The following is a 533291-nucleotide window of genomic DNA, read 5'->3' on the forward strand; positions in this document are numbered from 1 at the left end:
ATGTTGTATATGAAAGTCATTAAAAGAGTAAATCCTAAGAGTTCTTATCACAAGGAAAAAATTCTTTTCTATTTCTTTAGTGTTCTATCTGTGAGAGCTTATGTTCATTAAACATCATGGTAATGATTTCATGATGTATGTCGACAAATCATTGCAATGTACACCTTAAACATCACAATGCTGTATGTAAGTTATATCGCAAAAAATCTTGAAGAAAACAAAAAGAAAAGACCCTGAGTCCAGTGAGGGAATTTATAGATAAACATTAATTAATTATTAGAATAAATTAATTGTGGTTTCTGTGAAAGTATGTGAGTGGAAAATTCCCTCTTGCATCTGTATGCATCACCAAGTTCTTATTTGACTCCAACTCTTGAATAAAGTTTGGCTGGACATGAGAGAAAAAAGAGACAAAGATATGGATCGAGGTTTGTTATTTTTTTATAAATGGATATTCAACTATTCCAGTATAATTTAAGAGTTATATTCTTCTTCTTAAAGTTGACTTTGCATCTTTGATGAATATCAGTTGACCTTGTATTCTATTCCATCAATCTGTTTCTTTATCCTCACTCCATCATCACACTGTATTGACTACTGTAGTTTAAAAACTATCATTATTTTGTCTATTCCAGGCGATTTGTATTTCCATAAGAACTTTAGAATGTCCTTGCTGATTTCTACAAAAGAAATCCTGGTATAATTTTGAAGGAGACTGCATTAAATTTATAGCTCAATTTTAGGAGCACTGTGTGTTCCATTTTGTAAACTAAGCACCTCTCTCCATTTACTTAGATTTTCTTTGAAACATTTTATCAGTTTTGTAGTATTGAGTATCCAAGCCTTGTACATATTTTTTCAGATTTACTCTTAAGTATTTTATATTTTAGTGCTATTGTAAATGATATTTATTTAAATTTCAACTTCCAATGTTATCTTGCTACAATATAGAATAAAATTAATTTTAATATATTTATCTGGTATCCTGTAATGTGCTAAACTCAGTGGCTCCAGTTTTTATTTTCCAACCATTATGCCTTTCATTTGTTTTTCTTGCCTAAGTCTTTCACCATTAAGTATCAGTTTAGATGTAGATTTTTGATAGAAGCCCTTTATCAGGTTGAGAAAGTTCCCTTCTGTTTCTAGTAAGCCAAAAGGTTTTTGTCAGAAATGGATTTGGATGTTGCCGAAAGAATTTTCTGCTTCTATTGGGATGATCATGTCTTTCTTTTTTCTTTTTTTTTTTTTTCCTGCTCTGTAAATGTAAGTGAACTATACTGATTGATTTTCAAATGCTAAGCAAACTTATCATTCCTCAGATAAAACCCAGGTGGTCAATATGCTACACTTTTAAAAGTATTGCTGGATTCAATTTGCTATCATTTTGCTAAGAATTTTTGTATCTATGTTCACAAGGGATTAAGTTTGCCACTTTCTATTCCCATGATATCTTGATCTGGTTTTAGAATCATGGTAACGCTAGTCTTACAGAAGGAGTTGAGAAATATTTCCTCTTGATTATTTTTCCTGATGAGATGGAGTAGCACAGATGTTACTTCCTCTTTATTGTTAGAAATTATCTCTCATCTAGAACCAAATTTTCTTTCTGGAAAGGTTTTTAATTGAAATTACATATTTTTTAATAGACCAATGGCTATTCAAGCTATCTGTTTCTTCTTGACTAAACATTGTAGCCTAATATAAATTGTCAAATTTACTGACATAATTTTTTCATAGTTTCTCCTTCTTATCTTTTTAACATCTGTTGGAATGTCACCTCTCTCATTCCTAATATTGGTAGTTGATTTCTTTGTCTCTCTTTTTCTTCTTTTCTTCTTTAGCCTGACCAGAGTTTTATTAATTTTATTGACCATGTCACGAGCCATCTTTGGTTTTATAATTTTTGTATTTTGTATGGTTTTCCTATTTCATGTTACATTGAGGTTTTTATCTAAAAATTTATTATTTCCCATATTTTGAATTTCATATAGGCAGCATCAAGTTGAGCTTATTTGTTCAATTGGATAAGTTCTATTTTTAGTTGGGTATTTAGGCCATTTATATTCAAAATCATTAAGGTTAATTTAAATTTCTCTATTTTTCTCTCTGTCTTTGGGTGTGTATGTCTGTCTCTATTTCTGTCTTGCTTGCCTGCTCTTTATATATACATGTATTTTAAACTGTATGAGAATATTACATAGCCCTTTTCCCTTAAATATTGAAAATAGCAATGTTTTCTCATGTAATCACAATACAATGAATTTATATTGATACAATACTTTTATAATTTAGCATCAATATGCTCTAATTTTGTTGGTTGTTCTAATAATGTCTTTTATATCATTTTTCCCCTCTAGTAGAGGATCCAGTTTAGGGTCAGATATCATGCTATCTGCCATGTCTCTCTAGCTTCCTTTAATCTGGAATATTTCCACAGTCTTTCTTTATCTTTTATGACATTGACATTTTGAAGAATAAAGTCTCATTTTAAAAAGAATAAGCCTTCATTTTAAGTCAAATGTTCTTTTTTTTTTTTTTTGCCTGATGTTTCCTCATGATTAAGTTGTGTAGTCTCAGCTAAAATACCACATAATTGATGTGGTACCTTTCCAGATAATCACATCTGGAGACACATGATGTCCATCTGTCCCTCCCTGGTGACGATAATTTTGCTAACTTGGTCAAAATAGTGCCCAAGTCTCCACTGTATAATTATTGGTTTATCTCCCTTGAAATGGTCTGCAAATATTCTACTGTTAATGAAAAGTTAACTTTGAATTGATCATACATTCATGATCTTGCCTAATCCAATGTATAACATGATGTTTTTCAAAATCATATTTTCCAACTCAAGCATTCCTTCCATATTTATCACTTAGTCCTTGGTATTTACTGTAAGATGAAATCTCCTTTCTCCATTTATTTATTCCTCTATTTATTATCAATATGGTCCAAAAAAATCCCATTGCTCAGTTGATTATAATTCATTAAGGTATATAATTATTTTGATACTCAAATTGTCCCAGATTTGGCTAGAGCCCCTTCAAATTGTCATGTGTATCCTTATGATGTGTTCCCATCATTCTTTTTTTTTGGTGCTTCCTTACTTTCTGGCATAACAAGAAATGCCAGAACTATCCTGTACCTACTGTGCCCCAGTCCTGTATCAAGCATTTGTTTAAAGTAACTTGTTTTATTGTAACAGAGAGGGTAACAGAACAAGATATGGGCACTAGGTAAGTTCATTGCTACTGGGGTGTCATTTCTTCTTGATCCTTTCCTCGGACAGAGCTAGGAAAAATATGCATGTATATATACATACACACATATATATGCACTTATCTAAACTATATCTACTCATAGACATATATACATGTGTACATAAACATGAAAACACACACTAATAAACATATTTAATAAATCATGAGTTCACACCAGTACCTCAATTCCAATCCATCCCTATTGGGCTTGTACATGAATTTCTCTCTTCAATATCTATTGTTTTTCCACAGTGAAAACTCCCAATAACATCAATACATTTATTTAATTATTTAATACATTTAAAATATTTTCAGAATTGCTTTGACTATGCTAGTACAATCAACAAAACTATTAAAAAGATTTTAGGATTTGTTTGTGATTCTTTACACTGCATTTCAAGAGTGTGGATGTGTAAATACTGTGCCTATAAATTATTTTGATTAGTTTATTTTTCATTATTTTCCCTATAGTGTGGTTATGGTATTCAGTTGAAATACAATTAGGTCCCTTTGTTTCAGTGTTTTTTTGGCTTTTGAGTTTCCCCTTTCTCATTTATATTAATTTATATTTAAAACACATAGAATGTCACATCCATTCAGATGTCAAAATTATACAAAAGCATATACTCAAAGTGTCATTCTCTTTCTCTTATAACTTCTACCTTATTCTCCCCTCAAATTTTCCTACCATTTTTGTCTTTTCAAACTTCTTTGAAACTTTGATTCATAAATTTCAAAATCAAGCATTTGAAATTGGGGAAAATACAACGTTTATATACTAATTATTAATTTGACTTCCATTGTTTTCATTGTTCTCTTAGCTCAACTCAATGAGAATAGTTTTATTTGGCACCCAAAAACTGTAAACACAAACATGAAGACATGGATTATTGTTTGGCACCACTGGGTTACAGTAGTGTCATGCATATTGCCCAGAGTATACAAACGTGTGTATGTGGGTTTGTGTATAACATCAAGATAACATGGTAATACAAAATCTCATAGGGAACTCATTGACCTTGAGAACTCATCTGTGAATCCAAGTACAAGTAATATGTACACTTTTCCAATTCTCTCTTTCTCAGGAATTTTACCATAATTCAGAAAAAAAAAAAAAAGAAAAATCCTACCCCCTTTATTAGTTTATGTTAAGCCATTGTTTTTTGCTCTTCAGTGGCATATATTTTTTCATGGGTATATAAATGGTGATATTTAAAAAAAAATAAGTAGTATATGTAGGTTTACTTAAATACATGTACATATTCTTCTTAATGGTATGAATGGTATATATAAGGAAAATCCTGAACTTAACTGAAAATTTTTTTCACATTCTTCATTTGAGTTTTGGTGGGAAGTGTACTCATTATATAGGATTATTTATTAACTGAAGAATGAGTAGAGAGTCAATGATAACAATCAAATTATGGATATAAAATAAAATAGGAATAGCCCAAATACTTGTTTTCTTACATCTCTTCCTCCTTTCTTCTAGTCCACATCTAAGCCAGCCAGCACTCTGGCCCCACATCACAAAGTTGCTCAATACTTTTTCCATTTCAAAATCTCACTCCAATCATGTTTTTTTCCAATTATGCCATATGTTCATTTGACACTCTTTTCTCTCACTTCTCAGATCTCGTTTTAACATATCAAGACGTTCATTTTGTATTTCTAGAAATCACATTGCAGTAAAGTGACAATTTTGTGGTGAATTAATATCCAGCATATTATCAAGTCATTTTGGTAGTTGCAGATAAAGCAGTAAAACAGTAAGTAGCTAGTATTAGTATCTAATATTTGGCTTTATGTAATAATACTTGACAAGATTTCATTTTCTTAGGTTAATATTTCTTAATTTAAGTCTTCTCTCTCACACTTTACTCCTTTGTTCAGTTAGGAAATGGTTGTTACAGTCATAGGTGTCTTATATAAGCAGAACAAGAAGAAAAACATTACACTAAAATGTGAGTTAGGGCTATTATGACCAAAAAAAGCTCAAGACACAATGAAACAAATAAGGAACAAAATGTGCACGTGTCAAATTTTCCTCCTGTAATTTAAAAACTTTGTTGTGAATGTTGTTTCATTTTGTTTTTCAGTGTATACGTAATTTTGTCAACACAGTATGAAAGAGGAAGTTCTGTTTAATAATATTTAGGAGCTCCCCATCAGCATTCTTAAGCATGAAGATCGAGTTTAGTTCTCTAATGATACCAGATGCTGTACTATCCTGAAGCATTAGCTCATGCTCTGAGGAGAAATTCTAACACGTGGCAGATTCAGCAAAGAGATGGATTCCAAATCCTTAGCGGAGTTCTGAAAGATGGCAATAACATTTTGGCAAGGAAAAAATCAATACACATGACACTGGCAGCCATTTCAAGCTCAGACTGGTTCCACCCGTTTTCTTCACCTACATTTCCAACTTTGTTTCTAAAACGCTTACTGTTGCAGATTTGAGAGGAATGGACAAACAGGAAGCCTCTCATCAGGCTATAAATGTGTGAGGGATTTAGAAGCCCCTGTAGCACAGCTTCTAGGTCCAGGCAGGTTCAGATTGGAAACACTTGGCCTCAGTATCCTTGAAAGATAAGGGCCGATACGAAATTTGATCAAAGTCAGGGGACATAAGAGGAAAGTGAATCATTTGGTAGTTTGGGTTTGTTCAACAAGTCTGTAGATAATAGAAGTATTGGGCATCCTGGAAAGCTTTGCATAGGCAGTGTTAGAACAACTGGAAACACTTATTTAACACAGCAACTGATAATATGTGGGACTTGATTGCCCAAGGGTTGATGCTGCTGAAAGTTGTAATACTTAACTAGCAATTTTGAGAAATAGATAGATAATAAAGTACAATTAGTTTAGAATTACTTGATTAAAAATCTATCATGTAGAAATGACCTCTGAGAGGATTCCCATCCAGTTCTATCCACGGAGTCACTCTCAGTCTCACAGTGAACACTGGGCTGAGTGAACCATGTACTGGCCAGGAGGGCATTTTAATCCTCTCACTAAAATACAGTAAATTTATTAAACATGCAATCTGTGTATATTCACAGAGATTACTTTTTATCTGGCTGAAAAGATATATATTTAGTACCTGTTATGGCCTAGGGAGTATATTGGGTTAAATAAAATAAGACAGTGAGTTAAAGATAACATTGAAATATTTTCTGCTGGATTTTAGATGTGCTTTTATTATCTAATTAAAATTTTTAAGATAAGAAAATTTATCTCCATGGGCAATCTAAGCTTGTCTTCTTTTAAATACAGAATAAAGGCTAACCCTCCCAGTTCTTACCTTTCCATGCTTTCTTATTCATTCTTTCTCTCTTTACTTTCAACAAATATCAAGTGCATACCTTAAGCTAGGCAGCATGCTAAGTTCTAGGGATCTGTATATAAGTGAAACAAACAAGATAACTTCTTCATGGTACTTAGACCCTAATAGAGGACACGGAGGAATAATCCATTTAAATAACATGTGATGACCGCTTTGAGAAAATGCCAGTCCTGAGTACGTACTTATTAGGAACAACTAGCTTTTCTGCCCTTCAGGGAAAGCTTCCTATGGCAGGAGCATCTGACACTGAAGAACGCACAGGAGTTAGGCTAATAAAGCGGGTTGCGAGAAGAGTGTGCCAAGTAGAATGTATGGGAAGATCTGGAGGTAAGAAAGAAGATGATGCATTTGAGGAACTTAAAGTAGTTTAGGACAGTCAAGGTGAAGGCTGGAACATTAGGAGCTGAGACAGCAAAGTGAGATGAGGAAAGCTAACGTGACTCTTCTTAAAATGTAGGGTTTTCTTCTAAGGGTGGTGAAATGCCACTGGAAAGTTATAAATTGGTGTGTGGCAGGATCAGATTTGGATTTTAGAATAATTTGTCAAGAGATGGTGTAGAGAATAAATGTAAAAAGAAGAAAGACTGGAAGCGAGGCTAGAAACTAGAAGGGTGTTACCCAAATCCGGGCAAGAGATGGACTCTAGGGCTGGTCTCTAGGGTAAGAATATGTGGCACTGAGGAAAGTGGTCAGAACTGAAGTAGATGTTCAGGGTTTATGTCTCCATTCATTTGTTTTACAAATATTTATTGAAGATCTACCATGTCCAGTACTTGGTACTTGAGTATTAGGTGCTGGAGCTACAAGAAAGAACAAAAGGGACAAAAGCCGTGTCTTCATAGAATTTATAACCCAGTTGGAAAGATAATAACAGAAAAGTAAGTAAAATATATAGTATATCAGGGGATCATAAGTGGTGAGGAGAAAAATAATGCAGGGAAGAGAAGGCAGAGGGCAGGTAAGGATGTGAGATTTTAAATGAGATAGTCAAAGAAGTACTCACTGGGGTGAATTTGAGCAATGATCTGCAGAAGACAAGGGAGCAAACCAGCAGATACTTTGAAGGAGGGATGAAGAGGGGGAGAAGAAGGAGAAGAAAAAGAAAAGAGATTTTAAATGATACCTAGATTACTCTAAAAATAAACATGATAGAACTCTTTCTCAAAAGCATTGCAAAGTACCTCACTCCTTTAACACAATATCGTAAATAGCATCTCTTTCTTACTGGTGAACATTATTGACAATACTGCAGAATAGGGCTTCTTCAGGGGCTAATGGCTTGTGCAGACATGTTGGCTCCAACACTGAATGTTTTAAAGCATTTTGATCTGGAAATAAGAAAGAATAACTAATCTGCCTTTTAGATTTCTTTGATCTATCCTCTTTCCTACTTTCTCTCCTAAAGAAGCTATGGGGTGCACAACCTGAATGGAACTCTTTTTTTATCAAGGAGAGGGAAGAAGTATGATAGAAGCTCTTTGGTTCTCAGAAAATTGTTCATTGCTCAATTTCACATTCATAAGACTACTCTGGATGGTTGAGGATGTTAGAAATGGTACCATGTTTAATCTTCTCCAGATAGCATAGAGGACAGAAAAGGGTAGCAAGATCATTATAGAAGAGGCTAAGGTTGGAATTTAGATGTAACTCAATGAGCCGTTTCATGTGAGATTGGTGGAAAATACAAGCAGTATCATTTTCAAGTTTACTTCCTTTGGAAAACTCATCTTGACCCCGGTAGACTAGATCATGTGGCCTTTACATGTTTTAGTACCACTTTTACCATAGCATTTATCATGCTGAGTTGAAATTGCTTCTTGTCAGTCCTGCAGACTGGACTGTAGACTTATTAAAGACATGGATCAGGTCTATTTCATCACTCAGTCCTATGCCTAACATTATACTTAGCACATAATAGGCACTCAGTAAGTATCTGTTTAATTCATGAATGAGGGCATAGGTCAATTCAGCAGTCATATTTCCCTACTAGGATCAACTAAAACCTACCAACTTCTTTTTTTTCCACATCAGCTACTACTATGCAGCCATATTTCTCTTCACCATATTCCTATGCAATCAGTTTTTAAAGGATGATTTTATATTTATCTCTTACACAACTTTATTATGTTGATATCAGCCCATTGTCACTAACTTCTGAGATTTTAATTTTAACCCTCATGCTACCACACAACATGTAGCTTTGATTTGATAAGAATTTGTGTTATATCTATTAGTTATTATTTTATAGGCATATTAGCTAAACTGATTTCACACCTTTTATTCCAGTATCATCCCACCAAGAGGTCTTCACTTATCTGGCAAAGGATAATACGAGAGCCTTTGCCAAAATGCACTAACATGAACTCTGCAGAATCAGGAAGAAAGCTCTGATTAGCCCCCAACATGTAGAACTGATCAATTGGAAGGTAATAATTTTGAGATTTATGTCCTCTCATTTTTAAGAATATTCAGTGTTCTCTACACAAATAAGGGCTACATTGTTGTCAGCACTTTCCTAAGTCAGAGTGAAGCATTTGATTAGAAATGCTAGAAGAATGCATGCATGCAAGCCCTTGAGCTTTCTATAGGACAGGATGACTCAGGCTCAACTGCTGTGACAGATAAAGACATGTGACAGCCAGATGACAAAAATGCTTGCCATAACTCAGCAAAGCAGTCATGAGCAGACTAACCACCTCGTCTCTGCATCATGGATGTTAACAGTCCCAATATTTATTAAGCAGTTACTTTTTTAAAAAATGCTACATCTTTTGATGTGAATGTCTTTGATCTCCTGGTATAAGAAACATCATGCTTGAATTGAGAAGGTAAACTTCTTTTTCCCTTTTTCTAGGCTTATTTCACTAAATTGCACACAATAGAAGAAAAAAATAGATGTCACTTACTGATAATGAGAGTTTGTTAGCTTATTGCCTCATTGAAGCATCCTATTCAAAATTAATACATCAATTAATCAGCCTACTCCAACTGAAAGCAAAAATGAACTCAAGTGTAATAAAATAAGTAAAAATAAAAAAAAATTACTCTAGAATAGGTATAATCCTCTATTTTAAAGTACAAAAAATTCTAGCGTAACTATTATGTGAAAAACATCCATATATCAACTCCAGAGAGAGCTTAGATAGCTTAACAGCTCAGAGAACACTTCATGTGTAATTTAAAAGAAAACAACAACAAAAAAACATGTTTGGTCGTCTTTACCTGTGTTTTACTAATGTGCTCTACAAAAAAACAATGATATTTTGTTAAATCCGGAGAACAGATGCATCTACTTCTGTGGGAGCTATTTGGAAAACAGTAACTGGTATAGAAATTTTTTTTAAAAAAACATTACAAAAGGGAGAAGAAAATCTGAGTAAATAATTGAAACATTTTTCATCGAGAAAAAAATGTACTGTGTGATTTTTAAAGAAAATTATCAAATGTTTAAACTAGAATAAATCTCAATCAAATTATGTTGAAAACTTATCACTTCATAAGTGAATTTATTCCAAGAATGGCTAAATGATTTGGTCAATATCAAAGAATATAGATAACATCTTTAAGGCTAAGAATTGTACATTACTTTTCTGTTTATACCCTAACAAACTTAGTGCGGTGCCTTGCACACAATAGGTATTTGAAGAGCAGAATTAACTAATTGATCAGAAACTGTTGGGATCATCAAGCAGACATCGCTTCCTCCTACAGGCACTTACCTGAACTGTTGGAAAGTAATTTGGAGGCAAACATGTAGAAAGTGGACAATGTCCTTGAAAATCCAACTCTATAAAGTGAGAGAAATGACACGCCAAATAATAAAAGTAAAGAAAGAATAAAACACAAATTGGAATCTGGTTAGTTGCTTTCATTTAACTGTGAAGAGTCCACAGTGTCTCCCAGTTGAGCTATTCATGCTCTTCAGCTGCTTCTTGGCACTGAATCAATGTGTATATTCAGATTTTGTTTGAACCAAAATGTTTTTCTTTGAAGAAATTGAAAATTAATTAAGCTCTTTAAAGAAAATGATAAAGAGAGAAAGTGATAAAGAGAAAGCCAAGCTGAGAAAGGTTGGAAAGTCTATGAACTACTGTTGTAAAGAAAAGCCTATGATCCTTTTGGAAATATTTGTCTAAGTATGTCATTTCGGGACAGCTCCCTGCCACATATGTAAGTTTTGTTGGTAACTGTGTTCATTTCTGCACTGTCAGGATGGGATCATTTTGTACAGTTTACAACGTGGACAGGCCCTGAGGGGAGGGAAAGCCTAATTTTTCACTTTCTGGTTTTGTTTGGCTAATCCTAGCTTAATACTGAATACAACAAAATTTGGATGGTCCTAAAAGATTCTGGGGAAAACAAAAATAGGATTAAAAAATGTAATTTAGTAAAAGAGTGAGATTCTACACAAAGATCTCTATATGCAATGTACGTTCACACCATCTCAATTCAAGACAATAGATTTAAAGACTCTTCCGATGACTTTTAAATTCCATAGAGTACTGAGTTTTTTTTCTTTTCTCTTCTTTTCATGAGTACAACAGAAAGAATACTTCTTTGACTACATCCTCACATTATGTGTTTTTCCAAAAACATTTTTGCATCTAATCTATGGAATTGTCTTTAAAATCATTTTATGAGATATGAAAGAAAATTGAAATTATTGCCTTATATTCACATTTCAGTTTTGGATGCAATGTCACACAACGTGACTTGTTTAATCTTATTCATTCAATAGAAATTGCAACAAATTGTTTTTGGTAGTTAAAAAAAAAATTAAGCCTACCCTCAATGAATTCACCAATGGAAACACTGAAAATAATATGTTTCAAATAAATATGTAACTGAGAAAAAAACTGAACTCAATATAGCTACTGCAATTTTTTTGTTGAAGGGGAAACTCATTTAAATATAAAATTTCTGATCTATTTAAAAGCATTTAAGGCTACTAAATTCAACATAATATATGGCGGTTAAATGAATTATATATGTATTATGAATTCCATTTGTATATTACATTAAATATGTATATAAAGTATAGAATAAGGCTGGCACATAGTAAGTACCACATAAGAATTGCTTCAATTATTACTATTATCAATTATTTTAAAAGGTTTTGTTTATTGTTTTAATTATGGACAATCATCCACAATTACTTTTTCATGAAAATAACCTTCTTCATACTAGTAAAAGCAAAACATGAAAACTTACTTCATAATTCATTCATTAAATAGATATTTACTGAGGACTGTATGTGCCAGGAATTGCATCGAGCATTAGATATTAATATTGCTCAGATTTTATTTTGAGATGATTGAAGCTCTCTGCATTAACACTTTTTAGGGCTCATGCTAAATGGATAGTCAAAAGCAAATTTCTGAGAATATTTTAATTGTGGATACTCTCTTCTTCTTCCTCACCCCTTCAACCCCGTTCCTTGCCTTTATCTATGCAAACTAACATTTAAAGGCCAAGCTTTTCCTCAGAAGCTTAAAAAAAAGATCATCTCTTGGATGGTGATCCAAAATAAACAGTTCAAATAAGATATGCTTTGGGAAAATGTTAATAAACTTGCCCTGGCATATTATTTGAGTTTCCTTGTATTATTTTCATTTGGCAAGGATTTTATCTGGGGACTTAAAAAAAAAAAAAAAGAAATGAAGAAAAATCTCATAAGACTTTACAGATGGATACTTTTATTCTAAAGTGATGATTTTATAAAACCATTCTTCCAGGTTGAGAATTAGGAAATCTTTAATTTAAATTTAAAAAGTATATAAATTAGACAGGAAACATAATAGAATCACCAGAAAGCTTAGAATCATTGGTTTTGGACTAGATTCTCAGCATCTCATCAGTCAGCAGGTCCTCACTGAGTACTTGCTCTTTGAGACTGCGTGCAGGATACCAGGGCAGCAGTGACCACCAGGACAGGCACAGCCCTTTCCCCATGGGACTTTCAGTCTTGCCGAAAATATAAAATAAGAATTATGAGTAATCAAGTAAATTATCAAAATGAATAAACAATGACCAGAAAATAAATGAATTGCTTCAGGAATGTGGCCATCCAATATGGCCCACATTTTGGCATTCTTTTTCAGTATTTTTAAATCCTATATCTTTAGATTTCTTTACCCCAGACTCTTGATGCCCATTTACCCTAAGTTCTAAGCTGCTGGAAAGAGGAAATGCGAAGATAACCATTTAGTTATCTTAGTTAAGGAGAAAGAAATTTAACAACACCAATGGAAAAAAACAACTGGGAAGAAAGCTAACACCATGGTGGGGAACCCATGAGTACCCAGGTGGCTATCATAACTGCGGTTGTTTCCTCTAGTTCACTTGTCACTCTTTCTTCTTATTAACTGCTAGGAAGGAGTTTGCTAACTAGTATGGCTGCCATCATTAACAATTTGGTGAAATTCCAAAATCCACAACCCGTAGAAATTTTCCTGGATTCCCTACTTGGAGAAACACTGCAAGCAACTTACGGCACGCTAAATCAGAAAGGTTGGCCTGGAAAACCATTTATGTAATTTCTCTGCTTTTGTTTTTGGGGACTCTTCCAAATGAAGTGTCTAGAGAAACAGATATAATTGTGAGCAGGGTATGCTAACGTGGCTTCAACAATGATTTTACTTTTCTTGTAGTTTTGTACTCGACATCATTTTTTCCAGTGGTGTGTCATGCTGTCCCAATTGACAGTCTGGCCATATTTTGCTCTGGTGTTTACCATAGCAAAAAGCACAGATATAAAACTACCTTCTTCAACTGGATGTTAATTTCAGTGAAATCTCTCAAGCTGGACCCTCTCCCCTTTTCCTCTACTCCATCTATATGATTTGAAAGAGTCCATCAGTTCTTGATTATATTTTGAATAGGAAATGGTATTTTAAAATAATTTAAAAGCCTATTTGAGCTATGGATTTCTTCTTAATTTGTTAGTAATTACAAGTAATAACTAACAAACGTAATTCTTTCTTATCTCTTCCCTTCCCTACGATTCAAGTATGTTACTTACACCACTTCCAATTATGAGAGGAGGAGGGCCAGGGAATTTTCACACAGTGTTATGCAGTTTGATCACAGATTGCCTCCAACTATTTCCCTTAAGCTGTTGACCTCCCACTGCCAATCACACCCTTACTGATGTTTTGGGAGTGACTGTTTTGGCTCATACCAGGCAGCAATCACGAGTGAGACAACCCTGATGCTGAATCTAGGTCAGTGAGGCTGCTCACTTTGAAGCTGACCTTGACCCTAACAACCAAAAACTGGATTCAATTCCGACACACAGGAGTCCACTCAAGAATACTATTCCCTGACTTCCATCTATTCCTTGGTACACTCAGCTAAATCAGCTGATGTTCCATACTTCTCCAGGGAATACGCACCAATAAAGCAAGCAATGCAAAGCAAGGCATTCACAATTGTCTTACATTATGCGTAGGGTACCTTTATTTGTGATAGGAAAGGGAAATTTCAGTATTTTGATGACTTGATATTTTACATTACCTTTTTCCTTTTTAAAAATTTCAAGTGCAAGGAAATTGAGTCAAGGGAAGTAAAACAGTTCAAAAGTGTGAGAACTCCATTTTAAAGTATTTTGTTCTCCTAATGCTCATTTATATGCCATTTTTTAAACTTCCATTGCCAAAGTAAAACAGATGAAAATTGTGATGCATTTCTAGCTTAGCTATTTAAACTGATTTTGAAATTAATTTTTGACTTTCCTGTCATTTACTCTGATAATCCTCGGCAAATTACCTGTTTCTTTCCATTTAAAAAAAATTTTTTTTTCCCAGTGGTTTCTGACTTGTGATACTTATAAACACAGAGTTTGACTGCTTCCAATTTGTTTGCTAACTAGTTCTATTGTTTATTTTTTTCTATTTTAGAAATAAATTCATAACATCTGGAAGTTTTAAAAATCCATTATAAATCCAAAGACTTCCTATGCTGGAAAGAATGACCTTTTTTCAGAGTGATGGAAATACTGGGAATAATTAACTTATTGAAAATTACATGAGTTCTAAAGGGTACAAAGGAAATAGATTACTTCACATGCATTTCATTGGATTAAATGTTTCATATTGTAAATCACATGCCACTTGATATTTATTAATTGTAGACTCTATGCATGGCCCTGTAATAGCTGCAACTGGGTATAAAAATAATGAATGAACCTGAATCTTGCCCTGGAGTAGCTTTCAGTCTAGTAAAGGAGATAAAACACTGTAAATTAAAAGAAATTAAGAGCCATGGGAAAGGTAAGGGAGACTAGAGGAGGAGGAGAATGATCTGAATGGGGAGGATCAGAGAGATTTTCCTCAATTAGGTAATCTTTGGGTTGGGTGTTAAAAATTGAGCAGGATTTGAGCATATAGGGATGATGAGAGATCATTTCACACAGAAAGGCATTATAAGCAAAGGCATGGAAACAAATAAATATGTTAGGTACTGGGAAAAAAAAAGCCATTTGATTTGTTAAGAGGTTAATGTCTGAATCAGAATGAGTGGCATATCAGAAAATTATCTAAAAGTGTGTTGGGGTGGGGCTGGTAAATGGAGAGGATGACTGGATATGAAAGAATAGAAATAAAATAATATTAATCTACTCAGTATCATCATCCAAAGATTAGCACTTTGAATAATCAAGATGGCCTAATTTTTATGTGGAAACTTTCTACTTGGAGTAGTTTATTTTCATTAGTCAGATGTTTTGACTGAATCGCTTCATGAAATGAATCTAACATCTATAAAATGGTGAAGGGTAGAGATCCTGTAAATTCTAAGAAAACTCTGTATTATTAAACATCTAATTTTCCCCCACACTTTTATTTACTTTTTAATAAGTTTAAAACTTTGAGGGATGCAGCATCACACGGACTTTGTGTCCAATGACCTTAGCAGAAAGATTCCTTCAGAATTTGGCACAAATCATGCCACTGTTTCCATGGGCATGAGTGGAATGGCTTTTTCACCAGATTTTTTTGGTTTTGTTTGGTTTGCCACCAGGAGTCACTGTGTTCTTTGCTTTGTCCACACAAGAACATTTCTTGCCCAAGTAGAATTCAGTTTTATTTCACACATTAGAATCTTCAGTTTTAAGAAGAGCTGTGTGGTGGTCTGTCTGGTTCTGGAGATCCCACTTAAACCAGGAAAAATGGCCTCACAGCCTTTCAGATGTATCTGCATGTTAGAAATCTTGTTCCCAGCAGGCATCCGCAGGCCCCAAGATGGCAGAAGGAGATTGCCTAGTATTTTAACTACTCCATTCCAATCCAGTCATCCCTTTTTACATTTATCATATATTACCTTTTATCTACACAGGACTGTGCTTACTGCTGTGCATAATTTTTAAAGGGGGATGGAAGTAAAAAATAAGAAGAGCCTATAAGCAGGAATAAAATAAATATATAAATAAACATAAATATAAAGCAAAGTTACTAAAATGGACATTGCCTCATGAAAGCCAAGACTCCAGAGGACAATACTTGGATTCTTGGGAAGAAAATGAGCGTATTTAACATAGTTTTCTTCTACCAAGAATCTAATGTTGAAATTATTCCATAGACTAATAACATGCCTAAATTTAGAGCTTCCTTAAACATGATTTAAAGTATAGACAAAAATTCAATCTTCAGACAATTACACAGAATTTTTTTTAATATGCTTTTTCTTTAGTGGAGGTACCAGGGATTGAACCCAGGACCTCATGCATGCTAAGCATGCACTCTTCCACTGAGCTATACCCTCCCCTCACAAGCAGAATATTTTTCACATGAGTAATAATGCTGACCTGAAGAAGGGTTAGTTGCACAGAGCAATAGTTGGGATAAGCTACACCTGGAAAGGCCACATTTACTTCCATTTATTTTGGGAGAGAAAAGCAGATGGCTCTAAATTTCTGTGTTCTAAAGAATTCTTTGGATTAAAAGATCCTAAATATGGCCCCTCATGGAATATCTGCATATAAAAATTTTGAAAGGAATTAAAATCAGTTTCCATTTGAAGCATGTAAATCCAACAAGTTTGGGTTTGGCCTATCTCATGCTTCTATCAGAAGATCGTGATTTGAGCCTTCTTTTTATCTTCAGACAGAATTGGCTTCTTTTGAAAAGCTATTGCAGCTGTGCTGGATACCGCTGAAAATTCCTATGTATGACTCAGATGACAAATTATATTTGATAGAGAGTCTAGTGAGATTTGCAGAGTGGAGCCTCAATCCTGAGAATGATTAAGTTAACTGAAGACCCAGCAGGGAACTTCTGAACTCCTACAAAATGTTACATCCCAGACTCTGTGTCACCTTTGTGGCAAAATTTATAGAATAATCATACTGTTCTGGGATGAGGCTGTATGTTAGGTAATAAGATGGATGCCAATTTTCCATGCTTTTAACTATAATTATAGTAATTACAATGGACAATAAATATCATTGAAACAGAAGTATATAAAGACTTCATCCCAGGAGGACATAATTACAGTACTTCAGAAACGTTCACAATTTGAACATGTACATTAAAGCAGTTTCCAGAAAATTTTACTGACTCAATTTTTGGTCAACCTCTAAAAGTATATGTGAATATAGTTTAAAATATATGTGCATGTCTATTATATATAAACATACACAGACACATATAAACATACAAACACATATGTGAATTCTCTTGCATGCCCCTAAGATTGAGCTCCATCATTCAGCATAAATTAATGAGTATTTACTCAAAATTTTTAAAATTATAGCAACACTGGAAATTGACTAGAGATTAATGACTAGCCAAAATCAGAATATTTCTTTTTTAATTGACCATTAACTCTACAACTGTACCCTTTCCCTTTTCTCCATCTTTTTACAGTCCTTCCTTAAGAAAAAAATGTATTCTCCCAATTCCTAAATTGCATAAAAACATTCTTACCACATCAGTGACTAATCCAAGTGGAAAACATGGTGAAAAAAGTTTGGAAAGTGTGCTACTTGATTCCAATTCCAATGAGTAATTTTAAGAGTCGTGTAACCTCTTTGAACTTTCTGTTCACTCTTGGGGTAATTTTCAGCTGAAAAACACAAGGAGAGAAATGCAGAACCTCAGGCTTAATAGCAAAGGATATAAAAAATAGGTAAGAATAGAGATTCTTAGTGTTTCCGAAAATTAGTACATTGTAGTACACTTTGCTTTACTAAATGTCAATGAAATGTGAGTTATGCCAAAAAATAAAATTTCTAGGCTAGGGAGAAGTGGTTATCAATACAGTTCTATAGGAACAAAAGTAAGGAACAATTAACTTTACCTTGGGGAATAAGAGAAAATTAAAGAAAAATGGTCTTGCAGAATTGATCACAGTTATTGAAAAATTTGCACGTCATGTCCCACTACCATTGCCTCAATCTTAAGATACATCTGTAGCTGTAGATATGCCCAAGTCCTTCAACTACAACATGACACTTTCAACCACATTCTGGCTCTACTACACACGTATTGGTATTTCTTTAAATTATTTTAAAAGGAACACATCTTTCCAAACATGATTTCACCATATAAAGTAAGTGAACCCATCCACCTCTCTAGGAATAGGAGAGAAAACTTGCATACTGTATTTTACAAATTGGATTGTATGCTATCCTATTTTAGGCCTCAATCCTGCTATGGAGTCAGTATATTTTTAATTAAATCTTATCACAGATCCATTTTAAAGGGACTTACAGTGATTTAAAAGCATATAGAAAATGTCCATAGAAAAATGCATCACCTTTGCTTAAAAAAGAAAATCACACATGAAGCAGTACAAGTGAGAGAGAGAAAGACTTCCCTTCCTGGTGTTTTTCATGGTGGAGATGATTGATTTTCTTATTGCTATTGAAGGGAGCGCTGCTGACATTAGCTGGCCTACTGAGTTCATCACAGCTGTGCTTATGCATCTCTCCCAGGCTCCACTTTCCACTGAACTGGAGAAGATTTGAATTTTTGTTTGATAATTGCCACACCCTTGCTATGCCTCATCTTTCTAGTCACTTTCTTTGTGAAAGGAGAACCAGATTAATCAGTGCTTTAGTTGTTGCAGACGCTTAGATTTGTGTTAACACTCTAAATGCAATCCAGAGAGCAAAACGACATGTCCACGTGAGCTGGTTAATATCAGGGAAGGCAGGGATGTGTAGAAAGAAACGTGTGTCTAGATTACTATGAGGACATCAGCTCTTGGATTGCATAATCGAATTCACCAGTGTGTGTACTTCACCCAGTCATGACACCAGCTGAGATCCACACCCATCTGGACACTGTATTAGAAAACATTTTGATATGAAGAGGAAAAATAAGATCTAAGACACAGAATGCAAAGGATCCTGGTGCAGGACCTCCCGATATGTTTGAGGTAGTGAAGAATACTAAATCAAAAAATCTGGCGTGTGAGATTCATCTCTGGACCTCTCATGGATAACTTAAAACCCAACAATACTTTTGTGTGCAAAATATCAACTAGCTCTATTTTTTTTCCAGCTAACTCTAAAATGAGTGCATCAATCATGAATTTTTCTCATGCATATAAAACTTTCATTTGAATAGACAAAGTAAAAATGTGGGGACAAACCAAAAATACAATAGAAATTGCACATGTAATATCTGAAATAAAGCTTAAAAACCATTATTTTCAAAATAATATATCTAACTTTTCACACTGGAAAACAATTCTAATGAAGAAATTTAACACAGTTCAACCTTTATTGATCATTTAAAAATAATAAGGTAATAAATACAAATATATGAATTTTTTATGCAAGTGTCAAAGACACCAGGAGAAAAATGAATCATGTTTCTGAATTGGTTTGAACACAGGAAGATTTTTTTTTAAGTATAAAATGAAGATGACTGACTGGAGGACAGAAAGATGTATGTAACAGTTTTTTCCACAACATCTCTACTGTGATCTAGTAACGAAGCTTATTTTCATGACTGTTCAATTGTTTTTTTTTCCCTCAAGTCGTGACTCCTTAGTCCAAAATCAGAAGATGCAAAAGAGATTGGTCCAACTAGTCTTCTTTTCCTGTCACCAGATGATGTCATCTACATTGAGACAGGCTTGTGCTTTTTGTCACTGGGCCTGTAGGGAGGGGAGTGTGCCACTGTCCCTGCTTACAGAAGAGATGTGCACCTGGGATTGTCCAAATAACACAAGAACTGAGTGAAAACTGAGTAACATGAATTGGGAGAAAGAGAAAGAAGAGGAAAACAAGTTTAATGGAGAAAAGTTTTGAACTAGGTATTAGAGAAGTGACTTCCATGAATTGGGGGCAGCTGGGGGAAATTTTATGAACACATATATGCATGGAGAGGAGCATGGTTAAGTTGACATGAAAAAAAATGAAGTAAATGCTGTTGACCTTGATTAGAATTAATAACTCAAGGAGAATGCAGAGATGAATAAAGGAACTCTGGATTGATGATGAGGGTGTAAAGAATTCTGTTGATTACTAGAAATAACTTACAGTTGTGGACAAGCATATTTTTCTTGCAAAGAGATATCAAAGACCAATAAATGGCATGTGCATCTCTTTCAAATATGACCCGGAAATTACTCCTTAGATCCAGAAATACATTGAAAAGCTATGTGAATGTGGTCTGGTAATTATACATATGAAAGTCTAAATTTAGAAATATTTATTTTAATATTTATACCAATCCAGATAAAATGAGAACTTCTGGTACTCTTTTGATATTCCACGCAATAAGCTCTTTCTCTTTCTGCTTCTTACAAAGTCAAGAACTGAAAAGGCTAAATTTTGCTCTAGAAAAATCCATTTCATCTTTCACAAGCAGCACAAAATTTGAAATCTCACAAGGAATCGCTCTTTCACTGGTAAAGACACTTGTGAGAAATAGAAAGAGTTACAGACAAGCATCTGACTTTCAAGGTGTCACTCAAACATACCTTAGACGCTTAGTCTTTTGACATGTGCCTAAAACTGAACTTCCAAGACCCAGGGGGGTTGGATGAATGAAAGGGACAGGGGCTTTTCTTTCAGTTAATCTTTTACAGCTCCCTATTTAAATTGAGTTAGGGTGGATTCTGGCAAAATCCCAAGAGAAAAAAACTTCTAGGAAGATCAGATTTGCAAATTAGTCATGCCCAAGAAAAGGGCATCAAGCAAGTTCTCAAAATTATGCAGTCGCTAATGTTATAAGGGGAGATTTTAAAAAATCCATACATCTAATGCTTTATTACAACACCAGGCAGGGCTTTTTCATGTGTATTCTGGAGTTACACAAACATACATATGACTAAAGTATGTAACAAACTTATACATAAACAGATGCACACAAGCTCCAGATGTGCTGTTTTTCTTACTTTGTGGGTTGTGTCTTCCATAAGGGAAAAAAGACATATTAATCATTTCTTTTACTGCTAAGGGGATGGGTGCTGCTCTCATATTTCAGAAAGGGGCTGGAAAGTGAGGGAAGCCAAACTTTTTCCTATTTAAGGCCAAAGCACAGGAATCTCAGTGGCTGAGTTTTATGACGGGCCCGGTGCTGAAGGGCAGGGAACAACCGATGGTGCTACTTTGAACTGCTTTTCTTTTCTCCTTTTTGCACAAAGAGTCTCATGTCTGATATTTAGACATGATGAGCTTTGTGCAAAAGGTGACCTGGTTACTTTTTGCTCTGCTTCATCCCACTGTTATTTTGGCACAACAGGAAGGTGAGTAGGTACCGATTTCAAGAAACTTTATGGGGTTTGTGTCTTTACTTCTCCTTACAAATAGGTAGAAAAGGGTAATCCGTCTCCTAAAAGCTGATTTCCTCTGGAAGCTCCCGGTTGTGAAATGTAGAAATGACCAGAATGCTGCTTTTTCACATTTGCTTAAAGAGAATATTGTCATTTTTGTATTTTAAAGTTCTCTGCTTGCTTAGGATAAAGATGTTCTTGCGCTAACTTGTTTTCATGTTAACGGCACTGGAAACTTTTAAAATAGCTTTAAAAAGTTTCCCTCCTGGATTGTTAACATCTTGGAATGCTTCCCTGGGAGGTCTGGAAGTTATTGGTCTCTTGTAATACTTTTATGCTCTCCTTTGTAAGCTGGATTCTTTGTCAGGGTAGAGTGTTAAGTAAGCATTGTTTACCCAGTAAGATAATGCATTTAAAAACTAGCATGCATTAAGAATAGTCTAAAAGAATAATACTACATGTTACTAGACTCACTGAATATATTTCTGTAAAATGGCAACAAGCTAACAAGGGTTCAAACTGTAAAAATGTTTCATCATTCCTATTTTTATTGTGTTTCAAGCACTTACGTGGTGGATTAACACTTATTTCCTAAAAATTGATTGTTAAGGGTTGAGTGTTTTCTGCATGTTCCACATTTTAACTGCATTTACATTAATAAAGAGAATATTTATTAAAACATTTTCAATAGGAATGCTTGACTTTTCTGCAAACAGGGTAAAGCTACTAGTACTGACTTCCAAAAGTTGATTTGTGGTATTTTCTAATAAGTGCAAACAATGGTTTTTATCTTCTAATTTCCTCAAAACCCTTTTTGTTTCATTACTTGATTGTGTGAAAGGATTTCTGTTCATTCATATGTTTCTCCTCGTCATGAAAATATTGAGCATACAGGAATTAAAGCTTTCATAGAAATAAATATTTAAAGGCTAAATTTGAAGAAGCTAGAAGAAATCGTGACACATCAATTTCTATTTGCACATAATAAAAAATGTTTACTTTTAAATGTATAGTTTTGGCAAATGCAGTGTCTGAAAATAGTTTTTCAGTTTTAATATTAAATATCTTTAATGTCCTCACAGGTCAAATATGTAAGTGGGGGGGGAACTCCCAGGGACATTTCTTCAGTTCTGTTCAGCCTATGGCCACAAAAGAAAAGAAACACCCATCTGCCTTGTTTCCTTCACTTCCTCTCCTCCTCAGTCCCCTTCTCCCCTTCTTTCTCCACCTTCTTATCTCTTCTGGACTTCCTCCCCCTTTTCGTCCCTCCACTCGTCACCCCACCCCCTTCCTAGGCAAGGCCATCTCTCCTCATCTCTCCTCCTCCCTTTCCCCTTCTTCCATCACCCCCCCCCTCATCCCCAAGTGTCCCCCCTCTGCCTCCATCTCTTTTCTTTCTTCCCTCTTCTTGCCTCCTCCCTCTTTCCTCCCCTTAAATTCTCAATCTTCCTTCCTCTCTGTCCCTCTCCCCTCCCCCTCCCCATTCTATTCTCCCAGAAGATGCTACAAATCCCAGTCCTTGAGTAGGATACCAAATGACTTCTGCTACACCCCCACCTCAAGAAAGATTTTTACCTTTTTTAAAGCTCTTAAATTCTCCTAATGTCTGGGGGGAAAAAAAATCACAAAGTTCCCATTTATTGGAAAAAGTGCAAACCTTTGGTGTTGAGTTCAAAAGAGTGACAAAATATTTGTAATTGCCTGGTGGTTCCAATTTTTCATAATCATTATGGCTATTTTTCTTCTCCACTCCACTCTAAAGGGGAAAAAAAAGGGTTTGATATTTACAGGATCTTTATATCACATAGATTCTTTTTATCTTCCCTTTTCTCTTTAGCTGCAGATTAAAATTAATAACAATAACATTTTCCTGATATATTTGCATGTTTTTAGGCTCGAAAGAAGCAGCTTACTGCTTTTGTCATGGAAAAAAAAAGTTTAAGCTTTTTAAGATAATACAATTTATGTTCCCTGTAGGTTTTACCAAAAAAAAGAAAAAATCTTGCTAGTAGATTATCTTTGGGGAAGTTATAGGAGGTGGTCAAATATACAGCACATCGAGAATAGTCATATCTAGTTCTGGGTTTCTGATAAATGCCCTGAGGTTCCCAGAGAGAAACAGAACAGCACTAATGAACACTAACTTCTAGTCTAGTCACACAAATTTTCTGGAGCATAAAACATGTCCTCACAAAGAATTTTGATCGTTTTACAAATCTTAGTGAAAGTTCTATTTAATTCATGTATTTTATTCCACCAATGGAGAAATATGGTCTGTTTTATATTTCCTGTAGATTATAAACATGCCAAATTTTAAGCACAAAGACTCGCCACCTAGTGGCTGGCAGACACTTACATTTGCATAATCAATGCCAACAAAAATGTTACCCAGCTGGATTCCGTATTTTATCATGAGATTTAAAAATATCACATGTATGAATGTCAAATATTAAACTCTACTTTCCTAAGAAAATACGTATATTACTGGTAAAATATTGTCAAACACACATCCTCACACACAAACACATAGTAACAATATTCTAAGACTTTGGAAATGGGCTTCAATGTTATGGCCATATTCAAAATTTCATATATAACTATTCCACATAAAACATGAAACTATTTTTTTAATATTTGTCATTTCTGATTTTTGTAGAATACTTGACATAAGTATTTTGGTCTCTCCCTATTAGATAGATTAAAATTCTTAAAGATATTATTAAACAACATTGCTTCATCAGGGCAAGGAGATAAACTTTATTTTAATTAAAATTATTCTAATATTTGAGGTTATATTTTATTACTCTGATAATTCCACTATGATAATGAACTGTAGGCCTTTAATTATTTTAAAATTAAAGTCCACCATAAATGGATTGAGAGAATCAGTTCCTTATTACAGGTTATTATGTTTTAAGAAGGAATTTGTAACTGATCAAACAACATTTAAGTTTTCTGGATTGTGTTGCCCCTAAAATTAAGCATACCAAACTAATGAAAAAAAAGCACAAAATCACTAGAAACAATTATACTTTTAAGAGGAAAGGATGCATAATTGCTCACATATTTAAGTGTCAGGCATCTAACACAGATTCAGGGCTTTAGCTGGTATTACACAACTAGGAACCAAAATTTTGTTAAATCTTAGGTAATTAGAGAATACAAAATATACATTAAATCCAGAATATCTGAATTTTCTTATTTTTGTAACTGTCATTGATAGGAGATACTAAAAAATCGTATATTGTCCTAGAAAACATATAAGCTAATATATTTCTAGAGTTTAAAAAAAAAGATAGTTTTTTTCTGTTTAACACTTTGAATTGGTAAATCTACTTTTAAAGTAGGAAGCTTTTTTGTCACTTAACCAGAAATTATCTTCAGTTCTGTAATAACATAAATTCCAAGTAAATAAAGTACTGATACAAAATTTTGTGTTTTTCATTCATGATACTTTGTATTTCCTACCCACCTCTATAGTATTCAACATCAGATGATCTCAAGACCTATCTATCTATATGTAACTAGGATATTCCAATTAAAGTCTGAGAGTAAACATCTCCGTCTTGTAAGAGAAAAAAAGCAAAGCCACAGCAACCCTTCTGGGAAAGGAGGAGAGACCATGATTGTGCGCTTTTAACTAATTCAGATTCATGGGTTGATGGCTTACCTACAGACTGATTTTTAAAAATCAAGAACCATTGGATGTAAGTTTTCCAGGAGTAGCGTTGAGACTAAAAGCCCTCACCAAGCCCCGTGTTCCACACCCAGAGTTGCTTGCCAGACCTTGGGTAGTCACTCAGGGAGAAGAGTGCCATCTACTGAAACCCCATGGTTTCCAACATGGATGACTCCAGCGCACAGTTCCAAAGATTATGTAGCTCAGTTCTTCCGTTTTGTAACATCAAATGATGTCACCACCTTGAAGTGATTAAAGTGGATTGCTTAAGAGTTAAAGTTTTAAGGATAAAAGATGTTATTGCCTTTGCTGGACATGAAGAACATTTGTAAAGTTTCCAGGTCTACAGTAACTTTCTGGAAACGTCTCAGTGGGCTGTTTCTTGTAAAACAGTTTTCCCTAGAAAAAAGGTCCATGCTATTTTCCACACTCAAAAGAAAAAAGAAAGAGAAAAAAAAGGAGGGGGTGGTATGGTGTAAAAAAATCTGGAATTTTCAAAGGGGAAACTTTGCCTGTTTCATGTCAAGATGACAACGGAAAAAGTGAGATAGCAATTCTTACACAAATCATTTGTTAACTGCAGTTTGGGGAGTTACATTAACCACTAGAATTTCTGTCTGTGCCTAATGAAAACACAGCAGAAATGGATTCCTTTCAGATTAACTAATAAAACCCTTGTATTTTCCATGACTGAGGTCAAGAACTGCTGTTTAAAATGTAGTCTTGGTGAACAAAATGAAAAGTTCAAAGAAAAGCACAAAAATTAAAATGCCCCAAAGATGTAAAAATTGAAGACAAAGGGTCCAGAACCTATTAAAAGTTAAATTTGCTTTGAAAACTCACATGAAGTAATTACTGCTTCAGCAAAAGGGCACTTATTTTTCTGAAATAAGTTTGTTTGTTTTCTATAGAGTGTGTTGTGCAGAGGACAGCAAAGAGGAACTGGGTTTAGCAAGTTAATTAAAATCAAAGCCACTTTCTGGAGCTGCCTAGTATGTTCGTATTGTCCAAATTTAGATGGGAACCTTTTAATGAAGTTAGAGGTTCATTAATACGAATCATTTTGTAACTGTATTTTCTGAAAATGAGCATCTTTAGTGAGACACCCTAAGGATGTTTTTTGCACTGGCTACATGGGCCTTATCTGTTTGCTGTTGCTGCCATTAGGATTCTGCTTCTCTGTATCTAGTAAAACATGTGCTAAATTCCCATCACAGTTAATCCTGTTGGTGGTCTGGATGTCATTAGGGTGGTCTTGGAGATAAAACTCCTTTTCGTTAAGGTCAGGAGAAAATAAACAACAGAATTCAACTCCAGATGTTATCTTCTTGTTTTGAGGGTAGACAGAAAAGATGGTCTGTAGAAGAATGTTATTCCTTTGAAAAAAAAAAACCCTACCTTTTAGATTCTGATTTTAAGCTTGCAGGACTAAGAAACCATAAAGGGGCAGAGCTTTGAAGTTGACTTCTTTAGTCCTACCCTGTCCTTGAAACTGCAGAAAGAGAAGAGAGTGCAGTAGCTGAGAGCATCAAATCTAGAGACTGCTTTCCTAGGTTCAGATCTTAGCTTTACCCCTTATCATACAATCTTGGGAAAAATCACTTAATGTCTCTGTCTCAGACTCGTCATCTATCAAGTGAGGGTTATGACAGCACTCACCTCGTGGGAAGATCAAGTTAAACAGAACTGCAGGCACTCAGAACAGTGCCTACAGCATAGGAGATACAGATTACAAACTGACTGGTATTAATTTTATTAACTAAATACCTGGTATTAACACTGTTAAGTAAAATTACTATAAGGAAGAAACTAAAATACTTAATGATTTATTTATTGATAAGGAAAGTAAGATCCAACATTTTGTAAAAATGTAAAATTTAAGAATGTTTGCCAACTACAGTTATACCAGTAGAATATATTTTCCTCAGTATTCCCATAATTTGTCATGAATCAGATTATATTACAATGCAGCTGCTGATTGTAGATATATGATACTTTTCATTCTAATTCTCTAATAATTTTTACTTTTCACAGGACAAAATATTAATCACCTTAAAAGAAAATTTCTAATTGGAGACATAAAATCATATGTGTATAAATAATAAAATAAGGAAACCCCTAGAAATGATAATTCATAAAATTTTTGGAGTTTTTTGGGGGGTTTTTTTTGTTTGTTTGGTGGGGACAAGTATAAGCAAAACAACATTTCAAAATTGAAACTATCCATCCATTTAGGTCTATAAATATGTCCTTCAGTTCTTTTTGTTAATTCATCTAACATATTTTAAGATATTCTGATTAACATATGAGCAGCAGAAACATATTTAATAAAAATGTATGCTCTCCAAACATTAAAATCACTTAAAAGCCAAACATATTTCAGTTGGAAACTATATGAACTTCCTTTACTCACACTTGCAAAATATTTGACTTTCCACAGTAACAGGAAAATGATATTATGATAATTTGCACTTCACATCTATTAATTTTAGATTTGCAGATTAAAGAGCACATTTTCTATGAGGAGGAGTCAATAAGAAAAGAAGAAAAAAAAATTAAACTTGTCACTCAAGCTAAACTAACAATTTGATTGAATGTTTTAGGGCCTATTATTTTACACCAAAAATGGAATTAAAACAAACATAACTTGCATTATTTTTTAGTCACAAGAGTGCAAATCTAGCAAATCAGCATAAGTTAACACTGAAGAGTAGAATCCAAAACAGCAAAAAGGAAAGCTTATAAGAACATCTAAAAACGTTAGATTAGGTTCCTTGGTTTTATTTTTCTCTAAAGTTCCAAAACAGAAAGCTAGGAAATAGAAGAAACAGAGTGAATTATGTCATATACTAGCTTCATTTTGTTTTATAATTTAGAACCCAGTTATAAAACCAGGAGATGATTTAGCCTAATACATTGCTTGTATGACCACCAATAAATTTATTTTCAGGACTGTTCTTTATACTAAGGAACAGAAACAGGAAGTGACATGAGGTGGAGTTTAAAATTAATTACAAATTGGTACAGGGAGACTTAGGTTAAGCAATAACAATACAGGAAGTAATTGGAAATCTGTTACTTGTCCAGGAGTAAATATGAGGTTATTTGTCTTTTATTTAACATTTTTCCAAAAGTATTTAACTTATATTTTTAATCAAAGCTGCTCTGAATTTAGATACCTAAAAAAAGAAGAGAATAATATAGGATAACTATTGCTTCTGAATTCCATTTTCTGTTTTATTTCTAAATGCTGCAAGTGGTTAACTAGAGCATTTTATTCCTCCTAGAAACAAACATTTTTTTCCTTATTCTGCCATGAATTTTCCCAGGTATATCTAGGCTGTGGGACTAAAATTGAGGACCACAAGACATCTGTGTAAGAGTTTAGCTTCCAAGAGAACATATTGCCAACCATATTTTGTCATGCACAAAACTAAAAATTAGAGGAAACTCCATAAAACTCCCTATTCTTTCAACAAGGGTGGCGAGGTAGAGCATCAGGGAAAAGTCTTGACTTTCAGCTACAAGTTTCTACAGGAACTGACTTTTCAGGACAGCCAAATTTCTTTCAAATGGATGTGAAATGAGTTATGGCAATCAACAAAACTGCCTTACTTCTTACTTTCCAACCATTCCAACTTTCCTCTTGTACTTAGAACAACATCATTGTAAAAAAATAAAAATAAAAAATGGTACACTAAAATAACTCAACCTTTATACTAAGACCTCCATGTTTCAAAAAGCATAACACACATGGTTTCTAATAAAATTTGGCAACAAAAGTCTAAATAATTTTCATTTATATAACATTGGGTTTAACCCAATTTTAACAAACTTACTTACAGTTTTAATAAGTCAATATTATGCTCACTTGTTTAACAGTTTGAAGGCCAAATGGAAAATACTGTGTTTCTAGCTTATGATGATACCTTCAATGAACATGAACATAGGGAGATGAATACACAAGGGAAAAAATTATGTTAATTTTAAGGCAGATTAAGAACATAGGAAAAGAGATAATTAAAATATGAGATGCTTGATCCTAGTTTTAACAGTTATCTCATTTGTCTTTAATATGCCATCAGTATTCAAGAGCTAATTTGTATAAAATATATCCTACATTAAATATAGAAAGATATTCTTTAGGGGGTAATTACATTTATTTATTTATTTTACTTATTTAGTTTTTTAATGGAGGTACTGGGGATTGAATCCAGGACCTCATGCATGCTAAGTACGTACTCTGCCACTGAGCTATACCTTCCCCCTAGAAAGATATTCTTGATCCAGAGACAGAGTTAAAAAAATCATTAGTATAAACTAATAGTATCATTTGCTTCCCCCCAGCTTTATTGAAGTATAATTGACAAATAAAATTGTATGTATTTAAAGTGTACAACGTGATGATTTGATATACACATACATTGTGAAATGATTGCTACAATCAAATTAATACATCCAGCACCTCACAGTTACCTTTGTGTGTGTGTTGAGGCGGGTGGTGGTGGCGAAAACACTTAAGATCTACTCTGTTAGTAACTTTCAAGCATGCAATACAGTATTATTACCTACAGTCCACATTCTGTACACTAGTGATATTTTCAAGGAAGCTGAGAAGCCTGAGATCTACCTTATTAATGGGAAAATCCTGAGCTAAAACTAATCTGTTGAAACATTTCATATAGGGTTAATTTCAAGGAAGTTTTAAAATGGTTCATTTTAAAAAAAGGGAGCCAATGTAAAGATTGAAGAATGGATTTCATGTAATTTTATTAAACAATCTTCTATCTCATGAAAACTTTCGGACGTTTTCTGAAAACCAGTGAAATTAGTTCCTAAATATAAGATGTCAGTTCTGCCTAGAGAATAATGAGTTTAGTGCCTAGACCCTTTTATATTATTACTGTTCATAATAATATGAAAAAGGTTGCTCTTCTCTTAAGCATACCTTTCAAAACACCATTTAAATAGGCCTCCTTCATTCTCATTATGTAAGCATGTTGGCATTCAGCTTTTATGTTCACGAAGTATAAAGGAATTCTCCTTTAAAAGCTTAGACGATGTTTCTTTCCAATGTTCTCATCTGTCTCAAACATGGAGGAGGACCTAAAATAACTTCTTAAAATAAACAGATTCTTTCTGTCTACTTAAAATTGCAGGGAAACAACCATGATTTCTTTCATTAGCTGTAAGCCACACTGAGTAGTTGTAACAAGTAAGAATGGACTTTTAAACTTCTTGACTCCATCAAGGGTGTGGAACCATATCATTAAAGTTGTATCTGCACACAGAAATGGAAATGAGGACTGGAGGGATACTGTAGAGTCCATTGGTTCTAAAATTCTCCTTTTTGAGTGAACTTTTACTGAATCAGCTAAACCTCTAAACCCAAAATATTTAGCATAACTTCAGATATGAAGAGGATATAAAAAGGGGAACTTGAAAAGGTGACCTTCGCAGCTGTATGTAATACCCAGATGGAAAAATCTCAGGACCCTCTCAAAGGCCTCTTGGCCACAAGACACCAAAAGATGTAGTTAAACCACTTGCCTCCTCCCAAGCAGGCCTCTTTTCCGCAGACATTTTTACAAATCTTCGCTCTGAGAAAATAAAATTTCATTGTTTCACAAAACTACAAATACTGAGCAAGCATATGATTTGTTGTTTGCAAAACTTTTTGCAGATGTTTAGAAACGTCTTATTTATTTACTCAAAACCTGGGAAGCTCTCATAGTAATCCTCAGGAACTTAAGTTGTATTCAACCACAATCCACAGCTAATGCTTCAGGAATTGAGACCAGGTTTTGTTTTGGCAACCCCTCAGCTGATTCACTGTTAATAGCTGCTGAAATTTCAGTACCTTACATATAATTAGGAAGCAAGTCTAAAATTTTGGTTGCAGCACATTTTTGACCATTTTAAGCCACAAATACACATGGTCATGATTCATATTTTTCCCAACTATTTTTATGTGTTCTTTGCCAATATTTGTTTAAAAAAACTTTTTTTTTTTTCAATTTGGATATTTAAGATTTGGAAACCTCTTTACATCCATATGGGATATACAATTTATTATGTCATATTATGTTGACCTACTAATGCCCAACAGAGCTAGCGGTGATATTCAATACATACAATAAGCTTTGTTAAGGCTTTCCCAGCAATCTGGAAGAGTTTAATGCTGCCAAAAGTAGCTCAGCTTTCCCCTGAATTTCTCAACTAAGTTAATAAAATCCAGAAAGTCTTCAGAGTTAGTGACAAAGATCATCTTGTAGTTATGCTCCCACCTATAGTTAAAACAAAGAATAGCAATTGGATAGAAAAACTTGTTTTCTATCACACAATTAATAAGCAAATGTTTAAGTGCTTATGGGTTTCCCATTGGTGTTAAATTTTTACTATAAGCAAAATTAAGATACTTACTGGCCTTAAGGAAAATTGACCTTGGTGTGCCAATTTGATGGTAAAAAACACACTTGGTATTTCAAACAATCTCTTACTACTTAGCAAATTATGTAGGGAGAATATGATGTTCTTGGCAATTTAATTTTTGGATTTTTTTTTTTTTTTTGCTTATACAAAACTCCACAGCATCTGTCTTGTTTTCCAGTTGTTGAAGGAGGATGCTCCCATCTTGGTCAGTCCTATGCGGATAGAGATGTCTGGAAGCCAGAACCATGCCAAATATGCGTCTGTGACTCAGGATCTGTTCTCTGCGATGACATAATATGTGATGACCAAGAGTTAGACTGTCCCAACCCCGAGATCCCGTTTGGAGAATGTTGTGCAGTTTGCCCACAGCCTCCAACAGCTGTGAGTTTAAAGAAAATCTGTACATCTTCAAGATTCGTATTTAAACACAGGAATAAGTAGTCCCAATGTCATAGGAGCCTAAAAGGAAATGAAAGTAATGTCAAACAATTATATGGCTATTACAAGTAAAAGGTGAATGCTCCTGTTTGAAACCAGGGATTGGTTGTGACTTAGGATAAGAAATTGGGACACACTTCATGGGAAAGTCGTTTCTAGCTGTGTAACTTTTTTAATCTATATTTTTTCTATTTATTAGCCCACTCGTCCTCCTAATGGTCAAGGACCTCAAGGCCCCAAGGGAGATCCAGTAAGTAAACATACGGCAGTGGAATGAAATTAGATCCTTGATTAGTTTGCTTTTTTTTTCTTCTAATAGCTTTTCCATATTTGAACTTTCATCATTGAAATGTTTCCTTTAGTACCATATATTTAAATAATGACACACAGTAACTCAAACTGAGAGTCAATAATTGTGCAGTTCAAAATTCAGATTTCCCAAACTTTGTATAATGTCTTCATCCCAATTATCAGTCTGAAAAAGTAAAATATATGTCAGTATACAAAGGAATAAATTATAGTGAGATTATTCAGATGATTTGGGTAAAAATGTAGATTTCCCAAGAAAGTGTACCATACTGATTCCATATATTATAAAGCATAGAAGCTGCCATTTGATAATGATTCTAAATCACTAGGATTTTTCAATGTTTTATTGATTTTTATCTCTGATTTTTTTTTTCAGGGCCCTCCTGGTGTTCCTGGGAGAAATGGCGATCCTGGCCTTCCAGGACAGCCAGGTTCCCCTGGCTCTCCCGGCCCTCCTGGAATCTGTGAATCATGCCCTACTACTGGCCAGGTGAGAAATTCTCAGACTAAAAGATTGCCCCTTTTAAATCTACCTGGTTTATTTTCTGTTCTTTAGTCTATATTATATCTCACTTCTGTGGGTTCCTTATATCTATTCTCTGATTTTATATATTTAACAAATTCCTATTAGTGCTTACACGTGCTAGGCACCATTCTAAATGCTTTATAAATATCTACTTTTCCTTCCAAGTCTAATGCTATCACTACTATATCTTTACAAAACTTCCCAACTTCTCAGCAGGCATAAAATATATGCACTATGTTTGAGAAATGAACCATCAACTCCCCAAAGAACTAACCTAGAGAATTGCTGCAACTGTGCCTTATTACCCTTATAACCTTGATAGTAAAGCCTCTGAAAGTTTGGACCAAAAGCAGTTGAAGAGCTATGAACACTCCTTATTGACATCAAGTCAACAGGATTATTTGTCTATGCAACTACTCTTGCCAAGCCTTCAGAGCACATCCTGCTCTTCTTGAAAAGCATGGCAACCAACTAACTCTGCATGTAAAACAAATAACCAAACAAATAAATAAGACAAAATTTCTGCTGCATGGAGTTAGGAGAAATTAGAAAACACATATACAAATCACTATGGGTTTTTTATTTTAATGCTTTTCAAAAATCAATTCAACAGGAAGCAAAGGCTATAGTCTAACGTATTCTTATCTTGGTACCAAACAGAATCCATTGCAAGGTCTAGAATTCAAAATAAAACAATCTCCAAAACAATCCAATAAGCACATGAGACTTTCTATTGTTCTTGTGCTTGTTTTCTATGGGGATGTTCATTTTGGAGTGAATCTGTCGGGTATATTAATCAGAAACCAAGTGTATAAATTTTACTGGTATCATTAACTGTTGAGAAAGTAATTTGACATCTCCATTTTTCTGCCCAAAATGAAAAGGTCAGATTATATGTTCTCAAGGCTCTTTCAGCCTTAGTCTATGATCTTATGTTTCTAATGCTGTGGATATCACTTAGAAACAATATTTTTAGTAAGAGCTAGGAACAAATTATTTAGGGTTAACATTAGTTATAAGATTTCTGCATTGCATGAGCAAGTGCCTCTGTAGGATATCTAGTATCTAAAGTTACAGAGAGATAGAATTAGCAAGATCATTAAATAATACCTACCACACTCTCTGGCATGCAGAAAACTTTCTAGCAGTGAATATATGTTGTGTGCATTTCTTTTAAATGCTTTTGAAAAAACAAAACAAAACTATGATCTGTATATCAACATGATCTTATCTATCTGGTCTCTTTGCTACAGAACTATTCTCCCCAGTATGAGTCATATGATGTCAAGGCTGGAGTGGCAGGAGGAGGACTCGCAGGCTATCCCGGGCCAGCTGTATGTACAAGTGCTTGTCAGCATTTTAGAGCACTATTTAGCCTTCCACTTGGTTAACTCTTGAATGGTTGTTCTTCTAGTAATACGGTGTTATTATAGAGTTGTGCAAAATAGCTTATTCTTTGTTAAGTCTGGGAAAGGAAATGGTAGGATTATCATGATCTTTCTATCCTAACTCATTTTTTCTTCACCGCCTCTTATTTCATGCCTGTTTTGCCACTTCTTCCTTCTTTACACAACCACCCATACCAGGGGCACACTGCCTTCATGCTTAGGTCTCACACTCATATATTTCCTAATTTTAACCAAACTTTGTTATTTTTCACTTCCACTTTCCCTCTTTCTCACCTGAGTTGTTCAGAATCTTCTTTGAATGTCCGTTCATGAATGAAACACTGCTTTCTAGATGACAATCCAAGTGATGACTGTCCAAAATCCCAATTCATCTTACCTCAAATCCCTATAATCAAATCCAAAGATTTCCAGAGTTTATTCTCTTTAAGTTCAGCTACTGTAAATGATAGCCATTCACATTGTACCCAAAGGGTTTCCCTCAATGGAAATGACTTAGAGTTTTGATAGAAGAAAATAGCAAAAAACATTGAAATCTGGGCACGTGCCCACAATGCATGGTGCCTAAGTAAATGACCCTTGTTGAAGAACAGCCTCTTAGGAGCACCAACCTTAGGGAAGGTTTTCATTTTACCACCAGAAACAGGTATGTATGCGTCAATGAGACGTGAAGCTGGATTCCAAGGATTTTGGAGGATTGCTGCCAAATCATTGGACCCCATATTTGTGACTTCTAAAGCTAGAGAGAACAAAATTTCAGCTAATAGATCTAAATGACCAGCTAAAGACCCTTAACTGGTATAAATTCTAAAAAGAGAATTTTATTGATCTTAGAAGTTTTAGAGCCTGTGATTTTTTTTTTTTTTTTTTTTTTTGGTATCTTTTGAAGCCAGAAGGAAAATTATATTATGTAAACACTTGGTGTTACTCAGCTACATTCACATTATGAATTCTAATTTTCAATCAGATATTCAGTTTTTACTAAAAAACAAACAAAAAACTAAAAATTCCACTAAAATTCCAGAAAAGAAGTTGCAAGAGAAAATTTAACTGTAGTTTATAAATTTGTTATCAGTATTTATAAATAGTATGCTACAAAACTGAAGATTTTCTAGCTTAATCTGTGTTTCTGAACAATGACAAATCAATTGGTTTTAAGTGTAATTTATTGTTGGCCTATATAAACCTTTATGTCAACAGAATTCATTGATACAGTTAGGAACTTTTGGGTTGATTTACATCATTACTTTTAGAAACTGGGATTTACAGTATGCAGATAAATATTTCTACACATTGAGTTTGGCTGCCAGGCAAAAGATGCTTCTCTACTGGTTCCAGTATCATTTTAATATTGTAAAGATTCTTATAGTATTTTGTGTAGATTTTTCCAAATGTCGGGGCATCTCAGGCCCTTTTGGGGAACTGAATGGCCTTTTGGGTAAACTCAGGCTAACATTTTGTAACATTTACCAATAATTTTTATTAACCCTGAGGGAATTTCACTTAGAATGAAGTTTTGGGGATGAGATCTTCATTTAAATCTAATAAAATTAGTTATATCCATGAATAGTTATCACATAATGAGAAGTATATTGTTCTTATTTTTAAAGATGACAGTATCATTCCAGAGGCATCTCTGATGCCTAGATAAAGTGTATTTCAGATGCATTTATTTTGTACTTATCTTTCGAATTTATGTTTCAGGGTCCCCCCGGCCCACCTGGTCCCCCTGGTGCATCTGGTCATCCTGGTGCCCCTGTAAGTATAGCCATTTGTGGTGATTTCATCTTCGTGCATATTGTATGAATCAAGTTAATGCAGACCTAACTGTAACTTAGCCATTCCAGCATGCATAATACCAATTGTAACAACCATTCAGGATGTAAATGAATCATATGAAGATTAAGTTAATTAAAAAATATTTACATGTTATTCTATCCACTAGGGTTCTCCAGGATACCAAGGTCCCCCTGGTGAACCTGGGCAAGCTGGTCCTGCAGTAAGTAACAATTCAATCTCTATTAAACAAATTGACATGTCTATATAGAAACCACCCTCCTTTTCTGAAACATAACCGTAAGACTCTACAAAGTAGAGATTAAATTTATGCTCACATTTTAAAATAATAAATTGTATTTTTATGATAATTGAACTGGTTTCAAAGATCTTTTGGACTCTTTTAAAGGTTTAGATATCTTAGAGACACTTCCTATTTCAGTCTAGGAATTCTCTGACTAATTAGCCACCACAAAGGTTCACTTCCTAGTGCGAATGCAAATTCTCTGTCTCTTAAATATAGATTTAATTTTTCTGTAGTCACTCAGTTCACCAGCATGCTTACTCTTCTGAAATATAATTTTTAAAGCTTAATTTAGTAAAAATAAGCATAATCTAAAAGAGTTTCCCAAGAAAACATGCTGTGTAAATAAGGTAAAGTTAGCTTAATTTAAAATGTCAAAATATTTAGAAATATCTATGTATTTAAAAGTTCAATATCTCAAAAATGTAGAAGTGCATTTGGGTTTATAAAAATATAAATGTGATATAAGATACAGATACAAGACACGTTCAGTTTTTATAAAAATAAGTTTAATAAACAGTAAAAATTGGCTATAAAATAGTATAATATTAACTCAGTGTGTCATTTTCATGATGAGAAACATTGAGAGTGTTTTCTTAAAGTTTTTTTCTAGTAATACACATATATAATAAATTGTAACAGAAAGATCTACATGTATATTTATTTTTTATTTCCTTATTTTTAGGGCCCTCCAGGACCTCCTGGTGCTATAGGGCCATCTGGTCCTGCCGGAAAAGATGTAAGTTTTTAATGACTGAATGGGGATACAGCAAAATTAAACTTGGAATATTCTAAATAGTATATCCCATATTCTAGAATCTTAAACAGAAAAACCTTACTAAAGAAATTGTTGATACCTTAATGACTTTTTAGCTCATATTAACCTTTGAATAGCTATATAGTATTTGCATTGCTACATATACCGTGTTTTGAATTCTAAACTAACAAAACCCCTAAATATGCCATTGACTGTCAAGAAGACTCATCCAGTGAATATACCACTTAACTACAGAAGCAGCTTCTTCTCTCTGTCTCTTGTAATGAAGAAACTGATGTCAGTGAACTTGAAAACTTAAAACACCATTAATATTATGCCATTCTTTCCTTCCTATTTAACTTCCAATGGCAAATTCTTCTCATTGGATTGAGAGATGGTCATACTATTTCAGTGTTGAGTGATGCCTGCATTTTTTATAAGTTTATATCAAGGTGGGAGAAGCTGTCTCCTTTTCTTTTACTAGGAAAGCTGTTCTCACAACCATATGTCTAGCCCAGCCATTTTCATGGGTCCTTGGTGAGGAAGATGCAAAGTAATCAGTTTGCTAATCGGCTACGATGTGTTTTCTCTTACACAAGTTTCTATACATTCCGTATTTCTCCATCTAGGGGGAATCAGGAAGACCCGGACGACCCGGAGAGCGAGGACTGCCTGGCCCTCCAGTAAGTCTTCAGCATCCAGTGAATTAGTTGGAGGAATCACAGTGATCTTAGATTGAAAATTATTGTGTAATTAAATTAAACTAAACTCAATACTGGAAGGCATTTTACTACTAGATCGTGAGTCTATTTGAAAGTTCATTAATATCTTTTTTCTTTCTTATTTTTTAGGGTATCAAAGGTCCAGCTGGCATACCTGGATTCCCTGGTATGAAAGGACACAGAGTAAGTGGAGTTTCTAAATTGACTATCAGTTATTCCACTTGGCTGTATTTACTTGCCTACCCAATCTCATTATGCAACTGAGTGTGTACCACAAATGGTTGATTCTGACTGGTTGCTTTGATTTTCTAAGTCTATCAACTTTATTAGTTGACCAGACCAAGTAGTTATTTTACAGAAAGTAATAAAGCTGGTTTTAGTGTATGGAAAATACTTGTGAAAGAATAATTTAAGTTTCTTATCACTACTGTCAGAAAAAATAAAAATATGTTATTGAGAGTTATTCATTGACTTAGTCAGTATGATTTACAGGTTGACTCAAATGACTTTATTCTATGCAAAACATTAGGTAGAGTCAACCAACTGAGCCAAAAATCTATCAACTTAATAGAAATAAAATCTATGAAACTGATATTTGCAACTACAGTTAAGGGAACTTCTTATTTGCACTAAATTTTACTTTCTAATTAGTTCAACTTTTTTTTACTATAAAATCAAGGTTCAAAGTCTTCAATGCACTTTAAAGTTTTAAATTATTCATGTCCATGTTGAAAATAGTGCTATGTGGTTAAAAGCTAGTTATAAAAAATTTAATGTAACATTTTCAACCATTCTAAATTGTTAACATATCTTAACATTTCTTCTACTTTTATGTATTTCATAGGGCTTTGATGGACGAAATGGAGAAAAAGGTGAAACAGGTGCTCCTGGATTAAAGGTAAATCATAACAAAATCGTATTTTCATCAACAAATTCATTTAAGTGTTATGTTATATATAAGATTTATATTTGGGGCTTTAAAAGTTTTTCTAAAATTTAGCTAAATTTTGCATTTTAGGAGCTAAATAACAGCGACTAATTGAGGTATTCTATTAAAACTTCAGTGGAAGTGGATAACTGTCTATGTCCCCAAGTAACATACTGATTACTTCTGTTTAGTTCTCAAGTTTTTAAAATGCAAGAATTGAGATTTATAGTAAATAAGATTGCTAACAAAAAATTAATATTGTTAAAAGGTAATCTTTTTCTTAGGTTCCCATAGGTTTTTCACAATATGCTGCTTAAAAAACTATAGATTTCTCCTGTTACACAAATTGGTAACAAATTTATGTGTTTCTAGGGTGAAAATGGCCTTCCAGGTGAAAATGGAGCTCCTGGACCCATGGTAATTATGCTTCTTATCATGTAATTTTCAGTTTTACTATTAACTTCCATCTAACCCAAAACTTGCCTCGCTCCCTCCCCAACTCTTCTTATATATGTCTAGTTTAAAGTAAGACCACACTTTCAATCTTATTCTATAGGGTCCAAGAGGAGCTCCTGGTGAGAGAGGACGGCCAGGACTTCCTGGAGCCGCAGTGAGTATTCTTACTGACATCACACAATTACAACCCAAATCACAGTTAAGAATCTCAGTCAGTTTCAGGCTGTGCCAGTCTGCAGGAAATTTTCTATAAAATCACACTGAACGTCATCTCCATAAAATTTGAGCCATAATTATAGGGAAGAAAATAAGTATATTACGGTTATTATCTGTAGAGAATTTTTGAAAGTGTTAGATTGGCACATGTGCATTAATTCACATTCAGTTCTGTAAAACACAGAATCTCATCTTGCTACATCAGATCATTGCTGTTTATATAAGAATTGTAACAATTTAACTCTGAAAGTATACAATTAGTAAGCAGATTTTAATATACTTGAGGAAAGGTCAAGTCAGTTGAGTCAGGCTTTTAGTCAAAATATTACTTGTGACCAGCCTTTCAGAAATAAGGAGATATTTGAGACAAACTTCTCTTTTCAGGGGTCTCGAGGTAACGATGGTGCTCGAGGAAGTGATGGACAGCCAGTAAGTAACTTTTTCTACAACTCTGATGTGCTTCAAGGTGATGTGAAGTTATGAAATTATGGAATATTGAAATCATATGGGTTGTAGACCCAGAACTAAATATGGCTCATAAATATCTAATTCAGAGCGACACTAAATAAAATCTAGAAACAATCTGGAAACACTAAGCCTGTAAACAGAATTCTGATACTTGGTCAGTTGCTATCATCATATGGTGCTTACAATGCTAGTTAAGGACCACTACAGGATATGATAATTAAAAGAACCCTACAAAATAGGTAATAATGCTATCTCTATTTTATAAATGAGAGTTCAAGGTTAAGTAACTGGTAGAAAGTCACAGAATTTATGGCAGAAGTGATCGGGCACAGAGGAATCCAAATTTTCTAAGATCTATTTTACCACATTGTTTCTCTACGTAATATTCATCTCTGATGATAAATACTATTTTTATATGCATAATTGTCTTCTGTATTGTGTGTATAGTCACTTATTATTTGCTAGTAGTGTTAACTTTCCTTTACTTGATTAAGAGCTCTTTAAATTTTACTCAATTTTTAGGGTCCCCCTGGCCCCCCTGGAACTGCAGGATTCCCTGGTTCCCCTGGTGCTAAGGTAAACATGTATTTCTAAAGAAGAATGTAAAGTATGTCTTGGAGACAACAGAAAATCATTGGATTGCTTCTTAGAAATTTATTATTATTATTATTTTATTATTATTATTTTGCAGTCAAGTGGATTTCTTTGATCTACGTAGATCTTTAAAGTCCTACTTTTGATTCCAAAAAGGGTGTTATCCCCAGCATTCAGCTGTTCTGAGCTCTTCTGATGTCTTGTCTTTTCTTCCAGTCTCTTTCTAGGAACAGAGATAACACAGTCATATGCTTAATTATCATTTCTCTCTGTCTTTATGATTAATGAGCAATACTGTGCTTTAGTTAGAGTATCTAGTCATACTACTCCAGCGTTTGGCAGATGGATTTAAACAGGACTGAATAGTGAACTGGCTAAGAGGTTAGAACTGGCAAGGGGGCCTGACTACTGAGGACTTTATCCCTTAGGGTGAAGTTGGACCTGCCGGATCTCCTGGTGCAGGTGGCTCCCCTGGACAAAGAGGAGAGCCTGGACCTCAGGGACATGCTGGTGCTCCAGGTCCTCCTGTAAGTACCAAAGATGGCTGCTCAGAGGGAGATACTGCCACGTTTATTTCATGAAAGCATACGTTGTAATGCTGCTATCAATTAAAATCAATTTTTTGAAAAAAATCTTGCTAAGTTCTCTTCAGTGATTCTACTGTGATTAATATTGAATTAATATTGATTTGATTAGTACTGAAATTGGTAGTTTTTAAGGTTTGTACTCTTCTAGAATTTATGAATTTTATGTTTTATGACGCAGGATGAAGTAGAAGATGGATAGTTCTCTGATACTCTGAAGAATGTGCCCCCAAACTATTACCAATTAGAAAAATTCAGAGAAGGAACAAAACCTCTTCTCCTTAGGTGTTTATTTAGTAATTTTGACAAAGTGCATAATATCTTTAATTTATCCAGATAATGATAATTTTTTGCTACATTTTATGTGTTGAGCTATAGTTGGAGGAATCACCTAATCTCTATATAAAGCACAACACTCACCAGTAAATTGATTTTACAGTTCTATAAAGAACTTCAAACATACATGCACTATTTGCATTATTATTAATATGCTCTTTTTCCCCTCTAGGGCCCTCCTGGGAGTAGTGGTAGTCCTGGTGGCAAAGGTGAAATGGTAAGATGCCACCACTGTTCACTCTCATCTCAACCACATACACATTATTGGCTTCCTTTGCATTTTGCATGACAATACACTTAAGGTAGCTGTTCAGAAAAGGAAGTTCAAGCTTGGCTAATGTTAAGGTTCCTGGATCGTTGTTTTAGGGTCCCGCCGGCATTCCTGGAGCTCCTGGACTGATGGGAGCCCGCGGTCCTCCAGGACCATCTGGTACCAATGGTGCTCCCGGGCAGCGAGGTGCTGCAGTAAGTGGCCCATTTTTCCTTTATCGTCTTTAAAAGGAGCGGCTTAAGTCTCCAAATAAAAATATAACTAGCAGGCTCTTTGTTCTTGTTCCACTGAATTTATATTGATTTCACTCTGGTTTTATAATTGAATCAGGTGTGACTGGTGATGATTTTAGATGTTAGTCTACTCTCTCTGTTTTTTAAGCCAAGGTTATGTTTCATTTAGGGTGAACCTGGTAAGAATGGTGCCAAAGGAGAGCCAGGACCACGAGGTGAACGTGTAAGTATTGCCCTAACAGATCTGGTTATTTCTTAGAAATGTATAACACAATCTGGAATTAAACAGGCAAAAACTTTGCCATGAAATTCAATCATTATTCCTATATTGGGATCCTCTCATAGGGGGAAGCTGGTTCTCCAGGTATTCCAGGACCTAAGGGTGAAGACGGCAAAGATGGTTCACCTGGAGAACCTGGTGCAAATGGGATTCCAGGAGCTGCAGGAGAAAGGGTGCGTTACCCCTGGACATCTGTAAGGAAAGCAATAATAGAACCTCACCTTCAGGGGGAGGCAACCATGTTTTTTTCTTAATTTGAGTAGTACTCAATCTCGAATATTATTTTGAAGCATTTTATAATGGGAGAATTATGAAGAAGTTTTAATGCTTTGGACTGAAATATTTGCTTTTCACTATTTCCAGGGTGTGCCTGGGTTCCGAGGACCTGCTGGAGCAAATGGCCTTCCAGGAGAAAAAGTAATTAACTTTAGTTTCTATTTTTATAAATGCTAGTGCTACACATAGCTATATTCTTCTATACAGTTTCCCATTAATTAAAATCTAAATATCTGAATGAAACCTGTTGGAGTTAAAAAAAAAAAAAAGGCATTAATAACTTCCAATGTAAAACAATGATTCCAGCCCCTGCTCCTAGCTTTGTAACTAAAGTCACTTAACCTCAATGAAAATTCTTTATCTGTCAATTGGGAATTATTTATCTCAGTATCACTGCAAGAATAAGTTAAACTAAAATGCCTGAAAGTTCTTCAAAAGCTCTAAAGTGCAATGCAAATATGATTTTATAACATCAAAGATATTTGATTTTATATGCACCAAAATATATTTCTAAGTTCACCAAATATTGCTTTTTTAAGTGTGTGATGTTTATCAAAGTTGCCTTAAAATATTTCCAAATACGACAGCCCAAGCTGATAGGTAACAGTGATTTGTACTGAGATTGTCAGCAACACCCCACCTCTGTTTAAAGGACCAAAAGAAGTTCTCTAGTTGCAACCTAAATACTGTCAACATCTAGGTCAGCAAAGGCTGTTTTGAATACACGTTGGTTTTTCACCATGTAGGGTGCCCCTGGGGAGCGTGGTGGTCCAGGCCCTGCAGGGCCCAGAGGAGTTGCTGGAGAACCTGGCCGAGATGGCATCCCTGGAGGTCCAGGATTGAGGGTAAAGAGAAACACCTGTTTGATTGACACTGTCATTTACTAAGAGGAAAAGCAAATGAAGAACGTTTGAAAACAATTTAAATCAGACTATACCTTTTGTAGGCTCAAAACAACAAAACAAAATTCCTTTAAGAAAACTTAAGCTAGCATAGAGTGAAGAACAGAAAATGGAACACTTGACTAAGATACTTTATAGACAGAAGAAAAGGTTTTGCAAATACGAGGCTACATATAAGTGAAAATCTCAACTTTTTACAGATAGTTTTTTTTTTTAATTATGATTTGAAAATCAGCTGACTGACTGAAGTTTTCAATTTAGGGTATGCCCGGAAGCCCTGGAGGACCAGGCAGTGATGGGAAACCAGGGCCTCCTGTAAGTATGTTTTTAACATCTCATTTTACAAGCCCAGAGAATAATGAAATGCACAGTTTGGATTAGCTTTAATGTATTTTGTATAGCTTTGATGTTTATTGTATATTTTGATCAGGTTTTTATCAAACCTCTATTAATATAATTTTTTTCTCATTAGGGAAGTCAAGGAGAAAGTGGTCGATCAGGTCCCCCAGGCCCACCTGGTCCCCGAGGTCAGCCTGGTGTCATGGGTTTCCCTGGTCCTAAAGGAAATGATGTGAGTTCCTTCATTCATTTCTTCAATATGTATTTGACAGAAGGCCTTTACTTTCCATATGGGAGTACAGATGGTCAAAAATTGATCTCCACTTCAAAGCACAGAAGTGTAAATGAAAATCAAATACCACCTTTAGGGAACTAAAGCACTTTTATGGAGTTTCAGGGCCAAGATTGTTGGAACTAGGTTTCCAACATTTATGGAAACCTAGTTCAAGAAAGTAGTTTTGATTGAGGATGTGCATGTGTGTGTGGAGGAGGCAGATCAAAAACATGGGGGGACAATATAATGAATGATCGCCTTTGGAGACTTAGTAAATAGTGGCTGCTTCTTTAGGGTGCTCCTGGAAAGAATGGAGAACGAGGCGGCCCCGGAGGTCCTGGCCCTCAGGTGTGTACTTTCATCCACTCGTTCCCAGCCTTCTATGAGAGGCATTTATGTTCAACCTTATGACTACTCTCTATTGTCTTTATCTCTGCTTCCCTAACAACTTCTTTTTTTTTTAGGGTCCTCCTGGAAAGAATGGTGAAACCGGACCTCAAGGTCCCCCAGGACCCACTGTAAGTTTACTCATGTAAATTGGAGAGGGAAGTGGATGGGAGTGGGGCAAGGGAAGACTTTGGGAATTAAACAGTCTCTGACACTATATCACTGTAGTTCACCAAAGCAATTATGAAGTTTGTGTGTTCAGTTAGCTAGCGAAATACTGACATGGGAATACAGTTTATGTTGTACGTGACTGCCTTGTGTCAATTCTACAGTCCAGACTTTGCCCTCCTTCACACAGTTAATTTTTAAATTAAGCAACTGGCCCGCTGGAATGAAAACTGTGTGGATCAAATATGAAAGGATATTTTATAATGAAGCATCTCATTATATTTTTCTCCCTAGGGACCAGGTGGTGACAAAGGAGACACAGGACCCCCTGGTCAACAAGGATTACAAGTAAGAACTTCTTGTTTAAATCTCATTGGGCACCTACTTTTACTGGTACTTTCCTTTAATAGCTGTATTTGTTGAGTTATTGAAAGTTCAATTTTTTTTTGCCTACAATTTATCTTAAGCTTGAAATATGTTGAATCTGTCTTCTAACTGGAAATAAAATAATAAGCAATGTTAATAGACAGGCATAATTTCCACATCTATTCCAGGAAGAGTGCACTCATAATTTAAAAAAATAAGCTCACATAATTCTATATGTTTATACTTATTTTCATTGTAATTTAAATTTATATAGCTAAATTATCTCACCATACTCATCAGTTAATTTTTATGCACAGCAGCAGAAAGACTAGAACATAAGTTTGAGCATGGGTTTACAAGATATGATGATCATATCTCTGTCATTGAATTTTGAGAGCTGCAAATTTTTAACACCTAGAAAAGACTGCTAAAACCATATTTTGTATATTTTCAGAAACATACTTATGTAAGAGAAGCTTTTCTATAAGCAATGTTTGAAGGGATTATACAATACAAATATGCTTTTTTGTAGGGCTTGCCTGGAACCAGTGGTCCTCCAGGAGAGAATGGAAAACCTGGTGAACCAGTAAGTCGCACGCTATGTTTTCAAAACTCAGAAATCCAAAGAATAAATAGTAATCACTTCTAAAGTACTGACTGTTGCATTTTCCCATGCTATGGAATCTGAGTTTTAACATTTAGTTTGAAGTAGTCATTAACAAAACAAAGAAAAATTATTCAATCAAAACTATTACATGGAAAGTTTGAATTTTTCTGTAAAATAAAAGGAACTGAAGAAAGAGCACATAGCTCAAGATTTGACAAATTGTACAATATGCAAATAAGTCAAGTGTGTATTTGCTTAAGCTGACGTAACATAGCTTCTGACAGAGGCCTAATCGTGTAATGCCCATCCCTAGGGTCCAAAGGGTGAAGCTGGTTCACCTGGAGTTCCCGGAGGCAAGGTAAATATTTCAGCTTACTTTCTGATTTCTCCAGTGAGTTATAGAGCAGTAGATTAGTGACACATTTTTAGTGTATCAAACCAAAATATTCCTTTTTCACGAAGTGCAGCATTGCAAATGTTTGGTGGATACAATTAGGGTGATTCAAGATATTGCCAATATGTTAAATTTGCTTCACCTGGAAATTAAATTTTCTGACAAATAAACACTGTAGAATCAACAATGGGCTTGAAATTTCAAAAGAGAAACCTTTCTAGTGCTTTGGAAAGCCATTTTGGTAGAAGAACTTCAAATTTTTGCCCTTGTGAATAAAATAATTGTAATAGTTTCAAAGCTAGAGCCTCAGAGTGGTATCCAAAGTTCCCTTCTTTAGACTAACTTTTTTAAAAGTTTCCATTTCTCACTCAGTTGGCAAATGTCTTTTAGAACTATAAAAACTTACAAATTGTTCAACAATATAACTTGAGAACCTCATTGTTTATATCAAATTAAAGCAATTTAGGATGTTTTTGTTGTTTTTAGCATTGGGTTTTCTAACTGGGATATTTCATTTTTCGATGGCAGGGTGATGCCGGTGCCCCTGGTGAACGTGGGCCTCCTGGAGCTGTGGGGCCCGCAGGGCCTAGAGGTGGAGCTGGCCCCCCTGGTCCTGAAGGAGGAAAGGTAACTCCACATAATTCAATTCACATAGATCTTACAAAACGCATTTCATTTCTTTCTTGTGATTTACTACTTTTCCTTTAATTTCAGGGAGCTGCTGGGCCCCCTGGGCCACCTGGCTCTGCTGGTACACCTGGTCTGCAAGGGATGCCTGGAGAAAGAGGGGGTCCTGGAGGCCCTGGTCCAAAGGGTGACAAGGTGCAAACTTACTTTCTGCTAATTATGTAATAAAACAGACTTTGTAGATTAAGGAAAGCAACATTGCTGGAAAATAATCTATTTTCAAAATTAATATTATCATTTTAAAGTAAGGGAAGTTTGAGATGGATTCCTAGAGCAACTATTAATCAGAACACCTACTATACGTTACAGCAGATCTTGAGAGTTGGCATATTTTCCTTGAGGATGCTTCTAATCTGATGACATTGGCTTTGATTTGACAGGGTGAACCCGGCAGTTCAGGTGCTGATGGTGCTCCAGGGAAAGATGGTCCAAGGGTGAGTACTCAGATTGGGGAGAAACAGACTTTATCTGTGTGTGGAATAGTCCTGCACCTCAACTTCTATTTTTTCCAAAAAATCCTCATGATAAATTAGACCATACTTTGCCACCTTCTGGGCATTAAGAAGATCCAAATGACTTGATTGTTAAAATTCTTGATTTATATCTATCACTACCTACTAGTTCAACAATGACCTGAGAATGAAAAAAGTCTCAAAAGTATGATAAAGATTACAATCTAAAGTCATACTGAGTCACTAAAATCCAAGATAATCAATAACTGCTCTTGAAGGAACTTTTGGTTTCAAAAAACATTGAAATTCTGGGGTACATTCATGCCATGGAATACTACTTAGCAATACAAAGGAGCAGGAGAACATCTCTGTGGTTGCCGAAAGTTAGGAATAGGGGAGGGGGAGTGGGTGTAACTATAAAGAGGTGACAGGAGAGAGTCTTATGGTGATTGTACATTTGAATGTCTTGATTGTGGTGGTGATCAGGCAAGGCTACACATAATAACACTGCATAGAGCTACACACACACACACACACACACACACACACAAATGAGTGCCTGTATAGCTGGTGAGACCTGAATAAGCTCTTTGGATTGTACCAGTGTCAGTTTCTTGGTTTTGATACTATACCATAGGTGTGTAAGATATAACACTGAAGGAGGCTGGGAGAAGGATGCACAAAATTTCCCTGTATATTTCTTGGCAAACTCCTATGAATCTATATAACTACTTCAAAACAAGAGTTTGGTTTTTTTTAACCCATTAAAATCAATTCTATTCACATTAGCAAGCACCAAGATTTGACTGTAGAAAATAAACTTGGTAACTAAGTCATTAGATAGATATTATTTATACTGTAGCTGCATTAAACAAATTCATAAAGACATCACTTTTGACAGACAACATGGGTAAGCCATCATCAGATTTTCAAAAAACACCTAATATTTTATTTATGTAATATAAGCAAAATTTTAACATTCACAAATGTCCATTTAAAAATGTTAATATGTATAACAATGCTTTTAGTAGTTAAATAAAATATTTTGAATTATCATGCAGTTGAATAAGGCAATGCATTTTAATTTTAAAAGATATTACTGTAAGATCTTACATCACATCTTATTTTCTGCAATAGAAAGAAAAAATGAATCAATAAATACCCACTGAATTGTGTAGTCCTTTAGACTCATCCCCATAGAATCTTACGTTTTCTAAACTGCAGTATTTACACTCTGAGTAAAGAGCATATCATTCAAGCTATCAGAGAAATCATATTATCTGGTTTATTAGGTGAAAATATGTCTGTATATATGCTCTTTGATTAATAGAGAAAATGATGCTTTTTATCTCCAAAATTAAAGTGTTTTTCTATTTTCTTTAGGGTCCTACTGGTCCTATTGGTCCCCCTGGCCCAGCTGGTCAGCCTGGAGATAAGGTAACACAACACTATTTAGAAACAAAAAGAAAATGTCTTTTGTTGGTTTTGTTTTGTTTTGTTTTGTTTTGTTGCAGGGCATTAATTTTTTTTCTCTTTTTTAAGGGTGAAAGTGGTGCCCCTGGACTTCCGGGTATAGCTGGTCCTCGTGGCGGCCCTGTAAGTGTTAAAGACATCTCAACATAATTTAACCCCACACAGGCAGCAGCTAGCTGTGCTTCCTTCTTTAGCAATCCTGCCTAATGGCCTGAGTCTCAATGGTAGGATACTGTCTTTGGGAGTCATATGACATGCAAGGGAAAGTTAAAGTTCTTAAATCTAAAATTTACAAAAGACCATTTTAAGTCATGTCTCTCTTCCTAAATAATTCTGGAAAAAATATGAAAATTGTATTAGTAATATGCCTTTGTAAACGAGTATTTCTTAAAGCTATAGGATCTTTGCCTAAGGCTCTTTCTAGGTCTAAAATTCTCTGCCTTTAGGATTTGTGGACTCAGGACAGATATAGAGTAAATTATTTTAATTAATTGTTTAGCTAACTGAACCATTGATTTCCCAACCCTTTTACAATGTTTTTAAACCCTTACGTTTTTAGAAGTTATATAATTAAATGTTTTAAACACTTCAAAATTCTCAAATTATTTTTTCTTGCAAATAATATCACATTCTGAGGCAGAAGGAATCAGTGGTTCTGGTGTTGTCCACTTCTCATCTTGTTGAGAAATAGAAATGTCTTCAGAGGTTCGACTGGGTTAGTTAGCTTTGCACACTTTCTGCTTAAAGGAGTGGTAAGATGATCTAGAGGATGACGTGTGCTCCTAATGGGAAGAATGGGAAGATGTCTTCACTGTGACTAATGAGGATATGTTTCACTTCAGGGTGAGAGAGGCGAACTTGGGCCACCAGGACCTGCAGGCTTCCCTGGTGCTCCTGTAAGTATGAACATTTAAACCTCCATGTCATACAGCCCAGAATCACTATCCCGCTGAAAAACAGCAGAAGTATAAGTCAAGTCTGAATTCAAGTCTGCCTCAGCCACTCATTCACTATAGAGTTAGTTTACCCTTTTTTTTTTTTTTTTTTTTTACTGTATCTCTATGCTTACTCTTTTTGTTTTGTTTTTAAATCTTTCTACTTTAGTACCATGGAAATAATGGGATTTTTTTTAAACAAAACGCACTCTGATTTACTGCAGAGTAATTATTCTGTCACATTCTACCTAGCAGAGAGCCAAAGAGACCTGTCCTTAGCTTGTGTTTATAATATATTGTCTTTAAAGTCATCCAGTGAAATGTTAAATAATTTGTTTGAAGACAACTTTTTTTTCTAAGACAGAATTTAAGATTGTAGTTTTCAACCAAAGAGACCTTAAAGCACATCAAAATGTTTGTAATCTTTCATGAGTGCCATATTTATATTAGTTGCCAACAATGTTACTTCAATTTATCTTTCCTTTTACTGTAAATATCATGATGTCCATGTATTTTTTCTTTTTTTTTTCCTCATTTTTTAAAAAATTGAAGTATAGTCAGTTTACCATGTATTCTTACTCTTTAAAAGATGGAGATAAGAACACCTGGCTTGCCTTTATGCTGGGTTAATGAGGCTTACATGACACCCTAGAGTTCAAAGCACTCCAAACATTTTTAAAGTTCTTCCTTATAAGATGATACTAATTAAAATTAGCTCTAAGCCCCATCTTTCTCAGATGCGTTTACTGGTGCTCACTTTGAAATGCACAGTCCAAGGAGAGATGACCCACATCTTAACACTTTCTTGATCATTTTCTTTTATCATGGAAATATTTTCATTGACTTTGTTTTGTCACGTCTTCAAAGAATCTTCTTTTCCGAATTTAATTCAACATCTCTCCACCTGAAGAATTCTCCTCTCTGAAGAAAAATAGTGATAAGCCCAGTGTACTGTGAAAGATGTCACTTCACAGGCTGTCGTTGTTTCTGAATGTAGGGGCAGAATGGCGAGCCCGGTGCTAAAGGAGAAAGAGGTGCTCCTGGTGAGAAAGGTGAAGGGGGCCCTCCTGGAGTCGCAGGACCGCCCGGAGGGTCTGGGCCTGCTGTAAGTAGCTCTCTTTCTCTAAGCCATCTAAAGCAAAGCACTTAGGTTTATCAATAATTGCATATTTCATACTGAGAGAGCTAGTCATGGTGACAAGAGTACAGTTTCCATGGGAATTCAGTTCTGAGTTTGAAGCTTGGAGGCAACAATCTAGATATGACCTCATCAAGTTATTTTAATGTCCTGGTTGCGTTACTGTTTTTGTTTTTTGCTGTAGGTTCTCATTTCTGTTGTAGTTCCCCCCTCCCCAATTTTATTGAGATATAATTGTCATGTGACATTGTATAAGTTTAAGGTGTACAACATAACGATTTGATGTATATACATATTGCAAGATGCTTATCACGATAAGTAGAGTTACTGACTTTCAAAGGCTTAATGCTTCTCCCAAATTTTGATTTTGGTGCTATCCTTATAAACCATTTCCATTTCCATTCCTTGTAGGGTCCCCCTGGTCCCCAAGGTGTCAAAGGTGAACGAGGCAGTCCTGGTGGTCCTGTAAGTATCAGTCCTCTTAACTACTATTTAAGAGCATTAATTAATATCAATCTGTTTAAAAATTGCTTTTAAAGCACTAGGTCCATACAGAGATTATAAAATTATAATCACTCATTCATATGTGAGTTATATGTAAATTACAAGAAGAAAACATAAACTGTAAGTTATCTCAGAATAGAATGCAGGTCCTACTACATTTCTTAGACTTTATATTTGTTTTTAGTGGTGAATTACTTGTTCTACTTGATTTTTGAAATTCAAAAATATATCATCATTTCACAGGGTGCTGCTGGCTTCCCTGGTGGTCGTGGTCTTCCTGGTCCTCCTGGTAGTAATGTAAGTACCCTTTCAAGTATTTTTTACCATATATTCCATAAAGGGCATATGCAGAGGATGAGAAACTTACCCATTGCTACTTTTCTTTGTGTTAAATCCCATATAAAATTATTTTGCAGGTAAAAGAGGGAAGAAAAATTCACTTTTTCATTATAAAATACTCAAATTTCAAATATTTCTTTGTAGGGTAACCCAGGGCCCCCAGGCTCCAGCGGTCCTCCAGGCAAAGATGGCCCCCCAGGTCCAGCTGGTAGCAATGGTGCTCCTGGCAGCCCTGGGGTGTCTGGACCGAAAGGTGATGCTGGCCAGCCAGGTGAGAAGGGATCACCTGGCCCCCAGGGCCCTCCGGTGAGTAGTTTCTTTGTTCTATTGATTGACAGTATTTTTATTCTCAATCCCAAATTCAACAGAGGAAAACATAGTCATATAAAGAAGAACTAAGACTTCATTATCTGTCATGACAGGGAGCTCCAGGCCCACTCGGACTTGCGGGAATTACGGGAGCACGAGGACTTGCAGGCCCACCAGGCATGCCGGGGGCTAGGGGAAGCCCTGGCCCGCAGGGCGTCAAGGTGAGTGTAGCCATCTTTCACTGGACCCTTGTTTCCTTTGATAGATAGTCTTCAGAGGTCACTTAACCATAGCAAGTATGTAACGAACAAGTTTTCCTGTAATTAGATGCAAATTCTTGATATTTTCACGTTTTCAGGAAGCATGCATATTATTAAAAGCCTCCAGAACACAAAAACAATGTGTATCATAGGCCAGCCTTCAACATAAACAGAAATAGATTGATATCACAGAAAACTATCTTGCCATCTCAAATACCTTTGTTAGAAAATTTGTCAGCATACTTCAGTTTGCTGACTGTCAGTCTTCAAAGGGGAAATAATGACATCTTATAGATCTATGAAAGCCTTTAATTTATACCAGTTCTCCATCAACTCAATTCATTTTGTACTCCTGATTTTCTTTCACTAATATTACTATAACTTCCTGGTACTTAGCATCTTAAATATCCATTTAGCAAATAAAGTAATAAAATTCTGTTTTATTAGGGCTCACATTTTGACACTTTGAGCACCTGTCTTTAAGCTAAATGTCATATAATATTGTAGTGAAATGACAACATAACATTTAAGTGTATTCAATTTGTATGAGCATATCTAGTAAATGTATAATTTTTAAATAGAGCCAAATGTCCAATGTAACCTAATTCTAATGAGCACCATAAACCTATCATTTCATGATGGCTCATCATTGAATTTTTCTTCCAGTAGCCAAGTCTATTTACACACCTCATATTAGGATGTATTCTGAATGTGATAATCAATGTACTCAGCCCGCTGGTATCCAGAATCATCGGGCAAGTTGGAAGATACAAGAAGCTTGCTTCCCCAAAGTTTTTCCTCTGTGGTAGGGATAGTTTTAGGAACAAATTCAATAGAAATTGAATAAAACAAGGTTTTTCCCTGGGAAAGAAAGACATCTGATCACATCATATTAATTGACTTCTTAGGTAAAAATACAAATTTGTTTTGTTCCTTTGAACACAGGGTGAAAGTGGGAAACCAGGACCCAGTGGTCAGAACGGAGAACGAGGTCCTCCTGGGCCCCAGGGCCTTCCTGGTCTGGCTGGCGCAGCTGGTGAACCTGGACGAGATGTAAGACTGGTTCCTAGAAAATAGCCACTAAGCCCGGTAGTCTTTGATCATTTATTTAAACAAGGGTCAAATTGGGCCTTACTCTGGGTCCAAAAGTGTACATATTGTCACATGCTAAAGTTCTCCTTCTATAATAGATATTCTTTCTATTACAATGTAGAATAGCCTTAACTGTTTATGTTAATTAATATGGATCCAATGAATGATTGTTAATGAAGAAGAATGTGACCTTTAGCTAAATAAAGAAAAAAGTCCAGGGTGGGGAGCACCCAATGTGCAACATTCCTTCTGGGTGAAAATGTTCTGCATGTTATGTGTGATTAGTCTTTTCTTAAATTGTAGATTTCCATTATCAGCTTAAATTACTATGTGTCAAACTTTTATTTATTCTCTCTCCCACAGAATCCTTTTTCAGACTATTTTCCCTAGTCACTTCTCTGTCTCTCACCCCCTGAGAAGCTTTAGAACCACAGATATACTGTGTATCTGTTGGGGCATCATCACCCTTTGCAGGGCCACCCCTGTTGTAATAGCAAAGATTTTTCACTCCCAAGAACCAACTTTTATCCCCTGTAGGATGATATTGCTCCCCTTGCAAATGCATGGCTTAGATGGTGTTTGAATGGTTCCAAAGAATTTGATTTATTTTCTTTCTTTCTTTTTTTTCCTTTAATCAGGGAAACCCCGGATCCGACGGTCTGCCTGGCCGAGACGGAGCCCCTGGTAGCAAGGTATAGCAAACACATGTACAGTGGTCTGTGGAATTAAAACAGGAACTGCAGGTCAGACTTATTTTGGAACTGTGAATTTGTCCACAGGGTGATCGTGGTGAAAATGGTTCTCCTGGTGCCCCTGGTGCTCCTGGTCACCCAGGCCCACCTGGCCCTGTTGGTCCTGCTGGAAAGAATGGTGACAGAGGAGAATCTGTAAGTCCTAACAAGCACCTTCTTTCTTTATATCTCTATCTTCGTTGACAGAGAGCTTAGCGGGTCAAAGATAGAGTGTCATATTTGCCAACCAAAAGATCTACTATCATTTGTTTTACAGTTTTACATGCTAGTCATTCTTTTGGGCAACTGTGGTAATAAAGATATATGAGAGGTTTCTGGCAGTAATCAATGAAGAATTCATCATTAAAATTCAAAATGGTATTAACCACACCAAGTGTATATTCACTTGGTAAATATAAAGCTGAAGTAACAAGATTTCCTCAGCTTCCCTGTTTAGACATCTGGTAAAGCTATAACCAAGGAAAGGACTTAGGAGGAGAAAATAATACTAATTTTCCATAATAGCAGGCACACCATTATTTCCTCCCAATGGAATTCACTTTCAAATAAAATAATATCAATAAATAAACAATTCCCTGTGTGTTTGTTCATTTGTCTCTTTTTGTTTTAGGGCCCTGCTGGTCCTTCTGGTGCTCCAGGTCCTGCTGGTGCGAGAGGTCCTCCTGTAAGTCTTTTTTTTTTTTTTTGTCGTTTTTAAACTAATTATACAATGTAGGAAATATCCTATTTTCTGGCATGTTCAGGAAAAGGGGATGACTACATACATAACTATGGAACCAAATTTAAACTTTCCTTTGATGATACAGAAAGCAATTCTGGGCCTAAGAGTTCCCTGGGGGCCACGGGTGTACATATCAATTACTGGAGTGTCATACAATTCTCAGTCCAAAACCAAAACAACCACAACAATCTAGCATTCCATGTATGCAATGACTGTTGATGGGGTTTCTAGCTTGTAGAATGTTATAAAATGGACTTGATTGTTATAAATATTTTGTTTTGTTTCTAATGTGTCTCTGTGTGTGTGTGTATGACCTTAATTTGAAATGTGTTTGTATAGGGTCCCCAGGGCCCACGTGGTGACAAAGGTGAAACGGGTGAACGTGGTTCTATTGGCATCAAAGGACATCGAGGATTCCCTGGTAACCCAGGTGCCCCAGGTTCTCCAGTAAGTGCATCCCTTTTGTTAGAAAATCCCCTTTAGTGCCTATTAACTGATGAGATAGGAGAATATTACAGGCTGATAGTAGAAAAATGTTTATCTCTGAAAGTTTATGCTAAAGAGAGTAGAAATGGATTCGAGGGCTTATCTGAAATAATAGTCGGCGTGAGACAACGGGGAGATTAAACAAAAAGGAAATCACATTTCATCATGGTCCCCATGTTTCTTGATCTGAGCTTGAAAGTACAGCTTCCAAAGCCTTTTAAAAGTCTTCACTCCCACTCACCCTTCTTTCCTTTCAGGGTCCCGCTGGTCACCAAGGCGCAGTTGGTAGTCCAGGACCTGCAGGCCCCAGAGTACGTACCACAGAAAGATATCGGAAGGTCCACATTTTAAAATGTTTACACTGCAGGAAAGCATTCCAACATTATGATATCATGATCGTTTCTTAGGGACCTGTCGGACCCAGTGGGCCCCCTGGCAAAGACGGAACAAGTGGACACCCAGGCCCCATTGGACCACCAGGGCCTCGAGGGAACAGAGGTGAAAGAGGATCTGAGGTAAGACACCACTTATCAGTCGGTGTACTTAACTTGCTTTAATCTTCACATTTTCAGAAACGTTTTGCAATATTTTAAAACTAAGATAGTTAAACAGAAGGCAGTTACCAAAATTAATTTAGGAAATGAACAATGACTTTGAGATAGTCTCCAACCCATGAAGTCTTTCTCCGTCACACTATAACAATGGGGAGAAACAACCTTTCTTACAGTTCGATCAGATAACAGTTATATCAGAATAAAGGGGGAAAAAAAAAGATACAGCCCCGTTAACCAAATGAACTCTGCCAGTGCTGATCTCATATGAGAGAGCTCACATTTATGATAATCATAATAATTCGCAAGTATAAAGCACAATCTACTTCTCAAACAGCTTCCATGGGTCCAGTTTTCCTACTGATACCATTATTCCTAGTACATTCCTATCCCACACCTTTGGGTAAGTGGAAAAGAAAAAAAAATTATCCTCACAAGTTCCACATGTGACAATTAAAACACAAATCAGTTAAGTGGTCAGCCCCAAAACACAAAGTTAATGACAAATCTGGGGTCAGGATCTAGGTTTCCTGATCACAACCCCTCTGTCATGTCAGCATTATAATAACTTATCTCATTTATACAGAAGGAAACTTGATAGAGTAAAATTTGTCATCTAACACCACTTCCTCTTACATAGTGGGACACAATACATTTTGTAATACTGAATTGTAGTTATTATGAATTGGTTAACATTTGATCATAAAACAACCCAAATAAATTTTGACTGAAATAAGTATGATGGAACAAGTTATTAATCGTTTATAATGCCTTTTCTGGGACTAGCAACATATTCTTTCAGTGGAGACCAAACAAGTGCACCTCAGTGAGGTATGTTCTTACCTTTCCTAGGGCTCCCCGGGCCACCCAGGACAACCAGGCCCCCCTGGACCCCCCGGTGCTCCTGGTCCATGTTGTGGTGCTGGGGCTGCTGCCATCGCTGGCGTTGGAGGCGAAAAAGCTGGTGGTTTTGCCCCATATTATGGAGATGAGCCAATGGATTTCAAAATCAACACCGATGAGATCATGACTTCACTCAAATCAGTCAATGGACAGATAGAAAGCCTCATTAGTCCTGATGGTTCCCGTAAAAACCCTGCTCGGAACTGCAGAGACCTGAAATTCTGCCATCCTGAACTCAAGAGTGGTATGTTGGGGAATCTTTCACACTCACAGCAACAGGATTACAGAGAGAGCTGCTTGTATTAGAATTTAAGCAAGAGGAAACTTTTACTGTGAATAGAAAACACAGCAGAAAGACTACTTAAAGAATGTTAGTTGAATTGAAACTCCTTGATATTGTAAGAAGACATGAATTTTGCAGGTGTGCTTAAAATGTAATGCCACTTCAACATATTCCAAGTGTAGGAAAATGTAAAGAGAGTTTTGTAGAAATTTTAATACAAATCAGACTTTGGCATGTTTCTGCATACCATCACAAAGTTATTTGAGTGATATACAATGTGTATCACTGTGTTCTCAAGCTCAAATATACATAATTTGATGCAGACATAATTTGCAATTTAATTATTGTAATTTTATTTATTGAAACTTAATTTTTATAATCTAATTATTAATTTTTTCAAATTAAGAAACAAAAAATTCCAGCATATTGTACAGAATTAAAACTAATGTTGTAATAGTATAAGGTTTTGCATATACTGGGTTAATTTTTTATAAAGACAAAATTATTTCATGCTTTCAAGTATCTTGTCACGGAGCATTGCCTGTTAGGAGTAATTTCTGAAAATTACTGAAAATAGGAGACAATCATCAATCATGGGGACTTTAGGTTTAGACCTATTGGCATAAATCTAAGTTAGAGAAAGCTTACACTATTAAGCAAAACTACATTAAGTAGATACTCATCTTTAAAAAAAGAGAGAGATCTCTAAATATAATACACCAGTCAAAATGTCTTGGCTTAATGTATCTTCACTGTTCAATATCAAGATGCTATTTTTTGCTTCAGTGCTTCCTAATTGTTAACTCTCTTTTACTTCAATAATCTCAGTCTAAAAGTTCCTCTATTATGCTACACTATAAAATACAAATACACAAAATACAAATACACCAGCAGTTAACATTATGAATGCCTGACAAGGTAAACAAAATCATTTTGGTCCAAATCCCATTGCTGGATTTTATAACCAATTCCCACTGTCCTTTTCTGTGACTATTCAGGAGAATATTGGGTTGATCCTAACCAAGGTTGCAAGCTGGATGCTATTAAAGTTTTCTGTAACATGGAAACTGGGGAGACGTGCATAAATGCCAGTCCTTTGAATGTTCCACGTAAGAACTGGTGGACAGATTCTGGTGTTGAGAAGAAACATGTTTGGTTTGGAGAATCCATGAATGGTGGTTTTCAGGTACGAAAGATTATACCATTTTTTTAAGGAAGCCATCCCTACTTTCCCGACTTCTTTGTTCCTCTCATTTGCTCATCACAAAGCAAAGTTAGTCAATAAATTAAAAAGTGCAACAATGTTATATATTCAGGTAACTATTTTTATAACTTGTCTCTCAGGAGCTAACCAGATTATTCTTTGTATGCAACCACCTTTCTTTCCAATTTTAAGACCTTCTTTACTCTAACATCACATGTTATACATGTGATTAAAAACATATTCATACATAAAATATATGAACAACTTACATTACAAAGACCATACTGTACTGCATGAATCCCTTGCATATAATTGCTGCTAAAATGTTTGATCAGCTTTATTTGTTTCCTATCAATCACAGTTTAGCTATGGCAATCCTGAACTTCCTGAAGATGTCCTCGATGTCCAGCTGGCATTCCTGCGACTTCTCTCCAGCCGGGCCTCCCAGAACATCACTTATCACTGCAAGAATAGCATTGCATACATGGATCATGCCAGTGGGAATGTAAAGAAAGCCCTGAGGCTGATGGGGTCAAATGAAGGCGAGTTCAAGGCTGAAGGAAACAGCAAATTCACATACTCAGTTCTGGAGGATGGTTGCACTGTAAGTAACAGTATTTTTATAAACATAGGTTGTAATGAGCTCAGAATTTCTCATTTAACCACACTAACTATTTTGAAAAGAAGAAAATCAAATAGTGAGGGTGAACAAAAGATGGCATTTGATATGAGTTATACTGAATCTACTGATTCATTCCAGGGAAGGTTAAATGCCACAAAAATGGATAGATCTTCTCAACCTCCAGGTGAAAAGCAGCTGATGTAAAAGCAGTTGAAATTTAAATCCATGAGATAAACTTTATCAGATAATCTAGATGGTTACTATCCATTCTATATACTATACTATATAATAGCCATTATATGGACTCAATCTAAAATCTCTTTCCTTTTAATTTTAAAGATTAACTTTAAATCTGCCCTTTATTGTTATCACTTATGAACAAAAGGAGAATTCACTCCTAATATAAGCAAATTCCACTTCTTAGTAAAGCGGTTCTATACCTGGTAACAATGACCGGAAGCAAGGTTTCTAAGAATGGACTGTCTTGTGGTAATCGTCCTGCTGGGTTTACCCTGAAGCCTTACAAGGCTTTTGGCCGACAGTATAGTTAATCAATTGGGAGGATTATAACTTTGAACTGGAGCAGGTCTTACATGTATGGAAGATAACATGGCAAATTGGTAACTCCCTTCAAGCAAATTTTTTTTCCAAACTTCATCAATCAGAGAAAGTGTCTAAGTAATTGTAATGTCATGATCACTCACATTTTTTTTTTTTTTTTTTGCTCTTTTTTACAGAAACACACTGGGGAATGGGGCAAAACAGTCTTCGAATATCGAACACGCAAGGCCGTGAGATTACCTATTGTAGATATTGCACCCTATGATGTTGGTGGTCCTGATCAAGAATTTGGTGTGGACATTGGCCCTGTTTGCTTTTTATAAACCAAACTCTATCTGAAGTCCCAGAAAAAAATTTCACACTCCATATGTGTTCCTCTTGTTCTAATCTTGTCAACCAGTACAAGTGACCAACTAAATTCCAGTTATTTATTTCCAAAAGTTTTGGAAAAAGAGTAATTTGATCAAAAAAGGATACTTTTTTTTTGTTTGTTTTTGCTGTTACATCAAATACGGTTCAAATGCTTTTTGTTCTATTTTTTTACCAATTCCAATTTCAAAATGTCTCAATGGTGCTATAATAAATAAACTTCAACACTCTTCCAATAACACTGTGTTACATTCTTTGAATCCTAGCCCACTTGCAGAGCAATGACTGTGCCTCCCATTAAAAGATAACTTTTCTTGCTGAACTAGTCAAACATGAAATTTGAGAAGACCTCCCTGTTTGAACTACCTCAACCTGGTCAGAAATAGAGATGAATTCTGTAAGTCCCAGAAGATGAAAAAAAATTTGTATAAAATGCCAGAACTTCTAAATCTCACTGATTAATTCCCTAAAATATTGGTTTAAAAAAAAAAAAGAGTAGAGTGTAGTGCAAGAATTGAAAGAAATATTTTAAAAGCCATAATTATTTTAATATTGAAAATCAACTGCTTTTAAAGGTGCTTTTCTTTTTTCTTGTCATTGCTGGTCAAGATTACCAATATTTGGCAAGGCTTTAAAGACACATGTTATGGTGCTAATGTACTTTCACTTTTCAGACTCTAAGTGAGAATCATTGCCTTGCATTCAGAACCTAAATGCACACCATCTGTACATGTCTCCTGTCAAAAAGATTTCCTGGTGGGTCACTGCCGGGGAATCTCTCCCTGCATCCTGTAAAAGTCAACAACAACAAAAAACAAATTATGGGGCTGCTTTTGTCACAATAGCACAGAGAATGTGTTGAAATTAAATTCTGTAAGCTTGTATGTGGTTGTTGATCTTTTTTTCTTACAGACACCCATAATAAAATATCATAATGAAACATTCCTGGTTTTTGTCAACTTTTCATAGATTTCAAAAATGCATGTCTGCACTCAGAAACCCTAGTGATTTTTCTTGAAAAGCAGCAGATTGGATTCTAACTCTCTGGCTTAATAATGCAAAGACCTTGAGGAATATGAGGTAATATCATCCATGGTCAGAACAGAGCTAATGCTTAGCGGGGAACTGTGCAAATTTTTAGACCATATTTAGTGGAACCCCTTGGGGGCATATTGAAAACAGAGGGCTTCTATTTGACACAATCCCTGGAAATAGTAAGAGTAAATTAGGGGGTCCCCAAAGTGGGAGTCATCGGGGGGAAATTGCTGGTAATTTAGAAGGAAGTAAGCAGGGACGGGCAAAACAGACATTAATATAAAGAATGATTGCAAACTTAGGCTTTTTCTACCGCCTCCACACACTGCCTCTTTGCCCTCTTGGGTCAGCTCCTTCACCGTGAAGCTATTAAACTTCCAGTTACTGTAAATGAAAATAGTATCATCTTGTATTTCTGACTTTATAGTTTGAGATGTACTCACTCTATATGATTAACATTAATAATAATGCTTTCAAAAATAAAAATTCCATTAGTCAAATGTCAAGACTCTTAATCTGCTTATCCTCCAAGCTAGAGGTAACCAATGTTAGCAGTCCCATTCATCTTTTCAGAAATATTATCTATCTATCTATCTATCTATCTATCTATCTATCTATCTATCTATCTATCTTTCTATCGAGACTTTTTGCATTATGCATTAAAAATTAAATTACTGGGAGTTTTGTTTTAGACATATTCAAAGCCAGCAGTATTTGGTCAAGTCTTTCTCACACTGCATCAGTCTGACAATGACTTTCCTGTCTCATTTTTCATTTATAAGGACTCTTTAATTACATTGGGCTCAACTGGATAATTCAAGATAATCTCCCCATTTTAAGGCTAGTTGATTACCAACCTTAATTCCATCTGCACTCTTAGTTCCTCTTGCCTTGCCACGCTACATAACAAATTCCCAGATTCAGGGATTGGGATGAGGACATATCTGGGAGCTGTTATTCCTCCTACTTCAACAGCAATGTGGAGAAATAAAGAGAATGATGGCGATGACAGCTGTAGTCAGGGCAGCAATAGCCAGTTTTCTAAAGAAACTTAACCAGTGGTGCCAGAAATGTCATCCAATGTCCAGTCTTATGGTGGTTTTGCCAGGATGCTTCTGGGATGTGATTTTGAAGATGGTTCTGAGTGTCAGCACTCCCTTCATATATGTTTATTTTATGAACTTGGATTCTATAACTTTCTTTTAATTTGTCTAAACTTCAAATAAAATCTATAAATTACATTTCTACTTAAATCAGTCCAAGTTGGTTTAGGTTGTTTGCAACTAAGAACCCTGACTAGACTAGCAATTGGTAACAGCAGTGATGACAGAGCAGAAATTCGGGAAAAATGAAAGACTCTTGGATCAAATGATTGTACTGGTTAGGGATAAATGTAAGAAAATACAATTTAGCAGTCCATGGAACAGGATTTATCATCTGTGATTATCTGGAATGATTTGGCCTTTGAAGTCAAGGCTTAAGAAGATGAGTGGCCTCTGCTATATGACAGTATATTTAAATTTCATGAGAGATTGCAGGACTGCAAGGGAGTGTGGCCGCTTTTACTAGTGATGCACAGAAAAAAAGAATGACAAGTTCAAAGCCCTATCTTCTTGGCTCAAGGTGTGGAAGGAAAGCTATGACCTTTCTCTGTGCTAAAATAAATCATAAATATTAAAAAATAGATTTAAAAACTCATCTCTTTGTACAGGTTTGAGATAACTGAAAAAAATACAGATCTTAACTCTGCAGATCACCAAACTTCAATACAAATCTAAATGGATTTTCCAATTCTCTGTTTGCTTGCTTATATCATTGGGAAATAAAGGAACTTTGAATAGGGTTTATGAAAGAATTCTCTTTCAACATTCCTGTTTCACATTAAATTTCTCCAGCCATCTAAAATAATCCCCCTTGTTTCCTGATGGGTAATAATTCTACCTTTCTTGAAATGCAAGATGCCTATGAGAAAAGACCAGTTCTCATACCTCACTACCACCACTGCTTATTGTCTCCAGATTTATAACCAGAGTCAGATCTCGGGATCCTTCAGGGGTATAAAAGCTCAACCTCAGGAGGAGGCTTCCACATAAAAAGAATGGAAGGATTTAGTTAATTAATATTGTCTAAAATCCAGGCAATATGTGTGGAAGTGGGTGGTGAGGTTATGAGACAAAAGAAAATTGTGCAATTCAGATTAGACAAAATTTATCAATATGTCAGTATAACAGAGAGTTCTAGGAAGGTTATAATTATTAACATGTTTGGTTGACTGAACCAGGCCTCAGAGGCAGCCCAAAGTAAATGAATTTGAGACAGTACACACTGCTTGGTAAAAGGAGACTGTAACTCAAAAACTTAAGACAGCATGTTGCAGTGGTTTATCTTCTGTGACACAACACTCACCTTCAAGCTAGAGTCTCAAGGTGGACCACCAAGGTCTTGAGAAATACAAGGTGGGTGTGTGATGGCACCTTTGAAAACCTCCTTATGAGTGTGTCTTCAGTTGGAGATGGAAGTACACAAAAACTCAGCTGAAATAAGCCTTTTAGTTTCAGTAGAGAAGACAAGATTCCCTGCCAAAGGGCATTTCCAGACCACCAGAAACAAAGTGGGAATAACTGTAAAAGATAACACTGGCATGGTTTAAAAAAAAAAAAAAAAAAAAAGGCCTAACTCAGAGATATCTTTGGTGACAGCTAATTGATGAAGGCCTCCTAGATGGGGCCTATTGGCTGGGCTGCCTGTGGCAGTTTTAGTTAGTTATAAACAAAAAATTCAGAACAAATGACAAAAATTCAGTGCAGGTGAAAACAGAGCTTAGTTGAGCAACTGCACAGGCACTGGCCTCCCAGACTGTGAGCTCCTAGTGGCAGCACCTTGAGTGAAGGAGAATGTAGGGCTTTGGAGGACGTCCCCTACAGTAACAACAAAGCCGATGGGCACTCACCATGGGCCAAGCACTTTTCTTGTCACTTTAGACATTGATACTACTCACTTCAATCCTGTGAGGTACTACTATCTTCATTTAACTAAAAAAAAAAAAAAAAAAAGAGAGAGAGAGAGACAGAAAGTAAAGTATAAGATGTTAGGTAAATTGCCCAAGGCTACCTAGCTAGTAAGAGGGAGGGCTAAGATTTTAACTCAAACAATCTGACTTTAGAGCTAATCATCTGAGCCATGCCATTAAATGATCTAAAATAGTTATTTTACCATTTCTCCAAAAGAAACTTAAGTTACCATGTTAGATGTGCACTGGGAAAAAGAAAATGCAGATTCTAGAAGGAATTACTGAAGAGTAATCATAATTATCACCAATTCCTAGGGATTCAAAATGTCACTCTTAACTTGAGTTGGGATTTTGATTTCCCATTTCCAGGATGATTCTAACCCATGTACTGTAATTCATGTAAACATGCATTTATTTAGTAAGCCACTTAATCATAAGATTATGATATTAAGCACCTAATGTGTTCCAATTGTTAAGAAAATACCTCACGCTAAGTGAATTTACTACCATCACTTGGTTATCTCTTCTCTAACTCCTCCATTTTCCTATCCAGTCATTAGAGTGAAATAATCACTCTAATATCTTTCCCTAACAATCTCATCTATTTGCACAACTTTAGTCATCACTTTAACTGAAGATAACTCACAAATCTACATCTGCATTTCATTGAACTAAAGACCATATATTGTTTGGTTTAATTAAGAGCCCCACTATCGTTTTCAAATATTTTTCATGAAGGAAGCAATATAGTGGTCTTAAAGAAGATCATTCCAAGCAGAGGACACAGCAATTGCAAAGTCTATTTGAGAGAAGGATGTTCTTGTGTGTTCAAGGAAGAACAAAGGCAGCATGTTTGCAGCAGAGTTAGCACATGGACTAACAGCCCAAGAAAAGACCACAGAAATCATGAGGGAGCAGATTATAGGACATCTTATAGGAAGGGTGACCATGGGTCCAGGAAAGCCCCAGTTTTTGCATTTTTGATGTCTCATAATATTTAGGATTTTAGCACACTCATAAGTATTCTTATTAGATGATATTCTATGGTCACCCTACTCTTACTTGGCTGCAGTGAGGATTTTAGCCTTTGCTGTCAGTGAGATGAGGAGCCACTGAGCAAATAGATGACATGATCTGGCTTACAGTTTTAGAATACTGTTGTGGCTGCTCTTTTGGGGATAGTAGTATGTCAGAGCAAATTCTATGAGAACAGTTAGGAGTCCTTTGTAATAATCGGGTCCAAGGATCATGGCAGCCTCCACCAGGGTAGTTATAGTAGAAGTCATGGAAAGTAGCCAGGTTCTGGATATATTTTGACTACAGAGGCAACAGGAAGTGCTAACAAATTCGAGGTGTTGTCTAAGAGAATGTCAAACACGAATCCAAACCTCTTAATGTGAGTAACTGGGAGAATAAAGTTGCCAATAGGTAAAAGATCTGAGGAGCTAAAAGATTTAACAAGCTGAATCATGTTAAATTTAGAATACCTATCAGTCATCTAAGTAGACTTGCTGGGTGGGACGTTAGATACAAATCTGGAGGTCAGAGGAGAGGTCCAGGTTAGAAAAACAAATTTAGGAGTTTCAGCATATGTATGGCTTTTATATCTATAGAACTAGATGCAATCACAAAGTAATTGAGGGTAGGAAGAAAGGAGAAACTGTATAAGAACTGAACTCTGGGATACATGAATATTTACAGGTCAGAGAAGTGAAAACGAAGGAGATGGAGTAGGAATGATGAGAAACTAAATAAATGTAGTGACTTAGACAGCAAGTGAATAAAAATGTTGTTGTTTAAATTTTAGAATGATAGCATATTAAGAGGATAAGGAAGCTTAAGTTTGATATATTTCAAAGCCACTAAATGCAGATTTTTTTAAATGAGGTCAAGTGAGGTTACATAAATTCTATGTCCTATAGATGTCAAATAGTGATGTAATTAAATCTGATAATTCACACTTATATTATCACTTTATTATCTCTTTCTTGATAGAAAATTGAATACAACTCTACCCTCAAACTGGCATATAAGCAAAAAGTATTTTAGTTATAAAATGTATAAATATTGAGGATGAAATTTTGCAAGGAAAGTAAGAAGAAAAATTGTCCACATCCCATGTCAGTGGACACTTCTTTAAAGTCTTCTTTTTATATGCTGACATAATTGTAACAAACTACATATGCAATTTTGTATGTTGCTTATAACACAATACCATTTTATTCACGAAAAAAAATTTTGGATTTTGGTAATAATTTGGAAAAACATAGAGAAAACATTTTTAAAGTAATGAGCCTAAAGTTAGAAATAACATCAAAGTGATTGTACTTTTATCTAGTTTATATTAGAATTTTACTTGTTTGGGTACTATCTTAGAGGAATGTACTTATGTTTAAAAGTGAGTCATAAACTGAAAAATATTTTCTTTTCAGACATAACTCTCCATTGAGTCATAACTCACTAAATGAGCTTGATACAACATGGGTGAAAAAATTTTATATGACAGAGCACACATGAAAAGATCTCCCCAAATCTTTTTTGTTTCCCAGTTTACCAACCTAAGGTTTTCAGAAATTTTTGAAGAATCACTTGCTGAGTCAGTGTCATAAAGAAAAAAAGGCTATCATCCATAGCCAATATTTTTTAAACAAATTCTTCTCTGATCGTATTTTTGCTCCTCCTTTTTCTTCTCACCTCTTTAAATCTTGTTCAAAAAATATTTCCCTTTAAAACTCCTGAGTGTATTCACTAAAATGCACTACACAGAATGACTTAGCATCCTTTAACCATGTCTAACATAATATTTACTAACAGAAGAAAGGCTACCCTATGTCATCCATAACATTTATAAATGGGAATAATCTACTACAAGCTCCTACTCCATGCTCAGCACTCCGCCAGATACTAAAGGGCAATACAGTACAGGGTTCCTCCTCTTTAGGAATGTATTATCTAGAATAGATAACTTGAACTCACATGAAATGGTACAAAAGCATTCAAGATGGTGAACAATCAAGTGCTAAATTGTGCTGAGCCAACCATAAGACATATGGGTAGTAGATGAGAAAAAGAATTGGCTAGTGGTGATTGTCAACTGAAATAAATGCACAGCCTGAAAGTTGAGAGTTGTTTTATTTGGCAGGGAGACTCTCAGATCACTCTGAGGGACTGCTCCAAAGAGGTAGGGGAGGAGCTAGGATATATAGGAGTTTTACAACAAAGACCGGGTAGTTGAAACAATAAAAGATTACTTGTTATCTAAAGAAAACCAGGCATCTCAAGTTAAGGAATTTAGTGCTTCTCTGTGTGTGGGAGGGAGCAAACATTTGGGCTCATTGAATTCATTCCTTTGACAAGCATCTAGCTATCTAGGGCCAGTGTCCTGTCCTTTATTATTCTGAGTCCCCTCAGGGTGCACCATTGTGAGTGGCTGCAGAGGCCGGGCTACAGGCTTGTATTCCCTGGGGGGTGGCGGCAGCCTCTGATGACTTGATGGTTTCAGCATTCTTTGTTTACAGATACAGTTTGCAGTATTTTCCGTTCACATGGTAATAGTCTTCTTTAATATAGACTTAAGATTTAAGATCAGATTTACGATTTAACAAGATTTAAGAAGATCAAACTTGAGTTCTGCAGTAAAGAAGAGGGGTATACTTTTGCTAAATGGTGGAGAAAAGGAAAGCCACGTTAGAGTAAGAAACAAAGGAAAAAAAGCGGAGACATAGAAGCAGGAATGATTCTTTCATGCCCGTGGGACAGTGAAGAAGGCAGGTTATGTAAATCTATTTCTTTTAATTCAGCTATATTACTGAGCAATTATTAAATGCAAAGCTCAGAACCAAGTGCTCAAGAAGGTCAAGGGGAGTGAGATTCCATGAAATTTAGAAAATAACATGTCACAAAACTCAACATAATAAGTTGCATTAGAGAGATACGAGGCACTTAGAAAGGCACAAGGGAGGAAAAGCGTATCTACTGGGAGGCCTCAGGAAAGGCCATGGTGAAGTATGTTTGGCAAGCTATATTAGCCCAGTTTCAGCAGCAGCACAAATTTCATGTGGTGGTGTAAGAGATAAGGCTGGAGGTACAGTCTGGACCAAAGAGCTTAAAATAGCATGGTGACAGGTTTTTGTCTTTTTTTTTTTTTTTTCCTTTTCTAATCTGCATCTCAGTGTAGACCAATATAAAGACCCATAAACAGGTTTTAAATATTAGAAGGCTGTTGCTTTAGGTCAAGGAAAAGGCAGGGAAACAGAGTCAGATTTACAGGCAATGAAGAGATACCTATTGTGGAAGAAAGAAGGATGAATCTACATTTTAGGGAAGAAGAGGATGAGCTTAAGAACCTCAGCAAGAAATCAGAGCACATTTTTTTCTAAAGACTAGACTGAGGAAAGAGTCACAGAGTGTAGACATACTTGCTGGGGAAATTGGGTTAAGAGGGGAAAACGGGGACAGCAAAAGGAGGACATCAGAAGTCACTAAAGAGATGTTTCCATTTAACAACGAAGACCTCAGTGGAAAGTTACACCAGTCTGGTCTTACTCACAGCTTCCTACGTGGCAGTTCACCATGACAGTGATTCATTTGGAAGGGTGGTTGAACATGATAAAATGTGTGACTGATTGGAGAATACTAAATCAGGGGCGGCTAAGGAGATTTGGAAGCGATTCTTATACAGATGGTCAATGAAATCATCTGGCTCCAGAATGAAATCATTAGGGAGCAAAACTTCCAGAGGAAAGGGGAAAAGGACAGCATGGTGTGTCTGTGGTGGGAGGGGTGAAGGGGAGAAGGCATCACCAAAGTCCGACTTGGCATCCTGAAGCTTTTCATGGTTTAAAAAAGGGAGGATTTAATTTTGAGGGCTAAGATTGTGATTAATTCAAGGGTTATGAGGACAAGAGAGGAAACTAAACAGAAGAAGGGGATCATTCCTGCTATTGATAAAAATGATTTGGGTCTGACTTTCAACTTTTGTCTTGAATGTAAACCGCCTGGAAACCGTCCTTGGTGGAGTCTGCAAGGGCACAGATCTGAAGGAGTGAAGGCTGTCACTGCCTGTGAGACCCCACAGAGCTCAGTGTCATGCAAAGAAAGATGTTGTATGTCTCAGGGAGGGACTTGGACCGCAGCTTCCTGTCTGAATCTTTAGGGCTTACATTTTTGACCACAGATGTCTTCAATTTCTGTTGCATTTTTTTCTCATTAAAGTGGCTAACAACTGTGATCATTCTGTATCTCCAGCTGCCTTTCATTATAAGATCTATCTCATAACAGTTTCAACTGTTGGGAAAATTGTTCACATTGACATTCTCCCTTCCTCTATTTATTACCATTTGACTCTACAGTTTTTACTTCACATATGTGTAGACCAATTTCTTATATAACTGATGGCATTTAACCATAATTACTTACATGCATAGTCTTGTGGGATGCCCCCCTCAAATTGTGGTGAATTGTATTCTTAGATTAAAAATAAATTCATTCTTCATGTTTTTGGTTTTTTTAAACTTGCAGGATAGTTCTATGGTAGGGCATCAATGTGAGTTAAATATTATTTGAGGTGTTTGTTGATGGCATCAAAGTAAAATCCAGTAGAGAATTATATGCATGATTTATATAGATTTATGTTAAATTAGTACAATTGCATCTTTAGAGTTCCTTACTTTAACAGTCTCACTGGTATCTTTGCTTTTTGATTTTCAATCAGAAGTTTCAATTTTCTTCATATTTCCTTCTAGTGGTCGTCATGAGAATGTAAAAATGAGAATAAGAACTGCTTTATAAAATTGGAGGAAGCATCAGGCAATCTTTTCCAAAGTTCATGGTTGCTTTTAACAACCAAGGTTAAGGATCCTATAACTGAGAAATAATATTCCTAGTAATAGGAACATAACTTTTCCCTTTCTCTCTTTTTCCCTGGAACACCAGCATTTCCCAGTGATCTGTTCCGGCTCACCGCTCTCCTTTTGCATCCTTCTTGAGTGGTCCCATTCCCATTCACAGCTCTAACAGCTCCTGGATATGACGGCTTGCGTATCTTTAGGTGTAACTCCAACCTCTCTCCAACAGGATGCTCTACAGACACATCACTTACATCCTCAGCCTTTTTCCTTCTCTCTTCCCCATATTAGTTAAATGCTATCATATTCCATCCAGCTACCTAAGAAGCCGGAAACTTGAGAATAATTCTAAATTTCTTGCTGCCTTACCCTCTCACTCTTTCATCAGATTTCGTTGATTCTATTCCTTATATAGAATCCCCCAAATCCGTCTTTCTCCATCCTCAGTGGCACTGACTGCTCGTTCCCTGTTTCTTTTCCTCCAACATTGTTCTAACTAATCTCTCTGTGGTCAGTCTCACTCACATTCAAAACCCTCCCTGAGTATTGCCGCCAAGGTGATCTTTTCAATATGCAACTCACAATAGATGTATTACTTGTTTAAAACACTTAAGTATTTTGCAGTAAAAGGCCTGCTGATATTTTGGATGGCTCAGATTTTATTCAAAGGGATTGGCCTGCATACAAGACATTCAACATCTTTGGCCCGTCTACAAAATGCCTAAAAGATTTTCCAATTTTTATAACCACAAACACCCTCCTCACACATTTCCAAGGGCCCTCTAGAGGGTATGGTTACATTCCCAGATGAAAACCAAAAATAGTAACCTAAAGAAAACTTCTTCAGAATAATTTTCAGTCTTTTTAGCTTGACATACAAGTCCTTTCACACCTCTTCCTACTTCTTTCATTTATCTCCCAACAATCCCTTGCATGCAGTCCACCTCCTTGCCAGCCCACTTGGGGTTCCCCAAACCAGACACATGTTTTATGACCTGCATTCCTTAATTTCTGTTGTATTTTATACCTGGTATGACTTCATTGCTCAAGACGCTGTCTTCATCTCTCACCACTCATCGAGAGAAAACTTTTTCCAGGTAGTCTTCCTTGCTCCCCCTCCTCTCCAAATCCTAGCCTACTTTAGGAGACTTAGTTCTGTGGTTCCACTGTGCATACTTCATTTAGATCACATCTTACCATGTATTTATTCAACTTAGTTTGTGTATTGGTCTATTTTACCCAGTAAATGGTAAAATGGTAACAACAGCATATAAAGCATGGAATGACTTCCTGTAGCATCAACTGGATAATCATTTTATATTCCAAATGAGAAATACCAATATTCTTACATGAAATAGACATGCAAAACTTGCACCCACAACAGACTCATAGGCTACAGTGCAAATTAACTGGTCACCATGAAAGCATCTTAAATTTGTTTATCACACCATGCATTCATGCAGACTACAGTGACCCTTCAGGGTGACAGGGAGAAGAGCTCACAAACTCAAAGGAAAACTAGTAAAGAGTTTCTAATAGTTGGAAGCCAGGAAACATTAGGACAACTTTACAAATGAGCAGTTACAAATAAAACAAAAGAAAAAGTTTATGGAAACTAGTCTGAGCTGAGAAGAGGGCAGCTGTTTACAAGTCTGTACACTAAGCCACAGACAGTCTTCCAGAGAGGCGGGATGCTGACAGAGAGAAGCAGAGGATGTGCAAATACTTGGGCCACAACCACTCCTCCCCCAGGTCCACGGTCTGATGCATAAGACCGGAATTAATTCACCACCATTGTGATATTGGTTTTGTTATGTGAATTTTAAGTTCCACTCTATTTTAGATTTGTACTTGCAATTTTTACAAATGATATTTTAAGTTAATCATCATCTATTAAAATTCATGGTCTTGGAAGATATCCCAGATCACCATCTACTCACATTTACAGAAACTCTGAGTAAACTAATTTGATAAAACAACTTTAACTCTACTTTCCACAGCCAATGGGGAAAACAGACAGACAGTAGATGTGTGTTGTCCTGCCTCTCCTTTTACACCAAACACAATCAAACATGTTAATATTTGTCAGATTCTGATCGATGGAATTTAATATCTTACTGCTTTGGTTGCATTTTTAGTTCTAGTGATATTGCACACATTTTACATATTTATTGGCCTTTATATTATGGCTTTTCTGAGTTATTTATAAAGAATTTTGCATACTTTTTCTCTCTTGTACTGATTTTTAAGGGCATTTTGCAAGTAAAGTATATGAAGTCTTTTCTGTCAGTTATTACATTTTCCCAGTTTGAACAACCTCATAAGCATACTTACTGAGAGTTTTATAACATATATTTAAAACATGGACTTTAAATTTTAGAATCTGATCATTCAACATTTTACTTTGTTATTTACATATTTGTTTTCATTACCATTCCTGTATTATTAAACTACCCAAAATTTATATTAATAGTATATTTAGAGTTTTTTTAATCGAAATATTCAGTCCATTTGGGAAATGTTTTGGTATAAGGATTTAGGAAGGAAACAGTCTTTTAAATGTCTACCAACCAACTGTAATATCATTTATTGAATATTAAATTGAGAATTAATTTAATTATACAACAAATTCTGATATAGCTACTTAGATTCATTTCTACTCTTCTTTCACCAAGGTTAGTAGACTTTTATTATTTTTTCATATCTAGTGGGAACAATGACCTATCTTCACTTATCCTTTCAATTTTGGGGGAGTTCCTTATCACTCTTCTTACATGCATATTTTTTAATTCCAGTAAGTTTTCAAATGGGTTTATCATGTTCTATGCTTCTAATATCCTATAGAGAGTTTGATTAAGGTTGTACATAATTTATGTATTAATTTAGGAAAAAGAATTACATTTATAAAATATTGAGCTTCCCTGTGTGAGAAAAAGACACAATTATCCCATTTTTATCTTATGTTTCTCAGTCAAGAGTTATAGTTTTTTTCAATTGGGTTCTATAAATGTCTTGTCAAGTCCTTAGTGTTGTGTGTTGTTATTGCCTTTGTGGAAAGAATCATTTCTTCTATTATGTTTTCTATCCAGTAATATTAATAGAAACAGTAATCCTAATACAGTAGTAATAATGATAGGTGCTTCACATTTGCACATAAATCAAGTATGAATCTTCTCTAAATATACTTTTCCAGTTACCCAGTATGCATTTTTTCATCATTCAATCAGTGAATGTGTTTTGACCAAGTACCAAGCAGTATGTTGATGGTCCTTTGTAAGCCCCTGCCCTTGTAACAAAAGCAATTAATAGAGAAGACTGACACTAATCAAATAATCATGCAAATATAGAAAGCATAATAATGTGTGCTATAAGGGGAAAATACTGGGTACCAAGAAAATTTATAATGGGAGACATTATCTCTAATTTGGGAGGTAGTGAAGGGTGAGGAGTCTGGGAAAATTTTGTGAGGAGGCAGTAGTGAACAGAGATCTAAAGATGAGTACAAGGAAACTGGGAAAAGACATAGAAATGCAAATGGATTTTGACAGGATGGGGACTCTGGCTTTTAGTAAATGGAGAGAAATTCATTGTGTGTGGAGCAGAGAGTAAGGCAGATGGTGGTAAAATCAAGCCTGAGAATTAGGCAGGAAGTCAGGTCATGCCAGACAGAGCCTCACAGAGTTTAAATATTTTTGTCTTTACCCTAGAAGATACCACTGAAGCTTTGTAAAACGAGAGAGAGAGAGAGAGAGAGAGGAGAGAGGGAAGAGAGAGAGAGAGAGAGAGAGAGTGTGTGTGTGTGTGTGTGTGTGTGTGTTGTGTGGAGGGGTGAAGAGTGAGGTGACAATTTCAGAATGATTGCTCTGGCTTTCGTGGGAAGAAAGAATCAGACGAGGGCAAGAATGGATGCCTGAAAACCTTTTTGAAGACTCAGGTGAGAAATAACGATGATGTGGACTAGGACAGTGGCAGTGGAGATGGAGCAAAGGGTGTGGCATGCAGGAACATTTAGGAGGCAAAACTGAAAACACTTAGCAATGCCAGGATTCTGGCATGGTAAGGGGGAGAGAGGTGACAAGAATGACTATCAGGCTAACATTTGCAAATCTGAAATTCCCAAATTTATCCCTTCCAGTATAGATAAAAATTGATTTTAAAAAGACAACAAATATCTTTTGTATAGCACAAGGAATTATATTCAGTATCTTGTAATAATCTTTAATGAAGAAGAATATGAAGATGAATATATGTATGTATATGCATGACTGGGACATTGTGCTGTACACCAGAAATTGATACATTGTAACTGACTATACTTCAATTAAAAAAAAAAAAAAAAAAGTCTACCAGTTTTCTGACCCACCTAAGTGGATGAATGATAAGGCTACTGCCTGAGATAGGGAACACAGAACATAAATCAGCTTGGAGAAATGAATATAATTTTCTTTAACATAATCAACTACAAGTACCTCTGAAATCCATTTGAAGATGGTAAGTTAAAATGCATTTCTTGAGCTCCCAGGAGAGATTTGGGTTGTATATATACATAGAAGCTATTGACGTTAGGTAGTAATTAAAGCCATGGACCATGGATATAGGGCTGGTGATGAGAGTATTAAGTGTGAGGGTAAAGAGAAAAAGACTGGTCCCTGGGGAATGCTGGCACCTAAAGGACTTGAAAATTGAATAAAATGATGCGTTGATAAAGGAGGCTGAGAAGAAAAGCTGCTCTTGGGTAAGTGTGGGTTTATCACCATTGTGAGAGGGAGTTGGGAGCCAACTCCACGAGCCTCTCAAATCTCCCATATTTATTGTGTATAATCAAAGGAGGAATGCAGGAATTTAGGGAAGGACAGGGTGGGATCCAATGAGTACAAAGGCTTTGTTTATTGTTGGTGTTTGGCTCAAGGTCAGAAGACCTTTTTGGTGAATCATGTTCCTGTTGAGCCTGTCAGCTTATCAGGGCGGAACGTATGAGAATCAGCTGCTTAACAACTTGGACTCAGGCGGCTGTGCCTGTCTTAGGTTGCCCTCCTCAGGGGATCTTACCCGTCACTGGCTAACCAGCCTTCTCACCTCTGAGTCTGCAGCTTTTTATAAGTTGTTCACCATTCCAGCCCACGGCTGTTTTGGGGATAGAAGACTAACAGCAGGCACGCCCAGCGTTTATAGCCGGGAGCCTGGGTCACTGCTAAAACCTCAAGGCAGTTACTAAGCACATCTTCTTTAAGGAGATAAGCGGCTGGGATGTGTTACAATTTGTTAACCCAATCACGGGCTCCCACAGGTAAGCCACCAGTCTGATAAAAAAATCAGCCTAATGGCATGTCCCTCCCCCGTAGGTTTTTGGTTGTCTTCACAGTATCATTGCCTTGGGGTTTCCACTGTTGGACCTCAGCCCCAACATTAGCTTTTAAATGATTATTCTTGGTCTCTCCTAAAAACTTAATAATTTCAAAGGAAAGAGTTATCTTGCATTGCTCTTTATTCATGGTGGGATAGGGACGCTAAGTGAGGTGGTTCTAATCAGCGTTTGTTTCCCCCAGAATTTTTTGCACTTGCTTTCTGCCAGATAACATCATTCTTTTGAGAAGAAATATTGTCTATCATTTCTTTGAATCTCTTTTCAATTTGGAATTATATTGTAACTGGCCATAATGTGCCAAATTTTGTTATGAGTTTGGGATTTTTTTGTGTGCTTTCTTTGCTATTTTTCTTCTTTTTATTCATTTCTGCTAATTTGGAGGAATTTTCATTTGTATTTTTAAATAAATTCATCATAAATGAATGTCATCATCCTCCCCAGATGTAGATTATTTCATTCTTGATCACGTTGAGTTTGAGGTGTCTGTTGGACACGAAGAAAAGAAGTACACATGTCTAGTGGGACCAATAGATCTAGAACTCAGGCAAGAAATTTGCAGGCTTCTGGAATGGTCTGGGGCAGCCTTTTATTTGTAACATTCCTGAGTTCCAAATAAGTGGCATTTCAATAGCTGGAAATCATTTGTGCTTTTGACTTAAGAGAATCACCACATACTTCTAGCTCATCTAGCTGAACTTGTATGGCTTATATTGGTTGGATTTGAAGGATGTTGTAATACAAACAAAACTCACAAATCTTTAGGTATATACATATTCAAATATTCAAATTCAAGATGTGGAGCTCAAGTAACAACCAATTTGAGGAAAACCAATATTGTGAAATAAATACTGAAAGTAAAACTCTGAAAACATTCAGGCTAAATTCATATGTGATACACTGAGACATAACATTTTATTATCACAGTTTATTCAGCCATGAAAAATCAGTTGCTTTTCTCTTTTTACCAATAGTTACTACCCTGAGATTTTTTTAAGGGCATAGACAGTGATCATTAGTGTCATGCTGCCTTTGTGAGTGATGTTACTAATTGATTTTCATGATAAGACAGTATCTACATGATGAAAGGTATTTGTTGTTTTGTCTTTTAAACACATGGCAAACAAAGAATACCACAACACCTTACTATTCATCACTGAAAATGAAACGGATCTAAGATGTTCAAAGGAATTCCACAAAACGAAAACCATTGACATGACAAAAGCGTGCATTTAATTCAATGCTTTGCAGAGATACATGACTAAAGTTGTGTGCATGGCTTGTCCTTTGGGATGGTCCCAGCTGTTTATTTTTAAGGAAAAAATAAAAATGGAGCCAACAAATGCAATTAAGGAAAAAAAAAATCCTTGAGACATAAGGGGACCTACATGTTCTAGTCTAAGAAACATGCAAGTATTACAAAACATTCCAGATACAGTATGACAGATGAACAGTGAAAAGGCACTGGAACAATGCTCCTTCTTTCCGAAGCGGGAAGTCTAACAGTTATGTTTTCACAAATGGTATCGATGAAACCATCTTTATTTTTAAGAATTTTTATAGAAGGAATTTTAGCACCATCATTAAAGGAATAATAATAATAATACATTTTAGCCCTGCCTATCTCCAGTCTTGGAATGATCACAGAAGCATAGCACCTTTTAGAATCTAACATATAAACAAGAATAGTAAGTCCATCCCAGCTTCCAGAGATGAGGTAGCTCATGCTAAGAAATATTGGGTCATTTTTCCTATGAGAGTTCAAAGGCCAGATGTTCTCATTCCAATCATCACATTTGATTAGAGTCAGCTCCACAACTCTGAGTTTCTAAATCTTTTTCTTCATTATAGGCTTCAGGAAGATGAGATTATACATGTGGAAGACTCTCAACTTTGGGTCCTGAATATATGTTTATAAAGTTCTATGGAAATTATTTTGCATTCAATGCTTCTTAAACAAGAAAGTGCGAATGTATTCAAAGGTATACTCCTTTAATTTCTATCTATATTGATAAATTGAGTCAAGAGGGAAAGGTAGCTTTAAATTTGAATGAGAAAAAAACCTAGATTTACCACACTTTACAAAAATTAAAGATCACTTTTTTTGTAGAAATTCCACTGAATATATATTATTTAAAAGTTCCATTTAAGACAATGAGAAACTGATTTTTTTATGGTTCTCTTTAAAGCCTCTCTGTGTTAGTCATACAATATCAAGACATGCATGTGGGTTTCAATCACAAGAATAAATATTTTGATTTCATTTCTAATTGATTATCTGGGAATGAGAGGTCACAACAGGGCACTACCTTCTATTTTTCAAACTGCAGCCATGTGAAATAAACATGTGTTGTGGTTTCACATACCCCACTCTTTAAGCTACTTGCCAGGAAGAAGAATTTTCTCATAAATACTAAGCAACTTTGTCATTATATTGAAATAAATTGAAGAAAACGGAGATTTATTTATTCAATCAGTTTACTTTTTTTTTAAAGGTGGTCACTGTCATTGGTCATCTTAAACCTAAACTGCTGTATTGAAAAAATATTTTAAATCAATTAAAACTTGAGGATTGTAAGTAAAATAAATATTCTGAAGGATAAGGCCAGGCACTTAAGACCATATATACAATGCTGATGCAGAATCAGCCATTACTTCAAGAGTCTCAGGATCAGCTTCAAACAGTCAGAGTCTTGTGAACGGTGGTGGTCACTGGTGGCGGGGGTGGTGCTCATTGTCGGTGTATCTCGGCTTGCTTTACACAAAACAAACTGGCCCAATTTCAATGCCAAACTCTTGGTCTGTGCTGCCAACATCCACAGGGGCAAGATCTATGATGGGCAAGCGAGCCACATTCTGTGTTCTATATTCGAAGATGGTCTTGCCCACATTTCCATTTCGTTTCTGAAATTCAGTGGTGCAATGGGTTAACAGTAGATACAAATCATTCCAAAGAGGTTAGACAGCAACTTCCAAACCAGTTTTTATAACATAAAAGCAATGATTTTTAGAGCACTACTTAAAAGTAAGAGCACTGCTGACATGAGTGAGGTACTGGCGTCCCTCGCAGGCATTCCTCTCATGCTTTAAATAGAGGAAAAGCCCTTTGTTCTATTGGAGCTTCCCAAATGGTCACTAACTACATAAACTTATAAAAGGCTTTTTTGGGTTTCACAAGTGAAACCATAATTCATCATTAAATATTTTCCTTTTTTATATCTAGATATTCAAAGGGGAAGCATAACAATCACTAAAAAATATAAGGTATCTCAGACTGATTATATATTTTTAGAATCAAGGAATTTTAAGCATGGGACTGAGATTAAGTAAATTATGTAACTTGCAGAAGAACTAAGGTGAGTTTGCAGAACAGCTGTAGAGATCCAGTCCTTTCTTTCTGGTTTTATAGTAAAACCTCTACTATGCTTCATGTCCTAACCGTATTCAAGTTTATCCTAAGGAACAACTATAAACAAACTGCTGTTGCATTTATATACAGGGGGAAATTGCCCCCACTTCTGGTGCCATGTCTGTGTTTTTAACAAAACAAATTTTTATTCAACCAGATCAATATGGATCAAAAGTACTTACAGAACAAGTATCGTGAAGAACAATGTATCTGAATCTAATGTTTCCCTCTGCTTTGATGTCTAAGTCATTTGACCCTTTGAGAACCACAGCTTTCTTGAGGTTCTTAGCTTGATCATCCATGTATCCTACACTGTTTTTACAGATGTAAGTAATGTTCTGGGAGGCTTCTTTCGATAAAAGGCGCAAGAAGGTCATTTGGGTAATGGCTGCATTAGGTGATTGGTGGTCTCCATAAACAAACTAGAAAAACAAAGAGTCTTTGTTATAACAGTGTCTACTCCTCTTGAGTTCTCGTGGCTGGGCTAATAAAACTAACACAAGACAGATTAACAGGAGAAAAAGAAACAACTTTAATTCATGACACGAAGGTCTCAGAAATGGGACCCAGGAAGTGGCCAAAGCAGGAAGATTTTATACTTTTTCAGACAAAGAAACAATAAATTTGAGAGCTGACAGAACAAAGAAACTTAGGTTTGGGTGCTTAAGTAGTAAGGAATTTAAAGTTTGGGCTTGGGGAATAAATTAGTAAAAAAGTAGTAAGGTTTGTTTGTGTAGGCTTCTCAGCTCTGAATTCCCTATCTCTGGTGATAAGGCCGTCTTTCTACCTCCCAGTACAGGAAGGGCACCTTTCACATGGGAGATTTATTTTCTGCTTTCAGGAAGACAAAGAGGAGGGTCAAAGTGTCCTTCTTGCATCAACCATTTCTTAAGCCACTTTAATTTAAAAAATCAATATGGCATTGAAGCATATCTTGGGTGGCCATCCCTGGGTCCCAATATATGTAATACTGATGAGTTTCATAGCACTGTGTGTGTGTTGATCTCAGAAAAATTAATTTTGAAGAGTATTACTTTTATTCTTTCATATAATAATATATTCTACAAAAAAATCTTAAAATTTATATGAACATTCACAAGTTAGAACTTTTGTCTCCTTATTACCCCAAATAAGTGGTATGAAACCAAAGATAATTATAACTTATCAGAGAAAATTCAAGTGTTTTTAAATTTGCTTCTTCGTTTTGTTTTTAAAAATCTTGAATATCACTTTTTAGAAGAAGTTATATACTTGAGCACAGGCCTGGCTGTTTAATCATGTATCAAAAATACCTCATTGTTTTTATTGCTAATTATAATAAGAATAAGGACTTAACTATTGGTATAAAATCTTTTTTAACCCAACTGTTATATATTTGTAGGAAATATGAATTAGAAATTTTCCATCAGCTAACAAAAACAAATAATCAAAAATAGTTTCTTACAAGATGTTTCCTACTCATCTATGTCCAGCTTTATTTTCAATGCTCCTGTTTGAGCCTTCTACATGATACAACAACTAAATTACATTTCAATTAGGTATATTTAAGCTTTTAGGTTTCCTGTTCATTAAATAATGATAGATTCTAGTATATCCTGCACACACCCACAGTGTCCTCCTATCATGCTGATTATGAATATGAGTTCTGAGAAAAGTCAGGAGCAGAGTTGAGAAGAAAATTTGAGTTCAGCTGCCATAAGGAAATTTGGAATGAAATAGTCAGATAGCAACAGGAAGCGGCAAGGCTGGGTAAGAATCCAAATACTGGACCGTGAAGGAAACAGGGGGCTGGACTTAGAAAAATATTAATACAATTTACATAATTAGAAAAATACCTTAAGTTTAAGTAATACTACAAAGTTTACAAAGTGACTCAATTATTAAAAATACCATTATAGTAATTATCTAATATTTACCCACCACTAGCCAAATACTAGATAATATACAAATCAATTTATATAGACACCCTCACTTTAAAATGGCAAAACAGACACTCCAAAAGGTTAAGTGACTTCCCAAAGTCCCAAAGGCAGTAAGAGATCCAGGTCTGAGTCATCTAGGTCTGGATGCTAAGCATAATTCCTGTCTTTCAAGTATGGCAAGATCCCCTCACTCCACGGTCAGTGTCACATGCACTAAAGGAGTTTACATGAAAAATAATTACTTTTGTGCATTCCATCAATGGGAAAAATAATTTAAAATGTCACATTCAAAATTTATGTTAATTTAACTCATAGTAACATTTATGCAAGAATATTACAATTTTAACTAATGAGAATATGTGACTGCAAAATTAACATGATAAAATAAACTTGGTCAAAAAATAACAGCATAGTCCTGAATAAATACTAAAATATAGTAAGTAATGACAAGCAATGAATACAATTTTAAGTAAGCATATGAAATTACCTGAGATCCTCTATTCATATCAAGACCATACCAAATAGGCTTATGGTCAGGAGACTTGCTGGCCCACCAGGTTTTACGTGGCACACTGGATGGGTTTGCCGAAATACATGTTTCTCCTGTTTCCATGTTGCAGTAAACTTTGATTGCATCTTCAGCAGATCCCTGGTTAGGATCAATCCAGTACTCACCTATTTTTCCAAAAGAAAAATATTTGCTAAATAAAAAGAATTTCAAACACGATTATGAGTCTCTAAGAGAATTAACAAGAGGGTTTAAAAATATGCACCCATTGATTAAAAACTCTTTTAAGAGAGAATCCCAGTTAAGGAAATACTCTGCACCTAGGGAAAAAAGTAACTGTCATGTATTTGGGTCCTTTATACATGCCAGGCCCGTTCTAAAGCACCTTGTCGAATGTACCCAAGGCTCAAAACATACATGTGAAAGAAATATCATTATAGCTATCTTATGGATGAGATAAACCATACCAAAAAGATAATCCATAGTGAGTAAGTGACTTTGCCAAAGTGAATGTGTTTGCATTAAATTTATAAAGCCAATATTTTAAAACAAATAATAATGGGATGTAATAAAATAATGTATTGTCAAAAATATGAATAAAGTAAGTAAATGAGTCAAACTGCAATTAGAATGCTATGAATTATCTCACTGGCTCTATTTAAAATTGATCTTCTCAAGGATAAGAGATTTTTGAAGCAGGCACTACCAAGTGAGTGCTTGGTGCTAGATATACAGTCAAATAAATACACACACACAAATATTTTTGTGCATATATCTCTATATACACATTTGTGTATATATATATATAAAATGTACATATGTAAAATATACAAAATATCTATATATAATACATGTATATTTATATATGTATATATATAATTTATGTCACAGTATCATGTAAAATATGTATAAAATATATAATATATGTATCTATGTATAAAATATGTATTAAAACTGCATTTTAAATGAAATGAAGGCACATTTATTTGGCAGTGGGCTGTAGACTATAGAGTTGGTAATCAAATTGCCTATTCTGCAGAGATAACAACTTCAGCTATCCCTGTCAATGTCATTTCAACGTTAATTGAAATTCTTAAGTATTTCATAGCTCATTCCTATGGCCTAGGATCCCTCCCTCTTCTCCAGGTCTTTAAATTAGATTAAGCAAAATGATAGAATTTTGCAAACTTTATGCATGGTTTATGCAACTAGGGAAAAAGACTATTTAATTCCAAAATATTTTATAACATTACATAACATAATCCTGCAGCAGAGATTACTGAAGTGAGATTTTATAGAACATGAAACTACCTGAGAGGAATTCCACATTCGCATACATTTGGGAAATAATGTACACTTCACTCTCCTCTTGATGATCTAACTATGTATGTCAGCCTGTTAAATCCTTGAGAAATATTGAGGTAACTAAATACGTTTAACCTAACTTAAGCAAGTATTCTCTACATTTATGTATCACCACAAAATGCTCAATATTTTAAGACTTCTGGATGGAAAGGAACTCCCACAATGAAATTGGATCATTAATTGGATATGTCCCCTATTACAGCACATATCATTACATCCCATAATTTTTCTTATCATTGGCTGTCCCCACCACTAAACCATAAAGTCTGCGACTATTCACTGTTTTATCTCTTGTGTCTATCACTAAGTAGATAGTGAGTAAAATATACTGGAGTGCACTTGAAAATAACACTGTCAGGAACAGTGGCTTTTGCTCAGATGGGCAGCTGCCTACTCACCGCTCTTCTTTGCAGAATGGCAAAGCTTTAGGTCATCACAGGTCCGGGCTGGGTGCTTTCTAGAGCCGTCAGGGCTGCGCATGGTTTCAATCTGACTACTGAGTGACTTCAGGGTAGCGTGGACCCCTGGATCAGTTTTGTTTTTGTCATCGGGAGCTGCCTGATCTTCAGTAAACTCCGGAAGGGGATCCGGCATGCTCTCATCATAATGCCCCATGATATCCCCAAGAGCAGCTGTCAGGTGGCCAGGGGGGCCGGGAGGGCCAGGTGGACCAGGCTCCCCAGGAGGACCCTAATTTAAAAAAAAATGGAAATACATTTAACACATTTTGAGGGTTTCATTTTTCCACTGAACGCAAAGGCCTTGATGGGACTTGGTGTAGAGGGAGTTACAATTTAACGCCCCAAATTGATGGTTCTGAGAGATCTGTGACTTAAGCTTTCCTTTTTTTTTTAACTAGATGGTTCTGGCCTGTGAACATGTAACATGCCAAGGATTATAAGTGATGCATTTTCAGGCAAGATATCTGCAAGTTGGCATCTGAAAAAAGTAAAAATCAAAGCACAAAGTATTCGCTTTGATGTTTACCCTTGAAGATGTAATAATTTTATCTTAAGAATATGTAGATATGTACATTCATTTCCAAACTATTTGGGGCAAGGTGCAACTAAAATGTAAAATGGAAATACTGGACAGAAGCTGAATGAGGAGATACAGAGGAGTTGCTGGTGCCAGTTCCATAAGACTACACATCGACACCAAGGAAATACACACAGGACACGCCCACAGGAGAATTCCCCCCATTTCCAAATTAGGGGAGAACCACAGGAAATCTTTTTATGTGCATCACTTAGTGTGTAGATCAAAATTCTCTGAACTAAACAAAACTGGAGGAAGTTGTCGTTATCCCTTTCATTATCAAAAAAATGGTGTTCTCATACTTTTTTTTCTCCCAAACAAGAACCACTGGGAGTGAAAGGGAGATAAGCACAAAAAGCAGCAGAGGCTAGAAAAGTGGATCTTCTCTATTAAATTTCCTTCTGCATTTTCCCAAGGAAGAACTCAGCAACTTGAGAGAATCTGTCAACACCCTGATGGGATGTGTGGCCCACACCTCTCGTGGGGAGCACATCTTGGCAGTCAGAGGCTGGAGCTCTATTTCCGGCTCTGCCACTCGTTATACGGCTCTGGATAAGCTGCTTCAGCCTCTAGTGGGGGCACTTCCTCACCTTCAACAGACTGTTGGATCTGTTTTTTCCCTCACTAATTGATTCCATGCATTCCTTTATGCTAATCTCAGAGGTTTTCTTCTTTTCTATCAGGGACTACCAAACCACAAAATAAAGTCGATCAAGAACCACACAAGTCGGAGGAATTCTTCCAATTCTGCAGCTGTTCTCCATTTAAAGTCGGGAAATAAACAAACAGGAAATATTCCTCTTGACCATAGGAAAGATAAAGCTGTTCTTTCCATGTGATAATTAATAAATATTTGGTTTAATGGTATTTCCAATAAAGGGCAGAGACAGGATAAATAAGAAAAGGAAAATAAGACCAGAGAGGAAGAAACACCAGGGAGGGACACCTAGTCTCACACACACACACACACACACGCACACACACGCACAGATGCACATACATACGTGCATGCAGGGCAGACAGATGAGAGTGTTTCCCAAAGTTTGGTTTCTGAGAAGCCAAAGTCTAAGTAAAGCAATTTATAGCTTTATATAATCCTCAAGCTGATACTATTGAAATTTTTATTAAAAGTTTTCATTGAAATCCTTTCTGAATATCATTTTCAGCAAACTTCAATTTCATACCCTTCACTTCTAGTATTTTCATGAAGGATTACACATCAAATCTCACTTTTAGTATATTGCCATTTAAAGCAAAGCAACATTTTCATAACTTTAATTACAATACAATCATAACATGCCACTGCTCTCGCTGATACCATGTGAAGTCAAGGCCTGTGTAGCTTCGACTCTGATTTTAAATACTCTGAATAATTTGTATTAAAATGTTTGAAATAGTTTCTTAAACACACAAGCTCTTACGTGATTTTTAGGCTTGTTTTCAGAGTTCCCTAAGTCTTTTGTCCATGCTGCACAGACACTCCTTAGATGGAAACCAAGTTATGGGAACCAACAGTGTCACTTGCACACAAATCTCTGTGATTTTACCTCAGGTCCTGCTTCTCCAACACTGCCCCGCACACCAGGAGGCCCGATGGGCCCAAGTGGCCCAGGATTCCCTTCTTTACCTGAAGGACCAACTGGGCCTGGAGGACCCTGCAAGAAACGAAGGCCATATTTTAGATTCTGTGAAGAAAACCTTTACAATGTCTTTCTCTGATCAAAGAACTATTTTTTTATCGAGCTAACACAATGATTGCTCAGAGTCATTTTCATAGTGACTAATAAATGGAGTTCTAGCACTTTCTACTATTTACTACTTTATCACACATAAATTCCATGCATGGCAAAAGACTAGTGTCAGTTAAAGACTTTAATGGACTAGTCATCTACTTTTATTGCTAGGAGCTGTTTCATCAAATTTCATGTATTGTAAACTTAATTAGAAATTCAATTAACTAGGAGTAAGAAGATGACAGAAGTTGGAGTGTTTGATATAAATTGAATTTGTGTGCTTATACCCCAGATTCCCATCACATCCTAGTAATTTTGATACTACTGGTCTCAATTTTATGTATGATTTGTTTGCACTGTATTGAGACATAGGAGAAATTCTTTCTAATCACTTTCCTAAATAATTACGTGTGTCAATTGTCTGATGGCATTAATGACCTACTGAAGGTAGCATTAATACTAACATCGAATTTCTAAAAGCTTCAAATATTGGTTTCATTTTGTGATTTGCTTCTTAATAAGCCATATGCCAACTACTTCTGAGGCACTATTATAATTAATTAAAGGAAAAAAATACATCCAGCTTCAAAATCTGTCTTCACTTCATGGTAAATCCTACTATATTATCTCAAAGAGTGTGATTTAACAGGAATTTTAATAAATACAGAGTAAGAAAATGAACTAGCAGATGAGTATACCCATCCTAGGTAAGAGATTTTCATGTGGTCTCATGAAGTAATATGTCATATTTCAGGATATTTCTACTTGAAGGTAAGTGCTGAATGGTTTGTCTCATATATTTGCTGCCAGTTTCAGAGAACCTGGGCCAACTCCAGCTTCAATACCATGAAAATGATACTTAAGCACTAACAGCACGTCACAAGAGCATTATTTATACCTGCAATTTATTAAGTTTTGTTACTTACTCTTGGGCCAAATGGTCCAGGGATTCCAGCACTGCCTTGTTCACCATTTGGACCCTAAGTAGGAAAAAAAATTTAAAACGAGGCCAAAACATTTATAACCCATGTTTTACCATTCTCAGCTTTATTTTACAAATTTTAAGTCCTGTCATTGACCTTAGCAGCATAAACTACTTTCATAAAGTCATCAACCTCTACAAGTTAAGTATTGGTCTACAAGTTGACCCAATACTAAAGACAACTGTAGGAGTAATGGGGCATATATCCTTTTCTTTTATTTCTTTCCTACAAAATATAGTTGATATATGGGAAATTATATTGGGCAATTAGGTAATTAATTATTCATCAAGATATTCTTTGAAAACAATAAAAAAAAAAGTCCATCCATTTTATAGACAAATGTTCATGCCAAGATATCTGTGTATTTTCACATGGAGGGCAAATGATGCTGAAAGGAGTAACTTACAGGAGGTCCAGGAAGACCTTGAAGACCAGTGAAGCCTCTGTGACCCTTCTGACCTCGGTCACCTCGGTCTCCATGATCACCTTTGTCACCGCGAGGTCCTTGGGGTCCCTAGAAACAGAGTTGTAGCATGGATATTGTCTGTTGAGACTACAATTTGCTACAATTTTATTTTGCCCAATTGTATTTGCCATAATTTTGAATACTATATTTTATATCAATGAATATATTTACTTATCTATATAGTATTAGACCTAGGAATTTTTGGCTATTTTTCTCAAGGAATGAAGGTGATTACTAAAGGTATAAGATATATAATAATGCTTTTCTAAAGATTCATTTTTAAAAAATGTTTATCCTATATTCAGAATAAAATGAGGTATTTTTAAGTTTGATCTAGCCTATCTGAAATATTTTCCAGAGATTATATTTCACATATTTAGCTGATATTATTATGTAAAAATATTGCCACCATATACAGATTCTTTTAAATTAAAACATGAGTTATTTACTTATATTACTTCTAAGAAAAAAAAGTGTTTACTAAATTTGCATATGCAAGTAAACTAACCAGATATGACAGCTTGGACTATATTAAGAAACTGGCCATATTTGAAAGTTGCTAAGGGAGTAGATCTTAAAAGTTCTTACCACAAGAAAATAAAATTTGCAGCTATGTGGGATTATGGATGTTAATTAAACTTACTGCAGTAATCATTCCACAGTATATACCTACATCAAATCATTATGCTGTACACCTTAAACAAATACAGTGTTGTATGTCAGTTATAGCTCAATAAAACTGTGGGAAAAATAAGAAATTGGAAAAACTTGTTTGCGCAAATGAAAGAGGAATATCATCATCAAGGCACTCTCCACTACGGAAAACACAAAGAAACTCTCTGCTATCTTCATGTCTGCCATATCTGTACTCACATCCATCAACCCTGACCCTGAGAAACCAAAGAAAAAGCAATACTTAACAATCTAACTGTGGGACAGGAGCTACAACAAGAGAGGAGGTGAAAATTATCTGATCAGTCTTATCAGTCTCAGGCTTCTTGTTTGTTTGGTTTTAAGTCTTGGGGAATAAAAGCAGTTCCAAGGAACTGGTGGTGGTTCACAGTAAACTGACAAGGAGCATAGGGTCACCTACTATAGGGGAAGCTTGTTTTGTCTTCAAAGTTTTCCTAAAAGAGAACTGAAACTCTATCAGCCTGAATTTGAAGAATGTAAGATATTATCAAATAGACTGGCTCTCAGGTTAATTTTTCCCTTATTAGTTTTTTGTTCTTATTTTGTTTAGTTCTTAATTTTTAGTTTGGATATCCTAATTGTCAAACAGTATGAGAATCTTTTTTATAATAAAAATAAGACTAGATCTCAGTAAGTCACATACTTTATATAACAATGTAAATTTAAATACTAAAATCAGCCTGACTATTTTTATAGTGTCAGAAAGGTTATTTTATTTTGGAGATGTCCCCAAATTTCATAATTAAAAATAAACTAAACCAGAAAGCACGTATTTAAATTATTAACTAGAGTTCATTTAATCATGAAAAACAAATTGTAACTGTCAGAAAACCATTCACTTGACATGCTATGTAATAGTGAAATCTTCTAATTTAATAATAGGCCATAATTTAAGGCTTTAATTGTTCTTCATGAGCATAGATATTGATTTATATAATGGCTATGAAAGAAACATGACCTACTAGACTGCCCATAAGAGATGATTCGTTCATGATAAGATGTCAATATAATAATCCTCATTCTTGAAGCAACTGTAAATAGCCAAAAAAATTAGAACACGGACAGGGCAGTCTAATTGAAAATAAAACATAATATTTCAACTGCTTTTCAAGTTTACACAGAGCTTCCAAACCGGTTTTCTCATGCAATTTCTAGAAAATCTCAGTGAATGGCTCCTATTATTTCGGAAGAAAATTGTGACTAAAAGTTTTAATTGATTGTTGAAATAATTCATGGTTAAATTCAGAACTCTATTAAAATTATAAAAACAAATACAAACTCCTGGGTATTATTTTAAAGTAATATTTTGTCTAAAGCTTGAGGAATTTGGTAATTTTCATGTATGAGTCTTAAGTTGTACTTCCTCTTTAAGAGTATATTGTATGTAAGAAGACATGTATTTCTTTAAAAAAACAGAGAACTTACAAGTAAGCCACGTTTCCCAGCTCGACCAGGTGGTCCTATAGGACCTCGAGAACCCTAGAAGAAATTTTCACAAAAGTTTAATGTAAAAATATATATGGATATATTATATAGATATAGAATTCAAGATTATGTGTTTGTAGTTGAATATTTATGTATGTGTATCTAAGTATGTATCTTATGGCTACTTAATTAAAATCAGGCTAACATTCCTAGGTATGAGGATATGAATCTAACCCCAATGACACATCTATAGTCAGTTTTATTAATGGACTTCATTGAATGATCACCTTAATTGATTACATAAACTGTTACTTGCTTAAATTTAATATGATGCATACTTACTACATTTCCATAAATCATGACATTTTTATACATTGGAAGTCAAAGCATCAGAATTCTTAAATACCTACTAGAAATCAAATTTTTAAGACTAAAAAAATTAATTTATAATTGACTATCATTCTTTGTTTAGCGTCCTTAATCAAGCACACATGTCATCGTGTGCATGCATGGATGTAGCTCATAATATAGCATATTGATGTTTATAACTGTCAGTGTGAAATTGACCCTCCTTACCGGATCTCCTCTTTGTCCTGCATCTCCTGGAGCACCAACAGGGCCAGGAGTTCCAGGGGCACCCTGAGAGCCTGGCAGACCCGCAGGCCCAGGGTCTCCACGATCGCCCTGACAAGAAAACATGATATTATCCTTTTAATGTTTATTCTACATGCTCATGCTATTCATGATTTTAAAAAACATACCTTCTTTAAATTTATTTTTATTATTGTACTTATATTTTACTTACATTTACTTACTAATAAATCAAATTGAAAAGAATAAGATTTTTCTCCCAATTTAATCCTTCCCCCCTCACTCTCACCCTGTTGTTCCCATAGGGTATAGGAGTATAGGAGTGGTAAGCTCCAAGGTTCAGCACGTTTCTTAGGTCAGTGAGTCTTCCAACTGGGGTATTCATACATTTGATATAAGCAAAGACTTTCCCAGAGTGTGAACACAGGGACAATTTTAAGGAAACCACATTCCAGATGTTCAACTTCACCTGTGTTCTTTCTGCTTTAGAACATTCTTCCCTACCTCGTCTTTAACCACCACCCTTCTCCCATTTAGTGAAATAAAAGCAGATATCATACCATCTGCAATCTTACTATGGTGCAATGCTCCAAGGAGGAAACACCACTGGGCATCAAACTAAGTATATTCCCAGGATATACAGTTCACTTGAGAATAAAGCAAAGCGGTATCTGGAAAGAAAGTGGCTCCTTCTGATTTTATTCAGGAGACCCAATTAAGACAAGGTTCCAAATCTTATATGTCTCTTTAAGAAGTCAGAGATGAGATTACTATTATGTGAATGTATTAAGTATAATTATTTGACTTGAAAAATGGAGTCAGACCTTTTTTTCTGACAAAAATTAAACATTTTAAATATTATTTGACTGATTAGTTTGACCAGCAGGATAAACTTTCTCAATTAGGTTAGAGAATGGACACATAATACATTGAATAAGCTGAACTGGCAACTCTAAGATTTTGGGAAAAAAAAAAAATAATACACTGAAAGCACATATGCATTTAGAATTTACCAGTAATTACATCCTTTGCAATTATTAAAACTTGTGATTAAAATAAAATGTGACGGCAACTTAAAATATGCTTAAGGGTTCATAGATTTTCAAAATTATATTGGGGGTATATCAGCAAAATCTTTGAAGACTACTGCCCTATACAATATATACTGACCAACAGAAAACCCAGATGCCAAAAGAATTTACGTTGCCTGGATTTACAGCAGATGGAGGTGGTGGGAGGGTGGGGGCGTTTACCCTAAGATTGCTCAGAACTCCTCCTTTCCCTCTCTTTGAGTGCTTACTAGATACTTTAAATACATTATATAAAACCCAAATGCCCAATGGAATTGGTATTAATCATATTTAAAATATTTAAAAACTGACATTCAGAAAATTTGTTCAAGATCATTTAGCTAGTTGCTGAAGGAATTAAGATTCTAACTCAGGTCTCTCTGGTTTCAAAGTTCATTCTGCTACATGCTGAGCTCTTGGAGGAGAAGACATCATAACAGACATTAGAGAGGGGCTTATTTTGTCTTCCATTTACTACTATGTAGTCTGAGACAACTATGTGACTGCCCAAAGAGACTAGAGCTTCAGACAAAGTTGGGAATGTTTTCAGTTTAGCACATGTTTATTTAAAAACACATCATGAAACATACAATATTTAGAAAGGCATGGTTCATTTCCTCATGGTGCATTCACTTTAGGAGGTGAGTAGAGAAATTAAGATGTTTCACAGCTCTTTTGTGCTTCCACACTTTCGTGAATGAGTTTGAAATTCAGACTGCTTCCTACGTATCCTCATCCAAAGCCTTCATGGTACACCAAATATGAATGCAATTTGTTTTTCTACTGTTAATTAAAAAAAATGCCTTCTCACTTTGCTGTGTATCCAAACCTCATTTCATTTGCAAGGTCTACACAAATTATAACATTACAAGAAATATTGCTACTATCAGAAAAATCAGGCTGCACTGGGGTTGGGAGAAGAAAAACAGTTTTTTAATCTTTAGTACTACAAAGATTTCAAATTTACATTACTCCAGATTTTTTAATCAAGAAAATTGCCCTTACACGTTCTCCAACCGCACCATCCCGTCCTGGAGTACCATCATTACCAGCTGGACCCTATAAAGAATCATATTTGAAAAGTGAATTAACTGAGTAATAAAAAAATCACATGCCAATTGCCAGAAAAAATACAGCATGTTTTCCACCTCTCTTCCATATTATAAATTAGCATTTATGGAAATTCCAGTAGAAGAAAGTCTTCTGCCATCTTTCTATTACTTTGATTTGCTTGTGAAGTTATTAACACATTCTTACACTTCCTGGTGCCAATTTTAAATACGGTTATATTTAAGACACTGTATTTTCCACTTAGAATATAGTGCTTATGAAGTACGATGTTCTTTTCCCTGCCGTACATATTTCATATCCAAGAGTTACGAATGCCCAGTTATTTACTATAGCAGCTCTACTTTAAAAATGTTCTGGAATTTGCCTCAAATTTGGGTTCTTCAGTGTTTGGTGTGGATTTGGAACTCCCAAATCTACGCTCAGGTTGGCTTAATCAACCTCTTCAATGGCAGGTCCAGAGGAGGTGCCACCAGATGGGGGTCCTCTGCCACCAGGGAAGCCCCCAGATATTCCTCCTGGTATGCCTGCTGCACTCAATCTAAATTCTTCATTTCTACTTTTTTTATTTTTAAAAAAGAAAGAAAAGTCAAATTCTTTTAAATAAATAGACAACAATTACATTCCTGGAATTTTATGTTTTGTTTGTATTACCAGTGAATGGTTTTCCTCACTTTTACTGACCCAAATAACATCCTTAAAGTTTTAAAATAAAATAGCTGTTTAGATATTAAATTACTTTTTAAAATATATAGTCTTCCTTTCCTATTTTATTTTGATGTATTTTTAAGAACTGTATTTTTACCATTTGATCAAAAATTGCTCTAAAAGTTATTGATTGTTTCTTTCAAGAAAATGTGACATTAACTGGTGATTTATTCCTTAAAGCACTGAACAGAGGAAATTCCAACCTGTAACTTTTCAAATTACCTTTCAAAAGCTGATTTCCTCTCAAAAGAGCCTAAGGGAATATGATATCCATAATGATACTTTATAGAGATATTTAAGTAAAATGATCTGTACTTAACTTTGCCTTTTTCACAAGCTATACCAATTATATTAATCATATCACCATCAAACTTGGCAATTTTGACAAATAAGCCATTACAGAATGAAATAATAACAAGAGAAAAGATGAATGGCTGTGTCCTTTGACCTTCAAAACAATTTGGCAACAACCTAAATCAACAACCTAAAATACTTGGCTCCAGACTAGATGAAGGTCAGTGCAAAGTCACCAATTTCATTACCTTTTCCTTATATCATCATCTAGTCAACTCTCTAGGGAAGAAAAATACATCAAAAAACATCACTAGGAAACTTCCTTCAGGTCAAACGTACAATTTCTAAATGTCTAAGCTGATTTCTAAATAAAAAATTGTCCCCATGACAGCTGGATAAGGAGGGAGAGCAATTTTCACTACAGTTCTTACTTCAGGGCCAGGTTCCCCCACAGGGCCATTGGAGCCCGGGGGTCCCACGGGTCCAGGTGGGCCTTTATCTCCTGGTGCACCAGTTGGTCCTACTTTTCCTGGTGTGCCCTGAAATAAAAGTGTAAATATGTCAACCACTTCTGAAGAAGTTTAAGAATGCCAGTTCACATAAAGCCTACGTTTATTCAATTGGCACCTCAGTCCCTCTTCTATAGTAATAATTGTCCATTAACCCACAACACCCACATCACTGTAGGGCCCTCTTAGAGGCATGCTCACTTCTCATCACACTCATCCTGACCTTTCAAAGGGACTGAGAGGTATCCTTAGCACCAACTTGAGTGCATTTTGGGTTCTCATCCAACGTTCTCATCAATTCTGGATGCCCTTCTTGAATCTGCATCACTAGTAAGATATACTCATCCTTCTTCATTTCTGCTTTGTCTGCTCACTTGATTTCTATACCCTGGCAGTGTGGTCTCACTATTGGGAGATTTTACTTCCAGCTTCCCTGGCTGGTAACAGTAAGACATCCCTTAACTCCTGGGTTGCTAGTTTCAGATCTCTATTCACATGACCCCAGCTCCAAGGTCCCAGCAGTACAGCTCTCTGTCTACATTCCATATAAAAACGTCACATTTTTTTCCCCTCAAGCATGTAAACTTTCAGCTGTAAAATTCAGCCTCTTCAAAGCTAACAGTGAGTCAAACGTTTATTCATACTCCAGGGAACAGGAGATCACTTTCAGAATCCCTCTTTATAGTTCACCCCGCTTTCACCTCCAATATTACTTTAGCTTAACTATTTCTTCCCTTTGATGGTTTATGAAAACTCTCTGAACCGTGAAATACAGATGTTTCTGTTAGGCATGTTTATTTAAAAAGAGGCTACCCACTCATCAGGAGATGATCCCCCTCCTCTAGGTCCCTGGATATTTTTAATCTCTAAAGAAAGATTTAGAGTCACCCCAAATCCATATCCTTATTAGTCTACTTCTCTAGTCCCAGGGTTAAATAAATGTATTTTTCAAAGACATTCTAAGGTACTTCAGTAAAGAATTTGACATTTAAAGTCAAAAGGTTTTTAAGAAACTCAGAATTTGTGTCTAAAAAAGACTGTAGATCTATTAAGAAAAAAAGATAAATTCGTTCTTCACAAATTAGTACGCACACAACCAGATGAAATATTGACCAATGCCGTCACTTACTGCTGGCCCTGGAAGGCCGGGCATCCCTCGCTCTCCGCGCTGCCCTGGCATGCCGACAATTCCTCTTTGCCCGGTAGTTCCAGCTGGACCAGGGGGACCATCTGGACCCTAATTTTAAGGACAAATTATAGTGAGAAATTCTCCAGGGAAAACTATGTGCAAGTACTTCACAACAGATCATAGCTTTACAGATTTTTCAGTATGAGACAAAGTTTTCTGTTTCATAAAACCACACTATATACGAGTAGCCATAATGTGTAATTCACACTAAGCCTCTAACAATATTTAAAGGTGAGAATGGTTCATTAGTTGGAAAGGAACTTGAACATTAATGTGAATATTGGTAGAATAAAAGGTAACTATTCAGGCAAATATTTTTCCTCTTTTTAATATGACAAATTTTTTAAATAAAGAAACAAAATAGGGCTTTATCTAAACACCTTAATGTTGAAAAATCTGGATATTAAATAAAATAGTCTGCTTTAAAAATTTTTTCTTCATTCAGTACAGATACAATACATTTTGTAAACAAAAAATGTTTTCTTATTTAGTTTTTGAGCACCATATCCATTACTGTTACATTTTTGTATCTGTACATATACTTTTTTCCTAGAACTGAGAACTGTAAATTAAAAACCTACAGAGCAGAATGCGTTAGAAAGATTACAAAAGTGCCCAGATAATGTATAAACAGCTTTTTCGTGGCTGTCATTATCATGGGTTTCTATTAGTAAATCTCTCAGTTAGAGGTGGTCTAGAACAAAGATGCCAAACTTACAGGTTGCCCATCTTCTCCTGGGTCCCCTTTGTCTCCTGGGCCACCAGGGGGGCCAGCTGGTCCTCGATCTCCCACTCGTCCATGAGAGCCAGGGTCCCCACGAAGACCTGGTGGTCCCTCCTTCCCAGGTTCCCCTAAGGGCCCCGCAGGTCCTGGAGCTCCCTAGTATAACATAGAAAGAGACCGAGGAGGGCAAAGTGGAAGACACGTTAGAGGACCTAAAGTGATGGTCTCTGCCTCAGAGGTAGATTCCCAAGCCTCACAGGGTCATTTTTCCTGTGAGAGAATTGGTCACACAGTGGATTTAAACAAAATGAAAAAACAGAGCTACAGAGTCACTCCTCAGAGAAAAATCTAAATTACATACAGACAATTACCTTTGAGTCATTATTAAAAGTGTGCTTACAATATTATAAATCAACTATACTTCAATTTAAAAAATGAAAAATAAAAGTAAAGTGATGTGGAATTACAAAAAAAAAGTGTGTTGAAACTAACTTGAATTTTCAAACTTCATAAGGCTCTGCCCCAACAATGAATATATAATATTTTATTCTGTCTGATCTGATTTTCTAATGAAATAATACTATTTATGAAACACAATTTCAGATTCTGCCCAACTGAAGGAAATGATTATTAGCACACAGTACTGTTAGTATTTAGTACCCAAATGAAGTAATAATGAAACATTGTGGCTAAAAAGGACTTGGAAGTAAGTTCCTCTGAGACACTGGATGATTAAAGATGGATTTGCTTTGACAACATTCCAGTGTGAACTATTGGGACAAGAGTTGCCAACATGGACTAATAAATCATTAAGGGATTAAACAAAAGAACAAACAATAGCTCAAATATACATGTGTATCACACTATAATAAGTACATATACGTGTGTTTGTGTGTATTTTCATCTGTGTGTGTAATTACTCCACTGTCAATGATTTGAATTACTGATTTGACTTACAGCAGGACCTGGAGGTCCAACTCTGCCGGCAGAACCAGGAAATCCTGTAGCACCCTAGAAATATAATATCATATAAGCAATTTTAAAATAACAATTAATTACATATATTTTCTGGGATCTATGTTTTTACAGAAATATTTAGGTCTTTTTATTCACTTCCTTGTTATGACCAATACACTTTTTCTTGTATCCTGTTTTTGAGAATAGATCTGGATTCATTGGTAGGAAGGAGGCTATTTTTCTTTTTCCATTTTCCATTTATCTTGCACATGTACAAGTATGTCCAAGGCTAGGGCTAAAATCACATTAATATTTTATATAGCAGAATTATATAAAGTGCTTTCACATTATTCATTCCTTCTTCCATAGGTAATATATTATTTATGTTACATATGAGGCAGCTGGTTCTCCAAGATCATAAAACTAATTTTAACTCAGATCTCCATCGAAATTAAGTTCTCTTTCCACTACAGAATAGTTTATATAACTAAAATTTTGCTGTTAAAGCTTCAAATTAACTTTAAAATGGCCATGAAGCACTAGCTATCTGTAATTAGTTGTGTGTAATCCCCAGAGCTTCAAACCAACTTACAGGTGGACCCTGAGTTCCTCGACCACCTTTTAGTCCAGGAACACCATTAGGACCCTAAATAGAAAGAAACAAACAAAAAAAATCACTGTAGTAAAGAAAAATGTTCTAAACACAAGGTCTAAACGCTGGGCACTGGACTCAAGTTGTGTTTTGTTTTGTTTTTTTAACTTACGTGAGGGCCTGGGGATCCTGCTAGACCTTGTGGTCCAGGAGAGCCAGCATCTCCCTTCTGTCCCGGCTCTCCAGGTTCACCTTTCACTCCAGGCTGCCCATCAGGACCCTACATCAATTGAATAAATAGTCAATTGATTATAACACTAATAGACAAATTATTTCATTCTCATAGTAATTATTGCTAACATATAATCTATTCATATATTGTAACATGGTACTTTGTAATCAGTATTAAAGACTAAAAGAAAAAAAAACCCTGATGAGCTCTTTGGAGACGGTCTGAAAAAATGTTATCCCATCACATTTTTATTATACTTATTATAACAATAAGTATATAATTCAAAATTGTACAAACTCATCCCTTTTAGGGCCAGTTCATGAAAAAAATGTACTGAAAATGAAAATATTGCCTAGAAAATGATAAGCTTTCCAGAATCCTGGATACACTTTCAAAACACAGGACAATGATAATTAATTAAATTCATTGCTGTAACAAAAGGAATATTCATGGTAAATTAGGGCTATTTGAAAATCATACCTGGGGTCCAGCAAAGCCAACAGCCCCAGTTGGGCCGTTTTCACCACGAGAACCCTAGAAGAAGACAAAAGATTACTGTAGCTTTCTCACATTATTCTAAAAAGAAACAGTATTTTAAACTACAATTATGCAATTTGTAATATCTGGAAATGTACATATGGAGAAATTGGAGGTAGTGTTTGAGGAAGACTCTTAAGAGTGATATAGAGACAAGGGTCATAAGAAAAAAAATTTCCAAGGCCTTAGGTCTCAAAGAAGCTTCTAATTATTTAGTGAATGAGCTGCTTACCCAGACTTAATAGATGTATAGAAATAATGCACTGATTTTTTTTCAACTTTAATGAGAAAAGCAAAAGGTAAACAACAGGATGTTATAAGTAGCCTAATCCAATGGGCACAGTTTTATATAAATATCAAGACAAAATGATGAAGCATTTTACTCTCAATCTCATAGTAAAGAACATGAAAATACTGTGACTTACAGGATTGCCACGGGAGCCAGGAGGGCCAACTAATCCTCGAGGGCCAGGTTCACCCTGGAAAGCAGATTTTAGATGGTTATTGTCTAAAGCAAAACATAATACAACTGTAGGACATCGGGCACTATGTGTGGGGCAGACGGGGGAGAACTCTTGAGATGATCTAGCCCGACTATCATATTTTATGAAAGAGAAAACATAATGAAAAAGAGCCAGCTCTGATTTTGAGTCCACAAAATAACAACTTGTGACATTACCTTTTCTCCAGTGGGACCTGCAGGACCCGGAGGACCCAAGGGACCTGGGAGGCCCTGTCAATTAACAGAACACAGGCATATTGAGGAAGCGAATGCACAGAAATCTCCATGTTTAAGTTAACTAACTAAGAAGGGGCTATTTTGTTACGGCTTGGCTGCTTTTGTAAAACACTACTTATAAATGTTACAATCTGTACATTCTCAGTATTTTTCTATTTAGTCTAAAACAATTTCCACTGGATTTTCCACAAAGTGTTTTAATCTCTTTCACCCAATGCAACTCATCCATATGTAACTGTGTCTTCAAACATAAGTACTACACTAGGGCTATCCTCCAATGTTTCTGTTTCTTAGCCTGTTTAATTTGCTAATATCTATTTGAAATGTGACTATCAACTGAAAGGAGGCTTTTCTTCTTTTGTATAGAATACTATATTCTTATACCAGTGAAATATCACTCTATTTTTAAAAGTGAAATTGTGCTATGAAATGTGTGTGGAATGCGGTTTTCTGCATTTCTCCTGAGATGAAAAGGAGTGGCTCTACCCAGCTACACTGAAGTTGCCAGCGATCTTCAGCTCAGAGTGTAGGGGCTACCACGTGGCCTTTTCTTGACACGTGGTCACAATCTTTAAAGTGCTGCACTATACTGGAGTCCCTTCTAAAACAAGTCTGCTCTCTGAAATCTGTGTATTCCCTCTTCATAAGCAGCCCAGATACTCGTTTGTCTTTTATATATTACTGAAGAAACTTGAGGAACAAAATGACTTTTTACTTTTATATTTTTGACAAGGACATGAGAAAACTGTGATCTTCTACTCTCTGGATCGATAATGAAACAATATTCTGCCAATCATTTACCTAAGATCCTTCCTTAAAGAATTTGATTAAATCCAAAGATGAGTTCATTAAATTCAGACTTTTTTCATACAGAGAAAACATTATTTTTCCCTTTACTGTGGGATTTCAGCAAATGCTCTGCTCTGCTTCTTCCCTAAAACAACATACTGCCCTCACAAAAAATAAAGCAGTCATTACTTAAGTCTTGATCCTATTACACTGCATCTTCAAAGTAGTTCAAAGGAATGACAGATGTATTTCAAATTTCCCTGTAAAATAAACTGCCACTGCACCACTCCTTCAAACGGTACTTCACTACTTACGATGCACTCTAGGCCAACTATGATGTAAAATGCAAACAACAAGCCAGGTTTACTTACTGTTTTTGAAATATTAAATCAAATATTAGATTTAATTAAAAGGCAAGAGACATTTAATGTTCAAAATGTGCTAAACTGTTTCACCTTTAATTAGCTTTTAGAAAAAGAAAAAAGGGATACTTAACACTAAGACTAAAACTTTTCTATAATTCACTTTCTTTTTTTAATCAAAAGTTAATACAATCAATGTATTAACAGTGACTCAATGGGCAGAATTAAAATATTAACAGAGCTCAGTGTTATCTCTTTTTGAATAGTATGACTACTATTGTCAGGGCGTAGCATGACAGCTAAGAGCAAACCATGTCATCCTGAAACAGACACTGTTTATCAAATATTAGGAACTATTTCCAGGAAATGCTGAATGTGTGAGCAACCGTAACCACCTGCTCTTACCTGAGGTAATCATTTATATATGAAAATATGCTATCAGTCTGATTGTCTGATTATCCTTAGAATTGCAAATACATTCTATTTTTGAGGACATAAAGCTTGTTAAACATCAGTTTCTGACATGACATTAAACAATGCTTCGGGGTCTACCATCCTGCCTTGCATGTCACTTACTCAGCCTCTTCATGGATGAAAGCATCAGTGATGACTCATCATGCAGTAATTTTCTCATCCCTAACATCGGGGTATTGAGAAACGTTTATCAGACCTTTGGCTGTTCTGTAAAACTCTACTTGCCTGCACTGGAATGAGGTCTAAGATGACTCATTAGATCAGCATTTTAATACAAATAAACATGGCATATAAAATGAAAAGATGATAAAGAGGGCCCCACCACTTAAAGCACCAACCTCATGGGCACAATAAAAATGTGTCTTATTTCATTCTCAATAATGAGACCACCATGGAAACAGGAACCTTATTTTGGAAAGTTCAGGCAAATTCATATGATAATGATGATACGGAGTCCAAGGCGAGCTGCTGAAAGGAATGATTTCACTTACTCTGGCTCCATCATTTCCAGCTGTGCCCTCCGCGCCTTTCTCTCCTATGCCACCCTGGGAAAACACACAAAACACCACTTATTCATTTAATCGTCTTTTTCCTACACTGGCGTGGAAGCTTCAGGAGAGCAGGGTCTTATCTTTTATGTTCATAGATGTATCCCCTTGAGCCTAGAACAATGCCTGGGGCTGTATATTTTATCAATACTTATTTATTGAAAGAATGAATGGATGAATGACTTGTGACTCAGGATGGTAGCAGTAAAAGTCTGCCCAAGAAATCACTAGCAGTAGAAAGTCTAAATGGATGAACTAAAGAACCAAACTTACTCTGTCACCCTTGGGGCCGGGAGTTCCTGCAATGCCTCTTTCTCCCGGCATACCTTGAAGACCCGGTGGGCCTGTATCTCCGGGGGTCCCAGTTGGTCCTGGGCTGCCCTGCAATGAACCAACAGTAAGTGAGCTCACCTATATAATAAGGTTGAACCACATGGAATTCCTGTTTCGGCAGGTCAAAAATCACAGAATCTCAGCAATTTCACATGGTTCAACCTAGTGCTTGTATTTTTCATTTGGGAAAATTGTCTCCAAGTTCATTTTTTAAAAAAAATTAGATCTTGCTGCTTTGATTATTGGTTTATGTTTTCAGCTTTTCTCTTTGGGGAAATTGGGTACCAATTCAAATAAAAATGATAGAATTGCCTTTTTCTTTTCTTTTTCCGGCAACATCATAAGAATTCTAATAAAAAAAAAAAAGGAGACATTCCATTCTTTCTCTAAAGAATTCATGATACTAAGCTGGTTTTCAGGCTCATTCAACAATTAAATTGAAGCAGATCTTCTCCATTCACTCTGGCCCTTGAGGATGATAAGGGATCTAATGCAGGAAATGATTTTTGCCTTATAATATATTGCACTTTTAGATTTTAAAAATGCATACTTTTATATATTTAGTAAGCAGAACTGTGGAAACTTAAGGAAAATGGAGCATATGATTAGGAATACCTCCTAATAAATTATTCAATTTCTTTTTCTTGCCTTTGCTTATTAACACAACTCATTAATAAAATTTGTATAAATAAATATTAGAAATACGTTTGTATATAAGAATGTATCACTACTTTGTGTACTAGATCATAAATCCCATCACAGAAAGGACTCCTTTTTAACTGACTTTTCAGTGCCAAAGAAAAGCCAAGTAGTTGCTTATTAAATATTTTTTAAAGAAGAAATTATATAATCAAATATTTTGCAAAAACAAGAGAAATACACTCTAGTACCATCATGTGTTTATTGGGCAGTCATCATAGGATATTTTAAAATCCCACGCCCACTACCATACTTACTTTTGGACCATCAGGACCGTGTCCTCCAGCCATTCCTTTCTCACCGGGAAGTCCAGTGATTCCTGGCTCGCCTCTTTCCCCCGGATTTCCTCGTTCTCCCTAGCACAATATATGAATGTCAAACAGTCTCACTGCTTGATCTGAAAATGGGTTAAAAATGTTTCTGGAAATCTGAAAAATGGCTTCTACTGGGGAATAATTTAATAATGAGCAATTATTAAGACTCAATTTTCTAATTTAGTGATAAGAAATAAACTTGAAGTAAGGATATGCCAGTTTCACAGCACAAAACATTTCTCATAAGATTGATTTTCCTCAAGGAGAAGAATTTTAATGCTTAAAATAAAGCCCAGTTTAAGACAAAAGATGCTTTTTGAAACTGAAGCCAATGGAAACAAAGTTAATCATGAAGAAGAAAATACTTACTCTAGGTCCTAAAGGACCAACTGCTCCCGGATCTCCAGGAACGCCCTAGAAAATACATTTTTTTAAGTGAAAAACTTTCAGCTAAATTTTAGGTATTTATTAGAAATACTTCCAGATCACATACCTAATTTCTTTTAACATACTATTAGAAGACTAAGCCTATAATACTGAAGAAAAAAAGTATATACACCTTTATAAATGAGGAGATATCACATACATTGCATAGAAATACTTTTCCAAAAAATCTTTTTATTGTACTGAAAGATTGATTTTTGGCAATGAATGCATGCAAAATATTATCTCACAAAGATAGCGCATTAGTCTTTTTAGTGACAATAAAACATAAGAAAAAAAGGCCTTTATTTCATAGTGGAACGTGAAAAACTTTTAAAAGAGAGAAGTAAAATGAAAAGCAATGAAGTACTGATCTTTTAAACAGAACCAATTCAATTTACTTTAGTAAATATTTGTTGAATGTATAATATGAACAAAATTCTACTAGGAATTGTGGGTTCAAACAGTGCAGTCATGACTTCGTTAAAAGTTTGTTCTTAATTAAGGGAAACTTGATTAATTAAAACTTCTGTTTGATAAAGATAATAACTGTATGAAGCAGGCCTCCAGTCTTCTCCCTTGAAATGTACTGTCTTCATTGCAGCGTGATCGTCCTAAAACCCAAATCTAATAGTATTACTTTCTACTTAAAATCCCTCATTAGCTTCCCATTACTCTTATAACAAAGAACAAATTAGACTCAAATTACGGACTTTCCAGAACCAGGCCCCTGCTGCCCTCCAGCTCATCTTCACCCTCCTCAAGTTGTGCCCCTCATTCCTGACTTGCAGATCTTTTTAGTGCTTGAATTTGATCAGCAAGCCTTTGCACTTCATGTTGCCCTTTCTTGGAGCATTTCTTCACCTTCCCTCCTCCTCGTTTACTATCATTCATCCTTCAGATCTCACAAAAGACACTACTTTGTGCAGGAAACTTTTCCTGAACTCCAGAGTCTGAATTAGGCACATCTTCCAGGTCTCCACACACACAGCACCTCCCTAGCACAGCATTTGGTACATGCTACTCTTGTAACTGCCTTTCTACTCTCTGTCTCCTATTCGAATATAATACAAGGGAAAGGCCATGTCCACCTTGTTTAATTGTTTAAGGCCAAGGCTTAGCAAAGTTTAGCATAGAGTGCTCAGCAAATATCTGTTGAATAGTTAAATGAATGAATAAAACACTCAAAGAAAAATAAATAAACCTATGGGCTGGTAAAATGATAGAAATAAAATGGTAAGTTTCTGTTCATAACCATTTATGAAGCTTTGAGTAAAATTCTATAGTTATAGTAAGATATATTTAGTGATTAAGAACAAGTCTTATAAGCATATGATCTGGGTTCAAATCATATCAGCATTATGACTTTGGAAAAATTACTTAACATCTGTGTGCCTCATTTTCCTCATCTGTAAAATGGGCATAATAATAGTACACAGTACATAGAGTTGTTTTAGGATTAAGAGATATAATAAACGTAGAGCAAAGCAGAACAGAACCTCACACATAACAAGTGATATTATAAGCCGGCCATTTTTAGTACCACTATTCTTATTATTTAAAAATTTACCTGGTCACCTGGCTTTCCACCTTCCCCAGGAGGCCCTGGAGGACCAGGAAGCCCCTAAAACAAGAGTAAGAAAATAAAATTGTGACTCTGTGAAAAATTAATAGGCCACCAGTGTTAACAGTTCACCTTTTACAATTCATGTAGTTCCTGACTGTACTTTCAAGCAAAAGATATTGTTTCAATCCAAGTTAAGCAAAACAAAATGAGGAACCTACATCTTTTAACATAACACAGCAGCTAGTCGTTCTTAGGTTTAGATTTTCATTTGCAAAGCAATTTGTAAAAAAGAGATAAGAATACAACAGTAGGTTCTTCATATTTGTAGAGTTTTTAATGGCTCTGAGAACAATATTTTAGGCTGCTAGAATAAATGCTGAAAGTCAGTCCTGAAAGGTTTTTTTTCCCTAAATCATGATTATTCATGCTATTAAATAATCTACCTCTACCATTCCAATATATTTACATAAATCATGAAAGTCTACTCAACAAACAATTTTAGACATTGTGTTGATAAAATTAACCTTAATATAGCTAAATAAACCCTACTGAGATGTCAAGAATATTTTATGATTTTTAACTTGTTAATAGGTTTGGGTTTTGATCAGTTTTTCAGAGGAAGTCTGTTCCTTCTCTTTGAACAAAAATGTCTGATTTTGTCCAAATATAAATCCTACTTACTAAAAGAGGAATGACTTCTTTGAAAATTGTAGGATTTCACATCATTCAGCCATGTCCTATTATAACAAGCATTTTGGTTAGGGGAAGAAGGCTGAGTCAGTGCATACCTGAAAGCCAGTGGGTCCTGGGGGGCCCTGTTCTCCTCTCTCCCCAGCAAGACCCTAAGTCATGAAGGAAAGAAAAGCATGAACAGCAAGAGCCAGATACTTATGCCTGCTTCCTGTATTTATATTTCTCTGTATTCCTTCCAATCACAAGTTTTTCACTTTAGCCAGATAAAAAACTAGTACTAAAAGTCACCAAATGGTATCATTTGAAGCCCCTGTTGGTGAAAAATTATCTTCTAATGCCAGCCAAGAGACTGATGACATGTGTCTATTTTTTATCAAAACATAAAGTGTCTGGAGCCAACTGTAAAATTTGGAGGGAAATTGGATAAATTGGACATGGAAAAGTTCACTAGTTTCATATGTAAAACCTAATCGAAAAGGTTAATAGTTCCATTGCAGTTTATTTCTTAGTGTCATAAAAATTATTAATCAAACCTTCAAAACTAGAATAACTAAAGAAAGCAAAGCTAGCATTTTAGAATGACATTTAAATTGCTTCATTCCAAAACAAGTAAATATGCCAAAATATTTCTGATCAACACAATTTTAAAATCCTAGGATGAAAATAATACCTCAAAGGATAAGTATTATTCCTTTTCAGTCCCTCCAAAAAAGAAAAAAAAGAAGCTTAAATAAATTTCTGTAAGACAAGTTATTAGAAAGGGTAGGTATAATTCAGTATTTACATATTTTAAATAAAATACAGTATAAACTATATGTCAGATACTATTTTCTTCAGCTGATATATTTCCAACTGTGACACACAGAGATGATGAGGTAGCTTTTGCCATCAGCATTTCATAGAAGTTTAAAATGAAAAGATCAATCATTCTATTTAAAAAGGCAGAAGATGCCAGCACAGGAATCAGAAGAAATGATATAACTGAAATTCTTCCATCTTGTACTTTCATATCCACTTCCCCCTGAAACTTACTCATAAGTAAAGTCTTGGACAAACATCACTGAAAAACGCTATGTCAATATATTCTCGCTAAAAATTACATACCGGGGGGCCTACAGGACCAGAAGGACCAACTTCACCATCTTTTCCAGGAGCTCCCTAGCATCACAGAGAGATCATTTATGAGGTGAGACCATGAGAATTTGGATAATTTCATACTTTTTTTTTTTTCTTTAGCAGAAAATGAATAATTACCCTCTGCCCAGGAACACCAGCATTTCCTGCTTCTCCCGGTTTCCCAGGGTCACCCTAAAGGAATCAATACCAACTAGTTAAAATTTCAAACAATTTGCTATAAATCCGCCTATTCCAAGTGAGGATTATGATGAGATGCAAACATTATACGCTATACTCACGCTGCTACCTTTGGGGCCTGGAAGCCCCATACTGCCAGGCTGCCCTCGGATTCCGATGGAGCCTGGGGGACCTGGCCTGCCGTCCTCCCCCGGAGCACCCTACAAAATTGACAGAAGCCATGTAAATTTTATGTAAGTTCTCTCCAAATATCACATCACCCATATTGTCACTTGTCTTTGCTTACTATAAAAGTTATCTAAGTTCAAAATTTTGCTACATTTTTATTTTAGTGAATCAGAACAGTTGAGTATTTTAAAACAAACAGCTGAGGCATTTGAGTATTTAGAACAGAAATTTTATTCTCATTCTACGCACAAGCCTCATCTTTCTGTCTCCTTATACTCTCATATTAATAGTGGAAAGCTTTCTTCTTTTGTTTGTGGTAGTGAAAACATAGGACTTCTATTTCACATTTGCAGCATAAGAGAAGGACCCAAAATATATAAGCTGTCAAAATTGATACCTATTTATCTCTTTAATGTGTAAAATTAGAAGGACATCAAGAAATGAGAATGTTGCTAATAGATAAATTCCCCCAATATTAATAAACACATTTCAACTTTTTCACTGATGTCAGAGAAGCAATACAATCTCAAACATTCATTTTAATAAAAATGTGATCAATTTTTGGTCAATTTGAAAATACTCATCTGATCCCTAGTATTTGCTTCCAGAAGGGGAGGGTGCATTTTAAACATGTAAACACGATCAGCATCCCCATGATCAAAACCATTAACCTTCAATACGTATTGGACCATTTAAGTTGTATGTCTATTGAGAAACATTTATGATGGTGGTCTTTTGTTCAGATAACTTACCAAAGGTCCAAGTTTTCCTTCAGGACCTTGAACACCAGGATTTCCTGTCAGACCCTAAAAATTAAAAGCAATTGTCAATTTGGTGCTGACCTGCAATTGAAGGAAAGATTCTAAAGAGTAAAAATAGCATTGCATTAAAAAGATCCAGTTCCACTTTGCAATGCCCATTTTCAGGCTCCTCTAGACAAACTCACAGGATCATCATGGGCCTCACCCAACCTGGCTTCAGAAGAATACAGGGCAAACAATACAGCACACCAATGGGGCATCACAGGTGGGACTCTTCACTGGGAGGAGTCCTCACAGCACAGCCTCCGGAGGCAGCCTCTAAGCCTCCCACAACGGGAGGCCAGATGTGAGGAATGAGTGCACACGGTGGGTACTGGAGCCACCCTGGTTTGAAATCTTAAGTAACAAGTATTTGTAACAGCACCTCGGACATAATACACCTGTCCTAGCAAGGTGAATGCCCAGTACAAGTCCCTGCAAACTCAGGAATTGCAAAGCTATGCCTCCTACCAGGTTTTTATAATTCATTCACAGTCTTCCAAGTCCAAATGTAGTCTACAATCAGGGGTCATTTTTACTAAAAGCAATGTTGATGGCTCATTCAGCTGGCACTCCACCTTCATCAGGTGTCTAGGGAAGAGTATAGAAGCGAAGATGAACCTAATGCCTGTTTCTCACATAGGAGGAGAAAGGGCTATTGGAAACTTTTACTCATACATCTAACACTGGGTTCAAGCTAAAGAACTTATGTTGAACTAAATGTATCTTTCCATGCAACTTTTTGTGTAATCCTTTTCTCTCTAAGGAGCATTGTGGAAAACTGAATATAAGGGTAATTCTATGGTTCAAACGAATTTTCAAGTGACAGTTTGTTAAAATGAAATTTATCAGGAATTCTCTTTGTCAAAAGTCAAAGAAGTTGTTTACCAGCAAGTCAAGAAAAATTATAAAAATTGACAAAAAGGATTTTTTTTCATGTCAAGTGGTAAAAATATTAATACACATGCCTTTGAAAAAGGGAAACTAGGAGTTACTGTGTTTTCTATAATGATAAAAATAACAAAACAGTATTTAAAAAGTAATGAATCAGTTCAAACCCATAAAAACAAAGAAATGTTCCAGGTTGTAAAAGCAAGTTATTAAAAACAACAACAAGAACAAGACACCTTCAATGAATGCTCAGGAGCATTTGTCCTGGGTTGTAGCAAAAAACTGCTGTGTTCTTACCCGAGCACCTGGAAGCCCAGGTTCACCTGGACGTCCCGGATCCCCCTGACCTCCTTTAGGTCCTGAAGAACCTACAGGACCCCTCTCTCCTTGAGCCCCCTGTTCCAAAGCAAAGCAGGACATGTCAGAAAAAAGGAGTACATGGAAATAAAAGCAAGCATATCTAAAAATTCCTGTTTTACAAATCAAACCACTAGCATAACATAAAATAGTTTGTCAAAGTAGTTACAAAACCTTCTTTGGAAACAATGTCACATCACATTTTGTTCTAATTTAGAGCCCTTGTCACATAGTGGTTTTTCATCATTAACTAATGAAAGCTGTGCTTAGAATCTCACTTTAATAATTTAGATTTGGGAAAAAACCTGAATTTTGAAAGAGTCTAAATTTCTAGATAAAGGAAAAAATATATATCAGCTAAAGGAAAGATCTATGCCTGTTCTTCTCAGAACGTGTCTGGAAAGTTTGAAAACAAACTTCTGCACACCTACAACCATCATCCTTCTCCCCTAGACCTCTAAAATGAAGGAACTGTGCAAGAGGGATTTGGCATCAGGGGTGACATCTGTGTCCAACTCTTTTCTAGATCTGGACCCACGTGAGCCAAAGCTAGATCACCATGCTGGGCAATGACAGCTTTTGCAGCACCATCCACATGAGTGTCAACCTTGATGGGATAACCTCACCTTTGGTCCAGGTAAACCATCAGAGCCCGGAAAACCACGATTGCCAGGAGCACCCTACAAATTATCAAAATGCAATTCTTAATTATTGTGGCTTTTTTGTAATATGCAATGAGTGGTAATTTTTATTTTTAGTATTATATGGTTTTAGGAGCTGTGATAAGCGATGTGGCAATAGATATGTACAAGAAAAAAATAACCTGACTCTACAGAAATTTTAAATTTTGAAAAACACATTAAGTACTGAGTCAAAAATCATTCAAGTCAGGAAATAATCTAACAATTCACTGTAAAACTAAACATAGAGAAAAACTGATACATCAATATGAGAAGCAAAGGAACAGCCCCATCTACCACAACCAAAATGTCAGTGATGGCATGCATTAGTACTGCCTTCCATGAGAAGCCCTTTGCATTCTCTGCGATTCTACACAAAAGTAAGGTGATGTTGTTCTGCCATTAAGATCTGTTTCATTATACTCCAGTCACAGCAAGCTCTTCTGATCATTAATATCACCAAGCCCTTTCTGGCCTCCTGGCTTTGCATTTACTGTTTCCGCTCCTGAAAATGGTCTTTCAAGTTTTCTTGCTGGCTTGTCTTCATCCTCAGGTCTTAGTGAGACACTCTCTTCTCAGAGAATCTTAGTGCCTAACCACCTCACTGAACGGCACACCACTGTCATATATTCATGGTCACTCTCTCCCACATCGCCCTGCTATGTATTCCTTAAGTGTGTATGACACTTATTAAAATGTGCAATAATGTCTGTGTTTACCCGTTGGCTTGTTTATTGTTCACCACCCCACTAAACTACTGTTTACTAGCCCCCACCTGAAGGCAGGGGCCAGAGCATTCTTGTTCACTGATGCTCCTCAAGCACTGTATATCAAATTGGCATAGCATAGTTGTTCAGTCAGGGTTAGCTGAATGAATGAATGAACAATGATGAGACAGCTGGCTCCTTGAATCCACAGAGAGCCACTCTGAACTGTGCAGTGCACCTGCTAGCATTTCTCTTAACTGCTCTAGTTGGTCTCACTATCTGAAAAGTTACTCACGCGATTATCCCACAACTATAAGAACTTATTTTATTAATCAAATTTTACCCTTTCTCCCACTGGGCCTGGAGGACCAACTGTTCCTGGATCACCTCGGGGACCTCTTTTGCCTTCTTCACCAGGTGGGCCTATTGGACCCTGAATGCCATGTGGCCCCTGTTGAAAACAGAAGGACAGTTACCATAAAGAGCTCTTCACCAAGTTACGGTAAAAAGATTCATTCAGGGAAGCCAGTCACAAATTTTAAACTACATTAAATAAACTATTTCCATCCAAAGGTATAGTAATTCTTATTGTCATTATTTTAAATACTTGAGTATTTTGGGCTCACACTTCTGGATAATATTCCTGTTTTTCTTATCATTTAAAATAAATAAAACCTTACGGGTTCCCCTTTTGGGCCAGCTTCTCCTTTGAAACCTGGAACTCCTGGATCACCCTAAAACAAAAACATTGGTTAGCTGTAAGAACCAGGATGTTTAGCCAGTCCAACCTGCTTTAATTATTATAGTGAATGAGACTTGAAAAGTTTCTGCAGCTGAGGCTTTAGCAAATCAGCAGTAAAACCTTTTTTTTTAACTTCTGCAAATCTCATAGAATGTGTATGAAATTTTATAAAACCCAGATAGTTAGGTAGCAATTTGTTTATTTTACAGAAGTTTTCAAGAGATTTATTTTTAAAATCTTGTTTTCAGTCATGCATACTAGGATAATTGGAATTATTCAGTTATTATTCCAATTTGATAATAAAAATTAGAACTAACAATGACAACTTCAGTAGATAAATGTATTTAGGGTCTGTTTTAGGAAATAGATTTGTTCACCCAGAATCAAAATAATTTTATATTTAGGTTCTATTTATTGAAATTTGATGACTTCAAATAGGGTATTTGAATACTCTAGGGTCTGGGTATATGTCTTTATAATACTATTTGTACTTCAGTTTGTGGGAACTAGATTGCTAAACCGAGAACATGATAAAATCAAATGTGAACTATCAGCCGCACTCATGTTTTAATAAATCTGTTACCAGCATTTTAAAAGGGTTTATCAGCATAACCAAATTACTTGGAACAGAATCCAAAATATTTGTTTTAAGTAGTACTAGAAAGAAAATTCTAATTTTTATATATCAAACTAAAAGATACATAAGCACAACTTCTCAATGTGCTTATTTCTTAAGGACTAACCATAATATTTTTACCAATAAATAATTCCTACAAAATACAGAAACTCATTCAATATGAACAATATGTTAAAATCACTCTTCAAGAATAAATCTCAAGGAAACAGCTGTTAAACCCATTTTTAGCCAAATAGTCATTATAAATCCCCAGGAAGCCTCCACATTTCCCCATACTGGCTTGTGAAATATTTTCATAATGTTTTTTATTCAACTATTCATAAAAATTCTATGAGATGGATCATGAAGTTATGACCTTATTTTAAATAACAGAATATTAAAACAACACAATGCAATAATTTTTGAGTTTAAATGTCTAAATTGTACACTAACATTTGGCTTCCACTTCACAAAAATTCCTATCTTCATTTGCCTGATTCAGATAAGTCACATTATCTATGTTTCACTGTATCTCATTATATGTTATTTCTCTTGGCGATCTTAGTTGTATTACACTAATGGATGGTAATTGTTTTAAAGGACATTACCGGTTGGCCTCGGATTCCTGGAGGTCCAGTGCTACCCTGAGGTCCTGGAGATCCAGGGGGTCCTGCTAAGCCAGGAGGACCAGATGTCCCCGGAGAGCCCTATCAGAATGCAAGAGTAACACGATGAGCAGAGACCTAGGGAGAAGTCTATGGTCAACGTCCAAAGGATTGTGTCCCTTTGAGCTTCTTGTGGCATAAATGCAGTTAGTTACTCACCGTTGGGCCTTTAGCACCAGGTGTACCGTCAGTTCCCACTGCACCCTAAAAGATACATGAAAAGTTTATGAAATATTAAGTCATGTCTAGGGTGGTATTTAGATGTCCACCCATCTTCCAAAAGAAGGCAGAAAATTACAAAAAAAGAAAAAAGAAAAAGAAATCATACACCATTATATCATAAAAATCATTTTTATGACTAATTCCTTTTTCTAGAAAATAGATAAAATCTGCAGAGGAAAGGGATAAGGGAAATGTGGTTTGTTCACGTGTTATAAACACTCATTCAGAATTCAAAGAGAATGTATTCAAATAGATTGTCTTTGTTCTAATGTTATAAAACATGAACAGCTTTCAGTGATAGTTTTTAATATACTAGGAACTTACAGGAAGACCTTGAGAGCCCATGGGACCTGGTGGCCCAGTTTCACCTCTTTGGCCCTGAGGACCTTCAGGGCCTCGTGCCCCAGTGGGACCTGCTTCTCCCTAAAGGGGTACAAAGGAAATATTAATTCTAGAAAAATATAAATGTGGTGTGGTTCAAAGCTGATTGCTTATTTGGAGTTTCACATTTTACACTCAAACATTTAAAGGGGTCAAGAGCACAAAGAGGATTACAAGAGGGGTGTGCCTAACCTGGCTTAAGGAGTGGGCTCACTTTCCCAGTCCTCCGGGCATGACGATGCCCACAGCATTTAGGGCAGAGCAAAGTAGTCAAGGTCACCGGACAGCTACCCTTGTTTCAACCCAAGATAGGGGTCCAGACAGTAAATAAAAATACGTATGCCTGGTTAAGTTTTAATTCAGATACACAACAGGTTGGGAGGGTATAGCTCAGTGGTAGAGAACCTGCTTAGCATCTACGAGGTCTCGGGTTCAATCCCCAGTACCTCCATCATCATCAACAACAACAACAACAACAACAAACTGTCCTCCAGGTAAATAGCAAGTGATTTCAGTATAAGTCTGTCCCATACAATACGTGGAGCACAGTTACACTAAGAATGTATTCTTAATGACCTGAAATTCGAACTTAACTGGGTTTCTGTATTTTACCTAACATATTAGGTACCTAATATAAACCTAATCCTAGAGGGACTTGGACCTAGAATTTTAGGACTAAACCTCTTAAGCCTAGGGGGCTTATTAGCATTAATAAAAGATATAAAATTTCTATTGAGTCTCTATGACCCTCCACTAAAATACAAAGAGCTACATGTGAAAGTTTATTCTTCATTCGGAGAGCCAGAGACCACGGAAGGGTGCGGTATAGCAGAATTTGGGCGGAAAACAAACACTCAGGGTGGTGGTCTTTATGTTGGGGGCGGAGGCAGGACAGTGAAACGGTTTCTGAGAGAAGCTTTATTAAGCTGTTTTCAGGAGCCAAAGGCTAGCTAGAACAACCCAGGAGGAGAGGGGAGGATCCAGAGTGAACCACGGTATAAACTATGATCGCCAGCAAAATCTTAACCAGATACTGCAGTAGGGGCAGAAACCACTTCCTGCTCAGTCCTAGTCATAGGCATTGTGAGTATTCTTTCTTTAATTCTTCAGCCAGAGCTCAGTTTGGGGGTGGAGAGTCTCACAGAAAGAGGTAAGGGGTTTTGCATATTTTGATTAAGGTATATAGTGAGGTTGGGTTCTCCAAGGTCAGAGTCAGTGGCAGCAGACTCAGGACCTCAGGGAGCAGGTCAGATACAGAGGGGAACCAAAGAAGGTCCTACTTGGCTGAGTTCACAGTGAGCTCTCAATGAGAGAAGCGCTGGGTAGTGAACAGACTTAGGGCAGCATTTTAAAGCAGTCACATCCCTGTGGCACAGAATTTAAAGTCAGTATTAGAGAGCGCCTGAAGAATAACTTGACTTAACGACTCCCATATCTCAGGAGTATTTAAAAGGTCAACTACCGACTTTCTGTTTGTTTGTTTTGAAGTTCAAATCCAATTTGAGTACATGGACCTACATTGAGGGTATCTTCTGCCTCAGTCACTAAGCTAAAGGTTTGCATAGATTATCTCACTTAATCATCAACAAAATTCCATGAGAAAACAAGATTTAGAGGGGTGAGGTGACTGGCCACGCATTTTTGTACAGCAGAATCTTGTAAGCAAATCCTTTATTGAAGATGAAGGAAACTACTGCCAAAGAAAAACTGGGTGTGAGAATAATCAAATGTATTGTGTTGTTCAAAATTTGAAAGTAGTGTTCTGAATTTATTCACTAATTTGGCTAATCTAATCTTAATAACCTCCTACTATAATCCTTGAACTTATCATCCAAAGTATTGAGAGAAAGAACAAACTGTGCCTCACCACAAATGTAAATCATCCCAGCAGAATACTTTCATCCATTCCCACTGGAGAGCCAAACAGCCTCCCTGCTTGAGACTTTCATGATTGTGTAAATTGCGGGGTGGGGAGGGGAGGAAGGAGCAGGCTAGAAGTGAAGGCCGATACTGAGTGGGAGAACAGCCTTTTGACCACCTCCGATTCGTTTAAATGCTCTGTTGTTTGGAACATTCTGCTATTTATTACTACCAGGCACTGTATCCAAGAACAGAGTTCCAGTTCAGATTAAACTCTTAGTCCTTGCAGCTGTTAAAATTGTCTGGCATTAGAGTCCTAATGCAACAGATTCTCTGATATTACAATTGTATGATTGTAAGTAATCTTCTTTTAATTACTTGTTATATAGTAACATCATTTTTTCACTTTCTTCTTTTCTCCCTAGCATAATGGACATTGAGAATACTCTAGGCTCTTTCCTTAGGTAAGGGCAACTTCCACACTCTTCGATTAATGGAATGACATTCTTTACTTTGGGATTCATGTAATTCAGTAACTGATGTCACCAAGAGCTAAATATATTAACATCTTACCTTCATTCCAGGATTTCCTGGAAAACCAGCAGAGCCAGGTATCCCAAGAGGACCCTATTAAAACAAAACAGAAAAGTGATCAAACATGTACTTTAATCAATATGAAATTAAGTCATCTTTTATTGTTTGACCACATTCTGTATTTTGACACACAAGAATAATCCACTTAGTACTTTAAAAATCACAAAGATAATAATATAGTTTTATTATAAGAACCTTCCAACACTGATATAAAATAGTGCTAAAAAACATGTCCAGTGGTATTAATAGGATTTCCTAGATGTGGCCTATAAGATTAAGTCAGACACAAACCAATTTACAAATTGTTCCAAACAATTGCTTCTTGAGAGATTACTTTCTTTGTGTTAACCAAGTAATAAAGGTAATTTTTAGAAAGTTATGCATTGTACCAAAATCTAGGGCTTCACTTTGTAAAAATAATGCTTAAGAATCATCTGGCTATCTTACAGTGATTTTTTTTTTCTGGCTAATAAAAAGTGAATACGTGTCACTATATTACATTTGGAAAGGCATGAATAGAGTCTACACCATTGATTTAAAAGCTAGATTTAAAGGAAATGAGTGTAAGAGGAATTTCATTTTAGGTGACCCTGATTATTCTTTGAGGACTGTATTTTAATTCCATCAATTTTGCATTAATAAAAGCCCTTTTAAACAATATTTCTTTTTCCTCCTATAGGTTGTTTCCTTTTTGAGTAACAAGGGAGAAAATATCTTAAGGGCAAATAATTTCAAATCCGATTTACCCTCCCAGTATTTCCCTGCATTCATGGTGGCTTTCATCTAGCCATCCTATGGACCATGCTACATTCTTTTTATATACGCTTTCAAGACGGCTTAAAAGTTGTTCCTCTGTAAGTCTTTTTTGACGTCTTTGTCTCACTACTTGTGTAAGCACAGGTAGGTTCCCACATGTCAGGCGGCTTGCTCTATTATAGCAGGAGCAATAGCAGTATGCAACGATAGTAATTGATATAGCTCTCTTCTTTGAGAGGCGGATTTTCAAAGATAAGTACTGTGTGTTTATTGTCTTTTTATTCCAAGTGTCTGGGACACAGTAGGTGCTTTGTAAATGTTAATGAATGTACAAATGGAAGAATAAAGCAGTAAATGAACAAATGAATATGAAAGTAATATGCTCACCATTGGCCCAGGTTTTCCAGGCATGCCATGTGCACCTCGTTGTCCCTAATTAGGAGAAAAAGCAACAAGCCAGGATAAGATTGACTTTTCTACACTAATTGCTCACAATTCATTTATTTTATAAAAATTTCCATATTAAAGATTGGAGAATAAATATGAAGGTTAACTGACAACAACTTTAACTAGGTTAGGAGGCAATAAAAATACACATTTATACAACATGAGTAAGGTAGCAATAAACACGTCTATCTATATAGCAATAAGAAAGAAAAATCAAGATTGAAAATATAAAACAGATTAAAATGATTCTTTTCACTTGAATATATCACCTTCTATCAAAAGAGCTCAAAGACAATGAAATTTTGATCACCTTGGTCTTTGTAATAACCAGAGTAACTCAGAGACAGAAAGCACTCTTTATAAAACAAAACACTAAAGCACATGAGCTCACGCATGTGCACACACACACAAAGGAAACTAAATAGTATTGAAGGCTGTGGGTGTCACCCAGATCCCCTTTCAGCACAGAAATAATCATTCTGCCTCCTCTGGACAGCTCACGGTTGAAACCCTCCCCATAAACTGCTCTCAGCTGAAAAAAGCTGGCTCTTCCAAGGTGATGCCCTTCCCTGGTCAATGCAGTGGTACAAAGGATTAGCCCCCATTAGAAGCAAGTCTGAAGAGCCATCCTAGAGCCATCGTTTCCATGGAACTGAAGACTCGTGGAGACAGAGGTCTCCGCTGCAACTGTAACATAGTTTAATTTCTCCCTGTGACAAACCCTGCTTATTTTATAAATTTCTTCATAAGTGTATTCCTGAGAGTACTCCCTAAAAAGTTTCCTGCATACAAGTCTCTGCTTTGAGGCTGTTTCCTAGGAAAACTGACCCGTATACCATTTGTGCTGGAGGTAGTATGAGAAAGCAGGATCTAAAATGGAATTTTTAAGCTGGGTTCGTTACTGGCCAGTTGGTGACAGATGGTGTGTGGATTTCTCTTGGCATTCTGCAGTGATGACCATACACCAAACAAGCTACATGGCTCATACAACATGTTGAGGCAAGATCCAAGAAAGAATGTGTAGGACTAGGTCCTGAAGGTACTGGATGGAGAGGGACAGGATATAAAGTTGGAGAATTTTAATGATACAGAAGCACTCTCCCGTAACAACACATACTTAACACTCTGGGGATGGTGTTAACAGGGAATTGGTTCTTGGAAATTTGGCAAGAGCAATGGCCCACATTAAGTGAGGTAGAAATGGCACAACTGCCTTGGCAGATAGCAGAAGAAAGCACAGAAAAGTAGACTGGATATACTCTGTAAGGCTGCATAAGGCAACAGATAACTGTATTCTATAGTATCCTCTGCATTTCCAGAGGACATGCTGCTTATCAAAGTGATAAAGAATAGCTAGTGAGAGGGTCTCACTTCTCCTGAACCAAGGCCCTGACTTTGGTACCACCGAGAAGCTCCAGGGTGATTGTCTTCTGTGGGGTAAAAGCAGGGGGCGCTATAAACCTGGGACTCCTAATTCTAGTGGGGATGATAGGATATCAGAATAAAAGGGGACAGGTGGCAGTCCGTAACTGTCAAAGGAAAAGTGGGTGAGATGTAATGAGTTGCAAGTTTGAAATATCAGCTAGTACAGCCTGACCTTCAGGGAGCTGCGAAGAGAATTAATAGAATACGCTTCCCACCAAGGTTCAAGGTACACGGGCAAGAGTATTTCTCAACCTGTACAATTAAAATAAATCAGAGGGATTGGATCAGGAGATTCAAATCTTTAAAATGGTTTATTCATAGTACTCACCTTTTAGGATTGTGATGAACAAAAAACAAAGATGTTTAGAGGAATACTTGGCAAATAATAAGTGTTTGATAAATGTTACCTTTTATTATAATGCCATGACTATTCCAAAGTCTATAATTCTTCATGGACTATATTCCATGCTGCTAAATGTCTTTATTATTTTCTTAATTTCTGTATTAAAATAAGTAGGCAACAAACGTACTGTGAGATGTTAACATTAACAGAAGGCAGGTGAAGGGTACATGGGAACTCTCTAGACTATCTCTGGACATTTTCTGTAAACCTAAAATTATTGCAAAATAAAAAGTTAAAAATAATTAAAAAATTAAAAAGTAGGCAACCAGGACTGTTATTCTTACTTAAAAGGCCTATCAGTAAAGCATTTGAGAGAGTTGAAACACACATACGTACAGGAGCACCCTGTGGCCCAAGTCTCCCTCTCTCTCCTGGCATTCCTCTTGGACCCTGTAGATGAGAGAGAGAGAAAGTATCTCCTGAAACATCTTGTTTGAGTTCTAGGGTACTTTGATTATACTACTCAATCCAATTGAGATTCAATATAACTGGCACAAACAGATTTCACTTAACCTAGCTTTAATGGCCTAAATCCACAATAATCCTGATTTGATCCCTGGGTTACAGAAAAAGAATAAGGACATGCAACAGTTAAGAAAAACAATGTGATGCAGGAAGATTTTCCTATTTGAAGGGGGCAATTATTTTAGTGTCCTTGCCTTTCAGTTGATAATCAAGATTATTTCACCAGCTATCATATGTTCTCTATATTGTTTTATTTTTTCCCACTTAAACATTCTCTTAATATAATCAAAAAAGCAAAGACATGACAAAGAACTAAACTGATACGTACCATAGGACCCATGGCACCCATTGGACCAGTAGGGCCAGCTTCACCCTAAAGCAAAAAGGAAGCCACATTACAAAATGAGAAGCCTAGATTGATATTCATATCATTTTGTTCAATGTGTGTGTTACTATAAAGGCTTATTTTCAAAGTGAACATTTGTAAGACATACTTTCAATGAAGGACCTCAAAATTCTGTTATATCACCTTTTCTCAAAATGCAATGGAAATTTAGTTTCCTACAGAAATAAGTGTAAAATAAAATTGGGGATTTAAGCAAGATTGATGGAACCATCACACCTAGCCACATTAATTAGAATTAAAAAACTAATTATTTATTTATGTCTGATAATATTTTAGGCCAAGTAGAATTTTACAAAGCTAAAATTGACTGTAATAATCATTTAAAATCTCTTATAGGAAGCTTAGAAATGACAAATTTAAAGCCAAATGCTTTCCCACATATGTATTTTGTGGTACTTCCTCTGCACTGCCTGGATGTTCTCTCTCCCTCTAGAAACATAAGTAAATTGAGGGAAGAAACAATGGCCAAAAGGTCCTGGAATTAAAAGGATACTAAATAATGGGGCTAATGAACCATCTAACCTCTCAGATATTTTAAAGAAGAAAGAAGAGTGAATGTATTTTAGAGTATATTCACTCTTCTAAAAAAGAGAATGTATTTTATTTTTGACTCCACTGTGCCATCTGCATATAAAGACAACACCATCTGACACTTGTGGAAACCCAGTGCCATGGTGGCTATTCTTAGTGGCAAAGTTAGGTCATGTCATGCATCTTGCTGAATCTTCTGCCACTTATCTATGAAAAATTACATTTATCTACTTAACTATTCATTTCTAAAAACTCCTCTTTCCTTCAGAATTATTCAAGGTGGTTCTGAAAAAATTTGACACTTGAAGCAGAACTGAAATGCTATAGTGAGGCTGTATTGCAATATTATACAATTACCTTGGAACCAGGTGCTCCAACTTCACCTTTAGGGCCCTCAAGACCTTTGTGTCCCTGGAAGAAAAATGTAAATTTGTATCTCACTGCTCTTTTGATTCTTAGACATGTAAAAGAAGAGCCAAAAATAAGCTCACAGAAAGTGTCTTACGAAAACGGATCTCAAATTTAAAGTTACTCAAAATGTTTCAAAATTCTCAATCTTTTTTAAAAGTCTATTCAAAGAAAATTAAAGTAGGGTTTCCCTCTTTAAATAACATTTTCAATTCGCAACGTTCTCACCTTTTAAATTTTTGTGACTTTGTAGAAATTTAATTTAGAGTTACAGATAAAAAAAAAAACCATATGGCAGCCTTAGAGAAAACAGTTATAGAGTTTATATAGTTATAAAATATGGTTTACATCCAGGAGTAATGTTCAAAATATTTAATAACTAGTACAGCAGTAAGCATTCTAATTGTCAGCTAAAGCACTCAAAACAGAGGCCAGCCAGTATGCACTGAGTGAATAGCAATCATGTTTTCAGATAGACAGATAGATACGTAATTTCCATATACGTACATAACACATAATTGTTACATATTAATTGTCTTGCGTTATACAGAGAGAGGCATTCCGCAGCCTTCCAAGTCTGAGTTGGCGAGGCCCCTCCGGGGATCTACTGCACTCTCTGGGGTCAAGTCACTTATTCCACTACGTAGTAATTGCCTGTTTTCTTAACTGTAGCTCATTAGCCTGAAGCTGAAAGCCAGGGACATTTGTCATTTATCACTGTTTTCTCTTTTATAGCACTGTATTCAGTACTTCGTGAGAACTCAAAATATATTTGTTTATAGAATCAAATGAAATTCAAAGGAAATGTAAAAAAGCCTTGTGATTTTGGTGAACACAGATAATTTCTGCAACCACAGCCAGTTACGGACAATTGACAAATGGAATTGTAAAGATTTTGAAGGTAATGCTCCCCAGACCCTCTACTCAAGAAGCCATAGTACCTGAAAGGATTACAAAGGATTGAACTTACTCGGTGACCCTTCAGGCCTGGAAGACCAGGAGCCCCAGGAAATCCTCGAGCTCCCTGTGGTGGGAGAGGGGGAGCAGATAAAGCATTTCAGAGTCATTAATAACAGTAGGAAGTGTCTTAATACAGTTCTCCCCCCCCCCACATATATCTGGTACATAGTTTTTCACCAACAAACCTAAGAAGAAAAAGGAGCAGTATATTTTTATCTGTCAAAATACATCTAGGTGATCAAAAATTAGCAAGGGAAACACATTATTAGAAATGGAAACATGTCTTACACAGAGACATGGATTAATGCCAGGTATTGATCTGATGACATTTTCAAATGTTCAAATGATATCACCTTATTGTAATTAAGAAAAAACTATAAGAAAATAAGCCTGAAGCAACATGCTCAGTGTCTGAATCAAGTAGGTCAAAGTACAGGGCAAAAAAATCAGGAGAACTCAAGGAAAACTATGCATTCCTTCCTTTATAGTGTGTTTTATTTTTGGTAGAAGAATAAATGCATTTGTGGCAAACCAGTATGTCTTATTTTCTCTGAACTTCTAAATATTAGCAGCAGAATATGATTAGACAGATTATATTAAAATGTGATCAGAAATTATTTTAAACTAAAATGTTCAAGAGAAGCTTGTGGATTTGTGATTGTTTGAAAAACCGAGTAAATGAAATAGGCAACAGAAAGGAAAGTCAAGTAATATGAAGAGAATGGGCTGGTTCCTTGCATCAATAATTTCTTAATTTCTGCTAATTCTATGCATCCTTCCCCTAAGCATAGCAAATAAAAAACAATAGAAATCAAACACAAATGGCACAACTATTTTGAAAAGATGCTTGAAACTTTTCCCTCATACTCTCTCAGAATAGATAAGGACGCAACGACTTGATTATTCACTTATTTTCACTGCCTACATTAATTAGGTTTTAACTGAATGCTATTACCACTGCTACCTGTAGATCAAGCACCTTGATAGCACAGATTGATGCTATCAGTTATCAGTTATTACCAATTACTATTATTAATCTGCATATCCCTGGCACTTAGCCTTATGCCTTCTTAGTGGGCAATGAAAAAGCATTGAATAAACAACAGAATGAAGAAATGGCTTAACATTCATCATCTTCATATTCTAGACACTCACGGTGCTCTTCCTAAATCTTTCTTAATGAACTTCTCTGGTTCCAGCATAATTTTACAGAAATGGCAAAATCCTTCTGTTCTATATTATCATAGCCTTTATTTACTGTTAATCCCATGAATGAATAAATAACTCAATAAATGAACTCTGTAGGATAAAAGCAAAGCGGTAACTCCTCTGTGATCTCTTGCATGGAAAATGTTTCAGTGGTGTTTTGTGGGGGGTTATCACAGGAAGGGCACATCAAACCATGCCCTCTGAACAAATAAAGTTCCACTAATTCTTCTGTTTACACAGCCCTCCCTAGGAATTCATTCACTTCAAAAACTCCTTTTACTGTGTTTCCACTGGAATGCTTCCCTTTACTGAGATTCGCCTTCCCTCCATACTGAGCAGAAACTCAGTACACATTCATCTAAGCCTATAGGGGAATTACTGAGCTATGTTATTTCAAATAATTAGTTAACTTTTGAGTTGTTGTGGTCTGTACAGGAATTCTTCTGTGATTACGTATCTCTAATATAACAAGAAAATAAACCAGATGTACTAGTGCTCATAAAATTTTTTTTATTCCGCTGAACTAAGACTGTCATCACACCCCAATCACACGTCGTTACACTGCCCTCGCAGAGTGCATCTGTGACACGCCAGTGGGGCGCGTTTCCTCCCCATGGAGGGCCCGAGCCATATGTGCAAGACTGCAGTGGGGGCGGAGGTTCAAGCCTTAACTGGTTGACGTGGACATCTGTGCTAATGACTAAACCACATGTCTTTGTCTGTGTTGACTTTTCAGGCTGGTGGGGGAGGAAAGGATAGAAAGAGAAAAAGCAGGGAGCTGGGGAACTGGTTTTGTGTTTGAAACTAAATAATCCTCAGAGCCCTGTAAAGTCTCTTAAAAGATCAGCATTTATTTGTCTAAAAAAATCCCTGCATTGAGCCTCATCAATTTTCAGAAAGTAAATGGAGAATAATTCATTACGTTGGATGTATTGAGTGGTATTGAGTGATATGGAGGAAATTATGGGATATATAGTAAGTAGGAGGCTGAATCCGTTTAGGGGATGTTGGACAAGGAGAAAGTTTAAGAGAGGGAATGTTACAGTGTTTTTGCTCGCTTCTTATTTTCTAATTTTCCCCATTGCCTGGGGGGAGCCTATCAAAGAGTGAAAAGAGAAAGGTGGGTTCTGAGTGTGGCCAAGTGACCCAGGTCTTGAATTCTGGTGGAGCTGGTTGCTAGGGACCTCTTGCTGTAGTGAGCCAAGGGGGAAGAAAATAGCTGGATCAGGAGAGCTGGCGATCAGTGCATCTTGTCATGAGATTCTGGGGCCCAGAGCCTCAATCAAGAATTTCAGTCAACAATAGCATTTGGGGAGCAGCCAAAGAAGCATCCTGCCCACAATTTATTATTTCTAGCATATAAAAAATAAATCAATAAAACTCTCTTTCAAGCTGTTGTTTTCAACATGGGGATAATACAAATTTTAAAAACTAAAATGATTTTTAAGAAGATAAACAGGGTTGAGATGTCGTGAAATGTACATAAGTCAGGCTCATGATTTATCTGAAAATGTGATACTCAGTTTGGGGAGAATCCTTGTCAGGTTATGATATAATTCTCTGGCCCTAGGAGGGCCATTCATAACTTCCTAATATAAAGCAGGGAATTGGAATTGTATTATCACTGTGGCAAAATGTCCTGTTTCACAATGACAGAAGGAACATATCTTGGTGATAGTGTCTAATGCAAATGTAGACAATGAATTGCGAGGTAATTTTAAGTGTTCTTTATTTTCTGAGGTTTATTATTATACTGTTGTATTGATAAGTATAAACTTACCGGAGATCCTGCAAATCCCACTTCACCAGGATTTCCATTTCTACCAGGCTCACCCTTTATGGAAAAACAAACAAACAAAAAAGGTGGAGGGAGGCAAAGAGGGATTAAAATGTTCTCTTCTGAGACTAGATGACAAATCAATTGCAGATCAAAAGCCTCCTTTAGAAAGCTCGCACTCAATGCTCTAAGCAATGTACAAACACTGAGCTCTATTCCTGATGGTGATCCATTCTAGTAAGTCAGTTTGTAGAGGTTTCATTCATTTATCAGAAGAAGAAACAAATACAAAATTATACTGGTCCGACCTAGCTCACCATATTATGAACATTAAAATTTACCCACATACACGTACACACATGCTATGAAGTTCTATACCAACATGTGACATTAAATTAAAGTGTTTCTTAAAGTCATATTTACCATTTCTCTCTTGTGATAAAAATACAATTAAGAACTACCAGAGATATTTTCTTTATGGCCAAATTCATTGTAACCCACTTAAATAAATCTGATGACACACAAAAAGAAGTGTTTTCCTGGTTTAATATCACACAAAAATTGATGGCCTACCCATGTTGTTATCTTCAACTTTGGTACAACTAAGAAAACAATCCAGAAAAGCCAATCTGCTGTTCTTTGATCACCCTGTTCTTTGATCGCATGTTCTTAATGTTACAATCGGAAGGTGAGTCTTAAGTTTAATTAAAAATTCAATTGAAGAAATGACTTTTTGAGCATTGGAGAACAAGACTGACACTATTCTGCTACCACATTTTAAAAAGTCATTTAATGAACCTCTCATAATGATGTATTGCAATCAGAGCGATGTATTTCTCCTTATGATCGCATCAAAGGTTCTACCAGCAAAGGTTGTAGCTGCTGTGGCAACCATTCTGGTATCTCATGGAGAAATCACAATGGAAAACCTGAAGAATGCAGGCAAAGAGGCAGAACCTAATAATCTAATACCATCAAAATTAAGAGCACTTTGAGATTTTGTAAAATTCCATTCTGAGTTCTCCAGTTTTGGCTGATTTTAATGATTTAAACTTGGGGGAAGTGAAATGGAAACCCATGAGTAATATTCATGTTAACACTGTAGCTCCTTCTTAGCCACTTTAAAAATTTCAAAGCAAAATGAAGAAAGGCAGCTTACATCTTCACCAGGTTTTCCAGGAGGGCCCTCTGGTCCACGGGCACCAACTTGGACCCTAATAGCAAAATGAAACAAAACAAAAGGAAAAAAAGAATATTTACTTACACTTACTCGTACCTATCAATGACACAATCCAAAATATTGTTGAGATAAATGAAAAACTATCAGAGAAAATAACTTGATTAATATTCTGAATTTTATGTTGTATCCTTCAGATTATGTGCTCGACAGGAAAAGAGTTTTAATTTCACAAATGCAAATAGCTCAGCACTTTCTGCTGATCTCTTCCGGAGCCTCTATGTCAATTCTCTGCCATAAGAAACATAGCGCTTAAGCAAAGTTCACAACATAGGGTTCCTGAACTAGACTGGAATTTCTTGCCACATTAGGAAAGAGCCGGTATAATAAATAACTCAAGACATCATTATAATGGTGGACCCGTATTTAACTGGGTCTTCATGCTTACTTGACATTTACCATTGGTCCAGGTTCACCAGGTTCACCAGGAGGTCCTGCAGGGCCAACACCACCCTAAAATTGAGAATACATATTGTATTTAAAAAGAAAGAAAGAAAGAAAGAAAAATGCAATACAAAATCCTATATTCTCTGCAGTTTAGTCCAATTGTTCAAAATGCTGGCTTTACCACACTCCAGCTGTGTGACTTTGGGTGAGTCACAGAATCTCTTTATACCTCACTTCCTAATCTGTGCAATGAGAATGATATGGTGTCTACTTCATTAGGCAACTATAGCTCTTGAGATAACTAACACACGCTGAGGACAGAATAGTGCTGGCACAGAGTGAGCGTCCCACAACAGTAGTTATCACTGCCATCGTGATCATCATCTTCATCAACAACCACACTTCCTAATCACGGTGGCAGTGATAGAAAGTAGCTTGAAGTAAAACTCCACAAAAGACAGTGAAAATATGGTATCTTTATCTTTGAGCTAAGAATTATCTTCTTCCCCTTTTTTGAAAAATGACTTCCTACTGCCTGTCAAATCGCTACAAAAAATTAAAATAGCATTACAGCACGATTTTATTGGCATTTGATAGGCTACAGAAGTAAAGTACAGTATTATATTCTTTCTAAAGATTCCACGGAGTGATCATCTTGCCTGTTATTGCTAATAATTCCACTTGGCAATGTTCTTCTATGAGCTCATTTCATAGCCTCAGAGTTGGCATGTAACTAATTATGAGAATTTTCATCATGGCATGAGATAATGATCTGTTACTTCAGAAGCACAGGCACATAAAAATTCTTTACATTGGAGGTCAATCACCAGATGCTAAAACTTTGGCACCACGAAGAATCTTTGAAAAATAGACTTGCATGTATTTCTAAGTGAGTGAAAATTAATTGAATACAGCCCACTCAAAGTGAGCATTACAATACACAATTTAAAGGCCAGTCAAAAGCAGTAATGACACAGAGATCGTAATTATATATTTTTCTTTTTTGCTACAGTATATCATTTAACTATAAAAAAGACTTACCTGCTGTCCTTGTAAACCTTGAGGCCCCCTTGGGCCAACAGGACCCTTAAAAACAAATGAGAAGAAAAGTTGCATAGTGTTCATGACAATTTCAAAAATGTCGACTCAGCTTTCGAATCTAGAGAAGTGAAGCTTTGACAGGGGAGGGTGATGACGTTCTCCTGTACTCATCTGGAATACAGCTAGGTTCAAAAAGATTAAAGTCTGGACAGCATTTGGGATGATTTTATACACACCCTCAATGTCATAAAAGGAAATAAAGAGCATGTCTGTACACACCCAATGTCTTTGGGATGAGAACACTTGCATGCTTAAGGGTGGTTCTGTTGCAGCAGAACATTCGACAAAGAAAATTCTTGGCAGGCATAGAGTCATTATCAAATCGTCTATTTAATTCTTGAGCCTCACAGTAGATAACTCTTGTAACTTAAATGAGCAAGTTGAACGAAAGGCTTATGAAAATATCAACAATAATGATGAGATTTTTTAAATGCAAGTTTAAAATGATCTGGGGCACTGAGTTTTCTGGGTTCCTTCTTTCTTTCATACATACATTTAAAGTATCCACACAGGCTTTCCCTATTTGCACATGAAATGATTACAACTGAGGCATAACAAGGGAAGAAAAGGAAAATGCAATTTAATAAATTGTTAATAAATGTCTATGTAATTTTTTAAATGTCACCTTTTAAAAAGTGAAAGCAATTAAATCAAAATCTAGTTTGTTCTTACAGCAAAATCTTAAATTTTTGTTTTGGATCAATCAGATTTTTAGCTAGTAAGAAAATAAAAGCGTTATTTAAAAAATAAACACATATGTAATTTGAACTTCAAATGGTTTTAAAACTCTTATTTTAGAAAAATATCCCAAGATAATCACTGAATGAGATCAAACTGCTAATGACTTAACATACATACAAGCAATGTTTAAGTTGCTTGAAATGCTGGCCCCAGGGATGGGTAGAAGGGGTGTTTATCTATGCAGTCTGACTTTACACTCCTTATTGTCTGAAATTCCATTAATCTGGGTTGCCTCTGAATTATGTTATGAGTGAAAAAGCATGGGAGAATTGGTTTGAAAAGTTCATTCATTCAATGAAATTGCATTGCTCCAAATACCCAGGTTAAGGTACTTGCCCAGAGAAAATGGGAATCTTTCTGGCTGTTGAAGAAATTCAAAAGAGGATGGGAATGGCCAAGTGAATAAATCTTAGAGTTGTTGGCACAGGCAGCCAGAGTATTAAGATAAGTAGGAAATAATAAAAATTAAAGTGGCAAAACCTCTCATTTCAAAACTTTGTCAAATAACTTTTGACACTACCATAAAACAGGTTTTTTTTTAAAATTTATGTTTAAAAAGTACAGCTTTTGTTGTGGTGGTTTTAAAATTCTTTATTTTCTTTAAATATTAAGTGAAATATACACAGACATCTCTTTATTGATGCAGACAAATACTTTGTATAGTTACAAATGGAACACTGTTGGGTTTTTTAAGTGTTACACAGCAGAGTTTGATAAATAAATTGAATGAATGAAGGGATGGATGGATATGTTTCAGAAGACACATATTATGTCTTAATTAGCCAGCTCAAACCTCTCTGCATCATGGTTTTTCCACAAGTACTTTGATTATCAGTAAAACTTGCACTTACCACAGAGCCAGGCATTAATCCTATTTGACTCCCAAGTCCAGATTTTTCATCCAACCCAGCCATCTGAGCTGAAAACGGCTGTAAAAGCAATGTGTTGACATTATTTCCCCAGGAAAAGACCTATCTCAACATATTTTTTAAATTGAGAAACGGACATTCTCTGGGATTCCTAAAGAATGGCTCTTCTGAGAATCATTTTAAACTTTTGACTTTAAAGCAAGGAAAAAGATTCAAGACGGTTTTCATTGTGTGTGTTTTTGATTGAACAATATTCCTCAGGGTATTTTATTACTGTTGCTGTTTTCAGGGTAACTGCTGCAAACGGGCCAAATGTCTGATACTTGACAAAAGCATGGATTATCCTGATAAGTATTTAGCCAGTCTAATCGATTTCAGGTTCAAATTTCTTTATCTGATTTCCTGCCATGGTTAGAGCATGCCAAACATCTGAACAAAACCTAAAAGTGCCTTTAAACATTTGTCCCAAAGATTCCAGATTCCACTTCAGACGATTTTTACTTAAATGGTATTCTTCTTTCTTTGTTCATGGCCAGTAAACTTTAAACTGCATCTATTGAAGTTGGTTAAAATTTTACAGTCTTCTAATGAATCCCTGAATGTTCTAAAATTGGCAAAAGGTTTTACATATTCTCTTTCACATCTAAAAAACTCTGGTAACCCAACTGACCAAAATTGTCCATATACATTCCAAATGTTCTATTAATTTCCAGATTTTAGTGGGTAAAGAGTATGTGTGTTGTTTTAAAAATAAATTGGCAATTCCTTCTACAATCAGTTGAAAATCAAATGTATAAGCTGTAAAACAAAAATCCTATTTCAGGATTCCACATGTTCCCTTGTCGTGGATACAATCTACTCATAAATCCCCTACGTCTGCCACTAACAATTCAAAGAGGCAGGTAGAGAAAGACATTTTGTTTTATTTTACTTCTGGCAGGAAACTAATTTTCAGGGAATAAACAGAGAGCATTTTAAATGTCAACTCAGTGGCCCTTTCATATACATCATCATGGATGTGTCATCCTCCGCTGGTGTGGAGGACAAGACACGGATTTTGTTAGCATTCTGAGCCTAGAGGACAGAGAAGGATAAAGACATATTTCTCTTTTCAATTCATAGTAGAAACAAATGTTAGTGGTCCTTTAGAATCAACAGAAAGAACAAAATTCCAGCATCCAGAATTGACATCGAGAAATACAAATAATTTGAAGCAACACTTTTTAAAAAATGCTAACTTTGACTTTTCCAACAATTTTCTGTGGATTTCTTAGTTTTATTGTTATTCATAGCAGCATTGCATTCACATAGCTGCTCTTACAGTCAAGGGTCAACATCTGAACTAACACAATTTAAAATCATAACAATCAATCAAAAACTTAACATTTTATCTAAATATGACATTGAACAATGCACACAACTCACCCTGCTCATGCCATCGGGTCCTGGGTGAGATGGATGTCCAGGAGGTCCTGGGGGACCCGGCTGACCAGGAACACCTGGTTCTCCATCGATTCCCTGAGGACCACGAGGACCCTGGAAAAATAAGCCAGTAAAAATTAGCACCCACTGCCAAATATGTACTTAGAAGAAAGAAAAAGCACAGACTTCTTGATGGAGACTAAGTGTTCATTATTTTAAAAATGAATAGCCATAATCTATGATTCCAACTCTATGACATTCTGATAAAGGCAAAACTATCAAGACAGTAAAAAGATTGATGGTTGCCAGAGGTTCAGGTTGGGGTGGGGATGAATAGACAGAGCACAGAAGATTTTTAGGGCAGTGAAAATACCCTCATGGTAAAATAGTAGATACAGGTCATTATACACTTGCTCAAACCCATAGAATGTACAACCCCAAGAGGGAAGGGAACCCTAAGGTAAGCTATGGACTCTGATGGAGGATGTTGATAATGGGGAAGGCTATGCATGTACAGGGGTAGAGGGTATATGAGAACTCTATATTTTACTCTTAATTTTGATGTGAACCTAAAACTTCCCTTTAAAAAGTAAATCTTAAAAAAATAGCAGTCCAGCCACCAACAGTAATTTAATCAGCTCTGCCAACACCGTGGATTTCAGTACTGGTCACAGCCCCCACCACTGGGACATGGTATACTGTGGGTAAGAATGTTATTCTTGATGTGTTAAATCCTCGGTAATCAGCCTTCTTGTAATAATTATAAGATTATATTCTGTTCATCAGTATTCTAGAATAAGCTTCCTTATTTGGTTGAGTTTTGCTGTTCAAGGGTATTTGATCAACAATTTTTAAATTCACTTGTCTGGCTTAGATTAACTATGTATGTGCCTGCTTAACCTCCCACTTTAAAAAAAAAAAATGTGAAGGATCCTTGATTGGGTTCTTTTTTTCATCTTGCTAATTTTTTAATGCTTCACATAGTCCCTGGCTCAGAGTAGACACCTGGTATATGCTTATTGCATTTTCACATTTCAGTCCTCTTCTCTAGTACTTCAAGTCTGGCACCCTTATTTTCCTTACCACTCCCAAAGGTAGACTAGACCAATGAGACGCAGAGGGAAAGGCGTAGGGACTCAGTCAAGTCTAGTTCTCAGGGAAGTGAGCAATGAGCTGTGGCTGCCAAACTCCACCCTCCTCCTAACCCACATTCTGAAGGCGGCTTGGGGAACAGCCACGTCCCCGGTCCTGGAAATGCTCCGTCCCCTAACCTCATCATTCCCACAAGTCTTGTTAAGTACTTTCTGGCTTTTTAGCCCTGGAGGTTCTTAACAGACTTTAAAAGGAAAGAAAGGACCAGAGAATTCAAAACTCAACATAATTTTACTAATTAGAAGCAGGGATCAAGAAAAATACGCTAAGTGAGTGTAATAGTCAAAGAAGCTTCAACGAAGTCAAAGAGTGGCCTAGGAAACGCAGTAGTCTGACCTACTCACAAAGCCTTGTGTGGAAAACTCTTAATGTGTTTTTAAAGTGTGAAATTGCTAATTGATAACCAGATATTTTTAATACAAAAAATGAGCTAAAATATTCTCTCTGCTCTCAAAGAGACTTCCAAAAACAAAACCAAAAACCTACATTTAGTGTCAGTGGGAACAGAGAGAAGTTTGGGTAATATTAATCCTCAAAAGCTCATGTCCTTTCTCCAGCCTTCTATGATTAATAATCATGTTTCAAGTGCCCACTTTTTCATCAACTTCCTGATGCAGTCTGTACCTCCATGGTATCTCCTCTAAATAGCCTACATGATTTACTTTTATACAAATTGAGATTAAAATTAATAAAAACTTGTGAAAATTATCCAAAATTAAATGAACATAATAAGCAAGATTACAAGTGAAAATAAGAAAAATATTATAATACATGCACGTTTTTGCTGATAAATATTTTAAACAAAAATTATAACTTTAGAATAAATTAAAATATATTTTTCATATTTCCAAGTGAGCTGAATCACCTAAATTTTATATTAACATAAGTGTTCTATTTATTATCATTCCCTTCCATGCCCCAGGATACTCCAGGATCTCAGGCAGCAATCTACAATAAAAAGTACTTGTAGATTGCCACTAGGTGGCGACCTTTAAACATTCACAAGCAGAAAGGAATAATAATAACCCCCAAACTGTCAAGAACTTTATTCACTGATGGTTAGTAATATCACACACACACACACATTATGAAAAGTTAGATTTGGTAAGAACTGGTATATCTGGTATATTCCCATTTTACAGATGAGGAAACAGACCTAGAGAGGTTAAGTGTCATGTGCAATTAGAACTCAGCACACCATTGCCTGACCATCTCCTGACAGGTTGCTAGTCTGTCACTCTGAAATTACCAGAGCAATACACTTAAAACTAAGGATGTGATGAGAGACAGTCATGATGCTCATTGGCTAGTAGTGAGGGCTTCATGAGGGTATCTCTATAGCAGCAGTTCTCAGTCTTATGCAATATGCCCCCTCCTCCCCCACTGCCAAGGGACAATTCAGCAAAATCAAGGGACATTTTTATTTGTCACAATTGGATGAAGAGGGGGCAGATGCTGCTACTAGCATCTACTGGGTAGAAATCAGGAATGCTACAAACATCCTACAATCCATAAGGAATTATCTGGCCCCAAATATCAGTGGTGTTAAGGTTGAGAAATTGTGGTCTACTCTGTGAGCTTTCTGTAGTGTTTGATGGTAATGGAAGTAAAGGGAGAAAATGGCATTTATGATTGCAGTATCATCCTATATTGTGCCAGCCACAGCTTTTGTCCAGGTAAGCATCTCCTGCAAGTCTTGGGACCTGAGGCATAATAGTCTACCTGTCAGTGTTTTATGACATCGTGCCAGTATCTTGAAAACAGCCATGGTGGTGGGAGTATTTACACGAGGGAAATAAGCAAAAGCTACAGGCTTTTTTTTTTTTTTTTTTTTAACAAGTCAGTTATTAAATACTTACCATCACATCACTGCTTATCAGGATTAAGAGATGAACAGATTTCCTACTTGGGTATCTGCCAGGACTGTCTTGCTCAATTCCAAACAAATAACTACTCCTCACTCTTTTTCACACACACACACACACACACACACACACACACACACACACTTCACACTGATTGTCTCAGGCCTAACCAAGTTAGGAAATGAAGCATATCACATACTAAGTTGAGAAGAGAACAAAGGAGAGGAGAGGAGAGAGATGGGAAGGGTAGGGGTGCAGACGGTAGGGGAGGAGAGAAGAGGAGAGGAGAGAGGAGAGAGAAAGGAAGGGAAGGGAAGAGTAAGAGGAGAGGAGTAGATTCGCTGAATTCTAACAAGAAATTCTGGAAGTCCAAGCACTATTTCCAGAGCAATTTCCACCTGGACTTAGGACTCAGTTTTACCAAATATTCTGGGCATAGACACACAGTATTTGTTCTGCATGACCACATACCCTCCACCCAAGTGAAGTCATCATCCATCTATCTCTGACATTCTAGACCCTGGACAGACATCTGAAGAGCTACCAATAGTGTTTAAGCCACCAGCACTGGGAGGCAGCTGAGCAGAACAGCAGTGAAGAATGGGACATGAGGTAATTGGAACACCTTTGCTGCCCGCCTAGGTGGCTATGCCCTACTTCCTTGGGGCCACTGTCATTTACCTGCATGCCTGAAAATACTTTCCATAACTCCGTGTACAGTTTGGAAAAAGCACTGGCAACAAGCTATACTTGGTGAAATGTGTGAAAGCAAAAAATAGTATGCATCAAAGTTGAAACCAACAGCAAGAGTTCCAAGTGACATGATCTAAATTATGTTTTTTCCTTACTTATATATTTAAGGTTGTTTGTTGCCTCCTTGCTCATCTGTTTTTCCCATTTAGATATGGATAAATACATATTTGGAAGGTTAAAAATCCATAAAGAGTTCAATCTTAGTAGCAATCATTAGACAGAATGAAACAGCATAAATCTTTCTGATCAAAATATGGGATAATGAAAGCTATATGCAAATTAATCTAGGTATTTAGTATATAAAAGACATTAGTTTTTGAGGGTGAGATTAAAAAAAGGAAATAATTGCTATACAGGACTTGGCAATAAGAGGAAACATTTGGCATACATAATAACCTCACATCTTATCTCAAGAATACAGAGTTGATTTTTTAAATTTAAAGGTGTTGCCTTTGATAATGAATTTGTTGGTGTTTAAAATTATTCCTTTGATTATTTCACTGCAGCAGCTGGTCAGTGAAAAAGGCAGTGTTACTTGGGAAATAAATTCACTATACAACCACTTGAAAGCAAATTTCGTCCTCCAATAATTTTTTCCTTTATCCAATTTAGTTATTCCTGTAGCAACCACAGATCACAGAACTTGGGTGTTTTATCTCAACAACACATTCTTGGCATTGTTTACTCATGAGTTACAACTTCTGGAAACAACATGAGGTACTCATTATGCTTCCTTAGATTCTACTTTATTTTAATTTCACCTCTTAAAAGGACAAAGAAATATCATCTGTGTTATCTAAAAAGATAATAGGTAAGTCTTAGCATGTGATGCTTTACTCTGAATCAGGATCAGTGCTCAAGCACTTCATGACATGAATTTGATGTCATGTTTAATCGAAGTGGGAAAGGACTGGTGCCAATGGCTCTGTGCTGCGTCTGGGGAACGTGGTGGAGACAGGCTCACTCGGTACGCAGTACAAGGGAACTCCACTGCCAACTTACAGGTTTTCCTTTCGGGCCTCTCTCTCCTCTCGGTCCTTGTGATCCTGGAGGTCCCTAAAACAGAAAATGATAGTTATGCTTGCAAAACTGTATACTTCAGATATGTTTGTTTTAAAGGTTTACTTGATATAAGAAAATCGGAAAACAGGAGTATCACCCTTCTTTTTCAGTTTATTTCAGTTGAAGACTATAGGAAATAAAGCCATGAATATATAAAAGCTCTGTGTGCATGGTAAGGCTGTTTATTTTAGCACTGAAGCTTTAAGGCTTGTGAAGAAGTATAACATTGCAACAACGTGGAGCCCAATGAGCTGTATATATTAGTTTGAACAAGTAACTGTAAGTTTGTAAGCACTGTTTTTGCTGTCTTGTTTCAGACATAAAAATTTACAACTTGGATTTTGAGAACTACATAGTTGTACAAACTCCAAATTTTCAAGTTTTCTGGGGGAATGTATGAATCCATAATGGTACATGCTAGCCCAAACTCTTCATCACTATTCAAGTTGCTTATGAAAGCAATGGAAAGAAAAGCCTCTTATTTCACTACTGCTTTATGTACCTTCAGTATCCAGCATCTTTTTTTGAACTTGATTTAGAATGTTGCATCATCTCCACTGTATATTTAAAACCCACTGAGAATTTTCCAAATGGTAATTGCAGTTATTTCTCCCTTAAAATAACAAATGATTATTGTATTTCAAAAGTGGCATTTTGTGCTCATATCTTAAACTAACTTTTTTTTCTGGAAAATGGCAGTTGCCAGGAGAATTTTATTTCTTTTCAAAAGAGAGTTTCAGTTGAGTCATGAAAAGTAGGTTGTGCATCATTTAGTCAATCCAACACAGAGTATTGTTGAAAAGCAAAAGGTTCAGAAGGACTGGAGCAGGTCTGTTACAGTGTATTAGTATTTTACTTATGTTGATTTAATGTACTTTAAAGTTTACAGGAGTTGTGTATGTGCATGTGGGTGTGCGTGTTACCCATCTATAGTTATCTGTGAATACTACTGCTAATCCAAACCTGAAATCAGTAGTTTTTTTTTAATGTTAAAACAGAAATATGCTATTTTGATGTACAATTTCTTGAATTCTACTGCAACATATGATTTAATTTTATTAACAGATGAAATTAATAATTTGTTTCTTTAGTAGTAGCAGTAAGTAGTCTACCCTTAATCACTGTCAAACAACAGACTAGTAAGCCCTAATTTCAATGAGTGAAGTTAATCTAAATAGGGTTCACCAATTTCACTCATTGCTGCAAAGGAATGCGTGAATTTGAAGCTTCAAAACAAAATGTTTCAAGAAACCAAGCATCATTGTTCTATATTCTATTGTCTTTTCATAGATATAATATCTGTAAAGGTTTTCGATATCTCAAAGAACTTAAGCAGTACCAAGAATATTGGAGGAAACTACTTACTGCCGGTCCTGGACGTCCACGTATTCCTGTTACCTAAACAATAAACAAGATAATCTGTAAAGATGGAAGTTTCTAAAGAGTTTTAGAAAACTCAATAGTCAAACAGATAAGAATAACAACAAATGTCCCAGTGAATTTTTTTAGAACAAATGGATGCTGACAATTGATGCCCATCTCCTCCTTGCCTATAAAGCTAAGACATTATCTAATTTAAACTCTAATATAGAAGACTGTACTGGTATAGTGATCAAGAGCACCAATTCTGAAGCCAGGAGGCCTGGGTTCAAGTCCTAACTCTATCCCTTAGCAGTTGTACAACTTTGGACTAATTCATTATCCTCTCTATGCTTGAGGTTTCTCTTCTATAAAGTGGTGATAATGATTATGAAATTACCTCTCTCTCAGAGCTGTGAAGACAAACAACTATTTGGAAAATGCTTAAAACAACACCTAAGACATAGTAAGTGTTTTTAATGAAATAAAACAATATGAATAACTTATCTTTTAGGTAATCTTTGTTAAAAACAAGCTAATTTAAAGGCCAAGCAAAAATGCAAATATTGCCAAAAATCAACACACGTGTACTTTAGTCTTGACAGAATGATGACTCCTTTAAAATCTAGGAGAGTGGTGGTTGAAGAACTCTCATCCCATTTAATCATATACTTTTTGATTATCCACAAGTCTAAATAACTCTTAACTCTTATACAATGTGGAATCTGAATCAGCATAATGGCAGAATATATTTCCAGAAGTATGTCATATTAAATCATGCCTTTCTATCTGGATTACATGGCTATTTATACTATAATAATATACCTCTTAACTATATCTTTATATCCACATACAGTATATTTAATTTTGTAAAACCCTGATTTATACTTTCAGTCATGGGACAATTAAAGTCAGGAATATTGTGAAAAATAAGCATGAAATACTGTATTAAATAAAGAATTGATATATTGTGGTTTGTTTGTTTTATACCAAAAATTTGGTTATGAGGTAACTAATTTCCCCTTTTTTTGAGAGTATGTATATAAGCAATAATACACAACAACGGTATAACGAAGTTTACCAAAGATATCTGAAAACAATATATATATACTTACTACAGGCACTAGTCCTGGTTCTCCTTTTTGTCCCTATGAAACAAAAAAAAATTCAATTAGCAAAACATCATTACTTGTTGAGCATTAACATGTCATATTAGAATATTCCATGTAAACACTGGAAATTTCTATGTAAGAAATGTAAAAATATAAAGTGAGAACAAAGTTAACAATCAATCTTTAGAATACTTAGTCAGACATTATTCATGAAAAAAGACTACTTATCTGAGAGGCATGAAACAGAAAAGAAATGTGTGAAATGTGTAGTCGTTCCCCTTCAGTTTTTAAAGCAATCAAACCCAGAGAGTCGACCAGATCAAGAAATGCTTGTGATGAAAAAATGTAAAGTCAAAGCACCATAGGAAAACCTACCCAAAGACTGAAAACACAGAGGGAAATCCAGAAATGTGGATATATTTGAATTTTCACACTCACATTAAATAGCACCTAGTTTTTAGTAACTTATCAGATGTCATTCCTGAAACACCTGCTACCCTTTTTTTAAAACTCGTGGAAGAATCTAAGAAGTAACAAAAGGTATGTGGTCATCTTAAAAAAAAAAAAAAGAAAGAAAAGAGACGATATAATAATATTACTCAGGTAATTCTCAACTATTGGAGAGAAAGCTAGAAAAAATATTAATTTAATAGAAAAATTAAAAATAACACAAGAAACTACACTTACTTAAAGGAAATAAAGTCAAGCATTTTAATTTGCTCTTATAATAGATGTAGCTAACATATCAGATATAGATGGAGTTTCTTTTGAATCTTAGAACTTCAGATTATCAAAAATGGCATTCTCATAGCATGGTGCCAAGTATATAGTTTAAATAATATTGGATGAATTGTATCTTTATATACCTCTATTTTATCACATATTTACTTGTACTATTTATTTCAGGATTTGTCTTCCAACAGATTTTGGTCTCCCCAAATGCCTACTTTACATTCTCAGTTGAGCACACAGAGTGCTCAATAAATTAATTAATGTATCAGTTTCCAATAATGTACTATGAAAAAATGCTTTTTCCTAGGCATTTACGGGGAATGACAACATTAAGGAGTATATTCAAACTATAGAAAAAGCAAGAGTAATGACTTCTATTTTATTTCATTTCTCCTTTCATATATACCATTCTTCTGTAAAAATAATATGAATTCATAACAGGGAATTTTGAAAATAGGAGAAACAGAGATAAACTAAATATCATACTCAATACCCAGGAGATAACCTCTGTCAGCATTCTGGGATTATTCGTTCTCCATCATGTATCTAAGCGTGGTCCACCTAATCAATGCCTCAGTATTTTACTCTTAGACTTTGTTTTCACTTAAAAATTATTTTACAATCTTGATAGTATTAATGGTGGACTCAATGACAGAGCAATACCCTGATCGTACTTGCTGATTCTAAAGCTGAGGCAGCTAATACTCAGGAAGTCAGAAATAAACTGAGAATTCAGAAGTATTGGAAATGGTTCTACAGAAGCAGGAGGCTGTTTCAAGGTAGCACACAAGAGGCTGGAAACCACCTACAGAAAGACCAGAGGAAGAAAGGATCGACACTCACGGGCAGCAAAGTAGAACAGGCTTATCCCTGCATCCCCACCTCTGCTGACTTTTGGACCGGATCTCTCCGTTTTTAACATGAAAGTAATAAAAATTAACCTTTTAAGAGCTGTTAAGAGCTTTCTCTGAAATATTAAAGAATTTGAATTGTTCAGAAAGGGTATATAAATCTGTGTCCAATAAATAAAGGACTTTATGAGAATGATACTGAAGAAAATGTCCCTCTTTGGAGTAAGTCTTACAAAAACAAGTAAAAAGGGAGGAGAAATTATTTCCTCCAAGTTAGAAAAATTCACCTATTGTTCCACAATACATGATATGTGATGAAATGTTCCATTATCTGTTTCTGATAATAAATTTATCTAATGATTCCATGATACTTATTTTGGAAATAAGCCATAAATGTAAATATTTGTCTCTTTTGTTCATAGGCACTTTGAATACATCAGTTTATGTGGGAATAATCATTTATGTGGGATGATAGCTTTATTATATTTGATTTTCATACCCACTGGGAAACATAAAATTCAAGTACTCAGATTCAGATAAGAATTACAGTTTAATTTTGCTTCTCATCTGTTACTCATCACTTATTGCTATGTGGACATGCCTCATCACTTTTATAGGACGCCGTTACCACAGAGGCAGTCACAACATTTTTCCCAGCATCACATCATCTGTATCATTTGCCTCATACAGGGTTATAACAAAGGCTCAGTAATTATTTGGGGTTAACACGAATGAATGAATAAATTATAAATAAAAATAAATATTGTATAAATCAAACACAAAGTGTGTTCCTGTAATATTACTCTGCTCTCATATTCCTGATGATGCGTGATATACGTGGCGAAGCCATGCAGACAGTAGCACACACCAAGGGGGTGGTGCATCGGCAGCTGCTTTGAGTGTGTCCTTCTCCCCGCTGTCCCCCACCACCTTTGGAAAAAAGCAGTAAACTAAATGACGTAGCTTGAGAGTTGTCCCTTAGTAAATTGACTGATTACTAACCAAATTAAATTGATTATATCAGGGCAGTTCTGTCTGTCAGTTCTTTTTTTATTTCACAGATTGTTTATCTATCTACCCACCTATCTACACATCTATTTAGTATGTTTGAGGCTTATCCTCAAAGTTTTAAGTTTCCATTTTTTTTCTAGCTTTCAGATGTAAATTAAATGTGAGCTGGCATTTGTGGTCCTTCTCCTTTGACATATATTCAACTCTAAACAGCTTCACTGATATTTATTTCAAATAAGACAAGTTTATGGTATTGCCCTCTGAACCAGAAAGTGTGAGGGTGACCAGGATCTCCCCTTGATAACATCACTTTCATCTACCATGAGGGTGCAGCCTTGCATTATCTGATTATCAGTTGACTGTTTCATTCCATGCAAAGGCAAAGAATTTAGATTTGCTGGTAATCTGTCTAATATCTGCCATGAAGTTTGGGATGACTGCTCATTTCCATTCTTGATTCCTGTGCCCATCCCATAAGATAAGACTGAAGCAAATGCCATAGTTTTCAACTTAACCAGAAAACTGGGAGCACTTCCAAGGGAATGGAACTCTCTTCACTGAATGGAATTACCATATCCAGATGACAGGTAGCTAAACTGGCCAGCTGTAGCAAGGTCATGGCTATACTCCAATATTGCCCTCTTGAGTGTAAGGCTTGTCTCTGGGATTAGATTTTGGGGTCCTTGATTGTGGAGAAGGGAAAAGGAAGGTTGGTGATGTGTGATTAGCGAAGTATTCAATTAATTCTTTTCATTGAATCTTTACTTCCCAATCAACAAGAGAGGGGCCACAACTCCACTGCAGTAGAATTAATATTCTCCATCCTTCCCTCCCTCCCTTCCTCCTTTATTTTCTTCAATTAGACACTTGCTGCACTTCTAATATGTGTGAGGTATATACTAAGCACTGTGATAAATTCAAGCAATACAAAGGTTAAAACAACACAGTCTTAATCCCTAAGGGATTCATAACTCCCTGGAAGAAACATCTATAAACAAAAATTAACAAAGTGGATAAAAGAGAGGCATCTGTGATCTATAATCAAAGTAACTAAACTGTGCTCACATATATGTTTGTAAAGTACTCTATCCTCCACAAAAGGCTTTCACACACTTCAGAGTACAGTCCTATATGGATAGCTTTAGAATAAAAAAATTTACAAAAATGAAACTTTGCAAAGTAAAACTTACCTTTCTTCCTCTACCTATAAAAAGAAAAGAATAAATATGTTATTTTATGCAGAAATGGTTATTGAGAATCTCCTAAATATTTATTTTCAATAATTTTTTTTTAGAATCATAATTTAACTTAAACAGCTTTCCCTTTCACCAGTAGGTAAAATTCAGAAGTTGTTTTTGATCAATATTTTCATAAGAGGCAAAATAATACATCCCTTTGGAAAATTCTGTTGGCTAAGAAAGACAAGAGAATTGGTGGATTGCCTGGAGAGAAGAATGATATAGATTACTGGTTTTTAAAACTTTTGTAGGGAGGGAAAAGTGTCTGTGTTTATCATAGACTATGTATTTGAATACATATGTAAGAAATTTACATATAAGAGAAACAAGTTTACATTTAGGTGTTTTAGTGAACAAGGTAAAATTAACATTAAACTTTTAGGTACTCAGCATGGCTAGGGTAATAAATGACCATCTTAAGTGGTACAAGGAATTCTCAAATGAGACATAACCACTCAAAATGCAGCCAAGAATCCCCTGGTTTTTATTAAGATGGGAAATAACTTTATTTTTATTACTGTTAGATAAAGTGGGTGAGTGCAATTATTAACCCCAAAGACCACTGAACAGTGGCTTAATTATTCTTCTGGGTTGCTGAATTCTGAGAGCATCAACTGTAAAGATGAATCATTGGACCAATTCTGAGTTGGCCCTAAGCATTCTTACCAAAATTGGTATTGCCACCTCCAGCTGTATGTGGGCAGACAGGACAGCATTCCCCAGGGGGAGTTATGGGGTCGGCACATTCAAGCACATCCTGGCACTGTATCTTGTCACAAAGAATGGCACCATTGTCACAGACACAGATCTGGCAAGGAGCAGGTTTCCAAATGTCCCTGTTTAAGTACATCTGACCATTCTGAGTGCAGGCTATTTCTTCACCATATCCTTCTAGAATAAGAAGAAAAAGAACAAAAAAAAGGAGGTTAGTAATTTGAAATTTCAGAATCTGGGAAATATTTAAGAAGGTGAGTCATCTTGTGGGTTCTGAAAACCTCAGCTAAGCGGTAACCTAACAAGGCAAAACACAGAAGAACTTATTTCATTTGGTATTTAAAGACAGAGAATGTAATTCATAATTAAATTATTATAATACCTATATTCTAATGTGACAGAGGAAGAAAAAGAAGTGATCCAAAGTAAGTGTACTTAATCAGGGAATGCCTTACAAAATCATTTTTGAAGGTACAAATAGCCAAACATGGTAAGATTATGTTTGAGGGATAAAAATAAATCATTTGAAAAGGAGGGAAAAAGAATGGTTCTGAAGAGAACACATAATTTCAGCATTTGGTAAACTCTGTGACTTTCAAATGATTAGAAGCTTTTGATTAGTAAATCTCACAACAACAGAAGACAGTATGTATTCAAGTACCATGAAGAAAAATTTAAATTAATTTTAAATATTAAGATTAAAAAGAAGTAACAGTGACCCATTTCATGGAGTGGATTTCCATTAAACATCCTAAACTAAAGGTGCTTTCTAAACTGCAATGGAAATGCAAAGCTTATACAGGCAATGCATTAATTATCTTTGCATCAAAAGTAATTAAGGAAAGCCATGACCAAAACAATTTGGTCAGCTATTACATAATATCTGCCAAATGCTTTTTCACGTTTAGATGAAAATTTAATGCAAAATATGTTGGAAAAGAATATACACACGTTTACACAAATGGTAATAGTAAGTCTATTATACATTTACTATAAAATAAACACACATTACGTCTTTAACTTTGTAATTCTTAAGAAACAAACTATAGTATTTCAAAACATGAAGTGGATCATATAATCCTCGCTTAATTCCTTCAGGAGCTTTCCAATGACTTAAATCAAAGTTCCTTTTTAAAGCCCAAAGGCCTCCCTCCCAGTCCTTGTACAACTTGATCCATTTGCCTGGCACTACCTTTCCTTCCCTCATCTCAGGCTGACTATTACGGTTTGCTTAATTGGCACCTGTCCCCACAATTCTTCTCTGACCATCCTGTTAAAGCAGACTTCCTTTACCCAATTGATACATTTCACGGAACTCTTTAAAAAACTCAATTCATTCATCCATTCTATTTATTCATTTTGTGTATATGCAAGGTAATTAAACAGTTTCTAAAATGAAACAGCTAGGCAAAAAAATCACTGCCTTCAAAAAAATGTCACAATTAGTATTAATTTACTTATTTTTACTTGCTTATTTTCTTATTTTCAACACTAGACAATAAATTACATTAAGGTAAGAATTAATGTGTCTTGTTCATCATGGTATTTCTAAAGCTTGCCACCACACCTTGCATAGAGCCAACATTCAACAAATACTTGTTCAATGGATGGATATGAATAAATGAATGAATCTAAATTATGGTTCACTAATTTAACTGCACTAGCATTAACTTTGTACTTTACAAAAATAAAACTAAAAATTAAAAAATGCATTCACAATTAGTTTATGACATCAAGTTATTTCTATTTCTATTTATAAATACTTATATATTTATCAGAATAGATATAGTCACATGATAATACAGAACTACAGATGAAAATGATTTCAGTTTAGAATAAAGACATCTGTTCAAATACCCATCTTACTAACTGTGGAAAGTTCTTCTTGGTTAACCTTCTCTCACTTCTCTGTGGAATACTTTGCTTCACATAGTCTTTCATCACAGATATTTGGTAAATGGAAAATTGCTTTCAGAGCATGACACCACATCCTGGATTCCATGCTATTCATAAGAAGAGCATGAAGTTTATAAATGGTTTCATCTTCATCAAAAGATGTTTATCACATAATATACAGCTAATCAATAAGACAATATTGTCTCTGTATATCTAGTAACTATAGGTATTTTAAACCAAGAAGAAAATAAATACCCTGCTTTAATATGCTTTTCTGCAGGACTATTTTGAAAAAAATAAGACACTTGTACATCAAATAAGCAGTGCTACTTTTAGGTGAAAAATCACTTTCAGACAATGTAGTTCCACGGTGAATGTTTCCACCAAACACAACCTATATAGAAATGGATGTACATCCATAGTCCATCAAACTATTTCATTAGGTAAATAAAGAATAACTTTGTTTTATGATTGAGAAAGAAATATCCAGTCACAAGCACTAAATACCACTGACTGAAAATGAGATATACCATAAGTTCAATTAGCTTGCTTCTCCCTTCCCACACCCTGGGAGGCAGAAGTTTTCCCATGTATTTACTGAGAGTTAAGTGGGTATATGCCAAGTACTGCATGTGCAAAATACTGAAAGTATATGTAGTCTATTCTCAAAAATATATGCTATCATTGTGAAGTAGACCGCAACTTCACTGATGAACAATTAGACATGTGGTAGTAGAGAATATGAAAACAAACAAAAACAAGATGACATGTAATAATATTATCGATTAAATATCATTAAAATCTATGAGAGACTCTTCAGAGGTGAGTTATCCTGTTCTCCGTGGCTCCTTCAGGGTTCCAATAAAAAGACACATTCTCTCAGTTAATTCACAGAAGGTCAGTTTCTTCCTGAAAATTTAAGACAGCATAACCTCAATCCAAGGGGCAAAGAAGTGGGCCACTATATTACTTTGCTTTAAATGACAATGTTAAAAGTTAGTTTTATACTCTGAGTCATCACTGGTCCTTTTCCCCATGAGAATTTATAATTAAATTTAAGATGATGTGGAAAGTTAGCTGGAATGCTTTTAAATGGCAAGGAGATGAAAAACCGCATTCACTGCCAAACCCTGCTTTCCCCTCCCCCGCACAAGAATCCATGCACATCACAGAAGGCACAAAAACTCAGTGAACTCTCATTGTTCATGTCTGAATGAAAGACGTGTGCAAAGAAACAGTGGGTAGAAAACACCGGGTGTCTTAGACAGTTCTCAGGTTTGTACATGGTAGTTGTACACCTTATGATTAGACTGTCCCTTCTGTTTTCTACATCAATGTTTATTCAAACAAAAAGAAAAGTAAAATAGAAGGCAAAATTGCAGCCAATTTGCAGTGAAGCTGTCATGACATAATTATTCCATGAATGATAATATTATTTAAAAAAACTAAAAAGGAATTTTCTTGTGACATTCTGAGCAATTCAATACTGACCTCCAGATTTCCCTCTGAAAATCATACAATTAATGCAAGCTGACATTAAGCTTTTTCAAAGTCCTGGAACTTTAAAAATTATTTCTTGTAAAATCTGAAAAAGAATTCCAAAACCAAAATAGTGTGACACCTGTATTTTCCCTACTTATGTTTCTTTAACTTTCCTACAGTTGAAGAGGACTCGTAGATATCTAATAGTATTATCATTATTTTATAATCCTCCATGGTGTTGTAACTTCCAAAAATTTTGTCTTCCAAGCTACAGAATTCTTTTACCCTTACCAAATGTTCCAACAAATTGAACTAATCCACTGCAAAGTCATTACCACAAACATCTTGGCACCAGTATCTTAGAGAGAAGAGATGTATTTTTATCTGACCACGTTTTGTTTGAGAATAACTCAGTTGTCCTGTGTTTCTCATATAACCTCATAGATTTGTCTCCTCATAAAACTTATGTGCTTTTAAATTTAGTTGTAAGAATTCAGTTCTTAATCACTAGATGGCAGACCAAATCCACCATCTTATTATAATAGACAATTATAAACTCAGCCATCAGAACTTCTGCTTGACAACTATGGGCCGCACCCTAGGTCTACATTCCTTTATATAATCATATTTGTGCAAAAAAGTCTGCAAAGAAATGGCCATATTGAAAACTTTGACTACCCAGGAGAGATGTGGTTCTATTTGTTGTTGTTGTTCTTAAAATTTTTATTTATTTAGTTTTAATGGAGGTACCGGGGATTGAACCCAGGACCTCATACATGCTAAGCACGCACTCTACCACTGAGCTATACCCTACCCCCGATTCTATTTGTAATATTAAACTTTGGAGTCTACCTAACGATTTTGAAAAATATATGAAATAGAAGTCCCTAAATCTATGCTAGACATTCCCTAGATGTTAACTAAAGTTCTTCCTTGCAGAAATAATGTGCTCACATATCACAACAATTTTAAATCTCTTATTCAGACAAGTGTTCATTCAGATCATTTTCTCTCACTGGACTGTAGTGAGCTCCTTAGTAGCCAGATATGTGTTCATCTCAGTAACTTTCACATCCAATGTCATGTAATGAGTCTTTCATAAATATATTTGCTGTGTAGATGAATGTGTGAGTGAAGGAAGGAAGGAAGGACTAGTTCATTGATGTACTTATTAAAAATATAGCACATGATGCTTCCTTTCCTCCTTTCCTAAACTTCCCAGAGGGGATGTGCACTTAGGACCCCTATTTTGGATGAAAGGGAAATGGGTCACTTGGTGGTTCTTGCTAAGTGTGTGCCTGACATCTAGACCTCTGTGGGGTCAGAAAGGAAGACAACTGGGTCAGTCATAGCAGCTCCTATTTTGAAAAAAAATTTTCAAAAATTATAGCAATGCTTCAGCCTTCCTGACCCAGCTGGTCTTGGTCCCTTCTGGGGTTGTGAAGGTCTAGGTAAACATTATTTCAAGTTTCTCTAACTGTAAAAGTGTTTGAAGAGCTAGAATTGTGGCACAGTCAGCTGGTGGCCTCATGAGAATGTCATATGGGACAAGGGAAGCAGCAACAGAACAGCCCCACTGGCCGCTCTGGACCAAACCACAGATGCTGCCTTTACCAATGCACAGCATCGCCCCAGCTGCTGGACTCAGTTCCAGAGACTCTTCCAAGGAAATCCCTCCCTTCCTTCTGCTCTCAGGCACTGTTTATCATCATGAGGGAGAGATAGAGGTTAGAGTACTCAGTTCTTCCCTTAGACTCTTCTGACGAAATGCCAACAATTCCATATTCATCATTTCTCTTTCCTTATCTTATCCCCAACGTTTGAAAAATTAGACACATATGAAACCACCAGGGATAGCTGAGGGGGCCTGTTTCATACTTTGACAATATTTTTCCACCTCAGCCTCAAGGTCTGTGAGAGGGTGGGTGGGAGGTGAGTATGGAGCAGGCCTGTGAAGCTTGGCATCTTTTGTTTCTTCAATCCACTTACAGAATTTCACTTTCCAGTATGTGCCCACCCCCCACCCCCAATTTAAATCTCTTTTTGGATGGTTATTCAAAATATTACTTTTTTGTGTGCCCTTTGTCTTTTATTGTACCATCCAAACAAGGGTAGCCATTCAATGATTATTTGAGTTGAGTTAAATTTTTGTTCCATTAGGACAATCATATTTTATATTCTGAAGCAATATAATAACAATTAATTTTGAAAATGTATCTTGAGATTTGAAAAAGAAGACAACTCATACACAGTATGTCAGTGAAGGATACCGATAAAATGAGAGTAGATACCCTAATGCAAAAGTGGTTAGTTTCTTCAATACAACCATAAAACGTTTCTCAATCTCAGATGCAAAGGCTTTTTCAGTTAACTAGTAAAACTGCTGTTTTTACTTTACTTAAAATGGAAAAAATAAAAAGGAAAATCTTTTCTATTAGGTACTACTTCAGTTTCTTTCCATGTATCATTGGGAAATCTAAATGATTGTGGCCAAAATGTGAAACTAAAACTACACATAAAGCACATGAAATGCTCATCTACAGTTTTGTCTGGAAAAGCAACTTTCAGTCTGCTAATGAATTTGACATAGATTTTTTTTTTCCAGACTCATGGCTCAAACTATTGAATAGCTATAAAAACATCACAAAGGGAACTGGGCCTGCCTTATATTGAATACACTAGAAATTTCGGTAGTAATTTCTATAGCAAACCATAGTCCTATTCTTAAATAGTAATCCTCAGTGAATAATTAAGTACAATCTGTGCTATGCCCAATGTGTCTGTCCGCCTAAATGCATGAAAGGCTTTAAATTGTTCTGAATGAAGTCTGTCTATTTAATCTCTCCCCAACATGACATTGCTTGAAATAAAGAAGAGAACCAAAAATGTGCTTGGCTATTTCTCTTTCAAATAGGTAATAGCATGGCTTTCATATAGTCTGGAGACAAATTAAGTAAGTAACAAATTCTGAGCAATAGATAGTACCCACATTTCAGATTTCCATCATTTCCTTCAAGCCTTAGCTCAAATGTTACCTTCTCCATGAAGCCTACTCTGACTGCATTACAACCAATTGAAAATTACCGCACACACGCACCCATGTCACTCTCCATCCACCAATTTTCTTTTAATGCAGTACTTAGCACTTTGGAACCTACTATATTATTGTATTTATGTCTATTGTTTTGTTTCCTGATGATAGAACTATAGCTTTAAAAGAATAGATACAATTTATTCTGGCTTGCCCACTGATATATCCTGATGAATAGTAGTCAGATCATAGTAGATGTTCAATAAATACTTCTTGAATTAATTTGTTGAATATTAGTTGTTTGTGTTAGTTGCTTTAGATGGTGGAATTGTTTTATAATACTCTATAGTACATAAAAAGGAGCAAATTGTAAGAGTACAAGAAAGAGATCTAGACCATACTGCATATGAAATTATTTGCTTTGATCCTGGGCTTATTATACAATTTTTAGAGAAGCAGTAATTTTGCTGCTATTCAAATACAAGCCATACCTACAGGAATTTAAAATACCTGGCACTGTAGGAATATAGTGTATTAATGTTACTTATTTCGATATAATATCCTAAAAATAACATACATTTTAATTCATTGTTTAACTAAAAAGAGTTGTTATATTATAAGAGAATATTTAGTATGGGATATTTAAATGAGTATAAAATCAAATGTTGTATATGATAAGACATTTTTAGTATCAGTTTAACTCTGTACCTTATGATGTCCTTGCAGAGGCATTTTGCTTTCTTTTCCTATCTTTCCTGATGCAGAAGAATATTAAGGCTTCTAGAGAAAAATCTAGACATCAGCTGTAGTCAGTTTATTCCTTCTAATTCATTCTTTATTGACTTATTCTTTATTCACTGCCCTCACCCTGACCAAGCTGAATTTCCTTTTACAATGATCTAAACATTCCACAGTTCTCAATGGCTCTTTGATCCCATTCATCTTCCTACCAAGGATTCTAAAATATTTTGAAGTGTCTAAAGAGGACCTGAAGGAGCCCTCTATGCACTACTCTCTCTGGGGCTCACTTCAGGAAGTAGTGGGGCGCACTAGTGCCTGAAGGCATAATTTCTAAGTTTATCCACCTGGGTATATTTAAAGACTTGACCTTTAATACCCATAGCAACCCAATTTTGTCCTGACCTACCTAGACTTAATTTATGTCTATTTTGTAGCTATTAAAATTATAAGGTGATTTCTCCGAAGAGCAGAAATGAAAATGGATTGTACCCTTCTTTGTGGCATTCCCCTATCAAATACTTCCAGAGTGGATAATAGCCTTTTTAAATAAAAACACTAAAACCATTACTTCAAAATACAAATCCATCTATTTATCTTCATGTGCAGCTTACCTTCTATAATGCACATTAATGATTGTACAGAAGCCACCATATTTAAGGTCGAGACTCAATATGCATTCGAACCTCAACCGCAGACAAATGCCCCAGTAATATTTGGGAGTAGAAAGAATCTGTTGCCTTTATTGGGAAGTTATATTAATAATTTTCTAGATGTACAACAAAGTTATTCATTGGGAAGTTTCTGTGCTTGCAGGGAGAACAATAAACAAGAAAACCAAAGATAGAGGAGGAGGAGAAGAGAAAGAGAAAGAGGGACAGAAAGCGGGAGAGGGGTGGGGGAGGGAGAGGGGAAGGAGGCTGAGAAGACCAGCCACCAAGACGATCATTTTCTTCCCCCATATACCTTTACTGCATCGAGAAGGAGGATTTGCAAGTTTCTCTAGCAAAATACAGAACTAAATGAGTGATATTTCATTAACCTATGGTTTGATAAGAAAAATACAAAAAATGGAATCCAAGATTTTGACCTGTAAAGCCGTGTGCTTCTGAGAAGTTATTTTCCTTAATAAGTAAATGAATGGAGAGTGAATTGAAACACCCTTATGTAGAGGAAATGTGAACATAGACAAATTTTATTAGAATTTCCAAAGTTTAAATTATTAATTATTCAATTCCTTTTAGTTTTGTTTAAATTCCAAATTTTATCATTATTGTTTAATTTATATTTTAATTTCTTAAAACACTGGCCACTATGAAGAAAATATCTATAAAGGAAAGAACATATTATTTTCTTAAAATATCTGTAGGATGATTTAGAGTTTTCAAAAAACTTTTAATTATTTGTTCAATCCCAAATAGCTATGGAACATTTATTTTGAACTAATGCATTGGTCATCAGGTGTTGAGATCAAAGAGAAGAATGCAGAACATTTGCTAACCTGTGGAGTATAAAATTTATACTGGTTGGACAAAAAAGAGATTAACTAGGTTGTTTACTTTAGTGACAAAAAAAAAGTATGCCTCAGTTACTCTACTTACTGAATGTATAGGAAAGGGCAAAATACAAGCCTTCACTTTTAGATGAAATGAAATATACCAGGATATCACAAATAAACTGGCCTTAAATTGCTGCTGAAAGTTAATCCAAATAAATTAGTCAATCTGGAAAAAGGAATGGAGGCGTTATTTAGTCAATTTAGTCAATATTTATTTATACAGAAAATTTCATTGACTACTTAACTAGTACAAGAATTGAACACTTGATTAGTACATTGACTACTTAACTAGCACACTTTAGATCATGAGATGAGACATCTGGAGTCCAGCTTCCTTGCCAAAAACAATCAAAACATATAGAAGCTGCAAAAGGTAAGGAAACTTTCTTGTAGGAGAAAAAGTAGGTTTATACAAACGTGTATTTCAGTAGTTCATTTTGGAAAATTCACATACACATTGAAATTTTTATCAACTTAATTCTGGTTTCTCATTAACCAATATGAATCCTGGCCCTTTTGAATTATTGGTTCTTATCCTGGAAAACTTCCTTTGTGTTTTGAGAGGTCTCTGCCTAATGCTATTTATTTTAATTAACTAGAACTAATTCTCAGGAATCATCAAACTGAGGACTTTCTAGAATCCCAAACAAAAACATCCTTCAATCATTTTGGGGGAAAAAAGTTATGTTTATAAAGGCAGACTTCAAATAAACTAGGAGTGAGAGGAATAGAGAATTCCAAATGGCATTAATTTAAGAGGAAATGATCACCTATTGACTGTCCTTCAGTGTCATATTTAGTAAGAATGTGTATTTCAAACTCCAGAACAGTCTGAATGCATATCAGTGAAAGAATGGAAACCTACAAATTCATACCACCCAATGAGCACCCCCAGTACAGCAGCCCCCTTGCAAGGTTTGCAAGCTTCTTTGATGTTTTAGTCTTCTAACAGATTTAGCATTAAGAGTGGTTTCAAATTATAAAGTAAAGGAACTTACTCTTGAACCAAACATCAAAATAGCATAATGTATGCATTTTGATAATATAGTTTATTTATTTAACAAATATTTATTATCTATCTGTTACTTTGCTAAGCATTGAGAATACAGAAGTAAGGTAACGGATTCCTCCCCATCCATCCTCAAGAAGCTCACAGACTAGTTAGGGAACACAGTTCTTGAAGTATAAAACAAGGTAAACCCAGCTTCTCGTGGAAATACTTATTAGGAAGGGCACTCCACCTAGGCTAGAGGTCAGAGAAGACAAGAGATCTGTAATATCCTTACTTCCTTTCTTTAATTTAATACTTTTTAAGGTCTTTTTTAAGTGCTAAAACTCTGATCCAAAATGTTTTCTTCCAAAAATTCACTTCTAAGCACTCCTGGCACATTGCTGGTAACTGGCAACGAATGCCTTCTTTCTGCCAACTGGCTGGGATGGATTTGAAGGAGCTCAGGCACTTCCTCTCACTCATTACTTCTTATTTTCATTTCTTTGGCATCTATTCTCTTGCCTGAGGGTAAAACAACTGTACCCTTGTTTCTAAGCCTTCTGGTGCCTCCACAGGTGGGTGCCATAGCAGGGCATAGGGGTGCGGCTCATCTGTGGGTGGAGCTGACCAACAGTGCAGCAGCCAGGACAGTGGTGCACAGCAACACGGGAGGAATCAGTGTCCATCCATGACTAAGCCTGGCAACACTGTGGTCAACTATAAATGTGTTTTTCCTGGTCTAGTTCTACAGCCATTTGGACATTTAACAAAGCCGAATTTAAATACCATTCTTCAAATTTCGATACAGAACTCAAGGTTATACTGCCCTGACATTTTAGGAAGTCGAAAACTGTTGGGTTGTATAACAGTTAGCTTGAAAGACAGCAAGTTTCATCCAATGGATGCCAGTTCATAATTTAGAACACAGTGAGAAATAAGGTATCAAGTATCTGAGCCAGAAGTTCACTTGTTTTATACTCAGCAAATCCATTCATATCTATTTTCATAGATTACATAAGTATTTATCAAGAGTCCACTCTACGTTTCACCGTATCTCATGCCAGAGAGATACAAAAGGAAGAGAGGAAAATACGAAAAGACACACAAGCTACTCTAGAAGAGCTATTAGTTGAGGTAATAAAAAGGACATTTATAAAATCATGCTTTTAACAAATATTTACTAAAGACTAAATATAAATTATCTTCTATCCAGTTATTTCTCCAATGACCACAATAGGTCAAAGTAGCACATCGTTTATATAAGATACTATGTTTGAGGAATTATGTATAAGAAATCTGAAAAGTTGTGATCACTATGAGGTGAAATTATCTGTGGAGGGGTGAACAGAAGTGGGGTCTAAAGTAGGTCTTGAAAAATGCAACATATTTGAGGCGGTAAGGAAGACTGTGCCTGGGACTGGGAGCAGGAACCACATAAAAGAGGCATAGAGAGGAGGGAAAACATGTCACATCAGGAGGGAATGGTTCCATTTACAGAAAAAAGAGGTGATGTGAATTCTTGGTGAAGAGTGATGCCTCTTCCTCTAGGAAGCTTTTCATGACTTCCCCCTTTCCCACATGCAGTTTGGTCACTCTCCTCTGTGCTCTGATCGTATCTTGTCCACACACCTGGCAAAATACCTGCCACAGTCTATCAAACTTATTTGTTTGTTTACCTGTAAACTCTACCAGGCTATACATTTCTTGAGGGTGAAAACATTTAATTTCTCTCTGTATTGTGAATGTGGAACATGACACATAGAACATGTCCAATAAATGTTTATTGAATAAATGAATAAGTGAATAAACAGAAGAATGTATTAGTAGCTTTCAGGAATATTAATATAACAACAGAACTGAGGATGAATTGGAAGGAAATGAGACTAAAGAGACTAAAGGCCACTAGTTTAAAAAGTTATATGCTAGTTAGGAGAAATAGTTGTTCTGGGAATGAAGAGAGGTAAATCCACAAGACACCAGAGAGAAAATATGTAGAGTTGGATTAACTATGGTTGGGATGAAGTATTAGAAAAATTTTAAAAATAACTTTTGAGGTTCAGGAATGAATGGAGAAAGTAACATCTATTGGATATACTTGTGAGGGGAATTGTGTCCCCCCAAAAGATATGTTGACCTTTTTTTGGAACTAAGTCCTTTGAAGATGAAATTACTTAAAATGAGATCATACTAGAATAGAGTTGGTCTTTAATCCAGTATGACCAGGGTGTCCTTATAAGGAGAGGAGAAGAGAACACAGCAGAGAAACACGGACACATGTGACAGAAGCAGAGATTGAAGTGCTGTGGCTGCAATCCAAGAGAAGTAAAGGACTGCAGGCAACCACCAGAACCTAGGACAAGGCAAGGAAGGATTATCCCTCTACAGGTTGCCTAACAGATCATGGCCCTGCCAACACCTTGATTTTGGACTTCTAGCTTCCAGAACTGTGAGACAATGCATTTCTGTTGTCTTAAGCCACCCCATGAGTTATACTTTGTTATACAGCAGCCCCAGAAAACTAATACAGGTATCTACAGGATCAGAAAACCGTCTTGACATTGAATGAAATGAAAGTTTTGAAAGATATATTTGATTAGAAAAATTGTAAATCCTATTTAAGGCATACTGGGGTGAATATTAAAGAAGAACAACCCAGTATAAACATTAATAGTTACTATTTATTGTGTCATAAGAGCTATGCTAAGCTCCTATGTACATTTTATATTTCATCCTTACGACCACCCTAGGAGAGGCTTGGAGTCAATCAAGATCACAAAGTTAGTGAGCAGCAGAGCCAATATTTGAACAACCACACACCCCACAACTACTGCATTCTAAGGTAGACAATAGGCTGCTACTTTAGAGAGCAAATAAAAGAAGGAGAAGTTCATATATGTAAGATTCAAAATTCATACTCTAATTGTAGATGTCAAATAAGTAAGAGTAACACCTTGACAATCCATATGAAGGATGAAGAGCAAGAATCTGAATTAACTTGAAAGAAAAATTTAAAAGAGTAAAGTATGGTCCAACTTAAAGATAGGAAAAGGGAGTGATAATTTTTTTTAAAGAAATGAATTCGTTATCAAAGGGAAGCAAGTGAAACATACTAAGAATGTGAACTCCATTCTTTCTTTCCATTCAGCTCCCAACTCTAAATGGTCAATATTTCATTTCCTGATGCTATGCCTGTGTAGCCACCAAATGTTACCATCTTAATATCCTGTGAAATTTCCCCTAGCTTTCCTGGGGCTTCACAGGATATTGATAGGGAAACTATCTCCATGACACAAGTAAGCTTTCAAGCATTTTGATGAGTATGGATAGAAAATGACTGCATACCAACTCTTATGTAGTTCTTTTTTAGATTGGTTTATAGGACACAGGAAATGAAATTTTCCCCCAGAAAATTCAGCTTACATTGTATAAATGTGATTCCCTTAATAGCAAACAACATTCTTTATTCTATCTAGTGTATTTAAACTAAAGAGGTGATGTCATTGAAGGAAATTCAATAAAATTCAACATTTAAAAAATATGATTTAAAGCAAATCATCAACCAGTGGATTCTTAAATTACATCATGTTCAGGTCTTCATTTCCTTTCATTTTTCTCAAGTCTGAACTAATCTTTACAAAAGTTGTTAACTCTTTTCCTTTTTTTAAAACATCTAATCTTCTGTTAAGAGCTTTGAAAATAGAAATTTCCTCCAAGAGCCAACCTACAACTTCAATTTTTTCCTGTTTATTAACTTATCAGTTCAGCCACAATTGGTTTGACTGGCTATGATTAGAAATAAAAGCAAATAATGGAATAGATGTGATTGCTCATCTTGTTTTATAATAATAGAAGAGGGCATGTGATCTACTAAAAATGTAAACCTGACTTGTTTGCATCCTGATTTAATGGAAGATAACTGTGTGAACTGGGATATTCTTATGATGTTAACAGAACAGCAATGATTAAGATTTATTTAAAGGAAGTTTTTGGCTAAATATCTAATATAAAGTCTGATGGGATTTATCATGAGCTCAGCCAACTTTTCATGACTGGACCATATCATCAAATAAGATAATGAGATGACAAGGTGGGCTAGATACAAAAACAAACAAGCACAAAAACAACAACAAAAAAACTCAAGTAAGTATTCACCAACAGAAATCTCTCTGGAGTTGCAGAGGGTCAATCATAGGGGACTAAGGTCATTCTCAGCATTGTAATTGTCAAACAGAATAGATTTAAAGGCATTATTTCATGCCTGTCTACATTTACCAATGACTTTCCTGGGAGTCAGGAATTCTAAGGCATAGACAAAGTCATTCTCCATAACCACACCAAATTGTACGTACTGTAGAGAAGAATTCATATATTCAATATTATTCTACCTCATCTCAAAAAATCAAGAGGCTTTTTATCCCTATGGGCCCCCAGGCTTTGGAGTCCTTAAACTGTTCATTGAATAAGTGAAGGGTTTACCCAGAACTTACAGGAATATGACATATGCCGTGATAACCCTCTCCCAGCCATGACTTTGTGCTACTTTATGCCAGCCCATGTATGATAAATTACAAACTATTTAGAGTGTTCTACAGATGTCAGAAATTTAAAAACTAATTCTTATATGGGAACTAGATTATACTTCAAATTTGGGGGGGTGGTTAATTTAGCTTAGCAATCAGTTTGTCAATCTTAAGAGTGAAATAATTTAAAATATTAGTAAAAGAAAAAAGCTAAGTGACAATAGGTAGCAAAATGTACACTATCTAATAGTATATGTGGATTCTTTACATGTATGATAGAAAGAGATGATGGGAAATTTCCCTCAGTTATAATTGCTAACACCAAATTAATATTTTCTATTTTAGAAAATATTGTTAATACTCAAGAAGTATTTCCTTATCCAAAAGTATTTCTCTTCCTTATTTAAAAAAACATTTATAAAGTTTTATTTCTTCTTATGTTGCTAAACAGGGAAGGATTTCAAGAAAAGTGATATAGCACTTAGAGCACATCAAGTGGAACATTCTTCAGAATTTCTTAAGAAGAAAGAGCAAATCAGCTCTTTGGCAGTTATACTAAAATGTCATAAAGTCCTAACACTCAGGACGAGTAAGTTCTGCTTCTTAATAAAGCATGTAAATAAAATAATGTAAATCAAATCTAATCTCCCCTACATAGGTAGCACTTTAATAAAAATGCATTCCAAACCAAGGGCCAAAAACAGCAATTACAAAAATGGCCATGTTTAATAAAATGAAATATATACAACCCAGTGCGCTATGTAGGGGCCTTGAAAAGGTCTTGGCGAGATGAAGGAATGAATTGGGGTCTCCAAAGAAATATCCTCAGAAACACTCCAAGGAATACTAAGGTCCTAAGGAGAGGGAATATGGTCTTTATCCATCCAACAAGTAGTGAGCACCTACTATGTCATTTCTCCACCAGGTACTAGAGCTGAACAGAATGAAAGATACCATTCTAATTCCAAGTAGCTATAGCCCAGTGAGGAAGATAGCCAGATAAGCAAGCAATTAAAGTACGTAATGAGAAGCACCTTGACAGAAATAAATACGAGCTGCCAAGGGAGCACACACAAGCATTGTCAGAAGGAGGGGTCAGTCTTTCTGGTGGAAGCTAAGTGTCAGCTGAGAATTGAGAAAGAAGTAGAATTTATCCAGGAGCTATATGTAATTCACTATGGTTAGAAGGAAGAGGGAAAGAGAGAAGAGGAAGCAGAAATTGAGTGGTGGGTTAAAGGGACAGGGCTGGAAGAAATGGCACCTCTTTCTTGGCTCCTCCTTCGGGGTACGTAGGACTCTGTTGACTTAATTCAAGAGAACAAGGAATGGGGGATGAGAGGGCCAACTTGCAGCCCTAACTGATGAACCTGTCAGAGGTACTTTGACTTTCACTCCGGTCACTGGGAACCCCTAAAAGGCAAAGTGACACAGGGGGGATGGAAATTGAGGAGTTGAGGAAAGCTCAGCTTTTGGTTTTGTTTTGCTTTTTGAACCCTGGCACTGATGACCTATGGCAAATGCCAACTTTTTTGATCCTCAAATTTTTTTAATCTAAAAAATAGGGTAATATACTCCCCTCACACAAGGCTGTTTTGAGAATGAAATAGATATGAAAATGGTTTGAAAAATCAGTGTTATTCAAACACAATCATTATTATTATTTAGCACAGAGGTTCCTAGACATCTCTTGCCTGCCTCAACCCCACTTACATATATATCAGAAGTAAACTCATGCTCGCCTCTCTCCCCTTGTGAGTAACTATCAGAATGTGATGTAGGTTAGGGAGGAGAGAGAAATCATGCATTACATGTATTGGCAGAAATCCATTGGTGTCGGGCTGTGATCACAGTAGAGGAATCCCATTTCTCCCACAAAGTACCCTGAGGTCAAGTATTTAACAACCAGTCTTATGGTCTGTCCACATAAATAACATCACTAAAGAGGAGTGCACTCAGATTTCAAGAACAGCAGTGATAAGACGTAGGGAAGAGGGGAAAGGTGATTTTTGTAGGGCAAGAAGAATTTTTCTGAGTTAGCAGATGATACTGGCCAAAGCTGCGGTAGCAATTAGTCATGCCTGTTAATAATGCTACAATACCTGAGCTACCTGCCTACAGCAATACACCTGTGTTTCATGTAATCACAGACTGAAAGTTTTTGAGGCTAATTATATAGTACCATGACAAGACTCATTTAAGTCCTCACAGAATATTTTGTGATTTCAGCCACATGACCCACACCTATGTTTTTAAAAAGTCAATAGTATTGAGCCTGCAGGGCTGGGAGACAAATCCCAGTTTCATCTTTTAGAGCCATTTAAAGCTTCAGGTTATTTCTCTGACGATAGTTTATGACCTGTCAGTTCTTCCTTCAGTCAAAGATTTCATGCAAAATCTGTCCCATAAAAATTATATGTGTTTTGTGACTTTAAATGCTGTGTATCCCTCAAACTGAAGGGTTTCTTTTTATTTTTTTTTTTTTAATGTCAGCCTTTATTTTGTTTTTTAAGTTGGTGCTTCTCAGATCTGGCTTTGCATGAGAATCAATTTTTTTTTTTAAATACAAATTCCTCTTATGATTTTGTTTGTTTTGCAGCTAGAAATCTGTATTTTTAAAAGCTTCTATTTTGATGCCAGATTTGGGAAGTAATTACTGTACTCATCACAATAAGCACTTCCAATGATGTACTACTTTCTTTCAATGTGAAGAAACAATAGGAAAACTACTGTTCCTTAGTATAATCATGCCCATTTAAAGCCTTTCCTTCCTTATGCCCAGTTGTTAGAAAGGAATATATTTTCTGCTCCTTCTTTGTAACAAAACAGATAAAATCTAAGTATGATTCCCCTCCATAGATAATTTACCATGAAGAACTGCCACAAATCTGAAATCTCACTCAATAATCATCTTTTTAAGGTATTTTAGTAATAAATCTCCCAGGAAAAAAGTGTCCAACTTAGATCAGTACAGTGAGACTCTGGTGTGAAGGTAAGAAGTTGCAAAGCTCCCCACCTGACTGTCCGTTATGGCTGGATTACCACATTCTGTTGATTCTTATTTTGTGGTTGGCTTTATTCCTTTAATAACTATGTAAGTTTAAAAAGCTAAAGCTCTAATCTGTTCTTAGAAACAATGATCAGTACACATATGTAAACTAAAAAAAAATGTGCAGTATATTGTATATATGTATTTACATGCAGTATAATGTATATGTGCAGTCAAAAAAAAAGTTGCAAAGCTCCCCCAGAATCTGTTTGTGCCTTTATGGTCAACTAGTGAGTTGTATTATGGGGCAGAATTCACAGACCAAAAAAAGAAATCTCAAGGAAAATATTTCACAGGGAGAATTTAACAAGAAAAAACAACTACCTTATAGAAAACAGATGGCTGGCGGCACTAAAGCTGGAAGGCTGTCAGCTGAGCCTTTGTCTGTTTTCTGTGCTTTTATAAATTGGCAGGAAAAATCCCTTACATTTTACCAAAAAAGGCCTAACCCATAAATAATTCTCTAAAGAAACCTGAAAATCCGTATTTTGAATATGAAATATGTAAAATGATTTAAAATGACTTTTTAGTTCCTTTTATTTTGAGGATGACTCTGAGACATTCCTTAACTATGTAAGGATAAAGAGAAAAATGATGTTGTGGTATGGACAAAGTAACAGTTTATATGTCAAATATCATTTTTGTTTTCATCCTTTAAAACCCTCTTTTCTCCTTTACATGCAAAACCTACTAGGTGATTTTGCTTTTATAAATCACCTGTTTAATCTCAAAATGGACAAATTCTGTGGCCTAGGAAATTATTTTCAAGCTAGAAATCAGAGTGACTTAACTGTATTGTGTACATTCATTCCAACTTAATTTATGCTAAGATAGGAAAAAGGATTGTATTATAATTTAGTCATTTATTAAGTAAATGCATTATACAGCTACATTACAGAATACAGTATGCTGGGAGGTTCACAGTGATGTAAATTTTGTGGTGGCACGAACACTTCAGTTATTTTAAACTGTGCTCTTTTAATGGTTCTGTGTATAGTAATTATGAATTTTATGACCATAACTGACATTGAAGCAAAGAAATATAAAAGAAATGAACAGCTAACTAAAGTAAGATGTCTGTATTGTGATATTCTAGAGATCTTTTTGGCCACAAACTACAAATACTTTTCCTTTCTTATATTCCTTCAGGTCAATTCAACAAAAAATGCATTTTCTATCTTCTCTGCGCCAGACACTTCCCTGGACAGTGATGGTACAGTGATAGACAACACATGCCTGAATATTTTTACTTCTGAAAGGAACAGTCTCACCTGGTTTTGCAGGACAATTTTCCTTCCCCTAGTAAGTCATGGAAAGATGGCGGTATTTTGTAGGTAAAATATATGTATGTGCTTTTAGACAATTTACTCCAAATCCTGTTAATCACAGAGATATTGTAAAAGGAGATTCTATGAAAAAAAGTTTGCTCTTAACTTGTAAGTGAAAAAAGATTAAATTTTGATTGAGAATTTTAACATACTCACTTATTTAACAATTTTTTTCTTGAGCACTTAATATATGCTCAGTTTCAAAAGGGTACTTACTTCTATAAAAAGCTGATCACGTTCATTCCTAATTTTTGCTTTACTACCTCCTAGACTACACTTTCCACTGAGGCAGGGTATCTCTGTCTTGTTCATAGCTGTATCTTTGACATTCAGCAGCAGATCTGAGTCATAATGGGTGTTCACCGTACCTTCACAAACTAAAAGGGAAATGAAGAAATCAAATCAGAGGATTGCTACTATGTTTATTTAAATAGCTGCTTTGGCTCTGAAAAGATTTCATACATATCTATCATTTCTTCTAAAGAGATAAGTGTCCACTTCATTGCATGGATGAAGAAATATTCAGAGGATGAACAAGCCTACAATCCTATCTTTTGCACAGTAACTGTGAACTATAAGTCCAGATTTAAAATTCCAAGTGAGGGGGGAGGGTATAGCTCAGTGGTAGAGTGCATGCTTAGCATACACAAAGTCCTGGATTCAATCCCCAGTACCTCCATTATAATAAGTAAATAAAACTAATTACCCCCTCCAAAAAAAAGGAACCCAAAAAATTAAATTAAAAAAAAAACTTTTTTTGGCCTAAAAAACATTTTTTTTAAATTCCAAGTCACATCATAAGCTTGGTGTATATTTCTTTTTTATTCATTCAATACATTTATATTGAGAACCTGTTTCGTATCGGTACCATACCAGTATTAGGAAGGTAAATGTGTATGGAACATTAAAAAGTCTCATCTTCAAAGAGCTTATGAACTAGGGGAGGGAAACAGAAAATAAGCAAATGAATACATTGTCATATGATCTAATGATGACAAGCAAAGAAAACTACAGCAAGGTAAAGACAGAGAGTGCTAGGAAAGACGGAATTGAATGGGGAGGGGAAACCAGAGTAAATTTTAAAGGGGTGATCTCACAGATAAAGTAGAATGTGAGTGGAGAGCTGAAGAAAATAACACAGTTATTTCTAATATTCTTCTTATTAGAAGAAATGTTATCTTCAAGAACTGTAATCACAAACAGCGATTTCAAGTTCACTCTTGGGGTACAGCAAATAACTTTGACAGTCAAGTGTATTGTAAAGTTCATATAATGAGACACTTTGCAAATGTGACTTGTAACAGCAAATAAAGTACCAAACATCAAAAAGTATTCCTTTTTAGCCCTTAAATTGTCCATGCCATTTCAAAAATTTCATGAAACCATGACAATCATTCAGTGAGAAAACTTAACTTTTGCTTAATGAGTTCTTAGCTGAAAAAAAAAAAGTTAATGAATTAGATTGTCTTAAGACACCAAAATATACAGGATTAGGGACACATAATTGGACAAAAGATTTAAGAGTCAAAGGTTGGGTTTGAGCTGCCTTTGGATACTAAGGGCAGCTATAAGTACTAGGCTTAATTCATAGAGAAAGGCATGTGTGTGTCACAAGGGGGTGGATTTCTGTTGAGCAGAAACAATAAGCAACTAGGCTTGGAGCTCATTAATAAGAGGCTCTGGCTGTCTGGACCTGGGGGAAGTAAAAATATATGATGATTCTTGATGTAATTTGGCTTCAGAAGAACACATTAATGTTACCAAATTTAGCCCCAAAAGGTGAAAATCTAGCAACTCAAGTGAAATGTGAATTTAAAAACCAAATTGATGACAAGAATAAAACCTATGATTCAATCAGTTTTAAGTCTAAGAAAATTTCTTCATATATATGTAAAACTTTGAGTTAAATTCACCTCTTGTACTTGGTAAAACAAATTAGAGGAGAAAGGGAGAGTTTTATATGTTAATCAACAATTACATACTTCTCATAATATTTGAATTTTGAACAAAATAATTCTATGTTAACATAATTGATCAAATAAAATATGAATACTGAATTTTATGTTAATTCAGAGGATATTAGATTTTGATTATAAGGTATCTAAAATTCATCTACTGAGGTTCATATTTTGATTGTCTTGTTTTAAAATGTCTGTTATTTGAAAAATTAAGTCACTGAGATGTACGGACACGTGATTAAATATGCTCATGGCAAGGTTCTTTGACCTCAAGAGGCCAGAATAGCCACGTTTTACATCTATTTTTATGATATGTAATCATGGCCTACTTTTTAGAGACATAAGTAGAAGTTTCCTACCACATCAACATTCCAGAATAACAGTATCATTTTGGTACAGACAGCTTCAGAAAATCAGAGAGGAAAAAAAAAGATCTTGTTATAGGAAGAGTTACAAACTTGGTTATATATTTTTCAAATTAAAAAGAACTCTTTTGTTAATCAGATAAAATGAATTTTGCATGCTTAATGGAGTTGTATAAATAACTTTTTTAGCCCTAGCTTCAAATATTAAGTAAAAACTACCTTAACTTTCTAATAATTTGACTGTACTTTTATTTAAACCAAATACTATGAATCACTTTTAAAGCATAATAGAATTTAAAAACAGTGAATGAAATTCAACTAACCAAATCACAATATATAGCAATAAAACATGCATAATTTTAACTACTAATCCAATTTGTCAATAATCAATAAAACAATATTAATTGAGTAATCAGTGCCTGCGAATGCCCGGCCAGGAGTTTCAGAAGTAACAACTGGGGAGATACTTAAGCAATTATTCAGAGATAAGGAGTTGAAGGTAGGATGTGCTTGGGGAGCATCCTGGAACTGAGTTTGCCTGATGTTGAGTGTCCTGTGTAGGGAATAAGTGGAAGAAATGCCAGGAAGTGTCAATTGCCTCCAATCACAGAAACCCTGAATACCAACTAACAGTGTTGTATTTAACTTGGCTGATGGTGATGTGACAGTACTGAAGTCTTTTCATTCACTGAGCAGCAAAATGAAAGAAGGAAGATTGACTCTCTTGAGATTATAGAGTAAACTGGGAGAATCATAGAGGAGAGAAAGATTCCAGGCAGCAAACCAGGCAGGTGGTCATTACTCTGGTCCTAGTATGAACTGAGGAGGGTTCAGCCTAAGGACACAGGAAAAAGAGAAAGGAGCAAGAGAGGCCGTGTGAAGCCGAATGTTGGAGACAGAGTCAGAGGAGTTCAGAAGTTCTGTTTCTTACAAGATAAAGATTTTTCGGAGCAGTTTGTGTGTCTCAAAGAGCGGAGAAACTAATTCATTCCATTTCCTTTCAGGTGTCTATTTCTGAACAAGGGACTAGGGGGATATGCAGGAAATCACTGTCCTGCCTTACAGACTCTACAATCTAGGAAGGACACAGCCATACAGAATTGGTTCACCATTCCTGAAAGCTCTTCTTGCACTAATAAAAAAAGAAGAAGAAGAAGAAGAAAAAGAAACAAATACCCAAAATGATATGCTCATCAATATTCCTTGCTATCAGGATAGATTCCTAGATCTATCATTTTCTCCAGGCCACTCTGAGAGTTTCTACTACCTCTAGTCCTCCATTCTGTTCCAAAAGTCACTTGCTTAGCACTTTATCCTCTCACTAGCCAGGAAGCCTTTACAGAGTTGATAGTAATTGTAACTTGAGTCTAAAAATTATTCTATTAAAGTGGTTGACAATATAAACATAACAATCTCTTAGCAATTTAATAGACTGTATTGGAATGCATCATTTTCAACAGTGTTGCATAAAGCAAATTCAAATTTGAGGAAATACAGAGTGAAAAAAAAACCTACATAAAAACATCTTTTTGGACTTTGAAAGTTGCCAAACACCAAGAACTAAAGGGCAAATTCCAGGAAAATGAGGCAAATTATATCATAAATGGTAATGCAAAAAGTTCCATTTATATCTCTTAAGCTTGTCTGAAAAGAAGGAGATGGGGTAAATAATCAGTTTTAAGATTTACAAACTAAAATGCCCCTGGTCCCAGGTAATCCATCATTAGTGAAAACACTAGATCCTATAGGCCTTATTAACCATGTGAAATTAGTACAATCTGAGAAGTTGTAAGAGGCATTTGTTTCAAAGCTTTGGAAAGTCATCTTGCCCTTAAAAACAGTACCCATATGCCCAGCTCCACAACCTAGGGTTAGCTGGAATACAAATACATACATATTATACATCTTTAAGTCATAATTTTTCTTTTTGTTCTCCTATTTCTGTTTTCCATTTCAGTTTACATTTATGGCTGAAGTCAAATAATAAAGTACTAGCCTAATTTAAAAACGCATAACTTCTAATTCAAACCAATCAAACAGCAAAAACAGAACCTGCCACAGATGGTTATGGATTTCTAGATTATTATGTCAACTTTAGCAACATTCTTCTTCCTTAACTTGAATAATAATATGTAATACGTAATTTGTGATGAAGATATTTTATGACAAAATATTGCCACAGAGGCAATTGGGTGTTCTAAATAGCAATCCAAGTATTTTCAATGCTCCAGGAAGCAGAAGGGTACTGGGTAAGAGAAACACTACCTAAGCTTGAAAATGAGGTACTACAATGATTTCTGACAAATCCTACTCTTATGTCACGAATATTGGTTACAAATAGCAAACTGAAAAAAAGAAAAGGTAGTACTCCACTTGGCAATTTGTTCATAATAATTTGCAGGCTAAAGTGTTTCAGTTGTTACAGCTTCAAATAGTTGCTAATACTATGGCCATACCTACACAGTTAGGAAATCTCCAGATTAGTGACAATGACCTGGTGACTCAGCATTTGGATGTTGGTCTTTTTTCATTTCATAAGAGTTATTAAAATAAAAGACAATTCAGTCTAAAAGGACTTTACTTAAATTGATAGCAGTCACAGTAATGGTAGCAGTAGAAGTAGCCATAGAAGTTTATATTCATTGAATACTTGATATGGGCTAAGAACTGTCCAAATTGTTTTATATTTTTGATCTCATTTACTCCTAAACCTACTACCATCCCCATGAGGTAACCAACAGTAGCTCACAGTGATTTAAACAACTTCCCCCCAAGCCAAGATTCACACACCCCTCTGAGGTGACTGGCTCTGGATTTGAAACCAGACAGTATTATTGCAGGTCTAAGCTTTTCATGAGGAGTGAATATCACAGATAAATACATTTTTATTAATCATATATTCTTAATCAATCACGTTCATTCTCTGGATAGGCCGTAGTCAGGGGGTGTTAGTATAAAATGACTGGTAGCAGGAGACATGTTGGGATAGGGTCCTGACTCAAGCTCTGGTTTCTCAGCATGGAAAGTCCAGAATCTTAATGGTTAATTCAAGCTGTATTCATCAGATTTATTTTCCTGAATGCTAATTTATGTGGCATATGTTCATAAGAAATTAATTTTTATGTAAAAAACTAACATATTATTTTGCACACTGGAAGTTTCCATGGAGTTTATCAGCATCTTCTAATAGAAATATTACTGTTATGTTGTAAAAATATCTGGTAACAAACTCTACATCAAATATTATATAGATATAGATATATAGATATAGATATAGATATATACCTGTGTGTGTGGATATGTATGGGTATATGTAAATATAACAGTTTCATATTGTATATTGTGGTTGTAGATATTTTCTCTTATATAAATACACATTTATATTAGGCAGCTGCAATTTTTTATAAATACATATATACACATAATATTATACATACATAAACATGGTAAAATTTTATGGTGCTGACAATTATGTAATGACATGTGGGTGAGAGAGGTGGTCCAATTGCTAAACCTGATTTATTTTATATATCCTTAAGTTTTGTTTTTTACTATGTTTTTACACTTAAAATTTGATCTAAATTCATCTTTACCCAGGTAATTATAATCTTTTTTTTTTGTTCCTGCCAAAAGTTCATTGTCTTACTAAATATATTTAATTTAGTTCATTCAATAAAGCATGGCAAGCTGCAAGCTTGCTTCACTTCCAGCTGTTTATAAACTGGACTTTATTTTCATTTTAACTGCTGATGTCTCAAACCTTTTATTTTCTCATAAAGTTGAGAACAGAAGACATCATTTTGAAAACAGAAGACAAATGTCAAATATGGTACTGAATCCATATTCTATACATTTAGCATACAAGAAATCTATACTCTACAGTTAATATTTTCTTCATTCATTTTCCTTCTGAATAAAACTAATTGGACTGATCTCTGTCAGCAAAAATACAAATGTAGTGCTTTAAATGTAGTAAAATGTAGGTTATAGAGCTTGAGTAAATTATTTATCATTGGCCATTTACACAAAATGACATGGTTCAAGATTTATAAAAACTGTCATGAAAAATAAAAGACATTAGAGATATCTTCTAAAGATTTAAAACTAGGCCATATAATAATGGTATACATATAAAGGCCACACCAAAATCCAGACTCTTGTGTTGGATCATGCTACTTCATGAAGTCATTTTGTAGAAGTGGCAAGAAGAAAGACATGTTCTGATCCCCATTGGAGAACCAAGGATTAGGGAAGACATCCAAACTTAGAGGGCAGGGTTTATTCTGCATCAGAATTTTAAGTGGTATTATTTTGATGCAGTCATAATTAAGCAAACTGGGATATTTTTCACTTGCACAGAGGAATATGCTTTCTCTCAGTTTAATTAAAAATCATGTGTTATAGAAAATCTTTCATTTTCCCAATGTGTTAGCCATGGGTTCAAGAAGTACTTTTGTCTCTTTCTCACTATGTGAAAAACAACAATGCACATGGGGTGGAACCTGAGCTCCTCACTGTCCAGAAGAAAGTGAGGCCAGGATGGGAGAGGTAGATGGGCTTACGGTGAACTGAAGCTTCTGCGGTCCTCACCAAGATCTGAACCACCATTCAGAGCAAGGTGATTGGTACATGAATAATGGGAGTCTACAGTTTCTTAGACACAGTAAATTTTAAAGAGAATCTAGAAATCAATATTTGCATTTGACATATCTTAATTTTTTAATGTTAGTTATGGAATTCAAATAGTTTTAAAAAGCACTGTGTGGGCCAAACAAAACATATATGCAGGTCTATTCAGCCTGTGAACTCCAGATAGGGGTCTCTGGTTTAGTATGTTTTTAAGGTACTGTTTCCAGCATTTGCCTAACCTTGATGAATACCTTTAAGGTGTTCATGAACATGTCCTAATTTGCCTCTGTTTTATAGGATATCCCACACATGGAAATTTTCAGAAGAAATACTATAAAAGCTAAGGTTATCCTATTTCCAAGCCATTATTGCTTCCAAAATATTAACAAAAACATAATGCATTAAAATATTTATATGTATGTATACATACACCCGTTAGTATATACCTATGTATGTCCTGGCTCTGTTAACTGAAAGGATGTAAAAAGAATGACTTGTTAGTAGCAATGAACACACCTAGTTTCCCAATTGTGGTTTCTAATATCACACTGCAATTAAAAAAGGCTCTTTGGAGAAATGACTGATTTATGACTAGGGCAGGAAATACACTAGATATACCTGGAATGTCTTATAATGCTATAAAGTAAGAAAATACCAAAATAAATAAATTAATAGTGATGGGGGTATATCAAAAGTACACCAGAGCCAAGTGAAAGACTCTCAAAAGTCATAGATGGAATAGTTTGACCAAAAATATAAGCAAAGTGGCATTGAATTATTACTTGAAGTATAAAATAGATCAGCCCATACTGATACTAATGTATGAACATAAATAAGTAAATAAATGGAATAGACAAATCTGTGCAGAATTCCAAATAATTTATCAGATACTACACCCTCAAGGAGATAGAACATAACTCTGACTCCTTAACTGTGGGCTGCACATAGTGACTTTCTTGCAAAGAGTACAGTATAGAAAGGGGGAAAAATAGTAAATTTACACTGGAGACACCTGACAAATACTACCTTGGCTACAGGATGAAGTTTAACATCAACAGTGGTAAGTTATGTTGGCAGTTGAGAATGACACATCTCTGAGGTTGTCTTCTAGTCCACACCCCCTGTCTAATCATTAAAAAATTAAAAAATCAGACACAGCCCAGGGATATTCTATGAAATATGACCCATACTCAAAACTGTCAAGGCCATGAAAAACAAGGTAAATCTGGGACAATCTTACAGCCAGTTGGGACCTAAGAAGATAGGATGACTACTATGTAATACTGTATTCTGGATGGGGCCTTGGAACAGAAAAAGGTCACGGGGTAAAACCCAAGGAAACTCAAATAAAGTATTGACAACGAAGTGTCAATATTTGTTCATTAGTTGTTAATGCAAGATGTTAAGAAGAGGGGAAACTGGGTCTGAAGTATATGGGAACTCCGTATACTAGCTACATAATTTTTCTGTACATCTGAAATTTCTAAAATAAAAAATACATTTTTAAAAATGGCCAGAAGTTAAAGCATGTCAAAGTGCAATTGTTTAGCATTTTTATAATTATCTAGTTATAGAAAGTGAGACTAAAAATAAGCAACACAGTTTAAAAAGTAGCTCATTTATACTAGCATAGAGAACTCATTTTAACATATATACATACTCCATACAATACCATGTAGAGCAAAGAATGAATCAAAAATTTCCTAGAACACTAATACAAGAAAGTGCCCAAGGCCTCAAAGATGAACAAAGCCTTCTGATTCCCACTTAGAGCTCTTTCCTGGAGGCAAAGCTGCCTTCTTTCCTTTATTCTGTCTTAAACAGATTAGAGAACTATTCTGAACATCAATATATTTTAAGCCTAGAGGCATGTTTGGCAGTTTATTGTGAAGCAAAGATATGTTTATAGAACAGAAAGCTAAACATAGAGATCCCACTGCACTTCAACAAAGCTAATGACAAGAATACAGAAATTTTATGTACGTGAGTTTCTGTGTGTATATGGAAAGGAAGAGAGAGAATGGGGAAGTTTGTCCTTGCTCAAAATGTATAATGCTATATTGTCAGAGCTTTAAATACCCAAACTCCTTTCCTTTTAGGGTATTATCTCTACCCATTCCCCATGTTTTTATTAAGTTTTATTTCTTGTTGTAGAAGTTTAATGTACACCAGGAAAAACCACTTCTGGCATCAGAAAACCCAGCTCTATAAATTAGTAGCAGGGGCACCTTGAATAAATTATTTATTTTTCTAAGCCTCAATTCTTCCAGTTTAAAAACTAGGTTTAATAACTCTCACCTCAAAACAAATGAGATAACTTACATGTAAAAAGCATTGTAATTTATTAAGTGCTACATAAATACTCCTTGTTAATTTTTATTGATTCAAATATTGCATTCTAAAATGTACTAAAAATATCATACTTTGACCATTTGAAAAATATTTTTAACAATAAATCATTGTTCTTTTATTAAAAGGAAATATAAAATAGCCAGATGCATTCATTTTAGTATAGAGATGTGCTCAAAGTGAAGTATTCTGGAAATTGAAGCAGGACTGACAGGCAGAGATGGGAGATGAGTAGATAACATGAGATAAGGCTTCCAGATGCTTTAATGTAGAAACACAGTGTGCAACAGGCCAATGAAGACACTGATTAATTAAGATGCTTAAGGTCACCAGTAATAAGAATTAGTTATTAAGTGTTTACACAAAGCATTTTCAGATGTTATCTGATAAATGCACATAACTATTTGAGGTAGAAATTATTTTGTATTTCCCCATTTCACAGATAAAGGGACTGGGTCCCACAGAAGCAAAGGATTTCCCCAAAGTACTGAAGAGTCAGTTTTCAAAGCCTTATTTATGTGACAGCAGAAGGTTTGTTCTTTCTATTACTTGAGCCAACATCTATGTCATTGATATATAGGAGAGTGCCCATCTGTCTATGATGATTTATTTGTGGTTCTGGTTGAACATCTTTTCTCACCCAATAAATAAAATAAGTTTACACAGTTCATGGGTCACACAGTTAAAGCAGACTTTAAAGTCAACATATTCTCATCTTCCAACTTTCCCCTGAATTCTTGAAATTTACTAGCGCTGCAGGGAAAGAGTGAAATGCACTGCTAAATTTCCTCTGGATTCTTAAGGTATATTCCAACTTGTAAGTAAAGTTAACTGGCTAGTTAATTGGATCAAAGAGATTATAGAGCTTACTAGTGAAGCCATCTCTTTTAAACTTGAAGAAATCCACTTGTCCATTATATTTCACTTGCTTAATTCATAATGAAGTTTATGTCAAGGATCAAAGGCCAAAAGTTAAGTTTCATGATACTAAGGAAAAAAATTTGAGATGTTTTATGGGTAGCCATTTTACAGATACTATCAGACTCTCTTCTGGAATCTCTCACGTCTTATGCTAACAGAAAATATAGATTTAATGTAAGTAACAGCTAAATTTGCCCCGTAATCTGTGTAAATATTGAAAGTATTGCATAGGCTTGACAAGCTACAATTGGAACAGACAGGTTATTCTGAAATATTTAAATTAAAACTAAAATATTTTGATGTTATGACTGAAAATAATTTTAAACCAAAGATTCTTTAAAATAGTAAAGTTCTTTCTACTATAGTTTTCTTTCCATGTAAATACATCTAAACATTTATAATTTACCTCCAAATTTCTTTTTTTCCTTATTTTTGAGATAAATCCTTAAAATTTACAATATAAGTAAACTGTAGATTAGGATTTCCCCTATGACAGTCAACTAGTTCACCATAATTCTAAATTTTCTATACTTGTTTATATTATGTACCATTATTTATGTGTATTTTCCAATAAAATTTATTTTAAGCTGACTCTTTCATTTTTGAAGTTTTAAATTTTTAAACTTAGTTCTAAATAAAACTCAGATTTGGTAAGCTATATAGATTTTTCTAATATACATAGAAGCACATATTTGCAAAATATAAAACATATGCTACCTGAAATTATCTCATGTACCACTACAGACTTTGGGAAACATTCTCTTAAGATCATAGAATTTTAGAGTGTGAGTAATTTTTAAAATTAGTTTGTGCCATAAAAATCATAAGCAGATTATCAAAATTAAAGAAAACAAATGACCTTCTATTAAAAAGAATACTTTAAACCTATACTGAGGAGATCATATTTTTGAATGCCACTTCAACTCTGTATACTTGCTTTATTTAAGAATACACTGTGTAGAGGCTTACTTATAGATTGCACATATTAGGAACTCAATAAATGGTACTCTCAAAATAATAAAAATTATTAGTACATTCATGAATTCCCATTAAAGAATAATAATTTAAATCATTATTATACATTCCATCTCCTCAACTTTCAGAGGACACATCCTCAAATTTTATATCCATACTGAGTCAACCAGAAATTTTTCTCCATGCTTTATCTTAATCATTCCCCCTTTGTTTCAGCTTTCAACACCACAGACATCCTGAAAATTTCTTTCCACTATTGCAACCCTGCAATCTATTTTAAATGCAGCTATTAAAACTATCTTTTTAAATGGCACTTCAACCACATCACCTTTCTCCAGCCTCAGCAATAGCCCTCAGTTGCACTCTGTCCTAGTTACATATCTATCCACATCTTCAGAATTGTGTCATTTTCCATAGAAAACAAAATTATGGTTACCAAAGGGGAAAGAGGGTGGGGAGGGATAAATTGGGAGTTCGGGATTTGCAGATATGAACTACTACATATAAAACAGATAAACAACAAGATCCTACTGTATACACAGGGAACTATATTCAGTACCATGCAATAGCCTATAATAAAAAAAGAATATGAAAAAAAATATATATATATATAAAACTGAATCACCATTCTCTACACCAGAAATTAACACAACATTGCAAACTCACTATACTTCAATTTTAATAAAAGTACTGTGTCATTTTCTTCACTCTGACTGTTGCTCATATCCTACAAATCTCACCTACTGCCTCCTTGCCTACCTACTCATTCTCTGGCTTTTGTACTCTCTTAGATATTATTGTTGTATGCTAATTTAAAACCTAGATTCTTAAATAAATCTTTTTCACATCAGCCACAACTAATCATAATTCTCTCCCAACATGTAACACTTAAAATTTCCTAGGTTCTTAGCCTCTAGCTTCATGCTACATGGAATATACCATAAATTAGGCACTTTGTAAACTACCAACTTCCTTTACTTGCATGCATCATCTGTACCACCATTTGGAGGGCTGCTATGTATAACTCGCATTTTGTAGATTTCACAAAGGCTCGAACTGAGGGGCCAATGGGACCTGACATTAATTCCAAGCTCCCTTTGTCAGGCTGTGAGTTCAAGCTTGAAGGCTACACCTACTGGAGGATGATTTTTTGTTTACACAAGGGTACTGTCCACTTGCCTAAGGTTACCCAGAGGTGACACCTTCTCTAATTCACACAAGGAGCAAAGTAAAGGCTGGACCTGACCCTGTAATTGAGGTTAATATTTCACATTGTAGAATTTTTCCCTAACTTAATCCCTTCTTAATGTAATCTCTCCCACATTCTGTATTAGAATGAGGCTTCTTCAATGGCCTTAATTAGTATTCATTCAACAACGAGGTCTTGAATATCCACCGTGGCCCTTATCCTTTATGCTTTCCAAAATAAAACAAAAATAATCTTGTTATAAAACAATTTACACTCTGATTAAGGAACCAAAGCTCACATGAAACATTTAAACCAATCTACAACTTGATTTGGTGTGAAGACAAGAACTCCAGGCAATAAAAGGGAGATGCATGAAGGTTGGATAAACTGGGAAAGACTTCACAGGAAAACACATCTTAAACCAGCCTTTGAAAAAGGAGTAAGATGTTGCTAGGTTATAGAAAAGAATGAAGACGTTACAGCACCATGGAAAATGTCCTACAAATGAAATGTCATAGGCAGTGTGCGTCTCATCTTTAAAAAACACATAGCTGGAGAATTGAATTCTTGAAGAATTTGACATGGTAATGAAGATTAATATATTAGGGATCACCAGGGTAGAGTTTTAGGTCCAATCTGTTTCCCAGATTGTTAGGTTAAAAAAAAAAAAACAGTGCTTGTATTTATCATCTGCAAACCAGATGGTTATGGAAAGGGGTGCGGGCTCTCAAAGACATTCTTCCCTTGCAAGAAACATGTTGCTGTGATGCAAGACTCTTGAACCTCTAAAAACAGTGAACTCGAAAGCAGACACATAGATGTCTGAACAATTTAAGAAATCAAAAGATAAATAAATAAAATGAAATATGCAGTTTGACACACATGAAAAATAGGAATCTCAGTTATAATAAGCAAGTACGTAGTTGGATGTTTGCTTAGTTTCATCTATTTAGAAGAACAAAAGTTTTATTTTTGAGCAAGAGTTTTCTTAAATGAGAGAGAGAAAAACAAATAATCAGTGCTTATTTATTGTAAATGTTGAATTAGAAAATTCAACTGTGATTTTATAAATGTATCTCTAGCTTCATGAAGACTCAGTAGGCTGCAATGTCCTTGTTATAACCACACAACCCTGAAAGACTGGGACCAAACAAAAATACAGGTACATAATATATAATACTTTTCCCAAAAATCTGACTGAATGAATTCCATGAGCTATCTTGTTAGATTTTTAAAACATATACATTTTAATCAGTTTTTTTAATCCTAATAAATGAGAGAAATGGTAAGTGCTTAGAATTCCAACAACGTGAAACACTAGTTGTACTAACTAGTCTGTTGGAGTAGAATATCCTGAGCAGTAAGTAGAGGCTGATCACCGAGCAGCCCTGACTTGCTGATGTGGATGAAGAATTCTCCATTTGGTTCTGAGTAGGAACAGATGCCTCATTTTCTTTTAGAAAGGAAATTACATCCTACATAAGAGGAACTCAGTACTGCCAAATTAATAAGATAAGAGATTTCATCATCTCCTGGAATACATTAGCACGCAATTTTCCTCCTATTACAGTGATTCTTACTAAACTAGCCCTTCTGTGAGTTTGGAACCTCACAGAAGGCTGAACTATAGTCTACAACCAGCATTGCCTTCAGAGTATTGCAAAATTCTTTCCAAATTCCTACATTATGGAACAATGGAAGCTGTGAATGTTTCTTTATTCTCATAAAGACTTCCTTACCCCAGACTCTGAAAAAGTGGGATACGAGAAGATATTAGGATTCTTGCATCTAGAAAGCATTAAAAATACTATAGAATCCAGGAATCCAATATAAACTTTACTTAAATAAAGAAAATAATATGAGAAATCACTTACACCAGAAATTAATAACTTACTCCTTGAGCATCTTTTCCTTGTTTAATGTTTTCTTTACACAGGTTCAAGGCAGTGTTGATTAAATTTCCTATTTAATAGTAAAAATATAGTAATGAAAATATACTATAGTTCACTAAAATAATGCAGCTAAGCTGAAAATATAGATGATTCATTCATATAATCCCAAATATTTATTAAATACCTGTTACAGTAGAACACACTATACTTAAGTCCAAGAACACAAAGTGAAATGAGACATCATCTCTCCTTTAAGTTTACAGACTAGTTGAGGAGACCAACCCACAAATAGTCAATTAGAATAATGTATGGTTACATGTAGTACAAGTATGTATTGGATGCTATGGTAGCCATAGGAGTGACATTAAATCCAGCTGGAGATCCAAATCAAGTAATCTGTAGCTATGCATTGCTGTTTGGATCATGTACTAAATTAGAAACTCCAAGAAGGCAAAAGTCTCATCTGCACTTTCACCACTATATAATTGGTGCCTGCTACGTTGCCTAGATCATTGTGGGCATTAATGTTAGGTAATAAACTAAAGAAGATTTTATTCAGTAGGATTTCTATTGGGCAAGCATGGTATTTTAAAAGAAAGAATATATTTGCTGAGTTGCTTAGAGTATAGAAGAAAACCTGTATGAAAGGTGAGATCAGGCTACAAAAATGTATGATATAAGGAAAGACATTTTTTCTCTGAGAAGGAAGGTAAGGGAGGAAAAAGAGATGGAGATAAACGGAGATGGAGACACAGAGAGAGGAGTGAGGAAGGATGGAGAAAGAAAGCAATTGAGATCTAAGTCCTTAATAATGTGACCCTTCTTTAGAACCCTAAATCTTCAATTAAATTATTAAATTCTCAAAGGCTTGGCATAAATGATCTTTATTGTGTATATGAGTAAGGTGCTGACTATAACATCTGGACTCACACAGGGCAAGACAGTAGAATTACATAGAAGGCAAAGGATCGTGGATTTAAGGAAAGTTACATGCAATTCAACTGGAAAGTGATCTATAGCCAACATTTTGATTATAGTTGACATCTTGATTATATTTGAATATATAAAAAATGAAGAAAATAGGGAAAGGTATTTCGAGGAAGAACTGGGAGAAGATACAGAGTTGTGAAATGACACCATTTCAGAAGAACTTCATTGGGAGAGAAAAGGAAGAGCTCGTGTGGGAAGTAAATGAAAACAGGGTAATTAGGGATCAAATTATCAAAGGCCTTGATTGTTAAACTAAAGAATATGAACCTTATTCTGATTGCCAAGGGAACCACTTCAAGCAAAACAACCTGAATAGTATATGACAATTAAGAAAGTGAAAATACTTGATAAATTAATAATCATGTGGATTTATATTGTTATTCTCTCATTGGCAGATAGAATTCACATTGAAATGCAAGAATACAAAAGATTATAGATATCTGCTTGCTAACATGGAATTTTCAGAGTCTAGACAGTTTGAGGAGAAATTGATGCAGGCTGTATTATGAATGCCCATTTCTGTATACTCATTATTTACAACAATTAGGCTCAGCATTTGGGCAAAAGAAGGAATGCCATATAAAATCATTTGAATTTTAGGAAAGAGAGCTTAGGAAAATGTGGCCATTATTTTAAAAAACTGAAAGGAATAGTTTAAAGTAAAATAAACCACAGAAAGTCTGGACACTATTTTAAAATACAGCATTAGAAGCCCAAGATGAAATTTTTGTCATGAATCATAAAAACAAGCCAGATGCAAAAAAAAAAAAAAAAAAAAAAAAGAAAGAGAGAAAAAGAAAAAGCTTTTACAGCAAATTGGCAAATTGTTACAGTGACAACTGACTTTACAGAGAGTAAAGCAACAAGCGTAAAATGTAAAGAAAGATTTCCAAATCAAGGGGAAAAAGTATGATTCCAAAATGTGACAGATCAGATACAACTAGAAATTAGGCAGACCAGAAAAATATTTGTGAGGCTATCTCACAAGGAACATCAAAGCCACTAACCAAAAGGATCGTTAAAAATGTCAAAGAGAAGACGATATCCAACTACAGAATCCTAAATATAAAATGGCATGGGGGGTGCGGAATACTCTAAGAACAGTTATTTTTTGTTTTAGTATATTCACTTCACGATTTCAACATTTAAACTGTATATTGTGGTAGACGTATCAGAGGTACTATATTCAAATTGCCAAAAATACATTAAGTGTTTTCTTCATTAGAAAATTTGGCAAAGATAAATATCTGTGACACTATGGCATCTACACAAAAATTATGAAAGAATTTAAGCCAATGTTGAACAGTGAGCTAAGATATTTTAACCTGTCAATAACAAACTACGCCAAGCCAGAAAAGGTAAAATGTCAACATGACCCCTATTCATAAACACAGAATCCAGTGAAGACCTGGGAAATCTAAGATTCATTTCCACCCAGGCAATGTTATGGAATTTGTTATACAGTGGAGGATAACTATACTTCATACAACAACTCACAGAGGAACCGTGGTCCTGGAGATGAAACGATGCTCGACTAACCTATTAGAGTTGTCAGGCTAAGTAAGCAATTTGGACAGGAGAGAACTGGTGGATGTAATTTATTTATATTTTCAAAAGGCCTCTGACAAAGTTCATACCAAAACTACTTGAATATTGAGTCACTGTGGAACTTGAGAAGATGTTTTGATATGCACAGGGAGCCGGCTTAGAGTCAGGAAACAGCAGGAGGACCAAATAAGTATTTCTTCAGGTAGAAAAGTTCAAATACTGGTGCCTTCCAAGGAGCAGAGTGCTGTAATTTCTCCAGACAAACAGTACCCAGAGAATTCTTTCGAATCATGAGAGTGATTTTTACCTTCAAATCTGTCTAGAAGCCTTCCCCAATATTCCAGCACCCAGCAAAGTCCCTTGGGTAAGAAGATGAGAGGAGGAGAAGATGGAGGAGGATGAGGTGGAGGAAGAGAAGGCTTATCTCCTCTCTCATGCTTTCTGGGACTCTATCAAATGAGCTGGTAGAAACTTTTTTAAGCATTTTGTTACCAATCCTTAGAATCACTACTAGACAATCCTAAACCCTTCAGGGGATTCAAAACCCAAATTGTGAGTGATTATCATTGAAAAGTTCTGCAATGCTCTTACTAGAGAGATAAAAGGACTAATAAACTTTTCTGCAGAAAATACAGTTACATTTACAGAAAAACAAATTGCCATTCATTGAGGGAAGAGGCATCTTTAGATGATAAGCTACATTATGATGGGAAAGACTCAGAAAAATATTCTGAGTTTTTGCACAGTTATCTCTGAAGATATTCCAGCAAGATGCCAGTTTTAAAAGCCAGTGTATTCGTGAAAAGAGAAAAGTATAAAAGATAGTATCTGACCCTTAAAGAAGGCCCTTCTATAGCTGGGTCTGAAATATATCATGTGGCTCAGGTTGCCACATCTAAGGAAAGATACTTAGAAGTAAAAAAAATCCAGCAAGGCCAAGCACAGACTCAAGGAGGTGTGCATCTGGAAAAATCTATACAGAAGACATGTGGCTTCCAGGCTGAGAACATGAAGCCAAAAAGCGTGTGACAGGCCAACGAAGTCTTCTTAGTCATGGAGGGTGTAAATTGAGATTTCAAAGATGTAAATATAGGACTGAAAAGAAAAGAACATTACAAAGTTGGTAATAAACATAAAATCCATATTGTCCTCTTACATGGCATTAAAAAATTATGAAGTACTGCAACAATCAAGATTTAGCTAAACCTAGAAATGCTAGACAAAGTACAAAGATATTTGCTAGTGCCTTTAAAAGTCTTTCACTCCCACATATTCTAGAATCGTAGATTTAGCTGAATCTTCATTTTCCACAAAGAATCTTTACTGTACAAACTTGATCCAATCATACAGACCATGGCCTTAACCAAAGATAGAATTCCTAAAATATTTGAGTGGTAATTAAACTTATTTTAACTGCAATATGGTCTTCTACAAGAAATGCTGATTCTTCTCCAATAAAAATTTGAAAAATGAAAAATGTTATTTCTCCATCAAAACCATTTTACTGTCTTCTTATCAAAAAGAAAACCTGATATGTGGATTTTAAGATAAAGATTTTCTCACCATTATATTTTATATGTTGTTTCAGGAACTAGTGGTGAAGACAACTAGAACTAAATCTCTACAAACTTCAAACTAGATTGTTTAGAAAGTGAAATAAATGAAGTTATGCCAATTAATAACCTTGGAACATTAATATTTAATTGATTACTAAAATTTTTGGTTTTTCCACAACCTAAAATAAATTAGTTGTAAATATTTTTAATATTGGGTCTAAATTCCATTTAATTCTGAAAGTCTAGGACTCTACTAGTCACATAAATGTAATTTCATTTGCAGAATTATATTAGAATAAAAACTAATGTGATACTTTACATGAAAAATGACAATAATCTGCCATGTTATTAACCAAAAAAATCACATATGATAAAGGTTAATTATAATTTTAAATTGGACTTGGCTAAATATTAACATATTCTGATAATACAGAAAATGAAGTGAATTAAAAATGGCTAGTCTTTCCAGTGGGTTAGGATCTAAATTCTACAAGTCCTTTTTCCTTTTTAAGTATTTAGTGGTTTCAAGATAGCTTGGAAGGCTAGCACAAGAAATTTCTATCATCAAGTCATTAACCACCAGAATAAAAATGTAGGCTTCTACCCTGACATTCCTCTTTCATAGCCAAATTTTTCTAGAGAAAAACTTCATGATAACTCTTATTAAAATAGAACCTTTTATTTAGTGTTCTTTGTAAAGTCTTGTAGAAACTTAAACATACACTTTTCACAAATGATATATGTCCTATATGGCTATGTAATTTCAAGCTTAGTGCAAAGGCTTTAAAATCCCTCTGTGAAGTGTATTTTATGTGTACCCTCAGTTGTTATGGTTTGCTTTAATTTATGTAATTATGTATGAGGTCAATATGGAAAACTAGCCCTCACTCATTACTGGCGAACATTCCTGAACAATGTGTGTGCCTTCAGGAATCAAACTAACAGGCTCACAGTCCATAACAAGGTCAAATGAAAGCAACCAATTGTTCAGCCACTAAACGGTTGTGATTGTTTCCTAAATTACAATTGTACTTTGGAGATGGCTTAACAGGCAATAAATTACGTCCAAAGTGCTCTCAGATGACAAGCAACAGCACAGGAAGTGAACAGAGTTCCTGCTAATTGTCACATATGGAGGCACAAACACAAATCTTCTGTTGTGTCAATATAAAAATCCTAGTGACATGGTGCATAGAAGAGACTTCTATTTGAAATTTAGTCAACTAGAATTGAGACACAATATCTTTGAAGATGTAAATTTTAAAGCCCTTTAAAAGTTCTTAAAGATTAAAATGTTAGTTTGAAATATCAATATGTCTGTAGGCTACCATTATTTTCTATCTTTTAAGACAATCTAAACCAAGCTTGTATTTCATTCTTTCATTAAAACAAAAAAATCCTTGAAAGATAATGAGTTTTGTATACACAATAAATGTTCCCTGATATTCATCAGTCTGCTTGGTTACTTCAAGAGATGGAGAATTCACCACCTTAATGGGGGCCCAATTTATCTTCAGTTAGGTCAAATCATTAAAAAGATCTTCCACAGGGAATCCTACATGGCATTTTAGAGTATATATTCCTATGTATAAATACAGAGCAGAGCAGCCTTTAGTGTGATTCAGTGACCATGTCATGGATTACCCAGCAGCCAAAATCAATCTACTTATACTTTCTACCATATGGGGCTTTGGAGTTACAAGAAATAGATCTAGTTCATTTCCATACAAATGATTCCTTCAAATATTTTAAGATGCACTAACAAGGCCATCTTATCTTCTCTGATATGTACTCAATCACTTTACCTTTTGATTTACAATAGAATTACCATATTCTTCCCTGAACATACTTCCAAAATGTACCTTCTTTAAACTAAAATGATCTTTATGGTAAATGGTCTTATAGCCAGTCCCAAAATGGTTTTATGGTTTATGTTTAATAAAGGTATAATGACAAACAAAGCAATCTTCAGAGTGAAGACATTCATAGTCTAGAAAACAGATTCTTTCAAGAAAAGCAATAGAAAAGGAAAAGCAATAGAAAAGGAAAAGCAATAATTGGGCTTTGACTGTCTTTTTTTATTGTATTCCTGAATGAAGACATGAATGTATGGCAAATGCTTAAAGAGAAGTGATGGTCTAGATAATTTAAAAATCAAATAAACACCTGACATTTAGCTATTGCTTTTACAAAATTCCATTTCAGTTAGCTTATCATCCTTCCACAATGAGCGTGTTTAAATTGAACACATCTTACATATCCTAGTAAGAAATTATATAAATGTGTTTTTATTTTTAAAATAACTTTGCTTTTTAAAAAATCACATAGCCATGGAACTCACCTGCAATTTGTATTGTTGGGTCTATGACCCTAGCATTTATATTAGAAAGAGAACTGTTTTGTTCCTTACTTAAGAGACTTAAAAGGATAAAACCTTGTAATTCAAGGTATAACACTGTTTTCAAACTTCTAGGAAAAAAACAAAGCATAATCATTTAATGTAGAAAAAAAATTTTATTAGGTAAAGAGAATCTCATTGAGGACATTCATTTTAAAAAATTGTTGAGTACTTACAATAAAAATAAAAGCTAAGGAATTTTGTAAACTTAATCCGTAGGACCAACCCATTGTGTTAAATGTTGTAGGTTTGTTCTGTTGTTTGATAAGTGGGCTAGACAAGCAATGACTTTCACCCCATTTTACTGAGATAACTGAGGCTTAGTGAGGTTAATTTCTTGCTCAAAGTGACACAGAACAAGACAGTCTGAGATCTGGATTTGTTGCAGAATGACTTAGGAGGTCCCCCCTCGTAAGAACATCCTGAACAGCTCTCCTGGACCAGCCAAGTGCCAGATCTGGGGCTGAGACAAATACACAGAAATAAAAATCTTTTATTTTTTATTTATCTCTATCTTTTAGTCACTAAGGAGAGAGAGGCAAATAATTACAATGTAAACAGAATTATTCCAAATCTCAGAGAACTGAGTTTGAGATTTGCAGATACTAACTAATATATATAAAATAAATAAACAAGTTTATACTGTATAGCACAGGGAACCACATTCAATATCTTACAGTAACCTATGGTGAAGAAGAATATGAGAACGAATGAATGAATGACTGAAATATTGTACTGTACACCAGAAATTGACACAACATTGTAAACTGACTGTACTTCAATAAAAATGTATTAAAACTGAAAGAAAAACAGAAGATCATGCAGCTAGTAGATAGAAGAACTAGGATTTATGCTGAAAGTTTCTAACTCCAAGTATAGTAATAGGTAAGGTCAGCACCCTACGACCTCCAGGCTACACAAATCATGAAAGCAAAAAATTCTGATATTTATGTCTCTGAGATGTTTCTTTGGAGAAATCAGCATGCAAGGGGCATAGACAGTTAATGTGCTAAGTGGCAGAAAGACCAACATACAGTGTAGCTCAGCTCAGAATTCAGACTTCAAAGCTCCCACAGCAAATTCACAGAGGAATGCAGCCAAATGTCCAGGTGTGGAATGAGCTAGTGCCCCACAGGGATCTCTTCCTGTTATCCTGGCTCCCGTTACTCCACCCTTTGGGAAAATAGTTGGAGTATGAATTAGGTTTTTAGGTTCCAAACCCTGCAGAGGCTGGCCTTTTGGAAGAGCCTGGCTTTTTCTGGCCCAGGACCAGGCTTAACACAGAGGTTGGAAAAAAAATCTCTATTTCAGAAAAGATCTGGGGCAGAGAGAATTGTAGGGGGAAGGGGAGAAATCAAAATGATTTAGAAAGGAAAGTCCAAGAGCTCATCAAGATGTGAAGATAGATGGGATATTTTATCTGTCTGGAACTGCTTGGAACTGGTTGATTGGGATGGCAACCAATAGTCTGCATCTTAAAATCAATACATAGGTTAAAAGAATGTTGGAGTAAAAGAAGCATCGTGGATATTCAGTGCGTAAAAGGAAATAACTCATCAAGGATGGATTTTTGTTTTCTTTGCCTTTTAGGAAACAGTTCCAAGAGGGTGCCAGATATGTAGAGAGACTACCTAGTTGCCCATGTAATTCTCTTACAAGAGCGCATGAAAAGTCAACCTGGCTAAAAATATCCAATCTGTAACATTACATTCAATTCTCAGATGTCTTCTGAAAATGTGTCTTTTCTAACTGCACAAAAACATAATGCTAATTTTGGAGGTTGGCTGAAGGGGACAAAAGGGAAAAAAATTCATCCACGCATACACTTCGCATATATTATTTCATTTGATTTTCACAACAGGCCTTTGTTAATGATATACCCTCCATTCTACAGATAAAGAAGCTGGACAGTTTAGAGGTTAAGGAGCTCAGTCAAGGCCACCCTGGTAGCAAATAATGAACCCAGAATTTGAAGACAAATTTGACTCCAGTCACGCAGGTTTTATTAAACCCATAATATCTAAAAAAAAATTAGTTTTCTGATTGACACATTGAATTAATAGTTACAGGAAAGATACTAAGGTATAAGAAGGGGGAAGTGGGGTGCACCACAATGGTAAGCTTGCATGGACATCCCAGTACAGAGGTAGGCATACTTTCACTACATGCAATTAATGTGGCTCTGCATTTTGCTCTCTTGGCTCAACTATCTTCCCTGTATCTATACTCTCTGGGTTCTTCTTGTCATGCTTGCCATGTGCCTGATCCCTCTTACATCAGTGCTTCACATGCCTTCTGGTTGTTCTGTCAAGACATGTTTCAGTTTTCTGGAGCAGTTGCCAAAACAAGCATTTCAACATCTGGAAATCATCCTCCATCACTTTCACCAGTAAGATGAATTTGCCTTAAAAGGTAGTTCCCATATAGACCCCCTGAGATTCCACATTACCTTTGAGTAACAACCTTCCCATATTTGCTGGCTATGGAAAATTGCAACCCACTGACTACAAACTCTGGCACTTTCTATCACTTTAATAATGATATATTTTATAAGTTAATATTATAGCATCCCAAAGTAAAATAATTTAAAAAGAAAAAATTAAAACAAATGATTGAGCAAACAAAAAAGCATGTATCACACACACTTCTCTGAATTCCTTAAAGGAGGTAGCTTTACCAGAAACTATTTTTCCTCCTGTAGGACATGATAGTTGAAAGTCAATAATCACTAATATAAACTGCAAAAGACCAATGAAATGAATATATAGCAGCAATAACAACAAAAATACACTATTAAGATCAAGTTCTAGTTCAAGACTTACTGGTAGAAGGACTTAACTTTTACTGAAGATGAGTCTCATTGGCTAGGGGTTGTCATAAGTCACGACTCCTGTTTCTTCCACTGATGTGGTTCACGTGTTTGGAAGGGATGAATCAGTTTCACAAAATGACCAGGAAAATGTCTTTGATACTGAACAGGTGGGCAGTACCCAGTGTAGCAGAATCCTGACGATGCCCTTCTTCCCTCACCCTGCCTAGAACAATGCAAAACTGTAGTTTAACTCTCTACATACAGAGGCCTTCTGAAGCCATTGAAATGAACCATAATTTTTAAAAGGAGAATTTCACCAAATTGTGAGTTCCATGAGTTTGGCATCTCTGTTGTATTCACTTTTGTATATATGTTACCTGGCATCAAACCTGACACAAGTGCATGCTTGCTGAACGAACAAATGAACGAATGAATGGTTCTTTATGGGTATTTAACATAAAATGGCAACCATGTCTCTAAAGCCCATTGAGAGGTTTTTAAATGTTCTACATCCCATCCCTCTGTTTTACTTATTTTATAGCCCTTACTGTTCCACATTTTACTCCCTCTGCCTGGCATGCCCTTCCTTTATGGCTGGTATAACTTCAGAATCCTACTCTGTTTTAATTTCTTTATGCCACTTAGTAACTGAGAATATCTCTTTTTCAAAAGAAATATCTTGCTCATATATTGTCTTATCCCATTGTATTAATTTTCAATTCCTGCTGTAACAAACCATCACAGACTTAGTAGCCTAAAAACACCACCAATTTATTATTTTACAGTTCTGGAGGTCAGAAATCCCAAATGGGTCTCACTGACCAAAATGAAGGTGCTGGCATTCCTTTTGGTGGCTCCAGTAGAGAATTCATTCCATTGCCTTTTCCAGCTTCCAGAGGCTTCCTGTATTGCTTGGCTCATGGATCCATTCCATCTTCAAAGCCAGAAACATCAGGCCAGTCCATCTAACACTGCCATCTCTCTGTTCCTTTCTTCCAATTCCCTCTTCCACTTTCATATTTGAATTTGTTTCTTATTCTTGCTGTAACAAATTACTATGGATTTACTGTCTTAACAACAGATGTATTATCTTACAGTGCTGGAGATCGGACGTCTGAAATAGCCTCACTAGGCTGAACTCAAGGTGTCAGCAGTGATGCACCTCACTCTGGAGGCCCTAGAAGAGGATCCATTGCTTTGCCTTTTCCAGCTTCGGGAGCCCACCTGCATTCCATGACACGTGGCCCCTTCCTCAATCTTCATAACCATCAAACTAGCATTTTCATGTGTCTCTCTCTGACTCTGACCTCTGCGTCGGTCATCACATCTTCCCCAACTACATCTCTTCTTCTTCCTCTTTTCTCTTATAAAGACCCTTGTGGTTACATTGGGCCCACTCAGTTAATCCAAGTTAATCTCCCTCTCTTAAAGTCAGCTAATAAGCAATACATAATGCCATAATGCCATCTATAAACTTAATTCCCCTTTACTGTGTGGAGTAACATATCCACAGGTTACACAGATTAGAGTGTGGATTTCTTTGAAGGGCCATGATTTGCCAGCCACACCCTGGAGTAGAATTCCAGCCCCATGTGGTCAGAGACCTGCTCACTGTTGTATTCTCAGAGCCACAGAATTGTACCTGTATTCTCAGAGCCACAGAATTGTAGCCACATTGCACTCAATAAATACTTGTTAAATAAATGAATTTAAAATTTCCTTTTTAGGGAACGCTGTTTAACTTTGTATACTAAAGATTGTAGAAGTTAAAAATAAAAGAATGAAAAACACATTAAATTATAATTTATATTACATTTGAAAACAAACCAATATATTATTTCTTCTTTTCAATATAGTGTCTTTTTATAAGGAGTTGTCAAGACTTGAAAGCTTCAAATATACTCAGTTTTCTGGTATCTACTGATAGTCTTGTCTTCATATATCAATTTAAAAAGAATCTGGTTATCCTGCTTTGTTGAAGAGATTGCCGAATGAGTCACCGGCATTACATAAGCAGAACATTATCACACATTGATGCAGAAAATGCATTATCATACGTTTTCTTTTCATTAAAAGAAAATAATTAATGTTACTTTTACATACCCCAAAATATACTGATGTGTCTCAGCTATGGTTTTATGCTAAATATTTGAGTCTGTTATGTAAGAATAAATTCCATCAAACTGCCAGTGTTACATCATCTTCTGAAACTTCCAAAATAGCTAGTGTAAAATCCAGTATTAATTCACACTGGGGAATATAATAAGCATATGGTCTATTAAGTTACTCTAATAAATTTGCAATAAAATAATGGAAATATGATGGAGGATTAGTTGCCATGGTAGATGAAAAACAACATCTGGTAACAAAATGGAAAATTCAGCCTAAGCAACTGTTAATATGACTATGTAATGGTTTTGACGACTTTCTATATTTTTCACCCATCTCCCCAAGAAATAGGCCTCAGTACTCAGGCTATAATGAAGCAAGCAGCTAACTGTTCAGTACAATTTAATGAAAACTATAGATATAGATAGATCACAAGGAACACCATATGTTCTAAATGAGTTTTGTAAGATATAGGAAGATCTGAATACAAATAATGCTAAAACTATTAGATCACATTAAAAGTGAAAGTTGTGTAAATTCACTTTCTTTTTTTCTAACTTGTTTTTTTCTTATGTTTATTAAAGTATATACAAATAATAACACATCTGGAAGTTTAACTCAAAACAAAAGTAGAAAACTAAATAGTGGTACAGAAGAATTTGAAATATTCACTAACAGGGCATGCTAAGGGCATTTAAGTAAAAAAGTTCAAAAAGAACATGAATACAATTTCATCAATTATCTTGAACAATAATCACCAACAGAGGATTCTGTTAATTTCTTATGCTAATGGAAGTGACAGCTGCACCACTTTGCCATGCTGACTGGGCAGAGTAGACAACACAGAATCCAAACCTTAGCTATTGTCTATTTCAGTGTATTTCAGACAGCAACAGGTACGTTGGAATGTCATGTGCTTTGGATGACAAAAATAAAACGTGGTCTAATTCTTCAGTGAAAGTAAATGTTCTGTGGTATTCTTGCTTGAAATAAAACTTTGCCAAGAGTTTGGTCAAAATGCCCTACTCCCTCCGGTATGTTCTGGTTTGAAGAAACAATATTTTTACCATCAATGAAATCACTAAAATAATAAGCTATTTTTTATTTGTGACAATTAAAATTTTAAAGTGTTCTCCTTCTATATATTTGATTTCCCTCTCTCTCTAGATAGACTGTGAGTTCAGCGAGGTCAGGAACTATGTCTTACACACGGTGGTGTCCCTACAGCCTCACGGAATGCCTGAAACATAGTAATGTCTGATACATACTTGCTGAATTGTAATTAGAAAGTCAAAGTTTTTAGGTAGTCATACCAGTAATTAATAGATGAACCTCTGAGAATCAGCACAGTAATAGCTGAAGAGATGTACAATGACCAACTCCACGGTAATGACTTTACTGAGTTATTTATGGAAATTTGTGTTATTTTAATGGTAACAAGTATTTTTATCACATATAGATTAAATATCATCAAGCCAATGAGAATTTTATGAAGTTCTTTGTTTAATCCACTGATCACAGACCTCTATTTTTGTGTAATAACTCATCAGCGCTACTAGCACTAAAAATATTAACATAATGGAAACATCAATAGATCAAATCCATCATTTTTCATTAATAATATTCAACAGATCCCTAGGACTAGACAACAACATAGAACTAAATTAGCCATCTGGTTAAATATATGGCCTAAATGTCTATTACATGAAACTAGCTCAGAAATCAACATATTAGAATATACCAGAAGTCTAACCTCTGGAAATTTTGCTTTGACTCTTAACTGTTTGGACGACCACTCTTAAAGGAGAACAGAAAACACCACACTGCCAGATTCAGTACCTTTCCTCCATCACCCTTCCCTCGGATCTCTGTGATACAGTTACTGTTGATTTCTTTTTAGAACACTTCTGAGAGCTTCCACAATACTATATTCTCTCATCTGCTTCCTCTGGAAACTTCACTCATTTCCAGACCACTCCAGTTGATTTTCCCCCTCTTCTGAACCAACTCTAGGCTTATTCACAAAAGTGCAATGTATTTTGGTTCATATTACATACCCTATTTCTTAGCCTAATTAATTCAAGCATTTACTTTCCAACTAAATTAGAAACTTTCCAAAGTTAGGAATCAAGGATTCTACTTCCTAATTTATTAAAAAATATATCAGTTAAGTGCACCATAGCACATGGCTTGGTACACACAAGTCAAAACAAATATTTTTTATTGGCAGATTTAGTGATTATCACTGGCAGCACTTACACAAATTGGTAGAACATTTCTGCAGGTGATTAAATTTTTAACTCATTTGTAACTACCTTCCTGGAAACTCTTACAAATGTTTTGACCAAAAATGTCACTACAGCAGGAAGAAAAATATTTCCTTAGCAAATAAACATTTTCATTGCACATCCTCCCACTGAAAATGTTTGGTTCAGATGTCTGATGTTTAAAGCTTCTGACTAATTTGTAAAACAGCTTAAGATGGTCTACATGCATGTTGTTACTTATACATACATCATTTCTCTCTACAAAAATATATAACTAGTTGTATGTCTCAGATTGGAACAGTTACATATGAAGATCATTTCTTATTCTTCTTTCTACTTGCAATTTTTAACATGGTGCTTAGGATTCAGGGATTAAGGAAGCATTCAGTAAAATATTTGGTCTAAGACTGTTTCATTAATTTTATAATCAGTGTAGCATATAAAGCCAGGACATGAAGCCTAATAATTAGAGGTATCTGACTGAATGCTAAACCAGCATTCTTTTTTCTTTCCAAAGGTCACTTTTGGCTCTTGACTGTAACACAACCTGTGATTGTATTTGTTTTCACCTCTATGCAGATTCCAGCTTACGAGGTTTCCTATTTCATCAGAAATAAAATTTTTAGTTGGACAAATTAACAGTTGTATGGTTATTTCCCTCCCAACTACAAATCTTCGTGCAATCCTTAACTTCCAGGTCTAAAGAAGAAAAATCTAAGTTCCTGCAAAACTGAATTATGCTTTCCCCAATCGTTGTCTGTCACAAGTTTGGTCTCACTGAAGTCTCTAAGAATGTGACACTGAACAAAAATAACTTTCATATAGTAGCGTGGAGTGCTTTTTTTGGTAACTAAAACTGTTTTCCTCTTTCCTTTACCCCTTTCTATGAGATACAATTGAAAGAGTCCTTCCTAGACTGGGAGCCACCTCTAGTCAACATTCACTGCATCATTTATCCCTTATGAGTCTCAGTTTCCTCATCTGTAAGCTAAGTTGTCTGGGTTTTACTCATACATCAAATGAGTGAATGTACATTGTGAACTGTCCAGTCCTACTTAGATATAGTGTGATATTATTATTAATAGTGGCAGAAAACCCTACAAGTAAATGTCAACTGAATATAGACCACTGACCAGCACTGACCCTAGCCTTGCCTCTGGGAAAGTGGATCTCTTTTTATCCTTTTGGTAACACCTAACCTTTAGTAGGGGTGAGGCAGAGGGGGTAGTTAGAGATTGATGGAAGGTAGAAGCTGATTATCCAAAAGCACAGCACATTGCCCCATCGGAAAAAGAAACATTATGTATCATGGTGCGAGCATTTTGAGCAACTGTTTGATATTTAACCAACATTCACAATAAAAACAAATAACTTTCTGATAACATAATATTTACATCATATTAGCACAAACAGAGCAATGATAGAAGAGCTGGTCTCAAAGGACATCCCAGTACATGTAATTTAATTGTTTAAATTCAATTGATTAAATTTAAATGTAAATTGATGCATTAAAATGATTGAGGCAGTAAAAAGAGTTGATGTACTCAGGCATGAACTATCACAACCTCCCACTCCCACTCCTCGTACCCCAAACACATCTTTCACCTGAAGCTACAACTGCATTTTTGTCTCCTTGCAACTCGTGTCAAAGATACACTAACCAATCTCGTCTTCAAGGCTAACTCTTCTCCTTTTACACCCAACATTGTGCCTTTCTATATCCTGGTTGACCTTTATTCAACTTTTTCTGTATCTTCAACATCTCCCCCTCCAAGGGCCGGTTTCTCTCACTCTATGAACATCCCATCCTGCCATGTGAAAACAAAATAAAACAAAAATCCTCACTTGACTCTACACCATATTCTAACTATGGTCCTATATCTCTTCTTCCTTTTACAACTAAGATTCCTAGTCAAGAGGGAAAGAAAGAAAATAGTGTCTACCTGCTGTCTCTGCTATGATTAAATACTGAATTTATAAATAATTAATCAATAAATTATCCAAAAAATCAAGTCTCTAATAATAAATAAGATCATCCTACCTTCCATTCTCCAAACCATTAAAGCAGTTGTAGTTTCCTGCAAAACAGTACTAAATAATACTTCTGAGTATTTCTTCCTGCATTTCTACCCTACCTAGGTGCTGTTTTCTTGCTCCTCTTGTCTCATTTCTGCTGATTACTGTACATTCATCATTTAAATTTTGGATCTGTCTCCTCCAGGAATTCAACCCTTGCTCTCACAGGTGAGTTGGATACTCCTATGTCATTCTTTTTCATATTTATTACATTGTTTTATACTTATCTGTTCCTATGTCTATTCTCCTCATTATGCATGCCCCTTAGATGCAGGATAGTGTGTCAATCATCTTTTGTCCCCATAGCCTAACTAAAATCACCATAAGTGAAATAGGTAAGTTATAAAATTAAATTTTGTTTCTATTTAGTAGCCAATTAGTGTGCTCTGAAGTATGTATTTTTATGAGGATTTACACAAAAAGGCACTAAATACAGCTAACCTCTTCCATTTTTTAAAGTTTCTTGCTATGTATATAAAAACAGGCAAGATCGAGTAATGTAACTAGTCAACAACCTGACAATTAATGGAAAGAAGGCATTTGATTTTAAACCATCAAGGGAAATATATTTTGTTTGAAATATTAATCACAAGCATTTATTGAGTACCTATTATATGCACAGCACTGAATCTGCATCTGACTTTCCGGGTTTGAGAAATAGTCTTTACACTCAAGGAGCACGTGATATGACCAAGAGATTAATGACATTTACTAAGTGAAACTAAAACAACGGATAATGCAGAAAAGGGTCTATGAGGTGCTAAATATATCAAAGAAAGGGGAAGTGCTATAGTTTGGAGGAAAAGAGCAAAGGTATCTGAGATAATCAAAAGGTTCTGAAGAGGATACACATCAGGCTTGATTATGATGTGAAGGATGTGGATGTGTGAAGAAGAGGCTGGCATACAGACAAAGGAAATAATGGGGTGACTGCAGGGGAGTGACTCTGCTCAGATGTTCCCTCCTCTGAGACCCTCCGTGACCTCCCATCCCGGCCTCTCCCTCACAGGCAGTATGTGTTAGGGATGCCTGCTAGAGCACCCCTATCCTTCCGTGGGCCTCCAACACTGCACAGAACACGTGGTATTGTTTTTCATTTTACTCGTCCCCGTTAGACAGTTAGCTTCCTAGGAGGCAAGGATTAACAATTTTTTTCTGGATCATCCAGTAAAGTGCCTGGTAAACAATGGGTACTCAGTAAATGTTTACTGAATTAATGAATAGTGAAGGAATGAAAGTAACTGCCACAGAGGCTAATGGGTTTTGAGGACAGAATGGGATTTATATTCCCCCAAAGAAGTAAATTATTATCAAGTGCTTTAAGATGACCAGGTATATATCTCACTCATTGAAGAGGACATTAACCTAAAACCTGACAGTTTTCTCCCACTGGCACTTCTGAGTTTAACATAGATGTAAGCATTTGTGAGTGTATTTTTAAAATCTTGTCAGATTTTTAACCTAAATTTTTCATGTACCTGAATTAGACATAGGCACTTCTTGTAAAGACATTTTTCACAAAGGCTGTTTTCTGCCCAGAATGCCTGAGAGTAAAATTCTAACAGAACTTGGGGACATAAATGTCTAGAAGGATAAGTCTACAGTCACAGATTATCAGAACAGGAAGTGGCCCTGAATAATATATCACAGGTTTTACAAAGGAGGAAACTGAGGCCCAGGGAATTTAAGTCACTTCCACAAAATCACCAAGTTAGTTCATGATAGAGCTACAATTAGAATGCAGATTTCCTGTGTCCTGGTCCAGTTTTAATTTAGAAGCTTTTCTTTAAAATAATTTCAACAATTCATTCATGAAAGAAAGAAACAGTCTATTTTGTTGAGGCCCTCATCTCTCTAACTGCATGTTTCTCTCTGCACAAGTAGAGAGTCTTAAAATATACCAGAAAGTAGACAGGCTTGAGGGATGATGGACCCTTTGTCTAAACAGTTGGCTCAGATTGCTGTGGATATTTGTCACCAGTTTAAACTTCTAGCTCAAAGTCACCTTCTGACCCAGGGAAAAGGGATCCCCTGCTACAAACAGTCCCTTAGAGCTTAACTTTGATTTTGAGACAGGCTTCCTGATGAGAGATGAATAGGGGAAAAGTAATAATAATAGTGGATTCAGCCTTCTGCCAGGAAGCTACATTTTTGCTTGTAGAGAGACTGCAGTCCAGTTATATTAGAAAAATCATGTTTTGTTCTTCCATCTGTTCTGTTTGTCCTCAAGTCGAAGTCTCTATTTTTGTTTTTTTCCTATTTAATTCCTATTTGGGGACTTTGGGGGTTTTCTAGATAATTATGTAAGCAAGGTGTTTTGCTCTCCTCGATTCAAGGTGTAAAAAACCCCACCAATTCTGCTTTCTTTCATTTCCATGAAGAGTCTCATACTCCTCTGAAGTATAAATAATATTATTTACTTAAAAGAAAACACTTATTTTATATTCAGCTAACTTTTCATTACAGTAAAAGCTTACCAAAATAATAACATTACCCTTATAGAGGCTTTTAAATCTGACATAGAATTTCCAAGGATATTATGAATTCTTTATTTTGAACCTGTGAGATAATAAAATAAAAAGTATTATCCCTGTTTTATAAATGAGGGAACTAAGGCTCCAACACATTATATTTATAAGGAATTTATAAGAAAAAAAGTTAGGACTTTATTCCAGTTGTCTGACTCAGGGCTAGAAGTCTTTGGACCCTGTTGCTACATTGAGCTAGTAGAAGTTGAATGAGCTCACTCAGCACCTTCCTCTGCACTGACCACCCAGGTGGAGGTGCATGCCATCCCTCATAAAAACATTGCCCAGTGTCCCACTAAGTCTGTCTTGAACGAATAAAATACCAGGAAGGTAAACAGATGCTTTATGTACTGAGTATAGCTTCACTTTTCATGAACTCCTCTACCTGAACCAAAAGTACAAACACTTGCCAAAATCATTCTATTAGGAAAAAGAATAAAATTAAGTGAGTGTATGTTTATGAAATGCATCCTAATACCAAAGTATAATTTTCAGAGGTTCTACCGGTTTGCTTTTCCCGACTTGCTTTGTGAATAACCAAGAGCGGAGCACAGACCTGGCCCAAGGGGAGAACATGAAATGAATAAAAATTCCTTATTACCGTTTCAAATCTCACAATTATATCTCTCTCCAGTCCCCTCCCTCTTCCCGCCTTGTTCTGCCCCAGGTGCCTAGGGGTCACTGCTCCCCCATCCTTTCTCCTTCAAACCTAGTAACTGGAAATGGTCTGATAAAAATTATTCAGTCACGGAGAAAACAATCTGTAATGGCCCAATCAGGGAATCCATCCTAAAAGAACTAAGAATATTATTCACTTTTCTTCAGCGCCTATAAAGTGCCAAGAATTTTAATGCAGTTTTTCAGTATGCATATGAGAAAACTGAATCTCAAAGAAATCAGTAACTTGCTCGAGATTACAAAGTTGCAAATGGCAAAGTCAGGACTAATGTGAGACTCCAGAATCCCAGGCTCTGTTAGTTGCTTATTGACAGCAAATGGGAAAGGAGAGGTTCCAAATGCAAAAACTGCTAAAGGTTCTAAGTGTAGAAAAATGGTAATAGTTGGGAACTGAGGGAATTTCCCAGAATTAAAAAGTCTCACTCTGAGACAATGCCCTGTTCATACTGCCTGTAGGCCTAGTTGAACATATATATGCTATTAGGTGGAAACGGAGACACAGGATTGTGGTAGTGCTTATTTATTTATTTATTTATTTATTCTAAAATGACTATGTTTTAGGATTATAGGGTAAATTTAAAAAATTAGAGAAATCAAAGAACCAAAATTTAGAGATAACATAAACTTCCCCAACTTCTTTGAAATTCTCCAAATGAATCCCACAAGACAGGATATAGATATGATCATGGAGCCCCACAGTACTCTTGGAATGTACTCTTTCAATGAGGCTGTCTGAGCCAGCTGCTACCTGGTATCCTTGTGCACCCCAGAGAACGCATCTTCCCATGCACTTATGCCTTCCATATGGTGTGCAGACATACGGTTCTCTCCTGAAGAAACTCAAAAGCCCTCTTCAGAAACAGTGAGAATCCGGTGGGCAAATTTCCATTTTGATTATACTGAAGCAACTTTCAGTTTCTATTAGGATGGATGTGAAACGATTCTAATGACTTGATTGTGGAACCCTCCATGGACAAATTACAGAATGTCCATGACAGCTGTGTTTCATGCACCTACAGTGTAGGCTATAAAGACCATCTGATACTGGGCTGTTCACCTAGAGCCACAGTATCAGCTGATTCTGATGGCCAGGGAATATTGGGGGGAAAAAATCATAAAAGGCAAATTACCATATAATGTGCTCACATTACAAAAGTGTAATATTTGTTAAACTGTGCATTGGAATAATGACTAGAGAGGATATGTGTTGTGTATTAGTTTCCTATGAAGTAAAAAAGAAGAGGACACCAAACAGGTAAGTTTAGACAGGCAATTAGGCTAGAAGAAAAATTCTGTAAATCGAACCAAATTTGGGAAGGTGACAACATTCAGATATAGCTACAATGTGAGATCTTAATTCTCAGGCAGATTCCTGAATGCCTTTCCTTCAAAAGAAAGGAGGTTGAAAGCACACTTCCCTAAATAGATTAAATTAAATTTAATTTAAAAGTCATCTGTTTCAAAACTGTTTTCTAAGTGGACCTTCTTATCCTCCTAGGACTTTAGCAACACTGCAGCCGTGGAACAGATGTGGAAGGGGTACACGGTAGCTCAGGTGAGTGCAGCTTTAACACGTTTGTAACATTTAGGTGCTAAATATGCCAAAATGTCATTTAAAATATAAATTTAATTATCATAAAAATACTACTTTAGTTTCATTTCATCATCCTCCAAATACTCAAGCACAAACATTGTCAATGGAAGGTGAATGTATTCACTGATTAATCTCTAAAGAACTAATAGTGTTTCAATTTTGATTCATTCTTTACATAAAGGAATTACCCTGCTTTTTATTTTTTTTCAAATAAAACAAACAGATTTTAAGTAGCCTGAAATCTTCCCAGGCTAATAAGAACTCCATTGGTTCAGGAATTTATTAGTTGTTTCTCAGCAAAATTCAGTTCAGTTTTACTGTGCTTAAGGGAGAAAAATTAAAGCACAAACAAACGCATGCCTAATCTAATCCGCAGGGATCAAGATTTAAGAGGAAATGGGGTAGGACTGGAGAAAGAAATGAGTTTTTTGTGAACACTTCAGAAAGACATAACACATGTAGCACCTTACGGCTTAAACACAAGATTCCGATGGAATGTTTAGTTGTTCCTCCTTCTCTGGCACTAGGTCTTTTTTTTTTTTTTCCAGCACAAACTCATGTAAAAGAAGATTCTTACATAAGAATCTCATTTGCCTTAGAATGGTCAGTGCCCTTCTGCCCTCACAAAGTATAAGCCTTCCTTTATAATCAGAAGTTTTGTGTTTGTAGCCAAAGACCAGAAAACTAGGAACTTTTTCTTTGTAGTTCATCTTCCCATGGTAACCAGTTAAGTCCACTGTCCACCAGTCCATCCTACCAGAAACTCTAGTTAAGAATTTAGCACTAACATGAGAAACATAATGTTCTGAATTAAACTGTAACTTAATCGTTTCTTGAACAGAAAGCTCTGAAAAGAATGAGAAAGAAAAGCTTTAAAAATAATTTCAAACTAGCATAAATGAATCTGATAGGTTCTTCTACCTCAGGAGCAAAAAATAAGTATACAACTACTATTTAAGATAAATGAAAATACTAAATCTCTATAAATGAAAGGTATTTGCTATGAGAAGCATCCATATTTTTAGAATTCCATAATGAAAAACTCAAATGCTGATGGCCACAGAACAACTATACTGAATAACAAAGATTTAATTAAAGGAATTCAGAGCTACAAATTATCTGGTGAAATTCCATGTGTATACCTCCTTCCAAGTCAAACCCATCATTTTGTTTAAGTTTGAAAAACTGAGAAGAAAACAGCAGCTAAGTAAGGAAAGTGTGAGTATGAATAATGTGCCTTCATCCTACCCCAGTTTCTACTTTCTGGAGTCAATTTCACAAAAACTGGGGAGTGAAGAAACCAGTAGCCTTTGGAAAATGAAGAGACTAGCTGCAAAGTCTGGGAAAAGATGGTCCCCCAACCCCACTACATCCAAACAGTCCTGGGAGCTGCCTTGTAAATCCCTGTGCAGTGAAGCAATTTCTCAATCCAGATGCAACCCAGAGCAATGCAGTGTGGAAAATACGCCTCTAATTTTTAATAGAGACTTTTATGACTACCATATTTTCAGAAAATAAACTCCGAAATAGACAGAGCTGGTAGACAGACATGAGCGAGCGCTGGGGCATGGAATGGATTGTGCTTGGCTTGCTCACGCCCTGGGAATAATCGCAGAGGATGAAACGTGGTGGGGGCAGTGAAACAGGAAAGCTTGAAACCACATGGCCATCAGAAAGTCTCCAACAGAAAGAGGTTTCTGTATCTTTTATTTTTTCTTCCTGTACACAAGAAGACAATACAATAAAGCTCTTCTACTTGAAGAGTGAAATTTATAAACGGCTTAAAATATAGTCTATTTAGATATTAGCTGAAAATACTGATGTCCTGTCAGCATGATCACAGTAGAATAGTAGATAAAATTTTCATTTTAAGTTTTACCCTGGACTTGAATCTCTTTGAGAGCAAAAGTTGTTTATTTATTTTTTTCCATAACATCTAACATTTTGGTTCTCATAATCATTCAATAAGCATTTGTTATTACTGTCATATTATTAAATAATAATGGAATAATAATACCAAATATCATTTAATGAGCTTCCACTATTTGTCAGGAGCCATACCACTATTTAAGTGGTTTATAAACATGATAGTCTTCAAAATAATTATTTGAGGTCAATATTACTATTCCAATTTTATAGATGAAGAAACTAAGACAGAGAAATCAAGAAAATTACTCAAGAATATGCAAATATAATTTGCAAAACCTGAATTTGAAATCAGTTTACTGAATACTTGAATGAATAAATAGTGGGAAAGATTTTTTTTTCGATTTTCAAAAATAATATTCATTGGCATATTTGCATAGAATAACTATCATGTACCTAATACATAAAATAAATCTGACATGGAGTGGAACCTGGAAAGTAGACATAAAAAGAGGAAAAGTGTGTGTGTGCATGTATGTAGTGGGAAATGAGAACTATAGGCGATTCCTTATTTTGAGGCAAAGAATGACAGCCGCTGTGACTAAAATTCTAGAAAAGAGCCAGATCATGGAAGGTCTACATGTCTTGCTTAGGAGCTTAAACATTATTCTTTCCTTGAGTTTTGGGAGTCAATGGAAGGTGATCAGATTTTAGTTTTATATCACAGTGGCCACAGGGAGTCTGTGTAAGTGCGGGTGGGTAGTGGCCACATGGGAGGCAAGGAGACAAACTTAGACGCTATTGCAGTAACTGCAGTAACCCAGGGATTACCGCGACTATGAAGATGAGAGCCTAAACGGAGGTATTTGTAGCAGAGAAGGAGAGGAGGTATATTTGAGAAATATTTAGCAGGTAAAATGGTAGAACTTAGTGACTGATAAGAATTTTCCTTGAATGACTAGGTTGGATGATGTTGCCATTAACTGACATAAAAAATACATAAGAAAGATGATCCTGTCTTAGAGGGAAGATAATGAGCTGAGTTTTGGATAGACTGAACTTGAAGTGGCTATGGACCATCCAGTGGGAAGCTGGATATTCTGAAGTTCATGTGGAAGGTCAGGGCTGGAGAGAGCGATTTGAGAATGATCAGCAATTAGCTGCTATGCAAAATCCTGAGAGCGAGTAAGATTCCTAGATAATTAAGAAGAGAAAATACAGAGAGGACCAGTGGATTAAACCCTATGAGAAAGCAAAGTGCCAAGGGATAAAGAAGGAGAAGGATCCCATGAAGCTGAGGGCAAAGGTCAGGAAGGTAGAGAGCACCTTCAGAGAGTAGCCTTTCAGGAAAGCTGGGGAGGCCAATGGTAGGTGACAGGAGCTCAGTGGAACATCTCACATTTCAGCCTTCATCTTACTAGACAGGCTTATGTGGAATGGAAGAGGCAAAAGTCAGAGTGTGGTGGGAAGAGTGAGGGCATGCAGGCAGACAGAAGGCCATGCTGCTCCTTTAAAGCAGCTGGGCCGAGAATAAAGAGAGGGTGGGAGCCACGAACAGACTCTGGGAAAGAGCTGAGCTTGTTTACAGGCCAAAGGGAAAGAGCTCCTAGAAAGGAAGTTGTGGAAGTTATGGAAAAGAGAGCATGATTGATGGAGCACGTTCCCCCAGGAGATGGAGAACAAACAATCTACAGAGGAAAACATATCCAGAAGGCTCTTCAAAACAAATTCAAAATAGATTCAGTTAAAGTGAAAAAACATACCACCAAGGTTTCTATCTGTGATGACTGAAGTCAGATTGTAAATCACTTTCTGTGTCTCATTTAAGTGCTCTACAACTACGTTCAGGTAAAGTTTCCAAATGACCCTTCTAAGAGTCCCAACAGATTGACAGAGGTGTGTCTAATTTCTCCAATTTCAGATGAGGACCCAAAGGCTTAGTAAGGTTAAAGTACTCTCTAAAGGTTACAAAACTTCTAAATAGCAGAGATAGACTAGAACCCAGTTGTTCTTCCAATAATGGTTGTTCCATGGCTTACTTTACTGAAGTATACAGACTAAAACAAGGCTTATGTTGCAAGCAACGTTTCCACCGAGGATATAGTCTACTGTCATCTTGAAACTAAATTTGTAATTCTTATTGAGCAGACATCCAGAAAGGAAAAGAAAAGAAGAGGAGGAGAAAAGAGAAAAGAAAACAAACGGTAAGATTGTCCATAAACATTTTTGAGTTTGAGCATCATACCAAAAAACTATAGAGACAAAGTTCCATTATTTCATTAATATTGTTAACATTACTGGCTTCTCTGTATAAGGCAACATATGGGTGAGGAAAATCTTGTGCTACTGTAATTTCTCTGATACACTGTTCCTTAGAGAATATATTCAGGATAAGGTGGAACCGCCCTGATTTCTGTTGAAGGGTTTACTTTTAAACATATCAATAAAATAAAAACACTAAGGCTGCCAATTTAGTCACAACTTTAAGGCAAAATTTTCCATTGAATAGACTGTCCCCCCCATGCAAGTGCCAAGGATAGATACTCTTTTAAATACTGAATATAATAGCTTATCATTCTTAAATGAAATTTAGGAAAAAATCCACATAAAATTTACATGGAAAGAGATTTAGAGGAAAACTAAATTGTCAGTATCTTCCTAACAATTCCATAGTCTTCTGTAAACCTGTACTACTTGCCCAAATTTATACAATAGGTCAATTAATAATTAACAATTTAGTCATTTTTCCCTACTATTACTGTATCTCTCAAATATAAAGAAAAACTTTTCAACGCTGTGATCTCAGAGCAAAAAAAACTAGTCAAAAAGTGACTTATCTAGGTTTTTTCAATTTTGTGTGGGTGGGGGGTGGGTAATTAAGTTTATTTATTTATTTACTTTAATGGAGGTACTGGGAATTGAACCCAGGACCTCGTGCATGCTAGGCACATGCTCTACCACTAAGCTGTACCCTCCCCCTGTCAGTGACTGATCCATTTTTAAACATTTTATGAATTGCCATATAAAGCTAAGTGATGATGCATGAATTATCCTTCAAGTAGGATTTAAAAAAGAAAAAAATAGATTAACATGACTTCAGTCTTCTAAGCCCCCTCTTCTCAAAAATAAACCATTTTCTTTATGCTTTCACCTCACATACTGCATTATGTGCATTTCTAGAATGATCAGCACAATGAATTTTAGGCCTGTGGCGATATTATAAAAGTGTGAAGAGCAGGAAGTAAAAGAGAAAAAAAGAGAACAATGAAAACTATATATTCACCTGGAAATAGGTTTTAATAGTATGTGTCCTTTACATAGTGAAATGATTCACCCAACCCACAGTGAGGAAGATTTGGGCCTTGAGCTGTGTTTTCCAGAAATGATGGTGAATTTGCAATGGTTTATTTACAAACTTTAATTAGGTAGCTTTATAAGTGAACGGAATGACTAGCATAGCAAGTTATCACCAAAGTCACAGTGTGTCATCTTAGAACAGGAAATCAACTGGTGTCCACATCAAGATCAAAAGTCTTAGACAGATTTAATACAGTGGTTCACCAGCATAGATTGGAAGCCCTGGGAGAGCTTCCGAAATCCCATCCAAATCTACCAGATCAGGATATCTGGAAACGAGGGGAGCCTAGAATCTGTATCAGCAACAAGTTCTTCAGGTGATTCTGCATGCAGCCAGCTCAACACTGATCTGTGAGTTGCTTACAACTAACTTAAGAGTCATGGTCAAAGTATACATCACATTTGTCAATATAAAAAATTCACTATATCTATCAGTCTATCAATCCATATGTATAGAAGGAGATACTCTTCAAAATAAAGCCTCATTCTAGTTTGAATAAAAGTTGTAGCTACTTCTAAATTTATCTGGTGAGAATACAGAAAGAATTGAAAAGAATTTCAACCTGATATTTAAGTGCCATCCCATGTTCTTGGCTTCATGGTCTACTCAGCAATGAACAATAACTGGGGTAGATCTGGTTATTCAACTATATTCTGTCCATTGAAACCAGAAGACCTATTCCACTGAAAGTGGCTGACAGTTATGCTCACTGTGGTCTCAGGCTTGTGACTGCCTCCTAACAGCTATTCACCCTTTTATATCCCTCTTAACAGAACTCTATTTAGTAGAGTGCACTACGAGGGCTACCCAGCTAAAGGACTACATTTCCTAGCAGCCCTTGTAGCTTTGTGTGACCACATGACTAAATTCTAGCCAAAGTAAGTTGAAATAATATGAAGACTTAATACTCTCCATTAAAAAAGAGGGAATCATAGCTTTTGTTTCCTGTCCTCTGTCCAGATGCCTGGAAAGTAAATGTAATGGCTGGAACTCCAGCAGCTGTCTAGGAACATAACATCAAGGACTGTACCCTAGGGATATGAGAGAGCTAGAAATAAACTGAATGCCTGATGACACTGTAGAGCCAATATACCAGCCTTTCACTATCTAACTAAAAGCTTCTTTTATATAGGAAAAAAAAACCCCCCACTTTTTTTGGTTTAAACTACTGCATTCTGCTATATGCAGCTGAACCCAGATCAAAACATCCACTTTAAAAGTCTGCATATCCTACATAATCCAAAGTATCTATTTCAAAAGTAATGAGTTTAAAACAATGTATGAGTGAACAAGTATCTTAAGCTATGTATTCATATTCTCTACCTCTTTTAAAATGATCCCATCCAAGTGGATCCCATCCGATCCACTTATCGAGTGGTAAGCTTTAGTTTCTTCATATTTGTATTTTAATAATGAGATAAATGGCATAACATAATAAAAATGCAGGAGACCATGCTATAGAAAGGACTGTGAGCCCCTCACCTCTTAGTAATCAGAAGTTGGCTTGGATCCAGGAAATCAGTATAGGGTTGCAACAAGAGGGTTGCAAATATATGTTCCATGAGCCAAACCTGGCACCCAGATAAACTGCACTTGGCTTATGCACTGCTTTCTGAAAGCATTAGATGTGAGTGCCTTCAAGTGGTCATGTATCTTCAGTTCTCCACAGGCCCATCATCCCCTGTTGACATACAAACACTTACTTGCTTCATTTGTTGATGTTACCTGCCTGAAAAGCATCGACATTTACAGTCTCTGGAAATAAAATGGTACATTTCTGCACCTTCCCTTCTCTCCATTGCCTCTCTGTGGTTGAAATCAATGATTCACATCAAAGATTACTGTCTAAGATTAAGTATGTCCACTTCTGATAACAAGAATGTATATAAGTTCACTAGGTGCTAGACCTTCATTTAGAATATTAAAATTACTATAAATATATATTAGCATTTTATCCTACAAAAAAAATGGGGAACCTCTCAAATCACCCCTCCACCACACACACAGACACACACAAACTTATGAAAAGCTGACGGTGTCATCTCAACTCTGAATTTTGTTAATTAATAGTCTCAACTAAAGTTAGCCTAACTCTCAAACTTTCTCATTTTTATGAACTGAAAAAATCAATTCAGTTCTTAATATTTAGTGAGAAGTAGTAATGACTTTGGCCTAAAAGGCCTAAAACTTTATTTACTTACTTTTATCTCATCATAGTATTTCTATTAGGCAGGCACTGTGTAACTATATAAAACGTAAGTTTTAAATTTCCGGTAAACAGCCAGAGTCAAACAGAAAAGATATATACCTTGAGGTCTTGAAAAGAAAAAATAAAAGCTTCTAAGTATGTACTTACATGTGATAACAGGTTTCTACTTTTCAAAGAGGACATATTTACACACAAAGGCAATACCACCATATATGACTTAGTCATAGCTAAAATTTGAAAAATATACTTGTTTTGCATGTGTGCCTCAGGTATTTCTTTAGTTTAAAACATTTACCTGAGCTCACTCTTCCCCAAGCTTAAAATCACATGGAGTTTCAAAATTCTGACACTTTCATTAAGCTTGTGACAAGCCTGAACAGGGAAAATAAAGTATTGCCAAGTATCCATACAATGTAACTTAAACCAAAATATACATGATAAGTAAGTAGAAGTTATATAGCTCTGAATATACTGGATTCCAGAATTCTTTTCTATATCACCTTTAATTAGGGTGATAACTATTTTCTTTTGCTATTGAATTTTAAATCACATATATTCTTCTTAGCTTGAGTAATAAAACTGAGGAATTTATGTTTTACAATACGTATGCAAGCAATTGCCCTTTTTCTGTAAAATCTAATGTTTGGAATTCCAGTTTCTATGCTGTTTGGTTGGTTACATTAGGAGAGAAGAGTTGGGATGGAATCAGGGACTTTTTGTACCAAACACCATTTTTCTAACATCTAACATTAGTATTTAGGAAAATTAAACTCTGCTCATTTTTCAGAAACACCTACAGAGTAATTACAATTATTTGGGGAAGTTCTTTAACATATGGCCTATCTCATTTACCTTATGAAACATTCATTTATTCACATGTTTGCTTATTTTCATACTTTATAAAGGGAAGTTATTTATTTTAAAATTTATTAACAAGGAAAGTTGTGTTAATTTTTACATAAAAGTTGTTGGTTGTTTTGGTGGGGGAAGGGAGTCAACTACTTCTTTTGTATTCAGATTTTTCTATTTCTATTGTAATTTTTCTGTATTTTTTTCTCCCCTTTCCTGACTTCTACTTCCTATACAATTGTCTTCCCCACCTTCCAAACAACATACGCTTTCCACAGCACTGCGAAGAAACTCAAGAAGTTTTATCTTTTATAAATTACCTCTTTTTTAAAACATAAAAAGTAACATTAAAAGTTCCAAGATTTTAGAAAGTGCCCCCTCTATGGGACTCTGGACAGATTGTTGGGTATTCATCTCAGATTCTTATTTTCACTCTTTAAATGTTTTAGATCTTGGTCTCTAGATTAATTTTATGAATATCTATAGAGCAAAAATACATGGAAGCAGGTATTAAAATACATATATACATATACGCATATACATATATGTGTGCGTGTATACATATACACAAAAATACATTGTAAGACAATAACAAAAAAGTTAAATAAATGCGCTAAGTTTTAAAAGCTTGAGTTTGATGTTAAATTGTTATGAAAATCTATAATGGCTAGTATGAAAGAGTACATGTCTGTATTTGAAACTTCAGGCCTGGAGAGCAAGGATTTAGTAATCAGTGGAACCAATTTAAATATTTTCTTATATTCTGTAGCAGCCATGCATTCTTGCTTAACCATACCACAAAACCCAATCCTAACATATGCAAATTGCATAGGGAAAAAAAAAATTGGTAACCAGGCAATATTTGTCTTATGTTTTAAAAAAGAGAAAAGAGAAGAAAAGAAACTTGTGTCTAAGGAATAATGCCCATACAAATACCCCGTGGTAAATAAATTATATAAAGCATGCCGATTTCCGGCCTTCCGCCATCCAACAGGGAACCACCACTGTCCTGATAATCAAGTCAAGAGGGTGGGAAAATAAGAAATCTGGCTTCTATCAGCCTCTGTCATGGAGAAATAAACGAGACTGTCTCTCAGAAAGCAAAAGTGATTGTAAGATCACAAATGAAAATGGGAACGACGTAAAAGTCTGTAAAGAGACAAGAATAAGGAGCCAAAGACAAAGAAAAATCAGTTATCAGAGTGGCTGCAGAGGTTTTTCTAAACAAAGAATTTTATGAAGCAGCTGAAGTTCAGTACAAAAAAAGACTCCACCCTACCCAGCTTCTGCTGCGACTTTTGCCTTGCTCTGCAAGCTCCAGTCCACGGAACAGAACTCTAACTAAAAGTGTCGTTACTGCTCCGTTTTAAGCACTCTTCTTTTCTTTTAAACTTCCCACTCTCCACATTCAGGCAAAGGGACTTATCTTAGGCTTTCCCAGAAATATTCAGTAGTGTACTCTTCCCAAAGGCAGACGTAGAAGCTCCGGATTTACAAACATCCCAATTGTCTTCCGAGCCGTTTCCCAGGTGCAAATCTGTCAGCCCCCTTCTCAACTTCAGACCAGAACCTCCTCTTCATGCTCTTCCTGAGGCTTAACATTCCACCTACTTCCCAAACCGTGCAATAAACACCACAAGGAAAGCAAACGGCAAACTCACCATCCTCGTCTTCTTCCTGGGCTTTTATTGAGACAAACTGCCCTAATAAAACAGTAAGAATGAGGAGAGGTCTTGCTTCCACCCAGTTTGCCATCATGTCTAAATATTAGACATGTGGGTCCTCCTGGGAGTGAAAAGTAGATTCTAAGGTTATTGTAGCACCATGAAGTCAGCTGCGGGCTCTTCTTTCAGCACCAGCCCCAGGGCAGCCTCTGCAAAACCCCCTTTTTCAGCACCAGCTCCAGCACAGTCTGCGAAAACTTTTTTCAGGCGATGCAGCTTTAAATAGGAAGAATGCTGCCTCCACTTCTTTTCCTGCCCCTTTTCAGCTTGTTCAGGCTCATAACCATCCAGTGTCTGCCAAGCAACGGTATGATTGATGGTAAACAACCAAATCAGAACACGCGCCTCTGTGCCTTGAACTGTTCCTATTTCATTTATGTTTTAAACATAAATGTGGCTTAATCACAGAAACAAACGTTTGTTTCTTTTCCCTTTTTTTTTTTTTTTAAAGAAAGCCTGTTAGAAGGAAAGAGTCTTATTCTCCCTCCCTAACCCTTCCCCCAGACACACATCCCTTCACTTTTTCCCTATAAGCTGAAAAAGACATTAGGGAGGAAATACAGCCTTTTAACCTAGTTTTTGGTGTCTAGATAATTTAGGATTCTTGTCCACCTTAAACTTTCAAAGGATCAAATTTTAACCATTCTTTTTACTGAGGAGAAAAAAAATTTCCTTGCCAGGTTCTGTTTCTTTTCCTAGATTCTGGAAGGGGAATGTTAAATGTCCAGGTGAAGAAACTATTCTAGACAAATAAATGTGTGATGCCTCATACTTCGAATTAAGATCCTCTCCTTATCCCTCCACCTCTCTTATTTAGGGAAACACATCTGCAGGTCCTTCTTGTCCCAGAGGATTTTATAATGTAGAAAAATAGTTTACTATGTGAGTGGGGAGGAGTGGGACACACACTGCGTTTGGATGCAGAAAGGCTTGCTTCAGATATCAGCTCCGCCACTCACCCATTTTGTAAACACAAAGTCCTTTATCTAGGTGTGCTCCAATTTTCTCATTTGAGAAGAGGGGTTTGGCTTTGCCCTGACCAGCGGATAGGGTTTAGTGACACTAAAGTGAGTAATATATGATTAACTAAGTTCCGAATTGCAAAGAACTACATAGAAGTAGATGGTGGTGTTATTATCCCTAAACCAGTTTTTCAGGGAATCTGGAGGTTCCAGTTGCACTGTTCCAGAGCAATATCCATGAACTTTTGTGCCACACTCATGCTTGCCAAGGTCATAATAACCTCAGAGTTCCACAGAACCCAATATAGTTGCTGCTTTGAGTCCACCCAAAATCAGAATGGCTGGTCTACACAACACAGGTGAGTCCACGGTTCTTAACAACTCAGCCGTGACCAGGCACCCTGAACAGGGCTAAGCACTGGAGGGAGAGGATGACACAAAATAAAGTGTCTTCAAGGAGCACATGTAGGCACTAAGAAAATAAATTTACACTGAAACAAGAAATATAAGCCAGAGCAGATAAACATGTATGGTACATCAAGCCCAGTGGAAATTCAGAGAAAGGAGAAATTACAAGGTAAGATTAGGTCAGGAACACATTATCATCACTTTTCTTAGTAGAAAGAAATCCAAGAATCTTTGAGTTTTAGCTTTGGAGCTAGAATCTCTGGAGAAGTATTCCAGAGGAGGTCAATTCTCTAAGCAGCTGTATCCCTTGGTCTAACTTTTCACTTCAACATGTCTCATTTTAATTACTTATTACCATCACACTTAACTGCCTTGCTCCCATTTAAATGAATGGGCTGAGTAAGGACCCAAAATCACTCTTCTACTAATTCTATTTAGAATAACTGAGAGAGACCAGGACTTGAAGAACACCTTGCTAAATATTCAGAAAGAATAAGAGAAAAATGCAGAGAAAAAAACTTAACTACTCTCTGCACCTGCCACTTCTGTTCTACTATGAAACCACTTTAGACATCAACACTCCAACACCAAAGGGTTGGCACAATTTTCAGGCATCTTGTATGGAATCTTTACTGAACCGTGGAGACCAAGGACATTTATGGAGAATCTGCAATTCTCAGAAAGTCTTCTACATGCTGAGGGCACAGAGCTGATAAGACAACAGGACTTGCAGCAGCAACATGTACGTAAATCCTCAGTGCTTGCGCAGACCAGCATGTTAGTATCTGTCACTAAAACAGTTATTATCAGGGTTTCAATACAATTATTTTTAATTTAACTGTAAACACAGCTTTTATAAGAACGATTTAAAACACAAGTCAACCTCTCACAGTTTACTCCAGTTTCAGCTGATCCTTCCCATCATATCAAAAGCACACGGTATGTTAAGGGGAAAGCACATATTTTCAAGAAAGCTCAGATGAGTTAGCATTCTCTCTTATCCTTGAAAGCTTTGTGACCTGGGCTTTTCCTCTATGTTTGGCTTTAGGAACCTAGATTATAATTTGGAAAACAGGTGTTGACCAGGTATGTCTGTTTAATAAATGTAGCTGAATTCAGGAAGACTTGACTATTCCTCAGTCCTCACAGAACTGGTTCTAGGCCTCAGTGTTTGGGTGGGGAGCTTAGAAATCTGTCACAATTCCAATGAATTGTACATATTGTAATAGTATGTGCCTAGTGGGTGAATTTTTACTAACACAACTCTACACACCAACTCTGAATGGTATTTATTATTTTTTCTCGAGGCATATATAGGGAATTATGTTTCAAAGAAATATCAAGCGTGCTCAGCTAGTAAATGGCAGATTTGGGATTCTATTACAGGGATGTCTTTCTCAGAAGTGAGAATTCTCACTGCTCCCTAGCTTTTACATCCACACCAATACCTCTAACCTCAGAAGAAAAGATGTCTCACACCCTTCACAGGTAATCCCTCCTTCTGTACCCTTCTTCCCGTCCCCTCACATCCCCTTCAAGACATTACTCTGTCAGTATCTCCCTCAGTTTCCTCAAAAAAGAAACAAAGACCCCAAAGGTTTCCCTTAACTCCACATCTTCTATAGTTTCTTTTTTCCTTTCCTTGCTCTCCTGGTTAGCTTCACCCTGTGCATCAAGATATCATCACCGGCACCGCAAGAGACACTAACACCCCTTTGTCATTAAACCCAAAGATCTTTCTTCTTCCCTCCTGTTGTGTTTGATACCTGGATCATTCTCTTCTCACTGAAACTTTCCTCCCATGGCTTCCTGAGCCCACATACTCTTATTCCCTCTGCTTTTGGGTCAAATTTCCTTTGCTAATTCTGCTCTTGAAGTTGTTGTGCTCTCCACTGGTGTACTAGCACCTTTTTTACTCTTCATCCCCATTGTCTTGGGCTATTTTAACTATTAGATCCCTTGACTTTATGTCCTTTTTCATGCCAATAACTTCCAGTCAAGGCTCCACTCCTGAAGTTGGAGATCTGTATTTCAAAGTGCCTGCATTGAACATCTCTCTCTGGACAAGTCCATGAAACTTAAAGCTTCCAAAATGAAACAAACTATGATCTTCCAGTGTTCTTTATACCAATTAACACTGCCATAATTATCCTAGCCCCAAGTCAGAAATGGAGGAGGTCACTGTTTCTTCTCCTTCAACGCACATTCAATTGTTCACCGAGTCTTGCTGGTTTTGTTATGGGTTTCTTTTTCTTTTTAATGAAGTATAGTTGACTTATAATATTATATTAGTTTCTGGTGAACACCATGGTAATTTAATATTTTTATAGATTATACTTCATTTAAAGTTATTATAAAATATTGACTATATTTACTGTGCTGTACAATATATCCTTGTAATATCTATTTTATACATAGTATATATTAAGTAGTTTGTTCCTCTTAATCCCCTCCTCCTATCTTGTCCCTGACCCCTTCCCCTCTCCCCACTGGTAACACTAGTTTGTTCTCTACATCTGTGAGTCTGTTTCTGTTTTGTTATATTTGCTCATTTGTTTCATTTTTTAGATTACACATACAAGTGACAACATACAGTAATTGCCTTTGTCTGACTTATTTCACTAAGCATGTTACCCTCCAGGTCCATCCATGTTGTGCAAATGCATTTGCTACAACGTCTCTTAAAAAATGAAATTAACTCTCAAGTACTCACATGATCTAGTAATGATATTTTAAAATAACAGTGATGATGATGAAGAGGAGGAGGAGGAGAAGGAAAATGCCTATTTCTTGGTTCCCATCTCCTGCTTTCCTCTTTTGGCTTAAGCCATTGGAAACACAGATTTTTCCCAGGAACATAAGCAGTTTCACACCTCAAATTTTGCTCAGGCTCTGAACTTTGCCTGAAATAACCACGTCCCTGGTTTAATTCATTTTCTCATTCAACAGACATCTGTTGATGTCTGTTATTTGCCAAGTTCTATTCATGGCACTAAGGATACAGGGTGAATAACACAGACAAGGTCATTGATGCTATGGAGCCTAAAACAGCCATAAATAAGTGAGCAAATATGCAAACAAGATAACTACAGACAGTGAGGTGCCATGAAGGAAATAAACAGTGTGTTCTTTTAGAGTCTGTTAGGATTTGGTGGTGGGAAGGATGCTGCAGATAGGGCCATCAGGATAAACCCTTTAAGGAGGTAACAGTGAATCTGAAACCTAAAATTTGGAAAGGATCTGTCCCTGGAGAACTGGTGGAAAATGGCAATCCAAGCAGAGGGAACAGAAAGTGTGAGTGGCCTGGCATGGTGTATTAATTTTGTATGGCTGTCATAAAAATTTTTACAAATTTTGTGGCTTAAAACAACACAAATGTATTATCTTACAGTTCCACAGGTCATAAGCCTGGGTCTCACAGGCTAAAATCAAGGTATCAGCAGGGCTGCACTCCTTTTGAGAGTTTCTAGGGGAGAATCCTTTTTCTTTTGCCTTTTCAGGCTTCTAAGAGATCACCCACATTCTCATAGCCTCTTTCTCCATCTTCAAAGCCAGCAACATGGCATCAATCTGACACTACTTTTGTGGTGACATCTCTTTCTCTGACTATATCCAGGAAAGGATCTCTGCTTTTAATGACACATGTGACTGCACTGGTTCCATCTGGATAATGTAGGATAATTTCCCCATCTCAACATCCTTAATCACGTATCACAAAGTCTTTTTGACATGTAAGGTAATATATTTCCAGGTTCCAGAGATTAGGACATGGACATCTTTGGGAGGCCATTATTCTTCTTACTAGATAGGGATAAGCTTTTAGTGTGCAAGAGTACAAAGGAAGCCATTATGACCAGCTTGGTATAAGGCTGGCGATAAGATCTGTCAGTAAAGTCTTATAGGTCATGAGGAGGACGTTGGATTTTTTTTCTAAATGCAATGAGAATCCAATGAAGATTTTTTAAACAGAAGAATGACGTGCTCTAATTTACTGATTTTTAAAAATTTAAATGGCTTGTGAGAAATGTATCATAGCAAGGCAAGAATGGAAGTGAGGACACAAGTTAGGAAGCACTTTTAGTCCAGATGAGATATTATGGAGGTTTGGACTAGGGATGTGTGGTGAAAATAGAAAGAAGCAGAGTAATTCAGGATATATTTTGGAAATAAAATCACTGATGAATTATGAGAAGTTAAAGTGAAAATCTGAGGACACCTCTGCCAACTGAGTGGATAACAGAGCCAGCAAAGCTCAAGTGTTGCCCCCTTGACAAACCAGTCTGTTCCTTCACAGAACTGACCAACACGTTCTGTGTGGGCCTCCCTAACATCAAACAATACTTGCGTGTCAGATCACCCTGCCAGATTGAAAGCTTTTTCAGATTTTGGGTGTTTTTTTGTTATTCATATTTGTCCAGTAGTTATTATTGAATGCATATTGTTTGGTAAAGAATCAGTAAAACCTGCTGATTGATTAGCCATGACAGAAGTGACAGTGAGTATAAATAAAAATAATTGTAAGATGTCAGCCCTATGGGACTAGGAAAATGATGGTTCTAGTGACCTAAGCAAGGAAGAGAAACTAACCGATAAAAGAGTAAAAGGCGAACACATAACTGAGTAGGTGCTTATATGCCAAGAAATAGCAAAACTATAATTTTTAAACAGAAAAAGACTGCATATTGTGAATACACTTTCTTTCTGGCTGAAAGCCACTGTGAAGATAATAACTATAATGATAATAAAAATGGCTAGACTGTTAAGAACTTACTATGTGTCAAATACTATGTAAGCATGTTATATGTACTCATTAACAATTCTCAAAGCAATGCTATGGAATAAGTCCTATTATTTTCCCTATTTTACAGATGAAGAAAGGAAACTGAGGCTCATAGAAGCTAAATAACTTATGCCAAGTAATGCTAGAGAAGTCAAGAAATGACAAGATCCAGGTTTGGAACTCTGGCTGCTGAGTCTTTTCTCTTAAGGAGCTAACCTTAAGAAATTATACGACAATTATTTCCTTAGTTTAAACTCCATCACTGATATTTTTAAACAAATGACACCACTGAGGGACTCTCTCAAAATGTCTTGAACATAATATCTTTTCAAGTAAACAAATACATGAATCAATGAATTTAATTATAAATACCATCTATATCCAAATTTTATGCATATAGTTTAGCTCTATATATTTGTACTGAAAATATACCTTTTTACATTTAGGCATAATTAGAAATATTTTCTTATTTTATTCAAAAATTTTAACTTGTTAAAATATAAACCTTCACTTTAATCTGGATATTTATATTTTAGCACAGTCATATCTTGAGAAATGTTTGCACTTTTACATTTTAAAGTACTGTCTTATCTCCTGAGGCAATCAACAGCCACATTTACAAGTTATGGAGAGTCCTGTGAGCCAAAACCATAAATGATCTGATAAGTCATGATGGCTTATATAGCACCCAGCTCTTTACATACTGGTTGAGGACATGCATAGTCTTTGAGACACAATAATCCAGTAAAATAATACAAGCAGGATGATCATTCTCATTCCATATTGGGATTCAGAGAGATTGTGAAGTCACAAACAACAGTTTCAAAATTGATTTCCAAGTCCTGGCACTCTATCCGCTGTACTTCATGCTAATGAATATAATTCAGTTTTGCTAACTAGAAGATGGCATCAAAAGAGTCTGCATCCTAGGAATCTAATGTACAGCAGGGTGACTACAGTTAATAATGGATCATATATATGAAATTTGCTAAGAGAGTAGTTCTTAAGTGTTCTCACTACACACACACAAAATTAACTATGGGAGGTGATGGATGTGTTAATTAACTTGATTACAGTTGTCATTTCACAATATATAGATATATATCAAATCATCACATTGTACATCTTAAATACATACAATTTATTTGTCAATTATACCTCATTAAGCTGCAAAAAACTGAAATAATAATAATTAATAATAATGATGATGATGATGATGATGATGATGATGATGATGATGATGATGATGTCTGCAGAACTGTAGTGGTTATCAGCAGAGCACAGATTCTAAAGCCTGGTGGACCATGTCCAAATTCCGGCCTCAGCACTGACTATCTGGGTGAATAGAGAAAAATCAAATGTCTTCTCTACAACTCAGTTTCCTTGACTGCAAAATAAGAATAGTAATACTGGCCTCACTAGGTAGTTGAGGATTAAATGAGCTGATAGTTGTAACGCTCTTAGACAATGTCTGGTACAAAGATGTAAGTGCTGTTTAATAAAATAAGTAACTGTGTTAATGCTCTTTTTTAAAAATCATGATTTGTCATTGGTTTAAAATTTAACTGTTAAAATTTACTGAAAGATAAAAAACCAAGGTAACTAAAAGAAAGTTCAGTTATCCACCACAGTAGGCTCCACTCATTCCCTCATTCTGTTTTTTCTTTTCTTTTTTTTCTTTTTGTATTATGTTTACCAAGGCATGGTTTAAATAGAGTAAAATTCACCTTTTTAGGTGTACAGTTCTTTAAGTATGACAAATGCATACAATCACATAACCACCATCACAGTCTCAAGGATATTTTCTTCACCTTCAAAAGTTCCTCCATTTGGAGTCAACCTTCTCCTCCCAACCCCACTCCAGACACCATGGTCTGATTTCCATCCCCATAGCTTTGCTTTTCCAGAATATTACCTAAATGGAATCAGACAGCATGTACCTTCTTGTGTCTGGTTCTAAGATTCATCCATGCTGTTGCAGGTATCAGTAGTTCATTCCTTTTTTTTAAAGTACTATTTTTACATTTTAAAATTTATTCCCTCATTCTTAATCATTAATCTATTATTTATTTATTAAGCCTAATAAATCCTGAAATGTGGATGATTGTTTGTATTGGAATAGACAATTCTCTGTAGCTAAAATGAGAGTCCGTGAGTCAGGGCTTCCCCTGAGGGAAACGTTTTAGATGGCAGGAGTACGTACAGGCTACAAAGGAGAAATTGTCCAGAAACTCAGTGACACCAAAGGCCATTTATAGCAAATGAGCTGGCGATGTTCTATATACTGCTTTTAAAAAGGCCTCAGAGTCTCAAGTTGTTTCCCAAAATAAGGAGTCATTCAGCCCATCAGACTCTTGAGTTCTTATATTGTTCAGCTGACAATTATGTGGAGAGGAGAGGTTTGGGAAATTTGTCCTTGATATGGAGAGGGCAGCAGAGGGCAAGGAAATCAATGTGATACATTTTATCACATTTCACACTTCCATCAGTAATTTTTAAAAATATTTTATAGTTTCCTGTGTCTTGGGGCAAACTACTCTTCAGCTCCTTTAGTAACTTCATTTTTGTTTTACAGAGCTGTGAAATTCTCTGCTTTGTGTAATGAAAGAAATTTTTGTAAATGGGCTGTTAAGAAAGTACAGCATTTTACATAACCTGCTATTTCAAGTGTCATTTATGTTCTAGTTTTGTTTTACATTTTAGATTTGTGCCCAGTGTTTGAAGATGAAAAATAATTATACCAGTCATCAATACGTCTGGAGCATTCACTACCAATTTTTTAGACAATCTATGAGTAATAAAAAGATTCATCCTTGTCTTCCTCCCCAATGTGCACATATCAAATGGGAAATGGCCAGCAGTGGCAAGTCTTAATGCTGAAAAGCAGAAACTTCAGCTCCCAGTCCCAACTATCACAATTCTTTATCATATATGAGTACTTTAACAATCATCAAAGGCTAAACTATATTATTAATTTAAAAATATATGATGCATTTGGATTATAATTTTTATTTAAATATCTCCAAGTAATCAATGGGTTCATTTTGGTATAAATATACAAATATAAATTAAGATAGTCTCTGACCACAGTAATTAAAGTCTTAATTAAATACTAAAATTAGTCAGTCTATATAGCCAAGCTTTTCAAAGTTCTAAATAATCAGTGGCTCACTGTTTATATGGCTTAGAAATCAGGTGCATTCTGCATATTCATCTCATATTGCTCTAATTACTATTTAATTAAAATGTGTAGTTATTTATACACAAAACACACACATAAATAAGGAGTGAGCAAAAGAGCAATTTATAAACTTGATTTTGAATATGTTCTGAAGTTATAGCAGCCACATAAATCTGAGTCCTCCTTGATGCCCAAGGATAAGGATCACCTCCTGTGATCACTTATTACCAAAAAAAGGTTATTATTCCTACTACATAGAAAATACCTATTGCAGGTTTCACTCACCAGTTGAATAGTGTATTATTTTAATTTTTTTAAGTATGTGAGTGATACCATCTCATGAGATTAGGAGAAACACATGGATCTCATTTTCTCATTTTACAGAGACTTACTTTTGTTTTCTCTGGAATAATTGCAATCATAAGATATTATTGGATGAGTGAAATTTTATAAATGTGCCTAGTCTTCCCTTTCAGCATCATCTCCACTTCCATGATTTTGGAATGAGAAGAATCCGGAAAATTGTTCCTGGGACATCTGAAAACTTTCCTCCATAAACAGAATACACAGCTAAAACAATCAAGGGACACTTAAAAAGTTTCCGTTAAAGTAACTAAAATTAATTTTACACACATTTATTTGTAAGAAGAGATCCTTTATTAATTCGCTTCTTGCAGTCAATCTGTAAGGCCCATCAGTTTGGCTCCAAAAGCCACAATGTACTTAATTTACTAAATTTATCCTGGTTTCTGCTCAATTTTTATGAATCTGCTAAAAATTCTCCAGATTACTTCAATTATTTGTGTCATGGAAATCATCAGTAACAGGAAGAATTAATAAGTCACTCCGCTTCTGAGGCATGAGTACCTCATTTCAAATGCACCTTGCTCATTCTAATATGTTCATCCTACCTACTTAAGAAAGAGGAGGTTCTGGTTTTAGAAGTCATATTCAATTAAATATAATGCACATTTATTGAGAGATTACTCTGAGTATGCCAATATGTACAGGGCAGAGTCTTGGCCCTCCAAGGGCTTTTATGGTTTGGTGATGATAGACAGAAGCTCTCATATCTATAATCCACATAATACTGGGATGAGTTCTATTATAAAGGTACACAGAAATGAACCGAGTATGGTAAAAGGACTTAAGACTCACAAGGAATCTGGAAAGAGCATATGGATGAAATTTAAGCAGATCATCAAAGAATGAATAGCATTTCAGCAAAGATATGCTGAAGGGAGGTTAGGGAAGACACAGAGGAAAACACTCAAGTGACTCAAAGAAATTGATCTTAATCTAGCAGAGTTAAATCACAGGCCATTCAACACTACAAAGCGGGGGCATAAAAACTCAATGTTTTAAAATCATGAAGTATTTAAATAAAACTTATACTTACTTATGCTTATAATTTTATTAGGTAAAACTTAATATTTTAAAAGCATCAAGTATTTACAGTAAAGGAGATGGGAAGAGGGGCCAGGGAATATTTAAAAACCAACTGCAATAAATCCCAACCTTAATAATAAGGTAATTATTACATTTTAGGGTACAATGATTTTTGATGATTTCACTAAACTAATAAACTGTTGTACTGGATTCTGCAGAACCCGTCTGTCATTAGAGAGGCAAAGAAAGACACTGATAATACCCCCACATCTTTAGTCTTGTAGCAAAAAATAAAAGCATTTCTAAGACTCTGCATGGTTTTGTTTCCTGTAGAACCACACCCATATCTTTGCTTCCAACAGAAGACATCACTAGAGAAAAAATGTGCATGAATCAGTAACCATACATAGATTTGAGTTCTGCTTTTCACATAGCAACCTCATCTCATCTTCTAAGCTTACTCCAAAGTGGATTTTCAGCTGCCTAAGTCAACACAACAAAGGGAAGTAGAAAACAAACATCTGTCCCTCTCTTATCTAAGTCTGTGAGTGTTACTGGCCCTTTAAAAATGTTTGGAAAGATAAGCATAGTTCCAAATTCCAAATCCTGAAGAAAGGGAATGCATAGCTAGTATAATCAAAGTAAGTTTAAGTTAAAAAAAGAAATCTATAAAAACTCATCTTGTGTCATTAAGAACTTGAAGTGTGGTATCTCTGAAAGAATTGTTATACAGAATATTATATCTGGCAGTACTGGGCCTTAGGAAACATGAGCTCTGGTCCTGGGACAGTCTCTGATTAACCTCTTGACCTGAGGAGGACCGCATCCATCATCAGAGCCCAATTCGTTGTTTGCAAATGGGATAGTAAAAGTCCCTTCATATTTCCAAGTATCATTACAGGGACTATTCACAAATGAGCTTTATAAATTCTAAAAATTAATCAAATATAACCTATTATTCTCATTATTACCACACCTAAAGGATGATTAAATACAAAAAGACCATTTATGAAAAATCCTATTAATCTCTTTGCTTAATGGACAGTGGCTCCTAAAGTTATTTTTAGCCATTAAAAGCGTATTTTCAATGGGTAAAAGGACAAGACAAGTGAGCAATGCAATGTTCCCTGGTTTGGCAGTGTTTCCTTCAGACTGCCTAAACTCAGAAAGAACTTCCAACTTGATTATTGCTCTAACAGAATGAGCTAAGAGGAGAGCAAGGGTTTGGAGAGACAGGATGGGAAAGAGTAAAGAGGGGGACAGTCCAATATCCTTTTGGAAAAAAAGAGTTTTCCATTTGCTTGAAGTAATGAACAGAATTAAAATATTATTCCTTTACCATTTATGACAATGAGAGCTACAAACATAACTACTACTAGAAATGATAGTCTCCAATTAAACACAGAAAATACAAAAATGGCATGTGGTGCATCTCAAGTCTCTGTTTTGATACTGCAAAGCACTTTCACAAAAACAATGAATTTCTCAACCACACAGTGCAATACAAATCTCATTTTATAGATAACTAACATTGAGTTCAATGAGGTTAAGTGAAATATCAAAATTACACAAGTAAGTAAATCACTCAGGACTGAAACCCAGATCTGACTCCTAGTTCTTCCTCTACCTCAGAGAAAGGTCTAAGCACTCCTGGGTGCTCCCAAGACCTTCTTTTTTATGTGTGTGTGTGTTTTTTGGGGGGTGGGGTACCAGTGAGTCTGTGAAGTTTGCTCTTTTCCAGTTACATAGCTGTATGAGGCCAGGTTTTTTTCATATACTTAAACCATAACAAAATATGGCAACAGATTGAAATCAGATGCAAATTTGAGAATCCTGCTGTACTCTGTTAAGCCAGACATTAAAGAGATTTGCAAAAATTGAAAATAATGCTACTTTATCATTAAGTTTTTTTCATTTTTTGGTAAATATAGTTATTCTTATAGTAATGCATCACTGATGTTAACACAAAATGGATATATTGTTTTCTAAATGAATTGGTAACTTTTTAAAAATGTCTTGAGTTTTAACTTCTAAAATGGTAAATATCAATAAGTATAATCTACTAAATGTTATCTGGGGTCCTTATAAAAGTAAAAAGGTCTCCTGAGACCAAACCAAAAGTATGAGAAACACCACCCTATACTGTGATCTAAGAATGCCCATTTCTCTTCTACATTTTCAATACAGTATGTAATTTTTCAAGTTTATAAGAATAACATATGCTTCTCCAATCCTTAAAAAAGAGAAAATGCAGAAAATATAAAGAAAATAATTTCACTAATAAAACCCTAATATAGTCATTGTTAACATACTATTTCTCTTCAAAAATTTTTTCATTTGAGAATTCATTTTACATTTAATCCCTTGCTTGATGTACTACTTTTTTCTCAATTAACACTATGAGATATGCATTTAATGGATGTTACTAAAAATTCTATGAACAGCTCTTTTAACGAGTGTATAATATTCCACTATATGTCTAATTTATAATTTATTTAGCCATCCCCCTGTCCTCAGATGCTTAAAATGTTCTGCAACTCATAATATTGTAAATAAAGGGAGGTGGAGAGAGTTCTTGGAAAGATTCTTTAAGTTTCCAGGTGGTAGATAAAGGCACCTGGAGACAAGCACATGCTTTGTTGTGGTTAGGGAAGAATATGTTAAAGCTGTTGAGTTGATTTTAAAAGAATGCTTATTTAGCTTTATTTAGTTCATTAATGATATTTAAACTGAGATTCAAATGACAAAAAGTAGCTAGCCATGAGAATTTCCAGACGAAGAAAACTCTAGCAAAAGTTCATACAAAAGCATTAAGATATGATCTGCTTAATATATTTAAGAAGCAGAGATGATTAGTATGGCCAGATGTTTCAGATCACTGTTCTCTTATGTGGCAGAAATTTCTCATAGACCCTTGCTATTTTTCATTCTGCAAACTTAACCTTTAATAAGATATATATTTAGATCTAGGAGTACATCACTCCTACCTGGAAGAAGCATATATTACTCTTTACCCTCAATTTTCCACATGGAGGCTGGGAGAATAAATATATAAATATTATTATCTTTAGATAATCAAGATAAAGATATACAGGTATAAAGATAATGAATACACTTACAAGTATAGAATCTAGCCTGGCAATCACTCATCTTTGCAGTGCTGCTGGAGTAAAGTGAGATCTTTTACCACCTCTCTGTGACTATTTGATTATGAGCAAAAGACCTTATGAATGTGAAACAGTATGAAGCTAATCTTGAAATGGATGAAATGTGGACCACAGAAGGGGAAACATGGTAGGCAGATGGTATCACTTTTTGGAAAAATCACATGATAAAGGAAAGGCAGGGTAGTAGATTTTCTAGAAAGATAGGAGGAACTAGGAAAAGTTTTATGTGTTGGTTGTGTTGGTTTGTTGACAGATGGGAGGCATATACTGAACACTGCCATTTATCATTTTATTAATGATAAATCTGAGAAGTCAGATAATCATCCTTAAATTTTTTTCATAATAGTAGATGAAACATATTAAAGGTCTGAAAATCAACCCCTTACCTACTGTTGTAGAACATATATAAATTGCCCTCTCCAGGGATACACATAAGTGATAAAAATAATCATTAGAAATGATAGTCAGCATCAGGCTACCCATCTCTCAACTTGAGAGATACTAATTTTTCTTTTCAGCAATAGTCAGTTTTTTAGATTCCAAACTGGAAAGCAAGGGAGAGTTGTTGATTTTTATTTTCAGAGTAATTCTCTAATTTATAATTATTCATCAACTACTTTATCTATATATTCATTCATTCAGCCATGTTAACATATGTTCTCTAAAATTATGTTTTCACACAATGTTCTTCTATTGACTATGGTTCGAGAGAAAGAATCAAGACCAATTCTTTTTGTAACTTTTTGGGAGTTACAAAAATATGAGTTATGGAATCCTATAAATATGAGTTGTCGAGCAGGCCCATGACTAAAAAGCAAGATAGACCACTTTAATAATTCTATTCTTATTAGCAAAGATTTATATAATCCACACACAAGTGTTCATTAAAAACTTAAATGTAAAAGTATCTAATTAATATTAGCAAGGGGAATGAACCATGGGATAATGCCATAAACAACTACAGAGTAGGATTTATTAAGGTAGCATTTATTTAGCATTTTCTGTTCTCTTGAAAATCTGTAACAACCCACAAAGTTATGTTTGTTTGTTTTTATTTTAAATCACAAAGCTGTTGGAGTAGCTAATTATTAAAAAAATAGCCAGAACTCTAAAAATTCAAAGTCTAAAGTATGTACAGATACAGCTCTACAGAAATTTCTGCAGTTAGAATATTTATCCTGATAAAATAAATTCAAAAAAAAGCATCAGATACACTTGGTTTTCTCTTTTTGCCCCATCATACTCATTCTCCACCTTTCTTTGTACATCTCTTTGCCCCATAGGGCCGACATTTACAGGTTGCATCAACAGACACCCTCGTTCTCTGGCTACTTGTTATGGTTTGGCCACTGGGAAGCACAGTAGGCGAACTGGAAAGCAGGAAGAGAATGAGGTCAGAGGATTTACTCCCCTGGCCCCCTCCTACCAGGCTGTGGTTAGAGAATGGCTACATTCCTGTGGGGTAGCTTTTTCCTACAGCAACATCTACCCAGGTTCCAAAAACTGCTTTCCTCTTTCTCTTTTTCAGGCCTAAGGATGACAAACACAGATCTTGGCTGCTTTACCATTTGCTGTCAATCATACTTTTCTTCACACACCTTTGAAAATAATATCTTCATTCATTACCCTCCATTATCCCCTTGGAGAATCTCATTTGTTTTTTGCCAGGATCCTGGTAGATACAATCTATCAAAAACAGAATGCTTCCAAGTGTTAGACACAGAAGAATACTGGTGAGAAACAGAAAAAGATGACTAAGAGAAGAGGTTCAAGGTGAGATTAAGGGAGATACTTGCTTTAGCAATTTGTAGGCAAGGATTTCACAAATTTATAAGTAAGACAGAATTAGTAGTTAAAAGCAAAATGATCTAATAAAACCAAAAATATTAATAATAGTCATGATAATAATAATTAAATTTATTGAACATTTTGTGCCAGGCTTTCTACTAAGTGCTGTCTGGGCATGAAGTCATTTAACACAAACACCATATATGAAGTAGGTTCAAAGTCAAGAAAACCAAAACTTAGAATGCTTAAGTACAGTCAGGCAAAGATATTGGTTAGAAATAGGTTTCAAACTCTGGTACCTTTGACTCCAGAGTCCATTCCCTCAACTAAAATGCAGTATCACCAAATGGTAGTTATTTAGCCAAATAATTTCTACCTTTTTCAATGATAGCATTCATATATAACATTTACATGAGGAGGTAATATAGCACTTAATCAAGTGATCTGCGACATTTACCAGATCAAAGCTTAGAAAGTCTGTGGGGAAAGAACAGGGCAAGCAGGAAGGAGAACCTCACTGTAAAAGTCACTGTAATCAATGCCAACCTCATGGATGCTGGAAACAAGTGAAGATATACCTTGAAGGAGTGCTCAAGAAAATAAAGCCAAATCAAAGCCATAGACCCTTCCAATTTGCTTTTTTTTGCTACTACCTTTCTTTCTCTACTCTATTGTTCAGCAAATATCCAGCCCCATTAATGCCAGCATGGAAACTAAAAAGAGAAACTGAAAAATAAAAGGAGAAAAGGAATGAAAGAAAAAGGAAGCAGAAGAACAGAAAAACACATGAAAAACCAGAGGCATAGTTTAAAATAAGAGTTCTTTAGACTCTCAATAAAATTAGTATATGATAAAAATAGATAAACAAGAAGGACCAACTGTACAGCATAAGGAACCATATTCAATTTCTTGTAATAAGCTATAATGAAAAAGAATCTGAAAATATATGTGTATATGTAAAAAATAGTGTATGATATCTCTATTAATAAATCATATTAATAATAAATTATGAGTTTGAAAAGTTTATATGTTTATAGAAGGAGATGAAAAATGAGTTTATAAGTGCTCAAAAAGGAAACGGAAGATAAATATGAAAATATTTAGAAATGAAAGCCATAGTTAAAAGTAAAACCAATGACATATAATGGAAAAGAATTTGAAGAGAAAAAAATATATATGTATGTATATGTATAATTGAATCACTGTGCTGTACACCTGAAACTAACACTGTAAATCAACTACATTTCAATAAAAAATAAAATTAAGAAAAGTAAAAACCATGGAATAAATATTACTGAAAACAGAAAGAGAGTGAACAGGTTAAAGGTACTCACAGAAAAATGAAATGAAAAATAATACAGTTATTAAAGCATAAAAAGGGAATGATAGATATTGGAAAACTAAAGAAATCTGAAATTCAATAAACATATATATAATTGGTGCTCCTGAGTTAAAAAATAGAACAAATGGAACAGAAAACATACACAAGAATATGAAAAATCATGTTTAATAAAGAGACCATGTTGAATATACATACAAAAGAATATATATATATATATAAAAATGAGAAAAATCAAGTTGGCTTGGAAATTTTCCACAGTAATATTCAGCACCAGAACAAAATGAAGTGATGTCTACAAAATACTGAGGGAAGGAAAAAGTGTCAAAACAATTAACACTTCTCAAAACAGAAATTTGCAATAGTGAAAATTCAGCTAATCAAGAGATGGCTTTAAATGTGGTGAAATGGAGGCACAATGTGAAAAGATCATGTTAAAAACCAAAAAAAAATTGGCTAAAGGAAAAACCTGTTATGTTTGATGGTGTAAATAACAAACAAATAAATGAACAAACAAGCTAATCCAAATTAAGGGGTTGGAGATGAGGGAGGGTATAAAGAAGATGAAAGGTACTAATTTTCACTATTTTCATTGCTTAGTCATTAGATATAGTTCAAAATGAAATATAGAACTAGAGGGCATCTAGCTTCCAACTAGGAAGTAAAAAGCTAATAAGTGCATTGCTCCCATCCTAATAGTGAAAAACAGAAAATCTTCAAAATTATAAGTTTTCTTTAACCCAATAGAAAGTTGAGGTTATAGGGAAGCCAAGCAGCTTGGATTCCAACAATATGAAAAGAAGATGTGATTGCAAAACAAATTTGAAGAAGTGAGAGGACAAAAGAAGTATTTGAAGAGATAATGGCTGAGAGTTTATCCTAAATAATAAAATTTATAAATGCACTGATCCAACAAATTCAGAAAACACCAAGCAAGATAAATACCAAAAAGGAAAAACAAACCATGTAGGCATATCATATTTAAACTTTTGAAAATCAAAGATAGAAAAAAAATTTTTAAGGCAGCCAGGCTTAAATGACATGTTAATACATAAAGTGAAACAAAGAATTATACCATATTTCTCACCAGAAATGTTGCAAGACAGAAGACAATGGAATACCACTTTTAAAGTGGTGAAAGAAAAAACAATGCCAACCAAAAATTATTTACCTAGCAAAAATATCTTTTAAAACAAAAAAGAAATATAGATTATTTTAGACAAACAATAACTCCCTGGCACTACTGGCAGCCCTGCACTGTAAGAAATGCTAAAGACAATTCTTTAGGCAAAGGGAATATGACAGAAACGTGGGTCTATACAAGGAAATGAAGATCTTTGGAAATGGTTAAAATTAAGGTGAATATAAAAGATGTTATTTTCATTATTTTTACCCTAAAATATAATTGAATGTCTAAAATGACAGTAGTAACAATTATAGCATATGGAAAAGTAAACGATAAGATAAAAATAGCATAAAAGATGAGACAGGAGAATTGGACATGTACTGTTACTAAAGTTTAACACTATATATGAAGGTTGACCTTGATTTTAAAATGTATATTATAAACCACAGAGCAACCATTAACAAAATATTTTTTAAATATATTAATAAGTCCATTAAGGAGATAAAATGGAATCATACAAAATACTCATTGAATCCAAAAGCAGACATACTAGACACAGCTAAAGAGAAAACTAATACATTGGAAAACAGAACTTAAAAAAATATGCAGAAGACAATACAGAAAAAACAATAAAATAAGAAATATGAAAGGGACATTAAGAGATATAGAGGTTAGAATAAGAAGTTCTAATACACATCTAACTAGAACCCCAGAAGGAGAAAGTCAAGAGAATAGGAAAGAGGTAATATTCAAAAAGAAAATAGCTAAAATTATTTTCAAAATCGAAGGTTACTCTGGTCCTCAAAATTACAAATGTAACAAGCTTAAACAGTATAAAGTATAAAACAGTATAATTAAAAAGGAATTCACAAATAAGTGAATTTTACTGAAACTGCACCACACCAAAGACACAATAAGAGCAGCACAAGAAAAAGAAAGGCAAATTACTATGAAAAAAACAACAAATAAGCTTAGAGCTAATTTCTCAACAGCAACAACAGAAACCAGAAACCAGTGTAAGTCACTTTAGAACTATACTCTAGGAAGAAAACAAAAGTTATCTCAGAAAAGAAAAAAAATCTGAGATGCAAGCAAAGAAAAATGGTATACAAATGAGTAAATCTAAATAATCATTGACCATATAAAACAATTTCCCAAATTCCAAGGGATTAATAAATATAATATAAAGCTAAAATTATATATTATTATTTCATATTAATTATTACATATATGTTATATACAATGTATTATATATGATAAATTTATATATTCTATGTATAATACAATACATATAAAACAAATATTCTATGTATTAGATAACAAATAATACATGTATATTATACATGTTGTATTTTATGTATTATGTAAAAATATAATATGTCTATATATCTATATGCTATCCATATAATGTATATATACACATACATAGAATTTGGGGAGTAAAGCACTTTAAGCTCCTATTTTAGTTGGTAAGGGATTAAAGATATTATAGAGCCATTAATTTTAACATATGTGTAAAAATATCTAGGAAAATAATTTTTTAAAATAAAAATTAAATGCATAAAATACAATCTAGTTGGGGGAGGCAGGGTAGAATGTAAACTAAAAACAAAATCCACTATCCCCCTCCCTGAAAAAATTAAAAAAGAAAAAACAGAAAAATAGGATAAATCAAAAGAATGCAATGCAATGTTAAAAATTAAGACATAGTAAATGTAAATCAACTGAATTATTCAGTTAAAAGCCATAGATTGTCAGACCAGATCTTGAGAAAAAGCTGGATTTGGAATGAGTAGAAGAGAGAGGTAAGGAGAGCAAGTTCAGGGAAAGTGTGGTGGATGGAATAAGCTTTACTTACTTAAGTCACAATAAGTGAATCGGCCAGACGAGGCAGAGGTTTCAGATTCAGGAGCAGTAGAAATTAACTTCTACACGTTCAAAATTCATGGGGTAGAAAAGCGAGAGCTACTGAGCAAGAGAAAGAAATGACAAGAGTAGTTTACAAGCAAGTAAGGTCAATTTAAGGAGACAGATTAGAACATGAGATTCCATAACTCACTTGGAGGATAATGATAGATTCATCGTGGGCCTGATGAATGAGAATCATCACTAAAATAATTCTTTGGTGGAAGATTCAGCCAGAAGGTAGAGATGAGGATGAAGGGGAAGGGAATGTGGGATCAAAGACGTAAGCTCATTTATTAAACTTTTCTCGAGGTCAATTTCAATCATTCACCTTTCACTACTTGCTACACTTATATATACCATTAATTAAATGAAATGATTTCTTCTTCAAAAGAGTTTTGCTTAATAGCCCAAGTATTTCTAGAACAATATTACTACTGATAGACTTCAAGCCTCTTCTCTGCTAAATATTTTTCCCTCTAGTGGCATGGAAATGCTAAGAATAAAAGTTCAACTTCAGTAAATTCCCACTGGTACAGATAAAATACAAATCTGAAATGGAGTCTCTAAAGGTATATTTTGGAAACAAGAGAAAGTAAGAGTCCTTCAAATGCATGTACAAGTCAAGGATATATAATGAGGATATAACATGACCATAATATAATTGTCCCACCTTATTTCTTTGCACCCTCCCAAATCTAAAAGTGGAATTGCTTTCAAGTTCTAACCAAAAAAAAAAAAAACATAGAATAAACTTAAGTACAATGTAGTCAAGAACCAAACACCAGAACTCTAACTTACAATCAACACACCCATCCCATAAATACAGGAGAAACTCTGATGGCGCGGTAGAATTACAGGGAGCAGACCAGTATTTGCTTTGGCAGATGTGGAGTCTGTGCAAATAGGAACACAGCTGTATGCTGAGTATTTTAGTGTTTCTAAAACTGCTGAATCAGACATAAAACAATATCCAAAGTTGCAAGGTATCAGCAAGTTTAGAGAACAGAGTGCCATTCTAAGTAGTTTTTAAATTTTTATAGACGAAGTGACCTGTATTAAGTATTTTTGTCACCATGTCAGTTGTAACACAGTACTTCCATCTTCAATATTGAAGGTCACATCTTACTTACATAGGTACAGTTCTTGCTCCAATTTAGATATTTTATTCTTTTCCTCAAATGTAACAAGGCAAACTCCAGAGGACCTAGTGACCCTTTAACCTAAAAGAGACTTAATCGATATATAATTAGTTACACATGTATGGGAATTTCAACAAAACTGAAATATGTCACACTGAAGTTCTGAGAAAGCAATACTGAAAAGTTATTGAGAATAAAATTGGAAAACTTGGTCCATGATTATCCCTATCGAAATATAAGGCATTTGCACAGAAAGCACTTTAATTCTCCCAGTTCAGTAAATTACACTATTTTATGGAGAAGTCTAAATCTCTTTAGCATTTCAGAAATAAAAATGAAAAAGAAGTGCCTTTTTATTTACCTATAAGGCATTGCCCAAAGATGTTTGATGAATGAATAATGACTGAATCCCTCCTTAGTGCCTTACTTTTCTCACTGTTGAAAATATTTAGGGCTTCTGTCTGGACTAATTAATTACAACCTACTACAACCTATCTTGTTCGTAAATTATGTGTTCACGTGTATCTAACTTCCCTACTCATTTAGAGTTTTACACCTATTTGTGTTTCAGTAATTGTAATTGAATTGACTTAGACTTAACTTTCAAATTATCAAATCCATTTTATCTTTAAATGCTAATCCCACCAAACTAGGATACTTCCTACTTTAATTCACTTTCCCTTTAGATTTCTTGACCCAATACTAAAAAAAAAAAAAAAAAAAGAACATTCCACAAAGACTACAGATAGGTTTCATCCTATGGGCTGACTTCCAATAGATTTATAATGACTACCTGCAGCATTTTACTGGGAAGAACTTGAGAACAAATCTCTGCATTGAACAGGAAAGAATGTTGTGTTAGAGTAATTATTACTGCTATGGTCTTAGAAAGATGGGTGAAAAGTGGTAAAATACCATTTATTTGGGACCCCAGGTCTTTGTATCTACTGGTAGATCTTAAAGTCTCACCTCACAGAACTCTAAAGTAGTTAAAGCTACTACACATCTTTCTGCAGAATTCTCCATTCTCTGTAGTTTTTCATACCTTGAAAAAGGAAAGAGAATTCTAACACTGTTGCCCTAACAACCACGATACTTCCTCTTCGCTTCATTTAAAGATTTGACTGATAGTCACCTCTACTTCCCACCCTCAGGTTGAGACATCCTTAAAGAAGCCAAGAAACAAAATTCCTTCTCAAAGGAATGCAGAGACCTCTGCCTTAAACATTTAGCTTTTTTTGTTTCCTATTTTATTTGCCAAAAGAGAAGAAAGCTTTTTTTCTAAAACAAAAAATTTCCAAATTAAGGAAAGAATAATTACTTTATGTTTACTATATACCATGCTAAAAGCTGTATGTGGATTATCTCATTAGCACAGAAAATCCTGGAAGAAAGGAATTATTATCACTTTCACTATTATCATCCCTAACTTAGAGGTAACAAAATGGAGTCTTAGGGATGTTACGTGATGTGCTCAGGGCCTCAGTGCTGGTGAGTAGAAGAAAAGGGCTATGAACCCAGGAAACCTAATTCGAATGCCATGTTCTTAATTACAATGGGAGGCTACATGTCTCAGTGAGACCATAAGTCACACTTAGATCCTAGTAAAATAATTGAGCTGAATGTTAACGTTCAGAAACCGCACAGTTGGCATTGGCCTTGGCTAAGATTCCCGTGTTCATGTCGTACTTGCTACCTAACTGTACCTCACAGAGACACTCTTCCTTTGTATGTAATATGGAGATAAGGCTCCCTAAATGGTGGACTACTATGAAGATTAGTAAAATTGCTGCATGTCAGACATCTGGCCAATAGGAGATCTCCATAACTGTTGGTTGTCTACACGTATATTTTAATTTCTTACAAGTCCTGTAAGTAAGATCCCTAGGGTTTAAAAAGGGATCTATAATTCATTAGAGAGCAAAAATAATCAACATTTTTGGTGAATCACCAGTTTTTGTTAAACACTAGAATCAGGACATCACATTTATTAGAAAAACTGGTAGAGGTTTTAAGTAATTACAGCAACAATTTCATATAACCCCACCAAAATTCTACTTTCTTAAAATGAATTGTTTAAAGAGCAGTGGGTCCCCTCCTTCCCCCAAATGAACTGCTCTTAGCATCTCTTCAGTCTACAATGATTACTAGGTGTGTATGTCACACCACAGTCTGGGAGTAGAGGAACTGATTACGGAGTGGGGAAGGGATAACAGGACGTGTGTGGAGGTAACTGGCCCCTGACATGACACCAGGAAGAGGAAATTAGTAGGGAAAGAGCTGGTCTGAGTGAGTTCAGATTCACTGGTAGACTCCATAGGAAGGGCAAGTGGTTAGAAACATGTCAAAGCCAGGAAGGTGATAATAACCACACAAGCAGATGGCAAGAACAAGAGTATCCAACCTTGAGGCAAATGCTGAAAGGAGCTTCAGAGGAGTCAATTCAACAAAGACGCGCAGGTACAGGGGCCCCAACCAAGTCCCACTGCCATCTGTTCCAGCCCTCTTGAAAGCCTACGGGCACTGCACCCAGCTTGAACAGAAGGTACATGTGGTTTCACCTTGGACGTACATGCCCTCCAGGCCAGCTGCATGCAGACGCAGAAATAGCAGCTGCCTGGATGTTGTGATCAGAGAGGAAATAAGAAGTTTCTTCTCCAAAATATACCGTGATGAATAAAAGTCCTTTGAGCGAAGGGGTGGTTCTCTGTTAAAAACATGAAGGGTTAGAACCAAGCCCGAGTGACCACTGGGAGGGGAGGAAAAACCACCAACCTTTATTTGTCATATAACTTACTTGAAAAACTATTTGCCCAACCAAGTCATGATGACAGCAATTTTATGGAAGTTGTTTAAGACGGATGAAATGTGGGAGGCAGAGAAGGGAAGAAGAGCCACAGGGACTGACTACAAGCTACAAAAGGTGAACTCCAAAGGCTTCAAGAACAGTGTCATATACTTGACAGTTACATGTGGCACTGGGCCCAAAGTCCTCAATAATTTGTTCTTAGCTGTATTCTGAGCAAGCAATTCAATAAGAACATCTAGGTGATACCAAACCTGGAGGCCTATATTAAATCCCTTGACTTGTAATATTGCACATATTTTTTTAAACACAAGTCAAATTTATACTTTTAAAAATAGCAAAATTGACTTTGTAAACATAACCTTGGATTTTATGAAATTAAAGACAAAAATTAAGATGTTTGCTCCGACAGAATTGGAGAATGTATGTTGCAGGAATCTAGCACTACTGCTGCAGATCCAACAAAAGTTAATTTTCCTCCTGTATATGTTAAATTGGAAGCAAACTAGGATACACCTATGACTTTTCAAATTTAAACCAGAGGAATGTGGATTATTAGAGTTGTGAAGTTTATTGCATTGTGGTATTTTCAAAAATCGGCTCTATTTTCTAATTGGTTCATCTAACTCCTATTTTTAACTTTTAATATGCAAGATATTTTTGAATCATTGAAACATATCTTCAAAATTAGACCAAAAATAACTCAGGAAAAAAATTAAAAATATTTCAGCTTCTATTCTATTAAATCTAAGCCACAAAAAGCTTGTTCTGTGCTATGACCCAAATGCTTACATCTGCCCCAAATTCATATGTTGAAATCCTAACCTAAAGGTTATGAAATCCTAACATAACTAAAGGTTATGGTGTTTGTAGGTGGAACTTTTGGGCGGTGCTTAAGTCATAAGGGTGAATGAGGTTAGTCCCTTATAAGAGGCTCCCGAGAAATCCCTAGCCCCTCTACCTTGTGACGATACAGTGAGAAGTCTGTGACCCAGCAGGGGACCTTCACCAGACCGTGACCGTACCAGCATCCTGATCTCGGATTTCTAGCCTCCTAAAACTGTGAGAAATAAATTTCCGTTGTTTATAAGCTCCCCAGTCTGTGGTATTTTGTAATAACAGCCTAAACAGCCTAAGACACTCTGTTATTTTATAGTTTCAATTAATCCCCTTTAATTAGCTTCATCAGTCATACAACCCCTTAACAAGCACCCAGTAGGTGCTAGTTTCTGGTCTAGGTGCTAAGGTTACATAAGCTGTCTGCAGGAAGCACACACTGCAGCTGCTTCGAAAAGCTGGTAAATAACTATATGACAATGAAATAAGTGCCCTGGGTCACTTCTTCAAGCCAAATTTCTCAAACACGTTTTCCTTTAGTTTTCTCCATTTTCACTCTCTCATTCTTCACTCCATGCGGTGCGACCATCACTCCACTGAAGAGGACCCTCCTATGATCACTATGAGGTCAATAAGTCCAGTGCAAAAGGCTCTATGCTGATCTTGCTAAACCTCAACAGCACTCAATACTGTGGTTACTCCATCTTTTTGAAATCTTTTTCTCATTGTTTCTGTTTTTAATTCTGCCTCTCTGATCACTCCTTCTGTTCTTTTGGAGTCATTCTCCTTGACTCAGCCTGTAACTGTTGAAGTTATTACACCTCGCCATTGTCTTCTCTTTCCTCTCTTCTCTTCCTAGGACTTTGATTAGAACGTGTCTACTAGAGAGTGTCAATGTACTTTTCCAGTTAGCCCTCACTTTTGCCCTGCACACTCATTTATACACTAGTGCTCTCAGTTCTCCACTTGGGTGTCTCAAAGGAATATTAAACTCAACTTGTCTGAAACCAAATTCACTACTATTCTCCTCCAACCACTCTTCTTTGCCAGTTATCACTTAATTCCCTCCAATCCCAGTTCAAAAATCACTTCCTCAGGAAACTCCATGTAGCCAAGACCAAGGGCATCTGTTCCATCATTGTATGTACAGTGCTTTGCAGAATATCTATAGCATCATGTGGGGTCAATATGATTTGAATGAATAAACAGACAATTTATGGAAGTTCAGAGATCATTAATTTGGTCTGGAACTCAGTTTAATGGAAGAATTGTCTTTTTAAGGATGGACACGATTTTGTCAAAATAGAAAGGGAGTCAGCAGAGGCAACAGACTAAGACAATGGAAGTATTACATGTTTCAGGAACATAAATCAAGGACTGCACAGCAAAGGGCACAGTGAAGAGGGGACTGGAAATTAGGAGGTAGGATGGGGACAGTAATGAGGGAGGAGAGGGAGGACTGGGAAAAGAGCTGAAAAAGTAGATTTTGACCAGAGAGTGAGGAGTCTAAACTTTATCCCATAGGCAATGAGGAGCCACTAAATGTTTCCAAATTGAGGAGGAGAGGCGGTCTGTGTTTTAGAAAGCATACCGTATTGATTATTAAGCTACCAACTCTCATCTCCAGCCCTTCCTTCTCTCCTCTGCCCTGGGATGCTAGTGCTGGGATTCTGCAAATCACTCTCTTTTGCCAGCTGGTTCTCTTAGAGTCTGTCAATAGGGGACAGTAAAGGGAAACTAGGAGACTGGTAAAAAAGACAAAGGACTCTCTCCTTTCTCGTTGCTTCGTGCTTTTATCAGAGTCACACTACCATGGCACTTGGGCTTCTTTTGGCTCTCCCAAGCCCTCCTCTTAAGGCCCACTTGAAGGTACCATTACCTTCCAGGCAGTACCCCTTCTTCCAAATCTGAGTCCCCTTCTCAGAGCCTTTCCTTTAAGTATCCAGTTTCTGAAAACCCCAGCCTCCTGCCTCTCTTCCCTCAGCCGGAGGAGTGGTAGCAGCTTCTGCAGTTATTCCTCCGGTTACTTCTTTTATTCAGTCTTCTAATAATCATTATTCAATATCTTTTCAATTCTCTGTGTTGAAATATCTCATGTGACTTCTGTAGTTCTAACTGGATCGTGATGAACACAAACAGTTTGCTTGGATTAGAAAACGGACTGGTAAGAACCAGAGTTAGAAGACAAATTAAAAGACCATCTCAATACTCTAGACAAGAGAAAAAGTAAGTCAGTGAAGCTGCAAAGATGCTAATGATGAAAACAATAATAGCTAACATTTATGGAGCACTTACAGTATACCAAGTGCTGCTATAAATCCATAATTCCTGTGATATGGGTACTATACTTACTTCCATTTCATAGACAAGAAAACTGAGGCCCAGAGAGGTTTTAACTAACAGGCTCTAGGTCACAGAGATAGTAGTGGCGGAAACAGGGTTCAAACCCCAGTCTTCTGGTTCCAAAGTCTTTCCTTTTAACAAGTAAAAAGGGACTGAATTCTTGAGTTATTTCTGAGAAAGAAGCAATAATATTTGAACACTTAATCAACAGAAAGGATCATGGAGGAAGAGTTTTTAAAAAAAAGCTTCAGAGACTTAGTTTTGGTGACTGGGTGGATGATGAAGCTTTAATAATAACCACAGTGAAAAATCATTAAAAATATCAGGTTTGGGTGCCCAGTAGGAATAATTAATTTAGTTATGAACATTTTGAATTAAAGGTGTTTGTGGGACATCTGAGGAATGATGTCAGTTGAAAACTAAATTTGAGTCAGATCCTTTCAAAGGGTTCAGAAAAAGATGAAGATTTCAGAGCTCTCAGAATAAAGATGTTAGGTAAAGTCATGAAAGCAGATGGTAATGCCTGTCCTGAAAGGCAGGCTATGGAGAGAAAGTGAGCAGAGTTTTCAAGCTGCTAAATGGAAATTCTTTTCTAATAAAGAATAGAAAATAGTCTTCAGAAGAAATATGTATTAAGCACTGGAATGGAGACCCGGGGGATGAAAGAAATGTATGTGGTATGACACACAACCAAAGTATGAAATTATTCAAGAGTTTTTCTTTTTTAAAGGAAGAGGGAAAGGGGAGATAAAGAGAGTTTAAAACAAAATACTTTAGTTCCTACACTGAAATGCAGGATCCCCTAGATCGATTTTTTTCCCCTTGGAATGATTTGGCGGCAGAGAATGAGATGACATCAGCAAACCAATACCGAGCCGAGAGTTATGAGTCACATTTCGTCTGTTTTCATTTGATTAAAATATTTTACATTTGTTGAGCTTAAAAAAAAGAAAAAGACACAGGAAGCCACTGAAAAGGGAAAACTGAATGTCCAAATACGGTTACTTTCTGACTCACCAGAATTGCAGCATCATAGGAACTAATAACTTTGACTTAAAGAGACATCTTCCAAGAAAACTTCTATTCAAGAAATAATTCCCCAAATTGCATAAAAGTGCTTTATGGCTTTCTTAAATTTTTTACTTAATACCAAGTGAAGAAAACCTGATAAAAGGGTGATCTTCTATAATACTTTAAAAAATATAAAAATCTTGTCAGCTATAGAAGAAAATGGGTAATATTTAAATGTCATCTGGTCTTCATAACTTATTTTGTTCAGATTAGTATAAACTGCTAGTTTTGATGCTTCAAATGTGTCTAAACATTTGCTCCTCTGGAACAGAGCAGGCAGGAAAAGCAGAGTAAAGGGGTGGGGGTAGGTTTGCTTCTTTACAGTGATCTGTGCCAAGTAATCTGCAAACAATCCATTTCCTGGCAAATGTCTGCTAACTGGTTTGTCCATGATTTTTCTTTCTTTCTCGTTCTCTCTCTCTCTCTTTTTTTTTTTTTTTTTTAACTGTAGCTGCTAATACTAACCTTCAGATCCCTTAACAACAAGAGAGATTTATAGTTAGGCAGGATTCACTAGGAAAAGGAATCCACTGCTGCTGACTTTAAGCAGTTATTTTTCTGCCTAAAGAATGAATTATTGTGAGGTTCTTATGTAAGTGAAAAAGGTCTTTAAATTATGAGGCATTGCAAAAACCTTAGTTATTGTTTGTTTAATAGACCAGAACATGTAGAGATTATATACGAATAGAAATAACACTGTTCGGTGCCATTTCCTAGGAAGAAAATGTGCTGTTCTCCAAGACTTCATTGCTCTTCATCCTGAAGTGACATTAATTACTGTTCATCAGTAAAATTCACCACACTCTTCAGAAACCAGTGAGTAGGTCTCTTTAAATATAACCAAAAATAATATAGAAAAATTAAGAAATTGACTCACTTAAAGTTTAAAATTATATTATGTCAAAATAATAAAACTTGGAATCCGGGTTAACTGCAGTGTAAGCCTGGTAATGCCTCCGCTAAGGACAAGGGGCGCTGTGGAGCCAGGGTCGGCTTCAGGGACTTGAGTTCTGCGCAGGCGCAGAAGGCCGCACTCGCAGCAGTGTACTTCACTTGGGTTTATTACGGTCATCTTGAAATTCTTGGTAAATTTTGAAGAAGGGAGTTCACATTTTCATTTTGCACTGACTCCTGAAAATTATGCAGCTAGCTCTGTGTGGAAATGGTGTAGCCGTTACAATGGCCCACGTGGGGCTGAAACGGTAAACCTTTGTTCTGCCTGGATGTCACTAGTTGCGAGCTACCTCGAGAAGGATGTGACCTCACGTCAGGTGAGGAGACGCTCTGCAGCTGAGACCCAGCCTGAAGGAGCTAACAGCTGGGCAACAAGACTTTCTGGAGGGGGACCACGGTATCACCTCCGTGTCCACCCCCGGCACTATTTACTTCATGGTGAGTTAAGATCTTATCACAAGGCTTTAAAGATAACTTTAGTTGCCCAGTTTTCTCCTTCTTCATTATAAGTATGTAAAGATTCCCAGAGTCTAAGTAATTTCTAAAGTCGCTTAATTTCTTAGTGAGAAAATTCCTTAGTGAGAGAACTCAAATTTGTATGAAAGTTACTCCTTCAGACTTATTTTAACTGCATTTTAAGTTTACAATTTTAACATAAATTCAGTGCATTTAAGAAAACAAGACAAGGACTAATTTTCTACCGGTTTTTTAATATGCCACTGACCCCCACAGAAGCCAATACAAAGAGACAGTTTTTAGGCTCTGTCTTTTAAATCAAATTTCACAAACAGTATTTTAGCACACCAGTATCATTTTTGACGCTCTATGGTATGCAAGCAGGATCATAAGCACCCAGCCCTCCTCCCTCCTCTTACCCAGCTCATTTTTTTCCATAGCACTTACTTATTTCTAACTTACTATACACATTTGTTATTTTCATTGCCTATCTCCTCCCTCTGCATCATAAGCTCTATGAGGTCAGTGCTTTTTATCAGTTTTGGTTGCTGTTAAATCCCTGGTATGAAGAAGAGTGGTTAACCCACGGAGATGCTCTAAAATAAGTTGTTGAGTGAATGACTGATTAAGTCCATAGAAATTTGTAGAATTGTGCCTCAAAATACAAAGTCCATAAATTCACATTTGCACAGTTCACAAAGGTCAAGTGCTGTTATGCTATATTTAACAAAAATCAAAATGGAGATGATAACGTAATACTCATAGTCTTAAACATTCCAAATTATTAAAAATAATAACAACATATACCAGTTTGAAACTCAGCTTGTTTGTGAATGATTCAAATCTACTCAGGGTCATGTTTTTGTTGCAATCTAAAGATTATCTTAAATATCTGAGCAACAGATAGAGAAGTTACTCTGATTCTTTTTACATAGAGAAAGACCCACAGAATAGTATCACGTGCTTGTGCAGTATCATGTAATAAAACTTAGTTTCTATTTTACTGATCAGAATATGATTAAGATCTGATTGTTCGCTGAGACATGAATACTTGAATCCTCAGAGTTGAGGGGTGGAGGTGGGGAAAGAAATGCTAAAGAGAAAAGGATAATAGTCAGGCTAACATTAACATTTAAAGTACATATTTGATATGAAATGTATATCCAAACATTACAACCTCTCTATCAAAAGGTATTTATTCAAGAAATGTAATTAGATAAGCTTACAATTAGGTAAAGAAAAAAGAAGGCACGTGAAATATAAGTAGGAGCAGCTCCTGATTCATGTAAACAGGGATTTCCCATTCTAATAGATCATGTTCTTAAGAAAAATCCATTCACTTTTTTCATTCATTCATTCACTTCTCTCTCCATCTACTCCTCTATGACAGCAAGGGTGAAAAATAGTGTATGGCAATTTTATAAAAGTTGGACTAAAATTTGGAAAACTAATGATGCTGGAAGCCCACAATAACTTCATGGTCTACAGAATAGAATTTCTATAAAGTAGATTTATTCAAGACTCAAATCAAACATTAGTTTCAGAAATATGAATGTGTTCTTGAGACAGTTACACCACACTCAGTATATTCTGAGTTATGGCCTTGAGGCTTTGAAAAAAAAAAAGTCACAGGGTATTACTAGAATTAAGCATAAATTAAGCATAAATAATGTTTAACTATTTCAATTGATCCAGGTAAATCACCATCATTTTGTTGCCATTTAAATTTCCTCTTATTCTCAAATGGATTCTAACTAGTAGAATAAATTCAGCTGAATGTGCTTTAGAGTTTGAGCCAGATGTCCATAAATGCTAGTGTACATCAGAATCACCTGAGATGACTGATAAAAATGGAAATTCATAGACAGGCCTCTTCCCCAGAGATTCATAAATAATAGGACTGGAGGTGCAGTCCACATATTAAGGAACATTGGAACAGATACCTGTGAATTTCAAGTTTTTGCTAGAGTTAGAAATAGTGTTAGAAACAGTATTATATAACAAAGATAAGGAACATTTAATGGATAAAAATGTTATCAAGTATGACTTTTCATAAAATATTCTCTAATACTTCTAGGTCAATGAAAAATATTTCATATCTCCTACCAGTTGTATCCTCCTAACCAGGAAAATTGCCAGTTCAAGTTTGTTCTCCTACAAAATCAAAAGAAACATCTGTGTACTAGTAAATGCCAGAACAAAAATGATTGGGTAATTTCCTTCTTAGGCTACCAAGCAGACTGATCCTCAGAGAACCTAGACTGGGCACTTGAAAAAGAACTTAAGGGCTTGACTCTGGGCCACTGGACTTTAGCCAAGGCAAACCTGTCTGCTTTCCTCCTCAGAAGGGGCAGTTGTGTTTGCCGTTCAGGAAAGGAAATCACTGATGCCCAGTAGAAAGCCTCCCAGAATTCCAACAGTCCAGCTTTGCAGCAGGCCGAAAGCAGAACATCACTGAGCATACGAAAAACAGATCTCAGGACCAGAGTAAGTCAGCATGAGTCCTGAGAGCTACTTCACATGAGGTTGCTCTAGTCTCCTGCACTGAGAAATTCTCATTCACCCAGCACAGGTATTCCCAGAATACGTCAGGATAGTTCATGGATAACATTCAAGGTCTATAAATAAATAAATCCTAAATAGCACATTTCAATCAAAATGGACAAAATGGACAAATATCTGGGTTTTCTCTAAGTCAGCCCAGCTAAAAGTGTGCTCTTATATGTTCTTTTACACAACATCTTACTATCTTGTGTTCATTAAAAAATAAATTTCTCCAAATGACTTAGCACACAAGAAACCTTCCCAAAAGAACCTCTAAATGAAGCCTTCTTGGAAAAGACATCTTTCTCATTTCAAACTTAAAGTTTTTTCCTCATCCAGACTCTTTCACACACAAGATTTAGTACAACAAAACTGTATGTTCAAACAGTATTTTATGCATAAAACCAGTCTGGCCTACACGTGCCTACTCTATAGTCCCTTCCTGTTTTTCCAAACTCAGATTATTCTCTTCAATTCCTGGACCTCTATGAATACTAGACCAAGCTAGGCAGTTGGAAGGTCAGAAATAAGCCAGGAAATCTAGAAAAAGCTAATAAGGTTATAGTGAATATGTGCGTGTTCACCAAAAGACATATACAAGAACAGCCTTAGAAGAACTTACTCCTAATAGCCAAAAACCAGTAATTACCCAAATGTGTATCAACAGAATGGATAAATAAATGTATGGTTATAATCACACAGCAAGGAGAATCAATGATCTCTAATTATACACAATTAAGTGAAAACACAATGTGGAGCAAAAGAAGCCAATATTATGTTGTTGGTACATACTGTATATTTTTATTTATATAAAGTTCAAATTCAGGAAAAATTAATCTAGGGTGCTATAAGTAAAAATAATGGTTAACTTGAGGGAGGAGGAGAAAATATATTGATTGGATGTTGGCACAGTGGAACTTTTCTGTTGTTAAAAGGTTTTGTTTTTACTTATCTGGCTCCTAACTACATGGGTCTGTTCACTCTGAGAAAATTTATTGTGTGTATTGTACATAAAAGATATATACACATTTCAATATGTACATTATATTCCAATTTTAAAAGTTCATTTTAAAAAATCCTACCATGCTGTGTTACCTCTAAGGAAAATAACTTGAAAATGGGTTAAAGGGGATGAGAGGTAAGGGCAGGGAAAGGTGGTACCAGGGAAAGCTAAGAGAAAAAAGGATGAAGATGGAAAATTATCTCATAAAGTGACTGCCAGGCTGTAAGTAAAGGGGAAGGTTTGGAGAATGAGGATAAAATCTAAATGAAAATACTTGGAGAACATCAAAGATCAAGCCCCTCAAAAACCCAAACCAGATTCTCCCTTGAGGAGAAAATACATATCAAAAATCAAATGCAACCAAGCAAAATAAATGGCATTGTATTCCCCAACTAACCATTTAAAAAATAGTGAGGTCCCTAGCTAATAACATGTAATCTCCCCCAAAATCAGTTGTCCTTTCAATTTAGATGAGATAATGTATTAAAAAGGAGACAGATAAAACATAAGAGGAATTATTTTTTTAAATAAGAAAATAAAACTTTGAAGCATGAGATACTCTAAGCATAATAACAAATTTTTCCAACTAGAAAAATATAAAACATCTATACACCCAAAAACCATGACTGGAAGTAAAGAAATTTTAAAAGAGATTGGGGGAATATCTATCTGCAAGTTATTTGAAAGGCAAAGAGTTAATATACTTGATTTGCTAAGAATACTTACAAACCAATAAAAATGTTTTAACAGAACAATAGACAAAGGACACAATCAGGAATGTCACAAAAAATACAAGTAAATGAAAAACAAAGACAAGTAAATGAAAAATGAATCAATCTCAATGCATATCAAAACTATTATAGCACTTGCAATTATAAAATTGGCTGGGACTTTAATAAATATTAATAACCAGTATTGGTATAATATAGAAATAATGATGGATATATAAATACTAAAACTATCTTGGAGGACAATTAATCAAGCTGAATTGAAACACTTTATGTTGTACATACCAGTATATACAGGTCAAGCTTGGCCCTCAGCAATCTTCATAGAGAATCAGGAAGAGGTGGTTGTGTGCAACCAGTGATGATAGAAACTCGGGAATCCAGAAGCTTGCTGGGCTCTTGTTGGGTATAACACCAGTGAGGGAGCAGATGGCTGGGCTTCTCAGGACCTTTGATACAACAGGAGCTGATCCATGAAGGGGCTAAAAAATGAAGAAAATATTTATGACAAACTGATCCAAAATGACCAGCTGCAAAATGACAAAAACCTCTCCTATCTTGAAAATAGGCTCTAATATTATTTTAACCTAAATATCTCTTATCACATCTTAATTATCAAGGAAATTTGTATTTGAATTTGGCAAAATACCAGTTGTGTTCCCTTTGCACCATTTTGCTAAAGGATAAAGTTGCTGTGGGCTTTTTTTCCTATTTACAACAAGGAGAATATAATCAGTGTTTTAAAAATAAGTTTTGAGTAAAACAGATACTTTTCAACTATGAAAAATGAGAAGAATCACTGTTTAAAAACGAAAGCAACAACAAAAACAAACAAACAAATAGAACCCTTCACATATGATATACGCTCTAAGTCAAATGCTAAGTTTTGAGGCTTTTCTGGGTTTTTAAAAAATTTTTATGTTGCATTGTTTTGTTTCCTATTCTCTTTTACTTCCAAAGCAACCACTGAGTTAAGCTACGTAAGCATGACAGTTACTGTGTAATGTCTGCGGCTCCAGTGCACAGGTTCTGGAATTAAACTGCCTGGGTTAGGTTCAATTACCATTTCTTCTACTAATAAACTGCATATAAACTACTAATAAACTCTGGGTAAGTTAAATATTTTTCTCTGTGCATCGGTTTCCTCCTCTGTAAAATTAGGAAAATTATAGGAACAGACCTACAAAGTTTTTGTGAAAATTAAATATCACTGTGTAAACACTAGGATGATAGTTATTGATGCAATAAAAGTGCTTCATAAATAGTGTCTGTCATTACACTTACAACTCTTAGCTGTGTCCTCTAATTTGGATAAAAAGCATAGAGCATGATTTGTTGGTGACTACATTTCCAAGAATTCAAACCCCAAAACTATATGTAAATAACAAGAACTCATACTAAATAGAGGAATGATAGGGGAATAACATCATCAAGATGGTGGAATAGGATGCCTCAGATCCTTCTTCCTTCCACAGAAATACTGATTCAACACACGGACTAATTCCCTTTATGAGAAATCCAGGCAGAGTTAAGAGGCTCTTACATCCCAGGAGAGAACAAAATTGACTACATTGAAGCCAGTAGGAAAATTCATGGCACTCTCTTGCCATAATCCCTCTCCCTGGCACAGTACCACACAATTGAAGGAAACGCCAATCTCCGGGTTTCTCCTCGGGAAGGAAAAAAGAACACTGGACCATACATTTAACTTTCTGACTTTTCAGACAGGCTGCCCAGGGGATTGGCTTCTGTCTCAGCTCACTGAGAGTGTTAATGGAACCCCACCTACTCTAGATGCCTGGGGGTCACTGAGAACAAAAAAGCTGGGTGGCACATTCAGGCTCCAGAGGACCCACACTACAGCAGATAAAAGGCAATACAGCTTAGCAGCCTCTGTCTCAGTGGAGAAAGAGAAGAGTGGAATGTGACTGATTTTTCTGGCTTTTTGAGGGCTACCCAAGAGATTGGTTTCTGTACTGCACAACTCAGGGCTCTGACTAGACCCAACATACTACAGATTTCACTGTAATAGAAGAAAAGTACAGGTCAATATTCCTGATGAATATAAATGTATTAACTCCTCCACAGAATATTAGCCAACCAAAGTCAATAGCACATTAAAAGAATCATTCATCATTATCAAGTAGAACATATCCCTGGGATGCAAGGATGATTCAATACATAAAAATCAACTGATCTGATACACCACATTAACAGAACAAAGGATAAAAACACATGATCATCTCAATAGATGCAGAAAAAGCATCTGACAAAACCCAACACCATTTATGATAAAAACATTCCACAAGCTAGGAATAGAAGAAAATTACCTCAACATAAAAAGGCCAAATGTGACAAGCCCACAGCTAGCATCACACTCAGTGGTGAAATACTGAAAGCTCTTCCTCTATGAAAAGAAACAAATCAAGGATGCCCACCCTTGCCATTTGCAATTGACATAGTACTGGAAGTCCTAGCCAGAGAAATTAGACCCCCAAAAAATAATAATAGGCATCCAAATTGGAAAGAAAGATTAAAATTGTCCCTGTGTGCAAATGATAAATAGAAAACACTGAATATTCCATTTTTTAAAAAAGTTAGAATAAATGAATTCAACAAAGAGGCAGGATACAAAATCAACATACAAATGTCATTTGCTATATGTGGAATCTAAAAAAAGAAAAAAGAAGACACTAATGGATTAATCTACAAAACAGAAACAGACCCACAGACACAGTAAACAATCTTATAGTTACTGGGGAGCAAGGGGGTGGAAAGGGATAAATTGGGAGTTCAAGATTTGCAAATATTAACTAGTATATATAAAACAGGTAAACAACAAGTTTCTTCTGTATAGCACAGGGAACTATATTCAATATCTTGTAGTAACCTATAATGAAAAAGACTATGAAAATGAATATATATATGCATATGTATGACTGAAACATTATGCTGTACACCAGAAATTGACACATAAATTGACTATACTTCAATAAAAAAGTCATTTGCACTTCTGTACATTAACAATGAATAATCTGAAAAGGAAATTAAGAAAGTTAACCCATTTACAATAGCATTCAAAAAGAATAAAATACTTAGAAATAAACCAAGGAGGCAAAAAACTTGTACAATGAAAACTATAAAACTTTGCTGAAAGAAATTAATAAGATGCAAATTAATGGAAACACATCTATGTTCATAGATTGGAAGACCTAATATTGTTTAAATGTCTATAGTGCTCTATAATGTCCAAGAGTGATTAAACATCCAAAGTGATCTATAGATTCAACGTAGTCTCTTTCAAAATCCCAATGATTTTTATTTTGCAGAAATATAAAAAATAACCCTAAAATTCATGGGGACCCACAAAGGACCCCAATAGTCAAAACAATCTTGAAAAATAACAAAACTGAAGTCCTTACACTTCTTGGTCTCAAAATGTATTGCAAAGCTACAATACTCAAAACAATATGGTACTAACTCAATAAAAAAATGTTAAAAACAAAACAAAACAATATGGTAATGGCATAAAAACAGACATATAGTACAATGGAACAGAATAGAGAGCCCCTAAATAATCTCACACATATAAGATCAACTGATCTTTAAGGAGAGTGCCAAGAATACACAATGGGGAAAAGACAGTCTCTTTAACAAATGATATTGGGAAAACAAGGTATCTTAGTGCAAAAGAATGGAATTGGACCCTTATCTTACATTATACACAAAAATCGACTCAAAATGGATTAAAGACTTAAACATAGAATCTAAACCTGTAAAAATTCTAGAAGAAAACATAAGAAAAAAATTCATGACACTGGTCCTGACTAGGATTTCTTGGATGTGACACCAAAAGCAGAGACAAAAATAGACAAGTAGGATTACATTAAGCTAAAAAGTCTCTGCATTGCAAAGGAAATAACCAATAGAGTGAAAAGGCAATCTACAGCATGTGGGAGAAAATATTTACAAATTGTACTATCTAAAATATATAAGGAACTCCTAAACTCAATAGCAAAAAAAAAAAAAAAAAAAAAAAAATCAAATAACCCACTTAAAAAATAGGCAAAGGACCAGAATAGATATTTTTCCAAAGAAAAATACAATTGGCCAACAGGTTTATGAAAATATGCTCAACATCATTAATCATCAGGGAAATGCACATCAAAAAGACAATGAGATATCACCTCAAACCCGGCAGATTGACCATTACAAAAAACAAGAACAAAACCAGAAAATAACAAATATTGATGAGATTGTATAGCAGTTTGAATCCTTGTGCACTGTTGCTGAGAATAAAAATGGTGAAGCTGCTATGTAAGAGAATGTTGAGGTTCTTCAAAACATTAAAAAATACTATTACATAATGATCCAGTAATTCCACTACTGGTTATTTCTGAAAGAATTGAAATCAGGATCCCAAATAGATACTTGCACTATCACGTTCATTGCAGCATTATTCACAATAGCCAAGAGGTGAAAATAATGTACAGCCTATTGTCAGGTGAATAGATAAAGAAAATGTCGTATATACATAACATGGAAAATTATTCAGCCACAAAAAAAGAAAGAAATCCTGCCATACACTACAACAGGAGTCTTGAGAACACTAGGCTAAATGAAATGAGTCAGTCACAGAAGGATAAGTACTGCATGATTCCATTCATATTATATATCTAAAGTAGTGAAACTCATCTTAGTAGAAACTGGAAGGGTGATTGCCAGGGGCTAAGGGGTGAAGGAAACAGAAAGTTGCTGCTCAATGCATATAAAAAAAGATATCTCATGCAAGATAAAAAAAAGTTCTAGAGACCTGCTATAACATTGTGCTTATAATTAACAATACTGCATTTCTCAAAAAGAAAATTTGTTAAGAGGGTCAATCTCATGTTATGTTTTTGATCACAAGGATAAAGAGATGATAAATAGATACAGAGAGAGAGAGACAGATAGACAGACAGGTAGATAGATAAAGGAATACTAACTCTACTAGAAAAATTAGGAAAATAGAGGACATGAAGAAACATGAAGAAAGAGAATAAAGAGCCCCTTCTGAAAGGTAATCTCAGAAAAAATCTGGAATTCTCATACACACCCAAAACTTTCGATCTTCTCTCCAAAAAATGTTCACCTTGTGAAAAAAACACATGTACAAGATGGCATTTGAGACAGCCATGTAGTCACTCATGTGGATGCTTATTATAAGCATATAGAACCAGCCTGACTCCTCAGCAACCTAAAACGAATCTTCCATTTTGTCTGATAACTTTCTTTTTTCCATTTTTGGGGGTAATAAAATGAACATAACATAAAAGTCACCATTTCAACCATTTTTAAGTGTATAGTTCTGTGGTATTAAGTACATTCATAGCTCTTTTCATCTTGTAAAACTGAAACTCTATATCCATTAAACAATAATTTCCCATTCTCCTCTCCCACCATCCCCTGGCAACCACCTTACACTTTTCTGTATATCTTCTTCTTGTCTGTCATCTTTGGAGAAATACCTGTTCAAGTCCTTTGCCCATTTTTTGAATCAGGTTGTTTGCTGTTTTGCTGTTGAGTTTTAGGAGTTCTATAGATATTCCAGATATTAATCCCTTATCAGTTACACAATTTGCATATATTTTCTCTCATTCTTTGAATTGCTTTTTATTCTGTTTTACTCTGATGATATCTTTTGATGCACAAAATTTTTTAATTTTCATGAAGTCCAATTTGTCTTTCTTCCCTTTTGTTGCCTGTGACTTTGGTGTCATATCCAAGAAAATCATTTCCCAATACAGTGTTGTGCATCTTTTGTTCTACATTTTCTCCTAGTTTATAATTTTATGCCTTCATTACTGTCTTTGATACATTTTGAGTTAAATTTTGCATATGGTATAAAGTAAGTGTCCAGTCTTATTCTTTTGCATGTGGATAGCCAGTTTGCCCAGCACCATTTGTCGCAAAGACTGTCTTCTACCCATTGAATAGTCTCTGCACTCTCGTCAAAAATCATTTGGCCATACATGGATGGGTTAATTTCTGGGCTCTCTGTTTTATTCCACTAGTCTCTGTGTCTGTCTTTATGCCATTACCACACTGTTTTGAGGAAGAGTTGATCTATAATGGAAGAATGAGTTATATGACAGAAGTTTGGTTCAAGGATACACCTATTGATAGAAGAAAGAGGTGATTCTGATTTATCATGGTGTCTGTCCAAAAAAAGTCCTAACAGATTCCTGCCTGCATTTTAAAGGGAAGGGCTGCAATAAAAGAATGAGTAAATACAAGTAAAACCTAATAAACAGCAATAAATCACTATAAGGCATTGGAAATGCAAGGCATTAGAGGCATTGGTACCAACAGCTACAGCAGTGATGGGAGTGGGAGCCAGTGCTAAGAGAAGATGGGGATGATGCAGGCATCAGTGTCCTCAACATCACACATCAGCAGCAGATCACATGCAACTGCAGCAAATCCAGTAGTAGAGTCCTTGATGTGACCATAGGCACTCAACTCCAGAAAGCAACTGCAACTTCTCCCACGTGTAACCACAGCATTATCTTGAGTGGGCATGAGTGAAAACTTCCCTGTTGGGAAGACAGGAAACATTAACACAACGAAGGAAAGCAGGAGAGAAAAGAAAGACTAGTAGCTTACCGTTGATGGTAGGATTTGTGCCTTAAGTAGAGAAAAAAATATCTGCTAAGCAGAAGAGTACATAGCAGAAGAGGGCTGGCCTTCCTAAAGAGTGGGTAAGAGCACAGCTGAGAAAACACTTTCTATTGTATGACTATTACTGAGACTTAATGTATGCTACAAGGCTGCTGTGGCCTGGGAACACTGACATATCAACAAAATTTAAGAGAAGAAACAGCTAGATTTTGGTTCAGCAAGTTTGCTATTTCAGAATTTCTCAAAATAAAGCAAGAAATTTTCAGTTAAAAACCAACCATGTAGTAACAATGATCTCCACATCAGAGATACATTTGGTTATTATACTGAGTGTACAAATTATTGTTTTCCTGGGGGTGTCTGTACCTTTACGCTGACTGCCTTTATTATGTTTCTAGGTAATTGGAGGCTGAGAGCTAGGAAGGATAAACAGTGTTTTAAATGCTTCCATTTGAGAATGAAGTTATTACTGCATTCTAAAGCAAAACTACATATAATCATATGTTAAAATAAGCAAGGATTTTAAAATGACATATTAACATTTCTAATTCACACTGCTGTTTGTCAATGAATATAAACATATTAAATAGTCAGCAGGATTTGACAGCTGCCCTCTCATAGGCATGATTTTTTTTTTTATTCTGCTGATGTTTCAAAATGCAGATGAGGGAGTCAGTAGGCTATCCCCAAAGAGGTCTTACTGAGTATCACCACCTTGATGAGTTAATCACTGGCCAGGAACTGGGCCTCCATTTTTCAGCCTCAGAGACCTGATTTTTCCTGTACATTGAAAAGGTATCATGAACCTGAAGAATGAATTCAAAGTTCACATGGATGAATTCTCAGTGAGAAACAAGACTCTACACAGAACTAGAATATTTGTATCTCTCACCAGGAAAACACACATGAGAAGCCAAATATAATCAGAGATCACTTTTTAAAGAAAGGAATTACTTAGAAAAATTAATATTTATTAGATTCTGCTGAAAGTAGGATTGTGTATTCCTCTTATAACAGAAAACAAACTTCAAATGCTTTAGAGGTCAGGCAGGTAACATCAATTAGCAAAAGAATCCTAAATGAAGACTTTGGTTAACAGAAGAGTCACAAGCCCTTGACAAGAGCCACCAGATACTAACCTCTAGCCGATCACTGTAATGATCCAGTGTAGACCCAGTGTTGACAAATCTGATTTTTAAAGAAACTCTGGAACTTCAAACTTTCATGTTTATCTTCAGATTTATAAATGTTGAAAATTCAAATAGAATAATGGCCTCCCAAAGATGTCAAAGTCCTAATCCTGGAAGTTTGTGAAATGTAAACTTACCTGGCAAAAAAGACTTTGCAGATGTGATTCAGTTAAAGATCTTGAGATGATAAAATCATCCTCGATTCTCCAAGTAGGCCCAATTTAATCACAAAGATCCTTAAGGGAAAGAAGGATGCAGGGAAGGATATGTGATGACAGAAGCAAGGGGTCAAGAGAGATATGAAGCCATTTCTGGTTTTGAAGATGGAAGAAGGGGGCACAAGTCAAGGACTGCAGGTGGCCCCTAGAAGCTGGAGAAGACAAGGAAACAGCTTGTTCCCTAGAGTCTCCAAATGGAAAGCTACAATTTTTAAAGCCAAGGAAGATCCATTTCAGATTTCTGTCTCCAGAAATGTAAGATAATGCATCTGTGCCGTTTTAAGGCACTTGATTTGTGATATACTGTTACAGCAGTGCTATCAAGCTAATACAATATTGAAAAAAAAAAAACCAAAAACCTTCCATTGCTTCCTACCCAAAGAAGAAAGCATTCATCAAATCAATTCTTCTGAGGAATAATACTTCCCTCCTACTTCCAAACAAAACAAAAAAGCAAGACTGAGATGGAGGAAGTACTTCTCTGCTGGTCAGATAGAAGAGATCATACTCAATTCAAGACAGGTTGAATAGTAGGGAGGTCCACGTGCAGGTAGTAAAACAAAAGGAAAAGTGCAGGACTGTGGAATGAATTAAAGAAGAGATAAGAAATAAACCTTCTTTGAGAGCCAAATAAAAGATAAAAAAACATTTGGCACCTTGGTGGCTCTTTACCCAACAGTCTAATTTACTGTCCCCAAACCAGTGGGTATATATGATCATTAATGTATGCATATGTTAGTAGGAGCTACTATATCCTACCTTCTCTCCCTAAAAGACGCTCTGTGGTTAAACAGGATTGTGAAACATGCAGCTATGACTCCACTTCAAGATTTACAATACATACTAGAGTCTGAAAATTCTACAGTAGAAAAACTTTTAAAAATCAAATTTATCTGCCCAAAGAGTGCTTTTGTTTTTGCAACTTACCTATTGTCACACTGAGGATTACATGATGTATTGGGTAAGAAAGCCTACTTTGAAATTTTTAAGTTTTTAAACTACTACAACATAGCAAGTAACACAAAGCATTGAACAATGATAGGTCCTGAAGATATATTTGATGAGTATTCAAAACCTTTAAAATCAATGTATATCCTAATTTTCTAGGAGTGAAATTAATTGTTACAATTGACTTGGAGATATTTTACTCCCAAAATAGTTTAAGCTGCACTTTAAAAAAATGTTACTTTTAGCTAGTTCTTACTATTACCTCCAAAATACTAGAAAAAGAATGTGTATATTCAATCTACAAAGTCACAACTTCTATCCTAACAGCATTTTTAAGTTTTGCTTTTATCAATGTCACAAATTAATAGTTTGCATTCTCAAGATACAGCTGTGTATGTCATAATTTACGTTTGTACAACAAAGTCTTACATTTCAGAGACGTTTCCCTTATCTACAGTTATTTCCATGTTTTAAAAAAATTGGAGAAGAAACAGATGTTGAATGATGAAACATATTTTAAACTATTTCAAAAATATTTGGCAGTAAGTGCTGGAGAACAGTGGAAGAACAGCTCTGTATAAATGGCAAGTTTATTTTGCATGTACTTTTCTTGAAAGAAAAATAATTTGAAAAGAGACTAAGGAGAATTATTGATGTGTATTATATAAACATTTATTAATATGGAAAACAGCTTTTAGTGAATATTACATTTCATGGTTTTGAGTCTCTATAAAACTCTATATATCTACTCATACATGTAATATATTTTAAAAATTTCAAGTTTCCTCTGTTTTATTATAATCTGTGATTTTTTTAAATTAACGCAATGATTTTACCATTCCTCCTTACCTTTTAGTTTCTACTATAGACATTAAACTAACCCTTGCACAGAAAATAAACTAATCCAATATTGTTCTACATTATTTTCTGAAAGATTCTTGTGGTTGAGTAATAAGCCAAGTTTCCGGGCATATCTGGTAATTTTGCACAGTATGTTCATTTTATTCCTAGTCATCAAGCTATGTTTCTACATCATTAAATTGCTTTAAACGATCCTTAAGACTATTTTGGTGGATAGATTAAAAGATGATTCCACTGAAAAGAAGCCTGTTATAATATTTCAAAGGATTTGGAGAGAAAAAGCATTAGCTGGCTTAACTCAAATTTTTTCAATGAATTTTTTCAACCATTTATCACAGGTATAGCCAATTCTGTAGTTTTTTTTGACATACCAGTAACAATTTTATTAAAACAAACTTTCAGGGAACAAAGTTGGTAATATATAGTATAAGCATATATTATCTCAGATTATTTTCCCCTTTGCTAAAATTCTCTAAGATGGCTGCTGAAATCGGTATCATATTATCACTAATTGCAATCATATATCAAAATAGCCAAAATTCAGAGATTGTCTGCATGCCACATCAAAAGAAGTAGCAATTTTGAGGTTCAATTAATGAACCTAATTAATCCAAAACTTAAATTCTTTTCCAGTTGGCCTTGAAGTTTAAGGTTATGTATGATATGGCCAAACTCCAGCAACTGACTGGTTTATGAATAAGCATGCTATATTAACTCAAATAATTCACACAGCAAACCTATGAGGTTGGTTATAGTGTCCTATGATAATTCAAGATCCAAAGTTTCTTTATTCAAAAATAATCAGAATTCATTTGGCAATTTTAGCATACTTGTACAAATACACTGTCTTTGTCATTTTATTCCAGAGTTCCAAATTTATGTTTAGAAGTAGTCCTTTTATCCATGACCCCCCAATTGAATACTCCTGCTTAATTATTTAATTAAAATTAAAACAATTCAAATCACAAAGACATCACACAATCATTAGCTGTCAGCTAGATTAAGGCCAATGCAGATATATGTGACATTATGTACATAATTATGGTTGTAACAGTAAAGAACAGAATGTTTCACTTCTGGTCTGCAGCTAAGCCACATCTTCCAATGAAAACATAAACTATATGAAAAGAATGAACAATATTCAAGTTACTTAAAGTGCTAGGGAACTGGAACACATAGTAGCAGCAGCTCGCACATAAATAGGGAGTTCCCATTGTGTACAGAGTACACTTCCTAGAGCTTTGGCTATATTAACTCATATATCTCACACAGCAAATCCATGAGGTTGGTACTGTATTATCCTCTTTTACAGATGAGGACTGAAGCACAGAGAGATTAAATAATTTGCTAAGATCATGCAGTTGGTAAAAGGAGGAGCCATGATTAAAACCCAGACAGCCTGACTTCATAACCCCTGCTCTTAACCAAGTAATGAAGCTTAACCAGACTATTCTGCATTTCTAGAGACTAAGACTTTAGGCAATTGCCCCAAATTTTCTGTCCAACAATTTGGAGTCACATTACCTAGAACCTTCAGTAGAGTGGCTAAACTTACTGATATGATTTCCCTCAACCCTCTTCCCTCCCCTACTTGAAAATTTATCTTAGAGTGCTCCTTTTTTCCTCTATTTTCTTCATTCATTGAAAGAATAGTCTAACTAAAGGTTCCACTTTAGCACTTAATTCCATCCCTACTGTACTCTTCAGATGATCAGGATGCATAACTGTCCTCACATTTCTGAACATTTCTGCACATTTCCTCCTTCACTCAAGATAACATATTCACATCTCTACTTCCTTTGATAAAATAAATCTTCCCTCAACTCTGCTCCCCTCTAAAGCTATGATCCTATCTTCACTCCTTTACCTCATGCAATTTTTATTTTAATTAAGGAAAGGTGATTTAAAACAGGGTCAAATCAGTCACTATGATTTAGTTAGAGACCAAAAAAGAAATCACAATATAAATTGTTCAACTGCTTTGATATAAAGAGATCAAGAATAGGAGCTAGAAATCTACCCTGTTCAATGGTACGAATTCTAGGCATTCACAAAATATGAATAACGATACTTACCCCATTGGGTTCTTGGCAGAATTATATGTGATCAAATGTGAGAAAACCCCTCAAACTTATCTTGGAACACAATAAATAATTAGGAAATGTGTTGAATATGAATTATAATTATTATAGTAACAATTAAATTAGAAAATTACTTAATATTAATAAATAAGGAATGAGATCATAATGGATGAAAGAAGAGAACAGGTATGTGAGGGAGAGAGAGACAGATCAAAATGGAGGGAGAGTGAGCAAGACTGTGTAAGCTCTAATCCCCAGAAGGTGATCTGGAATTCATTCATTCAGCAAAAATTTATAGAGAACCTACTACGTTCCAGTTGGTGTTCTTAGCACTTGGGATTCGTCAGTAAACTAAGCAGAGAGAGAGTCTGTCTGTGTCTGATTTTGCCCACTCCAACAAATTAATGTTTCTAAAGAATTGCCATATGTTACTTCCTTGTTCAAAAATCTTCACCAGTTTTTTAATATCTTTACTTTTTTGAACTCCTATCTATTTTTTTAGTCTATCTCTTACTATCTCAACTTTTCCCCTACATGAACTCTCAGGAGGCATAAAAATAAGGCTTTAAGTCTCCCTCTCAGCTTTGTGTCCTCAAATTTGTCACATGTTCCTTATATTCTAGACATTATGCATTTTTACCTCTATTGGATCATTCCTCATGCCATGTCTTTCATTCTGGTTTCCATCTACCAAAATCCAACCTAACGCCGGAGTCCATGGTTTAGCCACATTTGAATTCCCAGCACTTAGGCTAATTAGGTTTGAATTAAACTTGGCTAAAGTCCTCTGAAAACTTCTCCAAACATGATTTTTCCAGCCCCTGAATTTTTATTGGAGTTTATATCATTCTTGACCCTTACCACATACAGTCTTTCATTTGACGATTTGATGTAGGTAACTAATCTCCCCTCATTGCTGCAGAAGTCATTTCCCCATTCCAACCTTTTAGTGCTCTACACATGATCAGATTGGTGTCTTAGAAGAATAAACCTAATGCATAACTATTTGATGATTTGCTAACTCACTCAGTGGCACATAATTCCAAGGAAAGCCACCAACGAGATTATAAACTCCTCATTGTCATAAACTGTCTTTGTAGTCAGTACTTACGTTCAATGTTTCATCATCCTGGAACCTGTTGCTGGGGAAGTACTGGAAGGTGCTCATTAAGTAATCTTGAGTTCACAAGATTTGATCTTCTGATGATTACCCTTGGATATTTTATTATTCTCATAAAATCGTCCCAAAAAGTAAAACTCAGATCTTCTCAGTTAAGATAATTTCAACTTTTAAGCACATGCTGTGCTATAATTTAACAGAAATGATAGTTGTTTGTCCAGCTTGGGTCACATTAAATTTCATTGTGTGGGCAAGCATCTGAATGTTTCACAGACAGCATATAAGGGGTGTGAATATTGGTTGGCTTATACTTAGCTTAGAAACTCAAGGCTGCTATGGACAATGATCTAAACCAGCATCATTGTTCCAGTAAAAGATTTTGGGCAGAGCTTTAAAATGTCTTGAGAGGGCAGCCAGCCAAACACATGTGCCATCCAGATTTCCAACTCTGGGATATGAGAAAGAAGGAATGCTGCCTGAGCACGCTCAGGGCAGACAGTATACCCAGGGCCACTTCTATCTGCTGGTGGTGTGCCATTGCCTGGGGTCTTGGCAGCACCCCCAGCTCTGCCTGCTACCACTCTGGGCCCTGCGGCACAGAACATTCCCCCTGAAGGTACATCAGGATCAGGCTGCCTCTGCTTGTCACCAGAAGCCAAAAGACAGTATTCCACTGCATTCAAAGCAAATGCCATGAGGGATGCCAGGAAAAATGTGAACCTGGGGCCAATTTGGGAAGTAAACCACCTCACAGATTCTTGCTCAGCCTAGCAACAAAAACTCCATCATTTGAAAGCACACCTCTTTCATGTCAAAGACACCGTAATCACTCTGTATCTTATACTCTATTCTGCTACTTGCAAACAGTTGTTATGCTTATTCAAAAAGAAGGTATTTGCATTCTCCATCCTACTTCCCTTCACAAGAGATAGTCCTAAGGTTGTAAAGGGCAAAAGTGGCATAATACTCCCACATCCACCAGTCAGAAAACAGGGGGGCCAGGTTCTTTGCTGTGTATTAGAAACATATGCCTCTGATCCAAACCATTTGGTTGGTATGAGTCTAAGAATCCAAACATAAATTCCAAATGTTAAGAGAATATGTGATTAAGTTAAAGATAAACAGTTAAAATCCAAACATATTAAAAGTCCAGTTCAAATGTAAATTCCATACAAGTCAAAAATCTGCACTCCCCAATTAGTTATTAAAACAGTCCAATTTGTATAGACATTTAACATTCTTTCCAGTGTGCAATAAAATTTATAGGGTAATTTTAATGCCATCTGTACTTTCACTTTTCCCCATCCAAATGGCCACCTTCCTCTCCCCAATCTCAATCTCAAAATCTCTTTGATGTTGGAATTCTGTTCTGATGCCCACTGTTACTTGGATAAATATCTGAAAAATGCCAATATTCTCACAAAAAACTAAACTGATATCACCTATGATATAATAATTACTTGTGCATCAAAAGAATCACTGCCACACAAGTAGTTTTTTTGAAATTTGACATGACTCAATTTGGTAAACATTCATAAATTTTTATTATAGGTTAGTGCCAATGCCAGCCACTATATACAATAAAATAAGCTCCCTTGAGGAGTTAATAATCTAACAGGTAAAATAGACATGAAAATATCTCACTATAACATAAAGTGAACTGCAAACATGTTGTTACAGTGGGAAGAACCATTCATCTTGATGAGGGAATCCAGGTACTGTGTCACACAAGAAGTACCACTTAAGTACCTCAAAACTGGAGAAAAGTCTGTAAAATATTAAATCACTATGTTGCACAGCTGAAACTAATCTAAAATTGTAAATCAACTATACTTCAATTAAAAAAAGAGAAGAAAAATACACCTAATCCCTTTTGTTGTGAAATAAGTATATTTAACTTCTGTTGGATTAGTTCCTGTTACTTCTGTTGTGAAGTTAATTTCTGTCAATGCAAGAGTATAACTCCAGATGATTAAATAGATAATTCAAAAACTTTGGCAGAGTGATCATCCATCTTATATTTTCTTCCACTGGTCCATAAAAATAAAAATATTTGTTCCAATAATTACCCTATAACGTATAATTGTATGTCCTAAATAATTCATTTACACTGTTGCTTTTTCTCTATAATTTTAAATTACCATCTTTTTTGAACATACATCTTAGCTAACGACACCTGATCATCTTACTGGAAACAGGAGATAACTAATTCAGTAAAAAATAAAAGTGCCCTATCTTTGCTTAACTTAGTAATTCTAGTCCCAGGACTGCTAAAAGAGCAACATGCAGTTTCTTAATCAAATCCGATCCTCAAAATGAAAGACTGTAGGAGGATGATATTTGTTGACTTTTTGTGTGTAAAAAAGAGAGCAAGGTAATGTTAGGATTCTTTTTTAATCATATTGGGATTTTATTCTGTTTGCCTGAAAGAGGAAGGACAGGGAGCTACTGTAGCCCAGAAGATAGCCAAGTGGCCAGAGGGCAATTTGGTGGCACAGTAAGAGCATGCATCAGGAAGCCAGGAGAACTCTTGATGGCCAAATGAGCCAAAGAAAATCACCTGTCAAATCTTGACTTGTTTCCTCAGTTGAAAAGTTTGACCAGATGGCCTGTAAGATCCATGGCCCAACGTCCTACCTCATCTATGCTCTGATAATTCCAACCTCATCCAACCTCTGACTCGCACTACCTTAAACAGAGCAAAACAGAGAAGTGAAACTTCTCTGAGTAGAAAAGAGCAAACTGTGACTCCTACTCTCCTTTTACACACTTTGGGCAAGCGATCTATAATAAACCCTTGGTCCATTTTAGCCCAGAAATGCCTTTGGTGGCAGAACAGTTGCTACTCTAAGGAAAAAGTAGCTAGGAGCTAATTATGCAAACATTAATTTCCCTCTTAAAATGTGAAAAAAAGTAACAATGGTGTAAGCCATTCTAAGATTTTCCATTTTTTGGATTCTTATAGTAATATTCATTCAAGTCTAATTTTCCAAGGTTATTTTTAACCTCACACAGTATGATTATTCTACTTCACTATGGCAACCATATGTCACCAATTTCCCAAGGCAGCCTCAGTTCCAATTGTTTTGTCCTAAATTTAGACCAAGTTTTAAACTTTATCTCTTTTTTTAAGTTTAGAGAATATGATTACCCAGATATTTAATTATTCAGTTTCTCTGTCTTTCCTTTCTGATTACAATAACAAACTTGATATGAGAAGAACAGACTAAAGAGAGACCCAGATTTCCATATTCACATCTTTGTACTTGGCTAATGGTTTCACAAGCTGATGTGGTAACAGAAAAAGTTGGAACTTGAGATAAAATTTACCCATTAAGTGGACACAGATACTGGAAGATATTTTGCTACAGTAACTGACTACACAGAGTTTAGAAGGCCTGCAAAGCAAAGTCAGTATCACTTTATTGTTAGTTGCATTTCAAGTGAAGATATTAGGGTCCTTATGAGGGAAAAGAAGCCAATTAAGTTCAGGAAGCCAGATAGACTGTTAATTGTCTTCTGGGAAGAATACACAAGGGCCCCAGGATCTTAGTAACTGGACTGAGGTCCCAGTTAGTACTAGGAATCTACACGGAAAGGAGACAGAAAAGGGCAAGGCAGGTCATCAGGTACCAAAAGAAATGCCCAATGCTGGGCACAAGCAGGGAAAATATTTACTTCTCTAATTTCATTTTATGTTGGCTGTAGATATCATGATATTGCACTCTTAAATCCTTCAGTATGCACCTCTAAAATAAAAGTTTTTAAACTTGTGTTACATTCCTCTTTGAAAAAGTGCTGAAAGCTGCAAAGTCAGGAAAAAAAATACATATACATGCAGTGTCTTATAGGTAATTTCAGGGAATTCACAGCTTCCTAGAAAGTCACCCACAGACTTCAATTCAAAACCTTTAGCAAAGAGAGACATGACTTGGCAGGGTGATCTAGGAGGGTAGTGGCCAGCAAACACCAAATCTACATGACTGCTAAGACTGCTTGGATACCCCGCTGTGGGATATCCCAGTGGGGAGGATCCAGTTTCTAGAATTGGGAGGATAATTAATATAGTCAGCCTCCATGGGAAGCTAAGGCTGTTTATTACCATCTTCTGTGTGTCCTGTTTGGTCTAGGGCTGACCTGTGGTATGAAAATAAGTGGGCCCAGCTTTTAGGAGCTGAAACTAGCAAAGGGCAAAAAATAAGGTATCCAATAAGGCTGAGGCAACCAGAAAATCTGCTGCCTGTGCACGATGCCCAAAAGCCACAGACAAAAATAAAGTGGGATTTTAAGGGTCAGACTTGAATAGTAAAGGTCAGAGGAGAGGGTTCTGCTAATGGCGTTGGCAAAAGGTAAAAGAAAGAAAGAAAGATGGTGACCAGATGTTCTCCATTTAGAATCTGTAAAAGGGAAATTACATTACAGTAGTAGGAATTCAGGTTATATAAAAAGAAAATTTTGCATCCAATGAACTTTGTAGAGCATGAGAACTAGTTACTGATGGACACTGTTATTCACCTTCTGTGTAATATCTGAAAATAGGACAGACATTTGTGTGTTTCCAGTGATTTGAATGTAAGGTTGTCAGAAACAAGAGATTAAATCATACATATATGGGCATATCCAAATTCCTTGAAACATTGGTTTATCTATATTTGACATTTATTTAATTATAATAATTTTATAATTAGTTTCTAAATCCACTGAATTTCTCTAATCTGACATTTCACCAAACTTTTCTACACAAGATTATTGAGAATAACATTATGCTTATTTTATAGTCAGCATAATCACAGAACTCATTCATCTTCAGTATTCCTATTAATTCATAATAATATATATTAATAAGAATTAATAGTAAAAACATCAAGATGTAGCAGTACCCTTATGTATCAGTATTTGAAATTATATTTTTAAGCAAAATGACTCATATTTACATCCAAATGTTGAAAATAATATCTTATATAAAGTACACCCTGGAAAACTATGCAGAAAGTAATGGAAAAGTAAATACAAAAAAATTCTGAAAAGACTGTTAGAAAAGTAATGAGAACTACAGATTGGCTAAAAACAGCAGAAAAACCTCCAAAGGATATTTGACATTTGGTCAGTCAGTCAGAAAGGAGAGTTGGCAGTTGGTCAGGAGAAAATGTGAAACATAAAGATCTATCTCCTCCATCATACAATGCATACAAATCAGATGTCTGCTAGCTAGTTTGTGGTCTCAATTCTAAGAGACAGTAACTACTTTACATATTTGGCTTCATGATCAAACTTAAAATTTCTGTTCTTTCAACTTGTAATATTCGTAGCTCACGGTTACACAGAATTTGGGGTAGAGTGTCACGATCCTCCCCTCCATTCACACCATCTTTTATTTTGGCTGATTGCTGAGGCAAAATTGCCATGTCTATCACCCACAGCAGAAGTCTGACTTTTAGCCAAATGTTAGGAAGCACAGTAGTGACTGCTATAGCAACAGACTAAACAAACGGTCTAAAAGGCAGAGTTAGAGAAAGATGTAAGCAATTGCAAATACAGGGAGGTATGAAAGTAGTAGAATTTTCAAACATAACCCCATAACCCCATAACTCTGAGAATCCACATCAGAGTTAATGATATTCTTCATAAAAATATAATTTTTGTCTATAATTGTTTTACAAATATTATCAACTACAAATTGGTTAAATGATTTAACCTTAATTTCTAAAAAACTACAAATTCAAAGAATACATAGTTTCAAAATAAGAATTCTAATCCAAAGTTTCCATATGCTAACTCTTTAAGTAAGATTATAGACAAATAATTTGAAATTACTCCATTCCTTTAGAGCTGTTCCCTGCTAGCCTTCCAGTTGAAAAGGAAAATATTAGCAGCACCAAATGTAAGCCACAAAGGAAAAAAAGACACCACCTGACCAGACTCTACTTCCTTCAGTTTACTTCTCTGAAAGCTTTTAGTTTCCTTAATCCTTTCATTATAAACTCACACAGAAACACAGACACACAGACTCACACACACACGCACACACACACACTCAAATACCTTCCCATCATCTTATCAAGACAAAAATCAATGTTTAAAAAATCCTTTTGTACAAGAGCGTAAGATTATTGCCACTCTTAGACCATAGTATTTGTGGAGATGGGTGAAACTTTAAAACTGTTTATGAAGAGAATTGCCATTTATGGTTCAGCAACTGATTCTCTATTTAGACCAGTGATTCTAAACACTGACAGGGAGCCTTCTCTTCTAACCAATATTTTGTAACACTTTCGTACTATCATGAAATGAAGTTCTTACAATATATAACTTCTGAACATACCCAATGTTAACAAATCAATATAATGTCCTAGCTGCAATGCCGACAAGAAATTAAAAAGGAATTTTAAGTAAAATAATATGGATTTCAATATGTAAGTGCTCAGCCATGACTATGCTAGATGACATAAGAAACGAGACCTTGTACTGACTCATAATCAACCAAGCTGGAGAAAATACAAATAGGATGATATTCATCTGATTATTACAGTACTGTTTATGTTCAACATATAGATATAAAGGCTAAATTATTATAGTCATACTGAATGTACTTGACTGTTGTATTTCCAGAGAAATTCATTATATATCAAAACTGTACAGAATATATTTTGTGCTTGCATATGCAATGAAGTTGTTTCTAGGCTCAACAATTACAGATGGATTTTTCATTTACATGAATGGCTGGCAAGACAGGCAAGATGTAGGACAATTTTTCCCTGCATATCAGGAAATGTGGTATCTCCAGTTTTCACCACAAAAAATGCTCTTACAAACACCCTAAATTCTCCTAGACAGCAGCACCCCACCCCCACCTCAACCTTGAGAACCACAGAGCTAAGCAGAAACACTTAGTCACCTTAGAATCAATCTTGAATTTATGGAGACAGATGGAGTGGCTACTCTGTGAAGATGATAACAACTTACGTGTGCTATTACAACTATTATTAAGATCAAAGAATTGGAACTATGCAAACTATGATCTCTGACTGTACGGAAAATAAGTTAAAAATCAATAATAAAAAGATAAAATTTTAAATACATATACAAAATTCAATTGCATTCCTACATACAGCTACAAATGGCTTAAAAATGTTTATAAGAAAAAAACTTATAATAGCAAAAGAAATACAAAGACCCAAAGGAAAACATAACAAAATGTATTAAAAGAGCAGTATGAAGCATATTATAAAATTTTACTAAAATTCATTACAGAAAATCTAAATAATTGGAGAGATTTATTAAGCTCATTAAAAGTAAAACTCAGTAATATAACCATGTCTATCCTCCTCAAGAGACATAAATATTTAACATTATTTCAAGCAAAATCTCATAGCAACTTCCAGTTTCTGGCCAGGCCACTCTATCCTAACAAGTAAAGAGCTGAACAAACTAAAAAATCAACAAGTCTTCTTGGATCTGAAAAAGAGGTGGTGCCACGGGGCAAACAACAGCCCCCCAAATTAAAGAGACCAACAAAGGAATACAGAGAATCACAACCCACCATAGCAGAAACTTCTACAGGAACTAGGGTGAGGGGTGAAAACTCCTGAACTATAATTGACTATTAATTGCTGAAGTCTCAGTGTGGGCAAGTCTGAGAAATAAAAATTCAAAGGGGACCCAGTCATCAGTGGGGGTGCAGGGTAGCTGGGGGGCAGGGAGGGGTGTTTTACAGTTTTGTTAAGTTTCACCTCCTGAAGTTCTACCAGGGTCTCATAGGAAATACTGGAGAAAAATCCCCTCATGCTCTGGTAAGGGGAGGGTGAAAAGGAACCATTTTGAAATACACCAGAGCACTCTGTTCTTCATAACAAGCTGTGCCCTCAGGAGAAACTAAAACAGATGGGCGATGTAAACAGGAAAAAAAATTCTAAGAAAGAATCAAAAAGAAATGCTAGAGATTAAAAATTACTGTAACAAAAATGCCTTTGATTGGCCTATTAGTAGACTGGACATGGCTGAGGAAAGAATCTCTCAGCTTGAGGATATTTTGATAGAAACCTTCAAAACTGAAAAGCAAACAGAAAAGAAAAAGACTGAAAAAATAAAAGCTAGGAGAAATATGGGACAACTATGAAAACATGCACATAATGTAATACACATGTAACATACACATAGGGACTATCAGAAGGAGAAGAAAGAAAGGACAAAGGAAATAATTGAAAAAGTAAAGACTGAGAATTTCTCCCAAATTAATGTCGGACTCTGAACTACAGATCCAGGAAGCTTAGAAAGCACCGAGTAGAATAAATGCACAAAAAAACTACACCTAGGCATATCGTCACAATGGTGAATCACAATAAAATGAGGTATGCCAGTAAAAGTGGCATGAATGACAGGAATGATACAAAGGACAGGATAAGGAATTAGGATTATGTTATTATAAGATAATTGTACTACCCATGAAGCAGTATAGTGTTATCTGAAAGTCAACTTAGATGAGTGGTAAATGTATATTGCAAATTCTAGGGCAATCATTTTTAAAAGTTTTTTTTAAGTATAACTGATATGCTATGAGAGAAGAGAAAACTGAATCATATAAAAATGCTCATTTAAAACCTCAAAAGGCAAAAAAAATGAAAAATTAAAATAAGAACAAGGAAAAAGGGTAACAAATAGAAAACAGTAAAAAAAAATATGGTATATATTCATCCAACCATATCAATAATCACTTAGAATGTCATAGTCTAAATGTACCAATTAAAAGACAGAATTGTCAAAGTGGATTGAAAAAACAAGACTCAGCTATATGTTTTCTATAAGAAATGCATTTTAAATATAAAGACACATATAGATTAAATGTAAATGAATGAAGAAAGATGTATCATTCTACCATTAATCAAAAAAAAAAAAAAAAAAAAAAGCAAGAGTACCTGCATTAATTTTGAACAGAGCAGATTTCAGAGCCAGGAAAGTTATCAGGGATAAAGAGGAGCATGACATAAAGATAAAAGGGTTGATCTTCCAAGAAGACATAATAGTCCTTAACATATAAGAGTAAAAATAGAGCATCAAAATGCATGAGACAAAATGGTAGAACTTCAAGGAGAAATAGTTGAATCCATTATTGGAGCTGGAGACTTCAATACCCCTCTTTCAGAATGGACAGATTCAGCAGATAAAAAATTGAGTAAGGACATAGATGAACTCAATACCATCAATCAATTGTATATACTGGACATCTACAGACTATTTCATCTAATAGCAAAACAGTATACATTCTTCCCAAGCTCATATGAATACTCACCAAGGTAGACCACATTCTGAACCATAAAACACACCTCAACAAATTTAAAAAAAAATAGAAATCGTAAAATATCTGCTTTCAGACCACAATGGAATTAAACTAAAAATCAATAACAGAAAGGCAGCTGGAAAATTCCAAAATACTTTGATATTAAACACACTTTTAAATAGCACATGGGTCAAAGGAGAAATTTCAAGAGAGACTTTAAAATATTTTCAACTAAATGAAAATGAAATTACAAACTATCAAGATTTGTTGGATGCAGCAAAAGCAATGCTTGAAGGAAAATTTATAGCATTAAATGCACACATTAGAAAAGAAGATCTAAAAACAATCATGTGTGCTTCCACCTTAGGAAACTAGAAAAATAAAAAAAAAATTAAATCGTTAAGTAGGAAGAAGCAAAGAAATAAAAATTACAGCAGCAATCAATAAAATTAAAAATAAGAAATCAATAGAGAAAATCAGTGACACCAAAAGCTGATCCTTTGAGAAGATCCATAAAATCAATTAGCCTCTAGCCAGGCTAAGAAAAAAGGTAAGAAGACACAAATTACTAATACCAGAAATGAAAGAGGGATATCACTACAGAACCCATGGAAGTTAAAAGAATAATCAAGGAATACTATGAATAACTTTATCCCCACAAATTTGATAACCTAGATGAAATGGATGAATTCCTTAAAACATACAATCTGCCAAAACTCACAAGAGAAGAAACAATATAAATGGGCTTATATCTATCAAAGAAATCAAATCAATAATTAATAACCTTCCAAAACAGAAAGCTCCAGGCCCAGCTGGGTTCATGGTGATTTCTACCAAACATTTAAGGAAGGAATTATACCAATTCTCCGCAATCTCTTTCAGAAGACGGAAGAAGAGGTAATAGTTCCTAATTCAGTCTACGAAGCCAGTGTTACTCTAAAACCAAAATCAGATAAAGACATTACAAGAAAATAAAACTATAGACCAATACCTCTCATGAACATAGATGTAAAAAACTCCTCAACAAAATACTATTAAACTGAATCCAACAATGTATAAAAAACTTATACACTATGATTAAGTGAGATTTATCCCAAGTAAGCAAGGCTGGTTCAACTAATGTAATATGATGTAACAACAGGCTAAAGAAGAAAAATGTAATCATATCAATAGATGCAGAAAAAGCATTTCACAAAATCCAACATCTATTCATGGAATGAAGAGAAATCTTCCTCAACTTATTCAAGAATATCTATAAAAAAATTTACAGCTAAAATACTTAATGGTGAGAAACTGTAAACTTTCCCCTAAGATCGGAACAAGGCAAGAATATTCTCCCTCAACACTGCTTTTCAACATTGAACTGGATGCAAATGCAAAAGGACAAGAAAAAGAAATAAAAGTTATGCAGATTGGGAAGGAAGAAATAAAACTGACTTTGTTCATAGATGACATGATCATCTTTGTAGAAAATCCAAAATAATTAACAAAAAATTCCTGAAATTAATAAGTGATGATAGCAAGTCTGTAAGATACAAAGTTAATATGCAAAACTCAATTGCTTTCCTATGTACCAGAAATAATTAACTGGATGAAATTCAAAATGCACTGCAATTTAGATTAGCACCACCCAAAATAAAATACTTAGGTAGAAATGTAACAAAATATGTACAATATCTATATGAGGAAAATTGAAAACTCTGGTAATTAAATCAAAGAGCTAAATAAATGGAGATATATTCCATGGTCATGGATAAGAAGACTCAATATTGTCAAGATACAAATTCTTCCAAACTTGATCTATAGATTCAATTAAATCCCAATCAAAATCCCAGAAAGTTATTTTGTGACTATAAACAAACTGCTTCTCAAGTTTATATGAAGAGGGAAAAGACTAATAGTAGCCTACACAATATTGAAAGAGAAGAACAACGTTGGAATACTGATATTACTCGACTTCAAGATTTACTATAAGATTACAGTAACTAAGACAGTACAGTAACTAAGACAGAAAGAATAAACAAATAGATCAATGGAACAGAATAGAGAGCCCAGAAATAGAACCACATAAATATAGTCAACTAATCTTTGACAATGAAGCAAAGGCAATATAATGAAGAAAAGGTAGACTTCTCAACAAATGGTGCTAGAAGAACAAGACTTCTACATGCAAAAAAAAATTAATTGAGGGGGTAGGGAATGTCTCAGCAGTAGACTGCACGCTTTTCATGCACGAGGACCTGGATTCAATACCCACTACTTCAATTTAAAAACTTTTTCAATTAAAAAAATTAACTGAGACACAGACCTTACGGCCCTTCACAATTAACACAATATGGATCACAAACTTAAATTATAAACCTTAAATGCAAAACTCAAAATTATAAAACTTCTAAAAGATAATACAGTAGAAAGATTAGTTGACCTTGGGTTTGGCAATGACTTTTTAGATACAATACCAAAGGTATGATCTATGAAAGAAATAACTGATAAGCTGGACTTCATTAAAATAAAGATTTTTTTTTCTCTGTGAAATACGTTGTCAAGAGAATGAAAATACAATCCACAGACTGGGAGAGAATATTTGTAAAAGACATATCTGATAAATAAGTAAATGCAATACCACTAAACACCTATTAAAATGGAGATTTTCTATATAGATATAATTTTATATCTAAAACTATATAAAATCTTTCCAGGAAAAAAACCTCATGGGATTATTTTCTGTATAAATTAACAAGGTATTTCTAAAATTGACACAAAATAATAAATAAGATGTTGTGTTATCAGTTCAGGGAAATACAAATGATGCAGTGGGACAGAGTGGAAAACCCAGTAGCAGATTTATGCATATAGAAGAACTTTATATATAAAATAGGGAGCACTGCAAAGCAGTGAGGAAAAGATAAATTATTTCCTATGAATTGAGAATTAAAATGAGAAAAGCATTTTTTAATTTTAGAAGAAATACAGAATACATTTCTGACTTCACTTTTTTTAAAACAAGCATAAAAATATAAACCATACAGTTCATTACCATGGAGGTAACTGCATGTCCGTCACTAGGAAAGTGTATAGGTAAAATATGATAGATAAACACTGTGTATTATTAGGCAACCATTTGAAAAAACAGATTAGGTGCACATATTTCAAAGTTTCTATATGGATGAACCTCAACAATATGCTTGGCAAAAAAAAAATGTGTATATTCATTTATTAAAAATCCATGCACAAAAATACCCATTTTTGCAAAACCACATACAAATGAAAAGATACATGTTAAACACATTTAACTGCCTAGGAGGTGAGGAAGAAAATAGAAGCAATGTAAATAGGAATAAAAAGGAATTAATTAATTCCCTTGTCGTGCACCTACCATTTTAAAATATATGTAATAAAATAAGAATGCCAGGGAACTGAGAAGCCAGGATACCTAATGCACAGTAGAATGCGTGTTGATGCCTAAATCTGGGCTTCTGTTTGCTCTTAGAGACATGATTCACAAGGGCAGGCAAACTCCATTTTTAACAGACTAGTGGTAGAGCAGATACAGTTGATGTGTCTTACATCATATTTATGTTTACAGAAATGCTTTTTTTTAGGGTCAAGAATAAGTGGTTTACTACAAGTCATTTGGCCAACTGTGAAAACAACTCTAGCAAACCAAGCAGGCCAACCAAACTCATCACCACAAGAGTTTTACCATCATATTATGTATTTTAGTTGGTTCATCAATCCATTTATTCTTTTTTTATATTTTTGTATATTATAATTCCTTCTATATTGTCTGTTATTGACTATTTTGCACAAAGATGTATCTGTACATATTTAGGCTTCATGTATCTCCCTACATGCCAAATTGGAATTTAAAAGCTGTATTATCCACTGTTTTTTTCCATTCAGTAAATAGAGTTCCGGTTTACTTTTTCTCACACTCTTTGAGTCACAATGTTTTGTTATAATTTGAAAACAGAAACTCTTCATCACTATGGTCTCATCCTTTAGTCAGTCTTATAATCACCAAACTAAAAATTCTAGGAAAATTGGCATTGTTTCCATAAGAAACAAAATTATCATTTCAAAGGTATAACATTATCTTCTTTTTGAATAAAGCTTCATTTTGTTGCCTAAAATTGTTAGTAGTTCCAGCACCATTTCTCTGGCTTAGTGAATATGTGGCAGAAGTTAAAATTGTTTCCAGACCTTGTGCTATTTTTGTATTAGTCATCTGAGCAAATTCTATTCGGCATACTCTTCACTTAGGAACAATTTTTCAGACAAACACTCTACTTCCAAGAAGTAAGAAGCAATGAGAATTAGCATGTCTGAGGTTCAAAGAAAATCCTTATGCTTGACAAGTGTAGATTTATTGATAATAAATCATTTAAAATAAAAGAAATTTCTCAACTGTGAGTGAACATATAGAAAATAACATGTTTTTTCTGGGAATAAACTTTAAAGAACACATCAGGAGCACTTTCTCACTTGACCAAAAGATGAAGCATCTCTTTTTAACAAAATTTAGAGGAAAAAAAGTCACAATTCGTGACTATTTTATATAAATTTAATTCTTCAGTAAAATGATATCCCTTTTACATAGAGCTACACATCAGACAAGACAGAAAAACTGTGTCGCTTTTGGTCAAGAAGACAATTTAACCTAAATCAAATTTGAGTGTTAGCAACTACTCAGCAGTTGCTTAAATGCTCAGAGCCTTTGTAGAGGAAGGAAATTAAATCAGATGATCACTTGTGTCCCTAAAACTCTGTAATTTTCTGAAACCAAAGTCTAGCCTTGTCTTAATGGAATGAAATGAGAGATTCCGCATATTTGGTTGGTTACCAACTCCAATACTTAACCATTTTCACAATCAGGAAATTCCTCTTGGCTAACCTAAATCTTAAACTCTTCCAATAATTCTTCCTATAATATGGTTAGAAAACAGATGATTACTTTCCCTTGTATGGAAAAAAAAATAACTCCATACTTGAACAGAGATAATAAATCACACCTTACGTTTTCTTCTCCACACTGAATAGTCCCAAACGTTCCTTAAAAATCTCAGTTTCCAACTATTTAAACATATATTGGCTTTCCTATGATTCTGCTCCAAGTTTTCAAGATTTTAGCTGTGGATCTCAAACTGAGACTACAAAATTCACAGAGGCTCGGAAGAGAATAGAGTGTAATTCTCTACCAGTTTGTGGACATAGACAAGTAGCATAGATATTTCAGGAACTAAGAAAGCCTTTACTCCTGTATATCACGACCACCAATTTTGTGAAATGATTATAACTTTCTTTTTGCCAAGAATGCCAGTGTAAATGAATGGGTGGTTCTCTTCTATCATCCACAAACTAGAAGGTACAAATAGTTTTTCTTTACAGTATTCTAGGAGAAGATAGATTTCAAATTAGATGGATCAAAATACTAGCTATTTTCTGATCTCTTAAACAGCAATGTGGATACAAGTTGTGCTTTTGTACATGACGTCTCAGATAAAGTTAAATTGCATTTAAGGCATTTTTGATGATATAAAGTATAGAAAGTTTGGAATATGAGATCTGATTCAAAATTGTACCTACTACCACTTGCTGGCCCACATCCTTCCACAGGTTATCATTTAATTTCCCTGGACCTCAGTTTTCTCAACAATGAATATGCAATGGAGAATAATTTGCACTTCCTAGGATTGTTGTGAGATTTTAATAAGATAATTAAGGTATAACCCAGATGTACATTACCTTCTCATCCACTCAGGCTAACTTGACATAACACTGATACACAATTGAGCAGGAAACATGAACATTTATATAAGAACATTTATTGTAAGCATATCATGATCGGGGTATTTTTACTGAGGATTTACAAGGCTTCAGGGGGTTGCACATACATTTCACTCATACTTCTCTGCAATCTTTCCCCACATTTGGCCACAGGTCTGTCTTCTTCTTAACCTTGAGTTCAACCTTGCAGGTGCTAGACTCCTTCCTCTTGCACCATCCTCACAACCCTCACTGTCTACTCTTTGTTACATGAAAAATGTGGTCCAGCCGCAGGTTCTGCGCTGAAAACATAGATCTTCTCCTAACAGAGTTGCTCAGTAAGTTACAGAAGACCCTAGAGAATTCCAGGTGCCTGTTTTTCCTCTAAAAAGCAAAGAGCTTTCTTGACAAGGTACTTACCTTCCTTAATTCATCCTTGTGGAAAACTGAACTAAAGGGTGTTATTATGTCATGCCGAAAACTAAAAATAATAAATACTGAATCATGGTAACTACTTTAATCTTGAAAATACTTCTGTTTTGTGCTTTATAATTTGTAGTATCAAATATTTTTAGTGTCCATGATCAACCATTCCAGGAATAAAAATCAAAACCAAATGTATTGATACTCTTTAAGCAAAATCTATGGGCAATGATTGAATAAACACTAATATTTTAAAGCTTGTGTATAATTACTTTTGAGGGAGGGGTTTGTATAATTACTTTTATCATTACCTAACCCATATCATTTCTTTACCTATGGTATTCCTATTTTTGCTCTGTCAAGTGAATTATTTGTAGAATGGCTCTTGACTGGGGAAGCACTTCTATGATTTTAATTATTTTGGCTATGGTAAATCAAGCACTGACCACACAATGGTGAATTTTTCTGAGCCTCTGAGATGACTAACAGGAATTTTTCAAATTATTTGTTTTTCTACTACAAGCCTTGCCTGAAGTTATAAATTAAATTGTGTGACATTGGGTTCCTAAAACTTACAAATTTAAATGTTAGCAAAGTATTTTTTTTAAGTTTAAAGAGTACAGCATGATGGTTTGATTTACATATATCGTGTAATGTTTGACACAATAGGTTTAGTTAACATCCGTCATCTCATGTAAATATAATGAAAAAACGTAAGGTTAAGGACATAGAAAAATCTGGGGATTTTTTCTGGTTTGACCAATAACATCAGACTTCCAGAGATGGCTAAACATGTACTAGAGTTTTAAAGTGCATGCTTACCATATTGCATACAATTATTGTCTTATTGCCACACAAATTCTCCTTAGGAATTGCTCAGCTATGATTCATATTATATGAGTTTGACTCACTTAAGGCTGTAGCATTTTAGAAAACTCTTTCAAAAGATATTTAAATAGAAGTTGGCGTGTTTCTGTACTATTTCAGGAAAATAGCATCATAATAAATTTAATATATTAACAAGTAATATGTAATTACTTGTATGTATGTAATCACTTGTATGTAATTACTCCTATGTAATAATACACTGGCTTATTTCATACTTTCTTGTAGTTCTCCAAATTTTTCAGTTTTCATCTCATTTCCATTACATCTGGTACTCTGAACTTCTTGGTCGATTGCAATAAATGATGTCTAAAAAGTAAATTCTTGGCTCACTAGCATTTAAATTTTCTTATTTTTCTAATGTAGAAAAGGTATATTTCAACGGTGTATTTCATGAATGCTTATCATTATAGCTTAAGTTGATTTTTGGAGTAAAATAGATCTGCATTTGAATCTCCACTCTGCCATGTACCAGCTATGAAAGTTTGGGGACATTATTTTACCTCTCTAATTCTGTTTTCTCATGTGTAAGATAATGACAATAAAAATTATATGTAGAAATTAAACTGGGTAAAAAATAGAAACCACATAATTTAATGAGTGACCAATATTAAGCAAATAAAGGTACTAAATATTATCAGTATCATTTACACAATAAACCAGAACAAGAAGCCTTCTAACCACAGATCCTTTAGTTATATAAGAGCTATTTACATATGTGAATGAGTCAATCCAAATGTTCTTAACATGGCCCCAAGATTCATTGAAGTACATCACAGAATTAAGGTAAGTAAGCAAGAACAACTATGGCTTACTTAGCTAAATAACAGATTGAAACACAAGGGCTGGGTTAATTATTACCTGTGAGTTTAGATCAATCATCATAAATCCTTGCCCCTCTCTATTCCCCATAATAGCAAAACATCACAGACATTACAAAGGCCTACCCTAGCCATTTTTCCTAGACTTCAGAATCACAAAGGAGAGGTCCTTTGCAGGCCACAGTTTGGGAAGACAGCAGGTTTCAGAAACAAGAAAAGCCTTACAAGCTACAAGGTATCCGCAAATTCTATGAAAACATATTTTAAAATAAAACTGAAATAGATTGCTCCATACTGTCACTGCATACAGTTAGTTATAAATCCAGTATATTCTTTATCACAGATTCATTTAAAGTATTCTAAAAGACACTTGTCAGTGTCTCCACCTATTTATTCCTTGACCAAATACAACAAATAAAATAATAATGATCTGCCAGTCCCCATTCGCAATATTTGAATATGGGTTTGGCAGTCAGGAACTTTCTTTCCCTTTTAGGAAAAATAGGATTCTGTCTAGCCTTTTAAGAAAAATAGGAATCTGTTTAGATTTCCAAAGTGGGTGAGTCCCAGGAGGTCAAAGAACATCTCCAGAAACCTTACTTTTACAACTAAAATGGGAGTATCCTCTGGGGAAAAAAATGGCCTCCACTTTCAGAATACTAGTGGCAGACCCCTGAGAGACATTCAGACAACAGCAGGAAATCATAGAGATGCCCTGCAGTACAGTCAGCATTGGCCATAAAGTCAGAATAGACAGGGTATGGTCAGTACTGAAAATGAAGCTATACTGATTAGAGCAGCCCCCGGCAACACAAGGGAATTTAAGCACTCCAGGGCCAGTGCAGGAGCGTCAACAATGTAGTGTAGCAAACAAAATCTGGGTCTAAAATTATACTTAAATCAAGGTAGGCTGCTTACTTGAAACAAAGTGGATCCTCTGAGGGACCCTGCAGCCAACTGATAAGTTTTGGTTTGAAATTTCTGACCAGTACCAAATGACTCAGAAGAATAAGGGATGACCAGAAGGTGAATTAGGACCTTGACTCAAGACAGCCATGCCTACATAGATATAAATTCCTAGAAAGGAAACTCGTTTCTAGATAAATGTAAAGAGTTATATTTATATCTAAGTAATTGTTGGACAGAATTTACCTTAAGTGTTTTCTCAACTGATTTTCTGGTTTGATTTCAAGTCTTTCAGATATTATAATCTGACAAGTCAGAGGTCTTCATAAACATATTTAAACAAGAACTGTTGTGCAAATAACTTCCTTAAGGTTAGTTCCAGATATGTGACCCAAACAGGAGACATCCTGACTTTGGATGTCACTAAGAACATAAGGTTACATATATGTGTGTATGTGGACAAATCACAGTATTTCAGTTGAAATTCTGCTGAATAAATATGAAAGTTTGTAATTTTTACAATTTTAGGAACTATTTTCTGACATATTTCTTTAAAATCACAATTTGATAGTGTCTTTATTACGTTCCTCTTCTTTGTAACATGAACTAGATATTCTATTCCTGGCCAGACACTGGGGCAGGAATAGCTAGATTTAGGAAAAAATATTTAACTTCCCATGGAGAATCAATTTTTTTTATTTCTGGAAAATTAATTAATGAAGTCATTTCTCAGGGACAGTAGAGTTTTCCAACTTCTTGGTTTTTATTCAGGAAATTTTGCTGGAGGACAGCGGATGGCGTTACCTTCGTGCTTGGTTAATAATTAAGGAGAACATTCAGTCAGTCAAGAAAATTTATTGCATATCAACAATCTGCAAAGCATACTTCTGGGAAGAAGTAGAAAATAAAACAGTAGGAATAAGCCCTACTTTCAAACAGCTTTTAGAATTTTTTTCTTTGCCTTCACTTTTAACATTCATTATAAAGGGTTTGATATTGGATTTTCTTACATTCTTTTTGGTACACACTGAGCTCTTTCAAACTGAAGTCTCCACTTTTCTTCAGTTCTTGACAATTCTATGTAATTACTTTTTGAAATATTCTTATTTCTTTTTTACGTTTTTCTCTCTTTTTCTGGGACTGCTTTTAGCTACTAATACTTCTTTTATCTTCCATATCTCTTAACTATTATATCAATCTTTCTACCACTTTATCCAATTCTAATGCTTCTAGAAGAGTTCATTGATCTAATACTTCAAATCATTCATTAGTTCTGAAGCTGTATCTTTTCTATTTAATTCAATTCAGTTCATTATTTTAATAATTGTCTTTTTATAACCATCATTTCCAACTGGTTCCTCTTCATAGGGTTTTTTTCTGCCTCATGCTTTTATTATACTCCCTTAGCTCTCCGAAAAATTTATTATGCTTACTTTAAATTCTTTTCTGTTTGCTTAATTTGTTTTCTCTGAAATATGGTATTCCAGATAATTACAACATTAATGAGATGGAAGTATCCTTAAGTTCAATGCATTTCCTCTATTTTCAAGCTCTATTTTCATTTTATATTAAAAAAATCCTAGTCCAAAAAAGAAAAAAGAAGGAAAAGAATGAAAGGAAGATAAAAGGGAAAGAAATAAATAAGGAAGACACACTGTACTATGGTAAATCTTGATAAAGAAAAGGGGACAGACATTGGTGAGAAGAGGGATAAGCTTTCAAGGAAAGACAATATAAAGCTAATAATGTAAGGATGAAAAACATAGATTCTTGGATGATACCAAAAAGAAGTCTGTAGAAATTTAAATGACAGAGTCTTTGGAAAACAAATATATGTCCTAATCGATAGGAAAACAGAATCATTTGTGAACTGGGTGATACGTAAAAAAGTTGGACTGTAAATATATATGGTCTACCAAATCTTTAGTATGTGTAATTAATGTGTAGTAAAGATAGTATTTTTGTAAGGAAGTCAGACAAAGGCACTTTTAGACTAGACATCAAAACCTAATTTTTAAAAAGCTAGTAAAAACAAAATTTAAAAGTTGAGGACCTTTTTTTTTTGCAGCTAGTGTTTTGTAAGATAGTTTACTAAAGGAGTCTACAAAAAGTACTGAATTGAATTTTTATCATTGCAAAAGTAAGCGTCAGGAAGCAATATGTCTAAGTATTTCACAAGCATAGTAAGCTCACTGGGAAGATAATCATTGGGTAAGAGAAAACTTTCAAGTTTCAAATTTTTTAAATGGAAAAGAGTTTATTCAAATGGAAAGTTAAAATTAGTTCTTTTAATTTAAACTTATCCCAACACAAATTTCTTTTCCAACCTGGGTTTTCTGATCCATGTGTTCTTCCTTACAATAATTTAAAGGACTTTGTTTAAACATTTTTGCATCAGCTTTTTTGACAGACTATAAAATGTCATCAAGTTCCTCCTTGCAGGTATAGTTGCTGCAGCTTCCTATTATGCTTGAAATTACTGCACAAACTCTTTATTCTTCATAAAATTATTTTAATATGCATTTTGTGTCTTATTTTGTCAAAAATCCAGAAATAGCAATATTTAAACCACCAAATCAATAAAGTTAGTACAGTCGTCCCTCAGTATGTGCAAGAGATTGGTTTCAGGACTCCCAAACCAAAATCCATGGATGCTCAAGTCCCTTACATAAAATGTCATAAAGCAGTCTGCCCTCTGTATCTGCAGGTTCCACATCCGTGGATACAGAGGGCTGTCTGTAGTTAATAAGAGAGTAAGCTCTCAATTGGGAGCTTTCAAATTTAAAACTGATATGAAGCTCAGGCACTGGACATTACAGAATGGCTTATAAAATGAAAATGGGGAAGTTGTTTAACCTTTACACTGATACATTGGTTATTACAATGGGGGCTACTAGACAGCAAGAGATTGGTTAAAAGTGACTATCCTATACCATTTTTAGGAAGATGGTTTAGATTTCTCTTATAATTATTAGAGGCACTTAAGAAATAACCTAAGTTTCATATATATTCATGAAATAAACTAGATTTAGTTTTGTTTACATGGCTTAAATGGTTTTGTCTGCTTAAGGAATTCTCAAATCCATTTTTTATTTTGTATTTAACAATTTCTCACACTTTTTGCACAATATCAAAGAGTATATAATAAGAATTTATATTATACAGATTTTAGCAGTAAACCATAAAAGAACAAAATAAGAGACCTGGAATACAGCTTGTTTCAGAGCTAATTCATTGTAACTCCAAAATGAACATCTCCAGACAATGTTGTTTCAACAATTTCTGAATTTTCCAGCATAGAGTATATACACTTTATACTCTATATACTCTTTATGAAATATTTCTTACGTTGAATAAGTCAGATAGATTAGTTGGGGCTCATAGCCTTAGGGACTCCTATTCATCTGTAGAGATGAAACCCAAGCAAATGATTTCCCAGAAAAAATCTAATTGTCAGTTAAGAAGCAAATAATTGACTTTGACAAATCTGCAGCCTCCTGTTTGTAATTTATGATTAACCAATAATTCTAATACTACTTAATAAATACACTATTTTATTGGATTGCATAAAAGTGAATTCAAAACTATATATATTTGTATTTTATAATAAATTTGCATACTTTACAATAAATTTGAATATTTATTATATCATTTAATCTTAAAGAAACCCCATGATATTGCCAGGATGGGTATTATTATTTCCACTTTATAAATAAAAACCAGAATTCAATTAAATCAAGTGACAAGCCCACTGTCATATAACTAATATATGGTGGAACTGGATAAACTATCTAAACAGAAATCAGATTGAAAACCAAAACAGTTCATCATAAACAGTAAGAGTAAAAGGAGCTTGGAACTTTATGCATCAAACCACTGACTCAAAATGCCACATGGTTAAGAATAATTAGGAAAGAACTACATCAGGGTGGCCTGCTTAGTATAAAATTACAATGAATGTACTTGCTCATATGAGTAAGACTTTGAATTTACTGGATATTTAACAGTGTCTCAAAAAGTCAGACTCTCCAAATAGTGACTAAGGAAGGATAAAAATGCACTTGTCACCAGCTCATCTTTATGTTTGCTTAGTGACGCAAAGAATCTCAGTCCCATATGAATCTTTTGATTAACTACACCCTATAATCAGATTGGCTGCCAAGAATATCATCTCTAAGAACAGTAAAGTCAACTGTCTACAAAGAATTCATTCATTCAAATATTTACTGAGTGTGTACTAAAGCTAAGGAGATACAGCAATATACAAAACAAAAACCCTGGTCTTTAGGGAATTATTCCTCTGAAAAAAAGCAAACAATAAAGAAATGAGTAAGTATATAATAAGTGCCATTAAGAAGAATAAAGTAGGTGAAGGGGTGGTCAGGGAAGGCCTCTCTGATGACATAATTTGAACAGACATCTGAAGGAAATAAGAGAAGGAGGTGTATGGCTATATGCAAAAAGAACATTATAAGCAGAGGATCAGAAACTAACTGCAAAGGCTCATTGTGTGTCTGGCATATAAAAGTGGAAATCCTCTCTTCAGGCCAAGTGAGGCAATGGGACAACAAGGCTGGCTGAGTAGAAGGCAGAAATGAGAGATACTTGACTAGAGCCTTTCGAAGGAATATGTGTATTCAAATTTCGTAAGTTGCCAAAGGATCAAAACAAGGCAAGATCTAAAATGCAGTAACCGGGGAGTCCCTAGTCGTATGTCGTCAAGGCACAAAATGTGGAAGGTGGTAAGGGGAGGCTTCCACTCCATCCTTGTCCCTTTAAATATGCTCATCTCATTCACAAACCACCAGCCAAACCTCAGGAAGCTCCAAAGCATGGACAGCCCCGTCACCACTACCATAACCAAGGAGAAGTATACGTATTGGGAATTACATTGAGATACACATATCAGAAATCCAATTACAGTGTCATTAGACAATAAAAAATTTTTTTCTCTCACTTTAAATTTAGAAGTTTGCATGCATGCAGCAACAACACAGCTCCTCGGCATCTTCCACAACTTCAGGTGTAAGAGACGCAGTTCCACATCCAGCTTCCAACCCAAAGATGTTAAACTTCCCCCCAAATCTCTAGTTAAACCTACACAAAAGACCAATTAAACTTTCATTTCCTTCTCAGTGACCAGACCCATTGGTTGCAAGGGATTCTGGAAGCTGGTTTTGTGGAAAGACATAATGCTACTGCCAACAAAATTGGAGTCTGAAGCATTGAGGAATTATGATACAAAGAGCCATCATTCAGTAAGGAAAGGAAAGATCCAGATTCTAGGTAGCCAGTAGGCCAGAAGTGCCAATACAGGTCAGGTGCTCTCTGACCTAAGAATCCTTTCTACACTCGAGGCAGGAAGTGGGACCCGACACTATGAAACGCATTAACATTAACATTATTAATAATTTAAAAATTAAAATATGATAAAAATTAAACAAAACCTTATGATATATAATTCTTTGCCTCTTTATTCAGCTCTGGAAATGTACAGCATATGATAATGTATTTAGAGTATTTATATTGTTTCTCAGTATCTGGAATGTTAGTGTAAAGATAAAATGATCATAAACATTTCAAAAGAAGCATATTGTAAAACAAATATAAATGTTGGAAATAAGAATAATTAATTCCATTCCTATATTTGTTTCCAGTTTCTTATCTGATGCAATCACTTACTGCCAACTTTTGCACTTACAATATGGAAATAATAAAACTATGATCAGAGTAAAGTATTAAGCGGAGAGGCTAGTAGAAAGCATATATTAGCTCTAAGAAATTTCAGTTAACAGTATGTAAAATGATGAGTTTGTTTTCATCTACAGCATGTGGAAATAAAATGGATTAATTTCTAGCACACCATTCGTACACACATTGCCTTGTATTTTCGATTTATATGTCTTACTATGTGGATGCTTGGATTCATCTTTCCTAGGTCAGTGATTTGCTCTCTGAGTGGGATATTGAGAGCAAAAGAGGTTAATACATGTGGGTGGGATCAAAGTAAATTGCTTGACTCAATGGAGTTTTTGTGCCTGATGGTCTTTGAATATTCCAAAAAGATCTAAATCCTAGAATAAATGTAAAATACTAATTACAGATACAATAAATGATGAATGATAGGTATCATATTTTCTGTTAAAATCAATCTTAAGAACAAGACAAGTACAAAGTCTATGATAATTCTTGTACAAATCAGGCAGATACAGTTTCTTACATAGTGAAATACAAAATCTGAGAAACAATTTTCAAGGGCTGCCTCTTCAACTTAACAAATGTGTAAATGTGCCTCTTGGATCAACAAAAATACAGAGTCAATGATTTTTTGTTAAGTGTAAGTGGACAAAGAGCTATGTGGACTCTTCACGTGCAAGGAAAATACATTACTAGTATTTAAATACTAGTAAATGTTGATTTGTTTGGAAAGGAAGAAAAAGGAAAGAAGGGAAAGATGGAGAAAGGTGGGAGGGAGGAAAAATAGGGAAGAGAGAGGGAGAAAAATAGAAAGGGAACCAGAAAAGCGAAGCAAGATGAGGGAAAGCAAAGCAGAGAAAATTTAAAGACAATTCTTTAAAACTTAGCCTATGAAATTTTTGAAAGAACAAACTGTGGGCTGAACTTAATCTCTATGGTCTTCCTCCAAAGTACCCCCTACCTCCAGATTAATCATGAGACAAACATTATACAAATATCAATTGAAGTATTCTAAAAAAAGCACCTGGCCAGCCTGATCAATCATCCTCATAACTGTCATGGGCATCAGAAACAAGGAAAATCTGAGGAACCATCACAGCCAAGAGGAACATAATTAGACATGACAATTACATATAATGTCAAATTAGATCCTGGAACAGAAAAAGGATATTAAATTAAAACTAGGAAATCTGAATAAAGTATGGACTTTACTTAATAATAATCTATCAATATGGATTAATTGCGACACGCGCCATAGTAAAAGTAAGGTATTAACAATACAGGAAATTAGATGTGGGGTAGAAGGAAATCCTCTGTACTACCTTCACAACTTTTCTGAAAGTAAAGTAGAATTATTTTAAAGTTAAAAGTTTATTTTTAAAAATATGAGCCTAAGAATCACTCTAGTGATTTCAAAAACTACCATGTGAACCCCAAGTCAGTCTCTAATCTGAACCACATTCACCATTAATCAGGAAAGATGTACTAAAATTGCATGTTACAAAGAATAAGGCTGCCTAGCCTAACTAGTTGGAACCAGCTTAAAAATAGACGGCATCATTCCAGTTGCTTCGGGATATATATCTTCAGCCAGGGGGTTGGCCCTTCTTCATCAAGTTCTTCTCTTTAGAAATGAAAGAGTAAAATGCTGTCACGGGTAACACAGGAAATATATAGATCTCCATCCTGCACGTATCACATTAACTCTGAATGCTGACAGTCGTGGACGTTTTTGAAGAGTGAAGCATGTAACAGTTGCTACCTCTGGGCTCAGGCAGATCCGACGCGACCACTCACTGTCTCTGTTCTCCTGGACCAGAAACTTAAACTGTCTCATCTCTTTCCCAAAAGAGAAATTGGAGACAGTCTTTTAATTCTATTTTAAGTCTTTTAATTCTATTTTTAAATATTTGAATGTTCCTAGTCTATGACCACTTTTTGTTTAATATGGCAGCCAAATGTAGCCAGTCTGCAAACCCAAGGATTGACCAAAATATAAGGCATGTTTGGATAACAAGAACTTTACTAGTGTGTTTTATTGTTTGGAGATGGGTTGTCCTTGTTTATTTTGTTTGTTTGTTTGTTTGTTTAATGAAGACCCTTCCTCTATGATATGCATATGGAAACCTCTGAGTTAGCCTCCAGTGAACTACTGTATAAGCATGCAAGTATGTGTATGTGTGTCTGAATGAGAGAGAGAGAGACCAGGAAAGCATTCTCTTGAGGCTGTATCTTTTAAGAAGGGAGAAGAATAAAACACAGAGCAAGACAGAGTGAACCTCTCTCCTGGCTTCTATCCTTGAAGGTGAGCATCAGTTTTCTGAGATAGGCCACCATGACAAACATTGACACTGTTGCCCTAATGCTAGACCACATGTCAAGATTTCTCCAAGGCCTGAAAAATTACAACTTTACCTTATTATTAAAGTTTTAGACCCATCAACACCTAAATATTGCTCCTAATTCCAGGTCCTGCACCTCTAGAGAAAGTTAAGACGATTTGAAAAGGTCCCGTGAGTTCTGACTAATAACCTACACTCATAATGCGATTTCTCATTTGTATCATTTCCTCTGGTGCTCACAAAAATCCTACAAGATTGGCAAAACAAGAAATCATTATCTTCATTTTTATAAACAGAAAAGCTGAGGTTGAGATGAAATAACTGATTTCCAGAAGGTCACGTATCACAGCTACCAAGGGGGGACTAGAATGATGCCAGGTCACCTAACATCTTGACATCTTCCCACTAGTGACACTGCTTCTGACTAGGCACAGTATCAAAGACATCATTTCAGAGTAACTAGTAAAGTGGCCCTTTGAAGTAAAAGGAAAAAGATTTTTAAAGATATGTATCCCTGGGGAAATTCCTTTGGTAAAACAGAGTGTCCTTTAGAGATTAATTTCTCTCACTACTGTAACATTTTTCCATATTTTTATCTTATTAACTATAACCAGAGAATTTTTCCATAAACATTTCTGGGTGAATACATCAATTAATCAGGATGTTGCCTATCTCCTCAAGTGTTCCAAATGAACCCATTTTATATCAGTACCCTGATATCCCTTTTGGCATATGTTTCTGACGCTACTTTATTCCACCAGGCAGTCATTCATTTAATTGTACTTTGAAATTCAGTGCCTGGATTCTTTGGGTGGCCTAAGGGTGACTTCACAGAAGCTCACACGTGGTAAAACAAATGACTGAAGACAGAAGAGAGCATTAAATGGCACAGGCAGGTCATATTCCACAGTTTGGCACTGCATTTAGAAAATTACAGATGAGCAGCTCTTAGCTGGATCCTAACTGTCCATTTTCAGATGGTACTATTGCCAAACACCAGATTACTAGGGCTGCATTAAAAAGCTCAAATAGCACATCCAAATTGGAAACTATAGGTCTTATTTATTTCTAGTTTTTCAGCTGGCAGACATGAAAAGCACTTTTGAGTAGTAAAAGAAGATGAAGAAATAACTTACAGTGAATGGAAAATGTTAGGAAAGCGAGGGCTAGACAATTCTATGAGTCACTACTGAGATATCTAAAGGGATAGGGATTCCAGTCCACTCATTAAAGTGTGGGCTGCAACGTTGCTTTATTTTTCAAGAATTTCCATGGGAGGCGCTTGGAGAGAAAAACAGGAGGTGGTCACACTTGACTACAGCCAGAAAAGGCATATCTTGAGAGCGGTGAGATATTGGCACAACTTGAAGACAATCTACGACACAGACAAGATTTCCAGTCTTAAATGATTTTAAGAGACTTTATGGCACTATTTCAAAAGTGAACTAAGCCCTTCAAAAAAAATTTCTAAATGAACAAACGTAGCTTCTAAAATCATTTTTAGTTTACTTCTGGGTTCATAAATACAACAGAGTTCATTTTGTCTAAGATTTTAAATCTTTGAATATCTATTTTTAACAAAGGAGAAAAACATTCTAAGATATTCTAATTTTAGGATCACAATTTTTTTGTAGGAGGAAGTTGACATCTATGATTTTTTTAAACATCAGGAACAAAATGAAGAAAAAATCTAAACAGAAATATTTACCTTATGGATATTAATTTAGAGTTAACACCATAATAATCCATTACCTTCTTCCTGGAGAAAAAAAAAGATGGTTTGTGCTTTTGAGACAATCTGCTTAAATTTGAGAAGTGTTCATTACACCCCTGAGAGGTCATGGCAGGCAGTTACTAGGAATATAGTACAATGCTGGTTCTGCCACTTATTAGCTTAAAAGTTTCAGTATCCTCTATAAAATGAGAAAATAATAGAACTTAATTCACAGAGTTATTGTGAAACGGGTATAGCTTAGGGGAAGAGCACTGGGCTGCACAGAGTTACTGTGAATTTAAGTAAACAACATCTGCGAAGTACTCAGCACATGGTAAATGCTAGTTGTTATTATCATTAAAGTTTCAAAAAAATTTTTCCACAAAAAGCTAAAGAACAGCTGAATAAATAATGTTATTTGCCTTTCTGGTTTTGTTACCGACCACTGAGATTTGGCGTAGATGTGGCACACGCACACTGAACACAGGGCGAGTTGCTTGGGGAGGGATAAGGAGGGTGCAAGGGAGACATAATGACGGGTATGTGGAAAAGCCTCACTTTCAGGCGCCTCCTTCATTCAGCTTGACGAGTATTTCATGGGCTCCCTCTGCGGCCCCAGTCCTCTAAAAAATGCCCATCCCTGCCTTCAAGAGCTACTCCTCATGATAATCTGTGCACGGGGACAAGGAAATGTACGATTTCATACTAAAATGAGTAGTATCATAAGGGTTACACCATGGGTCTTACTAAAAAACGTGTTAAATTACAAGATTTAGAGCCACACGCATGCAGTCAGCTGAAAAAGGAAATCATCATAATTAATCTTCTTAATATATTTCAAAATACTATGTATTCTACCAAATCTGTAAAAAAAAAAAAATTTTAAATGCCAACACCTTCTATAGCACTTTACTTTAGATGTCTAGTTTACTCGTGCTTTCTAAATTAAACTGGAAATCCACTAACTTGAGTTTCATCTGTCTGAATTTTAAATGTAATACTTACCTAATAATTTCTTAAACATTTCAGAGATATAAAATTATGATTGTATTTCACCTTTATGAGCCCAAAACATTCAAGACTTTCCAAAATTGTGTATTATCGATGTGCAAGAGGCAAAGAGCAACAACAGTGGAAAGTTCAACAGATGTCAATAGCTCTGATGAAAAAGAGATCAGAAAAGAAAGTATGCCCCCTGCTGTTGATGGAATGAATGCTTCTGAACACGAATCATGGCTGGAAAGAGTTTTCAGTTGCATCCCTTTAGTTTATGATCTTGATTCCAGCATGCTGTAACAAGTTTATGATGATGCACGTGTAACTAACGTTATTACAAACAAGTCTAGTCCTTGTCTCTCTCCTTTGCATAATATAGAGGTGGTAGGTACTTGTGCTGATCTCCTATTTGAAATTTTAAGTACATGAAGATAAAGAATTATGTTTTCTTCCTAAGTATGATTGTGTAGTTATTAAAAAGCTCTACATGCAATATCAGACAGTCAAAATGTGATTGCCTGGTGGCAAAACAAAAGGAATCATGTGAATTATCATCATTCCTTCTGCCTTGAGCCTCAATTGGAAACCAAGGTAAATCATACTTAAGAACCTTAGTGAGTTGACAGGAACACCAGCACACAGAAACTGCCTACTGGTCTAATTTTTTCATATAATTCTAAAAAGTAACAAATATTTTTGACATCAATCATTCACAGTCATTTTTTGCTACTAAATAATAAATTCAGGTATTTATTCAGTTATACTTAAGGACCAGTAAAAGTTAATGGCTATGAGCAGAAACCCTGGGCCCAAGTTGCCTGATTTCAAACCCCAGATGCACTGCTGGCTGGCTGCATAAGCTTGGGATAGTTACTCAATATTTGTGCCTCCTTTCTCTCATCCATAAAATTGGAACCATATTTATAGCTACCTCATGGGCTTATATATGACAACATATAGAAAGAATTGCATCTGGAACATAATAATCACTACACAAGAATTTATCAGCATCAATATTATTTGTTATTACTACTATTTATTTCTTCACTTTAGTCTATTATATATTGCTCCAATGCTTTATATAAGACAAGGTTTTTAGATTTGAATAATTTAAAATGCATTAAGGTGCCCAGAAATAAGCAAGAAATACACTATCTATGGGAAGACAGTAACACAACTTTGCTGACACATACAAAAAGTTTTAAGGAAATTGTCATACCATGTTTATAAATATGAAAAATATATATTATAATGATATAATATCAATATAAATGCTCTTATTTAAAAGTAATGTAGGGGAGCAAAACTTGCTACCTCAAAATGTCTCTTTGGCATGTAGATTAGTTCAAGCTGAAAACAATCAAGGCCGAAAAGACTCAGGAAGAAATCTTGACCTTCTCCCTAACTGCCTAAAAGAATTTACAGAGGGCCTGTTCCTGGCATACAGCTATCACCAGAGATATCTGCAAAGAATATGGGCTAGGCTTAGTGGGGGAAACTTGGCAGGGCCTGGAAGTCAGAGTGCACTCTGTGTCTCAATGTCTCTGCCTGGCTCAGCAATCATTTATTTACCAAACATTTGCTTTTCCATCTCCATCTGAACTGCCTTTCTCCCCTTTGAAGTCCCAAACCACTACCCCAACATCCTCTTTTGTCTTTAGTTGGACAAGTTTTTTAAGGTGAGGGTTTCAGTCATTTTGGTGAGTTACTCAGTTTTCCTGGGTCTCTCCCATGTATTCACGGTATTAAACCTTCATTTGATTTTCTCCTGTTAATATATTTCATATCAATTTAATTCTTAGACTGTCACAAAAAACCTAGAAGAGGAAAATTTCTTTCCCCCTGACAGTAGCAATAAACCCAACTCAAGCTTCCTTTAAAACCTGAAGAGAATTCTGGATCTCATAACTAAAAAATTCAGGTATTTCAAATAAAGTTGATCCAGTGGTCTAATAATTATACAAAATACCTGAATTGTTTCTATATCAATTATCTGTCTAGAGCTGCTTTTCCAAGCACCCCCCAGTGAACACTGAGATCCCCCATAACTGGACTGACTTAAGTAACTAACCCACCATCTCTGTGACAAGGAAGAAGGAATGTACTGATTGGCTTAGCTTCCCTGAAACCATATGGTTTCCAAGTGAAGAGAAAGGACTGCTGGGAATGGAATAGGGAAGAAACATATTTTAAGAAGACACACAACAAATATTGATGCATTTAAAATAAATTTGTAGGTAACAAACAGCTCATACAGTTTAAATTTTTAAAAAATCGAAAACTGGGAAGAAGACCTAAATAGACATTTCTCCAGAGAAGACACACAGAAGGCCAACAGACACATGAAAAGATGCTCGGTATCACTAATTATTAGAGAAATGCAAATCAAAACTGCAATGAGGTATCACCTCACACCAGTCAGAGTGGCCATCATTAAAAAAAGTCCACAAATGATAAATGCTGGAGAGGATATAGAGAAAAAGGAACCCTCTGTTGGTGGGAATGTAAACTGGTATAGCCACTGTGGAGAACAGTATGGAGGTTCCCTAAAAAAACTAAAAATAGAGTTACCATATGATCCAGCAATCCCTCTCCTAGGCATGTATCTGGAGAAAACTTTAACTCAAAAAGATACATGCACCCCAATGTTCATAGCAGCACTATTTACAATAGCCAAGACATGGAAGCAACCTAAATGTCCACTAACAGATGATTAGATAAAGAGTATGTGGTAACGTATAGAATGGAATACCACTCAATCATAAAAAATGAAATAATGTCATCTGCAGAAATATGGATGGACCCAGAGATGATCATATTAAGTGAAGTAAGTCAGACAAAGACAAATATTGTATCACTTATATGTGGCATCTAAAAAAAAAAAATGATACAAATGAACTTATTTACAAACTGGAAGTAGACTCACAGACATAGAAAACAAACTATGGCTACCAAAGGAGAAATGGAGAGGGGGAGCAATAAATTAGGAATTTGGGATTAACATATACACACTACTATATGTAAAATAAATAAACAACAAGGACCTACTGTATAGCACAGGGAACTATATTCAGTATCTTGTAATAACCTATAATGGAAAAGAATCTGAAAAAGAATATATATATGTATAATGTATAACTGAACCACTTTGCTATATACCTGAAACTAATACAACACTGTAAACCAACTATACTTCAATAAAAATAATTAAATTTTTAAAATAAAATTAATTTGTAGGTAAATGGAATCAAATCAAAATTCTGAAGTGGTTTTTGAAGAGTCATTTAGAATTTTAATCACTAAAAACTTTAGAAAAATACATACGCAAAAAAGTTAACTTAAGGGGAAAAAAATGAGAGTAATATTGGGGATCGCAATTTGATCTACCATATGTAAAAACATAAAGCTATGATAATTTAAACAGGTAAAAAATCAGGCAAAAAAATCATTCAATAAATAACAGTATAATTGAGTAATGAATTAGAAAATTTAAATTTTAGATATTCTATTCAGATTATATAGCAGAATAATTATAAGTAAAGAATTAAGTCGAAGAGATTAGCTATTAAAAATAAATATTTATAAATGAATATGATTTCCTGAATGGTGAAGGCTTTCTTAACATGAAAATAACAGAAAAATAATAATAAAAAGACTGTTAGATGTGACTACTTTTGGGGGGGCAGTAATTAGGTTTATTTATTTATTTAATGGAAGTACTAGGATTGAATGCAGGACCTCGTGCGTGCTAGGCATGTACTCCACCACTGAGCTATACCCTCCCCACTAGATGTAACTACCTTAAGGAACCAAATAATATTTGTTATAAAATTTGATTTGGTTCCACTAAATCAAATTTTATACCAAAATCAAAAGGCAAACAACATTTCAAGAAAAGTATTTGCCTTAAATTTAACAAGGAAAGTGGAAATAAATAATTATAAGAAATCAGAAAATAAAACAATGGAAATTATAAAAGAAAATTGGTAAATGGCATAAACTTATACTTCATAAAAGAAGAAATATAATTAACAATATGGAAAAGTTGTTAACTTCACTAGTAAGCAAAGAAATAAATATTAAAGCAATGACATATAACTTCTAAGCCATAAAAAGAGCAAAAATCAAAATATATAATAATGCTAATAACATCTTAGTCAGTTTGGACTGCTATAAATGAACTGCTATAGACTGGGTAGCTTATGAACAACAGCAATTTATTTCTCATAGTTCTTGATGCTGAAGTCTGAGATCAGGGTGCCAGCATGGTTGCAGTTTAGTGAGAGCCCTCTTCTGGGCTGCACACTGCCAACTTCTTTTATCTTCACATGGTGGAAACAGAGTGAACCAGCTCTCTGGTCTGTTATAATAAGGACACTAAATTCATTTATGAGGACTCCATCCTCATGACCTAAATACCTCCCAAATACCATCTCTTTTGGGAATTAGATTTCATCATATGACTTGGACTAGGAGAAGGACTGAACATTCAATCCACAAAAATTGGTAAGCAATAAGGCAGTACTGTCATGCATATATAGCAGGATTATATATTGATTAAATTTCTTACAGAAAAGTATTTAAAAATCTCTATCAATAAACTCAAGTATAGTTTAATTCTTTGAGATAATAATTTCAGTTTTAAGACTCTATTGTGAAGATAACAATTTATCAGCATTATCAAATAAAAATAAAAATGGCCCATAATAAGGGGACTAGCAAATAAATTAAGGTTATTTCTATATTATGCAATAACTTGCAAAAGCTAAATATACTTATAACAAATATGCAGAGGTATGAGAAAATTCTAAAAGCTGAGAGAAAAAAACAGTATGCAAAATGTGTGTGTGTGCATATGTGCATGTAATCTTACTGAGGAAAACGAAAAATGTAAACAAAAATTGTTAACAGAATCTCTGGGTGGAATAAAGGTGATTTTTACTTTCTTATGTATAAGAATCAAGTCAAGAACATTTTTAATATATTAGAAAACTTTCCTTTGCAATTAGATTATTACGAGTTATTTGCAAAATAAATCATTTTATAAATAAAACATTTAAACATTAATATACATTATGTATAAGTTCCTGTTTTCATGTGTCAGCTTTATTTACAATGATGCACATTTGCAAAATACAATAAAGAAGTATGTTTTGGTCATTATTTTTCAGAAAAATAAGCTCCTCAAAGTACTTCTATAATATAATTCATATTCTTTTACTAGTTTTAACATTACTTCTTAGTCACACTTATAACACTAGAGAAATAAAAATTGCTAAAGAAATGGATTCTGTAATTGAAGAATCGGAGGGTAATTCTTATTGGTCTTTTTGCATTATAGTAAAAAAGAATGTGCACTCAATTTTTATTTTAAAATAATATACAATATTGATGTAATAATAAAGATGTGTAGTCTTTAGATTTGAGCTAGTTGAACTGCTATCAATTTATCTCTGACAATCTCCCAACACCTTGTTTGGATACTTGGGCGTCTAAGGTCTAGTGCCCAAAGGAGAGATCTGGACTGGATAAATTTGAGATTCCATCGTATAGATAGTAACTGAAACCATACACACACACACACACACACACACACACACACACGCTCACATTATTATTATATAGAGAGCACTTCAAATCCCTTTTAGAAAGAGGTGTTAGAGATAACGAATACATGAGTGATACTAAACCTCAAAGCCAGTGAAAATATCTTTGCGTGTACAAAAGAACCGTTGGTTGAATTAGGGAGGCTGTCAAAAATGTATAAATGCATAGATAATGACTTTGTTGTAGATTCTAAACTACTGGGTCTTATCCTTGAAGATACGCATGTTTTAGTAAACAAAAGGTGTCTGAAACTGTTGTATGCTAGTCTTCTTTTATGTTGATAAGTCATAACATAATATGTAAAAGAAACATCCAATTAAATTTTCACAACATTTATTTAAGGCAGTTAAGAACTCACATTTAACTAAAATCATTGTGACTCATCTAAATTCCATGGATTCATTCCATAAATCTCAATAAACATTTTGATTTCATGCACTTTGAGTAAAGATACTCTTCTCTCTGAAAGGTTTGATTAAATGCAAGTGGCCTAGTAGTTATCTTTATATTCACTCAAGACAGAAGATTGAAAGGTTTGTTCTGCTGCTGGTTTCTGGATCAGAGCATTAGCTCTATAATCTTAACTACATCTGGCAGGAAACAGAAAACCAGTTTTTCTCATTTTGTCACACATGGTTTTTCAAACATTCATTAATTCCTACAACTACCTAAGAACAAAATGATAAAATCCATAAAATTTTGAGACATTTTCATTTTCTCAGTTTTAGTCCCTTATATTTGAAACTGATTATTTCATTCTTGGCATCTCTTTCCCCATAATTTTATTATGACATTTGGTGATATTTTCATTTAAATTTAATGATGGAGAAATTCTTTCAGAGTAGGTGTGATTCTCATTCCAAAAGAACCTTAGACATACCATATAATGTAGTTGTAAGGCACACTTAAAGAAAATCACTTGGTAATTATGATTGACTGTAATGAACAGGATAATTTCTCTTCATCATGCCTTGAATTTTTACTTTTTGGTAAAATGTTTTCTCATTCTTAATTACTGGTCTTCTCTTATGGGCAATTAAGTTTCTTGGTTTAAGAGAGCTTGCTATATTCTATAATGTTTGTTCCAAATCTTGGGTTATATTATAAACATGGTAATTTAGTACCTATGATATAACTTTTGTGCAAATTCATCTAGATAGTTTTGGATTTTCTCTATATTATAAAAATGGAGAGTTCACTCTCAAGGAATCCATGCACCCTTCTTATTACTTGATCATAATTAACACCCCAGAGGGAAATCAGTCTAATAAATAGACAGCTCCATGACCTATGAAATGGAATTTTTGTATTTCTTTATAAAGAAAAACAGTTGTCTACTCAACCCAAGAAACTCCACTAAGTGGTCTGACTCATAGGAACTTGGTAACCTAATTTGATATAATTGGCTATATATTCTATAGGTAGATAAGGGTTACACATATTGTATGGAAGATCCTACTTTCAAATTATCAAGGTAAAGCCCGGTCACAATTTGCTTGCACTTCTCCGGAGTCAGACTAGAAATGCTTGGGAGTCAATGTCCTCTGGGAGCAGTTCTCAACCAATGACTGATGGGAGCTGATGCATAAGCATCCTGGACAATTCTTTCCTCAGTTGGGGTAAGACTGAGGTATTCTAGTCTATCTCCCCAAAGTACGCAAGGATAGAGCAAGTCGTAACTTGCTTGATAATACACTCTACTGCCTGCCTACCTGTCTTTCTTCCTTCCTTCCTTTGAACTCCCCTACCAACATTTCCTGGAAATAACATTCAAATCACTACTTGCACTCAAAACTTTATATTCAGGTCTGCTACTATGGAAATATAAAATAAGATGGAGGTTATTTTTTTCCTCCAATTTTGAAAATTGTACTTACATAATTTCACATCAGCTGATCCTATGAAAATATACTTATACAAAATGAGGCAGAAATAGCTGTTTCGTATTTACCCCAATCAACTTTAATCTTTGGAGGAAAAAAACTGATACTACTTTTTAGTGATCCGAGACTTTATATTCCTAATAACCTGTAATTCTTGGAATACATCACAATTGTAAGTGCAATAAATACTCAATATATTCAATATCCTTTAATGCAATTCATTTTTAAAGCAAAATATACTCATACAAACTCTAGAAAATTTCAAAGCAACAGTCAAATATATCTTTTATGTGTACTGGGAATTGCAAATGTCTTCCAAGAGAAAAGCTAAAAATAATTGGAATTACATTTTCATTTCTACACAGATACCCTGAAGTGAATGGAGACATGTCTCCCACATTCTCCATGCAGCATGGCATAATGTTCTAGTTTACAGTTTGAGTGAAACCTTACTCCTTAAAATTATGTATTAATCCTACTACCTAATAATCCTGTGTTGCTAGGAGTATTGTCTTTCAAGGGAAAAAGCTGTCACAGAAATTTCATAAATTGCCCTTGAACTAAAAATTAAAATTGCCTTTGAGAAATATCTATGCTAAATCTTTAGGGCTTTTTCCCCATCTCTGAATTTTTAGTATTTCTTGGTTCAATTCTTGGCAACTTTTTACAGTGGAACACTAATAAAGAGGAAAAAATTAAGTGTAAAAACAATCATGCCAGAAACTACAGTAGTTCATCTAATGTGGGATATTGTACCATATTTTTCCATAGTCATGAAAAATATTTCAAAAGCAGTCAAATAATTCAGAATGACAACAGTTGAAAAAAAATTCTTCCCACACGACATTCACTGACATAGAATTCTATACATGAACAGACTAATTTTAATTCTTTCAACAAACTCGTGGGGCAGTTTACAATTAATGTCCTGATTTTTCATAGAAAGAAAAGAATTTGAAGCTCAGGGAGTTTATCTTACCCAAGTTCATACTGCTAGAAACAGTGGAACCAGTATTTGAACCAAAATATTTTGAATATACTGTTCTCTATATACCCACATAGCTGAGTTAATTTAGTCAAACTAAGTTTTCTCCATTGCATGAACTCTCAGAATCTTTAATACAAATATTTGAATTCAGAATCTCCAAAGGGATAAGTAGGATCGTTTCTCAAGTTTATTTTACCATGCTATCCTTTCACGTGGAGCATCTTGAGAGAACACTATTTAATAAATATTCAGAGGAACACATTTCTGGAAATGCCTCCCTAAGTAATAAAACTGGGTAACTATTGTTAAAATTTGTTATATAAAATTATTTTGGCAACAATAAACAGATTACTAGAAAGAATAGAAGAAAGTGTATAAAAATGCATAATATTTCTTTCTCAAAAGAAATTCATTTAAATATTTAACTAAAAATTCTAATTTGTACAATTCTTAAAAGTCAAAATTAGTTTTTATATAAGTTACAAACTTTTGCATATGCTACTGATGATATATTTATTTTAAATGATTATACTTTGCCAGAATATTACTTGAAAATATATTGGTCAATAAAAGAAAATAATTTACTTGTAGTAACTCAAAGAACAGTAAATTTCATCTTAATTTTAATTTTAGTTTTTTCTAGATAAATCTGTAACACAAAAATGAACACTATAATGCTTATTTTTATTATTATATTTTTATACAAGGACCTGAAAATGCCTAAAGAATCCTATTCTGACAGGTAGATACATAAATGGTGACAATTATAATACAAGTCTGAAAGAAGAAACTATGGCCAATTCAGTTCTGACAGTTGATTATACTCAGCATTAGCCCTAGGTTTTTTGGTTTCTAGCTACATTTATTTTGACTACTCTGAATGAATCTGAGTTCTAGTCTTAACTCTGTGACTAGATCGCTATGTGACTTTGAGCAAGTCATTTAATCTCTGAGTTCTAATTTCCTCAACAATACAATGAAAAGAAAAGTAGACTATTTTAAATGTTTGTTTTCAGCTTTAAAATAATACAATTGTAATAAAATCTAGTCGTATTACCCCAAAATTTTCTCCTCTTTAAGCCATTCCATGGGAAGAAACCTATAAAATACTTTACAAGGTAGAATTCTAATGAAATAAAAGTAGTTGACACATGTATTATAGTTTGGGGGTATCACTTTATTTTTTTCTAACATTTTTTATTCATTTATAATCATTTTACAATGTTGTGTCAAATTCCAGTGTTCAGCACAATTTTTCAGTCATTCATGGACATATACACATTGTCACATTTTTTTCTCTGTGAGTTATCATAACATTTTGTGTATATTTCCCTGTGCTATACAGTGTAATCTTGTTTATCTATTCTACAATTTTGAAATCCCAGTCTATCCCTTCCCACCCTCCATCCCCCTGGTAACCACAAGTCTGTATTCTCTGTCTCAGTCTATTTCTGTCCTGTATTTACGCTTTGTTTTGTTTGTTTGTTTTTGTTTTTGTTTTTTAGATTCCACATATGAGCGATCTCATATGGTTTTTAAGTGATAAATACATAAGTGAAATAGAGAGGTTTGAAGTGTACAGTTTCATGAGTTTTGACAAATCCCACCTCAATCAAAGACCAAACATTTTCATCATGACTTTATTTTTAGCAGTTTGACTGTGATGTTCATAGATATAATTTTATTTGTATTTATTCCACATGGGATTTTCTGAGCTTCCTGGATTTACAGGTTACTAGGGGTTTTTTTTAATCAAATTTGATAAAAATGAAAAAACATTTCTCTGCCTCATTTTCATTCTCCTCTCTTTCTGAGACTCTAATTACATGTGTGTAAGGTTGGTTGACATTATTCCACAAGTCACTGAGGCTCAGCTCTTTCTCTCTATGCTTCGGTTTCCCAAGTTCTCTCAAGGTTTTTGCTATTGCTTCCAATTTGCTGTTAATGTCATATGAAGGATCTTTCAATTTCAGGTAGTATACTGTTTTCTTCTAGGACTTCTGTTTGATTTTTTTTTTAATTTTTTATTGATTTATAACCACTTTACAATGTTGTGTCAAATTCCAGTGTAGAGCACAATTTTTCAGTTATACATGAACATATATATATTCATTGTCACATTTTTTTCTCTGTGAGCTACCATAAGATCTTGTGTATATTTCCCTGTGCTATACAGTATAATCTTGTTTATCTATTCTACAGTTTTGAAATCCCAGTCTATCCCTTCCCACCCTCCACCTTCCACCCCCTTGGCAACCACAAGTTTGTCTTCTATGTCTATGAGTCTGTTTCTGTTTTGTATTTATGCTTTATTTGGTTTTTTTTTTTTTTGATAGTTTCCAAATTCTCCTGAAATTCCCTATCCCATCATCTATTATACCCATCCCTTTAAATTGATTATTTTACATAGTTATCCTGCTGATCATTTTAAAGCCCTTCTGCAAATTCCAACATCTATATTGACTGTTGGTATGTTTCTAGTGACAGATTTTTCTCTTAACCATAGGTCACTTCTGCTGTTTCCATTTCGTGTATCTAGTTATGATAAATTGTGGAACAACTTTATTCTGTTATCTTCCTCTTAAGAATGTTGAGTTTTGTCCTGGCAAGTAACTAAATGACCGGTTGAATAGTTTTGCCCTTAGTCCAAAGGGAAATCCCTTAGTCTTAGAAGGTAGGTTTTACTCATAAGGGATAATTCTTCCTGGGTTTCAGTGAAAATCCTGAAATGTTTACCAAAACTCTGTAATCTAATAAGATCAGAATTCTAAACTTTGTCTTCCTGTGGGAGGAAGCTGTTAAAATATCTATTCACCCTTTCCAATTCTCCAGCTGTTGTTTTCTCCTTGAGCTACTTGATGAGATCCTAACATAAGTGCAGTTTAAGGACAAGCAAAGATTTGAGAAGAGTCATTTATAAGGATTTATACAGATTTTGAGGATTACCCTCTGAGGCTTCTCCAGTTCTTGAATTCCCCATTCAATTTCCAGCAACTCTGGCAGCCCCTATCCTCTACCCCTTTAGGCCAATAAGATTGACTTTCAAATCAAATCCTATACACACCATGCCCACAAGTCTTGAGAATGCTCTCAATGGAAAAGCCATATGAACATGGATCTAAATTGTGATCATTCCTATGTTTCAAGAGAGGATTCTCCTCCAGTTTTGCCTACTTTTGACTGATTTCCAGTAGCTTCAAAGACTTTTAAAATATTTTTGTTCAAAGTTTTGTAATTATTATCGATAAATTTAGTGCAATATAAGCTCCTGTACTATTACTGAAAACCAGATGTAAACTATTTTAGGTGAGCTATTTCTCAAATCTGTCACCAAGAATATAGATTTGCTCATTTCTCCTTGATATTCTGTAAATATTATGCATTTTGAGTCTGTATTGTGAGTTATATAAAAGTTGAAAACTGTAATTTCCTGGTTAATTGTTCCCTCTGTCAATAAGGAAGGACAAAAAAGATCCAGAATTGCCAAAGCATTACTGAAGAAAAAGAATGAAGCTGGAGTAATAACCCTCCCAGACTTCAGACAATACTACAGAACTACAGTAATCAAAATAGCATGATATTGGTACAAAAACAGATATATGAATCAATGGAACAGAATGGAGAGCCCAGAAATGAACCCATAAACTTTTGGTCAATTAATCTTTGACAAAGGTGGCAAGAACATACAATGGAAAAAAGACACTCTCTTAAGCAAATGGTGTTGGGAAAACTGGACAGCAGCATGTATATCAATGAAGTTAGAACACTCCCTCACACCATACACAAAAATAAATTCAAAATATCTTTAAAGACTTAAACATAAGATAAGACACAATAAATCTCCTAGAAGAAAACATAGACAAAACATTATCTCACAAACATCTCAGCAATCAATGCTCTCCTAAAGCAGTCTACCCAAACAATAGAAATAAAAGCAAAATAAACAAATGGGACCTAATTAAATTTAACAAGCTTCTGCACAGCAAAGGAAACCATAAGCAAAACAAAATGACAACATATGGAATGGGAGAAAATACTTGTGAAAGATGAGACTGACAAGGGCTTAATTTCCAGCATACATAAACATCTCACATGACTTAATAAAAAAAAAAACCCAATCCAAAAATGGGCAGAAGACCTAAACAAGCAATTCTCCAATGAAGACATATGAATAGCCAATAGGCACACGAAAAAATGCTCAGTTATCACTAACAACCAGTGAAATGCAAATCAAAACTACAATGAGGTATCACCTAATACCAGTCAGAATGGCCATCATTCAAAAGTCCACAAATGATAAATGCTAGAGAGGGTGTGGAGAAAAGAGTACCCTTCTACACTGTTGGTGGAAATGCAATTTGGTGCAGCCATTGTGGAAAACAGTATGGAGATTCCTCAAAAGACTAAAAACAGACTTACTATATAATCCAATAATCCCACTCTTGGTCATATATCCAGAGAGAACCTTAATTCAGAAAGACACCTGCACCCCAATGTTCATAGCAACACTATTTACAACAGCCAAGACATGGAAACAACCTAAATGTCCATACAGATGACTGGATAAAGAAGTTGTGGTATATTTATACAATGGAATACTACTCAGTTATAAAAAATGATAAAAATAGTGCCATTTGCAGCAACATGGATCGCCCTGGAGAATGTCATTCTAAGTGAAGTAAGCCAGAAAGAGAAAGACGAATACCATATGAAATCACTTATATGTAGAATCTTAAAAAAAGACAAATGAACTTATTTACAAAACAGAAACAGACTTACAGACATAGAAAACAAACATGGTTACCATGGAGGAAAGTGGTGGGAAGGGATAAACTGGGAGTTCGAGATTTATAGATACTGACTAATATATATAAAATAGATAAACAAGTTTATACTGTATAGCACAGGGAATTATATTCAATATCTTGTAATAGCTTATGGTGAAAAAGAAGATGAAAATGAATACATGTATATTCATGCATGACTGAAGCATTGTGCTGTACACCAGAAATTGACACAACATTGTAAACTGACTATACCTCAGTACAAAAAAGTTACATTAAAAAGTGTGTATCAAAACAAGCCATTAATACCAAGTTATAGTAATAAAGACTGTATGGCACTGGCATAAGGATAGACATACATATCAGTGGAATAAAATTGAGAGTCCAGAAATAAACTCATACATTTATGAGAAATTGATTTTTGCAAAGGAACCAAGACCATTTTAGGAGGAAAAAATAATCTTTTCAACAAATGGTGCGGGGACAACAGGATATCTACATGGAGAAGAATGAAACTGGCCTGACAACCACATACAAAACAACTCAAAATGGATCAAAGACCTAGGTTTATGAGATAAAACTATGAAATTCTTAGATGAAAACCTAGAGGTAAACCTTTGGAGTAGGCAATGGTTTCTTAGATATACCAACCAAAAACACAAGCAACCAAAGAAAAAATAGACAAATTGGACTTTATCAAAACTTTTGTGCTTCAAAGGACACTATCAAGAAAGTGAAAATACAACCCAAAGAATAGTAGAAAATATTTGCAAACCATATATCTAACAAGCGTCTAGTATCCAGAATATGTAAAATTTTCCTTAAAAATTTTTAAATGATTCTAAAAACCTCTTAAATAGGCAAAGGATCTGAACACATATTCCTCCAAAGATATGTAAGTGGTCAATAAGCACATGAAAAGCTCGTTAGTCATTAGAAAAGTGCAAATCAAAACCACAGAAGATAAATATAATTTTAAAAACAGGCAATAACAAAGGTTGGCAAGGTTGTGGAAACATTAGAACTCACATACATTGCTGATAGCAATATAAATTAGTGCATTTGGTGTGGAAAACTGGCACTTCCTCAAAAAGTCAAACATAGAGTTACTACATGGTGTTACCCAGTAATTCAATTCTAAGTAATTATCTTAGTCAGACTAGTTCAAAACTGTTACAACAAAAATACCATGGACTGGTTGGCTTAAACAAAACATTATTTTCTACAGTTCTTCAGGCTGAGAAGTCCAAGATCAAGGCATGAGCAGATCCAGTGTCTGATGAGGACCTGCTATGGGCTTGGAGACAGTCACCTTTTTTCTATACCTTCTCATGGCTAGGAGCAGAGATAGGAAGCAAGCATTTTCATGTCTCTTCTTACAAGAGCATTAATCCCTTATAAGAAGGGCTCCACCTTCATGAACCAGTCACCTCCCAAGGGGTCAATCTCTAAATGCCATCACATTGGGGGTTAGGATTCCACTATATGAATATTGGGGGAACACAATCTTTCAGTCCATAGTAGGAATATACTTAAGAGAATTGAAAACATAAGTTTATACAAAAACTTATACATGAATGCTCATAGCAGTATTGTTCATAACAGCCAAAAAGTAGAAACAACCCAAAAATCCATCAACTGATAAACAGAAGCCACACACAAAAAAACCACAGATTGTATGATTCCATCTATATCAGCCGTCCAGAGGCAAATTCATAGAGACAATGTATATTAGCAGTTGCCTGGGCCTGGAGGAGGAGTGAATGCTAATGTATATCGGGTTTATTTGAGAGGGTTATGAAAATGTTCCAGAATTATATAGTGCTGATGGTTGCACAACCTTGTGAATATACTAAAAAGTATAATTCACTTTAAAGGGTTGAATTTTATGCTATGTGAATAATTTCTCAATAAATAAAAAGAAACCATTAAGGAAATGAATAGACAAGACACAAACTAGGAGAAAACATTCAGAAAACACTTATCTGACAAAGAACTTATAGAATATAAAGAGAACTCTTAGCAAATATATATATATATTTATATTTATATTTATATATACACACACAAAACAATTAAAAAGTGAGTAAAAGAACTGAAGTGACACATAAAGGAAGATGTAAAAATGGCCAATAAACACACAAAAAGTTTCTTATATCATTAGTAACCAGAGAAACACAAATAAAAAGTACAATGTGATAATGTTTCAATCCCACTCAAATGGTTAAAATCAAAAAGACTAATAATACCAAATGACAACAAGGATGTGGAACATATGAAACTCCATGCATTACTGGTAAGATTGTAAATTATACAATCACTTTGGGAAACTATCTGCCAATTTCTTGTAAAGTCCTATAATGCAGGGACCCACTCCTAGATGTTTACCCAAGAGATATAAAAACATACATCCACAAAATGACTTTCACAAGAATGTTTTGGAACCCTTATTTATAATTGCCAAAGTTGGGAACAATGCAAGTATCTATCATCAGGAGGATAAACAGACACATAGTGGTATATTCATACGATGGAATACTACTCAGCAACTAACAGGAATGGACAACTGATACATACACAGTATGGATGAATCTTAAAAACATGTTGGGTCAAAAATACCAAACCCAAAAGAGTGCATTATATTATGATTCAATTTATATGAAGTCCAAGAATATGCAAAACTAATTCATGCTGTTTCTGCTGTTTGAAAGAGGGTAGGAAAATAATTAGAAAGGGGTACAGGGAACTTTCCTGGGTGATGGAAATGCCCTATATACTGATTTAGGTGGTGATTACACAGGCTTGAAAACCTTTTGAATTGTACACTTATGATTTTCACATGTTAAGTAAAGTATGCCTCTATTTTAAGAATTAAAAACAGAAAAATATCTCTAAACAATAAATCAGTTTAGAAATTATTCCGACTCCATCAAATATCAAAGAAGGTAGATTCAGGTTGAATTTATGGACTAAGGATCAGGTACTTTTTTTTTTCTGGCCTACTTTTTGGTCCATTCTTGACATTGATGACTATGCTTATAAGATATGCATTTGTGTCTGTATTTTGCCAAATTCAAACAGCAATATTTAAACTAGATTAAAAACCTCAGTGCACACATGCACACACACTTAGAAATACTCCTTTCTGGCAGCATTATGAAGTGTTTTTGACATCCTTTTTTTAATGAAATGAAAACATATGCCTCCAATTACCAGTGCTATAAACTTTCAAAATTGCGGGAGTAATCCAAACTACTTCCTTCAAAGACAACTGAATCAAACATACTCACAGAGGAAGCACAGATTAGGATCATGATTTTTATCTATTTTAAGAGAAGAGAAGAACAGAAGGGGTTACAATCTTGTCATGTTATGCAACTCTTCTGCTCCAATATATCAAAAACTTGATGAGCCAAGGTCATGCAGGACAGCTGAGAAGGAATCAAAGTAAACAATGTACCTTGTCGCCAAGAGAGCCTGCCAATATGAGATTAGAACTCTCCATCCTAGCAGAAAAAAAAGTCTTTGGAAAGTTCCTTACAACATTTTATGACTCATAGATATTCCCAGAGGTTCCTGTTTCCATTCTGCAGTAGACAGTGTTTGAAGACGTGCAGTTCTAGTCAACTGTTGTTCTTAGGCAACTTGGCTGAAAAGATCTGTTTAAAAAACATTTGTTGGAAAGATGATATGTTTGGATGTTTTAATTTTTTTAAACAAAATTCCAGATTTTAAATTTGTTTAACTCTTAATTCAACATTAACTTAAAGAATAGCCTAAGAAGAATTGCTAAGTTACATAATACATACTATGAACTCAGCAATTTTCCCATTTGAAAACTCCCAAACCAGGGGGTATATATTCTTGGCATAGCCCCCTTGAATATCCTTCCAAACTGCCTCCAGATCCCTGGCTCTCTATTCAATAATTCTGGCTCTGATCTTGGCCACCCAGTTCAGTGTCTCACCTTGGCTTCTACTTTGACCAAAACTGCCAAGTCACCTCCCAGCCCACCAGGACTTGATTCCTGGCTAATCTCCACTTTTGTCTAACCCCAATTCTCTCTTTCTGTTCTAAGAGTTGAATACCACCCTGAGGTATTTATCCTCACACTCATCTAACTCTACTTCATTCTACAGGTTAGTAGTCTTCACCCTCAAGCCCCCAAGAGGCAATAATTTTAAAAACTTTGGTAATAATATAATTATCCAAGGGAATAATCCCCATACAAGTCTAGATGTGCATCTAGAGTTAAGAGCCACTACCTAGCAATGACAAGGTCATTTATACAGCTACATTCACCGAAGCTCAACTAGCACTGAAGTGTCCATGACAGCCTCTCACCCTCCAGGGTGTCTCTCTACATGGCCTCTAATCATTAAGTTTAGAGTGAACATCTTTAAAGCATGGCAACTAGGCTCCAAAAGGTAAGGACAAGGAAGCTGCAAATCCCTTAATGATAATACAAAGGTCCTTAAGGCCTAGACTAGAACATCCCAGAATTTCATTTCAGCCACATTCTATTGGTTAAAGCAAGTCGAAAATACAGCACAGATCCAAGAGAAGGAAAGTAAACTCCATCTTTTGCTGTGAGAAGCAGCGTGCATGCACAGGCGGCAGGGGGTATTGATGGCACCCATCTTTGGAAACTACCAAAACAATCAGTAAGAGAGAAAAGTAAAACAATGATGACAGTCAAGCATAATGATCGAGGTGTGAATTAAACAAAGATATGAACAAGAGGAATATGAACCAGGTAAAGGAACATCAGACAGAAATGTTTCTCAAAGAAACATCAAACTAAAAGAGTTGTTTCAACTAAGACATTTAAACTGAGATGTTTAAAATAAGGTTTTTTTAATTAGTCATTAGAAATGAGTTAGGCATTAACCACATGAAGAAAGTGAATAGGAAGTGAAGCATTCCAAATAGGAGGAGATTGTGGAATAGACAGGTATGGAGCACAGTGAGAGTCAGAAACTGCAAATACCATGGTATAAGTGGCAAAGAGAGATGAGTGGATGGAGTGGCTTTCCAGCAGGCAGCTGTGCATAAAGATCTGGGGCTTTCAGAAGCGGTCTAGGCCAGAGATATGGATATGCGAGTCTTCAGAACATAAATGGTGGCAGAAGGTCAGAAGGAGGCTAAAATAGGGTCGTATGGGAGAGAAAATATACTGAGAAGGGCACAAGACACGAGAAATAGCAGAGGAGTAGGAAGAGAACTTATTAGAGAAGTATCTGAGAAGAAAGAGGGAGTTTTCAGGAAAGAGGGAATGGTCAGTAGTGTCAATTGCCACAGAATATGAGTCAAGACAAAAGCATAAATTTGGCAACAGAGAGGTCCTTGATGAATTCAAGGGTTGTTTCAATGGAAAGGGGGAAGAAAATAGATTATAGGGAGTTTAACAGCAGAATTGAGAAAGTAGAATAATTCAATGTAGCCTAATTTAAGCAAGCACTGTGTTAAGTGCTAGTTGACTGAATGTGAATGAATGAATAAATATAAAGTGCAAAGAAGTAATTGATTTTCATAGAAAAGCCACGAGTTCTCTAACATTGTTCGTTCCAAATTAAAGTTCCCAGATGGTACATTAATACAATCATGGTTAGTTCAAAACAACCCTAGATTAATTACTTTACTTATGTTCATTTTCTTGCCAAATGCTAACAAATTCTTGCACTGGATACATGTAAAATCATGAGCAACTAGGGCAGCTTGAGTCCAAAGAAAGAAAACTGGATTGAGTTCTGCTTCAGGTTTCTAACCACTCATTTGTATGACCTTGAGCAAGTCCCTTCTTCTCTTCTGGTCTTGGTTTGCTTCCTGTATAATGGAGTATGAACTAGAGGAATAGAAATAGGCATTTAATGATTTCTGTTATTATAAAGCCTAACTGGAACCCCACCAGCAAAGGTAAAGCATTTTTGCAAGGAGCAATTACTACCAATGTTAACACTCATTTTTGCTCTGACTGTAGTGGTATACAAATCCATTTCACAAAAAAATATTCCATATCACATAGTAAAAATCATCACATGCACAGTCACATGCTTAAAGGCCCAAATCAGGAAAGAACTGTTAGATATAAATCAGTAACACAACATAATGAATTTGCTACTTGATTTTTCCTACTTTTAACATTAAATATAATTTGAAATCTAGATGCTACGTGCATATATATGTATATAAGACGAGTCAGAAAAATGCACAGTTTTCAGCAGAAGGGATTTAATGGAAGGAACTGTTTTCACAGGTATTAAAGGGTTGAACAAGCAAGAAAGGGAACTTGGGATACAGCTACAATGCCTGAGGTTAGGGGACAAAAGGGAAAAGGTGGGGATTACCAGAACCTAGAAGCTAGAAGAATAAGCCCCTAGATTTGATGCTTTAAGGAAGGGGCTTGGGCTGGCTGCTGCTGGTACCTCAAAGAGAACACAATGAGGCTGGCTCTGAAAGTGCCAAAAGGAACTGGAACTAGAGGCTGGAGTCACTTCCATAGCTGCAGCCATCAGGTGATGCTCAGGAGAAGTGCCATTTTGGAATTAAGGCCAAGAAGAATGGTACAAATTTAAAAACAAGAAGAAAGTCTTATCTCCTCTCCTACTGCCCATCTTTCAATACCTTCAGCCCAGTCTAATGCCTTCAAGAATCCGGCAGGGAAATCTGAGGAATGAAGTTAGCAGAGTCAGCCCTAGCATCACAGAGTAGAGTCAAAAAGGTGGACACAGAACTGAGAGAGAACAGGTAAATCACTGACACAACTTATTTACTCAGAAAAGTGAAGGTTAATTGCACTGTAGTTAATAGCGCAAAAATTAACATTGAAGAAAGTATCTTAGAGAATAGAAGAATTATGGAGATTTATACATGAACAAATGAGCATGTTGGAGCAGAAAAAAAAGAAAGCTATCCCATGCTTAAGGAATGACATGCAGAAAGAGGGAAGAAACAAAGAAAATTTGGACCTCGTGGAAAAGATCGCTACTCAAAAGGAAAATGGCACTGGTATGACTATCATAATCATAACATTAAAAGTTCTATGTAATCGACTATCAATCAATTTGTTAAAAACAGTTCTACGTAATTAAATTAGGTTTCAGGATAAGAAACTGGCCCTTCTATTAGTGCTACAGACCATCATGAAATGGCCCAGAAGACCACAGTGCCTAAAATCCAGGATTACTCAGCTCATATACTCATGAGCAAACACTATTCACGAAGTGCCGTGAGGTTAAAATAGACCAACAGTGACATCTGCTGCTGTGGACTTACTTTGAAAAGCGCCAGTCTCAACATTTTAAAGTTAAGTCTCCTGCCAAACACTGGACTTCTTCTGTGATGAGTCAGCATTTCTGGAACTTCTGTTTGTCATCTGTGCCATTAGAAGCTTTGCTAAGCAAACACAGAACATGGGAAAATGAGAGAATATTTGAAAATGTAACTAAAACAAACAAAAAAAACAGTGGGGGTGGAGGCATAAGTGATGAGAAAAAGAGACTTCATATTGTCTTTTCTCATCCTGTTTTTCCTTTAGCTAAGTCCAAATTCATTTTGTAGTTATCAGCAACCATGAGCACGTCCTTAGTAAAAAGAAGGATTAAAAGTTGCCAGCTTCAGTGGATTCCAACCCCAAATTTACAGCATAATAGCCAGACCAGAAAAGAAAAAAAAGGTCAAATGATCAAAGGAGAGTATGTGGGAAATGTTTGGAGTTACTCTTACTTCGGAAACCTCTTCCTAGTTATCTAATTGTTTACATTGATCAGACCTCCTTCAACATCTGCTAACCTTCAGGCTTTTTCTTTTCCGAAAGCCAACAGAACAGAAGGTTTGAATCAAACACCGTGGCCTTTAAAAATATATATATATAATCACCAATGTAAAGTGGACAGTGGGGCTCTTTTATATACACTAACACGTATTAGTTCAAAAAAAGCATGGGTTAATTTATTTGCTCAAGAAAAAAATGGCAACTGATACTGAATCCCAACTCTGGTTATTATGAGAGAAGACAAACAAGAAGGGCAGATGTAGCAGTGAAGACGAGCTGAGGGTAAGAGTTCTAATTTCTAATACAAGTTCCGACCACTTACTAAATTAATGTGTCACCTTGAGGAAATCACACAACTTCTTTGAGCCTCAGTTTTCTCTTCTGTAATAGGAAAGCGTTGGACTATATGAGGGATGAAAAATGTGTTTCAATTCATTCTCATTCTTTGGTTAACTGGCAATGGCTGCTAATAAGCAATCCTAAGATTGTATCCAGGCTCAATGGAAAAGGTGCTGACCAACTACCAGGGGTCTGCCGTGAGCAATATAAACGTGTAGGGGCAGCATGCATGTCAAACATATACCAAGACAAAATCATTTCTCTCATTTTTTTGGAGCTATAAATTCTCCTATTAGCTGCCATTTTTAGTGCCTATTATGTTTCAGCTATCCAAGATACTCAACAGCTATTATTTCCAACCTTCATCATATTTTAAAGACCAGGAAACTCAGAAACATTAAGTAATTTTCCCAGAGCTACACAACATGGCTGGATTCAATTACTAACAAAATAACCCAACAGTCTCTTTTATGAATAAAATCTTAACTTCTCATATTTTAGATCACATCTCCTAACCCTCTTGCAACACAAAAGCTGTAATATCATCTTATCTGATGATACCTTAATGCACCCATATCTCTACAGAAAGAAATGACGAAGGTTTTTAACACAAAATTTGGCTAGCTTACATGACTGTGAAAGGGCAAGACAGGAGCTAAAGGGAGAAAGTGTCCAAGAAAATGCTTTCTTCAGTAAACAGATTAGGAAGGATTGATGGTAAAAATTAAAAGTGACAAAGGAATAAACTATAACTAAAAGTCATGTTTAACTTTAAGGTAAATAGAATTCTAATCAAATAAAATCAGAGGGATAGCAAATCCTGAATTGAAAAGAACTGTAAAAACAGAACACTGTGTACTGCATAGACTGGGTCTGCTTAGCCAGTAAAATTGCCACAGTACTGAGAAATCTACAGGGTGGATGTCAGTGCTTGATACACAGTCTTTAATGATGATAGTTTATAAATAATTCAGAAAATAGATTCCTGGTAAGAAATATTTTTGAAGCATCTTTAATTTGACACAACTTTTTGGACATTCCTTGGGTTACATTGTCCAGGAACAGTAGAAGGCAAGATACTCTAACTTTCAGTTAGAACAAACTGACTCCTTCCATGAGATAACACAACTTCGGAAGTCTTTGAAAATGACATCACAAAATTGGTCTATCCTGACTATTTATATATTACAGACTGATGCTTTCAGAGTACATACTTAGAAACTTATAGTTGCCTTTGGAAAATTACCCAGCAATATGGATTAGTGAAAAAAAATTTACAGAAACCAAATGTAAGAATGTATCCATAGGACAAAAATGATTATTAGTAGCCAGACTGGATTTGATATCAAGGTACCTCATGGTCTATGATTAGGGGCCTGATTCATTCATGTCATAAACATTTATCCTTCACTTACTATAAGCTAGGCACTCTGATAGTCACCAGGAATACATAATATAATAAAACAGTCCTAACTTTGAAGAGCGGACATCTAATTAGAAAGAGGTACATAAATGAAGTAAAATACAAATTGACAAGTAAATCAACTGGATTCTGTTTGAGGCACATACAAAATACATGACAGTGAACTAATGAATTTTCTCTCATGGTATCAGAGAAGATCAGAAAGACACATAAGTATAGGGCTGAATTGAAGATCAATATGTTACTTAAGAAATCTATAATTTACATGTTTTAAAATGATATTAAGGTAGTAAAAAATGTTAAAACCAAAGACAAAGACTCTTAGACAGGGCCTCACTCATGTACAAACAGTTGTGAAAAGAACACAGTCAATAACTACATGGGGAAAATGATACTTATATAATTATATAAAACAAAGTGCTGCATTATTTTTCATCCCTGCTGTTTTAAGGTAGAATCATTCCAAGGTATGAGGGCCCATCATAGTATCATGCATTAAGAAAGTCAACACACGTAAGTCCTGCAGAGTGTTATTCCACACATGCTCTGTGACTAATTCTGTTTGTGGAATGAGCTGAGCTGTGGTCATGGGTCACATTCAGCCAGCCAAGAGAATGTTTCCAGAGTGTAATTGTTCTGGGCATCAAGGCACTTTACAGCATGTTCCCATTGCTCTTTGATACTCTGTGGCCAGGAGACTGCTGAGAAAATATTATTCACCCGAATTAGACTGGACTAGTCAACCGCCTGGTTATTACATCTCCATGTCAGCACAAGCAGTGTCTGCAACCGAACTTACCAGATGTTTCTAATTTCTCTACCTTCTGAACTACAAGTTGTTTTTTTTTTTTTTTTCCTGACTGAAATGTTTTAAACAAAGGACTTTCTGTAATGGCTCAGGAAACTTACAAAATTTAAATCCTGGTTAATATCAGAATAAGAGTCCTGGGTCTCCTACCACTGTCATATTGATGGGATTTCCACCTTGCTACTCACTACCTGTGAGACACTCTCAACAGACTTTTTAGCTCTGAGAATCTCATTCACTCTAGAGATTTCCATCTGGCTAACCAACAGAAAAAATCACTGTATTTGGGAAGTAACTATATGTCTTCTGTTGCTGCCTTACCTAAAATAAATGCTACTTCAAATTAAGGCCTTACTGTTAATAAAAATGATTAAGCCACATATCTTTTGAACCAGTAATTGCATTTCTAAAAAGTTATCCAAAGATTTTCACAGAGGTTCACAAGGAAGTGTATATAAAAATATTCAGTGCAGCATGGCTTGTAAGACCTGGAACTTGGAAACAACCTAAGCATCGATCAACAGGGGACTGGTAGAATATCTTGTGCTCTATCCACATAAGAGATAATACACAGCCCTTAATGTAACTAGGCAGTTCTCTACAATTAATTAATTAATTAATTAATTAATTAATTAATTAATAAGAAAAATCCCCATTGTAAATGTTAGGTTAAGGGCTAGGCTAATATGTATGTGTAAAAACACATACAATATATACTGTGTAACATTTTATAGCTTTTTGAATTTTAATTTGTCACCATGTGCAAGTATTTTTTATTCAAAAAATTAAAATAAGGTTGGTGAAAGTAAAGTAAAATCAAGATAAAAATGAGGACTTGAGGAAACTACACACAGCTAATGGTGGAAGGAGTGAAGAAAGAAGGAAGAGAAAACTGTGAGACTTTAAGCTTCCAAAACCATGAAAGATCTGTCTCTTATTCTCACTAGTACACTTTCCAACCTGCGCCACAGGTTGGCCTACCTCGGTTCTGATTCTTTGCTAGTGCTCAGGAGTGGCACTGTACACTTGACTGTAGACCCTCCTCTTCCGTGAACTGCCTCGCCCTGACTTTTGACACGGTCATCGGTCACTCCTCCCAGGTCTCAGGAGGTTCATCTCTCTCCTCCCTGAGAGCTTCCTTCAAAGCTTCACTTGTGGGCATTTCCCAGAACTCAGGAACTAGTCCTCAGCACTTCAGATACTCCCTTGATGACGTTTTATTTGTAGATGATTCATAAAACTGTATTTTCAACATTTGCCTACCTTCTGTCGTCTGTCTCTTGTCTTCCCTTTCCGTTTTCATTCTCATTGCCTTTCAACCCCATTCTCCTTGCTATTTAAACACTGGACTTAAATCTTCCCCAATCTTCTCTGCTTTCAAGTTTTTATATGTATCTGCACTGCCTTCAAAGCTAAATGTCAAATTGCTCAAAGTTAGAAAGATTTTTACAGTTATCTTAGTATGCACCCCATCCTTTCATCCTTCCTCCAGCCAAGAATAGGGCGGTGGGTATAGCTCAGTGGTAGAGCACGTGCTTAGCTTGCACAAGGTCCTGAGTTCAATCCTTAGTATCTCCATTAAAAAATAAATAAACCTAATTACCATTAAAAAATAGACCTAATTACTTCCCCCCTAAAAAACAAAAAATAAGAAACACTCCTTCAGCCAAGAATAGTGTTCTATACCAGCTTTTTACCCAATAAATCCCTTTTTATTACTACTTTTTTATGAATAAACCATTCTCTTCTCATGTAACCATCAGATTTAATATATAACTTGGTATGCATAATAAGATACAGGAATTTTATTTATTAATTATTGATTTATTTCTTTCTAATCTAAGTCATTCCACAAGGTTTCAAACAGTCTATGTTAGAATCATGTTTTACATGTTTCCTCTCTCACTAGATGAAGCTTTTTGCAGCTAGGGCCTGTGTGTTATTTGTTTTCATATTGCTAGGGACTGACTCCCATTAGGTCCTTAATAATTATTTGTTAAAAGAATAAATATTTTTAAAAAAGAAAATTATGATCAGAAGTATTTTCCAAAGAAGATTTTAACATTTACTAAATTAATCCCTTTGTAAAAAAAAGAGATGATATATATTCACATGGGATAAAATGGATCTGTCACTATTGTAGCAGGGATAAATGAAGCCCACAAATTCAGATGTGTGACAAATGCAAATTTCTTTCCCATTACTCCACTGAATTGTAATTATGAGTCTACAAAGTAGGCTGAAACCTTAACTTGAGTCTTTTTGAGGGTTCGCCCAATTCTCCAGGGTTTTGTTGAAGTTTAAGAAGGATAAAGGATTCTGCAGGGTTACCACAGAGAAGCCCGTCATGCCATGACATTGTGGTCTTTCTGATGCAGCTTCCTTATCATTCTTGGAACATAGGAATCTGTCCACAGTTTCCCATTCTCCATCTGCTAAAAGCCTTATGGAGTTATTTTCTAGATAGCATCTTACCAAACCCCACCCTCTCGAGAGCACTGCCAGGAAGTAGAATGGAATGATCAGATATCTAGGATGCCATGAATCTCCCAGGCTTTCTCTTCCCTGCCCAATCTATTTCTTTCTAGTCTCAAAGCAATTCTCCCTTCAAATATCCAGCCAAGACACTTTCCCTTGCATTCACACCCACTTTATCCTACCAATTTCACAAATCCTTCCTCCATTATGAGGGTTAGATTTCTAAAACAAAAGCCAAGTTTTGTGCTTCTACCCAGCCACATCCATTCCCTGAGACAATGATCACAGAATCAAATACTTGCTTGAATAGGAAAAGGAAAAGGGAAAAATACAATATGAAGTTTAAAACTAGGTCACTATATCAGTATATAATCCCACTCGGTTTTTCCCAGGTCTTTCCATCGTTTGTCTCTTGCCATCTCTGTCCCTTTTTCATTCTCATTGCATTCCCACTTCATATCACCCTTTGCTGGGCACTTACCATTTTACACTTGGATTACATCAACAGTCTCCTTGAGTCTCCAGTTCGTCCAAACTTCCATCATCTCTTTCCTCGACAAAAGCATTTATCATGCCTCTGTATAATCTTCTGCCACCCATTGCAGAAAGCAAAAATTCTTCTGTCAACTTGAAATATTTTCATATTAAGTTATTTCAACCTAATTTATTTTCACTTCATAGCAAGCACTCAATACCCTTTCCAAAAAGATCAGTCCTTTCATTGTGTCCTCCCTGCTTACAGTACTCATTCCTGCTTCTGTACTTTAGCTTACATTGTTTCTCTCATCTTCTGTGTCCTTAACCATTTTCTCCTCTTACATAAACTTTAACCAACTTTCAGGGCCAACTCTAAATTCACTACCACAATCCAGTCTCTGTTATGCACCATAATTTCACCGGAGGGCATGCATTACCTAATTTAATATTTAGTTATGTATTACGTATTTTTGAATTGCACCTCAATTATTTCACATATCCTGTTCTTTGCTCCCGCCACTAACTGCAAGCTCCCTGAAAACAGAAAGCTTATTGTGTCATCTCTTTCATTGTTTGTAAAGCAGAACCGGACACGTAATAGACACTAAATCAGTATCTGTGTGGCGGAATGATCATGTGAATTAGTTACCAGTGTGGCCCCTCTCAACCTCTGCCTACTCTTCCTGCCTCCAATAGGTACACACACACACTTCCTTCTAACTGATATCCCTCTTTAAATCAGGCAGTCATGAAGGAATTCTGTACTTACTCTCAGTTTAGAGTTGTTTCAGCAGAAATGCAGAAAGAAAAAAAATAAAGGATAGAACCAATTCTCAGCTCTTGACTTTCAAAGTAAAGTTTTATAGCCCACATAGAGACAACTAAAAGTCAGAAAGCCTACACTCTAGAGCATTAGATATATGCTTTAAACAACTGAAGGATGATGAAAAACGAAATCAGCTCTCCCACTTAAGAAATTTTTAAAAAGAATAACAGAGATGCTTATGTGAGTCTCTAAGAAGGGACTCTGTCCTCCCTTATTCCCACTCCAAGAAGGTGCAAATAGAATCTCTAGTAAATTTGAGAACTGAAAGTTTCTCCATTTCCCATCTGCTGTCTTGGGAAGAAGCAAGCTAACAGGCTCCGAATAAGCACTGGCATGAGAGAACAGAGATGGTTTCATGCATACTTGGAGGACTTAACGGGGTTCAAGAAATATGAAGAGCTTTGAGCTAAATGAGTGAATGAAACTTTCTCACTTTTAGAAAGAGGACAGGCAGAGAGAAAGTAAGTCCACTGAGTGTACTGCAAATTGACTAGATTTAATTTTCTGTCTCTAGAAAGAGTGGAAGTTCAAATGAAGCTTAGGTTGAGTTACCAAAAAGTTAAGGGAGCTACTTTGCACATCCAAATTTATTGTCTGAGAAATATCATACCCACTACTATACTGATTAAGTGATTAATTCATTGATTGATCCATTCATAATGAAATAACAAAAATTTGAGCTAGACTCAGAAACTGAATACACAATTTCTAAACAGACCTAAGTCTATTTTAAGAAATCTATTAAAATGTTCATAAAATTTAAATAATAACATAATCTCATTGATCAGGGAAAAAACTCCCTCAGAAAAGTACAATGCTAATTAAAAGTTTATTTTCATACCTCTAAATGTAATGTTTAGATGAGAAAATGAAAATACATGCGATCACATAATATAAGTATCATGAGAGGATAAGAGTACATTAGACCACACTTTTAAGGCATTTGTCTTTTTTCTTACACAGGCTAGGATGCATAGAATGAGAAGATAATGATTTTAACACTAAAAGTGATTTACCCTCCTAAGTCTTTTTACATATCTATCAATTGCCACCATTCACAAAGTTTGAAAAGCAACAGCTTTACCTATGTAATCTTTAGGTAATCATACAATGGGTTTATAAGGCCACCAGCTATTGAAGAAGAGTGTAGAGTGTTGTAAATGTTTTAAACCAGCAAAACAGTATTCAACTTATGCCTTAAATAAATAGACCATTTTCCCTTTACCCACAATTTCCCTCCTAAATTTACCAACAGCATTCTGTCAACCCTGGACACTAAAACCACAATGCTGGGAAAATACTGGTCATTTCATTTCCTTCTTACATTCTATGAGTTATTAACCAAGAGCACAGCTGGATGATTAACTACTTGTCTCACTGCAAAAATGTTCCAGTTGTGTCCTCACTGCCAGAATTTTTTTCATTTTGATTTACAACTTTCCTGGCTAGCATATTATTAACTTTACATCTCTGGGGCTAACTGCCAAATGTGAACAATAAGTTATTCAATATATCAGCTTCCCTGTTCTGAGTAAGCCTAGGTCCTACTTGGTGAAGAAACATTCAGCAGAAAGTGCTAACTATCAGTAGGAATATACTCCATATTTTGAAATTAAGAATCCAAACTCACATTCAGGTCAATAATTAAATGTTATAAGCCTAGTTTAGGTATATTTTCACTTCAAACATTTTTGAGAATGTTTTCAATCTCACTGAGTAATATTTGGATCACATTTTTAAGTATCAATTTTAAGTCATTAAAAAAGAAAACCAAAAATTAAGTTCTTATCTTATACTAGGTATAATCTTTGAGGAAATAGGTCTTCCTCAAGAGGATGCTCTTTGAAACAGATGGAAAAAAATTCATTTCTTTTAACATTGATTTCTAAATGGTAGCCTGAAGACTACACAGAAGCCTCAATTGAGGCAGATGACTTGCTAGAAAATGCTGGCTTCGTCAGACATGCCTTTCTTCTCTTCTCCTGGCCTCTAGACCAATATTGAGGGCTGTGTTACCATAACCTGACTTGGGAATTGTTATCTCTACAAGGGAGAAAAGGGCCGTTTTCACCAAAGTTGCTGTAAGGCCTTGCTAATGTGAACTGGGAGGAACCAAAACAGCATGTCTGGAAGCAGCTCTTAAAAGCCTTGAATCAGGAGGGGAGCTGAACTTAAAACTGGATTAGGAAGAGTGTCTGGATATAGAGGCACGCTCTGACTCAGGATTTAATGCCCTGGCAAGTTCTGATATGCTGCTGGGATGAATCTTGGAAGCTTGGAAAAAATGATGGCCTTCTGATTAAACAAATTTGGCATGCTAGAACTGACAGAGTGCTGAGGAAAGGAAGCAAATGTCCCAGAGAAGTGAACATGATAAAAATGGGTCTACTACATAAAATGTGAGAACCCACCAGTTGACCTTCCCTGGAAGGGGCCAGAGAACATTTCATTAACTGTGGTGATAAGGAATGCACTGGAAATGGAGATGCTTCTTTACTGAGAAGCTTAGTAGTGGTCTCCTCTGCCACCTGAGGCTGATGGCGGGACATGCTGTTATGGAACTTGGCACCCCAGTATCAACAAGGAAGACAGGATTCCAGAGTAGCAGAAGCAGCTGGCAGCACCTAACTGACAGAGACAACATGTGTGTAATAACTGTAATTGGAAGCATGGTTAAAATGGCATCCAGGGCACCCTGACCCACAGTGAACTATCATGATAGGCCATGGTTCCTAGAGCAAGACAAATAGGCAGTAAACAAGAGAATTTCTTCAGATGGTAGGTAGGCAGGTAGATAGGTAGATAGGTAGACAGACAGACAGACAGACAGACAGACAGACAGACAGACAGAAAGGAGGGAGGGAGGGAGGAAGGGAAGAAGGGAAGGAAGGAAGGAAGGAAGGAAGGAAGGAAGGAAGGAAGGAAGGAAGGAAGGAAGGAAGGAAGGAAGGAAGATAGATTCATTCAAAAGAGATCAAGAACACATGGGCAGAAGAATGATCTCAGCTGCCCTAGAGGAACTAATTAAAAGCTGCAATCTCTCTTCTATATTCCATACCTGAGGCAGTTCTTACACAAGAACTCATCAATTAAAAGAGAGGTCAGATCTCTATAAGGAAAGACCCTGGAATACCATAGTAAGTGAGAGTAGTAATTCCCTCAGTCCTTCCCCACAGTGACCAAGGGCCATCTGTCAAATAATCAGGATCTCTTTTTTTCAGTTACATATTTTTTTCAGATTATTTGCCATTATAGGTTATTGCAAGATACTGAACATAGTTCCCTGTGCTATACAATAAATCCTTGTTGCTTATCTTACAAACAGCTAACAGAAGAAAAACCCAGAACTGGTTCATGGATGTTTACTAGGTATGTTGAGTCAAGATAAAAATAGGCTGCTCCTGTACTGCAGCCCAACTCAAGGGTGGCCCTGAAAGACAGTAGTAAGAAGAAGTTCTCTCAATGGGAAAAACTTGATGCAGTGCATTTGGTCATCCAGTTTGTCTGAAAAAAAATAACTGGCTAAATGTAAGAATATATAGGGTCACATGGGCAGTGGAAAATGGTTTGGCTGGTTAGTCCAGAAAAATGCAAGACTGGAAGATCAGAGATAAGAAGAAAGTCTTAAAATGAAGGGTTTAGATGTGGGAGTGGGTATAAAGGTTGAGCATCCTTGAAACACTAAACACTCTTGATAGAGCATCAACTGTAGAAGACATCCTAAACAACAAGTTAAACAGGATTACTTATCCAGTAGCTGTCTGCCAGCCTCTGTACGTGGTCACTCTAGTACTCGCTCAATGGGCACAGGAATGGAGTAGTGATAGTGAAAGAGATGGAGCCTATACATGAGCTCAACACCATGGGCTCCTTCCATCACCCAAGCTAATCTGGGTACCAATACTGCTGAATGTATACACTTAATAGTAACAGAAACCAAATTTAAGACCTGCTAAAGATTATTCCTCAAGATCAACTATCCACTTAATGGCAAGTCAAATAATATAGGACCTTTTCACCTAGAAAAGGGCAGTGGTTTGTTATGACCAAGATTTATGTCTTTTATGGGTGGATTTTCTTTTCCTGCCTGTACTATCTCAGCTAACATAACTATCCTAAGGTTCACAAAGAATCTGACTCAGTAACATGGAATTTCACATAAAATTTCGTGGGACCAAGGGACCCACCTTTCAGCAAAGGATGTGAAACAATCGGCTCATAACCATGAGATCCACTGGTTAAAAGAACTGTATCATCCATAAGCCAACAGGTTGGTAGAATGTTAGAATGGGCACTTGAAGATATAGCTGAGGCACAAGCCTGGAGGTGACACTCCATGGTGGGTACACTCTCCTTCGTGATACCAAATATACCTTAAATCCATTGGCCATTAAATTTGCTGAATTCAGGAATTAAATGATAGAAGTAGGAGTGCCTCTTATCATCATTCCCAGAGAACTGCTTAGGTAATTTTATGCTTCTTGTTGCCACAGATCTAGACTTTGCAGGTCTGAAGTTCCTGGTTCCCAGAAGAGAGATGATTTCACTAAGGGACCAAGTATGGGCTTCACTAAAAGGAAAGTTACAACTGTCAAAATGTTTGGGTCCCTGTGCTGGTAGACAAGCAGGCAGAAAAAAAGCATTACCATATTGGTAGGGGTAATTAACCTTGATCACTATTATGAAGCTACATAGTTGAGAAAGAGAATATGTTTAATACTACATTAATCCACCCACAATATCTATTGGTATCTACTGCCCAATAATAACTATGAAAGGGTAATTAGAGCAACCATTCTATTATAAAAACATAATGCCCAAAGGCTTAAATATTGGGTCAAACCACTAGAACAGCAAACGTTCTAGCCAGAGTGAGAACAATCTAGAATGGATGGAGGAGGGAGGGTACAGCTCAGTGGTAGAACGTGTGCTTACTATACATGAGATCCTCAGTTCAATCCCCTGTACCTCTATTAAAATTTATTTATTTATTTATTTATTTATTTATTAAATGATCCCCCCCCCAAATAATTTTTTTAAAAATAGAAAGGATGGAGGAGGAAGGCAGGCAAGGGCTATAGCTCATCTCATTAAATACCTCCTATATATTTTCCTCCAGAAATTGTGACCATCAAAAATATAGAAGAAGCCATTGTAAGATGGATTGATATTTATGAGAACTTAGTGAATCTGAGCAGAGGACTGTACTGGACACAATCTATGTTTTGTCTGGACCCCACCTACTAGTTTTGCATCTCTCCTTTGGAGTCTGTATGCTTCTCTTCCTTTGTGGGTACGTTTAACTGATTCAGAAGAATGCCCTTTGGCTACTGGAGAAGTTTCAACTACACATTCAAAGAACAAGGAGTGTCTAGAAATTTATAATCAACTGAAGCAGCCCATAGCCAATGATCAACTGTGGGAATTTGAAAGACCAGGTTTCTTCTCAAGGTGTTCTAACTCTCCCCACAGGATCAAGCAGAAGCTAGGATTTTTGCCTAAAATCTCACATTTGCTTGATTTCTTTTTACTTTCCCTTCTGTTTTCCACTCTACTAGTTGTCTTTATGTGAATATTTTCATAATATATCCCTGGCTGTTTCTGTGTAACCAAACTTAATACACAGGGCCTTAGATGGTTTTTTTATATAAAGGCCCACACTGAAAACATTTCTGGGGAGGGTAATCAAATAAAAAAGATAAAATAATCAGTAATTTTTCAAGTGATATAGAAATTAACAGTGATAAGGTATGTTGGTAAAATGTATAGTCACAAAAATCTCCCCAAAAAAGTAAAATATAAAATATATTTATAATAACCTAGGCACAAAATTTTGGTCATATAGGTTTTGGAAGGAAACTAAAGGATAAGAGATTATGCCATAGGGCTTGTCCTGTTAGGGGGACTACATAGATATTAGTAAATTCAGTTAATCAATAGGAGTAAAGAAGCATGAGTAGGACTTTTAAGATAACAGCAATAACCACAAAAATATAGAATGTAATGCTTCCAGCAAGCAGAAGAAAGCAAGAGTAGAGGGAAAAAAGAAAGAACAAAAGTACAAAATATAAAAACTTTGTAAAAAGATTAGAGAACTTCTTAATAATAATATTAATAAACTTAAATAAATTAAACCAACTCATTAAATAAAAAAGATTCTCAGGTTGGATTACAAAATAAGATACAACTACATGTTGGCTATAAGAGATCACTTAAAACAAAAAAGCATGGAAGGTTGAAATAAAATGGAATTCAAAAAAAGCTGTGGCAGTAATCTTAACATTGGATAAAAAGAACTTAAGGCTACAAAGATAAAGAATAAAGGACATTATAGTCTTATAAACGAATCCTTCAAAAACACAGGATACATATTTTTTATAAATTTAGACTTAAATTATACCAAGCAACAACAGAACCAAACACAATTGCAGGAAGAAGCAGATAAATCAATAGTTAAGAAAGTTGTGATAAAACTTTCTCAGGAATGGTAGAGCAAGCTGGTTAAAAAATGAGCAGAAATACTGAAAAACTGAACAATACAATTATATGTAAAATATACAGAACTCTTCATGTGAAAAACAGAGAAAACAATTTCTTTTCAAATACCCATAATTGTATGAAAACAGAGTAAATGCTAGGCTACAAAGAAAGCTTCAATAAAATCCGAAGAATCAGTATCAGACAGCTTTTTTAATATCATGTAAGAGAACTATATATATCAAAAAGCAATATAGTTTAAAAATAAATTCAGCTCAAGAAATTGGAAATGGACTAAAATAATTCAAATTTTAAAAAGAATGCAACAAATAACAAGGTAAAAGAGCAACAAACAAAAACAGAAGATAGTTCTTTGAAAAATATTTTAAAGATATAAACATGTTTGATAAGACTGATAAGAATAAAAGAAATCTGACATAAATAAAATACAAAATGAAAAAAGGAAGTAACTATAAGACATAAGATTTTTTAAACAATAAAACAGTTTTTTCGATCAGTTATATGCTAATAAATTTTAAAACCAAGAGGAAATGCAGTTTCCTAAAACGGTATAAAATGCTAAGTTAAACAAACAGAAATAGAGAACTTGAAAAGAAAAATAAATACTATAGAAATTTAAGTGGTAATAATAAAAAAAAAACAACATAGTCTATAAAAATGAGTTTTGTATGTTCCCTTCCAAGACCAACATCATTCATAGATTTTTCTTTTAATTTCCATTCAGCATTGTCTAGGACCTTCAATACTTTTAAAATATTAGCAGTGATAATGAAATTGTTCTTTTCTCCACTATCTTAAAGATAATGAAACTAGAGTTTCTCCATTCTGTATAATATTTGCCAAAGGTTTTTATAAACAACCTTTGTCAAGTCTAGAAATTTCTTTTTTCTAGGTTTCTAATAGTTTTTAACCATTAATATATTCTGAACTTTATCAAATGTTTTCCCATATATAATTAAAATCATATTTTTCCCCTTAGTCAATTAATATGGTGAATTATTCGTGATTTTTCTGATGCTGAAGCATCCTCATATTCCTGGGACGAGCCCTATCTGATTATGATGAACTTTTATTCATATTGTTTATAAATTATGAATGTATTCAATATTATTTATTTATTTATTTAATAACTTCAATTATGTGATCACCAACCTAGAAGAATGTATAGTATCAACAGCCCCTTAGGACTAATAAGAGATTTCAGAAATATTATAAAATATAAGATAAACTTACCCTCCATTACACTTTCTTTTTTTTTCCAGTTTTATTGAGAGTTAATTGACATTCAACACTGTGTATATTTAAAGCGTACAGCATAGTGACTTAACTCAACAATTTTTTTCTAAGTTGTAGGTGGCATTATTGGGATCTGGATAAGGGAAACTGATTCATTTAGTTTGAAGTTAGTGGAATATATTTGTAGTTCACAGTCTCTCCCGCATATATTGAAGTGATTGCTAGTCTTCTCAGAATAGGAAGGACTTCCAGGAATCCTACTACAACCGACTGTGCAGACCCACCTGTCGTCGTAACATATAGGCATAGGCAGAGTGTCCCACACCTCCCAGCAGGAAATATATGCATTAAAAAAAGGGAAATAAGGTCTTAAATGTACAGTGACAGAAATTCATATGGGAAAAATTCTTCCAATCATCATATTTATAAAACAGTAAGCAAAGGATCCAGTTCTCCCCAATGCCTAGACAAGACAGAAATAATATCATCAAGAATATATGCAATAATGCAATTAATAGTTATAAAGACAATATACATTTTATCCTTTTTTGAATTTTGTGAAACAGCACTTATCAGAATTCCTGGGTTTGTAGGACAAAAACCTGTAGTGATACCAATTAATTGTGAGTTCAATTGTGTGTAAAGGTCCCTGCATTCCAATCATAAATTTAAGTTTTTTGATTAATCATGCAACAGACTGAATTATTTTTCTACTCTCCCTGTACATGCAATATACTACAAAACTGTCCACACTTGAAGAGATTATTAAAAAGAACGTAGCAAACTTTTTTGGGGATAGGATCAAGATGGCAGAGTAGGAAGACACTGAGCTCACCTCCCCCATGAACACATCAAAAATACAACTACATATAGAGCAACTTTCATTGAGAATGACATGAAGAATAGCAGAATGGCTCTTCTAAAACCAAGGCTCATCCAAAAGCAGAAAAATACATAATCTTTTCAAGTACACATGGAATGTTCTCCAGGACAGATCATATACTAGGTCACAAAAAAAAAAGTCTTAACAAAACTTAAGAACATTGAAACTATATCAAGCATATTTTTTACCACAGCAATATGAAATGAGAATCAATTACAGGAAGAAAAATGAAAAAAAAACACAAACATGTGTAGACTAAACTTCCTACCAGAAAACCAATGGATCAATCAAAAAAATCAAAGAGGAAATCAGAAACTACCTTGAGATGAATGAAGAGAAAAACACAACTTTCCAAATTCTATGTGATGCAGTAAAGGCAGTTCTAAGAAGGAAGTTTACAGCAGTATAAGCTTACCTTAAGAAATAAGAAAAATCTCAAAAAAAAAAATAAGCTAACTTTCCATCTAAAGGAATTTTTTAAAAGAAAAATAAAAACAAATCTAAAAGGCAGTGGAAGGAAGGAAATAATAAAGATCAGAGTGGAAATAAATAAAATAGAGGCAAAAAATAAATAAATAGAAAAGACCAATGACACTAAGAGCTGGTTTTTTGTAAAGATAAATGATATAATAAACCTTTAGCGAGAATCATTAAGAAAAAAAGAGAGAGACCGAAATAAACAAAATTAGAAATGAAAGAGAAGTTACAGCCAACATCATGGAAATGCAAATAATCATGAGAATACTACAAACAGTTGTACTCCAACAAACTGTACAACCTAGTAGAAATGGATACATTTTTTAGAAATATATAATCTTCTAGGACTGAATTGGGAAGAAACAGAAAACATTAATAGACCAATTACAAGTGAAATTAAATCTGTTTAGAAAAAAAAAAAAAAAAAAAAAAAAAAACCTCCCAACAAACAAAAGCCCAGGAATGAACAGCTTCATAGGGGTATTCTACCAAACATTTAAAAAAGAGTTAATAGCTATCTTTTCAAACTGCTCCAAAATACTGAAGAGAAGGGAACACTTCCAAAGTCATTCTACAAGGCCAGCACTACTCTGATACCAAAACCAGACAAAGAAATAAAATTGTAAGTCAATATCACTGATGAACATAGATGTAAAAAATCGTCGACAAAATAACAAAACAAATTCAACAATACATAAAAAGGATTATATCCTTCTCAAGCGGGGTTTATTCCAGGGATGCAAGGATGGTTCAATATCCACAAATCAACATGATACACCACATTAACAAAACAAAGGATAAAAATCACATGAGCATTTCAATAAGTGCAGGAAAAAACATTTGACAAAATCCAACGTTTATTCATAACAAAAACTCTCAACAAAGTTGATACAGAGGGAATATGTCTCCACATTATACAAGCCATTTATGAGAAATCCGCAGCTAACATAATCAGGAATCAGACAAGGATGATTGTTCTTCCCATATCTATTTAACAAAATATTGGAAATCCTAGCCACAGCAATCAGATAAGAAAAAGAAATAAAAGACATTCAAATTAGAAGGAAAGAAGTAAAACTTACACTATTTGCAGATTACATGGTACTATCTATAGAAAACCCTAAAGACTTGCCAAAAAGCTACTATAAATAATAAATTAATTAAGTAAAGTTGCAGAATGCAAAATTAATATATGAAAATCTATTGCTTTTCTAAGTACTGATAATTATCAGACAGAGAAATCAAGAAAACAATCCCATTTACCAACACATTGAAAAGAAAAAAATACCTAGGAATAAATTTAACCAAGGTGGTGAAAGATCTGTACACTGAAAACTGTAAGACACTGAAGAAGGAAACTGCAGACAATATAAATAAATGAAAAGATATTCCATGTTCATAGACTGAAAGAATTAACATTGTTAGTGTCCATACTACCCAAAACAATTTACAGATTTAATGCAACCTGTATCAAAATACTCATGACTTTTCACAGAACTTGAACAAATAATCCTAAAATCTGTATGTACAAAAGACCCCAAATAGTCAAAGCAATCTTGAGAAAAAAGAACAAAGCTGGAGTTATCACATGCCCTAATCTCAGACCATACTACAAAGCTACAGCAATCAAAGTAGTATGGTATTGGCACAAAAAGAGACACATAGATCAACTAAACATAATAAAGGGCCCCCAAATAAACCCACACACATATGGTCAATTAATCAAGGACAAAGAATACACAATGAGAAAAAGACAGTCTTTGTAATAAATGTTGTTGGGAAAAGTGTTATGTAAAAGAATGAAATTAGAACACTTTCTCCATATACAAAAATAAACTCAAAATGTATTAAAGACCTAAATATAAGACCTGAAACCATAAAACTCCTAGAAGAAAATATAGGCAGCACACTCTTTTACATAAATCTTAGCAATATTTTTTGGATTTGTCTCTTCCGTAAAGAAAAACAAAAGCAAAAATTAAACAAATAGGACCTAATAAAACTTAAAAGCTTTTTTACAGAAAAAAGATTATCAAAATGAAAAGGCAATCTATGAATGAGAGAAGATATTTGCAAATGATATATCTGATAATGGATTAAAATCCAAAATATATGAAGAATTCATATAATTTAGCATCATAAAACAACCTACATGATTAAAAAATGGGCAGAGAATCTGAATAGGCATTTTTCCAAAGAAGATATACAGGCACATGAAAAGATGCCCAACATCACTAATCACCAGGGAAATGCAAATTAAAACCACAATGAGATATCACCTCACACCTGTCAGAATGGTTATTATCCAAAAGGCAATAGCAAGTGTTGGTGAGGACATGGAGAAAAGGGAACCTTAGCAGTGCTGGTGATCCATAGTACACATTGGTACAGTCATTATGGAAAACAGTGTGGAGGTACCTCATCTGTTTTTATGACAGTCTTTAGTTGGATATGTCATAGTTTCAAGCAATCTGGATTTTAATGGATTTTAGCTTTTAACATAAGCTTCATTTATGACACAGATTTATTTTACAACTCTTCTACCTTCAAATATCTATTACAACCCCCCCACCCTCATTCCTACTCTGGTTCACATAAACAAATAACAAATATTTGTATCTGTTTTCTACTGGTTCACAACAACCCTGTGTATTAGATAGCCCAGTTATTTTCCTTTTCATTTTTATAGGTGGGCATATTTATTGGATATCAAAAAAGAAGATAGTGAGTCCTTTTTGAGGATGTATAATAGTGTTATCCTTGTATTTGCAGTCTAAAACACATGTTAAATGCAGTGTTTTATTCAATAACCCGAGTTCTTTAGGTATCTCATTTGCAATAACATCCTTAATAAAAATATCCATCCATGTCAACAGCTGATATATATCACACTGCACCTCATACATCATATAGTATATGTTAAGAAAAATCACTAGTTTTCTGAGAAAAAAAATTCTACAATTATACTCATATAACTATACAATTCATTATATAATTCATTTTAATTTATTTAATTAATTATATAGTTATACAATTGATACAAAAAAACCAGTTCACATTTAAGTAAACACCAAACTTGTATAGTAATTAAATTGTTGCTAATCTGCTTTCACATGTGCACTAACACTGAAGTCAATATGTCTATCAAAAGAAGTTTGAACAATCTACTACATAAAATCATCAGTAGGATATACCCACCAATCAATGTTAATTGTTTCGCTAGTAACTTAGAATGATACCAAACTTGATATAAAATAAGTCTTTATGCAACATAAATGGTCAAAGGAGCTGGATGAGTTTATATCCAAAGGAAGTCATTAATCTTTTTGCCACAGCCGAGATTTTCTCTATCCTAATGCATGATGCAGATTTCTATGTCCTGTCTATGGGGGGAAATAGTAAATTAATTGTCCTGTGTACCACAAATAACTTGGCCTATTCAGGTGACCACAATGAAAAAAGAAACGGCTATTCCTTGAAGAGTTCCATCCTTCTAAAGCTATTTTCTCACTAATGAATACAGATCGTTCATCCACTACAACACAGAAAGCAGAAGTGATTTCCTTTGTACCATGAGAACGTGTCCCTGTTACTGCTGACAACAAAATAATAACTTTAAATATCTATTTTGTCTAGACAACTTACTGAAGTCCAGAATTTTAAATGGAGGTTCAACAAGAAGAAAGTAACTGTGATTTACCAAAGATTTAAGTTAGAACATGTACCACTAAGGCTCAAAAATAATATTATTGACATACGTTTTGAAATGTTCTAAGCTAATTTGACTCTGAAAACTGTTAAGTTTTTTTGTTTAATATCAATATCCTCTAACAATCTTAAAGTGTATTTGTCTGACAGCAATACAGCTATGCCAACTTTCTTTTAGTTGGGAGTTGCTTGTTATTTTTTACCATCCTTTTATTTTCAAACTTTCCACATCTCTATGCTATAGATGTATATTTTGTATACAGTTGATTTTATTTTATTTTTCAATCTGGTAATCTCTGTTTTTTAACTGAGGGAATTTGGTACGTTTGTTTTGATTTTGATTATTTGAACTTCTTCCTAAAAGCTTTTTATATCAATGTTCTAATTTTTATATTGTTTATTAATTGGTTGTATATTATCATTCATTCATTATAACAAGGAGGACACTGGCTCTGATAAAGAACCACTGTTCTATGATAATGTGACTAAGTGAACTCTAGGATATGTCTAAAAAAAATTATATAATTCCACAACCAATATTCCAAATACATTTGAAACAGTTCCATGGCCAAATATAAAGTTTGCTTTGACTAAGTTATTCATCAATGTTTAGCTGATTTGTGTTACTTTTCCACTGTTTTCTGCTTGGATAATGAGAACAACTCAGCACACAGGTGAACCATACTATGCACTCAATTATTCCTCATTCATTAATTATAGACATAAACCTTATGTGTCAATATCCTTTAGTAGCTTCACCTATCAGACTAGTAATAATAATAAAAGTTAACACATATAGTACATATATGCCATTGCTCTGTGTACTTAATACATTTTGGCTCATTTAATACAGCAAGTCAGTTATACTGTCATAACAGACATCAAGTGACTTCTGATTACTTTTAATTCTTTCCATCATCTCAGAAATTATGAATTCTCTAGCTCTAATTGTACTTCATCTCTCCCTTTCTCTCTCCATGGCCTTTTTTCTAGTTTTAGGGATAGGCAGTATTACAGACTAAATATTTGTGTCCCCTCAAAATTCATATGTTGAAATCCTAACTCTCAATGTGATGGTATTACGAGGTAGGGCTTTTGGGAAGTGATAGACTATGAGGGTGGAGCCCTCATGAATGGGGATACTATAAAAGGAAATCCAGGGAGCTTTCTTTTGCTTCCATTACGTGAGAATACAGCAAGAAGATGGCCATCTATGTACGAACCAGGAAGCAGGCCCTCATTAGACACCAAATTTGCCAGCACGTTAATCTTGGACTTCCGAGCCTCCAGAAATGTGAGAAATAAATTTCTCTTGTATATAAGCCCCTCAGTCTATGGTATTTTGTTATAGCACCCACGTTGACTAAGACAGGCAGTGTGGTAAGAGTAATGGAACCTGAAGCCAGAGAGACATGTTTTAAATTCCACTTCTAAGCCAGTTGACGGCTTGGTAACCCTGAATAAGTTCCCACCATTTCTTCATCTATAGGATTCAAAAAACGGTATCTACTTCATAGAGTCATTGTAAGAATTAAATGAGATAATATATGAAAGTAGAAAGTGTTCAACACATATTAGTTCTCTCCTCTCATCACATTTAGAGTCAAGAGAATTATGTAAATTAACAAACAGCAACAACATAAATTTTTTATCTGTAATTTCACCAAGGCATTTTCAGAAACTTCTTCTGATCACCCTCTAAAATAAAATACACTCACACACAACATACATAACCCATACAATTCACACACAAATACACACAATCACACTCAACACACATACAAAATACACATAAAACATACACATAATAAACAGCCTACTTATACAAACACATATATCCACATACATAATCTGTATACCTAAACCATACTTTATTTTCTTCATAGTATTTATTCAGTATCTAAAATTACACAATTTACTGGATTATTTGTTAAATATCTGTGTTCACCAAAATGTATGCACTAATGGAAAAGGAAAGCAGCCCTAGCAATAGGTGCTGAAAAAAAGCTAAGTCTGACAGGGTAACAAATAATTCATTATTTCTTTTAAAGTGAATACTTACTTTGTGCCTAAAAGCAGAGAGCCAAATGGAGGAGAAGAAAAAGTTTCTGTCCTCTTGATGCTTACATTCCAATACTCTCTACTAGAGTTCTTAGAAAATTCAATTATATCTATTCACTCTTGACACGTAAAATTGACTTCAGATTAACTAAAATCTGTATTATTATCTATAGTACAAAATTGTTTCATGGACATATTTCAAGCCCATGTATGTCCAGTTTTTAAATTATTTAATATCATGCAAATTTGTATATCATATATATAAAACACTGAAAATGAATAAACATCTATCATTTACTATTTGCTAATATATATGAAAATGCTCTATGATTATATATAAGAAACTATAAATCGTAATATTTATGCAGGTGGATTAGCAGAAGGATTTTCACTTTTAATTTTAAGCCCCTCTGAGTAGTTTAAGGGTTTTACAAAGAGCATGCATTAGTTAAACGATCAGCAAATAAGTACATACAGAGTTTTCCAAAAAAAAAAATTATAAAATGTAACTTATCCCTTTTTTCTTCTGTTGTAGCATTTTAAATGCATAAGCAGGTATATTAATAAGTTATCATATCAAAAGACAAGACATGTTAACTTGCTAAATTACTACTTCATCTTCCGTTTATAGGCTTTTATTATATTTATATACATACAAGCTTTATTTCTTGAACACTTTTCACAAACTTACACCTCTCACATTTGATGTTAGGACTATTCCAGAGGGTGAATTTTGCAAGCCAATCAGTTACTACCAAATGCAATGATTTCATATTTTGGAAAAGTTGACATATTTTAAAAAAAAACAATTTTTCATATGCTACACTTGGCATGAACTTCAGAATGCCCTAGATTGTTCTGGATCATTTTGTGGCAAAACTAATTTCTGTATTACCTCACTTTCTCCCCCAAAGGATGCCTGCCTTTTTTTTCTATTCAAGTTAAGCAGACATTAATATCTCAACAGGGAAAATATGACTTCTAAATTTTAAAATAACCTTTTCAGTCCCAAACATTACAGAATTAGCTACAGTTACTGCTTGATAACTACATAAGGTTCTTTTCAGTTCAATTTAGTTCAACAAACATTTACTGATCATTTTATATATCACAAGCTGTGTTAAGCTCAAGGGTTACAAAGATAGCTAAGTATTCTCTGCTGTCCAGAATATTCATCAGCTAAAAGCTATCTAAAGAGAATTTCAACATGATCACTAAAGACTAAGGAAGGACCCACAAAGAACAGGAACTTCTCTCTTTTCTACTTTGCAAAATAAGTATACACTCTTTCATTTAAATTGATACTTCATTAAGTTCCTCTGGTAAAATCTTTTTATACTTTTCTTTATGCCAGGCTTTCTAAATAGCTGTGGATAATCAGACTCAAAATAGTACTCCTTGTGAATGACGATGAGAAGTGTCTGGGAAGCAATACGGCAGGGACATATACTGAGAGTCTCAGAAGCATGTGAAACTAAATTTAATATAAGAAGCTTATATTCTAAGAGAACAGAAAGAATACGGCTGATAGGAAAAAAGAAAAGGAAAGGAGAGTGAGAAAAACTATGAAAATTAATCAGTACTATAATTCCTATATCCTGCATGCAGAAATATCTCCAACTCAGGAAATGCCTTAACTCCCATGTGACTAAGGTCATCACATGGCTTCCAGATACTTATACTGAACTTTTTTTTAAAAGCAATGGGACAATGTGTTGTTGACTTCTGTTGTGAAGACACACAAGTGAAGAGAATTTATCCTTGAAATAGACTTCATTGTTTTTTCAAGAAAATGTCCTATGTCCTAAGAAATAGAAGCCTCATAAACCCTATCTGAGAAACCAGACATAAAAGAAGTATCAGGTCAAAGGGCAACTGTGAATTGGAAAATAATACTTTACTATAAAGAAAGTGTAATACAAAAAATGAAATGACACTTGCATAGTGTATGAGCGACAAGGCATGAATTGGGCACAAACTTCACTAAATACTGTATTAATTATTGTTCTTCATATATCTTTTTCTTTCCTAGGGCAACCTCAAAATTTAGATATCTTTTTTGAAGGGAAAAGATTCAGATTTCTATGGTTGTTGAAGTCCCTGTGGTCCAATTTACCCCTTTTTAGTTTTATAATCACTCTTAGAAAGAAACTAGACATGGTCTCAAAATAATCTTTAATGAATTTTCTTATCTATTTAAAAATGACTGCCAGAGAACCAATTTTATGTAATAACCCAAAAGCTACATTTATAGAAAATGTATTGTTAAAGGATGCACTGCTTCAAAATTATTATTTAAGATCCCCTTTCTGTTAGTATTATTTGGAAGGCACAGAATGAAAGCATAGCCGGAGTCTTCAAAGAGTTTTTACAAAGCATTTTTTGTTTTGTGACTTAGAAAGAGCACTTCCACTCAACATCTTCTGAGATGAATATTCAGTACTTACAGTTCCATGTAGTCTCCAAATTGAAATGTGCATTCAGGTCAAGAGAGATGTGAGCTAAGGAAGCTGTGAATGAATAAATAAACATAAACACAACAATCAACAGTGTATAACGATTTATAAACTGTCCTTTCACACTATGGATCTCTTTTAAAATACTTTCTAAACAGAAGAATCATTAATAAAATCATTAATAAAGTGAATAGGAAATATGTCTGCTTAGAAGATTTAATTGTCTGATATGCCCAGAACAAAATGTAAGAAAACTGTATATACCAAAATATATACAAAATATATTTGGTGTATCTAAATATATTTATAAATATAATATACATACGTATTCACATATATGAAGTATATGAAATGGAGAAAATTCAAACCTCAAACTAATGAAAGTAAGAAACAGGCATTCAGAAAGTCTGTATTTAAGAATGGTTCTACAAGATTATACTGTATCGCACAGGGAAATATATACAAGATTTTGTGGTAGCTCACAGTGAAAAAGAATGTGACAATGAATATATGTACATTCAAGTATAACTGAAAAATTGTGCTCTATACTGGAAATTGACACAACATTGTAAACTGACTATAACTCAGTAAAAATAAAAATAGTAATAATAATAATAATAAAAGAATGGCTCTACAGAGGTAAATTAAAGTATAAAATGTAATCAATGAGATAATTTAAGTGAATAAGAGAGTTATTGAATAAACCAGATATTTTCATTGCTGTACCAATTTTCTTTACCAAATAGCATTACTTCATAACTATAATTTGCTGGATAGCTTGGCGGTCCCATTTTAATTTATTGATTAACAATGTGTATAGATTATAAATAATGTATTGATTTCATGATTGTTTCTTATCTTCAAAGTGGAGGCAATGGCTTCTTCTGCCAACCAATATGATGTCTGTGCTTTGTTTACAGTATACTTTATACACTATTTACCAATGTTTAAATTCTTATAAACAGAATGTTACTTTTCCACATTATTATCACTTTTAAGATAATAGGGGAGTTTGCCCAGTACAGTACTATCTATTATTATAGTAACTCTGGAAGGAATCTCATACCTAATTGGTCCAAGTTCTTGACTCAAGATAGGTCCAAAGTGCTTAATAAATAACATAACTTAATAAAACTGTAATACTTGAAAATAGTTACATAGACATCTGGAATTCAGAAGACAGTGAATAAAAAGGAAAAAATTAGTTTTATACTGCATGACCCTTTCTACTAGCATGTCAACAAAGTTCCAACATTAGCAGAGGTCAGAACAGTGGAAAGAAATTTCCAACCCTTCCTAGGGAAGCTTTCAACTCAGCCCAAACTTCAACTTGGCTCTCTTCTAGTCCTCCAAAAGGAGAGTAAAATCCCTTTGCTCTTTTCTACTTTTCTGGCACACAGGGAGACTTTTCCACAATATGTGTAAGCAAAGGCTGCCTTTATGGCATCAATAAAATATACTTTCTTTTATTCTTTGATCCTTTATTGAATACTTGAATTTTTATGTTTATAATCTGCATTTTGCACTGTTGGTTAGTATTGGTATTTGATCACCTTCTAAGATTTTGAATTTCAAATTCTGCTTTTCTTTATCTATTTATCCTTTTCCAGCCTTTCTTTCACTGTGTGTATCTTTAGGTCTAGGTGATGTAAGGAGCATATAGATGTCTTGTTTTCTTCCTAATCCATTCAACCCCTCCATGACGTTTGATTGCAGCATTTAGCCCTTCTACCTTCAAAGTAATTATTGATAAATATACACTTATTGCCATCTTGTGAAGTGCTTTCTGGTTGTTTTTTAAATTTCTTTTATGTTCCTTTCTTCTTTTGCTCTCTTCCCTTGTGATCTGATGACTATCTTTTGTGTTATGTTTGGATTCATTTGTGAGTTTATCTATTATAGGTTATTGGTTTGTGATTACCATGAGATTCATATATGACAACACATATGTGTGTGTGTGATTATTCTGAGTTGATAATCTCAAGTTCCATCATGTTTTAACAACCTTGCATTTTTACACCTCCTCCACCCACACATTTGATGTTTTTGACATAATACTTTACAACTTTATTACTTTGTATATCCCTTAACTACTTATTGTGGATATAGATGATTTTACTACTACTTTTGTCTTTTAACCTCCCTACCAGCTTTACAAGGGGTTAATCTACTAACTTTACTATATGTTAATCTTCACCAATGATTTTTTTTCCTTTCATAATTGTTTTATTTCTCATTGTGGCCTTTTTTTTTTCCACTTAGAGATGTCCCTTTAACATTTCTTATAAAGCTGGTTTGGTAGTGAACTCTTTTAGTTTTTGCTTGTCTATAAAACTCTTTCTCTCTCCTTCAAACCTGAATGTTTGGTTTTTCCCTTTCATCACTTTGAATATGCAGCATCATTCCCTTCTGGTCTATAAAGTTTCTGCTGAAAAGTCAAGAGATTGTCATATGGGAGTTCCTTTGTATGTAACTAGTTGCTTTCATCTTGCTGCTTTTAAGATTCTCTTTTTATCTTTAATTTTTGCCATTTTAATTATAATGTGTCTTGGTGTAGACCTCTTTAGGTTCATCTTGTTTAAGACCCTCTGCACTTCCTGGTACTGGATGTCTGTTTCCTTCTTCAGGTTAGGGATATTTTCGGGTATTATTTCTTCAAATAAGTTCTCTGTCTTTTTTCTTTCTTCCCCTACTTGACCCTTATAATGTCGACGTCAGTATTCTGCATGTTGTCCCAGAGGTTTCTTTAACTATCCTCATTTGTTAAATTCTTTTTTCTTTTTCTGTTCAACTTGTTTGGTTTCCACTACTGTCTTCCAGATAGGGATCCATTCCTCTTCATCATCTAATCTACTGTTGAATCCTTCTAGTGTATTTTTTTTTATTTCAGTTATTGTACTCTTCAGCTCTGCTTTGTTCTTTTTTATATTTTATAATTCTTTGTTGAAATTCTCACTGTGTTGATCCATTCTTCTTGCAAGTGAAGTGAGCAACTTCATGATCATTATCTTGAACTTTCTATCAGGGAGACTGCTTATTTCCACTTCGTTTAGTTCTTTTTCGGAGGTTTTGTCTTGTGGCTTTGCTTGGAATATATTCCTCTGTATTTTTGTATTCCCTAATTCTCTGTGGTTATTTCTATGTATTAGATAGATAGGTTACATCTCCCAATCTTGGGAAAGGTGCCATATGTAGGAAACATCGTAGGGCCTAGCAGCATCCTCCCCTCTGGTCACCAGAGCTAGATGCTCTAGGGGCAACCTCATATGGGCTGCATGCTTCCTTCTGTTGTGATGGGGCTAACAACTGTGGGCATAGTGATAGGCAGGGCTGGCCCCCTGCCAGGTTGGCTGCAAGGCCTTGCCTCATGACATGATTGTCAGCCCCCTGGAGGGCAGGGTAGATTCCTACCCTGTGAGGTTAGCTATGCGTCCCAATTGTACACAGCTTCTGCCAGCCTGCTGATGGGTACAATAGGGTCCCAACACAGCTGACCACTTGGCTTGGTGGTAGACGGCTATTGCAGGTTCATTGGTGGACTCAGCCAGCTCCCCACATAGCCAGCCAGAGGGCCCAAAGGCACTCAGCTGCTTCAAACATGCTGGTGGGCATGGTTGGCCACAAGGCCCAGAGGCACACAGCTGTTGCTGGCCCACTGATGGGTAAGGCCAGTCCCCTGTGCCACTGGCCATGTAGCCAGGCAGCAAGCACAGGCTGCTGTAGGCTCACTGGTGGGTGGGGCAAGCTCTCTGATACTAACAGGCTAGAAAGAAGATCCAAATTGGCACTTGCACGCACTGGTGTCATCATGGTAGAACGAGCTCCTAAAAATGGCTGCAACCAACATCTCCACCCTCATTAAGAGTCCCAGTTGCCTCCTGCCTCTCTGAAAAGCTCTCCAAGATCAGCAAGTGGGTCTGACCCCAGGCTCCTTTCAGACTACTACCTCTGCACTGGGACTCAGGGCATATGAAATTTTGGCTGCACCCTTTAAGAGTGAAGTTTTTTCGTGTACCCTCCAGCTTCCCTGATCGTAAATCCTGTTGGTTTTCAAAGTCAAACATTCTGGGGGCTTGTCTTCCTGGTGCAGGAACCACAGTCTGGAGAGCCCAGTGTTGAGCTTGGAACCCTCATTCCTTGGGGAGGACTTCCACAGCTGTGATATTCTTCTCGTTTGTGTGTCGCCATCATGGGGGTGTGGGTCCTGACTATACCACATTTCTGCTCCTCCTACCTGTTGCATTGTAGCTCCTTCTTTATATTTTTAGTTTTGGAAAATCTTTTCTTCTAGTCTTCAAGTCTTATTATAGATAGTTGCTCTGTAAATAGTTGTAATTTTGGTATGCCCATGGGAGGAGGTGAAAGTGCAATAACCATGGATAGCAAAAACTTGGCTGTAACTTCCCTTTTCTGACACATAGAAGATATAGCTAATTAATTATAGTGTTCTTTCCCTCTACACCGATATGCAGCCCAGAATCTTTCCCAAAACAACGTTCCAGGCAACTACTAATACTCCATAAATATTGACACAGGAACATAAGTACATTTTTATTCTCTAGTATAAAATTTTGAATTTAGATTATCTATGCAGTTACGAAAATCCTAAATTGGGAGTTCTCAGTTTAAATGGACTAAATATTGGGGTAAATGTTCCACTTCCCTTTGGTAATCACTGACATAGGCAAAGCACTTATATTCATTTGAAATATGCAAAGTAATAAGCAGTCATCCATATGGCAAGACAAAAGTGACAACCTTGTAGCTCCTATATTTACCCATCATAATCCCTCCACTCTTTCCTCATCTCTAAAAGTAGTAGCAAATATCATAGTGAGAGATTTTTTATTTAAAAGAATCATCATTACAAAATAAACAGATTAGTTGTATGATTTTGTTTTCCTTTTATAAATCTTTTATTCAATAATTTTTATTGAGTAAATGACCAGATTATTCTGAGAGGCCTGAAGTGTGTTTATGAATCAGAGCAGACCCACTTTTTAAGGGCAAAAGTGGCACCCAACAGCTAAACAAATCCCTTTAAGAATTATCTGAGTTAAACTTGAAGAGAAATTATCTGTTTAATATATATGTTAAAGTAAGTTGTCATCTTTTGTTATTTTTCTCTCTCTTCCCTGAAGAATATATTTTTCCCTGGTCATTGTGATGAGGGAAATCCTCCTCTCCTTTACTCTCACATGGCCAGTTTCAAGTGATTTCTTTTTTAATGCACATCTATTTATATTTACAGTTTATGTAAAAGACTTGAGGCAGTTTATAACAAAATACATATAATAAAATATAATAAATAGAAAACAGTTGCTATGGAATAGGTGAAGTAAACATGAAATTTGAAAGAGCTGTCATATTCTGATTTTTGGTTGCCTGAGAGATAAAGTAAAAATGAAAGATAAAATGAGTAACCTAATTCTCATTATTAGAAAGGAAATGAAACTAACACGATGGATACTAAGAGGAAGCAAAGATTTTTCTGGCACTGAACTCTAAAAGAAAGTTCTCATTGAAATTTTCATATATGAAATATGAGATGTTGAGAGAAAAGCAAACTTTACCCTCAACAACTATGTTTATCTGTTTGCTGGAACAAATTTATATGACTATGATTTATTTTACTCTATTTTACAGGTATATTATTAAAACAAAACTCAGTGAAGATGATTATACATCAGACTTAGTTATTATGGTCCAAAACATAATTTTCCTGTGGCCCAATTTCTCCAAAGACAGTTGTCAGAGTATCTAGGAAAGTAGTTCTTAACTCTAATTGAGATTTGAACCCTTTCAAGAATCTGTTGAATACTACAGAGCTCTCAGCACAAAAATGCACATGCACACCTGCCTTTGTACACAATTTCAAGGAGTTCATTGACCCCCTGAAGCCCATCCACAGCCCCAAGGACTAGTGTGTAGATGGATTACACAGCCTTTAAATAATTTCTCATAGATGTCAATTTCAGACAACAATTTTGATAAAAGATGAGGAGCAAATGATTCAAGACTGCAGTTTCACTGAAATTCCTAAAATATTTAATCTGAATGACTCTGAAAACCCTATGGGCAAAATTCCTCTCTCTGATGATAATAAGTTTTCTTATAGTAATAGTACATTTATCTGCTGAGGCAATGTCACTTCATTTTCTACGGGTATTTTTTATGGCTGGATGAAAGAGGATCCTTAGCCTCTGGTAACTGAACTGTCAGATTGTAAAGCTGACATCTCATTATTAAAGGCTACAGAGAGGCAGAGTACAAAGTTACCTAAGGCAAAAAAAAAAAAGATCTTCTTCAAAGAGATGGTTGAGATATACTCCAGCTAAAGAAATGGTAAGTGATAGTGAATGATTTTTATGTCCTTAGTACTTTACCGACATTATTTCATTTAATTCTTACAATAAATTAGGCATTACCATATTATGAACATGAAGAAACCAAAACTCTGAGATGTGAGATAACTTGCCCAGGTTTTCATAGTAAGTGACAAAGTGAAAATTCAATCCGAGGTTTATAACTCCAAGTTTATGTACAGTCTTTCTTGCACCGCATGTTGACAATCCTCCTTACTCTTCGCTTTGCTCACTAATTAATACCGGAAGAAGCTGGGAAATCCAAAGTTCTAACTCTGCCCAGAAGGGTAAGTAAAACAAGGTTTTTGTTGTTGTTGTTGTTAAAATTAAATCTCTCGCATTAATGTTAAGTCTTCCCTTAATGGAATCTCCCATCTACTTCCTCAGTATTTATGTAGTCATTTACTTAATCTGATTTGTTCAATATGCACTAGTTGTTTTTGATCTTAAAATATGTGACTCCTCTTAAAGGGAACTATAACAAACGGTGAAAGAAACAGTCTCAGCAGTTAAAAATGCTGTTCACATAAGTAGTGACTATCGTTACTGCAAGGAATTTGGTCTGTGGGTTTTCAAAATTGTTTACATAAAATATTCTAGGAATGTCAATGATAAATGGAATGGGATAATGGGATTTAGGGGAGGTAGATGAGCTGTTCCAGAACCTATCAGGGTAAAGAAGAGCATCTAATCCACCTTATTTGGAACGTGGACTGTGCTTAAGTTCAAAACAGTCACATAAAACTTTTCCTCCTTACCTTTAAATTAACTAAAAAAAAATTAAAATACTGAACTATTTTAACCACAAAATGCAATATTTTAAAAATAAGCTCAGTAAAAATAACATCAAAATTTATAGAGATTTAAAGCAAATTAGAATTGAAATCTAATAGTATAAATTGATCAAACACACTAGAAAAAAATTAATGTAAAAGAGCAAGAGAGATTTGCCTCTTTTCTGGCCCTAATTTTTACGTGAAAAGCATAATGGTATATTCCATTTTAAAAGTTAGAATTAATTTTTAAAATAATAAAAGCACAAAAAATAATTGATATAACTCTTGTTATAATTTATACTTGTATCTATGACATCTGATAATTTTCCATATTAAACATGGAAATATATATTTAAATGAATCCACTCTTCTAGGCAGAAAATAAAATGAGTCACCTACAGGAGGAAGGAAATTAAGATAGTGTCAAGACACTTAACCAGCAACCTTTAGTGAGAGAAAATAATAGAATAGTATCTACAAAGTTCTTGAGGTGAAAATACAACCCAAGTATTTTATAACATTTTATAATTTATAAAGCAGACGTGCACAGACTTCAGAGGAAACATCTCTGACTACTTCCTTTTTTTTTCTTTCCAGCTCTATTGAGGTGTAACTGACAAGTAAAATTGTAATATATCTAAAGTGTTCAAAATCATGATGTGATATATGTATACATCGTGAAATGATCACCACAATCAAGTTGATTAACACATCCATCACCTCACATAATTACTTTTTTTTCTTTTTGGTGAGAATGCTTAAGATCTACTCTCTTAATAACTTTCATATATATAATACAGTATTATTAACTATAGTCACCATGCTGTACATGAGATCCTCAGATATATAACTTATAACTGAAAGTTTACACCCTTTGACCAACATTTCCCCATTTCATCCACTCCTCAACTCCTGGCAACCACCATTTTACTCTCTGTTTCTATGAGCTTGGTTTTGTTTTTTTATTCCACATATAAGTGAGATTCATACAGTATTTGTCTTTCTCTGTCTGACTTATTTCACTTACCATAATGCTCTTTTAATTCATCAATATTGCCACAAATGGCAGGATTTCCTTCTTTTTAGGGCTGAATAATATTCCATTTTGTTTGTTCATTCAACTATAAACAGGTATTTAGGTTGCTTTATAACTTGGCTACTGTTAACAGTGTTGCAATGAATAAAAGAGTGCAGATATCTCTCTTGGAGATAACTGATTTCATTTACTTTAGATGTATACCCAGAAGTGAGATGACTGGATCATACGGTAGTTCTATTTTTGATTTTTTGAGGAATCCCTATACTGTTTTCCATAATAACCATATCAATTTACATTCCCACCAACAGTGCACAGGGGTAACCTTTTCTCCACATCCTTGCCAAGATTTGTTATCACTTGTCTTTTTGATAACAGACATCCTAACAGATGTGAAGTGATCTCTTTGAGATTTGGAGGTGCATGTCACTGCTGATTAGTGATTTTGAGCATCTTTTCATATAATCTATTGTCTATTTGCATGTTTTCTTTGGAAAAATGTCTATTCAGGTCCTTTGCCCAATGTTTATCTGGATTATTTGCTTTTTTGCTATTGAGGTGATAACAGTTCCTTATATTTTTTGAATATTAACTCCTTATCATTTATGGTTTGCAAATATCTTATCCCATTCTGTAGGTTGTCTTTTTTATTTTGTTGTTTCCTTTGCTGTGCAAAAACTTTTTATTTTGATGTAGCCCCAGTTGTTTATTTTGCTTTTGTTGCCTGTGTTTTTCCTATCAAATCAAAAAAATCATTATGAAGATCAATGTCAAGAAGCTTTTGTATGTTTTCTTCTAGGAGCTTTATGGTTCCAGGTCTTATGTTTAAGTCTTCAATCCATTCTGAGTTGACTTTTGTGTATGTGTAAGATAGGGGTTCAAATTTCATTCTTTTGCATGTGGCTATCCGGTTTTCCCAGCACCATTTATTGAAGAGACTTTTTCTGTTGTGTACTTCTGATGCCTTTGTCAAAAATTAGTTGACCATGAAATTCAGCCATCAAGGTATGAATGAAAATAAAGAACTGAGGAATGAAGAAGCTGTAGTAAATATTTTCTCTGGTAGAGAAAATTAAATCCATTTAGATGTGGAGCCAAGACTAAACAACTCCGAGAATTATAGCTATAGGACTGAATGTCAGTGTTGTAAAACTTGAAAAGTAAATATTATAATACATTGAATAAGAAAACAGAAGTAAGGAAATAGGAGGAAGAAGGAAGAGAAAGTAGATGAGCCATGTTGGGCAGCCTGAAATGCCCGAGACTCAAAGCATGCAAGAGCATGCCACACACGAGATAGAGAGCATGAACATCAGGTCTCTCAGGTACTGTCCAAACTGGGCCACCCAAAGGAGCAAGTTGACTTTGTCAGACAAAAAGCCAGAGACTGTTTAGGATGTCTAAGGGGCTAACGAAATAGACTACCAGCTGGAATAATGACGCATTTGCCTTCATCAAGAGAACTGCAAGTCAGAGATACCCAGTAAGGTGGGAAACATTAAAAAAAAAAAAAAAAAAAAAAACAAAAAAAAAAAACTGTGAATAAGAATCTTCTTCAAATATCAATCAAGTCCAGAGACAGGCAATTCTACCTTATCATAACAGGAACAGACTGACAAGAATGTTCCCATTCTGCTTGTATTTTCTCCCTACCAATATTCCCATGCTGGAGGGGTCAGAAAATGTGATTGGTGAGATAGGAAGAAAGAGTCAAAAAACGAAAAAGCAAAGAGCAGACCCTAACCCTCATTTTTTCCCTAATTTCCTCCCTGCGTATTGCTAATGTTGGAGAGGAGGAGAGCCACAAATACAAAACAAGATTGAAATTTTACCTAGGGCAAGAGACTGGGGCATTTTAACGACTAAACTACAATTCTGACTTGAAATAAACAGCGAACAGTTTCCAGAAATGTTACGGGGCTTGCCTGAGCTTTTTCCCAAGGGCAGAACTGGAGAGAACATACTTAAAGGGAGAATAAATTATAAGAATCAAGTCCCTTTATAATTATATGCATGTAGGGATTTAAAGAAAAGTTTCCCAAAAAAATGAACCACCTATAATAATACTATAGTGAGTGCACTATAGTATTTGCAACAAATAAAAATGTGCATCTAACATCACTGAGGTATTGTTTCCAGGCGATGAAAATAATGAGGGGCTAATCAAAAGCTGCTGCATTAGTGTGAAAAAGGAAAGTTCTGAGCGTAAAGCTCAAAAAGCTAAAAGGAAGACAGAACTGCCTTTTAGTAAAGAAAACAGAGACCAGAAGAATCAAGCGTTTTCAACATATGGAAAATACATTTGATCCTGCAAAGGGCCTCAAACAAAACAGGTGATGCACAATGTTAAGATCCCTAAAAGGAGTTTTAATCTGTCCCAAAACAGTGTGCTGCAGATCAGGGAAATTGCATGAATACGGAGGAATGTGACAAAGTTTGCTCTTGCCCCAACCCAGGAGACAATGTTGAAGGAAAGATCCTTGGGGAGAGGGAGACCTCTAAGGAGGCTGCTGCCAGAGTTTGACAAATAATGGAAACATGCTGAAATCTTAACATTTAAAGCTAGAAGGGAACTTGAAGAGTTTCTAGATCAATATTTGCCTCCTGAAGCCAAGCAAGGAAAACAGGTTCATAAAATGTAACTGAAATTAAAACTCCTATGGGTGGCAAAATCTTACGTTCCTTGTTTTGTCTAAAACCAACCTGTCCTGTTTCCTGTTTCACCATCTAATACCTAAAGGGTTTAGATATAAAACACATTAGAGATACAGAGATATTGATACAGACATAGAGAGATCCCTGAGACAATATGGTCATTTATCAGCCCCTAAAGTAATGCTCAATCTTCCATTTGGAAAAATACCCCTCAGTTTCACAAGAACCTCTTCTTGCCCAATCCCCAGTGAAATCACAACCATTTTAGGTGTAATATACACCTGGTGATGGGGCCCTCAGCCTGGTGCTATTCCTTGCACTGGTATCTGCTGGTCTCTGAACTAAGGTCCTCTGGTCTTCCTGGTTATAGTTTGCCCCCAGGCCTCTGTTGCTGCACTTTATGGCCAGCTAATTTATGGTCCATTCCTTTGGCTTGGACTTTGTTCCCAGAAGAAATTGGTTTCTTCCTCTTGCCAACTCAGCTTTCCCTCGATTCTTATTGGCTCCAGACTCCTGGTTCTCCCTGCTGCCTCCATACAGCTCCCTGGCCTGATGACCTTTTCTCCACCCCTGTTGTAGGAGTCACCTCATCCTCACTGACTCTCATGTTAGAGTCCAACCCACTCCCTTCTCCATATTGATCAGGGTCTCTCTGCTCAGTCTCCTCCCCAAGGCCCCATTAGGGGAGCAGAATTGCCACATGCCATTGACATACCATCAACTTCTCAAATTCTTCCAACCCAGGCCAAAGTCACGAAAGGGAAAGTCAGACTACATACTTAATTGGCTCCATATTTTCCCTCTTGTTACCCCTCTGTCCACCAACCCTCGGGCCAAAAAGGAGGTAAATTCTCCTCTTATTTTCCTAACTTCATTCCTCCCTTATTTCTGAGTTGAGTCTCTCTGTTAACAGACTATTAGGGGAATCTTCACTACACTATGACAAGAAATACATACATCTAAAGACTCTGGCCTAACTTTAGTATAATAAGTGGACTTGAGGGTTAGGAATTTCTAACTCTTCAAAAGCCTGACTTTCAAATCTGCTATCCTGAGAATTATCAAGTATGTGACTTGTATTGGTCAAGCATTAATCATCAGAGAAATGTAAATTAAAACCACAATAAGGTATCACCTCACAGCAGTCAGAATGGCTATCATTAAGAAGAACACAAATAATAAGTGTTGGTGAGAATGTGGGAAAAGGGGAACCCTTCTACACTGTTGGTGAGAATGTAAATTGGTGTAGCCAGTGTGGAAAACAGTATGGTGGTTTTTCAAAAAACTAAAAACAGAACTACTATATGACCCAGCAACTGCACTCTTGGGTAGAGATCTGAAAAAAAAAGAAAACACTAATTTGAAAAGATACATGCACTCCAATGTTCATAGCAGCAGTATTTACAATTGGCAAGGTATGGAAGCAACCGAAGTGTCCATCAACAGAAGAATGGATAAATAAGATGTGGTATGTATATACAATGGAATACTACCCCACCATAAAAAAAGAATGAAAGTTTGCCATTTACAACAACATGGATGGACTTAGATGCTAAGTGAAATGAGTAATTTCATACAGTATTTGTGAAAGACAAATACTGTATGAAATCACTTATATGTGAAATGTAAAATATAAAACAAACTAGTGACTATAATAAAAAGAAACAGACTCACAGATATAGAGAACAAACTTGGGGTTACCAGTGGGGAAAGGGAAGGGGAGGGGAGGGGATTAAGAGGTACAAATGATTATGCATAAAATAAACAAGCTACAAGGATGTATTATACAGCCCAGTGAATACAGCCAGTATTTTATAATAACTATAAATGGAATATAACCTTTAAAAACTATGAATCACTATCTTCTACACCTGTAACATATAATATTGTACATCAGCTCTATTCAATTAAAAATTTTTTCTAAAGATTTATTCAAAGAAAGAAAGAAAGAAAGAGAGAGAAAGTAAGTCATCAGACCAGCCATATTCAAAAGGATAGAGAAACAGATTTCACCTCTTAATAAGAGAAACTGCAAAATATTATAGCCAAATTTTTCAAGTTGCCACAGTGGAATAAGAGCTGAATCAATTCAATAAATAATTTTCCTAAAGCCCCACCCCAAATCATCTATTTGCATATTATTGTCCGCCCTTAGCTACAATGGAGGCAAGGAAATGAAATCTTTCTGTTGGGCCCATGGCTGTCCGAAATAAAAGCAGGGTTCTGATAGAAAAGCATAGAAGGAGAAGGGATTGGGGAGATAAGCAACCAGCATTCTCTGTCACATTAATAATCTCCCAAGGTCATTCTCTCATTCATTCATTCTGCAAACATTTTCTAAGCATCTTTTCTGTTCTAGGCAATGATACTAATTAACAGGGCATAAGGTTATCCCCAGTGCTGTAGGCAGTCTGATCCCAGGAAATGCTGGCGAAAGAACCACTGAAAAATTCCTTACATCCCATCTCAAGCTATAGGAATAGTTGTGATCAGATATCTTCTGGTTCTAATATTCCATGATTCTATGGTAGCTTTATGTTATTTTTAAGGAGTCTTTAAGAGATTACTTTTGGGAAGTAGCATGCTGAGAGAAAATATAGAAACAAACATGGAGACACATTTTATTCATCATACTAAAAATAAAAACTTTTTAATGAAATCATCATGGACATATGGCAAAGATTCTAGGAATTTTTTCCAAGATCTTTTTTACCTTCTCCTTCCAAGAATTTGTCTGCTCTATTGTCTTTAGAATGCCCAAATCCATACTGTCAGTCCAATCTTTAGTATAGAAAACTCTTACTATAAACTTTAAATTGGAAAAAAGCAATTTGGCTTTACAACCATGTGTATGATCTGCTTGAAATCTGTTAAGGGGCTGTGACATTATTGCTTATACTTCAAGAGAAGAAAATACAATCAGCTAGAGCTCCTCATCCCCACACCTCAACCACATACATATTGTGATCATTAGCTGCACCATTAATGAAAACAAACACTACTCCAATCTAAACTGAAGATCACTGCAATGGGAAATGTTAACTTCTAATGGTCCGCCAGCATCAGTGAGTTTCTGTAAATCTAAATATATCTGAAGACTGGAAGGAAGAGATTATTGCATCAAGAAGCTAGATTCCATCCATACATTTTGTCTCATTAAATTTCATAAAACCTGGAAATACTGTGAAGCATTTTGAATTGTGAAGACATTCATCAGTGGAGGCACACTAGTCTATCATTTTAATGAATAAGATGACTGAGACCTGGGACAGATACAAGTTGTGATGGGCTTCCCCAAAATCTGGAAAGTCCAGGCTAAAACATTGCCTAAATAGAGCATAATGTTGTAAAATGTGTCCCCACAGGATGACTCTGTGTTTAACTGCAGGTACACCACCTTAGCATCCTGAGGCCCAGGAGCTTACCAGCACGAACCACAACAGCATATACCCGTATGGTTTGGTCCTTCAAGCCAAGATATGCACAGTCACAGTAGAACATAACTATGTGATACTACTTGAGAGTCACCAGAAAGGTTTATAAGGACAAAAGTAGGTCTAATAAATAAAAACACTTATTTTTAATAAAAAAGCTGAGATGATTGAAATTACCAAATTTTAACACAATTTATTCAGGATCAAAGAGAAAGGGTAAATTTGACTGACCACATGTCCTAATGGAGAAAAGGCCTCAAAAGAATGGAACAGAAGACAAGTTATAATTAATGTGAATGGAGTCAAATCCAGCTGTTGCTGCCTTGCAAAGCACAGCCGTAAGATTCAGATGGAGGAGGAGGGAAATAAGGTTATGAGGTAAGGGCTGCAGGCCAAAAAAAGTTGGAATAAGAAGCTATCCAAATACAGTGGCTGTCCTGCTCTCAAATATCATAAGAACACATGTTATGGACTATGCCCACCTATATCTCAAAGTTGTTTAATGATCTTAGTAATCAATTCCCAACTGCAGTCTTTTCTTTACAGTCTAACTGAATACAAGAAAATAAAAAGTCAAAAGAAATAATAGGTAGCTAGTACTTAGAAGCCATTACCTGGCTTTATTCAGTAAATTGAGCCATTTGTGACAAATTATTAAGGCATTGGTAATTTATTTTTGGAATTAATTAAAATTGGACTATTTCCATGCTCTGAAACTGTCACCTTGGGGTGACATGCTAACTATAATAATAGAAGCTAATTTCTTAAAATAATAAAGTTTTCCTTTTGGTCATCAGGTCTGTTTAATTTAAATGTGAGTTTATTAAAGTTGGTTTAAAAGATAAGTCATTAGTCAGGAAAATTGGTGGTTGTTGTTTTTCAAAGATTTTTTTAAAACTACTTTGAAAACAACAAATGCTCTGAGACTCAAATTTGACGATCTTTAAGATGGCACTGAGGTTTAGATCTGAAATGGTGGTAGGATGGTAGGACATCTCCTAATCCCGTTCCATACACAGCATCTGACAAACATGTCATACAGCTCCTAGGCTACACGTTAGTGAGAATTATGGAGAACATTATTGATTGTGGTTATGGTTCCACTGATGCTGACAAACTTAAAATGAGCTCCCATTAAATAAAAGAAAATAATTTGCTAGCACCTTAGACTAAGGCTCATTGTTTGGAGTCACAAATTGCAGAACCAAGGTGAATAAGGTGATATATGAACAAAACAGCAACTAGTGTCTCAAAAGAGATAATGTGCAAAGTGTAATTTGGTCCAGATTCCCTTTTAGGAAGGGAAACTCATTACCTGATACATTAAATGTACTGTTCTCAGAGGGTTTTCACCAGATTTCTCCCACTAGTATAAGGAACAGAGTTATTCGCTCTGAAAAGATGAAGGTACAAGACCTTTTTTAGGTATACTCATTAATGTCTTCTTATTTTTGGAATGTATAAAAGTGTTACCAGGCAAGGGGAATTAATTTGAGATGCCACATCTATCTGCTTTAAAAAAAAAAAAACAACAACTGTATACTAGTTATATCTAGGTTGCCCTTACAGTCCTGTCTTATTACTCCTGTTTACTGCATAGAACTTCACCCACAAATGAAAAAGTTTACTATAAGCATTAAATAGATTTTAAAAAGTCCTTTACCAATTAGCTTCTATTTAGCAATGACAATTTAGCATCATATGTGTGCCCTGGGAACTCATAGCCTCCCATTTTTTTGGACACATTTTTTAAATCTTCCAACCTTTTTTACAGAAAAACATAAAAATAAGTTGGTTCCAGCTGTAACTTCATTCCATATGTCTAAAGGTACTATGATTTTCCAGTCTTCAGTCTGGCAACATGTATGTTTATTCTTTAGTCCAACACTTAAAGAACAGTAACTATAAAATAAAGGAAAACTAATAACTAAATAGGATTAGACTATGTACCATTTTATAGTAACTGGAAATTTTCATATTTTAAAGGTTTTTACACATTCTCATTAATTCATTTTTTAAATATTTTTATCAGCTTAAATACTGGTTAAAACTATAAAGACCTGTCTTTCTACAGTTTAACTAGCACCTCTGCTTAAATTTTATAAGACTCTCGTATCTACCCAGAGAGAGAATGTGAGTCATTGTCAGAGCAGTATCTGTACAATGTCTGATGGTTGATGGGATGGGCTCATGGTCTGAGGAATGCTGTTTATAACAGGGGGATTTGAAGATGGACTCCCTTGGATAATACTGATGTAAACAAACTCCTAATCTACAAAAAATATTAGTCATAAAGTGATAACTGGATCTTTCAGTAAGTAGTTTCTACCCCTCCATTCTTGTAGTTTCTCTTTGATCTGCTATTCTTAGAATGCCAAAAGAAATGAACTTTTAAGTGCCTTTACTTTATGCCAAAATCCCCTCAAATATTTCTCAGTTACAGTGGCAAGAAATGATTTTTGTTCAGCTTTTCACAGCACACAGGGCCTTCACCACACACTAGCTCCCAGCTGCCTGCCTGCTGTTAATGCCCCTTAAAAAGCATTCTGTCCAATTAATTTTCACTCCTTCTCAGCCACATTTTTTTATGCTTTCCCATCCTTAGCAGGCAATTTCCCTCTGCTCAATTATATTAATCAGAAATTATGTTAGACCTCCCCTTGGGCATACCTCCCAATCACAAGTTTCTGTAGCAACCAATCCTCTACAATTGCTTACTAGTCATTACTAGTGCCTTCTTTTCAAAGGTTTACCCTTCTCACAGAAAAGTTAAGTTGTTCATAGGCAATGTTGATCTCAACCTAGTTACAGAAGGTTGCAACTATGAGACGTATCTACCTGATAAGATTAAGGAATATCAGGAAGAGTCAGAAAAAAAAGAAAATTCCTTTAAGGTTCTTCATACAAACGTTCCCTTTTTTCCCTTTTAAAATACAAATACCTTTGGAAGGGTTATGCTATGCATAAAATATCTGTGTCCCCCCCCCCAAATTTACATGTTGAAAATCCTAATCTCCATAGTGATGGTACTTGGATTTGGAGCCATTCGGAGGTCATTAGGTTTATGAGCGTAGAATCACATGATGGGATTAGTGCCCTTATAAGGAAAGACACAAGAGAACTTGGTTCCTCTCTCTGGTCTCTGCCATATGAAGATTCAATGAGAAGATGCCATCTGCAAACCAGGAAAAGGGCCTTCACCAAGAACCCAAACGTGCTGGCACACTCATCTCAGACTTCAGCCTCCAGAACTGTGAGAAACACACGTTAGTTGTTTAAGCCACCCAGTCTATGGTGTTCTGTTATAATAACCCAAACTAAGATGGGTTAGGTCAGCAAAGTCGTCACCTGACAAAGTCAGAGACTACAAAACATTTTCCTCCTCAACAGGCTTAGAAAGACACAAAGGTTGAGAGTCAAGACGGTTGAGAAAAAAGATATGCAATAAAATGAGGTAAATTCTACCTAATTGAAAATTGTTTCTGTCCCAGACACATTTTGCTCATGGCACTAAACCTACTCTAAACTCAACTGAACAGTAACTAGATTTGATTTACACACTTTATTTCAGTCATTCATTTCAGGTTTGTCCTTTCATGAGATGGTTTATAGCAGCTCCAGAATTTATTTTCTTAGCATACAATGCTTGTTATTGAAGCTTCCATAAAGCTCTTTAGATTAAAAAGATATCAGAGAAATGTCTGAGTCACCACCATAAGCATGATCATCTAAAAAGAATTTCAAAGTCAACAGAATTATTTTCACATGATACTACAAGAATAATTTAATTTAAATGAAAGGTGAGAAATGGTCCAAAAGTGCCTAAGATGCTGACAAGTTCTGTGGCATACTTTCTTGAACACTTTAATACTATTTGAGATTTTCTCGCACTTTTCATGATCCTTTGAATGAGAATAATTTTTACATTAGAAATTAGACAGACTCATAGACATAGAATACAAACCTGTGGGTTGCCAAGGGGGTGGAGGGTGGGAAGGGATAGATGGGATTTCAAAATTGTAGAACAGATAAACAAGATTATACTGTATAGCACAGGGAAATATACACAAGATCTTATGGTAGCTCACAGAGAAAAAAATGTGACAATGAATATATATGTGTTCATGTGTAACTGAAAAATTGTGCTCTACACTGGAATTTGACACAATATTGTAAAATGATTATAAATCAATAAAAAATGTTAAAAAAAAAAGAGAAATTAGAACAAAATGAATTTAAGAAGAAAGGCATAATGTAGATACAAGCTGGAAAGCAATGAATGAATTTTCATTAATTGTTTCCAATGTCACATCACAATTTGTAGACCAAATTTTAGTCTCTCCTCTTCTATTTTTAAAAACCACTTCCAGGTATACACTTGAAAATCATCACACACAAAATATATATAAGCATCAGTAAGGTTCAGAAGCTCTTCTTTTGGTTTTTCTCTTACAGATGCCAGGTGCAACTTGGAATTTTTTATCACTACTAACTTATTTTAGTTAACAGTCTAAGGAAAATATAGCTGATAGTTCACATTTCTAAGTAAAATTTTTTGGAGCAAAGATAGTATACAAAGCCATTCTTAAGATGTTATTGGCTAATTTCACAATTTTGCATGAAAAGCGGTAGCTACACATTTTTGTTGTTGTTTTGTGGATATTTAGAATATTCGATTATAAAGGAATATATATAAAGCAACAACTAGATGGGAATCAGGATATTTGAGAAAGAAATATACTCAAATACATCTTTTTGATCTTCTGTCCAAATATAAGAAATTTTATTACCATTTGGTCCCAATTTCTTACTAGTAGCAGCTTTACTAAACTTTATAAAGTTTAAGAAATTTACAAATATTTTCTTAATGGTAAATGTACTAGAAAAAGCTGAAATGTATGATCTCAAATTATTTAACCTCTCTCATTCTCAGTTTGCTCTCTTCCAAATGTTCTTTCTTTGGTTGAGTATCCCCCTAGGTTGGTTGAGTGCACCCCTAGGCTGCATGCAGTAAATTTGGAAACCACTAGAAAAAAAAATGAGCTTTCAAGACAGTTCAGATTCAAATTTAAATCCTTGCACAGCCATTTCTGAGCATAAACAACTTAATTAACTGATTTAAGATGTAGTCCCCTCACAGGACTAAAAATTCTTCTCACATATTTTTGACATAAACTGCAGCAATATTTTTTTGGATCTGTCTCCTAAAAACTAGGAAATAAAAGCAAAAATAAACAAATGGTACCTAATTAAACTTAAAAGCTTTTGCACAGCAAAAGAACCCATTGACAAAACAAAAAGACAACTTATTGAATGGGAGAAAATATTTGCAAACGAAATGACCCATAAGGGATTAATAGCCAACATATATAAACAGCTCATACAACTCAACACCAATAAAACAAGCAACCCAATTAAAAAATTGGCAGAAGAACTGTATAGACATTTTCCAAAGAGGAAGTACAGATGGCTATCAGGCACATGAAAAGATGCTCAACAACACTAATTATCAGGGAAATGTTAAAGTCTCTTTCTTTAATTGCGGTTTTGCCCATGTTTACATTTAGTACAATCAATGTTTGTTTTATATAGTTTGAAGCTATTCCATGATACACATAATTTTAAATTCATCATATCTTCCTTAAAGGTTGATACTTGTATCATTATGCTTCCTCTCTCCTTATCACTTGTAATGCTTCTTGCTTTATAGTCTAATTTGCCTATATTAGTTTAGTTACAGCAACTTTCTTTTGGTACATCTTCTTCAATCTTTTTTCATTAAACATTTCTGTATGCTTATATTTAACCTATGAGTACCAGAGCAGGATATAGTTGTTTTTTTTTTTTTTATCCAGTTTGACAATCTTTGTCTTTATTTTATCTGTTTACATTTAATGTAATAATTGATCTATTTGGGTTAGTCTTCCATATTAGTATTTTTTTCTTTTCTTTTTTTACATTTTTTATTGAGTTATGGTCATTTTACAATGTTGTGTTAAATTCCAGTGTAGAGCACAATTTTTCAGTTATACATGAACATACATATATTCATTGTCACATTTTTTTTCACTGTGAGCTGCCACAATATCTTGTATACATTTCCCTGTGCTATGCAGTATAATCTCGTTTATCTAGCTTTTTGTTTGTTTGTTTCTTGAATTGTTTTGGGTTGATTATGTAGTTTTTATTTCATTTTCTTCCTCTATGTTAGCTATTTAAATATACATTCTTTTTTCTATTAAAAGTAACTTACAATTACAATATGCACACTAGACTTTTTTTTTAAATCAAACGGTATTTTTACCATTTCTTAGACAAAGTAAAGACTTTAGAATAATTGAACTCTTGAACTCCCTTTCTCCTCTGTCATATTTTATGCTGTTTTTGTTATATGTTCTTAAACCAGCAGCATATTATTAGCATTGGTTAATGCAATATCACTTGGATATATCCATATATTTACTCTTTGCATAAATTTTCATTTCTTTTTGCATTTTAATGCTTCCAAGTAGAATTATTTTCCTTCTGCATGAAATACTTCATTACCATTTCTTCTAGTACAAGATTTCCAGGGGATAAATTCTTTCAGTCTGTTTATCCAAAAATCTTTATTTCATACTCCTTTTGAAGGATGTATTGTACAGAATAGAATTTTTGTGGCTTATACATATTAATTACAAATAATATTTTTTTGCCCTGAATTATCATTCCAGTGTCTTCTGCTTTCCATTGTTTCTGTTAAAAAGTGAATTGTAAGACATTGTGGCTTATTTGGCAAATAATACCTCACTTGGTCTGATTTTATAATTTTTTTTTTTTTTGCTGTGGTTTTTAGCAGTTTCACTATGATTTGCCTAGATATATTTTCCTTCATGTTTATTCTGATCAGAGTACATAGCACTTCTTGAATACACAGCTTAACTTCTCTAGTCAGTCTTGGAAATTTCTCAGCCATTATCTCCTCAAATATTGCTTCTGCTCCATTCTCTTTCTTCTGGTATTTCAACTACACATATATCAGACCTTTGAATTTTGTCCTGTATATTTCTCATATTCTTTTTCTACATTTTCTATTCTTTTGTTTCTGTGCTGCTGTCTGAATATTTTCTTATTCTCTATATACCAAATTACTAATTCTCTCTTCAGCTGTACCAAATATGCTGTTAAGCTATCCATTAAGCTCTAAATTTCAGGTATTTATTTTGTGTTCTAGAATTTCCACTTTTTTTTTTTACAGTTGATAGTTCTCTGCCAAAATTCTTCCTCCTTGACTATTAATCATAGTTATTATAAAGCCTATGTTGGGTTAACACCAACATCTGTACCTCCTGAGAGTTCATTCTATCATCCTTGGTTTGGGTCAGTTGTTTTTTTTTCTTTATGAATGGATTAAGTTTTTAATTGGGTGATAAACACTGCAAACTTTAAAACACTGTAAAAATGATTTGAGAATCACGGTGATGTCATCTTCTTCCAAGCATTGTCATCTTTGTCAAGCATTGGGGCTAAGGAAAGTTTGCTTTAATCTAATCAGAGACCAAGATAATTTGAAACAGGCTTTCAGTTCCGGACCTTCAGGACAAACCTATTTCTGGATTACCCATACTCTAGGATGCAGCCTTTAAGGGTCTCAATAGAAATGACAGGCTATTTACCAGGAACCTACCTCCTTAACAAGTCCTCAACTCCAATTTTCAGTCTTCCATCACTATAATACTCAGACACTCTCTCCTTGAACTCTCAGTCTTCCAACCACTGCTTTCACTTTTGAAATGTGCAATTTCCTTGAGGAAGAAAGTACGCCCAAATGCTGGGCTCATTTTTGCTAGTTTCCCACTTCTTTCAGATCTTGGCTTAAAAATAACTGGTAACTCTCTGATGCCTTCACATAGATATTATTTTCTTCTTAATATTTTATCCAAATTTTATAATCATTCTCAACAGAAGAACTGGTTTTAAATAACCTAGTCAACTACTGATATTAATAAAAACTTTTTAATTTCATATTTTAATCCTTTAGTTTATGGCTACTCTCTTCCTTCTACACTATGTAACTTAAGTTTTCAATCTTAAAAAAAATTTCTAGCCAGAATATTGGTGTGCCCATACTAGGTTCAGGTAGCTTAGAAAGTCCACATCAAGAATGCAATATGAAAGAAAAAGAAAAACAAGGGGAAAAAACCCACAATTGGGCAAAAATGCTCCAGTATCTGGGACATTCAGAAATGTTGACATCTCCCCAAGTCATCTCCCCTTGTTTTTCTTTCTTAGCAAATCCATTATTGCGGGAATTCCGAGTAACTAAGCTTTAGTGTTCTGTGGTTATGGTGGCTGGCAAAAGCCAGAGCTACCAATTACTAGCTCTGCTAGTAACTTAACACAACCCAAGAGGCAGATATTTCCAGTTGAGCTAGTCCACCTTTAATAAAGAAATCATTAGCATTGGAATGAGTACTGTGTTTCCCTTCATGGTCAACAACCACTGTTCAAAAAAAACCAGCCCTAGAGATACATGGTATAATTACAAAGTCAGGTTTATAAAAAAGGAAATTTACACGTGGAGAAAAAAACAGATTGCACATGACACCCAAATTACTTGTAATCCCAAAGAGTAGAGTATCTGGGCTGGGCACAGCTAGATTCACCATGTTAAGTTACCTAAGAAGGAACTCTGCCCTTGTATCATTGTCTAATGTGGCGTGGGGGCAAGATAAACTTCAAGAGGACTACGTAATAATGGGAGCTTCGTGGCTGAAGAAATGTTTGAAGAAAAGGGGAGCTTTTGAAGCTCAGACAAGGTATTAATTATAAGCAACATAGCAGGTGTCAGTAAAAGACCTTGTCCTCACATTGAACAGGCACGCTCCTCCTGCCAAGCCAAGTTTTTGCAAAGCCACCAAAAGGGAGAAGAGAGAGAATGCCACCAGGGTAATTTCCAAGGCAAGTCAAGAGACAGGCTTATCTTTTCTCAGAATTTTAACCCCATTTCTACCACTATGACTGTTTGAACCTAGACACTTGGCTCCCATTGGTCTCAATCTCCACATCAGTATACTTGTGAGATGAAGATAGAGGTAAAACTTGACAAATTTAATTCCGGCTCTGATATTAGGGCACTGTTTTCTAATTCTCCACAGTGTGTCCAGGCTCAAACTGGCTAACACAATTTGCTCCTACTCTAATCCACTTACATCAGTGGTTCACAGCCTTGGTTGCACAGTAGAATTATCTAAGCTTTTATTACTTTTATTAAAAAACATGTCAAACATATATAAGTAATCAGAATAGTACATTAACCTTCATGTCCCATTACCTGACTTCAACAGTTATCAATATCTGGCCATTCTTGTTTTATCCATATCTTCAGCCACTCTTCTCTCCATGCCCCTCGATTATTATTTTTATTTGTTTTAAGGTATAACTTTATATACACTGAAGTGCAAAAATCATAGAAGTAAAATTTTGATAAATGGATACAACTATATAATTAACACCTCTGCCACAAGGCAGAATATTTCCACTTATGCAGAAAGTTCCCTCATTTGGAACTGCTTTAGAACTTCATGTAAATGGGATCATATAGTTTGTATCACTTTGTTTCCAGCTTCTTTCGCTCAGCATAATATCTGTGGAATTCATCCACATATTAGTTTTCTATTACTGTATAACTTGTCACAATTTAGCAGCTTAAAACAACACAGGTCTGTATTTCACAGTTTCTGTAGGTCAGAAGTCCAGTCACACCATGGCTGGATTTTCTGCTCAGGGTCTCATTGTCTGAAATGAGTATCAGCCAGGGTTGCAAGTTCTCATCTCAGACTCTGAGCTCACTAGTTGTTGTCAGAATTCATTTTCTTGTGGTTGTAGATCTGAGGCCCGCATTTTTCCTTTAAGCTGTTGACTGAGGATACGTCTCAACTCCTAAAGGCCACTTGCAGCTCTTTGCCACATGGTCCCCATAGGCAGATCCCAGTAAGGGTGTCTGCTTTCTTCTCTGGTAGCTGGAGTGTCTCTCTGACTTCTCCTGTGACCAGCTAGAAAAATTCTCTTCTTCTAAAGGACTCACCTGAATAGGTTAGGTCCTCTCATAATGACCTCTCTTTTGCCATAAAGCACAACATAATCACATGAATGATACCTCATCATATTCAGGGGTTTCATCCGCACTCAAGGGAATTAGATAGAGCATGTACATACAGGGGCAAAAATCTTGGGAGCCATCTAGGATCCTGCCTACCTCAACTCATGCTGTTGCATGTATGAGTAGTTCATCATTTTTATTGCTGAGTAGAATTCCATTGTACGAATGCACTACAATGTGTTTATCCATTCTCTTGCTGATGGACATTTGGCTATGGTGAAGAAAGCTGCCAAGAATATTCTTGCACAAGTCTTTGTGTGGTCATACATTTTCATTTCTCTAAATAAATACCTACAGGTGGAATTGCTGGGTCACATGGGAGGTATAGGTTTAACTGCATAAGAAACAAACTGTTTTCCAAAGCAATTGTACCATAATACTTGCCTACCTGCAATCGTCTGAGATTTCCTGTTGTTTCACAATCTCACCAAAATTTAATATTGTCAGTACCTGCAAGGCTTTTAAAAACATATTACCCAGGCTATAGCACAGAATAATTAAATCAGAATCTCTGGCATTAGTATTTTTAAAACTCTCCAGATAATACCAGTACGCAGTAAAGGTTGAGAATCACTGGCCTCATGGATAATATGATCCAGTTTTTCCTCATTCTCTATGACTATGTCTAATTGATACAAGATCCATAATAGTAGCACATAATTTCAAAAGCAAGACTGAGAGCAAGTTAGCAAACACAGTAATTTGCGCAAAACAACTCTTTGGACTAAAATAAATATCCCAAGTGTGTGTGTTAGACGGAAATATTTATAATTTTGTTATAACTTTTTATAACATGTTAGGAATCTCATTATATTTGTATTTTTTCAGATGTTTTCAGATATACATCACTTTAGTCATTAATCCTGCTTTTTGCTTTAATAGTGTACAGATGAAATAATTAGTCAATAGAAATAAAAATCCATCTGATTATCTATCATATAAGATACAGTCACCATCTGTACTAGTCCCTTCATCTCATGTACAACAGAACTACACTAGCGTGCAGTGATGAAAGGCTCTTCAGTTATATCTTAATCAATTAACCATATTTATCCTGTTATCCAAGTACACATAATGAGTCTGAGGGGCTCTGATGTAATGAATTGTTTGAGAAAATATTGCAAATTATAAAAATACATGGCAAGGTTCCATTTTTGTAAAAATAATCAATAATATTCAAAATGTATATACATATATATATAAGGTATCTAAAGAGATTGTATTTGTGTCAATAGTTAATAGTGTTTCTCAGATGAACTACATGCATTCTTTACATTTTGTATGTACTGCCTTTTCTATTCAAAAGAAACTCTAAAAAGAAATGTGGAACTTGGGTGTTCTGCTTTTTACAAAATATTTTAATTTATTTTAAGTCAATTATACTTGCTTTTCTTGTTTAAATTTTATACATAAAAATATTTCAGTGGTTCACACTAATTTCATTATCAGATATTTACATTCTTCCAGTTTTTTCCTATTAAGAGGCTAAGCAAGGGCTCTAGAAACCGTCTAGATCCAAAGAGTGGTTCTGCCATTTGCTAAGTATATAATTTTGGATGAATTAGTTAACATCTGTGTGCCTTAGTTTTCTTGCCTACAAAATGACTGTGTCTACATTACAGGTTAGCTTTGAGAAATAAATCAGATAATCCAGTAAAAGTATTTTGCTGACATATATGAGGTTCTTTATAAGCATTAACCATTTTATCAATATATTTATTACTAGCTGGAAAATATTCAAATTGAATGAAAATAAATAAAAAGAAACATACACATAAAAAAAACCAATGACATAGGATAACCATTTGCAATTAAATTACCTTCTAACAAAGTTTAATAGTCACAGAACTTAAGATTATTGCATTCTACAGAACATTCTACATATTGGCCACTGGGGAGGCATGCAGGATACATAAACCCAAAAGAACTCGGTTAAAAATATAAAGCAGAGGCATGTAACATAATACTGTGCTAAATCAAAAAAGACAAACTCTTGCACACAATTTATTTCATTCTCACAGTGGAAAATGCATGCAAAACCAACTGGGTGTCTATAAGCATGAACCTAATACAGTGCATTTCAGTCAAAAATCTCTGTTGTCCCAAGGTTTTTCTGATAACTTTTAAAACCACTGTCAAAACTTAGTCATCTATGATCCTTTAGGAACTATTTTTTTGACTAATAAACTAACCTGTTGCATCATTTAAAGTTCTTAATTTCTTTTCAAAGCAATGAATGATTAGTTTAGTTTCTTCTAGAGTATTTTCAACAACAACATGCAGCGATTAAAGGAAAATATGTAGATAATTTATTTCAACTAAAGTCAAAGTATATCCACAAACACTAATTAATTTTCACACTTTCAAATGTTAATGTTATATCTTTTAATAAATGAATGACTAATTAAAGAAATAAAATAAGTTTAAAGTAACAGAAATAAAATCCACTATCAATAATGTGCTGATAAGCAGAGGGGGTATAGCTCAGTGGAAGAGCATTTGACTGCAATAATGTGTTGATAATTGCCAATTATAATTTCAATCTCACTTTAATTTTTATGGCATACTTCTAAAAACATGGAATTCATGCTTTTTAAGATATATTCATTCTAATGTACTGTATTTTTTGGTAACAACATATTTCACAAATAAAATGAAAAGATGGTAAACTCCATCTCTCAAATAATACCACCTCAGACACTACTAATAGGTGACTATGTTCAGAAATATCCCTCAAAGATAGACAGACCATCAAAAAAGCATATACTGCTAAAATCTAAAAAATCAGTTTTGGTGCATACTTCCTGGAACAAATTATAATCTTACCCCTGCACTTTGTCTAAAATCAAGTTCTTTGCCTTGCTTAAGTTCCATAAGAAAACAGCCTCCTTGAGGTCTTAGAAGAAAATTTTAATACAGAAAAAGTTCTGTAACTCTAAACATGATTGACCCATTCTGACCTCTAATCCATGTGACTAGGAAAATTGCTTGAAAATTAGTTTAGACTGGATTACTTATATACTAAAAGCCACTTGTGCATGATGTTATTCAAATACAAGATGCCAAGAAACAGCTATTAATTTGTTAATACAGCTTCTACAGTATGGGAAATTCACCAGTGATGTTGCAAGATCTTAACATTATTCAGACAAGAGCCCATAGACAAATCATCACAAAAGTGAGAAAGATGGGGCTATAACTTATCAGGGTTGAAGAAACAGGAAGGATCACTTCCTGTAAACTCAAAGAGAAAAGAATTATTATTGGCTTGCCTGTTTCAACTCAAACATCTATTAATGTGTATTAATTTGTTGTCTGTGCTGGCCAAGTTATTTCCGAGCAGGAAATTCATTTGAAAATTTGTTAATGACTATACTAGAAGAAGGTGTTTCAAGATTATACTAAGTTTTCAAGAAAACAGTTAATGTTTTTCTATCATTTTTAGGTTATTTGCTTCAAGTAAGCATTCAAACTCCATCTCTGTAAAAGATTTTTTATAAAGTTTTATTTTATTAAAAAGGCTAATAATTGTAGGACATGCATGATAAGAAGAAAATGCAGTTTTTAAATCCTTTGCCTTGAGCCTGGGAAGTGTAAGAATAAGGAGGGGGTGGAAGGGAACGTTTATATCACTCAAAACATGGCTACAGCTGTTTTGTATCAAAGGAAAAGTTTTTGAAATATGCTAAAAGCTGAGTTCAAAATACCTAAAAAGAGGTTCACCACACATTGAAAGGAATATCCACATTCTCCAAAACTTAGTTTTCTAAGCTATTATGTTACTTGGTGTTGGTTAAATGTGACCAAGGTCTAATATTTTAATCACAAAGGATAAGACTCTTTCTGCCTTTGAAAAATCCAAAATCCTCCATCAACTTCAGCAGCTGTGTATGATTAAGAATGTAAATAGGCTCAAGAGACGGATCCCATTTCCAGGTCCTCTGCTTATGAATCACCTACCCAGAGACTGAATTTTAATGGAAACAGAATTTCTTTCTAAAGCAACAAATAAATTAACTTGCAGGAACACTACAGCAAGACAACACTTCTTTACTAGCACTATTGTACTGAACAAAGACAGGCTCCATTTTGCTTTAAGACTTTTGTAACAGTTGACATACAGTCAGGAAATGAGAGTTTCTCTGTTTTTCATTTTCTGGGAAAAGAAAAATATTAAAGTTGCCTTTCCAGTAAAAGCATCTTAAACTCCAAATCTTGTTATAGCAGTTTAAAGGTCTTTCACTGAGGATGGACACAGTATTTTTGATGGTGAGAGTAGAGTGTTATTACTTGAGGCTGTTCAAACCAAAATTGGGTTGACTGATTCTGTTTACCTGGCCACCCTTGACCCAGATTCATGTGCTTGATTTACAGATCAAGATGAAATCCACTCTAATGTCTACAGTTCTAAAGATCTGTGTTACATTATTTAGTGAATTATTTACCATAAGGGATACATTTCAAGAGGGAAAGCTATTATTCTTGAAGTGAAGGACAAAGGTAAGTGAATACAAATCTTAATTCCTTAAAAACTATTCACTATACCCTAAAAATAAAATTATTTTCATGTAAAAAAATAAAAATACAATCTTTATAACACCCCTTCATAAGACTGAATTCACTTGTGACTGAATCATTAGACAATTATTTTTTCAAGTGACTTCCATAAATGAAATTACTGAAGCTTTACTGTTTATTTATGACCTCTCAAACAGACTAGAAAACCTAAAAAAAATGCCATAATGGTTTTCTATCCACTCCCTAGCCACAGTTTGATGGAAACTTTAAAATGGAAAATAGAGCACTTTGAATCTGTTTGTTTTAGAATTATAATTCAGGCTGAAAAAAAGAGTGGGTTCAATGCCAAGGATTAAATGTAAGAGAGCAATATAAATGCTTCCCTCTTAATTTAGATGTATGTTTTATTCTGATCCAATAAAAAAATAAAATATACAAAATACTCTCAGGGCAAACTTCCAACATCCACATATATCCCAACAAATAACATATATTCCAATAAATAGTATCATTATTTCCATGTAACTAAAATTATAGTGGCAAGGCCAGAAGATGTGTATTTGAGAATAAAACAAATACTAAAACCAGAAGTAGAAAACTTTAACTTATTTTTATAAAATAATAAAATAGTATTATGTATCTAAAAAACAGAGAGCTACTGAAACATCTCCATCAGTGATTTTAAAAACATGACAAAATAACTCAGAATTTATTTTTTGAACATAAGTTTCTCTACATACACTTTGCATTTCCTTTTACTTTGTGATGAAAATACTATCCAGATAATTAAGTTACTTCTGTTACATTTAATATATACTAGAGCTAACATTTAGCCATCTAAGTCTAAGCCTTAATAAAGGTCAAATTATCAATGAATTACCAACACAGCATTGTAATTATACATCTGTGTTATAATTATACAAATGCATAATACACGTTTTTCACTAAAGTTTTACTTCTTACTCTAGAAACTAAATATCTATGGATTTGAAGGATTAAATATAAAGACAAATTTAAGGAGGCTTTTTTATGTTTATGTAACAAAGCCAAAATTATGTGACTATAGATGGAATTGCATAAATTTTTAGTCAATTGATATATTTGACTGATACACGTAGAAGGTAATACACTCACCTTAAGAACATCAGCTTTTATGATACCTATCAAGTTTTATTATGCAGAAAAAAGGTCATATATTATCACCTTGAAATAAATCAAACCTTTATCATAAATCAAAATATATATCAAATCTTTAAAACTTTAATCACTCATTTTTAATTTAAAAAAGACTTTGCTCTGAGGGCAGGGAACACTGATATTCTATTGAATACACATGAAGTTTGTAGCAGAATAAACAAACCCAAACTGTGGATAATTCAAAAATTATCTGTTGTACTTGGAAAGATCCTGATGATAGGTAACATTAAGCTAATAGTAGATTTTTTTTTCATCTTGTGCATTTACCCACTGAGTGAGAACAGTTACCCCAAAAGCCGGATAAACTACTAAGGACACTAATCTGTTATTAAAATTATGGGTGTTACCTACAATTGCCTATTGTAATCATCATTCAGTGTGATTTATGTTTTCAAAACTTTAGGCATAACTAAGTCTGCTCTCACCCTTCTTCTTGTTCTTTCTCACCACCTAATTACTCCCCTACCATGTGTCTGTGAGAAACCAGAGTCCTTATGTTCCACAGACCGTCATCAGACTAATGCTCATTCCATTCTGCTGCCTCAAAAATCTGCTTTTCCCTTGACTGCCTAGAGAAATTCCCCTCTATCATTCAACACCTAGCTCCAGTAGCATCTCCTCTATTGTCTTCTTTAGTTCCCCTGACTATGGGTTAGCTCTGTTGTGCTGTCAGAAATGTTTAATTTGTGCTTCTTTCCCCTGTTATCTTGAATGTTCTTTGAGATGAGGATCTGTCTTAATCATTTTTGAGTCTAGCACAGTACCTGACATAGGTCCTTAGCAAATATCTTTGAAAAGAGAAAAGGAGAGAGGGAGAGAAGAAGGAAAGAAGATAAAAAGAAAATAGTTAGATGTTACTTCTAATAACTCTGCCTTTTTTTTTTTAGAATATTACTGGAAGCACAAATTCTAACTGTGTGGTAAGAACTCTATAAACTATCATCAATATAAATCAGATATTAGAAAATTTAAATACAGTCCTTAAATGTCTGACACCACAGCAGTGAGAAGGTACACAGGGGTTGCACAAAGATCTGCCTTCATTACTGTTAATCTTTAGGAAAAGAAAAGTTCAGAGTTATTATTCAAATGATAATATCAGTAAGATTTAGTTTGGTTTTAATAAAACTTATATTATTAGAGTAAATAACTTCCTAATTAAAGAATAGTTAAACAAAGCTAATAGGGAAGGAAAGAAAATCATACAGTTATTCAGGAAGAAGTTTAAGCAAAATCTAACATTTATTTGGGCAACTATTTCCCAGGAATGAACTGCTACTCATTAATGGGGTCAAAGACACTGGATGATTCTCTAGAGGCCCTTTTCTTTTCAAAAGGGCTTTCAAAATAAAGTGGGGGTGGAAGAAGAGGCTAGGGAACTGTTCCTTCGTGCACCAAATGCATTCTCAGAGTACTAACATCTGTTTCAGTTTACATACTTTAAGTATGACTTTACACATGGAAATTAAACTTAGGCAACATGCCTAAGAAGCCTGTCTGCAAAAGAACTACACGTACCATCAACAGCTGGAATTTGTATAGGTCCACACTCTACAAAGCATAATATCCTGTGAGCCATCAATGACCTCTATCTCAAAACCCAGATATCAAAGAACAACTTCTAACGCTCATGAAATTTTTACAGTAGAGAAGGACAGGACATTGAGGGAGTGAGGGAACAGGAATCTGATTCCAAAACAATATGGAGGAGTTCTAGAACTTAAACAGAGGCTTTGTAAATAAAGACAATTAAAGATCCAAAGACCTTTTAGAATTTCTTTATATTAAGAAATGCTCACTCCATAACATTCCACTAAATTTACTTATTAGTTAGATATTAAAAATATTTTTTCAATGTGCTAGTAAGATAATTACAGTTTCTGGTAGACTGAAGTAGCCTACAAAACCTGCAAAAATAATGATGTACCTTTGGTGCCACCATGTGGTATACCTGTATTTTTGCAGTTGTAATTTTTTTTTTTTAAATAATTTTCATACCTAGTTCTGAAGTCATCATCATCAGCCTAGACTTCTGGCATGCAAATACTATTAAAGACTTTAGGAATATAGGGTCTGTTCCCAGATAATTTACATAATGATGAATCATCAACCAATAAACGGTAACTGGGAGCCCACAATGCAGGAAACATTGCATTATGATATCTAGAAGAAAAATATATTGTCTTGTCCTCAAAGAACATACATCCATTAGCATCAAAACTCAGACAAATCAAGTACTAACATAAGACAACTCAAGAACTATTATATAACTAGATCACAATAAGTGATAAAGAAAAGTTTAAGCACTCTGATTGGAAAGTAGGAAGATACATGAGAATGTTTATAGAAGAGAACTGAGAAGTTCTGAAGTTCTTGGAAAGGATTTAGATATACAGGATGAAAATAAGAGGGTGTTTCAAGCGGAAGCAACATTAAATAAAGGTACAGATCCAGAATCATCACAGAATGCTAGGAGGACCATACCCATACTGGGGTTCATAGAGGCGAGAAAAATAAGATAGATCAGAAAGATAAGTTAGGATGATCTGTGTCAGTCCTTCACTGCCAGATCAAGAAGCCTAGATTTTAGCCTATAAGTCATAGGGAATCACTGATCCGAAGCAACACGCTTTCATTTCCCACCATAGATATAATCCCTCTGCCACGTGAATGCCTTTATGAATGAGATTATATGAAAATAACTTATTTCCCAAATTCAAAATAATCTAGCAGCTCAGATCCTCTAATCCCTCACTCTGAGTAGGTAATTTGAGGTTACAAAGCCCTGAAATCAAAGTTAACCAGTAAATCACTGCCAGATCTCCCGGGGGGGAAATCAATAAATACTTTGAAGGATGATGACTGGGCCCAAGGAGATGTGAACCTTCTTCCTAATGTTTTACTGAGATCTGTTCTGAGAGGATGGATGTGCACTGTAGGGAAGGAGAAGAACTTTAACAAAGAAGAAAGGAGGAAAAATTTAGGCTCACAGGTCCCATTCATAGCAGAGTGTAATGTAGTGTGTGTTGGTGGGGAGCGGAGTCAGGTAAAGGAATGAAGAACTGGGACAACTGCCAGGTGAGATTTAAATATCCCGGTAGAAGTAAAAACTCCTGTCTTGGTGTAAAAAACATCCAGCTTTTTCATGTCTTTTCTTCTTTGGCTTTCAGCTGAGCTAAATTTGATCTTTTTCTTACAGAAACTTGCTTAAGGCTGCAAAATCTAGGTAATATTCTCCTGTCACTTGATTTAATACCATCACCTTGGTTAATACATAGTCTGATTCTCAAGTAACAGTAGTTTAACCAAATTTAAAAATACTATAAAATTTATATTCCACTACAAAGTATCTACTGATCACTACAGAATTGGTTTTACAGAATTATTATTATTGGATAAAAGCTCCTCTCCTAGAGAAACCCCAACTCCACTATTTTACCCCAATTGACTTACAAATTTTTATAGTTGTTTGAATTAGGGAAACAATAAAGCCCATATGCTGTAGTTGGTTGACATGTCTTGAGATTCTTTTAATCCATAAGTCTGCCATTCTCTTTTTCATTTCTTTGCAATTTATTTATTAAAGAAATCAGATTGTTTGCCTTATAGTATGGTCCTGAGTCTGATTTTGCCTATCATATCCTTGAAATGTCATCATGTTTACCCCTTATATTTTTTGAAAATTGATAAGTGATCTAAAGACTTGGTCATATTCAGGGTTTTGTTTGTTTTTTGGTTTTTACAAAATTAATTTAGAGTCTTCATAGGAGGCACATAGTCTTCATAGCATCCTCTGTGATGCTAGTAGCCATTAACAATGCATTAATTCATTAGAAGTTACAAAACGGTGATATTATAATTCTATCAGTCCTCCTTAATTTATTAGTTAGAATGCTTATATGAAGAGATACTTCCCTCTATCAACCACTTGGTTATCCAAAGTATAATTCATTAGGAAAGGCAGAATAAATGCTTTACTCTTAATTTCTTTTCTAATAGGTAATAACTCTGAAGTAATAACTTTACTTGCTAACATCCTCCGTAGATGACCAATGACTTTTGTCATTATGAACTCATGGCTTCAAGTATAACATATATGTTTCAATATATTGCAATTATTATTCTTTTTGATACTCAAAATGCCCCAACTCAGTGGGAACCTCTTCAGGTTGGTTCCTGAGTCCATCTGACTCAACCCCAGTAGCTCTCTTGCTTTCTGGCCTTATAAGCAGTATTTTTAATCTTGTCTTTTAATATCAGAATCAACTAGGAAGCTTTTAAAACCCTGATGCCCAAAAAGAAAGATCTCAAATCAATAACCAAACTTTATACCTTAAGGAACTATAAAAAGAGCCAATTAATTCATAGTTAAGAAAAATAAAAGGAAATAATAAAAATTGGAGTGGAGATAAAATAGACAAACAATAGAGATAATCAATGAAATCAAAGTTAGTTCTTTGAAAATGTTAACAAAATGTTTCATTGACAAACATTTAGATAGACTAAAAAAAAAGACATGATGGAAATAACTAAGTGGGGACATTACACCAATCTTACAGAAGTAAAAAGGATTATAAGAGAATAATCTGAACAATTATAAGCAAACAAATTAGATAACCTAGATGAAGTGGACAAACTCCTAGAAATATATATATTTACTGAAGAAGAAACAGAATATTTCAACAGACTTACAAATCTCCCAACAAAGAGAAGTCCAGGACCACATGACTTTGCTGGTGAAGTCTACCAAATATTTCAAGAATTAATAGTAACCCTTCACAACCTCCTAGAATAAAAGAGAAGATGAGGGAACAATTCCTAACTCATTCTACTAGGCTAGCATTACCCTGATACCAAAGCCAAAGAGACCACAGAAAAGAAAACTATAGACCAACAGTCCTTTGAATACAGGTCTCCTCAGCCAAACACCAGCAAACTGAATCTACCATCAAATTAAAAGGATTATAAACTGCAATCCAGTGGGATTCATCTCAGAAATGCAAAGGTGTTTCAAAATATGAAAATCAATGAATGTAACACACCACATTAACAGAATGAAGGAAAAATCTCATACAGTCATCTCAATTGATCCAGAAATACAGCATCCTTTCATGGTTAAAACACTCAGCAAACTAGGAACAAACGGGAATTGCCTCAACATGACAAAGGGCACTTACGAAAAACCCACAGCTAACATCATACTTAATAGTGAAAGATTGAGAAGTCTCCTCCTAAGACCAGGAATAAGACAAGGATATCTACTTTCACCACTGCTATTCAGCATTGTACTGGAAGTTATAGCCAAATCAATTAGATCAAAAAAGGAAATGAAAGGCATCCAAATTGGAAAAGAAGTAGTATCTATTCACAGATGACATGACCTGATATGTTAAAAAAAAAAAAAAAACCCTGAAGAATACACAACAGAAACCTATTGGAGCTAATAAATAAATTCAGCAAAGCAGCAGGATACAAGATCAACACACAAAAATCAGTTTTATTTCTATACATTAGTAATTGCAGAGATGGGGGAATAGGAAGTGAATGCTTAATGGTAAAGGTTTTCCTTTTGGGTGATGAAAACATCCTGGAACTAGAGTGGTGGTTGCACAATATTGTGAATGTACTAAATGTCACCAGTAAAAAACTTTATTATGTGTATTTCATTACAATTAAAAAGAAAAAAATTACATCAGAATTGCTAAGGATAGGACCAGGTTTCATTATTTTCTAAAGCACACCAGGTGGTTCCTATGTGTAGCTGAAGTTAACCACTTATTTATATATAGTAAGGAAAATTTATTAAGAGGCTAAAGATCCTTGGGGCTGTAACTGGCACAAAGTACTTATTAAGGCTGCGGACTTAAAAGTACGGTGTTTTGTATAAGCTGATTTTTATGTAAGTAGGACTTGAGAGTCTACTTAGGGTTTATTTTGCACAGTTGTCATTAAATTGTGCAATTCTTTCAGCTTTATGAAGTTGAAATTGAAATCCAAGAGTTCAATTAGAATTTTTAAATTCTGAAATGTCATTTTAACAATCTGAGAAAAAATACCAGCATATTAACAAAAGTTCTCTTCTGCACTGTTACTTCCCAATTGAATTACATCTTGAATCTGTACAAAATAGTATTATCTACATGTTCAGTCTTCATGGATACCCTCCATTCTTTCTTCCTACCCTACTGTTGACCAGAAGCCTTACCAACAACATAAACAGTCAATTAATATACATTCTGTATGTTAAATCTCTATCTGCACATAGTTTATACATTCCCAACATACCTAACTTTTTTTTAATTTTTTGAATATTTCTAGGCAATGTAATGCATCTGTGAGTTTTTTCAAATGTAAAAAATTTCCGAAAAGTTTTCCAACATATTTATTGAAAAACATCCATGTATAAGTGGACCCACACAGTTCAAACCCGTGTTGGTCAATGGTCAACTGTATAAATCATAAAACTCTTCATATGAAACATAGGAGAGTATCTTCATAAGCTTGGAACAGGTAACGTTCTTAGATACAGCAACAAAAGCATTATTCATAAAAGAAAAAAACTGACAAACTGTACTTCACCAAAATTTAAAACTTCAGTTCTGTGAAAGAAGCTGAACAGAATAAACAGAGATGCCACAATCTGGGAGAAAATATTTAAAATTCACATATCTGACAGAGGAATCCTATGTAAAATATATGAAGAAATCTCAAAACTCAATAATAAGAACACAACCAATCAATAAAACAATGGATAAAAGATGTGAAGACACTGCACCAAAGATATAGGTAGGACATAAACACATGAAAATATGCCCAACACCATTAGTCATTAGTGAAATGAAAATAAAACAGTGAAATCCCACTACAAACTTACAGTGGCAAAAATTTAAAATCCTGACAACACCAAGTGCTGAGAAGGATGTAAAGCAACTAAAACTTTCATACTTTACTGATTAGAATGCAAAATGAGACCAGAAACTGGAAAAACAGTCTGACAGTTTCTTAAAAATTTAAACATATGATTTGACCCAGCAATCCCACTTGTTGGTATTTATCCTGGAGAAAAAGAGAACTTATGTTCACATGAAAACCTACAAATCACGTTTAGAGTGGTATTATTCATAATTTCCAAAACTGGAGGAAATGCTAAAGTCCTTCAACAAAAGAATAAATAAACAAACTGCAAAATATCCATGTAATAGAATACCACTCAGCAAATAAAAAAGAGAAAACGAAACTACTGGTCTACACAACTACATGGATTTCAAACATATTATGCTAAGTAAAAGAAACTAGACTCAAAAGCTCACATATTATATAATGTCGTTTATATGACCTTCTGGAAAAGGAAAACTGTAGGGATAGAGAACAGATCAGTGGTTGCCCAGTGTAGTAGTTAGTTTTATGTGTCAACTTAACTGGGTCACAGGGTACCCAGATATTTGGCTAAACATTATGTACAGGTTTGTCTGTCAGAGTATTTCCAGTGAGATTAGCAGGCAGCTCTCCCCAAAGTGGGTGGGCATCATCTGGGGCCCATTAACGCCCTGAGCAGAGCAAAAGGAAGAGGAATGGAGAATTTGTTCCTTCTCTACCTGACTGCTGAGCTGGTACATCGTTCTTCTCCTGTACTTGGACTGGATTTACACCATCAGCTTCACTGATGACCTTCCAACTCAGACTGAATTACACCACCGGTTTTCTAGGGTGTCCAACTTGCTGACTGCACATTGTAGGACTTTTCAGCCTCCATAATTGAGTGCACCAATTCCTTAAATAAATAAACAAACAAATCAATCGATAAAAAATCCTGTTGGTTCTGTTTTTCTGGAGAACCCTTACTAATACAGATTTTGGTACCGAGTGGGCTGCTGTTGTAACTAACAAAGACCTGCAAATGTGGAAGCAGCTCTAGAACAGGATAAAGGAAGAGGCTGGAAGACTTTTAGTGTCAATTGCCACAAAGGGACTTTTAGAGATGATTCTGGTGTGGACTTATAAAGAAAAGAGGAGAGCTGAAGACAACCATGGACCTGTTAAAGATGCTCAGCTCTCAACAAATGAGCCAAACCTTCCTTGCTCTCTTCTATGAAATGCCCACGTGCAGAGGGTATCCAGCCACTTCTATCACCCTCAATATTGTGTTACTTCTTTCCAGTCCTCCGAACACTTTAGAAAATTTTGGTTATATTTTAGAGTTTGTGGGCCAATCAATAAAGACTGGTGTCTGATATACAAATGTCAGGATCTGAAGGGAAATATTAGACTTAAAAAGCACAATTCATTATACTGAACAATTCTTGAAAAAGTGACTCCACATTACAATCTAAATTTTAATCAATGGACTGCCTACCCTTGCTACCTTTCAATTGTTGCTGATTGATGCAGTATTTACAGGCAATTTTGCTTTTTTTTTTTACACCACTTCATCAGTCCTTTTTCCTCCTGATTTCTGAAGAAATCATACTCTCTTATAATATTCCCTTTTCTTTGGGTTTTCCCAAAACTTTAGACTTAAAACTAAGTTAAACAGTTCCCTTTTGGGGCTGTCATTAGTTACTCCTCCTGCCTTTCCCAGTGACATGTGTTTCTCTTCCACAAAGCATTCACTCACAATTTAAAAAAATGCAGCTATCGTTCAACCTACAGTATCTATTCTAGGAATTTCTCCTACAGCAACACTGAAAATGTGTGTCCTGTAACACTATTTGCCACTTTTTTAAAAATGGAAATGACTAAACATCCACCTTTGAGATAATGATTTAATCAATTATGGCACACTTATTCTACAAAGTACTATGCGGTCTTTAAAAAGGAGATAAAAATCTATATACACTGGAGTGAAACCATACATAGCTGGGGAAAAAAGAATACAACAGTGCATTGCATTGAAGAATGATGTTAATGTGCATGTATGCCCAGAAAAATATCAAGCAGCATATACACCAAACTTTTAATGCTGGAGAGATACTCATGGGGTGTAGGATGGACCAGGACCGTTCTATTTCTGCATTGAATTATGTTATATCAAATTTGTATCAACGTTGAATTTTTTAAATATCACTTTTTAACCTGCACAACCTTAACAATCACCTATTCATCAGGTTAAGCCTAAACCACCTCAGAGAAAATTATTCTCTCTTCTATTACTGTTTATTTTCTTCAGCATACAATCTGTGACTATCTTGTTTGTTAAATATTTTTATCGTCTCTCCCATAGAAGGTAACAGGGCAGGGAACACGGCTGCCTTGCACTGTGTCTCACACATAGAAGGCTCTCGGTAATTATCTGTCTCTAAAAAGACTGAAGGAATGTCGTAATTTTCTACACTTCAAGGATTAACAAGTACAAGGCAAGTCTCCTCTTCCTGATAAAGTTAAGCTGTCAGTGGCTCTTTGGGGGATTGGTAAATGTTAATTGAATGAATGAATGAAGATATGCACTGCCTAATATACAGGGACCACGAAAATGATACACATACGTTTATAAAAAGGAATGGAGAGGGAGGCATAAACATTCTCAGGGCTTCGGTCAACTAACCGGGGAAGCTAAAACCAAAACACGGGCAAACCAGGGAGCAGGGCCCTGAAACTTGGCCGGGGTACAGCGGTATGTCAGAAGACCCGAGCAGCTCCAATGAACTGGGGAGAACCCCGGAGTAAGAGCCAGGGGTCCAAAAGAAAAAGGAAGGCTCTCGGAGCTATGAAGATTGCTTAAAAACTATGCTATGCTCAGAAAAACGGGACAAAGTGACGACTAATAAGAAAAGCAAACACCTGTGCAAAAAGTTGACCGTTACCTTTCCAACCACGAACACAACTGCGCGACCAAGAAAGCTGTTGGCTTGAAACGCTGGCGTCATCTCATAGCGCCCGAATCAGAAGAGAGAGGGGAGGCCTGGCGGGGAATAGGCGGAAGGACTGGAAGTCACATGATACACTGTGTTCCGCCTTTCCATTCCGACGAAAGAAGCTATACAGTCAGACTGACGAGGCCAGAGAGAAATTTCTCTGTACTAAATAAGAGTTTAGAGGGGTGTAATATAAATGCACTGTGTCTATGTCTCTGTTTCGCTTTTACTTTTTTTCATATGTGTCCTATTTCTACGTTGCCCAAATAAAAGATGGCCGCACAGGCGCTGGATCTTACCATCGAGATGGAGGCCTAGAGGAGCCCTGAGTGGGGGCCTGTGGGCTGGGACAAACGCCCTCTCAGCCGGCGTCCGTAAAGGAAGTTTGGGGCGGGGCCGGCGATCGCGAGTTCCTGCGCTTGCGCAAAGATGGTGGAGGAAGAGAAGAACCTCCGCGTGGTTCGTTGTGGCGGCAGCGAGTTGAACTTTAGGAGAGCGGTGTTCTCTGCAGATTCCAAGTATGAGGCTACCGCGCATTGCCGGCCTGCCGGCCAGAGGGGCGTGAGTCCTCGCGGAGGGGCGGGGGTTGGGGAGAACTGTTGGGCGCGTCCAGATTCGCCAGCCTGCGGTTCTGGGTTGGGAAAAGGGGCGCGCGTGCGGGAGACCCCAGGACTCCCGGGAGGGAGCCGGAGCCTGTGTGCTGTCAGAGGAGTGAGAAACCTCACAGGCCCCTGGCACCGCCGGCTGGGGCGCGCTCTCCCCGCCACACCCCCGGACCTGCAGGTAGATTGAGGGGCCCCTGGGGCGGACCCACGTGTCTAGAATCGGCTCGGCGTTGGGGCGGCTGGGAGGTGGTTCAGGCACGCGTGTGTACGCTGCTGCTTCTGCAGTACCAAGAGGAAAATCCCTCCGACCGTGACATGTAATTACTGAACGTTTAAAGATTCCGACTTCTCCACACTTCCCAACCCCTGAAAAAGGTATCGTGGCAACCTTTTTGGAGCTTTGCGTGAAAACTGGTAATAGATTCTGTGAAGGATGGAAACATACGTAAGCCCTGGTCCCCTTCCTCGGGCGTTCACTGTAGCTGGAAGCTAAACTACCCTCCGGATTCGAAAGCCAGTTTATTCATCGTGTGCCCTTTGCAAGGTCCTTAATTTCTGCCTCCGTTGCCTCATCTGTAAAATGGGAATAACATTTGGTAGTCCATCTCATGGGGTTGTTGTGAGGATTAAATACCTTAATACATACAGAGCAGGTAAAACAGTGTCTGGCAATTACTGGTTCTGTGTATATCACCATCAGTATTGCCCTATTGTCAGCATCATCTCCAAGTGACACAATGTAGAAAGAGAAGGTTATCGAATCACTTAGATATGGACACTTAGTAAAAATTCTTTTCTGCCTTGAAAGAGTAGAGAAAGTGCCTTATGAAAGTTTATATCCCCCACAACGTCTTATGGTGTGTATCAGATAGTTATTGAATATATGCATGGCTAAAAATTCCATAAATTGCCTTAGAGGCAAAAAAAAAAAATCCTCGGTCTTTACAAGAAACAGGGTTTTGTTGATACTCATCTTGTAAATCAGAGGAAGAAATTGAGGCTTCAAGAGATTGCCAGAGTTCTGCCACTTTGGACTTACATCCAGTCTCTTCCTCCAGCGTACTGTTTGTACACCTTGTTATATTGGAATCCATTGTATTTCGCTTGCTAAGTCCTACAATTCACTTTTGAGTATTTATCAGCGATGTATTTATAACAACCTGAGGTGACAGAAACTAAGGTAATTCCAATATTGATCCTATCTTCAAGAGCTTTCAGTCTAGTGAGGAAAGGAAAATAACCAGTAGCAGATGTTTCATACGGTGGCACTTTGGGAGCTCGTAAGAAGAGAGTGCTTCACACCGGAAGGATGGAGAGGGTTGATGAACAAGTGATGTTTAGGCTGGAGAGGTGGATGGTATTTTGACTAAGGTATATGGATAGAAGGCATTCCGGTTAGGGGGCACAGTATAAGCAAGAAGACTATGGTACAGTTAGCTAGTGGGAATGGTTTTATCTCCAGTTAAGATATTAGAGGAGGGAGGATAACATGATTGTGTTTCCTCAAAAATACTAATCTGAAGACCAAACTATATAATATGTGATGGAGAGGTGAGAAGTGTGCAGGCTAGCATACTCAAGGTACAGTGATGGCATAGAAAAGGGAGTTGCACTGTGAGTTTGCCTTCAGCAGTAGGCTCTTGCAAAGCTAACAGGAGTTTTCCCCTTCGGTGATGTTGGGGGAAGGCATCCAGGCAAAGTGAGCAGCTTGAAATTGGGGAGGAGGGGTGTCAAGTGTGTAAGGTCGGTAGAGTTGCAGCAGAGGGTAAAGGAAGTGGTAGAAGAGTGTAGACCAGGACTTAGAAGGCTAATGCCAGCATCTGAGCAAGAAATAACTTTGGCTGGAACTAAGGTCAGAGAGAAAAGACAGAGTTTGGGAGTGATTTAGCAATTAGGATTGATGAGAAGATGTTGGGTTCACTTTGGGCCTGATGAGTTTTAAGTATGTGTAAAACAGCCAGGTGGGCGTAGCAGTTGTTAGGTAGAAACTGAAGACTGAAACTCGGAGATATCAAGATGCTTTTATTTCTCTCTCTCTTTTTTGGTATATATAGAAGCTGATAATTAAAACCAGTTTTCTAGCAAATTAACAGGATTATAATGAATTCACCAAGGACTTTAATATTATCTAAAAGCTACTACAAAGGGTTGGCTGCCTTATACAAAAGGGAATAAGATAATTTTGTATTTTACCTCATGGAGCTTATCAAAAAAGCTGGACTAGTAAATTAAACAACAGAATCATGGAATTTTAGCAGCTTTCCCATGGTCAGTAGGTCCCCTCCTCAACTGTGGCTTTTCTGTCTGGCTTTCAGGGTCTTCCCCAGTCTAGGTCAACTCTGCTTATCCAATTGTGTTTGCTTCTAATACCCATTACACACACTTTGCTAGTTACATAGGTACATTCCTTGGCTCATGGGTACTACGTTGTTATTTCCCTGCTTTTATTTATGTTACTGTTCCTTTTCCTTCCCAGCCCTTAAATCACACATCCTTCAGAACCTCATTTAAATCCTGGTTCCTGCTTGAAAACATCCCTAATTTCTTTCTTCTCCACTTCATCACAAAGATGATTGAGCCCTGTGTGACCGGCATTGTGGTGCTTTACACGCACTCCTGTCTACATGGTATAGGTATTGTTATCCTCATTTTACAGAAGCATTTATTGAGTGTTTGCTCTATGTGATAAGCATGCATTGTTGCATTTAATCCTTACAATAACTCCACAAGTAGAGAACAGTGAGGTTTAGAAAGATTAAGTAAGTTCTCTAACATCATTCAGCCTATACATGATAAAGCTGGCATTCGAACCCATCTGCGTTTGACTTCTTAAAAATGCATCCTTTTCTACCACACCATATTTCTGTTATTATCTGTAATAACATACACGCTTCCTCCCCTCAAGGAGCTCACAGTCTGGTAGGTAAGGTCTCTTAACATCGTGTGGAAAGTGCTGGGATGGAGCTAAGCACACCCCCCCCCCCCGCAACACGCACACACACGCACGTTAGGACGGGTACTGAGCAGGAATGAGAAGATGAGGGAAGGCTTCCAGTGGAAAGACCCCTGAGCTGAACCTTAAAGAAGTAGTCAGAGAGACAGCATTTGGCATAGATGACAGAATGTGCCAAAGCATGGAATGTTTCCTCGGGGTTTGCATTCAAGTAGTTAAAGCCATCATTCTCTGCTGAGGAGCATGGAGGGAGGAAATACTTTCCTCTAGGGAAGCATATCAGAATCGGTTAGCTGGAGGGGGAGTTTTCTTGGTGAATAGTCCCTCCTCCCCATCTACCACCGGCTCAGGGAAACACTGCCCAAAGGGCCTGTTGATGCTGATGTGGGAGGTGGGGGGGTTGTTGGAGTTGTGGACCCCTTAACATACTGTTCAAGTCAGAAAGTAGTTAGCATACTGGGGTCAAATTTAGGAGTCTGGATCATGTCCTAAAGGCGGTGGGAAAACATTGAAAGATTCTAATTTAATTTTATCTTTATTTAAGGAAGTGATAGAGTCAAGTTTATAAAGTTAGTCTGGTATGAGGGTGAAAGATGAATTGAAGGGCCACACCTGGAGACTGTAGGAAGCTCTTAAGAGTGGTCCAGGCTGGACATGGTAAGAACTACAGCACTCATGGTAATGGGAGAGGGGGGTCCAGCCAAAGGGGAGTGCTTATACCCAGCTGCTTTGTTCATACTTTCTTGATCTTACTAAGCAGTTTCACGCAGCCACACCTCTTGGTTACAGCACTTGTGAGATGCATTCTGATTTCAGAGAGGTGAACATGTGAAAAATCAAGTGTCTTAGAATTGATAAAATAGGATGATGAGCAACCGCAGTCAGCTTTAGAAGATTTACCCTTTAATTATTTTGTAATAATTATTTATAGGTTCATTTTATCTAATTAGTTTATAAAACCTTTGAAGATCAGGTAAGTTCTATTCAACAAAGTGGATTGGATATGGAAGTTAAAGATAATTAAGACCTCTGCCCTGTAGGAGCTTATGGCCTGATAAGGGAAATGAGTATTTAAACAAGAAAGTTAACATTGTTGATCTACCTTTCAGAGTTAATGAACTAAATGGTCTTAGATGCCCCATAGGACTTCAGCAACACACAGATTTGAATATACAGTTCTTAAACTATTATTGTGAAAGAAATCTCTGTTGCATGTTATGATCTTTCTGTCTTATTTTCAGGTACATCTTCTGTGTCTCTGGAGACTTTATTAAAGTTTATAGCACAGCCACAGAAGAATGTGTACACATACTGCAAGGGCACAGACAGCTGGTGACTGGAATCCAGCTCAACCCCAACAACCATCTGCAGGTGTCAAACAATTTACAATTGAATATTTTAATATTGGCTTTATTTTGTCAGGAAAATTTGAATTGCATTTGCCTGGGAAACTTTCCAGGTTATGATCAGGGAAAATATCTATATTGATTTTTCTGATTTAGAATATTTTTCACTTTTTTTTTTTTAATTATAAAAACAGGGTCACTGCCTAGAACTGCATTGTTCATGGTGTGTAACCATTTGTTCACAGGATACTAATAGGTTTTACTTTAAAGAGGGGGTTCTTGGCTGTATAAGTTTCTGAAATTCAGAGTTTGGAACAGTTAAATGAATTTCTTGATTATAGGTCTTCTCAGGTCCTTTATATGCATGGTAAATATCCAGAAGGGGTATATAGTCTTGGGTGTTTCTCAAACTTACTTCACCTCTGGACTCTGGTTTCTGGAATGCATCTTTTAAAATGTTGACTGATGAGAGGTATTGATTTTGTAGATCTAATCCTTTAGAGATGAGGCCCTTTACTGTTAATGCAGATGTCACCTAATCTTAAGGCCAGTCTCTAGATAAGAGGAAGGGATTCTTTAGTAACCAGTTAATTTCAGGACAATTTCAGGACTTGGGCATCTAGTGTAGTTTGGACCTCCCCACTCCCCACACAAAGTAGCCCTTGCTTTTCAGAATTCAAGAATTAAATGGTCATTTTAATGCTGTTCTTAAGTTTCAGCAAAGCTACTAGAGAGTTGTCTCAAAAATACTCTTGTTCTAGTTTTTGATCAAGTTCTTTTCTGGATTAGTTACAGCCAACTTGACAGTTACTACTTGATTTAATAAAAGATTTGCATTGCCATTCACTATTTTATCATAAAGGAAGTAGGGCATAAAGTAACACTGATGTTCCTAAAATTAAATGAGCTACTCCTGAAAAATCACAGTTAAGTAGCTTTTCTGCAGGATTCAAGCACACATTTTATCCTTGCAGTCCTCTGAGCATTTGAGAAAAAAGGTTATGTTAATGTGTACCGTTTGACTGTTTTTTACAGCAGAAATTAAAATTGGAATTTGTGAAGTCTATATTACTAAGTTTTAAAGCAAAAAAAAAAGCTACACATTGCATGAAAGATCTATTTCATGGAACTGAAAGTTAATGAAGTTAGAGGGGGACAGCGTAAATAGCAGATCTGGCTGAGGTAAAGGGATGGGTGCCAGGGATTCTGTGGACTCTGGAGGGACAGTATTTGTGTTTTAACAGTGATTGTGTTTGCCTTGTTACATTTTACTGATCTGTGTTCATGATTTTTATATGTAGTAATTCTGATGTATGTTTTCTATGTAATACAATTCTTTTACTTGAATAGTTAATATTTTCTTACTCCACCATTTTTCATTTCAGTTCTCTGATGCCATTGGCAGAAATCTTTAAATTGCCACTTTTGTTCTCAATTAAAGTATAGTTAATTTACAACATTATATTAGTTTCAGGTGTACAGCATAGTGATTCAGTATTTTTATAGTTTATACTCCATTTAAAGTTATTACAAAATAAGGGCTGTAGTTCCCTGTGCTGTACTGTATATCCTTGTTGGTTATTTGTTTTATACATAGTAGTTTGTATCTCTTAATCCCATACCCCTATCTTACCTCCCCTCCTTTCTCTCTCCCCACTCTTATCCACTAGTTTGTTCCCTATATCTGTGAGTCTGTTACTATTTTGTTACATACATTTTTTTAAAATTTTAGATTCCATATGTAAGTGATAACGTGCAATATTTGTCTTTGACTTATTTCACTAAGCATAATACTCTCTAGGTCCATGCAGGTTGTTGCAAATGGCAGAATTTTATTCTTTTTTTAATGACTGAATAGTATTCTATTATGTATATATAACACAACTTCTTTATGCAGTCATCTGTTGATGGACATTTAGGTTGCTTCCATGTCTTAACTATTGTAAATAATGCTGCTGTGAACATTGGGGTGCATGTGTCTTTTCTAATTAATGTTTTCATTTTTTTCAAATATGTGCCCAGGAGTAGAATTGCTGGGTTATGTGGCAGTTCTGTCTTTAGTTTTTAGTTTTGAGGAACCTCCATACTGTTTTCCATAGTGGATGCACCAAGGTACATTCCCACCAACAATGTACAAGGGATCCCTTTTCTCCACATTCTCACCAACATTTGTTATTTGTAGACTTTTTGATGATAGCCATTCAGACAGGTGTGAGATGATATCTCATTGTGGTTTTGATTTGCATTTGTCTAATAATTGTGATGTTACACGTCTTTTCATGTGCCTGTTAGCTAACTGTATGTCTTCTTTGGGAAATGTGTGTTCAGATTTCCTACCTATTTTTTAATTAGTTGTTTTTGGGGGGGTTTTGTTTTGTTTTGTTTTGTTTTGTTTTGTTTTGTTTTTGATACTGAGTTTTATGACCTGTTTGTGTATTTTGGATATTAACCTGTTTTTGATCATATCATTTGCAGATCTTTTCTTCCATTCAGTTGGTTGTCTTTCTATTTTGTCTATGTTTTCCTTTGCTATGCAATAGCTTTTAAGTCTAATTAGGTCCCATATGTTTATTTTTGCTTTTATTTCTTTTACCTTAGGAGATAGATTTTTTTATTTTGCAAAAATGATATAAATAAATGATTTCATCTCTTTAAAGCTAATAATTGATGAACAGGCAATGCCTTCTTAATCAGCACATAATTTGTTTGATATCTTAATATGATGTAATATCTTCTTTTTTTCAAATCAGTTTTGTACTATTTTTACCCTTTTAGCTGTATTCCTGTTCCTTTGATGGCACAATTAAACTGTGGGACTATATAGATGGCATTTTGATAAAGGTATGTGGATTGAGCTTCCATTTTCATTATGTGAAAAGGAATGGCAGCATAATTTAGTGACACACGACAACACAATTTAATAACATTTTATTTCCTTCTATAAGGCCTAATCTTTTAGATTGCCTTCCTAAACAAGTCATGAAATTCAGCTACCATAAAAGAAAGATAACTTTGACTATATAAAATTTTGAACTAACCAAAAAATGAGCAGTGAAACTGGAAGAAAATATTTACAAGAGATATTATCCCTAATATACAAAGAATTACCAAAACCAATAAGGAAAAATTAATAACCCAATGGAAAAAAATTGGTGTAGAGTAGGAATATGTAATGCACAGAAAAAAAATAACAAACGGCCAATAAACGTGAAAGGATGCTGGGCCTTGTTAGTAATTAATTAAAGAAATGTAAATTTAAAAAGGTAACACAGCATTTCTCCCTGTCAGTTTAGCCAAATTGCAGACTGAAAAAAATATAGTGATGAAGTGTAGAGAAACAGATACCTTTGTATCTGTATAGTCAATGGGAATGAAACTGAAAATGAATAAATACCTTTTGCTCCAGCATTCTCACCTTTAGGAATCTCTTATGAAATAATGGCAGGTATATATAATCCTGAAAACATTGTTCATGGTAGAAAAATTGAATATAATGTTAATGTTAGTTAAAATTTGATACTCATTCAGTAGAATACTGTACAACCATTGAAAAGAAATAGATCTCTATGTATTAATTTGAACAATACATACTCAGCAAATATGTATGGAGTGTCTCCTGAGGCCAAGTTTTCTTTTGATGTAGGCAATATAACAGTGAGCAAAATGGATTTTAAAAAATCCCTGCCCTTTATGGAACTTATTCGGGGCAGGAGGCAGAATAAACAGTATGGTGCTCTTTATCTTTCAGACTTTCATAGTTGGACGTAAACTTCATGCCCTTTTTACTCTTGCCTGTGCTGAGGACTCTGTCTTTGTTATAATAAATAAAGAAAAGCCAGGTATAGTATAATTAATTCATTTCATTTTATATGGCATTGAGTGGCTCTTTTCATTTTAGTTTCTCAAATTTAACATTTTGGTTTTAGTTTGACGTTAACAGTGTTTGGAGATGGCATTTAAATTGCTTTCACCATCATTGCATTCATTTGAGGGAGGTTTTGTGTTATTTTTGAAATATGCAATAAGGGAATGATTCTATATGGTAGTAATAATGGACTGCATGGGTCCAGTTTTAAAGCTGTTTTGAACTACAGTGTGTCTTCCTATTGAACTTAAATCTGTCATTCTTAAGCATCACTATCATTTTTCCCATCATTGAACACCCGTTTGTTGATCTTGAATCTGTAGGAAATGGTATAGAAAACATTTATCAGAAACAAGTAGTGTGGCTAAATTATTACTGTATTTTCACTATCACTGGAACATTATTCCATTGAAACTGTAATGTTTCAGAGCATTTTAGGAATTCCTACAATATCTTCAGTGGTTACGAATAATTATTCTTTAGCAGTGAATTTAATACATCAGAACACTGACATGAAGGATATATCCAAAGAATTTTTCTAATCTCAGACTTCAAGAATACCACTGCACCGTTTGGTGTTCTCCATAAAATATAGTTGTATTTAGATTTCAAAGTACAAAGCAGCTTTAACCTGGTCACTAGGTGGTCAGCAAAGCTGGCTCATAGCTCATTAGCTAAATGAGTGGTGGTGGTGATTTGGAGTTTTTGTTATGAAGATTGTCAAAACTGAAAGCTAAATCTTTTTTTTTCTTTTTTTTTTTAAGCTATAAGTTATTTGGGACCAACTCTGTTAATGCATAATATTTTATCAAAAATGAGACATGAAAGAATAAAAAGCTTTAAGTTTAGTTTTCTTATGTGGCCCATAAACCATCTTTGAGCAAAAGAGGGACGTGATCAGTAATAGAACACTGGCTTCTGTGTTGAGAAGAGACTAAAGGAGGCCAAGGGTAGAAGTGGGAAGAGCTGTTAAGAGATCACTGCTCATAACAGGATGTGAGACATGGTCATGGCTTCACACTTGGTGGTGGTGGCAAGAGGTGGTGAAAAGTGATGGAATTCTGAATGTCTTTTGAATATTAGAGCCAGCAGGGTTTGCGGATGGTTTGGTATGGGGCATGAGAGAGAAGTGAGAGCACTCAAGGATTTAGTCTAAGCAGCAAGGTAGATGGTGCCATTTCCTCCAGTGGGCAACGTGGGGAAGACTAAGTTCAGAACAGAAGAAAAGGGTTAGAGTTTAGACATGTAAACTGAGCCTCTGAAAAGACTAGAAGAATTGAGTTCTGAGCATATAATACGGAGGCTGAAAAACAGAAGAAAGTGGTTGATCGGTATGTTAACAATTTTATATTCATTACGAAGTCTAGGAGGATAAGGAGACAGCATAGTGAAATACAGCTGTTTCCCCTCAAGGAGAAATGTTTTAAATGGGGTGCAAAGAGAAGAACGTGTCAATTTTACAGAAAGGGGATTTATCCTACAAATGTGTGGCAAGCACACAGCATTTCTGAAAGCTCTCTCAGATGGTTTGCTGCTTTGGACTGCTTACTTCACCAGTATGTCATATTTTATCTCCATTATAAAGCTCAGCTCAGTTCTTTGGAATGTACCAGTAAAACAAATTGTACTTCTACATGTATAAGGAGTGTGTGTGTGTGTGTGTGTGTGTGTGTTGTGGGTTTAGACTTCCATTTAAAACTTGAATATTCAAATGAGGAGTCCAACTTATTCAAGATAACCTAGAATTATTCTCTTGGCGTCAGATTCTAGTATACCAGTTAATAGTTTCATATGAACAAAGGCACATCTTGACTTTCTCTAGAAAGGCTTTATATTAATATAGCTGCCTTTGGCTAGATATATTTCAGCTGGTTTCACTGAAACTACCAAGATCATCAAGTCAGGAAATAGAAGCTAAGGAGCTCTCCTTTGTTTTGGATTACATAAACCAGTCACCCAAGTGCATTGCTTTTGGAAATGAGGTAAAATTTGTTTTGTTGGTTTTCTTTTTTATACATAAAATCTCTTCCCTGCAGTGTCTCCTTTATGTTATAGTGATTTAATATTGCCTTGAGTTACAGTATTTTCGTTAGTAACTAAGAAGGCTGTCTTATTTCTTTAACATGTATTTGTAGTATAGACTTTTTTAGGACCATCCTAATTTTGTACATTCTGTCTTAACTGCTCTTGTAAACTCTCTAATTGTCAAAAAAAAAAAAAAACAATGTTTTAGCATTTGTACTGTATTTCTTAGCCTGTACCATGTAAAAGCCACTGAAATCAGTTTATTATAAACTTTCTTCCAAAAATACGAGCTCCATGGCTATAAATAGAATGCCTTTGTAGAAAATTTGGAAATTACAGAAAAATATAGTGAAGAAATTGTCTCACCAGTGATAATATTTGAGGAATCTTTTTCTAGACTTTTTCCTAAATATATATAAAATAACTTTTCTCAGACTGAATAATTATCTGAATAATTATGTTTTTCTTCATTTAATATTGCAGCATGAGCGTGTACTTAAATGTTCATCAAAAATAATGACTGTGTGATGTTTATACCATGATTTATTTACCCATAGCTATTAATAATCACTACTTATTAAACTCAAGTACCATTAAAAGCCCCCAGATAGCATTGTGGTGGCATGTTTCTTTAGTCATTAAATTTTGTAGCATTTTTTTGGCTTTGTTCTGAAAAGGGTTTATTTCTTAAAGTAGAGAAAACTCTTTAACATTATAAATGTTATTATTCTTTGGTGGCATAGTCATCAGTTAAATACAAATTAAAACCATAGTGGGATACCACTTCACATCCATTAGAACAGATTAAAAAAGAGTGACAGTACTGAGTGGTGACAAGATACGGGGCAAAGCCATTCTGTTTGAATTCTGTTACAAAACAGGCAGAGAAGTAGGCTATGGTGATAGAAATCAGTAGTTGCTGGAAGGGCTGGTGGCATTGGGGAATGACTGGAAAGAGGAACCAGAGAACGTTCCAGAGGTTAAGAAAATGTTCTCAATCTTGATTGTGATGGTAGTTACATGGATAAACATATGTCAAACGTTGTATTTTATTGTATATAAATTATGCCTTAATAGAAGTTTTTAACCATTATGCTTAAAGCCAGAGTCTAGTTTTAGGGTTTAGGACCTATGTTCATCTTTTAATTTTCTGTGATTATTTTTAAAGTAGGATTATTATTCCCATAGCCAAACTAGATTTCATTTTAACATACGCTTAATCTGCAAAAAGTTTATTGTTACTGTGGTAACTTTTGTGATGAAAATATTTCTTCTTAAAGAGTGTTGATTATTTTTGTGAATGTTGTCTTCTCTTTGAAATACCAGGGACAATATGTTGCTGCAGTACGAGACTTTTACTTGTCTGTTTATTTTTTCAAAAAGAAAACAACCTCACGGTAAGAACTCCCTTTTAAAAGTCTTTTAATTACTCAAGAGTTTGGTAAAAATTTTATTCATCCTCATACCTGTGACCCAGAGCTGTTTATATTTCATGTTACAAGTGGTTGTGAAACCACAAGATACAGAGGTAAAGTTTTTAACCAAGGATGGGTTAAAATCGTCAGTCACAAAATCCTAGGGAGCTTTTTCCAGCCAAAACCCCTTGTGCACTTAGATTCTGCTGTGCAGACTTGTTGTCAAAACTGGATGTGGTTTGAAAAGGCTTCCTTTTTGTCGTTCTATGGCTATCAGAATGAACACAGACTTTGGGATACCTGGGCTTAAAATGGGTCAAATTAGTCCATTTGAACCTAAAGCTTAGCTTTAACAGGAAATTTGAACAAACTACCCATGCAGAAAGCTGCAAAAAGGACTGTTCTTTACTTCACTGTCAGTGGCCTCCGTAGACAAGTTGTTACAGTAGAATGTTATTCACATGTTTATATTGTGTTAAGAAATGTTTACAAAAGTCTTGGTTCTTGATCACAATTCTTCTTAAAAATTGTGCATTTATATTCAGTGAATTCTGAGAGCTCTCCAGTTTGTGTTAAGGGTATCAACTCAAACTGGAGCGAATTAAGTAAAATTTACTTAATTACATCACACTTACCACAAACTTTAATAATCAAGGGAAAATTTTTTTCTTCTAGGTTTACTTTATCATCATCAAGAAATAAGAAACATGCTAAGAACAATTTTACATGTGTAGCATGTCACCCAAAGGAAGACTGCATAGCAACTGGTCACAAGGATGGCAAAATTCGTCTTTGGTAAGTTAACTCATGAACAGCATGGTGATCATTTATTTACTTTAGATTAGTCCTGCAGAAAAGGGGTATCTCTGGGTGCAGGGAAAAGGACAGAACTGAAAAGCAACAGCTGATAATAGATACTAGGCTTTGCTGACATCCTCCCTTCCTCTGCATTGCACAGACTTGTATTTTAAGATTTCTAACCTTGGCCCTGGGAGTAAGATTCTATTTTGCCTGTAATCATTTTATTGAAGAGAACTTTTTGTCAGCTTTTAAGTGAAAAAGAAAGTAACAATCGTGAATCTTGAACTAGTAGGAAACTGTGATACCCTATTGTTTGCAGAAGTGACTGGTTTAGAAATAGAAGATGTACTTTTTGCACATTAAGACCAGTAAGCTCAATAGTGTTCATCATATTCAGCATGCCATTATTTTCCTAATTTACACCTTTGGTCAAATTAAGAATTTTTATTTTCTCCAATAGGAGAAATTTTGATGATGAAAAGAAATACACATACACATGTTTACATTGGCACCATGATTTGGTTATGGATTTGGCTTTTTCAGTGACAGGTAAGTTCAAGTTTAATAATTAAAACGAATTTATGAAGTGTGTGAACCAAGTATTTTAATTCACTGTGTTTATAGCTTGAAAGGTTTAGAATTGCATGGGCCAAATAAATTGTAAACACTCGTGTATCACCCCTGTGTCTGAGGCTTTGCTCAGCACAATACCGTAGACTTAAGGTTTCAGGGCCCTTCGGAGTATCAGAGTGTTTTTCTAGTTATTGGTCGGTAACAAACTAGGTATTACTGGGAAGGAAAAATCCCTGGATCAGTGATCTCTAAATCTTTTGTCTTACAAGTATATTAAAAGATACAAAGACACTAGTTGGTGTATTTTAAAAAATGGTTCTCTAACATGATAGGAAAAATTAAAATGTCAGTTATACTTTTCTGTTTTTTTCCCCAAACACTGTCCTTTTCTTTTCTTTGGGTGGATGAGAAGGCAGCAGTCTGCTTAGTGGTGGCCGTGAGTCTGTCCTCGTTGAGTGGCGCGAGGCGACAGAGAAGAATAAGGAGTTCCTCCCCCGTTTAGGAGCTGCTATTGTACACATCTCAGTGTCTCCAGCGGGGGATTTGTTCTGTACTTCACACTCCGATAACAGTAAGTCTGAATCTGTTGTCCTAAGGAAACATAATTTGTGTAATGTCATAAATTAGCTAGCATCTATTGGGGATGGAAAATAAGAGACCTCAAACTAAGAGCATGGGATGTAAGAAGCATTTTTTTCTTCCATTTCTCCTTCTCTCTCCAGCCCTTTTTGTCCCTAGATGCCACCAGAGTCCAACATTTCCAGAATTGTTTTTGTGAAAGTGTAGGGCTAAGTGAATTTGGTTATTGCTGTTGACACTTACATTTAAAATCTTTTCATGTGGGATGATGGGGGAGTAAAAGAAAGGTTTTAAAGTGGGTATTTGTGTTTTTACAAATATAATGGCATTTTTTTAAAGAATGCTTTGAGGCTTTCCTTTGATACGGCCATTATCTCTGTGTGGAAGTCTGTGGATTCTGACAAAGACTCTTAACAGAAAAGCCTTCCTCCCCACCCCTAGTTTTTCTGTTAAATCACAAAATATATTCCTGATTTTCCAGTAACACTCCAAGAAATTGAACATGTTTGGTTGTTGTGTATTCTGGTATATTTCAGAGTGATACAAATTCACAATTTTTTTTTTTTCCCACAGAGATAATAATCATTCACCGGAATCTTGAGGCGTCCGCAGTAATTCAAGGCCTAGTGAAAGGTATTGTAGACCTCATTGGATTTGGAATCATGTACATTTTTTAAAGTGAATGTTTGTCTGATTTCAGCTATTATTCACTTTTTTTTGCAGACAGCAATATCTTTACTGGTTTGATGATTGATCCAAGAACTAAAGCTTTGGTTTTGAATGGAAAACCTGGCCACTTGCAGTTTTATTCTCTGCAGAGTGATAAACAGCTATACAATGTAAGACTTTGATTCATTAACCAGCCTTGAAACTAATGAAAGTTCTTTACAGCACTACGGGGGTCAAATAACTTATTTAGGGGCTTCTAAAACTAGCTCCTGTGCCTCTGTCATTTGAACATAGTATTATCAGTTGTTTACAGCATAGTTCTGATGAGGCCACAGATGCAGCTAGTCTGTGCGTAAGCCAGTTGGCACTCTTGCATGGGCTCTGTCTTTCTGTCTTGTTCTGTTTCAGACTACAGCCTAATTAACTGCCCCACGCATTTGTGCCTTTGTGTCACAAGGATAGGAAGGGAGAATATGTGGATTGACAGTATAAATATGTCTCTGCTTTGTGTGAAACAGTGTCATATGTGCATGCTGAAGATAAAGTTTTCAGCGAGGCTAAGAGGAGCGCTTCCTATAATCCTAATAAATGCGATCCAGACTTCCCTCTTTTTCTTCAGTGCCCCACAGTACCCATTATAGATTTCTATCATAGCCGCTGTAACACTGTCTCTTTTATCTCCATCACCTTTAAACCCTTCGAAGAAAGGAAATGTGTTGATCTTTGTACAATTTCTAATACAATGCCTAGAAATAGTAGGCATTTAATAAATGTTTAGTGAGGAGATAAGAAATGGAAAAAAAATAATTATAAATAAAATGCTGGTCTACTTGCAACATTTTTTTTTTCACTTAAAAATTGTAGGTTTTATTTTTGCTCTTGTTTCTAGTGATATGGAATTTAGCATTGAGAATTTATTAAAGCTGTTTCTTCTTAGAAACAAGAGAAAAGCATTACTATAAGCTAAAGGTTCTGTTGTATCATATAAATGGGTCATGGTCATTACTAAAATTCAAGAACGTTGAAGGATAATCACTGAATTGGTACTGTATAATGTGCTCCAGTTTTTTGGCAGTTTCAATGTCTGTAACTCATAATTAGTTCATTTTTCATTTTTTGTAAAAATCTGTTACTATACATTCCAGAAGTTATCTGTGATGTGGTTAACATTTCTGTATTCACATTAATAAAAATTTTGAATTTTTTTTAACCCATCAGTTAGATATTATACAGCAGGAATATATCAATGACTATGGTCTGATCCAGATTGAGCTAACAAAGGCTGCATTTGGCTGCTATGGCAGTTGGCTTGCAACAGTGGAACAACGTCAAGAAAAGGAAACTGAGCTTGAATTGCAGATGAAACTGTGGATGTACAATAAGAAAACACAAGGGTAATACCGCCTGTATAGCTATTTGATTTCAGAGTAGAAAGCCACTTGACTTTCTGTTCTGTGGTTTCAATTATTGGTCTTTAGGGTGTTTCATTTTGATAAGTTTTAAATGTAGAGAAGGAGGTGATTTCCCAGTAGCACCTTTAAGCTTTCTGCTCTGAGAAAGCATTGGTGTCCTCCACGTTGCAGTGTTTCCTTGTTGCATAAATACAAAAACGTGGGCAAGTGACACACCTCAAGGACACATAACCTAATTCTGGCAAATCCAGGATTAGAATCCAGATGCCTTAGTTCCTTTGCTCTTTTATTGATGTTACGCTACCTTCTTTGGAAAAATGGCAGTAGGTGGTGGAGGTGTGGTTGCTATAGCTTCGATTAGATAAGGAGCCCTCTGGCTTCTTGTACGGTGGCTGTAATGGCCATTTATCAAGTCCTTGTGGTGTCAAGAACTAGGCTTAGTGCTTTTGTGCTCATTGTCTTATTAATCTTCTCAAGAACCCTCTGAGATAAGCCTGTTGTCACACTTTACAGGTGAGGGATCAGGCCCTCACAGCTCCTGTAACCTGGACTTTTTAAAAGTCACAACACTGTCTTACCCTGATGTTCTTTGAAGAACACAGTGCCAGCATAGGTCATGTTTCATTCACAGGCATGCCCTGTCAAGCCAGAAACACGCTTTGAGAGGTAGTTTGGGTGACTATGAATATTAAGTATAAACCAGGGCAGTTTGACATAGGTAGTTTTCCTTCTATATCTTCTTGCCACAAGTAAAGGCTTTCATAGCCATTTCCTTTCTTGCTTATTTTCAAAATAGGTAGGTTCTGTGTTGTACACAGTTTTCCTACAGTTTAGTACAGTAGCCTTTAAAGTATCATTTTTTTTGATGACTCCTATTTCATACTCATTTTGGTTCCAGTAAGTTGACTGCACACATAATCACCTGTATGTTACATAAGTTAATGAGCACAGAGGTGCTGTGTTAGGACTCTTTGCATCCTATGGCCACTAGTGACAGAGCACTCAGTTGTCATTTTAGGTGATAATAAATCAGTCACCCATTCTTAAAGATGCTATTGTATTAATACTCAGATGGCAATATATCATTTTGTCTTGGTTTTAAAATAAATTGGCGGTTTCCTTCCTACTAGGTTTGTTCTTAATACAAAGATTAACATGCCACATGAAGACCACATCACAGATCTCTGTTTCTGTAATGCAGAAAAATCTGAAAACCCCACCTTGGTGACAGCAAGTAGAGATGGTCACTTCAAAGTGTGGATATTAACAGACGATTCTGATATATACAGTAAGTTAAGTGAATATAGTAATGTCTATATTTAGTGCACGATTTTAAGAATTGATATTTCTTTCATGAATTGTATCCATTCTGGGAGGACGTTAATTCTATAGGATATTGCCCAGTTTTAAAACATTTAAGAGAGACCATTTTTATAAGCCTTTCCCCCCAGATCTTTACTTATTTTATGGCGTTCTTTATTAATCATGTGTTGATTATTGTAGCTTGTAAGGGTACAGTAAAAAAGGGCTTTTGCTGTTAGTCCTTTCATTGTTCCACAAGAGGGGGGGTCAAGATCTCTTGCAAGAGGCATAAATTTCAAATCAGTCAGTGCTTTGTAGCACTTCTAACTAAAAGTTTGAGGAGGAAGTTTTTGCTGTGTTTCCTTGTTTCTTAATCCATACTTCTTACAAATTTCCTAAAATGTTATTTAGCATTTACACTATTTCTGAATTCTGTTGTGTATATTTCCACAGGAAAAGCTGTTGGCTGGACCTGTGATTTTGTGGGTAGTTACCACAAATACCAAGCAACTAACTGTTGTTTCTCCGAAGATGGCTCTTTACTAGCGGTTAGTTTTGAGGAAATAGTTACAATATGGGATTCAGAGACATGGGAACTTAAGTGTACATTTTGTCAACGAGCTGGGAAAATAAGGTAGGTAAATAATTTGGGAAGTATGAAGTATTGTGGCTTTTTTAATTCAAACAAGTCTTTGTACATAAACTTTAGTGATAATTTATGCTTCCTCTGAAGGTATGCTGTGGGTCATTGGGGCCAGCAGCTGACCAAAATGCTGAGAAGCGGCAAATGCTGGCTGTATGAGCCATCTGCTATGATTTATCTATTTCTGAAATCAGGATTAACTTTTAATTCTTGGCCTGTGGGTTTTTTTCCTTTGTAATAAATACTTTTCATAGTTGTACTGCATAACAGTAGAAGCTATACATAAGCCTCAGTAGATCCAATGTTTATTTTCATAACCATTCATCATTCATTTTCATAAAAACAATGTTATGCTCAAATTCCTTTTTTCTAATAATGGCAAGGGAGTATAACAGCAATATCTTCCATTTTATTTCCGGTAACTTGGGCATTTGAGGGCAGAATAGCAAATGGCTAATTGTTTCTAGTTTCCAACATACCTAATTCTGAATTTACTTTGTTAAACTGTCTTCAGAATTCATATTGCAAATTTTCCTCTTGAGGCAAATGAGCATAAAAGGGGTTTTGTTAAATGACTTGGTACACTTCACATACTTTTTCTCTATATGTGTTCTTTGTTATACCATACAGCATAGTAAAGAAAAGAATTAGTAATCAAATTGTTTCCCCAAAGAAACGAAAGAGCTAAATAAACCTTTCCTTTTGTACGCCTTTACCCCTTTTTTCTGCAGGATAATTACTAACAAAAACATATGTGTCTTGTCTAAAAATCTGCATTGCACAAAATGAAAACCATTCAGGAAGTCTGCAGTCCTTTGTAACTAAGTGTGCTAGAACTAACTGTTGTTAACTTCCTTGTTTTAACCTAGGCACCTTTGCTTTGGGAGATTGACTTGTTCGAGGTATCTTCTTGGTGCCACTGAAAATGGCATCCTATGCTGTTGGAATCTGCTCAGTTGTGCATGTAAGACATTTTCTGCTATCAGGTGGTAACAAAGCACATGGGAAGTGGCCATTAAATAATCTTTGGCATTTTAGGACTCCCGGGTGATATCATGTCTACCCAGAGAATAGAATTTTTTACGTGGTATATTATACCAAAAAAATTTGGAGTGCTGTGCCTGTAATAATAGACTTTGATTACAGTTGACACTTGAACAATCCAGGGTTAGGGTCACTGACCCTCTGCAGGGTCACAAATTTGCTTGTAACTTATAGTCAGCCCTCCGTGGAGTCAACCAACCTTAGATTGAGTAGTAGTATAGCACTTGGTATTTTTTAAATCTACATGTATGTGAACCAGTGCGGTTCAAATCCATGTTACTCAAGGGTTAACTGTATTTATAAACTGCCTGATTGTCAGCACATCAGTTTTTTCCAGTATCTTCAGTGTGTATGGCTGGCTGCTGTTGTCCGTATTCTCCATCCTCATAACAGTTGGAGGAATATTTCTGCTAGTTCAGAATGCATAGTAACCCACAGTATCCCTGACAGCATTAACTTTGAATGTAGCCTAACCAGTCCTAACAAATGTGGACTTTGTGGCATTTAATCTTTCATGTTTGGGAGGTATGGTGGTTGCTTAATAATGAATGTGTGTGGTACCGTTTTTTTCTTACATTCTCTACAGTGATTTCTAGTTAACATTTTGCCGACATTTGGCGGTAGTGGAAAAGCACCAGACAGTAGTTGGCACTGAAATAATAATCACTTCATAGCATGTGGAAGGAGAACTTTGTTTTTCTGCTTCCTGCCCCTCGCTTTAGTGCAGCCTTCCTTCCACAGATAATTTCAGTATATTCTCCATGTGTTAGTTGGCAGCGTAGAATCCCTCTTCCTAAGAAAAACAGAATTGGTCGTCACAGTGAAGATTGAGTACCTACTTTAAATAACAAGCTTAGGAAAGCTTTTGGTAAATCTCTTCTTAGAAGTGAATCTCTTTTCTCCCCAGTGGAGTGGAGTGCAAAATTAAGTGTTAGAGTTATGGAACCTGATCCCAATTCAGAGAACGTTGCTGCAGTCTCTCAGTCTCCCGTGGGCTCAGACTGTAAGTATGCACTGTATTTTGATAGTAAGAGGAAATCTGTTACCTAGTTTTCTTTTTAACATCTTTCATGTAATTTGATTTAAACTCACCCTCAAAGCAGATGTCCATCTAAAGCCATTTGCCTGACCACTGCCCTTCCTTTCTTGAGTCCCAGCTCATCCCTCATTTTTCCACATGTCAATTCCTACTCAGCCTTCAAAAGCCAAGAGAGATTTCGCCTTTTTGAAGCATTCCTAAAACCCCTGAGGAGCTTTAATGTTCCTGCTCTATGATCTTAAAGCTCTTTCTACAGATCTCTGTTCTATTGCTTAAGACAAAATACTGCCGTAGTATTTCAGTGTCTGTTTAGTAGGACCTGCTCATAGAAGCAGAGATTCTTCTTTCTCTTTTTCATCTTCAAAGCCATTATTCCTAACCTGCTTGGCACATGGTAGGCGTCCAGTGGAAATTTGTTGAATCAAAGCCTAAATAACAATGACTTGGGCAATTTACTTAATGGTATAAGTCTCAGGATGTGTGTGGTCTGCAAATCTGAGGCTAGAACCAACCTTGCAGGCAAAATGTTACTGTCTTTTTGTTTTTTCCCTCTAGTGTTTGTATTTAAACCTAGTGAGCCAAGGCCATTGTACATTCAAAAGAATATCTCCAGAGAGGAAGTCCAGTGGGGAGTGTTTGTTCCACGAGATGTCCCTGAATCATTCACCTCAGAAGCTTACCAGTGGCTGAACAGATCCCAGTTTTACTTCCTAACAAAATCACAGGTAGCCATCCCACCTCAGAAAAGGCAGTCATTTTGTATGTGTAATTTTCAGTTGCTCTAATATTCGAAAGTAATAGCCCATGGCAGGGGGAATAGGTTTATTAAAGGATTGCTCCTCCACCAACCCCAAATCATTTGATATGCTTATTAATACAGCATTATTACCAGTGGGAGTGTATGAGCATCACTTTAATTACCCCACGCCTTTGAGGCTAAGTATTACTTGCATCCATTCACTCCATGACAGCAAAAAAGATAATCTAGAATACTTTAAATTGTATTTATTAGCATGGCTTTTTTTTTTAATTTCAGTATTTAGTTTACCATAAAGAAATTAGTGACTTAAAGTTGGTTCATCAGTTGAATTTTATTTTGTTACCAATTTCTAAATACTATCTTTCAGAACAATCTTAACTGTCGCAGCAGTTAACTGTTTTAAATTTTTATTACTTTTCTGTATCAAGATGAGAAGTTGACCTCCTCTTTCTCTTAACTTCAACATCTTATTTAGATTTGCACTCTACAACTTACTTTTGCATCATTAATTGACCTCTCTTTTCAGAGTTTACTGACATTCAGTACAACGTCTCCAGAGGAAAAACTCACACCAACAAGCAAACAGGTATCTTCTAGTCACTCATGCAGATCATGCATGTTGCCTCCCTGCAGAGATAAGGTTATCTTTTAGAACTCAGCTATGAGAAAAATGTCTTACCTGCCCTAAAATCGAATTTAAAATTATATATTTAGCAACTACTTGCCTTTTTTGATGTCATAGTGCTCTTTGAAAATGTAGTTTTAATTTGTAATTATCAGTATTATATGCTTGTAAATTAAAGAGTCAAATAGTCTCAACAGGACTTATCAGGAAAAACTTAAGTATTACCACCACTTCCATTACCCACAAAGATGCTCTCAACTCGTTTAGCTGAAGTTTTTATTTACCTCCATATCTCTAAGAAATATGTTTATGTATTGCTAATTCTGGATATTTCAGATCTCAGTATTTGTTAACTCTGATCTGTTGAAGTTAAAGTTGTAGATCTCTTTACACCACTCCCCCCATACACATAGCACACCCACACGTCCTTCCTGTCCCCTAATTTTCCCAGTATAGATAAATATTAAATCGGTCGGGTCAGTGTTCATCCTTAAACACGTAAACACAATTCATAGCTGAGCCAGGTAGTAGTAAACATTGTTTTCCCTTTGTGACCAGCTTTTTTCCTCTGCAGTTAATGATTGCCTTTTTTTATTTGCTTAGTTTTCTGTTTACTTCTCACCTAACTTACCTGCAAACTCCACCCTAGTTGTGTAAGTCTTCTCTCATTATTTTCAAGCACTAGGTATTCTTTTGAATCTTGAAGAACTATTTCCAAGAGCCTCTCACAGGCTTCAATCTGGACTGACTGCCCTGTAAGCCTGCACAGTAGTCATCTTAGGATCTATGTTTGCTACCATTCTGGGGGTGCACGTCACTTCTGCTGTAATAGATCCCAAGGTTTTCCTCTTTCTTTGGTCACTCCCTTGCTATGATGAAGCATGTTCTGTTGGTGCATAGAAAGTGAATTTAAGACCTTGCATGTTTGGACATCCTTTTATTGTCTCCCATTTGATTGGTTGGTTGGATAGAGTTCTAGTTTGAAAATCATTTTGTCTTAAGAACTTGAAAGATACTGTCTTATACTTTATCTGTGAACTGACTTATCTTCCTCTGAAAATTTATTGAATTTATTCAGTAATTTTTTGATTATCTACTATATATTCTAGATATTTGGAATATATCAGTGAGCAAAAGAGTCAAGTCTCTAAACCTTCGGTGTTTATAGTCTTAACAGGAAGGTAAAGACAGAAAAGAAATAAGTGAAGTATGTAGTATTTTAGAAGGCAGTAATGGGAGGAGGAATGATACGAAAGGGAGTGTGGGGTGAAGCTGGCCATTTTAAGTAAAGCAGTCAAACAGGCTTTCATGAAAAGACTTTGGCTTTTCCTGAGTGAAATGTAGAGCCCCCTGGAGGGTTTTAATCAGAAAACTGACTAAATTATTAGAATTACTTCTTTGCCTTCATTTTCTCTAGAACTGTTATTTAGTACTGGACCTTCTAGGATGGTACTCTGATACCGTATTTTTTTCTTCTGTTTTCTTTCTATTGTTGGGAGATTTCCTCTTTTTCTTATGAGCTTCTTCTTTTTTTCTCTCTTACATGGTTCATTTCCATTAGGTTTTATTTTTAATTATTTTGGAGCTTTTCATCAGTCTGATGATTCTTGGCTGTCTGCTCTTGTTTAAAAGTGAGCAAAATCGCCATTTGGAGATTTTCTACCTGGGTGGAACGTGTCTCTGGCCTCTACTCTCTGGCTGAGCTATTATGAGAAAATCTCCAAAGCCATTACTTTAGGACTTTTTCTCTTAGGCTGGTCAAACTGCCCAGATAAAGTTATTTCAAGTTCTTGCCTGAAAGATGTCAGCCTGGCTGCCAGTGGTGTGAGAAGCACGCTCTGTGGGGCACAACTGCCTTCAGCTGGGAAGACACCGCCCCGCCGCACAACAAGCAGTCCAGTCTAAGGACACACTTTGTTTCGCTCTCCAGAGAGCATACTGCCCGTCCCCTGCTGGGGCTGAGGAGGAGATCTGGAAATCTGAGTGCTCTCCAAGCAGACCTTCATCCAGGCTACTTGTTTTGAGTTTCAGGGGGTTTTGGGGGGGTTGGTTTGTTTGTTTGTTTGTTTTTTTACAGAGTGCTGTTACTATTAGGACAGTACTTTACAGAGGTACTGCTACTATTAATACCAATTCCTGAGCACTTGCTGGATTCTACAGTATAAATTAGAATGCTTCTTAGCTTTCTCCGCCGCCAGCCTAGAATCCTGCTTTCTCGGGTCTGTTAAGTTATCTACAGTCCTTCAGCCTGCTTTCCACCTTCCAGTATGTTACCACATCACCCATTCTCTTTATCACTGTGGGTTTATGCCCTTGTGAAAACCCCTCTGCTGCCATTTTTGTAGGACTAGGGGGAAGCAGCAGTGGTGGATGTGCATGTTCTGTCATCTAAGTGTCCACAGTTAGCTTCTCCCCGAGCACGTGGGCTGCTGGTCCTCAGCTGCTCTGCCTGTAAAGTGAAAGAATAGTAGTAGATAATTTCTACAGTTCCTTCCATCCTTGACACTTTGTAGTACTTCATATTGAGTCCATGGCAGTTCCTCCTTTTTACTGAAGTAATTTATTTCTCTTTGTCTTAAACCCTTACAGCTATTAGCAGAAGAAAGTCTTCCGACAACCCCGTTTTATTTTATACTGGGAAAGCACAGGCAGCAACAGCAGGATGAGAAATTAAACAAAGCCTTGGAGAATGAACTGGTACAGCTGCCCTTAACAGAAAACATACCTGCAATTAGTGAGGTAAGTAATTATTAATTAGTTATTAATGTGAAGCATAAGTTTATTATAATAATTATTATTATTAATTAACTTTATAATAAGTATAAAGTTAATAGTATAAATTAATTGCTTATACTAATGTGAAGCAAGTTAAATGCAATAAAGCACCTTAAGTTAGAGTTTCCATGCATTCAATCTGTAACAATTAACTTGAGTCATCATTTGTATACTGTACAACTTTAATCCCAAACCAAATGACATAAAACAGGATTCCGGATTATTGTGGCCTGACATGGGCGTGGGGGTGGGGAGATGTTTGCATAAATATAGGAAGTTGGGCATAGATTGCTTTGGTTTGGTTTTCTGTGGGGAGAGACTGCTGTCGACGGAAGCCTTGGCATTTCATCCTTTTAAATGGAAACTTGTTTTCTTGCTTTTACTTTAGCTTCTTCAGACCCCAGCCCATGTACTGCCATCTGCTTCTTTCCTGTGCTCCATGTTTGTAAATTCATTGCTGCTGTCTACAAAGACTGAGAGGTGAGGCAGTTCTTTAAATATGTTTAGATACTCTCTTGGGAAAGGAGATGGTTCCTGTTATCTTTGATATAGAATATTCTTTCCCTGTATTTCTCTTTTTTTTCTTCCTGCTTTAACCTGTAGTTAAAGGATATAAGATTACTAGGTCAGATAAATAAAATACTTTGAAAATAAATGTCAGAAAGAGATCTCTTTTGGTATGTTTTAAGAATGCGGTGTGTAATTCAGAACTACCCTTTTTATAAATTCACCTGCTCTTTCATAATAACCCATAATTTTTAAACTGTATTTAGTAAGAACTTTCATGTATTTTGTTCATATTATATTTTTACATAGGTAACTTAAATTAGAAAGTTACTGTTTAGAAATATTTTTAATAGTAATTACTGTCTTTAACTCTGTTACTGTTAAAGTGCTGAAGAAGTTCCTGATGATGCAGATATGGAAGAGGAAAAAGAAAGTGACGATTCAGATGAAGAAAATAATTTCACAGAAGAGGTCCAGGATACAAATACCACAGATTTGGGAGAAGACATTATACATCAGTTGTCAAAATCTGAAGAAAAGGAACTTAGAAAATTGAGGAAAGTGGACTATAGCTGGATAGCTGCCCTTTAAGACTTGGAGAATGGGGGTGGGTTCTTGCACTTTGTTTTTGTTGTCTTTTATTGTATGTTGATAGTCCAAGGATCTATTTTAATATTATTTCTGTTTTTAAAAATGTTAAAAATACTAACAGGCTTTACTGTTTGAATAGCTGATACTGTGAAGCTCTGTTCCCATCATGTTTTACAGCTGCTGTGCACATTCATATATACATCATCTCATTCGTGCTCAGTCACACATCAGCCTTTTAAAGTAGCTCTTTTCTTCACCGGTGATACAGCAGAGCCAGGACTTGAATTTACACAGCATGTGTCCCCTTATTTGCAATTTGGAGTAAAAGGTTTTAAAAGTGAAACTTCGTTGATGATATTGTTTTAAGTTCAAGATTCATTTGGTGGCCAAATATGACCTGAACTGATGTGAGGTTTTCTGTAGCCTTGACTCATCCCTCTTAGTGTATTTATTTCTCATAGTGAAAATTAGAGAAATGATTTGATTATGGTGCTGTTTCACAGACCCCACTGAGGGTAACATATAATATGAGCTGCCTAAAATCTGAAAAATTATAAATTCACATCATGTGGCTCCATAACTTTCAGATAAGGGCTTGTCTACTGTACTTGTAAATCTAATTTCCATGACCGCCTTGGCAGATAAGAAGAGCTGGTATTACTCTGTCAGTGTTATTCCTGTGTATACTGAGTCAAATAACTACTTTCTAACCAGAGTCCCATTGCTAGTAGAATGCAGGTCTCCTCTATGTTATGTTAAAGTATTGAGGTTGCTACATTTTAACCACTTAGCATATTCACAGAGTTACACATCCTCACTGCAGAATTCAACCCACTACCAGTCACTCTCAGCCTACCCCACCCCTCACCCACCAACAGTTCTGTCTCTGTAGATACGCCTATTCTGGACTTTTCATACAAACAGAATCATATAATAAGTGGTCTTTGTGACTGGTTTCTTTCACTTCACATTCATTCCACAGAAAGTACAGCGTGTATCAGTACTTCATTTCTTTTTAATTTAATTTCACCTGGTTATACACCTAGGAGCAGAATTACTGAGTTACTTGGTAACTGTTTAATTTTTTAAAGAACTACAAAACTGTTCTACAAATCAGATGCAGCATTACGTTATGTGGAGCATAAATTGTTCCACAGTCTGATCCATTAAATTTAGGTCCCTCTTGGGGGTTATTTTCTGAGGCCAGTCTTTGAGGTTTGTGTGAGGACTCTGTCTCTTTTCTTGGTTCTTTTTGGTAAACTAGCTGATGTATAGGTAAGCTGGTTTTCTTGGAGCTACTAGCCTCCTCTTAAGTGCTTACCACCAAAATCTCCGTTGTTTTCAAGAATACCCTAAATTGGGGAGTTTGAGATTTGCAAATGTTAGCCACTCTATGTAAAAGTAGATTTAAATATATATATTGAACTTAGACTTGAACTTCACTCTTTCAAATAATGTCACAGCTCTCTATTTTTACAGACTGCCTCCTGGGCAGAATCTCTCAGCCACTGCTCCTGAAAGGGGTGGGATAGGCACAGTAACCCCTTCTCTCAGTGTCAAAGTGACACACCTGCTTTACAAATGGCAGAGACAGTAGCCTCTGGTCTTTGTCTCTCCTGACTGGACCCTCCCCTGCCAGCTGGGGCAAGGATGTCCGGAGTCCAGTATTCTCAGCCTGGGGAGTGGGGCTCTGACATAGTTACAAAGTCATTATTTTGCCATGTTCAGACACTGACATGGTACCTCCAGGTTTAAGAAATATTTTTTGCAGTTATGTATGAAAAGTTTCATACTTCAAAATTATTCAAAGTAAATTTGGCTCTTTTTAAGTGTAAATCTTTCTAAGGAGTTAATCTCATGTCACAGCATGACAACCTTATTCTAATTTCTCCTCTGATACTAAAAAAGAATTGTTTTCCCCAAAGACAACTCTACAGATAAAAAGATAATAGCCACTCTGTTCATTAAAATCTGGACTTTCAGGCCCAATTAATCAATCCATGAAGACTGGTCACCTTCTAGCCTCCCTCAGTTATCTGATTTATCTTTCAAGGCAGGAACCCATCACTTTGCGTTCACTAGGGCAGACTGTACCTCAGGAAGCATAGGCTTCAGCCTCACCGAGGGAGGGACCACAGATGAACCACGTACCACGTGCTGCACGGTTCACACACATCACACTTTCACCGCAACTCCATGTCAGCTATTTACCCCAATCTGACAATTGAGGAAAACTGGCTCCATAGATCACTGGGTTCTCAAGAAGTGGGACTAAAACAGCCCCTCCCTCTCCATCAAATAACAAATCCTGTGCTCTTCATTGAATAGCATGTTGTCTCCCAGACACTTAATGCTACTAGTTAGCGTTACAAAGGCATCGTTAATTGGGGGTGGCGTTGTGATAAAAGACAAATGAATAGCCCAGGTTTGGGGCTAAGTCCCAGCTGCAGACAGCTAGCTAGCTCTGTGACCTGGCTACAGTCCCTTACTTACTGTGTCGGAGCTTCAGTCCCCTCCTCTGTAAAATGAAATGCTCCTCCCCATGCAAATGGTTTTGACTGCCTCGTGCTATTATGTTCCAAATATAAACAAAGTGTATAAAATTTGGATATTGTATGAGATTATGCACTTGACTATATGCAAACTTTCAATGAAAAATCTAGGCTAATTAAATAGCTGCACATTAATTAGAATAGGCTCATTGTTAATGTGCCAAAACAATTTCTCTTTGGTTTCTTTGCTTTTTTTCCCCTTTTCACAGACTAGCACTCAGTATAGAAATTATAGAGTATGTTGTAACGCTGTATAATGCCAAATAATTCCAGGTCTTCATACTATGATTGTTATGGGGCCTTTAAGGGAAACCTATTAAGTTAAACATAACGATTTGGTTTAAATTAACTGAGTCTTGTAAATGGCACTGATTTTTCTGAGGCTACTTTATCTGAACTACTGCTTCAGAAAATTGTGTTTTCCTCTGTTAGCTTCTTGTGTGTTTCTTGATAACCGTGAAAGTAGCAAAAGTATTTTTCAACACCATAGTCAAGATTCTGTGTCACTGCACAGTCCTAGATGAAATGGCAAAAGATAAGACCCAGGAAGGATACATGAGCCCAGGAAGATTATTCATCATTGAGATTAAAGAGAAACAGAAATGGAAGTAACTGTGATTTAATAGTATACATGGTATACACGTATCCATGTAGAATGTATACACGCAGTATACATGGTATGCAGGGAGGAGGGAATATGAGTAGAATACAATCAACCAGAGAGATGCACATGCAATCAATGATTCAATTGCTCGAATTGCTTTTGTTTTTCTAAAACCATGAGCAACACCACTTAATCTGAGTTATAGTTCATTCACCAAACTGCATAATTAAGACAAGCTGACTTCTAACTCTTACTCTGTGACCACAAAACTAAGATGTTAGACTGGTATATTATAGCCCCCACTCCCACCCTACACCCCAAAATGCCAAGGATCTAGTCTTGCAAATACTAAATATGTGGTACCTGTATAGAAGCATATACCTATCTTAGTTTCCCATCTTCAGGCATGACATACCTCAGGCTTGGAAACTCCTCTGGAGATCAGAGCACTTGGTTCACAAAATGAAATAATCAGACATGAAAGCACACCAGTTCCTCCCATTGTTGTGTTGGGTTTTGATAATCCTTGTTATTCAGTGGTCACCTACTTTAACGGAAGGACGAATATAAGCACTCTGAAAACAAGCACTTTAAATGCAAATATTGATATTACATTCTAGCTCACATAGGAAGGTTAAATTTCAACGTCTCGTTCCCTCAGAAATGCCTGTCTGCAGTTGTAAACTTTGAGACCCCTAGCCCAGCTCTATTTGGTGAGCAGTGTCTCATGCCACAAAGACCATTGATCTAGGAGTCAGAAGACCTCTTTCCAACTCTGCTTCTTACTAGGTATGTACTTGGCCTTAAGTTTATTTGAGGCCTTAATTTTTTATCTCTAAAATAAGAGGGCTGTGTTTCCGTAGCTGGTCCTTTGAGAAAGTGCCCAGAATTCTACTGGCCCTACTCAAAAGCATATGTATGGCTTTGCTGCTTATTACAACTTCCACTGGTGCTGGAGAGAAGAGAAAACAAGTAGCTTAAAAAATTTCATTTGTGAATAAGAGAAATCTACACCTACTTAGTCTTGAGATGCCCTTGACCTAAATCTACACTTTTCCTGAGAGACCGGGTTAAAATTAGAATTTCATCAGCAACTTCCTCAGAAACTATAAACAAAAGCGAAAAAAAAAAAAAAAAAAAGAACGAGGATGTGATCATTTAAAAAGAAATCCCTTTTTTTAATCCCTCTTCCAGCACCCGCAACTCCTTGGCAACCACTGCTCTTTTTACTGTCCACATAATTTTGACTTTTCCAGAATGTCGTATAGTTGGAACCATACAGTATATAGCCTTTCAGGTTGTCTTCGTCCACTTAGTAATATTCATTTAAGTTTCCTCCATGTATTTTCATGGCTTGATAGCTCACTTTTTTTAGCACTGAATAATATGCCTTTGGCTCCATGTACCACAGATTATTTATCTGTTTACCTTCTGAAGATAATCTTGGTTACTTCCAGGTTTGACAATTATGAATAAAACTGCTATAAACATCTGGGTGCAGGTTTTTGTGTGAGGTTTCAACTCCTTTGGGTAAATACCAAGGAGTGTGATTGCTGAATTATATGGCAAGAGTATATTTAGTTTTGTGAGAAACCACCAAACTGACTTCCAAAGTGGCTGACCATTTTGCACTCCCACCAATAATGAATGAGAGTTCCTGTTGTTCCACATTTCTGCCAACATTTAAAGCTGCCAGCGTTGTAGATTTTAGCCATTCTAATAGGAGTGTAGTGGTATTGTTGTTTTAATTTGCATTTCCCTGATGACTTTTGATGTGAATTATTTTTTCATATGCTTATCTGCCATCTGTGTATCTTCTTGGTGAGATTATTATGAAATAATCACTGCAATAAGCTTAGTGAAAATCTGTCATCTCATATAGATACAAAATTAAAGAAATAGAAAAAAAGTGTTTCTCCTTGTGATGAGAACTCTTAGGATTTACTCTCATTAACAACTGTCCTATGTAACATACCTCAGTATTAATATTTATCTTGTTGTACATTATATCCCTAGGATTTCTTAATCTTATAAATGGAAGTTTGTACCTTTTGACTACCTTCATCTAACTCCCTCTCCCCCAACCCCTCCCCATAACTGCAAATCTGATCTCCTTTTCTATGAGTTTGTTTTTGAATAATAATTAACCTTCAACATTATGGTAGTTCCTGGTGTACAACATGGTGATTCAATGTTTTTATACATTTCAAAGTGATCACTGCAATAAGTCTAGTTACCATCTGTCACATACAAATATAATACACAATTATTGACTATATTCCCCCACTGTATATTTCATACCCATGATTTTGTAACTGGAATTTTGTATCTCTTAATCTTCTTCACCTATTTCTCTAATTTCCCCACTCCCCTCCCCTCTAGCAGCAACCTGTTTGTTTTCTGTATCTATGACTCTGTTTCATCATGTCTGTTCGTTTGTTTTGTTTTTTAGATTCCACATAAAAGTGAAATCATACAATATTTGTCTTTGTCTGAGTTATTTCACTTAGTATAATACCCATTGGGTCCATCCATTTTATTTCAAATGGTAAGATTTCATTCTTTTCAATGGTAATATTCCATTATTATATTAGTGTATATATATATATGTATATATAATGGACTATTACCATTTTTACCACATATATATCACATCTTTTTTATCCATTCATCTGTTGCTTAGCACTTAGGTTGCTTCCATATCTTGGCTCTTGTAAATAATGCTGCAATGAACACAGGGGTACATGTATCTTTTCAAATTAGTGTTTTTGTTTTCTTTGGATAAATACTCAGGAGTGGAATTGCTGGATCATACAGTAGTTCTAGTGTTAACTTTTTGAGAAACCGCCATGCTATTTTCCATAGTGGTTCTTTCAATTTCATTGATTCCTGATCTAATTTTTATTATTTCTTTTCTTCTACTTACTTTGGATTTAATTCACTCTTCTTTTTCTAGTTTCCTGAGGTGGAAATATAGATTATTGGTTGTAGGCATTTATCCTTTTCTAATATATGCATTCAATGCTATGATTTTTATTCCTAACACTGCTTTCAGTGCATCTCATATTTTGATAAGTTGCATTAATTTTCATTTAGTTGAAAGTATTTTTTAAATTCATCTTCTTTGACTAATGTGTTATTTTAGAAGTGTGTTGCTTAATCACAACCTATTCAGGGACTTTCAAATTATCATTCTGTTGTTCATTTCTAGTTAATTCCCAGTTGGAATTCCATGTAAGCTTCATAACTTAATAGTTGTATCAAAGTGACTGAATATTTTGTTCAAATAGCAGTCAAAGAGCAGGCATTGCATGATTTCTATTCTTTTAAATTTGTTAAGGTGTGTTTTACTCCAGAATGTGGTCTTGGTGAATGTTCATCTTGGTGAGTGCTCCATGTGAGCTTGAGAAGAGTGTATATTTTACTGTTGTTGGATGAAGTGGTCTGTAGATGTTATTATATCCAGTTGATTGATGATGTTGTTGAGGTCAATTGTGTCCTTACTGACTTTTTGCCTATTGGATCTGTCCATTCTGATAGATGGGCACTGAAGTCTCCAATTATGATAGAGAATTCATCTATTTTTCTTTGTAATTCCATTAGCTTTTGCCTTACATGTTTTAATGCTACATCACTTTTTTTCTTAGCCAAAGGTATTTTGTAAGCTTTTAAAAATTATATGAATAGTTTAACACAAAATTCTTAAATGCTTAATACTTAAAATTATCAATGCTTCCGTTAAATAAATAAATTTTATTTAATAAAAATGATTAACTCAGAATTGTACAGTATTTCTCATATGGATTTCTGCTGTATAATGCCAATCCTATGCAATACAATAAGAACTGCATCATTCACTGTTCATTTTTACCACTGCTCTTCTGAATCCTGAAGGGCAAAGAAGGGGTGCTCAAACACAAAACAAAATACAATCCAAATAAACTGTGCAGAGTGATTCCTAATAGTTCTAAGTACAGTTTGACTAAGCTCTTCAACCAGGGAACTAGGGGATAAATGCAGGTATTGTTCCAGGACTGATAAGAAGTTTTGTTTTTATAAGCTTGGTAAAAGCTTTGTACTAGAAGTCACAGTTTAAGGATGTATGTTCTTTAAATAGTTATTACACATATATAGTCTCTGTAAATACTAGAAATACATATTAGACAGGGTCTATGTATCTCTCAAAAGTTGGGTACAGTTGTTTTGTTTTGTTTTTAAGTAAAGTAACATGGTTTTCAAAGTCCACAGGAATCCTGCCTGAGGAGTTTGAACAGCTGCCAGTAACTCTCACTGTGCAGGAGTTACGGCATCTCTGTGACCCTTAGGGTTTGCCCAAACTGGATTTTCTCGCTTTCAGTATAGCAAGTGCATCTTTCACTGTGTGGAAGATAACATTCTTCACCGTAATTTATCTTCACAATTAGTATGAGTTTAGGACAGATAGCAGAATTCCTGAGTAAGCCAGAAACATTGTTTAACATGCTCTGGAGAGACAAAATATTCGGTCACTTTGATACAACTATTAAGTTATGAACCTTTTATGAAATTCCAACTGGGATAAATGCCACATCCCAGAGGAACTGTATAATAGCCCAGCCTTGAACTCCACACTCTTGATAAAGATGCTTTCTTAGCAATCAGTCTAAATACCAGGTCTGAAAACTGATAGAATCATGGCTGAAGGGTTTTCCTGAATTTGCTCTTCTGATGCCTTTAAAGAATTCTCATCTCTTCACCAGCATATATTTGCCAGGGGCTCCTGACTTCTCCTTTCTTCCAATAAATTGCTTGATTGTGAATTCATGAGAATTTCCATCTTGCACAATTTTAAGGATTTCTTGGTCACTCTGTCCTTTGGGAATTCCCACACAGACCAGGACATTAGCTGCATCAGATATGTCTCAGTAAAGACATTGCTCCACATTTTCTGATCTTCTGGAATAATTAACCCATAAGCATTATATGTCTTGGGACCCCAATCTGGCCAAATAAAGTAGTCTGACAGCCTAGAGACAAAATTCAATTTGTCATCTCACCCGTGTATTCAAGCAATGGAATGTTGGCCATGAGATCATCAAACCTGGAGGGCATCATATCTCTAAAACTTTCCCCGATGGCCAGTCCTTAAATTTCCACATCAATAATTCTATATCATTTTCCAAGAGATAGGGAATATCTCCAAATCCATTCCAGAAGTCTCTTACCATGTATTCTGTGATGATTTCATTGGTCTTTGGTATAGACTAAATGTTTGTGTCCCCCCAAAATTCATATGTTGAAACTTAATCCCCAGTGTGATGGTATTTGGAGGTGAGGCCTTAGGTTTGAAGGCAGAGCCCCCATAGGTGGGATTAGTGCCCTTAGAAAAGAGACCCCAGAGAGCTCCACTGCCCTCTTCCATCAAATGAGGACACAACGAAGACAGCCACCTATGAACCAAAAAGTGGGCCCCACGAGATACCAAATCTACTGGAGCCTTGATCTTGAACTCCCCACCCTCCAGAACTGTAATAAATAGATGTTTATTTTTTAAGCTATCCAGTCTGTGGTGTTTTGTTACAGCAACTTGAGACTAAGACAGTTCTACAATTAACTAGATCTCCTTCCTGGTCACTAAACTCTTTGCTGAAGGATTCAGGTTTCCAAAATTCAGTGTTCAAGTTATGAAGCACTCCAGACAGCATCACTGGCTACCCGGTTTCCAGTACTCCCCCAGTACGTTCCAGTTGCTCTTGTTATTGGGATCCTGCAAGCACAGCAAGCAATTACCCTAATGCTAGGTATGTCACGCATCCTCGACGTTCTTACACACATCAGAGGAAGACATATTTTCTGCTAAAGAAGGAAAAATACCATCAAGGATTTTTGGTGTATTCTTAAGTCCACTTTATGTCTTTTTTCTTCCCTTGTGGGCAAGATCTGTCAGCCATTCTAAAGGGGAAGTGCTGCCTGGACAAGCCGATTTCATGAAGCTAGCCAGCTTGCAGACTGCGGCCCCTCTCACAGCTGCTGGTTCCAACACTGAGGGATTCTGCAGGAGCACAGCATCAAGAAGAGATTTTTTTTCCCAACTAAGGAACTCTGTTTTATGTCTTCCTTTGAGGTCGATTTTGAAAAGAACTCAAACTGCCTGTTTGAACAATTTGCCTTTATTCCACATTTTGCTCTTACAAAATGAACCATCTTCAGCGTCATACAGAGCTTTTCTAAGAATGATCTGTGTAGACATCAAGTTCCTTGGTTCATGTACCTGACTTCTCATGTATCTCAGCCAAGGAAAAGTCTTGTAGGTAACATCCTGTTGGCAGTTTTTCTCCTTCATTTGGTAGCAGTCCACACACACTCCAAATTCACACTGAGGATGCAACCCATACAAGTTGAAGATGGTGGTATCACACACATCACACGTTTCTTGAACACACCTGGCCACTGGCTCCCTAGCAACCCTCCAAGAGATGCTCTTACTGTGTGCCTCCACAGTTGACTTGGCTTCCTTTTCAGAAATCATCATTTGACATAGTAGCCTCCAACACTGGCCAGGATGTATTTTCTATATCTACATCAGCCCCCACCACATTTTTGGTTAAAGGCAGTCGTAAACTAATTCCTTCATTGTTAGTACAAACAAAAGCAGAACAGCAAAAAAAAAAAAAAAAAAAAAAATTTCTAAAAACCTAATAAATAAGGTTTCCTAGAATCTGTGTGAGACTTGTGATCACACAGCTCCCTTTTCTCTTTCATCACTCACCTCAGGGAAACAGTGCCTAGGATGACTAAACTGACATTATTTTAGGTATATTAGGTCAGGAAAGCCTTGGGAGGCAAGAAGTAGAAAATCTGACTAAATAAGAAATGTAGGGATAGGTGGTTGTTGACATTGGTCAACCACTAAGGTAAAAGGAAGGTTTTGCTTGTTTGTATTTGGTTTCATATTTGTTGTTATTTATGGATGATAGGAACTGGACATGTTTTATACCAAAGGAAATAAACAGTAACAGTCTGATGATGCAGGAGAGAAAAGAGTTAATCATGGGAATGATGCTTTCTCCCTCAGCCAGGAACACCTCGCCAAACTCCAACCCAGGTGAAGCTCAACCTTCTGCCACGCTCCTGAACACAAGCAGCTGAACGTAGTGGAGAAAAAAAACCACGCAACTAGTCTCACTGAAAATCCATGACCACACAGCTTAAAAGAGCACTTAACGCTAACCAACAATCCTTCCATACTTTGTCAATATGATAGCTTCTCCTCTCTCAAAAATAACTCCATCACACATTCCTCTCTCTCCAAAAGCGCACTTGTGCCCTTCTACTCTGCCACTCTTAGTTGCCTGCTTCGCCTCCCACATCACGGAGCAAACAGGACCGATTAAACAGATGTCCTCTCATCTTCCCACCACCCAATCTCATCTTCCCATCACCCAGTCTTCCTGCTTTTCTGTGCCTGCCTCCTTTCTTCTGTCTCCCCCTGTGGTCTGGACCCCACTTCATTATAATAGGACAGCAGCTGAAGGATAACTGCACACATTCACCCAGGAATATTTAGGCTTTCTTAGAAGAAAAAACAAACCAGAAAATCGCTAAAACTCTACACAATAAAAATGTGACTAAATTAATGGAAAAATACAATCTCCTTGAAAAAGATTTGCAAATTTGACCTGGCAGAATTAGATCTGGTAGTAATAATGCACCCAAATAAAGTTCATATACTGTGTGCCATCATCAATATAAATCATCATTAGAAAATTTACCCAGAAAATAATTCCAGTAAAATCAAAATGAGAATAGAAAAGTTAGTATATTGTAACTGTAAAAACCAATCAAAGCCATAGTCATTAAGGTGCTGATATTTAGAAACAAAGTCAAAACCTTCTTGTATAAAAATATTGGGAAAAAGCTCCCCACAAAGAGGTCAAAAAGCCCTATCCTAATTTGTGTACTTCCTTCCAGACCTAGTCCCGTGTGTTCAGACAGCACAGGAGAGTTCACTCCCCACCGGTCCAGCTTAGGGTTCTGCAGCATAATCCGTTTGTCAGCCCCGTCCCTTCTACACCTCCACCACACCAACAGGTCCCCTCCGGTAAACAGGGTGCCCGGAGGACATTGCAAGTAGATGTCTCAGTGGGCAGCCAGGCAGCGGCAGGAAGAAAACTGGGGGCATGGACTAAGCACAGTCATGCTGGACATCAGCTGGTGGGAACATGGTACAGACAGAGGACAGTTCCCCCAGAGTGTGGACTGAAAGATCAGCAGGCATAGGCCCCAAGGCAGGCTATGTGAAGTTCTCCTTCACAGGAAGTCTGGGCAGTTGCCTGGCTGGCAGGTCTCTGATCCAATTGCGATCCAACATGGAGCCTCACAGCAGTCCTTCCTCAGACCAAGCGCCCTCACACCTTCTCTGCAGGGGCTCTCTTTTGGACCACGTTTTCCATTTGGGGGCTCCTGGTAGTTTACCTTCCTTTCCTATCCCCAGCTTTTCCTCTGGCTCCATTCGCCCAATAGACTTCTTCCATTTCTTTTGTAATATTTTTTTTAAGGATTCCAGTAATTTATTTTACTAGAAAAAAATTTAATATTCAGTCTCACTAGTAATCAAAGATAAATTCTATAAAATAACAGTGAGATACCATTTTCACCTATCAACTTAGCAACGGTTGACAAAATAAAGGCGGGCGGATATTATTCAGAGCAGGTGAGGGACTACAAATTAGCTCAACTTTCTGGAAGATGATTGGGCAAGACTTACCAAAATCCTTTAAATGTTCACACTCCTTAACCCAGTGATTCTACTTCTAGGAATCTATCTTTTTTTCTTCTTTTTCATTTTTACTGAGCTATAACATTGTTTAAGGTGTACGATATGTTGGTCTGATACACTATTGCAAAATGACCACCACAGTGTTAGCCAACATCTCCATTAGGTCATATAATTATGGTTTGTTTTTTATAGTGAGACCACTTAAGATCTACTCCTTAGCAACTTCAAGTAAATAATACAGTATTGTTAACTATAATCATCATGCTGTACATCAGATCCCCAAAACTTATTCAGGTTATAACTGGAAGTTTATACCTTTGGCCAACATCTCCCCGTATCTCCTACCCTTCATTCAGCTCCTGGAAACCAGGGTAGAAAACTCTATCAATTCAACTTTTTTTTTTTCAGATTCCACATATAAGTGATATCATACAGGACTTGTCTTTCTCTGTCTGACTTATTTCACTTAGTATAATACCCTCAAGGCCCATTCCAAGCCGTTTCCCGTTCTGTGTTTAAAGAGCTTGGTAGTAGGCACTCCAGCCTAAAAATAAGCACAAAACACTGAAAAATCAGTGACTCTTCTTGGATCCATGAAAGAGGGGAGGGTACATGGCAAATGTCAGCCCCCAAGGTTGGAGAGACAGACAGGCAAACACAGGGGGTCACGGCTTACCTGAGCAGAAATGCACTTGGCAGACATCACCGCAGGGAAGAAAACCGGAACCGTTAACTGACGAATTTCTGGAGGCTCAGCGGCGACAACTCTGAGAGTTAAAAACCCCAGGGGACCCAGGCATAGGGAACCCCCACAATATTCACTTCCAGGAGCTTGAGCAGGTTTCCACAGTGAATGTTGGAGAGAAGTTCCCGCCTGCTTTCAGCAGGAGGAAGGAAAAAGGACCCATTTTGAAATACGCCAGCGCACTCCGTTAGTCTTAACAATGCCTGCCCACAGGAGAAACTAGTTAACCACAGCCTGACCTGCTGGAGGATTGTCAGCGCCTAACTCACCTGGGGGAAGGGAAATCCTCACTCCAGGTGGCTCTAGCCTTTCATGTGGGGGAAGAATACCAGCTCCAGCCCACTCTAGCCAGACCTCCCACCTACAGGGGGAGGAAAAAACTGAGAAGCACTTGTGAAGTTCCCAGTCCAGTACTGTAGCTCACTGGAAGGCTGAGACCTAATCATAAGACTTAGGGTGCTCCCCCACAGCCCAATGCATACCTCACCACCTGGTTACTAAAGGCCAATTGACAGCAGTTCCTTTTACCCAGTCCATCATATCTGGCTATCAAAAAAATTACAAAGGTTACTGAAAGTCAAACAGCAGTGCCTACGTAGTACTGCAATAGATGAATGTGTCATATTTTATTTATACAAACTCTCATCTACATTGAAATTCTCCACTATCCTAAAACAATAAAAAATGCTTGCACATATATATAGTGTAATCAGATGGTAAATTTCCTTAGGATATATTTCTTAAAGTTATTTGCCAGAAGTTTGAAAATAATAGATTATCAGCTAGTTTAAGAAACAGATACTGTATGATACCACTTACACGTGGAATCTAAAAAGTACAACAAACTAGTGATTATAACAAAAAAGAAACAGACTTAGAGAGAACCAGCTAGGGGCTACCAGTCGAGAGAGGGAAGGAGAGAGGGGCAATATAGGAGCAGGGGATTAAGGGGTACAAGCTATTAGGTATAAAATAAGCTTCAAGGATATACTGTACAATGCAGGGAATCCAGCCAGTATTTCGTAATAACTGTAAATGGAGTATAACCTTTAAAAATTGTCAATCATTATATTGTACATCTGTAACTTATATAATTTTTTAAAATCTAAAAAAACCAAACCCAACTTCAAGTCAGTCTGGGAAAGTTAATGACCACATATTTAACTTTTTTCCTCTTCCTAAGATATTTATGTTAATTTTTTGAACACGGTAAAAAAAAATCCTTGGATTTCAAAGAATACATAGAGAAAGGTAAATCTAGTTCTCAAATGTTTCTCAGTCCCTACTTCTCTCCCCAGGTTTTTATCTATCCTTCTAGAAATCAGTGTGAATCATACAAAAAAGAGCCATTTTTGTGGCTCAAACACAGTTTAAAGGTTTAAAGAAATACAATATGTTTCCACCTAATACTATAGGCACAAATAAATGATCATAATATACTCAGTGACTTTGTCACATATATCAGTATGTCTTGCTATCAACTTCTTAGTGGGAACAAAATATCTGAAAATCAGGTTATAAAAATTAAAAGTCAAGGGATGTAGAGGAGGTCTTGGGTGTGGTGCTATTCATTTCCCTAAAATGAAAAACGGTTTCCTTTAACTTGAAGACGGAGCAACACTCTTGAAGTCTATAAATTGCGTAAACAAATTAGGAGACATTGTATGAAGAGTATCTCTCACTAACAAGCTTAATGATTTCCTACAGAATCTGAGACAGCCCAGCCTCGGGCTATGCAGGCATGCAGGCTAGGGGGCGCTATTGTCCAATAAGAACGCGCTGGTTCCGGTTGGCAAGATTTGAGGATGAAATTGCCTAGAATAGTTTTTGCCCCGTTAAAGGACCATCAGTGAATAGTTTGTCTGTTCCAATCCCACTTCCTGAAGTAGCTTTTCTGCTAGAAAAGCGAGAAAAAATTATTAAATCTTCTTAGCTGTGTGAGTGAAATATCTTTTCAAGGAAAACTCAGATCATAGAGCTGGAAGAAATCTTGGAAGGTCCAAGGTTCTTAACAGGGAGTCATGTCGGTATTGCCTGTGGCATTTTAGCTAATGGCCCAAGGGCAGCAAAATGATACTTTTTTTTCATTGGACCCACATCTTTGGACACTGCAGCACTAGAAAGTGATCCTTCCTGTTTTCATTGTGCAGCTTTTCTGGATTACTGCTCGGTCACCTCTTCAAAAGACCTCCTTATTATTCTCTCCTCAAAGTATATCTGGAATCACTATATCCTGGTCAACTCTGCTGACCCATACAATACATTTTCTCACTCCCAGTCTCTGAAATAAATTTACTCCCATACACAGTATAAATTCTGCCTGTTCATGTATTGAGTTTTTTCTGACCTTCCCTTGCCTCTCGGTTGGGCACAGGTGTTCCTGTTAGTTTCTAACTTGAAAGCATTAGGTTGTGTGTTAAGCTAACTGTTTGTTTCAGTGGGAAAATATGTTTCTGTGTCAGATTAGAAATGGTGGTCGGGCTTCCAAGCCAGACCACCAGAAACTATTTAATTTATACTTTACCTGAACCAGGATGCCAATGCCCCCTTTTCAGTTATACCTTCATTCCATTGACTAAGCACTGGATAGGCATTCATTGGAAAATGCTGATATGGTTCTGATGTAGGACACTAGCAATAAAAATTTCACTTAACTTCAGTAGAAAGTATGTCCACTGGCTGTACAGTCAGAAAGGACGGCCAGGCCTCAGTCTCAACATTCACTCAATGTATTTGAAGTGAGTCAAATACAAATTTGAAGTGAGGACCACCCCTGGTCCTCAGGTCTACTCTTGTTTTGTGTTCAGTAGTCATTTATTTGAAAAATAGTGTGTAGTGGCTCTCAAGCTAATAGAAGAATGAAAATATGGCAAAACTGAAGTGGGAGCAGTTAGTTCAGACAGTATTTAGTTTGGTAATTAAATGAATGAGCCAAAGTAAGCCTACAAATACAGCCACCCCAACTGTTTCCTTTAATTTAAAGTGAGAAGCAGATATGCAGGGAGCAATAGGACAACACTAAAAAAGAAACCTTGAAGACTTCTCTAAATCTTGTCACAGTATTCTCAAAATGGAAATAAAAGAGGGTAGGGAGAAACTAAAGATGGAGAAGATAGAAAGGTTATCAGGGTGCCTCTGTTGAGGAGCAGGGTCAGTTCCTACAGCCTAGTTGGGTGTGGTTTGTTCTGGTTCACTTGTAAATGATTGTATGAGGTTTTCCTAAAAGCAACAATGATGCAGCTGCTGGGTGACCAGTTTACATCACCCCATGAACAAGAATATACCTGGACAAGATTAAAGACTCCAGGTCTGACTTACATTCCTAACCCTCTTTCAACTGCCTCTCAAATTGCTTATAAGGTCACCAGCAATGAGGCACACACGTGTGGATGGCTCTGTGAAAATCCACCATGACTAATGGAAATAAATCCCAGTGTCTGGTCCAGTATCAATCACATCCTATTTGTAAGGAGAAGACAGCAGTATTTTGTGTGTGGACAATGGTTCATTAACACACGTCATGTTTTTCAGAGTATCAGAGTGTTTAATTATAAGTGGACACATTCACTGCACAAAGACAAGTGTTCTCACGCTGAGCAGAAGGTAAATACGGTTAGCAATGTTTTCCCTCTTTGATGAGCTTTGCCGTATGGATGGAATACAAGGGGTGATGGGGAAATAGGGAGAAATGATTATGGAATAAGTAACAAATGTTTCCTGGTGGTTGGTTTACATAAGATTAAATGCAATTACCTGTTCCTCTGACTCACTAAAAAGTTTCTCAGTCCAAGAGGCAAGGTTTGTATCTGGTATTTGAGGCAAGTCAAAGGCCTTTCTGATAACTTACCTACCAGAATAGCCACATTTGTACAGGTCATGTGAATGGACTAATCCATCATCAACTGCAGTCATCTAAGAGAGAAAACTTCCCTAGGAAATACATCAATCCTGGTAAGATTGAGGTGTTGTAATGGATGGTGAGTGCTCTAAAAAAGGAAAGAGTTTTGCTTTTATAGGACTACAGGATATTTTCCTTAGTTGAACTCAGGACACATTGTGTCATGAAATACAGCTAAAAAATATGAATTTGTAGAGGTACCAACTGTGAGTTCTCTGCTGGGAAAATGTAAAAAGGTACAAAAGGAGCTAAGATCTTGAAAAGCAGCCTTCCTCCTCATAGAAGCCTTAAGCTTAAATATCCCACAAGCTTATTCTGAGACAAAAAGCATTACATTCTTCTTGAATATTACTGCACACTTGCATACATCTTTCTGCCAGGGAAGACCTCAGATTACCATCAAACAGATGAAATTATAGTCTTCCTACTCTGTATCACATGTAAAGCCACATTGTCATCACCTCTGGAGATGAAACAAGAACCTTCCAACCATGTGATCTCACTCATAATAAGAATCCACTTCTGTGCATCTCAAAATGGATCCAGCAATGACAAGCTGTACCAACCGTAGAGTTGTTAAAACAACAACAACAAAGTTCAACCATATTTGACCCAGTTGAAGACACTTGTTTAATGTCTGACCATTTTTTGATTAGAAGGAAAATTACAAAAATAGTAAAAACAGTTTGTTTAAACAAGCTTGACTTTTTAGTAATTGATCAGTAACAAAAAAAATCTAACTTATTCTTTTCACCATTTGGTGCATACACACTGCAGATAATATATTGAGACTTTCAAAAATAATGACTCATTATAATGTAAATTCTCTTTACAGACTCTCCCATATAAACAATGAACTATATTTTAGAGATCTCATTTAAAAACTTGGGGTCTCATTTAAAAGCATGATTTCTCTAAACCACTGGCCTAGGCAAGATGATTTTAGGCTAGAAGTGATTTAGAAGGAATTTACAGAAAATAGAGACAAATGTTTTTTCTAGGATGATTCTGAATGAAAAGTTATCACATTTACTTTCTTATAATTTTTTCCCAACTGCTGCTATTCATAAAAACTTTATAAATTTTAGGCTATTGACTTTTCTAAGTAATATAGCACTTCATCCTACAATTAGACTAGAGAAGAACTTTTGGCACAATAATTCCAGAGCATTTAAACTTTGACATGAGGCAATGCCAGTCATTCTGTCTGCACTAGATGCTCCACCAACATCTGGAGAGTCACCCCCGCATGAATTAACAGGTTAGCCTTTCAGTAACGCACTCCACTATGGTCAGGGTACAAAAAGGAAATAATTTTCTTTTCAGCTTACCAAATCAAATCTACATAATTTGTTATAGTAAGTTCTCCTGTGATTATAAATGTTAGCAAGTTTATAATGCCATTTCAGCATAAATGAGTTAATCTCAATTTTATGAATCTATTTTAAGTCATCTGTCTGAAACCACATTATGTTTAAGAAATGTGTTACTGTTTATTTTAGTGCATTAAAGTAAATGTTTCAAAGTTAAAAAGAAATCATACCCAAAATACAAAGGCTTTTGCTTTATTCTTCTCTATTCATTCAGAAAGAATCTAAATAAAAGAATTTAAAATGTTTAAGTTTTTTTTTTTAAAAGAAATATCTTGTCAGTAAGCATGCATCATTAAACTCCATCTTTTAAAACACGTTGCATTGCACCCTATCACAGAGTGTTTGGCAAGCAGTTTTGAAGCTCATAGTCCTGATGTTCCCTGTATGTAGCTAGGATGCAAGTTACATCCTTCTTGGGGTATTGTCAACCATAGAAGTCCAAATTCAGATTTGAACAAGTGAGGACAAGTCATGAGCAATCCAGAATTGGGAAAAGACAGAACTTGGCATTGCAAAATCTGGGATGAAGTCCCTGCTCAGTCCCTTACTAGCTAAGAAAACTTGGGTTAGTCACTTAATCCCTTTTAAGCCTCATTTTCCACATCTGTCAATTAAGAATAATATGTTACTTTAGCAGGTGTTTGGGCATTCAAGTGACATAATGGAAATGTGTATATCTTATACATTTTTAAATGCTCTACAAGTGTTATTTTAAAATATTTAAAAAATAAAATCTGAGATAACTTCCTGGCTGAGCAGGGCTTTCAGGAATTCTTTAAATAATCAAAAAAGAAGGGGCACCAGAAATTGAACTTGGCACCAATAAGTATGAGACAGTCATAAGTCGTGCTCACGTCCGAGGCCAGTGTACTCACTGCAGGACCCCCGTGCCCTCTGATTGTGGAAGATCTGCTCTGGAGACCTGAGAGCCTAGGGGGAAATTTTCAGGCTTTGGAATGATTATGACTAATTGGTTTCTTCACTCATTCTCCATACTAGGCTCTGAAGATGCAGGGAGGACTCAAAGCCAAGGCACCTGCACTTCTGAAGCTTAGAGGCTAGTAAGAGAGACACAGCTTCAGCAAGTAATTACCCAAATACATAAAAGCAGTGAGAAGCCTTTAAAGGAAGAGTTCAGGAGACTCGGAAGCATATGAGAAATGGGCTTGAGTTATTTTGGGGTTGTCAGGAGGCTTTCCTGGGAAAGTAACATTTGGGCTAAAACATGAAGGTTGATCAGGCAGCAACTAGCTGAAGCTGGGGCAGGGCAGAGGATGGTAGAAATATTTCAGGCAGAGGGAACTGTTTTAGCAAAGATACTGAGACCTGAATGAACTGAAAGGAGGACGTGTTGTTGGAGCCTGACTAGTGGCAGTAGGAGAAGCAAGCAGGAGCCAGTCTTTATTTGAGAGCAGAGAAGTGACAAGATTGCTTTTCTGAAATAACACTATGGAGAGTGAATTGGTGGGCAGGGAGACAAACGTGAAAAACGGTGAGGCTGCTTAACAGGGAAAGTCTGAGTCAACAGAGAGAATTTGCTGGCTTCACAAGAGGTACAGGCAACATCCCATATCTATGGATGTACATTAACAGAGAAGCTTTAGGAATAAGTCTTGAGGGGCTCCAACTTTTAAAGTCTCAAGAGAGGAGGTTAAGACTGAAAAATAGAGATAGGAAGATAAGAGGGATGTTAAGAGCCATAAGGAGAAAAATGTTGCTGAGTGGTCAAGTAAAATGAGAACTGAAAAATTCCTCACTGAAATCAGTGACATGGAGGCCGTTAAGTAGCAGGAAGTATCCTGGAGGGGAGATGGGGACAAACATCGGTCAAAGAGAGAGAGGAAATAAGGAAATGGGGCTAACTTGTTTAAGACATCTGCTTATGAAAATTATAAGTAAAATAAAGTGATAAGTAATTTTGGTAGCTAAGGGGGGAAGACAGGGAAATATCGGGGCACATTTTATCCACCCATCAAATTATGTCAGTCACTCAATCTATTGGTCTAGAATTTCTTTCTCCCTTTAATTTGGGGTGCTGGTACTATTCAGACTATAGTCTTAGAATTTGAAGAGAGGATGGAGATTAGATTAATACATGTAGACTCTAAAATTAAAAAATAAATAAACAGGTTATTCATTCCCTCATTACTCACCATCAACAAACCCCACACCAGGATTTATGATTTCTAAAAGTGACTCTCAATGGTATGGTCCTGGAAGGAAAGAAAAAAAAAAAGATGTAATATTTCTTCACATAGGTGTGGAGTTTCCCTCTCATTTAAAGACTTCTTTCCCAAAGCAACTATTTAAAGTCATGTCCTGTTCCCTCCTAACATCTCTTGTGGGTCCATTTCCTCCATCTCTGTCTTCACTGGGTTAGAAACTTCTCCTTCTGTGTTGGGCCCTGGACGGGCATGGCCCTGGGGGGCGGAGGTGAGAGGTAGTACCACTGCCTTCTGCGTCCCCGTTGTCATTCCTCACTCCGCTTCTTCTTGCTGTAGAGAGACTTCCCCCAAGCCCCCAGCCCGTGGTGCTACGCCGGCCTGTGCTGTGGCCAGGCCGGGGTGAGATTCCAGTCCCCTCGGCCACTCTGCCGGCTCTCCGCGGCCACTCACTGATAACAAACCACATGTCAATGGCTGGCAACTGGCGCTTGTCTTGCAGGCCTGCCGAGCCCGGCCCCCAAACACAGCTCCAGTGTCTCACAGATTCTGCTGCCTCTTCTGGAAGTTTTCTTCTAGCTGAACTTAGATATTGATGGGCAGTGTAGTAAATCCTACAACTCAAATGTATTTTTTTACAGCAAATTTATTTTCCATTACTGAACTAACTTATTAACTAGTTAACTGAAACAATTAGAACCCCTAAGGGTCACCAATACCTCAAGAAATTTCAAAGAATTTTTGAGAGTATTCTGGAGACCATTTCCCTTTTGCTGAGCACTCAAAATGACTCAAGTACAAATACAAGGATTATGTCTGTGGGAAATGTGTTGGCATCTCTGTTTGAAATGAAACAATGACAAATAACTTGCTCATGGTATCATATTTTTCAATTAAAAAAATCCCCAATTGAAGTTACAAAGTTGTATATTTTAAAATACAAAGCAAGACAAAAGACATCACTGGACATTTCAATGATGAGGATATATGGATGGCAAATAAATGCACGAAGAGATATGGAACATCGTTAGCCACCAGATATGTGCAGATTAAAACCACAATGAAATATCACTATACACTTATCAGAACGGCTAAAATAAAATGAGTGACAACACCAAATGCCAGTGAGGATGTGCAGAAAGCAGATCACACACACATTGCTGGTAGGAAGTAAAAAGGTGCAGCTGCCCTAGAAAACTGTTTGACAGTTTCTTATACAACTAAACAAGCAATACTATTCAACCCAGCAATTACACTCTTGAGCATGTGCCCCAGAGAAATTAAAACTCATGTCTACACTGAAAGTTATACATGAAGTTTCATTGCAGCTTTATTTGTAATAGTCAAAAAGTTGAAATAGCCCAGAAGTCCTTCAACAGATGAATAGTTACACAAACTGTGGTACATCCCTACCATCCAACACTACTCAACGACAAAGAGAAATGAAATATTAGAGGGTAGGTATAGCTTAGTGGTAGAACACATGCTTAGCATGTACAAGATCCTGGGTCCAATCCTCAGTACCGCCATTAAAAAATAAATTGAAAAAAAAATGAATTATTGATACTGGTAACAACTTACATGGACTTTCAGAGAATTACACTGAGTGAAAAAAAGCCATTCTTAAAGGTTACATCCATATATGGTTCCATTTATATAATATTTTTGAAATGATAAAATTTTAGAAATGCAGGGTAGATTAGTGGTTGCCCAGGGGTTAGGGATGGGATGAGAGGTGTAGAAGGGAGAAAAGTGGGTATGGTTATAAAAAGGCAGCAAGAGGAATCCTTACTCAGTATCTTGACTGTGGTGACAGATACAGGAAACCTACACATGATAAAACTGCACAGAACTAAATACACACAGGCACACTGCACAAATGAGTACAAGTAAAACTGGGAACATCTCAATAAGATCAGTGGATTGTATTAATGTCAATATCCTGGCTGTGATGATACATTAGAGTTTGCAAAATGTTACCATAAAGAGAAATTGGGGAAAGTATAAACAAGATCTCTCCGTATGACCTTTTACAACTGCATATGAATCTATAACTATTTTAATTAAAGAGTTTAAGTTTAAAAAAATACAGAGCAAAATTTCTCACCACAGTCTTTACCACCACGGGTTTCTTTTCCTTGTAAAGTACTCCTTTAAGCAAAATGGTGATGAGGAATGATCATTACCAAGCACGTGTTTTGCCACACATAGGTTAAGACAGCTGTGTCAATAGGATATCCCACCACATGAGCTGGAAAATGTTAATTTAAGCAGTTTTTTATTCAGATAGTCAATGAATACCTTATATTCTTCTCAAATAATGTCAGGAGCCAATTTACTATATGAAAACCACAACTAATAATCTTTTCCCAAATCTTTTTTTTTTTAAATCCACTTCTTACTGAAAATGTAAGTAGGAATTTCCACCTGGACAGGATTTTGCAAAGGGCTCTGTAACTTGCCTTAACAAAACTTTGACTTTGCCTCTTACCCAAGCAGTAACTATGTGAAGAACTCCTATCTATCGACAACCCAGAATCTTAGTGATTTCAGGAGCAGGCTTTGTTTTGAATTCTCATCTCGGCTCTTTTCACAAGCTCATCTGGGACATCTGATTTATGAGAGGGCGATTGCCTCAGCTTCTCAACAGCTGACCACTGCAGCCATCAGATCACATTTTTTTAAATCCATTACTAAGTTACTCGAACGCAGATATACTTTCACAAGCTCTGCTTAACATTTTACTTTCTAGTTTAGAAAGGGTTGTTTTAAGAAATAGCCATGTGAAGACTGTTTCTGCATTTTCTCATACTATGAGTTGAATGTGCTGTCTACCACATTATTAAACGTCTCCTGTGCAATGATTTTTGTGATAAATTTCTCTTAGAGTGTTGGGGAAAGCAAAATATCCCTTTGGATACAAAGGTATAATTCCTTAGATTGTGAGAAATATATAATCTAACATGATTTATTTTTGCCCTACCAAGAAACTTAGACCTAAGTTTTGTGCTTGTTTGCAACTTTCACCCACCTCTAGGTGTTTCTCCCTTTCTGATACCTTATTTACTTCAATATAATTTGTCTTAAAGGTTGTATTTTTTTAAAAACATTAACCAAAGATTTTAGCCAACTTCAGTTCATTTAATTCTAACAATTTAATAATAAAATCATTATAACACTACTTTCTTCAGCATTGATTATTTTCATTCTTTTTACAAAAAGATAAACAATATACTCGAAGGAAATACATCTAGCAAAAGGCCATGTGCAGGATTACATAATGTGTTTTTTTCCACTCAGCTTAAAACTGAAGACTCAGGGATGTTTAGTTTCCTATTTTAACAACTTCATAGATTCTCTTGACTTAAGAGAAACTGACTGCTTGGATCTAAATTCAAATCACCAAGTATAACTCATATAGTAGATAGACCTAAAAAAGAGAGGGGTAGGGGGAACCCACCCTGCCAGAGATTCCCCCAAATAGTTTCTGGCTCTAAAGAAAAGGAATGACTCTGATGTAAATGTGTTTTCTGCTTGAGTGTGAGCAAAATCAACAAAAGGGGAAAACTTACGATCACTAAAAGATGACACATTAATAAAAAAATGACTAGGATATGAAAGTCCATGAGGTCACCATTGAAGAAATCTCATTTCTGATCTGCCAGTCTGCAAACCAAAAACCAGTGACAAAGGACATCACACACATCTTGGCTTTATGTAGCCATCTTTTCTCTTACCCTCTACCAGGAGTCCAAGGATACCTTATAATTGTGTAGTAGCTGGTCTAAGCTGGGGGTCTCTGTTTCCCAATTTACCTCCATCTCTATTACTTTCTTTTATATCAAAAATGACTTCTATTGGAATTTCAGAGAAAGCTGGGTAGAAACCACTGAGTCATGTGGGCTCCCTCTATTTACCCTTCCAGGGGCCATTTCATCTTGAGGCTCTCAGCTGTGGTCTTCCTTGGTTTCTTTTGATAGTAGCTCCCAATGTCAGCAGTTCCAGGTGGTGGATCGTGGACATTTCTCTGGTTTACTACGGCCTTCCTTGATGATTGCTCTTGCAAGTGATAGTTCCAATCAATGGTGACCATCCTGTTAGCAGTGTCCCTCACTTTTGTCATGTCTACCATCTTAACCAAGGTTGACTCATTCATGCAAATATCACCAGTGCCCAACAAAGGAGAACCCAAGCATCATTTCTCTGCTCAGTGCAGAAATGCCAGGCTAGACTCCTTCACTTGTGGTTTTTGTTCCTCTTCATCTTGTTCCTGGATTCCTAGATCCCTTCTTGACTTTTGAACCCATAACTCATTTGGCTTTTTTTTTTTTTTTTTCTTAGACTTACACCACACTCTTAGACATACAGCACAGACTAGCTCTCTGGGTGCCTCTGATTCCTATGTTTAAATCGTAACTACCTTGTGTAGTGCCCCCAGGCCTGTCTCACTATCCCTTCAACCCCATTAAGGGGCTTTACAGTTCTTTCAGGGATTATATTCAAAGCCTCTTAAGAATGCTAATTCCCATGGTTCTAGGGAAGCTGCCCTCAGTAAGGGCAGGGAGGAGAACACTCAGGGCTGCTTCACAGACTTTCTCCTGCTCTTTTTTGAACCAGGGTCTAAGCCTACTCTTGTTGTGAATGAGCTCTCAGAATATCTGAGGATGTCCACCCAGGGGGTGCTCTGTGGAGTCCTTCACTTCCCCATATCCAATTCAGATATGACCCAACTTGTCTCAACACCCAAATTCTTTTTCATTTTTCTTGCTCACCCAGGGCACTCATCCAAATTGGACCAGAGAAACATCCTTAGCTATTTCACAGGTCCTCAAGCCGGATAAATTTATCGAACTCTAATGTTCAGAGCAGTTACCACTTACATTGATAATTTTAACTATTCCACTTAGATGGTTCCAGTCAATTGAATGGCCACCTTTCAATTCCTCAAATACACCAGATACATGGTAACAGGGCTTATGTGGCCTTACATGATCCCTTCTGCTCACTTCTCCATCCTCATCTTTTGCCACTTCCCTTCTCACTTCAGCCATGCTGAACTTGTTTCAGTTCCTCAAATGCTCTGACTGGGATCTGGGATTTCACACTTGTTTGTGCTTTTGATTGCCTGACATTATTTAGCCCCCAGCTTTTATTCATCCTTTTATTCACGAATAATAGCTCCTTAGCCCAGGTTTGGATCATATGGTCCATCTTTGTGCATGCCTGGTAGGGAGCTGCAGAGTCTTGTGATTCAATAGGAATTAAAATTACATTTGTTTAGCATTTTCAAAGTGTTATCTTGGTTACACCTGTTTACTTGATGATCTCTACCATTAGACTGCAAACTTTGTGAAGTCAGAGGCTGTGTCAACATGGTAAATGGTCAATTCACATTTGTTGAATGAATGAATAATCAAACTTTAATTTTCCAATAAATCCCTTCAATGAAGTGCCTCACTTCCACTTAGATTGGTTACACTAGGTATATTTACACCCTTTTGTGAGCATGGAAAGCCTACCCTGCCCATGTTGCCTGATTTCATCTCCCTACTTGAGTCTCACACCTGGCCTTTACCTGTTTCACCAGTGAGATGTAAAATGGGGTTGCTTTGGTATTATTGGTAAATTAATTTCTTTAAATAAGAAAAAAGCTCAGCCAGCAAATACACTACAGACTAATACACTACATGTTTACAGACTAAGCATGCAGGCCTCAACATAAAGTACTTGAAAAGCCATTTCATTCTTTATTTTTATGTGTGAAAATTTTGACTAGGACAGTTTGTAGCCCAAAACACAGAAAGCTCAAAGTTGGCGGAGAGTGTTATCTGGAAGGCAATGTCTGACCAAATATGGACTTATTATCTCCCTCTCAGGAAATGTCCTCCCTATCCATCTATGATTTTGCTATGATTCTACCATAAGCTTCAAAATGAGGGAATTTTCATAAACAGTTTAATTTTTCTTCTTGAGGCAACTTTAAAAGCATTGTTTTTGAGAGTCAGTAGAAATGGCACTAATAAAAAGATTTGAATTGTTTTTCCTCTGACCAAAGCCATCCCCATTTTTGCTGAGTCACCAACCATGCTATTATTTGCTTTTTGCTCTCATTGAAATGTGTTTATGTATCTTACCAAAATAGAAACACTGTACTCAGTTACTTTGGAAAGGAAGTAAACACTGGCCCTGTCTTCATGAGAGGATGTTCCTTCATAGAAACAAGTACCAGCAGTAAGTCCTGACCAAAATACAAAGATCACTGATTCATTTTTTATCAGATTTCTATATGAGAATGAGTTTCAACTATTCCATAAGGTTCAATACTTGTTGAAAAGTAAAATACTAATTTTTCTTCAGGTTTTTTCTGGAGTTTATTACATATGATTAATAGATTTGGTTCATCAAACATTTGAAGAGATACCATTTTATTCTTAAACCTCTTAAGAATGAAAGAAATAATAATCATTTTAACCTCTAGCTTCAAAAATCCAGATTACCTTTCAAATAGGTTCATTACTGATCACGGCAACTTCCCAAGCAAATACATTAATCCTATTCAATGTCTTCAACTATTTGAAGATCTTCAAATAAGGAAGATTGCCCTGAGAACTGAGATCAAAACATTTAAACCACAAATCTGAAAACTCTCAGGTCAGTTCTAAGATCTTGGAATATGTATACCTTTCTCGAGAGCCAGTATAGTGAAATGGGGGTGGGGGAATGGTTTGGCGAAGTAGCAAGATCAGTCCTGTAGGAACAAGATACAGAAAAGAGAAGTGCTGATGGTAAGGAGGAAGAAAATTTGGCATAATCTAGTGTTGAGCCACAGATTTTTTTTTTAAATTGAGGTAGCACTGGTTTATACCATTGCATAAGTTTCATGTGTACAACATTATGTTGTTGCTTCTATATCCATTGCAGCATGCATGTCCCAAAATTTAGTTTCCATCCATCATGTACATTGACCCCATTTACTCCCTTTGCCCTCTCCCCTGCCCCTTCCCCTCTGGTAACCACTACTCTGTTCTAAGTTACCTACATGTTTGTTTCTGTTTCCTTTGGTTTGTTCACTTATTTTGTCTTTTGTCTCTTATATTCCCCATGTGAGTGAAATCATATGATATTTGTCTTTCTCTGACTTATTTCACTTATCATAATACCCTCAAGGTTCATTCATGGTGTTACAAATGGTAAGGTTTCTCTTTTTTATGGTTAGCAGTATTTCATTATCTATATATACCACATATTCTTTATCCTTTCCTCTCTTGATGGGCACTTAAGTTATTTCCATATCTTGGCTACTGTAAAGAATGCTGTGGTGAACATAGGGGTGCATACATCTTTTCAAATATGTGTTTTCACATTCTTTGGATAAATACCCAGCAGTGGAATAGCTGGATCATATGGTAGTTTTACTATTAATTTTTTGAGGAAACTCCATATTGTTTTCCATAGAAGCCACAGACTATCTGAAGCTACTGACCCAGAGAGAGATGTCTGGGATAGATACCTCTTCAGCATTCCTGAGTCATTACAGCAATTTGACCAAGGAGGGCAAGCCCCAGTCATGGGATGTTCTGCTTATTGCTTTGAGCAAAATGATCTCCTTTCTTACCTGTTTTACTGGTTAATCATGTGTATTATCTAGTTATGTAGCTATCTTTTAAAGTTTCTTGAGGCAAGCATCTGTGTCCTATAATAATCTGCACCACCATGCACTTGTGCCTGACACAGAGCAATATGCAAAAAAAAAAAAAAAGATCTGTTGTCAATCAATAAATTAATTTTATGATATTTGAGGTTCAATGTAACAAATCACAGAGAAAAGCACATTATCAACATAGTTCAACCAGTACTATTTATAATATAGACAATACACAATTTGTTACTTAATTAATCCTTCTAAATGCCTAAATTTAAGGAGAAGACTAATTTACCAACAGAAAATGCAAAACAATGTCTTTTCATTTGTAGTATGCTGGTATTTAAATGGAACAATACTCAGCATTTTAAATTGCTTAGTTTGGGACCAGTTCTGCTTTCACATCTTTGCTAATCTTCATGTTTGTCACAGGCATAGTCATACTCTGTATTTATTCCCCAGTGATAGTTCATTTCTAAGCAAAATGTGGTGCTTCCCTTCTTTGAAATCTCTTATTCCAGCTTCCCTCACCATCTTCCCACCACCATCATGCTTACTAAAGCTGTTTTTCACCTTCACTTTGCACCACAAAATATTTATTAGTAATCAAAGATAATATTCATTATCCTTTGTTATTCCTAGAACATGACAAGAAATGTTGTATTATTTAATCTCACAGCAACATTTTACAGATTAAAAAAAACTGGAAGTTCAGGGACATATAAATTTTCTACAGCCATACAGATGTCAAAGCTACTGTCACTAATACCTAACTGGAGCTCAAAAGAGGAGTCAGATCATGTGGGAGAAATAGATTTGATATTGGTAGTAGACAGCACATTGGTAATTGTTGTTAGGGTGGGAAGGCGTAAAATGACTAACTCAGAGAGACAACACTGAATTTGAATAAAGAATGCCAAATTCATCTTGGGTGAACAAAAACATTTGAGGGTCAGAATGAAGAAGCAGAAAGAATGAAAGAAACTGAGAAGGAGCAGTTAAAAAAAAAAAGTTAAGAAGAGAATTAAGGAAAGGTAACCTTGTAGAAGGCAAGAAGTAAAAAGCGATCGATGTTGTTGTTGCTACAAAGAAGTCAAGGAAGGTGAGGACTGAAAAGAGGTTCTGGATTTGTCAATTATAAAATTACTAGTGATCCTAGCTAGTGCATTTTCTAACGAGTTGTGGAGACAGAAGTCAGTTTGCAAAGAGAGATCAGGAAGTCAAAGAGAGCAAATATAGACAAATCTTAGACACATTTTGGTGTCAAAAGGAAGAAGATAAAGTAGTACTGTTGGCCCTCCATATTGGTAGTTCTGCATCTGTGGATTCAACCAACCTTGGCCAGAAAATATTTTTTTAAATTCCAGAAAGTTCCAAAAAGCAAAACTTGAATTTGCCACACACCAGCAACTATTTACATAGCATTTACATTGTATTAGGTATTATAAGTAATCTAGAGATGACTTTATGTATACAGGAGGATGTGCATGGGTTATATGTTATATAAGGGACTTGAGCATCACTTTAGTACCTATGGGGTCTTGGAGCCAATCTCCCTACAGAGAGTGAGGGACGATTGAGTTTGAGGCAGAGGCAGAATCAAGGGAAGATTCTTCAAGTCTTTTTTGGCTCATTTTTTAAGAGAGAGGAGACAACACATAGAATGTGAAGCCACCAATAACTGATTGAACAAAATCCCAAAAGGGGAGGGAGAGGATTCCCTTAGGGAGACAGAATGAGAGGAGGGAGTGGGTGAAGTTATTCATGCTGGAAGGATAGGGAAGGGATATTCATGGGCTTTACTTTATCGGTGACTTAAGCGATATTAGAATGAGAAGTTGAGTAGTATAAAGAGCTGCAGAAAAATTGAAAATATTTGGGATCATCCTGATGAGGAAAAAGAAAGGAAACGAACAAACAAAAAAGAACTGCCTGGAAGAGCTAAGTGCTCAGAGGGAGGGTGGGAATCACCATAAACTCATCAATTTTCCCAACAGAATTCAGGTCAGTCAGCAAGTTTCCTGTCCACCATGGTTCTTAAAATCAACCACCCTTTCTAGTAAGACAAAATTGAAGATGGGAAGCCAGATTAGCCAGATTGGGAGGTTACATGCTCTGAAATCAGATACACTCAAGAGATAAGAAGAGTTTCAAAACCAGATTGTGAGACGAAGTAAGCCTTCTTTGTATCTTCAGATGCTCCTTCCTCCAGTTACTACTCCTGCCGGAGGATATACATCCTTCACTTTCCTTTTCTTCCTCCTCACCTATTTTTCTCAAACCCAACCCATTTATAAGAATCACAACTGAAAAATGTGATTCATTTTTTAATCCAAACATCACATGATTAGAGAATATTTCATTTCTATTTCACATCATCTCAGGTCAATGTACCAGGTTAATAAGCCAGTCATAAGTCTCAGAGATCACTCCTGAGAACTGCAGAGCAAAGAGTCCTGTGACAGAAACGCTGACAACGTGGAAGCACTTTGTGATTTGCTGAGTCATTAACCAGAACTCGTAATTTTGAACATTTTCTTTTGGAATTAAAACTTTATAACCTAGCATGTCCATCTCTATATATATGGATTAAAAATTTTAACTCAACTTGCATTTATGAAGGAAATGATAAATTATGTTTTCAAGTACCTTTCCCCCAGTCACACACACACATTCAACTTTTAAAACGACCCACTTCTCATTAATTCAATCTTTCTCTTATGAAAAATTAGGGGTAATTTAGAAATGGGCTAATTGTAAATTTTCCTTTTGCCGCATCTTTGGAGAAGCAAATTAATAGAGTAAACACAATTTCAAGGGTAATTTTAACTTGAATGTATAAACTGTATTAAAGTTTGGAGCGGATATATGCCAATGGAAACATTCCTACGGTGAGAGGAATCAATGCCACATTGTTTAACTCATATATTTGCTGACCATTCTTCTCTATTCCTGAAAAAGGACCTCTACTAGAATGCATGTTAACCTAGAAAGCACAGTTGACCCTTAACAACAAGAGTTTGAACTGCAAGTGTCCACTTATATGCAGATTTTTTTCCAACAGTAAATACTGCAGCACTCCATGATCTGTGTTTGGTTGAATCCACAGATGTCAAACCATTGATGTGGATGAATCACATTTACCGAGGACTGACTATACGTTATACTCAGATTTTCAACTGCATGGAGGCTTGGCGCCCCTAACCCCCAAGGTGTACAAGGGTCAACTGTAATAAAACTGCATTCCTATTTAAATGTTTTATTGATTTAAGCAGTTCACTAATTCTAATCAGTCTTGATCAAAATTACTTAGTGTTTTAATATAAGCTTACATTTATTTTACTTCTATCTTTTAAAGTACAAGTTATTTTTACTCCCTTAAGTTCCTTAAAATCAAACATTTATTTCACCCATGTCAGTCTATATTGCTTCCTTAATTTCGGATCAGAGGTAGGGGTTCAAAGGGAACAGTTCTCAAAAGCCATGGCAGTTCCTGCCACATAGCTGTGTTAAAATGAAGAATCTCCTGGTCTGAGATATTTTGTCTACTTAAAAGTAAGAGACCACATTTTCTTTTTTAAAAAAACAATAAAAGCAATTTCACTATTCACATTTTGCGTTAATTCTGACTGGGTATCTATTATTTATTGACAAATAATTTTAATGGAATTTTACTGTGCATTGACCTTATTTGAAACAGCCTAACTTTCCTTTCTTTCTCTTTCAGAGTAATTGCCTACCAGTGACCTCCCTAAATATGTAATTTCTGGAATATGCACTAATTCTGCTCATCTTTTATAGAGTGGTCTGATGGTTATAACTCTCAGTCATGATGCGGACTTGTCTATGCTAGAGACACATACTGAGGACGCGCTGTACCCAGCCAGACGCTGTGCCGGATGTGATAATCCAGAAAGGCCCTCTGGTCTGGAGGAACTGACATCCCGGGAAGGGTCCAGTCAGGGAACAAGATCCCCCATGAAGCAAGATGACTTTAGAAAAGGAATACAAAGTGCATGGTGGAGGGGAGCACCCGCCGCCCCTTGGTGAGGTCAGTGTACAGGGCCGTTTTACAGGAGAGGGATGCCGAGCTGAGTCCTGACGGAAAAGGCCTTGAAGATCCCTCACTTGAGTGAGGGCGGCCTGCCAGTGCAGGCAAAGGCATGGGGATGCCATCTGCTGACGCGATATGGGTAACTTAGAGAGTCTGCATTGCTAGACTTTCAAGTGCACATTCCCCCGACTCTATAGCCATCTGAAGATTGGACTTGAGTCCTCAATTCAAATTGTTTCAACACTGAAAAAAGTTTGTGTCTAAGAGCTTGACTGAAGTCACAGTTCATTTGTTCCTGAATGGAAGATGTTCAGGGCGAGGGTATAGCTCAAGTGGTAGAGTGTGTGCTTAGCACACGTGAGGTCCTGGGTTCAATCCCCAGTACCTCCTCTAAAAATAAATAAGTAAACCTAATTACCTACCCTCCAAAAAGAGTTTTTTAAAAAAGATATGTCCTCTGAATGTAAGGTGTTCAAGAGATGGTCTTTAAACAGGTCTTTCACTTTGCGAAAGGGAATGTTCAAAGAGCAAAGTTTTAAACCGCCGAGCCCTTCTGAAGAGAAATGTTCTATACACGAGGAAGCCAGGGTTCAAGAGCTTGTGGGGTGAGAGACAGGAGACGGGGTTCAGGCCTCTGGGTTCCTTCTTGTGTTCCTCCTGGCTGGAGTGACTGGGGAGGGCCATCTCAGAGGGGTTTCCTAGTAATGAGGGAACGTCTTGTGAGAGGCTGTCTCCTTCCTGCTTGTTTTACTTGTAAACCCAACACAACAAGTAGGAAGCAGAATTCCCAGACACTTCAGAAGTCAAACAGCCTGAGGAAAATCTGACATCAGCAAATCAGCACAGACTAGCTCTCAAATACTCTACATGAATAGTAAATCAAAATCGCAGCCAAGTAGGACATGGGAGAGGAGAGTGGGTGGAGAACAGAGCCTGAAGACTGAAGATAAGTACCTGATTAAAAACTGTACTTTTCAAAGAACGTCAAGAACTCAGATTTGAAGATTGGCCTTGTCAACTTCTTAAGTCTCTGATTCCTGTCAAGAAAAAAATGTAATGACTAAATAAGAGTAAATTATAATAAGCATTTTAGTAGTTGTTTATAAAGTACTTAAAAGCAGTCCTTTTAAGCCTCTTAAATGTCTGGGTATGCTATTCATCTGCGTTCTAAAGAAGATAACCGACTCAGCAAATGCACACACTGGCCCAGCCAATGATCACAAACCTCAAAGCGGCAGAGTCCAAACCAGTGAGGCTATCCTGATGCAGGTTTGCCCATGCTATTAATCTAGCATTTGAAGCCAGATTCAAAAGCAAAAACCTATTACCCTTCATATAAGCCTCCATCAGTTACTAATTAAAGATTATGCATTCTTACACATGAAATACATGTATACAAGGCTTCATTTTAAGACAAGGAGAAAACTTTATAAATAGAGTGCAAAGCATGACGCACCACCCCAGCCCACTGGCAGGGCGCTCCCTGTTGCGAAAACATCCCAGCAGAGGAGCCTGTCATCTGTTAGGAGGCGTCCAAGGATCTGAGTGCACAGGAGGCAGAGCTCCTCTCTGGCTCTGGGAATCCCAGCTCTGGCTGGGAGCCAAGTCAAGAATTACTGCAAAGCCCTTGAAATCTACAGATACAAAAATATACCTCTCAGATTAAAAGTTTTGGGTAGAGGTTGAGAGAGATCAGACTCAAAATATGGGTGAGGCTCTAACAAAGCTGATGATGGGGCAGATTGGTACATCTTGCTGATTTAAAAACCTAAAACATTGCCTCAAAATTAAGAATTTATGTGCTTAGCAGAGATAGAAAACAAACTGATGGTAGCTAGTTGGGGAAGAGGGTGGGAAAGGATAAATTGGGGGATCAAGATTTGCAGATACTAGCTACTATATATAAAATAAACAGTAAGTTTATACTGTATAGCACAGAGAACTATATTCAATATCTTGTAGTAACCTATAATGAAAAAGAATATGAAAAGGAATATATGTATGTATATGTATGACTGAAACTTTATGCTGTACACCAGAAATTGACACAACATTGTAAACTGACTATACTTCAATTTAAAAAAAGAATTAATGTGTTTAGAAAACAAATGTGCTTAGAAACAAACATGGTTACTGGGGAGAAAGGGGTGTGGGGTGGAGGGATAAATTGGGAGTCTGAGGTTTGTAGATACTAACTACTACATATAAAATAGCTAAACAACAAGGCCCTACTGTATAGCACAGGAAACTATATTCAACATCTTGTAATAGCCTATAATGAAAATGAATATGAGAAGGAATATACATATATATGTTAACTGAATCACTATGCTGTACACCAGAAATTAACTGACTGTACTTCAATAAAAAAATTAAAAAATAGAAATAAAATCAGTATGGGTCATGGAAGTCTAGTAAATATACTTTCCTGTATATTTGTCCTTAATTTTTTTCAATCTTTTCATAAGCACATAAAGTACCTGCTGTGTGTCAGGACTTGTTACTACATGCTAGTCACTGGGGAGGAAGACAGCTAAGCACAGTCCCTGCCACTGAGAATCTCTGAGTTGAGTGGAACAGCAGCTATATAAACCTAAGTTGTAATGAACAATGGAAAAAAAGATTAATGTGCTAACTTAAACCTAAATTTGTAAAATTATTGTTGAACTCTGCTTCCTAAGTAAGACCTGTCAGGGTACTCTGATTCTCTTAGCTCTTAAGGGGAGTTTAAAATGGGATGTTATCTTTGTCTCATGTGGTCACCATTTTATAGTTAGGAGACATGAAATCAGAAAGGTAAGGAATTTTCCTCACATCACACAGCAAATATGTGAGTCTGTAATAGAATTCAAATATCTTCAACCAGTAACTACAAATGACAACAATCATATAGCCAACTTTTTATTATCATGGTTTTTAATTCCTTACATGACTTATTATGTTTATTTGATTCTGAAACGTAGGTAGTACTGGCATCTTCATTTTACATGTGAGGAAACAAAGCACAGAGTGGGTACATAACTGCTCCAGAGTCACACAGAGCTAGGAAATGTGCGGGCAGGAGTGAAATTCAGCCCTGGCCTCCATAGCCCATGCTCTTAACCACTATACTTTCACCCTGTATTTCTCTATACTTAAACAATAATTTATGGGTATTTTGTCTACAGACACCATGAATAAACTTGTTGTAGAGAAAATCTTCCCTCTAGATTCAAAGGCAAAACAAAATCACTAGGGTGCCTTTTAGCCTTACATCTGTGACCCGGGAACTGCCTAGAGGCAGCACCCCTCTTACCACAATCCCCGCCATAGCTTCTGTGGTTCAGGGCCTCAGGATTCAGAGACTTCCTAACTCCACCAGCATTCACATGAGTTGTGATCAAGCATTCTCTCCATGGACAACATTTTTAGAAACATAAAAACACATTTCAACCAGTCGTCTGTTGCTTAAATCTCCTCTACGATACTCTGGCCAAGTGATCTGGAAATGTGAAACCTCCCATGGTAGCACATTCCATCTAGGACAGATTTAACTGAGAAATGTCTTTCTCACATTGAGAAAAAGATCTACATGTAGCTTCCTTTTATTTTTTCCAGGTCTAACATTTAGATCTAATCTGTTTGTTTTTATTTTGAGAATTTAATAACCCTTACAGGCCCTATCCCCAGAAAAAATGTAGACTGTAGCTATGCACAAAAGGCTGACGAGCAATCTCCGGGGCATTGCAGACCCCCTAAGGCACGCAACAGTCTTTGGGCCTTAAGCTTAGAAACCCTCTTCCATAACAACCCTTCAGATGCTGGGAGGGGAGAGTGCTCTTCCCCTCGGAACTCTGCACCAGGTCCAAGAAGGGACTTGTCTTCTTTCTTCTTTCCCCACTGAATTGCATCTGCTTAGCTTTTAGTCATTCATTTCAGCCTATGGAGAGCTTTCCGAACCCCAGTTCTGTGATCTAATCTATCCACTGTCCTCCTTTAAGTCACCTCTAGGCTTGATCAGCATGCTCCAGTGTTTTCCCATAGCCCCTGGCAAAGATATTGGACAGGAAATAGCTGGAGACAGAACAACTAGAGGACAAACACCCGGCGGGGTGGGAAGTGCCCACTACACTTTTTGCAAAGATCATATGCTAGAACTTAAGTCTATGAATGCACAAGGAAGTGTGCACATTTAACAAACAGACTATAATCATATGCAGTTAACTTTATTCCCCAGGAGACCTGCTTTTCTTCCGATTTCTTCGATGTTGGATTAGTTCAGGAATTAGACTAAGCAACTCAGAGGATATGAAAACACATGAGAACCACATGATTAAGGGTCTAGGTGCTGACTGCAAAAACTTCCTTTTACAGTTTAGCTGTGACCTTAGGAAACCCAAGTATTTTTCCCTAGTCTAAAGGCCCCCAGAATTCTAGTCTTCCTATATAAAATAGAGTAGCTGCCCAGTGGCTGCTTCTCTGGCTTGAAGGATTCTCATGGTTTGTAACTTTACAAATGCCATGTTGGGTATTACGGGGTTTTTTTTTAATGGTTTAATTTACTTGTTATGAAATGAATTCTTTCACACTTCAAGGGTAGCTTTTACTTATAGTATTCTAGCATTCTGTAGACAAGTTCACATTGACTCCATCCATGTACTTTGTAGATTTTAGAAATAAAATCATATCACTTTTAGTGTTTGTCATTTCTCAACTAAGAGTTTTAATATTGCCACTGAAGCATCAAAACCAAAAGAAACAGCAGTATCTGGATTCCTTTCTGTGCCTTAAACCTCAAGGCTGAAAGTATGATTTTAATACACAGAGGCTATCACACAACATCATAACACTCTATTAGTGACGCATGGTAGATCATAGGACATAACCTCTCTAGCCCAATGATTTCTAAACTCTGTTCTACTTTGGAAATATCTAGGGAATTTTAAAAACTGATGATGCCTAGATCTCACCCTCAAAATGGTCCAGTTTAACTGGGAAGGAGTGAGACCACCTGGACCAACAGAATTATCAAAACTTCTCCAGTTTAGAACCACTGCTCCAATCCATAGTCCTCAATCCTGAATGTGTGCAAAAATCGCCTGATAATTTTTTTAAATCTGCTGATGCCTGGGTCTATCCCCAGATTCTGATTCAATTGGCCCCTGGGACCAGGGCATTGACATGTTTTAAAACTCTCCAGGTGACTGTCATGTTCAGACAGGGCTGGAACTCCTCTGATCTCTATCACACAAGTAGTTTCTAACTGATCATCCTGACGTCCTACCCCATGCCACATGGGCCACTTGTCAGATGAAAAAACTTTGGACCTAATTACCTCCACTCTATCAACCTGGTGTCATAACTTCCTGCTTTTTCTCTAGGACCATAACCTCTTATCTTGTCAATTAACCAGTGCTCCCTGTTCTGTGACCTTACTTGCCATGCTATGGTCTCGGAAATGTTTCTTTCAGATTGGAGTCCCACTCCTTTTTATCAATTTCTGTCTGCTTTATTCATCAATTCTTCCTAATACTCTGAATGCCTTCCTAGTACTCTGAATATTCCAGACTTCCTCTGCATCCTTGAATATCCTGATCAAATTTCTCCTATGATCCCAACTAACTTCCATTAAATGGAGTCTAGAAGACATACAAAGCTGAAAAAAAATCCTCCAATTATTGTCAACAACAAACCAAATGCTAGGCTTATAGAGCAAGGGAATTGGAAACACACACATACATACACACACACACACACACACACACATGATTTATGAAACTATAACACTTCCATCCATTTAACACTGGCTTCTGTTCTGGCCAGGTACCTTAAGAAACACAAGAATCAATGTTGGAAAAGTACAAATATGAGAACTAATATTATCAAGGGAATTAAGGAGTTACCAAAGGAAGATGAAAGCAGAGATTAGAACCTCTGTCTAGAAAGGTGAAAGCTAGGGGTGAATTAGTTTTAAATGGTGACTAAAATAATATTATTTTCTCAAATATAGAACAACGAAAGAAAAATGTTCTAGGAAAAATTAAAGATAATATGGCATAGTAATTATAAAACAAAATTGTAAGGAATTTATACAGGGTAAAATATACAGGCTCTTTGAAGGCTTAGATAAATGATTGCAATTAAATGGGTTTTTCAAAAAGTAAAAAAAAAACAAAAACAAAAAAAAAACCCTAACATTGGAGAAGAACTTTACAAGGTTTTAAAGCACTTTAACATGTATGTTTTTATTTAAGTCTTGTTAAAAAAAAATCAGAAGTTAGAGCTGTTCTGAGTACATTCAGAACATTTTGAGGCCAGTGTTGTAAAGGCATCTATCATCTTCCACGAAAGCTCTTTTGAGATACTGTGTGAAATGCAATACTGGGCTGGCCAGATATTTAGTCTAGTGGCATTTATACTCTTTATGACCAGAGGTGAATTTACCATGATTCTATCGCATCGTTAAGCTTTAACCACTTCTCTTGCAAGGGTTCCTTCCAAACCTGAAGACAGGCCTTGTCAGCGTGGGTTCCCATGGTCGTATGTTTTTGTCGAAAAGCAAAAGGAAGTTATTGTCATTTGTTGTGATTTCTTTCTTCATTCTAAATACTTATTTTTGTCCATACTCTGCACTGGAAATTTTATAGTCCTTTTCTTCAATATGGAATATGGCGTCCCTTCTGTTTATGACCTATTATTACTAAGTCATAGCGTGCTGCTAGCCACTGCAAGGCCATTAACCTCACTCCTCCTTGTCTTTTAAACTTCCTTCTCCATCAGTACTCGGCCTTTGAGCTTCAGCTGTTCCTTCCTCTCTCCTCAGCCATCTCCCTGTATCTGATGACCGTTTCCTCACAGGGAATGTCTTCCCAGGGAAGACTCAGAGTATCAGGGAAAGCTTTCCAATTTTTCCCTTTCTCTTCCCTGGACAATTTCTCCTCCTTTTCCTCAACGTTGGAGAAGGTTCTCAGCCTTAGGAACTCAATTTCTACTTGGCAGTCTCCCCAGGGTCCTCCCAGCTTTGCCCTTTGATTTCAGTCACTCTCCCTTCTCCTGCTCCTCAGAGCTTTTTCTGCTGCTTTTGAGGCAGTTATGGTCTCCTTTAGAGGTTTCTCTCCTAAATTTCCCTTTGTTAACCAGAAGGGAAAAAAATACACTAGATACTGAAAATGCCTTTTGTCCTGAGCCACTTTGGCATGAGTGCCCCGGAAGGAAGGGAGAGAAGATTTGTGGCAATTGCTCCTGGGCCAATCTTGGGAAAAGTGTTTTTCCCACTGTAGCAGAAGTTGCCAAAGTGGACACTGGGAAATATATATCTTTTTAAAACCTATCATAGTTTTTCCTTCCATGAACTGTGGTTTAGTGCACCTGGAATTCCAAAGTCAGCCTGAGCTAGACAGAAAGGGTAGTGTAGAGAAATATGTCACCCAAATAGCCATTTACACACATGCACACAACCAGAGAACATGGGTCAGGAGTGTTAGGACTGATTTCAGGAGCTCAGCTATGAAATAAAGATTCCCCTGTGTCTACTCTAAACTACCCACACACTATAGGAAAAGGGAAGATTTTATTTCACTAAGATTTCAATAAGGCAGGCTTCGGCTCAAAGAACTATAATACTTTGAAGTTTGTCTAGAAGCTATAATTAAGTAGACTGTCTCAGTCACTGAATTTTTTAGTTATCATGTTTTTTTTTTCCTGGATTAATTAATGCTAAACAGTGATTCTGGGAAACGTTTAAAGTATGTTATAACGTTATGGTGACTTCGGTTCCTCCCAGAAAACTTTCTAACAGGTTAAATCAGATTTAAGCAAAGATTTTAATAAAGAAGCATTTAAATGAGCGTCTTGGGCAGGGTCAGCATTTTGGCTGAATAGAAACACACTGAGTCTGCCAAGAATAAAAGAGGAAGGGATTTGACCTTTGCCTTAGATTTCAGTCTAGGAATTTGCAATACTTTAATGCTACATATTTTGTTCAACCAACAAAAACCCACAATGTTTATGAAAGCCCGAGAGTCAGCCTCTTCTTGATAGATATTCTTAGTACAATAAAACATTAGTGCTGTGCTCAAATTACAAATTTTCATATATACAGGAGCAAACTGTGCTGATTACTAAAAAGGTTTCATAATTAAAATAAATAAAATTAACATAAATAAAATAAAAACATGGCCCTAGATATTTTTCACGCCTGTCATTTGCCAGCTCCCCAGTACTGATTTTAGTGCCTATATACCAAGATGACTCTCTGGGGAAAAGAAAACAGCAGCACACAAATAATAACCAAATCCTGTGAATTCCTGACAGTTCTAACATTTTTTGACATAAACCTTTTGAGTTAAATATATATGCCTTGATTTTTCTCCTACCCATTGTCACCACAGTGGTCATTCACTCCCTTTCAATATTCCAGTGGTCTACATACCCAGAAAATGATGAATCACAAGGACATGAGGTATTCATGCAACTCCTGTTTAGGCTCACCTCTAATGAAGAAACCTCAGCGACTTCTAGCTAAATAATGACCAATACAGAATTTAGTCCACTGTTTACATGGACTCTTTGACTCCATTCTTGCGCTGAGTTCCATCAGCCAGCATTGCCTCAGGCATGAGGAGATAATTGGTCTCACAAAAGTACAAGTCAGATTCCTTACAGTATTAGACCAGGGCTTACATTATACCAAAAAGCTGAAGACAATAATCAACATGACAATAGTTTGCTAAAATGGTTGGACTAATTTCTTAGAGTCATCGCAATAAAAGTGGACTAACCATCAACAGAGTCCTCAGTGCCACTTCCAGCACGTGCAGACTACAAAAAGGATCATGGGCCAAACATCATGGAACACGCAGCAGAAAAAGTTGGACAGACCCACCTTCTTCATAGCAGTAGCCACAGCGATCATCTTTCAAATCTCAGAAAGACAACCCAGCACACTAATACTCAAATAAGTAAGTATTTGTTCTTAAACATTAAAAATGTTTCATATACCCTGAGTCTTTTCTACTTATTGTAACTTGCTGTCCTCTTACTCTATTACCTCCATGTTTAGCACGTAGTTGAATTTTACATAGGAATAAGCAAATGACGGACAGAAAAGTGACTAACTTGGGATATGACACGGCTAGATCTAATTCCTAAAAATAAGAATTCTTAAGGATGTTTCAGTTGGGAGAATTTCCCAGAAGACAGGCCCTAAAGGATTACCTATTTTTAGTGCACCAAAAAGAAGTTGTCATTAGCTATTTGATTTATCTATTTATTCAGCAAATATTTTTGGTCTACCTTCTGCACACCAGGCATTGTGCTAGGTTTCTGGATTCAGTGATCAACAGAGCAGACTTGGACACTGCTCTCATAGAATTTACAATCTAGGATGGGGGAAAATAGTTAAAAAAGTAAAAATGAAAAATTAGCACACAAATAATGATATAGTCATGATTGTGATTAGGGTCAAAATGGGAATTTGGGGAGAAATGGAAAAGTGAGAGCCAGATGGTATGGGGCCCTGTAAGCCATGTTAAGAATTTCCTGTTTTATCCTAAGATAAAAGGCAAACATTATAAAGTTTAAAGCAGGAATATACCATGATTAAAATTTCATTTTGAAAATAAGTTTCTGGTGGTCTACAAGCAGAAAGGTTGGGAAGAGATGAGCAAAACAAGATGATGGCAGGAGTGGATGAGAGCAAAGGTCCAGCTGGGAGGCTACTGCTTAGTTCACGGTTGATGGTGGCAGCTGAGCCAGAAGAGTAGCAGTGGGTCCATGGAGAAATGACCTGACTCAAGATTCACCTGCAAGGAGGCATTGACAGATGCTTATAAAGAAAACATTCAAGGGTAAACATCAGTATTTTTGTCGTGAGCACTTCGAAGGATGGGGCAAGGGAAGACTGAGAATATTAAATAAAGAGTAGGTTTGAGGGATAAGTAGGTTTGAGGGATAAGCTGCCTAAGAGGTAACCAAGAGGAGAGAGCAAGTAAATGCTGTACGTATGGCTTTGTAGCTCAGAAGGGAGATCTGTGTTGGAGGAAGCAATCTCTGAATCATGGTGAATACAGAGTCTTTTTATAAGCTGTGGTAGTGAGTGAGATTTCATAGGAAAAGAATGTGGGGTAAGAAAGAAACAGGGTCCAAGACTGCTCTTTGAAGAATGCCAGTTGCTAAGTAGAGGAGCAGGCTCTACCAAAGGTGAATGAAAAGGGTTGGCCTGATGGGGTACAAAGAACACTAGATGGTGTGTTACACTAGGTTGTGTATTACAGAAGCCGAGAAAAGAGAGAATTTCAAATGGAGATCACGCAGGAAAGTCAAGTAAGGGGAGCATTTTGCAATGGGGCCACCGTTGGGGTCTTAGCCAGAACAGTTTGAGTGGTTTGGTGGATTGGACAGAGCTGAGCTGTGAAAGGAAAGGGAAGGCATTAGAAAAATGTGCAGAGATAACTCTTTCCAGAAGCCTGATCTTGGGCAGAATTTTGAGGCTCTATCCTTGGTTATGTAGCCTGCATTTCTCCATTTGTGAAATGAGGGTGTGAATATAATCATACTCAGAAAATAACTCAGAAATGCAGGGCAAAGCCCTGTGTTTGGCTTCGCTCCATTCAGTTGAGTTCAAATAATATTTACTGAGCACATGCCAGATCCTGGGACACAAAGATGAATAGGACAAGTTGCACTCTTGCCAAGAGCTTATGATTTAATGGAGGAGACAGAATAAAACACATCAATGTAAGAAAACACAGTAAGTTTGATGATGAAAACAAGTATCATGTGCTGTGAGAGTCAGGAAGAGGAGAATTTACCCCAACCAGGAAATCTGAGAAACTTTCTGGGAGAGAAGACACATGAACTAAGCTGTGGAGGAGCAAATAGGAATTAGCCAAATAGTGAGAGGAAGTGAACGACACCACAGGAGGAACAACGTGTGAACATAAGCAAAGGCCCAGAGAAGGGGAACACAATCAAAACCCTGTGTACACCCTGCCCGTGATTTGCTCAGGGGCTCTACAAACACATCAACCACTAGAACGTGAAGAGGAGTTTTGGAGCGAAGTCCAGAGAGGTAGACAGGCCAAGCACAGGAAGAAGTTGTGTGCCCTGTTAAGAAGATTTGACTTTAATAACTGTCTAATTCAAATTTAAGATCAACCATCTATTAGTTCTGTGACTTTGGACAATTTACTTAGACTCCCAGAGCTTCAATTTCCTCAGTGAGAATTTCTATTTTTCATTTCCTTGAATGAGAGCTTCAATAATACCTACATCCTAGTATGAAAATTTCATGAACTCTCAACTGGGGTTAAAAATTATTCTCTGAGCAGGAAGTGGCCTTAAACAATCTCATCCAATCTACTTGTTCTAAAAAAGAAACTGAGTCATAAATATGATTCACTATGCTGTACACCAGAAATGAACACCATTGTAAATTGACTATACGTCAGTTTAAAAAAAATGAGACTAAGACCCAAGAAGACTGATAACTTATCCAAGTCCATGCCCTGAAGAAGCAGCAGAACCCACAGCAAATCTGAGTACTATTATCTGATACTATGACACTATTGAACATTGCTTTCTTCCAGGAATTCAAGCGAAGGCTGAAGCAACCAAAAAGTGAAAGAGAAGGCAGAGGACAGGTTGTCAAATGCCAGCATGTCAGCAGAGATGTCATTTTCTGATGATGGGCCACAGACTGAAGGTTGAGAATTAACAGGGACGAGGGCTGGGATGTGGTCACTACAACCTCAGATATCTCTTTCTTCCTGGTGCAAATCACCATGAACTCACAGCTTGCTACATACATTGCAAGAGGCCTGGGTTTTGACAGAGGCCAGGCCAGGTTCATATCCTTGTTCTGCCATTTACTAGCTGTGTAACTTAAGCCAACTCTTTCCTGTATCTGTAAAATCTAAAAATAATGCCTCATTGATTTCTTATAAAGCCTGAATAAGTTACTATATAGGGACGTGCTTACCATATTGTCTCACACAAAGGCGGCACCTAAATACGTTTTCTTTATTCCTTCTAAGAAGACTACAGGGCAGACCACCACAGACACAAGTAGAGTCCATTTAATGACATAAACCCAGACAATTTGTTCTCAAGACCACCCCCCACCCAGGGCATTCTCTGTCTTCCAGATTTCAGCCTGATCTGCTAAGTCCTGGACAGCTGATGACAGACTAGTCAACAGCTCAGAGACCAAAGATCAGAGTCTGAATTGACTTGGTGGAGCTTTCAGCTAACAAGAAAGGGACATGTGATAGGTTACCAGCACAGGTGTGGTGTCTATGATAGAAAGAAGTGCAGCTGAAAGGTAAGAAAATTGAAACAGGTGAATCGGGGAAAGAAACTGTCAACCAACACGTCATCATCTCAAACACAAAAAGTGCTCTGGCTGGGCAGCCACAAAGGGCTTTTTCTATAATTATTAACAGCTGTCACCTGACAATTATTTTTGAGTTCATTCCAATGTAAATAGTAAGACAGGAAGAGTAAACACTTTTCTCTAACTGCATGACCTTTAAGGAAGAAAGCATAAAGCTTAAAGATTTGCTTAAAGCAGCCATGGAACTAGTTCCATCATCCTCACATGACTCAGTACATCCCAACTCTTCTTCTGATGAAGAAAGTAGGGATACTGACAGAACGGGCAGGTTGTACACAAGAATTTTGAACCATGTTTCATTGCCACTTCTTTCCTTCCCTGAAACTTTCTAACTTCTCTGTTTGGGGAATTTGGCCATATGCACTCTTCCTGTTGAAACAGCCAGGCAGGACCAAAGGCAGACTGAGCTCTCTCCATGCTCTTATGTGACAGCATGGATGAACCTGGAGAACATCGTGCTGAGTGAGATAAACCACTGTGAACTTGTTATAGGATGCTGAGTGGGTGCCATCCAGTAGTACTTAGATGTACTTGTGGATCTTCAGCTGAAGTAAAGAAATAACCTAATAAAATCAATACAAACCCTAAAGCTAAAAAGGCGACCAAAAAATTGTACATGGCATTCTCTGCCTCTAGAAGACAGATTTGCTTAGGAAATCAAGTAGGAACTATACTGGTTTAGACAGCATGCTTCCATGCTTCCATCTTATTCTCAAAACTGGAAAGAAATTGAGGAAGACAGTATGTTATGCATGAAAGTTGTTAAGAAAGTAAATCCTAAGAGTTATCATCACAGGGGAAAATTATTTTTTATTTTTCTTTTCTTTCATGTCTATTTGAGATGAGTATTCACTAAACATATTGTGGTAGTCATTTAGTCAAATCATCATGCTGTACACCTGAAACTTATACAGTGCTGTATGTCCATTATATCTCAATAAAACCGGAAGGGAAAAAAATGAGGAAGATAGGCTGATTAACCTAGAGGATGAGAACCGTTTCCTAAGACAGAAGACTGAGGTCTTAGTGGACACCTGAAACTGTTAAATTAAGTCTGAAAGTCTGATATGAGAAAGGATGTTCCCAGGTCTCACTGCTCTTTCTGAGGGTCCTAGAAAGTGGATGTTGGGTCCATTGCTATCAAATCGGAAACTGTGTCCTTCTGTAACAGCAGAGAAGAGAATTTAATTTGGGAGGGCAGAAAACTACCGAGAAGCATTTTGTTAAAGTCACAGTGATGGAAAATCAATTGAGTAACTTTAAATATTGAGAGAAGTGTGCAAAGTGGTTACAGAATATTTAGGTGGACATGATAGGGGAAGATAAGTAAGACCAGCCTAAGATGCTCAGAGCATTTCTGGGTAACTAAGCAGAAATAATGAATAAGCAGAAACTATGGCCAAGGATGAAGTGAAAAAAGATATTTAGGGTTAGAGGTAACATAGGCAATGAGCAGAGACAAGAGCAGGGCAAGCTGTCAAGAAGGAGTTGAGTCACCATGAAGACGGAGAATTGACTCAATCTTTTCACACTGAAGAAGACACAAAATAACCTAGTTCCCAAGTGTGTTTCACCCCCATGAGGGCTATTCCTACGTTTCCATAAAATTTCTATTGCTGTATTTCTACAAATATATTTGCAATAAACCCCTTAGTACTTGGAGGTTGTCTGAGATCACACTGTTCCCTCTTTTTCTGGCAGCCAACATTGCCTAACATAGCCCTCCAACATTTCTAAGCAGTTAACTACATCCTTTGCGTAGTATTGTAGCCAGAATTGAAAGAAATAGGTCACCCTGCCCAATGAGGAGTAGAGAGAAATAACCGCCCTCCCCACTCAGAACATCATCCCCTTTTGTTGGCAGCCTCATCATGCGGCTCATATTGCTCATATTTTCTGTCAATTAAAAGCCTCAATTCTTTTATTATTTATTTATTCATTAAACATTTATTTATTGAACTTCAATTATATATCAAGCACTGTATATAACAGGAACTGGAGGATTAAAAGAGAGGAAAAGCAAACCCAGTCCTGCCTTCATGTAGTTTAGCGTCCAGTGGGGGAGACAGGCACTGAGCCAATCATCACACTCATGAAAGCATCATTCATCACACATGAGTGAGGAGGTGGCCCAGGACCACTCATGCTCCCCATACCCTTTCCGTGTCCTCTACACTCTCCGTGGCATGAAAACAGAGGGAGTTCCAAAGCTCACCCCAAGAGAAGCTCACAGTCTCTCTACCCCTACTGACACTTTATCCCTGTTTACTGCAGTCAGCACAAAAGGCCCCGGTCTCTCAAAAGATCCCACAACCCCAAACCCTAATCTCCTTCAGGCTCTGACTTCAGCCCTGACCCCATCTCCTACTCCTCAGCAGACTCAGGTCTGCTGTCCCCTCAAGACTACCCAGTTACGTGACCTCGTGGCGCAATGGTAGTGCGTCTGACTCCAAGAGTACCCAGTTATGAGATATTATTTATTTACTTGTTCATTCATTCATTCATTCAAGTATCTGGCTTGAAGGGGATGGTTTAAGAGTTCAATCTTGGACATGCTAAGTGTGAGGAGACTTAGATATCCAAGTCCAAGAGAAAGTGGTTGAGGGGCTGGAGCTACGTAGAGGTCTGGGCTGAGGAAGAGTATTTGGGAACAATCATTGTAAAGATGGTAATGAAGCCTTGAAATTGATGAGAGAGTTGAATTTTTGCACAAGTTCCTCCTAAGCCACATCTCTCCACCTCTGTACTCATACAGATAATTTTTCAGACAGAAGCACAATTATTATTTTACTCTTATTTAATTTCATTTGGTTACGGAGTCAGATTATTGCTGTCACCTGTTATAAATGTTTTTTTAAGATTCTCAGTCTCAGTTTCCCTCTCCTCCTTCCAGCTTTGTATATTCTGCATTAGCAATAACAATCAGTAGCAGCAGCAGCATGGCATGAATGTCTCTAACTAATCCATGAATAACAACATGTGGCCCAACAAGACAGAGAACGTTGCCCTTGGTACCCCACGTGGGACCTCCCTCCAGAGCGACACTGGTAGAGGCAAATCCACTTCACGTCAGTCACAGGAACGGTTAACAGTTCATCCAGCTTTACTATCCAACAGCCCATCTTGTCTCCCGAGGATAGCATGAGAAAGCTCGTCAAATTATCTACGCATCAGGCAACTTAAGAAACATTATAAGCATCCTCTTAAACTTAGTGTTCAAATCCCAGTTCCTTGGTTTGTGAGAAGTTTGAGCAAGCTGCTTAAACTCTCCAGGTCATAGTTTCCATTTATAAAATACTGATCACAGGCTCTGCCCCACAGACCTGCAGAGACGATTAAGTGAGGTGATACACGCAAATCATCGGGCACCTGATATATACACAAAACAGAAGCTAGTTTATTTCTGTGTTATTATTAGTACTATGATTTTTCTCAAATCTACGTGCATCTAATTTGCTCTTTGTGATAACTTAGTGGGCTCAAGGGAGGACCATAGCCTTATTCCAGCAGATAACAGCAACATAAATCATGTATATGCAAAGTTGGTCATAAGATGAACCAAAAGAATTGTCCAGGAATATTTTTCTATATTAAAATTTTAATAAATTTAAACATTTGAGGAATGTTTTAAAATGCAGCATAGGGAATAGGAAGGATATCATTGGATGAGAGAGAAAATAAAACTTTACAGGGTTTCTTTTTGTTCAAGTGTTAGAAAACACAGACATGTATGTTTATTCAATTTAATGCTGAAATATTTGCCACACTAGCCAAATGTCTCAGGTACCTAGAAAAATAGGGTACTTGTAGAAAGTTACATTGTAGAAAATATTGACATAGTGGAAAATAACTGATAATGGAATTTTACTGAAATCCGGTCTTTTTCTAAGAAAGTATGAACTGGGAAAACCGAAAGAAAGAGCACAGCTTTTGGAGCCAGACCTAGATGGAAAATCTAGCTCTCCACTTACATGTCGAGTTGCCATTAGCAAGCTTTGCCATGTGTCTAATCTTCAATTTCCTCATCCTCCAAATGTGAAAACAGATGCCAATATCATAAGGTGGTTGAGTGCATCAAGTGACTTACCATAAGCAAAGTGCTTGATACAATGAGCACTTAATAGATGTTAGCTCCACTTTCCTAAACACTGCTAGCTGAGCAAAGGTGAACAATAGGGAAATAAAAACATTATTTTGTTCAAATGAACTGCACTCACACTGTTCTAGTAACACACTCTACAAACTTCTACTGTCTTTAACTCCCAGTGCTTATCTTCGCAAACCTATTCAGGGGACCCCACCATCCATTACACCCAAGAGAAGACAACGAAAAGGTACCTATTTTTAAACACTTGCTAAAAGATGCAGAAAGGAAAATCCATTTCTAATGATTTCCTGCTTAATCCCATGACACTGGGTCAATGAAAAATGAGTCTCATTCTTTGATTGTAACTGTTCTTAGAAGTCACTTAATTTTAAAAACATATATATTAATCAATATAATGCATGCATGTAGTAACAAAGCAAATAGGACTCACAATGAAAGTAAAAATAACATTCTCACCCTTCTCTTCTCACCTTCAGTGCACATCCCAAAGGCAAACTCTTAGTTGTTTCTGTTTTTAGTTTTGGTGGTTTCCTCCCTAATTCTAGATATCATGATTTTATCTCTGTTTTGATTCATCCACTTTAGACACAGTATCTAATGATATCTAATGAGTCTCGCATATAAGAGCTTAAAATTCGGGTCACTTAATCATCTCTCTTCTCGATGTCTATTATTATTATTTATAGTTTTTCTACTAGTTACCTTTACATCTTTAATAATATATTTAAACTGTGACTTTTTATTCCATCAGCTTTTCCAGTATCTGTGGCAGCCTCATTTACTAGCAGCATGATGTCATGTAAACTCCATGAAGATAAGGAGTTCTGTCTGATGTTTTTCTTTCTCTGCATCCCAAATGCCTGGAGCAGCAACTACACGCAGAAGGTTCACAGTAAATACTTGTCAAGTGAATGGATAAACGTCTGCGCTAATGGCATCTGTGTATTAGCATCCTTACCTTTCCTTCTACATGTCCTTTTCTTCCTCTTACCAGCTCACTAGCTTTTTTACATTATAAGGGTATTACTATTTATATATTGTCCTGCAAGCACAGCAAAACCTTCTACATTTTGTCTGTAAGTGACTTAGGGCTCCTCATCTTTGCTTTCCCCAAACGTTGTTTAGTTTATTTAGAGGAGCCCTACGTGCCACCTGCCTATGCATTGGTTTGCGGAAGGGGGACTGAGGTACCCACTGGTGGCCACAGTTTCATTACAAACCTCAAGTGAATCCCCTGATTTCTTTCTTTCTTTCTTTTTCTTATATGTTTGTTAAGATGAAGAGAATTTATTAAGGACAAAAGTGATATAATCTACTATTTCACATGAGAGAAAATAAGAATTCAACTCTTCCTGTGTAATGTGAAAAAATGGCACTAAAACCCCCAACATTTAGCTAAACCTACATTTTCGAGTGGTGAGTTTTCTGAGTTCAGCTCAATCCTCACTTGCTCTGTTGACTCGGAGGACAGAGACTTTCTGGGATTCTGCAGAGCAGGTCGGCTCTTATCTCCTTCAAGCTCCATATCAGCTATAACACAATGGCTTTTTCAGCCTGTTTCATTCGCCAAGACATTCCTGTTTATTTTCAACCTCCCAGAAATTTGTTCAAATCATTTTGTTTGTTGAATCAGTTCATCCCCAATTTCATTGTTTTTTTTACTGTTAGAGGTTTATTTCTTTTTGTGCTTCTCTACTTTTATTTCAGTAGATGTTAAAATGAAAATGTGTACCTCATTTGTCATCTTAAACCAGAAGTGTTAGAAGTAATTTTTAAATTTTTTTTAATTATTTTTTAAAACACTTTTTGTGTGGTATAATTTTGGTACAGTAAACTACACATATTTCAGATGTGCAATTTGATGAATTTTGATAGATGTATACACCTGTGAAACCACCACCACAGTCAAGATAGCTAACATTTCCATCACTCCCCAAGGGGTACAACTTTCGAACTCCCGATGTATCCCTTCCCACCCCTTTAATGTTTTTTTAAATGCGTGTGTACGTGAAAGGAACTATGGGATACACATGATTTGTCATAGACAACTTCTTCTCACCTTTCCTGCTCTAAGTGTGACTTCCCACACGAACCAAAATAATCAATATGTGATTGTTAATTCTCTTAACTCTTCTTCATTATTTTAAATTTAATTCTGAGATTTATGTTAATTCTGTTAAAATCCTATTTTTTTCCAAAATACATTTAAAAATAAGAAAATACATTTAAAAAATAACACCCCCTTCCTGCCCCTCATCCCCTACACACTGTGGATGAGCACAAATCTACCTCGGCGACTGAGAAGAGCAGGGAGGGAGGAGGGGTAGGTGAGCAACTGTGCCCCGACTTACGTGACCACAGAGTCAGTGTATTGACTCATCCAATATTTTCCAAAAGGGGATGAGTCTGGAGAATTCTACAAAACAAAGTCCGAAGATCATCTACACTTATCACACTTCCACCAGAACAGAAGCAATTCTCTTACCAAATCCGTTCATCCATCTAACAAACATTAATTTTGGAAGGAAGGAGTCTCACATTTATTGATCATACCACATTCTCTTTTACCTATGTTACATTTTTCATGATTACAAGAAACCTAAGAAGTAGGTAATATAGCAGACTCTTGTCATCTGAAGATTTAACATTGGAGATTTTGACTCTTTACCAGGAACTTCAAAAGAATGGGACTGGAAATATTTCTAAACATTCACTTGATGCTGACGCCCACTCGGAGGCTGAGGTAGAGGAGCAAGGGATTAACCAGTGGGGAGGTGGGGTTACTGACCAGCGTCTCTGTTTCAGTTTGAGTTTCCTTTCTCGCATCTCTCCCATCTGTTGTAGCTCTCCCGAAGTGCCCCTGGAGTATTCTCACACTTAAGGGCTCCACATCTGAAGAATGTCCCTTGAGGATTTCAAGGGTCTATTATAATCAAGACATAAATTAATGTGGCAATGTGTACCCAGGAAAAAGTAGCAGACTGGGACTCGAGATCTTTTTTCTAAACGAATATATGTATGTATATGCAAGACTGGGACATTGTGCTGTACACCAGAAATTGACACAGTAACTGACTGTACTTCAATTTTTAAAAATAATAAATAAATGAATAATAAATAAAAACTGTCTTAAAAGATCATTTTTCTAGACTCCAAAATTCATCCTCTGCCTCATCTCACCCTCTGAGCTTCCTCTAATGTGGGGACAGAACTGCAGCAACAACTTCTGTCCCCACCCAATCTGGGGCCCCATGAGGAAGTCCCAGCAACAGACCGGGTGGGCTTCAGGCTGTTTAAGGATCCTGTGAAGGTCAGCCTGCCAGGCGGCTTATCTCTTCTTTGTCCACAGGAAAATAGAAGCTAATCCTTCCTGATGACCAGCAGAATAAGATGAGCAAACATAAGTCATTCAACTGAATCTGTCGAACAACCAATTTAATAACAGGTAGAGATGTGTGACCTGAAGAGAATATGAATCCATTGTGAAAAATTGACAAAGAAACCAAAAGTAAGTCAAGAAACTACGGTCTTAAGTTCTGTCAAACCCAGAGAAAGTCCATGGCTCACGAGCTCCATAATCAGTGGGAGTTTTCTACAACTCCACTGTTCTTGTTCACAGTAAGGTGACATTTGAAGGGTTCCAGTTATTTTCAGCAACCAGTAAACCAGTGCCTTTGTGCATAGGAAATATTTTGTCAATGACCAAATCTGCTTCTCCCTCCAAAATATCTCATCAACTTGTTTCCTTCAAACCAATTAGCTCTGTTTTAGTAAGAGGTTTGCCCAAATCTTCGTTAATGAGATTAATAGGATCAATTCTTTCATACAGTTACCAACGTGTAATAAAGCCCCAAATCCCCATACTCTGACTAAGACTCCAACGGATATTTATAAGCTTTTCCTACTTTGTGTGGCATACTTTACTTGATATGAATGTTTTGATTTGTTCTAGATTTGGGGGACTTTTTTCCTAAGAAAAAAGTTTAAAAATATATTTTTTTAAACAAATAGCTCCTGGGCCCCAAGCAGCTTAGTTAGCTGAAACACCCTTAAATTAAGTCTTATAATCATTTAGAAAGTACCTAGGCCAGATAATCAGAAAGATTATTAGTGTTTTCTCCTAAAGAACACAGTACACAGAAAAAAAAATCTAATTCAATTAGTACAAATAATAACCCAATACATTTTTGCGACACTTCAGAATTACAGAGTAGGTCCACACCCATTACTTTTTTAGTCTTTATAAGGTTCTTGTGAGATAGATGCTAATCTCTTATTTAACAAGTTGAGTAACTTGCCTGAGGTGACCTAGATGCTCTAAGGCCAAAGCCAGCTCTGTTTACATATTACACCGTTATTGAGGACAGACCTGGTGCCCATACTAAGCGAGGTGCTGAGGTTACAACAATGAGGGAGGCAGTGTCTTTCTTCATGTTGTGTTTGTAGTGTGTGTACACATATTCTCAGTGAAACGGCTAATACTTGCTGGGATGAGTTAGAAAGCAGTCCTTCTGCCAGCAGAGAAGAAAACCCCAGCCAGGCCTGGATCCAATTCAGCCTACCTGCCCTGCTTCAGCTTTGACCTGGACCGATCCTAAATCGTGTAAAAAGATGTTCAGTCACTGGGCCGAGTCTCTCTTTCTTTGGATCCATACAAGTTACCGACGAAGCTGAAAAGCAACTCAGTTTATCAGATTGTTGTTATGAGGGTGGTTAATGTCACATTCGTTGTGCTAGTTGGCATCGGTGCCTAAGCTCCTCCCTAGGAAAGTGTAGGGGCAACTCTTGAAGTTGCAGGAACAAAGTGGAAACCATGCCCTGAAAGAGGTCACCTATGACCACAGTTAAATGTGAATGAAAAATTTTTTCTGCTAATATCTGAAACAGGATATAGCGAACTCTGATGTTCCCTAAATTCTACTGAAATATTGTCAGAAAATCAGTCTGTGAAACTTTCAAACCATTGGCCAGAGGTACAGGTAGTGACCTGATTAGTAGAGTTGCCCCAGAAGGCACACAAAATGTTCCAGATGACAGAGACCTGGGTCAGCTTTGCCGCTCCACCTCCTCCACCTGCCCACTTCTCTGCACTGAGACACTTCCCTCTGGTACTTTCAGGAATGGGCTTTGTCCCCTAGGTCTTTCCTGAACTGTAAACCCAGGAGTTGCTCCTCCCTACACCTTTAAGCTCTGGCATCTGCATGACTCATTTTGCAGCTGGGAATCCTCTAGAACTTATAATCAGAATTCAGTTTGAGGGAGGCTGCCCTCCTTCACGTGGGACCAGCATACAAGGCCTTTCTTTTTTCAGTTCAACCCACATGTTGACCACAGCACCAGCCTGCAAAGCTGGGTGATGCATCAGTCTTATCCAGAGTGCCAAGATAACTAAAAGCGCTGGGCCAAGAAATGAGAGATTTAGTTCAAGAGAAGCAGTCCAGGGGCAAGGCATCCAGCAAGTTTAAGCCTTTGAAGCAGTTCCTATGTGGATCCTCCCCAAATCCTCACTCTCTTGTCCTCTCTGTCTGGTGTCACCTCTGCACTTTACACAGCCTCCACCACACAAATCTTCACCTTTGGCAAAGCCCGCTTTTAACCTCAGTGGTTGCCCCTCCCTCACTATTTATTACCCCACGTCACTCCATCTAGAGTAAATCCCTGAGGGGCTCCAGCTGGATAGTCCAGAGTGGTGTGTGGAATTCTCCATCATGCAAAGCAGTCTAGGGTGGATGTAGACACATCATGTCCAGGTCCTCCCTGAGAATTTCCCATTAATGGGAGCTGCAGAAACTCCCCTTCCTTCAGATATCCAGGGAATAGCTGGTGGATCAGATACACACATCTCTCAAGGACAAACATTCATTCTCAGAGAGGGTGGAGCCAGAGTTTAACCAGAAATCACAAAATAATGGCCACAGACATATTTTATTTAGACCTTTACATTAAAAAATTAATCCATTTCTGGAGCAGACAGAATAATATCCCCCTCAAGATGTCCATGTCCTAATCCCCAGAACCTGAGAACATGTCACCTTCCAAGGCAAAAGGGACTCTGCAGATGTGATTAAGGATCGTGAGATGGGGAGTTTTTCCTGGATTTCTCAGATGAGCCTAATACAATCACAATGGTCTGTACAGGGGAGAGAGGAGGGCAGAAGAGTCAGAGCCAGAAAAGGAGATGTGATGCAGGAAGCAGAGGATCAGAGTAGAGAGAGAGGAGAAGATGCTATGGGGCTGTTTGAAGATGGAGGAAGAGGCCGCAAGCCAAGGAAAGCAGGCAGCCTCTAGATACTAGAAAAGGTACAGAAAAGGCTTTTCCTCTAGAGCTTCTGGAAGGAGCACAGACCTGCCAACACCCTGAGTTCAACCCACTGAAACCAATGGCAAATTTCTAATCTCCAGGACTGGAAGATCATAAATCCATATTGTTCACATCACTAAGTTTGTGGTAATTTGTTTCAGCAGAAAGAGGAAGTTAATACAGTTTCCAACATATAAAAATCTGAAGTTTCGACATCTCAAAAAAAATCTATCTTTCTGGCCTCTCTTGGAAAACGAGGAAATTGGTCCACACTCGGCCCACCTTCCATGGCAGAAATCAGCGGAGCAGCAGCTGCCTCTCTCAGAAAGAGAACAGGCTGTAGAGTTCTCCCTCGTCCCCCCTCCCGTGTTCCCAGACGCCGAGGCTGAGAGCCAGGTGTGGGTTATTTTCATCAAGTTGGCATGTGACTTATGGCTGGTCTGTGTCACTCAACTCTCAGTTATCTCTGGTGGTCTCCCCATTCTTCCCCCACCTTTTTACTGACTTGGACAATTGCCTCCATGGACAGCCATTTGAAGTTTAAAAACCTGCCAATGGAAGGCTACTACTTTTATCCTCACCTCTGAAAAGCACTGGGCAGAGCATTGGAACAAATCAGAGAGAGGAGGTAAGTGTGTCCACGGGCAAGTTGGAAAGAGGACCAGGATCATCACGGTAAGTGTCACTAATGAGGCCTCATATCCTCCTGGGTTCAGACAGATTCATTTTGACAATATTATATCATGGGTGACTCGTAGTCATCTCATATACACATCAAGATTCTGCAGGTAAAGATCCCTTGAAAGCCCTGGCTATTTTTAGTTTGAGAGAAGAGGAGCCTAAATTAGATTTGAATAATATTTAGCCAGTGATGGATATATATCACATTTTATAAAATCAAATTTTAAATCCAGCGGTTGTTAGCCAGAATCTGGCTTGTTTTCTCTGGGAAGAAAAGCCTTGGCCACAGAACAATTTCTAAAGGTCTTGTAAATAGAATTGCATAATTCCAAATGTACATAAAAGGGTACCAAGGTAAGTACCTCTGCCATGAGATCCACCCACTCACTAACTTGGCTCCGAAAAAATGTTTCTACTGTGTGGGGAGAATATTTTTCCAAGCCAGGTGCAACCATGATGAGCTGTAAATGTCTAAAGTAAAATATAAATTTTTTAAAAGGCTACTTTGTAAAGTGGCAGTGGTATTTTCTCCAATAACACTGAATATCAACAGTACATTTCCAGAAATCATAAGCACTTCCTCCATTAAAAACACCTCTTTAGAGCCTTCACTTGTTAACAGACAACTCCATCCGGCTTTATTTTTATGGCACCTCTGATGGCTCCACTATGCAAAGGCCAGTCATTGTGAACAGGCCAGTTCTATTATTAGGCTGGTTTGGAAGAGTCGGCAGCCCCGAAGAGTGGAAAGCATGGAAGAGATTTAGTCTCCAAAACTGGCTGTTCCCTCTCCATGTAAACTCCAGTCAAAGAACTGCTGTGTCTGGGAAATGAAGCGGATTTGGAAAATGAAGCCGTTTTAAACTGCTCACGTAATACATTTTCTTTCCAAGTGAACTCAGTTGCTCTGTTCTCTGTGGTCCATGAGATTTCAGTGCATGCCCCCTGGGGAGACATTGTTGACCTGCTTGCTTACAGACTTGTATTCGTTGACGAGGACTGCTGTAACAAAATACCACAAAGGAGATGGCTTCGACAACAGAAACGTATTGTCTCGCAGTTCCAGACGCTGGAAGTCTGAGATCTTGGTGTTGGTAGGTTTGGTTTCTTCTGAGGGATGTGAAAGACAATCCATCCATGCTTCTTTCCTAACTTCTGGTGGTTTGATGGAAATTCCTGTCATTCCTTGGGTTTGGCTGCATCACCCCGATCTCTGCCTTTGTCATCACATGGTATTTCTCCTGTGTGTTTTTTGTCCAAATCATCCCTTTTTAGAAGGACCCCAGGCGTATTGGATTAGGAGCCCACCCTATTCCAGTATGATCTCATCTTACTAATTACATCTGCAGCAACACTGTTCCCCAGTACGGTCACATTCTGAGCTACTAGGGGTTAGGATTTTTAACATGAATTTTAAGGGGACACAATTCAACTTATAACAGGACCAAATCCATGTTTTATATAAATGGGACCAATCTTTTAGAATACTAACATACTAACAGAAAAAGAGAGAAGTCGTAAACTGGTGCTTTTCGCTCCCTTTTCTCTTACACGCCATCCTCTCTGTTCTTGGCATTTGGAGGAAGGATGAATATTTATGAATGATAGCCTCTATCAGGGTAAAAGCTGTAGAAAATTGTGTTCAATACTTAGACATTGTAATTAGACTTTATCTGAGACTAATTTCCAAAAACTGGAAATGGGTGAAGTAATATTATTAAGCTTTATTTTAAAAGAAAAGAATGAGAGAATTTCAGATAAGATGGGTAACATTATTTCTTAAAATGAAGATAACTTGGGTCAGGGTGGGGTTTTTTGTACAACAGCTCAAGAGTTCTTTACCCCATCACCACCACTGTCCCTGGAGACTCCTTGGCTCCCATGCCTGCCTCTCCAGTGTTGATTCTCTTCCTGCCTTGTTCTCACTCTTTGCCATCTTCAGTGTATCACACTTCTCTTCCCAGCCGCTCAGTGTAAATTTCCTCCACGTTATACTCCAGTCCTGTCCTCTATCCCTGCTCTAGCTTTGGGACTGCATTTACTCCTTGGCTCCAACAATCACTTTTAGGCACCTGGTTCCTAAGTTAATATCTCTAGCCTGGACTTCTCTGCCTCACTGCAGCCTCCCATGTCCAGTTATTTGCACCTGAAACTCAATAAAATTACAACTGAAAGCAATGTGTCATCCTTTGCCCAGAGCCATCTTCTCCTCTCCACTCCATGGTTTCTGTTAATTTCTTCTTCTTCTACTCAACCAGGCTTGGAACCTTACAATCATCAGATAAACCTTTTTCTTCTATATCCAGTCTTTCTAGAAACTCTGCTCTCTCTACCTCTGATTTGTAAACGGTTTTCCTCTGACTTGTCCTAAAGCCCTCGTTATTTTTCACCTGAGTGGTTTAAATTGCTCCCTGTTATCTCAGCCTCTCTTTGCTCCATTAGAAACTACCCTGCTTCTACCACTTTCAGAAGTTGAGCTGAGAAACATAACTGAGTCCTCTCTTCTCTAAGATTTTCAACTGAGACTTAAGTTTTAAATGGGCATTTGTGACCTCTGTACTATGGGTAGACTCTTCTGGTTTCCTTTATCTCCGACCAGTGTGGTACCGGTACCCCCTTCTTTGGCCAAACTAGACTACCTGCTTTGTTAAAAAATGGATTTGACGGAAACAGATTCTTCCAAACAGTGCATTCTTTGAAGCCAAAGACAAAGTATTCTATATTCTTCATGAAGTCATTTTCTGATAATCCAACCAGATCTCTGAGGCTTAGCGTTCTATTTGAAATCTCTGCTGTTCCACTTAACACAGCCCTACCAGAGTGATGGGCTCATGGTATATGCTTAACAAGTGTCTTAACTGACTTTCTTGTCTACTGTGCCTTGCCTTAGAGATACTGGCATGTTTATCTTATCCTGTCTACTAGATTCCAAGTTTCTAAAAAGTGATGATTCTGCTGTATTCATTTATCTATGCCCCAAATGCCCTCCCAATGGTTTATTCTGGTCTTTCAATAGACAACTAAAGACTATTAATTTAAACTAAAAAAGATACTGGAAAATCAACTTGACACACCAAGAAATTGTTATAAACTTCCCAGCCAATAGATGAGCAGAAGATTGAAAATTATCATTTGATCTAAATATCTATTTTGTTACATTTACATTGATCACTAGATTATATAACCTTGCCTTTGAAACAACCTAAGAACCATCTTATGAATTTCCCATGAGGACCCACAAGCCCTGTTGAAAGTGAAGGGGAAGAAATGACCCCAAATCTTAATCTCAAGAATGTTCTCATGACAACATTTTCTTATGTACCTGTTTCTACTCTTTAGTACAAGATTTCCTGCAAGAGACAAGGCTTGGTCTTGTCTCCTAATTACTTAAATTGAACATTCAATAATAATAAAAGTTGTTCTTCTTTGTACTTCCTCATAAGCTCACAGTAAATTATCCACGTCTATTTTTGATTTATCTTAGAGGCTACGTTCACCTATAGAGGAACAGGAGTCCCTGCTTTCTCCTCTAATGTGAGATCCTTGGTTTCCTCTGAGCTGGTATGATACATATTCCATGATAATGACTCTGGAATTTCTAAAAATGGAGAGAAATTGACACCGTGCAGTTTTCACATACCTTGCTTCTTGAAACAAAGGCAGTCTAAAAATACGAGTTTACAGATGTGGAAACTATTCACCACTTTTATTTATTTGTGTGAAAGGCACAGCGATCCCTTCCCACAGTGAGCCGCTCCAGCCCTGAATACTTTTTTTTTTTTCTGATGGCTCTCCCATTTCTTCTTCTTTTTTAAAATTTTTATTGAAGTACAGTTAATTGACAATGTGTTAATTTGTGGTGTACAGCATAGTGATATATATATATATTTATATATTCCTTTTTAAAATGTATATATATATTTATATATTCCTTTTCATATTCTTTTTCATTATAGGCTATTACAAGATACTGAGTATAGTTCCCTGTGCTATACAGTAGGACCTTGTTGTTTATCTATTTTACTTATAGTAGTTAGTATCTCTAAATCCCAAACTCCCAATTTATCCCTCCATCCTCCCTTTCCCTACCAGTAACCATAAGTTTGTTTTCTATGTCTGTGAGTCTGTTCCTGTTTTGTAAATAAGTTCATTTGTGTCATTTTTTAGATTCCACATATAAGTGATATATGGTATTTTTTCTTTCTCTTCCTGGCTTAGTATGACAATCTCCAAGTCCATCCATGTTGCTGCAAATGGCATTATTTTATTCATTTTTATGGCTGAGTAGTATTCCATTGTATATATACATATATATACACCATATTTTCTTTATCTAGTCATCTATCGATGGACATTTAGGTTGTTTCCATGTCTTGGCTATTGTAAATAGTGCCGATGTAAACACCAGAGTGTTTGTACCTTTTCTAGCTAGTCTTTTCCAGATACATGCCCAGGAGTGGGATTGCTGGATCATACAGTAACTATTTTTAGTTTTTTAAGGAACTTCCATATTGTTCTCCATAGTGGCTGCACCAATTTGCATTCCCATCAACAGTGCAGGAGGGTTTTCTTTTCTCCACACCCTCTCCAACATTTATTGTTTGTGTACTTTTTAATGATGGCTGTTCTGACTGGTATGAAATGATACCTCATTGTAGTTTTGACTTGCATTTCTCTAATAATTAGAGATTTTTTTTTCATGTGCCTACTGACCATTTGTATGTCTTGATTGGAGAAATGTTTGTTTAGGTCTTCTGCCCATTTTCTGATTGGGTTGCTTTTTTGTTGTTGTTGTTGTTATTGAGTTGTATGAGCTGTTTGTAATATTCTGGACATTGAGTCCTTATCAGTTAGCCCTGAATACTTTAAAACATAATTCAAATCGCAAAATCTGACACTTTTTTTTTCAGAAATGTCTATTAAATAAAGATCATTGAGAAGTTTTTGTATGTAAACAATTCTTTTATAGATCTTGTTGCACAAAATTACAAGCCACAACTAGAACCAGTTAAATGAAAGAACTGGTCTAGGTCTTCCGGAGATGATACTAACATTGAAGATAATTGCAGTTTACGGCAAAAGACAGTCAAAACCAGGTCAGTCCTCAGTGGTTCAGTTAGCTCAGTGTTTCAGAGGTTGAGCTCCGGAGACAGATGACTAGGTTCAAATCTCAACTCCATTCCCTACTAACTGAATAACTTTAACCAAGATATTTAACCTCTTTTAGTATCAAATTTTCATGGATGAAATAAGGATAATAGTAGTGTTTCCTTCTTTATAAACTTACTGTGAACATTGAATGAGACTCTGTATAAACTGTTCACTCCCAAGAAGCCACTCAAGCTGCTTTAGCTATTATTATTCATAGCAGTGAGTTACTCTGCCAAATTAAACTGGTAATTTTGTTTTGTTTTTTGGCTCTAAGATATTTGGATTTCTTTCACTTTTTAAAATCAGCTTTACTGAGATATAATTCACATAATGTACATTTCACCATTTAAAGTACACAATTCAGCGGTTTTTATATATATACAGAGTTGTGGAACCATCATCACAATCTAATTTTAGAGCCTTTCTAATTTGCTTTTTAGCTAACAAGTTAGCGAGTCTTTTTTTTTTTCCCCTCAAATTACTATACTCTATAATTCTTCCTACAGTCCCTGTAAGGCTATGTTGAATTGCAGAAGGAACCATTTTATTAATGGAACTGCCAGGATTTTTGAAGTTGGAGAGGTATGAAAATTTAATTAGCATGAGGACAATACTGGATGACGTCTGTCTTCCTGTCTGTCTCATAGGAGATCTAAGATCAATTAAACTGGTAGGGACAGAGAAAAGCAGTGGCCTAATTATTATTATTTTTCAACAGTTAGGTGGTAGGTTGGCATATAGGTCGGACTCATGCTCTGAGAATGAAATGAGTCCCCTTATCCAAAGATACATAGTATTGTTGAGGGCTTAGAGAAGGGGAGGATGCAGCCCTATACCCCTGGAGCGTAGAGAGTAGAAGTTAAGTGTCACACGATGAGGGATCATAAATCTCTTTAGAATTCTGAGATCTCAAAAATAACGCTCGATAGAAAGTGCTTTGAGGTACGTTCTGTGGGAGAGGAGCATCCTGATGTTTGTTTCACCACCTGGCCAAGCACAGACTGACTACGGCCAGCTCTCTGTGACTTGATATTTGAGGGAGAAGGCTTTATTCAGTGTTAGCTTGAACAGGGCAGAGAATGTAAGTGCCTGAGCAGGAAATTAACCCCTAGTGATGATATTCCAAGCCCATGGTTCTGAGGTTGAGGTGAGGTGGGCTGAAAATGAGATCAAATGGTGGATGAAGGTGAACTGGAACCACTTCACAAACTTGCCTAGGCCCTGCTCTATTCAGAACACCCACAAACACCCATCAATCCATATTCAAACTCCTTGGTTCATATGCACAGATTGAAAGCATACTGGACTTTGGATCTTTTTAAAACAAATGAATAGGTTCAGAAGGAGCTGAACATGTATATGGTTGCCAGTCCCCAGAAGTTTCTTGGACTAGTTCAGTCAACAGCTGCACAAATATTTCTTACGTTGGCCACCTGCCCCATTCCACTTCTTAGCAGGAAAGAGCACAACTTTTTCCAGCTCAGTTTATTGCTTGTATCATTTGTGGGTGGACTGAAGAACATTATTTGTAGAACTAGTAGTGTTCCAACTATGACTTCTGCTGCTAAAGAGACACTCCAAACAACCTTTCTCCTTTTCTGTCTGGCTTATTCCTGTTCATCCTTCAAAATTTAGCTCAGAATATTCAGTATTACAAAATGAAAAGGATTGCCTGAATAAAATTATAAATCTTTACTAAATACCACAAAGAAACACTTGAGTAAATAGAATGATATACCTATTTAATGAAAAGGAAAATTCAGAATTATGAAGAACTCAACTTTTCCTAACTGGACCTCTTCTCTATAACGACAATCAAAAGCTCAATAAGCTTGTTAGGAATTGACAAAATGACTCTAAGGTTGATCTAGAAATATTAAAATGCTAGAGGAATCAAGAAAATTCTGAAAAAGAATGAGAGAACTTATCTACCCATAAGTTATAAAGCTAGAATTGGTGCTGCCCCATGACTTTCTAGACTCCAGTGGGTTAACAGAATAGAGTCTAGAAATAATTCCACGTAACATATGAATTTGGTATCCAATAAATAATAGCTACTATTTAGTGAGCCCTTACTATGTACCGTGTATTCTTCTAAACCCTTTGCATATAGTAACATATGCAGTCCTGACAACTTTAAGAGGTAAGTACTATTATTATCCCCATTTTATTTATGAGAAATTAGGTTTATCCAGTAAGTAAGCAATGAAGCCAGAATGTGAACCCAGGCAGCTTAACTCCAAGACGTATTCTCTTAATCTCTATATTAGGCAGTATTTGAAGTCAGCAAGAAGAAAAAGATCATTCAACATAGGTGACGAACAGAAACCCTTCCTCACTTTTTATATCACAGCTGATTCTAGATGGCTTAAATACTTAAATATAAAAATAAAAATATTAGAAAAACAGGGAAGTATAGGCTTTTAGAAGTCTCAACATGGAGAGACATTTTTACAACTCACGCAGAAGTCAAAGTCAAAATGGAAAATATCGAAAGCCCTGACTCAGACATTCTCAAACCGTAATTAAAGTCAAACAGACAGTGAAATAAGGGGTCAGAAGGTAAAAAGGAAAAATAGTGCCAGCCACATGGGGTTAAAAAAATGCAAAGTAAATAAATGTACATTTGACTTTGGAACCTACATGCTTAACACTATAATATATTGGGAAAATATTAAAGGGAAAAAAAAGAGCTTAAAGTTAAAAAAGTAAATAATAATCATAGTACAAATGACAGGCAAATATTCACATTCCTAGCATACAAAGGTCTTTCACAAATCAGCCAGATGGTGATAAACATGCCAATGAAAAACATACACAAGTAATTCACAAAAGTAAGAAAAACAGGTAAAATCATGTAACAGGATGTTTAAACTTACTAATGACTAAAGAAATGCACATTAAAATAAGAAGTTTTCATTTATCTGATTGGCAAAGACATAATAAATAAAATTTAATGTTGACAAACTGCATAGGAAATCATGGAATTTGGATTGGTACAACTTTTCTGGAGAGCAGTTTGGCATTTGTGAATCAAAATTTCAAATGTGCGTAATTTATTTACTATCCAGCAATCCTCCCAGAGACTTACCTGTGGAGATCATTGCCCAAGTATCCAAAGCTGTATATACAATGATACTATGTGCTCCATTACTTAAAACAGTAAAAAACTGAAAACAACTGTACTTTAATAAGGGACCAGACACATAAATTGAAGCACAAAACATAACTGAATACTATATAGCCTTGAAAAGGTGATCTAATTTTAAGTTCATTGATCTGGAATGATGTGCAGGATATATTATTGAATGAAAAACATAAAAATACTGAATAAAATGTGTATGGCCACATTTGTATAGAATTTTGTCTATAAACACACACACACACACACACACACACACACACACGCCTGGAAGGGTACTCACCGAAATGTCAATTGTGGTTATCTCAGGGTAAAGAGATCTGGGGTGAGTTTTACTCTCTTGTTTAAATTTTCATGTATCATTTGGAATTGTTTACAAGCAAATAAATTCCACCAAAGAAACAATCAGAAGAGACACAACTAAAGCATTATCATTTCCAGGAAGGTTTCCCTAACTCCAAGGTGGTCTAAAGTGGCCCTCTGACCTCCCATCGCACCCAGTGCACATCTCAACCACAATAAATCCACATTACAACGTCAAGATATTTATTGGTACGTGTCACCCCTCCCCCACTAGCCCATCAGCTCTGGAATACCCCCAATATCCTATTTATGTTGCCTTCCCCCAGAGGTGGGCTCACAGCAGGCCCCCAATGACTCAGCTATTTGGAAACACAAACATCCCATAAAGTAATATATTCTTCAGGACAGTAGTGTGAGTTTTATGAAATTAAGATGTGCTTTTTGTTTTCCCATTGGTCTTAATAAATTGTGGAGAAATGCAAAGGAATAGCCTTCTTTTTGAATGGCTCTCTCTACCTGCAAGCAAGATACAGGGTCTCAATGAATTGACCCTTCTTGTGAGGACTGCTGTCTAAGTTGTGACAATGACTGACACTGATGGGCTACTGGGAACATGTCTACTTTCTGGAATTCTCCACTTTCTGCATCTGCAAACTGGAAATGAGAATAATTCACCCAGCAACAGACAGTCAGCCTCCAGTGACTTGGCCATGAGGAACATCTAACAGCGTTTGCTCCAGTGCCTTGCTTTTGGCCTGCTTTATTTCAGCTCCAAATTTTCCAGTGAACTCTGTCTCTATTTTGACACTGGAAAACAATGTTTTGGCACTGAGCAACACTCAAAATGTTTCACAATAAGCTCCCCTTATCAGCCTGTTGACTGCATCATGTGAGGCTTCCCTTTAGCCAGATTACAGATGCACTCCAGGGTTAGTGCTTTCGAACTGAAGAGACAGATACGAACTGCAGGTAGACATGGTCTCTAATTAATAACTATTATTAGATATTAACATATTTTTAAATACGTGGAAAGGGGACTAGATAACAGATACCCCAAGAGTAAAAAGGAGACCTCTAAACTGAAATTAGTTAAAAACTAAGAGATCAGAAGTCCATATCTATAATGTTACTGTATTCAGAAACATATTCTAGAGCACAGTGTTAGTTTGGGTGTTGATGGCGCACAGCAGACAGGACAGAATTGCAGTAATGTGAAAGTTAGAAGCTTTACCCCTCAATACATCTACTAGAGACAATCATTTCACATTATTCTTAGGTGTTCAGGTGATTACCTCATCATTGGGCTTGCTTCCCTGTGTTTGAGGCAGGTGTGATTTTCACACGTTCCTCCAGCCACTGAAAGCACCAGCTTTTAATGATCACATGAAAGCTATGACTCCTATTTTATAAATATTGACACTGACTAGTGAGTCAATGTCTTTCTCCGGGTTTGCTTGCTTAATCTTTTGGAAATCAAGCTTGGAATTTCAACAATGTGTCACATTAAGCATGTGTCATCATTTTAATCTTAACATATTACAGAAAACTGTTTACAAGACTTGTATGCATTGCTAAGCATTTATTTACTTAAAATCAATGGTCAAAAAGTTTTAAGAAATGTAAAACTTTGGGGCATATGAATGAAGTACTGCCAGGAAAATGAAAAGAGAGAAGAAAAGTTAAAGAAAAGATGATTAGAAATAAGAAGAGTGAAAAAGTAGTACCAGCTACAATCTACAAGCTATAGTCAACACAATTGTATATGATGAAAATAGCATAACATAATTTATAGTACATTATGACATATATTTATATTACAAATACTGCAATTAATTTATATGCATTTCTAAGGTCACACAACTATTTCCTTCTACTTTACAGAAATATTCTTTTCATTTTCAAAAGAAGGGTGTCTGTTACATATTTAGTCAAGTCAATGATGATTAACACATCACAAAAAGCTTCTGAAAAAGTCTGCAAATGCCTTCCTAAATTTGTATTTCCAAATCAACAGTATAAATTATTTGCTCAGAAATTCAATCATCAGGCTCATTGGGAATTGTATTTGAGAAGGATGAGCTTGTTAATAAATGTGTAGCTAAAAGACAGGTAACTATTAGGATCAGTTAGAGTGGCTGATGTTAAGCCAGCTACATCTAAATACTCAGTACCACTGATACATCTCTACTTCTCAATTTAGCAACCTAAGACAAGATCTCTTAGAGACCCACAATGACAGATAAGTAATTCACCTCGCACTACTTCCTGCTTTTCCCCTACGCCTTCTCCCAGGTTTTGTTGGTTACTCTGTACTTTTTAGCTCTATTATGGGTTACATAATTCATATGATACGAATTATTTTATACTTTCACATAATATAATGCATATAATTTCAAATAATATGCTTAAATTCCCTTTATTGTTTCATAATTTTAGACAGTATCTTAATTCTCTTTCCATAAAATGGGAGACTAAGAACCTTACACTATATATATATATATATATATATATATATATATATATATATATATATATATATATATATATATAAATAACTAGGATATTATGCTGTACCCCAGAAATTGACACGCTGTAACGGACTATACTTCAGTAAGAAAAAAGAACCCTACACTATACATTACCTCTTCTCTACCCCCAACTCTCAGCTTTGTCAACTACACCAAGACTTTTCAATTATCAGTATTTATAGCATTTATATTTACAGCCACTCTGTCCTTATTTCCTAACTTTTTAAAAGATTCTGAGCTTGGTTTAGAGGTTAATTCTGCAAATTAAAAATTAACAGCCAATAGAACATTATCATGATGTCAGTATTATTCATTGCAGAATCAAGTATGATGTCTGAGCCTCAAGAAGAAGAAATGTAATCCTATGGAAGAAAAATTTTGCCATTCAAAGAAAGTGATTGAAGAATCAAAGTAAAATTAATTCATCAGAATCATGCTGCAGTTTACTTTGTTTTATAGGAGGAAATGACTTTCTTGTACAACTTTTGGGTTTTTTTCTGAGGTTTCTGGTTGCCTTTTTTTATTAAACAAGAAACATATGAAACCTTCCTCATATCATTAAAGTAATCCAGCTCCTCCATTTCCCCCCTCCTTTCCTCCCATTCATCACCTCCATTTTTCTGCTACCTCTTACTTGGTTTCTTAATGAAAAGATATTGACATTCCAGGTTAACCTTTAAGGTCACCTACTTTTCTCTCATACTGTGTTTTTGTCTCTTTGCTCTACATTTAAATTCACCTTCTCATTGAATTTAGGAGGGTGATATAATTTCCAGGATATTACCTAGAATTGAAAAAAAAAGTCATTTTCTTACCTAAATTATCATTTTCTTTCCTTTTTTGGAGGGTTCATCACTTTATTCATCTCATTTCTACTATTTGGTGCTGTTGCTCTTCCCCTGATTTCATCAATAGTTACCCGTTCATCTGCATGAAAGAAAGGCTAGGTTGATGAATTCAAGGAACTTATGTGGATTTCCTCTACTGTTGAGTAGGTTATTTTTTCTCAAAAAAAAAAAATCACTTTTGACAAAAAAAAACACTGACTGAGAGGCTTTCAGTGTAAGTGGACAAGTCATGTCGGTGGGCAGGCTTCTTTAAGATTCATGGGTGAGAGCACCAAGGCAATCGGGGTTTCACTCCCAGTATCAGAATGGGAGGACTTTTTTCTTGAGCCCACATGCTAGGAGCATTAGGGCTAATTAGCACTGCATGTGAGCTCCGCGTGGGTGGGAAGGAGCAGCTGTTTTGTATACAGTCCTTCTGCCCATTTCCCTCACTGGGTACCCAAGCTGTTCCTGGAGAGGTAGCTCACTTATACATCAATATGTTCTCATTTGCTTATGTCAGAAATTTATCTTTGATCTGCTAATGATTCCACCCTAGCCTGTTATCAGAAAGACAAGGTTTGGGTCCTCTTTTCTTTTCATTTCAGTGACATCCAAGGAGGCAGAGTGGATAAACGTATGTACTACCCTGTGTACTATTTCTGACTGAAAACTTGTACTGTGAATTGGCTCCCCACTCTCCCCAATACCCCACCTTCCTCCTTTCCTCTCTCCATCCTTCTGTCCTGCTTTTCCTCTATCCTTTTCTTTTACTGATAAGTGCCTGGAAAATGATATTAGGATTTAAAACAATGGTGAGATATATACCCAGGGGTGGGATTGCTGAATCATATGGTAGTTCTATTTTTAGTTTTTTGAGAAACCTCCATTATTGTTTTCCATAGTGGCTGCACCAATTTACATTCCCACCAGCAGTGTAGAAGTGTTCCCTTTTCTCCACATTCTCACCACCGTTTGTTGTTTGCTTTTTGACAATAGCCATTCTGAAAGATGTGAGGTAACATCTCACTGTGGTTTTGATTTGCGTTTCCTGATAAACAGCAATGTTGTACATCTTTTCATTTGCCTATTTTTCATCTGTATGTCTTCTTTGGAAAAATGTCTATTCAGGTCTTCTGCCCATTTTCAAATCAGATTGTTTAGTTTTTTTGGTATTGAGGTATATGAGCTGTTTATGCTCCTGGGTATATATCTGAAGAAAAAGAAAACATTAACAGGAAGAGAAACATGCACCCCAATATTCACAGCAGCATTATTTATAATAGCCAAGATATGGAAGCAACTTAAGTGTCCATGAACAGATGAATGCATAAAGAAGATGTGGTACATATATACAACGGAATATTATTCTGCCATAAAAAAGAATGAAATTTTACCATTTGCAACAACATGGTGGATAGACCTGGAGGGTATTATGCTTAGTGAAATAAGTCATACAGAGAAAGGCAAATACTGTATGTTTTCACTTATATATGGAATCTAAAAAATAAAATAAATGAAAGAATATAACAAAACAGAAACAGACTCATAGAGAAGGAACTAGTGGTCACCAGTAGGGACAGGGATGAAGGGAGGGGAAGATGGGGGTAGAGAATTATGAGGTACAAACTATTATGAATAAAATAAATAAGATATAAGGATGTATTGTGCATCACAGAGAATATAGCCAATACTTTATATAACAACTTTAAATGGAGCATAATCTATAAAAATATTAAATCACTATGTTGTACACCTAAACTATAATATTGTAAATCAACTATACTTTAATAAAAATAAAAATAAAAACCTGTAACAAGAATTTTCCTTTTTCTTTTCACATAGGTTCTTTACAATGTCCACAGTAGAAATCTCAGCTGTTTTTCAAAGAACTGAAACTAAACTTAATTCAGTGTCTCTTCTAAACAGGTTTCTTTGCAGACTTCTACTATCAAAGAGAATGTCACATTTGGAAAAAAAAAATGAACATGTAAAATTAATTGGTATATTTAACTAAATAGTTCATCCAACATGACATATTTGCATAAGAGTAATTCATGTAACAATAAATTGTGTTGAAACAGAGAATATCCTTAATTATTCCTCATATGAATGTAAGAAACACTTTGTTGGGGGCTATTTATCAGGTACTGGGCTAAGAGTGCTAATCCCCTATGAAATAGGTATTCATTTTCCCATTGTACATATGAAGAACAGAAGTTCAGGGAAGTTAAAAAAAAATTTGCCTGAGAGCACAGAAGATAGTAATTAGCAAGGTCAAAATTTGAACCCAGGTATCTCTACCCTTCCAACCATTTCCCTATTCCACCTCATATAGGTATTAGGAAAGCCCCAAAATATTGTTAAGTGCTACACGTGGACCAACCAAGACCCTTAGAATGGATGTGACAGCTATGAATATTGGAAAACTTCAGCTATCTGGAAGCATAACAAGAAATTCTCATCTTCAATAGTCAGTTGATAGAGTTATACCCACTTCACCATGTAGGTTAAAATGTTTGCCTTAAATAGACACCCTTAAGAATATTAAGGATTTTCTGACCTTTTCCACTAAAAGAAAAAAAGTTTGTGCTAGGGCTATGTGCTGTGGAGGGAGGAAGACAGCCTTTGGAGACAGACAGAAATGGTCTCGGATTCCGTTCTGCCACTTACTAGCTATGGAAGTGCATGGCACATGTCCTAAGACTCAGTTTCCTCATCTATAAAACACAGGTAATACCTTCTTCACTGAGTTATGGTAAGGATTCAATGAATAACATGCTGACAAATAACAGATGTTTAAATATTATTTCCTTTCCACCATAGTGTCTTTTGCTAAAATACCCTAGAATTAATAAAGAAGAAACATATATATTTGATCAATACATAGTACTAAATAAAAAGTAAATCTATCATTGGGCAGCCATGCTTTCCAGAATATATATATAAACTCAAATATTCCTTAAGGTTTGATTTACTACGTGACTATATCCTGACTATTAGGGATCATTTATTGTAAGGTCTTTGAAAATTAGTTCTTCTAAACATATATTTCTCCTGAAGCATTTTAGTTACTATAAAACATACTTATCCTCTCTCATTTTCAATCTGTTTAATTAGATTACTTTCATGTTACCATCACTATAACTGCCTACATGAGTTAAGGACAACTATTCTCTAAGATAGTTTTGAAAATAACTACTTCAGAAACTTTGCACTTTCATCCCAGTAAAACGCAGTAAGGAAAATGTTCAAATGGAAAAATACATACTAACTTACAAAGAGCTCAGGGTGAAGAATGTGGGAAAAAAGTACTTACTTGAACTTTGATCTCTCATTTGTCCATTCTTCAGATAAAATACTTGCTCCCTTTTGGACTTGGAAAATGTAAACAAGTATCCATATAAGGAAAAAAGTCCTTTAACTTTCAAAGAGTGACTCAATATAGCCGGTTCTGACTTGTTTGTAATAAAAGTGTATGCGTTGTCAGCAAGGTTCTCCTAACATTTCAACTCTATTCTTGAATTGCTGCCTTGTAAAACAAAAATGGTCTGATGGGAAGGATTACTCTGAATGGTGGATCAAGAGGAAAAAAGGAGACATTATAAAAGGAGAAGCAATGTTTAACTGAAGTAAAAATAGTTTCAAGTTAAGTGTCACTTAGGGAGAAAAAGGTAAAACTCAGTGATCTTTTGTCTCGGCTGAAACGAGTATCAGACTAAATTTACTTCTCAATCACAATAAAATTAGACTAGGTAATTTGTATACCTAGTTCTCTGTTTTTAAAGTGTTTAATTGCTGCATCAGCAGCCTTGTGCAAACCTGACTTTAATGCAACCCTCAGAATTTGGGGGGAAAAATACATTGACATCAATTAACAGATGTAGATAGATAATGATATAATCATGGTGAATAAACTAAATGATGATATAACAAATTATATTTTAAATTTTATTAAAAAGAAATTATCTGGAAGGATATCCTGAACTGTTCACAGTGGGTACCAAGGATTAGGAGAGTGGGATAGGAAGAGGGGACTTGAATAATTTAAAATCTGTGCTTTTTCTTTTTTAAGGTAGGAGCACATTGTGTTTATAGTTCCAAACTTTAAAAGTTTTTTTCATTAAGTCATCATTATCCTTTAACCCAACTGTATAAACAACATACTGAATAAGGAACTATGGGGCAGAATTCTCAGACATCAACATGGCAAGTTATTAATGCATAGATTATTCGACCTTATATGATCTCCAATAAAGGATGCCTACTAGCTTAGTGCTTTTTACTGTAAATATGTCTCTGCCAAGTTGTTTCCTGTTCCCTGTACTCCACAATTTTTGGATGTATACTTCCTCTTTCCTCCACTTGTTTTTCAAATACCACACTCTTGTTCACAAACCATCCTCTTAGACAAAAACTTTAAAAAATGGTGGCCCAGTGGAGGCTCTTAGGTAGCCCACAGATGTATTTTGTTTAGCTAGAAAAACATTTTTAGCATTTTCAAATTAGTTGCCAGTATTTAAAGATTTGGAGACAGCACACACAGTTCCAGACGCCCAGCTTCTCCTAAAGAAAAGAAGACAGGACGAGAGAGGGCCCGCAACCCGTGTTGCTGACAGCTGTTTCTTCATCGGGGTGTGTGGTGTGTGCGCTCCAGCTCCCGCCCCGTCACCTCCCCAGCAGTGCGTCCAGGGACTGAGCTCACCTCCTGCATCTTTTTTTGTCTTATAGTCCACAGGGAAGTTCTCTCTTACTCATACCCTTTTGTTGCTCTCTTCTTTTAAAAATGTGGGGTGGGAGTGGGGGCAATGAAAGGACTGTCATGCGAACCAGATGTTTCAAGAAAGGAAGATGGTAGTAGGCATGTTTCTTTTTGGAAATGAATATAGTTTTCCTGTGTCTAATATGCAGACGAAGGATGTGGAAGGCCTCTGTGGAAAGAACCAACTTAATAACAGCAAGAAGCCCGCATGGAATAGGGAACATGAAAAAAAGCAATCATTTGTTTTTAAGTGAGAATAGTGATACTTTTGTGAAATGCAATTACATGTTAAATGAAAGACTGTCGCTAATTCACTCTACTCATTTGTATTATCTAACTGACCCTGCAGGTAGATGAGTTTGTCCCCCTATTTAGAAACACAGCTAGACACACGTCAGCGACCCAGCCCTACTTCTATGCCCTGAGGCGGTCCCACCAGCCCAGCAGCCGTTCACCTCCACTTCCCTCTGCTTCCTGCTCTGCGAAGATAATGGAGGCACCTGTAAAAATTCCTATGAACCAACTCCATTTTCCTTTTTCCCACACAGGGCCTCTCTCACTAGGCCCACCGTCTGGCAAGATGCCCATGTTGAGAGCCGAGACCTTCCTTTGCCAGGACGGTTCCATTCATTTGTACAAGGTCCCATGCCTCCCATTTCAGCTGCAGACGCTCGGGGCAGATCTCAACCTGAGTTCGACCCCTGTGGGAGGAAGCCAATGACCCGTTCGAGACAGCAGCCAACACTAACAGGGGTGCCTACTGTCTGCTCAAAAGGCAGAAGCAGATCAGTAGCCACGGGATGACGCCAGAGGTTCTCAACCTCCTGATTTGGGGGGAAAGAAAAGGAACCTCTGATCAACCTGCGTGAGTCAAATCTGCATCCTCCAAGACCAGCCCATGTGGGACACAGATCACGTGTCCAGCAAACGCCTGCTGATTACAGAATGTGGCTCGACCCTCTCTGGACTATCACCAGGACTAACTTTAACTCTCTGCCATTAGCTAGGTCCAACTTCTAGCAATACTAACGCCTTGTCATACAGTCCAAGTGCCTCTGCAAAAGCTGTCTTGACTTGACTCAGCCAGAAAAGCTGTGAGGTGGGTAGGGCTGGCTTTACAATATCATCTCCAATTTACAGAAGAGACAATAGAACTCAAAAGAGCTTCATATAACTTCTTCAAGGTCAAACAATGAGTCCTGGGCCTCATGTTTACTACACTTTTTTCCAAGCCACCACAAGCTAAACATATGAGCTGGGAGATAAAACTAAAAATAGTGAGTTATTATGAAACTGTACACCTTCAGAGAGAAAAAAAAATCCATTATCCAAAACAGGTTCTGTAACAAAAACAGTATTAAAATAATTGAGGAACACAATCAGGAAGAAGAAATCAAGGTTTTTTTTTTTAAATGTTTTTATATAGAAATATTTTAGAAAGATTTTACAACATAGTAAATCATTATGTCATACTACAGAAAGAAGAAAAAGATTAAACCTCAAGGATCAAGAAAGTGCTCGTAGCAATGTATTGCAGTCTCCATGAAAGTGCATGAATGGTTAAGGCAAAGGACCCCATTGGTACTGGCATGCTGCAAAATGTTTTGCAAAACAGTTTTTAAAAATATATACAAAAGGGTTTTTTTTCCTCCGTCGTTATCAAAGGCATTTAAAAGGGATACATTCATGAGCAGTCTTCCTCTACAACTAGGTAAAAATAACTCCTGTGTACAAAACAGTAAAAGGAAAAATGCTCTGCCAGAGCATGTTGTAAGTAAATCAAGTGATTTATAAAACAAAACCTCTTCCAAGTTTGGGTTTGCTTTCTGCCTTTAACTCCCTCACATTCCCAGAGATCATTAAGGAGAGAGGTGTGAGTTAAATTCGGTTCTGGCCTTTCCGTGTGACTGTTAACCTCTAGTTTCTATGGCCAACCCACTGGCATGTTATAAATCTACTTCACAGCTTTGCAGCTTACATGACAGCCATTTTATGAAGTGCTACATATACTTAATACAATATTTTGCCCTATCTGATAATAAAACTACAAAGGTGCTCTCTAAAGCTAAACCATAAGCCCTGTTAGAGAATTCCAGCTAAGTATTTCCTTTTTACACATGTATGTAAGTCCCTTAAGATTGAGAGGATCAATGAAGAGAATACTGGTTATCAACCTTTAATCTTCACACTTGGAAGGGGATTTGTTTTTATAATACCACTGAGAATGAGATTTTTAAAAAGTAAATTAGTGAACAAGAGTGAGTTTTAGGGGAAACTGACATGTTTGGATCTAGTACAGATAACAAGTATCTGCCAAAGAGTAACTTACTTCACATGACTAACCACTCACTTATGTAAATTTTATCTACTCGTGAGAAATAGAGAAAAATCAGTGTCACCATTTTAGTCTCCGTATTTAAACCGAGTTTTTCTTTCCATATTTTTTTTCCATCTTTGAATATAAGGGAAAATAACTAGCTCACTTCTGCTGGCTTAAGATTTCCTAAGCAGCTTTTAGCCTTCAAGGTATAGCTGTGTAAAACCAAAGAGAGACACCCAGCTATTTATTGGGATTCCAAAGTACAAAATAAACACACATGCCCCTCATAATCTAGTAACAGCGAGAGCAACAGTTAAACTGTCTTACACAACAGATGTGTTAGTTTGATTTTCATCGGTAACTTCTTTTTCATCAGGACCACAGACAAAAAGCTGGGTGCCCAGAGTTTTCTGGGCAAATCGGAAATACATGATGTGGCCCATTGCCACAAAGGAGACTGAAATCAATACGAGCAAGCCAAAAGCTTCAGGATTCGGAGCCAGGATGACCATGATGAAATGCAGAAGATCAAGAAGATAGTTCATGGAGTTCTGTACACCGTTTATAATGCCTCTTTCAGATTCAACTACATTTTCTTGCAGCAACTGTGTCACAGTTAAATCAAAGGACCAAAGACCTGTAATAAAAGATAATTTTAGAGACTTAATTTTAATTTATAGCTGTACACTTTGGATTTATAGATTAAAAATTTGTTGACGTGTGCAAACTACATATTTAGCCCTATTACCTTAAAGTTACCACATGTATATTTATCACAGCCTAGCCTTAGAGAATTTTCATTAATGAATACTAGGTTATTAGTGGCTTCAAGAAATTATTTTTACAGCCACAAGACAAAAATAAATCTAAACCACAAACTTCTTAATTCTATTTTTCTGTGATTATGCATACTATGAAAGCAAAATTCTGAAATCAGAGACAATGAATCTTATTGTAAGTACTAGTATTTTTAAAGCTTAAAATGAACAGACCTAACACATTGTTATGGTTAAAGTGTAAGGAAATTTTAAGCCATTAGTACATTTAATACTTCTAAAGCACCTACAATAAAGCTGACTTGCTTAAATATTAATGTCTTTGATCAATTAATGAACTGCTTTGTATCACAAGATAAACATGGTTTCATTTCAAAAATGAATCCAGGCAGAGATAATTCATCAGTACTCTATTAATGATTACTTAAATTTTGCTTTGTCAGAGGTCTTTATGTTTCCTTCTAGAGCTATAAAACCCATTTGTTTGGCAAAGGATACAATAAATACACATCATGTAGAGAAGACTCTTGAAGGATTTTTTCCCTAACTGCTATGTCTTTTCTTTTCTTTACAATTTAAACCCAGCACACTTTTTTTACCTTGTCCCACAGAAATACTAAGTTACAGTCCTTTTGGTAGAGTTATAGAAATATAAAGGCTCTGAATTACTAAAAGTATAACTATTATAGATAACATCTTTTTAAAAATTAACTAAATTAAAAGACTAAGATATCCACTTAGTAAAAATTTTCAAGCCCGAACCATGTTTTAAGAAACTATATGCACATACACACACACAAATAGATTTTTAAACTATAAAATAAAAATTTCATAATAAATGATTCTAATACATAAGAATAAATAGTGTATTTTGCTTACATTAACATTCAGCAAATATTTCAGACCACTTAACGCTTTATTCTCTGAACCCGCATTGCAGACACTTTATTAACATACAAAACTGATTTCTTACCGATTCTAGCAGCAATGACGCCTGCGAACAGCAGACTGACAGAGGTTATGGGCACAGATTTAGGACTCATCTCTGGGATAATACTAGCAGGATCAGACTCATTTGACTTGTGTATTTCAGCTGTAGAGATGATTGCAGGTAATTCTGTAGGTGTAATTGAAAGTGGCTCTGTTTGAATGAACCTAGAACGGATATCTTCAAAAGGAGAAACAGACAGGTCCAAGGGGCTTCCGGGCATGAACACGGAGATTACACACAAGATCAAACAGGAAAGCTGTGCAAATCCTGAGATTAGGCCAGTCCGAACCAGGCCACATTTTCGACGCAGCCACGTAAAAGCCACAGTTCCCATAATTCCAGTTATGGCTGATGCTCCCATCAAAATACTGAGGACGGACCCGCTCAGCCCCTGAGTGTAGGCGTACCCTGTAGTGATGCAATCAAAGCCCAGGACAGTCATATAGAGGAAAGCAAGACCCATGCCCGCCAGAAACACTGGCTGATTGTAATAGGAGACCCATCCATCTCGGAAGGTGCGGAAGGGCTCAGCCATCTGGGAGGCACAGCTTGGCTCTTGCTCAGGTTCAAGCTCGTGGATTTCAGGCTCTTTCTCACCCATTAGATGAGTTCCCTCCAGGGGTTTTGGCTCAGTTTCTGTTAATAAAAGATATCATTAAAAAAAAAAGACATCATTATTTGAGGGAGAGGACATGGGGAGAAAAGCCAATTATTTTACTCAGTGTATTCTCTTCTCCCCTTTCCCTCCCTCATGGATACCCTGGCTACTACCATATAATATGTATTTTCTTTTATTACTCTAAAAATTCCAGCCAAGGAACAATCTCCAAGCAGCATTTATGTTAAATAAACAAGAAACTATTGATGCCTCCTTCTCCTCCCTGCCCCTCACCCTGAAATTATATTTCCAGCAAAGTAAATAGCAAGAAAACTCATCAGATGAAATATAATAATTGTCTGGCAAAACACAGCCTCTTATTTTCTGGGGTCCTGTTAAGATTCCATTTGCCTAGAAGCCCAATTCCCTCTTCCCTTCTTGAGAAATGCCCATCTTCATGTCCTTACTCCCTCCCATTGTCCTACAAATGGCATGTAACCTTCTTCTTTGGAGACTCCTAGGAATTCTCTTATTCTCTTTTTCCCCACTGTTCCTCCCATTCCTATGGCTCAGCTTTGCCCGGTCATCCATCAGTTAATCGTCCCTCTGTGCTTACTGCTCACCTTAAGGAAAAGGGCCAGGGGTCCCATTACAACCCCTTGGAGTTCAACCCAGATTTGTTCCTTAGACCCTCAAAAGCCTGGTTGTCGACTCATTTACCAAGTTGACATATTTAACCTCATGCAGGCCTTCATGGTAATAAAACCTGATATAAATTCAATATTATTTTGGTCTTGACCAACATTTAAGGTCTAAGAAGCAGAATAAGAGGATTGATCATTTTGTTGAGTTTACCTTTGTATGAATTCAGCTGTTTCAACTCAGTTTCCTCTACTTTAAGAGCAGCTTTCACAGCTAGAGCAGGGGTTTTCTGGTAAACCTTCCAGAGCAGAAAGTACTCCACACACATGGACACCAAATTCCACCCGGAAATGAAACCACAGCCAATGACAGCAGAGCCATACGTCATAATCTGGCCGACAGCCATAGGGGCCAAGATGTTGGTTAACTGGTCAATCCTTCGTATGGTAGCATTCATATCTACAGAGAGGTGAAAGGGGTAGGTAAGTGTGCAAACCCATCAAAGAGAGACTGCCCACTTACATAACACAAACTCACAAACCAAGACCGTGGATCCCTAAACTATAACTTTCTAAAAGCACTCTGCAAGCAAATCACTTTATTAGATAATCATTCGTTGTTTGGCTCAAGCCATAAATTTGCCTCGAAAATCGTGAATCTCTTGACTGCACAAATTAGTCTAATATCACCTTTTAAAAAATGAATACAATAGTAACTCTACACTCATTTACTTCAACAAACATTTATGAAATACCTATTAGGAGCTAGGTGCCATTCTGGCACTATAACAAAAAATAAAGAATAGCCTTCCCTGTTTGCATTCCCATGGGAAAACAGGCACAGTAAATCAACAAGCACATAAATACATACAGCATACCAGGTGTTCATTGAATGTTATAGAAAAAGTAAAGCAGAAAAGGGGCACAGAGATTACTCAGGGGAAGGGGGAAACTTCAGTTTTATGTGGCAAAATCAGAGAGGAACTCACTGAAAACAGAGAGCATCACAGCAAAGACATGAAGCTGTAGGAGGCAAAAGAGTGAGTCACGTAGCTATCAGGGAAAAGATAATTTCAGACCAAGGGAAATGCAGAAGTCCTGAGGCAGGAGGAGCATGCCCAGAGGAACAGCGAGGGGGCCGGCAGGACTGGAGCAGAGGGAGGAAGGCTGGGAGAAGATGAGGTCAGAGAGGGAGGGCACACTGGCTCAATCATGTACGGTCTCAGTCTACTACTGAGACTTCAGTTTTTACACTGAGTGACTCAGGAAGCCTTTGGAAGCTAATGCACAGAGAGGTGGCACCATGTGACCTACTTTTAAAGGTTCATTTTGGCTGCTGTGATGAGAAAGGGTAGGGTGAGGGTGTGTGGTGGCCATGGACAAGAGCAGAGGCAAGGAAACAGGTAGGAGATGATGTGGCATAGAGCAGGACAGTAACAGTGGAAATGGAGAAAAAGATACTGGATATACTTTCTAGTAGAATCAGGGAGACTCGCAAACAGATTAGATATGGTGCTATGTGTGAGAGAGAGAGGAATTAGAGATGACTCTGAAGTTTTTATCCTGACCAACTATTGGAAGGTAGAGTTCCCACTGAAGAAACAGACTTCAGAAGAATTAGGTTTGGGACAAAAGAATCAGCATTTGGTTCTAGAGATACTGATTTTGATAAGCCTATTGACACGTAAGAGGCTCTGCCAAGCACACAGGTAAGCATACAGGTCTGGAGGTTAGGGAAGAACTAGGTGCCAGATTTGGGAGTCACCAGCTGCTTGATTTTTAAAGCAGTGACACTGGAGCAGATCACCAGGGGAGTGTAGACTGAGAAGAGACAAGGCCTGAGGACTAGGTCCTGGGCACGCCAATGTTCAGAGGTCAGGAACTAGACGAGGAGAGAAACCAGGAGAGTGTGGTGTCCTAGAAGCCAAGAGGTAATAACAGGATTTCAGAGAAGGGAGTCATCAACGGGCAGGTGCTACTGGTAAGTCAAGAAAGATGAGCACCGAGGAGACATGGAAGGTCACATGGAAGGTACTGGAAATCCCCAAAATAAAACAGTCCTGGTGGAGCAGTGAGGGCAAATGTCTGACTGAAGCTGCTTTAAGGGACGGGTGCCAACTCGAGGGGACACCATTTATATTATATTTTAAGTGAGTGGCACCTCCTGGACTCACAATGTGACTGCTGCCCCCTGGCATTACGGAAAGCAAGGCCCCGGCCAAGGAAAGGAGTTGGAAAGAGCGAGCACAGGTATTTCTTTTTGAGACAAGCAAGGCCATGAGTAGTGAAAAGGCAGTGGAATTAACGACCTGTAGGTGCCAGCCAGGATGGAGGGTTGCTGGGGCTGGGGCACCAGAAGTGAGCTGGAAAGGCAGGAGGTGTAGTTCAAGACACGGATGCCTAAGATTGAGATGATGGAAAGGGGGTGGTTAGCAGTGATAACCAGGTGTAGGGTATGGCCAGGGGAACACAGAGCTGAGTTGGAGTGGAGGACAAGATGAAAAAGGAGAGGAAGTCAAGAAAACAACCTACTTTCTTGTTCTCTGTCTCACAGAGGATACTGAAAATTAATGAGGCAAGTCCTTATCAATTATGTGGGGCGCCTCAGAGGAAAAGCAATACATGGCTAGTAAGCACATTAACAGAAAATTGACTTTTTTCTTCTAGTTCTTCCTGGTCCTCAACTGCCTTCCAATTAGTCCTATGCATGTATAACGCCTGCATGTGATAAGAGAACTTTGACTTATCTCACCTTTCACTTGGGAGGCAAAGGCAGTTTTCACTGATCTCATACACAACCATTTTTGCAGAGGCCTCATTCATTTCCATCTGCCGCCCACTAGTAAGTTCCCAACTCATATGCTAACAGGGAAGCATAGAAATGATCCAAATAACTCAATAATTTGGATCCAAAAATCAAGTACTAGTGAAAATACACACTGAATCTGAAAGCCCCAGAACAACAACAAAATTCAGTTAAAATCACTTGCTACTCTTTCACCACCTCCTCTGTCGAGTGCTCGTTAAGCTTCCTAACGCCACCAGTTTCTGTAATGTTTAGGGTAATGTAGTGTCAGAAAACAGCTGTTATTTTTCTGAAATAGAATGAATTAAATAATAATTTTTTAAAAAGACTTTTACTGGTAAGAGGCTAGAGAAGAATCAGTCCTCTGTGCAAACATATTCTTTTTGCAAATGTATATTTAGTCTTATGCAAACATGCAAACACGTGCCCATTTAATTCCAATTTAACTGTTTTCAGCTACAGCTGTGGCACAGAACATGACATTAAATAATTGCTTGCTATTATAAAGGGTATATTACATCTCATAGAATAACAGTGAAAAACAGATTTGCTGAGCAAATAGCAGCTAGCAGGTTTGTTGACCTCAAATAGGAAATCAATTTTCAGTCAATAGAGTTCAAACAAGAAATACATCCGCCACACTTGATCAAGCTAACAGGCAGATGTTTCTCTAGAACGATGGACAAGAAAAACCTCAGAAGCTATTAATAGTGATTAACAAAGGAAATGAAGAAAAAAACAACAGATGGAATAAAAAGTCTGGCAAAGAAGTGAGTTTCAAACAGGTTTGACAGGCTCAGGGTCATGGCTCAAGAGAATGTTTTAATAAAACACTAAATCAAGTACCTAGACAAATTAGTTAACAGATTAATTAACAGTATTTATATGCAAAGAGAATGTCTTTTCAGAAGCTGGCTAAACTAGACAGTAAGAGCTATATTATGACCCAATGCCACTGAAATTATAAAATTTTTAACCTTCCAGGGAAAACTGTTCTTTACCTTCTATGATACAACTTGCAACTTTAATTTATTTCTTTGTATGTAGGGGGGGAATTAGGTTTCTTTCTTTCTTTATTTCTTAATGGAAGTACTGGAGATTGAACCCAGGATGTCGTGCATGCTAAGCAGGCACTCTACCACTGAGCTGTACCCTCCCCCTCAACCTGCAATTTTAAAACCTGCTCTGAAATCAAGAAACATTGGGATGAGGAAATGAGAGCATGGGCACACCCTTCCCCATCACACACATTTTACACACACACACACACACACACACACACACACACACACACACACACGGACGCAACCGGCCCTGCCCGGTCTCCCACTTGGTTTCCAACAGTCTTTGCCAGCAACCTCAAAAATCTGCCTGCATAAACATAAATTACAAAATACTCCTGACAGTAGTAGGTGCATCTGTGTAGAGACACAAAATCAGAGGTACCTAAGAAGGCAGCTGGATCCCCTCCTCCTGTACTTTTTCCCCTTTCTCTTCTTTTTCCTTTACCCTCCTCCTTTTTTCTGTTCTGTAACTCTGCCTCAGCAGGAAGGGTACCAAAAATCTGTGGTTATACCCTTGCTGACTGTCAGGACTGAAGCAGTTTCTGTTTCCTGTTTTTAACTCATTTTTAAACAAACAGGGAGGTCAAAACCTGAGGGAAAACAGTAAGCATGGAGGTATTCCTCCGCGGGGCTGCTAACCCATACCACCGGCTGAGCACCGCTCTCTGAGCTAATTCCCGGTGGACAAGAGCTCAACAGGCAGCTTACTTCCTTTCTTGAGAAACTTGAGAAGGTTGAGAAACTCCAGAAGGTTAGAAAACAGTCTAGTGAGCTGGATTCTTCCACTCTGCAGTCGTTTCTCACATAAAGACAGGCAGCTGAGGAATGGCTGGTCATGTTTTTGTTGTTTTTCTGGAATATCACTTTGTAGTCAGAAAGAGCCCCCCAAAGGTATGTGGAATCTTTGTTTTTCTTTCTTATTTATTTAGATATTTAGCACCAATTGAAGATTCTGGGTAGCTTTCTCTTTACTTGGATTTTTTTTTTCAATTACAGACTATACACACTTCACAGAGTCAACATGAGTTAAGAAATTCAGGTATGAGAAAGAGAGTAATTTAAAAAGCCACCTTTCTTCCCCAAATGTATTTCAACAGATATATATGTGATCTGTTTTCAAAATATATCCTTTTGTACCCTTTGAATTTTAAAACGTGAACACGTATCACATCCTCAAAACAGTACACTAAAAAAAGAGCAAGTAAATAACAGGAAAAAAAATTTTTAAAAGGACAGAGCTTTATCTTATAATTCAATGTGACAAAAAGAGATATGGAATTATTTCCTATTAATAAATGATCACAGGAAGAGAAATCAATGAGAATCACTACTTTTGCTCCAGAGAGAATTTCCTGCAGTACAGACTCACATGTGCTAAATTCATCTTCTACATTTATCAACCTCTAAAATCACTGTGGTATTCCTATCTCAAGCAGTGTTATTACTGCTACCACAAAGTTATGACTTAAGCAAATCCTTCCTTTTCCCACTTTAGACTTCTTCCACAGATTTTGTTCCTTTTCTCTCAACCATTTATCTTTTTTTTTTAACCACATGTCCAGTCAAACAAAGTTGCTTACTGACCCCAGTACCTAACCTTGTCTCTGTGTCGGGGGATAAGTCATTGAAGTCCTTGGGAATGGTTTTCGTGTCTGTCAGGATGGTTGGGCAATGTGTCTGTGATACCCATTATCTCGCGGACCAGCAGAGTTGATTCAGCTGAACTGATTGGCAGACAGGTGGACCCTTCATCCTTTACCCTGTGTAATTTCAATCCAATTTGTGTCTGGGTGCTGTATGGGGGGGCAGGTAGGGAATATCGAGGGAGGGAGGTTATTCTGAGCCCAAGTAATATTGATGTAATAGGACATGTTGCTATGTAAGCATTCTTCAGCCTTTGTTTACCCTCTTGTGTATGTTTCCAAAGGACAACTAAGATGTAAGCTTCTTAAAAACCTATGTTCTGCCCTCTATTTCTTTAGTAGTCATAACACCAATTATATTACATCATGCATAATGCAATAAAAGTCATCAATTATGACTTTAAAGTTGAAGGAATTAACTTCTAGAGTCTCTCCTAGAATTTAATTATTTCCATTTGATTTGGATAAAAATAATAGCCATAGTATGACCAGTAAATACTGGTAGTAACAGTATGACTGATAAAATCCCATGTCAGACTTTCACCATTCTAAGTATTAAGTAAACAATTTGAAATAGTTAACAGAATTAAAAGAAAGAACTCAAAAGAAATGTTCTATTTGCCAGGTTTGCATAGAATAAAAAAGGTCCACTCACTATTCTATACCACCTTCATAAAAGTGAGATAGATCTTTGAATTGAGATTAATAATGTGGTAAGAAGACAACTATGCTTTCAAGTTATCATTCCTAAAAAACACCCAGAAAAAAGGCTTACGCCTCATTTATTACCACTGATTTAAAGTGATTCCTAATATAACCCATTTAGTTGAAAGAGAAAACCAAATTACCTGCTAATTTGCTTCTGTCTCCTCCTGCAACAACAACAATCCAATCCCTTTGGATTGTGATTGCAGTAGCAGTACTGGCCAAATTTGCAATATTTGCAATAGTGATGATCAAGATATAGCAGGAAGTCTAAGGGATTACAGGGAAAAACTGATTAAGATGTCAGTTTTACCACACTGTACATACTCCACTGCACAATATAGTTTAAAATGGTCTTTGGTGGCATAAAAATAAAATTTTCATTTTAATTTCATTTCATAAAATCTTAAGATATCATTTTACTTTTAGACATGAGACACTAAATACCAGGGGTCAAATTAAAGGGCACAATATCTTTCTAATCTGTATCATCTATGGTACACATAGTACAAAAATTTTAATAGTCATATGCACATTTATGTGACATAGTTATCATAAAGTGTTAACATAGGGGTGATTTTTAATCTCAACCACAAATATCTTCTTTGGAAAGAAGGGACTGAGGGGGAAGTAAGAAGACCTATATTTAAATCAGAGTTCTGAACTTTCCAGTTGCACGGCGACAGGCAATCAGCTAACATCACTATGTCTTAGTTTTTTTCATCAGCAAAATAAAGGGAATAGACTAGAAGATTTCTTGTCCTACCTGGCTTTGAAACTCAACAATATCAATCCAAATATACATAGGAAGATTCAATAGTGACATCAAATCCATTGTTTTCTGCTACACTCATCTCTGTCCACTTTTCCATCAAACTATCATGAAATCAGAGTGTGAGAAGTTATCTCAAACAGAAATACCAATTATTATTGGAGGAACACAATCATGACTGATTAATACATAGATGGATAACATTTCTTACATGGTGTGAACAAATTACAGGTTAATACGAATGAGCTGAAAACTAACAACTGAATTATTTAATAAACTCTTAAATCTTCCATAAAAAAACAAATAGGAAAAAACCAATTAGGACAAAATTCAAACAATACTTGATGAATGCCTGTTAGGGGCAAAAAAAACCCCAAACCCAAACAAAATAAAAATGGTAGGGGATATCAAAGTAGACACAGAGATGAATATTAATAGGTCCTATTTGCAAAAAGACACTCCATAGCCTCAAAGGTTTTCATCTTTTACCACTACCAGATGTTCAATTTTTCTGCCATTAAGAATTTTGTTCAGAACTTACAAGAACCCATCCATGGTACATGGTCAGAAGCTCCTCTTTATGTAAGAAAACCATCATCAGAATGATTCCACACAGGATGACCGAAACATTCTGGATCACCAGTGAAGTCTGGGCCACTATACAGAGGGAGAAACAAGGTGTTCAGACACCAAAACATCGCAATGGAGCTGTTCTTATCCACACATCATTGTTCTACTATATTAATGCATGTGTAAATTTCTACAAGAAATAGAAACATTTCTGAAGTAAATCCTGCCTCAGTTATGTCCAGCAGGACCCAGCACATCACCACAGACCAGAGGAACCTGCAGTCAGAATAATGAAACAGCCACCATTTTTCCTGTTAGTTGAAGCCGTTCTTAATGACCACATTTTCATTTAGTTTATTCTCTTGAAAGTTTACTGTCATTACATGGACAAGACCCACCTTTTAGCCCTTTGCTGCTTAAGCTAAAGTAAGAACATGTAGGAGGTTATGGAGGAGGTGAAGGAAGAGGTCATGGAATCCATAACCTCCTACTTGGCAGGCTGAATTTGAGAAGATAAGATGGTGTGGATAAATAGGAGAAACATGTAAAAAGTTGCCAAGAATAAAGCAGCAGTGTGTTCCTTTTGGTATACTAATGCTATTCGCCTTTGCTATGAAATTCTAAACTATACATTACCTCAAAGGAAATGCCAGCTTCTTAGAGTGAGGCTTCCGTGAAGATAAAGTGCTGGCATGAGGACAGGTTACTACACCAGGGAAGGACACCTTGTAGGCTTCTCTCTGCCACTCACTAGGGTGGACAGTCTAGGGCAGGATACTTAATCTCTTAAGTCTGTGTCTATAACGTGAGGATGATAATACATCCCTGCCTCCCTTACTTTATGGAGTCATTATGATGCTCAAATAAAATACTTATGAAAGCCCTTTGAAAAATATGGAGGGTTCTGTATGTAAGGTACAATTACCGCTCTTGTCTTCTGGCTTGGAACATTAGAACAAAGCCTCAAGACAAAATAAATTGCCTTCTGAAATTAGTTTGAAATAATATCCCAACATATGAGTCATTCATACATTGCACATGGATTAATATCAACTGAATGAGGTTCTTAGCTTTCAGAATTCCACAGACCAGAGGAAGGACAGACATGCGGACAGATAATTATAAGAGCAAAAGTGCCACTGCAAAGGTATTAACACAGCCTCATTGGAGTGCAGGAAAAAAAAGTGGTTAACTCAGCCTAGAGATATCAAAGAAGATTTTCATGGAGGCTGACACATGAGATGGTCACGTGGGGTAAGTGCAAGATTGCTATCCTGCCATGCTCTTCTTCACCCAACTCAATGGTCTTTCCTACCCCACAATTTCAGTGCTCAACAATCATCAGGTTAAAGGTCTGTATGTATAACATTTCCATGTTCCTACATATAATAATGTAAATAATTAGGAATTTTTTTCTAGGACACAAAACTTTTTTTCTACATGTGTTTTGGTCTATCCATTCTCAAAGCAGAAAAATGTCCATCTTGGCGATTTTACTTAATAGCATCAAGTCCCAGAACTTGACAGTCCAGTTGCTCTCTATCCAGAGGCAGTCATCCTGCAATGAATACCTCAGTCTTTCCCCAATGTCTTAGATAAACATGGCCAGTTCTTGACATGAACAACTGAGCAACTCGGGGAAATTTTGCTCTGAATTATTATCCAAATTGCCCTTATATTCTGAACTGTTCATTTACTTTCTCTCTTTCCTATCTAATACTGAATGACTTCAGTATTAATGCTCTAGAATAAATATCAATAAATTATCATTTCTTCTTCTTCTTCCCTCAAAAATTTATAATTCAGCTCTCTGTGATCCACACTCATATAGTCTTTCTTGAATCCATAGTTGTCAAACCCCCTACAAACTCCTTTATATGAAACACAGTAACCCCAAGGACAGATGTTAAAGCTGTCCCAGGAACATCTCATTAAATGGACTCCAGTGTAAGTCACAGTTAAAAAGGATGCCAGAGTTAAGTGAACTTTTAATGTTTAACATGATTCCCAGGGAAGTGCTATGGTGTTAATCATTAACATTTGGAATTTATGAACAGCCAAAGATACCAAAAGAAAAGTCTATAAACTCAATATCCTGGCATCCCAACTTTGTGCAGGAGCCCCAGGCCCCTCCATGCAGAGGTGCTGCCACTGAGCACCCCATCACTCAGCTGTGGTGTGCAGACCGCAGTGGAATAGTCACAGTGGTTTCCCTCCAGCTCGGGCACCGGTTCCACAAACACAAAGGCTTAGTTATAACACTACTCACCTTTAAGTCTGGCATTCTTATCCACCCAGTCGCCAATGATGGCTCCCAGGATCAGAACAGACCCTGCCACCACTAGCCCGTAGACTGCAGTCAAGAGGAGGCTGTTTCCATAGAGCTCTACCAGAAACACAGACACTGCAAAGTGCCACATCCGATCCCCCTTGAATAAGAAGAGAAGGGAAAAGGTTTTGATGAAACATTTTTAGTTTCTAGTCAATTACACTCAAGAAGTTGCGTCCTGACCAAAAGGGCACTTTCTGGCTACATCGTAAGATTTTCAAAGTCAGTAATTCCTCTATGGATTGAATATGGTTAGGTATTAAAACTGTTTGTCCTGGCATAATGGAAGAATATCCTTACCAATTACTAAGTAAACTTGAGAAAAGCATAATGCTAATGAAACAAACATACTCCTTATCATTCAAGAAAAAAATATAACTTCTAAGCCCAAGAAGGCTTTTTTTTTTTTTTTGAGATAAAATCTGTTCCCTTTTGTGTCAAGTTTCTACTTGGGCCTGGAATTTACCTATCCTAATTTGAGAGGCATAAAGTAGTTTGCTCCCGAACTAGAATGAAACTACAGCATAGTTCACAAACATTACTGGACCTTGAATGTCCAGAAAAAGCCAGTTTCCCAATTTGTAAAATGGACTATATGATCTCTAAAGTTTCTTTTAACTCTAACATTCTTTAATCTATGTTCACAAATAAATTTGAGTCAAAAAACAGCAGAACAATAAAAAAATGAAGTTAATATGGGCAAATTCTGGCATCATATAAAGATGTCAGAAATAAATACATAAGCAAGAAGTTATTTTAACATTTTAACAGATGAGTTTTGAAAGGGGAAAAAAACTACTTATTTCTTCACTCAAGTGTATAGGGAATTTTGGAATTCACTATTGCAAAATGTGGTATAACAGAAACTTTTAAATGAGTCAGGTAAATTCATGCATAAGAAATCTATAATGGATCTTATTATGAGATTTTAGGCTCCATCCCTGACTTACGAGGTGAAAACCTAAAACAGGATAACAATGTTTTACTATTACCCATCCCTACAAGAAATCACTAAGGGAACTAAACTCCCAGGCTAGGCTCCTTACTGATCTGACCCTAAGTGGAAACAGTACTACAGTCCTAGTTCTTCCTAAAGTCTCTTAACATCTTCCTGACAAGTTTAATGCATACAGAGCAAAGTATTATCCTGGTATGTCAAAATATTTTTTAAATTTAATAAAGCCAAGACAGCAGCAGTCTTATGAATCCAAAGCAAACTTGATGCACATACTAATCATTAGCAATAAACACACAATATAATCATTAGCAGAAATTAGTCAGTAGCAATCATTTACAATAAACAACATGCAGACCAGTATTTCTCAAACAAGGCAGACTTTATCCTCCAGGGATCACTTAGCAATGTCTTGGGCTACAGTCGCAACTGTAGGGGTGGGTTTACTACTGGCATCGACAATGCATAGGGACTGACCCCCACGACAAAGAATTATCCACCCCAAGACGTTGGTAGCGCCGAGGCAGAGAATCTTGGTGTGAAGGAATGTGAACATAATTTAGGACCACAATTCAAAATTAACATAAGATTAAGGCCTTGTCCCCAAGGGGTAAAAATGACCAAGTAAACATTAAAACAAACACTGGAAGCCAGTGGAAGCACCATGTTTGAAAGACTGGTTGATTCTCACTTGATGATCTGGAATGTGAACTCAAGAACACTCTAAACTCTCAGCCGTCAGCACAGCGCACAGCCCAGAGTAGACACACAACAAACAACCGTGGAACCAACAAAGGAGAGAGTGTACAGTGGATCCCAGTTATGAAAGAGTAAATACAGAGTAAGTGGCAAAAACTGAGGTTCATTTATCAACTATATTGTTCTGGTACGCTAGATTTGTTCCACAGATGATCAAGAAGTTTGAGGATGAATCAGCACCATAATCCATATTCCTGACACAGCTTTTACAAGTTTGCTTCGATAACAGAATTTTTTTCACTTAAGTAGGAATTACATTTTAAATGCCTTTGGACTAAATGATTAAAAATGCATGATACACACACAATTTGCCTGAAACCAATAAAAAGACAAGTTTATATAGTAAGATAAAAATGTCAATAAGAATAAATTAAGCTATTTTCTTGATCTTTAACAAGGGAAGAAAATTTAGATTTGATTAGAATAAAATGGGATGTGAAGAGAACAGGTATTTTATCCTAAGCTCCATTCTTCTGAAAAGACAAAAACACATAAATGCTTCAAATGACAGGTTGCCTCCATGAGTGAATTTCTTCTTCCTTAACAAAAAGAATACGAAATATTATTCTATTACTATAGTCTCTCTTTTTCTTTGTTTTTCTTCACTCCTATATTTTTTCCAAAAGAATGTGATTTAGGTTCTTCTGTGGTAGGTCTTTGAAACAAGCACTCCTAAATGGAAGTTTTTTTTCTTGCTTATCCCTAGGTGGCATGCCACTTCCTTGACAGAGAGGAATAAAACTGCTCCACTTACCCTAATTTCCAAAGGGTTTAGGCTTTAAGAAAAAGAAGATTCTACACTTAAAAAGTCTAAGAATCTGGTAGATCTCTGCAAATGTTGATCAAGTGCAATCTCAAGGCCACCCATTCCTTCCTTATGTCCGTTTCCTGCCTTCCCACAAGCTCTCATCATCCTTTGAAGATCTGTTTACATGTTCATCTGCCTTCAGTGGACTGAACGCTGAAGGCCAACTGAATGTCTGACCGTATGATCACAGTAATTAACGCACTGAACACTTTGTGTACCCGGTGCTACTGCAGGCACCAGAAATCCAGCAGTGTGCAAAACTCAAGATTCATGCTTTACACAGCTTGCACCCCAGTGAGTAGAGACCAAAATCAAATCTAGAACAGGTCAGGTGGTATAAATGCTATAAGGAAAAATAAAGTAGGGTGGGGCAGGAAGGTGGCATTTTGCATGAAATGAAAGTAGCTAAAGACTTCTGTGAGCAGAGACTTAAGGAAGTCAGGGCTGGTGCCATGCAGACCTCTGGCATAGAAATGGAGACAGTCCACAGCATGATGACGTAAGATATACACACTGGCCACCCCTTTTCACTGCCTTACACTGTTAGTTACCTTTTTGTGATCAGATATATTTTTAAAGCCCATACTACATTATATTGTAAGTGACTTGATGACAGGATCCACTTCTTACCATACTTTGTATTCCAATAGTATAGAGTAAAACCTATTGATCCACTGGCAGGTAGAAAAGAAGTCAGAAATAAAAACATCCAACCTCACACAAATCTAATCTGATGCAACCGTCTACCCTAACACCTGTATGCTCAGTGTATAGGAAATCATGATTTGGCAGAGTGGGCAGAGGAATGGACAAATAGATAAGTATATGTATGTATATACATATAATAAATAAGCACACATATTTTGTTGTAATAAAATCAAGCAAAGTGTCAAATAGGAGACAAATCTCAAAAGGCAGAGTTATCCAGAGTTAGACGGCACTCCTTTGCAATATAAACTGAAAATCCACTAAACCTCACATGGCTGTAATTTGCTGGGGGTTTTTGTTTGGTTTGGTTTGGTCTTCTTTTAATCCAAGTTTCCCACAAGAACTCCCTTTGTTCAATTTACTGTAAGACTTGGTTAAGTGTCTATCACTTTTCTTGTTTTCTCATGATAAAAAAAAAAATACTCCTACAACAATCACAGTTCCACTCTTTTGGCAAACCTGACCTCCCAACCTAATAATGAAAGGTCACATAAGCCTTAAACTTAATCAGTATTTGGGAATTAGGCACCTTCTTCCCCTAAGAGGTCCAGACCACAAGATGAGAATTTCAGATACTACCTCCATCACTTACCTATTTTTTAATTCTTAATACTTACTGAATTAAATTGGAAGAACTACTGAGTTAGATTAATTAAGGGTAGTTTCACTTGTTTTCTACTTAGAATTATCAGCTATTGGAAAATGAAACTCATGCCAATTCCACTTTGTTTACATGTATTTGCAGAGTCATTCCTGTCTAAGCCTCTGGGGAGATAGAAGCTGGCCTTTCTAAAAAGCCATCTTTGAATTGCTGTTTCTTAAAGAGCTGATAACCTAGCTTAATAATTTCCCAAGAGCATATGTACAGGTTTCCTCATACAATAGTTTCCTCATACAAATGTCTTAGGGACCATCCAATAGAAGTTGCCAATTTAAAAAGAATAGAACATTCACAAAACTTACTCTCAAAATTCTTTCTCCTTACTTACGGGTCTTTTAAATTAAATATCATGAATGAGGCACGAATAGAATATACTCAGATTTATTGCTTTTAAACAATAAGACCAATTGTTTAATTTAAAAGATTCTAATCATCATTAATTAAATACACAGCCAGCATCCTTTGGGGATTATTCTTTTGGGCTAGGGGTATTGATGAAGCAACTCAGGCCCACAGAAATTCTTAGTAGTCACTGGGACTCGTCTAAGACTACATAAGAGGTCAGAGGAAGAAATATGAATCAGTTGCTGATTTTCATTGGATGAGGGTTTTTAAGAAAGACTGAGATGTCCCACACATCTCTACCTGCAGATAACATTTTTAAAGACCAGAATTTCCATCACTCAGATATTTGTTCTTGGGGTCGATTATATTTCAATTAATCTTAGAATGCTATTTTCAGCCTAAGTCAGTCACGCTATTATTCTACTGTATCTTCATAATGCAGTATGCTTGAAATTAACACTTTAACGAAAGAAGAAAACAGAGAAATATGTTAAAATGTGAAAGAATAGAAGATCCATGAGACATCTATCCCTTCTTAGTAGCAGATATTATCATTTATTAAGCTTTGTAATGCAAAATACAAACAATGCAAATATTCCTGTCCTTGCTAATCCTATCTTTGGAAAGTTGTCAGGCTGCATAAAGTATGATAACACGATAATTAAACAACATTTACTAACACCTGTGGGAAAATATCTTTGATGAAAATAACTTTCCTGTTCAAGCATGTGTGTTTGGTTGTTTTTGTGTGTGGGTGGGTTTTTTTTTTTTTTTTTTTGCCGCATGACAAAGCTGTAAGATGGCTTAATACAACTGGCCCAAATGAAAGGAAACAAGAAATTGTGCAAGTATGTTGTAAGAATTACTGTAGATTCTCTCTTACCCAAGTAGATAGAGAATGACCAAGGTAGAGGAGGAATTTTGCAGAGGTCAGGTAGTTTGCTAAGGATCCTGCAAAAACACACAGTGGGGAAGAAAAAAAGCATATTTAGTCACTTGAGTGAGCCAAGATTGGAATGCTTATTCATTTGTTCTTATTAAACATAATTATTAAAACTACGCGCGGAGCAAACTATGTACATTTTATCAAGTCACTTAGAAATTGATGGGCTGATTAAAAATTCAGCATGACCTATTGGTCAGTACCTGCAGAACTTCCCATACAGTGAATAAAACTCCCGTTTCAACATTCTTCAACTCCGTTTTATTTTCAACAAGGCAAGCAAAAGTGTCCAGTCTACTCCATCCTTGCCTGCGTGCTGGGCTCCTTCCCAATATCTCGAAATTCCGTTCTTCCTCAACCCCCACCAAAATACGAGTCAAAAGAGCTACAAAGCACTCTGGTTAACAGCTGAGCCACATTACTCCAAAACCTGGGTGGAGCTGCTGGTCTCCACAGCCCAGCGTGGCACATGCATTCACGCAACTCACCGCAGCATCCTCCCTGACGGTTGTGCTCTCCTGCCCTGGTCATGACACCAGGCGCCTCCGCTTGCTCTTCTGCTGCCGCGGCTGCTGCTGCCTCTCTTGCTGAGGTGCTTGTTAACAGGAGTGCAAGGAACTGAAGAGAGCACCGCGAAAACCACAACAGCTTTGTACAAAAAGACCCCGACGACGACTATGGCAAAAAGAAAAAAGAAAAAAAAGGGAGGGAGGTGGGGGGGAACGGTCCGGGGGTCTCTTTGGTCTTCTTTCCAAACTTAGCTAACACTGTAGCTGAAGTTGGAAAGGCAAGGCCTTATGGAAGCGGGTTGGAAGGCTCAACAGGCCGACCGAGCAGCGCTGGGCGCTCAGTGCCGCCAGTGCCGCCGCCGCCGCCGCCGCGGGCCCGGCTCAAGCCCTGCACTTATACAGAGCCGGGGGCGGAGCTCCCGCCGCCGCCGCCGCCGCCGCCGCCGCCGCCGCCGCCGCCGCCGCCGCCTCGCGGGCCGCCCCCGCCAGCCGGGCGTCCCAGCGGCGCGAGGCCAGGAGCCCAGCCGCCGTCCACGCCCTTCCCAGGAGGAGTCGCCCGCCCGCGGCGCAAGCGTCCAACGGGGCCGAAAACAACCTGCGGGCCTGCGGGGACCTTCGCTGGGCTCGCCGAGTTTTCCGCCCTCGGGGAGGCCGCTAGAGAGGCTCGGGGAGGCCCGGCGGCCGGGAGGCGCAGGACGGCGTGCCGAGCAGGCGGGGCGGCGGGGAGACGCGTGCGCCAAGCCCAGGGCAGCGGCTGGAGACCCGCGCTCCGCACCCGCTGCCTGGCCGACCCGGGGGTAGGCGGCCGCCGACGGTCGTCGTGCAAAGCCCCAGCCTGGGCTTGGGGGTGGGGGAACCCTTTTCTTGTTTGTTTTTTTTTTTTTTTAACGAAAATCATTTTTAATATAGGTATCTAAATAAATAAAATCCGTGTCACAGAAGCCCCTTTCCTGACACCGCCCCCCCATTCCGGCCCCGCCTGCGGCAGAGAATGTCTTTTCTTCCCAGGACTGCATAGCGGGGCTTCCCTCAAAGAACCAGAATCAAAGGGCAGGAAGGGGCGCAGAGATCAGAGTCCAGCCCTCTTCAGAGGAGTAAACGGAGTCTTGTAAAGGTTAAGTCCCGCAGCGACTTAGGGACCCAGCTCCAGCCCAGAACTCGGGTCCTAAATCCTTCCTGGAGATGCAACCAGGAGGAGGCAGCCCAGGCATTTTCCTTTATTATCTTTCCTTCTCCCTCAGCGTCCTCTGGCCCCAGCCCGCACCTGCACGTCCCTTCCCCACCTCTTCCAAAAGGCCCAGTATCTGACCGGCAGTTACCAGGAATACCGGTTATCCCAGTTGTGTCCCAGTCCAGAAGAAGCCATTCGGTGGCCTCCTGAAGGGGCAAGTGAATGACTCTAAAGAACTCCAGACCTGAACCTTCCTTGTCATTTCCTGTCTTCCTCCTCCCCTCATCCGGCTCTGCCCAAACCCCTGGAATCCCTATAGCCCCCTGGTTACCTTACCCTTCTCAGTCTCACCAGAACCCCCGGACTGGGTCCTACACATTGAAACTCCAACCAGATTCCACACCCTGAGCACAGGCCGGACTGACAACCATTAGTGAAAGGAGACACACGAATATATGCCCTATATCTAGACTCCCAATCAGGAGCCCCAGAGGTCAACGGGCGGGGTGCAGCTGGATTCGGTTGGGATGTGGTCTGGAGGTCAGAGATAGGGGATTTACAGTTTACCTACTGCTGTTAATTGCCTTGTTCCTTTCCAAGCCCTCCTTTTTCCCCTTTCTTTCACAACACTTTCAAGTCCTTTCTCTTCACTCCTAGAGAGGTTTCAGCTTGTCTTCTGAAGTTGGAGAACAGGGTTATGTGAGGCACCGGCAGAAGGAGGGAATTGGCGAATGAAACTCCTCCACATTATGATGATCTCTCACCGGAGATGCATTTTGTTGATAGGTCTTCAAGCAAGGCACAGAAGATAATGATACACTGCACATTTGCCACAGCGTCTCTCAGCAACGAGGATCTCCAAGTGCTTTACATTATTTTGTATTTGTCATAAGAGGAGTGTGGGGCAGTCCCCAACTTCCAGGTGGCTTAAAGGAGATTCAGTTGGTTAAAAAAATAAAGTACTTCCGGTGGACACTGCCTGAGAAATGTTTGTGCGAAACTGAAGTTGTGTATAGCTCAAAATGTGATGGGGAGACTGTTTTCCATTACCATCAGGAGTCCCCAGAAGGTACAACTGAGAGTACAGGTGCAAAAAGAACAGATGGGAGCCCACAGTGAAGCATTTGGAAAGAAAACAAGAAACCATAACACCAAGACCAGTAGTGTTTGAGATTTGGCAAAGGAATCCTAAATCCTTATTAATGGGAATAGCCAAGATATATTAGTTGGGGCTTATGAAATGGAAAGGAATTGAAAATGAAAATGGAATAAAAATCCTCAAAATATGTGCAAAATGCAAAATGACAGTAATCTCCTGGCCTTGACGTTCTAGATTACCAAGCAGCACTTAAATCACAAGACGCGACTGGCTGTTCTGCCTTCTGAAGTATCACTTGACTGGCTGAAGAAGTAAGATTTCTTTCAAAAGTCATATTTATTTTTTCCATAACTCAGATAATACAACTTTCCTGTCAATGTAATCGTAACTAAGGAAATCATGCAAGTCTTAAATCAGTTTACAAAAAAAAAAAAGCTGCTCTAAAGACCATTTTCTAGTTCATTCTCAAAGTTTTAGAGTTGCAAATAGGTTAACTTTAAAAAAAATTCCAGCGAGAGTAAAATGCATGTTTTAATTTAATATTGGTAAGTATTTATGGTTGTGAAATAAAAGAGTTTTTACTATTTTATTTTTAAGTTGCTTTTTCACTTACCGGTCAGGCATCCTAAGTTTCCTCTGCTGTATCTGACGTGCTCACCAGAACAAATAAATGCAGAATAAACAATGGTCACCACTTCACTGCTCTAAAGAAAAGTAATAGGGTTATCATCAGCTATTCCAGGAAGAGCTCAGATCCAGGACAGAGCTTCTGTTGGGTGTGAAACTTTTTTAGCCTAACATAGGAGCTATAAAGCCACATTACCATTCAAACGTCTTACTCAATGCTTACAGGCATATCTTAAGAACTGTATGACATTTCCATAACATGTAACTGACTGCACCCTTGAGCTATTTACATTCAGACACCTAATTTAAGTTACAGACATTTAATTAAAAAATAAGTACCCTCCCAAGTTTCCATTTTGTTTGAATATTTTAAATAGATTTGACCTTGCAAAGTTTCTTATGAACGTTGACTCTCATTTCTCTCTCATTTCTGTCTCTCTAGCTCTCTCTCTCACACACACACACACACACACACACACAGATACACTCAGTAGTCTATAGCTTCTAATTGTAACATTAAATGCAGAATTCAGAAGATTCCAAAAGAGGTATATTCCTAAGGCAAATCCTCAGAGACAGGAAGCACGTGAGTGGTTGTCAGGGGCCAGGGTTTGGGGGAGGGGAGAAAGGGAAGTGACTGCTTTATGGGAATGGGGTTTCCTTTCGGGGTGATGAAAATGTTCTAGAACTAGATAGTGGTGATGGTTATACATTGTGCATGTACTAAAACTTATGAAGTGTATACTTTGGTTAAAATGGTGAATTTCATGTTATGTGAAGTTTACCTCAGCTTTTTTTTCTTTAAAGAAATATGGAAAAGTGTCATTTTTCAGTAATAGTGTTCATTGGGATAAATGTAAGCCAAATGTGGTCTTAGGAGATTTTAAAAAGAAAGAGAATTTGGAAAGACCAAAAGAGACACCTTGTCCATCACACTCACTGAAAACAAAAAAAAAAATGGACCTGAGTTAACTGTTTAGTTTCTCTGATGCATCCAGGCATCGCCACAATATTCCCTTCACGTTCTCCAGAACTTGCTCAGCCTTGCCTTCCTCAGGCTGAATAAACAGGAATAGATTTCTCCAATGTTCAGTCAGTATCACTGCTCTTCTTGGCACTCTTTCCTTTTTTGGGGGGAGGAGGTAATTATGTTTATTTACTTATGTATTTATTTTAATGGAGGTACTGGGGATCGAACCCAGGACCTTGTTGGCACTCTTTTCAATTGCACCATTTGCTTGCAAGCCCCTCACAGAAGACAGCACGGAGAGCCTCACCCATCTGAGCAAAGAGCTCTGGTGTCATTCACACTCATACCCTTGGTCATCTGTCTCAGACTCTCCACACTGCATCCCTGTTTCTAAGCAGCACCTTGAAGCTGATTCCCACTAAGCTGGCCATACACTTAGGCAAGAAGTTTACATCCTGGGCTCTCAGCAAAAATTTCAGAGTTCCTCAATGTTCCCCTTGGGACATAGTCCATGTGTCCAGTGCAAGAGTCCTCGTTTTCCAGCTCCCTCCCCACCCCAGTTTCTTACTGATGTGATCATTATGACTGCTCTTTTGTTTGTTTGTTTCTCTTTCTACTTCCATTCTGTTGATCTGTTCTTTAGGAGGCTCATAAAATGCTGAACTATAATAGTGCATCAGTTATGAGTACAGCATAGTAAAAGATAATGGTGTCTCACAACCATAAATTCCTGATGAATGATATCCCTCATCTCGGGTCCTTAAATCTGTGCACACACAGACCCTGTAATAAGGAAGACCCTGATATGATTAAAATAAAAAAAGACCCACATCATTTGCCCTGGACACAGCCCTCCTCTCTGCTGCAATTGGAAAATAGTGACTAGAGTGATTATTTCAACATTTAAGGATAGTTAAAAATAGAATAAGAAGGTCCTCCTAAGGATGTCTGCCAGAAATGTTTTACTGCATTGTTATCTGTGTTGAGTCACACATGTACCAGAATGCACCATATATGTGGAGCATCATGGCAGATATTAAACAGGGTGCTTATCTGATGTTATCTCATCTCATCGTCACAACATCCCTATGAAGTAATACTATTATTATCCCCACTGTACACAAAAAGAAACTGAGACAAGGAGAGGTTAAATAAGTCACCCAAGGTCATTGAGAGAGGGGTAGAGCCTAGGAGTCAAGCCTAGACTTGTCTGATTGCAAAGCCCTAGCTCTTTCTGTTTTGTTATTCTGCCTGTCGCCACCTAATAAGCATGGGACAACACAGGTGATGCCAGTAAGCATAAATAGGGCTTTTTATTCCTGTTGGCGCCCTTAGAGACGACGGGGACTTGGGCACCAGTAGGGCTTAGAACTAAGTGTTGATAGTGGAGGCCAGTGTAAAACTCGGGGTGGGGGTGAGGTGGGAGGAGTATCATCCCTTTGGTGGGGTAGGAACCACCTACTCCCAGGAGCTGTTGGAGACCTTTCTGGTGGTGCCCACTGCCCAGGTCCAGCTGATATACAGTCCCCCTTTCAGAGCACTGTGTGGATATAAGATGGATAAAATAACATTAAATAGATTGGTTAAAAGGCTCAATTTTATACTTTCAGGTATGAAAAGGGGAGACTAGGTCAAAATAAAATATTTGGGGGTTTTTCTGGTTTTATTTTTAGACTGCTTACTGCTGAATTTTGTAATCAGTATTAAAAGTTGGGGTTTTATAAAAATGTTTTGTTATCTCAAAAATAATCTAAAGGAATTTCTTGGCACTGTAAAGGGAAATAAGAGAATTTTAAAAGGGGGCATAATCAGCATAGATTTTACATGATTAAGGAGGTTTTAAGCTACTTAGAAAGCAACATAGATACCGATTTATTATTAGGTATAGGAGATTGAGGTTTTTCTATAGTGGCAGAAGAAATGCATTTTTGAGAATAATTTTTCACATTTAGAAGAAGTTCTACCTAGGAGAAAAATAATTAATATTTGCATAGGTCTTTTCAGTCTACAGTGTACTCTGTTATTTTCTTAATCCTCTAATAATTGTACAAGGTTTCTGATCAGGGACATCATACATCAAATCAGTCCCAGAAGTCCATTGCCTATGCTCACACACACACAGACACACACACATACACACGCATGGTCTGTGTCCCTCTGGAAACAGGAAAGGTTTTGAGTGATGAAGGTTGGTAATGAGGATATTATGGGTTTGGAAAGGAGATGAGGTTAGGGAGAACTTAAGGGGCTGAAGAAAAAAGTGAACGAAAGAGCAGGGAGAGTGAGAGTGGGCAGCACGGTACATCAGAAGCAAGTTTCAGATTAGAAATCAGGAGACAAAGTTCCATCTTTGCTAATAAGCAGGCTTGTGTCCATGGCAACTTACTTTACCTCTACCTAAGGTCTGTTTTCTCACTTGTAAGTGAAGGCTTTAGTTGACTGCTGAGATCAAATTCATCAAAATTGTCTGTGATTCAGTAACAGTAGTTAGCTTTAGGGATTTTTATTTTCCTTTCAATAATTTTCCATAAAATGAGCATGTATGACTTACATACTTTTATCATGAGTGTGTACTACCTATATATTCAGAAACAAAAAGATTAGTGTAAACTTTCTGTGGTTTAATTTCTTCAACTACAGGAAGGCTTTTTTAAGTACCAGTTTATGCCACTTCAACCTTTGAACAGGACTAACTGCACATTATCTTCAAGGACACCGATCCATAAAATACTAATTAAATTAATTAGGCTTTTAAAAAAATCTGAGTTGCAATAATGTTTTTGAAATGAATCTCAATAAATTTTTTTACCACAAATACGGCATTATTTTATTTAAGAGGAAAACAGATGATGGTTTTCCATCTTTGATTTTGCACTTGAATTGATTCTATTACTATACCTCTGGGGAATTTTGAGGTATTCATTAAGGCAACCTATGATCCTTATTGATTTTTAGACTACTTTAGTTATCTCCTGGATCAAAATATCCACAACTGAGAAAATAATATCACCAAGTAAGAGGCCTTGGTTTGGTAACTATTTTGGTACTTCTGCACTTAAATTAATTGCTTTTTGAATTGTTTTGTCCATCTGTTATCTGAAATGAAACAATGAATATTTGAAGTTTTGCTTCCCAAAGAATATTGAACTTACATGTAAAGACTGATTTTCAAAGTACACCCATAGAGTTGCCAAAATACGTAAAATATGCTACTAAAACCGATTGACAAAAATATTTTCAGGGCTATCAATCTCAAAGATCGTGTCCTTGAACTCCTAGGTTTCATTTGTTTTCAGAAGTCCAGCTTAGGCTGGCTACAGCTTCTTCAAGGATTGTTTTCTTGTGTTTACCTGACCCTACATCAACACTGACTGTCTCTCCTTTTCCATTCCCACCCTTTCCTTCTGATAGACATGAATGGCCAATTACTGTGCTGTGGCAAGCTCAACATCCCACTTCTTGTGGTCACAAGGTATGTACCTTTTGTACAATCTACTTTGTGTTCTTAGCATTAAAATGATCTGTCCTTTGAAAAAAAAAACAATAATGCATCCCTAGGAAGTCACATTAGAAAACATGAATGTTTTGACTACCTTAGAACAGCAAAGGAAAAACACTTAGGCTACAATCATCAGTTTATGAGGATACAGGGTATCATTAAACGAGTTTAGTTGTTTTTTCTTAGTACCAATTACTTTAGATAGGCCTAATTTGTTTTTCTTTGTCTGAGCAATGCCCTTTAAGGTAAAGGGGCCTGATGTAGAAGGATGATTAACTCTGTGTCAGCTCTTCATCAGGTGGACCATCTAAGCTAAAGTTGGACACTAAGGATAAAATAGTTTAGGAAAGGTTCATACTTGTGTCATAGGAGTCTCTTCTGTCTACAGAAAAAAAAAAGTCTCATTTTGTAAGTAGTTGACCAGCTCAAACAAGACTGTAATCATAGCAAGTTAAGTCTATCCATTTGCCTACTGTGAGCTTATATTGAGCTGGTGAATAAATACTTAGGAAATAATTCCTCACTAAAATCTCATGAACTACATTAAACTGGTATTTATCTTTATTTGATTGTGGGATCTGGCCCCAGGGAAAATGTGGCATGTTTTCTCTTTCAAACTGTTAATTTTTTTTAAAATAAAAGTATATGACAACTCCTCTGATTTCTCCTGTTCACTATTTCAGAGAATGCTTGGCTCATAATGCCATTTGTTACAAAATGCTTTGCAAATCGTAACAGTATATAAATGCCCCATAGGACAAAAGTCCAGCCATACATATAAACTGATTAAGCATTTCTGAGGTGTTTATAAGGGTTACTGGTCAAAATAGCTCTCTCATAAATTTCCATATATATATATATATATATATATATATATATATATATATATATAAACTCTGGGTGTAAATATTGCTGAAATTATCCCTATATAACTATCACTCCGTCAAGGGAAAGGAAACTTCTCTACTGAAATCTATTTGTTTTTAGATTCAAAGGGGAAAGAATATCCTTCTGATATTTAGTCTAGATTCCTTGAACTTAAATTTTATTTGCTGACTCTGCTGTTAAGACGTTAGACACTACTTTTTAAACCATCCCCAAGAACAAGACAATAAATGCCAGATGGAATTAACCTAACAGTCCATGCATCCAAGATTCAGTCTCTGACTGGGACAAAAGGATAATCTGTAGAAGATGGCAGTAGCTTGCCCCTTTGTCCTTAAGGAAGTAGTATGGCATAGTAGGAGGACACGCTGTTTGGCACTAGACAAGCCTGAGATCAATCAAGAATCTACCTTCTATTACCTATGTGATGTGGTTACCTAACCCTCTGAACCTCAGTTTCCTTTTTGGTAAAATGGTGACAGTAACGTCTCTGCATAGTCACTGTAAGGCTTAAATGAGATGCCAAACTTACAGTGCCTGGTACATGGTGAGCCTCTATCAGAGCCTTTATCAGAATTCAGGGACAGACACCTTAGAACCCAGTTAGAGAGCCATCTCTTCACTCATCTCCACATGTCCTCAATCTGAGTTTTGATTTTGTAGCATGTAATTATCACTTCCTATCTGAAAAAAATTCCATTTGGTTACCTTCAGTATTTTATTTGCTATAAAGGTTTATTTTCAAACTTTCAGAAAAGAACCCTGATTAGAGTCCCCAGAAGTTAAGTTCATGCTCACTTGATCTCCAATGTTTATAACTGCATTGTCTTCAATTATTCCTTCTTTAAATCTTCATGTTTATGAAGTAAAGTCCTAATTTAGGGGTTAGAAATCTTTGGAAAAGTACAGACCAATTTCCTGATATCATAAGGAGTTGGGTAGTTCTGACTGGCCAAGCCGCCTGGATAATTTCCCAAACAGGAAGTGGGGTGTAAAATGCATAAAGACCACTTGCCCTAGAAGCAGGGGTGAGAAGGCGGGGTTATACGTTGTCCACTGATTTGAATAACTCAGCCCATTGCACCCAAACTGCAGGAAGATGCATCTGTCTTGCTTAACATTTTACTTCCAGTGTCTAGCACAGTGATCATCATATAGCAGTTGCTTAAGAAATGTTTGTTCACTGACTGAATGAATGAATGAGCAAAAGGATGCCACTGAGAATCAACCCACATGTATGCTTTGGTAATGTACTATATGTTATAAATGCCTGGTTATATCAGTGATGCTTTCAGTTGCAAGTCAGAAAAACCAATCATGGCCTAAATAAATGAGCCCCCCCCACAACAGTTTGGAGAAAGGTAGTTGTAGGTATGTTGGCTCAGTGGCCTTATGATGTCAGGTTGAGTCTCTGACCATCTCTTGGACTTTTCTGGCTTCTAAGACTGTTGCAGGAGTCCCAAATATCATGTCCTCCCATGACTATGCTGAAAGACAGAAGTAGCTAGTGGTACAGGGCAGAGACAAAATTGGTGCTTTTAGTTATCACTGCTAGAGCTGAATGCAGAGCTAAGGCACTGTTAATTAATTTGTTAATGTTAATTAAATTAATTAATTAAAATGCTGTGAATAGTTCAAGGAAAAGGACTAATAATCCTTTGGATTTTTCATCGCTATCTGTGATGTTGCTAGCGTTTCTGAAGAAGTGTATTTGAATGGCTTTTTGCCTCATAAAGGGAATAAAAGCTATTCCAACAAATAAAGTAAATAAAGATCTGGACTGATTCTGAAAACTTGTCTTTTATTGTGAGCATAAGAATACCTTGAGTTTGTGTTTGCCCTACTAATCAGTGACCACAAGAAGAAAATTGTGAATTATAAAGAAAAAATTCAAACAGCTTTCTAGTATCATAGAAGCCTTAGATACTATACCTAGCATATAGTATTATAGAAGCCCTCAAAAGACTGGAATCCAACCTTTTGAAATTTAATTTCGTTGAACTGTTTATGAAAATACAGACTTGTTCTCAAAATACTGTTTTCAGTTTAAACCAAGAAATACAGGGTTTTAGTCCATGTAGTAGCTAGCACTTAACAGGGTTTTACTGTTTTGTGAGGTTCTCCAGACTGTTATTATTAGAGAGAAAAATTTCGCATAGTTTTCAGATACACTGTTTTAGGTGATGTGCATCAAACATTAAAAATATTAAAAATTGCCTGTGTTATATATAGTAAGATGTCTCCTCAGGAAAAAAAAAAAGCACCTGTTTCTAGTAATTTTTAATGAGGATTAAAAACTATAAATTAGATAAAAGGATAAAAAACAGAATCTGCCCATTTCCCGTTATAACCGTACCTTCAAATATATCTATATCTGTATTTCCATTTTAATCAAGACAGACATATATCAGAGTAAACCTGGCTATCAAACCAAAACACGCATCTCATCTCTGCCTTTTAAAAAAAAAGCCAGTACATTAAAATTAAAGGTTATTTCCTTTTAAATGTTACATGCTGTAAAAGGCAACTACTAAAAATATCTTCAGTTATTCATCAGTAGGCCTACCACACTTTTTACAGTATGCACCAGGGAAAAATGAGGTGGTAATATAATAAGTCATCATCAACCAATAACTTGGTTTACCACTCTAGTAAATATTAAGCATTTATTCAGATATGAAAGTTAAGTTTACAGGATGTAAGATTTTCCTGGTAAGATTGGAACAATTCCACAAAATACAGGATGGGTGGCCCCCTTAGAATTTCCTAGTAAGTAGATTATATAAAATCTGAAATTTTTTCAACTTTGGGGTTTTTTTTCCTCTTTTTATCTGTTTACTCTTTCTTTTTTAGAAGTTATTTTTATTTTTCACACTACAATTTACTGGGTGTTAGACCCTTCTAAGGCTGTAAAAGAATATCATTTCTGAATCTGTGCTTATTAAATGAAGCCTATCTCAATCAACTTGTCAACCGAGCTTTAAAATCCTTGGCTGGCAGTGGGTTGTATAGATGGTCAGGAGGTTCATTTGTTTATTTTTGGTTGGTAATTGGCACAAACCCAAGGGACAGAACCCACTGCATATGAGCATTTAAAAATGGGATCTGAGGATCATAATTGTTATGGGTTGAATTGGGTCCCCCCAACATTCTTATGTTGAAGTCCTCAAAATGTGACCTTATTTGGAATAGGCTTATTGCAGATGTAGTTAAGATGAGGTCACACTGAGGAGGCCTTTAATCCAGTATAACTGGTATCCTTCTAAAAAGGGTAAATTTGGAACCCAGACGCACAACAAGAAAAATGCCACGTGAAGATGAAGGCAGAGATCTACAAGTCAAGGGACACCAAAGATTGCTAACCAGCCACTAGAAGCTAGGAGAGGGGAATGGAGCAGATTCTCCCTCACAGCCTTCAGGAGGCACCAGCCCTGCGGACACTTTGATTTCAGACTCTAACCTCCAGAACTGTGAGACAATGAAGTCTTAGTGTTCTCCACCACTCAGTCTGTGGTACTGTGCTGCAAAAGCCCTAGCAAACTAATACAGTAATTAATTAGAAATATCTGAGGCTGTCTCAGGGGTTGAAGGCTCTCTAGGGAGATGAAACCCTCCTTGGAAAGGAGTGGTTCCTACTCAGGAGAGAGAGAGAGAGAGTGAGTGACTGATTGATCGTCAGCACTATCCAAGGGAAAGAGAACCACCGGACAGGTTGTCCTAGGATGATCACAATAGCAGATATAAGAATCATCTCTGCTTAGGCTGCTGGTTTTTTAGACCAAGAAAAGATGCTGGCCATCCCCAACATAAGGTAGAAAGCAAGGAAATAAGCAAAAGCCCAGGACATGGAAAATGGGAAACTTCTGTATTTTAGGAGTCTGAGCTTCATGGTAAAGCTTCATTTTTTATCTGAATTATTGCAGATTTCCAGCTGACACACCCACATTAAAATGTAAATTCAAAGCACATTCCAGAGACATGTATAACCATGTAATCATCTCTTAATTATCCCTGCCAATAGGAAAAAGTAGTAAAAATAACACCAAATATCTTTTTTTAGACACCACATTTCTATGCATTTAATGTTTTGGGTTTTTTTTTTTGAGGTATAACTGACATACAAGATTATATTAGTTTTAGGTGTACAACATAATGATTTAGTATTTGTATATATCGTGAAATGACCACCACAATAAATCTATTTAACACCCATCACCATATATAGTTACAGATTCTTTTTTCTTGTGGTGAGAACTTTTAAGATCTACTATTCTCTTCAGAACTTCAAAATACACAATTGAGTATTATTAACTACGGCCACCGTGCCGTATGACTTACTTATTTTATAACAGGAAGTTTGTACATTTTGACTCCCTTTACTTACTACGTAGTCCTGCCTCTGGCAACTACCAATCTATTCCAAATATCTTTTAAAAACCATCTTAATTGGGCTATGAATATAGTATAGCATCAGCATATAATGAAAAGTGAATGAGCAGTAAGACTTACTACCTTGAGATTGTTGTTTGTAGCTGTTTCTTTCATTCCTTCAAGTTTATGCCCAGTGCTGATGGAAAGTGAAGAGATATAATGCATCCCTCGGAATACATTAGGGTCAGAGAGAATATGGAAGTTGAGAAGTTTTCATTTTTATGTTCTCTTCCAGTCTGACATTTAGGAATCTTTGTCTGGAAGACAAAGAAGTTAACAGGCGATCGCTGGACTACCTATTATACAGAAAAGGGAAAAGAAGTTTTCTAAGAACCTTTGATCTTCAAAGTCAGAAATAAACATAAAATAAATTTATGAGAGGAAGCCAACCGGGGGAGCATACCAGGCAGCAAGAACCATTTGGCTTAGAACCAACTGGCTCAAGTGCAGAGGAACATTTATAATCTCAATGAAACAACAACAAAAAAAGAAATCTTAAAAGAAAGGTGATAGCATATTTGATTTGCTAATAATTTAATATTTGAAGACTTCCAAAAGGGCATTTCTACATACTCACAACAAAAAAGTCATGGTCCCAATCATATATCCACGCACAATTGTATTTTTAGTGTCTGATACACAAATAGCCTAAACAAGTCTAGTTCTAAAACATATTTCATGACAAATTCCCAGGCTGGAGCCAGGGTAAAACCCAAGAGGCTACTGCCCCTTCCACGAGAACCATGCAGGCAGCTGCAGGGTGATTAGGTGAATGCAGAATGGCTATGAGCTTCTCGTAGACAGAACTAGGTATTATTCATCTTTGGAAACCCAGCACCTATTACAGTTCTTACAGTACTGGATAAATGTTGATTAATTAATAAATGTGTACCTTATATATGTATAATCATAGGTAGCTACCTGGATTGGAAATAAATCACAGATTGAAATTCAAATTACGTTAGTAACTTGTTCTGTGAATTTTCATGAACTTTCCTGTCCATTCAGTCATCTGGGAAAGAGGAGTCCTGTTGGGGTGTTTAAGGTATCTAATGTGCATTGAAGTCCTCATATAAAAGCACCAAATTACTCTTATTATTAACTGAAGAACTCATTCTTTATATTTCCCAAAATGCTCTTCATGCAAATTGAAAGTATTTCCAATCATGGCAAATTACTCCTAATATTTTTCTAAAACCTTAACATATTTTAAGGACTAAAAATATATCTGCAGTTCTCACTTGTAATTATTATTTCTACCCAATTCCAGAGGACTTCACTCTAATAATTTTAAAGCCTTTCTCTGATCTCTTGCCTTCTTCAGAATTAATAAAATATTTACATCAAAAGGGAGACTGGGTAAAAAGGAATAATGTAGAGATCCTTACACTCACTATTAAGTACAAGGGCAATATGCCTTTAACTCTATTCATTTTAGCCAGACTCAGACAAATCTGAAGAAATCTTTTGCCATCTCAATCTCTAGACCATCACTAGCCCTGAGGACATAGGTCAAGTCTAGGATTTAGGTGGCCCAGATGCACCAGGGGACAGTCACACTCATTGAATGAAACCTGAGTCCTCAGGAATTGCTGAAACTCAGTCAGTCCTTCTAACACCTGAGAAGCCAGGGGGTCCACCAGCAGGACACACTCAAAGACCCCTTACACTTCTGCTGATCAAATCTAGGCCAGTGTTGGCTACTGGCACTTAGCCATTTCCAGGCATTCCACTGAGGGACATTTGTTACTATAGCACACTGACGTCCAGCTTCACAACCAGTGCAAACCTACCTGTCTTCACTGCTGAAAGGAACAAAAATGCTAAGAGAAAACGAAAGAAAGCAAGAGTCAGTAATAGATTCAAGAAATTATTATGTCCAATAAGACCTTTTACATAGAAATATATTAGTATTATTTTCCCAGGTCTGTACTTAACATAAAACAATAATCATTTTGAAAATGAAACACCTATATTTAAAGCATATGACACGAGGACATTGGTTGGAAAAGAAAAAGTCGGAAAGGACTTTTGTTGGAAATTTGAAAAGGACTAAATATAGATCTTTACTTTATAACAGTTGTAAAAAAATTAAAAATTGTATGATTGACAAAAATAAAAATCAACCTCCCTTTTCCTTCTCTCTTTCATCTTATACATCCAAATTAATAAATTCCCCCCCCAAAGTATGAATTATTCTAAAATATGGACCATTTGTAAATTTTTATTTATAAATAAAATATATTTTTTGTTATGTTGCTCATTGTTCATTGACTGAAATGAACTTTGCCAAATTAAAACATTTTTATTTTGTTACATATATATTTTTTAGGAAAAAAAGAGATGTATGCTTTATCCTCTCTAATGATTGCTTCTTCTTTCCTGACTTTCCAAAGGAAAGAAACATAAAGGATAAAAATTAACAAGATCAAATGTAAAACTATCCAGTGTTTTATCAAAATCCTCTATGGACACTATATTTATCAGTTTTAATGTGAATGTTCATAGGAAGTTGTCTTCCTTATGATTCCTTAGAACATTGCCAGAACTTTTTCATTTTATAGATTTTCAATTAATAGTGATTAAATACATTTAATCAATGTAATGTGAATTTTTCCTAAACTTTGATTAACTGATCCCAAATAAATTAATAAACCTTAACATGTTTTTGAAAAGTACATGATTATTATACAAAAATAATAATGGAGTAATGTACATAAGTAGGAGGTATACCAGTAAAGCAGAGATTACAAGAGTGACTAAACACAGATTACAATCCATGACAGTTATTCATGGTTTCCAACCCCTGTCTCCTTTACAACAGTGGCAAGAAAAACTAAAGACTCCCTTTCCCAAAATCCCTTACAACTAGATGTAGCCATGTGACACAGTTCTGGCCAGTGAGATGTAAGAAGTCTGCAGGGAGTGTTTGGAAAAGTTTTCCTTTTCTGATATAAGGAAAGCCAGATAGGGCTAGCAGCTGCCCCTTCCCACCTTCCTGCACTGAAAGCTGAAGTGATGCCTGGAGCTGTGGCAGCCATCTTGGAATCAAATGAGAAAGAATGAGAGAATCACAGTGATGCTGGTGCTGACATCACTTCGAGATGCTGACATATTGCCATCAGCCACCTCCTCCCAGATTTTGTGTTAAGTGAGAAAAATAAAATGCCATCTTTTTAAGCCACTATCAGAGTCTCTGTTGCTTAAAATGGAAAGTTTTTAACTGATAAAGAATTAATAAAGGTATTTTTTAAGTACACAAATAACCAACAGAGGCTCAAAGAAGGAAACTACATGAAATAGGGAGACTTAGGAAAGGCTTTGAAGAAGACTTGGCATTTGTGATGAGCATGAGAGTCTGGGATATGGAAGCAAGGTAAATTTCAGGTAAAAATTATGCTATTGGCAAAAGCTCTGAGGAAAATGTAAAAATTACTGTTCTTTTATTAAGCCATTTATTCATAAGGTCATTTTGCTAACAGTTTTATTTAAGCCTAAGATTTGATTTGCGTATTTAATGCTACCAGCTATTAACACATTCTCAACTATACTTATAAGTTCATAAAAATAACTGATTTATTTTGCTATTTCTCCAAAAGTATAAATAATGAAGCATTTTGCAGTTTTTAACTCCACATGAAATTAATTTTAAATGCTGTTTGAATAACTTATATTTATTAAAGTTTATTTTATGTTTATTTTGGTTTTTTCTTTACTGTTTATTTTTCAACTAGGTAAATAAAAACATCCTAATTCCATTTACTCATGAGAAATTATTATTTATTAGAAGAAGAAACTATCAGTAGCCAATGAGTCACTGCACTCCTCACAAACCTGATTATTATATATACATTCTAAAAATAAATACAATAATGAGCTCCTTGCCTCTGCATAGATATGGACGTTGTAATTATAAGACTGCAGGCTTAAGGTCAAAACAGTAGGTCAGAGCTCTGATCCTACACAGCCCAGGACAAAGCTGCTGATTAAAAGACAAAATTAAATAACAACAAAAATCCTATCCTAGTGCAGAGGAATGCATTTTGACTCTTTATTAGATTCAAATATGTTTGTTCAGCATGGGCAAATTCATGAAAAGATGCAAATGAAAGCCAGATTTTCTTATAAAAATGAGAGTTTTCCAAATTTCACTCAAGATTGAAGACGATCAATTTAATGATTTATTCAGAGTGAAAGAACACTGGATACTTGGTGTTAGAGGGAAAGATTGATTTTTATTCTCCGAAACAATCTCTAAGTAGATAATTTGAGAATTTCCCCAATTTGAACATTGTCATATTTCTGGAAGTATGCTTGACTGTGCAGTAGTAATAACAATGGATACTCTTCCAAGGCATCAAAACCAAAAAGTCTGTTGTGTCTCAGTTTTCCCAAGCAAATTAGTCTTAAGAAGTTATTTTAGTATGAGTTAAATACTAAGATGAGTTACATCAGAGAAACAAACTGATGCATAATAACCTCTAAAGTAGCTATGCATTTTTAATATTCTGAATAGTCTGAAACAGAGATGACAGATTAAACATGGTCACATAAATTCCCTGTGCAGAGCAGAGAGACAAAATAATATGTGAAATCATTTATAATAATTAAAACTATTTTTAGACTGAAGTACTAAAAAGGATACTTGCTGAAAAGATGCCCAATTTTATGACGCTAACTAATGGGGATCTAAAAGAAACTAAACAAGAAAATAGCTATGTATTTGTCATTTTAATTAGTATTTATTTTAAATACTTAGCCCTAGACCATATATAGATGTGTATTTATGTATGCACGTACATATGTATGTATGTATGTATTGGTTTTATTGTCCCTTCATAGCTTTAGAAAGCTGACCTGTTTATGGTTAGTCTTGGGATCTGCAAGTATTCATGATTCTTGATAGTGCTCTAGGGTTAAAAACTAACTTATTTTCTTTTTAAAACATCTTTAAGTTTCTGAAGATTATCTGTATTTGCTTGCTTGCATCTGTTACATATTGAATCCTATTCAGCAAACATTGAACAGCGGAGAGCGAGGGTATGTTTCGTACATACACATCACTCTCAAACCTCCCCAACTCCTACACTTAACTACCACCATACGCACCCTATCTTTAACAAAACCAAGGAATCATAGCTTGTTTCCTTCAAAATAGCTTTACCAACAAAAACCAATGGTTCATGTTCTGGAGTGAAAGTGGCAAATCTCTCAACAAGGCAGCCAGTAGCAAAAGTATTCTTTCCCCATCAAAGAAGCAGTGGCTTCTCTGTCCACTTCTGGCTGACAGGTACTGGGAAGCCCAGGCAGAGCCAGTCAAGAGCAGATGCAAAATGTGTGTGCCTACCTCTGTGTGCACATCTCTCTCTCCCTCCCTCCTTCCTCTTCTCTCTCTCTTCTGGGCAGCCATCTGTCTTTCGTAATTTGGCCCGTGAAGTAAACCTGATTTCAGTATAAATGAGAGAAAACCTAGTAAATTAACGAATTCAATTTTGATACCTGAAGAGTTTAACCAAACATTTCCAAGTCTTCCTAGTCAATTGTAAACATTACTCTTCTGTTTTATTTCTCTCAATCAGATGCTACTTTTTCAGACATTATCACATTTTTAAAATTTTTTTTGCATTTTCATAATCACTGCCTCCTTGGTGAAAAGTCCACAATCTTAAGTCCAGGCTTCTTTCCTTTTCTGTTTTATTTTTTTTAATAGGCTTTATTTTTTAGAGTAGTTTTCCTTTGTACAGCAAAATTTGCATCTTGTTGCTAACACACCTTCATCAGACAAGAAGGTAATACTAGTGGGACCTGTTTAAGTTACCTGACAATACAGTGTGCTTTTAAAAGCTTTGAATACATGGAACTATACAGAATAATATTTATGTTACTAAACAATGTGTAACAAGGTGTGGCTCTCGAGTGCCACATCAGTTGTTATTTAGGTTTTTGAGTTTGTTCGGACATCTATCATTTGTTACAAGGATCAGAAGAGAAGCCAGACTAAGATCAAATTAGGCTGCTGCCTGGCGGGGCAGACTGTCAAGTGGACTGCATTGCTCTTCAGAGCTCCCCTTCCCTTTGCCTGACCGTCCCTAGGTGTAGCCCCGACATGTGCCCTCCTAGAGCCTCCCCCCATATAACTTCCCTTGCCATCAAACCAGCCTTCCACCCCTCAGCTAAGCCTGCTCCAGGAAATGATGGGATAGACTCACGTTCATGTATAAAGAGCGGACACAGCTTCATTTGTCACCATTCATGGGTTACTTAATTTTTAATTAAGCAACAAATAAGCGAAGAATATAATATTTAATTTTCTAATTTCAGGACCCTGGCAAGCGAAGAAAGTATTTTTTGTAGGATGGTGGCGAAAAGGGTGGCGGGAGGAGGGGTAGTGTCTTCCCAAAAAAGGGGACAGGAGAATCTTAGTAATTGCAAATTATTTTCAGAACTGCTGTGAATATTCCAACGTACTTAGTACTTCGGTCAGGTGAAACATTTCCCCATGAAATGTGACCGCTAGTATTTGCTTGTATCAAATAACTGAACAAGAGTACAACCCACAGCTTGATAACTTAAACCATAATTATTTACAAGCCTCATTTCATCCCAAGTCATCCCAAATCAATGTAAACTATAGTTAAATATTTGGTTGTCCACTGCACAGGGATGTGCCCTGTCATCTGTCCTCTGTCCCTGCTGCCTATTTCACCCTGTCAGCCCCGAAGCCTCGATATACAGACCAAAGAGAAGAATTCCACTTTCTCATCTTAGCATTGAAAGAATGAAAACAGTAACTTTGTACTGGGCTAAGTAAGGAACAGGACGGGAAACAAAGGGCAGGAAAATATGTATTAGGAAAACTGCCATGAAATAAGCATTGAAGCTTCCCGATAGGAGGCTGTTGGCTAAGTCCTTTCAGTACTTCATGAACTACATAAAGAAAGAGCAACTTCCAAAGCAGCATCAGCCAAAATTCCAGTTCCTGGCTCTCATCTCAGGCAGTGGACATAGAAAGCAGGATAAGATGTCTCCACCAGGTCTGACAGCAGCTGTGCAGCTACTGGGAGATGTTCGTTATGTTTAACCATGTATGTTTAATCACGAGCGCCAAGGGTCACAGCCATTTTGGGCTGCACTGCTGTCACGGATTTTTCTCTTCCTTCCTCCCTTCCTTCTTTCCTCTCTCCCTCCCTTTCTTCCTTCCTTCTTCTTTTTCTTCCTTCCTTCCCTCCTCTTATCCTTCCTTCCTTCCTATTTTAAAAATATTTTCTATTGTCCTGATTTATATCACCTCAACCCAGTGACCCCTCAGTGACCCCTACCATGGTTCTGTTTCCCAGAAGAGGCCAGGTAAACAGGGCAAGAGTTTCCAGAGGCTCCCAGAGATTTATAGGGAGAGAGGAGGGTTGCCTTGACTGGGCAGGAAGTTTCAAAATGAGTTGTGTTTGGAGGTGTCTAAAAGGTTCTCCTTAACCAGATGCCGCTTCACTTCCACCGTGGAGGCTACCACGGGTCACAGGCGAAGTATTCAGACAAACTGCACATGGGCACATCTCCTGGACAAGGTAAAGAAAGACGTCTATTTTTTTGTTTTACAAACCTCAATAAACCGGAATAAAGTTGTAAGATGTGCTTCCCACAGACTAACAGAAACAAACAAACACGATGTGTCGTACTTAGGCAGCATCGGGCAGCTGGAAGAGCAATGCTTGGGGAAGCAGGAGATGGGATTCTAATTGCTAGTGAGCCGCGTGGCCTCAGACACATTGCTTACTCTGTGGCCTTGTTTCCCCACCCTGTAAATCAAGTGCGCTGTGTTTGAGGATCACGTTATTTTATTAACTCAACAGCAATGTTTCCACGAGGGAGCCCCTGCACTGAGTCTAAATATCTGGTGAGTGCTTGGAGCACAGATATCTTGATAAATGGGCTGAAAAGGGACTTATACACTTTAGATCAAGATGTAGGGGAGGCAGTGACCCAGGCATTAGGAAAGAACACCTCCTCTCTATTTAGGAAAAACTACTGAAATTGGTCACTTCTATCTTTCATGAGCAACTGATCTCCAAGAGAGGCAGCGTGATATGATAAAAAGAACACTGGTCCAGGAACCAGGAGACTTGAACTCTATAGACCTGATTCTGCAGAAAAAAAGAAAAAAGAAGACGAACTCTCTCTCCCCTCAATTTAGAATGTCATATATTGGCACTGAGCTTCATTTCCCTGATCTAATACAATGACGGAGTTCAGCTACACGACTTCCAAGGTCCTCTCCAATATTAACATTTCTTGAAATCTATGAGTTTCTATAAAAGGGTGACTGCTGAGTTGAGTTATTGAGCAAAAGTCTGACCAACTAATCACAGAACCTGTAGAGCAGAAGAGAAATGACCAACGACAACAGTAACAGTAAAGATGTTCATCCTGTCCCTCAGAAATTACTCACCTGCCTTTCCATTAACAATCCTGGCTATTACAGTGCTGACACAGATCTTTCAGCTTAACCGTATGTTATCATCTGAACAATAAACACCCGAGCCAAAAGAACAGGCATTGTTTCAGTTATCCAGGGCATATTCTAAAAGCTCCTTATGCTACAGCTACCCAGTTTGGAATTCTGGCAGCAGAGAGGAAACCTTTCTTTTATCTAGTCCACAGAAATCATTTGTTCACACAGAAAACAGATCTACCAATATGGGGACCAACAAACTAGTTGGGTGATGTAAACATGGCTTTCTAGAAGGCTTCAAGACTCAATTTCCTAGTAATAATATGTCACCTGTATACAAAGCACTTCAAAGTGATACCACATGCCACATTATTTTTGTCTTTCCTTGCATAAAATTGTACTATTTAAGCTTATTTGTATTCCGTATTTAAATACTACATGATATTCTAGTTAAAGTAATACTAGGAAGTTAGTTAAAACTACTTAATAGGAAATTCATTATTTTTCACTTTTTTATGCGTTGCCCAGTCTCCATGTGAATTAAAGAAATGCTCTCCCAAAGAAATTAACCTTCAATGTGTTTATGCTTAATTCACTCGAGGTTAAAACAATTGTAAAAACAGCCTAGGGTAGGTTCCTCAAAGATAAAACTATCAAATTTGGCCTCCTACTTGAAGATAGTGCCGTGGTTTGACATAAATAATAGACATTATAAAAACACACAGGAGAAACTGACAAAGAAAGACTGACAAAATCTGGCAGTGTGAAATGCTAGAACAGTGCTTACTCGAAAAACAGCATAAATTTGCTAAAAAAGAAAAACCTGGAAAGCAACTCTAAAATAATAAGCAAAAAGGCAACAATATTATTTCACAATCTCCAAATATTTCATGACTGTGCCATTGGAGATTCCTATTCATTCCAATGATTGTCTTCCTCCACCACCACCCTCATTTTGTACAGCTTAAAAATGTGTACAGACCACCCTATTACGGTTGGTGTTGAAGATGAGAAGACCACATTTCCACCGTTTCAGTCTGCCATTCACATGCTAATGAGTACATAAAACAAAGTATATGAGGCTTGAGAGAAAAATGCAAGAAAATTTGCAAATCCAGCATGGGGGGAGCTGTTCAGGTGACCCTGCTTGTAATCTTGTCTCTGCTATTTACTAAGTGAATCAGCCTAGACAAGAATCACAGATTCTCCAATACCCAGAATTCTCACCAATTAGAAAATTAGAAAGTGAAACAAAATTTTTATTTCTCAGAAGTGGAACCTTTCCTTAAAAAAAAATGTGTGAAACCCCGTAGGGTAAACAGATACAAGAGTAACTGTGTATGCGTAGGGGTGTGGGGTGAAAGGAGGCAGAGCCTCATGCACTGGTCCCCTCGCCCTTCTGCCATCACAGAGGTGAAGGATAATTCTGACCTCTCAGCTGTTCCTCCATGAACTCAAGTCCCTAATCTAATTCAGGGCCATGTAAAATTTCTTTTTGAGAGAAAGACTGTTTCTCTTAAAGTTCAAAATCCGTATCTTAAAGCTGTGGTTCTTAAGCACTTTTTTGACTTAAAACACAAGAAAGATGGTATCACCATGCACCCAACAGTCGCCAAGACATGCCCAGAGCTGTAGGCAGCATCTTCGCCCCTTACCCCCACCGCCGGCCCCCAACTCAAGAACACAGAAAGGCTTGTGAGAGGGTGAGAGCAGTATTACTGTAAGGCGTGTCTTGAATATGTTTTTGTTCCTCCTCCACTTGTGACTAACAAGATCGCTGTCCCCATCATTGGAAGCAAGAAATGAGTAGGATACATTAATATTAATTTTACAATTCTTTCTAAATTATGACGTTTAAAAGAGAGGAGAATCACCAATACTTGGAGAAAGATGAAGGGACAATATGTAGGATTTAAAGAGATGATTTGATGTGTCTTTATTTTAAAGCCTGGTATGTTTAAAACCTGTGTATGTGTATATAAAACATTAACTGATGTTTTCATCACTACCCATAACCAGTAATAATTGATGTTTTTCAAATGAAATTGCTCATATAAACACAATCTGCATAATCAATAATCAAGCATAAATGAACCAGAGCAAAATCACTCATTACTAAATCTGAGGCAATGCCTTTTCTTTTCCTCCCCAGTCTCCCCAACACTTCACACACTCTCCACAATACCGGGGTGGGGCATACCCCACCACCCCAAACCCACAGTATGCCTATTGGCTCTGAGAAGCTATAAACCTTGGAGCTAGAGGGAAGTACCTATACTTTGGGTACCTCCCTGACATGCCTGGTGAGACTTAGTGCCCCCCCCCACCAAAATTCTCCTTCATGACTTAAATGGGAAAAGGTTCATCAGGTGTGTCGAAAGGGTGACTCAGGTTACAAACCAGGCATTTTATTCAAATGCTTTCTTACAACTTCAAACCTTCATATAATATCAATTCTGGGTAAAATATTATCACCCCCAGGCCCAAACAGAAAGAAAAGACAACCTGACATTTTTTTGATGGAGGGATATCACAGTTTCATGGGAATCTAATTTAAAATCAACTCATTAAAATGTATTAAAATCAAATCAATTTTTTAATCAAATATGCTGTTGAAATGTATGTGCCTATTACAATAACACATATCCCTCCCTCCTCTGCCCCCTCCAAAAAAATTTTTTTTGGAAGACTAAGAAATTCATAGAAATAGAGGAGAGGGTTAAGAGGGTATATGCTTAGCATGCACGAAGTCCTAGCTTCAATCCCTAGTACCTCCAAAAATAAGTAATTAATTTAAAAAAAGAAATTCACAGAAATAAAAACATCTACAGTAGGAAATCAGTATAATTAATTTCATTGCTATGTGCCAAACTTTCCAGAGATGAAATTACAGTAGCTCTACTTAAATTTCAGTAATTTTTAGTAATTTCATCATTAAGTTTCCATAAAAGTATATAAAGACAATTCAATAGTAATATACGTGATTTTTTAATACTAAAAAAAGTGCATTTAGAAAAAAATAGAATCTGAATTTGAAGAAATCATGGAGATCATTTTATATATGTTTTTAAAGTCACTTTACTGAAGTATAATCAGCATGCAAAAGCTGTACATATTTAATGTACATAACTTGATGAGTTTGGAGTTAAGTACACACCTAAGAAACCATCAGCACAATCTATGCCATAAACATATCCATCACCTCCAGAAGTCTCCTGCCCTCTTCATTTATTTATTATGAGAAAAACATGTAACCACCTCTTAGCTCTTAACTCTACCCTCTTAGCAAAATTTTAAGTATTCAGTACAGGTTGTTAACTACAGGCACTATGTTGTACAGTAGATCTCTAGGTCTTGTTGATCTTTTGCGGCTGAAACTTCGCACCTTTTGACTAATGCCTTCCTGCTTCCCCTCCCCCCAGCCCCTGGCAGCTACCATTCTACCCTCTGCTTCTAGGAGTCTGACTATCTTAGATTCCTCATGTAAGCAGAGATCATTTCACATTCCCACACACATACCTGCATCTCCTTTAACCCCCATCTCCATTCCTGCCAATCAAGTCCAAATTCAATGAAACTACAGTATAGATACAATCAGCGGCTAAAATCTGTCAAGTAAACGGCATTAACAGAATTGGGACCCAGATTTTTGTAACTGATACTTAGTTTGGAGATATTTTCAGCTTTAGAGATGTGAGGAAAAACACCACAACAGTCTTTTTGGTTTTTTGCTTATCTTTTGCTTTTTTTATTACAAGTCTTTATATAGATCTATCTTTCTGAGCCTTTTGGGCAGAGTAATGGGGGATGGAGGCCCAGGGACTTGGGGAAGAGAAGGCAAGGGAAAATGTATCAAATCTGAAGGGAAGCTGAGCCCAGCAGCTGGGACCCAAGGAGAGAGAGCCAACTGGAAACACCTCCTGATGGAACCTGTGCTGGGAGGGAACCCAGGGGCACAGATTTTTGACAGGCAGCTTTCAAGTCCCTTAAATCTTACTAATTACTGTAATCTAATATCTGCCTGCCTTTTTAAAAATTGAAGTATATTTGATTTACAATATTATACTAGCTTCAGATATACAACTTAGTGATTCAAAATTTTTACAGAGTACAGTTATTACTCCATTTACAATTATTTTTTAGATTCCACATATAAGTGCTAATATACAGCATTTGTCTTTCTCTGACTTATGTCACTTAGCATAATGCCCTCCAGGTCCATCCATGTTGTTGCAAATGGCAAAATTTCATTTTTTTTTGTGTAGTATCTGCCTGTCTTAACACTGTCTTAGAACATGATGGAAGGGGCTCTGTCATTTGGGGGCTTGGAGAAGAGGGAGAAGGATGGACACGGAGTATGGTGACCAGATGGCCAGTGACAATCAAGAACTGAGAGACAGACTAGTTAAATAAAAAGTGACAAGTGACCACAGGACAGGCAAGACTCCCAAAGAACTCTCAAAAGTACCTAGAAGAGAAATAAATTTCCCGTGGACAAGCAAATGGGGGTTCACATAGATATTCATAGAAAGGACAATTTCAGAAGGCTGGAAAATATAAGGCATTCCAGTTACAACTAGATCGTCTAGAAAATTCTACTCATAATTAGAGATTCCTTCTCAGTGACTCTGGAGTTACATCATGACTAAGTATAACTTTCTAAAAGCCTGACACATGGCAACAACTTGTTAAAACCATTCTACTTGCTTTACTTGAGGAAGTGAAGTCATTTGTTGGACTGTTCTGCACCTCTGTATAGCCCCAGGGAATGAGGAAAGGAGCTCGTGGAGAGAAAAGAACTAACATTTATTGAGCACCTACTAAGTCCCAAGTGCATTATAAACATTGTCTTCATTTAATTCACAGCAACCTTCTGATGGAGGCCTTACACAGGATATCCTATTACACAGATTAATAAGAAATTAGGGCTCAGGGTTAACTCACTTGCCCAAAATTACAGTGTTTCTCATGCTTGAGTAAAGAATAGACCCCTTTTATAAGTATCACTGAAAATATGCCAAGTCCTTGGTTTGAAATATTGATCCAAGATATGTTTTGAAAGCAGCTTTCAGTTATAAATTACCACTGTAAAAAAAAAAACCATTTTTACTCATGTAAGGTTAAACAATAATTTTAAACATCACCATTGAACTGAAAACACACACATCACAGCTCAAAATACAAGGACCTGAAGATAATGGCTTCAGACTCTTAGGTGGCCACAGACTCTTGAGAAACATTCTTCTTTTACCATACTCTCATCATTTCAGATGTCAATAAAAAGACTGAACAGTGCTCTATGTTATAATAAGTTAGAATGTTAGATTGTTGGAGCTAATTTTTAAGCTGGCAGTCTGCAACCAGACATGACAACCCATATTCCTGATTTCTAATTTGCAGACATACTTCCACCATGTATCGTTCTTGGAGTTTTGTATGTGTTTGCTTTCAGTTCAATGATGATATTTAAAATTCCTGTTTACCCTTACATGAGTAAAAGTTGGTTTTTAACAATGGTAAATGAGCCAGCCTCAGAAGATCAAAGTTATGACACCCTCATGCTGTGTAAGGCCATTATTTTGGACCTGGTTTCCCCAGGGTGCGTTCCTGCTCCCATCAGCGTGTTCAGCTGATTTGAATAGTCTGAGACTCTTGCTGCCAAGTTGATCTGGCCTTTCTGCCTTTCCCCTCATGGGTCTGCCTTGTTCTAGGCTGTTTAAACAAACCAGTTATAACTGGCTCCCCTATATACCTTCCCTTTCAAGAGCAATTTCCTATACAAATTCCAGAGTGCAACTCACATGATGCAAACTTAAGTCCAAGAGCAAATGGGCGCCATCAAGCAGGAATTTCCTTTTTCCCAGAAACTGCGCCAGCTCCTTCAACAAAGATGTGATCTGGCCGTCTTCCAAGACTCCAATATGATCCCTTTTTGCACTGCTAGAGATAGATGTCACAGCTAAAAGCAAAAGATCTACAAGCACAGATGGAAAATACATTGTGTAAAACAAACACCAGGTCACAATCAATGTCTCCTTCTTAGGAATTCAGACTTTATCTTCTTGAATTTCTTTGTGGACATTCATTTTTTTTTTTTTTTTTTTTAGATCTGTGATATCTAGAAGTGAAATCCCATGGAAGATCACAAAGGGAGAATTATTTCTAACTGGGAACCCGGCTCCTTTCCCATTTGGGATTTCATTTGTTCCCGTTTTAGACAACATAACTAATTCAAGTGGATTCAAAGACTTGATCTATTAGTGGATATTTGAATAACAGAGAAACCAGGTGAACTAACCCTAGAGAGCTAACATTTTTAATGGGGACCATGCTGACTCTGCCTTACCTACTTATCTCATTGCCTCCTCAGTGGCTCTGTGAGGTAGCTACTACACGCAATCCTAAAATCTACAGTTCACCTAGACAACCAAACACCGCAGGGCAGGGGGGCCTCTGGAATCTGTATACGTGGCCTTAGGGGGCACAGTATAGGGAATTTATGGGCTTGTCTTGAAACTATATAGGAGGCCCACTGTTTTAGATTGGATGTTTAGTTGTTGTATTTGGGAGGGGTGGCCGAAAGTGATACGGAAGGACTCAGAGGCCCCCTCCCGCAGACCCCCAGGCTGACCTGCTTCTAGAATTGCTGCTTTGGGAAAACAGTAAGAACCAGCACTGTGGAAGGAAGAACTCATGATAGAGCTCAAGTAACTACAAGAGTGAATACATATGATAAAAATGCATGTGATAACTTTTTTTAAAAAAGGTAGGGAGGAGTTTAAACTGCATTTTTCCAATAGGAAATAGCTGGTCATGAAACTAGAGACATGAGGTTTTTACAGCAATACAAGAACTGTGGTCCATACCCCGCAAGAGTAGGTTTTCAGCTGCTTCCCCCTGCATTATCCAAGGCCTGACTTTCTGACTTAGGTCTTTTCCAACTAAAATGTCAAAACATACCAGTTCAAATACATGGTGTCAGCAGAAAATTCAATCCAAACTGTCTGTTTTTTTTCTCTCACTATTAAGAGCTGAGCCAGATGTCCTCATGTGCCCACTCTGGCAGGGAAACTGGAAGCAAGCGTGTGGGGAGAGGAGGACTGGTGTCAAGGTTCACACAGGCCCGCAGACGCCATCACTCTTTATGTTGTGCTGATTCCTGTGTTAATACTGGAGCCCTCTCAAGAAGATTAAAACTAGTTTGGATTATACATGATTCTTTGACCTCTAGGGAAAAGAATCAACATTAAATCAGTTCTAATTCATCTCTTGTTGTAAACACTGGCAGAGCAATTTACAGGAAAAAAAAAAAAAAAGCATAGCTAATAGGTCTCTTCCATCCTCTCCCTTCTTCCCTCACTTCTTCCTTCCCTTCTTCCTTTCTTTCCTCCTAACAAATAGAGACCTAAACAATAAATTTGTTTTCCAGTATCAATGTACTGACTATGCAGTTAGTTAAGAAAGATGAACTGACAAAACGTTTTTTCCCTTAATACCAAACTCCAGACAGTGACTGAGTCGTTTTCAGTTGGGAGCATGTTTGTTTTTGAGCAGTGTGAGTCTGCAGTCTTTAGGACTGAAGCTGATATCTGGGAAACGTCACTGGAGGTGTCAGATAGTGAGAGTCCCAGGCTTGGGGAAGGCTGAAGCAGAAGAAGCCGTATCTCCTTTTTGCTTTTCAACAGACAGCTCCACTTCCTGCAATTCTTTTCTAATGTGCGTCTTCGCTGTTTTGCAAGTGCTGACCAAAAATGTCAAGATTGTTTGCTTTCTCAACTCCCAAAATATCCACGACCTTGAACAGAACATACATGATTTCTAAAAGGGAAACAGTAGACTTGATGGCAAACTCTTTCATATAGTCTTGTCTTTCCAGGGAATAATAGCTATCTTGAAAGAACAACTCAACAAAAAATGCTTTATTGGGGAGTCAAATAATTCTCATTTGAATAAGATTCAGACAAATAACAAGCTCATAACTTTAAGGTTGAGTCAGAAATTCAATTTCCACCTTTCTTTCCCTTCTCCTCCTATTATAAAACATGAGCCAATATATGAGCCAATTATAAAAGAAGAAACCTACAAATCTTGGTCACCTCAAGCAAAAATGTCAAGGATAGTCTAAACTGTAACCAGAAGAGCCAAATATGATGTGAGAATGATGAAGCTGCTGCCCACTTGGAAATAAAATATGGTAACAAACCAGGAGCTGGCCCCACAAAAGATTCTGAAGTGTGAACATTTTGTGTGTGTATTTCCCTAGTGTTTCTGGTCTACACTTTCCAACCATCTCAGCAGCAGCCCTTCCCCACTGCCCAGCTGCTAGGCCATGTGCACCTGTTTCCTGCCCACCACTCAGCCCTCTCTGGAGCTGCTGTCAAGCTGGGACTGACTTCTTCCAGTCAGTTTCACTACTGGGTCAGTTTGAGAAAAATGCGTTAATCTCATGAAGTAGGTTTTGAAGATAAGGAGAGTCTTTAATTATGGGATAAAAGCACTTTAGTCCTCATTGTTCAGGTTTGGGGCTATGGTTGGGCTGCAGGTGGAGAATTTCCTACACTTCTCTCCAGACTGACTTCTGTGCTTAGGTAGACCCAGGCCCAGCAACGGCAGTGAGTCTGTGTAAGCACATCCCATACCATCTGCATTTAAGAGAATTGTGTGTGTTTGTGACATTGGTACTTTGCAAGCTCCGTTTCCCTGGCCAAGTAAAAATGCCTTCTGTAAACTGCCTTTTCTGGAAACAATAATAGTAAAGCATTTCACCAAAATGCTTTCACAGTCATCAGCCTCACAGCAACCTGTAAGGTGGACAGAGCTGGCCTTGTTTTCCTATTCTACAGATTGGGAAATTAATGCCCAGAGAAACTGAGGATCGTGGTAAGGGTCCAAAAACTCAAGTATTCTCAGAATCCTTTCTTTTGCACCAGTGGGTCCCAAACATGACATGAGAATCGGATTTCTGGATCCCACCTCTAAGAGGTTTGGAAAAGGCCTGAGAACCTGCATGTTTGTAAAGGGTTCCCCAGTGATTCTGGTTCGCAGACAGGTTAACCCTCAGGAGGTAATAATAAGCAGGTGGGTAAGTATGGGAAATGCCAACATAACATGGTGTCTCCTGCAATCATCTCCTCAGCTGGCTCTGTGTTCAATTGGATGGGGTCTTCAATGGAGCAGACCTAGAGAGGACAGACTGGAGATACACAGAAAGCAGAGAATCCAGATGTGGGGAAACAGCATAAAACTGAAGATTAATTCCAAATTTGTAGTCTAGAGCACCATCTATACACAATTCAGATTCGCCCAGCACACCAGAGGGAGGAGTCCAGAGCTGCCGCTGACTATGCTGCTCCCTCACACAGAGCTAGCAGAGAAAAGCCGGGGAAACCACTCCTTCCAGAAACTCAGAGAGTCACCTTGGAGGAACAAAACTCCTCCTTTGATCCACTGCAGAGCTACTTAGCGTCTGGAAAGCACAACGTCTTAACAAGTGTATAACTTCAAATCTGCTGCTGGATTATATTAGCTGTGAAATGCAAAGATTATCCTGAGAAGAAAAGGCACTCAGCAGCAGGAAATCACCGCAAGGTGGCTTTTCCCATCCATTAACAGGCTGCCTTTAGTCCCAGGGAGAAATCTGATGAAGAGCAAGGAACTTGGCGCCAGACTGCCTGGGCCCAAATCCCAGCATCATGACTTAATAGGGTGTAAACTAGATGGAGTTGCTTTACCTCTCTGACCCTCAGTTTCTTCATGTCATAGGGCTACTGTGAGGATGAAATAGGCTAATCTAGAACAAAGACAGGCACTTAGTGAATGTTATTTATTAGCTATTATAATTACTGTGCTTAGTTTTAACAAGCAATGAAAAGACAATAGAATATCTGTTGTTTCCATTTTAATGAGCACAAACTGGGTATAAACACTATAAATCTACTCTGGCTAACAAAAGGAAGTTTTTGGGAACCTGGAACAAGTTGGAAGTCATAGGATGGCTCACAGGATAGAAGGAAAGCTGAAGAACCAGTAAGGACAAGATCCACACAGCTGTGGAGACTTAGGTGCCAGAAACCAGTTGGCAGTCTTTTCAGGGCCCTGACCTTGGAATAAACGAGCCACAATTATTATTTTAGACAGTGTGTTACTCCTTTAAGATTCAAATTCCAGAGCATCCACTGGCCCAGTTGGGGTCATGTGCCATCCCTTGCCTAAGAGATAATGAGACATTTCAACTGCAACTCCCACTAAGATTCCGAGGAACAGTAAGTAAAATCAGGGTACCATTACTAAATGGAGAGATGCGTGCTGGGCAGGCCAAGAAGACAGATGTCCATCATCTTACCATCAGGTTACCATTAAAATAGTCTTTTATCCAGTGGTTGGTTGGAATCTCCTTACATTTTGCCACTGATACCAACATATGTGTGATAAAGTCCTCTGGCTAGCCCCCAAAGGAAGCCAGTTTAATTTACAATGTGCCAGAAATGTTAATAGTATTCTTTATTCGAAGCTCCCCCAGGATTCTTAAGCCTGACCTTAAACCTAAGCCCTTCCCTTTCAAACCTGTGTTAAGTATTGAGGAAAACAGACTAAGGAGCATACAGACCACCTGAAGGTCCTGGGGCTGGCCATATTAATTCCATACTGATGTAGCAAGGAAATAATACCCCTGCCAAAAGAGGAAGGGGTGGGCAGAGCCTGAATTCTGAGCCTCATTGGAAACATCAATAGAAGTTTTCAGAGGAAGTACAAAGTTTTCAAAAAGTTAAAACTTGACTCATACAAGTAAAAATGGATATGTCTCAAAGATTTTATTCAACCTATCAATTAATGAGAGAACTATGAAACTGGTAAAACTGGTGCACAGAGCATTGTGAGGAAGAATGTTAGAATATGATTTCTAGGTTAAATATTAAACCAGTGAATGCCTTGCAGGAAAATGATACTATAATCACCATAATCTTTCGGCTGCCTTTTATACCAGATAAAAATAATTTGCATCCCTGCTGGAAACAACTCTATAAATTAAAATGCAACTTCCTAAAATCTGAGCCTTTATTTTTTTTGAACAGGAGAAAAGCATACAAATTTTATATGTACATGGGGCTTCACAAGAGAATGAAGACCCAAGAAGGTAAAAAAGGATAAGAAGCTTTTATACCTTTTAGACAAAGAAACAATTAATTTTAGATGAACAGATAAGGAAGTTGTGGTAAATAAATTCAATGGAATACTATTCAGCCACAAAAAGAATGAAATCCTGCCATTTGTAACAACATGGATAAACCCTGAGGGCATCATGCTAAGTACAGTAAGTCAGACAGAGAAAGACAAGTACTATAAAATCTCACCTATGTGGGATAAAAAAAAAAAAAGCTCATAGATACAGAGGACACGAGGACAGATTAGTGGTTGCCTGAGGTGGGAAATAAGGGGGTAGGAGAAATGGATAAAGAGAGTCAAAGATAAAAAGAAAAAAAATGAAGTTGATGTAAAACAGACATAGAAATTTTGAATCATAGTCAAAATGTTGATAAAGTCTGAGCCTTTAATCAATAGTATAGTGAGTCTCAAATACAGGTGCATGCCTCGAAGACAAGTGAGAAATCCCTGATGGTGGATGAGGGCTGGAGAAGGAGACTTGGCGTACTCTCCTGGCTTGGTTTCCAAGCTCTGGATAATTTTTTTTTAACAAAAAGATGTCAGCAGGGAGCAGGGACTCAGGTAAAGAGAGTGGCAAGAAAAGGGCTCTGGCTGTGAGGTATCATAGTTAGAAGAGGTCTCTGCCCACCAGCAGGAGACAAGAGGGAGACCTTGTTTTGTGTAAGGAGTTCCCATGTCAGGTGTTCCTGAAGGAAAAACCATAATTAACACTTTCAATGGTGACAAATCATGGTGGATACCTCATGAATAAAGAAGACAAGGCATTATAATGGAAAAGAATCTGAAAATACATGTGTGTATATATATGTGTGTTTGTATATATGTATAATTGAATCACTTTGCTGTACACCTGAAACTACAATTGTAAATCAACTATACTCTAATAAAAAACAAAATAAAATAAAATAAGAGAAGACAAGGCATGTGTGGATGACATACTAGAATAATTGCATTTATTAAAATGTTTTGGTTAATTAAATGTCCTTGTGGCTTGTCTGATGCTATACAAATTTTACTGTCTATGAATTTATTATTTAGGCTTCTGTTCCTTTCTGGGTGTGGAAAGCATTTTTTTTCTCTCAGCTCTTTAGTTTCTGAAATTCCTAATCATCAGTCTTTTGTCTTTTAAGTCCTATAACTGAAGGACAAAGCAGTAGAATTCCAACAATATCTGTTTAAAAACTACCCTTATAACTTTATTATCCTAGAATGAAAGTGTCTTCATTTGTAAAACGCCACATTTCTCAGGACATCAAAATGGAATGGATTTTTATTTTCAAGAATTGCTTTCTTCTGCTATCTTCTGACACAGGGCATGGATGGCATGACCTCTAGGATCCCTTTATATTACTGTAGTCACAGAATTCTACATTACCTAAATTTCCCAAATGGTCATATAGCATATTTCAGTGATAGATCATTAAAACTATACATTGTGGTAGATTTTAGCAACTCAACTTTTAAATTTCCTGTCAACACATTTAAAATATAAAATATAAATTATAGGCATCTTAAGAGCTGGGATCCTGTCATCTTGTGCAAATATAAAAAATAATACGCCACTTACATATTGTAGCTGCTCAATAATTATTTTTTATCGAATTAGTGAATGTTGTTAAGTTAAATATCCAGATATAGAGATTCTGATTAGAAAAATAAGTAGAATTATTGTGTTGGCCTCCCCAAAATTGAAAATCACTCTGAGAATATTAAGAAACTGTACGTTTAAAAAATTACCTTTTCCCATTTAAGAATAGTTTATATTTTAGAATATGTAAAAGGAAATACAAAAACAGAATAATTGCTATTAGATACTACATCACAGGTAAAGCAACAGCTCAAATACTACTGACAGGATTAGAAGTCTGTAGCATTCATCTCCAAGAGGTTTCTTCAGCATCTTTCAGAGCTTCTAAGTTATTTTTTCACTATGTTCGTATCTCGTTTCCTTCTGGTCATTATCTATAACTATCGCAAAATGATGAAGCTTTTTGTTTTTCTGTTTTGTTGTTTTGTTGCCCAAAAGTACTAAATAATTAATTTCTGGCCTTTTGGGTCACAGTTTTTGGAAAAAGCTTTAAGCTTCTCTTCTAAAGCTATCTAAGTTCTGTTTCAGTGTGTCTTCAAATGTGTGTCCTTTAAAGAGTCCTTTCAAAATTAAAAGCAGATGGTGAAAAAAGTTCTTTGTCTGAGGCCAAACTATAAACTGCTGGAAGTCAAACTGTGGTTAGGTAAAAAAAACAAAATTTCATGTTAAAAGCTGACTTCCCAGAAAATGATCCCATTTTGTTTGGAAAAGATTGTCAGAATTCATACTGATGGGTTCATGTGGTGTAATTGTAATCCACCTCTTTTCTTGCTTTTGCAAGGGGGCATAGAGCATGAAACGAGGGGGGGATGCATTTTGGGGTCCCCAGAAAAGTTCTAATCCATTCATCTAATAAATGCAATTTCTGTGTTCTCAGACACGGTTCCAGTGCTGGCAATAATTAGTGAAACACGCACAAGTTCCCAGCCCTGCAGGCTTTACAGTCTCATAACTGAGACTGACAAATACGTAAACACATAAATCAAAAATATGATTACAAATTGTGGTAAAGTAACATAAAGGAAATAAAAAGGGCTCATGATAAGTAGTGGGGAAAGGGAACCACTTCAGATAGGTTCACCAGAAAAATCCTCCCTAGACAGCTATATTGATTAGAATACTATGTTATAAACAATAGCTACCAAAAAAACCCCAAAACAACTGGCTTAAACAATAAAGAGAATTTACTGACTTGTCTGGGAATAGGTCTAATTTTCTACAGGGTGTGGTTGAACAGCAGCTCAGAGTCCTCCCAGAAGGTCTTCTTCAGACTGCCCCCCCCCCCCTGCTTTTTCACTGATGGAATCACTCACAGGTTCCACACAGTCGCTGCTCTCTGCTCCTTACCCTGCCCACCACCCCCAAATCTACAGATATGCTCCCATTCACAGCATAACTACTATTCAAGAATCTAGAGAAAGAGGGAGGTCTCTTTCAACAGCTCTCAATGAACAGAAAGGAACTTTTCTTTCTCAGAAAACTTTAAAAAAATTTTTTTATTAAAGTATAGTTGGTTCACAATGTGTTGATTTCTGGTGTATAGCATAGTGTTTTAGTTATACATATAAATATTCCTTTTCATATTCTTTTTCATTATAGGTTATTACAATATATTGAATATAGCTCCCTGTGCTATACAGAAGAACCTTATTGTTTATCTATTTTATATATAGTAGTTACTATCTGAAATCTCAAATTTCCAATTTATCCCTTCCTACCCCCTTTCCTCCATGGTAACCATGTTTGTTTTCTGTATCTGTGAGTCTGCTTCTGTTTTGTAAATAAGTTCATTTGAGTGATTTTTTTAGATTCTACATATAAGTGATATTATATGGTATTTTTCTTTCTCTTTCTGGCTTAGTTCACTTCGTATGACAACTCCAGTTCCATCCATGTTGCTGCAAATGGCATTATTTTATTCTTTTTATGGCTGAGTAGTATTCAATTGTATATATACACCACAACTTCTTTAACCAGTCATCTGTCAATGGACATTAGGTTGCTTCCATGTCTTGACTATTGTAAATAGTGTTGCTATGCACATTGGGGTGCATGCATCTTTTTGAGTTAGAGTTTCCTCAGGATATATGCTCAGGAGTGGAATTGCTGGATCATATGGTAAGTCTAGTTTTTTAAGAAATTACCTCCATACTGTTTGCTATAATGTCTGCACCAAACTACCTTCCCACCAATAATGTAGCAGGGTTCCCTTTTCTCCACACCCTCTCCAGCATTTATCATTTGTAGACTTTTTAAAGATGGCCATTCTGATTGATGTGAAGTGGTATCTCATTGTAGTTTTGATTTGCATTCCTCTGATAATTAGCAATGTTGAGCATTTTTTTCATGTGCCTACTGACCATTTGCATGTCTTTATTTGGAGAAATGCTTGTTTACGTCTTCTGCCCATTTTTGGATTGGATTGTTTGTCTTTTTGTTATTGAGTTGTATGAACTGTTTGTACATTCTCTTTCTTAGAAATCTTAATCACTCACTGTCTTTTCACATTTTCTTGGCTCTGACTGGGTTACAGGCCCATTCTTAAACCAATCACCATGGCCAGGGTAATGGAATATGCTTATTGGCTCAAGCCAATGGGACCACACCTAGAACTGGACATGGAGTCCATCCCCCACAAACTTAAAAATGGGTAAGTGTGGAACTCTAGAGGAAAACTGGGTCACATATTTACCAAAAAAAAAAAAAAAAAAGAAGAAGGATGAATGGATATTGGGTGCAAAACAATGGATGCAAGAGTGTGGCGTGTTTAAGGGACAGAAAAGTGTAGGTATTGATAAAATAGATCATTACTAAGCTATGCTCATTTAATCAAGAACTCTTCTAACCACAACAGATAACTGAGTGGAAAAGCGTCAGTTTTACTTTGGGTCTGCTTTCCCGTAGTCAGATATTTTTCATTGTATGGTAAATAGCTTCACATGAGCTATTTCAATAATATAAGATGATAATATGGCATAAAATGTCACACATGGTAAAACTAAATAATTCTATGTGAATTCCACATTTGACAGTTATTCAGGCACAATCAGGGAGTGTTTGAGAAAAATCTCCTTAAGTTATGTGGTGAAGATTTGTTTGAATTATGGGGTTAACAGTAGTAAATCCAATTGTTCTTCTAATATGTGTAGTAAACTGAGAATAAATTATTCTAGAAACAGTATCTCAGGTCTCTCTTTAAATCTAGTAAAACTCAATGGAAAGAATTGGACTAAATTTGACATCAGATGGGGCCTCCGTTCAGCTCAGCCACTTAGTGGTTGCTGGAGTCTGAGCAAGTTGGTTAAGCTCTCAGGGCCTCATTTTTGATCATCTGTAAAATGGTGTACTGATATCCACCCTTCAGAAGTGTACTGAGGTTAATGCCATAACGCACATGGCAGTAACCAGCACAATATACTCAATAAATGTGACCGTTTCCTCTTCTTCCTTCCTCTGGGAATCTTAAGTTGAAATAACGGTCACTAGGTAAAGAAAAACTAAATTAAGTAAAATATGTTTCTTCTGGCAAGAAGATATTAATTACAGAATAGTTTTAAGAACAACTTAGCTCTCAGGGCACATACTGATGAATTTCCCAAGAAACAATACACAAATATTTGCAGCAATTTTTAGAATTCAGTTGTACTAATGTAATCAGTGTTGAGATTAAGGTCTTAATGAACCATACCTAAAAGTAGATTTTAGATTCTGACAACCTGAATTACTCTCTGCAATGATAACAATAAAAAAACCCCACAGGTAAATGAGGGAACAACGGATAAGAGAAAAAAAATTATTAACTTTTGCGCTTCTTGGTAGAAACCGAGAGTTTCTCAGAAATTTGTCACCTCAAAGCTCTAACAGAGATGATTGGGAGTAAAGTGCTGGATGAAGGCAGCTGGAGGCTTTCAACTGATGATTGGAAATACACAACTTCTAGATCTTGGTTAGACAGCCCTCCTTCCCAACCCCCATCAACTGTTCTGTTCACCAGAAGCCTCTGGAAAGGCAGGATGAAAGAAAGGAAAATAGAGAAAGGAGGAGGGGAGGAAGGAGACATCCCTATCTTTTCCCACGAACCTAGAAAACTGCCCTTCCTTTGCTGCTTTTGGCCAAGTCACTGTTTCCATTCAGGCCCCATGAAGAGAAGGGATGGCTTTATTCCTTTTCTTCATTTCTTTAGAAGTGACATTAGAAATACATCTCTCATACACCCTCACCAAAAGCAGACATGTGTAAAGTAGAAAGTTAAAGTTCTACCTAATCTTACCTCCCAGAAAATCTATTTGAGGCAGGACTTTTTGGTCTTTTTACTGAGTGTCATAAAAAGATAGATGATAGATTGGTAGTAATAAGGAGACCAAGCTGCCTGAGAGCCTACATTTTTTTTCACTTAGGTAAGCAAAGATTTTCTTCTATATTAATATTCATTCATTCATTCATTCATTCAATTATGCAACAAAAATTTATTGAACTCCTACCACACTAGGAGCTGTTCTGGGCACTTGGGATAAACATACATTTAGATCACTAAGTCTTCCTATCTAATAAAAGGAATTTTCCTAACTCAAACAGACAACTAATCATGCCTTATGTTAGTTTTGCTTTGTTAATTTTAGGGACATGAATATTCCCACTTGATATGGGCCAGTATAAGTTTAGAAAAGAAAGGCTTCCTCAGAGGTCCAAATGTCAAACAGGAATCTAACAGAACCCCTGGCAATAGACCCTCAGAAACAGTTGTATCATCTTGCACACCCCACTTCCAGGAGCAAACTGATCCTGTTTTATTACCACTTTCCCCTAACTGGAGGGTCGGAGGGGTGGGCAGGGCACACCCACTGCAGCACTCCCAGCTCACAGACTTCATTTGTCATAGGACTTTCCTGGTCCACCTTTGAATTCAAGAGACAAACAGCGGGGGAAGCACAGTATAAATTAAAACACGTAACTTCAGAGCTAGAGGAGATAGAAAAACTCAGGTAGTTCCAGTCTTTTACTTTCTACATAAGGAGACCTACAAATGATGTCAGAGATCCTGACAATCTCTATTCATTCAAATTGAGCAGTTGGCTTATATTAAATTATCAAAACTTACTTAAGCCTTTATGCATAAGATTACAGAGCAAGGCAACTGAGACAGCCTCTAGCATTCTTAATCATAACTCCCTCTTATAGAAGCTGTTTGATGGTGGAGTCAGGATTTAAACCCGGACAATCCAACTCTTGAGACAAAGCTCTCAATTACCACCTTTTATTGCCACTTACAAATGGTGACCTTTGCAAATTTCACCTCCTTAAATCTGTTTCCACATCCAAAAAATACTTTTTCTTTCATGAGGTTTTTGTAATTATTGATCAGGCATGTGTAGTACTTTATCTAGAACTTTAAAGAATCTGAGATTTTATCCCAGTTTCAAGCTTACAAGTTAGTCACGGATGGCGACAGAAGACATAAGACTCTGGAGTCAGAGCAAAGGAGAGTTTATTACTCAGAGCAATAGCAGTGCCAGAATATCAGTATTTGCAACGCTTCCCTTGGCTCTAATTCTGCAGGGTAATGCAAAGAAGGCCAGGTGTCACCTACACATGCAGTGGGCTGTGTAACAGAGGAGGAACCTCGAGTTTAGTGAACCCAACTATTTTATGCCAGGCAGTAAACCTGACTTCTGCTCAGTTTTTTGCATGAACATTTGTTTCCATTTTTCTTGGATGAAGACCTAGGAGTAGGCTTGCTGGATCACACGGAAAGCATATGTACAAATATCCTTGAAGGCAGGCAGGAACAAAGGCAGGCAGTGCCTCTGCTTGCAAGACATGCACAAACGTGAGAGATCAGTTAGACGGCATAGAGTTAAGTGTTCAAAAACGAGAAGTCATTATTATCAAAAATACTGCCTAAGACTAGCTCTGGACAAGCTATTAGGGCATTTTCTCATTCCAGGGAAAGAATCAGGGCTCTTGAAGGAATGCTACTTCCCATCTGCTTTCTATTCCTCTAAGTTGAATGCATCATTCTAATGGGAGATATCCTTTTGGGGTAGAAAACAGAATCTGCTAGAGGATCCCAGATAGAGAGTCAATAAATAATGCCATGTTAATACCATGTTGATAGTGGCTGCTTTCCTGACATTTGCCTTCTATAATACTTCCCAGCATAGAACTATTTAGTCAAGTGACAAAGTCACCTGAGGGTGTCTATGATTACCAGTTACAAGCTTCAGCTCAAGCCGTACTCAATCTTCTGTTCCCAACTGCCTGCAGACAGCAAGCTTCTGCTCACGCCCATGGAGCTCCAGCCTACTCGTGATCTTCCACTTCTGCCCTACAGGTTTTGGACATGCTTAGCCAGCTCCTACAGTTGTGTAAGCCAGTTTCTTATAAAAATCCCTATATCTGCATATCCATAGTCATACATAAATATACACCCTACCAGTTACGCTTTTCTGGCCAAACTCAGAATGAAACAGAATTTAGTATCAGAAATGGTTCCAGGGGAACCAGATTTAAGGATAGGTTCTCTGAATCAGTCCTGGGTTTTCTGGATTTGGTTCTCTAATATGGTTAGATTTAAAGGCGCTTAATGATCCTGCCTCCAGCGGTGAAGTAGGCATGGGTAAAGGCTATTAAGAGAGAGCAGAGATGTAAAAGGTAACTGGGCTGTTTAAGGTATGGGTTGGAAACCGGAAGGGGTGTGATCACGTAGACCTTTGACCAGTCCCTCGGTATTGGATTCATGCCTCACCCCCACACAGTTTCTTCTCTGCAAATCCTGAGTCTACTGAGGTTTGCAGAGTGAATCCCTCCCTGCAGGCACCTAAGTTGATAACTCTCTCACTCTGTTAAGTCAAGCACCATTCTCCTATTTGATTTCTATCTCCAAAAATTGGTGAAGTCCCTTGTTGTCTCTTCTTCCACTCTCATCAGCCTCATTATTCATTTACTTTGCATGGTATTTTGGAAGAGAAAAAAGATTAAATGTGCATCCCATCAATAATGTTAAGCTGGAATCCCAAGTTCTTATTTTAGATATGTGTCAGGACTTGACACATTTTCTCACCAACATAAGAAAGTATACAGAGAGCTGAAGTTTTAACATTTCCAGTTGTGCTTGTCTTTGCACACTGCAGTTACTAGGTGACTGAAGGATTATATTACAGTGCACTGAAATTACTCTTGTCAGATGACTTCCTTGTATATTATGTGAAGGAAATCCATTCAAAATAGACCCCAGAACTCACGAGAGAGCAAGGCAGACCCACGCTCAGAGCCTTGAAAGCTCCCTGAGTGCCCAGCATGAATGTTGTGGAAATCTGATGTGGAAAATGTGTCCTTCATGTGGTGAAGGACTGCGAGAGCTCTAGAGGGTCAGTGAGGTCGGCTCAAGAGGACTTAGCACTGCCACCAAGAGATGGGGGACGTGAAATTCAACTGGACTGCTGTTCCTCTAGGTTTTTTTAAAGATGCTATTGTCACAAATGGTAAAATGACAATAAATTCTAAGTTAGGAGATGAGTACATAAGAATTCATTATATTTTCCTCTGATGTTTTTCATAATAAAAAATTAAAATCATCAAAAGATGCTATGTGCCTCTTTATGAGAAGGAGGCAGAGGTAGTTGTTTCAATTCAGGAATAACATTAAATCTAAAGAAAAACTGCATGAAAAATATCCATGACCCAGATTGGCCCTCTTTTAACCATCTGTCCCTTGGATTCCCTTACTCACTTGTACTCTCTTCTCTCTTTCTCTGTCCAGACAGATGGATAGAGAAATAGATTTTGAGGGTAGGTTGCATGTATCACAGTCTTATACCTATAATACTACAGTTTCTATCTGTTTTTTTAAAAAAAAAAAGGCATTCTCTTATATATACATAGTTCACATAAACTACAATAAATTTAATGTTACTACAGAATTTTACCTATTCTATTAAAATCTTGTCAATTTAGGGGAGGGTATAGCTCAAGTGATAGAGCACATGCTTAGCATGCATGAGGTCCTGGGTTCAATCCCCAGCACCTCCTCTAAAAATAAATAAATAAACCTAATTACCTCGCCCCCACCAAAAAATTAATTAATTAATTAATTAAAAAAATTTTAAAAAACTTGTCAATTCACACAATGTCCACAAAGGTATTTCCTTTGCTATCTGGAACAAAATCATCAGAATCGTGGATCAGCCACTGCACCTGGGTCACCCCCATTCCATGGGCCCCTCTGTCCCCAGTCATGCTCTGCAGCCTGGATGAAGAGGCCCAGTTCCTCAGGCCACCTTCCCCACCACCCCAGGCTTTGTCTTCAGGGATGCATTTCCTTGAGTCAGCGAGGAAGTCTTCCCTTTCCTCTGAGAAGAAAAACTTCTATCAAAGAAATGTTTCTGTAGAATTAAAGAAAATTAATTACTCCTCATGCTACCCCACCCCCTAAAGAAGATGGTCTCTGGTCTCCGTTTCTCATAAGCAAGGACATGTATTCTCCCCAAACACATTTGCTCTTCTAATAGCCAAGTTTTCTGTTGCTGCTGTGCTTGCAGTTTTGTCCAGGGAATCTCAGACGTTTGGGCTTCGGGGGAGGAAGGAGTGCTCCTCAGCCCTTCCTGAGTCCCGCTTCGGCCTCTCGGAGGTGACAGGGGGCTGGGAAGGAGACTGATCGTGGCTTTGCTCTCCTGCCAGCTCGGAGAGATGCAGACAGAGCAGCACCCAGCTGGAAGGCTGCTGGGTCTTGTTCAGCCACCTGGGTCAAATGAAAAGAAACTAGTTCTCAGCGGGCCTGTTCACAGGTGAAAGACCTTGCCTTCCTCCCTTACGCCAGAGGAGATGAAAAGAGCGCAGTGTGAGGGGCTCGCGTGTGCGAGTGTGTGCAGGGCAACCCTGGCTCCCAGACCATAGGATTCCGTGTACTCAGGGTGGAATGAGGGTGGTAAAGCAATATCCATCATCTCCCTTCCTCTCTCCAGCAGAAGGAGGCCAAAGAGAGGGACCAACAGGCTGGGAGGCAAAGGAAGACTTGGACAAGCAGACTACATAGTTTCACATAGCACCCAGCTCACTTTCCACTAGTGGAGTGTGAACTGGCTCCCTCGCCAGCTCTCCCCACCTCCTCTCCACTCCCCCACCCCCACACACAGGCCAGCTCTGAAGTGGGTCAGGAACAGCATATTTTCCCTGAAAACTGTGGCTTTTGCATTTTAGAGAAGATCTCTGATACCGCTGAGCCCAGAGCTGTATACACACTGGATAAGGGTTTGTGTGGTGGGCAACACTGCTGTGTTGGATCCTGGGATGGTTTAGGCCCCAACCTAAGATTAAGGTAAATTCACTTAAGATTTTGGTGTGTATGAAGTATTCATCTGTCTGGGAAGTAAACTTTAAACATGACAAATAGGTCTTTCTCTGAAGTGGGCACCCTAAGGAAGGGAAGACCCGCCCTTGGAGTCTATTCAAGGTTCTCATCTTGATGACACATTGCCAGGAGAAGGTATTACTGTGTTATCAACGGCAGAAGTGTTGATGGTGCAGCCTCTTGGCCTGGGGGAAACTGAGGCAGGGAGTGAAAAATGGTTTGGGCTTCAGTAAATAAGGAGGAAGGAAGAAGAATAAAAGGAGAGGATAATCCAGCTGGTTGGGAAAAATGTAGGAACGTTCTCATTAATCCCAATCATGTCTCTCCACATACAACACAACCTGATCCAGGTCTCACCTCCATGAGGCTCATCAGGCTCTGTGAGCATACTGATGCCATCCTGGAGGAGATGTACAAGGGTCTTACCCTTGAGCACAAAACAATGTATCTAGGAAGACTGTCAGGTGTGGCATGCCCTGCTCCCCTCTCTGGGGAAGGTGACCTTGATGTGTTCCTTCCAGTGATGCTTGATGACAACGTGCAGACATGCATACAGTTTCGCCATTGGGGTCCAGGCACTGCCTTATGATTTTCAAACTCTTGGTCAATCCCTGGTAGATCTCCAGAGATACCTATAGTTCACATAGGACCGGTGAGTCCTACTCCTTTCTCCCTGGGTGCAGTGATTCTACAGTTGCCTTGGACCCCAGTTCAATGCTTTAAAGCCTAAGTAGCCAAAGATACCAAGCAGGTCCTCATCTTCATACATACCCATGTCATCTGGATTAAAGCTAAAGAATTCCAAAGGGTGCATCTGAGGGCAAAGAAGATATCAAAGGGATGGAACCACAAAGAAGCAGGCCAAGGTGACTTGTGGGGCCCAAAGAAAGGTAAGCTGAAAGCTGCTCTTGAGCCACCTGCTGCACCACCACTAAACTGCAGTCTTGGGCTGAGAAGGTGGAGCCAAGTACAACATCCTGTCTTATCCCAGTCTCATCACCCTACCCACGCTCCCAACTCATTGATCTAGAACAGCATCCTGTATCATTTACTGAGAGAGCCAATCTTATACAGGAAGTAAAACCTACAAAATCACAAGATTATTTCCAACTCTTAATAATACAGCAAATAATATTACACATCCCTGATTCTATTTGATTTCATAACTAAAGTTCAGACAGGCTGAATTACGCAGTAAGTGAAAAATCCAGCACTAGAGAAGCTCAGATGTTACTGACAGTCTGGGAACGTTTTCCATGGACCCTCTGACCAAGAACAACTAACCAAGGGGTGAATGACTGTTCTGGGGACACATCCAAAGTGTCCAAATCTGGTCCTCAGATTTTTTCTTATCTCTAGAGATACACAGGAGATGAAGCAATCAGAGGGGACTGGAAAACACAGGAGGCTAGTGAGGAGGATCCTCTAATCTTTCTCTGCTTCTAACACTGTTTCTCCTTTCCAGGATCCATCCCACATGAGAAAGCAGGAGGGCAAAACTCATTAGTCAAATATTGGTGGGAGAGAGGAGGAGCTGCTTCTCTTTTAAAATAAAGCTGTCAAATACTTTGTAATCACATGGAGGGCTCTTAGTGTTGCTCAATTCCAAGGGTCATGGTTCACTTTGTATAGAGCTATGCTCCAAGAGGTGATACTAACATAGAATACAATGGGAATGGGGCTCCCTGGAGTTCAGGATTCCAAGCCCTACCACCCCCACACCTAACACAAGGCCGTTCAAAATGCATGAGTGGGCTGACTGCTTGGGGTGGAGTGGCTCTGGTCTGCACATTTTGGGAGACTGGTGTCTTAATGTCATTTGTCATAAATTGAATGGTCAAAGAATAGTGTGTTGGTGTTTTAATTTATAATTTCCACAAGTTTATTGGCCATGTATATTTTTAAATAAATTTCCTGTTCATTATCTTTAGCTCATTTTTCTATAGGATTTTGCTTTTTTTCTTCCTTCCTTCTATCCTTCTTCCCTTTTTTTTTTTTTTTTTTTAATAGTAAGTAGACATTACTAATTTAAGCCAAGGTGGAATCCCCTGGATTCTGGGTATGGCTGAGCTGATTTTCATGTGCTCACAGAGCTCTGGTCAAGGTGCCACAGGCCTTGAGATGGAAGCATGTGTGCAGTGAGGCTGGGCTTGAGGATTCTTCGAAAGTATACAGAAGCTCTGAAAGGAACTTGAACTGACTGAATGGTAAAAGATGTGGCTTGCCCAGGTTGGGAGCGGCCATTTCTCACACATCCACTTTGGTGCAGAAGTACTTGTTCATCCGGCTTTGATGCCTGGTACAGCAAGGCGAGTAACACAAAAGTAGCTTATCAGTAAATATCTCTAGAAACTGAGAAATTGCACTGAAATCTGCTTGTGGTAATTATGAGTAAATACTTTAATTTTCCCTCTTTTATACCCACTCTTTCACCCTTTGCCTAGCTAATCTGCACTCCTTCCAGCCTCATCTTAAGATTTCCTCTAAGTTCCTCTGAACTTTCCCTGCCTACCTCACCACCATCTGCTTTGATGCTCCTCGAATGTGCCCCCACAGCAAAGTGCACTTTCCATTTATCGCTTCAGAAGGTAACTGTCTGATCACCTGTTTATCTCCCTAACGACATCACACACTACTTAAAGCAAAGACAGCTGTCTGCCTGTCTTGTTCACTATTATATTCCCAGCACCTAGACTAGCAGAAAGTAGAAGCTAACATTTATTTGCGGCATGAAGGAAAAATGTGTGTATGGCTCTATACAAAGTCCTGTATCTGCCTCATATTTTCATCTGCACAGGAATTTAAAAGAAATGCCTTCTGGTTAGGCAGTGACTCAGCTTGTGTCTCCAACAGAAATCTTGAGAACTATGAAAACAAACATGTGGTCATCTGAATCTACCTCCCTGTTAGTTGGAGAGAGCTCAGCTTTCATTCCAGAGGTTTTTACATGTTACTCCTATTGTTTATTTTGGGGTCTTTTTTTTTAAATGAAAAGTAATCAAATCGCTAACATGTAATATCAAGCAACATCAAGGGGCGGGGGCAGGGACGAAGAGATGCAAATAGAAAAAAGACAGTGAAAATAAGCTGAATAAAATAGCATTTCAAAACACATTCTTATTCTGAGACAACAGGGGGCTGTCTGACTTTGGTTCTCATGATGTAAAACATTTAACAAGTTTGTTGATCTTCAAGAGGAAAAAATAAAAGCAACTTCTTGATTTGAATCTAGACTTTTTCTTAGATATCAAGTGGAAAACAAAATATTATCTTTCCTTTTCCTCAGCAAGGATCTCAGCCAAAAAGAAAACAAAGAAAAAAACCCAAAGAAATACTGCCATTTACTCTTCATGAATAGGATTACACTACATAGTCTAAACATAAATACTAGGAAACAGCAAAAAGATTGGATGAACAGAACACCAGCTTTGGAATAAAAAGAAAAATTTTACCTGTTAATCTTAACGATTTTTTAAAATGTTTTTAATGCTCTTATTCAAAAAAAAAAAAAAGGAAAAAAAAGGTGGTTTTCTCTATCCTAGCTGAGGAGTTACGGCTATAGGCACTTCAGGGGTATCTGTGTAGCTGGCCTCTGCCCCTCTCTCCCTCCCATGTGCACACACCTGCTACCACCTGTCCCCGCAGGAAAGATGAATCTCAGGGACATATGATGCGCCTCCCTGATCACAGCTGATTCGATCAGGGCCAACATCCTCCCCTGCTCTACCAATCAAATGTATTCTCTCAGTTTGAAGCAACAGACAGACACAAGTCAATTTGGCTTTAATTTATCAGCCTTTATAGCTAGAATAAATTTCTGCTGCTTGAATCACTAACTTAAATACGATTCCATTATAATATAGCAAAAAAGGAAAGGGGAGGAGGGGAAAAAGAAATATACTAAGGATTTCCACAGAGTTAAGATATACCTACATTAACCCTAGAAAGGTTCTTAAACAAAGTGATTCAATACATTTTGACCTACTTAAAGTCCAATCTTGTTATCAGGATTGAATACAGATTCTGAAAATATGTACAGCAAAGCAATTTATTGGTCTTGAAATTTCTAAAATGGTTTTATAGCTTCAGTAAAAAAAAAAGTTGTACCATATCAGTCAGCTATTATAGAATTATCCATAAATTTTTAATTTAGGTATAAATCCAGGCAGGAAAAAAAATGAAATAATTCACTTCCTCTGGAAAATACAGAATAAAACTGAAAACAACAAAGCCATTTTCAAGAGTATTTAGCTATTTTTCATTAATAGGTAATTATATGGTAGACTTCATTGAATTCTAGGTAAGCCAACATAATATTACAAAAATTATACTCATTTATTCAAAGTCATTTGTTGAAATCTGCTATATGCCAGGCCCTCTAGTGGGCTGTGAGGAATACATCACTGAAAAAAAAAAAAGGACATAAATCCCTACAAAATGGAGCTTATAGAAGGGAAAGAAAATAAACAAAATTAATAAAATAGGCAACACAGTCTATTAATGGTGGTGAAAGTAACACAAAAAAAGTGAAACAAAGAAGAGGATGGTCATGGAAATCCTCAATGAAAAACTTACTGAGCCTTTAAATTTATCTACATAGTCTAAACTTTAAAATCAAAGTGATGAATTGAAGTGATACTTATTTCATGAAAACAAAACTATGAAAGGTAACTCTTCCCAGGTAAGAGTAAATTTTCTTGTCCCTGGTGTGAGCAGACCTTCAGGGGGCTGTCACTGAGCCTTTGTCCATCTGGCAAATGCCACCCAAGTCCTGACTACCAGAATCTCTCGAACAGAATTCATCATCCCTCCTTGTCTGATGTCTCCTCACTATGAAGAGGCTGCCATGATACACTAGGCTTTCTTCCCTAATAAACCATAGTGTACCGGCGGTCTTTTTTGGCTCTGCTTCCTAACATGTAGCATGAGGACTTACTCATTATAGTCATTCATTGATTTCTTTTTAACTGAGCAGATATATGTGCACAAAAACTTAACAGTAAACACAAGTATAAAATAGCTATCTCAGTATTGGCTACATTATTGATGAACCAAAAACTAAGGTATTCTTGCCTATAAATCCTTCAAGGGCTTCTCTGGCCAACAGGAACAATGTTAACTGGGCATCCGTGTCCTGTGGCACCTGGGCATGCCTGCTTTCCTAGCCTTCCCACTCCACCGACCCCTCCCCTACTCCAGTTATGCCAATATGCTTATGCCTTCACAGCCGTGTCTCTGAGCTTCTGCAGAGGCTGTTTCCTTTGCCTGAATTTCCTGTTCTCCTCCTGTGTCTCCTAAATTCCTACTCATCTTAAGAATCTGTTCTAGCTTTGTTTCCCAGGAAAAGCCTTTCCTGATTTCCTCAGGTAGAGTCAGTTACTCTCCTCTGAGCCCCATACTGCCTTTTCCATTCGTCAACTACAATATTTATCACATTGTGGTAGAAGCCTCGTCTGGCTTTTCCACTTGACTGAGAGTTCACTAAGGTTAGAGACAATTTTATTCATCTCTGTATTCTCAGTGGAGAGCAACAATGTCAGGTACACAGTAGTCACTTAAAAGTTTTGGTTGAATGAATGTTGAACAGATTTTAAGTATTTGCTTAGGAACATTCAGCAAGATACTGTCAGAAAGAAGATAAGAAATCAGGTCTGCAGTGTACTTGTTCCTATATATGTTCTGCTCTGCATAGAGTCGTGGCTCACATTCCAAAAGCATACAGATCCAAACCAGGTGCATCATTTGTCAAAGAAGGAAGGATCTCTGAAACCCTTGGTGGTAGAGCACCTATGGAGCATGTGTTATTTCATATAGCATTAAGATTTGAAATTTAGCAATGTGAATAGGTGGAAGAAGTTAAGCAAGTGATTTTAACTGGGGACATTCAGCAATGTCTGGAACCACTGTGCAGGGGACACAATCTGGGGATGGAGCTGCTACAGGCACTTAGTGCGTGGAGGCTAGGGATGCCACTGACCATCCTACGAAGTGCAAGACAACTCCTCAAAACTAAGAAGTATATATCCCCAAATATCAACAGTACCAAGGTTGAAAAACTCTGACGTAACCCTTTCACCTCAAGAAACTATATATTTTTTTACAAATTTCTATAATGACATTGAAAGTTAGTATGGGCTCTTATGTAGATACGACTGCTTCCCAGGCCGACTGCTAGGAATGTACAGCCTCTAAAAATAATTGTACTCTGAACTGAGAGAAACATCGATCCCAGGGAAAAGGGAAGGGCTGGGTTTTCATGTTCCACATTTGATCAGTAGAAATTTGAACTCTGCTAAAACAATTAGATGAAACATTTGGATGAATTATTAATAAACATTAATCAAAGTATTATTGCTGATAAAATGGATGATGACTTTGGATAGAACCACGTGACTTACTTAGCAACAAGATTACCAACCTTTGTAACATTTTAGCAATACATACAAGACTAGAGTAGTTTAAAGAAAAGGAAATCCATTAAAGCAGAACCAGAAAATCTGAAAGCACTCTAAATGATGACACCTAAGGTTAACCATGTCAATGAATCTGGTGAGGGTGGCAATATCCCGACCCTGCCTTATCCTAATGACACAATTGCAATGTGGTACTGAAAGCAAATTTCTGCTTCTGTCTCCAGCGTCTTATTGACCATATATGCAATTGCCTAGAGGTAATCTTCACTTAGATCTCCCTTTGACATACAAAATCTAACATTTCAAAAACTGAGCTTGTCATTGTCCCATAAATAAAATGGAAACTCCTGCATTATTTTCAATAGCATCTCCCAACTTCCGAGTACGTGGGCTCACAATCCTGTTATCTTACACTTCACTGTCTACACTTCAGCTTCATCATTCAACAACTCTCTGATTTGTATCATGCAATATCTTTTGAATTTGGTCCTTTGCCCCATTAATTCCCTTTCTGTGTGCTCTTAAGCCACTACCTTAATGCAGGTCCTTATCACTTATGCCTAGATTTCTGTAACAACCTTGGATGGTCTCCCATCTTTAGTGTCTCTCTGATCCACCATTTCACATGCTATTGTAACAACAACCAATTGCTAATGACAATTCTAGGCTGCTGGAGCTTGGGGGTTTATAGCTCAAGTTTTGGAGTCAGACTGCCTGGATTTCCAGCACTTAAGTATATTAAGTCATTTAATCCTTGTAACAACCCAATGAAGTCGTTACTATGATTATCCCCTACTTTACAAATGAGAAAACAAATGGTGAGGGTGCAAATCACTTGACCAAGGTCACACATCTAGTAGCACTAAGCTAGATTTGGTTGCACTGTGTGTGAAGTCATAGTCTAGACGCCAACCACTGAGCAACACTGTTATTATCCAGGACTTGATGTGTCCTATACCCATATCATGAGGCCACTCTCCATATACCTGGATCCTATAAACCCAGCTAACTTTCTTTTTCTGTATCACTTGCACACAAAAGACTAATAATCTTTATTTTATTTTGTATATGGTAGTGAATTTTTTGGCAATTGTCCTCAGATTGCTCCCTTTGTTTATATCTTGTCTCTTTACCTGGGTTTAAGATTTTTTAGAGCTTTGTTACTCTTCCACATTCTTCCAAATTATCTACTATAACACCCATGAGTCTTTACTGCTTTAAGACTAATTTTTAAATTACTTACATGAAAACCCTTTACAAATAAAAAATATAATGAAATTAGGTGAATACTTAATTCTAGATATTATTATGAATAGAA

At 36.2% G+C, this 533291-nt stretch overlaps 4 protein-coding genes, 2 long non-coding RNA genes and 1 pseudogene across 9 annotated transcripts; 2 read left to right on the top strand and 5 right to left on the bottom strand.

The window, feature by feature from the left end:
• The first annotated feature begins 21098 nt into the window (after positions 1-21098).
• On the top strand, positions 21099-60344 carry COL3A1 (collagen type III alpha 1 chain). 2 transcript variants are annotated; one of them, XM_006189232.3, is made up of 51 exons: positions 21099-21306; positions 31623-31825; positions 32082-32132; positions 32568-32681; positions 33971-34051; positions 35828-35881; positions 36069-36122; positions 36889-36942; positions 37590-37643; positions 37812-37865; positions 38527-38580; positions 38983-39027; positions 39167-39220; positions 39667-39711; positions 40273-40326; positions 40773-40871; positions 41437-41481; positions 41631-41729; positions 41938-41991; positions 42114-42221; positions 42412-42465; positions 43071-43169; positions 43488-43541; positions 43699-43797; positions 44134-44187; positions 44304-44357; positions 44689-44742; positions 45293-45346; positions 45681-45725; positions 46290-46388; positions 46476-46583; positions 46829-46882; positions 48284-48337; positions 48443-48496; positions 49216-49269; positions 50306-50413; positions 50858-50911; positions 51194-51247; positions 51434-51595; positions 51712-51819; positions 52804-52911; positions 53589-53642; positions 53730-53837; positions 54313-54366; positions 54763-54870; positions 55167-55220; positions 55317-55424; positions 56313-56607; positions 57645-57832; positions 58212-58454; positions 59210-60344. In XM_006189232.3, exons 1-51 carry the CDS (start codon positions 21228-21230, stop codon positions 59354-59356), a joined length of 4398 nt encoding a protein of 1465 aa, XP_006189294.1. In that variant the 5' UTR covers positions 21099-21227; the 3' UTR covers positions 59357-60344. The 2 variants fall into 2 exon arrangements, with proteins under 2 accessions (XP_006189294.1, XP_032335790.1); XM_032479899.1 differs by lacking the exon at positions 33971-34051.
• A 15224-nt stretch (positions 60345-75568) lies between these two features.
• Positions 75569-203466, bottom strand: COL5A2 (collagen type V alpha 2 chain). The gene is given in 54 exon segments (XM_032479901.1): positions 75569-77559; positions 78247-78486; positions 80474-80661; positions 82258-82549; positions 84445-84552; positions 85557-85610; positions 86020-86127; positions 88198-88251; positions 88774-88881; positions 90864-90917; positions 92360-92467; positions 93567-93674; positions 94345-94506; positions 95308-95361; positions 95900-95953; positions 96072-96179; positions 96612-96665; positions 97094-97147; positions 97348-97401; positions 99524-99577; positions 99854-99961; positions 100870-100968; positions 101296-101340; positions 102920-102973; positions 103705-103758; positions 104714-104767; positions 104864-104917; positions 105025-105123; positions 105844-105897; positions 107080-107178; positions 107766-107819; positions 108870-108977; positions 109207-109260; positions 110493-110591; positions 110709-110753; positions 111096-111194; positions 113586-113639; positions 114750-114794; positions 116974-117027; positions 117431-117475; positions 118397-118450; positions 119418-119471; positions 122397-122450; positions 123553-123599; positions 124002-124083; positions 125059-125103; positions 126711-126788; positions 128154-128264; positions 132923-132976; positions 134348-134380; positions 135457-135489; positions 139238-139251; positions 139952-140176; positions 203367-203466. Coding segments are annotated over 54 exon segments (4521 nt in total). The 5' UTR covers positions 203464-203466; the 3' UTR covers positions 75569-77412.
• A 7282-nt stretch (positions 203467-210748) lies between these two features.
• On the bottom strand, positions 210749-364019 carry LOC106730196. Its single transcript, XR_001366634.2, has 5 exons — positions 363889-364019; positions 361684-361859; positions 323958-324020; positions 237644-237840; positions 210749-210914 (listed from the first exon to the last, which is right to left on the bottom strand). It is a non-coding gene; the product is annotated as an uncharacterized LOC106730196 (long non-coding RNA).
• Positions 364020-364340: 321 nt separating this feature from the next.
• WDR75 (WD repeat domain 75) lies at positions 364341-392189 on the top strand. 2 transcript variants are annotated; one of them, XM_032479900.1, is made up of 21 exons: positions 364341-364457; positions 368739-368868; positions 371619-371684; positions 372592-372682; positions 374566-374690; positions 376057-376130; positions 376824-376943; positions 377410-377498; positions 377935-378093; positions 378675-378734; positions 378825-378940; positions 379989-380164; positions 381313-381470; positions 381938-382118; positions 382997-383091; positions 384079-384174; positions 384766-384935; positions 385497-385556; positions 388185-388334; positions 388759-388850; positions 389264-392189. In XM_032479900.1, exons 1-21 carry the CDS (start codon positions 364369-364371, stop codon positions 389466-389468), a joined length of 2502 nt encoding a protein of 833 aa, XP_032335791.1. In that variant the 5' UTR covers positions 364341-364368; the 3' UTR covers positions 389469-392189. The 2 variants fall into 2 exon arrangements, with proteins under 2 accessions (XP_032335791.1, XP_006189292.2); XM_006189230.3 differs by having other exon boundaries at positions 376060-376130.
• Positions 392190-396945: 4756 nt separating this feature from the next.
• LOC102508794 lies at positions 396946-413692 on the bottom strand (annotated as a pseudogene).
• A 42184-nt stretch (positions 413693-455876) lies between these two features.
• Positions 455877-460057, bottom strand: LOC116663709. The gene is made up of 3 exons (XR_004319996.1): positions 459990-460057; positions 456659-456770; positions 455877-456205 (listed from the first exon to the last, which is right to left on the bottom strand). It is a non-coding gene; the product is annotated as an uncharacterized LOC116663709 (long non-coding RNA).
• Positions 460058-462831: 2774 nt separating this feature from the next.
• Positions 462832-485289, bottom strand: SLC40A1 (solute carrier family 40 member 1). Of its 2 annotated transcripts, XM_032479902.1 has the most exons (10): positions 485219-485289; positions 482315-482501; positions 481767-481834; positions 476588-476747; positions 474290-474405; positions 473120-473246; positions 471337-471480; positions 466973-467218; positions 465502-466155; positions 462832-464389 (listed from the first exon to the last, which is right to left on the bottom strand). In XM_032479902.1, exons 2-10 carry the CDS (start codon positions 482355-482357, stop codon positions 464076-464078), a joined length of 1872 nt encoding a protein of 623 aa, XP_032335793.1. In that variant the 5' UTR covers positions 482358-482501; positions 485219-485289; the 3' UTR covers positions 462832-464075. The 2 variants fall into 2 exon arrangements, with proteins under 2 accessions (XP_032335793.1, XP_006189291.1); XM_006189229.3 differs by lacking the exons at positions 471337-471480; positions 485219-485289 and having other exon boundaries at positions 482315-482709.
• Positions 485290-533291: the final 48002 nt, after the last annotated feature.

This window comes from Camelus ferus, chromosome 5 (assembly GCF_009834535.1).
Source record: "Camelus ferus isolate YT-003-E chromosome 5, BCGSAC_Cfer_1.0, whole genome shotgun sequence".
Taxonomy (NCBI): domain Eukaryota; kingdom Metazoa; phylum Chordata; class Mammalia; order Artiodactyla; family Camelidae; genus Camelus; species Camelus ferus.

Coding starts and splice junctions, on each gene's coding strand:
- SLC40A1 (XM_032479902.1), bottom strand. CDS start 482,357: ATGACCAGGGCAGGAGAGCACAACCGTCAGGGAGGATGCTGCG. Junction 474,406..476,587: donor TAAGAATGCCAGACTTAAAG/GTGAGTAGTGTT, acceptor CCCTCTGTATAG/TGGCCCAGACTTCACTGGTG. Junction 466,156..466,972: donor ACAGCTGAATTCATACAAAG/GTAAACTCAACA, acceptor TTTTATTAACAG/AAACTGAGCCAAAACCCCTG.
- WDR75 (XM_032479900.1), top strand. CDS start 364,369: ATGGTGGAGGAAGAGAAGAACCTCCGCGTGGTTCGTTGTGGCGGCAGC. Junction 376,944..377,409: donor GATGGCAAAATTCGTCTTTG/GTAAGTTAACTC, acceptor TTTCTCCAATAG/GAGAAATTTTGATGATGAAA. Junction 384,936..385,496: donor ACTTCCTAACAAAATCACAG/GTAGCCATCCCA, acceptor CTCTCTTTTCAG/AGTTTACTGACATTCAGTAC.
- COL3A1 (XM_006189232.3), top strand. CDS start 21,228: ATGATGAGCTTTGTGCAAAAGGTGACCTGGTTACTTTTTGCTCTGCTT. Junction 42,466..43,070: donor ATGGCCTTCCAGGAGAAAAA/GTAATTAACTTT, acceptor TTCACCATGTAG/GGTGCCCCTGGGGAGCGTGG. Junction 45,726..46,289: donor CTGGAGTTCCCGGAGGCAAG/GTAAATATTTCA, acceptor TTTCGATGGCAG/GGTGATGCCGGTGCCCCTGG.